Below are 526020 nucleotides of genomic sequence, written 5' to 3'. Positions count from 1 at the left end.
AATGAAAACTGCTGACAAATCATGCCAATATATGCTACATTCTGACGATATAGACAGACAGACAGACAGACAGACAGATAGATAGATAGATAGATAGATAGATAGATAGATAGATAGATAGATGCAGATATATTTGTACTGTATCCTTTGAATCTCTAAATCAAACCACTGCAAATGCCTACAAGAAAGACACACTTCATCGACATTTGGCCCTCTTTCTCTGTGTAGAGAGCGACATCGTGTGGGGAGTTTTAGAAGTTCAGAATATCCCAAACCATTGTCCAGACTGTAGCCAGGACAGCGGTGTGGAATCCCACACCCTGGGGAGTCTTTGTTACACTTTCACTCTGTGATTGTGGAAACCGTGTCTGTGGGCTCTGAATATGGACTGAAGATGAAGTGGGACAGCCTTTTCAGCTCCATTTGCATTGAAATTTGACATGCTGCTGCAAAGAAATTTGAATTAAGGGATAAAGAAGATTTTTACTCAGCCCATGATGTTGCACACTGCAGGCACAAAAGATAGACAGATCATCTGTGACAATCTTGTTTGTAGGCTAGGAATCATGTACGGGAGATATGAGCTGTGGCCAACAAACACCCATATTTGACCACAATATAACTTTTTTTATATATATTTTGGATTGACGATGACCCACATTATGAGTTTTTTGTAGATAACAAACTCATAAAAAAAACAACAAAAAAACAACAACAACTGTGATTTGTAACTGAAATGGTTGCACAAAAATACCTCAAGCTGTTTTCATGCTTTACAGTTTTTGCATTAGAAAAGCTGAATATCCTACATGCTATTTATGAAAACGGTTAATTCAAAGTTATACTGAAGTGTGACTCTCTCATTACGTTCCTGGTGACAGCAGAGCAGCAGGAGGAGCAGATGATCGAGACTTCCTCAGGGACAGTTCCAGTCTCTTTGCTAACACATGTGTGGTTTGCCCCAGCAACACCTCCACTGCATATTGCCTGCCATGGTGACCCATATTTCCTCTGATACTAATCTCACTACTTACATAACACACACACACACACACACACACACACACACACACACACACACACACACACACACACACACACACACACACACACACACACACACACACACACACACACACACACACACACACACACACACACACACACACACACACACACACACACACACACACACACACACACACACACACAGACTCCCCCTGCACTGGGCTTTTATGCATGAGTGTGTTCATTGAAATCGGATCACACTAGCTATTGTTTGTTTGACATTGATCAGACGCAAACAGATCACAGGGTGCCACCTCTGGGTACTGAACTGCTAAACATGCATCATTGCTAAGTTCATTATTATCATGTATAGGTGAGTAAATAGCCCAGGAGTTTATGTAAAGCAGATTATTGATATTTAAAAGAATGATATGTTAGTTTCCATTCAATTTGGCCAAAATAATAGTAAAATTTTTTTTTTTTTTACTTTTTCCAGTTTTGCAGTTAGCCTACATTGTTATGAATGTGTATTGTATTTAATTTTCCAGAAAAAAAATATATAATCAGTTATCACCCCCAAACAATATGCTACCACATTTCATGCCCTGATTTAGGAATCAACGTGTCTTAGGTATTTGGTTATATAGAAATAGTCCAGTTCCCCCTAGTTGCATTGAGGCAGATCCAGGTTGCTATGGTCATGCAGGTTTGTTTACATGGCCATTGCCTCAACATAGGACCTCTACAAAATGATCTTGTGGCCACGCTAACCTGAGACCCAGGAATAGACTTTTGTCAACTGTAGTGGACATTATATTTCAGTGAATTTCTCTGACACCATACATGTCACAGTTTTAAGTTTGAATGTCCTGTAAAGGGCACATTCAGGGCTTTTCAGAGAAACCAAATGTTTGGAGGTTTCACCATGACAACAACTTCTCATTGGTCTTTAAAAATGACTGACATTAATTTAGTGATCAAATGTAGCACTCTTATGGAAATATGATAATATATTGCACTATTTTTCATTAACCAACGTTATGGGGTTTCCAATCAAAATATGACTTTCTTGTTACATTGATTTCATACATGTCCACTGTAGTGAACAGACTTAAATCATGTTTATCAGCCATTTTGGGAGACACAACAAGTGAATAGGGAAAGAAATTATACATCAATATTCTTATAAAATATTAGATATTAGTATTAAAATGTTGCCAATTATTACTCCCATTATTACACTTCTTTTTTCATTACATGTTGCCTCAAGAACACATTAATATGCGAATTAGATACAGTGTATTTGTATTGAATGTGAATGTTCATTTATGGCCATTTTACCCACGTGTATTGCATAAAGTAAAATGGTGTATCAATTCATTCCGTTATATCTTTCATAACATAGCAGTTGAGAATCATCTTTATACAAATTTTGCTTGAAACTCAAAAATTGATTGGTAAATAAAAAAAATCTATAAAAAAAAATCTAATTGTTTTTGCCTATACATGTAATTTAATGTATTTTAATTTTTTAAACAACTGAGTCCTGGTGTCCACTACAGAGTATATAGTATAACATGAATAAAATATAATTTTTCAAAAAGTTTTTATTAGCTTTAAACAATGTGATGACATGAAAAAATACTAAATTCAAAAAACTCCTCTCAGGAGGATATCACTGCATCACTGCATTGGTTACCTATAAAGCTCCGTATTAATTATAAGATATTGCTACTGACTTACAAAGCCCTAAACGGCTTAGCTCCAGTCTATTTAACGGATCTTCTATCACCCTATAAACCATCGCGCTCTTTAAGATCACTAAATTCAAGGCTTTTGGTCATACCTAGGATATCCAGAACCACCAAAGGAGGGAGAGCATTTTCACATTTGGCTCCAAAACTCTGGAATAGTCTTCCTGATACTGTTCGTTGCTCAGACTCGCTCTCCCAGTTTAAAACTAGATTAAAGTCGCATCTCTTCAGCCAGGCATTCTTATAATCCTACAGTTCAAACTACAATCCGGCCTCTAGCTCATAAATGCCAGAGGAGAACTGGCCCCCGACTGAGCCTGGGTTCTCCCAAGGTTTTTTTTCTCCATTAGGTCACCTGATGGAGTTTTAGGACACCATTAGGTCACTTGATGGAGTTTTCCGGTTCCTTGCCACTGTTGCCTTTGGCTTGCTCAGTTGGGGATATTTTGGGGATATTTAATTTAATTTTATCAATCAATAAATTCCTCTTGAAAAAACTTTGTTGTATTATTTTAATTTAATACTGTGAAGCTGCTTTGATACAATCTGTATTGTGAAAAGCGCTATACAAATAAACTTGACTTGACATTCCCATGGCTTGGCTGTGTCTGAACACTTAAAAATGCTGCCTTCGGAGGACACATTCCAAGGTTGGAAGGCATCAAGACACAATCCAAAGTTAGCTTCACTTCCTATCTCATTATATAGTCCTACCTTTATCTGATCAATTTGTGAAGGCAGCATAGATGTATCTTTCGCTGCCTTTGATATCCCACAATCCTGTGGGTTCCATTCTGTGACAGTTGAGCTAAAAATAAATAAGAATGGCGTCTGACTGAAAATTGCGGTTTGTGGTCAGTTTGTACGTCTTTGACCAACGTTTCTTTGTTTTTTTGTTGCTTTTGATGTCATTTCTAGCGAGAAATTACTACTGTAGTAATTAAATATTTGCTTAGTTATCACCAATGCTCTCAAGTCTTGGAGGATTGTTTTTTTTTATAGATTTTTTTATATAATACTTATAGCTGGACCATTTTTTGGGAGGGTAGGCCTATAGCTGAAAGGATGCAGTATTTTTTTCTGTTACCATAGTGAAATTAGGAAGAGTTCTGCTTATGTCATATCCTACATATTAACTGTTTAAATACCTTTTTCATTGTAATTAAAATACTTTGTTGTATTATCGACTACTCTCCAGTAGATCCAGTAGAGGGCGCAGGGAGCCAGTACGAGTAGGCTACAGTCTTCCTGTGTTCAGTTGCATAAAAATTTAGCCATCCAAATTTTTTCTTTTCAAGACTGGTCAGTTACATAAAAAGGTAGAATGATCTTATTTGGATCTGAAAAGTAAGACTGATTATCCCTTGGTTAACTGCTAGTTGGTCTGACTAATTCTCAAAACACACAGTCTTAACATATGGATACGTTTATGCAGCTGGCCCCCAGATCTATAAACTAATGCCTTGAATTAGTCCTCATTGTATTAATAATTTAATATCACTAGCTAACATACTCTATTTGCCCTGTGAGCACAAAGAACACAGTAGCTTGTGAAGAATGAAGCCCAGTTTTCCAATTTCAACGAACTTTATGCATTTCTAACTTGTGCTTTTTACAAATATTTTTACTATGTAAGATGTATTGTATGTGCACCACATGCTTATTTTTTGGGGGGAATTGAATATTTATCATACATGATTTAGGGATTAAAAACTGAATTTAGAACTAAAACTTTGTTCGATGTATGAACTAATGAATAATTTAGATGTATGCAACAGTCACTCCCAATCGTTCAAATAATATGCTACTGAATTCAACATTTGTATCATAATCTTTAGCTAGCTACTCTTTAAATAAAGCCTACTATTTAACTTTAGTTAGGTTTGCAAAGTTTCCCCCTTTCCACAAAGAATTTCAGTGTTTAAAAGTGAAAGTGAGTGCATGGATCCAGTTAGCAGTTTAGATATTCAAGCCCCCCACTACGGAAGCCTCCGCATACCTTACGATACAATGGCCCTGTTGTGTCCTACAGGACCTACCACCTTCACCACCAACCACCTTTAGCATTTCACTTCACATTGCAGCAAAAGATTGGTTCTCCTCAGTTTGAGCTCCACAAAAAGCTCCACTTTAAATACTTAAATATTTAAAAACATTAAATATGTTTAGAGCAACATCTCTCTCAGCTTTCAAGTCACAGGAATTCTCTGCGGATTATATTATCCTCAACAGCTCAGATGACCGATGATTTCAACAGATGTGCAGTTTGGAGCATCAACCAACAACCAGTCTTGATCTGAATTTTCACCAATGGATCATTCGGATTATCGGTGGAATATTATCCAGATCATCTTGGAGTGCAATGATTTCACGAGGCATTTTTGTCAACATAAGCGACTCAAGGCAGCACAAGGTTAGTACACGCAAGCATCAGAACATGCAGTATTTCTTTCTGCTGACTTTAAGTTATTTTGCTTAAGTTTATGTCCTGTTGGTTATGGATTGCTCAGTAGTATAATAAACTACTTTAGCAAAAACAACAACATGAAAAAAGCACCAAAGAAAAGTAGCAGACATTTCTGATATTTTCTTTAATCTTTCCTTTTAGTAAAAACAACTGTAACAGGTGCAAGCTGTGCTTCATTCAAGTCCATTGGGCAGTCAGGGACGAGTCAAGATCACTTCTGACAAACATAAGGTCGACCACTTAACATGCTTTATTTCAGCATTCAAAATAATTAAAAACATCTCAAATTATTATACATATACAAAATAGGTACAGATCTTCTTTTTTTTTAACCCCCTATGGTGTGCTTCTCTCATAATTTTAGGACTTTTCTATTTGATTGCCTGTTTTATGCTTTAAAAAACCCTGGTTGAAAACAAAACAAATCCTGATTACAGAAGGGTGGGAAGGAAGTGGGGATATAGCTGGAAGCAACTGGACAACATTTGGGGGGATATTTTGTAAAGAAACCAAAAGACAACAACCAAAAAGTGTCAAAAGGTGTTTGGAACATAAAAACAGACTCCACCTGCTTATTCTGCACTTGAAAAGACTGCATCACAGCTACAGTACTGCTTCTTAACAAAAGCTCTGCTGTCTGGCTCTTAGCTTGCACTTGAGAAAGAGAGGCGTCTGTTACAACTGGGCAGCAAGACACTGGGGTTTCTTTAGCACCAAAGGCCCTGTGAGCAAAAGCGACTAACAATACATCACTTTTAAAGCTTTCAGGACCTCATGAGGAAATAGCACCTTTACAGCTGTCAATTGATCTTTTAACCATACTTCTGCCAAGTAAAATCCTGACCTGGTGTTGGTCAACTGGGAATTGCAGGTTTCTTTTTTGAGGTAGCCATAAGACATCAAAACAAAGTTAAACCCCTGTCTCTACTAGAAGTACTTTGTGTGACTCTTGAGAGGAACGTTGGCATTGGGCACCCGGTGGTCCTAATGGGTACAACACAAAGACACTTAAATGTCATTTTACAGATTTATTTAACACCTGAACATGGTACAAAGCATTTGGTTTCGCTCTTTCATTGTCCTTCCTCAGTGGTGGAAAAAAAGTCACTGCGATGTGTCTTCAAAACTCCAGGGGGATTTTACTCTTTATAAGTATATATTATTTTCTTGTTGCGAGTGAAACAAATGAATCTTCTAAAGTATCCTCAGTGTGGCTGGTGACAAAATAGTGGTCCAAAAAAAGCCTGGTAACACACAACCACTGTCTTCTGAAGCACAGGTCTAAGCAAGTGGACCATTTGGACAGCCAAATTGAATTCTAGGGTTTGGTTTTAATGCATAGAAAAGATTTTAGAGAGATGATTGCTAGAAAAAAAAAAACACACACGCGTTCAAACAATCTCAAGTCCAGATATCTTTTTTACAAGAAGCAGACTGGGCCAACTTCAATGCCAAATTCCTGATTAGGTGCACCAACGTCCATAGGGGCGATGTCAATAATAGGCAGACGGGATGTTTTCGTTGTTTTGTAGTCAATGACTGTCTTGCCCCATGCACCGGTGTGCGACTGGAGAGATGGAAAAAGCAAAAAAGGGATAGAATTAGAACCTTTGCCAAACCATTCTTTATGTTGCTATAATAATAAACATTTATGTCGCTAAATTAATGTAAAGTTCATTCAGATAAAAGCTACTGCTAAATTAATATATGTTAATGTAATCACATTGAAACAATGCTTTTATATTAATTGTCATTTTAATAAACTATCTTGTATTAGCTCTCATATTCAAGTAAACAGAACTGTTGTGATATTGATATGACTGCGATAGTCACATAAGGAAATGATCTAGAAATTAGAACTCACCGTGCAACCATCCTCAGTGACACTGTATGTGAAGCGGCTGTTGCCCTCTGCTCTGATCTCAATCTCGTTGGAGCCCTGCAGAAGAAGAGCCTTCTTCAGGTTGCCAGAAGCCTGGTCCATGTATGCAATGCTGTTCTTGCAGTGGTATGTAATATTCTGGGAGGCCTCAGTAGACATGAGGCGCAGGAAGGTGAGCTGAATGTTGACATCCTCAATCTTGGAGCCCTGGCTGCCGTACTCAAACTGTAGGTTTGCACAAGAAAGTACAAGAAAATGAGCAAATATAATAAACAGACACATGAAAAAAAAAAAATCAGTCATACTTTTTGGCCTAGTTGACATTCTCACCTGGAATCCATCGGTCATGGCCTCTCCGAACCAGACGTGTTTCTTCTCCTTGATGTTCTTGCTTGTGTACCAGTTCTTCTTGGGAATGGAGTACTCAGTTGGGTAGACACAGGTCTCGCCAGTTTCCATGTTGCAGTAAACCTTGATGGCATCCTGGTTGCAGCCCTGGTCAGGGTCAATCCAGTACTCACCTGTGTTTTGTTTTTGAGGAATGAGAGGATTCAAGTAAGCATGACAATGTAGTATGATGTCTGTAGAATTCAGGAATTTAGAATTGAGCAATTGAGAAACGTACCGCTCTTCCAGTCTGGGTGGCACATCTTCAGGTCACGGCAAGTGCGTGCAGGGTTCTTCTTGGTGCCATCTGGGCTCATGATGCTTTCAATCTGCTGGCTCAGGGACTTGAGGGTGGTGTCAACCTCCAGATCACGGTCGCGCATCACATTGGCATCGTCGGCACGGAAGTGGCGGAAGGGATCAGGGGCCTTCTCCTGTGGCTGGGCTATGAAGCCGATGTCAAATCCACCACCAGAGGGTCCAGGAGGTCCAGGGGGTCCGGGAGATCCAGGAGATCCCTATATCAGAGAGTAAACCAAATATGGCGAGGTTAAAGTATATGTTTGATTTACTGGGTGCATAGTCATGTAGAAAAAGAAAGAATCACCCACAGCTGGTCCAATTTCTCCATTGCGACCACGGGGTCCAGGAGGTCCAATGGGTCCAGGAAGTCCGCTCATACCATCCTTACCAGCAGCTCCAGAAGATCCAGCAGGGCCCTATTAATACAAAAACAGAAAACATCCAAATCCACTCAGAATGAACTCCAAAACACTGTGTATATAATGTAACTACTTGATCAAATCAGAGAAAGAATGGTATATTATATTATAGATTATATATTTTATAATAATACTTACTCTAGGTCCAGCGGGTCCAGAAGCTCCAGCAGGTCCAGGCTCTCCAGAAGGTCCCTAGTGACAAGAAAAAAATAAATGAAAATTATTATTTTTTCAAGCTGTGGATATTACATTTGAGATTTAAACTGTATGTTCCATAAGCTAAACAGAGTCACTTACAGGTGGTCCTGGGGGTCCCTGCATTCCAGTAAATCCTCTGTGTCCCTTCATGCCTCTCTCACCAGCCTCACCAGCCTCACCCTTGTCTCCACGAGCTCCAGCGGGTCCCTGAATAAAGACATTACACCTCAGACAGCAGTATTGTGTATACCACAGACAGAGCTACACGCAGAGTCTGGTTTGGAAATTCTTTTGTGGTTTGAGTCTTTGACTCAGGACTTACAGCGGGTCCACGGGGACCAGCAGGGCCAGCAGCACCGGCAGGACCAGCAGGGCCCTAAGAAGGAAAACAATTATTTGTCAGTTTTACAACTAACAACTATAAAACTAATCTACTCCCAAACTTTTTAAGCCATCACCAGTTCAATTCCTTTTTGGAGATGGGACACTTACAGACTCTCCGCGATCACCAGTCTTTCCAGCAGGGCCAATGGGTCCAGGAGCACCAGGAGGTCCAGGAGCACCGGGAGTGCCAGCAGGACCAGTCTCACCACGGTCACCCTATGTCATGAGCAGAAGAACAGAATTTTTTAAGGGACATCTCCACAGTCACACAAACTAATGTGGGATAACGAGGTTTGACTACTGAATGTGTTGCAATTTGGGAAACCATTAAGTCTGAAGCTCACCTTAGGGCCAGCAGCACCATCACGTCCAGCAGAACCCTCATTACCTGGAGTACCCTAATGTAAAGCAAAGCACATAGGTGTCAACAAGGCAGGACTCTATAGTTTCAGGTTATGTCAATGAAATACAACAGGTATTGGTGTATATGTGTGCATCCTTACCTCACGACCAGGCTCGCCAGAAGGTCCAGCCAATCCAGGGGGTCCCATGGGTCCTGGAGGTCCACGTTCACCAGAAGGACCAGAAGGTCCCTGTTTGCCAGGCTCTCCCTAGATGGAATGATGAAGAGAAGTATGATGAATGCTTTACCATGATTGATGCTTAAGAAACCAACTTTCCAACCAGACAAACTCTTGAAAGTAGATACTGGCTGAATAAAACAAGTTAATGACTGTATGGCAGTAGATGAGCCATCAAAGAGTGTAAAACAAGGAAACCAGAATACTCACAGATGGGCCGCCGAGACCAGGGAAACCACGCTCGCCTCTTTGTCCAGGGAGACCAACAATACCACGCTGACCAGCAATACCAGCAGGTCCAGGTGTACCAGCAGGGCCCTGCAAGAAAAGAAGAAGGGATATAAAAATAGGAAGTTCATCAAAGGCAGATTCATGTCTTTATTTAACTGTGTTCTGTGTTCTTACAGCTAGAAATCATGTATACATATATACTAATTTATACTTGCATGGAGATCAAGAAGGAAGACAGAGGAGGAATCTTATTACCCTCTAGCAAAGATTGTACTAGGCCAAACAATTGTGATTGTTGTTTAATTGTTTAATTCTTTCAAACCATAAGTAACTCAGACCATCCTGTCTTTCATTCTGGGAATGACTTGTGAGAGAAGAAACTGAGAGGCCAGTAAGAAGTAATCTCCTTGATACAGAGTTTACAGGCCTTTACTCAAAAAGATTTGATGTGGGGAAACATTTTGTGGTCAGATGAGACCAGGATAGCATTTTAAGTGCTCAAATAAATATACCGGTATGTTGTGCACATACAACACGGCCAAAAAAATTGAGGATTTGAGAGAAGAGAACTGGTTAAGTCATCTGAATAATTTTGCAAGGCACTGTAACTGATTTTATATTCATAGTTTGCTTACAGTCATGTATTTAGCAAGGCCACAAGGTAAGGCAATAATGATATCGATCGCCATGAAAGACTTACAGTGGGACCCTCAGCTCCGGGATTTCCTTTCTCACCAGGGGCACCAGGTGGTCCAGCAGAACCAACCTCACCAGTGCGCCCAGCAGGTCCAGTCTCACCACGGTTACCTTTCTGGCCCTCCTTACCACCGGGTCCAGGAGCTCCTGGGGGTCCAGAGTTTCCCTAAGAAAAACAAGAAGCAATTAGAGAACCGTTGTTAATCATGGAAGAGAATCACAATTACCACTTTGATGTACAAATTACTACTATCAAAATCTTGTCGTGAAGGTTCTTACAGCAGGGCCGGGAGGTCCAACTCTACCAGCAGCACCAGGGAAGCCAGTAGCACCCTTAACAAAAAAGTAAAAATGAATTAGTCTAATTGTGATATGTAATTTCCAAGTGTCTTTAAAAGCATAACATACTGTAATTTTTAGTTGTGCCAAGTACTGACACATCACCCAAGAATATGAAATTATGGAAGTCATACTCACAGGGGGACCAGCAGCACCACGGGCACCCTTGGGTCCAGTAGAACCAACAGGACCCTGTATGGCACAAATCAATTTGATTAAAAATTTGGATGACATAACATTTGTAAAGACAACCATGACTATTACATGGATCAAACTTTATAGACCCAAAGGACCATATGTCTGTTTTGGATGAGGAGATGATCTAAGAAGGTCACACCTGAGGTCCGGGGGCGCCAGTTGCTCCAGAAGGTCCTGGAGGACCATGATCACCCTTAGCACCATTGTCTCCAGCCTCTCCCTTAGCACCAGGCAGACCATCGGCACCCTGTTGGAGAGAAATTAGACGTTTGAACTAAGAACTGGCCTGTAATTGTTAAAACACTTTATAAGTGTATATAGATACTAGAGTTTGTTACTCACAGGAGGTCCAGCAAATCCAGCGGGTCCTGAGGCACCAGTCTCTCCACGCTCACCCTATTTGTAATTGTAAAACAGGTGATGTCATCAGATCATTTTAGTAAAAGAACGTCAATGTTTCTGCAAATGATCAATGTTGTGTAGTATATCTGTGCATCAAGGATTGTGCTTACAGGTGGTCCACGGGCACCACTGGGTCCAACAAGTCCAGCTGCACCAGTCTCTCCCTATGTTAAAATACAAATGATAGAACCATAGTTGAATATGCCCTTCAACTTTGTAAGATTTATCATCAGTGATTATGGATATATGGAATCTAGCGCAAAAGACACTCACTTTGTCACCAGGAGCTCCAGCAGGTCCAGGAGGTCCAATTGGTCCGGTCATACCACGAATGCCATCTTTACCACCGGCACCATCAGTACCCTTGGCACCTTGGTCACCCTGGGATAAGAGTTTGTTATCAATTTTGAGAATTTGTGCCATTCGATTCATTTTCTCACTTGAATTGCTATGAATTAGTATTGAGTTTCTTGTCAGGAACAGCTCTGACAGAAGTTGAAAGATGTGCATCATTAGTACTCACTCTGTCACCCTTAAGACCTGGCAGACCAGCAGAGCCACGTTCGCCAGGCATTCCTTGAAGTCCGGGAGGACCCTGAGCGCCAGGTGCTCCTGAGGAACCAGCATCACCCTAAGAAAGCAAGAAAAAATTCATCTTAACGTTGATACATTTGGCAATTTGATATCCTACTCTGCAGGGATTTGACTAGTATTTTGGGACATCCTCTGGATTTCGCCTAGCCATTCACAGTAAATGTGTGGTATCACCTCAACAAAGTGTGTCAGGACAGGTGAGACTCACCTTGGCACCATCGTTGCCAGCTGAACCAGGAGAACCACGAGCACCAGCAGGACCAGCAGGGCCAGGGGCACCACGCTCACCAGGGAATCCTCTGTCACCCTGGGTAAAAAGTAAATAGAGGAACCATCAGTTCTTGTCCATCTCACAAATCTAGAACTAGAATTAGAATTATGGGCAATGTGCCATTTGTTGATCATGCTGTAGATACTCACTCTGGATCCAGAAGGTCCAGGGGCTCCAGCCTCTCCAGGAGCACCCTGTAATAGGCCAAAGAAGGCAAATCAATATTGTGTCGCATGGCCTTTCATTTCTAATGAGGGTTTCCAAGAGACTTAATTGCTGTTGCTCAAAGAAAGTGCATGTTTATGCATAGGACCCTGGCAAGCAATTCTGAACTTTCATTAATCCCCTCTAATCATTTTAGATCTTTGGTTCACATCACACAGCTCCATAACTTACCTGCTCACCAGACTTGCCAGGCTCACCAGTAGCACCCATAGGTCCAGGCAGACCCTGTCATTTAGATGCACAAAAAAAAGATCAGCATATTGATGCCAATGTCTATAACAAAATATTGTGTATGGAGTGGATGGGATGGGTTAGATGAGTTGGCACACTCACCTGGAATCCGGGAGAACCAGCAGGTCCCTGTTCACCTCTCTCACCAGAAGGCCCCTATTCATGAAAACAATATCAAGAGACACAGTGGTTCATTAAAGTAGTTATACCTCACAACTGCAGAAGGAAATATAATATCTTGTTAGATTTTGTATGCATAAAGAAAAGACGGAGGATCTTCAGACTTAAATTTTGTTAAGCCTATCTGTACACTCTATTTTTCCAATAATAATAAAAAAAGTAATAATAAAAAAAGTAGTTATACCTCATTGTTATTGTAAGTATTATTGTAAAGTAGTAGGTGTAAGAACAATATAAGTTGAAGCTATATATTTTAATGTTATATTTATAGCCATTATATGAATATTTGAGACAGTTTGTATAATGTATTAGCAGGACCACTGTTTTAAAAGAGGCTGAAATAATGTTAAATGACAGGTTGTATTATGGGATACTGAAGTGCTACTCACAGAAGGTCCAGGAGCACCAGGGGCACCAACATCACCGTCCTTACCGGGAGCGCCCTATAGTTAAAGATAAAACACAATAGAATAAGGCCCAGACTAAGACGCTATGTACCAAAAATGGTAAAAGATAACTGTGGTGTGTAAAACAAAAGCACAGATACTTACAGTGGCACCAACAGCACCCATCACACCTCTCTCACCAGGTTTACCACCCTCACCCTGCACAGGGGCAAAAATAAACATCACTCTTAAAAAGTTTTTTGTAACAAACGCACTCTGAACCAGAACTCAAAAGTTTCTTAGACATAAAATATAAGCTATCAAGGTGTGACTGTCTGCATTTTGGCTATGCAGTGAGAATACTCACATTTTATAGTGTTGTTTGTTTCAAACTGAAAGAGTCAAGAGAGTTTAGTGCACTCACAGCAGCACCCTTAGGTCCAGGGAATCCCATGACACCAGGCTGTCCTCTGGCTCCAATGGGGCCAGGTGGTCCAGGGCGGCCATCTTGTCCAGCATTACCCTATTAAATATAAAACAAAAAGACGTGAGCTTTGATCCTTTTCTACAGATATCTGGGTATGACATGGCATGTATGAATGAATGGCAACACCTTTCAATAAGGTTTCATTAGTTAACATTAGTTAATTACTTACAAGGCTTACGTCTAGTCTCAGACTAAAATGCATGTTTGAGTTGAGTTTTAAAGCAACTTGCACTGACGTGTCTTAAAATATCATGATGTCTAAAAAAATTCACAAAATTCATTCAAATTAAATGTCTCTAGATTCACACCAGAAATGTTTTTTCTAAAGCACGTTTATAAAAGCTACTTTAATATCCTAATTGAACTACAGTCTAATACTGGCTTAATCTAAGCCCTGTCTGTGAAACCAGGCCAATGGTATGACTGATTTAAGTCAATTTTTTTAAACCTATTTTTCTTGAAATGTTCTGGAATAAACAATCTAAGGTGTCAAAAGCAGTTTTAGGCTTGATATTGTTGGATTTCAAACACTGGATCCAACCAGTAGTATACTAGACCACTTTAGCATGCATTTGGGTTATCTGTTATAGTGTAGTGGGTTTGTTGTGATATTATGGAGAATTGTGTGGGCACTCACAGATGGTCCGGTCTTTCCATCAGGTCCAGGGCTGCCAGGGCTACCAGTCATACCCTGTAATTGGCACGAAGAGAGAGGGGGTCAAACACTGACATACTAATACACAATCAATCCCACCAATAACATATATATCATTCCTGTGGATGCCAATTTTCTCACCTTGGATCCTGGCATACCAGGTTCACCATTGCGGCCAGGCTCACCAGTGGCACCCTTAGGTCCAACAACTCCAGGGCCTCCACGCTCACCGGGGGCACCCTGTAACAGAGATCAGAAAGAGTTGCACCATTTACCACTGATGAAATTTGATATATAAATATGATAATATCCTAAACAGATTTTCTGCCTATTTTCTGTTTAGTTGCTAACTAAAAGGGATGTTAAATATTATGAAACATTTTGTATCTTTTGTAGACCCACCTTAGGACCTGCAGATCCATCAGCACCAGGGAAACCACGAGCACCAGGAGCACCCTGCACAAAGAGGTGTGTAATTGTTAAGGTCTAGGCCGCTTTTAAGGTTCTTACTGATCATTTCGATTATCTGGAGAGGTTTAAGTGTGGGTACATACACGTTCACCAGTGGGTCCACGACCACCAATAGCACCGGGCTCACCACGGGCTCCTCTCTTGCCTTCCTCACCAGGTGGGCCAGGGGGACCCTGAACTCCTTGGGCACCCTGGGTAAGCACACAAGAAAAAGGAAGATGGTTAGAAATGAAACAGACAGTCAGATTAGAAATCAATTATTGTAAAATACTTGTTTTTTAGTCCTAAGGCACGGTTTTTACAAAGCTGTGGAATGTTTCAACTAAATTAGCATGATATGGAGTTTTAGAAACAATGAAGTGTGTGACAATAAATGAATAAATGAAGTTTATACTTACAGCCTCTCCCTTAGCACCAGCCTCTCCTTTGGAACCAGGGGCACCGGCCTCACCCTGTAAAATGTAAAAAGTAATTGTGTGAAATAATTCACATTTTGTTTGAAAAAATGTGGCTGATGATCTGAGAAGAAATGGACACTTACGGTGTTACCCTTAGGGCCAGGGGAACCAGAAGCTCCAGCAGGTCCGGGAGGACCGCGAGGTCCAGGGAAACCAGGAGCACCAGCAATACCAGGAGTGCCCTGCAGGTGGCAGCAGAGAGTAACAAAGATATGCCGTTAATTTACTAACACCAAAGTTCTAATCCAGGAAGAGGAAATATGTTGGCCTAAAGAAGAACTTTTATCAAAAAGAGCATTTGATTAAACTGATACTTACAGTAGCACCCTTGGGACCAGCGGCACCATCAGCTCCATTGTTACCCTACAGTAGAAGGAAAGCAAAATGGACAAGGTGGTCAGGACTGAACTGCACAAATAATTGAAATTTAAAAATGAAAAAAAAAATATATATATATATATTTGGTGTTTGAAATGATTTACTCACAGCGGGTCCTGCAGGACCAGCAGGTCCAGGGTTACCAGCCTCACCCCGGGCTCCCTGGGGTCCCTCTGCACCACGAGATCCCTGAGCACCAACCTCTCCCTGGAGAAAGCAAAGAGCAAGAGTGAGATTGGTCAACATTACACTTATGCAGAGTTACACGGGGCATCTCAATTCTCACTGTAAATGAAGAATTGTGTTTATAGTCCATAAAAAAAACCTTAAGATGATCAATATCTCTATGACGCTAGAAAATAAGTTTGTATGTCATCTCAAGTTTCAGATAGATGACTTTCTATTAATTTATCTATTGTGGATGATTCAAGCTCCAAACAAATAATAAGCTCAAATAAATAAGCTTTGACCTACTAACACATTTCCAAAGATCAACTCTTCATTCATTGTTGGCCTACATAATCGAGATGATCGACAGAGTTATCGAGAACACCGACATCTGGCTCTATTGGCCCACCTTGTGGCGCTCTAGCTATTTGTTTGGTTTGATATGGAGTTTGAATTTGTGTAATCATGTGAACAAATGAGAGTTTTTTTTACCTTAGCTCCAGGGCCACCAGGGAATCCTGGGGGACCAGCAGGGCCAGTTGGGCCCTAAAAATAGAAAAAGAAAAGACATTATATTAAATGTTTTTTTGACTCATCATAATTTTTCTGATTAATTCAGATCTGGTGTCTTTACAAAAAATAATCTGAATCTAAATTTTTAATCTAAAAATAAGATAAAAAAGGCTACTTACAGGAGGACCAGCAGCTCCAGCAGCACCATCATTACCACGAGCACCCTGAAAAATGTAGAAAATTGAGAATTCATTCATTATTTATATATTCAAAGTGTAATCTGTGCACTGGAGAGGACAGGATTTAGATAAAGGATTTATAAAAACTCTGTTTTATGTTTGAAGGATTATCTCAACACATATAAAATTATCCTTTGAAAATGTGGTTAAGCTGTGAAATGCTTGTTGGTTACATCACAATAACAAAGTACAGATCACTTCAGGGTTATAAGGTTATAAGGGTTACTTACAGCAGAGCCAGGAGGACCAGCACGGCCTCTCTCGCCAGGCAGACCACGAGGACCCTGGAAAACAGAGCTACATTAGAAAGGACTGCAAATGTGGATGTTGAATCTGAGAGAAATAAATTAGCAAAATAGCATGAAAGTCATGCTTAAATATGCAAATCGATTGTGAATAGATGATCCTTACCATAGCACCAGGAGTCCCGTTCTCACCAGAGGAACCGGCCTCACCCTAATGAGCAAAGCAGGCTGTTAAGTGGTCTGCTTACTGTGAAATTTAGGTTTAAAGTGTAATACTGATTTTAAATTCTGATTTCACCTTAGGTCCAGCAGGGCCAGAATCTCCCTTAGCTCCATCTAGACCGCTGAATCCCTGAGGTACAGAGGATGCACGTAAAGATTTAATTCATGTAAACATAGGTTGATAGTCATCAAACGAGAGGAACCACTTCCTAGAGCTAGAGCACTCACTCTGTGTCCCTTGATGCCTGGAAGTCCAGGGGTTCCGGGGAATCCACGAGCACCCTAGGGAGAAAGAGAAAGGCAGAAGGATTTTACACCCTTTTCTCCTTTTGTGGGTCAAACACCATAATGCTAATAACTAAAAGAATGCAATTATAATTAAAGTGTTTTCATTCGGAAATCCTGTGAATAGCAACACTGACCTGTGCGCCAGGGGCTCCGCGCTCACCAGGGCGACCGGGTTTGCCAGACTCACCCTACATAGTCAGAGAAAAACAGATGAGAAAAGGAGAAAGAAGCTGAATCACTGGTTAAACCCTAGAATGAATTATGAGAAATGTTTGCTATTTCACTGTCACTGTTTCCTAATGTTTCTTTATCCGTTTCTCTATGATGTTGATAAATGTAATGCTCGGCTCCCCTAAGTCTTAGATGAACAATATGCTGTACTATAACAGAACTGCACTGCATTTTTGAAGTAAAAAAAAAAAGAAAAGGTTCTTCTTACATCATCTTAAACCAAAATCTAAAAATGATGTGGATTACTTACATCCTCTCCGTTCTTTCCAGGGGGACCAGCAGCACCACGGGGACCCATTGAACCCTAAAGCAGGAAAGCAGCAGAAAAAAAATCTAAGTTAGGAAAAACATTTGTGTCCATGTGAGTGTATTTTTATGTTTCACATTGTGGCGGCATGAGTGAGTCACACTTTGGCAGAGTGAATTATCCAGATGAAAAAAGTGAAATATTGACTAAAATGACTTTTTGCTGGCCAGTTAGAGACCTCTGTCATACAAATAAACAGGCTGGATGTCATGCATCCACTCAGTAGAAAAGCAATCTAGGTGCCCGAGGTCAAGATTCATGAACACTGTACCATTTTGACCAACTGGAGTCACATATCGAGGTAGGTGAGAGTACTATTAATGTGGGTGAATGTAAATGGGTAAAGTGATTGACCTCAGATATTTGCTTAGTGTTTGATTGGATAGATGTACAAATTATTTGTTTAAATACTCACAGGAGAACCAGCCTCGCCAGGCTCACCAGGGGGACCAGTAAATCCTTGGGGTCCCTGTAGAGGAGGACAAAGGGCACAAATTACAAAAAGCACAAGCCTGAGGAACACTGTTACATGATAGGAGCGAGATTACATCCTAAAATAAGCATTGGGGAAAAAGGTTGTAGCTCATTTAGACTTCCTGGGTGGATCTAATTAAAATTAAATGTATTCTGATTTTCCCTGGTACGAAATTGCTGTAATCAAACTAATTTCACAAAGATTAAATTGAAAATGACAACAAATAAAAATGCACGGTGCATATTTATATTTATCTATTCATTTAAATATGACTTCCAATATGGAACAGTTTAAAACATATTATATGTCAGGATGACAAGACTTTTAACAATTGTACTCACAGAAGCTCCAGGAGGCCCAGGGGGTCCACGAGGGCCCATAGGTCCCTGCAAAAAAAGAGAAAAAGGAGATACAGTCAGTAAACCTGAAAAAGTAACAATTGGTGAACATATTGTTCAAGGGATATTTTGTTTGAAGCTACATGCTACACATGCCTTTTCTTGGCCTACAGTGAGTTATGTTTAGATCAAGAATATACTAAGCATGTGTTTGTAATGCAGCAGCTGATTTGATGCTGTCTGTTAATAAAAAGATGAATGGTGATTATATAGAGAGATAAATAAGTGGACATGCATATTGTACATTTATTGAAGAGGTATTTGCATCACTGAGGGGTTTGTAGGATGCATGCATGTTTAGGAATATGTGTCGGTTAACATGTGTGCATTTTTACCATGGGGCCTGGGACGGCCATTCCTCCTCCGGATTTCTCATCAAAGCCACCAGACATCTGAGGAGAAAAGTTCTGTGGAGGGACAAGGAGAAAAAGCAAAGACCTTGTCAGTAATTTAGACCGGGTCCATTTAGTTCTTACAAAGGATGAGATCAGAGACCCTTAAAAGGGATCTGTGCTCATCTCAGCACAGGACAGGATGAAACGTAGCTGAATGTATCTAGCAAGCTCATGTTCAGGGGTTTATCTTAAACTTAATCCAAAGCTTTGAATGCCTGTGTGCAACTGTAGCTACTGCCCCGAGGGTGCTGTCCACTTTAATGGTGCTGAAACCTGTCAGCCCTGTGACCTAAAGGTATTTTAAATATGATCTGATTTCAGATTCTGGCCTAGGCAAACTCTGGAAGTTTTGTACCTGGCCTGGAGGTACATTTAAGTCACACCTTTTACAGGTTGGAGAAATTTAGTATTTTCCCACTTTAGGATAAGATACTTACTCCACCAAGGCCAGGAGGTCCAGGGGGGCCTGGGGGCCCAGGAAGGCCAGGCTGTCCAGGGATTCCATCATTGCCAGCAGGCCCGGCAGGACCCTGTTAAAGATCAAGAGAAGGGAAAATTAGGATTTAAGGGGATGAGGCAGGTGCTACACTATGGTACAGAAAGGTTTGTAGACTGAGTCCAGCTCACATTAAAGCCCTTACAATTCAAAATGATGCACCACATCAATAGATCAGTCCTTTTTACTTGGTAGAGGTATAATTAGTGGAAAGTGGTGGGCTGATATATAATTCGGTTGTCTTTTTACATTAAATATATATATAGACCAAATCATCTTTCTGTGCCTCATCACAAGAGCAGCTAAAACACCACAAATACCATATAATAAGACAAACTAAACCATCTGCATGGGCTTATAGCGTAATTCTGTAAAGCATATCATTAGTGCTGCTGGTACTTTCTGTGTATGAGTACTTATAATATATATATAGTTACAAAACTTATATATATATATATCATGCATAACAAACCATGCATAACCTTGCTAACAAACACTTGAACAACTCAAATCAAAATCTCAAATAAATTAGATTTAAACTTGTTTTAGATAAAATCCAATGTCAGTCTGATAAGCTATAAAATAGAATTTATAACTATGAGAAATGTAACATTTAGCATATAGTTATATAACACATACATACAGTATATATATATATATATATATATATATATATATATATATATATAATTTTTAAGCATAATATATATTTTAAGCATAATATAAAATATTATTTATATAGATGTTAGGGATAAAATCTTTTTTGTGCAGTGACAGCTGATTTAGAATAACATGTTTTTTGGTCTTCAAGAACTTAAAAGATGTTCATCAAGTAAACAAAACCCTTGATGAGGCAATAAATGGATGCATAAAAAGAGAGAAATATAAACCTACCCTGTCACCCTTCTCACCGGGAGAACCTCTAGGTCCCTAAGAGAGAGTGATGAACACAAAGGATTTTGTAAGGATTTGTTTTCCCAGATAAATAAACATAACAACTTTTAATTAACTAGTTTTAAATGAGTTCAAAAGATGCCTTGAGCATGCTGTCCTTATTGCAATATACTGGACATTTCCCAAGATTCCTCTATGAAGCAATGAACTGACAACTTATTTGAGGCAATATAAGCTGATAAAAGTAAAGCAACATTTACCTCAACACTGGGTTCCTGGAAATCTATACAATTGAGGGAAAAAAGAAAAGAAAAATTAAAATCATATAAAAACAGAAATGAATTAGATGCCTCTTATCAATTATAATCAACAATCAGCCTAACAAATGAGTCTCTGGTTTCCCCCAATTAGATTTTAGGCTTTGAGCCTCGATTTAGGCCTACTAGACCAAAAACCAAGCAACAAATTAATCCAGTGAATAACCATAAGGCTTGAAGCTTGAAGGTCATATTTAAAAATCCAAGGGAGTGAATGTTGTGGATCCATAAGAATTTTCCCAGACATTTTTAATGGGGGATGTGGTGGGGTTGTTCTGTTTGCCCAAGGTAAGGGGGAAACCCCCCCGATGCGTGAGAATCAAGGCGTCGTACCGTCGTCTGGGCAGACGGGGCAGCACTCGTCGTGGGGAATCACTGGGTTGGGGCAGTCGGTTGTGTCCTCGCAGATCACCTCGTCGCACATAACGGTGCCGCTGTCGCACACGCAGATTTGGCATGGCTCTGGTTTCCAGACGTCCCTGTCATTGTAGACCTGGCCGTCCAATGTGCAGCTGCCACTTGTGCCTATAACGAGTAAAAGAGTTGCATGAGTGTAAAAGTGTAAAATGTAAACGTTTGCAAGTTGACTATGTCGTAGGATTTATATTAAATATTCAGGTCGGTGTCATCCACGTGAGCCTAAATCAGTGACGGAAGGTGGGAAATGCTGATAATGTACTTTAAGTCATAACCTCCAGATCTCTAAACTTAGATATAAGGGAAATGTGAAGGATTTGGTATTATATCAACTGAAAGTAGGCCATCTCTTTAGCATTTTGCTTTGGAAACCTTTCCCGTAGACGTGCATTGGAAAAGAATAGCGGATGTTAACGCACACCTTTACTTTTGCTTGAAAATGTTTGGTTTGAAGATGACCCCTAGGTGGCGTAGTGCCGTTAGGCCCAGGTTCCATTATTCAGTGGGAAAAGCTTGAGGAAAAATTTCCACGTCTGCTGAAGCTCACCGTCCATCATGAAGTAATTGAAAACTGTCGGCTTGGCAAAGGCTAACGTTTTCCTTCAGTGGAAAGTATGCTGGGTCCGCATGTGTTTTCAATCACCATAACAGAGGGGGGAAAGTAAAAGGGATGGGGTGGGGGATTGTCAAAATATGATGTCATTGCACATTTAACCACCAAGTGGCGCTGGGATACTGCCTGAAAAACGTAAGCCCTTCAGATGTAAAATTATGGGTCTGGAATATTAATTAAAAGAAAAAAAAAAGAAAGAAAAAAAACATTTAAACTATTCTTCTTTCTTTATTATTGTACAGAAAATCAAGTAGTTTTGATTTAATGTACGTAGCAGACTTCACTTTCCAGTTTGGAGAGATGCTTTTCCAAGAGTGAGATCATCTCTTTTTGTTTGGGGAAAAACTTTTTGGAAAAACAAATGGATGTCGCCCATATCCAGATTATTTAGCTGGAATTGAACATTTATATTGTTACCAAGTTGCTTGGTTTTTCCCCCAACTGGCCAATTTTATCGCAATGAATTTTAATCTGAACTTTTATTTCTCTCAAAGTTTTAGGTTCCACATTTTTATCAGTTCATTTTCAAGTATTGAGCACATTATGGAATATGTGATCTTCTCTTCCCTGTCTACTTTTCTCATATAGCAGCTGTTGAGGACAACACATTGCGCGTGGAGGAGAATCTCCAAAACCTGTGCCAACTTGTCTGCAAAGGCTCACGCATGCAGAACGTGAAAAGGCCCATGGGTCTAATGCATATCCAGACTAAGCATATGTTCTTCTCCCATTCCAGAAGAAAGCATAATATATGCTAAAGGTTATAGGAAAACGCCTGCATGACTTTTCTTTTTTTTTTAGTCCTGAGAGAATAATTTATCTTGCTGTTTCCTTCTACAGCATCACAAAATAGACTCACTGCTTCACTTTTGCACCCACTAACCTCCAGCAAAGCTTGAAAAGCTGTAGAAAAGTTATACTTACGATCATCCTCGCCTTGTCCTCTTGCCAAAAGCACCGTTGCGCTTAGCAACAGCGCCAACCGAATATCCACAAAGCTGAACATGTCTAAATATTAGACATGTAGACTCTTTGAGGTGAGGGAAGTTCTTTTTTTCCTTTAGACTCCAATCATACAAGGTAGGGTCCGGTCTTCTGTGACTCCAATCCAGACCCCAGCAGAAACTCCCTACTGCCTAAACCAACTCTAGGTCCTGGCTTTTATACCCCAAACTTTCTGGGAGGTGCCGGGCGCAGCAGATAACTCAAGCATGTTCACGTTTAATAGAATAGCGTCCCTCCTTCACCGGACAGGGGGGCTGTCTTCACAACGTTTTCAGAACTAACATCTGAAGAAACCTGATCTCTTAATAAAAAGGTGAGGGTTTGCTCTCAAAACTTCTTTTTGGTGAAGCTAAGTTGTGTGCCAAGGTGACCACCTGCATTGTGGGCATATCTTGTGTTTCAATATTGAATTCTGGAAAGACCTATTGACCAAAGACTTTCTTCAGATGAGGACTTGGAGACGAGGACCACGCAATGCTTTCTGAACTAAATTTGTTATCGTTTCTTTACTAATTTGTATTCCGACGGAACAATTCTGTTTTATAGACATTAGTTCAGTTTTTTTTTCATTAGTAGATTTCTGCTGCCAAGTAGGCTATCTATCTATCTATCTATCTATCTATCTATCTATCTATCTATCTATCTATCTATCTATCTATCTATCTATCTATCTATCTATCTATCTATCTATCTATCTATCTATCTATCTATCTCAGCCTATTATTATTAAAATAGCGATTCAAAAGTTATTTATAGGCCAATTGTTTATAATTATTATTTGCCCCTGAAATGATTTGCCAAATACAGTATTTCGTTTTATTTGTTCTATGAATGTAGTTGTGTTTGGTCCATCTTTGAAATGTGCAGGCATTATATTCAGATGCTGATTCAGGATGGACACATTTTCTTATTACAGTAATAAAAGCAGAACAACAACGTTGCTTTTTTCTTTTAACTTGTCACCATGATATCTGTCATTTAGGCTTAGCCTACTCGATTTTATGATTGATAAATTCCAGGAGTTTCAACTCAATTTTCGTCATCGACAATTATATTCTACGTGGTCGAAAAGTTGTCAACTTGGCATCATTTTCGGATTCACTTACAACTTAAGGCAACGACTGAACTTTTTTTTTTTCAATTTTAGTGGGCATTTTTTTATATCTTTGTTACAGTGAAGGAAACCACATTTATAATAAGAAAGAAAGAAAGAAATATGGCCCAGACTATAATAACCGAATGTGCTCTTAAAGGTGCACATCCTTAATACGCGGCCACGCACGAGCCATAAAAAGTGATTTGGCTTGCGAGCGGCTGCATCTCTCTTCCGCAGACACGTCGCACCTCTGGAACTGACCAATCAGAGCTGACGCTCTCCCCCCCTCTCTCTCTGCATCTTCATAACAGTGTCTCATCCAAGAGTTGCGTCTGCCTCCCTATTTCGTTCAGAATAATGCAGATGAAAGGAGTCGCGAGCCTTGAGAGAAAGGGAGGGAGAGAAAGAGAGAGAGAGAGAGAGAGAGAGAGAGAGAGAGAGAGAGAGAGAGAGAGAGAAAACGCCACCTCATCGCTTTCAGGTGCACGTAGGGTCAGTCGCGAGGAAAGCACTTGTGCTACATTCACACACATGGCAAGTCAAAGCAATACGAATCATCTAGGCATTAATTGGAAGGATTGCATGTACATTTAAACTAATAAAATATCTAATAAGTGCAGACTGTCAGGGGATCTTTTTTTACTTGTATGCAGTTCAGTGTGTGAATGCATGTTCTCAATATATATGCTTAAGTGTTTAAAAGTTTATGTGCATATATTACTGAATTTGTTTATCCCTATCAACTTTTCTAAAAAAAAAATTATTCTAAACTGTAGCCTAATACAGTTACTTTATATCATTTATTTACATTATTTAGAGACTTTTATCCAAAGCAACCTTTACAATTTATAATTAAAAGCCAACAGAAGATACAATTATTAGCCTTAGCATTAGTACCACAATACTAAATTTGAGTACAAAAGCTAAATAATTGAAGAGTTCAGATGCAAAAGCCTCTAAGTGCCATCTGAAATTTTCTTCTAGAATGATCATTTGTATCAAGCTTGTATATTTAAGTTCAGTAATGTCACTTAAATGCCAATGAAAATTACCTATTAATTGTCATTTAAGTGAAATTACTGAACTTAAATATACAAGCTTGATAAAAATGATCATTCTAGAAGAAAATTCCAGATGGCACTTAGAGGCTTTTGCATCTGAACTCTTCAATTATAACTGTAAAAATAAAAATAAAAAAAAGACAAAAGAGAAAGATATATTTTTATTTTTATTTTCTTTGGTAAAATGCACAAAATCACTGGCAACACTCACTGTGACGTCTCTACAAATCCACAAAAATGAATTGTTCTTGCTTATAATTTGTTCCCCCATCCAATAATTTTCACAAAAATAGTAACTGAACATATTTCAAATGAAAGGCATAGAAATGAAACAAGAATGCTGCCAAAGGCTTGCTCTTTGTACTGAACAAAACAGCAAAAACACATTCATCTACCTATAAATAACTAAAGTCACAGAAATAGACGTATAATTAGTAGTCATATAGCAGATCTTAAGTTATAGACGATTTCTGAAGATTGAAAATGTATGTATTTATTTTAATGTTAAACATTCTTTGATGCTCAAAGGCAAGCATATGAACTTTGCACTGCCAACCACAAAGACATTTCAGTAATAGTGTCAGTCAGTGGCTAACTTATGAGTGACAAAATGTGCACAATGTTATGCTAAAGATATAAAAGGCTCATATTCATGCCTTCATTCCCAGCATATATAGCAAATTTTGCCATTTGTTGTCAAGAAATGTGCAGAAAAGTATTTTTGCATGGCCCTGTCATTTGTCTAAATACTATAAATAAAGAAATAAGCAGCAGTGGCCAAAGTAGACTTGAAAATGTATGAAAATGGATGCAACCACAAGAAGCCAAGTATTAGTGTTTAGCCTGGGAGAGCAAAGCCTTCTGGGAGCTCTCACATTGTCCAAAGCCAGCATGAGCTGCAACAGAGAAAGAGCCAAGCACAACAGAGCACAGACAGCTTCTAAAGATGTGACCTGGAAAAGGCAGCAGGATAGAGGGAAGAAGAAGAAGAACTTTTTTATTGGGCCGAAAAATTGATCTGGTTGGTTTTGTAACACAGCAAGTGGTTCGTATGGAACAAGGAGCTAACTGTGTCAAATCAATTTACTTCAGTAAACTTAGGCCCGGTTTCACAGATAGGGCTTAGATTAAGCCAGGATTAGGCCGTATAGTTTAATTAGGATATTTATGTAAACGCGCCTTTGAAAAAAAAAAAAAAAAAATTACTGATGTGCATCTTGAGACAAAACAATGACAGTAACATATTTTAAGATATGTATATATATATATATACACACACACATACATATATTAAGAATGCATTAAGTAAGGTAAGACAATTAAAAAGTCATTTTTCTTCATGTAAGCTGATAGGCCAACCTGATCTCACAGCAATTCCAGCCTGATCTCACGGCAATTCCAGCCTGATCTCACGGCAATTCGTACGAATTCTACGAGGTGGCTAATTCGTACGAATTCATACGACCTAGTAATTCATACGAATTAGTACGATTTTTGCTAAATCGTACATATTTTACGAATTGCCCAATTCGTATGAATTTATACGAATGACCTACCTCTGGCCCCTAAACCTACCCATCACGTGGGTTTAGACAAATCGTACAAATTCGTACGAGTGAGGTCGTAGGAATTCGTACGAATTAGCCACCTTTTTATCACTCGTACGAATTCGTACGAATTGGTCGTGAGATAGCGAATTTTACGAGGTGGCTAATTCGTATGAATTCATACGACCTCACTCGTACGACTTTAGTTTTTGCTAAATCATACATATTTTACGAGTTGCCATATTCGTAGGAATTCGTACACCTGACCCCGCCCCTAAACCACCCATCACGTGGGTTTAGACAAATCGTACGAATTCGTACAAGTGAGGTGGTACGAATTAGCCACCTTTTACTCATTCGTACGAATTGGTCGTGAGATACTTCCGTGTCTGGACATTTAAATGGATAGTTCACCCAAAAACGATATATTTTTTAAAATATATATATACAATTAAATTCAATGGTGTCCAATGTTGTTTTGGATTACCTTTCTTAAAAAATATATTCCTCTCCGTTTTTCCATTCCACTGCGCTACTTTTCCATTGTTTTTTTATTTTTATGTACACACATGCTAGACGGACATCTTTAACCATTGTGCTCTTGTCTTATGCATGACAAAGTGTTCTAAAAACGTGGCACTAAAGTTAAATTAAGTTCAACAACAACCAAAAAAGCATCTGCCCTGCATCTTGTGTTTTTAACCCTCAAAAAAGTGTTCTGTGCGAATGGCCTCTTACACATACAGGTTTGGAAACGAGTGAATGGGTAAGTGAATTACAGAATGTGAATTTTTAGGTGAGCTATCCCTTTAACAAAGACCAAATCTGTTGCATCATGATATCTAGGCATTACTTTAAACCTTTTGAGCATCAACAAACACATATTACGCTTTCATTATCAACCAGAATCAAGCTAAACACTAGCATTCATACTCGAGGAATAGGGACACGCTGGCGCTGCAGCATTGAGGAGCTTTCTGACCGTCTTGTCATTACACGGCAACCGGCTCGGTCTTGCACGGTCGGAGACTCTGTGCTTTGATAGGCGGGTGTCTGTCCTGAGCAAACAGGTGTTGTGACCCACCCCATGCTTTCATGGTGCAGAAGGCCTGCTCTCCAAAAATACCAGCCTCACTCTACTCCTGCTTCCACAGCTGTTCCTCTTTAGGAAAGTGCTTATCCTCTTTATGGTTCGCAGTCTTGCACACACACTCAATATGATGAAGGATCTGTAAACCTGGAAATACTGGAAGCACGTGTTAAAGGAATGGGAGGGTGATTGTAAAACACTGATAAATCACGTTGAATGCAGGCCCGCTCATCAGGAGATTGGGTTTGTTTTATTTTACATTAAAATCTAGTCAAGGTTCTCCAAAGTTACTCTGTGTAGTTTGGATGATTTTCATCTCAGCCCAATTCTTCAAAGCTCTGCTTTTTTTGTTGGAAATTTTGTTTGGTTACTCCAGGTTCCTCTAGTTTGAACAAAGTTTGATTTAATGGCATGAGGAAACCACATACTACAACACATTTTCTAGCAAAAAAACGACACGCTCGATTCTAAATCTATCCGTTTTTGCTGAATGTTATGGAAGTAGCTCCAAAAAGCCCAATTAAAGGATGCATGCTTGCTTTCTCAAACATGTGCATTGGCTGCCATGAGGACAACAATGTAATAGTTTTAAATAGAGTGGCAAAAGTACATTTAACCACAATGTTTTTGCCAACAAGTCGATTTATATGTTATGATACCCTTCTCAATATAGTTCCACACCATCAGGGTCAAACATATACTTGGATCTCTGCATTTTATTGACTACATTTTATAACAAATAAAGAGCTGTAATTGTATCCATTATAGCACCAAGTACTGAAATATAAAGTACACAAATATGTGTCTTTATGCAATAACTTTAGGTTACAAAATAAGTTTTTAATTATGAAGGGGAATGTGTAAAGTTCTTAAATTCTGGTGATACTCGAAGAGCTTGCAGATTTCAACACATTAACAACTGTATCTTTGCAGGAACAGTGGCCTGCATTTACTGGATTTTCGGAGGCATTGATTGAAATGTAGGCTCAATCCAGACACAATGGGGGGAAAACTCCTGGCCCAGGAACGCCGGCTCACCTGTGACTGGAGTAAGAACTCCATTGAATTGGAAATGCAGATGAGACATTTTTATTTGATTCTGAAATTGGTGACACATTGCAATAAGGTTTGATCATTAACATTAGCTGATACATTTAGGAGTCATTAAATAACAATATACAATTTTACAGCATTTATTAATCTAGGTTAATGGCAATATTAATACATATTTGTTAATTATTCACCGATTTGTATTTATACAACTATAAATATTAAAAAGGTTAAAAATGATACATAATGCATAATGATTTGTTATTGTAGGCTACACTACACTTTAGGGTCAGTAAGATTTTTTTATTTATTTAGCAAGGATACATTAAATTGATCAAGTGACAGTAAATACATTTATAGACGTCCATTTCAAATAAATGCTGTTCGTCTGAACTTTCTATTACAGTAATCAAAGAATCCTGAAAAAAATGCAACATAGTATCCACAAAAATATTAAGCCGCACAACTGTTTTCAACATTGATAATAATAAGCAACGCTTCTACTGTATTTTCGATATAATACATGCAACCTTGGACTTGAGAAGAGACTTCTGGCAAAATATACAAAAATCTCATCAATCCCAAATGTTTGAGTGTTTTACTGTAGAAAACCTTTTCATATCTAGTACAGCTAAAAGTTCATAATTCCTTTATATAATTGCATGGATATTATTTTTAAACTTAAGAAATTATTGCTTGCTCAAACTAACTTGGGTCTCTGTGTTTTACTGCTGTCTATATACAGTACAGAGTACACTGAAAAATAGATTTAGGAAGCATCTCTAATGACAAAGAAATGAGGAGACATGAAGCAGTCATGTCATTTCCATGTCCCGCCTCCCTTGTCCTTCTCATGGTGATTTCTTTAGTGTTTGTGGTGGATGCCTTCAGCGTTCACAGAGTTTACAGAGCTACAGTGGCAGAAAGGCACAGCATTGAAATAGAAACTGGCATTTTCAGAACCTCCTCGTCTGACCCTGGTCTTTGTAATCTATAGTTCTGTGGTCAGAGTCTCGTCGAGGTCAGCTAGTGATTATGGGTGGAGTCCCACTGGATTGAGAAAAGAGGTTAGATCGGAGTAACTTCTTTCTTTACTTACTTTTTCTTTCTTTCTTTCTTTCTTTCTTTCTTTCTTTCTTTCTTTCTTTCTTTCTTTCTTTCTTTCTTTCTTTCTTTCTTTCTTTCTTTTTCAAATGAATTCAAAAACAACCAGACTTTTATTGGAAATCACTAGATAACTGATTAAGATGCATGCATGTTGCTTTTGAAAGGATTTTTACCACCAATCATATGTAAAACCTTCATGTGTTAGTAGTGAACATGATTACAGAACTGTTTAGCTAAACGTTCTATTAAAGTGTGTAAAAACACTACGAGTACTACAAAGTGTTGCGGAAGGCTTATGAATCCCCTGTGAACATCTGCTTTTTCATCACCCTTCATAACAGGGTCCTAATGAGTACAATGTAGATGTCCACGCTGACTGCCTGAACCAAAAGGTGCCTCTCTTTGAAGGCCTCGCTTTTATGAACGGAAGCAACCTGTTTGTAGAGCTGTTAAAGGACACATTTGATGGGAGCATGGATGCACACACACACACACACATTCACAACACATAGTTTACACACATCTCCAGGGCAGGAACCAGCACACCAGGTAATGATGCATTAGAGCACAGCTTTAATGAAACACTCGACACCAGAGGCAAAGCTGCTCTTTTTTAACCTTTCTCCACTTGCATCTATCTGAAAACAAGCCTGAGTTTCTATCATCTAGAAAATTTGTGGTAGTACAGCAGGAGAAAGTTAAATTTAATGGCTTTCCCAGCTGAAAAATCCAGAAAAACAGGATTCTTTGGATGATCCTTCAGAAATCATTCTAAAATGATGATTTGCTGCTCAAATATTTATTATTATCAATGTTGTTCAATGTTTGGTGGAATTTTTTGTAACATTAAAAATGTCTTTACTGTCACTTTTGATCAATTTAATTGCTCGATAATAATAATTCTAAAGCTAATGGATGGACGGATGGACAGATAGATAGATAGATGTTGCAGACTGCAGAGATGCAGCAGACACAATAGGTAAGACAATAAGATATGTCACACAACTGACATCACTGACATATAAATCTGAATGATTAGATGCCCAGATGGGTTCATTGCATAATTCCTCATTGGAAAGATGGACACATTTCAGAGGTTAGATGCACTACTATCCCTCTTTCTCTGCTTGTAGCAGCTTGTAGACAGATGTTTCATTTGGCTGTGCTTGCCCAAGGCACTGCACAAGAAAAAAAGCTGCCTATACCATATAGCTGCCTTGTTACGCAGGGGCCTTGCAGTGTGAGGGGGTCATTTAAGCATCAGGAAAAGTTCAATACAGTTATGTCCTACAACAGTGTGTAAAAATGGACCTTTCCTTCCATTAAAATAAACTGAAGCCAATCTAAAATGAATGCCCCCATATTAAACCAAAGACACTGCAATTTATCTGCCCCGTAATAAGGGAGTAAACGCAATCTTAAGTCTAAGTATTCTTGTCCTGTCAGTTCGTCTGTCCGTCTATGTGTCTGCCTAATTCTACTTCCTTACATTAAAATTTTAATTGCAAATACACACTGATTTTGCTACCTCCATTTAAAATCAATTGAACTGCAATTTAAAAGGCAATTAAAACTGCACATGTGTGCATATGCACTGTGTTCACGCTGTGTGTTTCAGTTAGTGTGTGTTTATTAGCCCTGTGAAGTGCACGTCAGCTTGTTTGCGTGTGCGTTTTGCATATGTGTGCCAACCAGTAGCTTCTGGGTGTGAGGCACACTTCACAAGCTCCTGTTAGAAGTTAAAGAGCAACGAGAATGTGTTGGTTGGCGCCTGTGCTTACTAAGACACTTCTGTTGCTCAGCAGGTGAGCAGTCACACTTGCACATGCTTTTACAGCATCGGATATCACTCCACAACTTCAAAAAAATCCACAACGCTTGATCAAAGAGGCCATCCATCCATCGGTTTGTATAATTTGCATTAAATAAATAGCAATTATTTATGCATTTAGCTTTAGAATTATAATTATTGAGCAATTAAATGGATCAAAAGTGACAGTAAAGACATTTATGTTACAAAAATTCCACAAAACATTGATAATAATAATAAATGTTTCTTGAGCAGCAAATCATCATATTAGAATGATTTCTGAAGGATTGTGACACTGAAGACTGGAGTAAAGTTCAGCTTTACCATCACAGGAATAAATTACATTTTATACATATATTAAAATAAAGAAAACAGTTATTTTTAAATTGTAATAATATTTCACAATATTACTTTTTTCTGTTTTTTCGATTGAATAAATGCAGCCTTCGTGAGCATGACAGACTTATTTTAAAAGCATGAAGGAATCTTACTGACAACAAACTTTTGAATGGTAGAGTGAAAAAACATTGATAAACCACACACTTGATTTTTATTTATTTAATTTTATTGTATTAGATGCTAAAAAAACAATTATCATCGTCATAACAAATTACAACAATAGTCCAGAGTCCTTAGTCTTCCTAGTCTTTTAGTAACCATACATTTGAATATTGTGTGTGTGTAAATAGCACAGCATGTATCAAAGCCCCAGAGTATTGCCATCTGTATTCCATGGCACTGCCACAGCACTTTTTTTTGTAAGGAGGGTGATGTGGATACACACCTGCAGAAAGGAAATGATGGGGATTCAGAGCCCTCTTCCTCCACACAGACAGCGTGTTTTACTTCACTCGCTGTCTGGCCACCAGGCACTACCATGGCATCACTTCTGCTTTGATAATCTCTTCACGTTCCAGACTAATGACAGGGTGAAGGTGGGTGGTGGTGAAAGGGGGGATCTCGCTCCTGAGTGCCGCCCCAGAGACGACTGTAAACGTCTGTCATTAGAGCAGAGGTAAAAATCATCCCACACAATTACAGGTGCCCTCTGTACACAGAAACTGGAGAGAAATACTGGGCTCTGGGGAACAGGTGGTTGACTTGAAGCTTAACACATTTGCGAAACTTCAGACAATCACATTTTTTTGGTTTTAGAATTTGAATTTAATTGAATAACGGTCATATATACTCAGCAAAAAAGAAACATCCCTTTTTCAGGATACTGTATTTTAAACTTAATTTTTTAAACTCCAAAATAAGCTTTACAGAACTTTATTGGAAAGTGTCATGCTCGTTTAATGAACCATAAACATTTTTTGCACATGCACCTATGGAATATCTGGTTCCACAGACAGGGCTTAGTTTAAACCAGGATTAGGCCTTAGTTCAAGCCAGGATTAGGCCTTAGTTCAAGCCAGGATTAGGCCTTCAGGTTCAAGGTTCAATTAGGACTTTTAAGTTTTATAAACGTGCCTTAGAAAAAAACATCACTAGTGTGAATCTTTGGACAAAATAGTTGAACTGATATATTTTAAGATATGTCAGTGCAAGTTGCTTTCAGTTAAAACAGTTAAAACATGCATTTTAGTCTTGGACTAGACTTAAGCTCACAGCACGAACTGGCAAATATGTTGCAAGTCCATGAAGATGAGATGCACTTCAGGACTTAAAGCAGCTGTTGGACACCAGATTCTGACTGCTACTTTTGAAATTAACCCTCCCTTCATTCACGGACTCATTATTCCATTTCTGTTCGTCAAATGTCTGTAAAAAAAAAAAAATCAGTTTATGTTTCAGTTGTTGAATCTTGTTCATAAAAAATGTACACAATAAAAATCAGTTGAAAGTGGGAGGAAGTTTATTTTTTAGCTGAGTAAATTTAAAAGAAATCAGTCGACAATTAATAAACGATGGGGCAACCAATACCAATGGGTAATTCCTGTTAGAGCCCAGGCATTTAAACTTAACTATGAAATCATTATTTTCACAATTTTGAGAAAATTATCAGAATGAAACCTGAGAAGATGAAAATAAAATAAAAAATACCTGGAATAGCTGTAAATAAATTGCAGACTAAATTTTAGATCTTACTTCATAGGACCTGGGGCAAAAATAGCAACATCCGATCAGAAAATTCACGTTATTGTGGTATTGTTAAAAATATAGCTAATATGATTTCCATCTTAAAAAATGGAAAGTTTAATATTTTTAGACATATAGCCTATATGATGGGGGAAGGAAAGCATACTACATACTGTATTAGGAATGATCCAAATACTATTACTTGCTTGCACCAAATATTTTTATTTCCAAATGGACTCAGATCAATAATAGTTCAGGTACTTTTGAATTTTTATTGACCTTTTTATTAGGTCTATGTTTTATAGCTCAGGCTAGGACTCAAGAGTAGTTGAGGAAACCGGAAGTCTGTCCACCCTTTTGCAGTAAAACACAGCAGGTGTCCAATATTTGGGATAAATTTGACTTCTCCTCCGTGATTATTTGTGTTGGTTAGAAAAGAACAGCTCTGAGGTTGGAGGAGGAGACAAGGCCGTGGACAGCCACGTCTCCATGGGACTCTGCTGACAGAGGACTTATAGGGATTGAAACTGAACGAATGGAGGATTTCATGAAGTTGCTTAGGTGAGCTTCGCCTCCAGGTTCGATTCCTGCTGTTTCCATTAAGTTGAGACCAGCCGTTCTTGATGCAGTCCACCTGATATCACTTAGTGTAGTCCTACCTGCCCTCCCTGACAAAGGCTCCGGATGCTTGTTATGCCAGCTCTCAACACAAACACAGACAGCTCTAATGATTGGGCACGCTGGAGGCTGCAAAGCATTATGGAGCCGTGTGTGTGTGTGGATGTAAGAGCCGCCCAAGCCGGCAAAGCTAAAAGAAGCAAGGTGGGGGCGTCTTCTGTATTCGCCGTTCACTGGAAGGGCAGCTGCAATTTTGACAATTCCAGAAAAATTCAAACCCTTTTAGTGAGTACAATCTGTGCAGTCCTTGTAAAAAAGGTTCCGAATATCAAAATTAATGTGGCATGAGCTTTTGATTGACGTACATTATTGCTCAACCATGGCTGATCACAGCTCACACCAGAAGCGAACGAGGTTAAGGGACGACCTACAGAGAGAGAGACGAGAGAAAGAGACATGTAATTTACCAAAAGAGCTTGAAAGAGTGGAAGCAGGATTCTGTTTTACTTTGGTATAATTTAATCTCCTTTGCCTTGGACTGATTATGTGTTTTAGGTTTAGGCGAGGCTTCTTGTCTTTGGCTCTTGGATTTTTTCTCTCTCTCTTTTTCTTTCTGTCTCTCTCTATCCTGTTAAGTATTATAAGATTGATAAATTCATTCCACCAGTTTAGGTTCAGTGGCCAAACTATTACAATTGAACAACAAATGATCATCTGTATACTTTAGAAGCAAGTCTCACTGTTAGCCTAACTTGCTTTTTGTCATTTAATACGCTTTAATATTCTCTAACAATCACAAAATCCTACTTGGGCTTAATGCAATGGCTTCAACAAGGTCTGTTCTATTAAAGACCACCACTAGAAGTGCCTTGCAGTGCACTATATATAGTATAAAATGCACAGTGCTGTCTAGTCGCCACAATGCATTTATTTTATGACACTTTTGCTACATTATTTGAGGGCCACAAGGCTAACGACTGAGAAAGAGAGATAGAAAAGGAAATAGACAGAGAGTGAGTGAGTTTATGGAAAGTATGGCAGCTCTATGCGTTTAAGCTGCCAGAAATGAAAGCACAGAAGGAGGACACGAGGCAATAAACCCAGTATCACCTAAAAGTAAATGGTAGGGAATGAGGAGAAAAGATGAGGATTTCAGGAATGTAGGCGAGAGAGAGAGAGAGAGAGAGAGAGAGAGAGAGAGAGAGAGAGAGAGAGAGAGAGAGAGAGAGAGAGAGAGAGAGAGAAAGAGTGTGATTTAGAGAGAAACAGAAGGAACCCTCCGACCACATGAATGCATTTACCCTGCTACTGTATTTGTATCCCTCACATATAACACTCATACTGCTGGGCAGCTTGTGATACATTAGATTACGAACAAAACTACATTCCCACAAATGTGCACAATGGCCAACATGACATATTGATAATTATGCAGTGTTAAATGATGTCTTTTCATTATTTATTAGGCCTGTATGCAAAATCTGAAGATTTTAGGAGAATTCAAGTCACTCACAAACTTCCGTGAACCTTGCATATTAATTATTAGCTAAATATTTTAGTTATTGTTTTTAAATGCTTTTAGTTACCAATAAGAGTGTACAACTCTCAGCTAAATTTAACCTATTTTAAACCCATTTTTCTTACAATAAGTGCAGAAAATGTGGGGTAAAACTCCCCTATGTGGGCCTACAATATTTATCACCCAGAAAGAACCTAATTATTAAAAGTGGAGCTGAAAATAGTGATTTGGTGCTCAAGAAACATTTCAATTTTGAAAACAGTTGTACTGCTTTATATTTTTGTGGAAACTGCAATTCTTTTCTTCTGGGGTCTTTGATGGACAGAAAGTTCCAAATTAAAGTTGTATTGTAAAAGTCTTTATTGTCACTTTTTATTAATTTGACGTGTCTTTGCTGAATAGAAAAAAAAAAGAAGTGGATATTGAGTGGATATTTTTTATAAAGCAAACCTGAGCACCCTATATAGGGCACTGGACACAACCATTTCCTCTCCACTATAGGGGAGGACAGAGGAAACCAGAAGGTCATGGAATATTCCAACAAAGTGGATGGAGAGCAGATAATGGGGAGCAATACACGGAGTTGTTTCTTCTAACTGAGTGCATGTGTTCTCAGGAAGTCAAGTAGACATCTAGGGCCCTATTTTAACAATCTGAAACGCAAGTATCAAACGCGAAACGCAAGTAACTTTGTGGGCGCAACTCTGCGCTGTTGCTATTATACCGGTGGGATAAATGACTCTTGCGCCCGACACAAATCCAAAATGGGTTGGTCTGAAGTAGCTACATTACTCATATACGTGTGGTTTGGGCGTAACGTGCAATAAACCAATCAGAGCATCTTCTCACATTACTTTTAAGAGCAGGCGCGTTTGTTCCATGGCGGATTGCTATTATAACGGCGGATTTGCCAGGCGCATGCCAGGAGCGGTTCACAGCCGAGGAGACCGACGTTCTCATCAGGGCCGTAAAAGACAGAGAAGTGACATTGTATGGGGATGCTTCTGGGAGAAACCCATCCAAATTAGCTTCGGTTAAACAGCCATATAATAATTTGGGTAAATGTGTAAGCTAGATTTATGCCTATTTTTTCACATCTTCATGGACACCAACATGATTTCCCTCATGTGGAATATTTTTCCTTGTAATTATGTATGGTTTGCAAAAATGGCAACTGCTGCATCTGTGTGTAGATGAGAGAAGCAAAGTGTATGCACGTTGTGCACATGCTACATTATGGCCAAGCATGCGCCCTTAAAATAGCATCTGAACGCGCCACTGAAAACGCGCCACTGACTTTAGACTATAGGTTTTTCCTGGTCTGTGGCGGAATTGTTTTCTGGAACTGCAAAATAGCACCAGGGAACGTTTGCGCCGGAACACGCCTCCTCTTTTTGCTGAACCGCCCCCGGAAGCGCAAGTTCATTCCCTAATTTACTGACGTGCGTCTGTGGAGGGAAAAGTCCGCTGTGCGTCGGGTGCAAAATAAGAATGATACATGCGTCGGTGTACAAAGTCAATTGTGCTGGGTGCAAGATAGGGCCCCTAGTCTCATACTGTTTCCAGCATAACTAACCATAACTGCATAACATAAAAACACAATTATTTGTGCAATGACAAAGTAAATATTTACAACATTTGGCGATCAAACACAAGTTGCGTTTAAATGAGCCTGTTTTGAAAGAATCTATCAAACTTTCATGACTTTGTTGCCTCAGGATTTGGGAATTTTATTCACTCTGCCACAACTTGAAGCTCCATTATAAACACACAAAACTGTTAATTAATGATGCACAGAGGATGTATTCACCTGGATGTCAGCTTCAAGAGCACATTTAACATGTGCAGAGAAAAGCCATGGTGAATAAACACCCTGAGTGTGCACACAAACGTTTGCCCACCAAATAAAATCTGTCATTATCTACTCACTCTTATGTCCTTCCAAACCTGTCTGACTTTCTTTCTTCTGCTTTGATAAATATTCAGGTCAAACACTTCCAAATAATTAAAAGTCAATGGGGTCGGAGGCTGCAAAACGACAAAAATAATAATAAAGCACCATAAAAAAAAGCTTAATAAATGTTGTGCACAATATTCTAAATCTTCTGATGCCATACGATAGCAGCCCTGCTGGGAAAACCCCCCCACATTAAACCAGCCTAAGCTGGTTTTCTGGTCTCATTTGGTCTCCCAGCCCGGTCTGTTGGCCAAGGAATGAGGCTTGTTCTTCAACATGCCATTTACAAGTCAGTCAGAATCACCACTCTCAATTCTTCAAACTCTTTCTAATGGAAGCAATTTACCCAGCCTGGTCTGTTGGCTGGTTTTAGAGGGGTTTTGGACACTTTTCTGGAGGCCAGGCTATACCAGGTGCTTAACCCAAGCCCAGCAAATTGTTTTAAACAGATTTAGGCAGAGTTGTTTACCAGATAAGTCTCAGAATAATTAATTACACAGTGGAGCAAAAAAATTCATTCATAAGCTAACTTGTGGGAATTTATAAATGGATCGCAAGAACTCACAAAGTTGACTCTCTTTGTTTACTGACAAAACTGTCTTTAAAATATGGTATTTGATCTCTACACATTGAATACATTAGATATATAGTCTTCATTTTAAGTGTCATGATAACCTCATGTCCTCAGAAGCCTCTCTAATTTAGATTTAAAAGGCCAAGGAATGAGGCTTGTTCTTCAACATGCCATTTATCAGTCATTCTGAGAATCACCACTCTCAATTTTTCGAACTCTTTCTACTGGGAGCACTTTGCCCAGACCTGCGTTCTGCTGGAAAAATGTCTTGCTGAAAAGCTATTAGTCGCTCCCTTCCCCCTTTCTGCAGTGTTCCAGTCGTGAAAATTTGTCAGGGAGTGAGCTGAAATCTCCGTCTGCAGAGAACATTACCTCCCCCTTTCTTTCTCTCTTTCTCAGGCTCTTGACTTCTGAAATGCGCAGAAGAGAAAAGACTAAACTATGTTGTGAGAATAATGGTCATGGATAGGAAATTTCCAACAACTTCCAGGTGCATTTAGTTATATATTACTGGTAAACAACCATATGCAACTGGTTGCATACAGTTGCATCTGTCCCAGAAGATAAAGGTGATGAGGAGCTGAAAGTTCAAGGGTAAATGCAGACCATATAGAACCAGGCCGTCACTATCCCTTTAGGGAAAAGCATAAACGTTGCTAGATAGTGTTTCACTCTCCAGCTAAAGGAATTCCTTCCCATAGGCTAGTTTATCTGACTTGAGAGGCTGTCTGGCACTGAAGTCCTCCTCATACCCTGGAGGGGGAGACTGGGTGATTCATTTCACGAATATGTACACACATTTTCTCTCGCCTGCTGATCCATTGTAGAGTGCTGGGTTAAAAAAAATAAGTGAACGCAAATTTAGGTGGAGCCAAGAACAATTGACTTTGTTAAGAACAATTAATTTTTTTTTTATTTAAGACAATGAGACTCTGCAACAGCCATCAACACAAGGTTATAATTAAGTGTACATTGTGTATATAAAATAAAATAAAAAAGTATTGCGAATGAATGAATATGTAGCATTTTAAGCAGTGTTTGTGAGTTTTAATTGGTGTACGCAATGTGCAAAATGTCCTAAGGTGAAGAGGCTTCAATAACGATGCCACATAAAAGCTGAAGACCTGCTATTTCCTGTGTATTTAACAGCTTGTCCGACTGTTTTGAGTTTCATTGGAGGATCTGTTTAGATCTGTGTGGCGCCTCAGACTCAGTAAAGCAAAACTTTGAGAGCCGTCTTAAAATTCAGAAGTAGAAAGTGAAGTTAACAACAGGAAAGAAGAATGACTGAATAGCCTCTAGTAGCTGTTTGCAGGAATATACTGGAAATACAACACATGCATTGTTGAAAAGGCATTCAGCTTATTAAACCAATGATAAATCAATAGTTAATAGGTTCACTACACTTTGTGATAAGTGTGGCTGTTGTCTCTGGCCGTTTTGATCTGTTTGGCACATTATTAGGGTCTATTTTTTAACCTGTTGTTTCCTAAACAGCTCTTTGATCCTGGTTGACATTTGACCTTAGGCCAACTGGGACACTGGCAACAATATTCAGAGAGAGAGAGAGAGAGAGAGAGAGAGAGAGAGAGAGAGAGAGAGAGAGAGAGAGAGAGAGAAAACTTCAATCTGAATCACAACTGTGTAAATGTGTAAATCTGAAAGCTCAGGTTAAATGGGAGGGAGGGGAGCTCACGATCTATATAACTGTGAAATCATCATAAGCCATCCAATTTAGGACAGGATTATCTGGATTATTTCCTTTTAAAGGTATAACCTATGTAATCTTTAGTGCAGTAAAGCTTCCTGCAGTGCAATAGGCAACCACAACATATCACGTATGGAGAAAGTTAGGCTTACTTCCTCTGTCAAGCCCACTCTTTCCTCTGTGTCTCATTCGGTCCATCACCCCTTCAGCGCAAACAACATTCTCCATTCTGCAGTGGCCATTACATCAGCTGTCAGGAGGCTGTTGAGTCAGCTTTAAGTCAAGCCCAAGTCTCTGTGTGTTAGAGAGAAAGTACGAGTGAGAGGGTTTGTTTTGGTGCTAGCTGGACAAAAGGTAAAGAAAGTGAATAGGTGTATTAAGAGAGGGTAAAGAAGGAAGAACATGTAGAAACAAACTCCAATATCTTTTTTTTAAGTGTAGGAACTGAAAGAATTGTTTTGGAATTTCAGAGATGATTTCTGTATTTCTTAATGTTTATTTTCAGCCTTTTTTTGATGGTAAGAGAGGAAATGTTTGCTCCCTTCGGACTGGAATCTCACCTAAGATAAAGGAATTTCCTGTGAAGTCCACTTCGCAGTCTACTTCCAGTCGAATGGAACGCACCTTGATACTCTATTTCTTCTTCTACTGTACTTTATTTATGCTGTCTTCATGTCACAATTACGAGAATTATTGTTTTATTTTATATAGTTTATAAAAAAAAACGTTTAAAATGCATGTAGGCTACTGACTGGATATAAAAAAAAATAAAAAAAAATCTATATAACTACCAAACTACACTTAACTTTTGCGGCTGTTATCTCTTTTTTGTATACATATTAATATGATTTTACAATTTTTTTAAATTTAACTTCGAATTGTATCATTTATTTTTATTTAATGTTTATTTTCACATTAGTTGAAAGCTCCAATAGTTTCCTTCAGTTTCTATTCTATTCTATTCTATTCTATTCTATTCTATTCTATTCTATTCTATTCTATTCTATTCTATTCTATTCTATGCATACTCACTCACTTTTTATATCTAGACTTAAAATGCATCTTTATTCTCTGGCGTCTTCAAAGTCATAATCGATATCGTTTTTCGTATTATGTATGTCATGTATTTTATTGTGTTGTAATTTACTTTCAGCTCTTTGGTCAGCTTTGCTGTTATCTGTGCTATAAAAATATTGTTTACTTACTATTCTATAATCTGATACTCATTTCCTTGCTGGGGCAGTTTCTGATCACTGTAAAACCCTTTAACCCAAAGGTCTTTCAATCTTTATCTCAGTTCCACTTGGTCTGCAAAAATATTCAAAAAACTTTGATAAAAAGGCCTATGCAAAACACCTGCCAGAAATGAAGGAAAAAGAACAGGGAAGGAAAGAGAAAAATGGAGAGTGAAAGCTGGCTAAAATGTGTCACATTACTTGCTCCAAGATTTAGCTTCTCTCAGGGCATTTAGGAATATGTCCCACCCACTGCTCCGCCCAGCCCTCTGCGGCAGAAGCCTTACAGGAAGCAGCATTCTGGGCTAAGATCCTTCTGTAGCCACGTCTCGATTGGCTGAAGCCCAGGCTCACAGGCGGCGGACAATAGCAGGTTTCAACCACAAAAAGTTACCATTTACAGTCCCTTTTCCTTCTCCCTAACTGGATCTGGACCTCAGAGATAGTCTAAATCTCAGCATGTGTTTTGAAAAGGGACCTATCAAGTCCTGTAGCCTCCATACACATATCTATGAGTACATCACGCTAGCTTGAATACAGTTTTTCCTCACTCTATTTTTCTACGCACATCTGTTTGTGCTTAGAGCGACGTTTCCAAGGTGATCCTCCAGTGCTAAAGAATAGAATAAATCTCATCCCTCTCTATAGCCACATGTGAGATCCAGGCAAAATGCATGATGGGAAGAGGGCCATCAGATGTCTGGTAGGGAGAAGAATTAAGAGGAAGAAATGGGTGGGATTTGCTAGAAGCCGGGGTCAAAGTTCATCCCCTTGAAGGTCAACGTTGGCAGCTGCTGCAGTGGCCTGGGTGGCTTTCTTACCCTTAAAAATGTGCAGTGACACCATCCCATAATATACCAGTTAATTTGACCATAACTGTAAAAAAAAAATGGTGCAAAGATTATTAGAGTATATTTCACAAGAAAGTGAAAAATGTTTCTACACAAGGGGTGTCCAATCCTGCCCCTGGAGGGCCACTGTACAACCCCAATTAACCACACCTGAACCAGCTAATCTATACTAGAAACTTCCAGACTGATGTGTTGAGGCAAGTTGTGGCTAAACTCTGCAGGACAGCAGCCCTCCAGGACCGAGTTTGGACACCCATGTTCTACAAAATTTGTATTTCAGTGTTGGAGGAAAAGTTTGAAATGTATTCAGCCACTTCTTCATAAACAAATGCAATTACCTCTCTCAAACCAGGTCCAGGATCAGTCTTTCCTCTATTTTGTTGAAGGTTTGTGTGAGAAACCTGATCACAGTCTTTGTGGATCTCCCCAGAGAGCTGTAAATTTCAGACTGAGATGCAGATGTTTCCTCCATTAGACCGTAGCTCCTCCTTTCCATGGGTGATGACCCTGCACATGGCAGAAAACATACAATCAAGGGTTGAGTGCTAACATACCAGCCCAAGCATTGGCAACATGGCATAAAGTGGTCACTCTTGGCTGCAACAGCATGCCACTTGTTTTAATTCTTTATAGGCCACGATCAAAGACAGCTAAAAGCTTTTTGGTCAACGCCCTTAAAATTAGTTTTAGCTGAAACCGGCATGCAAATTATATAGTGAAAGTCAAGCAAAATACATTCAATTTATGTTTGCTAAATGTGCTAGCATTTCAATAAAGCATATGTAATTAGCAAGATGCAACAAAAACGGGCTCAAATGGAATAATCCAATAAATTATTTGTCACTTTAATGATAACTACAAAGTCACTTGTTAAATTGCTGTAATATTTCATGCAAATATATTCATACATACATGTACTGTATATATCTTTGTGTAATATTACACTAATATATATTTTTAATTATTGTTGTAGTTATTTATTTTTATTTTTATATAATATAAAACTTTTCAATACGGTCTCATTTGTAAACATTAATGCATTAGCTAACAACAACGAACAATATATTTATAAAGCATTCTTTTTCTTTTTTTTTATGCTATAGCTAATAATAATATAATTGTTAATTGTTTCTTCAGTGCATTAACAAAATTTTAACAAATACAACTTTTTAAAAACAAAAGTATGAGATGGAGAACTATTTAGCTTAATGGAGTCGTATAAATAATTCCGGTCCTTTGTCAATGTCCCAGTGTTGCGTGGCCAAAATGTAGTGGCACGGGTAAAGGAAGAAATTACTACATGGCATGTGTCACGTGTTAGCAGCATTACGGGACTCTATAGTTCAAGTTTAGTTTCTGCTTTTTGTTGTCCTGACCTGCAATCATGAATAAACAGTCTCGGGCCATTACAGACTGAGAGCAGGAGACCGTGAGAGAGAGGGATTTGCTCAACAAAAAAAAAACGTTCCACTTTTTTAACATTACGTCTAAAATGGGGAGACCTTCTCCTGACCACACCACAAAAATTTAAGGCACGCCTTGTTCCTTTAGAATAGACATTCTCTCTGCCACTTTCCTCTCTTTTTCTCTCATTTCTCTTCTCAGGATGTGACAGTGTATACAAAAAGAACACAACCATATGCACTTGGTTCAAATCCTAGTGCACTGCCTCAGAAGGCACCATTTTAAGGCTACATAGACACACGCCTGAAGTGAAGATTATTCCAAAAGTTAGTTACCTAAAATACCTCAATTTATTAAGGCTGCATGTACATTTCAAAGAGGCAATCCCAGAATGCTCAGTGGGAAAAAAATCTATCCAAAATGGCAGATAAAATGAAGTATTTACTTGTATTATAACTATTCCAAATTATATATACACATATTCTACATTCATATATTCTATATTTTTCTTTAAATATTTCTGAATCAAAAGATTCTGAATAAAAACATCCAATTCATTAATACTGAAATGTATTAAAACGATTAAAAACTGACAATTCACCCCAATTTTTTTGGCAATACGTAGATTTAAGCTTATTATAATGTGTCATTCATCTCATGCCACCTGAATTGAAATCAAATGAGAATAGAGAGCACTTAGGCTATGTACATGTCAGATCTATGGTCGGAGGATAAAAAATGTATGGATTTTAAGTGAAAAGAGGCTCTACAAATCACCAGTCTACAAGTTTTGTAGAAAATGTGGGTGAAATCTGATTTACACAGACTAGGATTCCTCCAAATGGTACAAATTTAACCAATCATGACCATATTCAGATTGTTTTTCCAATAGGTTCTGGCCAGCAGAAGCAATCCAGAAACCAAGAGACAAAGTGAGAAAATATGGCTTTCCGATAACGTGGCAGTGACACGTACTGAGTCTTGAGGAAAATCCACACTGCTGAAGCTAAGACTAGGCACAGATAGAGAGAGAGAGAGAGAGAGAGAGAGAGATGAAGACAAAAGCATAACTGTGATACAATGCAAAACCCAGTGAAATTACTTTTAAACTCATATTCTCCAGAAGGAGAGAGAAAGCGAGAGAGGAAGGAAAAGTTCAGTGTCACTTTAGACACATATTGCTTGAATTAAACTGCAGAGAAAGGGAGGGGGAAGAGGCTTTGAATTCTTTTCCATTGAGATCAGCTCTTTACTGCCTCTCTGACCAGTCTGAGACAGAAACCTCTTCAGTCAGGCAGCTCCCATCCACCAGCAACGGTGCTGCAGAAGAATTCAGAGAAAAAGGACAGTTAGAAATGGTCAATATGACATTTCACATCTCCCTTTTTTTTTGAGTACCTGATTTAATTTAAAATCTTTGTAACTTGCATTGTAACTTGCTAAAGCTTCTAAACAGGTTATAATAGTTACTTCTACAGCATTTCAGACTGTGCTTAAATAACTCAAACATCTTATTCTGTGGTCATGAGTCATTACACTCTGACTAATTCTTAGGAAAGAGATCCCAGCTAACAAAAATATGTTATAATCATGTTTTGAAAATGTTATTTCTGAATGTTCTCTGAACGGTCAAAATGTCCAGATTTTAAAATGTTTTAAAAATGTATTTTCTTGGTTATATGAACTTTAAAGGTCCCATATTGTATGCCTTTCTGAAGTTTTATTTTAGGATTTGAGGTCCATAAGAATAAATATTTGCCGTATAAGTACCAAAAACCTAGCCTGGGAAAACCCAGACAACTTCCGGCAAATTTAGATTTGCTCTGCAAGTAGTCTGGCAAAGAGCTCATTCAAGCCCATTTCTAATCCCTCGAAATCGCGGCACCAATCAGAAACGTTGAGGTGGGCTTTACACGATGATGATCGCTCTGATTGGTTTTAGGTCTATCCAATTGCGCCCAGGGGCATTTGAGCGACGTCCGTTGGTGAAGCGCACCAACTTTTAAATGCATATTAAAATTGCAAACACATGAGGACAGTCTCCATGAAAGACCCACTGGCAGATGAACGTGCTGCTACATTTCTCTCCGAAATGGTAGGAAATGAAATTAGTGGATTTTAACTGGGACAAGATGATTGACAGGGCAGTTTACATGACAGGATGCACGCGACAGATCCGTCCGATAAAGATGACGAAGTAGTATGTCCCAAAGCTTGCCTACTTTTTTGCTACACATTCAAAAGTAAATACCTTTTCTTCACAAAAAGAGTACATACTTTTATGGCGTAGTGTAACTTAGGCGAATTGGGACGCAGCATGGCTTTACACGATGACGATCGCTCTGATTGGTTTTAGGTCTATCCAATTGTGCCCAGAGGCATTTGAGCGACATCCGTTGGTGACGCCCCTTTGGAAATGAGTTATTAATGAAGCTTTGCCAGACCATAACTCAGTTACTACTGAGAATGGTCTGGTTTTAACCAGGCTACCAAAAACCATCTCAATATATTTTTACAGCTCCTTTCTCAGGAGCTCTGCCAAGAACAGGTCGATTTTGGCCTCTCTACTTAATATTCATGAGCCTTTCTTCTGATTGGCCTGTTGTTTTCTGAGTGACCCACAATTGGTGGGTGTGGTGACTGAAGGCGGTGACTGAGTAGTTCTGACATCACATTTACACGGAAGCCACAACGGCTCGTGAAAAGGCACAGCTACTTTATGCAGGCTGTGTGCATTTGTCTGTGGATCGACTGTTTTGAAACTTATATGGTAGTTTCATAGCCCCTAGACCTCTCTTATCCCCTGAACTCTGCACAGTTTCAAAGATCCAAGTGCAAAACAAATAAAGTTATTGTCTCCTAAAAGAAAGAATCAAATCTGATCTGCAAACGAGTCCTCAGCAATCCTATAGTCTCACTTCTTGTTACATACCTATGTAACAAATTTGCATAATGCCACCCTATGGCCCGCAACAAAGCTGAGGCCTGGAAGAGTTTGGTTTGTGTTGTCGACATGTCGAGAAGACACGGTTTTCAGCGCTGGAATTGATACAGAAAAATCTACGCCATCGTTTCTATCAAAGCCTCTGGATCTGAAATTCAGATATGGTAATAGGTGTTTTGTTTCTGACACACGCTGTAAGTAGAGCAATCACAACAGACTTAACATTACTGGAAGAATGTTTGTTCATTACTTTGAGGGAACCTTGCCAGAACGTCAGCCAAAATTCTGGGAACGTTCCCTGTCAGCTGGGATCTAAGCAGGTTTGTCAAAACCTAAATATTTAAGAATAGTTTTGTTGCTTTGTTTGCAGTTTGTGTATTATTCAAATCAGTAATGATCTTTCTAAAGTTGTCGTCTATCATCCATATTCCCAGTAGCTTCTTCTAGTAATTCAAATCAGTTTGATGATTAAACTACTTTAAAATACTTGATGAGAGAAGTATAAAGCACAGAATTGTGATGCCCCATGTTGTACAGCTGAAGTCCATTAGGGCGAATTTCTGAACAGTTTTATATGATCTCTGGGGGCAATACATTTAATGTGTGATATGACATACGTATAATTGGTCTTTCATCGTATATGTTTACTAGTTTTACTGTTGATCCAAGGCCAATGGTTTATTTGGCTTTCGTTGGCTTGCCAAACCCTTTTACTCCTCCTTAAATGCTGTGGACATCACCAGTGAAGACATGGAAGACGAAAACATGAGAACAAAGAAACAAAACATTTGGCTCACTTAAAACCTTGCAAACTGACTTTATTCACAGACAGCATCCCATCCGACATGGAATAAGTGACTCATGTGAAGATCACTTTATGGGAAGCAACTCAAGTGAGGCCAGAAACACAATTCTGATGTTAGCATAGCAGCTAGTTGATACTCTACATACACAGCAAACATATAAATAACTAACATTTTTCACCCAATATCAGCGTAATTCTTCCCTCAGCTCAATCAACCATTGTGGAAGAGAATGTTTTTGATAGCTTTTCCTTTTTTTTAGGAAGGAAAAAAAAAAATGCTAAGATTGCAGATAGTAAGTCTGCAGTGAAATTTCAATAAATTCAAACAAACTATCACAAAACTAAATGACTTGTGGTATGCAATCTACTTTAGTTGTATAGCTCTATAAGCCTACAGTAGGCCTACATCTATAATTGTCTAATTTGTGTAAATTCTATAGAATGCTATAAAATCTGAGACAAAGTTGATACTTAAAATGAAACATACTTGAGAAGTCCAATAGATCTCCTGGAGCTAAGAAAGAGAAATCTTAAGGTAAAAACTTTCCCGTGTACCTAGGAATCTACTTAATGAAGAGCAAAATCTCAACCATATTGTGGAGGAACCTTAAATCTATTTTATATATGCCTACAATTTACTGAGTGCATCAGGAGCGAGTCTATGATTCTGATTAACCGCCTAAATGTGAAGGCAATTGGGCTGTGCATTGAGCTATAAAGACATTTAAAAAGAGAAAAACAAAAAATGACAAAAACAGCAACATTACTAAAATAGAATATAATAATAATAATAAAAAACATAAAAAACTGTTCAAAATATTAATAAAAACAACAATAGTGTCACAATGATAATAAACCGACAGGTTGAAGTGTTTGGACTTGCTATTAGGGGGATCAGGAACATGAGCTGAAATCCCAGCACTCTGCTCTTCTGTGTCTCAGGCCAGCACCCCAATCCTTATGTAAACACATGCCGACGTCTGGGGATATTCACACACACATCTCTCATGTCCCACCCACATGCTCTCCCCTCTTTCACTTTCCTTTAAACACTCTCAATCTATTAAAAAATGTTTGCTAGCTATCCTAATGGTCACTGTTGGAGGCTTTAAGTGTAAAATGAGTAAACAAAAAGAGTTAGTATTGTTTTGGGACAGCTTTCTCCCACCGTACGGCCTCACACTCAGTATAAAAAGCACTGATCTACGCAGTCTGCATTCAAGCTAGTACTGTTTACCATGACTAAACGGGTAGCATACTTTCAGCTCCAAATGGCCTGTGTGAATCCAAACAGTACAATGTAAGAGGCAGCTCCTAAAAAAACTGTTATTTTTCAGTAAAATGCTAGTCGCTTGTATGTGTCTGACTGGTGAGGGGAGCAGTCTCAACACTGTTTTGGTTATTGAACTGAATTATAACTCTGGAAAATTCCGCAGACAAACTGAATGACTGTTAATGTGGGCTTCTTTTTCTTTCTTTCTTTTTTTGAGTATTGAAGAAGTTCACTCTTTGGTATTTGATTTATAGCAGTACAGCGTTTCTGTTCCATGAATCATCGGCCAAACTTTAACTCAGTGAGAACGACGATAACTTGAGAACTACCAACCAGGAATCGGAAAATAGGGAGCCTGCGTGGACATTTAATCTATTTTCTGTCTACAGTTCCTTCCGTTTTCGTCTGTCCCGTTGCACTGCGCTATAGAATTCATCAGCCATTCTATCTCCCTTTAAATTTGCATTTATATTTCCCAAAATGACTATCACTCTTTTGCACTTCACTTTCTCCCGCACAACATACTCATGCCTTATCTCTGTTTATTTGTCAGAGCGTGCAGGGGAAAGGGGATTGAGTGTGGATTTTGTTTACATGAGGAAGTGACGGAGTGCTGCCGTCTGGCCTTCCAGAGCAGGAAGAGGTAGTCGCACAACTTTACATTATCTCTGGCCATTAAACTCTTTCACACTATCCACACAAACAGATTAGTACTAAAAAGGCGGTTTCTAAACCTTTTTATGTGTATGGATACTTGTACATACTGTTCAAAAGCTGCTACTAAAAGTATTAAGAGATATTTTTTCACCAAAGAAAGAAAATTTTGCCATTTACTCACCCTTGTGTTGTTACAAACTACTGCAGAAAACAAAAATAGATTTTGATTTAGGTTACAGCTGTTTTTGTCCATATAATGAAAATTAATGGGACCCAAAACTTTCAAGCTCCAAACAGGACATAAAGGTGAGTAATGAATACAAATTATTAGGGCTGGGAATCAAAAAAATAAATAAATTACTAATTAATTGCACAATTTGCTGTAGTTAATTGCAATTAATTGCATTTCCCGCAAGCTTGTAATCATCAATATTTAAACTTAGAATCACCAAATTAAATTAAACAACACAGGAAAAAAAAAGGAACCGAAAATAGCCCTATATTAAAATAATATTAAACATCAATATATCAATATATTATTATTTTTCAATAATCAATTGAAAATTTTATTTAATTTTTTTTACTAATTATCAAAATAAAATATAGTCCTACAAAGCTATTATTACCAGAGCATGTGATCAGAGCGGGTCATTTTACCATTGTTGCCCAGCATGACTATACCAGCTCAGTAGGGCTATTGCAAACAGAAGTCTACTACTGAGAAATTTCACGTTATTTGAGCGTACTTTGCTTTTCCAGTGCGTGATCGGTAGCCTACATGATTGGAGTAGCCTGGTTAAAACCAGACCATTCTCAGTAGTAACTGAGTTATGGTCTGGCAAAGCTTCATTAATAACTCATTTCCAAAGGGGCGTCACCAACGGACGTCGCTCAAATGCCTCTGGGCGCTATTGGATAGACCTAAAACCAATCAGAGCGATCGTCATCGTGTAAAGCCCGCCTCAACGTTTCTGATTGGTGCCTCGATTTGGACGGATTAGAAATCGGCTTGAATGGGCTCTTTGTAGGGCTGTACTCAACCAAAGAAAATCTTGGTCGACTGAAGTCCTGAAATTTTCGACTAAAAATCGACTAAAATCGACTAAAAATGACGTTAGAAAAAAAAAACGTTAAATTAATTAGATGTGCACTGTGCGCAGTACTTGGTAGCCTTGTTGTCCGCCTAAATGAATTATAAATAAACAAACAACTAGTAGGCTATTTGCAGTATATTAAATCGTTTTTGACCTAATTATTTTGCACTGAAATGAGTCTGACACTCGAGTCTGTCGGCTCTGACAGCGCTGCATCACCTGCGCAATATCATAGCTTATGATTTCCGAAAATAGTACTATGTTGTCAACTAGTGATATCATCACAAGAACTGTTGAGGAATATACAACATAATTTAGACAATTATTTTTGTCATATGTTAAAATAATAAGTTATTATTAGTCAGACACTATCATTTCACCGTGCATGTCCTCGCACCGAGCGAGGCTGATGAGCTTAACGTTAGCTTCGCAGCTGAGACACGAATAGACTATTAATAAAGCTTTTACTCTTAATAAACACAAAAGGCACGTCCACTTTAATAAAAAAATTATATTTATTAAACAAACCAGATCAAGAGCAGAAACGAAATAAAGTGCATAACTGAAAAATAAAGCATCCTAGGCTCAAAACTAACAACCAACAGCACAGCGCAATTGCGCATTAGGCTCCAAATAAAAAATAAAAAAGTTAGGTTATCACACTAAAACATTGAAATATGCAAATTCTGATATGTTCATAGCTTACTCAAAACAGACAGGGCAAGCTAACGCAGACAAGTGAGCTTACCACTTTTACAGTAGATGATATGTCATGTTTGTCGTCAAGCTGTGGAAAACTGTTGCTTGCAAACTTTGCATTCAACCTTTTTCCTGTTATCAATTTTAACAAAATGCTGCCACACTGTCGATTTCTTTGTTGTTGCATGTTAGAAGAGGACTGACTATTAAACGCTCTCACAATTAAATAAATAATATTCAGCATCAAACCTACTACGCTCGACGCTCTCTCTTGGGTTGGGCTAATCCAAAAAAGGTGAAAACAACGGGGGGTGTTTTGAAGACAGACTGTTACAGTGAAACAAGGGTATTCTGAAAACACCCCCATTAGCAGTTAGTGCTTTCCACCTGATGAAATGAGCGCGCCTCAGCGCGGCAAAACTGATGAAATAAACGCGGCAGAAAATCGACCAATCACAATTTTGGTCGAACCAGAACGTATCGACCAACTAATCGACTAGTCGACTAGGACAGTACAGCCCTAGCTCTTTGCCAGACTACTTGCAGAGCAAATCTAAATTTGCCGGAAGTTTGTCTGGGTTTTCCCAGGCTATGATTGGAGCGTTTGGGCCGTTAAGGACAGAGCAGAACGCGAAGCGCAAACACGGAGCGGAACATTGAGCAGAGACACACACACACACACGGAACGGAGAGCGCAGCGCACACACGGAGCGGAAAAGACCCGCTCATGAAAGCTGCGCGAGAATGAAGCCTGATCGCCGAACACGGAGGGGCGGGACGGCATATTTTCGGCCTTTTCAATAGCAGCCGTAACAGGAAATCATTAAAACGAGGCAAAAAAAAAAGTTATGCGTTAATTGCGTTATTTTTATTTTTTGATGCGTTAACCATCTCAAATTAATCGCAAAGATTAACGCGTTAATTCCCCCAGCCCTACAAATTATATATGCAGAATATTTACAGAAAAAACATTTGTCAGCAGAAGGTTGCAACAGACTACTCAGAATCAAGTATTAAAGTCGACATGAAATCAAAAGGGACCCTATTTACTTTGTTACTAATCTTGTGGTGAAAAATGTATCCGTGCAAGTTAATACACAGAAAATTGTTTGCCGTGGTAATCTTTAATCAAAATCTGAAAAATTACTTCCGGTCTGGAATGGCGTCCTTTTCTGATGACGTCAGTTTGACGTCTTGGGTTGAAAACCCATAACCACTGGCCTCAAACCGTTAGTCTGCTATGAGCAGAGATGGAGAGGAGGAGCGCTAAAGTAAAACCCTGCCCTCTGTTCAATATTCCGTTTCACTTGGAAATGTGTCACAACACTGGAGAAAAGTCGTTTGCAACTTCCGGTTCCCGGGGACTTTAAAGAAAATCAAGCAATAATACATGTCACGTGTGGAATTTAAAAGTATACTTATGTGACATAAAAGTGATGAAAACACATCTGTGTGCACATACTCTATATTTCTTGTAATTTACATAAATCTAAACCTCCTTTTCATTTAAGGTTTGTTCACACCAAGAACGATACTGTCAGTTACAATAAAAAAATGTTTTAAAAAAGAGATAAATGAATGGATCTAAATGGATCTAAATTCAGTTATAGATTTATTAAACAATTAGGAAACTGAACAACCGATTAAAACACAGAAAGAACAAACAACGAACAGAAAGAAACCCAGAGCTTAAATACACAGACAAACCAATCAACGAAATGAATAACAGGTGCGCAAATTAATCAAACCAAGAAATAAACGTAAAAACGAACAAAAAACAAGGACACAGATCTAAAACACGTGACAAACCCACCCAAAACATAAACAAACTCCGAAGTTTTAAAATCGCTCTTACTCTAACAAAGTTAGAGCTGGAGTTCACACCACAACTGTAATGAGAAGGGAAAGATTTCATTGAAATAATTTTTCCATCTTATGAACGTCTGACTGCAGTGCTCACTGCATTTACGTTGGCAGAAGAGCTGCATGTGCTTAAAAAGAGCGTTATCGTCCATGGGTGTCCATGCCAATATTGTCCTACAAAGTCCTATTTGCCAGATATTTTAGAGTGGCACATTTTGGGAGGCAGCTTTTCATCTGTCAAGAACTGTAAAGCGTTAATCTTTTTTGTTAAACAACTTGTAAAAATGACTTCTGGTTTTTTAGACAAAATGTGACATTTAGGGCGTTCAAAAATGTGCATTTTTACTAGCAAACACCTATAGCGAAACCCTGTCATTTCGCAGAAGAGCAGACTATCTCAGATAATTAAAGCTTTAGGAGAGAGGAAAGGGATGCTAGTACAGACTGTTCAGTGCAAATTCAGATGTTATGTGACTATATATCACTCTTACAGGTCACAGAAATGCATAGTGTCTTGTACTACATGCAGTAAAAGTTTCACTCAATCAGGCCAAAAAAAGAGTGATAATAGAGAATGAAATGGAAGGGTTTGCTAGAGGACATTACTTACTAGTTCAGCATCACTTAACACTAAGTTCCAAACAAGAAAGACTGTAAACCCTGGAGAAAGCTATCTGAATACCTGACTGCAACAGAGAAATATGCTTTTATGAACCAGCTTTGACCCCATGCTTCTAAACAGCATAAATAACAATACCTAATAAAGTGGCATACATGTTGTTAAGGTCACTCCAAACCTGAATGGTAATAAAATAATAGCAAATCAAAGGACCCTTTGACACATGTTTTCATTGGGCTCAACTGACAGACAACTTGCTAACAAGATTTTTTTGTACTGCATCAGAACCTCCTAGTTTTAAGTGTCGCCAAGTTTTGCCCAACGTGAACTAAATTAAACCAGCTGCATCTGGTTGTGTAAACAAACCTTTGATCTCTTATTTATCAAAGTCTTTAATTACTATTATAAATCTTTTTAAAATCCTGTCATTTTGTTGTTTTGTTACTGGTTACTGATGTTATTAAATTACAGTGAATGTATGAAGATAATATGATGCCATAAAGAATCGCATGCGCAGGGTAAGATTTGTGAAATTGTACATATATTGCAAGCGTAAATTAAATTTGCATGCGCAAGAGAAGATTTGTAAAGGTGTAAATCGCCTTTCAAGTGTAAGAAAAAAATATTTGCAGCATTTTGCTGTTATTCGTAAGTGTAATTCATGTATTGTGAAGCTGCAGCTACATGCTAACGCAAAATAAATATGATCTGTATTCTTCTGACTTAAATTTTTTCACGCTTACACTTTAGGCACGTCTTTTTCGCATAAATACGGCTAAAAGCATTGCAAGCCTGAGAACAGAAATTTGCAAGTGAAAACAACAGAGTCAGGAACTGCAAAACAGATTGATTGCGTAAAACCAACCTTTGTGTATAAAAATAAACTGTTGCAAATGTCTAAATGACTTGTTGTGTGTCATTTCACCATGACTTGTTCACCATGGGGCAAAAAAGTTCCCGAAATAACCCTATTTGTACAGTTGCGTCTTTCTTTTAGCTGCGCTTCCAGTTTTGGCACGATTCTCTCACTCAATGAGTTTTGCAAGGGCGAAGAGGAGGGCGGGTCCACCTTCTTCATGTAGCCAATCAAATGAACTGCTCACTGACTCTCGATTTACTCTTATCTGATTGGTTCAATAAACACGCCAGTCGCCAGAACACATCTTTATCTTCTTTTGGCTCAGCATCGTTCTCGTTGTCGCAATGGTACTTTTAATCTAGATGGTGCAGACTGATACTGTAGGTCCTTCACTCAATCTTCTTGCAATCACATCATTCTCTATAGGGCACAGATGATTGGTTCATGCTGTACCAGTAGCCAATCAGCTCGCTGCTCAAACTTTAAATACTTGATTATCATTTGCATTAGCAGTGCACTTTCAGAAACCCTCCACCTTCCCCAGCTCCACCTGTATCTGCTACTGGTAACTGCCATATTGTACAGTAGCAGTATGTCTTTCTTGCTCACAGCAGCGTGTCATGTTTTTTATTGACAGCAGCAAGTCAATAACCAACAGCAGCAGTGTAACAGATCTATTCCGCCAAAACCAAATATATCAACACTGCTTGGACTGAAAGTATCTATTATGGCACTTTTGTCACGGCTTCATGAACCGATTTATCACTTTCAGATTACCACATCTTGACTTGACCTTGATCCCAAAAAAGACATTAATATGGACAAATAATTATACAATAAATAGGTAAATTGAATATCAAATAGCCTACTATATAATAACTGAACTGGGAGAAATAGCAACAACAAAAAACAGAAGGAACTTATAAGAAAATGTCAACTGATCTGCTTAAACTACAAAGAAAAGCCATCCCAAAAATGCTCTACCTCAAAGGATTGGAGGATTGGAATTCGGTGGAAATTCCAGTACCCTTTCTTTCTGACAAAAAGAAGAAGTGGAAAGCTGGCAGATCTTCTCAGTAGCACTTGGAAACTCATAGACTGAACTTTGATCACAACTGCTCTCTGGATATGTCCTTTAAAGCAGAGCCTCTTTCTTTTTTGATGAAAAATCTCTCAAAAAGTGAGAATGCGAATTAGGGAGACCTTCATTTCTGTGCTAAAGCCCAAAGCAATGCTGATAAAGGAACTTGAGCTAATTTAAATTAGTACAGCCAAACCAAGTAAATGTGATCTGCATATGTGATCTCACATTACAAAACAAAAGAGGTTTTGAACACCTTGGGTATGTGCAGTGTCTGGTATTCTACGTTCTACAGTGACATACAATAGGGAGAAACCTCAAATGTCGAAACTCTGAAAGGTCATCTGGTGTTTAAGATGAAATGCATTCGGAACATTCCTGTCTTAAATGAGGGTTGAGATGTGGATCCCTCCAATTCTAAACAACTGCACACCTGGACCAAAAAGGTGGTGATTACAGCCCTCCACAAATTTATACCTGCATGGGTATCAGGTGTACATTAGTGGTCTTATTTCATTGGCTCTATATCTTTTACTGTCATTCTGTTCTTTTAAAGTCACACCAGAAACTCCTGTATTCCGATGAAGTCAAAATATCTATCTATCTATCTATCTATCTATCTATCTATCTATCTATCTATCTATCTATCTATCTATCTATCTATCTATCTATCTATCTATCTATCTATCTATCTATCTATCTATCTATCTATCTATCTATCTGTCTGTCTGTCTGTCTGTCTGTCTGTCTTTCCATCCATACACACACAGACACACACACATATGATTGCAAATTACACATTACTTCTTTACCACAATGCTGTTGAGTTACAATGCTGCTGCAATTTATCTTTCAAATCAAGAATTTAAAACTCATTAAAATTATACTGATGTAGCCTTTGAAGTCAACTCGACTTAAGTAGCCAATAGTCCTGGGATAGAAAAGAGCACATAGTAATTGTTGAGGGCTTGTCTTTGCCTTGGCAGAGGAAAAAAACTCTGTCCAATAAAGGGATGAAAATAAACCGTAAATGAAAGGCTTCACAGACGTGGCTGGACCTCATAGCCTGAAACAGATTAGAGCCTACAGACATCCTGACCACCAGAGCCCTCAATGCTCTCTCCCTCACTTTAGCTGCTTTTCTCAAGAAGGTCTATTATACATGGGTATACATGGGTATGCATGTGACGTCACCATCAGCCTGAGTGACTGCAGTTACGCCCACTGAGTGGCAGCATTGGTTTTCAGTGTGAAATCTGTGGATGCCACGAAAAAACACACATCTAAAGAGGGAAAGAGCTTTGAGATTGACTTTACGTATTTATTTTATTTGCTTTATGTATTTTCCCCAGCATCAAAATCAGGCACATATAAATGTCAGGAAATTCCTGGCAGCATGCCAATATCCATGGATCACTGGATCTTTGGTAAGTTGTAAGGAACACTTCCTGTATATCGAGTGAACTGATAATCGTTTGTTTTACTTGTATTTTTGCAGTTTCCCCTATTAAATCCAGTCATGCAGCAGCTCTTTTGCCACTCAGTACAGCTGAGGGGGCGTGTTCCAGAGGGAAAGTGATGTCAATGCATACCCTTCATTGACATTCATCTCAATGGCGGTTGCTCAGCTGGCACAGGACCCCTAGAGATTTGTTCATGGGTCCACAAGACACTTTTTTTAAATTTAAAGAAAATGACAATATGATAGCCCAAGAACCAGTTTCAAGTCCAAAAGTATGAGGCCACTATTTATAAATACACAAACACACACAAGTTTGGGGTCTGTAAGATTTTTTTAAATAGCCTACTTACTAACAAGGATGTATTAAAATGATCAAGCAAAGAAATTTATAATTTTACAGAATATTTCTATATTTAAATAAATGCTGTTCTTTTGAACTTTTTATTTATCAAAGAATCCCCCTCACCTCAATTTTTTTTTATTGTATTACGGTTTCCACAACATTTTTATATTTTGATCAAACAGTTTAGATTGTAATAATATTAGACATTTGAATATTTTACTGAATTTCCAAAACTATAATTTAGAATTTAAATTTTATATAAAATTTTCTGACTATTTTTATTGAATTTCTGCACAGCATAATATCCAACTGACGCCATTATCTGTGAAAGTTTGCCAAGACTCTCTCTCTCTGTTAACTTCTCTTCTGTTTTAGTTAGGCCTCCTTATATCTTAAATCTAAACAATGCTTAAATTCCCAACATCCTGAGGAACACTCAACCCAGAGGACAATGGTTGGTAATCCCGCAAAGTGAAAAGCCAGATCTCATCTGTGTGGTTTGCCAGGTGGATCTGCAGCATGTCACCTTACATTTGTCCTTCGCCACCAGTCCTGGCCAAGCAGGCTGGATTAGCAGCTAATGAAAATAACAGGGTAAAACAGAAATATCTCAAAGTCCAAAGAGCATGAGCATTCAGCTTCAATTTAGGAAGATTCCAGAAACGTTGGAAGCTGGAGGCAGAGAAATATGCTTCAATCTTCCAATATCATTTTGCACCTGGAAGGAAAAGTCTTCAAAGAGTAATTGCTGTTGGATCATGAAACTCTTTTTTTTCTTTTATAGTCTAATGCAACTATATATATTCATAATGTGTTTCTAAAAGTACAGACAGCACATAAACAAGACCAAGAACAGACCACCTTAAAGTCAAGCCTGGAACTCTTAAATTACCATAAGGAAAAATACAATTCTGTTTTAATACTCCTAAATCTAGATTTTGTATCTCATATGGATGTCTAGTTAAGTCCATTAAGTGAGTAAGGTATAGTTAAGTATCTTAGTGCAGGTTGGTATGCATGGTTTGGCTTACCCCAGCTCTTCCATAGCGTTCCAATGCGACTCCAACAGGGAAGAACCTGAAGGGAGACCAATATGTCAATGTAAATGATGCAGCCTCCTATTTGACAAGATCAGTTAAAGAGATTTTAACCAAAACTGATAACAAGCACTACTACTGCCCACCCAAATTTGCACTACAGTATGTGGAACAACACTGTCAAAGCAGGTCCATCATGAATTGGTTCACTAAAAAGTGATTGTTTCAATAGGGTGTGAGTCCAGTTGATCAAAATAAGCCAATTACGTGAAAACATCAGCAGCACATTTTACCATTATGGCTTGTGTGATAATTGGACATGGTGGATGATAAAGATCAAAAGATTACTAGCAAAAGGGAACAAGTTTCTTGTCTTATGCTGTGTACTCCACGTGATTAGGTACATGCATTAGAGCCACAGGTAGGGTCTCCATGGATGCTTATTCAGGAAGCTGTAGGATATTTGGTCCAAACCTGCATTTTATGACAAACAGCCCCTTTTTACAAACCTGAGGATCAAGGCCAAGTGGGACGAGACGTGCTGGGTCACCTGGTGCGTTAATGGTGGATCGGAGTCTTGGCTCTGGTTTGATGAGGTTCCAGGAAGCAGCAGGAGGCTTGACTGTAAAAATGGGTAAGGGGACTTTGAGAACCCTAGGGGAGAGGTGATATGGGCCAATCATGGGGAACAAAATCCCTTGATGATACGGAAAATATAAATTGGTAAAGGGACTCAGCAGTGCTGTTTATGGCAAAATTTGCAGTGTGTGCTAATAAAAAATGAAGATTTGTGTTGGTCTTCAATGCATATGAATAAGGGAACCTTTGTAAAGACTTTAAAATCGAGTTCTCTTATATCCCTTTTCCACAGACACTGTTCCTGTGCGGATTCCCTGCCTGTGTCCATTCTCGAACCGTTCTGCGCATCTCCACTGCGGAAAGAATCATACGCTAGAATCAATCCCGATATTGTGAACAGTAAAACAGAAGTGCCGCACTGCCTGCACAAACACGCAATGTTTTTTTTTTTAGACTGGTTAAAGGCAGGTAAATAACACGTAGAAGCGTTACATCACAGTTCGTTCCATAAGTCTGTGGAAACATGCGGCCGGTTCGCAACAGGCTCCAGTTTGCCTGGCCGAGAACAGACTCTGGCTCCAGAACCAAACTATTCTGGTGGAAAATAGATATTAAAGGGATAGTTCACCCAAAAATGAAAATTGTCATAATTTATTCACTTAAACACCGGACCTCACATAGACTGCTACAGGGATGACATAATTTTGTTCAAAATAATGTTTACAAATGAACACAACTTTAAAGAATTTTGAAGCCTGAGTACAATCAGCAGTAAAAAGCTAAGTTTGGGATTTAAAGTAACTATACACCACAATCACAGAACTTCAACATCACTTCCGACAACTCTTTTAAACTAAACCCAATTCAAAAACACTCATTGACTTTAGGACAATGGAACCTGTGGCCCAAAAATACTAAGTTGTTTCTGAATTTTAGAACTCATTCCTGCAGAACTCTATAGACTTTCATTCAGACGTAGAATGACATGAGGGTGAGAAGGCTAAATAATGACAGAATAAGTCAACTATCACTTAAAGATGTTCCATAAGTGTTGCCTACTCTGCTAGTTGTCCAGGATGCACTACTCTTTAAACAAGCTTCATCATTCCTAACATCACCTATAAATGAGTTCCGGCTACCTCATCTCTTCCACTGATCCAGTATGACCACATTAACCAGTAACTACCATCCTCTTCTCATGTTAAGTGGCACTGGGCACATCAGAGGCTTCCAGTGGCCTCTGGGCTGGCAGGAAACAGTTTGACCTCCAGCAGCGGTGCCCTCTTTCCATTCTCAAACAGAAGCTTTCATTAGCTCGCCTGAGAGAAGGCCCTCATTAGGACCAATGATCATGGTGATGTTCTCTGCTCAAGGCCCTTTTGCAAGCGACCAGAGACTTCAAAGATGCCTACGGACCCCTCTGTGTCTCCAGAGCCCAGCTCCCTGTAAACCCCCTTCACTGAAGCCTGGTGCGATAATAGGCAGCAGAAGGCAGGTAAAATGAGAAAGATGGTGCAGTAGGCTTTTTGTTTTATGACTTTCAAAGCTGGTGGAAACAAGTTGTTTTAAAGGCTCAGGACTTGCACCACCAACAACCTGGAAACACAAAGGGGATCCCTGTTAAAAAGGCCCGTAAAGAACCAGCGACTCCACTACTACCTGATGGCCCAGCTGACGTGGCACACTAAAGGTAATCACACACAATGGAGGATTAGACTTCCACATAAATTACCGGTGTCAATAACATAAGAACATTTAAGCATTTTTAAGATGCCAGATCACCAATATTTATTCTTTAAAAAGTTAAGGTGTCTCTTACCATTAACTCTTTCCCCACCATTGACATATTTTTTCAGATTTTCTCAGCTTTATGTTCAAAATGTTGCTTTTAAAAAACAAAAGAAAAAACAAATTTACCCAAATTCAAGTTTTGACAAAAAGAATGCATGCTTTTTTTTTAAGGAGAGGGTCTGTTCTTTCTTGTGACATATTGTATGTTCAGGTATGCAGACAACAAAATATTCTGCAGGTAATGAAAGTTTTGTGAAAATTATAAAAAATGCTGGGACTGGTTGGCAACCTTTTTTTTTTATGCTGGCAGGGAAAGAGTTAAGCAAAGCCCTGCTGAGACTGATACCTATTATCATTCTATACACTGTAATATTTTCATGATTTGTAATCACAACATTGTTATGTGGTTATGATAATAATTATGTGGTTAATATTATGTGGTTGAGATAACATCATACTTTGAGTTTCTGTTGACAATCTTCTTTATTGTATTAACTAATTTTTTTTTATTTCAATGAAATAAAATGCAACCAGGTTACTTACTTTTTTAAGTTAAACCAACAATACTTTTTTACAGTGTATTAGTAAAATAAGAAAAAAGGTGTAAATCACATTGCTTATGTGTGGCTCTAAAACTATATATATATTTATTTAGCTGTCTCTTTTATTCAAAATGACTTACAAATAAGGAAAATCACAAGCATTTTCTCAAAGTCACAAGCACTTTTTTCAGTTGCACTTTATTTAACAGTACGTGCACTTACAGTGTACTTACCTAAGAAAGTACTGGTTAATATAAGGCAACATGGGTTAAGGTTAGGTTTATAGGGGTAGGTTCAGGGTTAGTACCTAGTTATTACCCAGTTATTGTAATTACTATAATGAGTACATAGTATGTTCATGGGGAACAGGACTGTAAAATAAAGTGTTACTCTTTTTTCATAGTTAAATGTATAAAATTAGGCTATTTTTCCACTCAAATTCAAAGGTCTTTTTTATTTAATTTTTTTTTACAGAAATTAATACTTTTATTCATCAAAGATGCATGAAATGTAACATTTTAGTATATCATTTGTTTTTGAACGTGCTTGTTAAATAAATTCAAGTACATATCTCAACCAGGCTGCATGCACTTGGGTCTTACAGGAAATAGTTCTTTGCAAAGAACGTTCCTGGCGCTAAGGTTACCTAAGGTTGGTAAGAAATAATAAATCCGTATAAGTGAGCGCAAGTGTAACTTTGTGTGTGGAAGAATGTGCTTGCCTGTGTTTCTCTGGAGAAAAGTTAAAAAGAATTTATTCAAATTTACCTTAACTCTTGATGCAATGATTACTTTTAACCCATTTACTTGTGAACTATGAAATATTATATTGCAGTTGCAATGATTGTAGTTACCTATTTATTTATTTATACTCATTTAGACATATTTAATAAGGGTTACAAGAAGCAATATCACTATATTAAAAAAGTTCAGGATTATTTGTGATAAAACATAAGGATAGCCCTTACAAAACATAAGTATACTTCAAGTTCATTTTATTAATAGAGTTCAAGTAAAGTTTTTATGTATATTTTATGTATATTTTATGGAATAAGTATACTAATATCATTGTACTAGTAGCATACTTGCAAGTGAATTATTTCAATAATACTTGGGAATACTAAATAGAAGTATACTTATAATTTACTTTAAGTGTAACGGCAGCAAACTTTGAGTACACATAGTTAAGTTTGTACTGCAAGTAGCCTATACTAAAAGTGAACATACTGATAGTTTACTAGTTAAATACTTGTAGCACATTTATTAGTTTATGAAAGTTCACTTTGAAGCATAGTCTCAGTAAACTGCTTGTTTAGTAATTTTATACAGCAAGTATAGGCCTACTTGTAAGTTTTCTTCAGAACTTAGCATCATATAGTCCTGGTTTCACAGACAGGGCTTAGATTTAGCAAGGATTGGGCCTTAGTTCAAATAGGACATTTAAGTAGCTTTTATAAACAAGCCTTTGAAAAAAATATTAGCCTACTTGTGCAGCATGAGACAAAACAATGGCACTGATATATTTTAAGATACGTCAGAGCAAGTTGCTTTCATTTAAAACCGCTCAAACATGCATTTTAGTCTGGGACTAAACTTAAGCCTTGTCTGTGAAAGCGGTGGTTAGTTGACTATTTACATATTATTTTCGCAATTTACGTACACTAGGCTACTATTTTTCAATGTATGCATTGTTTTTTTTATACTTGCAATATGCCTTTATCTGTTTCTTAATCTGCTTAAAAAACATTTTATTCTTCATGCATTCTTTTTTATCAACATTTGAATGTGGGTAAATTTAATAAAAAAAAAGCAATATTTTGAACAAAAAGCTGAGAAAATTGTGTTTTGGTCAAAGACTATCGGTTGGATTCAGAACGATGATAAAAACACAGATGGAGTAGATCGAGTCCATCAACACCCCCAAAGCTTCACAGTCCTACCTCTTCCTGGGTCTAGATTTCATTCAATAACGTTTGGCAGTTATGATTTATGCTGTTTGATGGTCGCGTTGGATCACATGCATGTTTGTATTTATGCTTCCATTGCTTGTTTCTGCTTCTTCTTCTTCGGCAGTGTTTTGATCTAGAGATTCTGTACTCTTTCAGAAGACGTGTAATAACGCCCCCTATCGTATAACAGTAAACATTTCTATTAGGTACATCCGTGCAGCAAAATGTTTCAAAAAGTGGTGGGGACAATATTATCAACCCTTGCAAAAAGTGGTGGGTATACATACATGTCAAAACCGTCCCACCCGTAAATTATGCCTATATGACGTTTTGTAGAATAAATAGTGCGAGTAGTGTCTTAACACTGAAAATCCCAAAGAGAAAAAGTGCACTATAAATGTCGCAGCTTTAATTATGTAGCGGAGAAGGGGCAATCAGACTCCAATTTTGAATGACCAAATAACCTTATAAACTTCATACACTACACGGTTAAGTGCATTGTGCATAAGTACATAGTGTATAAGTGTATAGTGCGTCATTTGGGACACAACTTTAGACTTTTCTGTCAGTGTTAGGCAAGTAGCAAAGTGTAGCTATCTTTAAGAAAGCTACATAAAAAGTAGACTGGCATTATACTTATTTTTTGTTTAAAAGAAGTATAATAGCACACTTGAACAAACTCCTTTTTTTGTAAGGGAAAGCTTAAATAGCATTTGTCAGCTGCATGAAAATTAAATGAATGAACATTAACCTATAACATTATTTTTACACATAGGCCAACAGCATTGGGTCACTGTCACTGGGACCCAAACAAACATAAAGTGATTCATAAAAACTCTCAATTGTTGTCTACGCCCACCTGTCTGCCTCCTTCTCCTATTTATGCTTATTATTTGCATTTATAAATCTATATCCTGACTGATTTCTGCACAGAATGGATTTTCCTATACTGAAAGCTAACCTTTTTGTTTTTCGCTCTGCCCCCAAGCCTCTCTCTCTCTCTCTCCCTCTGTCTGTTTTTCCATGACTCATGAAAGTACTCTGACGAATTACAGAGGTCTCAACAGATGGAAAAACTCTGCTGTTACGACTGACCACAACCACTGACCTGAAATCAGCTGCATGCTCATCTCACGTGGGATTTAGCCACCCCAAGCTGATCTAACATCAGAGATAGATAGCGCTCAGTTTCTACCCCCCTTATAGTTTTGTCTGGAGTGAGTAAGACAGTGGATGGGGAAAGGAGGAGGGGAAGTAACAAGGAAAGAGGTATTCCAGATGTGTCCCCCTGCTGGTGTTGATGCAACAAGGTTAAATGATACTGTGTGACTCAAATCAACACGCAAATGAATAAAGAGAAAAACAAAGCGACAAGGGGAGAAATGAAAAGAAAGATGTTAAAAAAATATATACAGTAGGCTATATGCAAGAGTCAAGACTACATTTAAGTGAATGTGTTTGTAGGTTTTGAGGGAATAGAGGAATACAGGGTCGGCTTATTTCACAGATGGAATGGCCGATATGCAGCATGAAGCCTTCTCACTGGTCATTGTTTGACACCCACATGATGAGCGGTCTCTACTGCTTCGTCTGTTATTAGGGCCCAAGCTCTGAAAGGCTTCGCTACCAGCAAAGTTATCATCTCATTGCTGAGAGATATAATGTTTCAGTAGTGAAGCTTTATTATTTATAAAAGTCACTGGCAGAGGTTGAAAACCAGATCCTGAATGTTTCTGTGTTTGTGCAATTTCTTTTCTTTACAAAGATAAATATAAAGTTCCCACCTCAATAAAAAGCTGTGAGCGAGTGCACACAGGCACGTCTGCCTCATAATACAACATTAAAAAGCTATTTTTGTGAATAAACGTGTCATCCTCTCCTTGTATAGTGGCTTGGAATTCAAAGGGGTTTGCGTGTTTAGACGTAGGTCGGATGTCCAGATATCGGATATGTATCTGATTTAAAACCACATTTGGAAGTGGCTCAGATCAGGTGCGAAGAAATTGGATCTTGTGCCAGTGTAAATGCAGCCTTAGCTTGATTAATAAAAGAAATGCATAGAAACATTTGTAAGGGAAGCTACAATATAGTTTTATACAATTAGTTTAATAGTTAGGTTAATACAAATATAAAAAGACCTTAAGATGAATGCTGGACTTAAAACATTTTGAGCTGCAAAAGATAACTTTGCACTCATTTCAAAGTGACCTATGACATGAAATTCATCTAAATTGAAATGATCTTATGGATGTGGCTGTTGTGGTTCACGGTCACAGTGGCACCAACTGCTTCAGTAAATGTGGAGTATTCAGGCGACTTTGATGTGTTTCTTTGACATTTGCCGGTTTTAAATTCATACTACCTGTCGTGCACCGTTACCCTAAAGCCACCGGGGTGGCGGTGCCACCGACTTGGGCCCGCCATCGCTGCTTGCAGCTATATTTTCTCCTTTGCTTTTCTATTTTTTCAACCTTTTCTCTCTCACACTTATTTTTTGTTCCCATCTGTAAGCCAAAACAAAACTAAAACTCCCCCTGTCATTCATAGGACGAATCACCATGATTTTACCTACTAATATGCAACACTTTACTATAAGGTTAGACAGTATTAACATTAAAGAATAAATTATGCATCACAACAATGTATTACAGTTGTATAACAAGGTAATACAATTTGTTAATGTTGATTTTGAAATATTATATTGTTCATTGTTAGTTCATTGTGCATTAATGTTAACATACACTGTATATTTTTAACATTAAAAGTGGTATCTATAGAAATAAATATTAAACAAGAAATACACTTCTGTTCAAAAGTTTGGGATCAGTATATTTTTTAAAGAAATAATGCTGTTATACAGTAAGGACACATTAATTTGTTCAAAAGTGACAGTAAAGATATTTATAAAGTTACAAAATATTTCTATTTCAAATCAATGCTGTTCTTTTGAACTTTCTATTCAAAGAATCCTGACAAAAACGCATCATAAAATCATATTAGGATGATTTCTGAAGGATCATCTGACACAGAAAACTGAAGCAATGATGCTGAAAATTCAGGTTTGCATCAGGAATAAATTACATTTGCAAATAGAAAAAAGTGTAATAATATATTACTGTTTGTACTGTATTTTTAATCAAATAAATGCAGCTTGGTGAGCATAAGAGACTTCTATGAAAAACATTTTTTTAAATCTTACCAAGCAAACATTTTTAATAGTAGTTTAAACCAAATTAACCAAGTTAAGTGCATTAACTGTTAAACAACATTACTGTTAAGTGCTACAAGATCATATAAGACATTGTTAAAATAAAGACTCATTTGATATTATAAAAAAAAATGATGGAACCAAGTGTCAATTTTACAGGGAGCTACAGCCGATGATTACAACTTCCATATGTTTACAGTCGCCATTGCTTTGTTTGAAGAAGACATATATTTCTCTTTCTATCTCCCTCCTCCCTCTCTGTTCTACAGCTAAACTACTGCCACATCAACACTAGGAGTACGCTGGAGTATCAGAGAAGACAGTAATGAAGGGAAAAACTGTAGGGGGGAGCAGATGTCCTGAAGTCGAACTCATAGAGGAGGAGGAGTGAAGAGAAGACAGACACGTGCCTTCAAGAAGATTTCTCTCCAGAAATAAGTTCAGGAGGAGGAGAGAGAAAGATTTAAGGAAAGTGGAATTAAAGGTAGTAAATAAACAGTTTATCATTTACAGTTACTACACTCCACGAAATGCTATTTCTTATGTCATGTGTTGCTCAGGAGAGGCTATTTGTGCACAGAGCCTGGATCTGCATTATTTCAGTAAAAGAAAGTGAATTGGCCATTAGTTTACTGACTGAATATTTTTTATTATAAAAACAAAACAAAAAACATAACAGACCATGTATTTTCTTCTAAATAATCTGCACATTTCCAAAAATGTGATGACAAGAAAAAGACTGAATCCAATATTTCACATTTATTAAAATTGCATAAAGCTTAATTTTTTTTTTATATGATAAATAGCTTTAAATATTTTAGATATTTTTACCTCAGGTACATTTATGGTACTTTTTTGGTCAACAAGTCTCTCTGAAATTACCAAATTGTTTTTTTTTCTTGGCTTGATGAATTGGTGAAATATTTGTTTAATCATAAAGTTTATTGGGGAAACTAATCAAACTAATAAAGTAGAGATTTACCAAGTTCTTAAAATATTTTATCCTGTCTTGAATAAAATGATTACTCTGGTAAATATTACCTGCATTTGTATATACATTTCATTCAAAAGTTTGGGGGTCAGTAAGACTTTATTTTCAAAGAAATGAATACTTTCATTCAGCAAGGATGCGTTAAATTGATCAAAGCTCACAGTAAAGACATTTATAATGTTACAAAAGATTTTATGTCAAATAAACACTGTTCTTCTGAACTTTCGATTCATCAAAACATCCTGAAAAAGAGTATCATGGTTTCCACAACAATATAAGCTGTGCAACTATTCACAACATTGATAATAAAATGTCTCTTGCAGCAAATCATCATATTAGACTGATTTGTGAAGGTGTGACACTGAAGACTGGAGTAGATATATTTCAAAACATAAAACAGCTATTTTAAATTGTTTCACAATTACTCTTTGACTATTTTTTCTCAGAAAAAAATAAGCTTAAGTGTTCATATAAGAAACTTAAATGAAAATCCTACTGACTCCAAACTTTTGAACAGTATTGTATATTGAAACACAAGCAGAACAAACTTGTGTTTATAATTCATGCATCATTCTTACATTGCTGCATTCTGTTCAATTTATCATTTATTTCCACGGAAATTTGATAATAATAGCCTTCCCAATGCTTCTAGTTCTAACTCGAGAATGTCTGGCACTTGACTGGCGCCCTTACATGTCATTTTGTGAGCCTCTAAAAGACGGCAAGTCTCACACACAAACAGGAGAGGGGGACAGAGATTAGCTCCACATACGGACATCATGCAAACGAACCCTCAAAAGCCAAGGAGAACGGGGAGGCTGGAAGAGGGGAAAATGAGGTAGGTGGAGAATGAAAAAGAAGTGGGTGTGGTTGGAGACTCAAAATAATGTGACTTAGATTAAAAAAGAAGAAACTGAGTTTAAAGTAGCCGATAGCTAAACATGAATGACAAATCAGAAAGTGGGATGCCAACGCTGTGATTGTGTGTTTGAGCGGGAAAGAGAGTAAGAGGGGGAAATGAAACAAAATAGGCTAATAACATTAAATGCGCTCGACGTGCCTTAATGTTTTTGTTTGCTAAGCGAGTTTTAACTTTTGTCCTTCCAAAAGTCTGGATATTACTTCTGGGAATATGGGAATTATTTAAATTCGGCACTTCTTCCCTATTGTGATGTATATCTGAGTGAAATGACATCTTGAACAAGAAAATATAATTTTGCCTACATCCGAATTGGTTGGATGGTTGTGGTTTGCTATTGCAGTGATGTCATTGAGTGACAGTTTTTTTCGCACAGTAGGCTACAGCATTTACATTTACAGTAAGGTACACTATACTAGCAGTCTGTGACAACTCCCAAACTGACACATTTGGATTCGATTTCCCTTTAGTTGTCAAATTAAAACCATTGATTGATTCCCTCAAGATTCCAGCATGTAAATCCTACAAAAACAAACTTCTACATGGAGGTCTACAGCTATAAAGGACTAGCGATGGTTGAAGGTTTAGTGATATAGGATTGCACCTTTAAATCTCCCGTTCACTCTGTGCTTCTCTCTGAAGTTGCCTACTTGCCTCTACCTGCCTGCAACATAACTTAAGTGCCTATATTTTCTCTCTTCTCTCTCTGCTGAACACAGGGTCCCAAATGACTTACAACCTGCTGTAAAAATTAGTTCACGAACAACACATTCAAACAAAAGTCCACCGACTCATATTTACTACAGTAGCCTACATCCATCCGATAATATTTCAATGCCATTGATGGCAGAAGACAAAACTGCTTTGATTATTACTCTATTACTAGATTGGAATGACTCAATAAGGGAAGAGAAAACAACCAATCATCATCAGTCATCAATCAGCCAAATACTTTTTAAATAGGCCATGTGTTGTTTACTACTTGCTTTACTTTTGTTGTTTTAATTGTATTTATTTATTCTGCCATTGTGGCCTAAAAAAACATAAGGGATTTATATTAAACATTTAAAAAATTTGATATAGGGAATACTTGGGGATGGCGTGAATAAAAGAAGCTTTGATAGAGAAAAGAATTAGCATTTAGCATTTAGAAACTGGAATCTCTTTTTCTCCTCCAGACATACTGACATTCCTCAGGCTTTGGAGAGAAGGATGATGATCTTCCCACCTTCCTCTCTCCTTAGCTTTCTTCATTTGCCTGCAATCTGATCAGGAGTCTTGGAAGGATATTTTGTCAGACTGACAAGCTGTGCTGTCAATTGGAAGCGAGAGATTTCCTCTTTTCTTTTGACCTTCATTTAGTATTCTTCCACAGACTTAATTCTATAGTCTAAAGTCCTAGCAGGTCAGTATAATACTGATACAGGAAAATGTTCTTATGCAACACATATCTATTCCAGCATCAACATATTATCTGTTTAAAACAGAATGCTTCATATATTACTGCCAGGCTGGCGAGGTAGAGAGAGTTAAAGTTAAATTTTTTGGCAGAAAATAGAAACTCAGCATCTCTAAAGTAGCCTAGCCTAAAGAGGCTTCAAATCATCATGTAGAGATTTAAACACCAGTATAATCTAATAAAAATGTTGTCAAAACTGTGCTTTTAAAAGCTAAAATGTCACATCACCAGATCTTATTAGCGTAACTGATCAGCAGATCTGAAACTGAAAGAAAAGAGGAAAAGAAAATATTCACAACATACAGCATAACTGACGCCCTCTACTGGCCCTCCAGGCGAAAAAATATTTGAGATGTCATAAAGAGCCTGGAATGAAGAGAACTAACCTGAGATAAGATTGTAACATCTGAACAAATATAAGTGATTAAAAGGGTCCAGGACAGAGTTTCTGTTCAAAATGTTGAGGAAAGTGAAAATAAAATAACATAACATAACATAACAAAAATATGCAAAAATTAAGTAGTAAGAAAGAAAAAGAAAAACAAAGAAATGAAATAAAAAAGAGAACAAATGAAACTGAGGATTTGCAAAGTCTGAAGGAATGAAAGGAAATATGGAAAAGGGGACCATCAAAGAGGAAGAAAACAACAACACATGAGTCAAGCAATAGCGTCATCCAACCAGATTCCCACATTATACTAGGCCTATCAAACAAACAAGAACACAATTAGAAGAGAGAGAAACTGAATTAAACAGGTTGCTAATATAACAATAGTTGCTACTGTCAATCATTGTGCATGGATCATCCACACATTCATCTCTCGCACACATACAGTTTATAAACACATTTTTATGCCCTGCAGGCATCACCTGTGTGGGTTTATTGGAGTGGATAAGAATGTGTGGTAATGTGGGTGAGCCTAATTGTAGTGTTTTGGGGCATAACTGTCTTTCTGATAACTGACTTAGTATCCGCTTTTGACATTTATGTTGCTTATCTAGTATTTGAGGTCTGTTTTAATGTTTCAGAAATCTGGATAATAGATTAAATTACATGCAAAACATACATTAATTAGAAAGAATCTGTCTGTATGCTGTGAATATTTTGTCTAGTCCACCCGGCCACCCACAGGGTGACTGCTGGTGTCATGCTGGCCTGACATGTCCGGTGCAGACGGCAGGATGAAGATCAGTGTTTCTCAGGATTTTCTAGAAATAACAAACCAGTTCTTCTCCCCTCACAGATTTTCTGTTTTCTATTCTAAGTGTGAGACAGAAAATAAAAAATAAATAGGTAACACTTTACAATTAGGTCCTATTAGTTAACATTAGCTAAGGCATCAACTAACATTAACTATAAGCAATACATTTGTTGCAGTATTTATTCTTTATTATCTTTATTTGGTAGTTCATGTTAGCTTAGGTCATTCAATAATATTAACAGACATAACTTTCGATTTTAATAATATATTAGTAAATGTTAAAAATACCTCAGATTAATAAATGCTGAAGAAGTACTAATTAATTGTTAGACCATGTCAACTAACTTAGTTAACTAATGTCAATGTATTTTTGGTAAAGTGTTAATAAGCACAGATTAAATAGAAAAAAAGTTTAAAATGTTACTTTGTAGGACAGCAAAATAATGGTTGCTGTTATATTATTAAAGTACCAGTGATTTAGGAGATGTTTTGGGGAGGAATGTCCAAAGAGTGAATTATTCTATAGATCATCTAAAATTTGGTATGGTATATTTGAAAATATTTTATTTTAGGCCTTTCTGTTTAGTATGAATTTACTGCACTCACACCATAGTGATCTGTAGCCTTCAGTTCCCCATCTGTCAGTTACTACAACGTTATGTCGACTAACAAAAGGGGTCTTACTTGGGGTCTTAATCACCTCTGAATTGTAGAAAAAACGGCCAGTGGAATTGGCTAGTGGAATTTGCATGTCGAGCCACTCCCCGTACAAACGGGTATTATTCACTTATTCAGATTTTTGCTTTGGAGCCGAGTGGTTGCACAGCGATCACTCTTCCAATCACTAAAGCAACGAAAGACAAGTGCTATGGAGATCGTTCTCGCTGGTGGAGGGCATGACTATGTTGACACTGCGGTTGCGACTCTCCTTCCTCATGAAGGCTGGAGTCCCCTCTGCTGTTATCTAGCACGCTCTCTCTGCACAATGCAGAGCCACGGGTATGGTTAACACTCTGGGAGACCTGAGGGTTACAGTGGGAGCGTTTCCGCCGGGCCAGTCCCCATGGACCTCCCGCTCCTCGGCGCGTGACCTCAAGCTCCCGAGTGATGGCACCAGGGTGGGAATTATGTAATTTTAGGGGCAAGGCCATTTGGCCTCCACCTTTTCTTTTTTTGGGGGGGGCACCAAGGCCATATGACAGGGCACAAAGGCCATTGAGTACAATTCGATGGTTTTCCCATTCAGATTGATACCATAACATCCTAATTTGGAATAAGACATGGATTATGACTTTTTTTAATAAAAAAATTTTTTTTTTAATGAGAGAGAGAGAGAGAGAGAGAGAGAGAGAGAGAGAGAGAGAGCGCCATTACATCCAGAAGGTATACACCCTCACACAACAATAGAAACAACACAAATGCCAATAAAAGCATTCAGAAACAACACAAATGCCAATAAAAGCATTCAAAATATTCATTCAGTCCTCTATATCATGTGAGAATGTGAGTTATTAATTATGATTATCAAAGTTTACATTCAATATAGGCTATAAACAAATTTTGTGTAAACATGTTATAATTTGCCTATATATATATACATACATACATATACATATATATATATAACATAAATTGTAAGAATATGACAATAGTAAAGACTAGTACTAATAAATAAACATTAGGCCTATGCTAAAGTTATTAAATAGCAGTCCCAAACTAGTTTTTGTTAATACAATGTTGGTATGAGCCACTACAGTCATTTAAAAATATAAAAAATAACACAAAGAAAAAATAGTGGCATTTTGGGGTTAATATGGAAAGGACAGTTACCATGGTGAATACACAATATTAACAATAACTGTTAATGAAACATGGAAACTGCTCCTGGTGAATAGAATAGAATGAAAATCATACCTGCATTACTTTTATTTCGTGTAATTTACAACGTAACGGCGTTGCATGCTCGTAGTTTCTTTTGCACTTGATCAGTGAGGAGATACAGCGCGCGCGCCGTCGCATTTGCGCGTGCAATTGAAGAGTGTGCGCTACGAGAACAGGATAACGGCTGACAGGACAAGAAAGTCAGTTTTTCTGTGGTGAAAAACTTTATCTCAGCGTACACTTATGTCACTGCCTGGTAGTTCCTATTGTGCTGGGTTTTCTGAAGTAGTCATGATTCGCCTCTCATAACATATATGCTCTAAACACGCACGCAGAGTGGAAAAGGAGGCGCGGGGAGCAAGGATCACAGCGCAAATTTTTTTATATCGATATCGCCCAGCCCTACACTGCACCTGCGCGAATCCACGAACTAATTGAAGTTCAGAGACTACTTGGGTGGCTCGCTGTAATTCAAAGCAAGCCCACTATGCCGCACTGGCGCTTTATACATGGAACTTGGACAGGGCCAGGGCACACAGGCCACTGTGGCCGTACGATGATTTTTTTTTCACGGGGCATGAAGGCCAAAGTGTAGGGCAACGGCGGCCATGGCCGCGTGGCCGCGGTATAATTCCCACCCTGGATGGCACGGGTCCTTCTTACAAGGGACCCAGCGTGTCATGAGTACTTGTCATGAGGGTGAGAATCAGATGTCAATAGCTGCATCAGAGAGCGGGCTATTGTCCTCTGCAGAGGAAGATGAAGCCAAGCTTCCCCCTTTGGGCGTGGTGGAACCCTTCACTTTGCCATGAGTGCTTGCAGTTGGATAATTGGTTCCTGGGTGCGGCGTGCGGTTCACCGCCCCAGTGCCTTTCTTCCCGGAAGTGCATGAGGAGGTTCAGAAGTAGTGGAAGGCACCTTTCACTGCCCGTAGCCACTTCGTAGCCTCCTCTACACTTACTACCCCTGATGGTGGGGCCTCCAAGGGTTGCGTGGAGATTCCCTAGGTGGAGTGTGCGATTGTGGTGCACTTGTGCCCTCAAAGTGCCGCCACCGGGCGGAACCGTCTGCGTCTCCTGTCCAAGGCCTGAAAGATGACGGCAGCCCTGACTGCTAAATCTTACAGTGCCACTGACAGGCCACCTTTGCCTTGCATGCGATGGCCATCCTGCAAGTACACCAGGTCAAAGCACTCAAAGAAATGCACAAGGGTAGTTCTGAGCAGGGGTTGATGCAGGAACTGCACACGGAGACTGACCTCCGGGTGACGAAAGTCATGGTGTGGGACCTTGGCCAGACGATGTCCACTCTGGTGGTCCACGAATGTAATTTCTGGCTGAACCTTGCTGAGATGCTGCATGGCGGAAAAGTGCACTTTCTTAACGGCCCCATATCGCAAGGTGGCCTCTTCGGTGACACTCTTGTGGACCGCAGACCGAAGCGATCGGGCACATCCTGCCCCGGTGTGACATTTCTGGCACCAGGCCACCGCTGACTGCCCCCCGATCTGCTCGTTGCCGAGGGCATTCCACTGAGGCATCTACATCTGATCCTGCGCGACCAGAGACAACACCCCAGTCGCCCCGTCGAGCTTCCCGCAGGAAGGGGATGCAGCCCGTCCCTCAGACCGCTAAACCCTCAAAACGTTCATTGAAGCGGCCCTGATACGGGCAGCCCAGAGATGTGGGGAGTTGGACTCGGTCATTATGTCAATGTCTTGTATGTCTCACCAATGAGTGTGCACAGTCAGTGCTGAACTGCCTAAATACATTCAGGGGCAAAACAGCAGTTCCAATGAAACATTTTCAGAGGCTCCTGGGGCATATGGCATCTACACCCGTGGTCACGCCACTCGGATTGAAACAGATGACTACACTGGCTACACAGCCAAGTGTCCATGCATGTTGTTGTGACAACAGATGCCTCCAGAACGGGTTAAGGCACTGAATGGTAGGAGCACGCAGGAGCACGGGACCTCGACTGCAGTTTCGACCATTGCTTCAGGGCAAGCACATGTTGGTCCGGGTGGGCAACATTGCGACGCTCAAGGAGGATGAGGAGCAGGTTTTGATGGTTGCACAGAACTTTGATGGTTGGCCCACACGGACCTGGTTCTCGGACCTGCTGCTCCTTGCGACAGCCCCTCCCTAGAAGATTCCCCTGAGGAAGGACCTTCTTTCTCAGACGTGGCAGCATATGGCACCTGTTACCAGGTGAGCTTACGCTTTAAAGTGGAGTCTGTTCGCTGAGTGGTGCTCTTCCCATCAGAAAGACCCCCGGAAATTCCCAATCGGTTCTGTGCTTTCCTTCCTGCAAGAATGGGTGGAGCGGAGGCTGTCCCCCTCCACCTTGAAGGTGTATGTTGTCGACATTGCAGCGCATCACGTTGCAGTTGACGGTAAGTCACTAGGAAAGCACGACCTGGTTGTTAGGTTCCTGAGAGGTGCCAGGAGGTTAAATACTCCTAGATCGCGCCTCATCCTCTCTTGGGATCTCTCTGTGGTCCTTTCTGGTCTGCAGAGAGCTCCCTTTGAGCCTATTGAGTCAATTCAGCTTAAGATCCTGTCTCTAAAGACAGCGCTCCTGACCGTGCCGACTTCCATCAAGAGGGTGGGGGTCCTGCAGGCATTTTCGGTCAACGAATCGTGCCTTGTGTTCGGCCTCTTCTCACGTCATCCTGAGATCTCTGCCTGGATACGTGCCTGAAGTTCCAACCACTCCTTTTCGAAACCAGGTGGTGAACTTGCAAGCGCTTTCCCCGGAGGAGGTAGATGCAGGCCTTGCATTGCTGTGTCCCGTTCACAGTAAACCTGTCGGTAAACCTGTGTCTTTTCCTGGGCAGTTTTTGTTCTGTCATCTGTAGTAGTTCCATCCCTGTCTAGGCAGGACCTACTGCAAAAGCCTTTTCATATGAAACACTGCCCTACGGGTCAGTCCATAAGTGTATTCCCACATGTTCCTCCCTACGGGTAGGATGTGGCCATCGTAGTGTCCCTTTCCTTTGGACTAGGTACTCTTCCCCAGCGTTAATACACTGGACATAGCTGAAAAAAAGGGAACTCTTGTAAGCACTCTTCCCGTGAAATAAAATTAAAAGGAACAGCAGCTACGACAGTCTCCATGTCCCTTCCATCTCATTGGCATGGAGGACTATCATTCTGGGCTTACGTGGAGTGCTGGGTATGTTACGACTCAGCAGGAGCAGTTGCCAAAAGGGCACGCTACAGCTTGCCAGCATCTGCATCTCCATCACTCGTAACACAGTCCAGTGGTTGTGCCGTTTTCTATAAGGACCCCATTTGTCACTCAACATAACTCTGTAGTGACTGAAAGATGGGGAACGTCTTGGTTACTGATGTAACCCTGATTCCCTGATGGAGGGAACGGAGACGTTCTTTCCCCCGCCACAACCCTGAACCACCACTGACAGAATGAATTAAATCGTTCAAAAGTGACAGTAAAAACATTTATAATGTTACAAAATATTTATATTTCAAATAAATGTTGTTCTTTTGAACTTTCTATTCATTAAAGGTTCTTGAAATAAAATATGCTTCACTGTTCCACAAAAATATTGAGCAGAACAACTGTTTTAATAATAAGAACTGTTTCTTGAGCAGAAATTAGCTAATATGTTTCTTAAGCTTATATGTTGATCAAATACACATATTAGAATGATTTCTGAATTATCATGTGGCACTGAAGACTGGAGTAACAATGCTGAAAATTCAGCTTTACCATCACAGGAATAAATTACAGTTTAAAGTATATTAAAATAGAAAACAGTTATCAGTTAAAAAATAGATATAGTAATAATATCTCACAATTCACTGTTTTACTGTATTTTTTGATTGAATAAACACAGCCCTGGTGTGCAAAATAAACTTCTTACAGATGCCAAACTTTTAAATGTTAGTACTTGTATTCGCTTGTATTTACTGTCCGTATAGAGGTAAGTGTTGTTGAATTCTTATCTAGTTGAAAGTGGTTTATTTAAATAACTTAAAATTAAATAAATAAAAATACCACCAAAATCAATTACAGTCTCCAAATATTGCTGTCAATAATGATAATAATAATTATATTAATAATTCAATAATTAATAATTAACTGGTCCAGTCTGCAGATCTGAGATGTGGCAGACTGAGATATGGCAGACAAAGATATGGCATTGTGTATTATCTTTTACACAATGTGTGCTTTTATAACAGTTTTTTTTCCAGCCACGGTCAGACTGATGGCAGAGGGAACAAATGTCTATCTCCTTTTATATATTTTAGGAAGGGTAGTTTATGCCTGTGATGTGTTTATGTGTCTGTATCTGTTAAACAGAGAATGTTTTATTACAGTATAAATAAATAAAAAGTATATTATGTATTATCTCAGGACAGTGCAATACTCCTATATGGAGGTAATCATCTTTATTGTGTTTGTTTGTTGTAGGTTTATACTGTTCTTCGTTTACTGCACCTTCTCAAAGTCTATTTATTGTGTGTAGTTTTGTTAGTTCTTCTTTTATGTTGACTTTTTAATGTTGACTCAATGAGCTTTGCTACAAAAATCCCTGCTTGAGCTGTACTGGTAAAAATGGCAAATAAACTTCAACTCACCATTTACAGCCATTTCTTATGCTAGAAAAAAAGGCAGAAGGACTTTTTTTTCTGCCTTGCATTCATTCTCACCACTCATTTCATATTTTGTGGATCAGACAATGTGGATATAAATGGGGCAGTTTGAGAAGGTCTCAAACTCCCCAGGGCGCACGCTCCAGGCCTCTGTCTTTTCTCTCCCTTTGTGTCCTATAAACATGTGTCATACATTATTGGTCTAGAACAGATCTCTTCTGGAAAAATGCTCTCAGCAACATTTGTTATTCTTGTTCTGACACACTCTCACATTCAAAGATTGCTGGACACACATCAAAGAAGTATCTTATGCTCACAAAGGATATTTTTTGTTGTTGTTATACAGCAAAAACAGTAATATTGTGAAAAATTACTATTTAAATTAGCTTTTCTATTTTCAAATATAATTTATTCCTGTTATTCCATTACTCCAGACTTCAGTGCCACGTGATCCTTCAGAAATCATTCTAATATGCTAATTTGATGCTCAAGAAACATATTTCTTATTATTATCAATGTTGAAAACAGTTGTGCTGCTTGACATTTCTGTGGAAACTTTTGTAAAGTTATAATGGTCTTTACTGTCACTTTTGATCAATATAATGGTCCTTTGCTGAACAAAAGTATAGATTTCATTAAAATAATCTAACTGACCTTAAACTTGTGTATGGTATGAAGTGCCTGTGATTGAAAAAAGGCAGGATATTATTAAAAGGTGTTTTAAACTCAGTCATGACTTATGCATCTAACTTGAGAAATGCACTTAGTTCTGGTTTTGACCAATAAATGAGTGTCTAAGATGGTCTTATAAATTGTTTAGTAACAAGAGTTAAGTCCTATATTATTCTTGAGTTTCCTCTCCCCATTGGAAAAGCACACAGATTGGAAACAGCTGTGGCCTATTCTGGATGGCGTACAGCTGGAAGTCTCGTCAGAGCGCTGGATGAGCCAACACGAGAAGGGCCACGGGAGATTCACATCTGGAGAAGAGAGAGAGCGCGAGCGGAAAAGGATCCCTGACGCATGCCAGTTTCACCATCCCTCCTTCACACACACAGACGCGCCAGTCCTTGTGCGAAAGGGAGGAACATTCCCTTCTGCTGATGTGAGGGAGGAGATTCAGAAATCTGAGCATTCACACATTCCCTCCTCTACATCTCACGTTATATTTGAATACTTTATGTTTTCATTAAAGGGACAGTTCACTCAAAAAGGAACAATCTGTCATAATTTACTCACCCTCATGTCATTTCAAACTTGAATGACTTTCTTACTTCTGTGACAAACAAAAAGTATATTTGGGAAGAATATCCTGGCATTTTAATAAAATGTAAGTAAATTATGTAAGGCACATTATTATTATGTAAGGCACAAAAACGATCACAAAGGCTACAGTTATTTGATTAAAAAAACAGTAAAACAGTGATATTGTGAAATATTATTAAAAAAATATTTTTTAAATAACTTATTTTATTACATTTATTGAGCCCAGACTTTTGAACAGTTGTGCACGTGTCCCAAGGTCATATCATATCTTTGCATTTGAAATATATGAAAATCTCCAGCTCTACATCTACCAGCTCTACACTCTATGAATTTGGTGAGGAACCAACTAAAGCTTGATAAAATAATTAAAAATAAGTTAATGATAATTGGGTGCATCAACTAAATAAAATAATCGGAATCCATATGTAGTCAAACAATTCAATTTCTAATACATTATCTATTTTACTGAAAATTAATGCAAAATACATGTGGTTAAATGTGACAAAGTGTACAAAAAATAGCAATTGCATTCATTTAGCAATTAGGGTTTAATTCTCAGGGGTTAATTCTGTTTGCCTTGATTTAAGGAAGAAACATTGCCCCAAACTCTCTTCATACAACTTTATAAAAATAGTAAATATGTAGTTGTTGTCTTGATACTGTATAATAAATCCTTTTTTTAATTATTTGATTGAAATCACTTAGATGTTCCTCCATTTGAGGTTACCTGACAAAACATGTATAGTGTGTGGTGCAGTGCTGTATAAACGGTGCCTTCAAATTTAGTTCTCAACCAAAAAAATAAACAGATTATTTGAAGACAAGCCATTAGCCCAGACCTCCTTGATCAGAGTGAGTCACACACACATGGCTGTTGTTACAAAAACCAACCAACAACAGAACATTACGTTTAAAGGTTTGACTGTTTTATTTAATATTTGATATTTGTTGTCCATGAAGCTTTAAAGTCAGGAAGATAAAACTTGTCTTCTTGAGACCTTGTAACTAAACAGTATTGTCAACTGCAATGGATGGCAATGCAAAGAACTTAACATAAATAGATAGTTCACCCAAAAATGAAAATTCTGTCATCATTTACCCATTTCACATTGTTCTGGAGAACATAAAAGAGGATTTTTTTTGCTCCAAAAATTGTTGTCCAATGTCATTGACTTTCATTGTATAGTATGAAAAAATAAGGTTTGGAACAACATGAGGGTGAGAAATGACAACTTGTTCGTATCTCAAAGTGCTTCACTGCCTCGACTGAAAGCCTCATATTTCTCTCAGAAAGATTTCCTCCCTCTGAATCAGTATTTAGACTAGAGAGCATGAATTACAGCAAGCCACCAGTGGCTATAGATATCCTGGCACTGCCCAGCAAAGACAGGCTAATTATGCATTGCGGTGAGTTTGACATGCGTGGCGCACTGACAATCCGGTAAAACCTCCTACTCTCCTAAGTTCTCCCCCGCAGCCGCTCTCTGTTTCTGACCATACTCAGTAAATCTGGCCCAAAACAGGACGTCTGGAAACACACATACATACACAAAAAAAATTATTCTACTGATGAAATTCAACTATTTTTTGAAAACTTTGAAAAAGTTTACTGCTCATTTTTCAACACATTTTCTTTAACTTTCATATTCCCCAGAAAAAGTATGTAGTATTTACACTCAATTACCACTGTTAAATTATAAGTATAATTAATTTTCATAAGCTAAGATCTAAAGGGGCAGAAAAAAATTTAAACTGCTCATGGGGTTTTCTTAAATTCTATTTCCACTTTAAACATGTATTTGGCAAACGATGTCACAGCATTTTGGAGACTTGTCAAAGCGTTTTAAATTAATTAGTAATTACCTTTCTCAATAACACACAAAAATACACTAATAACTACAAAGTTATTCATGGCTACAAAATGTAAACAGGAGAAATGAAGAGGGAGAGGTCTGAGAAAGTAAAGATCCATCTGAAATGCACAGATACACTTTGAAAATTATAGTAGGCCTATATTTAAAGAGTGAGTGAGTCAGAGAGAAGGAAAAGGAAGAGGACTGGAGTTGTGTCTCTGACAATGGCTTCATTCATCACAGGCTTGTTATATTATACATGTTTCAAAAGGAAATGTCCACTTAGTCCTCCAGAGCTCATGGCTCACCACCACACCTTTGATTCCAGGCCTTGTCAAAATATTCGCCGGAAGATTTACAAGGATAACACCATCAGTGGTGAAAGTACGTGTCGGGCCCCTTGAGGCCCAGGTAAATAAACTCAGAAGTCAAAGACAAATTCATCAGGTTTCAGACGACTCGACTGCCGCATATTTCAAAGCAAAATTTTCTAAAGGATTGACTAGTTAACTGAGATTGTTTCTAATACATGATGAGAATGGAAAGATATTTTACTTACAGGTTTGAACACACTTTTGAATGTTAGATGTACATTAGTGGTGTAAATGAGATGTTGAGTCTATAGATGGCGCTATAGATTGAGCTTCAACCTGGTCACTACTGTTGGAATCTGTTCAGCAAATAAGCTGTTCTTCTTTATTTGGAATGATTTATTTGACACAAAAGAGTTAGGAGTATGCCTTATAAATTATTAATTCCTGCAATTTGTAAAAAGAGTTGCTTGTTAATTTATGAGTTTTACAAAGTAAGCTATTCATAAATTAAGCCAAAAATATAATGTGTTAAAGTAACTTTAAGTAATCAAGACAATGCTTCATTCAAAACAATTAATAAATAAACACTGCTTTACAAAAAAAAAATAAAAAAAATATTAAGGGCTGTTTTTCAAGGAAAAGACTGTTACTGAAATAACACCTTCCCAGAAACATAAAATAAAATAAAGATTACTTTGCACACCATCAAAGAACAGAACTCATAGTTTCTAAATGTTTTAACTTCTCATATGTTGTGCATAGTAGCCTACGACTAGGCTACTCATTGCTGATAAATTAGACGCAAGTAAATCAAAACAGTAGAAGGGGAAAAAATCTGTACTTAGAGCTGCTTTTACTGCAGGGTGTCTTGTGTCTTCACACACTCTTCATTTATGCTGCAATGCTGCCCCCTAGAGTTGCGATGGACTCAGACAGACACCCGTGACGCCCAGGGACCGCTGGATCTTCACACTGCTGGCTGACTTCAGGTCTGGCTACCCGAGACTAGATCTGTGGCCGGTTGCACTAGACTAGTCTTACAAAATAAGTAATCTAATTGTTTTCTTCAAGACTGTTATTAACTTTTGTGGTAGATTTCCCCTACGCACCTGCCTTAAAAAATATGTATTCTTGCAATAGTAAGATATTTTTTTATTAGGCTAATTTAATAAGATTTTTTTTATATATAATTATTTTCGTTTGGTGGCATGGGGGTCAGGCTTGCTTCCTTTTTTGTCTTTAGCTGATTACATGCCTGGTACTGTTTTTCGCCTACTATATAGTAGGGGTTGCACAGACTAGTCGTCTTTAATGTGCCATGATGCTTTAAGCTTAATGTCAACTAGTCACTGAGCATGGCATATAGATCAAAATTGATTGGGTGAACGCACATTTTCAACAGCTTATTGTATACGCAATGCCGGAGACACACTTAACAACTGTAAGGCTGATTATGAATGTAATTTGATCATGCCCAAACGTGAGTCAGATACAGTTGCGTTCAGTCTGTTTAAAATCTGCTCCAGTCGTTGGAAACTGTAAGTGTGTTCAGTTCAGTCTTAGAATGTTTCAGCTAGTCTTTAAGTGTGTCCCCGGCATTAATCGTTGTTCTTAACTAATGCACTGCTGCATTGTAATACACACACATACAGACAGCTTGTGCATCACACGGAGATAGCAGATGCAGCCTATAGGGTAAACTAGGAAGGCGATGAGGTGGCTGAGTGTCTATATTTTTTTTAAAACACACTTTTTAAATGTATAGATCAAATAACCTACTGTACCCCATCCAAAACAGAAATCCTTTATTTATGTGCATGGTAGAAGGAAAAAGTAATTACATTACATGTAATGAACAGAATTTTTTGCTTTCTGAATGTGACTTTATTTTTTGGATAATGGAATGACAGATGGAACAAGAATGGAATCACAGCCAGTTTTATTTACAAAGAGTTTGCTTCAAGAGGGCTGCCATCTTTAATGATAACAAGACACAGTCCTTTTTGACTCTGTAAGTCTTGCAGTCTGTATGGTGTCTAGTAGAAATGCTAAAGCTAAGCACAACATTCTTACTCCTCATTTAAGTTCAGATAACAGGTAAACAGCTCTCATTAGCACAAATTAACACATCCTCGTATACTTTTGCTACAAGAATTCACATAGGCTAAGTTATTATGCATCCACCCTTTTCCTTGAAGGGGTTTTTGTCCTCAGGAACTCCTTTTATAAGAGGATCTTCTGCGGCTTGGGCCTCAACCCATTCACAAATCTCCTTTGCAGTTTTAGAGACCTGAGGAAAGGGGGAAAGTATGTCAGACGCGTGCCTTTTACTGGTACCTGAAAGCATTATCAAAATATTTCATAAACAAAAAATGCAAGGGGGCTATGTAAAGAATGGATGACATATTTATTTGGGCTGCCAAATAAATCAGAAGGCAGAGGAACTTACAGGCTCTCTAGTGGTCTTAACCTCCTTCTGAAGTTGTTCTAGCTCCATTTTCAGGATGTCCTTATCGGACATATCCCGCGCCATCTTGCCCTGAGCAAATAAAGTTACAGGGTCTAATGTTACATCTGTGACATTGGCACACTTTGTGTGTTTTATTTGCATTTCCAAATACCTCAAAAAAGGATTAAAAATAATGTTCATAATGTAAAGAGAGGAATGGGATTTAAATCCGAGCATGCACTAGCATACATATATGGTGATCAATATCCCAATATTTGTCCTTTAAGTTCAATTTACTGTATGACACATTCTGGAAATGGAAATGCTTATATTAAGTGTCACTGCATTTACAGATTTTAGTATTTAGAAGGCAAGTGAGCAGAACAGGTTCAACGCATGATTGTGTAATATTAAACTATTATATTTGAAAAAGATCAGTTGAGTCGCCATTGTAAAGTGACTGCTCTGTTGCTATTTTAAACAGACTGAATATTTTTACACAAGATAACTGAATAACAACACCAAACAACTTAAACCTGTCTGTCACCCAACAAGTTACAAAATATTCATTGTGTTTAGCTTTGTCATTGTTTGTTTCTAGAGATGTTTGCAATTTAACAAAAAACTTCTTGTCTTCTCTCGTTATATTCTGATTAAGGTGTGAACAAAACTGCTAATATTAATCTAATATCAAATTGTAGTACATTAAACAAGTGTATATCATAAAAGCTTGGAATTCCATTTCTACATTAAAAGGCCTAGGCTAAATATTTATGTAAATGATTTTACAAAATGTAATGTCACATAAAATTGACCATATACAATTTTCAAGAACTTTTGACACAAGAAGCGTTACCCAGATGAGCATGATAAAGTATGTCATAACTTATTTATATGGTTGTTCCATTTGGGCAAGATTTTCCACTACTGCAATTTACATTGATGCCATTCAGATAGCCTAGCATTACATCATTCAAAATTCCTCGTAACTTTTACTGTAGTCACATAGTTACCTTTATCTGGCTGTTTTGTTAATATATGCATATTGTCATTCATATAATTCATCGTTAGAACATAATTATGCATACATAAAGATTTATCACCTTTAGAGCATTGTTATGTTTTACTTACCTATCGGTCAGGGGGGCAGCCAATGGAGGGGACAGTTCACTCTCTGCACTTTAAGGGACCATGTACAGGGTTTGTGGTCTGGAGATGAACTGAGCACTTCTGTCTGGTGCTGTCGCCTCTTCAGGATCACCTCCAGATGGTAAGAGGTGAGGGGGGGTGGAGACTGATCCCCAACAAGCACACTTCCTTCATCCAGATTTCTGATCAGCTTAAGCCATCTCGGTAATTAAGGAGGTCAAATCACCCGGAATAAGGGTAGAGCGGTTTATTTGTTCGTGTGTGTGGGCTGTTCTTCTTACAAGGTTTCATTTTATGTAATGTCATGTGCCATGGAAAAATTTTGATTTTGTGCCGAGGATGTATCTGTGCATTTGATGATTTTAAGTGCTTTTGCTTTGTAAAAAAAAATTTAGAGGTCAACATAATTATAATAATTTGTTATATTTATATGGCGCTTTTCTGGGTACTCAAAGCGCTTTACATATGGAAGGGGGAATCTCCTCAACCACCACTAACATGCCACTGCTCTCCTGACAAGTGAATTAGTTTTGGATAAGAAGCAGGTGGACTTGACATGACCGACTGAATGTGTGAGCCAACTTATTAAAAGTCAATCATCCCAAAACACATCAAGAAGAACCAATAAGTGGTTGATCGATATAGGGGTTTGCTGATGGACAATAAAATGCTTATGTACATCTCTTATACATAATGCTTATATACAAATAATTCAATTTACACCTTCTTTTAGGAATATTGAGTAAATATATTAGAAACAAATGTATTACTAAAATATCTGAATTTTCTGAAAATTTTCATTGTAAACTATATTTACTTAAATCATTTATTGATTAAATCATTCATTATCAATTGACAAAGCTGTTCTTAAAATAGGCATTTAATCAGCCTGGCTGATATATACTCTCATCATCTATAATTAGCAATAATAATAGAGCTAACTGACATGGAGATCACTAATTTTTAAATGCATGTTTTTCAAGGCAAGAAACACAAATACTGTGACCTCTGATCTCTCTTCACAGAGGCACAGACCAGTAATATGTGACTGTTGACATGGAGTTATCTTTGATCCTTTTCCTTGTCCCACTGCACAAGACACCTGTAAGTTTAAGCAGACAAGTCACACCATGTCCAAGCATTTCAAATAAAATCAGGATGTTGTAAAATCCATAATGGCGGAGAAATGCAAATGTTGACCTATAATCTGAAGGATCTTGTATTTGGTCTTTTACCTTTGTTATGTCTGTGCCAATTAAAGGCCTCATCTGAGTGATCTGTTATCTTGGAGACAAGCCTCTTGCCTTAAATGCGTCACCTTAGCTAATCCCATTACAAGGTCTTGACTGTCTTAATCCAAGAGATTAGACTCAAAGATGTCACTCTCACTTTTGCTTTTCACTATGAAATATAGAGCAAGGTTATTTATTTCCTGTAGAATGGATTTCCTTGCTAATAACATAATTTTCCTTCCTTTAAAGGGAAAGTTCACCCAAAAATGAAAAAAAAAAATTTGTCATGAATTACTCCCCCTCAAGTCGTTCCAAACCTGTAAATTGTTAGTTCATCTTTGAGATGATTCATTTATTCATTTATTTATTTTAAATAAATTAAAAAAGGAAGAAAAAAAGAAAATGGGGGATGGGGACGTTAGGCTAATATATACCTCAAGCATTAATTTATTCCTCTTCTTATAGCTTAAATGTTTGCATGTATTAAGGGATCAATTTAATTATCACCAGAAGAATTAAATTTCATTAAAGTAATCTATGAAAGATTGCCAGATTTGATTATTTTTTTCTTCTTTCTTTTTCAAGGAGAATCTGATTTTTCTCCATCCCTCATTAGATTTATATGTGTAGGGGCAGCTTTCTGTTTCCAGTTTAATAAAATTAATCTTCGTGCTAGTAGACTGATAAATTAAACTATACTGTGTTCAGCACTGTTTTTATCTTAGATTCTGTGATGCCTAGATCCGCCATCAAGGGATCTAGATCAATAGGCCTTTGCAATATTCTTGACAATGTCTGAAAAACAGTTTTCCAGTAGGTTGACCATTTTGAGAAGCTCCAAAACATATGGGCCAATGATGCCGGTGCAAGCCCACAACGATCGCATAAAGGGTCTGTAACTGGAAATATCTTTCTGAGTTTTTGTTTAGACCAGTGTAAATAATGCATTATTTTAAAGTGTATAAGGCCATGTCTTGCACATACCGATGAGCTATGAAGCTGTTTAAGGTCTGCCTCCCATTGCTCCTCTGTAATTTCAATACCCAAATCTTCCTCCCAGGAAGATGTGAAGTGTTCTAGAGTTGATGTGCTTGTGAATTGGAATAGCGTTTCATATATATGTGACCCTGGACCACAAAACCAGTCTTATGGGTAATTTTTTTTAAATTGAGATTTATACATCATCGGAAAGCTGAATACATAATCTTTCCATTGATGTATGGTTTGTTAGGATAGGACAATATTTGGCCTAAATACAACTATTGAAAATCTGGAATCTGAGGGTACAGAAAAATCGAAATATTGAGAAAATCGTCTTTAAAGTTGTCCATTTCTATTGGCGATAGTGCTGCATCCATTCACAAAAATAAATGTTTTATATATTTAAGGTGGGAAATTTACAAAATATCTTCATGGAACATGATCTTTACTTAATATCCTAATGATTTTTGGCATAAAAGAAAAATCTATAATTTTGACCTATACAATGTTTTGTTGGCTATTGCCACAAATATACCCGTGCAACATAAGACTGGTTTTGTGATCCAGGGTCACATATATGAAATACCTCCTTTATTGTGGGGGTCATGCATAAGCATCAATTCCATTATGGATTCATTTGGAGAGTTGGGATACAATGGATTATTTTGTTTAATAAAGTTTCGCACCTGCAAATGTTTAAAAAATGTGACCGAGGTATGTTGTATTCATTTTGTAGTTGTTCAAATGATGCAAATACTTAATCAATAAATAGGTCTGTAACACTATACATTTCTTTTCCAACCCAATCGTCAAATATTGTATTTTTAAACGAGGGAGCGAAAGAGTGATTTTTTTTTTTTATGATAGGGCTTGCCAATCAAAAAACCTTCGGACAACCAACCTTGAGTGTGTGCGAAACTACAGGATTGTCTATTGGTCCAGGGCATTTAGTTGGTAGAGGTGAAAAAAGTAGAGCTGAAAGCAAAGAAGGATAGCAGAATGCCTTTTCTATGCTTACCCATAACTGGGGTTGTTTTTGTAACCAATAGGCCATCATACTTATATTACTTACCTAGTAATAAATCAGAAAATTTAGCCATTCCATTCCTCCTTTTGATATGGGCCTCTGCAAAAGTGCCTTCTATCTTTTATTCCAAATAAACTCTGAAATAATTTTATCAAGGCTGTGTTAAGGACATTTCTTTATATATATTGGTATACATTAATATAAATAATTTTTTTATTCTACTACACATTTTTCCTGCTAATGAGATTGGGATATGAGACCATCTCTGTAGATCCTACATTGTTTGATTCAGTCATTTTGAAAGATTGTCTTTATATAGATCTGCAAATATCTTAGTGACATTGATCCCTAAGTATTTAAACTGGGTTGAAGTTTTAAAGGGCAAGTATTCCAAAGATTGTTGATCAGCTATTGTTAATTGGAAATAGTATCCTTTCAACCCAACCTTTTCCCCATACCCTGATATTTGTCCAAATGTTTTTAACACAGAAACTATCACAGGAACATATTTAGACGGACTGGAAATATATAGGCTAATAATAAATCATCCACATTCAACATTACTTTATGCTCCTCCCCACCTCGAAAGACCCTATAGACAGTTGAGCTTTGCAGAGAGATTGCCAGAGGTTCTATTGCTAACGCAGAAAGCAACAGAGATAATGGGCAGTCTTGTCTAGTAGAGCGAGTTATCAAAGTAATCCGACTTTAGTTCATTTGTCTGTACTGATGACATTGGGGATGCATAAAGGAGCTTTATCCATGAGATAAATGTGGAGTCAGTGGAGATGAAATCAAACTTCGCCAGGGCTATGAAGAGATAATCCCACTCAACCCTGTCAAAGGCCTTCTCAGTGTCTAATGAAATAACTATTTCAGAATGAGATCTTGAATGAGAGGAGTATGTTATATCAACAAATCAAAAACCATTTGTCTATTTTTTATGAAACCATGCATGGTCTTCATGAATTATTGTTGGGAGCACATTTTCTAACCTTATGGCCATTATTTTAGCTAATATTTTGTCATCTGCATTTAGCAAACTCACTGGTCTATATGACGCTGGATCAAGTGGGTCCTTCCCTTTTTTATGTAAAGAATTTTGGCAGAAGTTGCCAGGCGCATTTGAAGGTTGTAAACTATGTAGTGCAAAATTAACCTCTTCCAGAGTAATAGGTTCCTCTAATAGTTTTTATCTCCTTCATTAATGGAAGGGATGTCTAAACTATCAAAGAAATCGTCCAAGTGTTTGACTTCTTTTGTTGATTCCAGAATATAGTTTACCATAAAATAGTTTAAATTATTGATTGATTTCTAATTGATCTCTTATTATACAACCAGAACCTGTGTGAATTTCGTTATTAATTTTGATGTTTCAAAAACTCTTATCTGATGAGCCAAATATTTTCATATTTTATCCTCATTTTCATAATAATTATATCTGGAGCGATTTATCAATTTTGCAGTCTCAGCTGACGATAAAAGATTAAATTCTGTTTGAAGTGTTATCCTATTTGCCAGAAGTTCAGTAGCAGGAGATTACACATTGTTGCACATTGTTGACCTATTTCTGAAATTTGTTCAATAGTTTCTGTTTATTCTCTTTTTGTGTTTTAGTCCGATATGCATAAAGAGAGATAGTTTTCTGAGCTTCCCATAATGTTCTTTTAGAGACTTCTGGTGTTTTGTTGACTTGCATATAAAAATCTATTTGGGATCTTATAAACTCAACATGTGTCTCATCCAACGCATTCTTATCCTAGGGCGTCATATACTGACGCTTTGGACATTTCGTCTACATCAAACGCATTACGCTGATTTCACGCAGCCGCCATTTTGAAATTGAAAGTGAGGCTCCGGTGGTAAGAACCCCGGAAGTAAAGATAAACAACAATGCCTTGGATTACCAACCTGAAGCTGCTGCCGCGATTTACACTATTGGATGTTAATATTCAATATAGGATATGTATATAGTTCATTCCTGCTTCTTTTTTTACATTCTGAATTATATATAAAAAAAATATTTTATTTATAAATGAATTTCACTGTATATAGTCTAAAGTATGAAAGAAATGTATGTACATTTTTAGAATTGACACAACATCATTAAACACAACAATACGCCATCGCATTCACGACTCTCCTGTGATTAAAGGCGACACTTCCGGATTTCTTCCCACCAGAGCCTCGCTTTCGATTTCAAAATAATGGCTGCGTGAAATCAGCGTATATGAGACGCACAGAGCTTTGTTCGATTATGGGTAGGTTTAGGTCTGGGGTAGGGTTAGGGTTAGACCGCTAGGAGGCGCCTTCTGGCCCATATCTATCTGCGTCTCATATTGACGCGAAAGGGTGCCATGTGCGTTTGATGTAGACGAAATGTCCAAAGCGTCAGTATATGACGACTTTGCCAGGTTCTGGAAGTATATCTATTAGGAAAGCTTAGTTGTAATTTAATGGGGCATGATCCGATAGAACAATGGCTACATAATCAATATGCTTTACTGCCGAAAGTAATTTAGATTCTAAGAAGCTGCTTCCAAATCTTCAGTCCTCATTCTCCTGGATCTGTCTGCTGCCTTCGACACGGTGAATCATCAGATCCTTCTGTCCATCCTCTCATCACTGGGCATCGCAGGAACTTCACTCCACTGGTTTGAGTCCTATCTCACAGGTAGGTCCTTCAAGGTCGCATGGAGAGGTGAGGTATCCAGAGCACATCAGCTGACCACAGGGGTTCCCCAGGGTTCAGTTCTTGGTCCCCTCCTCTTCTCCATCTACACCACATCACTGGGACACATCATACAGGCACACGGTTTTTCCTACCACTGCTATGCTGATGACACGCAGCTCTTCCTCTCCTTTCAACCAGATGATCCCACAGTAGCTGCACGGGTCTCAAGCTGTCTGGCGGACATCTCCACATGGATGAAGGAACATCACCTGCAGCTCAACCTGGCAAAGACTGAGCTTCTCGTCCTCCCTGCCAATCCGTCTCTACAGCACGACTTCACCATCCAGCTAGAGTCATCATTAATCACCCCATCAAGATCGGTCAGAAATCTTGGAGTAACGTTTGATGACCAGCTGACCTTCACAGATCACATTTCAAAGACAGCTCGATCATGCAGGTTTGCACTGCACAACATCAGGAAGATCAGGCCTTTCCTAACAGAGCATGCAACACAACTTATCGTCCAGGCCCTGGTCATCTCTAGGCTTGACTACTGCAATGCTCTTCTGGCTGGACTTCCAGCATGTGCAACCAAACCCCTACAGATGATCCAGAATGCTGCAGCTCGTCTTGTCTTCAACGAGCCCAAGAGGGCCCACGTCACTCCTCTGTTCACCTCTCTGCACTGGCTACCTCTAGCTGCTCGCATCAAGTTCAAGGCACTGACGCTTGCTTACAGAACTATCACAGGCTCAGCTCCCTCCTACTTTCACTCACTCCTACGAGTCTACATCCCTACCAGACACCTACGCTCGGTCAACGAGCGACGTCTCGTGGTTCCATCACAGAAAGCCACAAAATCACTTTCCAGAACATTCTCATTCACAGTTCCATGCTGGTGGAACGCTCTCCCCACCCTCATCCGGAATGCAGAATCCCTGACAACATTCAAAAAACAGCTGAAAACCAATCTCTTCCGTGAGCACTTAACCTTATAGAAAAAAAAAAAAAAAAAAAAAAAAACCTTTCCCTTTGAAACATCACTTATCAGGCTTATGCTCCTCTGAATAATACCTGAACTTCGTATTTTGAGCACTTCCTGCGTTGTTGTTGCTTCTGCCTCTTTATGATGACTCGCTGAATATTGTCCTAATTTGTAAGTCGCTTTGGTTAAAGGCGTCTGCTAAATGACTAAATGTAAATGTAAATGTAAATGTAAGAAAAAAATAATCAATCCTGGAATAGATTTATGTGGCTGCGAAAAGAAATTAAAATCTTTTTTTGGGGGGGTGTAAATGTCTCCAAATGTCTATTATATTTGCAATTTTAAAAAGTTTTGGATCAGTTTTGCTGATTTAGATACAGGTTGTTGCCTACAGGTCCATCGCCAAATTAAAATCTCCTGCTAAAATTAGGTTGTGGCTATGAAGGTTGGGTAAGATTGCTATAGAGTTTATACATTTCTCATCATCGTAGTTGGGGAGCATAGATGTTTGCCAGTGTTACAGGGGTATTATAGAGTTCCCTTTCAAGGGAACTCCCGTTGCGTCGAAAGCTGACGCTATGGGAACGCTTTGCGTGATGATGTCTTGAAGCACATGTAAAATCAGTCCAATGGTGTGGCGGAACGTCAGAGGCGGGTGACGTCACGTACCAGGAAGCTATAAAAGCCGGCCCGAAACAGAAAACGAAAGCTTTCTGAGTCTTCAGTTGCGCTCTGTGTTGAATCTGTCCTTGTTATTTGGTGTTGTCTGTCTATATTATATATATATATATATATTCAGTATGGCGAGCAAGCAGCAGTTTAGAGTGTGTGTCCATCCCTGCCCGCGTTATTTAACGGGAGGTGATACTCACACTCTTTGTGTTGTTTGTTTGGGTGAGGAGCATGCCCAGTCAGCACTCGAGGGTGGTGACTGTGTGCATTGCGACGCGCTTCCATTGCGCACGCTCCGATCCCGCTTGGCTCGGTTCAATCCCGATCGCGTTCCCCAGGGCTCGGGTCCCGCCGCGGCTGAGGCTCGGCGGCGATCTCAGACCTGGGGTTCGCAAATGGATCTGTCAGTGGATGTTGAGACGGGCTCTGCCTTATCTCAGCATCAATCTGACAGATCCAGTGCCTCTCATCAGGGTGTGGAAGCACGCATTGCGGTTTCTTCCCCCCCGATAGAGGCACCAATACTGCAACTGTCCAGCTCTGAGGAGTTGGATGTTGTGAGTATTGAAGCTGAGTCTGAGGATTCGCCACCTCAGTCTCATGCGTTTGAGGAACTGCTCGATGTTATTACTAGAGCAGTTGACAGACTATCTATTGAGTGGCCAGAGGATAGGCAGGACGTTCGTTCGAAAAGTAAGCTCGACGAACGCTTCCTGCCATCTCGTACACAGCCTCAGCGAAGAAGCCTTCCGTTTTTCCCCGATCTCCACACCGAGGTGTCGAAATCGTGGGGAAAACCGGTTTCATACAGAGTGTATGCACCACAAACATCCCACTATTCTTCCATTCACAAATATAAAGAATATGGTTATGGGGAGATGCCGAAGGTGGAGGAGACGCTTGCGAGCTATCTCTCTCCAGCAACGGCATCTTCCCTGAAAGCTCCTTCACTTCCCTCTAAGCCAGTAAAATTCACATCATCTCTGGTTCATAAATCGTATGCAGCCGCTGGTCAAGCTGCAGCGTGTCTGCATACGATGTCTATTATGCAAGCCTATCAGGCAGAATTATTGGGGGATTTAGAGGAGGGCGGGGGAATTGGTCCTGACACAGTGGCTGAACTACGCAGAGCCACAGATCTGTATCTCAGGGCCACCAAGGAGACCGCTAAATCAATCGGGCGGTCTATGGCAGCCCTGGTGGCCACTGAGAGGCATCTGTGGCTCAATTTGAGCGATATAAAAGAGAAAGAAAAGCACGTTCTCTTAGATGCTCCGGTTTCCACTGTTGGTTTATTTGGTGATGCAGTAAACAGTGCGGTAGCTAAATCTCAGGAAGCTGCTAAACAGGCAGCTGCATTACAAAAACTTCTCCCCCGCCGTTCTTTCATTGAGGCTGCTGAGCGGGAGCAGCCTCACTCCTCTAAAAAGAGCGCTGAACATCGTGCCACTCAAAAACAGAGTGTGTCCTCTCGTGCTCCCCCACAAAAACCTCGGGGACACGGAGGGCGCTCTCAAACCCAGCAGTCTTCGAGGGGTAAAACGGATCTGCGGACCGTTATTACCGCCAAGAAGGCTGCTGGGGAAAAAGTCCTGATGTCTGAGGGCTCAGGACAAATGAGGGTAGTCCCCCCGAAGCAGAGCGGTTAACACCTCTTTTCACGGTGCCCGTCTCTCTTCGGTGCCCTCAGGGGACCGTTCTGCCAACCCTGCCACCTCTGGTGTTACAGGGCGCAGCGGTCTCCGGCGAGCACATATCTCAAGGTCCACCCGGAAACGTAGTGGCCTCGGGATGCCCGCCCCCTCTGAGGAGGGTGCTAGAGCAGTCTGTTTGGTCGTTCCCTGCCGGTGCGCCGTTACAGGGCGACGAACCGACTACTCAACAGCAGGAGAAAAATACGGTGCCGTCTCTCTTCGGTGCCCTCAGGGGACCGTTCTGCCAACCCTGCCGCCTCCGGTGTTACAGGGCGCAGCGGTCTCCGGCGAGCACATATCTCAAGGTCCACCCGGAAACGTAGTGGCCTCGGGATGCCCGCCCCCTCTGAGGAGGGTGCTGGAGCAGTCTGTTTGGTCGTTCCCTGCCGGTGCGCCGTTACAGGGCGACGAACCGACTACTCAACAGCAACAAAATCCAGAAACCAGTCTCGAGAGACTGGTACCTCTAGTAGAATCTTTGACAGCGTGGAAGCTACTGTCAAATGTTTCTCGTTGGGTCCTGCAGACCGTGGAAAAAGGGTATTAGATACAATTCTATTAACGCCCACCGCGGTTTATGGGGGTCCTGCCCACAGTGGTGGGCCCCGAGCAGGTTCTGGTTATGGAACAGGAAGTAAACACTCTGTTAGAGAAAGGGGCCATAGAATATGTACCCCCCTCCAACAGGGAAACTGGGTTTTACAACCGGTACTTCATAGTTCCAAAAAAGGACGGGGGATTGCGTCCCATTTTAGATCTTCGAGTTCTGTACGAGTACATGCAGCTCAAGTTCAAAATGTTAACCTTGAGACAAATCGTGCCACAGATCAGGTCCGAGGACTGGTTTGTCACGATAGACCTCAAGGACGCATATTTCCATCCGTCCGTGTCATTGGAAGTTCCTGAGGTTTGCTTTTGGGGGCAAAGCATACCAATATCGAGTTCTTCCATTCGGCCTGGCTTTATCACCCCGCACTTTCACCAAATGCGTGGATGCAGCTCTGGCGCCTCTGCGCCTCCGGGGTATTCGCATCACGAACTACATCGACGATTGGTTGATTTTAGCTCAGTCGCATTAGATGGCGGTTCAACATCGAGATGTTGTTCTCGCCCATATGCAAGAGTTGGGGTTACGGCTGAACGCCAAGAAGAGTGTGCTTTCTCCATTTTAGAGGACCACTTTTTTAGGCGTGGTTTGGGATTCAGTGTCGATGCAGGCGCGCCTGTCATCGCCACGCTTCGATTCCATCCTGGCAGCTGTGAGAAGTGTAAAGCTAGGCCAGCTACTCACTGTCAAACAGTTCCAGAGACTGTTGGGTCTCATGGCAGCAGCTTCCAACGGGATACCTTTTGGACTGCTGCACATGAGGCCCCTGCAGTGGTGGCTCAGGACCAGAGGGTTTTTCCCCGAGGGGCAACCCATTTCGCACAATCAAGGTCACGCGGTGATGCCTACGTGCCTTGGTTATGTGGAAGAAACCTTGGTTCCTGTCCCAGGGCCCAGTGCTGGGAGCTCCTTGTCGTCGCAAACTGCTAACGACGGATGCTTCCCTCACGGGTTGGGGAGCGATCCTGAGGGTCGCTCATCTCAAGGTCTGTGGGAAGACCATCATCGTTCCTGGCATTCTATAGCCTAGAGATGTTAGCTGTCTTCCGGGCTCTGAGGAGCTTTATCACAGGTCTCAGGGGACACCATGTGTACTACATACGGTCAACACGTCGGTAGTCGCCTATATCAAGGGGGTTTGCGCTGGCATGCCATATCCTCTTGTGGTCCCAGGGGAAGTTGCTGTCACTCAAGGCAGCCTACATCCCCGGGGTCCAGAATATAGGAGCAGACACTCTGTCGAGACAGGGGCCGAGGCCCGGGGAATGGTGGCTCCACCCCCGAGGTGGTGGAGCTGATATGGAAATTATAAGTGGATCTGTTTGCGTCTCGAGAGACGTCTCACTGTCCACTTTGGTTCTCCTTCACGCATCCAGCTCCTCTGGGACTGGATGCTATGGTACAGACGTGGCCGAGGCTACGTCTGTACGCCTTTCCCCCAGTTGCTCTGCTCCCGGGAGTTCTGGAAAGAGTTCGCAGGGACCGGGTTTGCCTGCTTTTTATAGCCCCGCGCTGGCCGGGCAGAGTATGGTTTCCCGATATTGTGTCCCTCCTCGACGGGCATCCTCTGGAGTTACCCGTCAGGAGGGACCTTCTGTCCCAGGCAGAGGGCTCGATATTTCACCCTCGGCCAGAACTGTGGAACCTGTGGGCTTGGCCTCTGAGGGGGCCCAGCTCATAGAGTCAGGTCTCTCAACCGAGGTTGTTGAGACCATTCTACAGTCCAGAGCTCCCTCCACGAGGAAACTTTATGCCCTGAAGTGGAGAGTATTCACTTCTTGGTGTAGTGACCGTCGGTTGGACCCAGTCCACTGCCCAATTGGTACAGTGCTGGAGTTCCTGCAGGAACGGTTCACTGCAGGTCTGACCCCGTCCACTTTAAAGGTCTATGTGGCGGCCATAGGTGCTTACCACAGTCCTTTGGGTGGAATGTCTGTGGGGAAAGACCCCTTGGTATCTCGTTTCCTTCGTGGCACTTGGAGGTCCTCCTCCCTTTCGAAATCGGACCAGGAGGCGAATAATTTGCTTTGCCCTGTTCGGGCGTTAGACGCGTATGTCCACAGAGCTGCCCTGTGGCGTAAAAGTGACTTTTGCTCCCCTAACAAGGGAGGTCCAGTGTCTAAGCAAAGGATGAGCAAGTGGGTGGTTGAGACTATCTCACTGGCTTATGAGGCGGCTGGACAGCCTTCTCCTTTGGCTGTCCGGTCGCTCTCTACTAGGAGTATGGCGGCCTCTAAGGCCCTTATATCAGGAGTATCGTTACAGGACGTCTGTGATGCGGCAGGCTGGTCCTCACCGCACACCTTCGTCAGGTTCTACTCTCTGGATTTAGACTCTACTCTAGGGTCTCATGTTTTGTCTTCTTAGTGCTGCTCACATGATTACACACAGGACAGACATTTGTAGCTATGGAGGCGTTGGTATAGACGTTCCCATAGCGTCAGCTTTCGACGCAACGGGAGTTCCCTTGAAAGGGAACGCCTCGGTTACGACTGTAACCTCGGTTCCCTGAAGAGGGAACGAGCGTTGCGTCGCCTTGCCATATCTCCTTCATGCCTGTCAGCGCGACTTCAGACTTTATGAAGCTTTCGTTTTCTGTTTCGGGCCGGCTTTTATAGCTTCCTGGTACGTGACGTCACCCGCCTCTGACGTTCCGCCACACCATTGGACTGATTTTACATGTGCTTCAAGACGTCATCACGCAAAGCGTTCCCATAGCGTCAGCTTTCGACGCAACGCTCGTTCCCTCTTCAGGGAACCGAGGTTACAGTCGTAACCGAGGCGTTTTCCAGTTACAATAATATATCTACCATTTGGGTACGAAATTATATCAGATGTGATAAAAGGAATATTTTTATTCATTATGATAGCCGCTCCACGTGACTTGCAATTAAATTTTGAATGGAACATGTGGCCAACCCAATTTTTATATAGTTGTTTGTGCACTTGATTTTTAAGATGCATCTCTTGTAGAAAGGCAACTTCTGTCCCCAGCTTCCTATGAGCAAGTATATTAACTCTTTTCACAGCACCTTTCAGGCCTTTACAGTTCCAGGTGACAAACTGCACATTAATCTCTTCAAGTGTCTTTAAGGATCCCATACCACTTCTAACAATAATCTATATTGGTATAGGGTACAATAAATGAGTAAATCCCACATCCACACAAAAGGGGGAGAAAAAAAAGAAAAGGAAAAAAAAGCTGGAAGACACAGGTAGGCCTACGTACTGTACAACAACATTCATCCATATAAGAACTCCGAACTCCTCAACATTAAGATTTACACACCCTTTTACAAGTCCCCTTTTATAGGCCTATATCTTCTACGTTTATCATAAATCCCATTAGGTAACCGGGGACGTTCCCTTTCAAGTCGGTCTCTTGACACTGCGTCACCATTAGGTGGCGCTATGGGGGTTGTCTCTCCTTCTTCATAGTGCCACCTAACGGTGACGCAGTGTCTCGTTCCCTCCTCTCAGGAAACCGAGGTTAGGTAACCGGAGACGTTTTCTTTTCACCAGGTTGAAAGCCGCACGCAACCTGGTGACTTCCGTACTCATGTCTGGGAAAATAGCCTATGTACCTGGGCTCCCTTGTACATGAGTCTGCCTCTCGCCTTGCCGAGATCCAGTATCTTGAGTTTGTCCGCGTAGTAATGTAGCCTATGGACAAGTAGCCTATGGCTCAGTCTCTCCTCCCCTGTCGGCCTTGGAGCTAGAGTGCGTTGCGCTCTGTTTATTATCACCGTAGAGTTGAAGTTCTCAGCACCAAGCACACTGGGAAAGAATCCTGTCAGGAATCTGATCATGTTCCCACCCTCGGCTCCTTTTTGTCTCCTGCTTCTGTTTTCTAGATCCAGGCATTTGTTCTGTAATTTCTTACATTCTTTGGCGATCTCTGTTACTCTATCCATCGTTACACTGATTGTATTTCCCATTTCCTCGACATTACTGATTGTCCCTGCGTGTCCCGAGTGGAGACGTACAAGCTCTCCGGCTAGCTCATCATGAATAGCACGAATATGTCCGCTTTTGTTTCTTCGCGCAGTGAGGAAATGTTTGCCTTGATATCATTAAACGGTACTGCGATCTCAGCTTTTAACTGCACCAGCACCGCTTCTCTAGATGCCTGCAATTCCTCTCTTGAAGGGACAGTTCACCCAAAAATGAAAATTAGCCCATGATTTACTCACGCTCTTCCAAGTTTTATAATGGCAGTGAATGGATGTATTTATCATGGATGGATGCACTTTGTAGCAAATTAGCTCTATATGAAATATTAATAATCAATAATAACTGGTTATAATTGATTATGAATATTTGGATTAGTTAATATAATTAATTTACTGTCGTAAATTAATATTACAATCAATTAACCTATTTGTCCCATGAACACTCAGGATCAATTGTTTACTAACTCTAAGAAATGTACATTTCTGGGGCATGGAAAATGTCTTTCTTAATTTACAATACTATTAAGAGCAGTAACTAAGATCTAAATGATTAGTGACTCCAGTTATGAGCTTGAGACACGGACAACTTTACGTGTGACATGAACAAGATTTTATTAACTAGTCTAAACACTTAAACTACTCTAACATACACACACATACATGCATACAGTTTACCAAGGGAAAAAGAGCTGAAGCAGAATACAGGAAAGCAAGAAGTTATAGCATTGTTTGAAATTCAGCAGATCAACAGCCTTGAGCAAACCATCAGTTTAGTTCTAACACGCCCTTCTTTAAAGGGGTAAGGATACTTAATGTATCCAATAATGAGACTAAGTTTGATACTTCCATGTCTCGCCCATTTGAATTAAAGTGTCCTGATGCAATTTGTTGAGGCTCCAGTTGATCTTTGCTGATGTGGTCTTGATGAGAGAGAACCAGTGGTAGTCAGAGTATCTTTGGTGAATGGAAAGACAAGGCCGCAGCCTGGCACAAGCTTGGTGGGTCCTTAGAGGCTTCTAGTTCAGCATCATCTTCACGTCAGCATTTCAGAAAAGGACTAAGAGAGAGCTAAGAGCTGATCAGTGACTTTAAAGCGTGAAGATGGCACAACCTCTGGAGCTGTGTGAGCCAATGAGAAGATTTCCCTTTGGAGGGAAATTTTTACGACCCATTGTCCCTTTGAACATGCAATTTGATTGGATGTTTAACACAAGAATCTTTAAGATGCTTATAATACTAATGCGTCACAAAGTTAGCAGAATGTAATGTAAATTAACAAAACGGGGATGAAGATTGGAGTTTATAGAGACCAAAAATGCCGCACATATAATGTTGGTTAACCATAATATGCAAAGTCTGAAACATTAACCCAATTGAGTTTACAAGAATACAAACACCACATAAAAGGGAAAATCATGAGATGGGAAAAATTAGATACATGTTTACACATTTATCAAGTGGTTATATATAGAATACATATAGGATTAACAGGGTTTTTATTTCTCTTCCTCTGCAATTTAAGTGAGAGTCGCAGCTCTCAGGACATTCCTTTCGCTCGTAAAATCAGTTTCAGTGTGTGTCCTGTAACAAGACACCGCGTCCTGCCAGTGTGTTAGCTTCATTTGGGGAACGTTTCACAGGCCTTATTTGGGAGAGTGAGTTTACACAGATTATTCATTAAATAAATGAATAATTTGTGTGTCTGATTGGTCCAGACGCTACATATTTTTCCCGCAGCGTAAGCTACTTACGCAATACGAGAGAACCTCTCGTAAGAGAACATGACATATAGCCTATAACACGCTCTCGCATGTTTATTTTTTAATAAACCATATTCAACAACATATAAAAATTAAATAATCTTTAGAGTAAAGCCGCAGCCATCATTACCAAGCGCGAACCATTGACAGTGAATGAAACGAAGCGAACTTAGCTTGCAGGCTGTAGTGTGATGCGTTAACCAATGGTGTAAACATAATCATAGATGACGCGCCACGGGTTTTTATTTAAAAGAAAGAACGTAGCTTATGTTTGTATGTAGGTCTAGGCAATTTATATTCACAATACTTAATAACTAATATTATTTTATTGCATTTGTATTAGTTGTTTTAAGAGTTAAAAAAAAATCGGTCGGTCTTAACGCAAGTTTACAACCGGCAAGTCGGTCGGACTAAAAGGGGAAAAAAGAATAATAATTGGGTCGGTACTAAATTGACAGGGTCGGTCGGGTTACGGCAAACAAGAATATTTTTAAGGATGGCCTTAACTTCCCATGGAAATTTACTGGAAACTTTCCGGAAATTTACCGGAAATTGTCCGCCCCTTTGCAACCCTAACGATATTGAAGGTTGCAGCACACATAGGTTGCTGTCTGTCAATCTCATTTAGATATAGAATGGAACTTTTAGAATTATAAATTTTTTATCCAGAAATTTCTCCAAATGTATTAATAAGATCTAATAAAGCAGGTATTGATGTATCAAGGTGTTTTAGAAAAAGAATTACATCATCAGCAAATAATGCTATTTTATGTTCTATCCGTCTAATCCTAATGCCTGTTAATTCCCCATGTCTTTTTACTGCTAAAAGGCTTGATGGAGATGGCAAAAAGAAGAGGAGAAAGGGGTGAACCTTGTCTGCACCCTCTTGATATGCTAAATGGTAGCCATATTATTTGTCAACACTTCTGCTGTAGGGCTATTATAAAGTAACCTAACCCACTAGTTTTTTTCTTCAATTGAAATCTGTGGTATATTCAGACTATCTAAAAATGGCGTCTGTGTATCCAAATTTAATGAGCACTCTGAACTATTGAGTTTTTTATAATGATTTCTAAATGCTTCATTGATCTCTATAGGGTCAAATATAGTTCCTGTTGAACTCTTAATTACTGTGATGGTACGTTCAGTTTGTTGTTGTCGGACCATGCAAGTAACCGACCAGTTTTATCTCCATATTCATAAAAATTACTCCGGGACCGGAGTAATAATCATTTCTTGTTTGCTTCTACTGTGTCTGTAGCTTTCTGGAAAATATTTTCTAATTTTTTGATCTGATCTTCTAATTTTTTCATTTCCTGTCTAGACCTCCTGGCTTTTGAACTGCAAAAACAAATAATATGTCCTTAAATAAAAGCTTTGAATGCTTCCCATCTAATACCAGGAGATGTTTCAGAATGATTAATTTCAAAATACAGATCAATTTGTTTATTCATATATTCTATAAACTCTGGATCCCGAAGCCATCCTATCTGAAAGCGCCATCTAGGGGGTTCATTATGAATTTTGTAGTTTTGTATGATAAGGATACTGCTGCATGATCAGAGATGACTATGCTGTGATACAATCTGTTATTTTGTTAAGCAGTTTGCCGATACAAGAAAATAATCAATACGTGAGTATGTCTGATGCATACCAGAGTAACATAAATATGATACTGCTGCTGGGTTAAGATCCCTCCAAACATCTGATAAATTAAGGTCTTTCATAAATTCCTGTATCAACTTCCTAGCTTTAGTATGCGTTTTATCAATCCCTGTGGAACGATCTTTGGTAGGATCTAGTACACAATTCATATCCCCCGCTATAAGATAGTATCCAGGCAAACTAGCAGTTAGCAAACACAAATCATTAAAAAAAATTGGGGTTGTCATCATTTGGACCATTTACATTAATTAAATTGATCTTTTCTGAAAAAAAAAATGGTACACTGTAGCATAATATATCTTCCTAATGGATCTTTAGTTACCTTCTGAACCTGTATTGGGACTGATTTATGATTTAAAGTCATTACTCCCCTTGCATTAGAAGTGTGACAGGCAGCAAAAACTTGCCCTTGCCATCTCCGATGAATCCTTATTGTCTCACTTTTTACCATGTGAGTTTCCTGAAGGAAAAACTACTTGCGCCTGTAATTGTTTGATCCTGTCCATTACCTGTTTTTTTTTTTTTTTTTTTTTTACCTCTACAATTCCAGGTAAAAAATTTCACATTCTTTGTCTCCACCATAATCTTTTACATTTCCTATTAGGAGGCACATTCCCTTTTATAGACACACATACCTTAAAGGACAAGTTCAGTATTTTACACTTAAAGCCCTGTTTACAGATCGTTTCTGATGAAATAGAACGGTCAAGATTTAAATTTGGACACATGCTGCTGTCCCGAGAATTTTAGGTTTCTTTCGCTTTTTAACTTGATTCAAGCGAGCTCGTGTGAGCTCGTAGTTGAACGATTTCATCCTCCGCTCCAGAGATGTGTTCCTTGGCCTCTTTCACTCGCTCCTTCACCTCTTTGATTGCTGACATAACACCGTCGATTTTACTTGTAACTCGCTTGTCCATTTCTTTAAAGACTTGTAAAACATCTGCATTGCTGGGGTTCAACTCTGTTACTTTCGTAGATTCACTGTCGTCATCCTCCTCTATCTCTCTTAGTTTGTCCACGTGATCAGAATCTTGCGACTTAATCTTTGTGTATTAATTAACTAAAGATGTGATAAAGTTTTAAGTGAGTTTGAAGGATTTTTTTACTCAAACAATATAGGAGGGTCGTTAATACGCGTCTTCTCAATAGCACTCCATAACCAGAAATACATTTTTCACTACTGTAAAGTGTTGTGACTGGCAGATCGGTGCGATTTGTAGTTGATTATTTAAAAAAAAAAAGATCAGTAATTAATACTAATCAGTACTTGATGTAGTTAAGATAATTCTTAAAGAAATGATGGGCCAGTTTTCTCTTCTCTTCAAGTTTCCCTTGAGTCCGGTATGAGTCATATTCGTTTTGTGCCCGATGTGTCTGGTGACCAATAGAAAGTCCCTTGCATGAAGCAACTAACAGTTTTCCAAGTGCATCGATGAAGAACTCTGTGGGAAAAATGAAAGAAAAGGAGAATTTAAGAATTAAAAAGTCGAAGAATTAAATGTGCTAGGAATCAATCAATGAAGATGTTTTACTGATGTAAAATTTTGTATGTTTACCTGTGTGTCCAACTCTTTTAAGGAATGGGTCAAAGCCAATTCTTCGCACCGCTTCAGTCCTCGCCAAGAAATAATTAACAACGCCATCTACTAAAAAGCATTCATTATATCCAGAAAGTGGCTGATGAAACCCTCCATTAATACGCTTTAAACATCCACCTTCTTCTTCATCTCCCTCATCATACTCGAGAATGAAATGGAACTGCTCCCCTGAGACCTCACCACCAAGCTAACAAGAGAAAAAGAGCTTGTTTAACAGTGCTGTAGTGCTCCAAGATCTTTCACCCCTCTAAAGAATATAATTCCATACTTACAACATCTAGTTCTGGATTCGCTTCCATAATCTCCACAAAACTCTCGACCCTTGTCTCTTTCAAGAACAAGTAGTCATCATCAACCCACAGGAAGTATTTAGTTCTGACTTGGGACAGAGCCAGATTTCTGCCTGCAAACCAGCCCTGCGGTACCAAATAATCATCAACAGTCATTAGTTCCCAGGTAATCTACGCTTAAAATCCAAGATGTGTGAAATATAGCATTAGATCAATTGAAGTGTTGGGGCAGAAGTGTGTACCTGTGCAGGAGGCATGATGTAGTGCTCAATGTTGTTTCCAGACACATTTTCAGGCTTCAGGCTGTCATCTGCAACAATGATCTTGATATTTGGGTAAAACTTCCGGATACTCTGGATGAGGACGTTCAGCTCCTTATACCTCAGAAATGTCTTGGTAATTATGGTGACTTGTGAGTTAATATCTGAATTGCAAAAGAGAGAGAAGTAGGTGCATTTCATTAGCAGGTTTTACAAACTTTATAGATGTGTAGGTATATTTGATATAACAAGCATATCTGATGCCATGGTAGCATGCTGTTTTGTAGTGTTTTAATTAGTGGGTTGTGGTCTTACCTTTTCCTGGGTCATAAAGAACAGGAACTGATGGTCTCCTAATCAAGATTGGAAATATGGCCACATGGTCCTCAAAAGAGAAACGAACTAAGGAAAGAAGATGTAACACAGGTTTAATAAAGTTGATTATTTAATTTACACTATTTAGTTAAATGATTTTCCCTTAATAAAAGTCGATAAGAGATAATTAAGATTAAGAATATTAAGAAAAAAAAGAATTTATTCTAGAATAAATTCTCAGCGATCAACCAATGAGAGCTCTCTGTCATTAACGTCATGGGTGTTAACGAGCATGCGCGCGATGACAGAAGAGACGAGCTTGATTGAGGAGCAGACGCAATCCGATCGTCGTGATCCAATTTATATATATCTGAGGTTCAAAATCTTTGCAAAAAGTATTGAGAAATTGAGATTCAGTTGATTTGATGCATTTTGAACAAGAAGCCGACTGAATAGAGGAAAAAATTATACTAGGTGAGTCAGTATCATATAATTAGTGATATAAAAAAGACTAATACTTCATAATAGGATAGAATTACTGCTACTAAACATTAAATTAGTTGCTGTGGACTGGTTATTTTCTTTGAAATTGTATTTTGATCCGAGTAGTAATAAATGTCTAAAGTAAACCGCATGGTCATTGTACATTGCAGTTCACGGGCGCCATTTAACGATCACGCACGAGGTGCGCGAGTGAGAGCGCGCATGGCCATTGTACATTGCAGTTCATCTACGCCATTTTACGATCACACGCGAGGTGCGCCCGAGTGAGAGCAAAAGAAAAATCGATCATAAAGGTAAATTAGTTAATCAGTTATGTGAAGAAAAATATATTTTTATGTTACTGTTTATGTGATTACTTCAGATTGAGCGGTCATAGTGAACCGCATGGTTATTATTTGTTCATTTCAGAGTTCAGCGTCACCATTGTTGGTCACGTGTTTGAATGAAAGAGAGCTAGTGATTCAGAGGTAAACGAATGTAATCATATTAGTTCATGAAGGAATTGTAATTGTGTATTAGATGTTATTCTGGATCTTAGACGTGGAACTTATTTTGAAATGTACTAAATGAATGTTTAGTACATTTCAGTACTATGTTCAGTACTATGCCAGCAGTTTAGTACTATGCCAGCAGCCATATCTCCCTGTAGCCCAAGACTGGTTGCCCACTGAAGCTAAGCAGGGCTGAGCCTGGTTAGTACCTGGATGGGAGACCTCCTGGGAAAAACCAGGTTGCTGCTGGAAGAGGTCTTAGTGAGGCCAGCAGGGGGCGCTCACCCTGTGGTCTGTGTGGGTCCTAATGCCCCAGTATAGTGACGGGGACACTATACTGCCAAAAGAGCACCGTCCTTCGGATGAGACGTTAAACCGAGGTCCTGACTCTCTGTGGTCATTAAAAATCCCAGGATGTCTTTCGAAAGAGTAGGGGTGTAACCCTGGCATCCTGGCCAAATTTGCCCCTTGGCCTCTGTCTATCATGGCCTCCTAATCATCCCCATATACTGATTGGCTTCATCACTGTCTCCTCTCCACCAGTAGCTGGTGTGTGGTGGGCGTTCTGGCGCAATATGGCTGCCGTCGCATCATCCAAGTGGATGCTGCACATTGGTGGTGGTTGAGGAGATTCCCCCTTCTATGTAAAGCGCTTTGAGGTCTCAGAAAAAGCGCTATATAAAATGTAACAAATTATTATTAAATTATGTTCTGGTCTGTGATCAGGCCAGGTTTTTTTTCTCTCCTTTGTTTTTCTTCTTCTTTTATCTTTTCTTTTCCTTCTTGATTCGTGAAGACCTACTACACAACCTTCTGTACATCCTGTTGACTGCGAGTTTGATGGCGAGCCAATCCAGTTTGTAGAAAAGAAGACATCACGTGGTGGAGAGGAGGCTCGATATCCTTTCCTTGAGTTTCCACTGAAACTCGTTGAAGCACGACAAAATTCGATTTAAAGAACTTTCTTTTTCTTTCTTTTTTGAGGGTGTATGGTCAACTACCACCCAGATTTGAGAGACCATTTAACTTTTCATGAGAGACACTTGATGACCGTTTGAGAGAGAGATTATACTCTTTTAGTGATACCTTATTTGTTTATTTTATTTTTGTCTTATGTGTTAAACTGACTATGTGGGTACATATTTGAACACACCGACAAGAGTGCACTCGAGGTGGAAATTTACTGTCAGTTGTATTGTCTATTGTTGTGATCCTGTCATTTATTTTATTTTATTTACTTTCTATTTTCTTTCCAAATCAAATTTAAACTAATTATATTTCTAAATTACTCGTGTCTGTCTGTTGCTTCTTATGCTAACCCGCCGTCTCCATAGCGATACCTAGTTCTTCTGACGGGATTCTAATTCTTATCTGTATTATAATAATAAAGTAAAAAGTTAATTAATTACTGCTGTAATCCAAACGAGTGCTACATAAACTTTGGCGAGCCAGCCAGGAGACGGCGCTGTTGCAGAGAACTAACAGCTACACATTTGATTTTCCTTTCCTTTCATCTTTTGCTTTTAAGCAAGCGACGATAATGGAGATTATTGAAGCTGAAGGGATTATTATCCCAAACTCCGTAATAGTCAGTGGTTTAACAGACACTGAGAGCGATGACGAATTGTTTGATGTTCTGAAACGACACGGGTCATTTGCTAAAACCGTGCGTATCGACGACAAAGAATCCGAGTTTTACCACAACATGATTGTCGAGTACAACAGTAATCAAGCGTTGCAATCACTTGAACCAAACACCTCAGAGTGTTTTCAGGAAAATGCCCCAGGCCTGGAAACGAGGTAGATTACGACATTTGGCTTTCTAGTGTCGAATTCATTTTGAAAGATCCCTCTTTGTCCGATTTGCATGCGTCTAGGCGAATACTAGACAGTCTTTTACCACCTGCGGCGGATGTTATAAAGCATCTGAATCCTGAATCTCCTCCTTCCGCTTACCTCCAGCTGTTGGACTCCGCTTTCGGGGCTGTGGAGGACGGGAACGAACTGTTAGCGAAATTCATGAACACGTTGCAGGATGCGGGTGAAAGGCCATCTACTTATCTGTACAGGTTACAGTCAGCTTTAAGTGCAACTGTCAAAAGAGATGGTATTGTCCGAGCAGAGGCAGATAAGCATCTCCTAAAGCAGTTTTGCAGGGGCTGCTGGGATAATGACTTAATCGCCGAACTACGACTAGAGCAAAAGCGAAACAATCCTCCTTCCTTTGCACAGCTTCTCCTTATGCTTCGTACAGAGGAGGATAGACATACTGCGAAAGCAACTTGAATGAAGCAACACCTTGGGTCTTCTAAGCAGAGAGCGTTTATGCACTCTCAGAAAGCGTGGGTTTCTGCTGAGTTAGAACAAGACGAAGCTCCTAGAGTGAGCCCTCTTGAAACTGAAACGCGAGAGTTAAAGAAGCAGATTGTCAAGCTTCAGAGTCAGCTAGCTAATCTTGCAGTCCGACCTAAACATCCAAAGAGAACTCCGTCGCGAGAGGTAGCCAAAAAGCCTGCACCACCTGATCAAAGGAAGTCAGGGGCTGCTGCGAGTGTATCTCCGGTCAACAAGAAGTCAACTGATAGGCCTAGGCCGTGGTACTGTTTCACATGTGGTGAGGATGGCCACATTGCATCGTCCTGTAGTTCTGAGCCAAATCCCGAGCTTGTTGCTACTAAACGTAGGCTGTTAAGGGAGAAACAGTTACAGTGGGAGTCACAGAATCCCTCCCCTAGCTCTGATTTAAACTAGAAGCAGTCGTGGGACATACAGGAACTGAATCTAAGTCGAGTGGTCCCATTATAAATCGTGTCTTCAAGAAATGCCAAACTCCTAGGAAGCGAAGTGCAAACCTACCTAAGGGCTTAGTTGGTGCTAGATGTGTTGCCGAAGTCAGCATAGCTGGTAAAAAATGTCATTGTCTACTCGACACTGGATCGCAGGTCACAACTGTGCCTAAGTCTTTTTATGAACAACACCTATCAGAGCACCCGATTAACCCTCTTGACGATATATTAGAGGTAGAAGGCGCAAATGGGTTGTCCGTTCCGTACGAGGGTTACGTAAAGGTAGACATCACGTTCCCTGAAGAGTTTTTGGGTATGACTATTGAAGTGGACACGGTAGCTTTAGTTGTTCCAGATGTGAAGTCTCACGCTCAGCCGTTGATCTTAATAGGTACCAACACTCTTGACATCCTTTATGAGCAGCAGTTACAGGCAGAATCCCCGAAGCACCAGCCATCTCTATTTGGGTATAGAGTGGTTTTGAAAACCCTTGAAACAAGGCGAAAGCAGAACACGAGTGGCATTCTGGGTCATGTGAGATTAAGAGGAAACGTACCGGAGGTCATGTCCCCTGGTCAAACTGTCGTAGTGAAGGGCTCGGTTGCAGTATCAGGTGGGATAGATAAGCGTGTAGTGGTAGAACACCCGTCCGATTCCTCCTTGCCTGGTGGTGTGTTTGTGAAGCGCTGCTTACTTACCCCTTCTAGTAGTCAGTCTGTCTTGTTGCCTGTGGTACTAAAAAACGAAACCGAGCATGATATAGCCATTCCCCCACGATGCATAATAGCAGAGCTGCATGCAGTTGAGTCCGTGCTTCCTCAGTCGAGTGTTTCCCCGGCTAGTGAGCACTTACCTACTCAGGAATCCAATTTCGCCGTGAATTTTGGTGAGTCCCCATTGTCTCAAGAATGGCGGGATCGCATCTCAGAAAAACTCAGAGAAATGTCTGATGTTTTCAGTCAGCACGATCTAGATTTTGGGCATACACAAAAAGTGAAACATCGTATACAACTTAATGATGAAACTCCCTTTAAACATAGGGCGCGACCGATCCATCCGCACGATCTGGAAGCCGTCCGCAAACATCTGCGCGATCTTCTTGCGAGTAACGTTATCCGAGAGTCTGAGTCATCCTTTTCTTCACCTATCGTAGTAGTGCGGAAGAAAAACGGGGATGTACGGTTGTGCATAGACTATAGGAAGTTAAACCTACAAACCGTTAAAGACGCATATGCATTACCCAATCTCGAGGAGACGTTCTCCGCTTTAACCGGATCGAAATGGTTTTCGGTACTTGACTTGAAATCTGGGTATTACCAGATAGAGGTGGAAGAAGCAGACAAACCTAAAACCGCCTTTGTCTGTCCCCTGGGGTTTTGGGAGTTTAATCGCATGCCTCAGGGGGTCACTAATGCCCCAAGTACTTTTCAGAGATTGATGGAGAAGTGTATGGAGGATATCAATCTCAGAGAAGTACTTGTCTTCCTGGATGATCTGATTATATTTTCTGAAACCTTGGAAGAGCATGAGAGACGGCTGTTAAAAGTTATTTCTCGGCTCAAAGAGTATGGGCTAAAACTAGCCCCTGAGAAATGTAAATTCTTTCAGACTTCCGTTCGTTATTTAGGGTACATTGTGTCTGAGCGCGGCGTTGAGACTGATCCGGAGAAAATACAAGCCTTAAAAACCTGGCCGAGTCCCAAAAACCTTAAGGAATTGAGGTCGTTTTTGGGCTTTTCGGGCTATTACCGCCGATTTATTAAGGATTACTCTAGGGTCGTGAAACCACTCACCGACTTGACTGTAGGGTATCCGCCGACTAGGAAAAGTGTTAAACGGAGTGAGAGTAAGGGTCCATACCATAACCCTAAAGAGTCGTTCGGAGACCGTTGGACGCCACTTTGTGAAGAAGCGTTTCGGTCTGTTATCGACAACCTAACTACTGCGCCTGTGTTGGGCTTTGCTAACCCTAGACTTACCTACTTCCTGCATACAGATGCCAGCACCAAGGGATTAGGAGCAGCCCTGTATCAGGAACAGGAAGGGAGGATGCGAGTCATTGCATATGCAAGTAGAGGGTTGTCCCGCAGTGAGTCCCATTACCCGGCGCATAAGCTTGAGTTTCTTGCCCTTAAATGGGCAGTAACTGAAAAGTTTAGGGATTATCTGTATGGTAGCCAATTCACCGTCGTTACAGACAGCAACCCTCTAACGTATGTTCTAACCACGGCGAGACTAGATGCGACTAGCTACCGGTGGCTCGCTGCCCTTTCCACTTTTTCATTTAAGTTACAGTACAGAGCAGGCAAGCTAAATGCTGATGCTGATGGTCTATCAAGGCGACCGCAGGAACAGTTGCCCGAAAATCCTTTATCTCAAAAAGAGTACGAACGAATTCAACAGTTTATGCAGAATCATCTCACGGAAGCTGCAGATTCTTGTAACACCGCAATTGACGTAGTTCAAGCTATATGTGAGAAACATCTGGTCAGACAGTCAACGGACGTTGGGTCTGGTGCTGCTTTTGTTGAATCTCTTGCACTTTACCCTGATGCTGTACCTGATAGTTACGAACAAGAAGGTGATTTAGAGGGGTTACCTGTTGTATCTTACCTGTCAGGGAACCTCTGTGACGAGCAAAGGGCAGATCCAGTCATTCGGGAAGTAGTGTCTTTCTTAGAGTCGGGAGAAAAGCCTCCACCAACAGTCAGGAGGGAACTCCCAGATCTTCCTTTCTTTTTAAGAGAGTGGAACCGTCTTGAGTTAAAAGATGGGGTGCTTTATCGGAAGCGGCAGGTAGAGGAATTAGTTACTTACCAACTCGTGCTACCTGAGAAACTGAGGCCCTCCGTATTGAGCAGTTTGCATGACAGTATGGGTCATATGGGGGTAGAGAGAACTCTAGATTTGGTAAGGTCTCGTTTTTATTGGCCTAAGATGGCTGCGAAAGTAGAACAAAAGATCAGGACATGCTGTCATTGTGTGAGGAGGAAATCATTGCCTCAAAAAGCTGCACCGTTGGTTAATATCCAGGCCACAAGACCTTTAGAGTTGGTCTGTATGGATTTTCTCTCATTAGAGCCAGACAAAAGTAATACGAGAGACATCTTGGTAATCACTGATTTCTTTACCAAATATGCTGTGGCAGTCCCCACACCCAACCAAAAGGCAAGAACGGTAGCGAAATGTCTTTGGGAAAATTTTGTTGTGCACTATGGGTTCCCCGAGCGTCTTCATAGCGATCAGGGCCGAGATTTTGAATCACGCACCATCAAAGAGCTCTGTGAAATGGCAGGTGTTAAGAAATCCCGGACAACCCCTTATCATCCCAGGGGAAATCCTGTCGAACGTTTCAATTGGACCTTGCTCAGTATGTTAGGTACCTTAGAAGAAAAGGACAAGGTTCGTTGGAGAGATTTTGTAAAACCCTTAGCTCATGCGTACAATTGCACGAAACATGAGGTCACTGGGTTCACTCCCTACGAATTGATGTTTGGACGTCAACCCAGGTTACCTGTCGACCTTGCGTTTGGGTTGCCGTATCAAGATGGTCCGTGGCAGTCTCATTCCGAGTACGTTAAGCATCTGAAAACCAATCTGAAGGAGAGTTATCTACTTGCGTCACGTGGTATGTCAAAAAGTGCAGAAAGAAACAAAGCTAGGTTTGACAAATCCGTAACTCATTGCTCTTTGGAGATTGGTGATCGAGTGTTGGTGAGGAACGTTAGGCTACGCGGGAAACATAAGTTAGCAGACAAGTGGGAGTCTGAGGTGTATGTTGTGGTGAGTCAGGCAGCTGAATTGCCAGTTTATACTGTTCGTCCCGAGAGAAAGGACGGTCCTCTGCGTACTCTTCACAGAGATCTGTTGCTGCCGTGTGGGTTTTTTACCGTCTCCCGAAGTTGAACCAACCGCTCTAAACAAATCCATTTCGAGACCTCGAACACGACAGAATCCTAAGGTTCTGTTAATTGATGACACTTCTCTCTCTGATTCCGACGAAGGAAATTCGTATTGTGAGTACAGCCATACTCCAAGTATAGAGACAGCACATTTCTCCACAGTTCATGATATCTGTATGGAAAGAGAGACAGTAAACACTGATTCTGCTGATAACTCGGCAGAACAAACTTTCCCTATCGGCGAAACCTTGCAGGGCGACCAGAGTAATAATTTATTTATGGAAGCCTTACCAGTTGATAAACCTGGTGAATACTTACCTGTAGACACACTCGATGAGCACTTACCTCTTAATGTTTCCGGCACCCTTGGACAAAGTAATTTACCTGGTAAGGGCCAAGTCGAAGCCGTAATGGGTAGTTCAGTTGATGAAGTTGAAGTAACCAGTGTTGTTGAAAGTTCAGATGTTCCTGAAAGAGAAGAACAACAATCAGAAGATGAGATGGACACCTTACCGAGGCGTTCCGTTAGACAGAGAGGAGAACCAGAGCGACTTACTTATTTTCAACCGGGAAACCCATTAATATATGTGGTCCAATCTTTGTTCCAAGGTCTGAATTCGGCTTTTGTTAAATCTCTTGGTGGAGATGAAAATCTGAATATCCTTCCCTTGCTGCCCAATGGTTTACACGGTGTGGTCACCAGTCAGCCGAGCATAACATGCAAAGGGACTTGCATGAATTTAGGAGGGGAGAATGTAACACAGGTTTAATAAAGTTGATTATTTAATTTACACAATTTAGTTAAATGATTTTCCCTTAATAAAAGTCGATAAGAGATAATTAAGATTAAGAATATTAAGAAAAAAATGAATTTATTCTAGAATAAATTCTCAGCGATCAACCAATGAGAGCTCTCTGTCATTAACGTCATGGGTGTTAACGAGCATGCGCGCGATGACAGAAGAGACGAGCTTGATTGAGGAGCAGACGCAATCCGATCGTCGTGATCCAATTTATATCTGAGGTTCAAAATCTTTGCAAAAAGTATTGAGAAATTGAGATTCAGTTGATTTGATGCATTTTGAACAAGAAGCCGACTGAATAGAGGAAAAAATTATACTAGGTGAGTCAGTATCATATAATTAGTGATATAAAAAAGACTAATACTTCATAATAGGATAGAATTACTGCTACTAAACATTAAATTAGTTGCTGTGGACTGGTTATTTTCTTTGAAATTGTATTTTGATCCGAGTAGTAATAAATGTCTAAAGTGAACCGCATGGTCATTGTACATTGCAGTTCACGGGCGCCATTTAACGATCACGCACGAGGTGCGCGAGTGAGAGCGCGCATGGCCATTGTACATTGCAGTTCATCGACGCCATTTTACGATCACACGCGAGGTGCGCCTGAGTGAGAGCAAAAGAAAAATCGATCATAAAGGTAAATTAGTTAATTAGTTATGTGAAGAAAAAGATATTTGTATGTTACTGTTTATGTGATTACTTCAGATTGAGCGGTCATAGTGAACCGCATGGTTATTATTTGTTCATTTCAGAGTTCAGCGTCACCATTGTTGGTCACGTGTTTGAATGAAAGAGAGCTAGTGATTCAGAGGTAAACGAATGTAATCATATTAGTTCATGAAGAAATTGTAATTGTGTATTAGATGTTATTCTGGATCTTAGACGTGGAACTTATTTTGAAATGTACTAAATGAATGTTCTGGTCTGTGATCAGGCCAGGTTTTTTTTCTCTCCTTTGTTTTTCTTCTTTTTTCTTTTCTTTTCCTTCTTGATTCGTGAAGACCTACTACACGACCTTCTGTACATCCTGTTGACTGCGAGTTTGATGGCGAGCCAATCCAGTTTGTAGAAAAGAAGACATCACGTGGTGGAGAGGAGGCTCGATATCCTTTCCTTGAGTTTCCACTGAAACTCGTTGAAGCACGACAAAATTCGATTTAAAGAACTTTCTCTTTCTTTCTTTTTTGAGGGTGTATGGTCAACTACCACCCAGATTTGAGAGACCATTTAACTTTTCATGAGAGACACTTGAAGACCGTTTGAGAGAGAGATTATACTCTTTTAGTGATACCTTATTTGTTTATTTTATTTTTGTCTTATGTGTTAAACTGACTATGTGGGTACATATTTGAACACACCGACAAGAGTGCCCTCGAGGTGGAAATTTACTGTCAGTTGTATTGTCTATTGTTGTGATCCTGTCATTTATTTTATTTACTTTCTATTTTCTTTCCAAATCAAATTTAAACTAATTATATTTCTAAATTACTCGTGTCTGTCTGTTGCTTCTTATGCTAACCCGCCGTCTCCATAGCGATACCTAGTTCTTCTGACGGGATTCTAATTCTTATCTGTATTATAATAATAAAGTAAAAAGTTAATTAATTACTGCTGTAATCCAAACGAGTGCTACAAAGACATTTACTATAATTCCATTTGGCCACATTCACAGAACAGAACAGAAAAGAGAAAAACAAGAACTACAACTGACTTCCAGCCACAGCCATAGATGAAATCAACTGAAGATAAAACAAGACATTGAATATGAGTAAATCACTCGCACGTGTGACTAAATCTTCACTCTGGGCGACTAAACATTGTCTATCATTAGACATTGGCATAAATAAATTCCTTGATTTTACTTGCCAGTGTGTATGTTAGAGGCTAAGTACAAGTTTAGCATAGATATATTTTCACTCGTTGAACACTGACTGAGTGCTTGAGAGTTTCGCTCTGTCAAGCGATCTGTACTATTTCAATGCAACTCAATGGATGGATGCGCAGAGTACCGTAAACTCTAGTGCGAAGGCGCATGACTTGCCGTTGATCATTTGGAATTATTCTGCTTTTAGGAACAAGCAGAAGATATGCCGGTTTCTCCGGTAGTGGGTCGGAACTAATGCGCAAAGGGCAATCTCATTGGCTTGTGCTCAACCCTGTTTTGATTTTAGCAAATCAGTTCGAGTGAACACAGAAAACTGAAAATGATTTAATATTCATGAACCCAGCGGCTCATCAATCCTTTGCACCCAATCCACAAAAAAAAAAAAGTGCTTTGTATATTGTTGTTAGTAGTAGAATTAGTAGTAATATTATTATTATTATCTTTTAATACTAGTATTATCTATTACTATTATTTAAAAACAAAACAAAAAAACACTGAATGACTAATATCTTAACCCTCTGATGGTCTTAATTTATGTCTACACTGGTGTTTTTTGGGGTCTCCAGAGACCCCAGACAATAACATTTAATTTTGTAACAAGATAATAGTTTTTTTTTTTACAAATGTAATTTTATTCTGTTTGTTAATGTTTTTACTCAACATTTGTGCAGTTTTTGGAGAATTTATGATATCTTTTAAATTTCTATAAATAAATAAATAAATATTTATTTAAATAAGCTTTTTACAAAAAAACAGCATTTGATGTAAAATTCACTTTATAAAAGACCCAGATTTCTAACTTTCATTCATGGGGATAACATGGATCATTTTAAATGGTTTAATGTAACATTTATGCCCATTTTTTGGAAAATGCAGTAAAAAAAAAAAAAAAAAAAATCACTTTAACCACTAGATGGCCATAGAGCTCCACTATATGCTATTTACTATTTGACTAACTGAAAGATATCTTTTCACAAGTTGGATTCAGTTAGATTCATATCTAAATATTATAAAATCACAATTATAACAAAAATAAAATATTTTTGTCAAAGTTTAGCATTTTTCTGTACTGAACCCCCCCTCCCCCCCCATAATTTTGACAAATAATAGCCCTACAAATGTTCCTGTGTGTGTGTGTGCATGTGTGTGTGCGTGTGTGTGTGTGTGTGTGTGTGTGTGTGTGTGTGTGAGTGAGTGTGCACATTTTCAATGTGTCAGTGTCACCAATTTATTTTTGTGGTGGTACTGCATTTTGGATGATTTTATTTGACAAATGATAAGAGAACAGTTTTTATAGTCTCAAAAATGTATTCCTCTATATGTGTGTGTGTGTGTGTGTGTGTGTGTGTGTGTGTGTGTGTGTGTGTGTGTGTGTGTGTGTGTGCGCGCGTGTTGTGAGCAAAATAATTTAGCATTGTGGATGTTTTTTGCATTGGTGGGAGTGTGCCACTTTATTTGTGCCATTTCTGTCGATGTGTTCTGCGTTGTTTCTGATTTTGATGATGAATTTTGTCTATTTTGATTGCGGGGTCTCTGAAGACCACGAGTGTCACAATTTTTGTCACGCTAACATAAAAACAGATATCATTCCAATTTAATTTTTTTTTTTGTAGATCTAGAAAGTGTGGAGAGCCGTAGAAGTTTTCATACCATTTGGACAAAGGGAAATTTTTTTTTAATTTGAGCAAAAGTCATTCGGGGTTAAAAAGACCCCGTAAACCATCAGAGGGTTAAGCACCACCACCAGTCCTAAATTCAGTTAAAATGACAAATATTGCACTTATGGTGTTCCTGGTCAAAAATGACCGGCCTATAAAAAACTAGCTTATAAATCACTTGTTATGCTATATTATCACCCAATATTGGGTTCAATCTTTTTGTCAACTTGTTCTTTCACTTAGGACTGGTTTTATATTTCTATTTGCATCTGATTAATCATAGGCCTCATTTATCTGAGAGAAAGCATCTAATTTTTTGAGTAAAAAAAACACATTTATGAATAATTTTCACAATATTAAATAAAATATGAAAAGAATTTGCACTGTTGATCACACTAGTCTACTTTAATGTTTCACCAGGAAGTTTGTTTTGAAAAACTTTTATTTTGTACAAAATGGCACATAGTCACCACTTGTGGTGTTCCCGGTCAAAAATGGCCTTCCATTGAAAGTAAATGGGAGAGACTGAAAATAAGAAAGAAATTTAGTTTTCAGGAGCATGTTATGTTCATGTATACATAATGTGCATGTGTGCTTGCAAACATTGAGCCCTTGGACCTGTGCATGTGTGGATACATGCATAAACATGCTACACACACACACGTTGAAACACACTATTTTGAGTGTTACACAATTTTTCACCGAGAGAAACTTGATCCTACCCTGAACTGCATCTGACATTACCACACACACACATTTTTTATAGGCTTATAGTTTTTATAAGCTGGTCATTTTTTTTTTTTTTTTTTTTTGCCATAAAATGGAATAAATATAAAATATACAATATAGGCTGGTCATTTTTGACCGGCCCATCACCACAAGTGTGACTCTGTGCCATGAATAATACGCAGTGTGTATTATTAAGCTGGTTCCCTTACCCAGGTCTGATGTTCTGAGTCGGTAGATAGTGCTGGTGTAAGTCACTCTGGACAGCAGATCATTGAGTTGTGTGAGGCTGCTAGATGAGATGCTCAGTTCACTCTGACCCTGTCCATCCACCTGCTCTCCATCCAGAACATCCTCTACTGAGAGCACTCCACTCTTCACACTCAAAGACACCTGCAGACATCATTGTGTTTAATGCAAACGGAAGTTTAGATTAAAGGGATACTCCACTTTTTTCGGAAATAAGCTCATTTTACAACTCCCCCAGAGTTAAACAGTTGAGTTTTACCGTTTTAGAATCCATTCAGCCGAACTCCGGGTCTGACGGTACCACTTTTAGCATAGCTTAGCACAGATCATTGATTCTGATGAGTCCAGTAGCATTTCTTTCAAAATGACCAAAGAGTTTAAATATTTTTCCTATTTAAAACTTGACTCTTCTGTAGTTAAACCGTGTACTAAGATCGACGGAAAATGAAAAGTTGCGATTTTCTAAGCCTATATGGCTAGGAACTACTCTCATTCCAGCGTAATAATCAAGGAACTGTGTGGCTGTACCATGGGTGCAGCAGGCGTAATGATATGACGCAGCGCCTGAAAATAGTCCCCAGCTCGGTAACTTCTTCCAACGTGACCGGGACTAAGTTTGTCTAACCTATTAGACCTATTTTCAGGCGCTGCGTCATATCATTACGCCTGCTGCACTCATGGTACGGCCGCACAGTTCCTTGATTATTACGCCGGAATGAGAGTAGTTCCTAGTCATATAGGTTTAGAAAATCGCAACTTTTCATTTTCCGTCGATCTTAGTACACGGTTTAACTACAGAAGAGTCAAGTTTTAAATAGGAAAAATATTGAAACTCTTTGGTCATTTTGAAAGAAATGCTACTGGACTCATCAGAATCAATGATCTGTGCTAAGCTATGCTAAAAGTGGTACCCTCAGACCCGGAGTTCGGCTGAATGGATTCTAAAACGGTAAAACTCAACTGTTTAACTCTGGGGGAGATGTAAAATGAGCATATTTCCGAAAAAAGTGGAGTATCCCTTTAAGAATGGAATCTGAATTCACCCGTCTCAAGATTTTGCATCAACATGCATTTAACGCTTAACAAATAGTATTTAATGGTGAAACAGGATTCTAATGTGCATGCATAATGAATGAATACCTTGTACAAGGCAATTACCTACAAATTAACCTATAAAAAAATTAATAAAAAAAATTAAAATACAAAAGGGAATTGGAAGATTAAACCAACCTTGTATGCCTCACTCTTGATTGTTGTTACACTTCTTGCTTGTGTTTGAAGAGCGAGAGCTGAAATTATAATATAAAACAATTCACTTAAATGCAGTGTATGGTGATTTGCTTAAAAAAAAAAAAAAAAAAAATGTTATGCTGTTAGGGATGCACCGATATGAAAATTTTGGCCGATACCGATAACCTTTAATTCTTTACATTTGAAAGCAGATATATCTAAATTCAAATTTTGATAGAGCCTGATAACAAAAACAAAAAGCTTACCATTTAAAACCATTTCCCAAACACTTCAACATAAATCATACACATTCAATAGAGTAGCCCAGTTTGAACCAGTGTAAGATTCCTTAACTTTTTTAAATAAATTTTACATTCCTATGGCCAACATTCTTTATTAAAAAATGGTAAAACTTTATAATAAGGTTTAATTTAGTTAGCATTAGTTAACGTGAACCAAAAAATTTATGAACAGTACTTCTACAGCATTTATTAATTTTAGTTAATGTTAATCTCAACTATACTCAAAGAATTTACAACTATATTTACAACTATATATATATATATATATATATATTATAGTTTTTATGTTTTGCATTGCAATTGAGTGCGCGCGCTGAAGCTGAAGAGAATGAGCACTGGGAAACTGAACACCAGGGCAGAACCCTGACAGCTTTACAGACAGATGTCAGTGCAAGCACTGCAACTGAAACATTTACGGTTCCTCCTGAACCAAAACAACGAGTTTATGCTGCCTCCATGCATTACTACAGTAATTTGGAAGAGATGTAAACCCGTGATGTTATATTCTAAGCGGTTTTGAGAATTTATGCTTTTAAATGGCAACACCATCAACGCTGAAATGAAACTGCAGCCGTCAGGTGCAGGTCAGTTCTCTTTCATTTGTTTTATGTTCATTGTTATTGTAATTTTATGCGTTTTGAGACATGAGGAGGTAATTAAACACCGTCTCTCCTGACGCTTTTGTTTGATCCCTGCTGTGCTAGTTCATGTGTTTTGAAGGAGGCGTGGCTTTGTAGAGCACTCTGAAGGGAGGGTGGGATCTTATGCTTTCAAAGCTAACTCACTATTAGCTGTAACATTTTTAAAGGTATATTATGTTACTGCTAAACAGCATACAGGGTGAGGTTGTGAACAACAGGGTGAACAACAATCCTTGGGACAGATTTACTTAAAGACACACTTAAGTAAATAGTAAGCTATTTACTTAGCGCCACCCTCTGGTAGGCGCTACAGATGCCTTTAGTCAAGGACAAATAGACTCAAGGACAGCTTTTTCCCCAGAGCTATAGTTACACTGAACACACATATGCACTGAACACACGGATCCATTGACATTTTACCTAGCACAATATGTTTATTTATGCATCATATTTTTGTGTAATCTCCATTTCTTTATACCTTCAGTTTAGTACAGTCTTGTATTTGTCCAAATATCATTTTGACAAACTGTGGCAACTCATTCTATGTTCTTTTCTTTATTCTTTGTCTTAGCTTAAACATTTTAAATTGTACATTACTTGGTATTATGTATATTTTTATTTAATTATGTTTTATATGTACCATGCACCTTATGCAGAAGCTCTTCAATTTCATTGTATCTTGTGTACAATGACAATAAAGAAATTCTATTCTATTCTATTAACAGGGCAAAAATACCTGTCAGTCACAAAAATCCATGCTTTTTTAGCGCTAATTTTTCACCGCGTGTCTTTAGTAAATCTTGACAGTAGTTTTTTAATGCCAAAAGAGGGTTTGAACTGGCACAAGCCGTTAATAAATCTGGCTCCTATAGACACAACTTAACAGGAAAGCTATACTGACCTGGTATTAAACTTTTCTGCAGAGGTGCTACATTGAAACTGGTAGGATATTGGAGAGGAGAGTTTGCCTTGGCGATAAGAATTTCTTCGTTTGTCTTCATCCTGAGAAAAACCCAAGAAGAAAATAGTACTATGTTATAAAAGTTTATAAGTGGCTCCCAAAAATAATGTACCTCAAAACAACAAAGATACGCAGTGTGTATTTCACGAGTTCACACTTAGGATACACCATATTAAACGGAGTAAAGATTATGCGTATTTGGCGTGCTGTCCGGAGGAGGCTTTTTTTTTTCTCTGTATTTTTGATCAAATAAATGCAGGCTTGATGAGCAGAAGAAACTTCTTTGAAAAACATTAAAAATAGTAATGTTTACAAACTTTTGGCCTGTACTTTACATATATAGGCCTTGCCTACACCTCTTAACTCGTTGATTGGGTTGATTAACTGAGTGTGCTCCACTCGTGTTTAATTAGGTTTGATTATCTGAACGTGCTCCTCCCGAACTTTGTTAATAAAACATAATTTAACATGACACTGTGGTGCTGTTTTACAGGATTTTGGGTGAGGTGTAGAAAAAACCCCAGTTCAACCTGAGTTTAGGGATGGGGAAATGAAGCCTCATGAATCACTGAGGCTTTCCCCTGACTGTTCATGGAAAAGATTCAAAGCTTCGAGAGTGTCGAGAACAGCGCCGAGAGCAGCGCCATCTGGTGCTTATTTAAAATAAAGCAGCCAGAAGCCTGTGTTAGAAGCTCTGGCAGATGAAGCAACCACAACACACTCCATAGTTTCAATGTTATGTGTACAAATAAAAACCTTACATGTTTGTGTTTGATTTGTTCATTAAATAAATTATTTTACCCATTAAAGTGTGACAATTAAAATATAAAATGAGCTTATATGATTCAATAAGATCTAATGTAGTCTCTCTCTCTCTCTCTCTCTCTCTCTCTCTCTCTCTCTCTCTCTCTCTCTCTCTCTCTCTCTCCACACACACAATGAATAAGGACATTGTCTGATAGGATCATCTGTTATTAAATGTGCTTATGACACTTGTTACTGATAGTGCTTAATCAACTGTAGGAATGACAGAAAGTTGATAAAGTTTTTAATTATTTTTATATTTTTGGATGTTGCCATTGCTCTAAATACAAACCCTTCACCAAACACCAACACCCCTCTCCCCTAATCCCACCCTAAACCCCAATACCAACACCAAATTATCTAAAATCACCAAAAAGTGCAAAGATTTTACAAAAACAAAAAGACACAACAACAAAAAATAATAGCCTAAGTAGCGAAAAATACATTTTGCTTATTTAAATGTAATATATTGTTTAACTTTCAAAGTAGGCTACAGCACTCTCCTCACAAACACATCAACCAGACTGAGGCAACGACTCGTTAAATACGATCTGGAGTTCGAGCCTTCTGACACCCAAAGTGAAACGCGCACGTGACTGGAGTAAAAAGGCTTGTTCGGCTTCATACAGCTCTGCGCAGACCGAACGTGACTGTGACATATGCCATCAAAGTACCGCGAGAGCATTTCGAGAGTAGCCGGAGAACTCAGCCAGCGCAGCTTCTCAAGAGCGGCTGCACCAGAGCCCGTCTACGGAGAGCCTTGGCACTTCCTATTAGCCCCATTGTATCAATCTTGGTTGCAGTTCCATTAGAATTCCACTGGAGGTGATCACGGGCGAGTGCAGACTGAATGGGAGTCTATGGGGCTAGACGGCTAAATGTGTCTCTTTCACCCGATTGCCGTTGAGAAATCTCAAATTTTATTGTAGGTTTTGCAAGTTCAACATGGGTTATAGGTCGAAAATGGAATGAACGAGTACTTATGTCCTTTCGATTTCTTACAGGTTGAGTTGTTGTTGCCCATAACACGCTAGCATTCTGCTAATGAACGCTGATTGGTCAGTGAAGGACTGATTACGACCAGAGATACCGCTTGATGGCATCGTGGCATCCGAAGCGGGACCAGAAACAAACAAAACAAAAACTCTTCTAGCACGTGTATTTACCTGTGTCAGCTGTGTTGTCGATGCCTCGAGAGAAAAGAAAGTGCAGAGCACGAAAGCACCAAAGTGACTGAAGGATTGCCGTAAAGCAGTATCTCTGGTCGTACGATGTGTATGACGTCATTGACATTTTAAAAGACTTTTTAAAGCAAATAAGTGACTCTAAAAAATCTAACACCCAGCAATGTGTAATTTCTTTGCATCTCCTTTCGAATACAACATTCAAATTACTAGACAAAAAATGATATCCTGAGAAAAGTGGATTTTGATGGGTATAGCGCCATAGACCTCCATTCATTCTGCACTCGCCTGCGTATAGACTGTATAGACTCCACTTCATTAATAGTAGCATTTATGTTGAACTTTATTCTTGTTCAAACAGACGCTGTATGAAGCAGTGTATAAAGTAGGCCTATTGAATGAAAATGTTTCTGAAACATCTGTGTATTATTTGGCCAATATTACATTTATTTCACTTCAGCTGTGGTAAAGTACGCGAACACCACGTGAGCGGTCACTACGGGAACCAGAAAGTGTCCGACTTCACGTCTCCGTTTGCAGCTCCTCCCCGCCTGCACGCGGCTACTCTCGCCGATCGGTTACATCCAGCCGCAGCCGATGTCGAACACACCTAATGTTTCGCTTGTGTGATACGCGCATCGAAGCTTCAGTGTCATATGTAACATCACTACCTGAGTTTATGTTGATTGAACGCCTGTGCTCTGCGCTCAATGATGTCATCCAGTTGATCTTCTGGCGCAAATTGCTTGGTGAGTTCATCTCCTTCACAAGTAACATTTGGCCTGGGCGAAGATCCAAAGATATGGTACCCGGTTATACTATAAACATAACAAAAATACCCCAGGTTAGGTAGACCATCTTAACCAGATCTACTTAATATAACTAGCAACATTTTATTGACCGTTTACCTTGAGACCGTGTCTTGCCCAGGACTGGCACTGTTGAACAGAATAAAGTCAACAGATGTAGTTACTTTGATAAATAAGTCCTTTGACTTTAACCACATTTACACTGCTGTTCAAAAGTTTGGGATCGGTAAGACTTTTAAGTTTTTAAAAGAAGTCTCGTATGCTTACCATGGCTGCATTTATTTTATAAAAAATACAACAAACAAACAAAAAAGTAATTTTGTGAAATATCATTACAATTTAAAATAACTTTTCTATGTGAATATATTTTAAAATGTAATTAATTCCTGTGATGCAAAGCTGAATTTTCAGCATCATTACTCCAGTCACACTGTGGTTATCTCATAGCCTGACTACGTCAGACTTCGTACTTCCGCTCAATTTCAGTTCGCTTCTGTACTCAGTCTGAGATGGCGACCTATCTCTCAAGGTGTGTTCGACATCGGCTGCGGCTGGATGTAACCGATCGGCGAGAGTAGCCGCGTGCAGGCGGGGAGGAGCTGCAAACGGAGACGTGAAGTCGGACACTTTCTGGTTCTCGTAGTGACCGCTCACGTGGTGTTTGCATACTTTACCACAGCTGAAGTGAAATAAATGCAATATTTGCCAAATAATACACAGATGTTTCAGAGACATTTTCATTCAATACTTTAAATGTACTGCTTCATACAGCGTCTGTTTGAACAAGAATAAAGTTCAACATAAGCTATACTATCAATGAAGTGGAGTCTACGTTTTTTAATCAGTTTTAATTTGATAAACATGACACAATATAACATCGCAACTACATGAAAATAGTGTTTACTGTTATCAAAAACTGATTTGTGAGCTTTAGAGGAACTAAAGGTGTTCGAATAAACACGAAACACACGTGATCGTTGTCATGCGGTGAATCCGGCCAATCGTGGAACAGCTGTGTCGTCATCAGCCCTCCTGCAGCCCAGTGCAGCCGCTCTTGAGAAGCTGCGCTGGCTGAGTTCTCCGGCTACTCCCGAATCGCTCTCGCGGTACTTTGATGGCATACGTCACAGTCACGTGGCGTCGGCGCTGTATCAAGTCGGACAAAATTTCTAACCGGCATGCACTGCTTCAAGTCAGCCGCCGATCGGTCTGCGCAGAGCTGCATGAAGTCGAACAAGCCTTCAGTTTTCCTCCGGCCTGAAAACAGCCGGCCAATCAACGAACAGAGGGCGGGCTGAGAGCCGTGACGTATAGACGCTGATTGTACCGTGGATGCGTAGATTTACTTCACATAATCTGCAAAAGTCGTTCACAGCCATGTTCACTCCGGTATTTCGCTCGATGGTTTTGTTTTCGTATCATACATGTGTTTACAGTGGAAGTTCGATGCGGCTAAGCAGGCGCATAACACACGTCATAACCAAACGTTATGTGATTGGCTTACGGGTAACCAATGATTTTAAACTTCAGACAAGGATTAGGGTTAGAGTAGACAAACTAAACTGAAACATACCTGGCTATCCACATAAACTGGCTTCATGGTATAGGCCCCAGAACAAAATAAAATAAATTAATATTCAGCAAGGATGCATTAAATTGATCAAAAGTTACAGTAAAGACATTTATAATGTTACAAAATATTCTATTTCAAATAAATGAAATAGAACTTTCTATTCATCAAAGAGTCCTGAAATGTTTTTTTTTACACAACTGTTTTCAAGATTGATAATAATAATGAATGTTTTTTTAAAGTATCAAATCACCCACTTCACATGGTACTGAAAACTTGAGTAATGATGCTGAAAATTCAGCTTTGCATTACAGGAATAAATTACATTTTAAAATATATTCAAATAGAAAACAGTTATTTAAAATTGTCATAATATTTCAGAATATTACGGGATATATTTTTTTTATACCAAATAAATGCAGCCTTGGTGAGCATAAGTCTTCTTTTAAAATTTAAAAATCTTACCAATCCCAAACTTTTGAACGGCTGTGTATGTCAAAGGTTTTTTTTTTTTTTTTGTGCATCATTTCCATTCAAACTGCAATTTCATCAAAATATGCAAAAAGTGAGTATATTATTTAATTGTATTCAGTATACATAAAATGATATGATGCTATGAATTTAATGATGTTAAATAATGCTTATAATAATGCTATGATATTAATGAAGTTTAACCATTTTATTTTGAGAACAAATCATTTGAGATGTGGTGGAAGTTATGTTGAACTTGAAATATTCATGACTTTAAGAATAAGAATGACAAAATTAGACAATAATACCCTAGTGAAAAAACGAATACCAAAATGTATACATTTATTTGTATACATTTATACATTTATTTCATACTTGTACTACAAATCTATTAACATATTTACTGACATATCGCTTGAGACTTTGATATAGGCTAAATATTATAATTAAACTTTATTTGGAGTACTTTTTTATTGCACAATGCACATTTCTTAATATTAAGCCTAAAAAGTGTTTTAATATGACTTATTATTATTATACCTTTATTGTCATTGCATGGTATACAACGAAACTTGACATCTCTCATAGAAAACAAACTGTATTCATCCATATTACCCACATATACCAACATACATAAAAACAATAAAAATAGCTTAAAGTGACTTGTGCATGTTATTTGAACAATATTGCATACATGTCCGTTCAAAATGATTGAAGCAGCTGTGGGACTATTAGTAAGGATAGTATGATCTCTGTATAATATCAGTCGTTAAATGCAAAATATTTAAAGTGTATCCAAAATATGCCATGGTTCCACTTTAGCACAGTAAAATAAACTTAAGTATATCTTTAGTTGGACCTCCCAGCACTATTTCTGGATAACTAAAGGGCATTAAGTACAAAATTAGTTGTTCCAATTTAGCAGACTTTATGTATTTCAATTACCTGTATATACCAACAGTACAAAAGCAAGGTATTTATATTATTTACATAAATATGTAAATGTATTTGTAGTATACTTAGCATAAAATATTATTTCAAATACATTTTGGTATATTTATTGTTCACTAGGGTAGTTGTGCATGTGCACTGCAGTACATCCACTGTTTGACATTATAGGCAAATCAAATAAGAGTTTGAGTGTGTGAAAACTTTGTTTTAAGGAAATTTGTTCTCAGGGCTGAAAGTGTCCATAGTTAAAGAAACACCCTGTTACTATAAACACCATTTTTGCTCTGAAATCAGTGTAAATCATATTGAGAATTTTCTAAATAAAAAGAAATCAATCTCATTAAGTCTGACATCACGGTTTCCAGGTCCAAACGTGCTATCGGATGTCAAAAGCAAACAACAAACGGTGCTAATAGACACTCAAGGTATGCTGTACTATGTATACTACTGAAAAATCATGACCCTATAACTGTTATCTCCATACTGAAATATCAGATGGCTAGACAGTGATTCATCTTTTATAAATCGTTAAAATATTGGTGTCTGGGATGCCATCATCCCGGAGATTGGAATGTACACTGAGTTTTTAAAACAATATCTTGAATGTGTGAAATTAATAAATAGTGGTTATAAATGACTGTTAAGATCGTATTCTCATTTGAAATGAGTTGAGGCTTGAACTCGAAAACAGTGTTCATTATGTCACGACTTAAAGTGGAAGTGGATTCAGACTCAGAGAAAAAAGGACTGTATATTTACCGGGGTGCTGATATGCTTTTCATGACTTTCAACATGAAGAAAATGATCAGAATCGAACCAAGCAGGAAACATTTAAATAGGATGTTGAGCGTACACGGCATAATGAGAAATGATCTGAAAAAAAGAACAGACACATCAGTTACACGCATCTGACACAGGAACATCACAACATTTCAATGACAACTAAAAACACAAACTGAATGTGAGGCTGGAATGACATGAAAGTGAGTAAATGATTTACATTTTTGGGTGACCTAACTTAAGTTAGTGTTATAGCTGACTAGCTTTCAGATACTACTGCGTCATGTAAACAGGACAGACACACTTTTCTAAGCTGTGATGAAAGCCATTAGACAAATCATTCTACGTAAGTACACACACATCTTTGCCATTAGTAAACAGTCATGAGAATCATACATGGAAACCCGGCAAAAGTGAGATCTACTTACCATAGATCGCCTGGTTCTGAAGCGCAATATGGCGGTCTTCTCGTTCTCACGCATGCGCTGTTTAGTGAACTAAAAAAATAAAAAAAATAAAAACTTTATATATATAATATATATATCTATATATATCTATATATCTATATATATAGATATATATAGATATATCCCCTGCAAATATATATATATATATATATATATATTAAAACCATAAAATAATCGCTGCTTCTTCTTACGAGCATATCCGGGAAATCTTCCTCCTTGTCCAGTTGGAATAGAGCCGATCACTTTAAACTGCACCACCAAGCTAGGAATTATTGATCATTGTATCAAATTTCTTTGAACCACTAAGATTCACATTGAACATTAATGCATTTACAAAATGGAGTGGAAAATCTGCAGGGAGTAATAAGGACAAATGGCAAACCATTATGAGCAGAAGAACCCTAAGAGAAAGACTTCTTTATCTCTCTTCAAGTGGCCACATCATATTCTGATTCTGAATGATTCTCAGTTCCTTTACCAAGCTTTCAAGTCTCATGTTCTTGATTCAGTGGCAGAAAAAGTAAAGAAAAATATTATTAATTGTCTTACAAAAAGTTGTAAAACGAAAAAATTTCACCTGATTACATTTTTTAGGTTGTGCTCATAAATGTCAAATAAATCAAAGAAGTTATTAAAGAAGTTCCTGTCGTACTGAGTTTGTGAAAAGATGTAAGTATTAGACAACTGTTTTACGATAGAATCTAGTGATGCAAACTACTCAACTATTTATGAAATTTCGCTGTTTTGAATAGAAAATATGCTATCATTATTCTCGTAATTCGTAAATGAATGTGATAAGACAAGAAACGTTTGTTTTTTGACATATTAGGCATACAAATAAGAGTGAATGTGTGCACATTTAAAAAAATATACTGTATATTATTTTCAACTATAATTAGGCCTAAAACATCTATTACCACTCTTATTTATTTATTCCCTTAAATCCCTTTTAATCCTTTAATTATATAATTATGTTGTTGTTGTTATTATTATTATTATTATTATTATAATTATGTATTAGATAATAACCCCCCTCACTAATCTGACGCATATTTGTGGGAATATACGCATTTGCTTAATCTACTTGGGAAAATAATTTCAGAGTAAGTCAGAATAAATCCAAATGTGACAATTTATTATTAGTCAGGTTAATGTATCATGCCAATTGCATAATCAGTTCAAAGATAATAAATAGAAAACAAAAAAATGCTCCGGAATAAAGACAAAAGATGCAAACCTGACATTAGAAAAATACATAATGCTGAATGTCTGAAGACATCCAGCATTACGGGCTGATCGTAATTACAAATCGCCCCGAGCCTCTCCTGGCATTTCTTTAATACTCAGACCGAGACAGAAACTTCTTTCACATGGAAACATGAGCTAGCAATGGGAATTTGCATTCAGAGTTTACACCTTTTGAGGGCAGGATTCCATTTGCCTGGAAGACACACCCTCCTCTGTAAGCAAGATATCTCTAAACTCTTAACTTTATTACCTTTTAGTTTACTTTTTTGGGAATGAGTTTGGGAACTCCTTTGTACCAGTCGCACTGAGCCATTTCAAATGATACCAAACATGTATAGCGTTGTATAATAATTGTTCCCATTAAACCATATAGATTTTTGGGTGAATTTCAGGTGATCTAAGCATGTGAGAGACGCGATGGGGGAGGTGATTGACTCTTGGATGGGGATGCTAGTTTCTCAAGAGAGAGTTCAAATGTTAATTTCCAGAAACGTCCTTTGTCTTCTCTGGGAGTGGTCATTCCTCAACCAGACTACTCTGCATTTTCTAATTTCTCCAATCTTATAGTATAGTAAAATTACAAATAGTAATACTAACGATCTTCATAACTTCCACTTTTTTTTACCGTGAATGTGCAGCTAAGGAAAAGAACGGAAGAGGTGGAGATAATTGGCCCCAGGACCTTTGCAAGTAATAATCCATCCCCTGCATAATATAGTATTATATTTGTGAGGAGTGCTGATAGTCCTCAGTCGCTGACATCTTATACAGATACATTAGCAGAATCTCATCTATTATTTATTCAATTTATCTATTTATTTAAAAATACAGACACAATGTGTAATGTCTATTCTGGGTTTGAGTTATCTTGTTAGTTTTGCACTGTTCCCAGTTCAACTTTCTTAGTCTTTGTTCAACGATTACCACATGCTGCGTCTCATTTCGCCTACTTATACTACGCCCTAAAAGTATGTACTCTTTTTGTGACGAAAAAGTAGATACTTTTGAGTGTGTAGCAAAAAGTAGACAAGCTTTGGGACATACTATCACGTCATATACAATTGCGTCTTTAACAGTTTTGCTCTCTGTCACAGTAAACTGGCCTGTCAATCATCTTGTCACAGTTAAAATCCTCCACATTTCATTTCATTTCCTTCTGTATCAGAGAGAAATGCAGAAGCACTTTGGTGGTCAGTCACGGGTCTTTCACGCTGAGACTCTCCTCATATTAATGCATAATGATGCATTTAAAAGTTAATGGCCAAACGGATCTTTATAAAAGTCCACATTGTTCTTGCTGATGAAATATAACAAGAATAACATTATGTATATCTTTTTTTTATCAGGTTAGACTTTGATTGGTCACTCAAACCTTTATATAAACCTCTCACTGTCGGTCGCACATATCCGCCATGTTTTGTAGTTTAACACTTTTTACTCGTGTTTGTAGTTCCTCCTCCAAAGTGCAGTGGGTTGTGGACAATATTAGCTGTTATAGTGAGCACGGATCCACACTTCGAAAATTCACCGAAAATAGGAGAGCATCCGGGGACTTCTGGCATACTCTTTTCAACATACTATGCTTTGGGACACACTTATTTTAATCTCACATACTGTTTAGGATGTATAGTATAGACATTGAGATGCAGGGTATAGTGTTTGATTTGCCCCCATGTGTTACACCTGTGTCTAGTTAATTACCTCAAACAGAAACAAAACAAAACCAAACTAAAAACTCAAACAAACTGAACAATCCTGACAATTTCAACCCCTTGCTGCCAGAGAGACGCTGTAGACCTCAGGATGCAACTTATGGTCAAACAATCGTCTCAATCATTTTTCTGTGGTTTTCATAAAGCAGCATTATCTTAATCATTATGAGATGGATAAAATCTCTCCTTATTTTATTATTATTATGCACCTGTGTGTAGCACAAATGGGCAAAAAAATATTGAACAAAACAAATTAGCAAAAAAGGTACATGAAAAAATTGCTGTAAAAATTAAACATTAAGTCAAAGCAGAGAATGGCTATGGCTTTATCAAGCATATGCGCTATTTGGCAAGCAAAACTAAATCTAAAACTCAAACTCACAAATACAAAGTCTATTAATTGTTAAATAACCTAACCCCAAAAGAAGAGACAAAAGCCTTATAAAGGGAGAGAAGGACAAAATCCTTTCAGAACTTTATGTAATTCAGATAGTTCTTAAAGAAATGATGAGTCACTTTTCTCCTCGCGTCAGCTTTCTTCTGAGCCCTGAAGTAAGAATATTTCCCCCGAGACCGATGTTTCTGGTGGCCAATGGAGAAGCCTTTACAGGAGGCAACCAACAGCTGGCCAAGTCCATCCATGAAGAACTCTGAGGAAAGGCAAGAATGCAGAGGAGGAACATGTCAAAAAAAACAATGGCGCAAAATGATGGTCAGGAAAGAAAATACCATGTTACATGAAGTTCATGAATTTTTCAGGTGTTTTATGTGAAAATATTGATCTAGGAACTAATTGTATATAATTTGTATGGTTTATGATAATTATTTTGAGGAATATTTCTGATATAGAACTAGTTCATATGAAACATTACAGTATACTAGAAGGTAATATTATCGATTTATCAGCACTGACACGGTCGGATGAGAACAACATTCAAACTGAATTAAGCTGAATAAAGGCACAAACTGCAACATTGACCATGTTATCTAACTAAATTTAATAAACTTGAGCTGAATAACAACACTACTGCCTTCTGTAGAGCTTCTTTACAGCTGAAATTTAAGACATTTCATAATTTATGCATTTTACATTTAATACTATTATTTTTCTTTTTATTAACATGAAGCTGCTTTGAAAGCTTTTGTATTGTATAAAGCGCCTGGCTATATAAACAAATGTGATTTGACTATACATTAATAGACTATACACTAGACTATACAGTAATAGACCAGCATGAAATAAAATAATTTCAATAATGCTATAGTTTCCAAAAAACAATGCTCAGCCTTAAAAGACAGATACACACTGGATGTAACCAGAAGAAAGAAACCCGCTCTCAAATGTGTTTACAATAACTGACAAAATTTGGGGAATACTTACCAGAGTGACCTATTCTTTTCAGGAACGGGTCAAAGCCAACCTTTCTCACGGCATCCGTCCGACCCAAAAAATAATTTACAACTCCATCTACTAGAATGCAACCATCAAAGTGTGGAAGTGGCTGATGAAATCCTCCTTTTAAACGGCTTAGGCAGCCGCCCTCCACTTCATCTCCCTCATCATACTCAAAACTGAAATAATACTGATTACCTGATACCTCACCACCAAGCTAGACAGAAAAAAGGTCAAAATCAGAATGGATTCTTAATCACTTAAATAAGTAAAAGTTTAATTAACAAACTGCATTGCTGCAGTGCCATGTCCTGTGAATGCCTTTCCTCACAACAGAAAAAAACAAAAATGCTTACAATGTCCAGTTCTGGAACCGCCTCCATAATCTCTACAAAACTCTCAATCCGCGTCTCACTCAAAAATACAAAGTCATCATCAACCCACAGGAAGTATTTGGTGGTGACTTGTGATACAGCCAGATTCCTGCCTGCAAACCAGCCCTGAAAAAAATCAAATCATCAGCAGCAGAAACAGTGATGCTGTGAATAGTAATCAATAGTCACATATCAGCTAACAGCAGGGCAGAAAATGCCAATAAACCACTGTAAATGTAGAAGATTGGTTTAATCGAGCTTTTTGTAAATGCAAATCCAGAATATTTTGATTTGTGTGTTTGGTCCGAATACTCGATTCTGATTTGGCTGGAAGGTGCTCTCTCAAATCGTGTAATGCACAAGTATAGTTCCAGTCAGTTAAATCGCCGTTCTATATGAATGTGCTTGCCTTCATTGAAGCACACACACAGAGATTAGAGATTGCGCTCTGTACACACATTCAGGAGCACAGAAACTTCTTGTCCTTGCTGCCCTGCGACTTTTTACAAATAAAATAGATTCACTTCTTGGCAACAAGGTAACCTCTCTGTTTTTGAAGAATTTAAACTCACAGCTTCACACCAGGACCGTTCACCCCAAGAATGATGATAAATATTAATATAAATAGAGCTTGAGTGATCGAATGGAATTCAAGCGTAGTTCAGGCAGACCACTGATCGCTAAATAATATCAGCTGATGCTCAGCTGATTTGTTACTCCACCTACTCTAATCAACTATAGTATTTAAGCTCATTCAACGAATGCTCCGCAGTCTGTCGCACAGACATTTACACCCACCTCCACCCCTTCACCTTCTAGCATGTTCATAATAGAGCAGTGGATTCTGTATAGAAACTCTATTTCAGTCAGGACCACTTCGCCAAGTATGGATAAATAGATTTATTGCGATAATATAGCATACAGTTAGTGTTGGCGGTATGGATCTGTTCTGGGCAAAACTCCCACGCCTGTCCATGCAGCTATGCCTGGACAGAGCGGGAGAGCAGCAAGGCAAACCCCCCATGGGGTACAGAACAGAACCAGTATATGCATGATTACAATTCTCAATTACATGAGTTGAAATGAGCAATTACATGTGAAATACAATACATAATAGAATATTTGCCAAGATTACCCTGTAAAGAAAACAAGTGATCAGAAAGATGAAGGTTTGGTTAGGAGGAGTTGGGGTTGGAGGAGGGAGTTTAGATGCGAGCAGCAAGCTATGTGGGAAATGCTGAAGGAGTGAGATTTATGTGTGCCGCTGAGATAGATGTCGACACTGATTGGACCACGTCATGAACAGCTGGCTATCAGCTGATGCGGGCTTGGCTGACGTGGCCTGCCTGAACTAACGCGATGCTTGATGTATGTAATCATTGTATCTCCTTCATGTAAACATTTGGTTATTAAAAGGCTTGGGGGATTTGTGTCTCAAGTTTGTATCTCAAGCTGTCTAGTATGGCAGCTCAAGCACCTTAGAGCATAAGCCTCTCGTCAAATCCAAAGATTATCAATAAATTTCATTCTCAAAGTGGTCCTGACTGAACTATAACTATATTGGTGTCCACACCAGCGGATGATATTGTTCTGTTTATAAGAGCGCGCTGTAAAGATTTGTCGTCAGCCGCTTTAAATGCTCAAGCTCTTTAAAGCAGGATGGATTATGAATGGCTATAAATGTTGTTTATCGGCTGGAAAAATGGTTCCAAAAAAGTGATTCCAAGTATATTGTTCCTCTGTGCCGCTATTGTTAGAGTTGTGGTGTGAACTCTGCTATTCTGTAGAACGATTTTTGGAACAATTTCTTTATCGTTATCATAATAGTTATCGTCCTTAGTGTAAACAGGCCTTAAAGGTGCAGTATGTAAGAATGAAACGGTTTATACCGAAATAGGTACTGCATTCGAATTCAAAATATCGTCGTTTCTCCCGCCACCTGCTCCTCAGACTGGACGGCGCTCACACGGGTTGCCAGTTTGAGTGAGCGTAACTGGAAACACACATTTCAAAGTAAAATAACTGGCTGTAGAAGTGTTTTTCAGTGAAACGAGTATGTTTCCTCAATATATGCAAACAGATAATGGTATCTTTTATGCTAGTATTAGTGTTAGCTATTATTAGTAGAGTGAAAAAGTTACATACAGCACCTTTAAGTAGTTAGATGCTTCACAGACACTCTCTCTCTCTCTCTCTCTCTCTCTCTCTCTCATTCAAATGTGCTTTATTGGCATGACAATTATTTGTTGCCAGCTATTTTGACAATAATGGCTGTATGTTGAGTTATTTCAGGGAACAGTAAATATATACTGCTGTACAAGCAGCACATTGACTACTCTTAAATCTATCCAAGTTTAATTTCTATAGTATTGTCCCTTGAGAAGATATACTAAAAGTTTGCTGAAATGTGTGGGGTGTACTCTCTTTTGTGAGATACTGTAAGCAATTAATACAATAGATATTTTGTGACACCATATCTACATATCAGAAGTTATGCATCAAGTGAACGCAGAGACCTTAATACTTGGTAGACAATACACAATGACGGTAACATTTGATGGATCGTTTTTGTGTTTGAATGTGTCATTTTGAGTAGAAAATGAACTCAAAATGGCAAAAAATGGCAAGTTACTAATCTTAACAATAAAAGCAATGATAAAACGGTGTAAATACAGCTGGAAAACATTGAAAAATCAACTGCAATAATTATTCAAGGCCCAGTGCATGATGGGAACACCAGTATCAGAAAAGTTGAGTAATTTTACTTAATTTTAAAATGTTGATATTTACGCTTTCATTTCTACACGCTTGAATTGAGTCCTAATATAGAATTTATTTTATTCTTGCCTGAACAAATTTTTTCATGTAAATTACATTGGTTTTTTTCTGTAGTATTTACTTCACAAAATAATTGTTATCAGTGATGAGTGAGTGTGTGTGAAGCTGAGCACATTACTGATTAGTCGACTCCTCCCTCTTTTTGTGACAGACATCAATGTATCTTGCTGCTAGTAGGATGTAGTCTCTTTTTTCACCTAAAAAATGTTGAAGTTGTGTTTTGTTGTTTAATTTTGTGAAGTTAGGGCAAAGTATTTCAAATTTTGTATAAAATGTCCCTAATGTCCTCATAGTTGGGACAGCTGGTGAGGAAGTGTTGCTCTGTCTCCACTTCTCCCTGGTTACAGTACGGGCAGACGCGTCTCTCTCTGGGCAGCCAGTTCTGTCTGTGTCTGCCCATCTCTACAGTCAGAGTGTGATTGCTCAGGATGTACCTCGTCATTATTCTTCTTAATTTACGGTCTTTCACTGCACTCAGGTATTCTGCGGTTGTGTAGTCTCTATTTAGGGCCAAATAACATTCAAGTTTACTTTGTTTTTCTGTTGTTTCAGTCCAATAAGTCAGGTAATTTTCTTGTTGTGCTTTTATAATTTGGTTGGGCCGGATTGTGTGGATGAGGGTGTCAGTGTCCTGAGGCTCATTACTGTTAGTCGTGTTAGTCTGTTTGTGGAGCCTCAGGACCATATGAATGAGGGGACTTTTCTCAGTGTTCATTTCATGGTTTTTAAGGGCTTTAAAATGTTACATGTTTCCAAAATTTGATGGCTCGTTTGTCAGTGTGGATTAGTAGGGTATTGGCCTAATTATGCCCTGCATGCGTTGTTCGGTGTGTTCCTCTGTACTCTCAGGATACTCTTACAGAACTCGGCATGCAGGGCTTCAATCGGATTTTTGTCCCATTTTTTTAAATTCGTGATTTAGGAGAGGACCCCAAACTTTGCTGCCATATAGTGCAATAGGTTCTATGACTGATTGGAATATTTTGAGCCTGATTTTAATTGGTATTTCAAATTAGATAGATTTTTTAATGGCATAGAAGGCCCTTCTTACTTTCTCTTTCAGTTCATTCACAGCCAAGTTGAGGTTTCCATTTGCACTGAATTTCAAACCAAGGTATGTGTAGTTTGTGGCATGATCAATTTTGGTCATACCAAGGGTAAAATGCATGTGCCCTAATAATCTTTAGTCAAAATAACTTCCTCTCCCTCTTGCAGCATTCCAATCATTTCCAGATGGACAAAATCAAGTCCCGCCTTTCTTTTTTTTTTTTTTTTTTTTTTTTTTCTCAAGAAGCCATTTTACTTGGACATCACGTCACAGTAGGTAAGAAAAGACCATCACAACTTCCATTTCATGCCAACTCTAAAGTGTTCAGAATGCTAGATCTAACAAGCCGTAAGTGATGAAGATAACCGTCACTTTTACCATTCCAGTCAAATTTTGCACTGGTAACATCAGGGGTGCCCAATCCTGCTCCTGCCGATCGACTGTCCTGCACAGTTCATCTCCAACCCTAATCAAACACACCTGCCTTTAATTTTCAAGTGATCCTGAAACCCTTAATTGGTTGCTTCAGGTGTGTTTGATTAGGGTTGGAGATGAACTGTGCAGGACAGTCGATCGGCAGGAACAGGATTGGGCACCCCTGGGTAACATCAATGACAGCTTTAACTTGCTGGCAAGTGATCATGGTACAAGTGGGATATCACTTATGTGGTACACACAGAAAACTGGTAGAGAAGAAGTGTGTACCTGCGCAGGAGGCATGATGTAGTGCTCAATGTTGTTTCCAGACACAGGTTCAGGCTTCAGGCTGTCATCCGCAACAATGATCTTGATATTTGGGTAAAACTTCCGGATACTCTGGATAAGGACGTTCAGCTCCTTATACCTCAGAAAGGTTTTTGTTATTATGGTTACCTGTGAGTTAATATCTGAATTGTGAGAGAGAGTGAGAAGTAGGTTTGACATTTCATTGGTTTATTGGCAACTTTATAGACATTTATGTATACATTTGTTACAACCAGCACATCTGATGCCATGGTAGCATGCTGTTTTGTAGTGTGTTTCACTTTGTATGTTGTGGACTTACCGTTTCCTGGGTCATAAAGAACAGGAACTGATGGTCTCCTAATCATGATGGGAAACATGGCCTTATGGTCCTCAAAAGAGAAATGAACTAAAGAGAAAATGTGGTTTGACAAATAAATGACTAATCTTGAAAATAGTGAAGACTCTTTGAACAAATAGTAAAGATATAACCATGGCGAAAAATTGCTTAGAATGGGCTGTCACCATATATTAAACTTAAGAAATAAAGTCACCGTAAAACAACATTCACAATTCATTTTATTCTGTAAAATTATGCATTTCTAAACGCTTTATGCATTTCTTAAATTGAACACTTTGCATGAGTGTCTCTCCTGTACTTACCCAGGTCTGATGTTCTGACATGGTAGATAGTGCTGGTGTAAGTCACTCTGGACAGCAGATCATTGAGTTGTGTGAGGCTGCTAGATGAGATGCTCAGTTCACTCTGACCCTGTCCATCCACCTGCTCTCCATCCAGAACATCCTCTACTGAGAGCACTCCACTCTTCACACTCAAAGACACCTGCAGACATCATTGTGTTTAATGCAAATGGAGTGTGTTCCCGCATGATAAATCAATTTTCATAAAGGATTACTTAGTCAACTGCAATCAACGCCTTGCTCACACACCAAGCCAGTAAAAGTTGAATCCACACTCTTAGGAAAAAAAGGTTCAAACTTCTATTTAGAACCTTAAAGGGTTCTGGTCAGGCCCTTTATATATAGAAAGTTTTAAGGGTTCACCTTATAGGATAATTTTATGGATTTAGTTTTAATAAAAAATAGTTTTAATAACTTTTTTATTTTGATTAAATTTCATGAATTAGTTGGAGCCGATAGTGTTGTGGGCAGTACTTCAACATGTAGCGCGATTGAGCTTCGGGCGACCCGAGTTTGAGACCTTTCCCGATCCCGACCCCATCTCTCTCTCACCTCACTTCCTGTCTACTCCATATTATCCTATCCTATTGCAATAAAGGCTAAAATGCAACAAAAAAAACGTAATTAAACAACTTGTAAACTGCCACAAGACAAAATTTAAATAACCGGTTAAACATGAAAGTATTATGCAACCATTTAACCATTATTCAATTTAAATATGAATGTTAGTGATGAATGTTAGTGTTGATAGTTCCCGATCCCGACCCCATCTCTCTCTCGCCTCACTTCCTGTCTACTCCATATTATCCTATCCTATTGTAATAAAGAAATGTTAAACGAGGCAAAATAAACAGTTAAAAAGATTCAGTTAGGAAAATTCAGTTGAAAGATTCAATTCAAATATTCGACGGATATTCAATCGGATCTTTCCTACCCAATTCCTCAGGTGTTGGTTTGAAATTTTCGTGGTCTTCCCAAAATTATATAAATACTATTGTATTTGATGGATGGAACTGGAAATGGTAAGTTGTGCATGTTTTAGGCTATTTTTAATATGTTTTGTCAGAGTCTCAGACAATTTTTACACTGCAAAAATAAGGCCTATCTGGTTCCATTAAAAACATATAAACATCCTAAAACATATGTTTATACCTTGTAGGCAAAATTGCATAAATTTGATTAGCTTAAAGCTATTTAAAATACTAGTTGGCCCGTGAAAAAGATTGAGAATAACCTAACCCTTCTCTGAAATGTATTTTATACAATTTTGATTTATTTATTCTAAAACAAGGCCATAGGCTACTGAATGATTTTTAGCAATGTACTGTTTCGGCACAACCTTATCTCATATTTTCCTAATGTCTTTTACCGTTTAACATGGTATCGCGTGGATGGGAATATGCATGGGAATGATATGCAGATGCCGTTATGCATATAAAATAGCAAAATTTAGCTTATGTGCATAATGCACACTTTTAGGATGAAATATATGGAAAGTTTTATACATGAGGATACAGAACCAGAAGTGATCCAACCTGTTTTACGGGATACGGAAGTTTGCACTCAAAAGGCAATGCCAAATACGTGCACGCAGCCAACCCACCCCATTCGCCACCCCAAAATTATAGAACTCCATCAAACCTTTTTTTTTTTTTTTTTTTTAAGTGCAGACCAAACCCTTATAACTATTTGAAAGACAATCAGGATTTCAGGTTTCATACTTCAGGTTGTAAGTCAGGTTATAAAGCATGCATTGAAATTCAAAGTATTTGAAAGTAAATGAAGTATGAAAATTGTCTCATTTTTTACCCAACACCTAGATTAAAAAAGATTAGAAGGACAAAGGTTTTTTGTTATTGTTGAAACCAACCTTGTAGACTTGCCTCTTTTGTGCTTGAAGAGCAAGACCTTAAAAATGTTTGGTATTTAAAAATATTATAAATTACTTATAATAAATGAATATATTTGTATTAAATACATTTATATAATATAAATTATTATTAACAAAAAAACACAAAATAATAAATCAGGTTTTATAATGCTATGAAAAAAAATTATTCAGTAATACACACAGGAGCAAGTAATTGTGAAAAGCAACAAATAGGGCAGAGGTTACTGTTTTGAGCAACATTCCTAAACAGATTTCAGCTGCCACATACTTACCTGGTATTACAGATTTTGTAATTGGAGGTATTGTGAAACCTGTGATTGGAAATTGGAGAGGAGAGTTGGCTGGTGCAAGAATAAGGCTGTTCAAGTTTGTCCCCATTCTGAAAAAGACAAATGAAGAAAAAAGGTAAAAAATTCATGTAGTTATCACAAACAAAAAGTCTCTCTGGTTGAGGACAGACTTAAAGTGATAGTTCAGCCAAATAAAGAAAATTCTGTCATCATAAAATATCCTCTTTTGTGTTCAGCAGAAGAAAGAAATTCATACAGGTTTAGAACAACTTGAGTAAATTACAGAATTTTCATTTTTGGGTGAACTATCCCTTGTGTTTCTGGCACTCTTATATATATTATACTCTTACAGATAATGCAGGTTAAGTCAGTCCTAAACCAGTGATGAATATGTATTGCATGTAGGACAGACAAAAGAAGGTATGACACAAGAATGCAGTGAACAGACTGTTCTTGCACAACAGAATGCACATCTTTATTTGACAAGATACATCACTCCTGCTTAAATAAATAAATTAGAAAGCCTTATGAACCTGAGTTGGTGTTGCCTGTACTCCTCCGCTCTGCGTTTCAGAGTGTCTTTCAGCATTTTTTTTGGTACATGTTGTCTTGTGAGTGCAGCTCCTTTACTGGAACACGATGAGCGATTTGTTCTGAGAAACGGTCCAATATTGGGGTAACTAATTGGGATATATTAAAAGATCATTGAAAACATATGAGCCCCTTTTAAAACCATACATTTGTTCTGCTGTACAAATGTATCACTTACTTTGGTTTGATGAAATCAGGGTGAGGGCTGAAACTGTTGAGCAAACAACAAAGACACCTATTAAAACTGTTTTTATGTAGTGTATATAACAAATAAAGGGAAAAATGCAGCCTAATGCTTATGGTTGTAATACAATGAGTGTACTGCAAATCCAGCCTGGTCTCTTTATTAATAAAGATGGTGCAGGTATGACGTTAGAACCTGGACGTCTAATTCACCGCTGGTTCCTACAAGATTTTCCTATGGGTTTTTATAATGGGGTGTTTCACGTTATGAGAAAAATAAAGCCTGTGGTAAGCATTACTTGATGATACTTTGTTGTTGTTTTGCTACAATATACACCACACACACCCACACCCCAAGCTGTCTTATTTAGTTACTTATTAAAAATTTACATTTTCAAAAATGAACATAAGTGCTTCAAAATTTGCGTTTTATTGTTTCTTCCACGATAAAAAATAAAAAAGGTAATTACGACTTTTCATAAGGGAGGGTGAAAGGTTATACTTGTACCCATTTGCTATTACACTTTTCATGATATTCAAGGCCCCCATTTGGATAAAACCAATGCCCAGTGCACTGCCAAGCAGAAGCAAGAAATATTTAAGCATGGGGTGGCGGCAGCAGTTCATTATAGAAGAAGATCTGTAAGGACAAATACAGTAGTTAAATACATCAACTATTAGTTACACAGTAGCAGCAACAATAACAAAACTTTTTTTAAACATTACATTATGGTTGCAGTTTAATAGGCCTAATGTTGCAGTTCAAATTTTTTCTTTCATCAATAATGATGTTATTGGCAAACACATTTTACCATGAAGCCTATAGGCGCTGATCTGAGCACCCACGGAAGTGGCTAAGCGAGCGCCCATGGGAAAACACGAGATATTCTCTATTCATTTTATCCAAAAACCCATTCGGGATCCTCTCTTATTGATAGATCTCTTACATCGGGTCCTGGCGGTTCGTAACACAACTCAACCATTATAACATAACAATGACAAAAAAAGCTGGTGAACCTAATTTCACCAAGTACAACATGTTCCTGGATCAACATCTTTGTTAATCCTGGAACAACATTTCAATCAGATTTGAAGGACAATTTTACAGTTAATGTCAAGTTTAAGCTTACAACCAGGGTTAGGTGCTTCCACATCAGTGTTATTCACCCATCATTTCCCTCTGATTTTAGGGATAACTTATGGGTAGGTTTAGGGGTAGGGATAGAGTTAGGAATGTTGTTCCTGGGTGTCATTTAGCAAAATCACGGTGACCCACAAAAGATTTGTGCTACGTTCTATGTTCACAAACCACTGTTAAAAAAAGAAAAGCAAGCAAACTGTACGTGGGCATGGCATGGCAAAAGAGCACTTCCTTTTTAATCACTAAAGCTGTCACTGATTTTAGATTATCGCAATCTCACAGGGTTATGTTATAATAAATTAAGCTTTTGAGAGTTTGAGTTTTTGTTCAGTGCTAACTTGAACACCTCTGACTGGCCATTGCGTTCAAGAAATCAACAGATATGTTTATAACTGGCTTTTGCCATTGCTCAATGTTGCAAAACATAAATCAGCGTCATGAAGGTAAATCAAAGATGTTATGTTTGTATGTTCACATTATTCAACAGCTTAATTTGGCTTAGGTTTCTGTAATTTTATTTAAAAGTACAAATACAGTGCAATCAAATCTGTTTAGCTGGAATGTAGAATATTTTACACCATTATTATATTTATTGTGTTCTTCAGACAGGTATAAAATAATAATTATAAAGAGAAATAATAAGAGAAACATACCGTTCTGTCATTTGACGTTTAGTTGCTCTTTTTCTTTTTTTCTTTTAATTTATTCACTTGGCAGTTACATTATCTTCCATTTCTTACAAAAGAAACTGTTTCTACAAACTTGCACATGTTCTTCCAGTTGGCTTAGTTTATAAGGTCAGTGTTAGGAGGAGGAGTTGTGTCACGTTTTGGGTTTTGTTTCTTGTTCTTGTCATTGGCTGCGTTCCAGTCCACTTTTAGACACGCACTTGCGAACTTCCCTAAGCACTTCCCCTCTGGGGAATCCCTGCCGCCATTTTGAAGTGCGTTCCACTTCGTGAAGTGGACGAGGGAAGTTTATATGGACAGACCCTCGTTCCCTCGATTTTGACAGATGTTTACATTTAAAAAGAGGTTTCTGCCTTGGTCTGAGTATTTAGGGAGATGCTGAAGAAGGCTCGTGGCGATTTGTAGCTCAAATTAGCACGTGATGCTGAGAGTGACTCTAATGTCAGGTTTGCATCTTTTTTCTTTATTCCAGAGCATTTGATGTTTTGTATTTATTATCTTTGAACTGATTATGAAATCGGTAAGATACATTTACCTGACATAATAAATTGTAACATTTGATTTTATTCTGACTTGCTCTGAAATTGTTTTCCCAAGTAGATTAAACGGATTCGTATGTTACCTCAAACCTGAAATTGTTTTCCTAAGTAGATTAAACAGATTCTTATGTTACCTCAAACCTGCATCAGATTAGTGATGACTAATATTTGGCGCTAATTCAAGTGTAGGCCTACTTGGTTTTGCAAAGACAAGTGAATTTCTGTTTTGGGCAGCAAATGTGGTTTGACCAACCTAAATTTGGGTGTCTTAGCTCAGTTTTAATTTAATGTTACTTTAGATAAGTGTACGTGAGAAATCCCGGCATGGCCAATCCAAAGCTGTTTAAGAGAAGTAAAGTTGGTCGACTTAAATCTGTATTAGTGGCCATACCTCTACTGAAGTAAACGTTACTTTAAATTCAAGTGTATGCAAAAACCATGGGGGCTATACAAAAGTTTCTTTGATTGTGTAAGCGTGAATGCGACCATCTCAGGTATATAGCCAATTACCTCTGTTTAGTGACCGAAGCTGGCGAGTTTGTGATCGTGAGACCCGAGTAAAACAGAAGACGCGAGGACCTCAAAATCTACATAGTTTCCTAATCTGAGCGGGTAAAACATAATTAAAGAGTTAAAAAAAATAATCAAACATTCGCTCACTTTTAATGATGCCCAGATATCATTAAAACCTTTTTAATTTATGGAGTGAGATGAAATAACGAGGTAATGTAAAGAAAATGTATTTCATTTAATCTTGTTGTGTTGCATAAAAGGAAAGACAGTAACGTGCAAAGACCTTCACCCGTATTATTGGAAAATAAAATAAAACGGGCTTACAACACCACATCTGTCATTGCCAGAAAGTCAGTCAATCAGTCTTTAAATCCTTGCAGTGATTGATGCTTCTGCCTTTTGTCTGAAACAATTGACCACCTCTTCATTCCACAGCGTGTTGAAATAGAACTCTTTGTTTTCCACTTCACCACCCAGTTGTAGATACAATAGCGAGTAAGCAGGTAAGACCCTGATTCAACAGGTGAAATTATTAATTGTGTGTGGCGAGGCCGAGGGCCGTGAGAGAAAGGCGCGAGGCCGGTGGTGTGATTACTTATGAGCGACACCTGTGCGACGCACCGGTCTCGTATCTCTCACGGAGGAGCGGAGGCATAAAAGAAGGAGCGATGACAGTGAAGGATGAGAGAGGACCAGGGGCTTCATTTATAACCGTTGCGTACGCACAAAACAGGCCCTAAAAGAAGCGTATGCCACTTAGGTATATATAGCCAATATACAATATGTGTGTGAACGCACATATAGCTGCGTTCACACAACAAGCGAAGCGACTTTGTCACTGCATGTCGCCAGTGGCTGGCGGTGAGGTCACTAGTGGGCGTTCCCATTACTGGTTGCCTAGTAGCCTATGTTTGTGAGTGACATTCACGGATGTTACTCCATGTTGTAGACAACAAATCCGTTTTCTTGCCGCTACAAACAAATGTAACCTCCTCTAAAGGGTAAGTACACACTAGGTTCGGATACTCAACTTAAGGCCAATATATTCTAGTGTGGCACAATCAAAAGTTATTGATAACCACAGAGATCACTATTTCACATGAACTGTATAGAAATGTAACAAAATAACACAATTGTAATCACCAGAACATCAATAAAGTGTGGTGCACAATCAGTGTATACAGTACAGGTCAAAAGTTTGGAAACATTACTATTTTTAATGTTTTTGAAAGAAGTTTCTTCTGCTTATCAAGCCTGCATTTATTTGATCAAAAATACAGAAAAATGTAATATTATGATATGATATATTATTACAATTTAAAATAATTGGTTTTCAATTTATTATACTTTAAATGATCATTTATTTCTGATGCAAAGCTGAATTTTCAGGATCATTACTCCAGTCTATCACATGATCCTTTAGAAATCATTCTAATATGGTGATTCATTATCAAAGTTGGAAACATTTCTGCTGCTTAAAGGTGCATTAAGCAACTTTTCATGTTAAAAATACCCGTTTTTCTAACCCATACATGCTTAAACAATTGCCTGATGGGCTGAATGAGCCCTTCTATGATCTCTGCGATTGCCTCTATAATCCTGTACAGTAAAATAAATAAGAGGGATTCGGGACGGAATCGACTGGGCGTGACGTCATGCGCGTTCACGCTCACCTGGCTATGTCTGGCAGGTTTGTGTATTCGCCGCCATTATCCGCATCAGCGAAGACAACTCAAGCGACTTTGGCAAAAGTAGAAGATGGATTCAAAGAGACCGGCTTCTAGTTCATCCCAAACCCCAACGCAAACTCCACGTAACCGCGTGCACAACTCTGGTTGCAGTTTCGCGTGTCGCCAGAAGGGGGAATAGTTCTGCAAAAACTCAGAGACTTGCGCAATGCACCTTTAATATTTTTTCATAACCTGTAATACTTTTTTAGGATACTTTGATGAATAAAAAGTAAAAAAAAAAAAAAAAAGAAGAAGAAAAAAAAGAAGCAAATGTTTTAAAAATAGAAATCTTTTGTAACAACAATATACACTACTGGTCAGTAATTTGGGGTCAGTAATTTTTTTTCTTTCTTTTTTGAAATAAATCAATACTTTTATTCAGCAAGGATGTGTTAAATTGATCAAAAGTGATTTTTTTATTTTGAATAAATGCAGTTCTTTTTAACCTTTTATTCATCAAATGTATTAGGCAGCAGAACTGTTATTAACACTCATAATAAATCAGAATATTAGAATGATTTCTAAAGGATCATGTGATAGACTGGATGTCACATGTGACACTGAAGACTGGAGTAATGATCCTGAAAATTCAGCTTTGCATCACAGAAATAAATGATCATTTAAAGTATAATAAATTGAAAACCAAATATTTTAAATTGTAATAATATATCACAATATATTTTTTTTTCTGTATTTTTGATCAAATAAATGCAGGCTTGATGAGCAGCTTCTTTCAAAAACATTAAAAATAGTAATGTTTCCAAACTTTTGGCCTGTACTGTATGTGTATCAGTTTTTTTCAAGTTCCTCAATCCAGTCTTTCAGATAAAAAAAAAAAAAAAAGTTTCCTTTAGTGGAACTCAGTTCTGTCTTTTGATTCCAAAGAACTGGTGAAGCAACATCAAAAATCAGCCAAAAAAAATTACACCTTTGTTATGAGTCAGCAGTGAGCGGCTGCTTAGGGTAAAATAGTTGCACTGCACCCTCTGACTATTTCAGAACTGGCTAGATGTGATTGTGAGCGCACATTCACGACGTGACGTCTCAAAGCGACACCGGTTCCTTAATGAACGAATATTTGAAATGATGAGATGCTGAGAATAATCAGAGATTTAAATTAATTCATAATGAATATTTATGATTATTTTGTAATCAGAAACACGATCTAAATTTGATTATCATTTGAAATTGGAGTCAGATTAAGCGCAGAGCTAAAGTTAATATTGAAACTGAATTCCAATAAATTAAGTGAACTTCACTGGAGCGTTGAAAAGACATACACGCATTATCCCTTCGCCCAGGCCATTGGATTTCCGTTGTTGTCACACTTCTTTCCGGCAGCCAAAGCTGCATAACATGACGAAAGTGCAGACCCGCCGTCTGGGAAAGGGCCTGAATCTTTCAGACCTTTGACCGGTGAGTGGATTCTAACTAAATTAAACACCCCTGAGTGGTCATTGCATTCAAGAGGTCAACAAACATGTCTGTGATTGGTTACATTGCTCACTGCTGCAGAAACATGAAGTGAAACGAAACATTTGACATTCTACTGATGGCAAACACAAATGCGCACTGGAGCTTTTTTTTTGTTGTTGTTGCTTTTTTACCAAATCTGTTTCATCAATAAGATATTACAGTATCAACTGAGGGTTCTCTTACTTTTGTTTGAGAGTGCTTCTAGCACTGGATAAAGTGTATTTATGAGTTATGTATTTACCAGTCACTGTCCGGACTAAAAGTATAGTTGACAAACATTCCAATTATCCCAATTAGTGTTAAGAGTCATCTGTATTAGCTTAATTTTTCACAACGGAATGTATTCAATATACCATTTAAAATAATCTGTCAGAATGAATGAAATAAATAAGATTAAAAAAAATAAAAATGCAATGATAAGGTGACTAAATAACAGAAAATACATGATTGTCCTTAAATAGTTTAATCTCTCAATTATTCCTTCAAAATGTAAGATATGTCCAAGTTCATACATGTAAAATATGAAATAAATCAGTTCAGCATTTCATGGTATATATAATAATAATAATAATAATAAAGAAAAACAGGAAATCCAAAACATGTATACAATTTCACTTCCATACCTCAGACAAAATGAATTAGACATGCTAAGTTTTTCAGTTTGCTATACAACAACACCATTAACCATACACATAATTAAAAATTAATACATTTATGCACAGGAACAACCTTCATGCAAAGTTTAACTTAAGATAAAGAAATACAGTTCCAGCTGCTTCAGTGCTTGGAGGCCTATAAAAGACTTGCTCCAAATTAAAACATACAAATTTCAGTTCAATCTATAGTGAATTTTTGCCCACTCTGTAAACATTTTGCGCATTTCTTAGATGAAGTAAAAACCATTATTGCACATAACAATCATATTCATACCACTGCACTCTCAGAAAAAAATTGCAAAAAATTTACTCTAAAACATTCACAGTATACCTTAAGGTATGTATTGCTACTCTAATATGCAGCTTTTAGGGATAAAAACAAAAGGTACAAATATGTCATTTCAAGGGTACTGCCCCTGTGACATGAACCCCTAAAGGTACAATAAAAAAAATCTGAGTGTATATATTTAATGAGGGGCATTTATTTTATTGCACAACAGAAACCCACAGTGATAAATTATAAAAGATGATATATATTGAAAATAATGTTTCCCTTAAATCAGTTCTCCTCCTGAAGACAAAAACTTGGTTACAAATATTTGTTGATGGTTGATTCCACTGATTGAATGGCTGATTGTATTAAAATGCAAGTAAAATGTCACACAATTTCACTTCTCTTTTCTGTACCCAAACACTTCTTATGTGAACATTCTTCATATCCATTCTTTCAATCACTTCGACGAAAAGTCCCTCAGTACTTGATGCATTTCAAATAATTCTTGAAGTAATGATGGGCCAATTTATTTTTTCCATCATTTCGTCCTGGAAACCTAAATTTTCTGTAATTGCTTTGTTTGCGTTTCTTCTGGTGGCCGACTGCAAGTCCTTTGCAAGAGGCAATCAACAAATCTCCGAGACCATCAAGAAAAAACTCTGTGGGGTTTATGTCAGAGAGACAGCAGAAGATGAGCAATCATAAAAAGATACTCAAGAAGTTTAAAGGGATAGTTCTCCCAAAAATCAAAATTATCCCATAATTTACTCACCCTCAAGCCATCCTAGGTGTATTTTTTTCAGCCAAACAAAATCTGAGTTATATATAAAAAAATTGTTTTGCTCTTCTAAGCTTTAGTGAATAGAGCCTGAGTTTTTGATGCTCCAAAAAGTGCATCCATTCATCATAAATCTAATCCATACGACACCAGGGGGTTAATAAAGACCTTCACCGAGTGGAGATCGACTATTTTTGAAAGTCAAAATGCCGGCGGACACAGTTTACAGTGTTCAAAATCTTTCTTTTTAGTAAACTCTGTGTACACAAACAATGTTCTCAATGCTCGAGTTCACGTGTAGAGCCCCTGGTGATACTTCGAGCAAAGTTTCATGTTGTGTCGAGCCTTCTTAGTGTTTTAAAAATAGCGATTTTTGATGCTGTCATAGAAGTGCCCCATGCACTCCCATTCAAAAGGCAATTTGACCGAAAACGAAATTACAGTAAAACTTAAAAGTGGCATTTCCATTCTAATTATGCTTTTAAACGAAAGTTTGCCTCGGGTAGATTAACAAAAAGACCCTAGGTTGCATTTTGGCGAGAGTTACCCTTTAAGATCAGACAACCTCCGCAATTATTACTAATGACTAGAGGTCACCAGGTAATACTTATCCCTTGCGAATAGGGCTTAAGACAGCGCTACAGGGAGACAAGAAGGACAGCTGATCATCCTTGCAGTGTCAAAACACGTGTAACCATGTGTCCCCGCCAGGTATGTTTGAGAACTAGCAAGTGTCTTGGTGGAACATCTCACAGCAAGAACTGGCAAATCTGATGCAGTCCATGAAGATGAGATGCACTATAGGACTTAAAGCAGCTGGTGAACACACCAGATTTGTTCTGGACGGTCTTTTGCCATCATTTGGCACCGTAAACTACTGGTAGTTTACAGGGGTGGGTTGCTTCAGTCCTGAGGGGTACACTGATTTTACACACATTTAGCGCTCCCTATTGTTGCGGGTGTATTATTGACATGTAAAAGTCTAGAACCTGAATATAAGACGACCCCATTTTTTCAGATGTATTTCCAAGAAATACATATTCTGAATTATATTTGGAACAATGCCGTATATATCAGAAACCTCCAGTTTCACAGGCAATCAAGTGTGCAAAGCATAAAGTAAGGTAATAATCTGAAATGAGAATCATGTATTTTAATCTGAAACCCCGAGATGTTTGGGATTATTTTTGTGCCTTTAATATTGAATGTAACTTTTCTAGAAACAAATGAAAATATAAATGGACACTGAATAAAATGTCTTTGAAATGAAAACTCTGGAAGCGCATTTGTAAGTACTGATCAGCGAAAGAAAGAGGAGAAAACAGTTAGAAAAGCATGCAGTGTATTATAAACAGAGTCAAAAATTTCACCTGCGATTAATTTTTTTCCGGTTTCAAAGACATTTTATTCAGTGTCCATTTACATTTTGTCCAAAAGTTACGTTCAATATTAAAGGCACAAAAATAATCTGAAAGTGATGTACCTACCAGTGTGAGCCACCCTCTTCAGAAACGGATCAAAGCCAACCCGTCGCACCGCATCTGTCCGTGCCAGGAAGTAGTTGACGACCCCGTCTACAAAGAAGCAGTCTTTAAAGCCTGGGACTGATTGATGCTTCTTCCTATGAAAACGTCTGAGACAACCACCCTCCTCTTCATCCCCTTCCTCGTACTGAAGGTGGAAATAGAACTGATTTTTTCCCACTGCACCACCAACCTGGAAAGAAAGTGAGTGAAGACATGTTCCTATGCCTGAAATGATCCAGTATCATTACTGCATTCTATTGAACAGTTTAATAGCTAGAAAACACATAATCTTTCCTGCATCCAGTCAGAATAAACACTAATACAAAGCTGAAGTGATGGAGCAGAGACCATTTCCATATCTGGGAATGAACAATTGGTCTCATTCACTATTGATTTTGTGAATTATTCATGTTTACGCACAGGATAACTTCTCTTGAAACATTTCCACATAATTCACAACATGTGCATACACACAAAATTCTTCTTAACCTCGTGGTAGTGTTAATAAATTGAGTATCCTACAGTAATTGAGTGACAACATGCCGCAGTTAGTAAACTGCATAAAACACTGCATATAGAAATGGTTTGCAAACATACAATGATCAATGGTTTGCAAACATACATGTAGAAAGATCCTCAAGCAATACTATGTGTGCAGTCCTGAAATCAAGTTCAAACAATATACAAATACAGCTCTCGCTCTCTCTCTCTCTCTCTCTCTCTCTCTCTCTCTCTTTTTATATATATATACACACACACACAATGAAATACATTTAAGAATATCTATGTATGAAATGTAATCCTAACACGTTTATAAGGCCACCAACAGATTACGTTTTTTTTATATATATGTGGTTTCAGTTGTTCCTACATTTTTCGTAAATTTAAAATATGTTTTCATATTAAAGTTATTGAATAATCAAAATTTGTTAGTGAAAACGTTTGTACATAGATATAACACACAAAGTTCCTTATTAAAAAAAAGCATCTCTTTACTGACCACATCCAGTTCTGGAACTTTCTCCATTATCTCCACAAAGCTTTCAATCCGTGAATTGTTATTGAATATGTAGTCATCATCAACCCACAGGAAGTATTTAGTGGTGACTTGAGAAACAGCCAGATTCCTCCCTGCAAACCAGCCCTAAGTAAACAGATAAAGAGAAATTCTGGGTTTAGCTCAGTAGGCACCCACAAAAAGCCATTTTAAACTCCTGCCTCATTTTCTTTGAAAAAGCCAAATTCAAGATTTTAGTGAGGCACCTATACACTGGAAGCGAATGAAGCCAATTTTTGGTGTATTTAAAAGCCAAAATGTGATGCTTACAAAATAATTGTATAAAAGTCTCTACTGTTAAAAATTGTGTTTTATATCATCTTTAGTCATTTTACAGTAAAAGTGTAATACGGGTATTTTCACACTTGAAAAGGGTCGAATGGTTCTGAGAATGGTAAAGAACGGTTCCAGTTATATTTCCAATTGAGCTTGGTTCGGCACAGTACAATTAAACGGTTCGCTGACCGTGCTGGTATAATAAATGTAGTTACTTCGCCACTCATGATTGGTCACTTGTCTGTTGCCTGGCTATCAGTTTCTCTGTAGCTGGCTAAGCACACTATTTGAGTGTCATAAAAACACGAATTAATAATACAATTAATAGAAAATTGGCTACTCCAGTTGGCGCGTTTTCCATCTCCGTTTGCCATTTTTTCCCCTCAAACACTGAAACAACCGTTTATATAACATACACTATTACATGTTTCCATAGCTAACCAACGTTAGATGTTTCTATAGCTAACCAAAGCATATGAATATGAGGCACACGACTGGCTGTTGTTTGCGAAGCATCTAGCCCATATCATTCCCTGCAATGTTAACGTGGAGATAACGGCGCAAAAATAGTGCTTGATAACCCTGCTCCAGAGCAGAAAGATTCTCTATCCGGGGTTAAAAGTGGGGTTTAGAATTACGATAACACAGGGTTGAGCGCTGTGTGAAAAGCCCTTATATGTCACTGTGGCCTTAAAAAAGTATTTACCTGTGCAGGAGGCATGATGTAATGCTCTACGTTGTTGCCAGTCACCTTTTCTGGTGTCAGACTGTCATCTGCAACAATGATCTTGATTTTGGGGTAAACCTGTCGGATACTGTTGATGAGGATGTTCAGCTCTTCATATCTCAGAAAGGTCTTGGTTGTTATGGTAACCTGCGAGTTAATATCTAAGTTGAGAAAGAAGGGGAGGGTTATTGACTAGACCAAATCTAGATTTGTGTGTGTATTTATTTTTTGTTATTTAAAAAAAAAAATTGTGGTCTTACCTGTCCCTGGGTCGTACAAAACAGGAACTGAGGGTCTCTTGATCACAATGGGAAATATCGCCTCATAGGCCTCAAAAGAAAAATGAACTAAGGAAACAAGGAAACGTGGATTTGGATTTTTTATTTAAAAAAAAGGTAAGTTGGTAAGTAATTCAAAATTTTAAAAAAAGTAAGCTGACTTGACAGCTCAATAGTTACATATTATAGCTCACACCCAGTCTCTGAACTTAATGGACACATAGGGCGCTGCAGACATTACCCAGATCTTTAGTCTTGACATGGTAGATAGTGCTGGTGTAAGTCACTCTGGACAGCAGATCATTGAGTTGTGTGAGGCTGCTAGATGAGATGCTCAGTTCACTCTGACCCTGTCCATCCACCTGCTCTCCATCCAGAACATCCTCTACTGAGAGCACTCCACTCTTCACACTCAAAGACACCTGTTGCACAAAAGTGGTTGATTAATGGACCTTTGGTGTGATATTGATTAATTGCCTCATTGCTGGACACATCTCCTGCAAAGAAAGTAACCAGCTGTCTTGAGTTTGCATTTCAAAAACTTGAGTTTGCATTTCATTAATTTTGACACCGTTTGCCCTTGCAAAGCAAAATGCAAATGAAAAGACCCTCCACCTTTACTGAGAACATAAAACCAGAGAACCCCAAAGGACCTCACAAATTTCAAAACAAACCTTATTTAGTCTTCTTTTTTGTGCATGCAGAGCCAAACCTGTGAAAACGGGCAGTTTGACAATTCAGGTCACATTAAAGGATTAGTTCACTTTCAGACACATTTTTGCTGATAATTTACTCACCCCCATATCATCCAAGATATCCATGTCTTTCTTTCTTCAGTCGAAAAGAAATTAAGGTTTTTGAGGAAAACATTCCAGGATTTTTCTACTGAGAATGGACTTCAATTGCAACCAACTATACCAATGTTCAAAGAAGGTTCAAATGTCCATCTCAATGTAGCTTCGAAGTCTCTAGAATGGGCCGACTGATTCAAGCTGATAGAAGAGCAACTTTGACTGAAATAACCACTCGTTACAACCGAGGTATGCAGCAAAGCATTTGTGAAGCCACAACACGCACAACCTTGAGGCGGATGGGCTACAACAGCAGAAGACCCCACCGGGTACCACTCATCTCCACTACAAATAGGAAAAAGAGGCTACAATTTGCACGAGCTCACCAAAATTGGACAGTTGAAGACTGGAAAAATGGTCTGGTCTGATGAGTCTCGATTTCTGTTGAGACATTCAGATGGTAGAGTCAGAATTTGGCGTAAACAGAATGAGAACATGGATCCATCATGCCTTGTTACCACTGTGCAGGCTGGTGGTGGTGGTGTAATGGTGTGGGGGATGTTTTCTTGGCACACTTTAGGCCCCTTAGTGCCAATTGGGCATCGTTTAAATGCCACGGCCTACCTGAGCATTGTTTCTGACCATGTCCATCCCTTTATGACCACCATGTACCCATCCTCTGATGGCTACTTCCAGCAGGATAATGCACCATGTCACAAAGCTCGAATCATTTCAAATTGGTTTCTTGAACATGACAATGAGTTCACTGTACTAAAATGGCCCCAACAGTCACCAGATCTCAACCCAATAGAGCATCTTTGGGATGTGGTGGAACGGGAGCTTCGTGCCCTGGATGTGCATCCCACAAATCTCCATCAGCTGCAAGATGCTATCCTATCAATATGGGCCAACATTTCTAAAGAATGCTTTCAGCACCTTGTTGAATCAATGCCACGTAGAATTAAGGCAGTTCTGAAGGCGAAAGGGGGTCAAACACAGTATTAGTATGGTGTTCCTAATAATCCTTTAGGTGAGTGTGTATATGAAGAGTTCAGATGCAAAAGCCTCTAAATGCCATCTGAAATTTTCTTATAGAATGATCATTTTTATCAAGCTCGTATATTTAAATTCAATAATTTAACTTAAATGGCAATGAAGATTACCTATTAATTATCATTTAAGTGAAATTACTGAACTTAAATATACATGCTTGATAAAAATGATCATTCTATAAGAAAATTTCAAATGGCATTTAGAGGCTTTTGCATCTGAACTCTTCATATATACTTTCTTTTTAACCACAAATGCTCGTCGTGTACAATCTCTGAGATGTACCACGCATTGCGTCATCACGTTGGAAAGGTCACGCGTCACCTATCTAAGTTATTTGTCTGTGTACTCCGGTTTAAAAAGGGAGGGAAGGGCGAAAAATGTCATCTCATTTTCTCCTCCAACTTCAAAATCGTCCGACATCTTTGTTTTAATTTATTATTATTATTAATTTTTATTTTTGTCGTGACCTTTCCAACGTGATGACGCAATGTGTGGTACATCTCAGAGATGGTACAAGACGGGCATTTGTGGTTAATAAGTATATATATACAGTATATATATATATATATATATATAATCTTTTTTTTTATTTTATTTTTTTATGACCGATCGTTTCGCTAGATAAGACTCTTATTTCTCGATTCTGTGTAGAAAAATCCTGGAATGTATTCCTCAAAAACCTTAATTTCTTTTCGACTGAAGAAAGAAAGACATGGCTATCTTGGATGACATCGGGGTGAGTAAATTATCAGCAAAACATTTTTTGAAAGTGAACTAATCCTTTAAGAGTAAATAATTACGAATACAGTTCTAAAATTATTTGAAAGTGCATTCTTTACTGGTCACTACATCTCATCTTCTAATTCAGTTTGAAGATACAGTAAATGACTAATTTTAAAAGAATATCCGCATGTTGTTGCACACATGACGTTTAACATCTAACATCCCAAAACAGATCGAGTGTCTTACAGTAAACACATCTGAGATCTGAAACATGTATTACATGAAGGAAAGAGTTTTACCTGGGATCACTCTTTTTGTAAGAGGTGGCACTTCGAAACCCTGGGTGGGATATTGGAGGGGCGAGTTGGCTTGGGAAAGTAAAAGTGAGTCCATCTTTGTCCCCATTCTAAGAAATACAGAATTATAACTTTTAGAATTAAGCCAAACCAAAATTGATTAAGGGGCAGGAACTGGAATGCACTTTTGACCTGAGCTGGTATTTCTGGTATTCCTCCGACCGACGTCTCTGAAGATTTTCCAGTTCATCCACTTGCACATTCTGCGCAAGTATAGCAAATCCATTACAGGAACAAGACGAACGATTTTTACTGGCAAATGGCCCAATGCTGAGGTCATATGTGAAAAAATTAGGGCCATAATAAGGAAACATTGCACAGATAAGACATTATTTAAAATGATACAGAAGTAATATGTTACAGAGACTAAGTATAGTATTCTGAATAAATAACCAACCACTGACCTTTGTTTAGGAAAGACTCTATATTGGAGGTACCTTTTGCTAAAATGACAAAAAGGTCACACGTGAAACAGTTTTTCCAATTCCACAAAAGGAAGAACAACCAAATTGAAAACTGACAAACAAATATGACAGAGACGCGTAGTAGGGTCATACCCTAATGGAAACAATCTGTTTGTGACATCTGTAAAATCCAGAAATCCATATTGTATACTGCATATACCCAATACCGTAATACTGAGCCCAATCAGGAATAACTTGAGGAGAAAGTTCATTTCTGGAGATTATCTGAAAGGAAGATGTGTAACCAGACAACAGCAAACAGTCAAAAGCAGTGTAATGTAATACTTTAAAAATGTAATATAAATTTAAACTGAAAACAAAACAAAATGATGAAGAACATATTTTCAACTTGTTTTGTATTGACAGATACCTTGCACATTCAAGTTTAAAATGGCCGCACCCTCTCTTACATTAACGTGGAAAAATGAACCCTTTCATGCATGACTTATGACAACCTCAGACATTTTTTATTTTTTCCTTATATGTTTTTATTGCTCGTAGGGCATGAACGATTTTTCAAAGAGATTTTCAGATGTCCATTTGAGTGCGTGCTGATCGCGATTACGAACAGGTGGACAGGGTGCAGGAATGAAGCAGGGGAGAGAGAGAAAAACCCTTATTAGATGATAATTCTGATTAAGTTCTAAATTGACAAATTTCTACCGTAGCTCTTCTCTGAGAAATGATGGACATCAAATCAAGTCCCACCCAACATCCCTCTGCTAAATGTTAATGAGTGTCTGTGTGTAATATAGAATTATACACAGACATATTAATATTTACATATTTAATTACCCATATTCTAATTGAAGATATGTCATAATAGCAACACTATGAATTAAATGTTCAAAGTTCAATGACTCTCAGTGAAGTAAGCGGTCACATATTTTTCTCTCTGGATTTAATTTGGCCAGTAAAAACGTTGCCTGTAAGTACGAAGTCATACAGTTATCTTAACATCTAGCACTAAGAATACTAGTAATGAAATCCTTTGTTAATGAAGTTAACAAAGGTCGTATGAACTGTCGTATGCAAATTGAATGTTGAAGCAACTGTCCTGTTGTCTTTGTATTGTATTGCGTCATGTTTTTTTTTCCTCTGTACAGCACTTTGGTCAACGGAAGTTGTGTTTATTTGTGCTTTATAAATAAACTGATTGATTGATTGATTGATTGAAGTTGAGTTCGTTCTAAATGTGTATTTTGATCACATGTGCTAAACATTAGCTTCGTAATGTAATTTCTCATAGAAGTTAGCATTAAGCTAGTGCATTTGTTTTTATATGTTTTAACAGACTATATTTCAATATTGTTCTTGAACAACGTCTGTATTTGAATGAAATACTGAAATGTATTGTTCTTTGCAGTTTTACAGTGCTCCCTGAGTAAAGTTTGGAAAGGATACACAAGCTTCATTCTTTGTCTTGGGGAAACTGTTAGCTAGCTGCCGAGCTGATGTAACAGGCCATACACACACAGAAGTGGGGCAGAACACCCTCATTAACAAATAGACAGAAAAAAATGTATTTTAAACATATAGGCGTACAATGTCATAATCACTATTTTCCAGAGACATGAAATTAGATCAATTAATCTCAAAACTGTTTTGGATGACTAAATGTCGAGAGCGCATCCAAGTAGGCTAATGCGCGAACACAAATCTCTGAACTCGCAGGCTGATTTTCTACAATGTCGCACTCGAACTGGATATACATTTTATGGACTTTTTTATGGACTTAATGTCCAATTTTAGCCTTTACACATCAGCTTGGATACTTGTATGGTTAAAAAACTGCTAATTTCAAGACGCTGACGTCACATCAGATCGTAACGTGGGTCATCCGTTCAGTAAGACCCTCAAAAGTACAAGACGTTCGGGTAGACATTCGGTTTGACGTTCGATCGGTCGGTTGGATGTTTAATTTAGGCATGGGGTGCGCGCCATAAATGCGGACAACGACGCAGAAGTATAAATGAAAACCAACACGTTACCCATGCATCATTATACACGTAAAAACTCATTTTCAGCTGCAAATATGGCTTGACCCAGAAATTCTAACAAAAAAATTCTGACAAAAGGTTTCTCTGGTTTACAGTAGTATCAGATGTACTTAAAAACATACTAAAAGTTTACCAAAGTTTGACTCTAAGAAAGGCCCCATTTTCAAAATGGTGGCCATCAGGTCCTCAAAATTACCTTTACTCCTTTGTATTCCTCCTAGACCAGGAATACTGGTACCTGATACATGTTTGGACCATGTAATATTCTAATTAGTATATCTGCATGATAGATAAGTGATTACAAGTACAATTATATATTAAAGCAATTGGTTATAAGCATATTTATGCGAAAAATAAGTACAATTTCCCTTAATTAATTGCATATTTCTCCTTTCTCATATCGTTTTGCCTAGTGTTGGTGGTTTCTGTGGTTCATAACCATTCTTTTGATTCCAATAAAGAATAAATTAATTAGAATTGTGTGTACTGTAAAATTAGACAAAACAGGGCTGCCATGTGCATGTGCTGATTGTCTGAACCCGTATAGAATCACGCCAATTCATTGGCTGATGGTGCGGGCGCATCCTCAGCGGCGCTACGTCACTCTTATACAGTGAACACGCCATCTGCTCCTCAGATTTTCCACTGATGAAGAAGAAGCTCCTTCGGCAGCAAGAGGAACTTGGCAGTGAACGCGTCTCGTTCCCTATTCAGAGAACATGGGTTACGCAAGTAACCCGAAACGTTCACTCGACGCTGCGTAGCGATGACGCAATGGGAACGATAGACCACACACGCCAAGCTAAGCGCTGCCAGATCTGGCCCAACAAGGAACTATCCGACCAGACCAGACTCAACCCTAGGCAACCAGTTCATACAGAAAGAAGCTGGGAACCAGGGGAAAGAAGCTGGGAACTTGGATCTGGGAACAGGGGAAAGAAGCTGGGAACTTGGATCTTAATCCAAGATATAAAACCTAATAAAAGGAAGGAAGCTTCCGCACCTCATAAGCCAGGGAAATTGCGTCTCACCCAATGAGAGATCCTGTGCTTACAGGTGGCGAGCCCGCGCGGCCAGCCCCAAACCATAAGAACAACTGAGACCACTTGAGTCACTTGCCAGAGCGGTCCACGTATGCCTTTTAAGCCTGAACAGGGCAAAGCAAATTATGTTTCTCCTCCTCAGCAGAGGAAAAAGGAGGGGGACAGAAAGAGTGAAGCACGACCACTTGAGAGCGGAATGATGTGGACAAAACTTAGGTCACAACTTAGGACACATAACCAGGTCTAGGCCGTAGAAACACCTTCACAAGACCTGGGGCAAATTCCATACAAGGCTCACTCACAGAAAGAACCTGCCCTACAACAAGACTCAAAAAGCTTCCACTTATGGCACTTTTCCACTACACAGTACCAGCTCGACTCGGCTCGACTTGGCTCGACTCGGCTCGACTCGACTCGCCTTTGTTTGGTTTTCCACTGTGTAAAAGTTGTACCTGTACCTGCTTCCAGGTACTTTTTTTCGTGCCACCACCGGCGAGGTTCTGAGCGAGCTGAGGTGATACTAAAATGTGACGTGAAAACACGGCAGACTGCTGATTGGTCAGAGAGAATCGTCACTATTCACTGCGTCATCATTGCACGTGTCAGACGGAGTATCCTGAATAAAAAACAGCAAAAACAAAACCATCCAAAAACAGCATACACTCGATTTCCTCCATTGTCCTGTGTGTGTGGGTAGCGGGTGTGTTTCGCGTAGAAGATTAAGTCACGGCAGTTTCCTGCGGCTTCGCTATGACGACCAGGTACTATTGTGGAGGTACTATCTTATTGGAAAACGGAGCGAAAAGCGAGCCGAGCCGAGTCGAGTCGAGTCGAGTTGAGCTGGTACAGGTAATGGAAAAGCGCCATTAGAGAAATTCAGCCATCTAGTAGAAGGCGCACGAGCATTATCAATGGTCTCCCAAACATCAGTGGGAAGACCAGATGCTACTGTTGCTAGCGATTGCCTCATATTGGCCACACCCACAGCCTCCATATCTCGGATCGAAGATGCCAAATCCTGCCCTGGAGCTGAGATAGCAGATCTCCCCCGATAGGAATCTGCCCGATAGGAGCTCCCCTCCACCAGGGAGCTCAGTCCCGGGAACCACGTCCGGGAACCACGTTAAGAATCTTCTATTTTATTATTTTTCAATAAAAAAGCCGTTCTTTAATGTCATTCACCATCGTTTTGAGGCTTTTAATTTAAAAAAATTATAATAATTATTTAAGTATCGGTTCAGGCACCGTTTAGGCACTGGTACCGTTTTAAAAGTATCGATTTGGCACCGGTATCGAAAAAACCCAAACGATACCCAACCCTAGCGCAAAGGCAACTGCGCGACACTCTCAGCAGGTGGAAGGCAGAGGCTGCTGCCATGAGCCCCAGAAGCCTGTGACATATGCCCACCACTACCTGATGGCTGAGCCTGAAACCGGAACTGTTTCTGGACTGGAAACTCGAGCAGGGGCCAGACTGGCCTGCATCGAGAGAGAATTGAGTTAGACACCCAGGAAAGTGGTCTGCTGAGAAGGAGTTAAGACACTCTTCTGAGCATTCAACCTGAGAGCAAGAGACCGGAGGTGGTGGAGAAGGACGTCCCTGTGAGGACACGCCAACTCTCTGGAATGAGCCAGAATGAGCCACTCGTCTAGATAATTTAGCACACGGATGCCCTGGAACCTCAAGGGGGCCAGAGCTGCATCATGCACTTGGAGAACGTCAACAAAATGCTTTCTCTGTATTCAGGTTTGACTGTAGTAATAATGCAAAAACGTGTACACTTCACATCAAATTTATTTAAAAAAAATTTGTATAAACCTTGGCAAAAAGTTTTATTTGAGAATTTCTAAAAAAAATACATTCAAATCCATATCTTAAAAGTAAGTAATTTGGTCCAAAAACAACTTCACAAGTCTCTCCATAGAGATACACGCATCTAGTGGTAAACCCATGCAATAACATGTTTTATTTAATTTTCTATCAACAGGTGGCGCTAATCTGACTTAAAAAAAAATTATTTAAAAAGCCTAGTCTCTATATTAATCTGAAATACTGCAATAATTGAAGAAATATTTTTAAAAATTAGAATTTTTTTTTTTATTATTTTCAATCGCAAAAATTCACCATAAATATTGCATAAATATTAATAAGTACCATCAAATCCACTCAAAATACAAAAGAAAAAATATTATTGAACAAAAATAAATTGCATTGGTTTTACTGGGGTAGAGAAAGTTAAATTTGTAGGTGTCCGGTCACTTCTGACTGGGAAGATAACACATGTTGCACCCAACACAATCTCATGAAAGTGCGTATCTATAGCAATGATATTTCTCGTATCATTTATATGAGACCGGAGGTGGTGGAGAAGGACGTCCCTGTGAGGACACGCCAACTCTCTGGAATGAGCCAGAATGAGCCAATGCAAAAGAGTTTTTGCGTTCAAATTTGCGGGTGGGACATGTCCCCACCACTTTTTGCTAAGGTCGATATTGTCCCCACCACTTTTGAAACATCTCGCGGCACGAATGTACCAATACAAATAAACAAAACATCTCCAGTTAACTAGCAGAGCATTCATTTAGTTCGTTTGTTAAATAAGAGGCGACCTAGCGCTGAAATGTGTTGTTTCTGAAATCAAGTGATCAAAGCGCTCGTTGCCGCTGCGATCAGTGGCGCAGATACTGTGTTTGTTTGTGGCTCGCGCAGTCTTCACTCGGACGCGCGCTTCAATCCGTTGTTGAGACTCTCTATTCGTTCCGGTGAAATTACAAAACAAATTGCACACAAACGTGTCTCTGCCTGATATAAAACCACTGATAAACATAATCGGTTTTGATAAAAAAAAATATATGCGGATTAGAACCCAGAACCTCTGACACGCTTGGCAAAAGTTCTACCCCTGGACCATATAAATATACGTATAAAATTGTCGGATCTATGTATTTATTCACTTGAAAATTCTCGCCACTAACAACATATAATTGGCCTTATTAAATGACAAATTAAACCCAATCAATGTACTATTTAAATCGATTGCTGGACATCTTAATCTTATTTTACATACATCTGTTTTATGATTTAGCATTGTGTTACCCCCCCACCCACTTACCCACTTTTTAAAACAAAGTTAGGCCACTGCCCCTTGGGTAGGATTAGGGGTGAGGAGGGCGTGCGTATTACACGCCATAAAGTGCGTATCATATATGGGTGATTCTTTAACTATGGTACTTTTCTTGTCCCTGGACGAAATAATAAAATCTAAAAAACATCTCTTCTTTTTTGTTTTTGCCACACTTACTTCACCCCAAGGGGAACTTACAAAAAATGTATCATGGCTCAATCATTCTTTTTATTATATAATATGAGGCCTTTTATGCATGGTTTTTACTGTTTTCCCTCTGTCCCTAAGTCAGACTTTGTACCTTCAACCTCGCTTAATTCTAAATTAAATATTTAAATAATGTAGATTTCAAGTAGGCTACAAATGATAAAATAATGTCTAATTCAATTATACATATTATATATTGCAATATTTATTTACATTTTCCTATATTTTTCATAAGTAGAACCCTTGTCCCTTGGGTTCACTGTCATTTCCACCACACTGTACAAAATAGAATCCTGGGATCATTGTTTTAGGGTTGTATACTTAGTAACCATATCAACAGAAACTCCACAGTGGAACACAAGGCTGGGTGAAAGGGTGACCTCTTTGGGGCTAATGAAAAGAAGAAAAATCAAGGTAAATATTACTAAAACTGAGAGTATGTTTATTAGTCGTCATTTCCAAACGGCTCATATTTCACATGGACGTACAAATAACTGGATACAATTAATTTAATAATGTGTAATTTGTGTATATTTAATGCTAACTCTAAAACTAATATTAGCAGGCTAACTTATATTTTAGAGAGAAAAGGGGGAAATGTCATTTCCACCACAGTCATTTCCACCACGGTGTTCATTGTGGTGGTAAAGACAGGTTGTGGTGGAAATGACATTGTTCGTGCTAAACAGCAAATTATTTGGGCTATAATACTATTTATAATACTATTTGCATGTGTTTTGATGGCTTAGTTGCACATCAGCCTCTTCATTGGACCCTGGTGCATCATCCTATACATTGCAACCAAGTGGCAAGCCGTTGTGTTTTGATTTTTCCCCCTCCAAGCCAAGATGACCAATGGTCAGTCAGAAATGCCAAGATGCTCTGGAATATCCACCCATTCCTTCTATCCTAGGAGACTCTTGTAGGTAAAAAAAATATATTGCAGCATCAAGCAATATCTAATGAGTCCTATCACAGTTACATTTTCCAAGTTTTGATTTTAGATTTTAGAAAAATCTGATTAATCATCTGTCCACTGTAGTGGACCTCATGCATCAATGGCTATATTTCAGCTACAGTTCATACTTATACTGTGAATATTGTTTTTGAAAATACTTAATTTGCAGTGACTTTTTTGACTGTAAATAAATGTTTTTGTATTATTAGAATGTAATTTTCATTGACATCAAAAAAGTAATGTGATTACATAATGCACGTTACTTGTTATGCGTTTCTTTAGTCGTAACATCAAAAAGTAATCTGATTAGGTGAGGCACATTACTTGTAGTTAATTACTTGTTAGATCAAAAAATAATTTGATTAGGTAATGCATGTTACTTGTAACACATTACTTTACTTGTAACATCAAAAGTACTCTGAATGCGTTATGCATGTTACTTGTAATGCGTTACCCCCAACACTGATCATTTCAGATGAGATTGAAAAAAACGTATCGCTAGGTTTTCTCAGAGGAGGGCTATGATAGAAATGTGTCCGTCTTGAACATAATCAGAATTCTCAGCTAATAAGGGTAAATCTCCATACTCTGGTGCACTGGAGGGAGCATCTGAGTGGTTTCCACAGTTGTACTTTGACAGGCTGTAGAAAATTCTGATGGAATCACGTCTTCCTGTTCTGATATAAAAGACACGCGAAGTGCAACTTGTATGAAGTTCAATTGCCTTTGCAATATTTCACATTTATATATTTTTTTATAGCCTATATTTTATAGTTTTCACATGATTTGATATAATTTTATTGATTAGTTTGTTAAATACATATACTGTATCTGTTTGATTATTGTATTACGGTATGTTTAATACAGTATCTCTTCAGTTTAAACTATAAACGCATGCTGTCAGCTCAAGTGGACATCTGAAAATCTCTTTGAAAAATGTGTAAAAAAAACAGTCCTAGTTCAGCATGTAGAAAGCAGTGAAGAAATGATTTGCTGATTTTTAACACATATTCATGTTTTTTTCATTTTTTGGATTGTTTTTCATTTAAAAATATTGATATGTTTTTGTTCACTAATGCTGTTGCTTATTGATTTGCTCTGGGTCACCACATAGAGCAGTAGAAAAATAGTTTTTAATTGGAAGTTGCCTATCTATGTCATTTCCGCCACACACTGTCTTTTCCGCCACGCCATGTCATTTCCACCACAACACATATTTTAAAGTAAAACATATAAAAAACATACAATCAAAACAACTATATTCAGTGGTGTTGATAATTGTGCAGTTATGGGTAAGATATGTGTATACACTTTGAGAAATACATGATTTTGAGCTATGATAAGTAAATGAAATGTTCCAGTGATCTAGTTTTAGGTGTTTTTTAGTGTAAACATTGTAAAATCTTTACAGTTACATTTCTGAAAAATAAATAAATTACAATTTTGATCAGAGACGTGTGTGCTATTTAATCAAATATATTTATAACAGAAGATATTTAATTATTTTCTCTTCAAAACACATGTTTTGCTATGTGATGGAAATGACGGTTTTCTTGGACTGTCAGATAAAAAGGGCAATATATATATATTATTCAATACAAATCATCACAGCCAACTTAAGGGAAGGTTTCTAGACAGATTGAGAAACCAACTGATACTAAAAAACTGTTTGTAGAAATGTTTTTATTTTCTGAAACTGTCTAGCTCAAAGAGTACCATAGTTGAAGAATGACCCATATACGCAAAAACTCTTTTTAGCGTATAAATCATGCGAGAAATATAATTCGTGCTATAGATACGCGGGCTCGTTGCACCCAAATGAAGAGCACCTGAGGATTTTAAGGACACCTGATACTACAAAAAACAGCTGAGAAACCTTTTGTTAGAATTTTTTTAGGGTTAGGTTTTTTTTTCTTTTTTTTTAGCCGCCTATATAAATTGCACGATAAACAATGCGTGCTACAGAGACTAATGGCAAACCACAACTGACAAGTAAACTAATTTGACTTAATGAGATACTTTTTACTTAGGCTAAATATTTACAAAAAAAATTATTAGTAATTATTTAAAATAATAGGCATATAGATCATGCTGCACTGGCAAATAATGAAAAAAAGAAACTCACCTTAAATCTTGAGAATTATTACCGCCGAGTCCGGACGCTGTGATAAAGGCTACCCAATACAGGAGAAATGACAGTGATTCTCTGAACTCACCTAACAAGTATAGCTAGTGGGTACAGTTTTCTTTATTGTTTTGGCTCAGTGGGGTTGGTCAGGCAGGAGCCAGAAAGCAGTCTGGAGTGGCATGTTGGAGTGGTGAAATGTTCATTGTTTCAATATGAACATGAGTTTGGCTATAAAGTACTAGACTGTTTTAGTGCCTATACAACACAAGCCTACTGGATGAATCTCACAATTTTTGTCTTATTCTTCACCTTCAGGAATGTTAATAGAAAAAGCTCAGTCAGTTCTTAAACAATTCTCGGTGTCTTTTAAAAACGTGCAAATGAAAATTGTATGTTTAACATTCTACTACTTGTCAAAATATATTAATTGCTACAGTTCTATCATAACGAAACTGAACCAGTACAAAGGGGGAAAAAAGTGTTTTCTTTTGTCCAAGAGTGTGAATGATAAAGGCAGCATTTGGCAGCACATATCATAATGTAAAATACATTATTTTTTACACATTTAAATGTGATTCATAAACACCAGAAAATATTCCTCATCCTAACTTCCTGTCAACCCATTTGCACGTTGCAAATGTCTTTTCCATTGTCTCTCAGGTGAGTCAAACTTACCCAAAATGTTATTTGAGACGACTAAAGAATCATAATCTCTGTTTATTCAAATGACTGAGCCGTCACAGCAGAAATGCAGGTTTGACTGCAAAATGCAAATGCCATTGCTTCACACTTTGTACATCAGTTGTCATTGATTTGCATCAAAAGAATTTCATTATGCTGCTGTTCCATTGAAGTGAAAGAAATCTTTATGTTGTAGCACTGAAATCCCAATTAATTAAGTGTTTGAAATAGGAGAACTCATCTTACTGTTAAAAAATATTTTCATTATTTGTTATCACAACCTTTTACCTTTTGTCAAATTAACTTAGATAATTAATGTGGTTCAGATTTTGAGTTTCTATTGATTAAACCAATTTTTATTGCATTTACTCAAATTTCAATGAACTCAAAATTAGGTAACCAGGTAACTTTTTTAAGTAAAACCAACAATTTATATATATATATATATATATAATATAATTATTTTTATTTTATTTTTACAGTGAAGGCTAAATAAATTCATTTAGTCTACTCATCTTCATGTTGACACTTTTCTGGAGAAGAACACAAAAGATTTGGTAAAATGCTCAAGCTGCTTTTATCCCCATACACTCTTAAAAAGAAATGCTCTTTATTGGCATCCATGATTCCATAAAAATGTATTCAGGAGGCTGATTCACAAAACATTTGATCTTACCACAAATAGTTCTCCTAAATAGCAGTAAAGGTTATTGGGTAAGAGTTTCTTCTTAAAACCTTTTCACAAAGCTGCTGCGAGTGAGACCAACTTTTACTAAAGAACAGAGAAGCCTGAAGCTAAGAGAAGCAGGGTTCACCTCTGCTATGTATGATGTCAACACATTTACTAACTATGACAACAGTGATTGGCTGATGGGGGAGGGGGTCTCTGTCAGTGATTTAATCAGTAATATTGTAGAATGAGGAATCATGTTGCCATTTTCAAATAAAGATTTTCAAATAAAAATGTTGCCATATTTAATTTAAGTTTTGAAAATGTAGGCCAAGTGTCACTTATTAAACAAGTATGTTTAGCTAATTATCTTGAAGAATTCAAGCGACAAAGTTCAGGAGGAGCACGTTCAAATGGTCTATCTAATCAAGCTTGAGAGAAGGCATACATACAGCCGACTTACCTATATAGGTACCTCGACAGCATCCCTCCACAACCCTGACTCCTCACTCTCGGCTGGTTCCTATTCCCAGCCGGGGATACAGGGGAGTACAATGGGTTTGGAGCCCTCGATCCCCTCAGACAGTACACCAAATACTCTTTACTCTTTTACTCTATTTGATCATTTGTAAGTGTGAACTTGTGAAAATAACTGCCATCGAACATTATTTTCTTATTTATTCATTTATTTTCAAAGATACATTTTTGCTTTTTTAATATGATTGGACAGACAGGAAGCGAAGTGGGAGAGAGAGAGAGAGAGAGGGGGAAGGGATAAGGATAGGTCCACGAGCCGTAACTTGAACTCGTGTCACCCGAGCTGCCCACAAGGCTATCGGCACCAACAATAGGACATTGCTCTCAACTTAACCGCAATGTTTTATTCTCCATAATTCAATGCATTTTGCCTGTACATATATTAACCATTATGTTATGTCATCACAGATTAAAATCTATGAAATTCAAAATATTTCTTGCATTTATGAAGAAAAGCCTCAGCCCCCAAGGCTCTATCGCCAATTGCCTCAAAAGTGTACAGTATCTTTGAGCGTATTGCAGAGGCGTATTGCGGCAACACCGCATTTTTAGGATTTGGGAGTCCTCTTGACTAACCCCAACTGTTGACAGATTTAGGAACTGGTTTTTGAGCTAAAATGCTTTGTGAAATAAGAGCAAAAATTGAAGAGTCATAAAATTAGGCACACCCTATAACATTTGTTATAGTTTCTCCTAAATTGGCAAATTAGGAGCTACTTTTAGCCTTAAGATGTTTTGTGAATACGGCCCCAGGGCCCGTACTGTATGTATGTATGTATGTATAAAACTTCAAAGACATTTTTTAAGAATAGTCTAAAGCTTTGACTTAAGTGTCAAAAAATTCTTAGTAAAATGTAGGACTTCTCTAAGAGTAGGAGACTTTTATAAAGAAGCTAAAAGCAACTTTCAGTAAAGTCAAATACTTATTTTTAAGTGCTGACTGAAGTGGCACTTAAGTGTTGCAAACTAAGGATTACAATGATGTCAACCCAAAATGGCCGCCCTCAACCACTGAATCAGACAATAGTGAGCCTGCAGCCTGCAACTAAGGGTGAAGTCACAGCAGCATGACACCAATCATTTCATGTAATTATAATGAAAAATCATCTAAGAGACTATAACTTTAATATAAAAAATATATAAAAATGTAATTGCTTTGCATTGTGCAAAATTATCACAAATTAGTATTGATGTTGTGGAATCCTTTTCCATTGATATGTCTCCTCATTTACAGTTGATGGATGAGATCCATCAATTGCTCCAACAACTCCAGGGAAGCCCAAAATCCTCATAAAAGTGGCTTGATTTTGTCGCAAGATTTGAAGATCAGTTGGAAAGTCAATGAACTGCCATACAGTAGTGGCCAAAAGTGATGGAAAATTTAAATATTCACCCTTTATTCAACTAGTATTAAAAATGTGTAATAGATTTTGTAAGCATATTGTGTAGTTGTGCTTGGAGTTAGTTGTTTATTTGTAATAACACAATGAAACATGCCAAATTGTGCAGACATAATTTTTAGCCAGGCTGTCATACAAAGAAATTCTAAACACATGAAAAAACAAGAGACGACAGTAAAATATTAATAATTGAAATTAAATTGATATTAAATATTGCAGTATGATTTTTTTTTTTTTGAGAGAGCTTTTTAGTTTTTCTAAAACCTCTAGCTGTAGTTTGCCTTATTTGTCACTTAATATTCAACAATATAATTGATCTGCCTGTATTGACACCATTGTCTGAGAACTGAACTGAGCTGGACGATGACATCACTGTTTTCTCCAGAGCGGCTGTATAGATAAATTAACTAAATAGATAACTAATGATTTTTACAATGGAAATGAATCAACACTGAACTTACTTAAGCTGGACAATGAAACTATTTTCTTCTTGATCTGCTGTACAACCAAAACCAACTTTGTTGCTTTTTTTTCCTGTAATCAGTAAGCTTCTGTGAAACAATCTGTGTTGTAAAAAGTGCTATATAAATAAAGGTGACTTGACTTGAAATAATTTAGTCAGATAAATATCTTCACTAAGTTTAGTGTTTTGTTCTTCCCTCATATTTTAAAATATGAAAAAATATATAAATGTACAAATATTTTCCTCATAATTTGGTTTAAACAAACTTGAAGGGTCATTTAAAAAATAAATAAGTCTGCACATCACTTTTGGCCACTACTGTATGTTTGGTGTGGTCAGTGCCACAATAGTGCTATTTAAGACCCTGCTTACTGTGGACTGATTATTCAAATTAAAATGATATATATTATATACACAATTATGTCATTCTTAGAATTTTGACAGACTTAATAAAAAGAATTTACTCTGAGTGGCTTTATACATATGGCCCCAGATTTTTATACAGTTTTTCACAGTAAGTTTTTCTTTTAAGATCTGTTTCACAGAAAGATTCTTCTATGGCAGTGGTTCTTAACCAGGAGGACATGGTTATCAAGATTGAGATCCAATGTTTTATCTGGCATTGCTACAAAAAAACCTTTTTAGAACCTTTTTTTTTTAAAGAAAGTGATGGGGGCCAGGAGCAGATGACTCAAAACTCCTTTTGTGCTCAAGAAATAATGTGTTATGCATTTGGGACGACATTCAATTTGTTCCTTTAAGCTACTCAACCAATACTCCAAAGAAATGTGAAGATATTAAGCTCTGCTTGATAATAATAATAATAATAATAACAAGGTCATGGGATGAGTATGGTTTTATGACTCTTGGGGTTGCTGAAGGGGTTTCACTTCTGTTGCGGTGTGAGAGCAGAAAGAGTCAGGAAGGCACTTGGCGTACTCCACCAGCACGTAAGACTCACGGATGTCTGTAAGGCCAAGCCAGAATACAATCCAGTGACCATTTACAAAACTGCCATCACAGTGCTTGAAATACCTGAGGATTTGAAAGCAGAATGAGAGATGAATGATCGATGGGCAAAAAATGGGAATCACAACAATGCAATGCGGAGGACGGGACACACCAGGGATTGATGCGGTTAGTGGCGCGGGATCTCCAGAAGAGCTTGCCCAAGTCCTGACGAATACACTCCCACAAGATCTGCCCAGTTCCTTGACCTTGTTTACTGCTGCTGACCACAAATTTGTCCAGGTACGGAGTGCCGCTGTTCACAGGCTCTGTGGTGATTATAGCAGCCGCACTGTACCTGCAATTACATGCATACAGGCACAGATTCAGTAAGCTTATATTCTAGAAACATAAAACTATGAGCATGATTTACCACAAGGGTGAAACGTCATTTAAAAATACCAAAACTGTGTCATGTAAAGCAGTGAGAGGGGTAAAGACGGTGTGTCAGTGAGTGAGCTGTGTTAAACCCTTAACTCTTTCCCTGCCATTGACGGAATTTTCAGGCAATCCGTGTTTTTACTGTTATACGGTAGGGGGCGCTATTAGACATCTTCTGAAAGAGTACAGAATCTCCAGATCAAAACACAGACGAAGAAGAAGCAGAAACAAGCAATATAAGCATTGCTTATGCACATATAAAATAACGTGATCATCAAAAATTACACAACATATAAATCAAAACTGCTTAATGTCTAAGGACTACGCATGTTTTGTGGGTGTTGATGGACGTGTTCTACTCCATCCATGTTTTGATCATCTTTCTGAATCCGATCTGGTGTTGTGCCGATTTCTGACCCCCGCCAGATTATTACCTCCCTAAATCCCCAGTATGGGTAGGTTTAGGATTAGGCAGTCAGGTAGCAGCCTCAACAAAGAGGGTAATAATTTGGCAGGGAGTCACAATTCACACAACACCGGACATAGTCTTTGACAAAAATACTATTACTAATGCTATTACTACTACGAATAGTGTTAAAAAAAATATATATATATGAAATATTAAACCTGGTCCTGGCTTAATTATGAAAATATGAAGTTTTCTATCGACTTTTTTCTCATTTCCCAATGAATCAACTTTCCCTTTTACATGGAGCACATTGTGACACTGGATCATTTTCCGATCATACTTCTTTGGCCATACAGTGTGTTGTAAAACATTTTCATTGAGGCTTGATGTGTAGAAACAACTTGTTCTTACCCTTCAGACAGGTAAATAGAATGCAGTCTGTCCTTGAGAGATGTTATGTAATCCTCTTTCAGGTTCCTCTCGAAAGACTTGTTTATCAGTGCTAAGAGACGGCCAATGTCAATGTCATCTAGGCTGTTGTATCTGTGACCGAAAATAAAGCTGTCATTCACTGCTAATCTTTGTCAGGTTTGACATCATTCATATCAGATGACACACAGTGAACACAATATTTGTCTCTAATAAACGCCTAAGGTCTAATTTTACAGTATTTGAGATATCCAGCCTGACACCTGTGGTAAAAACTGCTTGTTTATTCTTGATGATTTAATGACAGCCTAAAACTCTGACCAGGCTGATTGTGAAATAGGGAAACCGTGATTGTACACAGACATTTTAACAGCATTGTGAAATGTTCCATATGGTGAATAGGTAGAAAATTTGTTTCCCTTAAAAGGGAAAGACTAAAAGAAATAAACTGCAAAAGTCACATACCTGTGGATGGGATCTCCATTTTTAAACAGGGTGCCTGAGCCTGAAAGACAGATAAAACAATACAGACATGTTTCCTTAATGTTACATTGAGGGTTTAAGAAATACAAACGGTAGAAACTTTGATCTTTTTTTACTGGTCCAAGATATTCTGTTATCATTAATTAAACTCTTAGTCTTACTCTAGTCTTAACCAATATTAGTAAACCTTGTCAAATCCACCGCATTCAGCAGCAAGGGGCCGTAGTAGTAGGCTACTCTATCCAATGCTATGACAAAGTCACAAGCTTTGCTCAGGCATTCAGAACAACTAAAATAGCATTTCAGATCGGTTCCCAGGTTTAGTTCAGATCGGTTCTGGTTAGTCCAGTTATGCCATCCCATCAAATTATTATTATTTTTTTGCTGTGCATCGAGGAATTTATTCGGTAGCCTACATGTGTGTCCATCGTCGTTTAAGCGCATGCTTATCGGATAAAAAAAATGTAGCCTATCAGACTCAAAAGAGCGCATTTTTAGAATGTATGCGCATAAAAAAATCCAGCAGTTTTTTTTTATGTGATATCCCAACATACGCATACAAATAGGTGGATGTTAACAAAACAAAAGCTCGTCGCTAGTTTCTGCTTGTGAACTGTCTCGGAGTCATATGTCCTTTGACTTCAATGAGAGAAAAAGAGTAGGCCTATATAAGTAAGTGTCATTTGTCTCGGTAAGTGTGTGTTTTCTCTCTTATCTCACCTTTATGGCTGAAGAGCTCAGTGAGGAGCGTGCCAGCTGAGGTGAGTACGGCCGAGCTGTCAGCTGGCAGCAGGTTGAGCAGCTGTGCAATGGTACTGATGCGCCTTTTCTCCTCTTCACTCAGCCACTTCGCACAACTCAGGCCTGGCAAATCTCCCGGCAGTGACACTAAACCCAACACCTGAAAAATAAAACAGACCATGATTTAAATTAGGAACACTTTAGCCCATGATTTAAAATGTGTATTCATTATGTGCGCATTTATATTTGAGAAAAAGAATAATTAAATAGAATCAAAAATAGAGGAGGCATTAACTGCTGCATGCCACCCAGAAATGTAGAAATTGTAACACTGCCGCCTTGTGTTCACTTTACGCTATTGAAGCAACAATCATTTCTTGAACACATTTCTGCCGTTAAACCACTCTTTATTGAAATTTATGGCAAGACATTTAGTTTATGATAGTTTTATAAACTATATTGGCTGCAAAGCAAACCTGTTTAAAATGCTATGACAATTTTAAAATATAGGCTATGTGTAATGAGATACAAAATTGGTTAGAGAATAGGCTTCAAATATTATTTTACATTTTATAGTATTAGAACGATAAATAGCATATTATATATAAGAGCAATAGTAATACAAATATATAAATAGTGCTGGTCAGAATTATTTGCCCCCGTGGTAAATATGATCAAAGATGGCTGTAAAAAATAAATCTGCATTGTTAATACTTTTGATATTTTATAATAAAAAATTAGCAAAAATCTAACCTTTCATTGAAGTAGAAGAATTGAAAGTGGGGGGGGAAATCACATTATGAAATAAAAGTTTTTCTCCAAAACACGCTGGGAACAATTATTTGCCCCCTTTTATTAAATACTTTTTGCAACATCCTTTTTCCAAGATAACAGCTCTGAGTTTTCTCCTATAATGCCATGAGTTTGGAAAACACCTGACAGGAGATCAGAGACCACTCCTCCATACAGAATCTCTCCAGATCCTTCAGATTCCCAGATCCACATTGGTGCACCGTGCTTCTTCTCTTCAGTTCAGCCCACTCATCTTCTATAGGGTTCAGGTCAGGGACTGGGATGGCCATTGCAGATGCTGTTGTATATTATGTACTACCCAGCCAAAAAGAAAATGTCACTGTTTGGATTTAAACAGGCAAATGTCTATGACCTGATCATTATTGCAGTGATTATAGTGGTCTAGCATTTTATATGTTTGGCAACAGTTCTTCTAACTCTAATTGATGAAGTGTGTAGCTTTTCATTTCTTAAACAACCATGTAGGAAGACACATCATGTCCATATTCCAGGATGACATGTCAATATTCATCAGGCTCAAACTGTGAAATAATGGTTGGAAGGGAGAATAAAGAATCATTTTCACTCATGAATTGGCACCTCTGAGTCCAGACCTTTATTTCAGTGAAAGTGAAAGGATGTGCTGGAGGAGACTTTACAGAGTGCTGGACTCTTGCATTGACAAGAAAAGACTTGACCAAAAATTGATGCACTTCTTGATGGAAATAAATGTTGTGATGTTATGGCCATGATCTGTCTTCCTATATGGTTATATAAGAAATGAAAAGCTACACACTCCATCAATTAGAGTTTGAAGAACTGTTGCCAGACATATAACACGCTAGAAACACAATGATCCAATCATGGACTCTTAAGTATTTGCCTATATAAAATCTAAACAGTGATAATGTTGATAACATGATAACGTTTTCATATTTACAGTGGAAAAATGTTTGTTGTGAATTTTTTTATATATATATATTTTTTATGTACAGCATATAAAAATGTTATATATATATATATATATATATATATATATATATATATTCTTTTATTTTTTTTCACAACAAACATTTTTCCTCTGTACATATGAAAACGTTATCATATATATATACACACACACTGCCCCGGCCCCCAAAAAAAGTCGCTATATATATATATATACATATGCAAAAAAAGTAAGAAAACAAAACATCCTCCCACTTTGAACTGCTTTATTCCCCAGCATATTTCTTATATAAAAAAATTTCTCTTACAAAAAAAGATTCAGCAACTGAATCATAATTTACTGACATCTGACGAACAGAAATGGAATAATGAGTCCGTGAACAAAGGGAGGTTCAATATCAAACGTTTTTCAAAGCAAAAATGCGAGACGGGGGCAGTAAAATGAGGGAAAAACACAAGGTCTCAATATATGTTTTTTAAAAGTTAAAATGATTTTAACAGCATTTTTAGAACATCTAAGACAGTGCTACAGGGAGACAGGGAGACTTGGTGGAAGAATGAAGTAACATCTCACAGCATTAATCTGCTGCAGTCCATGAAGATGAGATGCACTTCAGGACTTAAAGCAGCTGTTGGACACCAGATTCTGACTGCTACTTTTGATATTGACCCTCCCATTATTCCATTTCTGTTCGTCGAGTGTCAGTAAAATTTGTTCAGTTTATGTTTGTTCTGTGTGAACGAACCCCAAAGCATGTTCATGTAGGTGATCAGGGACCCTGGGCCTCTTTCTCCTGGTGTTTTTCAGAGTCAGAGAGGTATCTTTACTGTCCTGAGTTAATGGAACTGTGATACCTCCTGTCTTTAGGACTGTCCCACAGGTGCATGTGTAAAAAATGTTTATGGTTCATTGAATAAGCATGACAAACATTGCTTAAAAACTTTAAAATAAAGATCTGTAAAGCTTTTTTGTAGTGTACAAAGCTATCTTTAAAATACAGTATCCTGAAAAAGGGACATTTAAGGTTTAGCTGTGCAGGTAAACCTTACTCCCCTGGCCTCAATACACAAACACACATACACAAATGCCTCCATTAATAAAATTAAGTAATACAATGATTTTTTTGTTAGTCAGATTCACATATAACTCCTACTGTACCTTGTGGTTTTGGTTACGGAGGCCCCCTGAGCTGTTCAGGAATATGACTTTCTGAGGCTGCAGTGACTGCGAGACGGCTGCCGTCACCTGGATGGAGCTGAGAACAGAAGAACGACCACCCGCATCGCGGCCCACTGGACAGACCAGCGGAATGGCTCTACAGTCCAGAGTCCACTGCAGAAGAGCTGAGTCCACAACAACTGAGGGACCACTGCTGATAGAGGACACAGAGACAAAGTGTTTGTGTGTGTGAGAGAGAGAGGAGACTCTGATGTGTACATTAGGACACCACGGCCCATTTACACAAAGGACGACAACAATATAGGCCTAGTTTTAAAAATCATTCTAAATGTGAAAGAATAACATGAATAGAGTCCACACCACAACTATAACAATGTTGTTGGAATCACTTTTAGAAATTATTTTTATTTTTTTTATTTTTTTTAGCTGATGAACAAATAAAACATTGCCATCCATTCAGAATCCGCCCGACTATAAAGCCACCAGCGCAAGCATTTAAAGAGGCAGTGACAAAACTGCAGTGCACGTTTATAATAAACAATGTTATTGTGCATTGGTGTGGACGTTAATTAAGTTATCATTTATGGTTATCGCTCTTGGTGTGAACGGGCCTTAAAGTGGTTTTCAAACCTGCTCTCATCCTGAGGGTCCCGCAGTTGTAAAAGGGCCTCTGAACTAAAGAAGGGCATCACATTGGCTGAGTTGTGCTGAAGTGCTTCTGTTAAAGCCTGGCAATGTTTCACCATCACCGTCCTGGCGAGGGTGGAATTAGTCCCAGTTTTCTTGCTGTCCTCTTCTTCCATCTCAGGAGGCAATCCCATCACCACCACGAGCTTCATATCCATTCGCTGCAGGAAGGAGAGTCCAAAGGCCAGGCTCTGAACCATCTCACGACTATCAAACACTGACGTGTCAACCTGAGGAGGACAACACAGAAATCAGCTTCAGATGTCTATTTGAAATGTCATGACCTCAAGGAACAACTGCGTGCATCAGCTGCCATTACGGTTTTTACAAAATAACTACAATCACAACAAACATAACTGTTATTTATCATTTAGACTCCTAAGTCGGAAAGAGTCTGCTTCTATGAAGAGCTCAGATATCTGCAGCGTATAGCAGCCAACCTAAGGTTAATTTAGTTTGACCAGTGATCCTGAAACAGAAAAAGACTTCAATTGTCTGCAGAGTCAACAAACCAACAGAAAGGATATGTACACTCGTGCACAATTTGAGCAGCAGCATAGATGACAAGTCGGCAGAGTCTTCACATAAAATGTTCAAGTTTGGCTTCTGAGACCATATTTATATGATTTTCTTTTTAAATAATTGATTAAAAATAATACAGGCCTATGTAGCTGTATATATTTAATATATACTTAAAATGTATACCATTATAATAAAATGACCTGCATTGAGATTTTAGTATTAGGCTACATACATATAGTATAGAGTTATGGCCATCTGAATTAACTTAAATATTTAAGCACAGATAACTTAATATATGCAATTAAAGTAGACTCAAATTTTCCAACTTATATATTGTTGCATTTACTTATGATTATGAACAAGCAATAAAATATTAAAACAAGTAATTGCCTCACAAACAGCTTTATTAAGGTTTTTAACCCTTTACATTGCATAGCTTAACTTTATAGGCTATAACACATTTCAAAATACAATTACAGCTGACGAATTTGAGCCGAAGAGTTAAAGTATTAATTAGACTATAGAAGTATAGCCTATAGTCTTAACTTGTTATTTTGAATAGGATTAATTTATATGAAAAATGAATTGATACATTTATATAAAATCCAAAATGTTTCAAATATATAAGCTAATTTATTTTCAATATAAAACAAACATTATTATCATATAATATGAATTGTATAAAAAGAACATTAAAACATATAGTAGGCTAATTCATCAAAAATAGCCTTCATATATGTACAGTCATTCACACTCTGTGGTCGCAAGACACGCACCTGCAGTACCGCAAACACTAGAGATAAACCGGCCCGCTGAAAGTGTGTTAACCAGTACCGAGCCTCACGTGGATCACCTCCAATTTGATTGAGAAAAGCCTTGACATCTCTGTAGATCAGCGTGCGGTTGGACCAGAGGTTGAGCTCGCTCGGGGAGGCGTAGTTGGGGAGCTCCTGTAGGGTCCACGCCGGGGTTTTGCTGCCGTGTCCCGCAGCACTGGCTGACCTCAGGCGCAGGTTCACTGGGACTAGTCTCCGCTGATGATGACCGCTCCTCTGATGACTCAGGGCTGACGGTTTTGTCCAAAACTGGTCAGCCATGATGACCATGGCCCTGCAACCGGACGAACCGCTGTTGACTTTGGCCATGAGTTGTGCAGAGGAATCTAATGGCCCCCGAAATCTTTACCTTCAGCTGACCACATCAGGATTATGAGGGGGTGAACGTGGTCCAGGCGAGGACACGTGACTGAATCAGCTGTCAGGAGCTCCCGTGGTGTGCAATAGAAAATACATTATTTTGCAATCTATTTTGCATTTACAGTATAAGGAAAATTGCGGGGTAAAGTTAGCTTTAATGTCAGGAAATTAAAATAAAGCATAGCCTATAGGTTATTATAACGACAGCAAGCTATCAAACAAACCAATAAATTGTAATAGGCTAATAATAATAAGTCTGATATATGTAAATCTTGTAAGATCATAGTTTTTGATCTTTGATCATGGAAATTTCCTAGAGCTGTTGAAGTCCTGAAAACCCTGATTTACATTAAACCCCTATTAAATGCAGGCACTATGTAGGCCTAAATGCAAAATATAAACATTTACACACAATCTAAATATATTTATCCAACGTTATTCTCATATCTGTTTTAAAGAGGACAACTTATAGAAAATAAAATAGCATGGAACCTAAAAATTGACTGGTATAATGAATATAATTTTTTTTTCTCTTTTTTTTGTTTTGTTTTTTGTTATAGTCTTATTTTCATTTTCTTATTAACTGAGTTCGGGTGTCCTCTACATAGGACATATAAAATGTAAAAAAATAAATTCCACCATTTGTTTCTTAAACTCCAAACAATGTAATGATGTAAAAAAATGAAAATCTTTTTTTTATTTTTTATATGGGTCTCAGGAGGATATATCAGACAAAAAGGAGCATAAAGAGTCTTATACTGGCCATATGAATTCAAAAGCTGGTATTTCCCTCAGATCTGGACTGCAGGCAGGCAGTCAGGCACATCCCTTCTATGGTGCAGAGTGTGTAGAAACCACTCAGTTTTAGCACGTGCAGAATGAGGCCTGGCAATGTCTTGCTTCCCAGGAAAGATGTCATCTTGATACCAAACATTCGTAAGTCAACACCATTGCTGTATTTTCTCCTTAAAACTGCAGTGAATCAAAAGACAGTCTCAAAATCGAGGTTTGAAATCGCTGATGTTTCTGACGTCACAAACTACCTTGTAAGTGATCGTCAATGAGTGGATCTCTGAGCTAGTGAGTGGAGGCGGAGCGAATTTCCAAATTCATAGAACCAGGTATACTACATGAGGCAAGGGTGTAGAGTTGCGTTCAAGCTATTTTAAGGCATGAAGAATTTCCCATTTCCAGAAAAGTTAAATAAAATAAAATCAAGAATCTGTTATTTGTTAATTCTCTTGAACCTTTTTTTTAATTGACAAAAGTACAAAGAAAAGTTTCCAATGTTTTCTCTGAACAACATAATTGTATTTTGTAAATGGGGGAATCGTGTTTGGGTGTAAAAGAGCTTCTCAGTCTTTGCAAGCAAAAATGGGTCATGGCTCACCACTTTGTACCAAATATCATGAGAGAATTGTCAAACAATTCAAATATCAAATTTCTCAATGCAAGATTGCAAAGAATTTATGTCTCTCACCATCTACCATATAAAATTGTGAAAAGATTCAGGGAATCCAGAGAAATCTCAGTAGCAGTTAGGCAAAGCAGGAGACCTCTGATGAATGTGTGTGACCATCGAGCCCTCAGATGGCATTGCATGAGAAACCATCATACTCTGTTAAATACAGCCACATGTGCTCAAGAATACTTTGGAAAACCATTTTCACTTAACACAGTCTGACGCTGCATGAAGAAATTTTATCTCTGTTACGCAAGGAGAAAGCTATTCATCTGTACATGCATGATGCCGAGTTCTCTGGGCCATCTCAGATGGTCTTGACTTATGAATTTGCACATAGTTTGTCTTAAAGCATATTAAAACACCACATAGATATTTTCACCACATGGGGACTTTAACAGTCTGTTTTTGGCACACAAGGACACATGATGTGTCCAAAAACTTACAAATGCTGCCTTTGGAGGATGCACTGGAAGGTTGGAAGGCATCAAAGCAAAGTTAGCCTCACTTCTTGTCTCCTGATATACCTTCATCTGATCGATTTTTGAAGGCAGCATAGATGTATCTTTTGATCCCACAATCCTGAGCTTTCCGTTCTGAGACAATAACGGCAATGTTGTTGGAATCACTTTTAGAAATGTTAATTGTTAATTAAGTTATCGCTCTTGGTGTGAACGGGCCTTAAAGGAGTAGTTCACTTTAAAATGAAAATTACCCCATGATTTACTCACCCTTAAGCCGTCCTAGGTATATGACTTACTTCTTTCAGATGAATACAACCGGAGTTATATTAATAAACACCCTGACGCTTCCGAGCTTTATAATGGCAGTGAATTGCAACCATCAGTTTGAAGCTCAAAAAAAGAGCATCCATCCGTCATAATTATAAATTAACTCCACGTGACTCCGGGGGGTTAATAAAGGCCCTTTGAAGCAAATTGATGAGTTTGTGTAAGAAAAATATTTAAAACTTTATAAAGTAAAATAACTTACAAACGAACATACGGATTCGACTTGAGTGTAAAGCTAACTTTTTGTGCTTGATTTTGTACTTTTTAAAACAGATCGATATAATAACCAAAAGGGCTTCCCCATGTGCATTGATACTAAATCTGTATCATGAAATTATGATTTGAAAGTTCAATAAGGGTGCTTGAGGAACCATGCGCATTAATTGATGTGTAATCCTTTGACAGCAGTTGCAGAGAATTAAGCTTTTAGGCTTTACAGCCAACCAGAAGGAAATTAATTTAACAGTCTGTTTTGGGCATACAAGGACACATGATGGCTTTTGGCAGAATGTGTCCTTGAGTCTTTTTGACATGATGGCAGAAATTCCTACTGTAGTAATTAAATATTTTCTTGGTGATCACCTCTGTTTAGCTGTAGATCTTTTAGCCATTATACGCTGACACAGTCTAAAATCAGTTTCATGAGGTACCTGTACCTTCGTACACAAATGCTGCCTCTCAAGTCATTGCCTGATAAGGCAGCGAGGCAAGTCACTGCCTATAGATGCAGACGATGAGTTTTGTCAGAAGGGACTAGTAAATACAATTTAAATGTATTAATATATTTTGTTTTTATTGTACTAAGGAACATAATTATTAACATATCCTATTGAAACAAAATAAAACATCAAGATTACCACTATGGGAAAGACTTTTGTCATTAAGACTGAGAGAGAGAGAGAGAGAAAGAGAGAGAGAGAGAGAGAGAGAGAGAGAAGGAACAAATCAAAAGTAAAAAAAATAAAATAAAAAACGTTGCCGTTTTATGTAAATGTAATGATAGAGTTGAAGGTAGCTTTTGACAAGAGTTTGTAAGAGGCAAAGAGGATGTCTGAAAGAGGCTACTATACTGCAATATAATTCACAACACATACACAACTAATTGGTTAGCTAGCACAGATTGTAATCTGAAAACATCCCATATTAGAAAGATTTACATCAGATTCAAGTTACCAATACTTTTATTCAAGATTTACATTATAAAAGTCTCAATTTCAATCACCACATCAACTCAGAACAAATGGTATCAAGTCCAGTTTCTCGCTTTAATCAGTGTATTTGCTCTTTGTTGGGAAAAGAGGCCAAAAGCAAGACCATCGTATCTGTATTTTCAATCTGTATTGTCCTCCTGTATAAGTCACCTCACTGCTCTTGCGGTTCCTCCTCATTCTGTTCCCAGTATTTTCTCTTGCGTTTTCTCTCCGCCATGACCAAGGCACCAAAGACGGTCACAATCACGGTAGCAGTGATGACTAACACAGTAACGGTCTCAGCCATACACAACTGGCTGTCCACCCAAGCCAAAGAGGCTCCGGCAAGCTGCCAGGGCTCCCGACATGTTACGTTGTGATAGTCGTCTACAAGGAGGTGCCGCACACTAAGCAGCTTGCTGAAGACACGGTGCAGGTCGCAGTCACAGTTCCACGGGTTCCCAGCCAACTGCAGGTGCGTAGCAGCCGTGTGCAAGCTCAGCAATGTCTTGAAGTTCAAGTGTTCCAGATGATTCGCCTCCAAGCCCAACAGAGAAAGACTGTGTAATGGTGCTAGTGCATTTACCTCGATCCGAGAGATGTTGTTGTTCCCCAGGAGCAGAACTTCAAGTCCGGGCAGCATGGTGAGGCATCCGTCTCGCAGAACACCCAGGTGGTTCCCTTGGAGGAAAAGGTGGCGCAGACGGGACAGGCCACGGAACGCGCCAGGTTCAACAGATTGGATACGATTGTGGCTGAGGTCCAGCTTCTCAAGGTTCTCCAGATGTTCTAGGCCTGGAGGTTTCAACAGCACCAGTGCATTGTGGTCCAGCCGCAATTCACGTAGGGAAGACAGGCTCTCAGAGAAATTAGGAGGGATCTTAGTGAGGTTGTTACGACTCATGTCCAGCTTCTCCAGAAAGGACAGAGAGAAAAAAGCCTGTGAGGAAACAGACATTTGGTTAAATGTATACGGTAGAGGTTGAACGACTGTAGATTTGTTTAAAGTTGACATTTATGTGATTAAAATCGAATCGACTAGTCGCTGATGACGTCATTGATGCACAAATAAGCCTGAACCTCGAGCTGAGACTCGAACGCTGGTTGCTTTGTGCACAGCAATGGCATAGGCTATGACACAGCGCTGCCCACAAGGCTATTGCTCCTACATAACAGCTTATTTTTATCAGTTCTTTTGTCATTGGGTCGTTATATTTCTCACAGATTTCTGCTCGTTCTGAATCAGATACAGATAGCAATTGAGTAGTAATTTTGGGCTGGGTTTAAGTTTAAATTTTGATTTTGGCTTCCAACGCTTTCCGTTCCTTCCTTTAAAGTGGTGTGCTGTCGCCCATACGTAACATACAAATCAGCCGAATCATCTAATGCCACCTGTAAAAGTGTACTGAGCTGCGAAAGAGGCGGCTTTCTGCCCGTGCAATCCAAGATGGAGAGAAACATGGACAAGTACAGGCTACTCTGGGCTTCGTGTGTGCGCTTAAATGGACAAATACATGCAAAAATGTAAAAATGTCCATCTTGAGTCCTTTAAAAAACACATTCAGTTGTCTTCAGTGACATAACAGCTGGGTAAGTAATCAAATGCTTGTTAGTATATTAGGTCTGTGTATTTGGTCTTAAAGTGACAGCAGCCTAATAAACCTCCTGCTCTATCTGTCATTTAATGTTAATCAAACAACAAAAGAAAATGAGAATAATTCACTGCTCTTCTCTGAATAACTTTAATAAGTTAGTAACTTTAATAAGAATCCATTTATATTTAATTCATATGAGCCAGGCATTACTGACACTGCCGCAATCAAGCCGGAATCGGGGCGTTAACACACCCCAATGCCGAGTCTGAGCCGCAGGCACAGCCGAACAGCCGAACTCAGGCCGAGTAAGGGAGAGTGGGGCACAAAGTAACGCTTTTTTACTATCACAGTTTGTTTAAATCTACTTAGGGTTCAGAGTATTTCTTTTTTCCCACATTAATTCCACACATGTCTAGTAAAATGATGTGGTTTTGTTTTATTAATACAGTAGGCTAGCCTATACACTTTTTTCTTGATATAGGCTGCCCCAAAAGAATGGAAGTGAAATGTGACAACATGCCCCATACATTGTAACATAACCATATGACAGATTAAAATGCTGTCTGATCCAATCAAACAAAAATACAAGACAAACTAAAATATTTTCTCAATCAACTTTTTCATATAAAATAATGGCATTTTTTAATAATTGAAAATAAACAAATTTTTGAGTTTGACTACGAACACAGGAAAACACAGCTATACAACATAGTTCAAATCATATTAATAATTATTAATTTCTCAACATTGACTCTCAGTTTTTATTTTATTTTATTTTATTTCAGTTTAAGAATTTTGGTGCACTTTTTTCTCTATATAGTGTTGATATGGCAACTAGTAGGCTAAATACACTAAGTTTCATCATGCTAGCATGTGTGGAAGAAGTATTTAAAACAAGTGTTGTACTAAAATGATGGCCAGTCATTAATATGTTTACATTCATTAATATATTCATACAAAGAATGTAAACATATTAATGACTGGCCATCATTATTACACATATATAAAGAACTGTATGAATATATTAATGAATGTAAACATATTAATGACTGGCCATCATTATTACACATATATAAAGAACTGTATGAATATATTAATGAATGTAAACATATTAATGACTGGCCATCATTATTACACATATATAAAGAACTGTATGAATATATTAATGAATGTAAACATATTAATGACTGGCCATCATTATTACACATATATAAAGAACTGTATGAATATATTAATGAATGTAAACATATTAATGACTGGCCATTATTTTTGTACAAGTGTGTTACAACTAGCCCCGCTGTCCCCATGCTATCTGGGCTGTCTGTGAAACCAGGTCATTGTTTTCTTATTGTAAAGAACACAATTTAATAATCTGTTGTCCACTACATAATGGTTCATTTTGAAGAACCTTTAACATCCATGGAACTTTCCACTTTTTAAAAGATTTTTTTAAATGTTCCTCACACAACGAAACAATTGTTCTTTTAAGTTAGGTTAGGTCCCCCTTTAGGAATCTTTATTTTTAAGAGTGTAAAGAACCTTTAGTGTAATGTATGGAAAGGTTCCCTGAATGTTAATGTTCTTCATGGAATATCAATGGCAAAAAAAAAAAACTTTTCTTTTTGAGTAGGCTATGCATACGGATTGAATAGCCTAAATGGTCCTACCTGCGTATGAAGAACCTGGATGCTGCTGTCCGAGAGCACTAGAATACGTAAAGACCAAAGGCCAGCGAAAGCTCGACTCCGGATCTCCGTAAGCTTGTTTCCTCCCAGGTCTAGGAGCCAGGTGCCGTGGGGAAGTCCATGTGGAATATCCTCAAAACCCCTGGCATGGCAATCCACCAGGTCTGAGTGTTCATAGCACTGGCAGAGGTGACTACACAGTCTTGAGCTCCTCGACGGAGAAAGAAAGAGTAAAAGCATCGCGACAGAAGGCAACATGATGTGATGACAGATTCCAGAGATCTACCTGGAGCTCTAACGTTACAAAACGTGAAATGTTTGACCAGGACGTCGATTAACGGATCCTCAGCTTTCTACGGAAGAGGAGCGAGATCTCTGTGATAAACGCAGTTCCCATTTGTTTAGGACAGACTTTTACAGATCAGCAGAATATTCGCAGTCTGCAGTGCAGCTGGAATGTCTGTCAGAAGCACTTAATCGCCTTAAAACCATATGCGACTCAATTTCTAAGCCCCCCTCCCCACACGGTCACACACACGATAAACAGTAGGCCTACTACTAGTAGTAGCAGCAGCATACAAATAATGCGTAAAAACAGTTATTGTTATAAGGCTACTGTTTTATTCCTTTCCTCCTCTAAATAAACGGAAGCTTTGTCAGCGTTTTTTCCCCAAATTACTCCTGCTCCAAACAAAGACAAGTAGCACAAAAGTGATGGGAAGACAGACTCGTTTCCGCGAATCGGTTCTTCAAACGGGTTGTTTCAGTGAACCGGGGGGGATTCTTTTACGTTTTAATTGACATTGCTGTTCACTGTAAATGGATTTGCAATGATATTATTGTTTTTGTTTTTTTTGAGCCAGTTCAGTTGTGCTGCAGCCATGATTCAGCTAAAAAACAACAACAGTAGGTTAATTTAGAAATGCATTAAACCGTGCTAAAATTCATTAACATCAGTGTGCTTAAACTTTTATTTTTATTTTAATAAATTATTTTAATGTATTAAAATCGTATGTATTTATGACTACATGTATATTAATTTACACAAATGTGCTTTTCCAGAGCGATATTTGTTACAATCACTCTATTTCAAACTATTTAAGATGAGTCGAAAAGATTGGACTCAAAAGAACAGTTTGTGCACTCTGAAGGGCAGGGGCAGATGTCACATTTGGTCATAATCCAATACGTTTTAAACCACGGATATCCTTGTAGCCTATAATGTAGCCAATTTTGCATTTTATTTTAATTTTAAATAGGCTAACTTTATTTTAAGTTCTTATAGTGTCCAATGTGATTTAATTACGCACAATAATCTCAGCCAAATTCTAGATGTTTAAATTTAGAAATATGTCAATGCCAGCCGAGAGATTTATTATATAACACAGAATTACTTCTGTATATCCCCTGAATTTAGTCTCAAATGGATTTTTAAAGACGCAAGCGGATTACGCAAAGGTTTCACCGTTTTTAACCCATTTTGAACGGATCCGCCTTATATGCCGACATAAAGAGACAGTATACCCGAAATAAAGTCATTATTTTCTCACCATTTGATATCCTACCGACTATAGGCCTACGTCTCTTTTTTCCGTGGTACACAAAGTTATGCATGAATGAAAGCCTCCTTCAGTCACCATTCATTTTGGTTACATGACAAAAAAAATTACGTCAATGAATGTTGACTGAGACTAGAAGTCCCTACTATTATGTCTGGCGTTTCTTTTTGTGTTTTAAGTACAAAACCCACTCTGTTACATTTGGGTGAACGTGCCAAACTCACGGCTCAGCGGTCCAAACCAACACCATGTGCAATGGGGGGTCAGGGGCAGAAATATGAGATCATGTGGGATTAAATAATGCATATGTTTGTACATGAATAATGGAAAACCCCTCAACATCAATGATTCATTCCAGTCAAAGGCATATTTTGGCTGTAAATATCCATTCAAACTCATTAAACAATGGCAAGGGATCCCCTTTGATTCACTGAAAATGAGTCACCAACTTTTACTGTCCCCATTATGTGACCACAGCATATGGGGTTACTATTGAAGATGCAGTGGAAGACAACCAGTTGACTCAGACCATTATTATAGGCTAACAGCATAATTTAACAAGTTAAACAAATTAACATGAACCAATTATGAATAAAATAAAAAAGGGATAAAACAAGACAAGTGAGATTTTTCTCTTTTTTTATTTCTTCATAACTATTTAAAATAAAAAATAAAATACTGCGAAAGAAACCTATAGGCGAACAGCATCCTTGTCAACACACAGCGATATAAACTGGTATGCAACCCGGATACACGTCACAGCTTGGCGCCACTGCTTGAGCCTCAATCGGGCTACGAGGTTCACAAGGCTGGGATGGGGAGGATTTTGGCTTTGAGCCAGTGCCACCCATACCCCCCCCTTCCCAGTCTCTTAACATGGCAAGATATCACTTTAACATTTCTTTTTCCCAAACAGTTGATTACAAATATTCCCGTTCAGAAAGAGATCAGTTCTGTCGCGAGAGATGAGCAAGATATGAGCCGTCTTACGCTGACACATATCTGAAGAAAATTGACCGTCGCTGGAATAACGAAGGAATGCAAGAAGTCAAAGAGAGGTGTGAGTCTCTCATTGGTCACTGCATGTACCCTTCCAGTTTGGATGTGTTTGGAAATAATAATAATAATACAAACAAACATTGCATCATAGAAAATGGTCCCACTATGGAAGAGGTATTCAAAATGGCAAGTACAGGACCAATATGGAAGAAAATGACAATAATATACCGCCAAGTAGTCTTGGCTCTCCATTTCTCTCTTGGTCGACTGCACCTGGAGCTGAAGAGAGACAACAAGACCACGTTCTACAAGTAAACTGAAAGGATGCTTACAGCACTCAAGAGTGTTACTCCTTCGTCTATCACTTAAAAAGTGACAAAAGTAAAAAGAAGGGAGTAATATAAAAATAAGATGTTGGGTAGATGCTAAGTGCAATTCAATTTCCCATACTGTGCCTTCAGCCCTCAATAATCCTCAACCTACAAAATAAACCCTGTTTTTGCAGCTAAAGAAATCATACAATAGTTATCCAGTCTAACTTGGGGAAAAAAAAAAAAGTTCCACCCTCACACCCTTTCTAACACTAAAAAAAAAATGTGGCACAAAGTAAGATCATGGATTTGAACAGAAAATGTAGTTTTTGGTGGCTAACCAAATGAGATGAAATAAACACATGGTTTATTTAATGACAGGAGGAAAAAAACTGGAGATCCAGCATGGTAGGTTTAGTGAGTTAATGATGTTGGAAAGGATGTTTTCTATATGAAATCATATTCTAAGACAGCACTCTATTTTTGCCCTCTCTTTTGTCAGTGGAAGCATTTTTTCTCTTCAGATGTGTAGGACCGTCATCCCTGCTCAAAACGCTGAGTATCAGCTATCTCAACCTTTGTCTGGCAATTGGTTTAAAAAAAAAAAAAAATACATCAGAAATTATTAATTTAAAACAAACAACACTTCCTTTGTCAGCATATTGTTTCCTCTCTCTGAGCCTGGGCTCATGATGATAAAGCAGAGTCCTTCTGTGTTTGTTGAGCTTGTGAATGCGGCACTGATTTTTGGCTCTCCACATCCCGAAAATGTTTCTCAACCTGTGGACAGAGTACATAGGTTAGAACAGTAAAACACCTCACAATAATATATGACATATATTATATTATATTATATTATATATGATATAATATAATAATGTTATTTATAATCAACAGGATATTAATGGTAATATTTTTAAATAAATTTCCATTTAATATAAGTTAATGCTTGAACCTTAGGTCTGTAAATTCCAGAGGAAAATTATTCTATGAAATCTAAAAGCTGATTTGTTCAACATTAAAGGGATAGTTCACCAAAAAATGGAAATTCTGTCATTCACTACTTACCCTCATGTTGCTCCAAACCCGCAAGTCTTTCGTTCATCTTCGAAACACAAATGATGATTTATTTTTATTTTTGTATGAATTCTTAGAGCTTTCTGTTCCTCCAAAGAGATCGTAAAACTAATCCATATAAATTGAGTGGATTTAAGGGTGTGCACGAATATTCGATCTGTAATTATTATTCGAAAAATAAAATACAATTCTAATTTTACTACGTTCCTTTGCTGGCCGTTAATGCAGTGAATCCATGATAAACAAACCCCCAAGCACTAACTCGCAGTTATAATTAAATGCACTGGGTGGCGCTGTGGAACGTGTTAACAAGTTGATTGTGTAAGGGTTAATGCACGACGAGGTGTCCATTATCAGATATTAATGGACGACGGCGAGGCGTGAACCGTCCGACGCGCAGCGGCCTCCGCCGAAGGCCATTAATATCTGTTATACCATGGTCTGGGTGAATACTCGATTCTGATTGGCTGCAGGGTGTCCATTAAAAAGTGATAATGTACACCTAGGAACTGCATGACAGTTCTAAATGATTGCGCTGGCTCAAACTCACTGATCAACTGCTGCGGTCGGGTCGCTGTGGCCACGTTGCTTGGCAACGCCTGTATACGGGAGATATTAAATAGTGCGCTCGACTTAAATAAAAAAAAAACCCTCACGATTTTTACTCTAAAACACATTAAAGTATTATTAATTGATTAAATATTTCTTTCTTTCGTAAGTGACCATGGTATAAGCGGGTTAATGCACTTCGAGGTGTCCATTGTCAGGTATTAATGGACTTCGGCGGAGGCAACCGTCCTCCGCTGCGCGTCGGACGGTTCACGCCTCGCCGTCGTCCATTAATACCTGATAATGGACACCTCGTCGGGCATTAACCCTTACATAATGGACACCTCGAAGGGCACCCGCTTATACCATGGTCACTTGCCAAATAACACATTTTTCAAACATTAGTTTATATTTTAATTAGTTTTACAATCGAAATCTAAAGTTTTTACAAACAATAACTTGGTTTCCCTGGTGATTACGCCTGACGGTTTATTTAGCAACCGGAGATATTTATAGTCCGCTCAGCTCGTAGAACCCTTCAGTTTACTGTCTGTTGCTATGGTTACTCACAGCTGATGTAGCCAGCGCATTCATTTATTAATTTCGAACGGTAAACAGTCAGTTTCACCAGAACTCCTTTACTAGGTGTCCTCTATAATTTTTTTATTTTTTTTATTTGATCACATAATATCGTCGTCTGACTCGGGAAGTTTGGAATTACTTGGGTGAAAATTATCTTACTACAATGAGAAAGATAATACCACCACAATGAGAAATTTCAATAAATCCAAACAGCAGTCGAATGAGGAAAGACAGCGGGCCTTCACTGCATTCACGACTGCAGGTAAGCGCAGCTCAGCACGAGTGAATCGTGATCCGAGATGATAACTTATCTGATAGCAAAATTATTTTGAGACATATGCTTCCTTTAAGTTTAAGACAGGTTTAAGAACAGAAAACGCAAAGTGCTGTTAGAAACTTCCTCTGTTGGTATTATTCTTTTTCTCAACATTAACGTGAAACAATATAACCACGATAACCATATGCTGACTGGAGTGCATACGTACGTTCTGTACGATAACTGGCAGTCTGCTTTATTAGCGTTTTTTCTGTTCGTTCGTGCTGCTTGATCGTCAAAAAAAAAAAAAAAAAAAAAAAAACTTCTTTCTCGTTAAACGTCATTTAAAATAAACGAATTTTCGATTTTTATGAGCCCGAATATTCAAATACAATATTTTTTAAACATGCCCATCCCACTGTGGTTTAGTACACATTTTCTAAAGAGACACAATCGTTTTATATGATGAACAGATTTAATTGAGGTATTTAGCCATTATTCACATTTAAACACTAATTAAAAAATATAAACAAACTCTACTGAACCTGCTTGATGTGCGAGAACAAACCTCAATGCTTCTTGCAGAAGCTCTAACATGCGGTGTAACACGAGAATGAACCTCATTGGTTCTTGCTGAAGAATCTCAAACATGCTGCGTAACCCATGAGAATGAACCTCATTGGTTCTGGCAGAAGCTCAAATGTGTTGCGTAACACGAGAATGAACATCATTGGTTCTTGCAGAAGCTCAAACATGTTGCGTAACATGAGAACGGACCTCATTGGTCATTGGTTTTTGCACATCGAGCGAACATGTTTGAGCGTTTACCGTTTACCACCACAACTGATGTGCGAGTTGATAAATGTTTATATGTGAATATAAGCCTAAATTCAATCTGTTCATATAAAGAGAGTCTTTTTAGAATTTTTTTGACTAAATCACTCAATTCATATGGATTAGTTTTACAATCTCTTTATGCACTTTTTGAAGCGTCAAAGTGTAATTTGCGTAGCGGTCAATTGAGGGACAGAAAGCTCTCAGATTGATGATAAATGAAAGTCTTACGGGTTTGGAACGACATGAGGGAGAGTAAATAAATGACAGCATTTTGGGTGAACTATCCCTTTAAAGACTCATTAAACAACCTGATCAATGCAGTTTTCTGTCCTGTGTAGCGTCTGGACCAATCAGACACACACAAATTATTCATTTATTTAATGAATAATCCAGCAAACTCACTCTCCCAACAAAGACCATTCACCAAAGATACTCTGACTACCACTGGTTCTCTCTCATCAAGACCACATCAACAAAGATTAACTGGAGCCTCAACAAATTGCATCAGGACAGTCTAATTCAAATGGGAGAGACATGCAAGTATCAAACTTAGTCTCATTATTTGATACATTAAGTATCCTTACCCCTTTAAAGAAGGACGTGTTAGAACTAAACTGATGGTTTGCTCAAGGCTGTTGATCTGCTGAATTTCAAACAATGCTATAACTTCTTGCTTTCCTGTATTCTGCTTCAGCTCTCTTTCCCTTGGTAAACTGTATGCATGTATGTGTGTGTATGTTAGAGTAGTTTAAGTGTTTAGTCTAGTTAATAAAATCTTGTTCATGTCACATGTAAAGTTGTCCGTGTCTCAAGCTCATAACTGGAGTCACTAATCATTTAGATCTTGGTTACTGCTCTTAGTAGTACTGTAAATTAAGAAAGACATTTCCCATGCTAATAAACAATTAATCCTGAGTGTTCACAGGACAAACAGGTTAATTGATTGTAATATTAATTTACGACATTAAGTTAATTATATGAACTGATCCAAATATCCGTAATCAATTATAACCAGTTATTATTGATTATTAATATTTCATAAAGCTAATTTGCTACACCTGTGCCGACTTATTTCTAAAAGCAAATGAGCAAAAACCTATTGAAGTGCTCCTCTGCCCCCAACAAATACATTAAAATACATGTATTTGAATATATTTTAAAATTTAATTTATTCCTGTGATTTTAAAGCTGAATTTTCAGCATCATTACTCCAGTCTTCAGTGTCACATGATCATTCTAATGATGATTTGATGCTCAAGAAACATTTCTGATGATCATCATCTATATGGAAACCAAAATACATCTTTTTCAGGATTCTTTGACAAGAAATCAATTTAACATGTCCTTGCTAAACAAATGTATTAATTTCATAAAATTGTATATATGTATATATATATATATTATATCTCTTACTGACCCTAAACATTTTAATAGTAGTGTACAATACAGTGCAGAGTTGAGACAACTTACTATTTTCCGCACGTGGCTTAAAGCGCTGCCCTCTTTGCCTTTACAGTTGTCCACTTGGTATGGCGGACTGATGACCACATCATCCATCACTAGGATGTTTTTCTCCTGCCATTTGCAGTCTTTGATGCTGCGGATGAAGACGAGTAAGAAGAAAGTGAACGATTCATTCTGTTCAAGATAAAGTTGCTTGATATAATCATATCTCTTAATTCATACACAAGTCTGAGGATCGTTCACCATAATAAACAAAGCTCTAAAGCAGAACATATAGATCCATATATACATTTTAAATGAGTATAGACTGTGATCAGTGTTGGGTAAGTTACTCTAAAAAAAGTCATTAATTACTAGCTACTTATTACATTTTCAACAGTGTAATAAGATTATTGTATTAATTACTCTCTCGGCCAGTTGAACTATACAAGGATAGATATTTATTTGAAAGAATTAAAAGAACAGTTTTATAATAAATAAATTATTCTTGAACTGACCAAAGTATTTAAAGGGAGAAAGTTACATTAAAAACATGTTATCATTAGACGTTACATTTTGATGTTAAATCCACTGTTGTTTTATAGAATTGCTCTATAATCAATACAGTATTTAATGCAATTACATTAAAAGTAACTAATTAAACTACAGACAAATTAAGAGTAATCCCTTTCGTTATTTTTCCAGGTAATTAAAGTACATTAATTCATTACTTGGAAAAAGACGAATTGCGGAAAAGCCCAAAGGTTAGCCAATTGAAAGTGAACGCATCAATTCGAGTCTCACTTACGTTTTATGAATGGTCTGGAACAGCAGTTGACCCTCTACAGAAACACCAGCACTAATTGCATAAGCTTGAGACAACTTATCTTCCTTTTCCGCCCGTGCTCTATTCACAAGCTGAAAACAGCAATGGAGAAATAAGACGACATTAACTATAACACCTTTCTTAATCATAGATTGAGAGCAGAAGAAAATGGGACGTCATTTGGGCTCACCTTGCTAAAATTGAGAGTTGCTAAAGGGGGAGGAGTTTCAGCACGGTCACTGATGATGTCCACTTCGGACACATAGGCCAAGTTAACAAGCACCACATCGCTGAGGTTGGGTTTACCACTGGACGGGGCACATTCTGATACGGTCAAGAGTCAAGGTAGTTGTTTGGCAAATGTGTATTTATTAAAGCAATGTATGAGATAGAAGCCTCCTAGATGGGTATTATCATGGGATGAATGCTGTATATCAGCTGTAAGCCCTACTTTGTGTATTTCTCCACTCCAGTTTCATGTTTAGAATCTCATGTTAACAAATAGGATTAAATGACATGAATGTCTGTCATTTAGGAGATGAGTGTCTTGGCGGAGGCTGCTTACTAGCATGACAGAGTGCAATCAGATATGAGCCGCATTCAACTTGGAGCGCTCTTGGACAAGACAACCTGTCACTCAAATGACATCACAGCAATAGCAAACCACAACCATTTAACGATACGCCTGTATTTTTTCTTATTCGAGAAGCCGTTTCAGTTGGATACAATAGGGAAGACAAGACTATTTGACAAGACTACCATTTTTATGCCGTCTTTAAAGGTATTCAGATATTTTTGAGAAGATGTGCAATGGTTTAAACATTAAAATCAAAACCGTCTTCAAGCCTTCATAAACCACTCGGTTCTATAAAACAAGCATACCGGATGGCTTTTCAGATGTTTTATGTAAACAGTTCTTTTTAATACTTAAAACAGGAAGAAAACCAAAGCAAGCAAGCTAGTGATGTCAGCAAATTCGACATTACATTAGCTGTCAAGCTTTATGAGTGGCAAAAGAGCTGCTGCATGACTGGATTTGTAGCATTTGTGGGGCAACGGTGAAAACATGAGTAAAACAAACAATTATGGGTTTAAACTAAAGGTTGGACTCGATATAAGTGTTCCTTACAACTTACCAAAGATCAAGTGATCCATGGATATTGACATACAGCCAGGAATCATGTTTCACATTTAAATGTGCCTGATTTTGGACACCAGGGAAATACAATAGTAGAGCAAATTTGCCTATGAACGCGTTATTTAAATACAATATAGGTAGGTCTAAATACGGGTGTTCACTTATATCTATATCTACACATCTATATCAATATCGTCTAGCCCTAAAACTAGTATAGTTTTTGTCCAATTATGCAGAAAATATGATGGTAAATATTTAATTGATGATGAGTTGTCAATACAATACAGAACATAATACTATATATATATATATATATATATATATATATATATATATATATATATATATAAATAAATAAATAAATAAATAAGTGTATGATTTTACCCCAAAAAATTGACAAAATAACTGCAAATCCACGTTTTGCTGCCTGGAGTCCAGTTGTTTCTGTGATTTGCAGCGATCCATTTGCCTCTGTGTTCTTTAGCTTTCGGCAATTAGTAAAAATATACCTCAGATTTCAAATCTCATAGTCAAATCTCACAGCTCTATTCCATTTTAGATGTGTTTAGTGTGTTTTTCGCAGCTTTCACGCTGAAAACCAAGTCTTTTTGCCACGCAGTGGGCGTAATCACAGTAACTCCGGCCGATGGTGACATCACACACATACTACCATCTATTTTGATTTCATGGTGTCTTTAAATATCCACATTTTTGTACTTCATTTAAATAACCTTTCATGCAATTTGGTTTTCAATGCATTTTCAGACCAAGGACCAAACTGAGCTTCTTTTGGTGATTGTTATCCACAATCTGTCATTGGAAAACTAATGCAATAGCTGGCTGAGCTCTTTGATACTTTGTGTATAAATGCAGTGAAATGCTTCATTTAGATGCACACACCACAGTGATGATTGTATGTTAGGGTGCGCATTATGTGTCAGGCTGAGAAACTCGGATGTTAGCGTTCAGGCTAGCTGACGCCCCCTAAGCACGCATGCGCAGATCTGTGTATGGGAGAACACCAATGCTGTAGTTGACAGCCTGTCCACCCCTCATTCACTTCCATTATGGCTTAGGCTGGGACTGCAGTTTCAAACGATACTACAAATAAACCCCTTCATTTCAAGTCAGAAGCATCAACGTTTTCGAAGTTGAATTTACCAGACTTTCCTATTACCTTTCCAGTATCTTGAGATTACTGTATAATGAGGCCAATTCACGAATGAATCATTCAGACCGATTAATGAACCCGTTCGACTGAGTGAAAAGAATGCGCGAATCATATCTTTTAGTTCACCTATATGCACCGACTCGCTGTTCGCTCTCACACAAATCTGAGGGTTGCAAATAAAATAAGAAAAATAAGGGATTCTCCGTCTATTTATAATACACACGACATTTTATATATACGGTGGTGAAATAATTAAGATTGCGTAAACATGACAAATTATCATACATTAAAATGACATAAGGACAATAACGAAAATGGTTCACCAGTATCATTTTGGGCTGTTTTGTCACACTTTCTTCATGGTTTGATATCCAGAAGTTTACAGAATTAAAACATTAAATTAATATTATTTGTATTATTCATAACAAAACACATTGCATTGCAGCTATTAGCTGGCGTAATGATGTAACCTACAGAAAGGGCCAACGAACCGATTCAGAAGACTCGACTCACGACTCGAATGTCAATCAGACATTACCACGGCTTTGCGAGCGTTTCATGGTCCACAGAAATGAACATAATAAACCACTAAATACACAATATATACAGCATAACTAGACAATTAAATATTCAATACAGCATTTACAACATTACAGCGCACTTTTTAAAATCTCTGATATTTCAAGCTGTTCTATGAACAGGACCCAGTACAATTAGGCCTATTATTCGTCGTTTGAAACACCATATTGCTTTATACAGTACACCATAACACAATAGAGCTAAATTTCATGTTGTGCGAGTCCAAATTTGTGTTTGGTTGACATATTACACTCAAATGCTACGAACGTAAGAGCACGAGAGAAGAATCTAATAACCAATCGGAGATTCAAATGCACACCACCTGACTCGGCGTGCGCGAAACACGGAAGTGAACGCGGAGTTGCCTGACTTCACCGTGGTGAAAATATCTTTGGCATACCCGCAGACCAGGCCTCTTGCAGTTGTGGATCCCGACGATTCAATGACAAGCTGAGACGATAAAAGGATACTCAAAGTCAGCATCTTGGACGGGTAGTCAAAAGCGACGACCTCTCCTTGCAAGCGCTGCCCCAGGCATGTGAGGCAGGAGACATGGCTCCCGACGCTGAAATACTCCCCTGGTCCAGGAGCCGCCATCTTCTCCGGCAGGAAACGGGAGCAGTCGACTCGCCTCACGTAAACACGCGCAGCCGCGTCAGCATGGGTGGGCGCGCGAGTGGGCGTTCCGCGGGATGAATGAAGTGACGCGAAAACGGGCGCTGCAATTGAAGCCACGCCCGCTTTACTATGGAGTAGTAGATCATGAATATCTTACTACAGTGCACTATACGCCCTCATTTAACCACTTCTCACTTACTGACAAGTGATTTATGCACAAGAGTCTTTTGAAATTATAGGGGAGCCAGTTGTTACCTTCTGTGACCTAAATCAGAGGTTGTCAAACTTTTTGATGCCCCAGACCCCCAAATAATGATGGCCTGCTTTTGAAGGACCCCCTTTAAGGCAGTTACATATTTTCAAGAATAAAGACCCCTTTATACAGTGAAAAAATAGATATATTATAAATGTCTAAAATATCAGTTTACATTGCATTGGGTCTGTTTTCTATCCACAATTAAAGTGCTTTTAGACGTATAAACCTGAAGAGAAACATACAATTTTGACTATAGAATAGCATAATTTGTATGATTTCTGATCATTTTTTTTGAAAGAAACTGTAATGTCAAATACTTTATATATTATAAAATTGTTTAAAAAATTTTTTTTGTATATAAATGTATATTTATATAGTTGTCGTAAGACAAGAACGGGTATTGTTCAAAATTCATGTATAACTTTGATAAAAGATTTTGATCCACTTCAAATGTTGACTACTGTGTATGTGTGTATATATATATATACACATATTTTTTTTCCACTGAACTTTCCCATGTTTGTAAACACCTAAACTATATGACAAAAAAAAAAAAAGCCTCATTACATGATTTCTTGGCTAAACTTGCATCTCACACTCACAATATTTATATTTTCTATTATGCTATAGAAAAATATGGTTTAAATACCTATGAAAATATTTCTACATGCATTACATTACAAATTAGATGTACAAATTATACATTAGAATATGAAAAGTTTTATAAATTTTTTTTTTATAAATATAATAAAAAATACAAATAATAATAGTAATAATACATTATTGATAATTATCAGTGATTCAATTATTTTAAAGAACCTTTTAATATTACAAAATCTATTATATGAATAGAGACAAGCTGAATGAAAACAAATGCATCAGGGTATGTTTAGCTCTAAAATGAAATATTTGTCACAAATATCGATGCATCGATTTGAACCCATTTAAGACGATAAGCAGAGCATACAAATCTAGACAACACTGCTGGAAGTTAAGACGAAGGGCAACAGACTTATTTCACAAACTAAATGTGTTGAACAGTATGTGTATCACCACTGCCCAAAGGTTTCCTTGTATATGCTGAAAAGTTCATTGTTGCTTAAAGAAATGACAAAAAAAACAAAAAAAACCCAGCAAGATTCAAAGGGACAGCAATTTTTAATGATTAATAGTCACAGTAATAGATTGCTCAAATAGCGTGTATTGCACATGTGTACACATATATGCACCCTATATACACGTGTGTTGCAGTTAGTATACACACCTTTGTATTGTCGCAACATGAAAGCATTGAAAGAACACAATAAATCAGGGAATGTGCTTTGATAATTTCAGATAACTTCTGCATATCAATATGACCAGAAGATAGACAAAAAAGAGGAGATTAGAGAGAGAGAGAGAGAGAGAGAAAGGATCTTAAAAATGTAAGGTTAAAAGTTCTCACAAATTGAAACGACCAATCACAACAAGTGATGTAGAACAGCAAAGAAACAAAGGGACAGTGAAGGAGTCACAACCTCTCTTTCAAAAAAGTCAAAAAAATATACAAGCACTCTTTGAACCTTGACGATCATAGGTCACAACATATACACAACATATGAATTATCAATAAATATACATATTTACCCAATAGCAAAATATGTGGCAGAGACAGTAAAGCTATCTTCCATGGCGAATGTCGATGTCTTTTACACATACAGAGGTTTCCCGGTGTCCGTCGTCGTAAGGCCGTTCACGCCGTTGACGTTGTTTTCTTTGTGTAAAGATCATTGCGTAAAATGAACAGCCTCCCTCAGTGCCTTATTTAAGAAAGCCAAGCGCCATACTGTATTACATCTGATCGATTATTTCCCCTCTCTATGTATTGCTTAACCCAACACACCGAAGGAGAAGGTTTAGGTCTCAAAAAGGGACCAACACGCCAGCCGGATTCATCCTTTAAACTAAAAAAAGAGGAACGAGAAAGAAGAGAGAAAAAGGTTTCACCACCAACTGCACGGTCAATAAACTCTTTGACACCATATAGGGTGAAGATACAAAACTATGCACAAATGGGTGGTGATCTACATCCAAACGTTACAAAACCTGATCACAGTAGTTCCTGATTCAGACAGCCACATAGAAGAGGGAAATTGTCTTAGTGTATATTACAGTATCTAAGTACAGAGGCTTAGTGTCAGCCTGATTTTCACAAAGTGTTTGTTTCCTGTTTCTCTTTGACCGCAAAACAGTTGACTTTAGTGTTTCAACATACAGTTCAGACGTATAAATACTTTATCCAATGGTGGCATGGCTCTTCTTAGAGGACTGTTGTTGTGAAAAAAACTGGCCTTTTGTTTAAAAATCACTTTGTAATGTTATTGCCCAGAGGCTATGAGGCTGTCGAAGAGAAGAGACAAAATGCAGGTACTTAATTTTTCATCGATTTACAACGAGACACTGATCCAGAAGCAATGCAACTTGCTTTCAGCAGCCATTTCTGACTCCAAATAAATAAATCAAATGAGAGCAGAGTCAAGAAATGCGCATCGAAATGTCTGTCGCTTCAACATCAACAGTTCATCAGTGAACCAATGAACATACACAAAGAAAAAACGCTGACGAGAGAGTTCGCGTGTCATTTGAACGCGTTTGCTGAGATAAGTCACTTTGCTTTTAATGCCTCATAATTTGCGTCTGAAACCGAAAAAAACAACAAAAAAAACCACACACACAATTAGGTTCGGACCTACAGTGTAGTATTAGTGCAAGATGCTTGAGACCCGGTTCAGTCTCACTGAAAGTACTTGCCATTAGACACGTTGTCACCTCTCAGACCAAGTAATGTTGCTTCTGTGACATTGCTGAAGGAAGAGGGTGACGTTAAATAAAGACGCAGCAGATTAAATCGAATTTGGCCCCCCAAAACTGTTGTCACACAGTGAAAATGTAATAAAGGATCATTATTTCAGGGTCATAAACAAGCCATTGCATTTCATCCACAAGTGCACAAGTGATTAATCAGCATACGACAAACTGTTATGAGCAGTTATGAACAATACTAATTAGTCTGGTGAAAAAGAACCATATCGATAGCACAAAAGCTATATCAAAAGATGATGAAAATGTAACCAAAAGTTTGTAGTATTTTAGTATTAAACAAAAAAAGTGGTAGTCACTCTTATTGCCAGAAAAAAATATCCTTAAATCCTGAAAAAGGACAATGCCAAATGCACTGCACAGTGACATAAATCAACATCATCATCGATAATATCTGTACCACGCTGTACATTCCTTATCAGAGAATACTTCAAATCAAATGATGAAATTAACACTGATATAGACTCTTTTTTTGTTTTCGTTTACATTTTTGTACAAAATAAGGAAATGTTTTAATAAAAAAAGTCACCGCTAACACTCTCTCGCCAATGGAAATAAAGTCAAATAAACGAGTGTAAGGGAGCCAAACAAATACATGTACAAAGGAAGGTGGCGTTAATATAAAGAAAACAAACAGGAAGTTGGTCACGACATTGTCAGTGTTTCCAAACAAATCACGTCATGTGCTAGTCTATTGCACAGGACTGATAAATAAAACAATCGTTGAATTTCTTTCGTTAACAGTAAAATAAAAAAGGAGGAGTATCAAAACCTTTTTCCAAGAACACAACATTTACATCAAAAAAAAAAAAAAAAAGAAAACAATGAGAAAGAAAGAAAAGAAATCGGGGCAGAAGGAAGATAATAATAGTTTTGTGCTGCTCTGTCGTTCATGGCTGAAATTTGTTTTCTTTGAAAAAATTAAGGCAATTTGAAAATCAAACAAATCAATGAAAGTTAAGTCTGAGGATTTGCGTTAAGTATTGGTGTTGTTAAATGTTTTCCTTAGTATAAAAGGCACCAAGTTCTTTAAAAAAAAAAAAAAGAAGTCTTTCTTCAGACATTACCACAACGCGTCTTTCCTCGTTCTCCACGAAGGTCGAGATGGACGCTTTGAAAATCCTTTCTTCGTATTTTACACCTTTGTCGTAAAACGGATAAGGTTGCCGTTATTTATGTTTATGCGCGAGCATGTTATAGCAAAGCCGTATATTCCAAAAAAAGTACTGTTTTCTCTGAAAGAAAAGAAATGCTTCTGGGAAAAAAAGGCTAACCATCATTCTTCCACTTCCAGATAAAAGTCTGCAGGCTCTTTTACTGTATGTACAACCACAGCTGATAAGAAAATGTTTCATAAAGGGGATATAAAGTATTTATATATTTTTCTATGTGTTCAATTGTGTATACGGTACACACAAAACATATTTGCTTATATGTATGTATGTATATATATATATTTCTCATATGTTTGTGTGCTTTTCACAACAGGTTGTTATTATACAGATGCAAAAGTATACCAAATAATCGACACGGTACAGTGTAAACGAGTATACTTGTCTGCAAAAGGTGTTTTGTCACGACCCGAACATCTGGTTCCTCTTTTGGGAACCATGTTCGTTTTGTGAATGAGTGTATATGTGTGTTTTGTGCTGAAGTATTTTTGCTGCTTGTTGGCTTTTTTTGGAACTTTGTACATTTCTTATACTTTGTACAGAAAACAAAGCTTATTTCGCGGCCCTCCGAGCAACAACATCCACATGCTGTCGTGTCGTTTTTCCCTTCCTCCTCTTCTTTTTTTGTTTTGTTGCATTTTCTTCTATACGTCCCCAGTTCAATACAATGATAAATTGAAATCAAAGGCCTTTCTCTGAAGAGTAAGTCACGTACGTCCATTGTTCGGCCTATCCAGCTGAGCAAACCCTCACTGAGTGGTCCTGCAATTACCCATCATGCCTTTGTCGTCCCCTTTCGGCAACAGTTTGCAATGCTTTACCTCAGAAAAGCGAAAGTGGGTGGGCTGTGAACATGTCAGTCAAGCACCTGGAAATGAGTGAAGGACCGAGGGAACCAATCAAAGACCTGGGAGGAGGAACATGAGGCGTGACGTCAGGGTGACCAGTGCCAAGCACACGTGGACAAGAAGGTTGGAGCAGTGATGTACTTTACTCGCTCTTCTACAACACGGGCTCCTCCTCCATTGGCTCCTCTGCAGATCTGAGGAAGGAATAATTGGTTGCCGGTTATAGTTAGGCCAAAAGTTATATGTTAAATGTTCGGAATACGGTGTATAACAACAGACTCGACTCCAGATGCGATACCTGCTGGTTTCTGTGGAAGTCGTTTGCTGATCGTTGTCCACTGTGAGAGAGGCCATGGCGGTCAAAGTGTCTGCCTCGTCCTTCTCTCGTCTCTGAGCGTCCAGGAGAGATTGACCCACTGTAGGAGCCAGCCTCTGCAGAGACGTCCAGTGTTTACCTACAGATCACGAGAAGATAAATAAATAATGATCAGGAATTACATATCAAGACCTCAAAACTGATTTTTTAAATATTTCATTAACATTTTCTATGCTATGTCAGAACAATGGACACAATCCGGTAAAACGGATTTCTGGATATTTTAATCTTTTAAAGAAATTTCTAAATATAAAACCCTTCTCGTACTATAAAATAAAGAGGGACTGAATGTAGAAATTAATGTAATTCTTAACCAAGTTTCCTTCGGTTTCTCACTTACTCTGAATCTCAATGACCCTCTCTAGAGAGGCTGTTGCTTTTGGACACGGTTTCTGTTGAAGCACTGTCATTGGCAGAGGATCCAACTGCAACACACACACACACACACACACACAAAACATTAATAGATCAAGAAATTAAATAATTTATGTTTTTTTCACCCACAGGAATACTATAGCTGCATCCAAAATTTGTACATTTCCCTACTATATAATAAGTAAAAAACATTGTGTTGTAGACTGTCTGAATTCCCAGTATTCGGATGATCTACTATTTGCGGTGAGAATTGCGCGTCCAATGGGCACTATCCCATGAGGCCAAGGGAGAGGATATGTAAAGGGAATTGAAGTGACGCAACTCATGCTTGTAGATCACATGACAATGACAACATGTCGTATGTAGTACATCCGTATTATATTCATACTACACCCATTCATACTATATAGAATGTACTTTTTAAGGTTCGCTGGTAATTACTTATTCAAAAGTAGTACCTCCTGTACTCAAGAGAGTATGTGATTTATTTTAAGTTTTAAAAGCTCATGTTCTGCTGATATTGACCTTACCGTTTTTATGTTTAGGGTCCCAGAGACACCAATGATGTGTTTAAAAATAATAATAGCAATAGCAATTTTCAATTGAACTTATTCAAGATCTTTTAATATGTACCCCTGGCATGATTAAATGCTAGCAGACAGATATTATTTAAGATTTAACCCATGAGAATTAAAATAGAATGGAGTTATGCGCCTGTATAATCCTATCGTGTGCTAGTTGGACGTTTGTGAATGAATGATGGGCACCTCGTCTCCAAGCAATGCAGCCACGCAGGATTCAGATGCATCACAGATGGCGGTAAGGTCGTGACCTCCTTCCAGTGCCAAAACCACACGGCCGCCAGCCAACTTCATCAACTGCTTAGTGAGATGGCCGAAACCTACACAGAGAGCCAGGAGCATGCTGGGTAATTCATGAACTATAAACAAATTCAAAAGCCTTCAGTAAATCTTAAACACCCCCAATTTTAACAGAAATGCAGGTTAAAAGTGAAAAAGACTATAATTCTATCGAGTTAATACTGTCTAGTGGTACGACAGCAATATTTATTGACCCAGAAGAACTTCTGGAACGTAGTCCATGTATGACTGCATTTTAAATGGTCTTCTATGTGTATAATTCAACTCTTCTATGTAATTAGGGGGTACAAAATGAGCATTTGTGCCATCTGACCTCTGGTACTGGAAACAGAAAAACAGCAAACTCACATTTGGCGGTGACGTTGTATCCACCGAGGGGGGACTGATGGCCCTCCACTGCATCAAAGCCAGCTGACACTAGCACCACATCCGGGGAGAACTCATTGGCTATGGGCATCACCACCGTTCTACAAGCACACAGACAGGAAGTGTTTGAATTACAAATGATCTGCACAGCTCCTCAAACCATTTAATGGGGTCAGAGAAAATGTTTTTAATGTTGAGAGTAATATTTAGCATTTTCCCCCCTAACAGACAGACATATCTCACCTGAAGGCAGTCAGATACTCCACATCACCCATAGGTGGCTCCACTCCGCCAGTCCAGGCAATGTTGACGTTAAAGCCCTCTCCTGGACCCACACCTACCTATAAAGATCCCACGAGAAAACCAGTTAGAAAAAAATAAAATTTTGGTCATATGACTACAGGAAGCCACCATTAACAAATTAAAGGGATGGATATTTTGAAGAATATCATTAACCAAACAGTTGATGGATCCCATTGACTTCCACAGTATTTCTTTTTTTCCATACTATGGAAGTCAATGAGGCCATGGGCCTGTTTTGTCACCCATATTCTTCAAAATATCTTCTTTTGTGTTCAGAAGAAAAAAGAAACTCATACAGGTTTGGAACAACTTGAGGGCGAGTAAATGATGACAGAAATGTAATTTATTGGATGAACTATCCCTTTAAGCATCTTCACAGAGTGACTGAAATGTTGTTACCTCCTCAGGAGCGCCACTGCCTGGGAAAAAGTTGCCATCGTCATAACGGTGCAAGGAAATGTACAGCACATTGGGGTCATTATAAAAAGCCTGCTGGGTCCCGTTTCCATGGTGAATATCCTATGAAAAGAATTGAAATCTTTTAGAGAAGATTTTAATCTTCTTATTCATCAAAATTAAACTGAATCAGTACAATAATATTGCTTGTCACATGCAGACTGTAACATCACAGGAGGCTGTGTATCGCATGGAGCTCACCCTAAAAACTCACCCAATCTATGATTAGGATCTTGCCCACCCCGAGTTTCTGCTGCAGGAGTTTGGCAGTGATGGCCACTGAGTTGAAGAAACAAAAACCCCTGCCAAGACACACACAGAGCAGTGGACTCATTTATGTGAACGCACATAAATGATTTATACAGTACATCTAGATATCAAACATCTGGCCACACAAAGCTCACAGCAAGACATAAAGCAATCCAATGTTCAACATGTGGGGATGTTTATATAGAATAAACATGATAAAGTAATCGGCTTTAAATGACATATTAAAATATTTGAAATTAAAAATGTTACACAGACACTCAATTAAAGTTTCAAACTACTTACATGGCAGTGGATTCTTCAGCATGATGACCAGGAGGACGCACCACCGCAAAACCGTTCTATCCATCAAACAAAAATAGAAGAGAAGGAAGATGAGGACAACAGAAGAAAATGTGATGTAATATAAGCAAGTAATATTTGTACCAGAACATCAAATATACATGAATACGTGGTAAGAGAAGCGAATATGAACCTTCAGCTCCCCAGCAGCAACTTTAAAGGCCAGCTCAATGACGCAGCCCACTGCCATGCGGACGGCACCTGACGAGTGCATCTCATTCCACACTGTGTCGCTGTCCACCTACAGGACATCAAATCATGTTACATTATCATTGTTATATTGACCTACTGTCACAAACTGATGAAATCAGAATCGATCCTATTCACTTCCTTAAAAAATGTCCATGGTTTTATTGGGGACAATTCATTAGTGCAAAATTATGTATCAACATCAATAATAATAATAATTATTACTATTTAAATGTTTTTTTATATATATTTTTTATATTATACTTAAATAATACTGATACTAATTAGTGAGTTTTCTATTTATTTTAAATAATTTAATATAAAATAATACATACAAATATTATTATAAAAATATATTATTATTATTATTATATCAAATTATAACATTCAAGTAAAAAAAATTTTTTTTTAAAGGTGCACTATGTAACTTTTTTTTGTTCAAAATGAACTAAATTTAAATAATGAGTAAATGCATCAGCAAACCTTCCAAAATGTGTTTTGTCTTACCCTGATTCACTATGGTAAGCTTTTTATAATTATTTATACTTTAGACCGAGCGGGATGGTTTTCGCAGGAACTTGCGTACTTGCATGATTCATTTGAGCGTGTCTCATCATATCCATAAATTGAGTGGGAGTGGCATAGGTTAGTTGTCACAACGAGCGAGAAAGATTAACGTTTTTATTATTTAGGTGAGAAAGGTATTTTATTGGACAGATAAACACAGTCACGCAGAGCAGAAGCACAAACAAAACAATGTTCTTCTGAAAAATGCATTTAGTTTTGTTTTTTACTGCAAGAGGGCCAAAAGTTACATAGTGTACCTTTAATAATAATTATATTAACAATAACCAAAAGTAAAAAAAAAAGTGTCCAATAATATCTACATTTCACAATCCAAACAAATCAAGATGTATTCTGTTTTGTTCATATATACTTTCTATTACATAGAGTTAAATGCAATGTAAATGCCATTTCATCCTTTATTATATAAGTGGGAAGAATGGACAGAAAAATGGAAAAAACGTACCCCAATGCCTCCACACGGTAGGACAGCGTACATTTTCTGACTTATTGGGCCTAGAAAATTAAAAAAGGAAATTAGAAGCTGATCTGAAGGAGTGTTGTTTTTAGGCACACGTCTATTGTTCACATATTATCTATTCAGGTAATGACATAATTGGCTGTACTTATTCAGTCTCAAGGATGCTCATTGGATGACACTGACGCAACTATCATCTGTCTCACTGTTCTACAAAGAGCACTGAAAGTCAAAACAGTCTGCAATTAAATGGGGTCTCACATAAAAGTGGAGGTGGTGATGGCAACTCCGTCCATAGCTGAACCTTCTTACTCTCTCACACACACACACACACACACACACACACACACACACACACACACACACACACACACACACACACACACACACACACACACACACACACACACACACACACACACACACACACACACACACACACACACACACACACACACACACACTTTGCTGGTGACTCAGAAGCGGGGGTGGGCAAATGTCTAGGACCTAAAAAAAGCCTAGGCGTCTGTCAAAGGAGGTTTGCTTAAGCAACCCATCAAATAGGAAGCAAGCAAGGGAAGCTTTTTGTGGATGGAATATTTGGAGGAGAATCCTGTTTTGGTGTCCTAAAATCAAGACGGCAGAAACTCCATACACACATCACAACAGAGAGCTTCTAAAGCACACCTAAAAGTTTCTTGCTGTCCAGTTTCTGTCGGTTCAGTGGACTGGTGCCGTAGAGCAGCGTGTGGTACTCAGAATGAACGGTTTGGATTTCATCTAGTGTGGCCTTCCTTCCCCTGATCCTCTGCACACAAACAAACATAGAAAGTACATTGAGACAGCATCCATGATTTACCAAACCCCACTACAAGGGGCCCATTATCTGTACAGTTATTTGTAAAAATCCTTTTGATTGGTATAATGACTGAGCCATTATAAATTCTTCAACAATTTTGTTTAAAATTTCATAATATTTTCTGATTTTCCGTGACTGAATTTCAGGAACCCTGAATTACATTGTAAAAAATAACTGTGAAATTTCACCACTAAATGATTGCTTAAAATATGCTGCTCAAAAGTATTTAACAATTGAGTGCACTAAGATTTTTTCATGCTCTTGAAAGAAGTCTTGTATTCTCACCAAGGCTGCTCAAGAAACCTTTTTTTAATGTTATTATCAGTTGAAAACAGTTGTGTTGCTTAATATTTTGTGGAAACCGTGATATTTTTTTTCAGGATTCTTTGATGAACAGCTTTTATTTAAAATAGAAATATTTTCTAAAATAAATTACTTTACTGTCACTTTTAATACATTTTAATCAATTTATGGTGTCAATTTAATTTTTTATTTTTTTTTTTTAAGTTACCCCAAACTTTTTGAACAGAAAGGGCAAAATTTTCAGGTAAATGGAGTGGTGTTGTTTTTTTTAACAGAAAGAGATGAGCTTGTTGATTGTTTCTAGCTAATTCTTCCACCCTTCCAGAAGGTGGCGCACTCACCTCACAGCGACCGAGCAGGCCTGTTTCCTGCAACCTAGACCAAACACTCTGAATGCGACCGGCGTGTTCGGGATGGATGTGTGTGTTCCCACACATGCACTGGTGCTTTAGCATGAAGGTGTCGTACACCAGCCCTGCAGAGAGAGTGAGGAAATTATTAAAAACACAATCTACTAAGGATATTGTCTTGTTCGACTGATGGACAGCGGGGCAGCGTACCTGTTGTGAAGAGATGCTTAATGGGCACCTCGTTCAGGGGCGCTGCTTTAAGACTAGAAGTGACGGGCGACGACTGTGCCCTTCCCAGGGGTCTGTGGGGCATTCCCGTGATGGACAGGGAGGCCTGGAACACATTCAGTTGCTGCACATGCTGCTGATCCAAATACTGCGGAAAAAGCACACAATCATCATTAATTCATTTCAGTTCAGCAGTTCAGTTCATCTCAGTTTGATTTAGTTCAGCACGCTTTGAAACGGTTCTCAGTTCTCTGTGGTACAGTACTGTTTTATTCATTACACTCTAAATAAGTTCAGCTCAATTTACTTCAGTACAGTTTCATTAGGTTCAGTACACTATCAACAATATTTCATGTAATTCAGTTTAAAAAAAAACTTTGAGTCACTTCAATAGAGTTTGAAAAAGTCTCCCGCCAAGATCAACCAATCAGAAACATGGACAGTCACATCAATGTAACCCGTGTCAAATGACGGGCGAAATGTCTGATTTTGACAGCCTAGAGACTTTGTTTTTAAACTAAAACCTTAACTATAAAAAATTGTTTCTGTAAAACTGAAATAAAAGAAAAGTAAAATTACTAAAAGTAAATATTTAATCAAATTGAAAGCTACAGAAATACAAAAAAAACCAAGAGCTACTAAAACTAGTAAAACATAAAATTGACAAAAGCACATAACAAAATGACACAAACTTTAACTAAAATTAAAATGAACACTTAAAAAACTCTAAATATTACTAAGCACTATAATTCTATATAAATACTATTAAAATAACACAGGAGTGAGTGAGTGTAAAGAGCAAGTTAAGATCATAACAGACTAAACATCAGTACATGGTCTGGAGCATGTCACCAAAGAAACCCAGCGAACATTTGCCAAAAACCTACTCAAAAGTCTTTTGCAGTAAACAGCCCTAGAGTCTGCTCTATATCAGACGAGCGGAATGAACGTGTGTGTGCGTGAGCAGCGAGACAGCCGCTGATGCAGTACCACGCGCAATGGAGGCCCATGCGAGATGATGGGATTCTTACTAGTTGTTTTTTCTTCTTGCATGAGACCTTGAGGTTGAAGTTATGTCAACACACACAGACACACACACACATTTCCACAATTCCCTTCTTCATACCAACACTCTCTTTACCCGAGACACTAAAGCTATGCAGCATCTGTCTCTCTCACTATGGCAGGTGACGGGGGCTCAATTTGTATTCAAGACACTCGGCAGCAAGCAGAGGCACCCACACACACACAAGGATGTAGGTGGGGGTGTTTTAATGAGAAGGAAAGGCCAGCTAGGGGCCGTGACTGACCAAAGTGACATGGAGTGTTTCGTATATCGCTGCCTCAATGGTGACTGCATGTCACCGCATAACAGACACACACAAACACACACTGCGGCGTGTCACGTCACCCTGGTGGGCTGTGATTGGGTGTGAAGTGCAGGGCAGCAAAGGCGGGCGGGGTCCGGAGGAGGCGATGAATCACCAAGGAGAGATGAGTCAGAGAGGGTCCATTCACGGAGCAGTATATGTGTAGATGTGTGTGAGTGTGTGAGCGTGTGAGTCTGCCGCTGCGCGAGGAGGATGCAGTCTGAATTCTAATGCTGTGCTCTTTTGAAATTTTTTCTCAATGATTGCAGGCAGAGTGAGCATGAGGAGGAGGGTGTGTTGCTCTTCTTTCAATAATTCCCTCTCCCTCTCATTCACTCTCACTCATTCATTTGTTTTTCCTTCCTCCCTCCCTCCCTCACAACCAGGGGTCTGTTTTAAGATCAAAATGAGCTCTTTTGGAGGATTAAATCTGCAAATGCAAACGAATAGGCTTTAATACATAATGCAATCTCAGAGCGTAGCAGTGGTGTTCTGAAATGGGGAGGCAAAGACCTCACAGTTTTTTTTCTTTTCTTTTTTATGAGCCAAATGTAAATTCATGTCCCAGTTACACTTAATGCTGTCACATTTTCCAGGTTAAAAACAACATTAATTTCACCAAGCTTATTGCTCACTCAAAAAAACCCACAGCCATCATGTTTTTAGGCAATTTCAAGTTTGATTATGACATGACAAAGCGGTGATATATAAGTGGGTGTTGTTTATATACTTTTTAATTAGTCTTCCCATTAATGCCTTAATTTTGTTCATTCAGACCGATTCGCGAACACGCATCAAAACAAGAGGCGGGATTTATCGCACGAACCAATCATATACAATCAAATGACTTTACCCCATTTGTTCTCAATTACGCCCTACCAAACCCACCGCATGCTTTAGGGGGTCTGTTAAAACTCACACATTTTTTAAGCATATTTTGTAATATTTGTGTTGTTTTATTTTTGTAATATGTATTATTTTCTCATTACATTTTTTGAGGAGGCACTGTATATATTCAGATTCACTGATTCAAGATTTGTGAGATATAAAATGATGCACATTTATCAATAGATTAATAACACATTACAAAACTTCACACATCCAAAAAGTCTTTATGAAAAGTGCAATGACGTTGCAGTATACTGTAGTTTATATATATATATATATATATATATATATATATCAGACTAAGTTAGCACTAAGGTTGAAGCACTAATGCCTGGTTTCACAGACAAGGTTTAAGCCTAGTCCCAGACTAAAATGCATGTTTGAGCTGTTATAACTGAAAGCAACTTGCACTGACATATCTTAAAATATATCAGTGCCATTGTTTTGTCTCAAGATTCACACCAGTAATTTTTTTTCTAAGGCACATTTGTAAAAGCTACTTAAAATTTAACTAAGGCCAAATCCTGGCTTAATCTAAGCCATGTCTGTGAAATCGGGCCTAAAATTGCAAACTGGAAATAAATGAAAACTTAAAAATAAAACTGAAATAAAAATAAATTAAACCAAAACATTTATAGATTTAACTAATTTATATAAAATTTAAAAAGGCACATAACAAAACTACTTTTAATATTAAACAACATTTAAAATGAAAACTGAAAATAAAAAAAATTAAAGCCAATTCAAAATATTTATAAAAACTACAATAGAATATAAATAATACTGGTAAGATACGAATAAACCTGCTCAACTATGGTTTTATTTCAAATTTCATAAAAAATTATAGTACCTTGCTAAAATGACCATATCAGATTATAATTTCATGGTATTCTAAAACCATGGTACTTTTTTTTGCAAGATAAGAATAAATCCAAGAATAAAGTGCAGCTCTATGAAAATTAGCTCTTTGGCAAATACTGATTTTTACACATTTTCTGAACAAAATGTGAGTGTTGCTTGCCACTACTGGCACCACAATGCTAAGTATTGTTTTTAGCTCAGGTGGCAAAAGCTTGCCTTAAGCCTTTTCTGGTTCCTAGATGCCTTAGTTTCATGTCAAAGTTTAATCATTTGGGATAGGGGTTTGTTTAAATCTCTAACTCAGAAGTATGAGCAATAGTAATACCTTAAAGCTAAACACCTAAGCAAGCACCGCAAACTAGATAAACCTTTGCTCTCAGAGGAACCTCCACCAAGTCGAGTTCACTGCGTCTTCCCATCTAGCAATTATTTATACGTTTCTTTTTCCCTCTTCTCGTCCGCTACCCTCCAGCCTCCAGTGGTGAGTCACTGGTGGGAGGAAGAGAAGAGAGCAATCTTCCTCTTTAATCCCTCCTTTTCAGGGGGCGAAAAAGCTGCAATCGCTCTGGTTGAGAGGGATACCCTCGATCTCCAGTCACCAAGCCCCCGCATGTGTGTCGCAACACTCATCAGGAACTTGCCTACGCACTTAAGCTCTCGAAATGTGCAGTGACAGAAACATCGGAAAGACGTTCAGATGGATCTTAAAAGCTGAACAACAACACGAAATCCACACAAATTTGAGGCACAGCTGCTTCTAGTCTAATAAATATAAAATAATAAATGTAAAAAACATGTTTCATATCAAAGAAAACAATAAGCTAAGTTGCACAGGTGCATAGGTTTTGAATAGTGACTCACGCATAGTCACTGCTCTGCCTTGCTCACTCAGCACTAAAGTCAAAGTTTTTGAATAAGTTTTGATTGCTTTGCATGTTATGCAAAATAGACGGGATGGGGAATGGCAATAAAGGAGAAAGGGATAAAAATAGAAAGCTGGCCATATCAGTTGTTATTGGAATGGTGGACAAAGGTTAACAGTAGTATTAGAAGGTTAGAGAAGTTCAAGAAGCTAGCTAAACCATGCAAAGTACATGTTGGTGGCTCAGTATATCACATTAAAGGTTACGTGTCATTTTTTCCCCATGTTAAAATACCAATGGTGTTAGACCTATGTTAGACACTAATTCCATTTAGTGACACTAGTGCTGCAGAAATTAAACTCTTCACCTTTAACTTACAAACAAATACCTCAGTATAAAAAAGGCAACAAGCTGTAATTTCTCACCTGGCCATAGGGGGCGCCCTCTTCGTCACATTCCCTCAGTTCAATGGCTTCATCATCATCATCATCTTCCTCCAAGTCACTTTCTGTGCTTTCTCCCTTAAACTGGACCAGTCGTTCCGAAGGGGGTGTGGTCTCACCAGAGCTCTCTTTCTGTAGCCCCTCCCTTACATGATCATCCCCCTCCCCTCGCTCGTCTTGCATTTCTGTGGTTTCCGTAAGCTCCTCCTCCGTCTCTTCTGGGTGAGTGGGAGGCTGTCTTGGAAGCTCCACCCCTTTGGAGAGGATCTAAACGAAGGTGGGGCTCGTTAGCAATTTTTACTAAATCATTCAAACCACTTAAACCAAAGAAGTTTTTTGCTTGAATAAATGCTGGCCAGAGCATCAAACATACCATCAGAGCTCCCTCTACCTTATGTAGCTGGTAGTGTTTCTGTTTCTCAAGGAAGTGCTGATGCTGCTGTTGCATTACGAGGTGCTGCAGGGCCTGCGGTGTTTGCGGCAGGGGCGCTGACTGAGTACGGCTCAGCGGTCGGTGCCTAGGCAACTTATTTACTGTACGCATGCTGTTGGACACTCGCTCACCCGTTACCAGCGGAGACTGTCCATACATGGGAACTGTGGGATAAAGATAAAGAGATAAAGTGTGAGCTAATAAAAGCAAAATACAGTGCATTTGAGGTAAGATGGCTGTATTTTCAACGTTTTTTTGTACCTGCGAGAAGTGCGCTCTGTTGACGAGCCTGCTCCAAGAGTAGGACGTGCTGGAGCAGCGAGGAATGGCTACTGTGGCTATTAGAGGCGGAAGGGGGCTCAGGGTCATGGGGTGCCCCGGTGGGAAGGCACGTCGGCAGGGACGATGTGCTGATGAACTTCCCTGTCAGTGCCCCACCTTGACGCATACTCTGGATTGTCTGCCGTTCTGCCTCCTGCTGAGGACTGAGTTTCTGGGGGGCCTAAAAGTAGAGGAGAAGAGAACGAAAATGTATTCTGCAGACTTGGGAATATTGTTGGTTGGTTGGTAAACCTATATATAAACCTCTAAAAAAAACTCTAAAACGGATTCAGGGTTGACTGTTTAAATTTCTTCTAAAAGTGTTTCCTGAGTAATATAATTTCCAATAACCAGAAATATTTAGTAAAATATGTTTAAGAGACACTGAATGTCCTAATTGGCATTATCTGTATATTTGATCTCGGTGAAAATAAAGATGCAACTTTTACAACAAACAGAGTAGGGTTAATTTTATACAGTTGGCTGTTTGTACTCTGATCCTATTCATTTAGCCATTTCTTGGGAATGTTGAGCTGTTTTTTGTCATAAAGCTACAACTATAGTCTATAAGGCTGTTTCCATTGCTTGGACCAAACCAGAACAGTTTCGATTCCATTCAGACTGCCCCCCGCTCTCCATCTTTTTACATATTTTTGGGTCATGAACCGTATCCAAGACCACATTTTCAAGCAGACTAGGGTGCGGTTTGATGGTGTGCATCTGACTTCTGAAAATCAGTTCAACCAAACTCTTGAGTCTAAACCAAAAGCCCTAGAGTGAAAGCATCCTACTAATCTAGCAAGCCCACTAGGGTTCAGCCTACACCACTTGCAAACTCTGAATCATCTCAACTATCACAAAGCCACCAGGCTTTAGCAGAGGACACTCACCGTGATGTGTGCGTTGGCAGGCAGTCCCAGAGAGATGTTGGGCAGAGATGGAGAGGTGTAGAGGCTCAGGGGACTTGGTGTCCCATCCCCAGTCAAAGACTGATGCAGAGAACGCAACTGCTGCCGAATGAGAAAAGGAGAGAAAGACATAAGTCCCATAGGACAAACAATGAGACCTACAGTTGTATAAAAAAAAATAAAAAAAACAGTACAACATCAGTAACCTCATGCACCACTGTTATTTAATAGTAGTGATATTTCTGCACTGCAGATAATTTACTTGTAGATGTAGTAGTGTAATAGAAAAAGAACAGACCCAACTGTCATGGCATGCACGCTGCTTGTTCTGAGTAATTGACTCATTCATTGAAAGAGACGTGTTAAAAAAAATAGCAGTGTGGAGTTTAATTAGATAATTCACTCATTCTGTAAAAAAACAGGTGTCATTGTCCTTTATTAAGGAAGAAGGGAAGCAAATGTTTCATACATTGTTATAAAATATTTTTTTCCTTCTGAATTGCTAAGTAAAATGGGCTTTTCCAAACATTGTTCAGAGGAAAAACATAATTTGATTAAAAAGTTGATTGGAGAGAAAAAAACGTATAAAGCTCAGCTAAAATTATCTCAAATGCTTTAAAATGGCAACAAAAACCTGAAAACACACTGAAGAAACCGAGCAACTAATGTTAAAACTGATCGAAGAATAGTCAGAATGGCAAAGATTCAGTCAATCGTCACCAGCAGAAAGATCAACGTTGATCTAAAATTACCTGTAAGTACTGTTACAGTCAGAAGCCATTTGATCAAAGCTAATCTAATAGCAAGAAGCCCCCATAAAGCACCACTGTTGAAAAAACGGCATATACAGAACCAGTTAAAATCTGCAAATCGATTTCCCCAGAGAGAAATGCCATAACAATCTGTGGACGTAAAATTGTTCTCTTCGGGTCTAGTGGTCATCGGCAGTACGTCAGGCGACCCCCGGGAACTGAATTCAAGCCACAGTGTACTGTGAAGACAGTGGAGCATGGTGGAGCAGAAAATATGGTATGGGAATGCTTTTCATACTATATGGTGTTGGGCCTTTTTATCACATACCAGGGATCATAGATCAGTTTACTTTGAATACATCAAAATACTTTAAGAGATTATATTGCAATATTCCGAAGAGGAAATGACCCTGTTCTTTTAACAAGACAACAACCACAAACACACAAGTAAGCGAGCAACATCTTGGTTCCAGACGAAAAGGATCGAGGTAGTGGAGTGGCCTGGCCTGCTCAATCCCCTGACCTCAACCCCTTTGAAAACTTGTGGGGTGACCACAGACTGTAAAAAAAGGAGCTGGTCATCGCCATCTTTGCAGCGCATCACCGCGCGTCACTGCCGGATAAAGTTCGTAGAGAGCTTTATTCAATCCATTTTAAATTCTGATTTTGGCCGCCTCTCAAATGGGTCAAAACATAGATATTACCTCAGAAGTTCAAGTAAATGCGCTAGAAATCTGCGCTCATTCAAGAATGTGCATTTATTGCATGAACGGAGAGAAAGTAACTGTTACTGACACCTGCTGGATTTCATCTGACAGTACCGCAGAACGATTGTAGCCTCAGGGATAGGCAACTCCGGTCCTGGAGGGCCACTGTCCTGCAGAGTTTAGCTCCAACCCTAATTAAACACACCTGAACAAGGCAATTAATGTTTTCAGGATTACTAGATAGATACAGGCAGGTGAGTTTTTATCAGGGCTGAAGCTAAACTCTGCAGGACTGTGGCCCTCCAGGACCGGAGTTGCCTATCCCCTGCTCTATATCTATAGATGTTTTTAAATGTGAAAACTCCAAAAAGCAACGGAATTGTCAGACATCCATTAGTGCATGTTCACAGAGCAATCCAACTGAAAAACAGCGCTGGTTGTTCTCTCGATACTCCGCAATGACGGAATCCAAAGGTGTGGGCGAAGGTATAATGGGTGTATTAAATTGTATGAAATAATCCAGAAAAAAAAGTACAAACACAGCAGAGATGGCAAGTTCGGCAGCTAGAATTAGCTGAGTTGACACGACGGCTAACAGACAAACGGCTAGTAGTGACAATAGGCAATTCACCTGTCACTTAAATGGCCACGCCCTTAATTATGCAGAACTTTAAGGCTTAATATAATTTAAACGGATGAGTTATAAAATAATTCACACCCCTCACAGTTTTCATGAAGGGCAAAATTAGCTATATAGACCAAAACAAATTTTTGTACCAGGCTGTAAACATATTTTTTTCTGCTGTAAATTTGAGATGGTCCTCACTGCAGAACATGAAATCCACGGGGAGGAGTCGGATCTAGATCCAACTCCTCCCACCTTACATATACCTAAACCTACCCATCTCCACCCCCTGATCCCTAAACCTACCCCTAAACCTACCCATCTCCACCCCTTAATCCCTAAACCCACCCCTAAACCTACCAATCTCCACCCCTTATATCTGGATCCAACTCCGCCCCCCGAATCTCGTGTACTGCATTGAGGTGCTACTGGTAAATTTGGCCATTTTAACATGGGGGATATAGCATGTCTCTAGTGGCCTGTCGATGAATTGCAGTTTAAGTCACTTCCATATTGGCTTCAACAGAGAGACTGGAAGGTTGCCGCTTGGGGGTGACATTAAAAATGCAGTTTCTGAAGCAAAAGCCCAAAATTCACAGAACATTTAAGAATCTGAAAATAAAAGCTATTAGAAAAATATTTGCACTCTATTCACTTTTATTAACGCACTGCTATTTATTTGAACACAACTGTATATTTTCAGGTTGTACACTTCAAACACCACAACTTTGAGGAAAGAAGCCGTTTTATCTGAGGAAGGAATCCCAGACAAGAAGTCTCAGCATGACTTGATCACTTAAAAGCATTCTTCTTTGGAAATCCGTACTAAGTTTTTTGACAGGGAAAGCAGCATGTGGGAATGGATTGTCTGTATTTGGGAATGGACGAGCACCACCTGAAGAAGACAACAGTTTCTGTGCCATGTTCAAGAAATGGGCAAAGCAGTTATATGGATAGTTAAAAAGGATTTTGCATCGTCTCATTTTTTTTTTTTATTCCTAATGAATAAAAAATTACACAAAAAAGAGCCAAGTGTGAAATACAGAGGTGTTTCTGAGTGCTGGTAATCCAATCATCTGACCCTAGACTTGGAGTGCAGCCATTTTTTAAAGCCAAAGAACAACAACTAATGGATCTGCTTTACAAGGCAACGTTTATTCATCCCCGGACCCCAAAGACACAATTTAAGTCTTTCATTAAAAGTTGTTTATTGAGCTATGTCATTCTCACTCTGACTAAAAGGTTACACTCAGAAAAGACGAGGACATTCCGTGGCAAAGTGCCCTACTTGCAGCTGCGATGATGTCAGCATTCTATTCTCCTTCACATTTATCCATCACATCTCTAGAGGTTGTACTGCTAGGCTACAGAGGCTCTGGAATAACGATCTAACACAATTTTTGGGGAGTGGTATGCAGCCTTTACATGCTGGACAGAGCTAATGAGGTGATTCTTAAAGGTGCTCTTAGCGATGTTGGGTGACGGACGTCACTTCTTGTTGACGTTCAAAGTATTGTCAAACAAAACGAAGGCTAGCTCGACACTCCCTCCTCCTCATCCCGTCCCCTCCCATTCCGTGTGTTCCTTCTCCTTTTACGTCGTCTCTTTGGTCGTGTGTCGGCCATATCAAAATTCAAGAGAATATAATTCTAACGTTAGTCGTTGTCGTTGTCTAGGACATCTCACCTCTAGCTAACTTCCCTCTTCATGCTTCTCTCTCCTCCACTCCCCCCTACTTGTGCACGCGCACTAGTTTTTCTTGCCGTTTGTGGAGCCTGGGCTGTCAACAGAGACCGCGTTTTTTTTACAGTGTGTTCAGGGGACCGTCAGCTAGCGGATAGTGAGAAGATGTTTGCTATATGTGACAAAAAATGTTTCAGCCAAAAAAACGTGTGACATCGCTTAGAGCACCTTTAAGTCATCTCCACTGGTGCCTATTTGTATAGGGATTTTCTTTTTTGCTGGTTGATGAGACTGAAAAAAGTTCTCTTTTCTCTTAGAAAAATTTCAACACACCCCATCCTCCATCACATCGCATCACATCACAGCAATAATGTAACACATTAAAAGATACTATGCAATGGTACATATGTTAAAGGTACATAATTGCAGGAACAAAAATGCATATTATTAAAGTTAAAATTAAAAACATTATCATAAAATACTATTTAAGTATATTATATAAGTAAATATTATTATTATTATTCTATGTATATTTTATAATGATAATATTATATATAAATATTAATATCATAAATGATCTCATTTATAATACCCATTTTTATATAATGTTTTTTAATTGGATTATTTTCGATTTCTCAAAAGATACAATTATTCGTACAAATAAAAGATAAGTCTGACCTTTGTGAATCTATTTTGTCCATAATACAATTACATGGAATTATTTAGCATAACTAAAGAAATTATAAAAGCATAAACGACATGTCAACGTTATAAATTGTAATATTTGTCTGAAAAAGTGTTTTGTTTTGCATTTAATAGAGTGGTCATCCAAAATCAAACACAAACTAGCTCATTCAAATTCTGCGTTCCTCCCCTACAGCTTCAAGTCCTCTGTGGCATGTGCACACACAAATTCTCCGGCTCTCAAGGTTAAGGTGATGCTCAAGGCTAGCTGCTTAGCATGCATGATCGACCCCAGGCTGCTTCCTGCTGTCCATCCAGAGCAGCTGCGGCCATTCTAGAGCCTACAGACACAACTTACTGCAAGGATGACTTTCATGTGTTTTTTTTTTAGGATTAGCATATCAATGTAAGCCCAAGCCATCACAAGGCTCTGTACGGTAGACTGTTTCCATAGAAACGCTGTCATTACCTAGGTGAAGCCAATTTATTGTCTTTTTTCATCCCTAACCTTTTGTGAACCAAGGGGAGTGCAAGAGCAAAAGAGAAGCAAACGTGTCGGGGCTAAGTCTCTCACCTCAGCGTGGATGTTTGGGACGGATCCGCTGGAGCCATTCTCTGCAATGGCACAGTTAGAGCTGTTCGGAGAACTGGGACCCGAGCCAGGGGCACTGCTGCACATAGAGGACACTGAAACACACACAGATTTCAACAATCACATTTTAGCTGCATCGGTAGGAAATATAGCTGATGATTTCACAATATTTTGTGACTGACTGAACCCGTTTTAATGTATCAGCAGGATGTTAAACTGTTCCCTTCCTCCAAGCTCTTTTATCTTAACAGTACAGAAATCACACGATACCCAAGTGTTCATTTATGTTTGAAAAATCTTCACACTTATCATCTGACGGCAGAGGTCTGTTATTCAGGTGCTGATACAATCTCAGATCTTCCATATAAACTCAAGCTGAACGCACATCTATGCCAAACCTTTTCATTTTTAACATTAACTTTAATAATAAAGTTTGATCTAAATCGGAATTGCAAGCTAATAAACTAAATAGTGTTAAAATACGTATAAATACAATACAAAATAATGAATAAACAATAACTAAATAAAAAAATTAATTGTAAAAAAAAAACTGAATTTGACATTATTTCGTTTCATTGCTGGGTTGAAAAAGAATAGAATAATAGGAAGTAAGTATTTTTCTATATAATATTTTACACATATTTGGTGACCCCTATCCTAAAATTTAAAGATATTTATATTCATTTCATGAAAAATATATGGTAAAACAAAAAATATCATAAATGTGGATATTATGTTTATTTGCATTTTTAAGATTTACTTAACTTTTTTTTTATGGAAATGTATATAGCTGCCTTTATATTTTAAGATAGGGGATCTGTCAGATAGAGATCATCATCATATTTGGAGAGTCCTTAGCTTAAAAAAGTTTGAAAACCTCTGGCCAGAAAGTGTAGTTACTGCATTCTTGGTCCAAACCTATTTTAATGCCTTCCTGTCCCATTATTACCCATGAGGTTGTGCAAACAGTTCTGTATTCTCACATATTGTTTACCTGAGATCTCAATTGCCCTTTTCTTGAAGGTGCTGATCACAGTACCGTCTTTCCGTCTAAGCAGTGGGCTACTTCTCCTCTCAGCCACCTTCTGTTTTAACCGTGAACGTACCTTCAGATTGGGCTCAGAGGCTGAACGAGAGAGAGAAAGAAAAAAGTTCAAATCACTTGATTTCACACCCGTATGATTTGAGGTATCGCGTATGTCCGTGGCACAAACGGTACAAGATTAGTTGCGCAGCAAAGTTTACTAATTACACTTAGGGGCTTGTTCAAAGTCACCAACCCTATGTATGTTGCCTTAATGAACACTACTAATGAGGCTTTGGATCTGTCGCTCTTGTGCATCAGGACCATGGACAGCAACATGCACATCCCTCCCTGATTCTCTCTCTCTCTCACACATACACACTCACACACACAGAGCTGCAGATAAAAGTTATATTTACAGTGTGCCGATTTTATCTCTTGTTGATTCCGGAGATGATGGGCCAAATTAAACTAATTGAAGTAAAAAGGGATTTGAAACAGAAAAAAGACAGGAAGTGGGGCAATTACCCGAACACGCAGTGTGTAATGCGGCTTGACCGAGCCCTGTGTTTTTTCTGGACCCGTTTGTGCGTCACAGCCACACTAAGCATATTGAGCAGAAAGGACTTTAGTGCCTAATGCTATCAGTGACTTTAGTATGAATTTAATTAGATTTAAAATAAAAGTGTGAGACGAGGGGGAGGGGACGCGATGGAAAGACACACTTTCCATCAGATTGCTGTGGTGTTGCCATAACAGTGGTAATATGGAGTAAGCTCTTCGCCCACGGTAACAGACCCGTCTGCGATTACTTTATCAGTGTGCTGAAGTCCAAGCTAGAGGGCGTGTGTGTGTGCGCGAGTGTCCTCCTATCCTCTGTATGGTATATGTGTGTCAGTTCTATTATAGAAGCGTGTATAGCAGCGTGGGTGTGACAGTTTAAAAGATAGCTGTGTGTAAAAAGCAGATAGCAGATGTGTGTGTGTGTGTGTGTGTGTGTGTGTGTGGGAACAAACTCACTGAATCTGTGTGGGTGTTTTGGAGTATGGCTGGCAGCTATGAGAGTGAACAGCAGATGACCGGTATGAGTGTGTGTACTCAGGTTATACTTTGAAAACATCCTCACAAATATAGTCAAACAACATCCAAGACATTTAAGGTGGTCCTTGGTATTTCAAACTCTCAAAATCAGACCAAATTGTGTTTCGCTTGAAATGTATTAATGCCAATAGGTTGTGTCAGGGCTAGACTGTGAGGAAGGGTATAATATATATCATTATTTTAGTATGAAATCAATTTCGTCCCTAATATAGCCTCTAAGGTGTGCGTTTATGTGTTGGTCCACTGTTCTGATGACTCATTATGACTCACACCTGCAGACTCCTCACTGAAGAATCTTCAACCCTGCGCGCGCACACACACACACACACACACACACACACACACACACACACACACACACACACACACACACACACACACACACACACACACACACACACACACACACACACACACACACACACACACACACACACACACACACACACACACACACACCCTTGCATCTCCTGTGATACCTCTAGACTGTTAAAGAGCTCAAACTTCTCCGAACAAAAACACTGTTGACTCCATAACAGCGTCATTCATGCACAGAAAGAAAATCATCATCTGACATTTACATGCAAACACAGTAATGCTTTATAATGCAGTGTCAATGTCGCAACTATTACTCATTGAAACAATTAATTAAAATAACAAAAACAACTAAATTTGCATTTCCTGGAGGAAATGTGAGGGCTAGTGAAGGATAGTGTTTATTGGTATAATAATCCAGAAAAGGAGAAGAGAGCCAGAGAAATGGGAGACAAAGAAAAGGTGACCCAGCTGACATCAACAGCTGAAGCGAGTGGGCCAGTATGACATCATCATTAAACGTTACATTCTTACAGTGCAAGTCAATGGGAGATTTCAAACATTAAATGTACAGTACCGTTCAAATGTTTGAGGTCGGTAAGATTTATTTTGCATTTTTAAATGAAGTCTCTTATATTCACCATGGCTGCATTTATTTGATCAAAAATATTGTACAAACAGTAATAGTGTGAAATATTATTATAATTTAAAATAACTGTTTTCTATGTTAATACGGTACATTTTAAAATGTAATTTATTCTTGTGATCAAAGCTAAGTTTTCAGCATCATTACTCCAATCTTCAGTGTCACATAATCCTTCAGAAATCATTCTAATATGATGATTTTCTGCTCAAGAAACATTTCTATTTAGTATCAATGTTGCCTAATGTCTATGTGGAAACCATGATACATCTTTTTCAGGATATAAAGTTCAAATATCATTTTTGGTAAAACTTTACAATAGTGTTTCATTAGCTAACATTAAATAACTGCATCAGTTAAAGGGATAGTTCACTTTGAAATTAATTTTTGGTATGTTTTAGCTTACCTCAAGGGCATCCAAGATGTCTGTTTTTCCGCAGTAGTTTCAATTTTGATATTTTTAGGTCAAACCATTCTTGTCTGTCAGTCATATAATGCAGGTTTATGGTCACTGTCTCAAAGAGCACGCACAGAGTCCAAATTAAAACAATTCCCCGTCGTCCAAATTAATCAATTCCCCATCGTAAGTACACATTGATGGCCTAAGACACGAAACGAGCGGTTTGTGTGAGAAAACGAACAGTATTTATGTAGTTTTTACCACTTATACACAGCCATGTCCAAGTGATCTGATCTGACGTGTACGCAGACTGGTGCATAGATATATACACTAGATGTCGCCTTAAAGACATCCGTTCCAATGAACTGCCGTAGACAAGGCGACATCTAGTGTGTATATATCTATGCACCAGTCTGCGTACACATCAGATCAGATCACTTGGACATGGCTGTGTATAAGCGGTAAAAACGACATAAATACTGTTCGTTTTCTCACACAAACCGCTCGTTTCGTGTCTTAGGCCATCAATGTGTACTTACGATGGGGAATTGATTAATTTGGACGACGGGGAATTGTTTTAATTTGGACTCTGTGCTTGTGTTTTGAGATAATGACCATAGACCTGCATTATATGACTGACAGACAAGAACGGTTTGACCTAAAAATATCAAAATTGAAACTACTGCGGAAAAAAAGACACTTACATCTTGGATGCCCTTGAGGTAAGCTAAAACATACCAAAAATTTATTTCAAAGTGAACTATCCCTTTAACATGAACTAATAACGAACTGAACTTCTACAGGATTTATTCATCTTTGTTAATTTCAACATTTATGCAATATTTCCGAAACACACAAATGCAAGACGTCTGTCTACTCACCGGTTTTACGGAGAGGGAAGTCATCCTTGCCCTCATAGGACCCTAACAGCGGGGGGAGTTTGTAGGAGGGCGGTGTGCCCGGTGTGTTGCTCTGTGGAGGGGAACTCTGCTCCAGGGACGCGTGGTGAGCCCCCCTGAAAAATAAACACAGGCCATTACAATGACTCATCCATCACAATGCAAATGAGTATGAATAAACCATAAACTTCCAGCATAATTTGGCTCATGCTCAAAAGCATTCATTTTGTTTAATGCTGATAATTTGGGTTTACCAGCCCAGAATAAGGCTGAGTGATATGGACTAGCAAGGTTCCTCTTACCAGCACTTCTGGGGGAAGGAATGGTTAAGTCCACCGGGGCCAGGTTCCTTTTTGCTCAACAGGAACTCCTGCAGCTTCAGTTTGACCTCAGTACTGGCGATGGCACCTAAGAACAAGAGTCAATGGACATTTATAAAAAAAAAAAAAAAAGTGAGTTTCATTCACCTCTGCAAAAGTCATTATCATGGGTTTGCGGATAGCTGCCAGTGTGTTGCTATGCGGTTGCTAGTGTGTTCTATGTAGTTGCTAGGGCATTGCTATGCATTTGCTAGGGTGTTCTGAGGTTGCTAACTAACGGTAACACTTTATAATAACTGCACACTATTAATCATTAGTTAAGCATTAGTGAACAGTTAATTCATCATTTATAAAGCATTAATAGACAGTTTATAAATCCAGCTATAAATGCTTTTTTCTTGATTTATAAGCATATCTATAATGTGTTTAAAAATTGTATTTTCATTCTTTATTAACAATCAATTTATCATTTCTAAATGAAGTTAAGTTGGAGATTTGTTAAAAAAAAATTATTTACCTCTTGATGGAAATAACATCATAATATTTCTTTCCATCAAGAGGTGCATCAATTTTTGGTCAAGATCTTGCAATGACAACGCATGGACATGATGTGTCTTCCTACATGGTTGTTCAAGGAATGTAAAGCTACACACTTCATCAATTAGAGTTGCCAAACATATAACATGCTAGAAACATAATAATCACTGCAAAAATGATCCACTGACTCTTAAGTATTAGCCTATTTAATGATTTATTAAATGTTTGGACGGGCAGTGTATATACGTTACTGGTCAAAAATTTGAAGTCAGTAACATTTTTTTAATCTCTTATGCTCATCAAGGCTGCATTTATTTTAACAAAAATACAGTAAAAACAGTAATATTGTGAAATTTTAAATAACTGTTTTCTATTTTAATGTATATTAAAATGTAATTTATTCCTGTGATGTCAAAGCTGAATTTTCAGCATCATTACTCCAGTCTTCAGTGTCTTAGCAACATGCTAATCAAACTAAATTGAAATCATTCAACTTTGAGAAGAGTCCCACAGGTGCAGCAAATAACTGGTGCCTATGTGTGCACTTATGAGGTTCCATCTCTGTTAGAATACTATGTAGGCAACTCACTCAGAAGGTTTTGGAACAGATCCAATATGTTAATTTTGTGGCTCAATAAATCCTAGTACTGCATTGTGTTATTTTTAATAGTAAACAACCAAAGAGAAATAATAGAGCAATTTGTGCCTGCTGTGCCTAAAGTACTTTAAAGAATATCCATGACAATGCCTAATTATAACAGCAAACAGCGATAAACATCACCTACGTACTGCTCAGCAAGGTGTTTACTCATTGAACTAAAAGGTGAACAGTGCATTTAAACTATTCCCATTTTGGAAATTAGCAGCAGAATAAATAACAGGAAATGATGAGCGGTGAACATGCCATGAAATGAGTTCGCGCGCTGTTGATCTATTGTCCATAATATATGGATTAATGGAGAGATGCATACTCTCTTTGCCCTTCTCTTTGTTCCGTAACATGAGCAGTTGTTGTTCCAGTCTCTGCTTCTCCATCTCTTCGTGACGCTGCTGTTCCAACTTCCTCTTCTGCTCCAGCTCCTGTTGACGCTTTGCTGCAAGGATCTCCTGCTGTTGCTGTTCAGGAAGAAAATCAGAGTCAAGAATCAGAGCTCAAGGAGATGATGTGTACCGAGAGTACAGCAAGGGTCATACCTTAAGATGCTCCTGTAGCTGCACTTCATGTTGGCGTGTCAAAACCTCGTGCTGCTTCTGGAACTCGGCGAACAGCAGCTGCTTCTGGAGCTCTTGCTGTTGTTTGAGTAAGAGCAGCTCGTGCTGAAGCTGTTTTTCTCTCATCGCCGGGTCCACTGTGCTTAGTGCGCTCAGACGCGGGTCTGTACGCAGGTCCACCGGCCCTCCGCTACCTCCGCCCTGATCTCCTCCACCTCCCACCGGGCTCTGCATCCCAGATGGTAACAAAGTCTTCACATCCACGGCTGGAAAGAGAGCGACACAGTAAATTAAAGAGTCATCTAACTTCCATTAGAATTATGATAACCTGTTAAACATAACAACTGAAGCTTACATTTTACACGCACGCACACACACACACCTGTTGCATTTGTATTTTATAATGGGTCACCTCTGCCTGGGTTCAAACATGTTCCCTTAACCGCTATGCTAGTAGCACTTAAAATAGCAAGTTGACACATAAACATAAAATATGTTTAGAGCACACAGTTACATAAGCAAAGGCCAGGGGTGCATTTGAAATTGAGAGGGTACTCTGTGGTTCATGTATGCTGTTGTCTGTAAATGCAGGGCTGACACTTGTCTGTGTCTGCCCATGTTACCGTAATCAGGTGTAATCAAGCTCAAATGTTGACGGGCTAGTTGACGTTGCCGTATTTTGTATCACAAGCTTGTTGGGAATTTATCCAACTAAGCTCAGACCAGTTTTATCAGGGAAGGGCAGCACAGAAAATTTTATGTAAAAGGGCGACAGCTTCTTTTTAGATCATTAGAACAAAAGTAACAGCAAAGACCTTCCTTATGGTAGGGCACTGTACTGCTAAAGAGAGCATGTGGTTATATAACCTAGAGGGGAAACCAAGGTGATGCCCTGAGGCTCGTCCTAAAAATCAGCCCAACCAGTCACTTTCTCTCTCCATTTCTGCTATTTCCAATAGTACCACTACAGAGAATACTGAGCTTCCCAAAGCCTCTGAGCAAGTTTTTTGCACAACTGATGTACTAAAAAAAGGCCTTAGAAAACCCAACATTCCTGATTTTGTTTGTGTTGTACTTTTTTTCCTCCATCAAATACTCTTTTTTTATTTTCATTGCAGTAAGGTGGCATTAATGAGTTGCCATGGGGATAGCGATGTGTTTCCAGGCTCTTGTGCACATTAGCCTGAGATCTCTACAAAGGCATTCAGTCAGGGAAACAAATCTCACCAATTAAAGGTGGCCAGGTCATAGCAGCTTCCAAACATTAGTCCGAATCAAAGTACTCAACTTCAACGGCATTGGGGAACAAAAGGAATTGAACTTGCCCCTTACTTCAAGTAAGGAAAGCTCTTAGGCTGCAATTTAATTCTTAAATTATATTACACATAAAAGTATTACTAAAAAAATGTATTTCCAAATATTGAGTACATTTTCTCATAATTCTCTGATGAATAAAAATGATGAATATTCATCCTTGCTGAATAAAAGTATTAATTTCTTTTAAGAAAACTACAGTATTAATTTCTATTCCCAATGATAAATAAAATAAAAATAATAATAATCAAATTGGTCCCAGCACTGAAATGTTGGTATTGCATTCTTGTAGAAGCTCATACAGTAGAGCATGGCACAAGCAACAAAGCCATGGGTTAGAATATATATACCTTCAATGTAATTTAGCCGCATGTGCATAAAAGCATCTGACAAATCAATGCATAAATGTAAATACAATGGGACAGACAAGTTAGCATCTAGGATAATTCATTATCTTCAAGGGCGGCATCGTCATCACATTTATTACCTCTTTTTTTTTAAATAACTGAAAAATAACCAATTTTGGAAAAAGCATGCAGACTTCACAGAATACTACACCACCTGGACATGCCTGGCATACTTTTTTCATCAAACTATGAAAAGCACTTTAAATCCTTGCATTGCTGTATACTAATAAACCAAGTTTTTAATGCTGAAAATTGGCACATCTTTTAATCGAAACAGGCAGTATGAAGTAGTATGAAGTTATAGAGTCTTTGTGGTGTCCTTGAATCTGCAGAGACCTCGAGTGTGAGGTAGGATACCACTACACGGGGGCCACTCACAGCTGAGAACACATTAACTCGCATGTCACTCAGCCTCTACCGTGGGCCGGGTTGCCCTCCCAGCATCGGCTAAAGTTTACCAACATGATAATGATCCGGTTTCTTTTGCTGGATGCCTGGCGGAAGCGTTCGGCTTACATGAAAATCGGATTACTCCCCCTTCATCAGTCAGGGGCTAAAAATATCTTTCCTCGTGCCCTCAGGCCGACTGACTGTGTCAAGCCACTGATGTCAGAGCATGACCAGCCGAGGTCGCCAGGGCTGCCGCTACTGTCCTGAACGAGCTTAGCATGGATTTCCCCAGATACCCTTGGTCTTCCAGGAGATGAACAGGTATGATTCCCATGTGTGAAGTTCAGTGTGGTCTGCAACAAATGGCCCAAAACCTTAGTTAATAAAGCAGCCTGTGCAAAAATTGTATGATTATGGGTGAATTCCATGTTAAAAGACTGTGAATTATGAAATAATAATAAGGCTATAAATTATAGATAGACTAATGTGTTGTCTTCATGGGCTGCAAAAACAAGCATACTGTGAGAACACTGTAGTCTGATTCACAAAAGAGTGACTCTGAGTAGGGATGTGCGAGACTAGTCAACCAGTCCACTATGCTGCTGCTAGTCAACATAAAACTAGCATATAACAATTAAAGGTGCATTGCGCAACTTTTCATGTTAAAAATACCCGTTTTCTAACCCATACATGCTTAAACAATTGCCTGATGGGCTGAATGAGCCCTTCTCTGATCACTGAGATTGTCTCTATAATCCTGTAAAGTAAAATAAATAAGAGGGATTCGGGCCGGAATTTTAGACTGGGCGTGACGTCATGCGCGTTCACGGCACGCTCACATAGCTATGTCTGGCAGGTTTGTGTATTCGCCGGCATTCTCCGTAGAAGATGGATTGTAAGAGACCTTGTCTCTAGTGCAACCAAAAGGGCAAAATTGGACTCAGACAGGCGTCGGAATAAGACGAGAGTAAACATAGGGAAGTGTATAGATGTTGTGTATAGTTACCCTTTTTTTGTCTTATAAATGTATGAACTACTGTGACCTTGCCCAGGGACAGCAGTTGAAAAGTATTGACACATTTCACATAAATGTTCATCAGTGTGTATTGTCCCTGGCAAAATATCTACTAAATAAATCTGCACTACATGTAGTTTAATGATTTGCTATTCGATTAAAACAGTTCAAATATCTTGAGTGTGATATAAAATGCTGATATATAAGTTAGATAATTAGACACAAATTTTGAGCAAATTACTGCTTAATTAGGATGTATTGCTATTGGAATATGCTACTTAGCAGATCAATAAAACAGGCTTAACCCCCGCAAATCTTCGGCGGATTAGCCTGTTTGGGGGATTAGACAATTGAGTGTACTTTTTTGACCGACTGTGCTTTGAGCTTTTACAAAGTAACAACTTATATTGTTCATGAACGTGTTTCCATAATAACACAATCATAAGTGGATACAGTAAACACATAACACAGTTCAACATGGAGATAGATGGAAATAAAAAACGAAGTTTTCTACTACCCCCGTTTTTCCCTCACACATAAGTGTGTCATTTACTCAATTGCCTTTCCTTTCACATATTTAAAATGACTTGCAGATTTATAACTTTATTACCTCTGAAGACATTTTGATTGTAAACAAAAGATTTGCGGCTGATGCTCCTTTGGTTATGAACAGCTCGTGCTCGTGCAAGCGTGCGTGTGCGTGTGGTCCATGAGCGTGCACATCTCTGGCTGCAGTTTCACTTGCCGCCAGAGGTGGCATAGTTCTGCAAAAACTCAGAATCTTGCTTAATGCACCTTTAAGCTTGCTAATAGGCTTGTTATACTACATGTTATGAGGGACAACAATACCCGACAACAATACCTTGACGTGATGACTTTTGTTGGCTAACATTTATTTGAGGAATTCTGTTCATAACAGGCTTTTGAGTTTGTACTTGGTCCTGCACTACCTATTGATTCAGTTTATTCTAATAAATGTTTACATTGGTTAACGTTGATTGAATGCTTAGGTTTAATGTTCATTGTAATCAATGATCATAATGCAAGGCAGGCACATCGCATGTATACAACTTATTTTTCAGCGGCATTCAGTATGGGTTTTCACTATTTGATCCATAGATGTTAGGCTATTTTTAAAAGGATAATTATTTTGACTTCAATTTAAATGTTAGTGAAATTAGTCATGGCGCACATCCCTACTTATAAGCCAGCAAATAGACTCAAGTTAGCGTGTGTGAATTAGTCTAACAAATTTAATGGTCTCCTCACTGCAAATACTGCTTTTTGTACCTTTAATTTAAATTTATTTCACGTCATTTTTGCTGATAGTTCCAGAGTGTACAAAAGCAATCGTAAAATACCAGCTAAATAAATTATCCTGAAGAATGAACATATGACTGTACCTACCTATGATTGTGAAACTTCCCTTAAGACTTTCTAAATATGTAAAGGAATTAAAATGAAACTCTATTAATATTGAAACTTGGTTACAGCCATTAAATATTTTGTTAACATGTTTGTTCACAGTCTACCAGCAGCACCACAGATAAGTAATCTGTCCAAACACAACATCTATGTGAAGGACTCCCCATCCCTAAGGAAAACTCCTTTGAGGTGATAATTAGCAAGTACAGAGACTATTAAAGACAGCCTTCCTATCCACACTTTCCTGTCCAACAAAAGACAATGGCAATTCCGTCACAGCTAATGTCTATCCTTTTTCAAACTTCTCGTCCATTTGAAATATCACCCGCCTCCAAATTGGTAGTTACTCATTAAGGACCTGTTTTTAAGTTGAAAGGAAGAAATGAAAAACGCATGAAGGACCAAAATAGAAAAGGGGGAGGTACTCTGGGACTGGAGTCTTCGAGGAAGTCCTCAGTGAGGAGGTTGGGCAGACTAAGGGGGTTTCCAGGAGATTTCCCTCAGAGAGCTCTGACCAAAGTGGAGTCTCGACTGATTACTGCAGCGCCCACATATATAGCGCACATATACACAAACTAGCAGACTGATAAAAACAGAATCAAGCATGAATGTTGTGTACTGTACAAGACAATATAATTAGGCCTTAAAAAGATAAAGTTACTGAGACTTCTTGTCCCTTGTTGAAAAATATAACTATTTTCAAATGGGAAAGGAAAAATAAACTTAATTTAAGATATGGAAATCTGCTTATCGAGTAAATGTAACATGTTTAAGGATGTTTAGTACTTTTATACTAAAGCCACACACAAAAATTAAAGGTACACTGTGTTTAAGTATTTTATTAACTTAAATCAATGTCTTTATTCATAAATATGTCCTCATTGGTGTAAAATTACCTCTGCCAATGATCTGACTTATCCTCGTAAGCGAATAATTTCTTATCTTTATTTACATTGGACGGGTAGGTCCAAGGAGGCTTTCATGTCGTTCCGCCATTTTGAAAAACTTTAATAGCAAAGAGGGACAAAAAGCACTAGCCTACCACAACGCGTTTTTGTTCAGAGCCAGCGTCACATGACTGAAACAAGCTGAAACGTGCAAGGAGATCAGTGAGAGGTGCTTGTCACTGCCCCGGCAAATTTGAAAGGCTGCACTGCACGGTACTTCATAATGCAGGATCATACTTATGCCGAGCCCCGGGAGAATGAATCCTCGTCGCCAAATCGCAAAAAATGTAATTTAAAAGGAAACATGACCAGCGAATTAAAAAAACAACGGTAAATATCGGGATAGCTTTTCCCAGGTGGAAAGCGCTAATGAAGGAGAAAAACTTTGAAAGGGACGCTGAAGTTGCCTGCTTTCTTCTCAACAGGTAAGTTGATGTTACGGTCTAAATTACAAGATTTATTTCATTGCTTGGTTGTGTAATTCATTATATAGCCAGCATAACATTAGAACATGTATAGTTAACTCGATGAAGTGCTATTGGAAGACATGTTGTCATAGATTCTTGGTACATAACACCTACCGTAGTTGCAACACGCATTTGAAAAAGCGAGGCGCTAGAGAGCACAATTCGTTTGAATGCAAAATACAATTTCACCGCTAGATGGGAGAAATTCATACACAGTATACCTTTAATATCCATGATTATATAAAAATTCTGGACAATATAAGCCAAGAATTATATACTTGAAATGCAATACAAGTGAATTAAGGCATCACAACAATGTACAGTATGAAAAATTCATATTCATTTCGAGATCTTTTATAATTCCCATAAATCAAAAGCAGTCTCTTGAAACAAGCTGAATCAGATTCCTTCTACAATGACATTATTGTAGGGAAAAACCACACCCACAATCTGCCCTATTAGCATAGACACAGCCCTGAGTGAAAAGCATTTCTTTGTCCTGGCTGTAGCATGCTGGAGATGTACAATGTCTGTGCCAAAGAGGTATTGCAAGTGTCGTGTTTTGGGATGTATCAATGCACATAAGATTCTCCATAGACTCCCGCCATCTGAGTCATTGAGGACAACGTGGTTAAATTTCATTTTCAAAGGAAATGTCCCAAAGAAAATCACTAAAGTCTTACACGTTTGCACCAATCATTTTGCGCCGGACCGCTTCACAAACGTGAGTCTTTTCAAAGCTGGACCATAGTCGGCTCAATAAACGTTACATGCGCTCTGAAGAGAAAATACGTTTAAACAAACAGGCTCCAGTCCAGGATGGTCAATCATTCATTTGCGAGTCTGCTCAAGCTGGCGCATCCGTCTTTTCACCTTTATTACAATACAGTACGTAACACAAATGCAATAGCATATCATAAAAGCAAGATGACAACATAAATTATAACCATAATAAAACTAAACTATACCCGTTCTATCTCCATGCAGCATATATTCACTGGCTCTATAGGCATTTTACAACAGTTCCCAAAACGAGCACCTGTACAGCGATTTATAGATTATTATGATGGAACATGCTAATCGATGACTTGAAGATAGTTAACTCCACATCAACTTTTTCATCAATTAACCATTCAGAAACGTCCTGTTACATTCTACATGCATTCTTCTTGAGTCTCTCCATCATTGTCAGACTTCGGTTCGAACATATAAGGCTAAACTCCGCTACTGACAGTTTCTGACATTTTCAGTACTTGAGATTGTTCTGTTTTTGTTTTAGCCGGTATGCTGGATCATGAGCTCTTGTCGCTCCGCCCTCTTCTTGAAAGGAGTCTGGAAGCACCAGCTCATTTGCATTTAAAGGGACACACACAAAAAGTGGCAATTTTAACATTATACGAAAAATTATAAAAAATGATCTGTGGGCTATTTTCAGCTAAAACTTCACATACACACTCTGAGGACATCAGAGACTTATTTTACATCTTGTAAAAATGCCCATCTCGTTTGATGAAAGGAAAGGTAATCTACATGTAAAAAGAACATAAAAATAAACATAATCAAAAGATAGTTAATTTTGGCTGAAATGGTACTAATATACCAATACGTTTTGCACACATACATGTACATCTATATATGCACATCTTTCCATGTTGTTCAGAGTTTTTCCAGGTGATGAATAAATGAGGACAGTGGTGAGCTTGTCCCAAGGGGAAGGCCTTAAAAAGCAAAAAAAAAAAAAAAAAACATTTCTGCTGAGGCACTTACGATGTATTAAAAACGAGGTAAGAGCATTGTAACCTGACAGGATGGAAATAGAAGAGTGAGAGAGAGAGAGGTACCTCCTCATTAAAAATAAAAGAAGGTGTTGCATAAGCTATGGGTGAGGTTGGGTGAGTGAGAGAGAAGGGGAAAGGAACGAGATACGACAGACAGAGTAAAACTGGGTGATGTTATTTGGATAAAAAGCCAAGAAGGACTAATCAATGGAGTGTCTGGAAGAGGGCCAGAGATTGCTTGAGTAGCCAGATTTACCTTTCATCAGATTAAATCGTACTCCATGGATTATGCTAATCGCCTGGTGAAAGGACTATAAATAGCTTCCTCTCACTCCGTGTCACGGCGTTAATGCATGGTGTCAGTGTGTGTTTGTATATGTGTGTGTTTATTTACACTTGATCCCCTTATGCAGCAGTTAGCTTAGTTTGTTTAAAAGCAGCCAGGCAATTGTTAATCACAATTCCCAACACAGTTAGGTTTGAATTGAGCACACAGGATTGTTTTTTTAATTGTAACACCCTAGACCAGGGGTATTCAATTAAAGTTCCAAGAGGTCCGGTCTCTATATTTCCTTGGTCCGGACAATGCTTTTTTGGATCAGTACATTTCAATCGGGGCAGCCGTAGTACTTTGTAAAAGAAAAAATACCTAAACATTTAAAATAGTCATCCAAGATGAAAATCTTGGGCCCCGAGAGCCAAAGCAGTCATGTCTAAGAATTGTTTTCAAAAATGTACCCAAAAAAGTAAATATTTCTGTAAACGCGATATGAATATAAAAAGGTAAGATAATATAAAAATGTTTTATCAGGCTATTATTCTTATTATTATTATTTACATTTAGAATTTATTTATTTATTTAATAATAATAATAATAATTATTATTATTATTTTCTTTAATACTGGAATGACCCTGGACCTCTTTTAGTCACAATAAATAAATAAATAAATACATATACATGTTCTGTCGCTGCTTGTGTTTAATCTCTTCTGGGAGTGAAGGGGAGGCCGGGGAAGATGAGGAGGAGATGGAGGATCTGTGCAGGTGAAAAGTTCTGCAGACAAAAGCTTTGATTGCCCATTTCCTCTAATCACTTTCCTGCACCTTCATACACAGCTCTGTACTTCCACAACAACAGAAGACAATCATCTGGAGAGACCCAAGCTTGCAATAGTTGGGCCATGGGAAGATGTTTATCACAATATTGAATTCTCTTTGGTCCAAAAAAAAGAAAGAAAAGAACTGTTAAAAAGAAACCATGATGCTTTTCCCCCTCGTCTACTGTAAGTATTGAAAAAAACTTCCCCATTTCCACCATAGCAGGGGGTCTTTCCTGGCTTCAAACTCCTTCCCCTTTGTCTTTCCCGCTTTCCTCTACACCTTCACGTCCTCCTCATCCTCCCCGGCCCCCGTTCTCCCCTTCACTCCCAGAAGAGATTAAACACAAGCAGCGACAGAACACAGTCTGCCTGCGAAAAGCGCAGTTATAAATAGCCCTGGATTAATAATGCTCTGGGGGGAGTGGAGGGGAGCGAGGGGGGGATGGGGGGCATGCTGCGCTTTTAAAAGTGCGCAAATCTATTTTAGGACACTACATTGCCAGGCGGCTGTGCTTCTCTCTTTCTCTCTCTCGCTGTTCCCTCCCTCCCATCTCGGATCGGCATTACAGACGTCTGAGATGACTGCAGCATGTAGTTTCTTTGCAGAAACCTGAGGACCCTTGTGAAAAGCATGTTGTTAGTCTCTCAATAATGTCATAAAAGCTCTGCCTAAGGACCCAAAGCAAGGACAATCCATAGATGTGACCCGATGTGCTGTGACCTAAACCAGCACCTAACCAGAAAATAATCTGACAATGAGTTACACAATCTAGCTGAAGCACTGAAACATTTTTAAGTATAACTTTCCATCGAAAAACAGTGTTTAAGTTGACATCTAACCGCTATATCCTCAGGGATGATATCCCTCATGGCAGCAACAACCTAACGCTCTCCTCTCCTCTCTCCCGAAGGGCTTTCCTTTTGTTTTCAGAGCTCAGTTGAAAGAGAAACTTACAGCTGACACAATTTGCTGACACCATTTCCTGCTTTCATTCCAGCCAGGGGAGCTTTATTTTAGTAGTTAGTCCAAAGCCCTGTTGTGCAGAGACAAAGAGAGACGTTGACAAAGAGGAATAGACATAGAGAAAGAAAAAGAGTACGGATGCTCTGATACTAAAATACTAATTCAATTTGCATGTGATTATTGTGTGACAAGAAAAAAAAAACTCAGAAATTTGAAACAAAAAAGTATTATAATATATATATATTGTGTGTGTGTGTGTGTGTGTACAAAAGTAGTGGGACACCTGACCATTACACCAACAGGGAGATTGCATTCTCAGTACAGACATTAATATGGAACTGGTCCTCCCTTTGCTGCTATAACAGCTTCCATTCTTCTGGGAAGGCTTTCCACAAGATTTTGCCGTGTTTCTGTGGGAATTTTCGCCCGTTCAACCAGTGTGAGGTCAGGCACTAATGATGGACTAGAGGGCCTGGCTCGCAATCTACGTTCCAGTTCATCGCAAAGGTGTTTGATGGGGGCTCTGTGCGGGCTAGTCAAGTTCTCCCAAACCAAACTCATCCAACCATGTCTTTATGAACCTTGCTTTGTGCACTGGGGCACTGCATGCTGGAACGGAAAAGGGCCTTCCCCAAACTGTTCCCACAAAGTTGGAAGCATAGCTTTGTTCAAAATGCTTTTGTATGCTAAAGCATTAAGATTTCCCTTGAATGGAAGAGGCCAAGTTCGAAAACAGCCCCATACCATAGTTATTTTAATAGTAAAGACTTTATTTTTCAATGTCACATGATCCTTTAGAAATCTAATTGCTGCTCAAGAAACATTTCTTATTAATATCAATGTTGAAAACAGTTGTGTTTCTTAATATTTATGTGGAAACTGCTTCAGGATATATTCAGGATTCAGGGGCCGGATTCACGAAAATCTTCTTAAGAAATAAGTTAAAGCAACACCATGGAGTTTTTCAACCTTCATAATATATGTCCAAGACCCTTGTGATGGTACATCGACTTACAATAGGTTGAATGACACGTCTGCCATAACCTGACGGGGTCTGTATCGCTTTTACTGGCACTACGGAACTTCGGGGTTCCGGTAGTAACCCGAGCACAAAAAGAACTACAAAATTCGACTGCTTTACGGCGTACCTCACTTCCCCCTCCACCCCCAACCCCCCCATTTCCTCAAATTCGGACGTGAGAGCCCAACTAGCGTTTGTTTGCCGGCTGGTATAGCGCGTGTATGTTGTCATGGCCGAAGCAGCAACGAAACCGAAGAAGGCAAAGGTTTTGTCGGACTAGGAAGAGAAAAGGGGAGAGTGACAAAATCAAAGGCCGGACGAGGATCAATATTGGTACAGCGTTGCTCGCTGGCGTGAGCTAAAGGAGGAGGAGGGGTGCCCGACCGATGCTGACTTGGCCGTCATGCTGTTGGACTAGTAAGTATATTGCTTGCATACTATCTCTAGTTTTTCGAATTTGTTGTCTGCCTGGCTATGTTACGGAAGCTATCTGGTCCTCCATTTATCTTCATGAATCAAGAAAGGGGCTACATTCTTGCAAGTAAATAATACATGATTAGACGGACAAAATCATCTTTTAGGCTAACTAGCCTAATGACTGCAGGCTGATAGTCATGTTTGTTTATTTATTTTTCTGGTGAAAGTGTCTTGCCTCAGGCTATAATGCAAATAGATTTTTCAACTTTGCAGATTCATCTATGGTAGCTTGATATTATAATATTGATGATATATGGCTATTACCACCCACACAAACATTGAATTGAATTAGATTGGATTCAATGGATTGAATCCATTCTGTAAAACAGTAGCCAATAGGATATTATAATGACGTTGGCTTGTAAACGTGAGCTACGCGATCTTTTGGCGTTTGAAAAAAATAAAACCCATGAAATTATATTCATATGACATGCTTCAGCATGTGTATAAGACATTTCACACGCAACGCAGGCAGTCTGCCCAAGACGTGAGAACTCCTTCTGCAGAGTTCGGCTTGTCAACAAATGCACATGTATCCCCTGGTATAACCATGACAGATTTTACGACAGTAGTAGAAGACAATACTGTTTCCCAACTGTAGGGGGACCCCGAGAGCAAAACTTACATGGTGTTGCTTTAAGAAAATTCTCAAGATAAATTCTAAGATGTTTGTAAGAATGTTACAAAGAATCTTCTTCAAAAAAAGAACTTACATTACCAGCAAAGAATTTATGTTATAATATACTATGCGTTTTTATATTTTTCAATTATAATATTGTTTTTTTGTTTATATATACACATATAAATACAAACATACACATACATACACACACACACATATACACACACACATACATATACATATATATTTATATTTATATATATATATATATATATATATATATATGTGTGTGTGTGTGTGTATATATATATATATACACACACACACACACTCACAAAAGAGAGATAGAAAAAGGACACTAAGTGAGCAAGAGAAGCTAAGGACGCTGAGGTAGGACCTCAAGGACAGTCATTAATAAATGTGCCTGCACTTCCCTCTGTTCTGCAGAAGCATCTCTGTTGGTAAGCTTTGGGACACAGCGGTGAATCATGGGATGTGTTTCCCCAGCACAGAAACAAACTAGGGGCTTCGTCTATTTTTCGTCTTATTTTCTAACCCAATACGTAAACTTAACAACTACCATACTAACTATTAACGGTACAATATGTAGTTTTTCGCCGCTAGGGGTCGTTAACCTCTTCAAAACAATAACAAAGGTTGATTATGCAGTGAATGAGCGTGGAATCATGGAACTTGTCGTCATGCTGATGGATCTAATAATGTTTATGGATGAGTGAATACATTCATGTTTTTTAACATGACTGTGGTATGAAGCAGGGCGCGATTGCTAATGAGAGACAGATATCAGCGCATCACGCGAGTCCCGCGGATATAAAGGAATGAGGTTTCACTTGGTCCACACTATCATACTGCATTTGAGTGTGTTGAAAGTTATAATGTTATTCTATGTGTTAGACTAGCAGTAAGCTAGATCAACATTAGAATAACATACTGATCATATTCTAACATTTCATCATGTTGAGCTATATAACATTAATTCGTTTTATGTACATTTGCTCACCTGTCTAATAAAGCACAAGCAAGAACGGCGTCTCTGTCAAATCGAAGTTTGTCGCGAAGCTCTCGGCATCTCGAAAACGCCACGCCGATATTGATCCTCGTTTTATTTCTCCTTTCATCCCAAAGTCTGCTTGCTATGGTCCATAATGTTTGAACGCAACAACAACAGCGTGAGCGTGCCGCTAGACATCACGCAGTTGTCCACGTCTGTTGCCATGGTTACCGTGGCATTACAAGCGGAAAACCAGGGATAACGCAGATATTACGTCATTGACAGGCGACAAGTGACGGGCACTGTTTAAAATTGTGAATTTCTCTGAATTTACAAATTCTTGGAAACATTTAGGATAATGTAAGTACACAATTGAATGATATATAACACTGTGCAAGTGTTCTTGGGATATTTTAATACAAAAATCTTACATATTGTACCTTTAATAAGCAGTAATAAGGAGTTTATTAAGGCAAAAGTTGCAGTTAATAGTTAGTTAGTAAGAATTGGACCCTAATCTAAAGTATGACCAAATGTTCTTATCTTTTTTATTAAGATTGTTCTTAAAACATTTAAGAAGTATTCATATTCCTGAAAAGAATGTTCTTAAAAACAATCGTATATAACTTCTTAAAGTTAGGATAACCCAAAACCTGTCTTAAATCCCCAAAGGTAAGGTGTTTAATGAATTGACTTGAACATATTACATGTACCATGTGGACAAGTGAAACAGATCGATCATTAACAGTGCACTAGAGTGGACGCGCAGGCTATACGTGATGCATTCACTCTTGAAAGAACGCAAGAAAGATGGAGCGCAAATGAATGGGAAAGGCCACGGCATCTTAAGACAGGCTCTTTTAAAATAACTATTTTAACTTGACACCGTGCATTAAAATCCCAGCGCTGAGTGATTAACTCCCGTCAAGCCAAGCGCTTAACTACGGTAATCTGCAGGCAGCGCAAAAAGATGGCCTTTGAGGAGTTTTTAATTCAGCTAGTCTTCAGGAACACCTGCCTTTCAATAAAATAACACCAAAGCTTTCTAGTTAAGAAAAAAAAGATGTTTAAGATTTGCACTTTTTTTTTTTTTTTGCACAAACATTCTTACGAACTTCTTCAAGAATTTTCTTAACCTCTTTCTTAAGAAGCTTTTCGTGAATCCGGCCCCAAGACCGAAAAATGAAAGAGAGAAAATTTTGGTGGTTTGCCTTCAAATAAAAGCTGTCAGTGGAAACCACACGGCAATGAGCAAATAATCGCTGTAAGAAAAAGTTGCAATCAATCAATTAGGACTTTAGTGCAAGGGGTGACGTTTTCAGAACCAACAGGGCTGATTACTTTTCCCTTAAATGTACTTCATTTTTATAAATAGTTTGTGGTTTCATATTGATTTTACTGCTTTTTTGACTGAAACGAGTTCTTGCCTCCCTGGAGGAACCATTTATTATTTGAGCTCTTTGGGCGCTTTCTACCATCCCCCTGTTTTAAAGTCTATTTTGCAGAGAGCCCGGTTTACGTCATGGTTATTTTCTTTAGCAACGGTACACCAGCTACGCTTCAGAGAAACGAGCGGGAGAGATGGAAAGGCAGAGAGAGAGAGAGAAAACCATGAATATTGCTTTCCAGAAATAGCACACAGCGACGTGCGGTAGGCTGCCCTGTCAAATCGGTTCTGCATCCTCTCCTTGTTAACGGCACATAGATGAACGAGCGCGAGAGAACTAAGAGAGAGAGAGAATCAAATGGAGTTGGTCAGATCCAGCCAATGGTTTGCGACACTGAGACCAAAACTGGAGGAAAAGAAGAGGTGCAGGAAAGCTGGGTGATATTTACATCCTTTGGAAGGACTTCTTGGCAGCTTAAACTTGGGGTTTGAAGCTGGTAAGGGAGAGTTACAAATAGCCAGTGTGATTTATGGGCCCCAGGAACCTCCGATGTCTTGGCAGGCCTAAAGGAGGGGTAGGCTCCCCTCGCCCTGGGAAAACAAGAAACCAGCAGTTCCTTGGTGGAAGCCCAAAAAAAGACAGCTGTAAAAAAAAGGGAAAGAGAGGGCTTGTGCACCACATGATGTTAGTTCATAATGACTCTTGATCCATAAGACATGCGGACGATGACGTCAATTAAAGTGGATAATGACACTGCTGGAAGTCAACAGCATTTATCAGCTAATGCATGTCGATTTGTTCACGTCATGCTTGCTGAATGGTGCCATTTTTTATTTTAGCGAGAGAACAGTGCTTTTTATTTTTATTGTTGGCCTTTTAATTATTTATAGGACAGCTGAGAGAAGACAGCATATTATGGGAAAAGTGGGGCTAATGTTATCGGGATATGGCGCCAGTTTGAGCACATGTACCAACCGCTAGGCTAAATTTGTATTCCTGTTGCTTTGTGCATGGAAGATTACTTATAAGGTTTTCACAACTACTTGCATGATGATCATTAAAATTCTATACTAAAAACATTTTAAAAAGAGTAATAACAAAAGTAAAAAAGAAAAAAATCAAATAAAATGTTTTAAATGAATTTATGTTTACAATATCGCAGACCTTGTCCACACTAATACGTTTTCGTTTGAAAACTCATCTTTTTCCTCTCTGTTTTGGCCTTCAGTCCACACTGGTTTTTGTCAACAAAGACGGAGCTTCAAAAAAAGCACTCTCAAGTGGATAAATCTGAAATGCTGTTTTTGCGTTGTACTGTGGACTGTGAAAACTGAGGTATTCGAAAACTTTATATGCTCTTCACTTTCACACTGTTGCTAAAGATATGTTTCTTTGTACACTTTTCAGATCACAGTCCTGCAAAGATGACAGAAAAATTACTCGCATTTGCTGTCCCGGCAAAACATGAGGGCAGTTGCGTTTTAGACCAAACATATAATGGTGAGTGAGTGCAGCCAGGATGCATCAGTTAATGGTGAGATATTTTGCTAAACAAAATGATCCTGCTAGAAGAATAGCATGAGAACTTCATTATGTCTGTATCATCTCAGTGAGTGTTTATGAAGTTTTTCGCATGCGCAATAAGATTAATTTGGCATTTTCCGACGCTTCAGTGTGGATGTGAAATTTTTGAAAAACGCTTGAAAATGTGGATTAATGTAGATGTAGCAGCAATGTACAGTATGCACATGTATATTTTGAGATCTGCTAAAGATTGCATGTAACATTGTTATTCAATAATTAAAGTAATATTGTTATAAAAATAAAATGAAAATGAAAATGTACAAATATATGCAGAAATGAGCATGCACAATTAAATATAGCAGGCTAGACATAGGCTAGGTATTGAATATTTAATTGTGCATGCTCATTTTTCTCTATTTTCTACAAATAGATAACTTTTGTCATCTAACACTTAAAGTTGATACTTAAAGTCTAATATTTTAATAACACTGTTAAACTTTAGCAAATCTCAAAACTAATATCATTTTTTAATACAGCACATTATAATGTTGTGATGCATAAGTTCACTTTTAGCATCTATAATGACTGATTTTAGCCTATAGTATTCTATTTTCTATTTATTTTTGACAAAATATTGAATTTTAATACCTGCCTTGTAACTGCATTGGTAACGGTAGTAGAAAACCAGTCCCTACCGATGACAGCTGAATCCATTGTCATTTGTAGGCATCATATGGCACTAAACTTGAGCCACCAACTGTATTTCCCATCACCCCCCTCCTTCCCCATCAGACCCAAAACAGTGTCCCATTCAACAGCAAAACCTCCACCAATCATAGCGTGAGCTGTGTATGCCCAACCACCATTCCTTAGGGCTCTGGTTCAAATGGTACAACCTTTCATGAGCAGGAAAAAAAGTCGAGAAGAAGATGAAGCCAGATGCAAAGCATAAACATTCAGACGATGAAATGTCATCGCTAAGTAGCAGGCTGAGTGCTGGCCACTGTTTACAGGTTCTATAAATGCACCAGCATTGACGTCAAACGCTTGCATGAGAGGAATGTTGTTTTCTGGGTAAACTTCAATGTGTGGTGCGGAATTCATCTCACACCGCTTTTTAGAAAGAAGCAGAGAGGGGGTCGCAGGGTGTAAAAAAAAAAAAAAAGATCCCCCCTCAAAAAAGACATGAAATATATATCAAGGTGGTGTTATGGTTTCTCAAGTTAGTATTGATTCATTTTCAAATACTAATAGCAGTACTTTCACTGCACCATTACTATTCTGCAAAGCATTCGGGTGGGATGGGGAACAGCTCCTCCAGAACTAGAACCTTAGAAATGATCATTTAATTATGACCATTTTTATTAAGATTATTAATGATTAAGATGATTAATATTCAGTCTAAACAGCAGAGAAACAGGTGGCCCACAAAAGGGACCATTCCCTGACAAAATGCCACCAACAGTGGTTTCAATTCTCCGGCCTGAACTGCCTCTGGTGGGTACAAAAATTCACTCCCAACATCCCAAATCCTCATAACACGTTTGATTCTTCTTACAAATAAATTTCATTTGGGTGACCGGCAATTGGGAAAGTCAGAGAGGGAACTAGATCTTTGCTTTGAATATCAGTCTCTACTCTACAGATCTCCTGAGGGGTTTGGATAGCATGTGTTGAAGAAAGGTTATTCTTTTTCTTATGAAACTATTTCCAGTAAAGGATATTAAAAGATATCAGGAATTTACAGTCATGGGTCATTTGGCAAAAGGCAAGAGAAACAAAATGGATCTGTATCTATGTTTGAGCAGTTTTTTCTCCTAGTATCCATGTTTGAGCAACCATGCTTGCTGCTATTTCTTATTAAGACGAGAAGGGAAATGAAGATGCACAGAACATACAGCAGCCAAAATTTCTAAACCATTATTTTCTATGAATGTGCACACATCACCACCACTATTAAGCGTCCATCGTCTTCGCCCTGGTAGAGTTTCAGAGGTTGCACAAATATCTTCCACGTCATCCATATAATTTTCCAATAAATTCAAGCAAAACCTTCAAAAAACAAAGGAACATACATCATATTTTTTTCATTATAAATGTGCCTTTTAGTGGTTTGACAGCTTAAATAAAGCCTATGCTACATAAAAACAAAATGTATCAATATAAAAAAATGCAATCAATTTTTATCTTTATTGAATTATTTGAAATCTCATCATCTGTTGACTTTTATTCTTGTTCAATGTGCTCCCCCTTAAAGGGATTGTTCACCCAAAAATGAAAATTCTGTCTTCATTTACTCACCCCAACTGGTCATAGGATTATGTGCAAATTATAAAATGATGACAAAATGACCAAATCAAAATGAAATTGGATATAAACCGATGTGGCTCTTTTGACTTGAAGTTAATATGCAATCACCCAGGAAACCCTAGCAACAACAATAAATGAAGTGCAGACTTGTGGTAAAGAATCTGACACAACAACCAGGACACAACCTCAAAGAAGAGGCCTCACCCCTCACCAATTTATGCATATTGTTGTCTTGCATCCAGAAATATCCCTGAGTGCCATAATAAGACTACACTATAGTAAAATGAGACCAGAGAGATATTATTAGCTCATCATGTGTAGGGTACAAACAGAACATCTTGGAGTATATAAATAGTGTAGGTTATACTATGTCCACTCTGCTGCACAATGTCCTCAATCCGAACTGAATGTTCAGTGTCCGCTCTGATCTCCTGATACTGAACTACTGGTGAAGAACATTTTAACATGAATTATTTTCCATGTTGAGTATCTTTTTGTTAAACCTAAAATAAGCTTCACCTGTAAACACCATGGAAAAAGCATCCAACTTTCCCTTAATGATTATGTTATGCATTTTGTAGTCCACCACAGACTGTAATTTTTTTGCATCATCCTCCCATTGTTGTAGACGGGGGTACTTTTGTAACCTGTGAAAAGAACACCTACACGGAAACAACATCGATAACTGCAACACGAAGACAGAGCAACAGATAAACAACTGATCATTTGAATCATCCACTGAATCAACGTCTGAATCACTGATTGACTGACTCATGTTTGTTTCATTTAGATCGTCTGTCAACCACGACACCAAGTGCACAGCAGTTCGAGAATAGACCTCAAAGTAGGTGTTGAAAGGTTATAGTGGGTGGAGCTAATGCATTCCCATAGTGCCCTGAAAGCTCCAGTTGTCATTCAAGACATGGGGGTGAGAGAGACCACAGGGCTGTAAACAGGCGTGCTGCTTATTATAGCACAGGGCATCACTAAGGAGACAGTTGACTGGCCATGGTTGGAACGATACACCTAAATTTAGAGGAGCTCTTAATTTTGGCAACTATAAGAAAGCACACTTGGAATGCAAATGAAAGTTCAAGACTAAGAAGCCCTGAAGTTCACCTTTCTCTTGGGCTTACAAAATCAAAAGTTTCCCTGTTTATTTTTTAATGCTAATTGCTTGACTTACTTGTGCATTATTCATCCCAAATAACAAAAAACTTTTCTGAAACGACTTTTCTTGTTGTCTAACATCACCAGTCTCTCTTACTTTTTAGCCACTCCCTCAAACCAGAGTTACATTCTTTTGCATTAAAGGGATAGTTCACTTTGAAATAAAATGTTGGTATGTTTTAGCTTACCTCAAGGGCATCCAAGATGTAGGTGTCTTTTTTTCCGCAGTAGTTTCAATTTTGATATTTTTAGGTCAAACCGTTCTTGTCTGTCAGTCATATAATGCAGGTCGATGGTCACTGTCTCAAAGAGCATGCACAGAGTCCAAATTAAAACAATTCCCCATCGTCCAAAATAAACACTTCCCCATCGTAAGTACACATTTATGGCCTAAGACACAAAAATAAATTTGACCTAAAAATATCAAAATTGAAACTACTGCGGAAAAAAAGACACCTACATCTTGGATGCCCTTGAGGTAAGCTAAAACATACCAACATTTTATTTCAAAGTGAACTATCCCTTTAATGCAAGAATCAGTAAGAATGTGTTACAAAACTACATAATAGTACATACATACATAATATAAAATGAGTTTTCCAGCAAAAACAATGTTTTATTTGTGGCTACATTATAACAATTCCAAGCTTGTTGCAAAAAGACATAACACATTAAAAACATTACTAAAAATACAAATTGATCATTCTTTTATGGTGTAGGCAGTGAAAATTTTATCAGTGAAAGTAAAAAAGTAAAAATCTGATTTACTGGCCCAACTGATAAGCCAACAGAAAACAAAAATCTATGGATAAAAATAAATGTTTAATAGCCAAGAAATACAATAGATTACCAAAGTCCTAAGGGTTGCTACTTTGTGTTTCACATTGACTTTATTACTCAGGGCCTTTTTTCGCATAACCATTTTTTGGCAACGTTTTCCGGTGCCAAATGACAGCATGGCCTTGCATGACAATTCCAGTCTGTTTGGCTAAATCCATTAGCTATTTCTGGCATATAACTCAGATGGCACTTGTATACCCAATACGCCATCCATATACGCTCTCGTTAATGTAGCATTGTTTGCATGTCCCATTACTTACAAAAAATATTGATATTGCTTCAATGATATTTAGGAAATTTGCCAGAGATTTTATATGTGGTTTATCCCAGGGAAATCAATGATATAATATCTAAAACATATAAAGAGTGTAGGTGGTGAACCGAGAGGACGGGGGTATGTCAAAGTCATGCCATTGATTTCTATATCAGCACCCCATTCAATGCATTTATGTAATGTTTCGGGTGCAGTGTTGACAGTTTAGATACCTCTGATTTCAAAGATACTGTTCTTTGCCTTTGTTTGAAGTGATTGACACTACACAAACTACTATTATGGTCTACATTTCTGCAACGCAGATTAAACACACCACAGAACAAAGCCATTTCAATTGCCTGAATTTCTTTCCAATGAAACCCGTTTCATCTTAGCAGGGGGTTTCTTTATCACAAAGTCAACTGTTTAAAGTTGCATTTAAAAAAAATGTCTCTTTATTCTCTAGGACTGTTTTACGGTCACATGTTTTCAGTCAGATAAAAGCTCGGACAGGCAGCCACCAGTCGGTCATCAAATCTGCAATCCATCTAATCCATAATGATTCAGCAGGATGTTGCACAGCTTTTTCCATTACATAACACAGGTATAATTAATTAAAAACCTCCTCAGGGAGTATCGACTTATAATGATTCGATCCCAGTTCAGCAAGTTTAGAAGATCAGCTCAGCTTATCCAGTAAATTCGTCGTGGCTTGCAAAATCTGCAAAGAAATGTTCCAACACTGGTGAGGAAACTCATTTGGCCTCAATCATTAAGTACTTAAAGGTGCACCAACAATTTTTTGACCGATGTCAGAACATTTCTTTGTAAAGTCAGCAAATTTGAAAGTGTCTGCTGGAACAAAACACATCCACACATGTCAGACACCTCCCGGTTGAATATTTGACAATGTCTTGCAGCTATTCCACTTATAAACAAACTAAGTAGCCAGTGCAGAATGCACACAAGTGCACAGACAGATGTCTAGACGCGTACAATAATTGTCCAAACCCTGACGCTATACGTTGTGTTGCATAATCAGAACACATGCTGTACATGCTGTGTTACAGCATATGCAGATGAGTGTCAGGTTCCCTTTAGGACAATTAGACATGTCAGCACTCTATTCTACACTAATGTTGAAGAGTAAACAACTATGACACATGCTAAAACACCTAGCATGTTTTATTAAAGGAAAAGGTTCTGCTCTTTTGACATTTTTTGTCTAGTCCTAGTCAAAAAAATCCTAAAGGAATTGGATTGGATTTTACTCATTCTTTGGAACAAAGGCACCCTGGGAATTTTCTTATAGGATTCCAACAAAACACAAAACGAAAACAAAGTATGAATATAAAGGCTCCACTTCCTAACTCTGTACAATAATGAAAAATATTAAAATGTTATTTAAATGGGCAAATATTAATGGGTAGAATTGTCAAAACTAGACTGAACCCTTACAGTAGTACATCTAGTTCAATTGTAGCCCTAAATCAACAGAGAAATGCCTTAATAAATTTCAAACACATACAAAGGGATCCCTTCTAGAAATAAAGAGGTGAAATGATCTAAAATAATGGCAGATCTATCTATTTGAACAGGTGACAGATAAACAGGGCCAGTGTGAGGCAAGAGAAGCGCTTGCACACCCACACACTGTTATATAGTCATTCCTCTGTGTTGATTCAAGCGCAGGTGAGAGATGGCCAAACCTCACAAAGCTCTGACGGGAATGTTGACGTCACTTCTGACAAGGACGAGAGACAAGTTTGCTCTGCCAATATAAGGCTAAGAGCCTCTCGAACTCTGGGGAGCAAAATTATATTATTTTAAAATCTGACAACCTAAAAAAAAAACCTGATTCAAGTTCAAATTCACAATGGTCATTTGCAACTGTCACAACACATTTGCGTCTAATACCGGGTTAAATACTTTCAGGAGCATTCGAAACCACATGTTGACCATATTAATTTAACTTAACCTAATATCCTCAACAGATTAACCAGCCGAAGAGAATGCAATGAAAAAAATAGCAAAAGAGTGACATTGGTCATGATACTGTGTAAAGGAAAAGAAGCCACCTTTGTTTCAGGTTTACACCATGACCCTCGTGGTTTTACCCAAACATAGCTTGACCCAGACAAAACAAAGTCAAGGTGTAGCCACAGCATGACTGTTGTGCTATCAAAGAAACATCAACACCTTTGACTTCAATGCATCTTCAAATGAGAGCAAAGCAAGCACATTTCTATCTGCCACCCCAAACCAATACACTTCTCTTCAAGCATGCTTGCATTTGTGTATCTGCTTTTCTCTAGCCCGTTATCTCTCTCTCTAACTCACCAGTGCTAGGCATGCTGGTGCTTCTGGATTGAGGAAGCAGCTCCACAGGTCGCTCTCTGCTGGACGTGCTGTCTGAAGAAAAGCAGGATTCGGTCTCATAGATCGTCTGCAACATCGCGCACAGTCCCGGTACGGTTGGCTTCAAAAGCATGCCAGTCTCAAAATACCACCACACAATAAATGCAAAAATAAAGCAAAATCAACATGAAAAAGGAGGTGGCAACCCACTCTCCATCGAAAAAAGTGAAAAATGCAAACACATTTGAAGGAAGAGGGGAAAAAGGCAGTGCGTCCTTTTTTTTATCAAAATGTACATGCATGCAAAGAATCATCAATCGCTTTGCCCGTTAGCTCCATGGTTTAATAAAAAATCAATAAAATAAAAAATGCAAGCAGAACCAGTCTCTGTGGAAGGAAATGCCGTAGACAAATCCTTAAATTGTCCACTCAGAACCATCAGCTGTACGACACACAAACGAGTCTATTCATAAACCACATCACCTTCTTGTCTAAACTGCTAATTCACGCCGACAAGTCCGAGTGTGGCTTGTATCCAAGTCCCCCCTGTCTGAGCGTGCCTGTATCCTGCAATCATCTGAAGTTAAGCATGTGGTATCGGCAGACTCCAAAAGAGAGACTTCCCCATGACGAAATGCGACGGAGCTTGGAAAGACGAGATGAAAGCGACCGAAACAGGAGAGACGATCACAAAATAGATCACTGGGGGATTTTTTTGCCTGCCGGTCTCTCTGTTCCTTCCTTCCCCTCGCCTCTCTGTACAGCCAGCCAGTCCTCGCTACAGCACAGTACAACTCGCTCTCCTGATGAATGGGCTTAAAGTGAACCGTCCGACGTTGTTCTGTTTAGTGTGACTGTGTTGCTTTTATGTATTTGTTTAAAGCCGAATCTCTGCAGCTTCACCCGCTGTGCGTGGCGAACGGGAGAGCAGAGGTGTAGAGACGTGGAGTTTACAAACAGACTGGAGCTGCTTCAGGCTGCTGGAAATAGCTGCCGAGCGACAGGGGAGGGGCGGGACCGTGCTATAAATAGAGTCGGGAGCTGAGAGCTTGCTTGGGAGAAAGAGAGAGAAAGAGAGAGGAGGGGCGAAAGAGAGAGACGGAAGATGGAAGAGAGGGGATGGTTGATTGTTTATCACATAAATAAAGGAGCCAAAAACAATAATAGGAACCAAAAAAGGAGCCAATCTGAAACAAGACCGTGACAGGACTGGAGGAGTGAGACCAAACAGAGTTTAACTTGATAATACAAGCCAACACGAGGGCAAACGAGATACAAAGCAACACGGGCGCTGCTAAATTTGTGCCAATGCACGCTATAATGATTGGAACTAATTCACGCATTTGAAACACAAGCGTTTAAATCTAAGCTTTTCGTTCTGAGAACTGCTTGCTGTTTACATAGGAATTTGCGTCAGCACTATTGACACAGAGAACACAAGGGTCACCGTTTCACAAGCGCATGTGGGTCAAAAGACTAGGGTGGCCAATACAGCATTACCAAACCTGCGAGGGCACTATATTTATCATTCAAATCAACAGCAGCAACTTACAAAGGCGCACATAAATGGTAAATTAGCCATTTATTAAAACAAGAGAATAATTAGAAAAATTTGTGTTTAAACTGTATTGAAAAAAAAACTGTAATATGTGACCCCTGTGCCGTTGAAATGCACATTTTCCAATAGATAATGGTCTACATGTGCATTACAATGTTTAAACAGACCAGAATGATGTCTGGAGGTGAATTTAAATCAGTAATGAACTAAATCTTTTTGACGTTAGGTTTGAGGACAGCAAAATGCATCTATTGTGAAATGCGCCACTGATTTCATGTCCTCCTGAATGATATATGACAAGGTTATTGGGCATCTGCCTTCTGCATCAGTTTAGAGACCCACTGCGTAATGTTCATTGCATTTATTATACAAGACAGACAGACCTGTTGCACAAGCACAAAGCTCCAGAAAAGATGTGTCAAGACTAAAAAAGAAAGATAAAACGAATCTGAGACCACACTGTTTCACAGCTTTCTTACAATGATGGCTAAAATTGTTTCATGCAAGGAAAGTTGGTCGCAGACCAATATTAAAGGGTAAGATTTATCCAGAGCGCCTAAATTAGACCTCTGACGTGCTTTTCATAGAGCAGTCTGTCACCATGACCACTAGTGTGTTGGAGAGTTAAAATGGATTTGGCTCAAGAGCAGGCTACAATCAAAGAGAAGCTTTGTCAAGCACTTGTTTGAAAAAAGGACATGTTTAAAAACAAGATGGAACAGAAGTGCACATACCCAGCGTCGACTATCATTGCCTGGCCATAGGGCGGGATCTAAGAGGGCAAATACAGGCTGCGCACATGTGTGTGTGTTTACGCTGGCGAAATCAAAGAAGTCAACTTTCAATGTTTTGGCACCAATTGCAGGGCCAACACATAATTTGATCTGAGGCTGTAAATAGAAGCAAGTTTTCAACAGCATGCAGCATGATCAGTGTGCGTATGCAATGCATGCTTGCATCTTGCAAATCGCTTAGACTTTGCACTTGATGCTTGTTGTTTAGGCATGCCTAACTGCTATCTGTCCCACAGCTGCACGCATGTTGAAGATTTTACGTGGTCCTTTTAACTTCAGTCTCGTCTGTTTGCTTTAGTTTCCAGCCACCCCTGTTATTTATAGGTGGATGTACCTTTTAGGCTTACTGACGTTAGTTGGGTTTATATTTAGCCATGGGAAGGTGGGGGTGGGGGGGGGGGGGGGGGGGGGGGAGCACACCACTTGTTTTTAAGCCTCTTTTTTTTTACGAGTGATGAACTCATGTTGGTAATGTCAAGGACTTTGGCAGCAGACTTTGTTTGACAGCTAGTCTCTTGCCTTTAGCCAGACCTGACCCAATTAAGGCCAACCCAAAGCGAGCCGTAACCTTTTGCCACCGGGTTCTGAAGGAATCTTGGACGCTGGAGAAGAATGGTAAATAAATGTGGCCGTTCCTCACTGTGGCTGCGGACAGATGGGCTAAATATGCGTTGAAGCTTTGGGAGCATGTGAACTCTCTCTCCCACCCTAAATAACATGGACTATATTAACTCACACTTACGAGCCCACAAAAATAGTCTCGGTTTGGATGGGATTAATTAAAACAAAGCCAAGAAAAACACAGCGGTTTCTCACACAGATAACCAACTCTCTTGCTGGGGACTCTCCTGTGACCGCTGCCATGTTAGGAACATTTATTTTAAGTATGGTTAAATGTTTAAATCTTTTTTTTTTTTTTTTGCTTTCAAATGTTAACCATTGAACCATTTTTTGACAAAAAAAAAAACTGCAGGGAGCTCTTTAAAGCTTCTCTTGCTGATAACAAATGTATAAATGACTCCCTTTACAAATTTGGGAAGATGGTTGGCACATGTTGCGTTTTCAAATGCACGACCCGAACTCACAGCGTCAGCCAACTGGCGAGTATTTTTTACAGTATACTCGCCAACATCGATTTCTACTCACATACGGCACTTGGCGGGTGTTCATTTTGGACCCTGGCTGAGATGTTAAGGGAGTCCCACACAGTCACTAGATGGCACTGCTAGCTTGTGCTGTGGAATCGGAAGCTACAGTCTCCATGCATGAAATGAAAATATTTTAAATGTGTTACAAAATGCAGCTATTTTTTCCCATTCGATTCACATTCTTGAATTCACGTGGGACACACTTTTCTTAGGTCGGAAAATACGGATATCTGTATAAATACAGACAAAAATCACATCCCTGATGTAGAGACCAAAATATCATATAGGCTTGGTTTTGGGCAAGTGAGCAACCATCTAACAATAGCATAGGCTATAGCTATGTGCTCATCACTCAGATCACCTTTATAGCAACAACCCATAACACCCTAAAAAAAAATGTTTGTGCTCTCGTGCACAAAAATGCTCCCGTGGCATCTGTCGTTGCTATGCAACCATGAACATAGGCACGCCTGGAAAAACGAGCGCGAGCCTACATTGGAAATAATGGATTTTTTGCACGTGCAAAAAACACGATAATGTGAACATGACAACGGCAACCTGACATTAGCCTAACCTCTTGTCAGTTGAGCAGGTAGTCGGGGCACGAGTAATGTCAGCCGTTTTTTACTTTTTTACAGGCCTATTTACTTTGTTACAGTTAGAGAGTGAAAAACATCTGATGAAAATAAAACATTGTTAGAAGAACTAATGGTATTATTAAGTACTCATATCGGTACTTGGTATCGGCAAGTACCCAAATGTAAGTACTTGTACTCGGTCTGAAAAAAAGTGGTATCGGTGCATCCCTAGAAAGTAACGTAACATGTCGCTGCACCTGAATCCGACCCAGTCGCTCAAAGAACTCGGCTTGTGCTGTGATCCGTTTCACTGCAAGTCAATCCAACACAGAACAGAAGAGTCCATGGCCTTTTTATACCGCCTGAACAACAACAACCAACCATGAGCAATTTGTTACCTGTCTTTATTATGAGCAAAGAGAATTTCTCAGGTGTGCAAAATCTATTTTGAAAGTGCTGTCACGTCCAAAAACAAACCCAATAAAAGAAATTAAACGGAATCACCTGGAAGGAATGAGAAATTAGCTCCAGTTGGCAAAACTGTTTCTTAAATGTCCTCGTTTGAGCGACTGCCAGACATTCCTGTGAGGGAAAGGCAAAGAGAATTAGCTTTCAGTTCTGGTCTGCAATGGGGTCTAAAGGACACACACACACACACACACACACACACACACACACACACACCTGTAAGGCTGGAAACTTACGCTGCTATTTTGAACCAATAATCGCAAAAAATAAGTTAGGCAATAAAAATAAAAGGCAGTTGAAGGATGACGTGTATAATTCAAATATTTATCTGACTCCAATATAATGAATCTGACTCCATTAAAGTTGTTGTTATTCTTTAACCTCTTATTCTTTAAAGTTAAAAGTCTTTCTTAGAACTGATAGGAAAACGTAGGATTTAACCTGAACGTTTAGGTAACGAAAGTTATAATCACTTTAGCTTTCAATGTGATCAGTGATAAAAGGAAAGATTCCCAAAGCCTTTAAAGCAGGCACAGTTATTTATTAAGTTACATTTAAATATACAGACAGTAGAATGGAACAACATACTGTATATAAACTTAGTTGTAACAAATAATGCACTGTCGTGCAGAAGAGGCCGTAAAAGCCTTTCTTGTAGTATGAGGTTACGCACCGATGTGCGGGAGTGGCGAGGTTAAAGCCTTTCTCCTAGATCAACAGTTACCTTCCCTTCTTTTACCCTGAGCAAAGCATTGTTAAACATGAGTGGAATACCAACACCAAACCGACCGACAGGAAACCAAAAGATGAGGCAAATGTGCGGTGATCAAGGGGGGGAGAAGAACACTAACATATTCTCCTCAATGCATGTTTAACCAATAGTACCTAGATTGTACATTAGGATACTTTAATATCTCTATTAAGTTCACCACCATTCATTTCAGTTTATAAGCTGTCAGATGAGACCAAACATGGCATAGTTACATATTAGAACACACTAGTAAATAAAAAGTAAGTAGTTGAAAGCATGTCATGTGAAGCAAATGGTACAGACGTGTCATTGAGGTGCAAACGACTCGGTCTCTCCCGACAGAACCATCCTGTGCCTGGAGTGTCCCAACGGTCCTCAATCAGCATATTGATGAAATCCCTGCACTAGATAAGCATTAGCATACTGTGATGATGAAGGCCATTGTGCCACGTTTAATTCACATACATGTATACCTTTAAAAGGCTTTTTGAAGTACTAGGGCAGTAAAGAGTTCTGCCCATATTTGCTCAGCCCTACACACCTTCTAAAAAATCCTTCTGAGCAAATGCGGTCAAACATATCAATAAACTGCCCATGAAAGCTTGATATGAAGCCCGTATACATTTACAGCGAGAAAAACAACCTTTTTTAGAATCATCATTTGATGACTCATATTCAAGGCATAGACTGATGCACTTACACCCAAAGTGAGGATTCACACACATACACACACACACACACACACACACAGCACAGGGGACGCATACAGATTCTTTCTCCTCAAATAGAACGCTGCGATGACTCATTCTCTGCACAGCCCCAACTGCAATGCTCCTCCCTGCCAGAGAACACGCACACGTTCACATATACATACACACTTGTGTGTATTTATTCCACCGATTCAAATATTAACACATGCAGAAAATGACAAGATCCTCTGTGTTGGAGGAAGGCCTCCTGCGGTATTCCAGAGAAATCAATGTTCCAAACAGGCTGACTCATTTAAAGCGGAGCTTACTGACCCGTGTCTCGCTCACTTTTCAGATAACAAACCGGTCCAATTATAATGGGAGTTGAGCTGCAACTGCAAACAGAGGTTAAAAATTATGCATGAAGAACAGCGCATGCACATATAACGCAATGTTTATAAAGTGTGCAATTTCTTCTGGAAAATGCCATCTTTAGAGCTTTTGGTTAAATGTGATGTGTTGCTAAAACAGATGTAAGAGCATTATTATGCAAATGCTTTCACCACTCTTTAATATCAGATATATTATATTTTTCACAAAACAAAGCAGATTATAACAATTCGACTCTGTCCAGATCTGCATATTACACACTTAAAGGGGTGCTTCATCGCTTGCAAAATGGGCTTTCAATAAAAAACCAATCATTTTAACATGTTTAAAAAAAATTGTCATTGACAGTAACTGTGTACATGATTATATTTCAAAAATCAATTGGAGAAGTTAATGCAAAACCTGCCTAATGAGCAATTTACCTTTTTATTTTTTTAGAGTTGATTATTATATCTATATCTAAAAAATAAATAGCAACTGAATTTAATAGTTTGGGCTCTGTTGTTAATTGTAACCTTTAATATTATAGTAATGTGCAAGAAATGGCTCCCTATATATAGTTTATATATAGTTTACAGCATTAACTGAAATAGATATTTTTATCCTTGAGATCATTTATTTAAAGAGAGAGACACAATTTGTTCAATAAACCACTGTTTAATAAAAAAAAAAGAAGAAAAAAAAGAAGCAATTTTGTATTTAGTTTACTCCCTTCTGCTGTACAGAACCCATACCGAACCGTGACTTCAATACCGAGGTTCATACCGAACCATTACACCCCTAGATTTGACCAAATCGCCCTACTCATTATTAAAACTAAAAGTGAGGAAGGAAAGTAGACACTAAGAGCATTTTATTATTAAACAAACACTAGTACATTCTTGAATAAAGAAGCCTTTAGAAGTCACATATTAGATAATATCTAACCCGAGTTCAAGAAACTATCGATTAAAAACTCAAGGGGGATATAAATAAATGTTCTCGTCCCTCCATAGCTTCTCTGAATGTGTTTACGCATCCCTTTGTGTTATTGGTGATAACTTCATTAAAAACACCATTAAAGTCACCATTAGATATCACAAATAACTGATTTAATTCAGCAAGACATAATCTAGACATGGACATGCTGTACCAAATGACCACCAAAAGAATATGAGCACAGAGTGGCAGTGTGCAACATTTGACACTTGTGTCCCTGAACTTGACTGGTGCGAAGCATGGAGCCAATTATGGTGAAGGGCTTCAGCAGATGAAATGGCCTTTTATTGGGGGAACAGAACTGTACGACATGTCCCCAAGAGAACAAAAGGCCTAACTGCATGGTTGAATGAATTGACACTTGTTTCTCCTTGATGGGCTTTGGATGTGCTGGATCACATGGAGCTCCAGGCTCACTGGACATAATCACAGACAAGCAAAGCAAGGTCCTTTGATACTCAACAAACATCAAACGTATCTAGAGATGATTAACATGAAGCTAGCTGATTATTTCAGCTTGGAGAGCTTGGCTAATCTATGACAGACAGCTCTACAATAAAGCAATATGCCAAAAGATGTGGAACAACATTACAGTGTAATGTTTCTTGGCCCAAAGTTGCAACAAGGGTGGTTTTTCGGCTCACAGGCGCTTGGGGGGGTGCGAGACGACCACCATTCAACCCGAAAAAAGTCATATAACTATTCCAATGACTCCGAAGCTGTTCGGTTAAGGTAAAAAAGTTACTTAGTTCACCTTTAACTGTAATTTAAGGGGTGTTTTAGGTACGTAATTTATTACAACAATAATATGATAAAGGTAGGGATGCGATGCGGATGCAATGCTATAACATTTCTGGTACTGATAATCCGATAATTATTTTAATGTTATGGCTGATAGTAAAATTCTATGCTTGCATAAAAAAACTAAAATCAATTGTAAAATCACTTAAATGTAAAACCTGTAAGAAATTTTGACATCACAACATTATAATGCACAGTATGAGAAATGGATATTCCTTTAGAGATTTGCTAAAAAATTACATTTAACAGTGTTAAGTGCGTATTAAATTACGATGATGAAGATGATGAACTAATTAATATCGGACGATAAGAAACATGGTACAGATATATTGCTCATCCCTACATACAAGACAGAGATGTCCAAAAAATACCTGTATTTATTCAAAAATAATCACAGATATTTCACAACTTTTTAATTGTTTAATCACAAATATTTTTCTTGTTCATTAGCCGAACTACCTTGGCCTCATTATTATTTTTTTCACACTCTACACTTCGGATTACAACTTTGTCATATTCACCATACCAAGGCAACAATATAATTGTAATGTGTTCAGTTTTGGTTTGGTTGTGTTCCTGTTTGCCTGTGTCTCTATGGTTTTTGATTTCTGGTTACATTAATTATCCCTGTGTATTTAAACCCTCTATTCACTCAGTTTCTTTGTCCGGTCTAGTCTATGTAATTGTGGTTATATTTGAATGATTATTGTTCCTGTTATCTCCTCCGTGTTCCTGGTTTGATTTATAATTAAAGACTTTATTAGTGATATTCCTTCGTCGTGCGCTCATTATAGCCACTCAACCCATGACAACATACTTTTCATGGCAATACTTCTAACTGTTGTTCTATTAAGCTGTGAATCTGTTTGTAGAGTCAATCAATAACAGGAGCACAAAAGGTTGTACTGTAACTGATGATAGTAGCGCCAGTGTGAGCTCTCAAAATCCAAACTCAAACATTCGGTCCTTTATCCCACTGGTGTTGTTTTCAAATTTAATGGGACCTCAAAGAGAGAAGATGGTAAAACTCCTCAATGTGATGAAAAAGAAAGGACTTGAAACCTGCTAGCTGAATAGCTATCATGACAAATCAGCTAATCACATCAATACAGAAACACAAAACCTTGCACACACACACAAAAAACACTCCATTTGCAGTTAAATATTAAGAGCACCTTCCTCAGCTGGTTTCATTGGAGCCGAACGCTCAATAAAATGTCAATCACATTGGCATACACACAGAAACCATACACAAAAGAACCAATGAGTTTGCATCACAGTGAGCAAACAAACCAATCAGCAAAGAGCCCTCTGGGCAGTGTTGATGTGGAGTGGGGCGAAGCGTAGAAGGTTGCCACGGCATCCAGTGACATTCAAAGACGTCATGAGGGAGACAGAGGGTTAATAGAGGTTGTTACCGGTTCTAATTATAAACGGCAGAGAGTCAGAGAGAGCCAGGCGAGGAGAGGCTGGGGAGGAGAGAGAGGGGGCGGGCACAGGGCCGAAGGTATGAATTAAAGGCGCATTAAGAGGGAAAAGAAAGGGGCGAGAAGGAGAAGAAAGCTGCAGGGTACGGCAACAGATAAAGAACGATGGACAAAATCCACAGGTTTTTTGTTTGCCTGAGCAACAAATCTGGCTATGCTTCACCCGAGACGAGACAATTACACGCAATTACGCACACAATCATAACAACGGGTTACTCGCCCACTGACAGACAAAAAATCTTCTTCGAAACGTGATCTGTAATTGCTACAGCTGTGAGTCAGGTTGCATTACCACTACTACTATAACTACTACTACAACAAATACCTTTAAATAAAACTAAGTTAATCATTAGTTTCCAAATAGATAAATAGATTCAATTTCCGCTTTGTCACCAATTACAGTGCAGATTTTAAAACATCACCACATTTTATGAACCAAGGAAATTCACAGTTTTAGTTTAAAGGGGTCATCGGATGCCCATTTTCCACAAGTTGGTATGATTCTTTACGGTCTTCATGTAAAGTTTGTAACATACTTTGGTTAAAATTTCTCAATGGTTGTGTAAAACAACACCCTTTTTACCTCCTCAAAAACAGCTCTGTTCACAGCGACCCGTTTCGGTGCATGTCTCTTTAAATGATAATGAACAACTGCCCACCCCTCTTGTGGATGTCGACACAAGACACGTAAAGTGCTGCCTTGGCTGACAGTATACAAATGGCTGAGGGCAGAAATATGCTAATACGGGACAGTCCGTCAGCGGTCGTGGGCGGAGCCTGAGCAATATGACGTCATATTGCTCAGAAAATCCAAACGGCTTGATTATTGAGAGTGTTTAGGCTTTTTGAGAATAAAAAATAATGGAGAGAATGGATTTTTTTCATTGTATGGTGGTTGTGTCCACACACTGGAAAGACACATTTATATGCAAACACCATAAAAAAAGTTAATTTTGCATAATGCTTAAAAGAGCTTCACACAACTGACACAGTAGTGATTATAACTAATATCTATCTGATGTAAAATGTCTACTGACAGACAATTTGCTAATAAAGTGGCAGTTCTATAAGGTGTTCAGAAGAACGAAATCATCACGTCCGGGGAAATTGGTGCAAAATGGAAACGGAAATGGAAGTCATAGCCACTATACATAAAAATGATCAAAGATGGCTGTAAAAAAATTAATCTGCATTGTTTATCCTTTTGATATTTTATTAAAACAAAAATACAAAAATGGTCAGATGAAACAAAACAAAAAAAGAGCTTTTTGGTTCATACAGGGATAAAAAAAAAGTACCCCATGTGTAAAATGAAATACTCTGCTGTATCTTTAATGCTGTGGGCCTAAGTTTCTGCCAGAGGTCCTGGACATCTAGTTCAGATACATGGCATCATGAATTCGATCAAATCAAAAATCTAAACCTGACAACCTCTGCTAGAAATCTTATAATGGGCCATGTTTGGATCTTCCAACAGGACAGCGATCCAAAAACAAACATCAAAATCAAAACAAAAATGGGTCACTGAGCACAAAACCAAGCATCTGCAATGGCCATCCCAGTCCCTGACCTGAACCCTATAGAAAATGAGTGGGCTGAACTGAAGAGAAGAAGCGCCAACATGGATCTGGGAACCTGAAGGCTCTGGAACGATTCATTACGGAGGAGTGGTCTCTGATCTCTTGTCAGGTGTTTTCCAAACTCATCAGGCATTATAGGAGAAACCTCTTATCTAGCTGTTATCTTGGCAAAAGTTGCAAAAATATTTAATAAAAGGGTGCCAATAATTGTTCCCAACGTGTTTTGGAGAAAAACATTTATTTCATAATGTGATTTTCCCCTACTTTCAATTATTTTACTTCAATGAAAGGTGAGATTTTCGCAATTTAAAAAAAAAATATATATATCAAAAGGATAAACAACGCAGATTTATTTTTTACAGCCATCTTTGATCATATTCACCAAGGGGGCAAATAATTCTGACCAGCACTGTATAAGCCAGTTTGCCTCTTAAATTTAATAAGTTACTTGATGTTTAGTGCAAGTCCAACCATGGTGAGCAGTGTCACCAATATCAGACAGAGCAAACGTTCATGTACTGCAGCTCTTCTTTGGAGGCCCAGATGGAATCTGAAGACTTCTGAGCTGATTCTGAAGGGATAAACCTGGAGAATTTTTGCGGAATGGAATTTAAGGCTGGAATGCAATATATTACTTTTCAAATCTAAACTTTAAAACACCAGACATCATACACTTACCAACTTTGTAATACATCACAGACAAAAATACAATAAATTATTGAGAATCACACACTACAAGTTGTTCCAAACACAACAAACTTGCACAGACACTTGTGCCTCGCTGCTAGGAGACACATGACAAATGAATACAATATGCGTTTTAAAATCACTACAAAATATCAGACATGTTTGATATTTGGATGGAATCAAAGTCTTAAAAAAAAAAAAAAAGTCTGTGCCTATCGTACACTATGCATTTTTCTGTGAAATGAAGAACTCCAACTACTGAAAATGCGCAAACTGGCTCTGACTTTCAGCAACTAGTGTCAACTCCTACAGACTGCAAACGGGGGCAAATATCTAGGAAAAAGTCTTGTAGTCAAAGGGTTTTCAAACTGGGGTATGAGCTAGAATGTATGAGTAGAAAAATTAAACAATGTAACTTAATAGAAACCAAATATCTTTCAAATAATATTTTAGACTAATATTTTATATGAATAATATCAATTATTCACACTAAAAATTGGATCTTTAAAACATGGATGATGTTTAAAACATCTGATACTTAGAAGATTTTATCTCAGTTGATAATTCTTCTATTAGCAAACATCAATGTTTCGGAGTGCAACATGAATGAATGAGTAAAAACTCTTACCGGGTGTGTTTGGTGAATTCATGGATGACGCCACTGATCTTCTCTGCCTCTAAAGTTCTCCAAATAGCAGGCAAAGATGCTTTTTGGATAAACCTCAGTTTGCAACCTCTGGTTCAGAGGCAAGATGCCGCAAGACGGCGAGTTCTAAAGGGGGTCTTCGGTGTCAGCCATGACCGTAACCCTCACGGGGAGGGCTGTGATGGCCGCTGGTGCCAGCTGAACACCCTCACTGCAACAGATACAAACACACTGACGTTAATGAAACCGAGACCACTGACATCCTTCAAGCCAAAAAATACTATGCAAAATACCCTCCTCAAAATTACAGTAGATTGTGGTTGTGACCTGTCTGAAAAGCAAAAACATTAATAAATAATAATATAAAGCAAAACAGCTCATTTGTTTTTCAAAGAGTGAATAAAGTCCCCTAGCTGCATATTAACAGGGTTTGTAAGAGTCATTAACGCCTGTGTCAGAATGTTGTGCTCGTAACAGAGTTGTATGTTTGCTGCTTACAAAACAGAACCAGAGGATGTTAATGGATGACTCACCCTGCCTCTAAGTCAGTGGAGACGCACTACAATACCCACGCTGCCTTGCAGCGACTGGATACGCAGCAGGATAGCACATTACCCACGCTGCCTTTCATTCTACCATGAGCCCTGCCCCAAGCAAAGAATAGAGAGGTTCTCGACCGTCTAGTTTTAGTGATTATTAAAACACTGGCCCACACTTCCTGAGCCTTAGGTCTGTTCAGTATTCAAGTAGATAATGTTATCCATCACAAAGCATTCGAGTTTCTGAAACACACATTCTTATGCAAATCAACACACCAACATGAAATATTAATATAAAAAAACCTGAAAATAGGTCCAAAACTTTTCTGTGCACACCAGGTGCCTTTTTAGACAAATCTGCCAGATACTTTTGAACAATATGCACAGACTAATTGCATTAAATCATTGGTAAAACTGCAGCACTGCATTGAAAAGATGACACGCTTCGAGTTGCCTTGCATGCACTGGGACGGTAGCCTCACCTGCTGGTTGAATCATGCAAGTAAAGTCTGGCTGTCCTCCGACTTGTCTAATGACCCAGTGTGACCATAGCACACTTCCTTTGGTATGGAATAGTTCAATCAATCAATCAATCAATCAATCAATCAATCAATCAGTTTTCTTGAATTACTGACTGAACAACAGTGTTCCAGGTCCCTACTTGCATATCTAAATGAATCAATATATGTACGAACACCTGTGTGTTTTCAGCTCAGAGCCAATAAACCGTAATGAGTGACTGATAAATGTCGGAAATAGTCTTGTTGTTTTGCTTTGACGCACTTATAAAGTAATTTGAACTTGGGCCAGGACTTTATGGTAGCTGGATTTCTTGAGTGTAATGTTTCGACTGCTAATCTCAAACCGTTAATCTCAAACTGCAAATCCCCCAATTTATGAGCATTTAAGAATGTGGCTCAACATAATGAAGGTCTACAGGACTGTTCTTTAGATCTGTGTGTTTCTCAAGTTTAACAACCTGTAATCGTGTTGATGCTCACCAATGAAATAAGAGACAAATCAAGTCATCAACGACTGAGAATCAAGTAGTTGGAATGGACACAATGCAAATAAATATTAGCAAAGCACTGCTTTATAAAAACATTATTATAAACAATGAATTATGTATAGAGAATAGAACACAATCAAGAATGGTTGCAGTTTTGCATAGAGTTGTATATTGGTTAAGTTAACCGAATAGCTTCAATCTACAAATTCTTTCTTATATTTATGTATTTAAATCAATGTTTTTTTCTACTAAAATCTAAGGATGTATCAACAATATTAAATGAATGAATTAAATGAAAAAATAAATGCTATATTAAATATCAATTTAATTGTGTCTAATGAACTTAAAAATAAAATTACTGAAAACTAAATTCAATTGTTTAAATGTGCGCCCTATCCGAGTCATTGAATATTGAGTATCTGCTAACACCGAGTCCCTATCCGATACCTGTATTTTCCTAGTGGTTTGAGCACACTTCAAGTACATTAAAGTTTTAAAATCAATCCAATGTCTCAGGGGCTGAAATGTAAAATCATCTATCATGCACTTCCAATATAACAATTACTACAGTAATTATATTTATAGGCCTATAAGCAGAATAATTGCAACAAAAAGAAAAAAAGTGTATATAGATCTGTGTGTGATCTATAGAATGCATGAAGCTTGTGGCATCAGAATGTCAGTCTGTCAGTCAAGTCCAAAGCAAGACGCAACCCATAGCAACGCGTTATGACAACGACGTCTCATATAGTCTGATGGCAGATAAAAGTAAATAGTAAATAAATTACTTTCGAGTGATTTGTTACAAAGGTGCACATCAAATATGTTAAACATGGAAGCTTGAACGTGCAAGTGATGTGCTAGAACAGACCTCAATGGTTCTCGGGCACCACACATTTGAGCTTCTGCTTTCCTTTCAATGGCGGTTGGCAAACCCACCTACTGCACGACACCTGCACGACGGCTGACGTAAAATAAAGGATCGGGCCGAGACTGATCAGTTAAAAAAATCTGCTAAAAAAGTGCTAAATTGGGATATCCCTAGTACTTGCATTTTTTACCATTAAAAAAAAGGCATGTCTTGGCCGATTTTGCGCCATGACAGACATGCAGATCTTTCCAGTCCCATCGGCGCTTTCATTAAATTGTGGCATAAGCACTCATGAAACCATAGAAATCAAGTTTCATTACAGAAAGCCTGAGTATTTTCTGCCATGGTCTGCTAATAAAACTATGGACCAATATGGATTGTTTCTTCTGTAATTCTGAAAGGCTTGTTCTTTTCTTTGGCCACAGCCAGCTCTGACATGTCCCAGAGCCTTGTGGGGCACTAACATGCTGGTACAGTTCCTGGAAAGCCCTGTATTGACTAAAGAGGCTGAAGCTGGTCTCTAAAGCTCTGTCAGGGATTTAATGGAAGAGCTGAAAGCTCCTCCTGTCCAAATCTTTGTCACTCCTCTATGTGTGTCTCTCTCTCTCTCTCTCTCTCCACTCTCGTACAAGTGGTCAGGCTTCGTGCCAGAGTGCTGATCAGCGTTTAATACTCTTTAAAAGGATGGGACATTTGATGAGAGTTTTAACACTGGCTCGCTTAAGAGAATCATCCTTCCTGAGGTGCTTAGCTCTCTTTCTGTGAGGCTGAGAATATGAGAAGACATCAGTCACTCAACAAGGGTGTGAATAGCGTGGGGGTGGAGATGTGTTGATTAGTGTCCGTGCTTGATGTTAAAGCTTCCCGCATCTCTCTGAATGAAGGTTTCCAGACCATTAAGGTCCACTAATTTTACAATCAGTGTCACAAAATGGTGAAGCAAACCCAAGACTAATCGGTAAAGCATCAAGGCACACTTCATAAAGGCTAACCTTATTTAACCAATATAAGCATAAAAACCCTTCATATTATGCATCAAGAACAAAAGTGCAGATTTTCTAAAATCAAACTACTGAAAGCACAGCTCCAGTTCATTTCACACACTAAACTGCACTACAATTATTACACTCATATTGTGTTTGTTGACTCATTTTGTTGTTCTTGCTTTTTTAGGCCTAAACACTGTATCTCATGGGGCTGGGTTGACACAAATTTCGCAATTCGATTTTCGAATCAATGCTTGCCATTCTGAAATATATAATATAGTGCATATATTTAGCAAAATGCTCCTACCTAGAGTCTGTTTTTCTAGATTAGCTATGGTAATTTAATTATTTTCCTTATTGAACTATTAATTAAAGGCATGCAATTTTCTGCAACACTAGAGGCACTTAGCGGAACTACAAAAATAAAGCATGTTCTGAAAACGCGTCTTTCGTGCATTGCGCCTCCCTTAACTCAAACCTCACAGATCTTACAGGTGCTTGTGAACCCATGACTCAACAGGTTAAAGTAGGCTACTTTCAATAAAAGGTCCAACATATTAGGAATACTTAGCTGTGTTGTTTCATGAGTTAGCAACTGAGCAGCTAATACTCTGTATAGAGCGAACGCAAGTGTGTCGCTTATAATAAAACCAATCTAAAGTATCTGCACCGGGCGCATTTTTGACATGAAGCGCCACAGCTGTTTGAGGTGCCTACACTGGACAAAATAAAGTAAATAAAGTAAATCATATAAACCATATATAAGAAACATTTGTCTTTCTGAAAGGGTACATGATGGTGTTATATTGAAGCGTCCATTGTAGCATGTAGCATAGCAATGCCCTGTTCTCTTTGAATTGTTCATGACCTGTTTAATCTTTGAAGGTCGAAATGCAGCGAATTTTTGTTTGCACTTCTGTAATCAAAGCTGAATGTCTTTTCCCATGTAATGCGTCAGTCTTCATCTAACCGGCTAAACACCCTCTGCCTCCGTCTGCTACAGTAGCCACGCCCCCAACTAACACATAGGAAGGAAAGAGATTGACGGATCTGCGCAGACCACTCATGTTTTGATGGTGCCCGGGGGCTCGATGTTTACAATTTTGGGGGAGATAAACCCATGAATGGCATACCAGTAGTCAATGAACAATAAACTGAGTGAAGGGTGTACACATACTAGGCATGGTTGCGTGATTGTCCAGCAATTGAAGATGTTTGCTGTCGTAATGATGGCAGTAGAGCACTGTTCCGTGCTCCGGTGCAGATAGCGCTCACACTACATGCGTACCGAGCCCGAGCCCAACTGAACTGCGCTCTGGCTCACCTCTCCCAAGCGGGCCAGGGACGGTTAAACGAACCACGCCCGGGAACGGTATGGAACGATCACACTAGTCAAACGAATCTAAGAGAACACCTAAGAGAATGTCTCATGACTCATTAAGTATTAATTTCAGGATTCAGGCTACACTGTTTTTAATTCAAAAAGTTTCCATGCCTCAAATGTCCAAAAAGATTATCCTTTTCTTTCATTTTCTCATAATATACATTTCACATCACCTAATTTCTCAAAGACACTAAAACAACTTGTTCGAAGATTGTGTCTCTTTAAACCCCTCCTTTCCGAGAGCCTACTCTGCTCTGATTGGTCAGACGGCCCAGTCTGTTATGATTGGTCTACTGCTTACAGGGCATGTCGGAAACTAAACTACCATTACCATAACTGGACTTCAGCTCCGGAGGCTTCCTGAGTCCTTAGCAATTGTACACACTGTAAAGACGGTAACGATGAAGTTGATTTTACCATATCAATCAAAGCGCGAGTCCGATGATGAAACATTGGAAGAACTAGGCTAGTTATTCAACCCAAATCCATAGCAAGGATGATTTGAGCAAGATGTTTCTCAGTGATGCGCTACTCAGTTTTATGTACATTATGAGATGTTGCAACTGTAATTCTTCACCATTAGCATTAACAAGTGCATGTCTATCAACAAACTGATGTGTAAATGTCTAATTTATAGTGGTGCATATGTTAGCCGAGCACTAACGTGAATGACTGATGTAACATTACAGTTTGTAAAACAAATCTTGCTCCAGCCTTTTATCGTTACTCAAAGTAGCAAGAATAATAGACAATCTGCATTAACAAAGACAATCTTTAGGTAATAGTAGGCCTACAGTGGATTAGTAGTAGGGCTGCACGATTAATCGCAATTTCCATGTAATCGCACTTAAACCAATTTGGCTTATTGCGATTTTGAAATTGCAACGGCTGCAATTATTTTTTATGCGCGCGCAGCTTGTCATTGATGTACGGCTCTGTAAACTCTGCTCCATCTGAAAGCACTGTGAGTTTGAGTCACTTATAACGTGCATTTGAAAAAAACAAACCCACGTCAAACATATTTCCAAACATGAGAAGCATTTATGAACCTCTTGTCCAACAAAAGACAACATTTAATAAAATGCTTTTACTCCAAACTCACTTCATAACGTTGACCTCGCAGAGATTTGAGAAACAATCGTCAAAAGGTTATACTGCTGTTGTATCGCCGTGGTAATTTTAACCACTGACACTTCACATCCTAATCCTTTGGAAGTGTATACAAAGAGAATATGCTTTTGCAGCGCAGAAAAAAAGTGTCTTCTCGACAAGTACACCACACAGCTAAAGCATTTGAGGGCGGGTCAAAGTAGATGTTGTTCGTGGCCAGCCAATAAAAACCAGGGCATTATGCAAATTTGTTACATTGTTACATATGAATGTTACAGATGTAAGACTGGAATGACTGACGACGACTCATTTCAGCGGTTCTTTTGGGAGATAATAACTATTTATAGTGCACTTTGATCTTTAAATCTTTGTAGACCTTTTACACACAGCTATTACAAACTTTCACGAGTTCACACATACATCAATTAAACAGAGTAACAATTATGCGTATTTGGCGCGCTGTCCGGGGGAGGGCTCCGAGCTTGACATTTTTGCCCGAACCCAGAGTACTCCCTCCGTTGTTGTAAGAGTATTTAGGACTAGAAGTGAGAAGAAGGGGTGGTGGAGGGATGCTGTTAGACTGTCAACGAACGGAGGTAAGTTTGCTGTATATACACCTCTTGACTCGTTGATTGGGTTGACTGACTGAGTGTGCTCCACTCGTGTCTAATTAGGTTTAATTATCTGAATGTGCTCCACAGGTGTTTAATCAGGTTTAATTATCTGAACGTGCTCCTCCCGAACTTTGTTAATAAAACATCATGTAAAATACAAGTAAAAAAGTAAAATTAAAAAGTAAAACTTTATAAAATAGTAAATATAAAAAATAAATATATAAAATAAATATGCCGGTCCTGTTAAATGTCTCCTCAGACTAAAGGCTACTAAAAGATTTTTTAAATCTTATCAGATTTTCAAAATGTGAGAGACCACAAAAATGATGATTAAAAACAAAAACAAATCATAGAGCCACGATTGTGAACAAATCTCGCAAAAATCTCTCGCGGTCAAACGTGACTTTGGTTGCTGGAGTAAACAAACATGGCGGATGACAGGCAAGAAGAAATGGCGATAATAGTGTTTGAACTGTTTTTTTACAGAAAATTCATGGGGGGGAAAAAGAAAAAGGTTTGGATGAAGTCATGTTATGCTTCCATCAGCTCGCTTTCTGATTTGGTGTCATTTCGTTCCACATGACAATCTACAAAGTGTGTGCGCGTTTGTCCTCAGGGTCCCCCCACACAACAGGATTTCTGATCGTAAATATTCAACATGTTGGATATTTACAATTTAAGATCGGTGCGACCCCAATGTTCTTCCAAGCAGATTCAATCACTCTTCTTAACACACTTCACACCACAGGAAAATCTGATAAAATAATCTGTAGAACCATCAAGATAATCAGGACTTTGCCTAGGAATGTTACGGAATGAGACTTGAGCGACAGAGATGAATGCAAACAGGAAGTTTATTGATAAAAACAGGGCTGGTGAACGGGAAGCAGGTGAGTGGGAAGTGCAATGCTGGATTGGAGAGTGGTGTGCTGGCAGTGAAAGGAATGTGTCTTCTTACAGGGATGGTAGTGGATCGATGAAGGCGTGGCAGGAGGATATGCAGAATCGCTGGAGAGTTAGAGACACGGAGAATCACACGGAGGAGAATGGAGAGAATGACGCTGGAGTGAAGACTGGAGATAGATCGCTGAGAAGTCGTAAGGCAAGGCAAGTAGTCCTTTATCCAACAATGAGACCGGACAGTGAACTGTGGTGAAGTGAGTGCTTTTGTAGTGGTAGTGTTGATGAGGTGCAGGTGTGTGTGATCATAAATGACGTCCAGGTGGGAACAGAGGAGAGTGATGGGAAATGTAGTGCTGCAGATTTAGCGTGCTGCCACACTCCCTGCCGCTTCACCTTCCCCTGGGACGAACATACAGACGCAATGGGCCGGCGGGAATAAGCGGCCTGTTCAACTGCAGGGCGACGGGTGAGCTGTTCCACAAGAAATCAGGTGAACACTGCCTGGTGACCCAGGAACTGCTCACCTTGGAGACGGCGGAGGCAAAAGCCCTTGTGTGATTCTACCGAGATGAGATCAAGAGGCTTGTTTGACTTGATTTTAAAGGAGGCCCTTCAAATTCAAAGATGAACACCAGAGTTAACACTAATTTAAACAAATACGGACAATCAGTCATGTGTCGTCATGCAATGAACACCTTAATAACATTCTACAACATATAAGTTCTATAATATTTACACTTTTAGTAGCAGGTGTATGCAGTTAGGTAAGGAGTCCTTGCTGCTTCAGAGCGGTCAAACGAAAAGCTGAAATTGGTCATTAGCATGCAGCATGGAGCATGTCAGGTATGGCAGCCGCCCAAGAGTGGTGGTGTCCTCCGTCAGACCTCGAGTCTCTGCCCGCTGTGTTCCAGGATCCTGCGTGGCTCACATCCACAAAGACAAATGAATCCCCCTATCCCTTTAGCAATGGTTGCATGACACACTTCAAGCACTGATCTAGTCGTTTCAGTCATTTGGATGCCACAATACGATCACTATTGTAAAAATAGTGCACTTTCTGCAAAATATTAACTATGAAGTCAACAATGTATCTTTTTCTGTCTACCATGTACTGAGTACTGATAAATGATCAATTAACATAAAACTCAAGAGAATCATACAACTGATGACTGTCTATAAAATTGTAATAAAAAAAAGTGATAAATCTTATGATTTCAACCATTCGTTAGAGAATGAAACAGTGATAAAATGCCAAATTTAGTCAATTTTAACATAATAGAAATAAATAAATACAATTAATAATGCTGTCCTTTTTAATATATAATAAATAATAATAAAATAAAGAACTATTAATTAATTACATAATCAGAAAAAATTGAGAAATACATTTTATCTTTCTCTAAACGTTTCTACTGTCCCCAGACCACGGGCTGAACACGGAAGAAGATATTTTGAAGAATGATGGTAACCAGACAGTTGACAGTAGCCATTGACTTCCATAGTATTTTTTTCCATGCTATAGAAGTCAATGGCTATTGTAAGCTGTTCGGTTACCATCATTCTTCTGAAACAAACCTTTGATGTAGTCACTAGATTACTCACTGATTACATGCCACTTTACTCAGCTCTTTTTGAACCTGTAATGCCCAGAGCAACAACAACAAAAAAAAGTACAAAATAAAAAACCAATGAACCAATGCATCTTGTGGAGGTAGAAAAAATAAATAACCTGGCTTTATGTCCCTCAAAATTGGCAAAATTGTGCAGTTAAGGGTCAGTGGGATAGCCTACTCACCGCAAATCACCCCGAATAAGAGACCCATTCAAAATATAAACCCAGAAAACTGTCAGAAGTCTATTGGGAAATTTGGTCCATTCCTTTCAATATTCTGCTGAAATATAGACCAGTATAAATTAAAACAGTAATGTCTAAAATAAGCTGTCTGACACAGTTCGCAAAAAGACTGCTATTCACTCACCCAGTAGTTCACTACATTTTGACAAAGAATGATATTCAGATTCACACAGAGCTCTGTTGAGCAACACCACACAATCCAGAGCATTACTAAGAAATCAGACGTCAGAGAAACCGACAAGAACGCTTCCAGACAAACACACAAAAGGTTTGACTGCATACACAGAAGTTCAGAGGGAGGCTGAACAGTGTGTGTGTGTGTGTGTGGGGGGGAGGTGTTAAGGTGATGTCTGACATCACCTTAACAATTCAACCATCTTAAAACCCTAACCACAATGAAAGAAACTAACCAATTAAAATAAACAACTGACTACTTGACTATAATGTGGTGCTTTGTATTCAATCATCCTCTAAATTTAGATTCATCTCCACCGCTACATTCTGGATAAATTAAGATTCTGAACAGACAACTAAACAAAATAATATGATTTACAAGAGGTTCTGACAAAATGTTAATTGCTGCAGTCTATTTAAAATGATTCAATGGGCCCTATTTTAACGATCTGAAACGCAAGTGTCAAGCGCAAAGCGCAGGTAACTTTGTGGGCGGATCTCCGGCGCTGTTGCTAATTTCCCGGCGGGATAAATGCCTCTTGCGCCCGACGCAAATCTAAAATGGGTTGGTCTGAAGTAGCTTCATTATTCATAGGTGTGGTTTGGGCGTAACGTGAAATAAACCAATCAGAGCGACATCTCACATTCCCTTTAAGAGCAGGCGCGCTTGTTCTAAAGCGGATTCCTATTATAACGGCGGATTTGCCAGGCGCGCGCCAGGAGCGGTTCACAGCCGAGGAGACCAACGTTCTCGTCAGGGACATTGGGGATGGAGAAACCCACCGAAATTAACTTCGGTTAAACAGGCGTATGATAATTTGGGTAAATGTGTAAGCTAGATGTATGCTTTTATAATAAATTGTCTGTCTATCTATCTATCTATCTATCTATCTATCTATCTTAATAATGTATGATTTGCAAAAATGAAAACTGCTGCTTCTGTGTAGATGAGAGAATCAAAGTGCGCGTTGTGCACACGCTACATTGATTATGGCCAAGCATGCGCCCTTAAAATAGCATATGAATAACATGCGCAACGCGCCTCTGACTTTAAACAATTTTTTCCTGGTTAGTGGCGCAATTGTTTTCTAAACCTGCAAAAAAGCATTAAGGAACGTTTGCGCCGGAACACGCCTCCTCTTTGCACTGAACCGCCCCCTGGAGCGCAAGTGTATTTCCTAACTTACCGACGTGCGTCTGAGGAGGGAAAAGTCCGCTTTGCGCGGGTGCAAAATAGGAATGATACATGCGTCGGTGTACAAAGTCAATTGCGCTGGGTGCAAGATAGGGCCCAATGACTCACTCATCAATACTTTACTTGTTTCATTACTGGATGAATCAACGTTTCTAAACAAATATCTTGAATGAATGATTCAATGATAAATACTAGGGGTGTGCAGTGCACGAGATCTCGCGAGACTGAAATGATGTTGAAATTGTGAAAATGTTCTCGTCGAGTGAAAAGCTGTCTCGCGATATTGCCATGACGGAGCCAGAGGGTGAAATTAGCATAGAATATGCCACCGCTACATTTACATTACATTACTACACTGTCGTTTTGCTGTTTTTATACAAATAAAATAAAACATTGTAAAGTACTGTAAATGTCTGCTCTGCTCATCCAGCAGGAGGTGCAGTCACACACAGTGCAGCACGAATCACAGTTCACTGATCGCGTGACGATGGTGGATGATTCGTTGCGTAACAGAGCCTAGCGTCTGATGAATGCACCGATACACCGAGTACGTGTGATCGGGAATTTGAAAGTGAAAGCAAAACACGAGCTCCCTGATGGGCGCAAATCAGCAACATACAATAGCTTGCCTTCCAATATCAAACCTATCTCTGGATTGTGTAGTGTGGCTCTGGTCTCTGTTTTGGTATCTGTTTGCACTTGAATACTGAGAGAGTACTTTGATTATGGTTGCACTTATTGTTTGCACTTAATAAGACTAAGAAAAAACTGTTATTTATACTGTTTTAATTTCTATGTTCAATTTGTGGAAATGAGTTCAATTAGGAGGTCACACACAGCCTCAATCAGAAGTTCTGGAAGCTCATACATCATGTAGTCATTTGTGACGGCTTTTGAGCCTGTAATGTCCAGAGCGATTTTTAGACAAAATCACCAATCATCTGCACAAATTATGGAAGAGAAAGTGGATTTCCCAACACTGAAGCCCCCAAAAATGTACCTCAAACATAAATGTTTATAAACTCAACAGTCTGCTGGAATCCTGAAAGGGAGTTGTTGGACACCTCTGAGCGGACAGGATCATGAAAGAGGGTACAGGTCATCCGTGTAGCGTAACCACGGCAACATCTGTTTTCAACGCATCAAAATATTTTCGGATTTTCACACTCCCACATTCCACACTCACCTTCTGGCCCAGAGGGGTTATGCTCATATTGTTAAGCGGCTAAAGGAGCCTGGTGTGGCTGTGGGTGGTGCAGAGGTTCAGATCTATTAATTCCTAGGACTCATCGTGCCCTTCATTTAGAACGCGAAACAGACCAGAATTCTGCATTCCATTCTGACAAACCACGTCGTAAAGATGAGGGTGTGAACGTGAGCGTGGACGTGTAGGTGAGGCACAAGGCAACCAAAGAAGTGGAACCAGTTTTACGCACAGACACAATTGGAAAAACTACAGATGTCCAGTGCAAAAATTAAACTAAACGTTTTAGGCACCTTTTATTGCCCTACTTTGAAAACAGAAAGTACTAAGTATCTGTCCACCTCTGAAGTACAATTACTTTACATTTACTACAAGCAATGTGAAACTCAGCTTCTCTGAAAGAGCGGATCAAAGTCCAATAGCCTGTCAGATTGAGCCAATCAAAACAAACCACGAGCAAACAGCCAAAAATAGACAAAACTAGGCATACTGTAAGATAAGACCAAATGCAATTGAATAAAACTACCAAAATATAACCGTTATGCAATTTTTAATAACCTTTTAATGCATCTGTGGTCACCTATAGTGCAAGTATATTGGCCAAATAAACAGGAAAGTAATCCTAATCTAATCCTATGGACATTATCTTCAATCTGTATTGTATAATCAAGTCAAAGGTGATGTATAAGAGAATACAAGGACATCCTTTACTTCAGAAACCACTGTCTTGTTCTCCATTTCTTCTCTGCTCATAGACTACTGCTGTACTGACACCTAAATTATGCTTCTAGTTTGTAAAAATTGCACCTTATTCATCCAATTATTTGGCTGGAACGATCAAACCTGTGCTATTCAAGCCCACATAAACACTCATAACAGGTTTGGAAGAAATATTCAGCAGATAGGCTATTTTGTGAGTGAATTTGGGTCAGTTTGTGATCTGCATAAATCTAAAACAGTGCAAACAGTGTGAGAAAACAGCAATGTTATCAGGGGGCACAACTCATTTTGAGCAAATTCCCCCCCCACTATGTTTTCTTAATATCCGCAACTTAGGTTTACATCCAAAACACATGAGCACAGACCAAGAGTCATGGCTAAATATGAAATTCATCTGATTTGCATGAAAATCACTCCTGAGTATAACCAGTTCAGAATCTACATGGACACATCAGTGTATCAATCCCTGGACCTATAGCTTCGCCAATTCTAAAAGCACATTTTTAAGGACACTTTTTTTTTCTCCCTTCAAAAACAGATGGTGGCCCTTACCAGACCCATAAGCAGGGAAGACGGCATCATTTCCTGGAAATAACTAACGGCACTAGTAAACGTGACTAAGGCAGATTGTGCTTGTATCCTTGAGCACGGTCATAATAATATCCACTATCAGCTGTATCTTCTTGAGCATTCATACAAACCCTTATCTATTACAACTGTTTGGGCCAAGGATCTTAATGAAGATGTGCATGTTTTATTTCGGATCAGGTATGGAGGATGTTTAAGCTGTCTTCAAAGAACCCCAATCATCAAATGATACACTGGAAATTACTACATAGGGTTTACTTGACTCCTATGAAACGTTTCTACATGAATCTATCCTCCTCTCCCAAGTGTAATCTTTGTTCTCAAGGATCTCTAGGCACATACTTGCACTTCTTTTGGGACTGTCCCTCTCTCTCACCTTTTTGGACACAGCTCTCAGGACTTCTAATCATATCTGTTGGACACTGATAATTGTTTGACCCCATGCCATTTTTTTTTTTGGAACGATTTTAGGGAACTTACCTTATCCATTCAACAAAGATATTTACTGTTAGCCGCTCTCACAGCAAAAAAAAAGAAAAAAAAAGTGAGTTAACCGCTGGAATCCTCCTCACACAATGGAGAGACGAACATGTTCGGACAGTGTCTTTGTTGGACATTATATCGATGGAACTCTCAACTTCTCGTATGCATGGATCCAATGTTAAGACTGTGAATTTATGGCATGCTGCTTTTGATATTGTGTAAAAAAAATATATATTTTTTTTTTGTCTACATTTCTTTTTATTTTCTTGAAGTCTACCAGGGGTGGGATGGGTTGTAGATTTGTATAGTTTGCTTTTTGCTTTGTATTTTTGTGTTTCTTGACTTTAAAAAAGAAAACTCAATAAAAAAACAAAAAAACATTAAATCAATAATCTTCTAAATGTGCAACCAAAACTATTTTTGTTGCGGTTCACCTAGCCTCATTAATGTTACAAAATTGAACCTGACTTAGCAATACTAACCTACAATGATGTGTTCATTGTTACACCCATTTTGAAGTCATAACATAATAATAATGCTATAATGGCATCTTCCATTCACACAAACCAAAACAAATGAGCCACATCCTGCAGTAGCCAAGAGAAAAATGTTTATCTTGGTGCATGAGTGATGCCAGCCTATTTCCTGGGACAGTTGACGTCGTGACTTAATTTGATGAGTTAACCAGGAGAGAAAAAAAACAACAACTGAGAAATGATTTGATTACTTCGAGTCCTCGGTCAACCCACTCCGAAAACGGTGAACAGCGGACAGCCTTGACTTGACCTCTGAGAAATACACTTAATGTCACATAACCAAATTGTAACTATTGGAAATGTCACTAGGCCAAATATTACGGTATTACAGACAGACAGACAGACAGACAGACAGACAGACAGATAGATAGATAGATAGATAGATAGATAGATAGATAGATAGATAGATAGATAGATAGATAGATAGATAGATAGATAGACAGACAGACAGATAGATAGATAGATAGAATTGAATTACCTCTTCTACCATAGTACAGAATGTTCTCTCTGATAAAAATACTTCATTTGACGTTTTGTCTGAAAATAAATTTAGCATATTTTGCTTATAACCATTATCTAGAACTTATGTTGAAACCAAAACACACAGAATACATTAATAGCTAACCGTTAAATACAATACTTCAGACATAGATCATTTATTCCGATCACTGTAAAATGGCATCATAACCTTGCGGTATGGCTGTAAATACCGATTCTATTTTTATTTTTTTCATACATCGTTGCGCAATAAAAGAAGATCATGATGAATATGATATAATCGCTTCTCCTCCAGCCCAGGAGAACATCATCTTCTGCGCTATACTGGAGTTCAACCTTCAACTGACTGTATTAAAACGCTCAGATATTATACTGGGAGACTGATGGTCATGAAAATATCTAACTCATCCCGTCAGGCGATTCCCACGGGCAAAGAAATGGCGATAGTTTGAAGGAACTCGGACTAAATCAGACAAACTCTTGATGTTTGTTTAAGGCTGTCCAGTGTACGAATTCGCCAATGTGCAAAAGGTCTAAAGCTGTCTAAATGCAATAAAGAATACATCCGCTGTCAACATAATGTGTTTCCCTTCGGGCAAGACCGTTGCCTTTCGGTGGGTGTCAAATCCAGGAGGGAAAAGACAGAACATAAACCATCACTATCAGATAATGTAGCCTATGTTTCTATCTACTTTACCTGATACTTGTTGTCGTTCCGGGCGCCGTCACAGCCCGTCTTATTTCAGCGTCTGTCTTCCACTTTATCACTTTTGCAAAGCTATTTTCCTCCCCTGTTCATGAAAAGTAAAATTTTTCCTGTCTCAACTCTCTTTCCTCCATATTTGCAGCTTCTCCACCAACAACAACATTAATGACGTGCTCTCGACGGTCACGTGACCACGGCTGTGGGTTCTAAAAATAGCGCGCGACACGACAGATTACAACCCGCAGAGCGGGTCTCGCGGGTCTCAAAGATGCCGATGTGAAGACTGCTGTTAATTATGTCTATGTGTCTGAGTTTGCTACAAAGCATGGTCTAATTTTACCAGGAGTTTTCTATGTTTTAAATATGCATAGCCTATATTTGAACAGGAACTAAACTGGTTTTAGAGAGGAGGGCGCCCCCTTTGGGTAGGTTAAGGAGTACTGTATGTGATGCGTGGGGAGAATGTGGTGGGCGAGCAAGGACGTTACAACACTTACAACATTTCTTAGGTGTTCAAGGTGCTATATGCCAGGGCTTTTCAATCTTTTAGATGCCATGGACCCACAAATATGATTAATTTATTTATCTTATTTAAATAAATAAATATATATAAATATATATACATACATATATATAGCCTACATTTTTTACACTATTTGTCTTTATACTTTTCCACAGACCCCCTAACAGTCCCCAGTTTGAAAGCCCCTGCTTTATGTGATTTAACCCATTTTGACTAAGTTGTGCCAGGCTTAGTCTTAATTAAAGGTTCAATCTATAGTCAAATTTTTTGCTAATTAAAGGTTTACACAATTTTGAGAAATTAAACTAAGGCATCCTCCCATCACAAGCTGAAGACTCCATGTAAAGGCCCATTTACACCAAGAACAATAACTATATAGATAACTGTATTTATAGCGTCCACACCACCGGAAAACATCTGTTTATTGATTCTAAGCTTGTGTGTGTCTGCCACTTTAAAGTCCGCGTGAACCGGAAGTTACAAATGACTTTTCTCCAGTGTTGAGTGAAACTGAATATTGAACAGAGGGCAGGGTTTTACTTTAGCGCTCCTCCTCTCCATCTCTGCTGATAGCAGGCGGGTAATCCATCGACCGGAAGTTGAAGCCGGCCGCGTGCCGCCATCTTGTAGCAGAACTTCACTTGCGTTAGCATTCCATTGACTCCCATTCAATTTGGCGTCACTTTGACAGCGAATAACTTTACATCTGAGGCGTTTAAAGACTCCATTTGTCCATTATTTATTTCTAAAGAAACATGACAATGTATAATGGGCTCCATTACCTTCTATGGCCCTGTAGAAACAGTTTTTGTAAAAATAGGCTAACGAGAAGCCCATAGATATATTATACTGTCAAAATAATTAATCAGAATACTTACTCCTGTTCACTCACGCCAAAGAACTCTTTGCTCAAGCTCGCCGTCTCTGTAAGGTTAACGTTGGCAGTTTGCACGCACAGCTACTTGAAGATTTACATCTGTCAGACAGGTTGCTCACGTCATCAAGCTTAGTTTGAGTCTGCGCGTCAGGAACGGAAGTGCTAAAAAAAAAATCGCTAAAAACGGGCTTCACTTGTCTCAATTGAGTTCCAATGAGATGGCTCTGTCCACTTCTTATACTGTCTATGGCTCATAGCAGACTAACGGTTTGAGGGGAGTGGTTAAGCGTTTTTCAACCCAAGCCGTCAAGCCTACGTCATCAGAAAAGGAACGCCATTTCAGACCGGAAGTAACTTTTCAGACTTTGATTAAAGATTACCACGGCAAACAATTTTTTTCTGTGTATTAACTTGCACGGATTAATTGTTCACCACAAGACTAGTAATATGCGCTAACAAAGTAAATAGGGTCAATTTTGATTTCATGCCGACTTTAAATGCTCGAGCCCGTTACAGCAGGATTGATTCTGATTGGCTGTAAAAAAAAATCGTTCATCAGCTGGATGAAATCATTTTGAAAGTGATCCCAACGATGTCGTTTCTTTGTGCCATCATCGTTAAAGCTGTGGTGTGAACTCTGCTATTCTTTAATATTGAGAACGATTTTTAGAACTGTATCGTTATCTTTATAGTTATCGTCCTTGGTGTGAATGGGCCTAGAAAATCTGATAAAGGGCTAAGGGCGGGCCACTCTCTTGACTTCCACAACGATACTTATTAGCAAAGCTTTCCGAACATAGGAGATTCATTTTAAAGCGAGTCACCATCTTGTCTATACTCAACCAATGCATTCTTGGATTGGGAATTTTCTCTTTTTGCATCCTGCCAGGGTTTGACATCTTGACCCCTCACCCACCTGTTTTGCGCTTAAATTCTATTCATTCAAATCCTGCAACACTCTCAAATGAGTTTTTGCATTGGTAATGCTTTTGACATTTCAAATTAGCGTCTCAGGAGGTGGAACGACGGCTTTTTGCTTGTGGGTGGTTCATCTTGACAGTTCATTTCAAGTGGTTCTGTTCTCCAGTGCACAATTACCCTACATATCACTTAGATCAAGTCTTATCGTGGTGGTCTCATAAATGCAGTCTCTCTCTCTCACATGCACACGCAGCCCATAGTGGTTGTTTACTCTGCTCTGCACACTCACCAGGTTGCCATGGATGCATCTGACTGCCTGTTTGCATGCCTCATTCTAGTCCACAGGTCACTACAGAGCCATGCCTTAAACATAAATACATACGCTGGTGCACGTCTACATATATTCACTATTTGCTTATACACATAAACACAGTCATTGCCCTTAGACTTCAGACTGGTCAAGAGTGAAGCAATGCATCAGAACAGACTGGAATTCCAAGCAAAAGGGGAAACAGATCTCTCTCTCTCTCTCTCTCTCTCTCTCTAGCGAGCGGCAGATAGTTTGCTCTTTTACGTCAAAGGCTCATTCATGTGAAGGTGGTGTGGAGCGATCGATGTGCACATGTTGACAGATAAGAAAAGCAGCTAAAAATAAACCATCCACGGCAAAAACCATCCACTACCTCACAGCCGCAAGGACAAACACATGAATTTTTGCTCTCTTCCTGGTACAACAGAGAGAAAACAGGATAAGAGGAGGATGAACGCAGAACAAAGATTGAGGAAATGTCACTGAAACCAGCCCTCTCTGTTTAGCAGTAACACATACAACACACTGCATGAGTGTAGATGTGTGTGTGTGTGTGTTCAAAAGTTGCAGGTTATTGCATACTTTTTAAAAGCATCTTTGCTCCTATGATTTGATAGTTGAACGTGGAAAATGTTCACCCAAAAATATATATGGAATATAGAAAGTTTCTCTCTCTCTCTGCTTTCTGGCTATGCATCTTAGTTGATTTTTTAATTGATTCGGTATTTAAAAATATTCGGGATTCGGTATTTCGGTTATCAAAAAATGCACTCTTCCTTATAGAAGGCGAAAAACAGTATGTGACAAAAGAAGTACATAAGAATTCACAGTACTCATAAAAGAGAAGGCAAAAAGTACTCAGATCATCAGATGACTTACTTCTTCCGGCGGGATACTGAAGTGTGCATACGATGGACACTTTACCATCCCATGAGGCCACGGGAGAGGATTTATGAATGGCACTGAATGGACGTAACTGACTCTATAGGTCACATGATAATGAAAGCATGGCAATGTAGTACGTCCAGATTGCATTCATACTACATAGAACATAGGCTACTTTTTTAGCGGTTGCAAAGTATTTATTCAAAATAAGTTCCTACTCAAGAGAGTATGCGATAATCGGACGCAGTGTTTTTGCAAAATGAACATGAATGATTCGACTAAATTGACCAATTTTTTATTTTTTTTATCCAACTGACAACCATCACCATTAACATTACAAAAAATACTGGGTTACACTTAATTTAACTAAAGTTTAACTTAATTAACTATGGCCTGGTTTCACAGACAGGGCTTTAATTAAGCCAGGATTAGGCTTTAGTTCGATTAGGATATTTAGGTAGCTTTTATAAACAAGCCTTCGAAAAAAACATTACTGATGTGTGTGTTGAGACAAAACAATGGCACTGACATATTTTAAGATCTGTCAGTGCAAGTTGCTTTCAGTTAAAACAGCTCAAACATGGATTTTAGTCTGGGACTAGGCTTAAGCCAAACCACAGGGATATGTATTTACTAGGGTTAGGGATTGGTTTAGGATTAATAGCGTGGAATTATGCATAATTTATAGTCATCAGTAACTACATGTAATATGTGTAACAAGAACACTGTAAAAAATAAAGTATTAACAAATACTAAAATAAAGCATTGAATATAGCTTTAGACTGCTTAAAAATGTAGATGTGCCAAAGCGAATCTTTAGGAGAGCGCTGAGATCCGGGCAGCATCACGTCTCCATGGAGAAGCATCTCCAGTCCTAACAGTTATGACTCACCATTATAAAAGCATGAAAAAAAAAAACCCCATGAAAACCTCCGCGGTCATAGTCCTCCCAGACGCATCCGTGACGTTATTCCTCACAAAGATTAGGATCATCCGTTGTTTCTCACTATAATGAAAACACACTGAGGTTATTGCACTCTTTCACACAAACAAATTCCATTTCCTTTTTCCTCATAATTTGTAATACTTCACTTACATAACCCACATACAAATATTTACATGTACTCACCCATACACAAACTATAGAACCTATTAAATTTGCATGTTATTTTTACTTTCTTGGACTCAAAAGCATCCAGAGAAAGATATAGTTAAAACAGGCACAATTGTTATAAGCCCTCTAATATACAGTAGGATAAATCATATCACATCATCATGAACTATACTCATATTGTCATATTATTATAGTACTAAAGGGATTAAAATAAGGAAGTCATTATTTGGACTCCAGGTGTGTCTGTTTTCAAATGTGCTCTTTTGCATTTTATTTTTAGCTGTTTTCCTGTCTTCCTTCTCTCTGTTAGTTCTTGGCCGGTGTTGGAGGCCATCAGGCAGCAGCAGTGCAGAGAGCCGGCTGTTGTCATGGCGACAAGACACTTCGCCGTACTGCAAGTTAGCAGGTTAGCAGGTTAGCGTGCTCTGGAAGCAAATCAAAGCACTGCATCGCCGTTCTGCACAATTTAAGGTCCCAAACACTAACCTAGCTCTCAAACACGCACACATATTCCAGCGTAACCTTACAGCTTTGAGATTTAAGGTAGGCCAAGTGACATTCCTGGTGGGTTGGGGTTTTACGTTTTTTTTCTTTTTTTCGTAACGGATTTTCGTAACTATATTTTGTAACAAAAGGGGCGGGTCGGGGTCATAAAAGGGACTATATAAACACACAGGGCCCACCGCTAAGGAGTTTACTGGATATTTGCCCTGCCAAAAGGTCTGTCTGAGACGCAGCTCTCTGTGTGCACGCGGGTAACGAATTGAGTTTCTTTCGCATCTTTTTGCTCATGAACGGTTTAAATCATTTGAATGTTTATGAAGAACACGGTCACGTTCTAATACCGCTTTCTAGTTTGTAAATAACAAGCAGATTTTTTATTCCAAGCAGCCGAAAAGCACGATCTCCCTCTGGAGCTGAATTGAACATCGCGCCAATTTTGCAAATTTGCAATGATTGGTTGTTATTTGGCGTGGGCCAAGCTCAGGACTAGAGCCGAGGGCCTGGCGCGAACCTGCTGTGCTGAACGGACCCGCGGGACCATGCAATTCCCATTCATATTCATGGCTGCGCCTGTCAAACAAGGTCAAAACAGGACAGACGTCAATATGGATGCATGTCTGTGAGAAATCCCTGCATCCTTGTGCATAATGTGCAAGTTTCACAGGGGACATTTTTATAATGCTGCAGTGAGACAAACTCAAACTGAAGTTGGATCTCCTCACCTGACAGGAAGTTGGCCCTTAGCTCAAAAAGGACGAGAAACAAAGGGGGGGAGAGAAAGTTTCTAAATGCGTAATCGTAAAACAGTGAATCAATTATGAGTCATTACTTTGTGATCTCATACTCGAAATGTCATCTCTCATCACTCACTCCCACCCCCAGCAGAAAGGCAGGAAATGAAAGGACAGGGAAAGTGAGGGGAAGAATGGTGTTATTGACGGAGAGCGGGATTATAGCGCTGAAGATAATGTCAGTGCTGTGACACATCATGCATACACATTATGTCAGCATAAGCTCTAATATCGTGGCCAATGACGAGACAGGAGATATTGCAGATGAATTGCAGCTATATCCACAGCTCACTGCATCCCTCTTGTGGTCAGTGTGTGATATAATATAAAGGATGATATTCAGCTGGTATAATGCTGTGGGCTATGCAAATGAACTCTACAGATAATTCTGTCCTGACAAGGCAAATCTATATACAGTTCTGCTCATAAGTGTGTACATACCACCAGCAGAAAATGCTAGATAATTTCAACAAATTAAGAGGAATCATAAAGAGTGCATGCTATTTTATTTTATTTAGTAATGTCCCGAATAAGCCGTTTCACGTAACAGATGTTTACACAGAGTCCACAATCAATGACTGAGGCCAGTACTAAATAAAACAAAAATGATCTTTACACAAAATATGAAAGAATTACACATCGTGATCCTGTTCAAAAGTTATGAAAAGTTACTTATGGCACATAACAGCCATTGATCATCCATCTTGCATATTCTGCATAGGGAAGGTAAACTTATGAGCAGAACTGTAGCTTTGTGGAAAATTACATTTGAATATATATACAGTGGTGGCCAAAATTATTAGAATAGTAAGATTTTTAAATGTTTTAAAATAAGTCTCTTCTGCTCACCAAGGCTTTTTTTTTATTTGATCCAAAATACAGCAAAAACAGTAATATTGTGAAATATTTTACAATTTAAAATAGCCTAAATGTTTTCTATTTGAATATATTTTGAAATGCAATTTATTTCTGTGTTGGTAAAGCTAAGTTTTCAGCATCATTTCTCCAGTCTTCAGTGTCACATGATCCTTCAGAAATCATTCTAATATGATGATTTGATGCTCAAGAAACATTTCTTATTATTGAAAACAGTTGTGTAAATTTTTTTTTTCAGGATTATTTAATAAACAGAACGCATTTATCTGAATAGAAAGCTTTTGTAACATTATCACTACCGTTCAAAAGTTTGCGGTCAGTAAGAGGTATTTTTTTTTTTGGAAAGAATTAATAATTTTATTTAGCAAGGATGCATTAAATTGATAAAAAGTGACAGTATATACATTTACTATGTTGCAAAAGCTTTCTATTTCAGATAAATGCTGTTCTTATGAACTTTCTGTTCATCAAAGAATCCTGAAAAGAAATTGGGAAAAGAACTGCTTTCAACATTGATAATAATAAATGTTTCTTGAGCATCAAATCATTAAAATGGTTTCTGAAGGATCATGTGACACTGAAGACTGGAGTAATGATGCTGACAATTCACAGCAATAAATTACATTTTAACATACTGTATTAAAAAATAAAACAGTTATTTTCCCATTTCAAATTGTACAAATATTTTTTATTATACTTTTTATTGTATATTTGATCTGCAGCCTTGGTGGTGAGCAAAAGGTACTTTTTAAAAAACAAAAAAATATTTTGAACTTTTGAACGGTAGTATAAAACTATAAAGAATCAAAACAGACATCAATAATAACAAATAAACAATAAATTATTATTAATCGATTGCTCGCTAGGTTACTGTTTAGATGTGAGCATGCATTCTCTCTGCACGATAAATGATTGGAAGTGCTGAAATATAATATGGTTTAAGGATGGTTAGACAACATGATCAAATCATCAGCAATCACACAAAGATGCAGGTTACCAAGGCAACGGAAGCATCATCCTCTGCATAATAACCCCTCCCATCTCCCGAGCAGCAGCCAATGGTGATAGCGTAGGGGCGTGGCCAATATCTGCCCGTCAACTTACAAGTGCGTCAAGCAAGCCGTGAGCTACAATAGAAGTTAATGTGGTGAATGCCAGGCAGGCGCGTGAGTTGCGCGGCTAAATCAGCAGAGAATTCGAATTAATTGTATAGAGAGAATATCAGATACATTTTTGAAAGTAGGTTACTTACCCCTCCGAGCAGCAAGGATCTCGTGATTCTTGTCTGAAATACTATTAATAAAAACACGCCCTTTCCTCCGGCTTTCTGGAGACGTGGCGCAGGTGAGTGACACTTTTTCACTCTATTGACAGCGCGTGTGATGCTGCATCATCATTTAGTGGCAAATACTATTGAAAATTGCATCAGCTCTGGATTATGGTTTGCACGACGTCTGGAGGAGTTTTCCCTCTGTTATCCAAGGGTTCATCTTAAAACTTGTTATTATCACGACGAGGTTATGGTTCTAGACCTCTAAACATGATGTGCTTGCACCAGATAAGTGGGAGTTTAAGCTTGTTAATCATCATGTAGTCATTGTTTTTACACGAGGGTGATGTTGTGCTTTCGTAAGTCAGGCAAAGACCACATGATGAACACACGAGACAAAGTCTTTTATCTGCATAATGTGTTTACTTAAGGTTTCATAATGCAAACGACAGAAATCACGTGATTATCCATTGGATAATATCCAGACAACAATATGAAGAGTTGTTGCTATTCCATACTGCAAATATTAATATCACTATGGATGTTTAATAATATTGCAATTACAGAACTACATGACTGTATTCGTTATGTCATGCCTGTATGTCCACTTATTAGTTTTATTAATAAAACAAAATTTCACTTACTTGACTGTTTCTTATAACTATTTCTGGTGCTTTCTATATTTTGAATATGTCCGGGTCGCAATTATAGCCTATTTTACATGAAAAAAAGCAAATCTACTACCCATATAATTCATTAAATATGTAATTTGCAAAGAGGTGGAGTCTTGTACATCCCTTTAAAGTTCTCTTTCTTTCTATCATCCCTGTGTCCCAGCAGGTAATGGAGGGTATGGCGTTGAACGCGGGCGGCTTGCGGACTCTGCCGTGGTACGTGGTGTGTTCTCAGGTGCTGGGGGTTACATGTGTGGTGATCACAGGCGTGTGGATGGGACATTACCGGGGAGGCTACGCCTGGGACGGCTCAGCTCAAGAGTTTAACGTCCACCCTCTCTGTATGGTCCTCGGCCTGGTCTTCCTCTATGGAGATGGTAAGAATAAATAGAGTAAAGAATAGAGTAGAGTAAATAAGTACAAAATAAAATATAATATGTATTTTTTTAAAACTTCATTTAACTTATGTTTGCAAAATAAATAAATAGAAGAGTTGCAGTTCAGGAAATAGCCTAGTATAAATGCTAGTTTTGACACCCAAGGGTACTGATATAGTTTTTCTGGGCTGAATATATTTCTTTTTTCTGTAGCCCAGCAGGTGAACATGCAGTGCTAGAACTGCCTAGAAAAATAATCTTTTCTTTTTCTTTTCATTTAATCAGTTTTAATACCTTGAAATGACTGATTAACCTAGTATTCTTCTGCTGTGTTGGTGGCGTGAACAAATGTTGGCATTACTTGAGGCATTTATCAACCCATTTATTCTCTCACTCAAACAGTGCATTTTAAACTACACTATTGGGTATAAATTGTGGTTAAAAATTGGAATGTATAAAATGCATATTAAATCCAATATATTAAAATAATAATGTAAACAGTTAAAATGTTTATGTAAATACTGTTCAAAAGTTATTGTATTAAAAATACAAAACCGTAATTGTGAAATATTATTTTAAAATGTCATTTATTCCTGTGATGGTAAATCTGAATTTTCAGCCTTCATCCAGTTGAATCCAGTCTTCAGTGTCACATAATCCTTCAGAAATCATTTTAATATGCTGATCTGATGCTCAAGATTTTTTATTTTTTATTATTATTTTTATAAGTTGAAAACAGTTGTGCTGCTATATATATATATATATATATATAGCCTATATATATATATAAATATAAGTACTGTGCAAAAGTCTTTGGCATGTTAATATCCCCTGACACAAGTGCCAGTACTTTTCACAGTATTGTAGCTTTGCAGGAAGGTTTCTTTAAGCATCTCGGAGACGTTCTGCAGTTCTTCTGGATTTAGTCTGTCTCAGTTTTTTCTGTTTCTTCATGTAATCACAGACGGACTCGATGATGGTGAGATCAGATCATACCGGCTGTTGTCTGGCTCCTTGTGCATACACAAATCTCACTGGATTATTACAATTAATGGCAAAAACAATGTTTGGAAATGTAAACTGATATTTCCTACTGACACACTACAGCAAAAGAGGGGGAGGGGGAGGGGGGGGGGGGGGGTTGTTATGTTAAAGGACAAGTTCGGTATTTTACACTTAAAGCCCTGTTTACAGCTCGTATCTGATGAAATAGAACGGTTAAGATAAAAATTTGGACACATGCTGGCTGCTGTCCCGAGAATTTTAGGTTTATTTCGCTTCCCCCCCCACCCCCACAATGGTTGTCTATGTGCACTGGAAGATTCCGTCCTAAAAACACATTAAACTTTCGTTTACAAAGACGTGAAACTCACCGAGTGGTCAGGGGTGTTCACTGATATGTTCCATCAAAAATCGCTGAAAAAGATGCATTCCAACAGGTTTTATCGTAGTTTTTGTCCAACTCCATTGACTTAATAGAACGTGCTGTGAGACCGCAGCACCTTTACGGTATTACTCCGCCGCTTCTTCTTCTGCTTCTTCTGTGCATTCAATGAAATGCCCGTGGTTTGCTTGCAATTGGCAAAGGTGCATTATCGCCACCAACTGGGCTGGAGTGTCTATTATTCAAGCTCTCAACGGAAGAATCACGGGTGTGACGCGTTTGGCAAAATAGGTCCACAAAAGCGAAATAAACCTAAAATTCTCGGGACAGCAGCATGTGTCCAAATTTTTATCTTAACCGTTCTATTTCATCAGATACGATCTGTAAACAGGGCTTTAAGTGTAAAATACCGAACTTGTCCTTTAATGATATTAACATGCATAATATTAACAAGACTTTTGCACAATACTGTATAAATAATATTAAGATATATGTTCCTCATAATGTATGTTACATAATGTAAAAGTAAAAATAGTGTGTCTTAATGAACAAAATCTACTATATTTAAATTAGTAATACTTCTTACTGTGGTCTTATGGTGTATGATTTATCAATCCAGGTAATTCTTTAAAAAAAACTTTGACTTTAATCAAAAAGTGTTCTCTCGTTTTTCTATAATACAATTGGCCAAATGTCAGTGATATAGCATAGTTGGTTGCAAAGACCAGATTGGGTGTAATTGTGTAATAAGACATCTTTGGGTCTTCTGTCTCTCTGCCCGTAGGGTGTGTGTGTGTGTGTGTGTGTGTGTGTGTGTGTGTGTGTGTGACTCTGTGCTTGTAATAAAACACTGAACAGGAAGGGCCAGCTAATGCTGTTAGAGCTAAGATCTGATTTGTTTCCTGATTTTTGTGTATATATGAATCAATATGGGCTAGAATACTTCATGGTTGGTTTTCAAACAGAGATCAAGCCCTGCTGAGAGATAGTATTGTGTAGTTTTCTCTATTAATCTGTAACTGCTGTTGTCTAGGTTACAGTAAAGAAAATAGTCAGAGAAGAGCAATTATTTTGAACCATTTGAAATGGATGTATCTGATCTCTATAATTGTGTATATATATATATATATATATATATATATACACACACACACACACACACACACACACACACACTTCTGTGCTGTTAAAGTATAATCACAGTCAATTCATGGTTCGTCCATCTGGACACTTAATAAAGCACTCGACAGAGAGAGACAGATGTTAATTGAGCTAACATCTTTAGCAGTGATCCTCCGATTCAAAGCCCTCGTCATGGCAATTTAATTAGGAAATTATATCTGAAAGGTCACTGGCCTATTAGAGGTTTAGCTGTCCCAAAAAACACCAGTAAAAACAGCCCAGAGGGGATCTGTCTGCTTGTACAAAGGCCAAAAAGACACACAGGAATACATCTTCAGCTGTTATTTGACAAGTTACTGCATCTGTAGAATATCAGTCCTGACGCAGGCTGTTTATGGTGCCTTTAAGACTTCTATCTTGTAATTCTTTTATAATTGGCTAACCTTTTCACATATGATAAAATGGCTTAATAAGAGCTTGTTCTTTCTCTACCACAGCTGTTCTGGTTTACCGTGTCTTCAGAAATGAGACTAAACGTTCTGTGAAAATTCTCCACGCTCTGCTGCATATGATGGCCCTCATCATCAGTATTGTGGGTAAGTCCAACATGCGTGTGCTAACAGGCTAGAAGAAAACGTAGATTACATGTACGTTTGGCAGCACTGTTGTTTAGCTGGGTATTTGTTTATTGACACAGATTTTAGCTTAAATTCTCAACTGCTGCGGTCACAGCCATTTCCCGTGACTAATGTGCTGTTTGAACCGGTAAATAAGGGGAAAACTAAAATTTTCTTCAGATAAACAGATGTATTTTATTAATCGCAGGGCACAGGATAACTAGACTTGCATTTCCAACAAGTCAACATCAATGCGTGCAACTTAACTGCTCTGTTACAGTCTATATATGTACTCTACCGTTTACAAGTTTGGGGTCAGTAAGATTTTCTTTTTTTTTTAAAAAAGGTACACGATGTAACTTGTGGCCCTCGAGAGGTTAAAAAACAAAATGGCATGCATTTTGCAGAAGAACATTGTTTTTGGTTGTGCTTCGGCATCTGTGTGACGGCGGATGAATATGGTTATCCTCCTGCTCAGAAAACATTCACTACTGCTCTTAAGAGATATAACCAGTTTATATGGAAAGGATCTCAAGCTGACTAGCTGAAGACGTTACTGTAGCTTTACCTATTAATAGACATGGTGCTTACTTGAAAATAAACTCCAGCACAGCTACACAACCATGAAACGACTCTCACAATAGATAATGTTTTACAATGAACTATGTTAAGAGAGCTACATGGCAATTTATCTGTTCAATAAAATACCCTAATCACCTTTAAGTAATAAATGCTTTTACATTTCAAATCCCTCAGTTCTCGCCATCTCCGAAAAGCCAATGTTGATTCTTGGTTTATTACAAGCTTTGTCGCGTTCATTTTGCCAGCAGACTTCTCTTTTCTGCGTGTTTTTAAAAAAAATGGGTGATTCCCCAGAGGTTCAAGTTTTAGCTGCTCCATGTCGACCTTTCTCGCTCGTTGTGACAACTAACCTATGCCAAGCCCACATGCGTCAAAGTAGCCGGAGCAACTTTTCTCTATTTACGGATATGATGAGACACGCACGGATGAGTGACGCAAGTATGCAATTTTGCACGAAAAGCATCCCTTCAGGTCTAAAATATAAACAATTTGAATAGGCTTACCATAGTGAATCAGGGTAAAACAAAAAACACGTTTTCTCAATTCTCAAATTAATATGATTTTTTTTTGATGATAGAGGAAAGGAAATGTTCAATTTTCCTTCAGGTTTTGAATAGTGATGGGAGATTTTCAGACATACAAGTATCTTAAAAGTTTACTAAAACAAAATAGATAACATGCCTAAAACATCAGCAGTTTGATTTAAATTAAATGCAGAAAATTGTGAAGACAAATACAAAGTATATGTTTTTAATCTCTCTCTCTCTCTCTCTCCACAGGTCTTGTGGCCGCATTTGATTTCCATTCATCGGCTAAGATCCCTCACATGTATTCTCTGCACAGCTGGTGTGGCATGCTCACTTTTGTGCTGTTTTTCCTGCAGGTAATTTGCAGTTATTTCCTTTTGACCAGGGCGAAGGTCTGTTTGCATTTAAACAGCTTCCTTTGTCCTTATTTGAACAGCTGAGCTGCATCATGACTGTTCTGCAAAAGTGTTTGTGGTTTGGAGGCACTTTGCTCTGCATTAGCAAACCCCCGTGTGGAGGGTCACATCCATTACATCACTATTATTGACATCAGAACATTGCTATTAGTGTTTTTATTGGCACTGGTAATCCAGCCTTGAAACCTGACCTTATAGTCCACTCCATATACTCTACATGCATCTGAAAAAATTTATTAAATTCCACTTCATATTGTATGTACATCTGAAAAATAGGATTTAATTATTTTATTATACTTGTGTATATATATATATCATAGACTGTAAAAAAATATGGATGTAGTGTCTGTGACGTCAGCGTTAGGTTTCGGAAGACCGTTTTTGAAGCCTAAAGTGGGCGTAGCCGACCGTCGCCATCTTGGCAGCGCGTCACTCCCGAATTCATTTATTTTTACAGACAGACAATTAGCTGGAGGTAACATGACAGCTAACAGACAGCAGACAAACGGCTATTGATGACTAATGACCACAGCAGCGGGAATCCACCTGTCACTCAAAAGTGGACACACCCTTAATTATGCAGAAATTTAAGGCTTAATATAATTTAAACGGATGAGTTATAGAAATAAATTTACTCCCCTCACAGTCGTCATGAAGGGCAAAATTAGCTGTATAGACCAAAGCCACTTTTTGCTCCAGGCTGTAAACATGTTTTTTTCTGCTTTAAAGTTGGGCATTTCAAAATGGGGGAGATGCAGATTTGACTCACTTTTGAGGCCAGCCTCAAGCGGCCAGTTGATGAATTGCCGTTTAATTCACTTCCGTGTTGGTTTCAAGAGAGAGACAGGGAGGTTGCCGCTTGATATATATATATATATATATATATATAAATAAATAAAGTTATTATTTTTATTTTTTTTACACATTTACAAGTAATTACATTATATATCTTTTTCATTATTATTTATTTTTTTGGGGGCGATTATCAATTTCTTATAACCTTTTCATAATTTGAGGACACCTGATCCTACAACATTTTTAAGAGACCAATGGAATAGATCGCCTCAAGTTGTCTTAGGACTGACTTCTCCTCCTCTCCTTTGCTCCAGTGGTTACTGGGACTGGGATTTTTCCTTTTCCCATGGGCATCTGCTCAGTTGAGGAGTTGGTATCTCCCTCTGCACGTCTTCTTCGGCCTGTTGCTGCTGGCCATGTCTGTGGGATCATGCCTGCTGGGAATCACAGAGAAACTGCTCTTCAGTATCATGTGAGTGGTCAATGAATGCATCTAACGGATATCATTTTTTAAAATAACAACTGATGTCACTAAGCCGAGGTAAACATTTTGAATGAGAGGAAAGGAATGAGTCACCGTGTGAATGAGTCACAGCGGAAAGAGACTTTCAATGAATATTAATGATATTAGGCTTCTTTTCTTCATCTCTCACTATGAGCATCAAATGCTGGATTTATTCAAGATATTCCTTGTGTGCCTATTTACTGTGTAACTCATGAATAGTTTATTTAAAAAAATTATAAAATATGCTGCACATATAATTATTAACTTCATTAACGCATAAATAAACACTCTTAACACATTTGGGTGGTTGCAAGCGGAATTCATATCCAAATAGTACAATAGAAATAATTAGGAAAAGTCCCACACACTGACATAACAGGTAAAGGCACGTTCACACGAAGAACGATAACTATAACGATAAAGATAGTTCTAAAAATCATTAGTCCGCACCACAACTATAATGATAACAGCACAGTGAAATAATATTGTTGGAATCACTTTCAGTATATTTTTTTCAGCCAATGAACAATAAAAACAGTGACAGCCAATCAGAATCCGTCCTGCTTGAAAGAGCTCGAGCATTTAAAGCGGCAGAAAAAACTGCAGCGTACACTTAGAATAAGCAGAATGAAATCGTCCACTTGTGTGGACATTAATATAGTTATCGTTACAGACATCGTTCTTTGTGTGAACTATCTCTTTAAATCTTTCTTAAATAACTGCTCCAGTTCAGACGTGGGCCTGAAGCTTGTGTTATTTAAGTTTTGCAAGTTACAACAGTGTTTTTCCATTCATTTAACAATAAAGATTTTATGGCACATTTCCTGTTCTCAGGCCTACTTACTCCAAGTTTGCTGCTGAGGGGGTCCTGGCAAATATTTTGGGCTTGTTGCTGGTGTGCTTTGGGGTCGTGGTGGGTTACGTGGTGACTAGAGATGATTTCAGGCGACCACCGAATCCTGAGGAGGAGGCTCTATCTGTGCATTTTAAGACCCTGTCGGAAGGAGAAATCCCCAGTTCTCCTTAATGTCTTAATATACTACAAACAACTGCCTTTCTGCCCGTGTCCTAGCAAACCTGTCAGCCAGTTCCTTCATTTGCAGTCTTCATATTATTTGTATTTGACACCCCCTTGTCATATGAACGTTAAAGTTAACGTTTAAATTACCACTATGTATTAAAGGATTAAATTACCACCATGTATGGAACAGAAAACATGTTTCTGTTTTTATTATTGGAGTAATTATGTTTTTTTTTTTTTTCAGGGTTAGGCTTTTTTTTTTGGAGTGATTTTTAATTGTTTATATATTTTGTATATATATATATATATACATACACACACAATTATATAGTGTTTAAATGCATTACATTATTTGAAATATCAGGATGTACTTTCTTGTGCCTTAGAATTTAGATTACTATACACACACACACAGAGTTTGGCAAGTTACTTAATTAATTTCTTGCAACTAATTGTGCATCTTTAACAGTTTAAATAGATTACTGTACTAATTACTCTCTAAAAAGTATTGCATTACTTATTACTTTCTAAATCCCATATCAACCTCGACCAGTTGAACAATACAAGAAATGACATGAAACTACTCTTTTAATGCTCTCAAATAAATAATATAAAATTGTAAAAATTATTCTTGAACTGACAAAAATATTTAAAGTGAGAAAGTTATATTAGAAACATATATTTTAACATTAGTAAATGTAAAATTAATTAAATTATAGTAATTAATGACTTAGTAATGCATCACTCACTCTCTCTCACACACACACACAGTCTGAAAGTGTACAGATGATCTGCTGGTGCCCTTGTACTGTATTTTCATTGCTGTGTTTGTATTGTGTACTTGTCTGTTGCAAGTGTAGTGCCAATATTTATATCACTGTTTTCTATTTGATATAAAATATCAGTATGTGTTCATAATGCTTGATTTGTAAGTCCACTTGTGATTAAGGATGTACAGTATATACCAAGTTTTTAACTGAAATAAATTCATGAGAAATAAGTTTGACTCAGTGGTTAGTTATTTCACCTTGATTTTCTTTGAAGTAGTATTCTTTTTTTTAAATAAGCTCATTATTTCCCTCATACATACATACAGATGATTGTACAGTTTACAATCGTGTAACCGGATAAAAAGTCCTCATTCACGTTTCTGATTTTCCTTCCCAGCAAAACAACACAGCTCACACATACAGACAATTTACAATGAATCCTCCTTCGCAAGCCCACTTATAAACAAAATCAAAATATTAAAACAAATTACATACAAAACCAAAACTTCAGATCTTTTTTTCCTCTAATAAGGGAAACAAGGAAATATATTGTGCCACAGTCTTTTCCCTCATACATAAAACCACACTCGGGTTTGTGTATTAGCAGAGAGCATGCGTTCTAGTTCAGCACATTATTTACAGCCATGTACATTTTGGTCATACAAAAGGAAAACAAATAGATAAATACAAACACTGTTGTACAGTAAGCAGTATTCCAGGTCAACTCTGAGTGCACCGCATATTTTTCTAAAAAGAGAGAGAAAAAAATTAAACCGCTGCAGAAAGACCTGCTCTTTTTCAACAGCAGTTGACATTGATTAGTTAAGCCAGATCCAGTGAGCGAATCTGACTTGCTGCCATCCTCCCAAAATATACCGTCAAGACATCCATTAAAAATGTGCCTGACCTTCCAATAGTATGTTAGTTCAATGGTGAGGCAAACATGAAGGCAAACAGTTTCACAACTTATGTGAATGTTTCAGTGCACAAATAAACTCTCAAAACATAATGGATGAGAGCATGTGGATTCTGAGGCTGCAAAAAAAAGAAGTTTCCCCCACGCCTATTTCCCATGACAAAAGTTTCTTTGGAAAAGATAAATTCTGCTTTAATGCTGTAACTAAGTAAATTAACGGCTGACTACCTGGATGCTACTTCCCATGAGCAGATCGTTAGCCAAACACTACATATATTTGCAGCAATCCTGTTGACCTTTGTAACCTGTTGACAAAAAAATAAAAATGCCCATAAAAAGTCTAAAAATATTTCACATTGCTGAATGCGTCTCAACTTAGGAAGTAAAGGCAAACTGAAAAATACAACTGCATTGAAATTTAGATATACATATATATTTTTTACAAACATAACTTAAAATATTAAATATTACTTTTTTGCTTAAGCAATATTGATCTGGAATATTTCAGGTACATTTTTAACTCAAGACACAGCAGGATTCTCAGGGATTATTACTGGTCTGAGTGGGGATATCAGTGGGGACATCTGGTCCAAGGGCAATGCTCAGCAAATTGTCCATGGCTGGCATTGAGAAGGTACAGAAAAGTAGAAGGTTGGTGTACAGCAGTTACACAGGCCTACTTTTACTCCAATGGGTCTTGATACTTCCATTTATGTGTCCAGAGCAAATACAGATGCACTTGATATGTACAGTACATGCTAGATTCACTTCAAGTGGAATTAACCTCAACAGGTCTGTAGTTTCACCATCAAGATATGGGAGAAAAAAAAGAAAGAAAAGATAAGATGTTCAACATGTTAGATATTCCTCTGGAATGTTCTAATAAATCTTGCACACTGACTCATTCTTCTTATACATTAGACTCCACAAAAGGTCTCTTTGGTTTAATGGGTGAGGTTGGGCCTTGCCTTTCATTGCGAGATAACTGCCTATACTCATTGTCCTGATAGGCCTGGGAAACTGGTAGAGTCCGTGCCACTTTCACATCTGGGTATGTGGGAACCTGACTAACTCTGCCCATAGCATCCGCCCGGTCCCGCGTCACACCAGGAGGGTTGGCGTAGAAATCATCATCCATTAGGTGGCCATTGTGAGCGTTGTTGGTGCGGTTGTAGTAAGCGATATGACTGAGGGGTGCCGTTTGCTGCCCATATCCCATGTTGCTTGGAGAAGTTGCTGGACTGTTTACCACTGTATCCAGAGATGAAACAGCCCAGGGTCGAGAACCCGAGGAGGACGATGCAAGCGAAGGCTGCTGCTGGAGGTACTGCTGAGTCCGTGCAGTCTTGTCTATGATGCCCATGAAAGGTGTGTTGCGGGAGCGAAGGGCCTCTCCTGGATATGTTCCACCCACCACCCGGAAGTCTGTGCCTTGCGGGGGTGACATCGGTGAAAGGTCATCATGGTAGCTTCCTTCATAGGAAATATTTAAGGGTATCTCCATTTGCTGTGCAGAAGCTGACGCCCTGAAGCCTGGGCCTAGGTTAGCAGCAGAACCTGCCACCAAACTGTTGTTGGATGGCGAGAAGCGTAGACCTGTACTGTGGGAATGAATAAGGGGGCGTGGAGCCGGTGGGTGCTGTTTGGGTTCTACGTTATTGGCACTGACTGGACGTCGGTGTGCATGAAGGTTCTCAGGTGAACCTAGCGTCACCTGACGCTCCATTTCGTGGGGTGAGACCGGATAGTAGGCGGTCGACTGACTGCGGCTGATCTGTGGTGTCTGACCGTAGCGGACACCTCCAGGACTGGGTCTGTAGGCAGAGGAGGGCCTGTGGGGAAGCTCATCCTCCACAAGGCCAGGATCCATGCTGATGGCACGCTGGTACAAGGCCCCTGCACTCAGATTGCCCTGAGGCTGAAGTGAGGAAGAGTATCCTCCATCCCCAAGTTCATCCATGTCACCTGGGCAGCGGGCACTCATCGAGTGAGCGATCTGACTGTATGCACTACTACCCAGTACGGCACTGGAGTGTACCGCGGAGCTGGGCTGGTTGGTGCGGATGATCTGTGCCTTAGCTGGCTGCAACCACTGGCTTTGTTGTGATGGCTGGGAAGTCTGTTGGGAAAATTGGAATGAACGTTGGCTGCTCATCTTGGACAGAGGGGACTTGGGTCGTCCTGCAAGCTGGTCCTGTTGGTAGCGTCCTGCAGAGGCAGACTGGGGACGGTACATGGCAACTCCCTCAGAGGTGGGGCTGGCACGATACTGTGTTCCACGGCGTAATGGTGATGGTGGTGGGCTGAAGTGGTAAGAGGCCTGATGAGGGGGACTGGGCCGGAAGTGGGAGCTCTGGTGCGTTGGGGAGAGCGACGGGGAGGGGGATTGGTAGCCTTGCCGTGTAGGAGAGGACATTGAAGGGGGGCTGGGGCGAAGGTCATATGCTTGGCCCAAGTAGGGTGAATCATGATGGCTTGGAGATGGAGGCATGTTCTGAATCACTGGAAGTCCCGATGGAATAGTGTGGGGCTCGGTGGGAACACCAAGCGGTAGGCCATCCAAATCCCGCTCAAGGTAATCGTCATCCTCCTCAAACAAGTCCTGGACAGGCTCCATGTCTGAAATATGGGGCTCCATTGGTGGAGGCGGTATCATGGATGGGGCTTGATCGCGGGGAGGGGAAGGAGGAGGATCCAGCTCCTGTTGCTGTTCAACCTGATGACACTCTTCTTCCACGCGTTGCAGCAGGCGCTGGATCTCGCGGTTATTGGGACACAGACACATGGCTTCACTCAGGTCCTCCAGGGCTGCGTGGAATTGCCTACAGCAAGGGAGACGGAGAATGAGAGAGAGTAGGAAGGTGGAATATGGCAGTAGGTAGAGAGAAAGAAGGAAATATGCTTGTTAAAGACTGAGAAATGACTATTGCTAAAGGAATATATTCGGGGTTCAATGTAAATAAATCTTTATCAACAGCATCTGAAGTGGCTCGTTGTCAATTACCACACAGAATAATTATGACCCCCTCAGTTTGTAAAAAAATCATTCTTGCAGTAATGCACTTACAGTGGAAGTCAATGGGTCAACAACCTTCAACGGATTAAAAGCAGGGCTCTGAACCGGTTCAAAGAACGAAAACAAAAATGAAAACGAAATCAAGTTTAATCGTTCTGAACAGAAACACTTATTTGAAATGACCATTAACTGGTTAATAACGTTATTTTATCGTACTGTTTAATATTTGAATTTGGCAGTCAACCAATCACAAATTCAAATAGTATGGCCTATGCAAATGTAACGCTGACGCATCCAACGTGAGTGAAATGCCCACGCTGTCAATTCATCATAGGTAAGTCGCAAGGCAATGTGCATTAGCTGTTGGATCGCAGGAGTTTATCCGAGGATTTGTTACCAACTGTTAAAGTATTATGATGAATATGCAGCATATTGTGTGTTTTTAAATAATTAAAAACCATGTTGTCAAAGTCGGCATTGTGGCTTTATGTATAGTCAGACACTTATGCGTCATGATATTATTAGCATTCAAGCTCAAAAATCAGGCTCAAAAAGATTTACAAATGTTGGAGATTTGTGTTTTGTCAGTCATTAACAGCTGCATCTTAAATTCAGCATCAGGTTTTCATCAACTTACAGGTTACAAAGTTTATTGTAGTATGTCGTTTAATATATTTGGCCAAAATCTTGTGATATAAAAGATGAAGTGCTATGCACAGGCTGTACTGGCTATGATTAGAGGGCAAATACCAGACTGACACTCTTCTCAGCTCCTCAAATACATAAAACATTAGCCATTATAACAAGTATCGTGTTTTTTGAATAATGAAAACACTGTACTTATTCAAAGAACTTCATTCACGATTCGGGCAGGTGGAACTACTGTATGAGGTTTTGCCAACAGCTTGAGGATCCACTCGATTTAGGCACAAGCTCATAGTATAAAGCTATTTAGTATAAAGTTTTATTCAAGCTCTGGTATAAAGAAGAATAGGCAAAAATAAATTAAAATAAAATAATAAAAAAAGAACGTTAATAAACTGTTATTTTTTCTAATCAAATGGTTTTCGGAACTGTAATGTTACAGAAGGAAGGCAGCAACAGAAACGTTAAAATACTGATTCTGTTCGGAGTGAACTGATTGATTTATTTTGCATTTTTAAACCCTGGTTAAATGTAACCTTTTTTTTTTTTTTTTTTTTTTTTTTTTTTTTTTTTGAAGTTTAGCCAACAAGACAACAAAACCTGACAAAAAATTAACTCGGAAGTGTGTTTGTTGTGGTGCATAACCAGAAGTGAATCTACCTAAAACAGTAGTCCCCATCCCAAAAATTATGATTTATTAGACAGCTCAAAATGTTTTTTTTATAAATAAAATTGTACCAAAACAAATTAAAGTGCTTTGACAAAAACACAAGCTTTTTTTTTCTTCTGGGATGCCCATAGACTTTCATTGTAAATGTCAAGCTTAACTTGTATTGAACCTGGAACATTCCTTTAGTCATTTTACCAATCAAAATCATCGACGACCCCCCACCCCCACAAAAATAATAGTTGATCAAAAGAGAAAAAGGAATAAAATATGAATGATGGGCATTCTGAGGAAAAATAATCTGATTGTTCAACGCAACATGAAGTATGAAGAACAGGTCTAATCCTGATGTTGTCCACTAATGAGGCAGAAGTCAAGGGGCTTAAATTGATTTCTATCTTGAAAGTCTAGCATAGCACTACGTCAACCAATCGAAACACATTTGGCCAGTTTGGGTCATGATCTGTCAGCACTCGATCTGTGCGAGACAGAATGTGTTTTATAGGCTGTCCTGCCTGTTGGTTTCTACGATTACCTGCTGCTGCGCTTGGCACGGGCTCGTGCGTAATAGGCTTCATAGGATTTGGGTTTCAACTCTAGTGCCTTGGAGGCAAACTCCTCCGCCATCCCAAAGTCCTGCAAGCAACAACAGGACCAACAGTCATACACTGAGCCGTACATGAGGTCAGAGGGAGGACACACACACACACACACACACACGTGCATGCGGACATGCACACAAACACACACACATACACTCTTACATCATTAACGCACACAAACTCATGTTGGACATGAACGTCACATTTATATGAGGATGTCAACACTGATTATTACAAAAATCAACATATTTTGAGCACCATTAGTGCAAATATGATACACATACATACAATTATGGAAATGCACGTACACACTTATAAAATGTGTTGACACACACAAATATATGCTCAACAGGGACAGTGGGAAGATGCAATGTGACAGCTCAAACCTCTACCTGTACTAAACCTAACTTTTAAACAAATCCAATAAATGTCAGAAAAAGCCAATGAACCAACAAATCAAACCAAAACAGGGATGAGATCATGATGGGAAGAAAAACTACAGCATGGGCTGAGTGTATAGAGAGCTTTCCAGAGAATTTCTTCTTTCAGGGGAAAATGAGAAATAATCATCCAAAATGAGAAATAATGTAGCCATAAAGGTGAAAAAAATGGGAAGATCAAAATATCTCCTAATACATCAACACTGTCTTTAAAAACCTTGTTCCGTAACTGCTTTGGTCTTAGTGTTTTCAAAAGCAATTAAGAACACAGACCAAGCACACAACTAATACATGCAGTTTGTTGGTAAGGTAAGTTGTCATTGCATGGACGCTTGTAAACAAGAAGATTTACAGTATACTAGCTGCTAGTAGTCGACAGATATGTTTTTTTTTTATTTTTATGTCAATATCTACAGTGTAGTACAATATATAATGGACCTTAGTTAGGGTAGACACCATATTTAATTTAATGCAAATAAACTTGTCTGGAACACTGGAATTTTATTAATGTCCAATTTTTTTTCTTTTGTTGAATTTTCATTCGTTAAATATGCCATCTACCTTGAATAAGGTATACCACAAATTGTGTCTGACACAATATATGCAGTTGTAAATAATTTGAATTAAAGATAACAAATGAAAAATAAATAAAATAGCTAAAAAATAATAAATTATTACACAATATTTGAATAATACGCTGAATGAAAATATTGACGGCTGTGTTTAGCACAAGGGCAACCAGACAAAGTGGATGCTGGGATCATGTGTCTTAACTCTACAGGGTCACTCTAACTCCATTTTGGATTTGCCCTGCAATCCCTTTTCTCTAATACCATATCCTTAACAAACAGACTATCAATACACCTAAGAAATAAATATCTATTGGTTGGACTGACCGAAAAATTCAAGGTCAAAGAGGCATTTTACATGAAGTGACCAAACTAGATTAATGTAATCAGGGCAATCTCAATTCTTCCTCATAACGTCGCTATGAGTGAAGAGAGACAGAAGGAAGAGAGTTTTATGAAACTGAGAGCTTTGGACTCACATTCATTTTCCTCCGGCAGCGGGAGAGGTTGAGCAGCAGAGAGACTTTGAGCTCGCGGAAGGTCTTCAGGTCCTCTGTGAACCCCTCTCGTGGGAACTTCTTCAGGGCGTACTGGTAGCGTTGGGCGGCTTCTTTCACCTTTCCTTTCTGGGTTGGCAAGATACTTTTACTTCTCAATTTCGAAATAATATACGACTATGATATATTTTCATAAAAACAAATGCAATACGACACAAAACTCTGAAATTTTTTGTACATAATAATGTATGAATTACATCAGAAGTAACTGTAATTAAATTACTTTTTCAAGGGAAAAGTAATTAAATGACAGTAATTAATGACTTAAGTAATGCATTACACCCAACAATGTACATTATTATTGGCAGCATATTCCTATACACACTTTTGTAAATGTACAGACTTCATTTCTTCAGCTGAATATTCCAGGATTGCAATTCAAACAAAAGCCACTCACCTTGTAGAATCCATCGCCTTCCTCTATCAGTTTGCTCAGCAGAACAATCATAATATCAGGTTTGGATGTGGCCATTGCCCATGTTGCAGGACCTAAGTGCAATAGAGCATAAAAAAGACGCAAAGCAAAGAGTCACCACAGACTGATAGTCCATATGGGCACAAAATAGCTTGCTAATCTCTGAGGGACACAAAGGAACGAGCAGGCTGCCAGGATATCTTGCTTGAAAGGAGGCAAAGTCTACAAACAACTTGTGGATATCACAAAAAGCCATGGCAACACGCCAGACAAAAAAAGAAAGAACAAATCACGAGCAGCTTGGCTGTTTATACCTTGCCGAAATTGAAATCGGTTTAAACTGGCAATAAAAACATTTGAATCCAACAGCTACTGAACTTGCAGTCAGCATGTTTGAGCTCTCTGTGGACAACCTGAACAGAGGTCAAGTGTTTCCACTGGTTTAGACTGAATGTACAGTGGAGGGAGGGTGGGAATAAGAGATTGATAGGGGTCTATTAGAGCTATAGATTTCGCCATGGGCAGCCAGTCGCAGTATGCAGGCGGGCAAGCAGTGATTTAGTGCAATTCATGCAAGGCGCAGTTGAGGACAAACTAATGAGCACGGGATCAGTAACTGGCCAATAGCCCGAAAAAGCCAAACTGAGAGCAACTGTGAGGGGAAAAAATGAAGGTGTTATTCACACAGAATGCATTCTTGCTTTCAGAAATAGCTAGACGCAATATAGAATTGCAAAGCAACAGCAAAGGACAGAATTCAGAGAATTCTCGAGACACGTTTTTAACTACTACAGCATCTTAAAAGTCTAAAGCTAAAGGCAAGAGATACTAAAAAAAAATATTTGCAATAATCAAAGACGTCCATTATAATACAACAGCGCTGCAGAATAGAACATCGCAACAGGCTTTTTAAAACTACAGTTCCTTGAAAATGTGACATTCATGACACGAGATGCTGAAAATCATCACATAGGTCAAAAACATCCATCGCAATTTTAAAATGCGACGCTAATGAAAAGCAGCAGCGCGCAACGTTGAAAGTCATCCATCACAATACAACAGCACAAAGGATTAGAACAAAATGCAGGTGTTTCGAGACAAGATTTTAACTTGACACATCATCAGCAAGATGCTGCAAAAAAAGCGAAAAGCATCAGAACATTGACAGACGTCCATCGCAAAATGACATCTCGAGATGTCTTAACTTGTCACAACATCTTTAATAGCGATCCTGCAAGTAAAAGAAAAACGCTTGCAAAAAGCATCACTATAAAGCATCTCAAGATGAGTTTTAACTTCTTTTAACTTGACATAGCATCTTAAAATGCGATGCTAATGGTGCAAGATGCTGGCAAAAAGCATTGCAACAGTGAAAGACGTCGATCACAATACGACAGCGCAACGGAATAGAACTAAATGCAGGGATCTGAAGATTAATTTGTAACTTCTTTTAACTTGATACAGCATCATAAAAATGCAACGCTCATAGACTATCATAAAAGAGAGTTACAAAACAGTGCAAGAATGCATTCTGTGTTCATGTCCTCCCAAAATCACAAAACATTTTGCAGCATCATGCCAAAATGCTACACCTCTTCCTACATGCAGCCATGCAAGCAGACGGAATGAACAAAAAGAATCCACTTCTTCCATCAGATTTTTGCAGCAAGATTACACAAAATCAACTCGTGTTTATGGCTGACAGCAGCTCTTTCCACTTTTTGTAGACAAAAATAGTGATATGAAGATTAAATAACGTTCACATTCGGACATCCAAAACACTATCAGACCCGACCAATGGAGAAGGGACCACACGGGTAACAAGATGGAGGGACACAGTCAAAAATGGCAGATGGGGACAACGGTGTGCGTTTTACCTCGAGCACGGGTGGGGAGTGTCTGACATCCTGGTTACGAGGAGAGAAGAGGTGGGAAGGGTCACGAGTGAAAGGGTGACAGGTTATTAGGGCAGAGTGAAGCATCATGGGAGGGGCGTCCGTATCAGACAGGGAGCAAAGGTTTATGAAAACAGGAAGCAAAGAAGAGAAAAAAAGAGAGAGATTGATAGTCGGTGGTTAAGGGTGAAAGAGTGACGTGAAAGGAAGAACAGGGAAGATCAGCCGTGAGAAGCCGTGGCAAGCAGCAACATTAGCAAAAGCAACAAGCCCATCGTGATCAGCTGCGGATCAGTGGAGTTCTGCAGTTCGGTGAAGAGCACACGAGAAGGAGGGTTAGACTAGGATGACTGAGGTCACAGGGAGGGGTATGAAGGAGAAAGACATCTAAATGTGAAGCTAATTTCATGTGATATTCAATGCATGTGCTGCTTGCATTTATTCAAGGTATAACCTTTGGAATTCATGCTGCGTTTCATCTAATATTCCTACTGAATATATGGCCAGTTCCCGACTGAGCCTGACACTCAGAAGATGGCGTGCACTACCATTCACTACTCTTCAAAATCAGTAGTAATTACTTATAATTAATATGTTTATTTAGCAAGGAAGCATTAAACTGAACAAAAGTAAATGTAAAGACATTCATAATGTTGCAAAGTTCTATCATGCTTTCCACAAAAATAATTAAGCAGCTTGACTGTTTTCACCATTAAATATAAGAAATGTTTCTTGTGCACCAGATCAGCATATTAGAATGATTTCTAAAGGTTTGTGTAACACTGAAGACTGGAGTAATGGCAGATAAAAATAGCATTTTACGAAAAAGTAGTATTTCCATCCCCTGTGTTAAAGAGACCAATACCAAAAATAGGAATGGAAATGAAAGTTGTAGCCACTGAGAAATCCGCGGTGGCTCTTTTTTGACATTTTAAATGTAAAAAATTTTTGGGCAGTTTAAAGCATGCAGACAAAATGCTCCGGTTGCTAACAATCGACGACAGATGCCTTATGTTTAAATGCAACAGTGTGTCAGGCAATGCTTTGGCTCAGGCATTTTAGAATGACCAGAAAACCATGTTTTCTTTTCTCACTGAGCAATTTTTTATTGGATTTTTCCAAGTAGGAGGCTGGTGATTCTGACTTTACAAGCTGAGAAGAGCGCAGCACTACAACTCCGAATTAATTAAAACAAACTGTGTGATCTGGTGTGCCTCTACCTGCAATTCAACATATGGCTATCTACTTTTAGCGCAGCAAAAAAGTTATAGTACTTTAAAAAAAAAAAAATTCTGTAAGAAACTGTTCCCCTTCTAGCCTACCTATCTTGGCGCCCTTCTTGAGCAGTGCCACCACCACTGACGTGTTCCTGCAGCCAACTGCACGATCCAGTGGACGCATGCCGCTGTAGTCCACATGCTCGATCATCGCACCATGATCCACCAGATACTGCACCTGAAACCAGATCAAGACCAGAGCTATGGATTATTGTCTATATATCTCCTGTCAGCTCCTATGTGATATCTGTCTAGAAACATTAGCTTACGCTAGCAGCCCATTTTGGAGACGTAAGGATTACATTTTTAAATACAGTAGATCTACTGAAAGTTAGTTGACTATGACAAAACCAACCACTTCTGAGTCTCCGTAAAAAGCTGCAAGATCCAGCGGAGTGCGGCCGCTCTTGTCTGCATGGGCCGTCGCCGCACCCCTCTCAACCAGAGCACGGACCAATGGGAGATGGCCTTTAAGACACGCCCAGCTAAGTGCTGTTAGCCCCTCCTTGTCCATCAGAGACAATGAGGCACCTGTGAAATAAGTTAAAGAATAGAGGGGATTGACTGACAGCCTCCTTTAACATACATCACAATTGGAAAGAAAAAGACTAATCGCAGCTTCTATTTTTGGGGCGACTTTAAAATAGATTTTGCAATTAAATTGTATAACTGCAAAAACAAATCTAGTGTATGAGCAGGACAGCTGTACCTTGAGCCAGCAGGAACTCCGCCGTAGCCAGATGTCCCTCAGACGCAGCCATCATTAGAGGAGTTCGGCCCTGTTTATCAGCCATGTTCACATCAGCACCGTGATTTAGCAACAGGTCCACTATCTGCACAACCAACACAGACATTTCAGACTAAAAAATCTGTAAAATAAACATGCAGGAAATAAAAATGTGGCCTTTGCGGCGTAGGAGGTGCCCACCTGCCAGTGTCCCTGCCGCACGGCGCTGAAGAGTGGCACGATGCCCCTGCGGTTGGGCTGAGCCACAGCGGCACCCTGCTCCAATAAAAGACGGCACACATCCAGCTTCCCCCGACCCGCTGCTGCTGTCAGTGCTGAGGTATAGAGAGAGTCTCCTAAGTGAGCAGTTTGTGCCTTCATCTTTAAATCAAAATACAAAACGGGCTGTCTGATGGTGTTGTACCTGTTTCACCCCATAGTGTGTCAAAGTTGTTTATTTGAGCTCTTTCCTCCTCTTCCTCATCTTTCTCAGGCAGGTCAAGCAGGTATGATACAATCTGTGTATAAATACCAAAATATGTGTAAGGTTATTGTTGTTTCTTTAGTGTGTATATATATATACACACACTATATATGCTACAACATGTTAAACATGCTATATATATTATATATAATAATATATAACAATATAATATAATAATAATATATTAACTGAGATGCTTAAATATGGTTAATGCTGTAACACTGCTAAATCTATTAAGTATAATTAATACATTCACCTATTTGTATTTTTATATAAAAAAAATAAGAAAATGTGAATATGTTTTAATAATAGCTAAACACAATTTAAAATAACTGTTTCCTAAGGTAATATAATTTCAAATGTTATTTATTCCTGTGATGTCGAAGCTGAATTTTCAGCATCATTACTCAAGTCTTCAGTGTCACATGATCCTTCAGATTAATATGATGATTTGCTGATGAAAACAGTTGTAATGCTTAACATTTTTGTGGAAACCATGATGCACACAAAAAAAAACCACACAAAAAACCCCTCTTACCTCTGTATAGCCCATACTGGCGGCTGCTATGAGGGCCTGTTGCACTGCATGGCTCTTGCTGAAAGATCCGGCCGGCTCTTCGTCTGTGTTCCACTCGCACTGCACCAGATACTTCACCACCTCTAGATGACCCCGCAGTGCGGCGTGGACCAGTGGACACTGACCGTTCTTATCCAGGTGATCCACCTAAACACAGAGAGAGAGAGAGGAGAAACGAAGATGAAACTTTGATAATTGAAAAACAGCCTTGCGTTCCTATTGGTTATCGTCCTCTATCTAGACATGTTATGGCTGACCTTTGCTTTCTTGCTGCAGAGGGCAGTGATGATGGGTAGGTGACCCGCAGCGGCTGCATAGCCAAGGGGAGTGAGCCCGCTCTCTGAAACACCCTCCACATCCGCCCCAAACTCCAGCAGCAAAGCCACAGTCTCCAGGTATCCCAGGTGAGCGTGCACACACAGGATGGGGGCGTTATTCAACACCTCTGTACGATAGTTCACATTAGCTCCACCCATAATCAGCAGCCGAGATACCTAGAGAAAGAGATGAAGATCAAAAAATAAACAGAGTTATAACAACAAGCATATTTTACTGTACTCACATTGAACAATTTCTTGCTGATAAAATATTACAAAATGTAATTAAGTGGCCAACAAAATGGCCAATAAGATAAAAAAAAAAGAAAGAAATTAATACTTTTATTTAGCAAGGATGCTTTAAATTGATTAGAAGACAGTTAATACTTTTACATTGTTACAAAGCATTCCTGTTTGAAATAAATGCTGGCAAATTCATTTTAAATAAATAATTTTTTAACATATAAAAATAGTTTTTTAAAATTGCAATAATGCTTCACAATATTACTTTTTTTACTGTATTTTTTATCACATAAATGCAGCCTTGGTGAGAATAATCTTACCAACCCAAACTTTTGAACAGTAGTGTATGAAAAACAAAAATTTAAACCACGTGTTTGCTAATATTTTCTGTGACTGTCTGTTTTTTATACCTTGATGTTGGGTGTGTAGAGGTTTCTAAGTGAAGCCAAAGCTGCAGAGAGCCCTTCCGTACTGTAGGACACCCACAACCCCTGCAGCACTGAGGAGGAAACCCCAACCTTCTTACTCAGGCCCTGAGTCCAAGAGACATTGGTGTTAATAAAAAACAACAACATCATAACTGGCAATACATTTCTGGTAATGATATAAATCTTTACCAATATCATTTAATATATACTGCTCTAATCAGATTGACGGTATCAATTAGCAAACATCAGAAGTGTTGCAGTTGTTATAGTTAGCCTAACCTTAAAGATGTGAGCTTTGAGAATATGGTGGCCAAGTTCGAGGGTCTGTTGTCGATTAAGTTTGCTGTCTTGCCGTGAAAACCAGAAAGCAAGCAGTGTGTGGCCACTCCTAAAGAATCATGGGAAAAGAGACAAGAGAATGGTATAAGATAATTTACTTCAGTATTGTAATGTAGTAGTGAGTGCAACAGGATTTCCATAGACAAAATTTGGGACAGGAATCAAGTCATTACATTTTGATGAAAGACACACATTCTGACTCCTTGAGCTCCTCACCTGGGGTCGCAGAGGAACTTGGTCTTCTCTCCATCCTCTCTCCAGATGAGCCACTCTCTGAACGAGGGGTGGACGAACATGCGCGTTCCATCGCGTCTTTTCACCAGGAAAGGCGACAGGAGCTCAGACCTCTGCTGGAAATCATCCCAGTCCAGGGCGGCTCCACGCACCATGCTGGCGTTCACAGCGCAGTAGGCCTGCTCGTCAGTTAACGGGTGTAGAGAAGCCACGGCCACGTTCAGCAGTGGAAGAACGCGCTCGAATGACGACTGAGTTGGGAAACGCATGTTCAGCTGCAACAGGTAGACCTCAGCCAGATTCACTGGAACCACCTGAACACAAACCGATAAAAAAATTTAAATAAATATAGTACACAAAAAAGCTGAAACATATTCATGCTTTTAGTCGTTGCCATTTACAAACATTTTAAATATATGCTTTTAAATGGCAAAATTCTAAAAGGATTTGAATTCCCCTATTACTTTATGAAAAAAACAAATGAAGCAAAAGTCATACCACATACAGAACAAAAAAATCTGAAAATCTGAAATAAAATAAAATCATACACACATATAAATCTAAAAAAGATCAAATACAATAAACATGAAAAATATATAAAAATGAATAAACTAACACTACATATATCTCTGAAAAGCTCAAATAAAAGTACATAAATACAAATAAATTAAATAAAAATAACATAAAAACACATATCTTTGAAAAGCTAAAATAAAAATATATACATAAAAATAACAACACTAATGATTGTGTTGATATATCTCTGAAATGCTTAAATACAAATATATAAAATAAAAACATCACTGAAAAGCTCAAATAAAAATATATAAAATAAAAATAACAACACTGAAAGCTATTATTTTTGTGAATTGTATTGTTTAATGTCTTTCCTAACTGTCTTTTTTCTTTTCCTTTTTTAATAAAATAATAAATCACCACATAACTCTAAAAAGCTACAATAAAATAGTACATACATAACACTGAAAAGCTATACTTTTTGGGGGTCATTTGTTTACTGTCTTTCTATTATTTCATTTAATTTGTATTTTTTAATTGTATGCATGAATTGTCACTCCTATGATGTATTTAGTAATAAAGGAGGCATCTGTGTGACCCCTGACCTTGTAGCTGGAGCTTTTGAGCACGAGGTAGCCCTTCTCAATGAGGTCCAGTGTGAGCTTCAGGTAGAGGTAGGAGCCCCGGCTCAGACTCTTCAGATGAGCGCTGAGTTTGGTGAAGGCCGCGTTGTCCAGTTTGCCGTTGAGCGCCACATTGTTCTGGATCTCCTGGCTGGAGTGCAGCCGGTGCAGGATGTAGCCCTGCAGGTCCGAGTCTATCGCGTCGCTCTCCTCCAGACGATCCAGAGAGATACGGTGGAACGGCAACGGACGAGTCACGTCCTTAGATACAGAGAAAAAAATAGCACAGAGCAAATAAGTAAAAACGTAAATGGAAAGAAAGAATGATTGCTATGGATGGATGGCATGCAGACCTGTAGTGTCGTTCTGACGGTGACCACCAGTTTGAGCCAAGGAGGGAAACGCTCAACGGTTTTGCAGAGGAAGGAAACAATAGTTTCTCCATAATCCGGTTTATGGAACTCTGCCTCATTCAACCCGTCAATCAAGATGATGAGATTCTCCTCACAGGCAATTTTCCTCTCTGTAAATATTGCACGTTTTAAATATTACATGCATGCATGCGTACGAACAGTATGCGAGAATGCATGAACACATTTACGTACCTCGTTGCAGGATCTCCAGAGGTTCCAGCAGACCCCTGCGGAAAGCGGTGAAGGGGTCCTGGACGCAGGAGCGCAGGCTGAGTGTGCTCTGCAGGTGCGGCTGGCGGAGCAGAAGATCTCGGTAGGCCTGCATCTGAGGAGCCCTGCACAACAACGCTGCCACGTTATGCACAAACTCAGGGACCAGGCAGGTGTACGCGTTGTCGGCCTGACAGTAATGGTACGCCACCACCTACAGTAGAGGGAAGGAGCACACGAGAGAACAAATATAAGCACACATTTAAATTGGGTTGAGAACTTGTTTTTACCTTTGCTTTGCAACATTAAGTTCTCAAATCCATCATTGAATTTGATTGATCAAACATTGTTCCAAAAGTGCTGATAATTCCCTGAATAATTAAGACAACAGATTAATTCAGGAATAAAATTCCAATGGTTCATACAGCTTCGTTTGGAATGTTGTTTTCATTGGTGAAGCAAAAAAAAAGTCAATATTGTAATATTGCGTGTGAAACATACACTACCATTAAAGGTTTGGGGTCAGCAAGATTTTTTTTTTTAAGACTTTTATTCAGAAATGATGCATTTAAGTGATCAAAGGTGACATTTAAAGACTCAAATTGTTACAAAAGATTTCTATTTCAAATAAATGCTGTTCTTTTGAACTTTCTATTCATAAAATAATGGTTAAAATAATCATGGTTTCTACAAAAATATTAAGCAGCACAACTAATAATAATAATAAATGTTTCTTGAGCAGCAAATCATCATCATAGAATGATTTCTGAAGGATCATGTGACACTGAAGACTGGAGTAATGATGCTGAAAATTCAGCTTTAAAATCACAGGAATAAATGACATTTTAAATTATAACATTAAAAATAGAAAAATAAACAGAAATAGAAAAATAATAATATTTCAGAATATTACTGATTTTTCCTGTATTTTTCATCAAATACATGCAGCCTTGGTGAACAAGAAACTGCTTTGAAAAACATTTTTTTTTAATATTGATGACCCCAAACTTTTGAACGGTAGTGTAAGTTACTTCTTTTTTGAACTATTGTTTAAAAGCTATTATCAGCACTACTGTATTCATTATAGAGTATCAGGCACTACTACTGTATATATGGCAAACACAACTCAGTGATGCATATAACAGAGTAAAGGTGCTCAGACTCCTGCTAAATGTAGATTTAGACAAAAAGAAACGCACACAAAAGCACAAAACATTTCCAGTCTCTGGGATTTAGTGCAGGAACTGCTTTAAGCTAAAAAACACAATGAATTTAAAACTAGAGAAAGATTCAAAGTTTTATTAATGCATAAAACATGACGTAGTTTGAGTGCATCGATATGGCCTTATTCCAATATTATAAAACTGCTTCTCCCCTGGATTCACTTCATCACGCAGTGTGTGTGTGTGTGTGTGTGTATATGTTTCAAAAGCTTGTCATCATTAGCAATGCAAAGCTCTGAGTATATCTAATGGCTGTGCTGGGAGACTCTGTGCATATAAATATTTGATAAGGCAACAGAACCGCAATAAACCTTTGTGCTTAAAAGAATAGAGAAAGAGAAAGAGAAAGTGAGAGAGAGAGAGGAGCAATTTAATAAAGGCAAAGCAAGACAGGAACACAGAGAGATAATAAATCAATAGAAGAGAAGAGAGGGAGATTGAGAGGCAGGCTGGTCATATGCCTGGCTCTGTTGATTATGTTGATATTAGTTGGCACCTGAGAAGCCAGTCTTCTGAGCGCCTCCTCCTGGCGTCTCCGCATCTCTGGCGTCCCAGGACAGCTGCTCCCACCGGCCAGAGTGCCGTGAGCGGACTGAGGCTGGCTCAAAGGAAGTGTGTCGCCATCTGAGAGAAATACGTGGCATGCATGGGATGTGAACACTTTGCCGGATTTTAATATTCAATATTGATGAATTTGAAAGCACTTAGTAATAAAATAAAATGGTCTACTATAAAAACGGTGCGATATGACAATAAAATAATAATAATAATAATAATAACAACAATAAAGGGAAATATTATAAATATACAATATAGATTTTTATATAAATATGATATATATAATTTTCATATAATTTAAATATATTATCAAATATTAACTAGAATCAGTAACTAGTCCTGTTAACTAATTAATGTTTTTTTTTTGGTCCTGTTTTGAAGCTTGACAGTTGTGTTGTGATTGAAAAGCTGTGGAGTAATTCCTTTTGATTTCTGTTTCACAGACAAACTAACAGCATACAGGCCTGATGTCACAACACAATGGTCAGTAAATAAAGACCACTTTTTTGTTGTTGTTGCTTGAACTAGTTTGTCTGTTAGATGTTTATTAAAGGGATAGTTCACACACAAAAAAAATTCTATCATCATTTACTCACTCTCATGTTGTTCCAAATCTGTATGAGTTTCATTCTTCTGTTGAACAGAAAAATAGATATTTTGAAGAATGTTGGGAAGCAGACAGTTGACGGCACCCATTGACTTCCATAGTATTATTTTTTCCTACTATGGAAGTCAATGGTACCAGAAACTGGTTACTGACATTCTTCTAAATATCTTCCTTTCTGTTCAGCAGAAGAAAGAAATTCATACAGGTTTGAAACAACATGAGGGTGAGTATATGATGACAGAATTTTCATTTTAAAGTGGAGTATCCCTTTAAGAGCTTTAGCATCTAACAGACAATGATGTGATTTTCTTTTAAACGAATCCACTCACGTTTTGGTGAGGCGTGTGGACTGTCAGAGGTGATCTGTCTCATGTGGATGCCGTGGCAGCTGAGAGCCACCAAGCGAGAGATGATGGCCGTTTTGCCAAAGCCCACGTTGCCGGCAATAACGACACCTTGATTGGCGGTGGGCTCGCTGCTGCGAAGACACACGTCAACTTCCTGGAACAGCCAATCTCGACCGGTGAAAACCGTATCAGGCATCAGACTGGGCACCTCGAAGAGAAGTGGCTTTAGGGCGATGTCCGGTGGCCGGTATGGAGCAAAGCGCACTGCATCATGGGAAACATTAGGAAATGTACTAAATTAAACAGGTTTATACATAAAAACTTTCCAATATGCCACCCAAAGCCTATTTTTTTTAACAGTGATTTTATTTTATCCATCAAAGCTGAAGTTTCACAATATTCCCCCAGTTTCATGACAAGGTTTAAGCCTAGTCCCAGACTAAAATGCATGTTTGGGCTGTTATAACTGAAAGCAACTTGCACTGACATCTCTCAAAATATGTTACTGTCATTGTTTTGTCTCAAGATTCACACCAGTAATGTTTTTTTCTAAGGCACAATTATAAAAGTTACTTAAATATCCTAATTGAACTAAGGCCTAATCCTGGCTTAATCAAAGCCCTGTCTGTGAAACCAGGCCGTAATTTCCAAATTCAAAGCTCTGCACATTGCAGTAATCATTTTTAACCAGCAGGGGGAGATGCTTTGTCTGAAAAAGGCCAGATCTGGCAGCTTACGCAAGTCGAAGCTGCAGTGTGAAACACCATAAATCAGTGGTTGTCGAAAGGGTGCTTTGACCCATTAATGTACGCCAGAAAATACATCTGAAATAAGCCTCCACGCATCAAGAACAGGAGAGCAGCCGTCACTGAGCAGTTGCCATGCTTACCGGAACCCACCATTGAGGATGGCTGTTGCTTTTGTTCATAGATTATTTGTCAAATGTATTGCCACCATGCACATAGCAAAATCTATATTCATCATCATGTTAATGCACCACATATGCTTGCAATAAATTATTAACATTCATTTTAAAAATCCTCATCTATATAATACTCACGTTCAGTTATAATCTTCATTATTCTTATACATATCATAAGCCTAACTACACAAACATTTAATCCCAATTACTGATAACACTTAAAAGCAAGTGTCGTTTTAAAGCAGGACGGGGATCGTCAACACAATTAGCATAAATTATTCAATGCGGCTATATAATTTCCTGATTGTATAGGCTTATACTGCAACAAGTGTGATGGAGCATATTATGAGGTTATTTATCCCCCCATTTGCATGTGCACTATTAATTAGCCAGATAACATGTGAATTCATTATCTGTGCATTAGCATAAGGAGGTGGGCGGGGTTACGCAGGGCGAGGTGACCTTTATGAGCACGTGTGCTGAGCTAAGATGCTAGAAGACACTATTGGAACATAGAAAGAGAGACAAAGAAAAAGATAGATAGAAACCAGGGCAGCCGAGCAGTAAAATGACTATAAAGAACTAAAGCTGGGAAGGTTGTAAATAAAGAAAAGATGAAAGGAAAAATGTAACCCATTAAGTGGCACACATTAAAATCTCCTTTCATGGCACAGCTAGGGTGCCTTCACTTCCCTGGATGTTTTCCACAATTAAGCATCATTATTACTGGTGGAAATGGCTCTTAATGTCTTCTGAAAGAGTACTATACTTACACATGAAAGAACCTGCTTGTAACTGCGGTAAAATTATGTCATTAGCTACAGTGTGCTAGAATTACTATCTACAGTAGTTAAGTTCAGATACCTTATGTCTGACGTACAGTTTGAGCATCATGTCACTATAACTAACCACACGGATAGAGTCCACCTCCACTTCCTGGTCACCTGTGCAGTCATCCTGAAATAAACAGGTTGTTTGGTGAATTGTGACTCAAGCTGTTGGAGTCAGAGAGGAAACCCAGAACTCCAGTGCTGATTTAGGAGGTGTGGAGCCTTGACTGTGAGCTTTAGACAGCAGGCTGAGCTCTGACAGATGAGCCAGCGCTAGTGCTAATAGGAAGTCAATACTTCGATCTGGACAGGAGACAGATTATGGCAAGGCAGTCCAAAGGGGAAACAAAGAACAGCAGGACGAGGGGGGCGGCGGAGTGATCCACGGAAGAGCTGTGGAGTGTGTTGAGGATTTGATGGCACATGCTGTGTGTTGCGGAGGGCAGATGTGAGAGACGCAAGGTGCACATGCACATCAATATAATTAACATTACATTATAGAGGTTACTTTTAAAAGGGACATTCTGCCATTTCGTAGAATTCTATTTTAGTTTTTCCTGAAGTTACTTAAGCACATGATTTATAATAGACTTTTACAACTGTTGCCTGTCAGGCTGTATGAACATGATCGCCGCTGTAAGCCATGACACACTGGAGAATCTCAGTTGTCATTAATGTCAGACTTCACGACAATCAAAACGCGTTAAAAAAAACGGACGCATGCAAGAAGACTCGTCCGGAGTTTTACATCATCTATCCGTGATGCGTTCAGTGACTGTGAGCAGAATTTACACTGAAATGGAGGCTAGCAAACAAAAATCTCTAGTGTTAATTATGATCATGGATTGTCTTGAAAAGAAAAATGGAAAAAATGAAGACGATGTGTGTGGAGCAAGTAGTGGTTTGTGGTTGTCTTATTAATTGTCATCAGGTTCGGCGCTCCTATTAGTTTTTGATTTGACGGTTGTCGTAGCAGAAGCAACACTGCAAGACTGTGTGTCAAAACGTCTGACACTGGCACAATTTTGTCTGAGGTCAAATTTGATCGCAATGGTCATTAATCGGCTGTCAGCGAACATGTCAAACTAGCGATGTCAGATTTTGGCCTAGGATCACAGGAATCTTTTAGGACTCTCAAAATTTGTCTCAGACAGCCAAATCGTGGCCAAAATTGTACAGTGTGAACCCGGCTGTACTGCATAATGTTAATCAAGGTTGTGTGTAGCAACACCCCTAGAAAGTTGCTGAATTCTAAAGAAATTGTGATATGTACAGCAACATTTGGACACAATTGACTGGATTTATGTTTCTCATAATCTTTATAGACTGTTGATCTAAAAGCTTCTGTAAAATCATTTAAATATAATTTGAGCTAGAAAATATATTCTCTCTATATATACACACACACACACATACACATACTGTATATATACATACATACACATATGTACGTACACACACACACACACACACACACACACACACACACACACACACACACACACACACACACACACACACACACACACACACACACACACACACACACACACACACACACACACACACAACGGGCAAAAAGAATGGGCCAAGCCAAAAATGTCAACATTTTTGTTGGTCTTTTATTAGCCTTTAATGACCACTTTAATCACAAATCTCTGGTCGGAAAATTAGCAAGAATTGCACAAATACTGTAGATAAAGTAACTTAGCGCAGAATAGCCTTCCCCGACTTGCAGAATGTTTTTTAGAGGAAGAAGACTCAGTGTTGTTCCACTTTGTCTTGGTGAAAATAACATCTGATCCTTCCTCTTTAGATAACAATTTTTCAATTGTGGGAAGCAAGCCATTCTACAAAGTTCTCCTGCACTCCAAAGCATTAAATGACTTTTCACAGTGAAGTATCTCACACATACCAGCAAGATAAAAAGGCACAGTCTCTTCCTCCATGCTTCACTGTGGTAGAGATGCATTTATAATTATATTTCTTAGCAGATTTTCAAAGACATCACTCTGGAGCATCACCATGCAACTCATGTTCATTCATCACTCCACACGCAACTTCCCATAATCTCCCAAAAACTTTATTCTGTCTTTGATGTTTTTTCTGTGACAGCAATGGCTTTTTAATTAGTGCATTTGCTTAAAGTTTGCCAATTTCCTCACCAATAATTTGTGGATAACACAAAGAGAAAAAGTTACATGTGATCACGTATATGCACAAAATCTAGAAATAACGTACACACCTCTTATGTCCGCTTGTCCAGAGCGGCTGGAACCGGAGTTCTGACGTGGCATCCGCAAAGACGTGCGCAGTGGAGCCTGTCTCTGCTCATCCAGATAGGCAAGATCCTCCAGGTGAGCTGAACTAGTGGCTGAGAGAGAGGGAGAAAAACAATACTTTTATTTAAAATGTTTTTATATTATATATTAAATATTAGCTTTATGTAAAATATTCAATGTTATTTAAAATGATTAAATTTTTAAAGTAATATGTGTATAACCACTTTACATTTGTGTGTGAATTGATGCTTGGGCAATATTATATTTAAAATATTTATGCCAATTAAGTACTTTGAAATTTAACACTTAACTAAAATATTGCATTAGAATTGAACAGCATAATGAATCTGTATTGTCGGTTATCATCAGTTCCCGCTGGCTTTAAAATACCTGCCTTCTCATTATTTTACCTGATTTAATAAAATGTTATCTGGTATGTATCAACATTAACTATGAAGTAAATGTAACAATGTTTTGTTTAATAAACCATTTACAGTGGTAAAAGAATTACCTCAGTACTTGGATATATATAATATGGTGGTTAATGGATATGGAATTAATTATCCATAATATATGTATTACATTTATTCAATACATGCTTTTTAATACATGCTTTTATTCAAAAAATGAAGGTGACTTACAAATTAAGGCATAGGTATTTTCCAAGAATGCAGTGGTATTTCATAGTAATATCAAAAAACATGGTAATACCATGGTCCAATCTGTAGTTAGAGATGGGTCAAACCCTTTGACAAACTGTGTGAGAGCTTGTGTTTGCTTAGCTTGTGGATATTAGCTTTCATGAGGATGCGTGCATGCATTTTGAGCCTTTTTTCCATTGCTAATGAGAAGGAAAGTTCATGGCGGTTTGATGCACGAGAATATTAAGAACACTGTGGGTGGCCACAGAATTTATCTCAAAGCATCTGGAGAGAGCTTTTTAATTATTTAACAACAGCTAACATTATTGTGGCAGGGTTAGCACAGATGCTAAGGACGACTGGCCACCAGCCATGTAAGGTGCCAGGTGCAACACACTAAGGAGAGTCTTTCGTTCTCCTATAATAGGTTTAATTGAAGACAGATTTCAGAAAAACAACCATGGCCCCATGGTACATACATTTACAATTGACAACTTCCTGTTGGTGTCCATATGTAGATCAACAGTTCAGTAATATAACTCTCCTCAGAACCCATGTTTGAGCGGGAACATGATTGAGAGCTGATTGAAACAGACTTTAAGAAAGCTGCTCTTACAAAGTTTCTAAAGCTATAATTTCCGTGTTTATAGATTATACAATTAATGTTACAAAATGTAAAACCATGGAGGATCTCCATCAGCATAAAGGCCTGTTCATACCAAGGATGATGATAATTCTTCTAATTCTAAAAGCTGATTAACAATAAAAACCTTGACAGCCAATCAGAATCCAACAGACTTTAAAGGGGCATTTAAAGTGGCAGTCAAAATAACTGCAGTGTATGCTTACAAATAAACAATGTTATCTTCCTTTAGTGTGGACACTCGTTTAGTTTTGTTATATTTATAGGTACCATTCTTGGTTTGAACAGGCCTCAAGGTCAGCATGAAATCAAAATTGACAATTTAGCAATAACAAACCACAACAATCCAATGATCCTAACAATTTTCAATGGACAAAATCAAGTCCCGTCCTACATTTTTTCCAGTTTGAGAAGCTTTGAATACTGTATGTCACAATAGGGAAAAAAAGACTTTAAGACACTTAGAGCCAGCACCGCTAACTGTATATTGGCTAAAACTATGGTTATCATAGTAAAATAAAATAAAAAAATGCTATTTCGACAGCAGCTTTTGTCTTGCCCAACCCCACCCTCTCCATCTGCACTGCAGACTGTCTGGCTGGCATGACTGTGTTGCTGGATTTACAGCCGCTTGAACTGCATCACAATGACTTCGACTCTCATCACTAAACTGGGGTTTTACAGCCCCACGTGGCGCTGGTCCAGAAAGCACGTCTGCGTTTTACACCAAATGTCTGAGCATGTTCATATCTACATATCTCTAAACTTTGATTGAACATGGAGATCTGTTCATGTCCTCACATAATATTTTAAAATGGAAGATTAACATAAAATAATGTATGCTAAATAATTCTAAGTGATCAGACTTGCAATTTTTTTTTTATACCTTAAAAACACTTTAGGTGCATTCACATTTACCATTGTTCTGCAAATGTTTGCAGGCGAAATCCAGTCACTTCAATAGGAATGCACATGATCAGGAATTCTGCAGGTGAAAGATTTCCCATCACAGATTTGCAATATTGCCCAACAGAACGCTGTATCTGTTGATTTCTCTGTGAGTTGTGCTTCAAACATCGACACGCCATTGATGATAAACAAAGGACTTTTTGCCGGCAAAATTTATAGTGTCCGCACCTAGTCTTTAAAGGGATAGTTCACCCCAAAATGAAAATTCTGTCATCATTTACTCACCCTCAAGTTGTTCCAAACCTGTATGACTTTCTTTCTTCTGCTGAACACAAAAGAAGATATTTTGAAGAAAGTCGGTAACCAAACAGTTGATGGACCCCATTGACTTCCATAGTAGGAAAAAAAAATACTATGGAAGACAATGGGGTCCATCAACTGTTTGGTTACAGACATTTTTCAAAATATCTTCTTTTGTGTTCAGCAGAAAAAAGAAATTCATACAGGTTTGGAACAACTTGAGGGTGAGTAAATGATGACAGAATTTTCATTTTTGGGTGAATTATCCCTTTAAGTCTTTAAAAGGGAAGAATCCTGAGCCATTTCTTGAGACCAGAATATTCAGAAGACTTGGCAATGGATTATTTTAACTTGTGCCAGTAATAAACCACCAAGAACACCCTAGCAAAACCCTGGCAATCACCCACATGTGAATATGCCAGAACATTAATCGCTTAAACTCCTCGTATTGTGTGCTTTATGTACATATATGAGGGATGAACATGTCAAGTCTTTTTGTCTGAAAGAATAATCAAATGCATCTTGAACTCAGAGATCAGACAGGTTTTGAAAGGGGAAGATGTGATGAAAGATGGACTGAGACTCACACCGAGAGCAGGAGAGAGAATGAGTGGGTGGGTTGAGGAGAGAAAGAAATCAAAAGTGTGACAGAATAGAATGAGAAAGATGAAAAGTTTGAGAGGTGAGCATGCATGAGTAAGAAAGACAATCAGGGGTAGGAGAGAGAAAGAGAGAGAGAGAGAGAGAGAGAGAGAGAGAGAGAGAGAGGGGGGGGGGGGGGGTGAGGAGAGTACAAGAACAGACAGATGCGAAGATGGATGAACAAACAGATCACGTCATTCAACTCACTGCTGCAGCTGTCTTCACTCAGGTGCATGCTGGGAGCAGGTTTGTGTCTTCTCAAATCTTATACACGTCACACTTAATTGAGTTTTATCATTATTTACTCCCAGTTTTATGGTGCTCTTATGATGCTTTTTGTATGCCACTTTGATGTTCTATCAATATAAAACTTTATAACAGCTCAGAAAGAGTGTGGTAAATGTATTGAAATGTAAACCTGGAACTACCTCATAGCCATTTATTCAAAGATAAATGAATGAATTAATTGATGATGATGATAATAATAACAACAACAACAACATCAACATCATCATCAACAACAACAACAATAATAATAGAATACAATTTTAAAGATTATAAAGAATGATAAGTAATTTAATTTGTTAACCTTTATTCGTCACATTAATTAAATTATTAAGCATGTGTTATTTAATCAGATTTTAGACATGTTCCTTTTCTACCCATTTAATTTACTGTATCTGGGAAATTCCTTTTAGCAAACCTTCAAAAATCCAAAGTCGACAGTAAACAAAACAAATCTACATTGCATGGAACTGAGCTTTGGCTCAAACTACTGAGTTTGACACTATACGGATCCAAAACCAGCAGCACAAACGACAAATCCTTCATAAAACCTGGAGGAGATTCACACAGATGTCCTTGCTTTGTAATAACGGGCCGGCATCAGGAGCTAGGAGCCGCTCCAGAGCTCAAATGGCCCATAAAGCTGAAAAGAGGGGCACGTCTATAGCTCTCACAGTAATCACTATGTGCTTTTACTGACCTTGACATTTTGAGGGAATTGGAAACACGTGTCTGTTGACTTTTAGGGTCTGCATTATGTGGGATATTTCCTGTCTCTGCAGTTCACCATTCATGAACAGAAGTGTTCAAAGACCCTCAGCTGAATGAGCTGCACACAGAGCTGACTCTAAATATTCACACGTCGTGAAAGATGAATATGAGCGTTTGTATCTAACAGGATTTGAACGCTGGACTGAGTCTTGACTAACTCAGCATAATATGGAGGTTTCAACCATTTTACAGTTAAATAATATAAATACACTTGTATTGCTATTTTTGTTAGAGTTTGGTTAGGGTGGTTGTCCCCCTCGGTCAGTTCGCAAGTGCGGGGCCCGGTGGGACCCAAAGGATGGCCCTGCATACTGCAAAGTAAGCAGTAAGCAATGCACTAGTGTGTACACTATTCTGAACATACATTTGCCAACATTTGACAGGTGCAGAAACTTACCAGCCACAGAATTGGGGCGGGGCATGAGGTAGAGGGGGATGGAGTGGGCGGAGTGAGAGATGGAATGTTCCAGGCTCCTCTCTGGGATTTTGTTGAGGCTGTATGTGGAGGCGGCCATGTTTTCATCCACCCGATAAAGAAAGGAGTCTGTACCCATTGACTTCTGTGCCTGCCAGAGTTTCAGGCTGCCCCGTGAGCTTTCGCTGTGTTTACCTCCATGCTCAGCATTCTCAGAGTAACTTGTGAGCGTTGCTGCAAGAAAGCAATGAGATTCTTGAAACAGACATTGAGCGGTCATTATGTTCATGTACATAAATTCGGTTGTTAAGTCGTGACGTAACCACTCTCCGATAATACTCTTTCCGGGTCCAAAGTCCAGGTCCTCTCTACCGCTTTCGCTAGTGTTTTGGTTATTATTGAGTGTTTTTACAATGCCGCAGTGCTGTGTCCCGTGTCCCGAGCTAACTCTCTTCAACCTCGTAAATCATCTTTTTCATTGATGCCTGGACTCTACCCTTAATTATGCCACCTGAGTGATGAGCTTCACTAACCACTCTGTTGGTGTTAAAGGAATTTAAACCCTTTTTGACCGCCAAGGGTGCCTCACTAAGAAGGACGTGATCGTAAATAAATGTACAGGTTCCAACATTGTTATTTCTGGACGAGAGGAGCGCTTGGACCCGGAAAAGGCTAAACGTCACGCGTGACGTCAGACTTAACAATCGGATAGGGCTTTTCACACTTGAAATAGTTAACCCTACGTCATACTAAACCCCAGATAAACAGAATTCTGGGTTATCTTTATTCACGTTTCACACTGCTAATACTATACCCGGGGTTAACAGTTAATCCTAGGTATTCAAAAGCTGCCATTTCACACTGCACATTCCTTAACCCCGGGTTAAAGTCCTTACTTGCATATTTGCGGTGTCAGTGCTACTGACTGGACAAACGTAGCACGTGACATGTTACATAAAGGCTCTAGCATTGCACGGCCTCATATTACACATTGCTGAATGTAATATCAAGTACTTTTCAAACTATAAAGGTAATAATGAAATGGTCTCTTCTTCACTCCAATTGTTGCGTTTTCCATCGCCGTTTGACATCTTTCCTATCATACGCAGAAACGACTGTTTATATAGGCTACATCGCGCAGTGTTTCCGCGACTGCCCAAAGAACGTGAATATAAGGCACGCGATTGGTGGTCGGTTGCTAAGCATCTAGCTGTAACATTCTAACAGTGCATCGTTTCAAACTGTACAAGTTTGGCACCGCAATGCGGAGTTAACCGCATTTATCTCCAGAGCAGGGTTTCATAACCCCAGGTAAAAAGCGGTGCTAATCCCGCAACTAAATTACAAGTATGAAACGTTCCTTTACTCGGGGTTGAAGGCGGTGTTTAGAATGACGATAACCCGGGGTTAAGCGCAGTGTGAAAAGCCCTAATGATTCAAAAAGACCTAATGATGACTAATGCAATTTAATTTCTATTCCTAAAATAAGCTACAGAACTTCTCTCACCTATAATACCACTGTCTCGGCTCTCCAGTGTTGAGGTGGGGCTTGTGATGGATCCGTAAGCACAGTCTCGGGTGCCCATATTACCCGGGGCTCCAGCGGGCAACGTAGAACAGGGGCTGCCTGGAGGGGGCGACGCTGTGCTGCTAGCTAAGCTCGAGCATGGACTGATCCTCTGGGTCATGGAGATGCCCTGAACATCACAAAAAAGAGAGTTAGAGAACTCCAAACTTGCCACAAGTATATAAGCAACGAATGTTAATGACAAAATGAGTTGCTTGCTTTCTATTTTGCATCCCTGACTATCCCTTCTCACAGTGAAATCTCATTGGTTAAAAATCCTACAACACCTTGTACTACTAAGTTTGTGTCGGAGGCTTGAGCTTATGTTTTTCTAATAAACAAAACTTATAAACATGCATGAGCTCAAGGTGGCCATTCACTGGACCTCATTCATGAAATACTAATTTGTGTAAATCACTTGTAAAACCACTCTTACTGAAATTGTTCCATTCAATTCAATCAAACAAATTCACATAAGAATAATTGTACATACAATTTACATGTGTTTTGCTTGTGCTTCATAAACGAGGTGTAGAGTTTTCACTCATTGTTATACTGCATATATTTACTGTAGCATATTAAAGGCTTCTGCTAGATCAGTGAACCACTGTGTATATATGAGGTTCCTCTTCCAGAAAAGTAGCACTGCTGAATGACTTTCACACACAAAAATGCCCCCAGAAGTGGAAATCTGCTGACTGGTATTTAATGATACAGTACTGTCCCATATTTCTGCTGAGGACTGCATACTCATGTGGAATTATCTCTTTTTTTATGGCCTGGGCTGACTTAAACAATTTTTCCACAGTGACTCAATATTATGTAATTTAATACAACGTTATTGGCTTTTTATGGTATATGACTGAGAGACTGTTGATTTTTCAACTCTTAACCAAATGGAAAAAGTAAGAAATGAGTGTATGTGTTTTGGCATGCTGCAGTCGGCTACAAGACATGATCTACAAAAACCAACCAGGATGGTGGATCATTTTATCCAGTGGGGTGAGAGAGAGCAAGAAGGACAAAGTGAGAAACACAAACAGATAACAACAATTTATAATAAAAGGGTTGCATGAAAAAAGTAAAGAGGGAGTAGAAAAGAGAGGGGAAGAGACATGGAAAGAATAAGTGGTTAAGCGAGTTCATGTCTGACTCTGGGTCTGCGGTGGAGGCCACATTAATGACATCATTCAGATGGATATGAACTTTAGTTAGTCAGTAGTACTTCTGTCCAGAAGCTGTTTTAGATAATACGTTTCTTGCGACCAAAAGAGATTCTGCAACCAAACCAAGAGGATGCTCTTTCATAAAAACAACAATTTAAAGATAAATTTGCAAAACACAAAATCATGGCTCTGATGCAACATGAGACTCTTATAGTGGATTTCACAAACTAGGGTTTGAATACAACACTAAGTAGTTAACCTTGTTTTGTTTTCTTCATTTATTTATGTGTACAACTGATTTAAGAGCATTTTTAAACTGGCAACATTGGAATGTCTACTATGTCTACAACCCCTGAAAAATAATAATACTTTTCACTATGAACCAGCAGTGTGCTCCGAGCCAGATCTTGGACTCAATAACTTCCCAAATATGTCTAAATAGCTCAGTCTACACCTTTTTGTCCAATTCAGGCTTCGGTGTGCGTGGGAGATATTGGCTCTGAATTGGTGTTTTGAGAAATTGTGGCCTTTCGGTGACCACGCTCGCTTGGCAGGGACCAGCCTCTGAAATAGCTCTACCCAGCTGTGGACGGCAGGAGCCGTGTGTTGTGCGATACATTCCTGGACTCAACTAGGAGTCGGATCAATGAGGTCAAACTGAACTGAGAACAATTAACAGCGGGATCTAACAAGTGCTACGTTCAAGAGTTCAAAATGTCCTTTTAAAAATGGCTAAGCTGTTTCCATTATTAGTTATTGTTAAGATGCAGTTTGTTTTTTAAATAATTGTTTTAATAATGGTTGTCAAATACACAGTTAAAATACATAATGTATTAAAAAAAATGAAAAAATATATACTTGTTCCTTGACCTGTATGTTAAAGGGGTGGTATAATTCCCTTTTCACAAGATGTAAAATAAATATGTGATGTCCCCAGTGATGTATGTGAAGTTTTAGCTCAAAATACCCCACAGATATTTATATATAGCATGTTAAAATTTTTGAGGGTGAGCAAAAACAGTTATTGTGTCTGTCCCTTTAAATGCAAATGAGCTGCTGCTCCCAGCACAGGGGGTTGAGCTACAACAGTTTATGTCCTGAAAATTTCTAAAACTTTTAGCCTCTTATGTTCAAACCGGAGTCAGACAAGGATGGAGAGACTCAAGAAGAAGTGACAACATGTAGACAACATTTCTGAATGGTTAGTTGCAAAATTTTTTTAGCTTGTGTAGTTATCGTCTAGTCATTGATTAGCATATTCTGTCTTGATAATCTATTAATCGTGTTCAGGGGGCGGGGTTTATGAAAATTTTAGGGTTGGTGATGTCACTAACCCGGGAGGAATGTCGTGTAGTCCCTACCAGCCGTTTGTTGTAGTCCTTAAAAAGCAATTTCTTTAAAAGCAAATATATCCCTTTGTTTTGATCTTTAAGTGTCGTGACTTTGCAGATGTTCTTTATGCTCAAACAGCAACATTACACACTAACTAATGTTAAAAAAGTGAAATCATAATCAACCACCCCTTTAAAGTCACCATGAAATCAAAATTGACCATTTTTTAATATTGCAGTATTTATTATAAATGATTTATCCATGCACTGTATTTTTTTCAATACTGTAATCTTTAAACAAAATAACTTCTCTCTCTTGCAGCGATTTCTCTTCTCTGATGACGTTTTTCGACGCGAGAGCAGGACAACCTCTCACTCACATGACATCACAGCAATGGCAAACCACATCCATCCAATCAATTCTTGATGGACAAAATCAAGTCCAGCCCTACATTTCTTGTTCGAGAAGCCGATTCACTCGGATATACATCACAATATGGAAGAACAGACTATCGCAACTTCTGTTTTATGCCGACTTTAATTCCGTAATATGGAATTTTTGTAGCATTGGACAAATTTAATTTAGAAATTCTACAATGTTTGAAATACAACAGATAATATATTGACTTTTAAACCATTTTTATAATCAGTATTTAATCTGTGTATTAAGCAATTCATTTATTTAAAAAAATATATATAAAATAACAGCCCGAGATTTAATGTCATATGACATCGTTAATATGTTATTGTACTGAATAGAACACATGTTGGATTCAATTTTTCTGACTTGAAAGGTTTCTAAGCACTCAAAACCCAAAAGCAGATGTTCACTGGAGAATCATGGGTAAGATCAGTGTGGACTGTAAATAGAGTAGCGGCAGGGGTTTCAGCATCTGCTGTCTGAGACATGCCTAGTTAGACTTGAACTGTACGAATACTCCAGCGCAAACTACTGGTGTTCATGCAAAACACAGGAACATCTGCCATGATTTAGAGAGCAAGAATATCTGTGTTTTTGAGGTGGGGAGCCGCCCACTGACAAAACCCTGAGCTGCAGAGACGCACCTCCCTCCCATCATCACTAGGCCAAAAAGTCACTTAGATTATTTTTAGAGAATAATGAGAGAGACTGGATAGAGCATCAAATGCATGTATCAAACCTGGGGGTCATCTTGTTCCTCCATGTTGTACTGTGCTCCACCAGGCCCTTCGTTCACTTTGTCCCCAAGCAGGAACCCCAGTCGCGTCATCAGTGTGTTGGCGGCCTCGTCTACAGACGGAGGAGGACCCAGTTCTTGGCTTTCGTCCCCTGTAAGAGAATAAAAGAAAAAGAGAGAGGTAAAACCATGTTTATAAAGTAAGAAACCATTTAAAGGCTGTTGTTGGCATAACGTAAAGCTAATGTCAAACAGCAGCAAGAGGAATATGATAAAACAATAACAATCATTCCAAACTATTTTTATGTCAATAAAGCTCCTCAGCTAAGGATGCACAATGCCTGAACCATATCAGTAATCGGCTGATATCAGTGATTCGTTTTTATTTTTGCCATTTTCTTTTTCTTTTCTAGATTAAAATATATACAATTATTTTATTTTGAAATAAGTCATAATACAGGCTATATAAATAATATTAATAAATACAATTATTATCATCTGTTTCATCCAGAATTTCAATACAAGTAATAATGCAAACCAGACAATAAGTCATCAATCAAGGTTGCATTTATTTGATCAAAAATATAGTAAAAACAGCAATATTTTTTACATATTATTTCAAATTAAAATAACACTTTCTATTTTAATATATATTTTAAAATGTAATTTATTCCTTTGATTTTTCAGCATCATTACTACAGTCTTCAGTGTCACATGATCCTTCAGAAATCATTCTGATATGCCGATTTGCTGGTCAAGAATCATTTATTATCAGTGTTGAAAACAGTTGTGTCCCTTATATTTTGTTGAAACGTGAAACACAGTGGCTGCAAGGGAAAAATTAGGTGTAATTATGTATTTGGTACTGCCGAAACTGCAGTAATGTGGCAGGAAATGTAAAGACTGTGTACGTCGAAGTAATTCTGGCATCCAGAGAAATTGCTTTCCATGACTTCAACATCAATAATGTAATTCTTGCAATTCCACATTGTCCAATGTCTACTGTCCAGTGTCCACTACAACTAGTCACAAATCCAGACTCTACGCTGCATACCTGTGGTCTCATCTGAATTTCAGTCTCAAACAGCCTCATGCCAATGCACTTTGACCTTCTACTTACAAATCATATATATTTTGAAACCACAGCAGAAAAGGACATGTAAACCAGCCCACACTTCCAAACTCACTGTAGTGAATTAGCAGTGAGCTACGCCAAAACCCCAAAAAGACTGTAAAACACCCCGCACACTAAACTACCTAACAATCCTTATCAGAAGGATGTCTGGTGTCATAACTTTTCTTGAACCGCGAGCGCAGATGAAGCTTCTGAGCCTGTGCGTTGAAAATCACAGTCAAAGGCTGATCGCGAGGCTTCAAAAGAAGAGGTGTCCCACGGTGGCTAAATCCACAGCGAGGAGAGCTTTTTCAGGATTAGTTTTTTTTCATGCCTTGCCTTTCACCTCTCACCATCAGCCGAAGAAAACCGACTGCAAAACAAACAGTATTTCCCAGAAATACCGGGCGAGTCGCCTCACCTCTAAGGCACATGCTCGTCTTACTATCAAATCCGTCTTCAGAGACTCGAAATTTCTCTCAGATAAACCAAAGCCTCAGGTAGCAGTGGCTCTGCGCAGCAGCTATGGTTAGCTTTTATAAGTTGTCCTAATAAGTACAAACAATCTGAAAGAAAAATAATCTCTGTATAACAGTTATCGAATAAGTCCTGAACAAGAACAATCAACACACTAGATGCTACAGCTAAATATGCTAATTCTTTCAAAGCATACGAATGGCCATCTATGCCGCAAAACCAGTAATGACCTGAACACACAGGCATTTTGGAGTAATATGCATTTATTCAATATGCACATTTGGGCATATATACATTGGCTACTTTACAATGGCTTCAAAAGTCACTCGGACAAATAGATATAAAAGAATAAAATGCTACAGCTAATTACGCTAATCAGGCACAGCATCTACAGGACAAAGCCTAAGATTGAGTTGACTACTTAAGACAGTATGACTAAAGACATTTTAGGGCATCATAGGAACATTTTGATCTTTGATTTGAAAGTTCAATTGCATTAAGGTGCTGTTTTTCAACAGAGTGTATAGTCAACAAAGTAAAACTAATGACTATAACTCCAATTTTTTTGCCAACTTGCACATTTTGTTTATGAACGTCACAGTCTATTGTAGCCACTTTTTTAAGGCTGTGAAAAGAACAATACTTGTGCCAGACAATATAACCAAGCCTACAAATTGGTTTCCTGTTTTGAATTTTATGTCTCTATAATACAGGAGTCGACCCGTGGGAATTCGGTGGTGCAGTTGCAACACAAATGTTGTCATGGAAACTATGCAAAAGATTGTCCTGAAGCATTTGTCTCTTTCATTCTTTCTTCAACCGAACATTCCTCTTAAATTTTTCCTCTATCGCTCTATCGTTGCTCTGTACCTCCGGCGGGATGTATGTCACTTGTGACAGCATATAATAAAGTTCAAAAACCCACTAATGACACCAGCAGGAGCTGGAATAGCACAATGCTGGAAACTTCTGTTCATCACAAGAATAAAGTCTGTGAGGTTTGTTTAGTTGAGAATAGAAGGAAAAAAAAGACCATTCTGAACAGATGATTCACAAACATGTCAGAATATGTGGATTAAAGGTAGGCCCGAGGATGCAAGCACAAGAAAACATTCAAAAACATTTACATGTTTATGGAACACAGACCACACACATATCTGAAGGCATAACCATTAACAATCATACACATGTACTCACGTATGACTATCTCACAGCTAAAAAGGGCAGCTATCACGCATCAGTGCACTTCTGTATGAGTGATGAGCTATCTGATACTCAGACAGGCCGCAGGGGGTTGGAGACGTGTGGGTGAGGGGGGGTGTTATCAGCGGGGAGCAATACTACGGTAAAAAAAGGGATAAATACAAGGTGATTTACGACCAACAGGTTTGTTATAGCTGGGATAAGATAGGGATCTTAAACTAAAAACCTGACGACTGCCTTTCACTCCAGCACAGGTAAATAATCATGAAAACAACATGAATACTGTTCGGTGTGTTGCAAATAGTAAAAAATCTAGTTAAAAATAATGTACAATTATTCTGTTCTATTATTATTATTAGGGATGTCCCGATACCACTTTTTCACTTCCGATACGATACAGATGCCACAGCTTTGGCTATTTGCCGATACCGATATCAATCCGATATTTTTATTTTATTCTTGAACTAATACTACTAATAATAAAATATATGGAAGCACTTTGCTCAATTAGCCACATAAAAACATCTCACTCAAATGGAGAACAAATACTTCTCCAGTATATAGTCCACAACAACAGTTGATAATGAAAGACTGCCACCCTTTATTCAAAAGACCTTGAGATATGTTTGGTAACCTGAATGAATTTAAAATTAATTTGCTATATTTCAGATCAATATGTATTTGTTTCCTTCAAATTGTAATTAACTTTATTCTCATCTGAATTATAAATAATTTATTTCTGTATAAAATAATACTACTTTTAAAAACACATTTGATTTTCTTTTTTATTCAATGTAGAATGTGTAACTTCAAAATAAACAGATTAGTGCTCTGTTTTAGGACAAGAAATGAAAACCAATGCAATATGCTGAATGTCCAAAAGATTAGATCATTTGCTTTTAAACAGCGTGTGTGTGTGTGTGTGTGATTTTGGTTGGGTGGCATTTACAGTTTGACAAAAGCACAATGTTGTAAGCTTAAAACACTTTTTGCAGTTTTAATGATGTCCTGTATGAAAATGACGGAGTATGTTTTTATATTTCCACTGTTCGATCGCGCCCGTGCCTCTCTCTCTCTGACACACACACACATTCCAGCATTGCAATCTTGACATCGCAGCCTGTTCATTTTGCTGCGTTCACACCAAACGCGAATAGAGCGTCAAATTCGCGTCTATCGCGTCTAGTTCGATGCTTGAACAGTTTGAATCCATTCGCGCGTCCAAAGCGAATAGGACGCGCCGCGCGCGTATAATGATAAAGTGAGCGTTTGAAGCGATATAGATGCGCGTTCAGAGCTAAGGCGGGGCTAAAGAACCCGCATATGCGCGTATCTAACAGTAACGTTATTTCCGTTTTACATTAATTAATGTGCACGCGAGTTTTATTTATTTTTATACCATGTATTCTCTGTGTAAATCCATGCACCGAACGTACGTTCAGTACGAATACGTACCGTTCCATCCCTAATGGGTATCGGATCGGATAATTTTTTTTCTCCTCTCCGATATCCGATCTAGCGTTTTCGGCCAGTATCGGCACGATACCGATGCCGTGGATCGGATCGGGACATCCCTAATTATTATTATTATTATTGTTGAATTTTTTCAAATTTAACTTCCCCAAATCAGCAACAGACTTAAAGGTCACGTAAATTAGTTAAAAAATAAATAAACAAATGTTTAATATAAATTTGATAAGTTAACAATTAAAATAATAATGTAAATATTATAATATTCTATAAATAATATTTTAAACAATTACATTTATTAAAAATAAAACTATATTTCATAAACATTTAATTTAATTTGCTTAATTTGATTGAATTAATCAGCATATCTAGCAATTACTTTCATTAAATTATTGATTCAATTGACAGCTAGTAAATTACAATCCACAAAACAAACCTGAGGGTTCTGTCTGCTATTCAAAATAACAAAACCAATGATGACACCACAAACCTCAGATGTTTAAGTCGTTTGTCTCATCTTCATGGGAGTCGCTTAAAGTTCCACTCTTTAACTCCACCACAGAGCAACAAATTCAGCTCCGCTTCCTATTTCGGCCCCCCCTGGGGGAGGACGGTCCCACGGGAAGCGTGCTGTTTGTGCTTTCACAAGAGCAAAACACATCAGCATTGCAGGGGTTTAAACCTCATCATTCACAGGTGGTTGCTTCCTGTAAAACCTAAAGACCTGCAGCAGAGGTTATAGGAATGAACATGCTGATTGGTCCAATGACAAAGGTATGACTTACAGCCCTTGATATGCACTGCTGGGCTTTTAAAATCAGAGCAGATATCAGTGCTGTATAAAGGCAATCAATGACACATGGCTTCTAACTAAACCACACATGTAAAAAGCTGCTTGTGTAGCAGAGAATGAAAGACTCAGCAAAAAGGGGGAAAAAAATAGAATCGTTGAACTTCTAATAGCAGGGTTGCAGTTCGTGAGGCAGGGCACATTTAAACTAACAATTCAAATATCATTCCATTGCCTCTGACACAGGGTTTCCTACACTTGCAAAAGGCTGCATACCACCACACTGCAGTGAAGCCAACACTTGGCCTACCATAACAGTACTGCAGTTGGACACACTGGAGCTCTTTCTCAAACATGCATTACAGATAATTCTGGACAACAGAACTCTGTAACTAAATTTTATTTATTTTTAAGTAAATGTGGTACGAGCTCAGGCAAAATGCTAGGCTGCGATGCTAGGGTGTTCTGGGTAGCTGGTAAGCTGTTCAAAGTAGTAGTTAGCATGTTGCTAGGGTGATTAGACAGACAGACAGACAGATAGATAGATGAGACAGACAGACAGACAGACAAAGATATATAGACAGTCAGATATATAGACAGATAGACAGACAGACAGATAGATAGACAGATTTATACATACAGTAGACAGACAGCAGACAGACAAAAAGACAGATAGACAGATATATAGGCATACAGACAGACAAATAGACAGACTGACGGCAGACAGATAGACTGGCAGACAGACAGATATATATATAGACAGACTACAGTATATAGACAGGTAGAATGATAGATAGACAGATAGATAGAAGATAGACAGAGACAGACAGACAGATAGATAGATAGATAGATAGATAGATAGATAGATAGGCAGACAGACAGAAAGATATATATATAGACAGACATATATACAGTATATAGACAGGTAGAATGATAGATAGACAGATAGATAGAAGATAGACAGAGACAGACAGACAGACAGATAGATAGATAGATAGGCAGACAGACAGACAGATATATAGATAGACAGACAGACAGACACAGACAGACAGACACACACACACACACACACACACATATATATATAGACAGACAGATAAGATAGACAGATACTGTAGATAGCTAGACAGAGAGATAAGATAGACAGATACTGTAGATACTGTAGCTAGACAGATATTGTAGATAGACATATATAGACATACTGTAGATAGCTAGACAGACAGACAGACAGACAGACAGACAGACAGACAGATAGATAGATAGATAGATAGATAGATAGATAGATAGATAGATAGATAGATAGATAGATAGATAGATAGATAGATAGATAGATAGATAGATAGATAGATAGATAGATAGATAGATAGATAGATAGATAGATAGATAGATTTGAGGTATCATTTATTTATATAGCACAAATGGTGCATAAGTATAATGCATAGAGTTAGGGGGTTAAAAAAGGGACAGAGACAGAGAAAAACAGAAAGAGAGAGATAGGAGACACCAAGCACAATCGGATGGGCTGAATTACATTTGCCCGCAAGCAATGCTGCTTCAAGAAAGTCTGTGTCCGAAAATAAAATCCCAAAGCTGGTTTGCGTTAACCAAGCAAAGCTCCAAGGCTCACAGGGAGGAGAAGACGGCTACACGATGACAGGGTGCTGTCTGAACAGGGCGGCACAACTAACAAGCCAAGCACCAAGCTGCGGACCGGCTGTGCTGGCGGTTTAGAAATACAAGGCACAAGGAAAAAAAGAACAACAAAGGGCCTTGCAAACAAACTCTTGGCTAAATAAATAGGCAAGAGAAAAATCTGGTCTGTCATTGTGAGACATTTTAAGCATGAAAAATGCAGTGTCAAATCAGTGGAAACACTTGGGTCTGCTCTCCAGAATTTAAGTGGTTGTTTGAGACTGCTAAACCACACTGGTTTCCAGAAATTGTAAAATTATAAGATTTAACACTGACCTTGTTCAAACAGGCATAAATAATGTATTGTCTTTGCCTATATGACTCAAATCATCTTTGTTTTTCCCGTTTCTGAACTGGAGAAACATACAGTACATGAAATCTGAAGTCTGATACAAATAACCTCTGTTAGTGAAATCTGATTAAAATAATTTTTAATAATGTATCAGTTTGAACAATATCATGTTTTTTTTTATTTATTAAAAATGTTATTCGTTGCCATTAAATGTACCATAAACATTTATTATGCACAGCATAAATGACTTTTTCGACTTGTGTTTCATTAAAATATTGAGAAGCAACACTGCATAAGATATTAAGACTTTTTTTAGAGAATGTATTTATTTTACTTGTTTTTAACTTAAAAATGTAAAAGCAAAGTCATAATTTACACACCCTCATATTGTTCCAAAACAGTATGAGTTAATTTCTTCTGTGAAACTTTTTTTTTTTTTTTTTTTACTCTGAAAACAAGTCTTACCAAGTTGCTGCCCATGTGAATTTATCTTATGGATTGTTTAAAGCTGCAGTCCGTAGTTTTTCCTCTTTGTCGCCATCTCTGTTCGAAATCTGCAATTGCAGTTATTTGCGGAATTATCAACTTTATGTGGGTTGTGCCGCAGCACTAGCCTAGAAATCTAGACGCACCCTAGCGGCAGCAACATTTATTTTGCAGCCAGTGTAGTCTAGCAACTCTCCGTTGACTTTCGAGCTGGAAAAACCAAACTCTAGTCAGGCCAATCACATCGCGTATAGAGTAGGCGGGGCGGGCTTAACATAATGACGACAGAGTTGCAACGGTTCTTTGCTACTTGAAAACACAGAATGGCGGCTCCTGCTGGCGAACAGCGGTCTTTTGAATCGGCTTTGGCCACGACTCTGGAGGACTTGGAGTTAAGTTTTTCTTTGAGAAAAGAACAAAGAACAGCACTTAAGTCTTTCTTAAAAAGGAAGATGTGTTCGTAGTTTTGCCGACCAGATACGGCAAAAGTTTAATCTATCAACTAGCTCCGCTGGTGGGAAAACGCTCTGGTTGGTTGTAGCGCTATCCTACTGCGTGCAGAGGGAATTTGAAAGACAACCGTTTATCCCGCCCCACGGATTGAGCCCTGGCAATTGTGAGTTGCCAGACCTAACATCTTGATGTATGTCTGGCTTGCCAGGCTACCTCAGCACGGCACAGCGCGGATGAATCCAATGTTTTGAGGAGAATGTGCGGCTGTCAGTCACCATGCCGGTGTGGATACTGTCATTTGGAATCACAGATTCTACTTTTTGGAAGTATGACCAACATAAGAATTTTCACCGGAAAATGTAATCTGAACAAGTACAGGGTTCGTACACCTTTTTCTCAAATTCAAGCACTTTTCAAGGTCCATTTTAAAGCTTTTTCCAGCACCTTACACCACTGTAAATTACATACCAATACAGTCAAAATTATTATTTAGCGTTTTTATCACATTAAAATAGATAATGCTATAAACATAATAGCAGAAGGATCAGATATTTAAGCAAATCAAAAGTTTTATTTTTCAAAATGTATCACTGTCTAAGTAGATAATGCCTATGAATAATACTTTTCATTATATTAATGTCCAAATATTGCTTCCCAGATAATATGATTTTCAGGCTGTAAAACTGAAGTAATTTCAAGGGCTGAAAATATGAAGACATAGGATTTGAACAGAAATATTTTACAGGCCTTGGTTTTGGGACACATTCTTGATATAGACAAGGTTTGAACGAAATCTGAGAAATTGCAACAACAACCTGTTGTTGCAGAGTCTTCATTTTAACCCAGAAGACTCTGACAGTGCACAGGCACCTGCCTGATAAATAGCCTATATTAATTGAAAGAAAAAATATGCATTTTCATTGCCAAGACACATACATTTATCTACAGGAATAGAGCAGTGTAAATATTGCATAAGGCCATCCTCAAACTTACAGTAGGTTACTTGTATCACACTCCATCTGACACGATTTCTGTTCAGCAATCAACGATTGTTGTTATGCACTGGGCTAACGTTTGCAGGTTTTAATTAGCGGGTAGTTAACGTTACAGTAACTGTGCTGTAACTTTGGCTATGTTCACTGCATGTTTTGTTGTTGCGTCGACCAAAGCGGAGCGCAGCATTGGCGAGCTCGCGCGCGCACGCCGCGGTCAAAGTTAAAAATAGTTAAACTTTTGCCGCTGCGCTCTGTGACGATTACCCGCGCGGCCAATAAAAACGGGTTATCCAAACAAGCGTGGAAATCAAAATGAAAACTTCGCCTACTTTTGCTCTGGCCAGCGTAGCACAAATCGCTCTGTATCTGAAGGGCTACATTTTATTTCTCCATTTAATAAACAAACTATTCAGTCAGATAGGTATTTGTTGTGAAAGAAATACAGTTACAATTTCAAGCATTTTCAAGCATGTTATCCAAAATTTAAGCACTTTTCAAACCTTGAAAACACAACTTAAAAATTCAAGCATTTTTCAAGGATTTCAAGCACCCGTACAAACCCTGTTCTGACCAACTAAGGGAAAAAAAGCATTGCAGTAAATCGCGCTGATTAAATCGAATGATCGCTTATCATATCACGTCAAACCGCACAAATTATACTTTGTTCTTAAATTGTTAATGTTAACAACATCAGCATTGCGTGACTACATTTAATGCCCTTCCGATATTTATCCTTGTTTTCGTATGTTTGCAGTCTCTTTTTTTCTGTAGCCACTCCGAAGTTCAAAGTCTTTTGCATTTTACAACGGGTGAATCTCCAGTTGTCACTGGTGATTGTCGTTTGAACCTTTCTGGATCCGCCATCAAATTGATACGTTTATATCAAGTGCTGTGAGAAAAGGCTATAAATCTCCACCTCCAACATCCTCACACGCAATATAGCCTGTGAGGACTAGCCGAGACACCTTCTTCTGTACAGGTGTGACGTAATACATGCTCCAATTTCCCGCGGAAATCCACCAGTACCACTGGAATTAAAAACATTATTACAAGCTTACCGTTTTGAATCTGTAAGCGAATGCGAGCTAAGGCAAGCAGATAGTTTTGAACACTGGCTGGTTATGTACTTGCTCAAACATTTTTTATGGATAATTTTTAACGTGTGTTGTTACAATGTCAATCAATGTGGATGTGCTAGCAGAAGCGACTGTAGTCTAAACCGAAAAAAAGGCTTAAGTAAAAAAAAAAAAAAATATATATATATTTCCCCTGCAGTGTAAACAAAACCCATGTGACCACAACAAGGTAAGCGGTACTGATGATGACTACCATCTGAAGGCCACGGTGGGGCCCATCAATCTTCACTCTCGCTCTCCACCAACTCAACCCATTCACAACCCGGTCATGCATACATCTCATCTACTCTGAAATCTCCTCTAATCGAGACACATTACACCCCAGGCGGGTCTCCAGTTCATCTCCATCATTCTAATTGACACTCAGCCTGCATGAGAGCGCGGCGTTTCCATGCATCAAAGATAAAGAGTCAACACGTGCGTTATTGCCGGATGGAATGAGAACAACAGAGTTTGGTATTCCTGTCGCCCTCTTGCGACATCAGAACCACCTTAGTCAGCTACCTTTTCTTCATCTCCACCTCACCTTTTTCTTCTTTACTGTCCTCCTCCTCTTCATCATCATCATCATCATCATCATCATTATCTTCTTGTCCTTCTTCCTCGTTCTCATCCTCATCTTCGTCATCGCCTTCAACTTCTCCCACCCAAACTTCCTCTCCGTACACCTCTCTCTGTCCATCACTTTCATCTCCAACGATACCTTGTGCACCTCTGGGACTGGTGCAACATCCTGACTGGAGCAGAGACTGATCAGAGAGGCTCAGACTGGATGTACAGGCCCGAGATGTACAGCAGAAGTGAGACATCCATTGCCTGAGGAGTGAAGAGGTCCGACTCGGTCGCTTCGCCCCTAGGCTGGTTCGTCCTGTGCGGTCATACGGACGAGACCGCTTCCTCCTCTGCCACGTGCATCTGGCCCTCGTTCCGGCACACGCCTTCCTGACCGTCAAAGCAAAATCCATAATCCAAACAAGCGGTTTTCCCTGCTTACAGCTGGTGTCCAGCTCCACAGGAGAACGGTGAGAAGGGAGAGTTCGATCTGTTCGTTTTAGGGTCCATGCAGTCGCAAGGACTGAGCAGAAAATGAGCACCCTGCTTCTTTTCTACTTCAGAACAGTTTGTGGCTGTCAGTGAATGGGGAGGAGAGGACTTCGACGGCGGTTTGGTTGCTCTACTGAGCTTCAGAGAAACCGCTGGCTCAAGCTTTAACAGGAACCATGAGGAGTCTGAAAAGTCGGAGTCCAAACACCACAAAAGGAGGGAGGGAGAGAGCGAGCGAGAGCAGCAAGAAACCACTAAACCCATCGCTCTGTGTTCCCTGCTCAACACAGTTAAAAATGTTGGAAGGGCATGTGTCGCATGCACACACACAAGGCCTGCACAAAAAGAGAATGAAAAGCTGTTGAACGAGAGTGCAACGGGTTAGACTTACCAGTCCAGAGCATATCTAGGTCAAGAATCCCAGCCAAGCCAGGAGTGACTTTGAGGAAACCCAGATTCTGGTTTACAAAGGAAAGGTCCCCCTTTTGAGTACATGTACAGACTGTAACGTCATTAACATCTTCAGAGCCAGAGACAAGAGACGGTCAGGACGACCCCAAAACAAACAGAGAGGAGAAAAAGTGACGGGCAGGAGCGAAGCCGAAAAACAGATGGTAGAGCTTAACCAAGTGTGCAAGGCTGGGGGTCGGATTACGCTGTTGTTGGTCACAGGCACGGGGATGCTTAAACTAAAGGGGCCGTGGGTCGTTCCTCTCTGACCCTTACGGCCCCAAGAGATGTATTCTATTGGAGGGGAGAGAGTTTGGTCCAAGCAGGTCACGTTTCACTATAATCCCAAGACGCTCAATCCATCATTTCTGTCTTAGAGTAACTGGTTGGGGTGGAGGCCACCTATCTATAACCACAACTGACTCTAAAACAAAATTTTATTTATTGATTTATTCTCCAGACAAATTCTGTGTCTAATCTTGATAAATTATAAATATATATTTATATATTAAATAATTAAATATGTAAGATATTTATAATATAAAAATGTATCATTTTTACGCTTTCCTGTAGCTCAGTGGTAAGAGCATTGCGTTAACAACGCAAGGTTGTGGGTTCGATCCCAGGGGATTGCACATACCTATGTATAAATGTATAGGATAACGCAATGTAAGTCGCTTTGGATAAAAGCGTCTGCCAAATGCATAAATGTAAATGTAAGTGTATCAAGAATTTATTAAGATTAGACACATTGGAATTTTCCTGGGAAATAATATAATAATGATAAAAAAGTCATTATAATCGTATATAGTCAGCAAAATCTATGATAATATATATATATAATATTTTGAAGACAATACATAATAAATATGAGTCTCTATAGAAGCCTCATCCATACATTTTCTTCAAGAACAACAGTTTCTTTTTTTATTGTTGTTTAGTGAACACAAAGCTTTTATCGTACTGCTACCAATTGTGTAAAAAGGGAAAGGGGGTCTGGGTCAGTCAGTCTATTGAGAAATAGAGCTTGTACAAAAATACCAAATTTACATTCAGGAGATGATGCTGTGGGAAAAACTACAGCTGCTATGCAGACGCATCAAAAAACACAATGCAGTGTGTTTTAAATGCAGATGTGTTGATGTGGTTACAATGAGGTTTCATACTCTGCCACGTCTCATAGCCTTGATTTTGAATCACTTCAAAGAATTGCAAAAACATTAAGGAAAAAACGAGACAAACAAATGTAAAGACAATTGACAAATGCAACTGCTCTTTTTTCAAGAATGAAAGGGTTTAGTAGATAAAAGAGTGCTTAAAATAAAGTGTGATGAGTTCAACTATTCAAACAGTACTGACTCCTTAAACTACATGACACAGCTAAAACACTTCCTACTGACTTCCTGTGACAGAAACCCTGAGAGAACACTGAAAAGACGACATGTGGTACATAGAGGAAAGCCAGATTCTCACATCTTCAACACACACACACACACACACACACACACACACACACACACACACACACACACACACACACACACACACACACACACACACACACACACACACACACACACACACACACACACACACACACACACACACACAATAGGAACGGTGATGCTCCAGATTCTGGCATTTTACTTCTATGAAAGTCTCTTGCCAAATCAAGTGCGAGTCTGGACAGTGGGGAGCTACTTGGGTAACACTTGAGTATAAATTAAACTGACTTAAAAAATGTGTTGAATCTTATATAACTCATAAAAAAAGATGAACACTGCTTAACTTATTTTGATTAGTTAAAGCAATGTAAAAACATATACTGTCATAACTTATTGATCATTTCATTTTTAGTGTAGGCCTGCCACAATTACTACGTAATCACCAGAGCACAATTAGATCAAATAATCAAAACATATTTGAGATATCCAGTATTACTGTGCACTTTATCTTCCAGTCAGATTTTCTTTCATTCAAGGAATTTTAAGCAAAGATAAAAAAGCCACACATTTTCAAGTGTCCCTCACTCTTCTTTCAGAAATACTTCTTTCTGACCTTTTTTTAGGCAGGAAAAGTACTAGTCAGAATGCTTCAGACAGACAGCAGTAGGTACATTTAGAAAGTATTGATGTGTAAGGAAGGGTTTCCTCAATGGTCCAGAGCCATCTGTTGGATTTGCACAGGATAATAATAAGAGCACAATACGCCTATTGTTTAAATGATCACATGTGCTAAAATTAACCCTCATATGTGAATACACTAACATTTATGCTTTTTTTTTATTTAGTCTCTGAGACCGAGTAGGTTGAGGAAGTCTTGGCACATAAAAAGCGATAACCCACGTCAGCGAAGGTGTGAAAGATTTCGTGGCAGCACCGGAAAGTGACAAGTGTTGCATTTTAAAGATATCCATACGATTAACAGGCAGCCTCCCACATGGACAGGTCTCGAGATGACAGATCTTCAGCGATCTGTTACTAATATAAATGACAGTACTCCTTCATTCCTGCTCATGCTGTCATACGGTTTCTCATTCTCCAGCACCAGAACTGCCAGGACACCTGCTAATACAGGAAACCCAACACTCAATTACAGGGTGATCCCAGTGTAGACAGAGGATTCTATGCTGGGAATTGGCTGTGATGATGGAATATTATTTAAAAAAATAAATTGTGAAATATTATTAATATTAATATATATACTGTGTATATATATATATATATATATATATATTGTGTATATATATATGTGTATATATATATATATATATATATATATATATTTATATATTTCTTATTATTAGATCATAAATTAATTTATATATTAATTTATGATCTAAAGGATAGGCAATTAATTCAATAAAAAAAAAAATCTAATAAAAAAAGTGAAAGAATACAATTATTTTCTAAAGGGAGGTAGAAACAAGTGGTTCCATGTCTCAAAAATATAGTGGAAAAATTAGCTGAAGAAACTAACAGAAGCATCATGGGTAGATAGGATAGCAGGGACAGGTTTAAAAAAAAAAAAAATTTGAGCTGCGAGAAGTAAACTCTGAATGACAGTTTCCCTTGGGCTGCATTTTGAGGCGGTTTATGCACTTCTGCGGAAAACCTGTCAAAACCACACATTCACAACATTTTCTTGTGATATTAGGATATGTATATCCAAGAAAACATCACCTGAGAAAGTTAACACAAGCTAATACAATCACCAAGAGCAGAAATATAATCAGGCAATTTTTTTTCCCCTTAAAATAAAAAAAAAACAAGCCATGCCACAGCAGTGATAATTATATAGGAAGAGCAAAAGGTGGATACACCTGGATGCCATGCATTTTAACAGCACATTCAAACATCTCTCTCACACTTGCTTACAGTAAGTAAGTGTATAAGCTTTCGGGTTTTGTTCTGATACAAAACACAACAGCTGGTCAGTCCACGCTCCTAACACCTGCCAGAACTCATCCGTCACGACTTGTATGCTGTGATTCCATTTTAATGAGGAGTGACGGCTCATTTACATCCCCGGTGACAAGGTGGCACAAGGGAGCGAAAGCCAGCCGACAACAGGCATCCTCAAATAATGCGGCTAATTTAATGTAAAGTGCTGCCCTGGACACCGAAGCATCTTAGACTGTGCCCACAGTTGCCATGATAAGTTCCTATGTGGATGTTTTAAGTCCAATGTGTTTCTGCAGGACAATCACATATATCTGACACTTCCACTGAATGACATGTTCCACATTAATTTGTCAAGCGCGAAGAAAAATGACCAAGATGTATTTCTTGATCCAGTAAAATGAAATCACTATTCATGAATTAAATTCATGCATCACATAAATACAAACCCCTATATGGACCCCTGATGCTCTAAAATCAAGGACGTGACACACCAAACCGACGTCAAAAAACTAGCTGCGACGAAAGACTACAGCTGACTGCTAACTGGCAAGGGTGTTCTGCGCATGCATGCAAGGACAAAACTGTCTATATCAGCAGGTAAGGTATCTATAGTCTATATTCGTCATTCAGATTTTCAAGCATTGGAATGATGACGTAAAATTAGTCTGTGCCGTCTTGATTTCTTTGCTCGCTTTCATCACTTTCGCTTTTATTCTCTTGCACCGACTCGTTCGCTAAGCTGAACAGCCAGTCAGAGTGATCTCACTGACGGCCCGACACCAATTCAACATGCTGAATCGGGCAAACTGCCTGAGACGTGAGCCCCACTACAGCCGACATGCGGCCCATTTCAATGAGGAAAATGCAGTCAATAAATCATCAGCATCTATTGGCTGTAAATTATTTGAAGAAAGAATATATTCCGTTTTTAAATCTCAGGGGGAATTTCAAGTAACTATTTTAGGTCAAAAGGTTCAACTGGCAAAAATGTTTGGGAATCCCTGCTCAGTGGTATTGACTCAGGTTAGTCCATTGAATATCAATGGGTTACTTCTGCACGTTTTAACATCTTCCAGGTAGAAATCAATCACAAGGAAAATCACAAAGAAAAGTAATAGCACACAACTGGCCGCAAAATTTGAGATATCATTCATGTCTGTAGCACATAAGTTTAATAATTACAGTAGATTAAGAGTCTGTTCAAACATTAAGAATGAGCAATAGAAACAGTGATGCTTGGCAAAACAAGTGTAACCGAACAGAGACAAGAAAATTGGCAAAGTGCTCACCGTTTTCATCCAAAAACAGATCTGTCCTCTTCCTTCTTTGCAAACAGATAAATCCAAGTCGTCATATTTTCTGAATTTTAATCAAACTCCTGTTGATCTGAAGCATCTACACTAGTGATCTTGAGAATCTGATACTCAAGATGAGGGAAGAGGAGACAGGAGAGATTTCGGAGGAGGAGCAAAAGAGAAGGAATTGGGATGGAGAGATACAGTGTGAAAGAGAGAGATAAAAATGCAGATCATTGCGCATGTGGTAGTCACGGTGTCACCTGGGACAGGAAACGAGGAGGTGTCACTCTTCCAATTATATCCAAGGCCGTTAAACACAAGGCTATTTTCAGCCTGCAGAGGAGAGGTGCCCACAAGAAGAGGGAGAGAGTTGGAAAGAACGAGTGAGAGTGACGAGGACAACAGTGCTCAAGTGCCCAGGGAGACGCGTCACTCATTCAGAGATGCTGTTGTCATGACGAGAGGGTGCTTAACAACGCAAAGGAGGTGGAGTCAACACCATTTCAGATACTAAAACCTATATAGATGCTAGCTTCTCCATACTGTATGTTCATTTTGCATTATATGGTCATATTTGGGAATTCCTTGAGATCCTCATGAGATCAGTTTGTGGACATATACAGTGCTGAATTGATAAGAGTGGCTCAATAACCACAATATTCACATGACAGCCAATCAGAACAGCCCAAAAGATGTACAGACAGACTTGAATGTGAGAGCGTCAGATGCGCGCACACAAACACAGTTAGACAGAGCAGCTTATTAACACACTGAGTGTCAAAGACAGCGCATACACACTGCATATTCAATCTTTCACACTCTTATCCCTTCTGACTGCCATATGTCCCAGTCACAGGTACAATTTTCATGCAGCACGAATCCATCCATCATCTATCGCATCCATTCAAACATCCATCCATCCACTAATGTATCCATTCATCTATACACTATCGTTCAAAAGTTTTGGGGTCAGTAAGATTTTTGAAAGAAGTCTCTTATGCTCACCAAGGCTACAGCTATTAGATCAAAATACAGTAAAAACAATAATATTGTAAAATATTTGTACAATTTTAAATAACTTTTTATTTTAATATGTGTTCAAATGTTATTTATTCCAGTGAATTTTCAGCATCATTACTGTATTACAGTATTATAGTATCCAGTTCAGCGTCACATGATCCTTCAGAAATCATTATAATATGATAAGGTGATCAATGATCATTTCTTATTATTAACAGTGTTGAAAACCATTGCTTAATAAAAAAAAAGTGAAACTTTTATGAATAGAAAATTCAAAAGAACATAATTTATTTGCTATTGCTTTGCAATATTTTAAGTCTTTACTGGCAATTTTGATCATTTTAATGTGCAATTGTTGAACAGAAGTAAAAAAAATAAAATAAAATCCAACTACTAACAAACTTTATTCACTCACTCATCCATCAATCCATTTGCTCACTTTCATCTATCCATCCAACAATCTATCGACTGACTCTATCCGTTCATCCCATAAGTCCACCCATTCACTCACTTACACATCAGTTCATCTGTTCACTCACTTACACACCAATTCATCCATCCATGCACCAAAATCCATGATTTTGTGAGGGGCGTTAAAGTTTTGTGAGAGAATGCAATGTGTGAGTGCAAAGTTTCTTGAGGGAGCGCAAAACTTTTGCAAAAGAACGCAAAAGCATTGAAATATATATATTTTTTTTACCCATCTCATATTTTTTTCCATCACCATGTCCCGTTAGGGGGTTGCGTACGGTTATGTTAGAACTAACTAGAAAAATGCATTTACAGATTGGACCAACACATATCAAAGACAGGGCAAAGGTCACATCCCTTATGCATTATGTGAGGCTTTTTAAAAAAAACTGTGTGTGCATGTTTACTTGTATACAATTAAAAACTCTCAAAATGCTTGTGATTACTGTAATTGCACTGGTTAATATGGCTGGAGAGGTCAAAGGTCATTGTTCAGTCACTGGAACGGAAGCAGTTGCTCGGCAGTGATTGCCATCATCAGGGTGGAAATGTAGCCTCCAGTTCCAGGAACTCATTCTGACCGAAAAGGGAGGGGGGTGAAAAAACCCTGAAATGTTTCAACTGGAGAATAACTCCAATGTGGGTTACCAAGACTATCCATCTGGACTGCCATGAGATCACGTGAGCCGAGTCTCCCTCCAGCTCCATGACCATCAGTAATTGCAGCTTAAGTCATTCAAGACAAAGACACTAGATTTTATCTTAAGCCCATTAAACTGTACAGCACAAGTGTGGGGTACTTTGTAGGGAAAAAAGACGACTTGAGAGCGTGAATAATGAAAGCATATGTAAGATCAGAACGGCTGTGCAAACACACAGACTCATCAGTATTCGCAATGAAATAAAAGCAAACCTCTAATAGCCAGCACAAATCTAATGGTTAAGAATTCTGTTTTATCCCTCCGCCTTAAAGGGACATTTACTCAACCTCATGTTGTTCCAAACCTGTATGCTACAATATATGGATTATAGAAGAATATCCTGGTCACTTTTTTCAATATAATGAACATGAACTGGGACTGTCATCCTCCAAAATAAAATAAAAACATGTACACTAGTATATTCTAAAATAGCTTCGTGTGAAGAACAACAGAGTAAATTGGTCAATTGTACACATTTTCAGTGGTCAAAAACTAAATGTGGGTCACTTTGCATACAGCGGATACTTTTTTTTTTCTTTTAAAGAGGAATATCTAAAGAACAAATAATGTTAAAACTAGAAATGTATCTCATTAGCTCATTTGCATAGAATATACCTGAGTGCCATAAATATTATTTTCCCAAAGTTGTCATGCCTGTAACTCTAAAAGTGTTCAAGATATCTTGGTATCCTTCTAGATTCTCATTCTTAATAAACTTTTCTTTTGGAATCTACACTTTTAAGGTACTATATGGTTCAGTCCCATGGATATGGGGATCTCAAAGCAGCTCCATATTCAAACTGTTGAATGTTACCCAGGCAGGCAGGTGAAACGCATCCAGTGTTTTATGGCTAAAGTCAAATATTACATGAAGATTATTGTGGGAGGAAAATAAACAGTGAGTGTAGCAGAGGGCTGGACGAACAATACAGCACACGGCAAGAGAAGGAAATCACACTTTCCGTGCTGTCCTGCTTCCAGGAGAGTGTGGCTGAAAACAAGTCATTGTGTTTGGACGGAGCTTCCGCATGCAAGCTGGACTGGACACCCTCGGTGGAACAACTCGGAAATGATAAAAGCAGGAAAAACAATGTGTGGATGGAAAATCCAGTGGCGGTGGACCAAGCTCATGGAGGGAGCTGGAACAGCCGGGGAGGTTAAAGATAGGATACAAACAAGAATTTGAACTCAGTTCACAGAGTGATTCCTATTTCTGATCTTTCACCACGTTTCAATAGAGCAGGAAACAGGAGGACAGGAAACGAGAGAGAGAGAGAGAGAGAGAGAGAGAGAGAGAGAGAGAGAGAGAGATAAAAGTGTTATGGTATGTGTGCTAACTACTTTGCCAGCCCGCAAGGGGGATATAATATACAGATCCTGTATAAAATACATATAAAAAAACAGCTATATATTTATATTTAAAAATTAAATACGATAACTACAAATTAAATATATTTGTAAATAAATACATATATAGCTGCCTTCATTTATGATTAAAAAAAATAAATGTACATTTATATTTAACCTCTCGTTTAATATTTCTACCAGCCTTTATTCATTATAAAAGAGAACAGAAAATTGCAACTGCTTACAGCTTATTGTTTGAATATAGTGTTGCTGAGCTACCACTGACAGCATCCGCTGAAAACAACATGACGCTCTCAGAGGATGCGATTAGCATTTCTGAAACATTAACGGGGCACTAACAGTCCTTCAGCTGAACTACTTCTCCACAGAGAAAGAAAAAGGCAACTCAAGGAGGAAAAGAATATAATTAGTGCACCCTTGTGGTAGTTAACAGAAGTGCGGTGTCTATGATTAGGAATAAAGAGCACCAAAACATTACAACTGCTGAAATATGGTCCCTAAACAAATATATATAAAAAATATATATATATATATATATATATATATATATATATATATATATATATATATATATATATATATATATATAAAATAAATACACTACCATTCTGAAATTGGGACAACTAAAATTACATACAGAAAAAAGATAGCAAGGATGCATTAAATTAATCAAAATTGACTGTAAAGACTTTTTATTTCAAATAAACGCTGTTCTATTTAACTTCAATGTTCATCAAAGTATCCTGAAAAAAATTATCATTTTTTCCACAACAGTGATAATAACAAGAAATGTTTCTTGAGCATCAATTCATCATATTAGAATGATTTCTGAAGGATCATGTGACACTGAAGACTGGAGTAATGATGCTGAAAATACAGCTTTAAAATCACAGGAATAATTACATAAAAATAAAAAGATAAAAAGATAACAGTTATTTTAAATGGTAATAATGTCACAATATTTTACTGTATTTTTGATCAAATAAATGAAGCCTTGGTGAGCATAAGAGATTTCTTAAAAAAATTAAATAATAATAATAATAATAATTCTTAATGACACCAAACTTTTAAATGGTAACTGTGTGCAGACCACTTTTGATGTAATTTTCAAGAATTAAATCACACTAAATGAACATGTAAATTCATAACCCTAAATTAACACATTGCAATTTCGTTACATCGTCAAACACACACACACACACAAACTCGTTCACACTCTCCCCGGTGTGTAAGGTGAAGGCATTTGTGCTCTCAGCGGGAGTTCTGGCATTAAGATGGAGTGTTTGAGATGGGAAACAGGAGGTGGTTCTCGCTGACACACATACAGTATACAAACCACAAAAATACAACTGCAACACATATAAGAGTGCACACACTTACAAACACAAGAAATGTTACCTGGCAGTCTCTTGAGCGGCTGTAGACGCATGTTGATGGCCTGGTGGGACAGCAGAGGAGAGGAGGGGAGAGAGCGCGACACACCCTCCATGATCCGAATGTGCTGCATGCCCTCGGTCACTGGGAGAGGAGGAACAGCGTAATCCCCCTCGAACACACACTCGCCCTCCACAGAGTCACTGCCTGGAGAGTGCGACAGAGATCACAAATCAATTCCACAATGAATTACACATTCTTTACGTTAGCAAGATACGCTCAAGCGACCAATCAAATGAGCCTATACCACGTAAAGACTCATTTGCATGTCAGAGGCACAAACACATGCAGTTAGTCAGTTCCGCTTATTAACACTCGGCTATCAGTGTTCATGAAGAGACGACACCTCCAGATTTAGAAGCCGAAAGAAGGAGAGAGGGAGAGATTGAACATGTTGTCAAACGCCTGCAGACATATTGTGCCATACACACAAACACTGATACACCTTTACAATTTATTAGACCAAACTGAACTCCGCCATGACAGTAGCTGAGCTGAAAGAGAAAATCAACCAAAAATGTATGATTTTTGCTAATACTTGTATAGTATGCAGGTTTGCCTGTTGTTCAGAACAGCAAAGCACAATGTGAAATCAGAACTCATGTTCAGACTCAAACATGGCAAGAGTCAAACGGACAAAAAAATGATGACTATAACTATAGAAATTCAGATGCTTGGGGATGTTAATTTGTGTTTTACTAATTTTTACTCTTGTTGCTGTGTTCAGACTGTAAACTCAATCAAAAGATCAAACTGAAAACTGATGATGCAGATGAGCGACAAGATTTATGACTCATGAAGGTTCCAGAATGACAGATTGATGACTGAACAAGCTGACTGAAGTCAGCAAAATTATTCAAAGGACTTGCAATTTGATTTGATTGGGCAGAATAACATATAAATATTAAATATAATAAATATAATGAATAATAAATATTTAATTCTGTGATGCAAAGCTGAATTTTCAGCATCGTTACTCCAGTCTTCAATGTCATGTGATACTTCAGAAATCATTCTAATATAATTATTTGCTGATCAAGAAACATTTCTGATTATTATCAATGTTGAAAACAGTTGTGTTGCTTAATTGTTTTGTGGAAACCGTGAAGAATGAAACCAATATTTTATAACTTTGTACAATAAATGTCTTGACTCTCCTTGCTGAATGAAAGTATTCATTTGTTTTATATATATATATATATATATATATATATATATATATATATATATATATATATATATATATATATATATATATATATATATATAAATATTCTCTAAATAAAGAGCATTTAATCACTTGCACGCGACACTTATCAGACCAGCAAGATGAGAGCTTTGTGAAAAAAACTAGGACTCTCAATTTAGTATACTTCCCATATTTACTATTCAGTAAAACTACCGGTGTGTGTGTGTGTGTGTGTGTGTGTGTGTGTGTGTGTGTGTGTGTGTGTTTGTACTGCTGTGGTTGGGTGGGGTCTGGACTCTGCTGATGTCAAGCATTCTCTTTTCCTCCTTTCTCTCTTTCCCTCTCTCCATTCCACTACAGTTTTTTCATCCCATTTTCTTCTCCATCCATCAGCCCCACCCAACATCCTCATCATGCACTCTCATGCATTTCATATCTGACCGCGGCTCACCTCTTTCTCTCATTTCCCCTCTCATAGCGGTTCAGCTTCTTTAGCGTAACGCTTGAATCTCTTGAATAAATAAAACACAAAGGTATGGATTTTGAGCCCCCTGGACATAAAAAAAATCACACCCAAATTCAAACGTCCAAATGCAACTGTGATGTCCAATAATGCTGCCTGGGAAGGTAGTTTACTAGATTTCCATCTAAAACATCAGAGCCACACCCTAAGATTTCATCTCTTCATTCTCTCTCATCAAATGAGGCAGTGTTTGTGGTTCAAGACTCCTTTGAGACTCTCTAAACACACTCACTTTCGCTCTTGCCTCAGTAGAAGAGGATAAAACCTCCTTTAGGGACATGATGAGCTGTCAGATGTGGAATTGTTCATTGTGTCTTCCTGAATTCGACACTACTGCAGTGCAGGACGTGGACTGAAGAGGAATGCTCTCACAGAAGCAGACGGCGAGAGAGCCGAGCCGAACCCTCGGGCGTTAATCATCAGACACTCCGCTTCAATGCCGCAGAATCAGCTATAGCATGTGCGAATACAAGCTAGTGTCTACAATGAACAAATCAGACTCAAAATTAGGACCAAAAATGCAATGTCCTTTGATTCTGTATGAGATTCTTTGAAGGATTTTATGTTCTGCCTGAATTCGCAGTGTGTGTCCACTGCAGCTAAGCTGCGTCATAGGATGGCGTCAGACAGGAAGAGGCCATGTTGCGCCCAGTCTGGCCACAGCGACAGATGGCACAGACAGGAAGAGAGGAAAGGAAAGGAACGACTGATGAATGAAGCACCCACCTGCTAATTCCCACAAATACAGACAACAGACACACTCTTCATGTGTCACTTTAATTGTGCTTTCTTCCAATTCACTAATACACTATTCCAACAGGTTGCCAATACTGGTGCCACATAAGGTGCCTGATGTCAGAAATGGTTAGAATGGCACAAAAAACTAGATTGCTACCATTAAAGTGCCCCTATTTTCGAGTAGTAGCTTTCATGCAGTGTGTAATATAGCTGTTTGTGAACGTAAACGTTCTGCAAAGTTGTAAAGCCAAAAGTGCACGAAAAATAAAATGATTGTCTCCCAAAAGAATGAATGGATACTGATCCGCCTATACGAGTGGTTTTTCATTCGAATCCCACTGCTTTACGGTTCTACGTAGAAAATACATTTGCATAATGGCCGCCTATGTTGTACGTTGTCTGCTTGCGAACAACTTGACCAGCCCACAACACGTAATTTTACTGACGACTGCTTCTCAAATCTCAAGTGTTACAACGCGAGATTCACAAAACGCTTGCTCTTGAAATATGTGCCAGTACCCAGTTTATTTGGACCAGTTTGCTCCTCAGAATCACAACCAGTGAGTATGAATAATTATTGATGTATTTATTTTCTACCGGGTGTTCAAAATACTTTTGTTTTGTGTTTAATATTGTGTACGTTTCCGGCTAACCAGCTAACTCACGTTTTATTGTCTAACTGAAATACTACTGCTTCTTACTAATTAGTTCTTTCAATGTATCATCATCATCATCATCATCGGACTCGCGCTCGGATTGATATGGTAAAATCGACGTCAGTGTTACTGTTTTTACAGTGTGTACAATCGCTGAGGACAGAAGAAGCCTCCGGTGCTGCTGACATTTAGTTATGGTAATGGGAGTGTAGCTTCCGACAGGCGCTGTATGCGGTAGACCAATCACAACAGGCCAGTCAGAGCAGGCTCTCGGAAAGGAGAGATTTAGAGAAACTGATTCACCCATCGAGTCGTTTGAGAATCATTGAAAAATATGGTGATGTGCAATGTATATTATGAGAAAATGAAACTTTTTTGACTTTTGATGTATGTAAACCTGTTATAGGAGACCTCCAAAACTAAATGATGAGCCTTTAAAATAGCATAATAGGGGCACTTTAAAATCTACAACATCAGTCTACATTAAAAGTGCATGTTGCAATACAATGTACCACCATACAGCTGACATTTCATTTAAATTTCTGCTGCACTGCAAAACAAAATGATTTTTATCATAATTTTAAATAAAAATAACTTTTTAATTGTAAACTACTTTCTAAATTTTTATTTATAATTTATTTGTAAAATTATTTTATTTAAATAATTTAAAAAACAATATATATTAAAATTTGTATTCATTTATTTGGTTAATTCATAATATAACATTGTAAATGTAATTTTTATGTTTACACACACACACTCTCTCTCTCTCTCTCTCTCTCTCTCTCTCTCTCTCTCTATATATATATATATATATATATGAAAATATTTTATTTTATATAAATAAAAATGATTTGAAAAAAGATTTTAGTTACTTTATTGTTCAGTTCTCAATTCAGTGGAAGTGTGGGCACACACAGCACAAGTAGCATTTAGATTTTTTGATATTTCACATAAACTTACTCTTTATGAATAACAAATATAGCAATTTTTAAAATGGCTGATTAAACTGTTGTAAAATTAAATTAGGCCATGTAACTGTAAAGTGTTGCTAGTTTATGATTCATTAGAAGTGTAATCACATCAGCAGGCACCCGCTCTTATGAGTACCTCAGGGGTTCGTCTCACATCTCTCATGTTATTTCACTCACATAACGTACGATGCAAATACAGCGGTGGGATTGAGGGCTGCCAGAGGGGTGGATGCAGTGTCACCGTGACAAAACTCTGAGGAATACTGTGCCTTCGATAAGGAAAAGCGGCACAAGCGGAGGACACATCAGAAAAGCCGATTTACGGTGCCGCCCGCTCCCTTGAGGAGATGAAAGAATGCTTAGTGGGAGCGAGGTGAAGAGGAGGAACAGGCTTAAAGGTGTGTGAGTGTGAGAGAGAGAGAGAGAGAGAGAGAGAGAGAGAGAGAGAGAGGGGGGGGGAGAGAGAGAGAGGTGGCACAAACCAGATCGGTCAACCCAAGTGCAGGAGCTTAAATTCATCCCTCACTGAAGGTTTGAGAGGGTTCGATGGCAGGGGGTGGAGAAGGACCGGCTTACTGTTAAGAAGAGTGGAAGGAGAGCAGGTGTATTATAAATTCAGTCTCACATATCCTTTGCGTCCAACCAGTATGCAGCAAATTAAACCGCTTTAAAAGAATGATAATGTTTTATGAAGGCTCTTAACATCTTGTTTTGGTGAAAATCTAAGGTCGCATCACAAGTTTATAAAAACTGGGACGTGAAACTGAGCCTTGCCTTGTCGTAGGTGTAACAGTGATTATTATTTGTAGGTCATACACCCTATTGAGAGACACTTAAAATAAAATAATCTGTTATAATTGACTTGTGAATTTTAAAAAGAATGGAAGTTTTACCAACACAAATTGCATTATTAATAAAATAAATAATAAATCAAATAAATAGCCACATCTAAAACAGTTAATTTTTAAAATGCAATGAAATGTAACAAATCCCTAAAAACGAATGACTCACTTTTTAAAATGCCATTTAAGTGTAACAATAAAACGTTTACATTTTAAATGCAAAAAAAAAAAAAAGCCATATTCGTAAAATTCAAAACTTTATTGGCTGCTGCCATGTGCAATGGCATTTTGTAACTTGAAAGGAAAAATGAAAAAGAAAAGCACCGAAATGGATGCCAAAAAACTAATTGTAACTGCTAATTAAAGCTGCAAGCAGCGATGAAAGGGCCCTTGCACAGGTGTCACCGCTATCCTGTGGCTTTAGGAAGTCAGAGCACGGCGGGCAATATGCATGCAAGTAGGAAAATATAGGAGGACTACCTCAAAGTAATTTGTCAGACTTCCTGATGCCAGCTGGTGGCACTATGACAAACTACAATTTTGCATGTAGCAAAATAGACAATTTCTTCAGGCCAGGACTCTTATCAAACATGTGAAGTTTGGGGCAGATTATACATTGCATGTCTGAGTTACAGCAACTTCCTGTTTCATTGCATTAATAGCATGCATTAGCACTTAGCTAAGTGTTGCTAACATGTTTTAGAATGTTTCTAGCATGTTCAGCACTCAATTCAATTGCATATTTTAGTATGTTGCTAGTAATGCATCAGTGTTAAACAAGTCACTTCCTGTTGCCAGCAGGTGGCGCTATAACTATAACTGAATATGGACATGAACGTGTTCAGGACAAGACTCTTATCAAACGTGAAGTTTGGGACAGATTGGACATTGTTTGCCTGAGTTCCAGCAACGTCCTATTAAATTGCAGTAATAGCATGCTTTAGCACTTAGCTAAGTGTTGCTAACGTGTCTTAGCATGTTTCTAGCATGTTGCATACTAAGTTTGGGGCAGATTGGACATTGCATGCCTCACACCATCAGTGCTCGGGCCCTAATAAAACACTTACATTTAACCACATTTTAAAAATGGATATAAATAAACGGTAAATATTGCCATTTCTGTATCAATTTGAAAATGTATCAACTTTTCGTTTTCTTTATTAACTTATGACTGATTGATTATTATAACAAATTTTTAAGTGGCACTTTTAGTCTTTCCCTTGCACTTATGCTGACACCTCAAGCAAAGACAGGCTTTAGAAGACAGCTGCCTATGAGGAAAGCAAGGCTGTCTTATGTAGCTTCTTGTCTGTCGGATTAAGCACTTTTACACTCGAAAAGGCTTTCGAGACATCTAGTTTAACCTTCTAGTTAAATTTGCAAACTGCAAATGGAAAGGTGACTCTGATGTACAGAAGTAAATCTGTCCTGCGTAAGTTTAACACCCTGAATCGTATACAGCTATAAAAATCCCTTATCAGAGAACACACGTTGAGAGGTAAATGAACAACACAGATTGGGAGCTAATCAACGCATACTTCAGATACTCTTGTACTTTATTACACGAGAATTTTTACAGCCTCTCGGCACACACACACATCCGTTACGAGCTGATATGAGCCCAGTGGGAGCCGTGAGTGTGATTCAGAGAGCTGCTCTCTAATTTATGTAGGCTGATAGCAGAACCTGCTCACCTAATCAAAACAGCCCACTAAATCTGAGCCCGGATCGGCCCAACGCCCTTGAGCCTGGAACAGAACCATCACTCGTCATCCAACCACACACTGACAGAGCCTGGAAATAATACCTGAGATGTATAGCGAGAGAACAGGATAATTTCCCACAAATCCCCACTGAGACCTTTGTTGTGCTGCGTGAAATGAATATCATCAGGAGATCCATTTCATGTCTTTAAGATCACACGTCATGTGGTTTGACAAGAGCGTGTGCCAAATGCGTCAAATCACAGACCCTGTTGTGTCGTACACTATGACCTTTCCTGGCATTTTAATCCGCTTGTTCAGAACAGTGGTGCTCATGTGGGTGACGCAGGTTTGAATCTGACTCGTGACATGTCCTGAATTACCCACAATCAATTCCTGTCATTTCACTAATCTACTTTCAGAAATAGGAGGAATCACTATTAGGATATAATTAGATTTCCAAACCAACATCAGAGTTAAGATTTTGAACACAGGACATCTGTGGTTTCATGTACTGATTTGGATGGGATTGGGATGGGCAGGATTATATATAAACTATTATTTTTATGTATATAATTAAGGGAAGGAATCGATTTGGGTGGGGTTAAAAATTACATCCAAAGTAAGTTCGGTGAAAAATGTATATACCTTCCTCATCATGTACATTAACGTTCATGAGTTTGGGGTCTGTAAGATTTTTTTAGAAGGATTCTTAGAAGGATTTCTGAAGGATCATGTGACAATGAAGACTGGAGTAATGATGCTGAAAATGTAACATTGCCATCACACAAATAAATTACATTTTAAAATGTATTAACATCGAAAACAGTTTTAAATGGTAATAATATTTCACAATATTAATGTTTTTACTGTATTTTTGATCGAATAAATGCAGTCTTGGTGAACAAAAAAAGACTACATTCATAAACATTATATAATTGCATCGACCCTAAACTTTTGAACGGTAATGTAGTCCCAAAAATAGTATAGCTATAGATAAAATATCACACACAAACTAACCCACAATCCCACAAAAGCATCTAATGTGAAATAGACACAACAAACAACTCCCATTATAACAGCACATAGTTTTGCCCCAAAACAGCATGCATCCCACCCCCAGGTCCTTCTCATTGGCATTGGACCAACAAGGTCATGGAATAATATGGCATTTCTCTCAACTAGCTAAAGAATTAGCCACCAATAGCTCTAAAAGGTTCTGTGACCTGAGAGCAAAGGTTTCAAGTGATCCAAACTGACACGCTCTATAGAAAGCAAGTTCCCGTGGCCACCTAGCAGCTGCTGCCGTACGCCCACACATAACCGTGGCTGACCGCTGTGTGTTGTGGTTTGATGGCAGTAAGCCATCGCTCCATATGGTGGCCCAGTTACACACCAACACTGGGGACGTACCGCATACTCCGAAACCTTCAGCACGTCCTCCAGATACTACCTTCATCCATTAGCTCAATTGTACACTTTTCTTCATTTGCTGTTCACCTCGTCACTTAGAGCTGAAGACACCACATACTGTACGACTTGGGAGAAATCTGTGAAGATCTGATTGAGACGTGTTTTGAAAGTTACAGCATATAAGAAATGAGCAATAAGTGTAAAAGATCGATGTGCATTAGCGTAGAGTGAGAGCCGAGCGACTATAAAACGCCAAGATTCAATATTATCTATTTCAAACACTCCTCACATGAGCGTTTCAGACATCTCACATCCTCTATGAATCAGACTTCTTACCCACTTTGATTCTCCTAATGAGTCTGCCATTTAGAGCAGACCTCACAAAAGCTTTTACCTGCGTTTTAGTGCTGTGTGCTAAGGCAAGCATCACTATTGCTCATACTTGGGGAGAGTAAACTACAGTGTGCAACTTGTTGTGCACCATTTGTGCAACAGACATGAATGATACCTTTTACTTGAGGAAATGTTTGGTATTACTTTTCTAAGCGACCAGACTTAAGCTACTGTTCAACCGTTCATTCAGCAAAGATGCATTAAAATGATAAAAAGTGACAGAAAAGACATCCATAAAAAAAAAAAAAAAAAAAAAATGCAGTTCTTTTGAAAGACCCATTCATGTTGAAAAAAGTATCACAGTTTCCACAAAAATATTAAAGCAGCACAACTGTTTTCAACATTGATAATAATCAGAAACGTTTCTTGAGCAGCAATTAGAATGATTTCTGAAGGATCCTGTGACACTGAAGACTGGAGTAATGATGCTGAAAATACAGCTTTAAAAATCACAGGAATAATTACATTTAAAATTCACTGATGAGCCAAAACATTATGGCCAGTCACAGGTGACAGGTCATTGATCATCTCCTAACAACCATTTGTTAAGGTCTGGGTAAATTAGATGGTAAGCAAACAATACGTTTTCGTAATCAACATGTTGGATGCAGGAGAAATGGGCAGGAATAAAGATCTTAAGCCACTTTGACAAAGGGCCAAAATTGTAACGGCAAGGTGACTGGGTCACAGAAGCTCTGAAACGGCAAGGCTTGTTGGTTGCTCCCGGTCAGCAGTGGTATGAAATTTCCAACAGTGGTCCGAGGAGGGACAAACCAAACTGGCAATAGTGTGTTGGGCACTCAAGACTCCTCAATGTGCAAGGGCAACGTTTACATGGGGAAGGGATGGCACCAGGATGCACTGTGGGACGACGGCAAGCCGGTGGAGGGAGTGTGATGCTGTAGGAAAACTAGATGTTCTGCTGGAAAACTCTGGGTCTGGCCATTCGAGTGGATGCCAATTCGACCTACCTGCACATACCCTGCATGACACTGGTGTTCCATGGTGGAAGTGTCCTCTTTCAGCAGGATAATGCACCCTGCAACACTGCACACATTGTTCAGGAATGTTTTGAGAAACAAGCGTTGCTCTGACCTCTAAATTCCTCAGATCTTAATCTAATTGAGCATCTGTGGAGTGTGCTGGACCAACAAGTTCAATTCACAGTGGCTCCACCTCGCAACCTACAGGACAGAAAGATCTGCTGCTTAAGTCTTTTGGTGCCAGATACCACGACACCACCAGGGTTTTCATAGAGTCTGGTCGGTGCCATTTTGGCAGCGTGCAGAGGACCAACAGCATATTAGGCGGGTGATCATAATGTTTTAGCTCATCTGTGTATATTAAAATAGAAACCAGTTATTTTCAATGGTAATAATAGTTCACAATATTACTATTTCTACTGTATTTTATCAAACAAATGCAGCCTTGGTGAGCATAGAAAGTAGCCACATAGCAACATCCTAGCAATCCAGTACTGCATACAGTAGCAACACAGTTGCATCACGGTGGTAACTTTTGCACAGGTCAAATACTATGATTTTCTTCAGAAAACATCTAGTTTTCACAAAACCCCTCAATAAATTTAGCAGGACGTCAGTTCATTGGCCAGCAAAAAGCTTTAAAACAAAATGTGGTTGTTAATAATGGTAACACTTTACAGTAAGGTTCCATTTATCAACTTTAGTTAATTACATTAGTTAACATGAACTTCAATAACACTTATACATCATTTATTCATCTTAAATGTTAATTTCAACATTTACGAATACATTTTTCAAATCCAAAGTTCTATATGATAACATTTGTTAAAGGAGAACTCTGTAACTCTAGCGAACTCTAGTCACTTCTTCGCTGATTTTCCCTTTTGTTGTCGCATGTTTTCCCCACGAGCTCCCCCTACAGCTGTGGGGGGGCGTATATTTCACAACACAGTCGTAAAAAACTCACTTGCGGCGGCCTCCTCCCCCTCTCTACCGCTGCTCATGTGCGTTTGTTTTGATCGGAGCAAGCCAACTGTATCGTGTGGAGCTATGTCTACCGAGGTGAGTAATCTGGTAATACATCATACATGCGTGTGTGTTTATGTCGAATTGCCGTAAAGCAATTTGTGTTTCGCGCTTGTTCTCGTTCTAGTTCTCGCTTCTCACGAGACTTCCAATTTCACTTTGCCGGGACGGCAGTGCGCAAGTTGCAAGGTTGGTTTTCCGCCTGGGAACGCTGGGGGGAGCGGGGAAAGTCACCAATATCACCAGAACAGGTTGTTTAACCATCCAAATGATTTCTAGACAGTTTTATTAAGTTAAAAAAGTTACCAAGTTCTCCTTTAATGTAAACTAACATGAATGAACTATTTCTTTTAAGTAACATTAATAAAGATTAATGCTAAATGATGTAAGAAATATATAGCTCAATTTAAGCTCATGCTAGCTAATGCATTAACTAATGTCAACAAAAGAGAAAGAATTACCATTATCATTTTATCCATTTTCGAAATGCTCCCTCCTTTCCTTGGACTTGTAACACGTTTTTTTTTTTTTTTTTTTTTTTGATAAAACATCAAATGGTTTTTACTGGAAAAAAAAATCTCCCCAGATTTGTACTATGCTTGACCAGACACACTTGCCTAGATTGGTTGATGTTCACTCAGCATTAAAAGGGAGCCTATTAGTGAGCATCAGTTCAGGCTTCCACAAAGGACTTGCAAATGTACTGCTAAAGTAAGTGTATGCACGTCTAGAAATGTGATCCTCGGGTGTAGTCGGCCACTGATGAATAATTTAGTCTTTTTTTTCTGGCCACACAGACTTTTGCAGAAAAGATATTGGAGCAGTCGGATATATCCCCTTCTTTTTCTGTTTTCACTCTCTCTTATTTCACTCGAGGCGGTCTACATCCAAACTGAGCCCTTATCTAGTGGTTAGTAGTCAGGCTCAGCTGCCCGTGGCACATCAAAGTCAACTCCACAAATCTGTAAAAACACCACCATCCAAGAAACAAACCTACCCTGTCCTGTTAGCAGAGCTAGACGATATAGCTAAAGAAAATTCATATTCTTCAGACAACATTCAATCACCCTCAGAGTGATTTTACTCAGTTAAAGGAACTCAAATAGCAATTTTAGCCAGTGAGATTCAAAATGTTTAAATGCAATAGTACAATACAATACTATAAAAAAAATACAATAAAAAACATTTTTTTTACATTTATTTAGGAATTACACACTAAGATAACAAATAATCATCAATATTTAACTACAGTAAAAATAAAAGGAGTATTCTTTGAAAATGTCACAAGGACACTTGAGCTAAACAACCTGTTGAATCAATTTTAAATCTATTCACTGAAATAGGCTGATTTATAAAAATGAATTGAAATGAAATGAAAATTATTAGTCTATTGACTAATAATAGACTATATTATAATAGTTGGGAATAATAGTTGGGAAGCTAAGAGTCAAATAAAAAATGTGCATTAAAATCATTGCAGTACTCACAGTGCTGCACACAAATGTGTTGTTAATATTAAATATACATCGCCTAACCCTTCCTGCCATGCATTTAAAAACAGTTTCTAAGATTTAAGTACAGTTGTGATCAGAATGAATGGCACCCCTGGTAAATAAATCTGCACTGTTTATCCTTTTGATCTTTCATTAAAAAAATGTGCAAAAATCTAACCTTTCATTGAAGTAAAAGAATTGAAAGTGGAGGGGAAAATCACATTATGAAATAAATGTTTTTCTCCAAAACACGTTGGCCACAATTATTGGCACCCCTATAATTTTTTACGAGTAACCTATCTCTGAAGTATATTCCCATTAATATTTACCTTTTTTTAGCAAACTAGGGTGACTAGGAACATGAAATTGTCTAGCTATGACTTCTTGTTTCACAGGAGTTTAAATATGAGGAAACACAAAGGCCAAATTCCCTTAATCATCCATCACAATGAGTAAAACCAAAGAATATAGTTCTGATGTGCATCAAAAGATTGTTGAGCATCACAAAATAGCAAGTGGCTGTAAGAAAATAGCTAAAGAAATGAAAATCCCCATTTTGACCATCAGGGCAATAATTAAGAAGTTATAATCAACTACAGATGTTACGAATCTGCCAGGAAGAGGACGTGTGTCTATTAGGGCTGGTCCGAATACCATTTTTTGAGCTTCGAAGCTTCGGTAGTAATGAACATCGGATATTCGAAGCTTCGGAGAGAGGGTGCTGAACATATTCTTCTCTCTAATAAAGGCAGTATTCTCTATGTGTCGGTATGTCCGTTTGCATTTTGATTATTTCGAGAACCGTTTATCCAATCGACTTCACTGGGAGTGCAGTGTCTCATTTGGTGCAATATAGATGGACATGCGAGACGCGACACATTCAGAATGAATAAACTTTTAATAAACTACAGAACAGCGCGAGCGGGAAGCGGCGCGCCGCACGCTCCGATAACGGACACTGCACTAGTGATATAGCACGCACACAGGTCTGTTAAATTAAGCAATACTTTTAAGGTAGTCTAATATTTTTCTGACTAACAAATTACTGACACAGTAGATTTAAATAAAGAAAAACGAAATTTAAATAAAGAAAAACGAAATTTAAATAAAGAATTTAATTTTGTATTTAAAATAAAGAAAAAAACGAAATTTAAATAAAGAAAAACGAAATTTAAATAAAGGAAAAAACGAAATTTAAATAAAGAAAAACGAAATTTAAATAAAGAAAAAACGAAATTAATTTAAATTAAAAACGAGATTAATTTAGATTGATAATAACGGGTAAAAAGGCTAATACATTTTGTTTCTATTATTCTATTTTCCACAATGTCAAAGCAACGCAGCTTAACTCAAAACACAAGCTCAGGCATGCACTTTGGTCCATACAAACTCCACTGTTCTGCGCTCTATCGAGAGAACACTCCCGTTGCTGGAACACTGGGGTCGGTTCTATTTCTAGCATGCACGCGTTTTCCGCGTGGCTCGAGCCGCGCCTGAGACGCGTGTCTCACGCAGGCAGTGTGCAAACTCCAACCTGTTAACATGGGAGCCGAAATAAAAACGGACACGCCACGCAGCCAGTGTGTCGCCGGCCTTATTCAAGCGCGAATGAGAACCGTTTCGCGGGGGATCCCAGGTGTGCCCCCCAAAAAAAAAAAAAAAAACGAATATTCGAATGTCAAATTTTCAAATCGAATACCCACCCACCGAACGAATATTCGAATATTCGGGTCCAGCCCTAGTGTCTATATTGTATTAATGCACGGTGAGGGAAAGTTTTAATGGCCAAAGACCAAAGATCCAACGATCACAGATGGAGAATTGCAGAGATTAGAGAGAAGTCTTAGGGTCAGAAGCCTACCAAAACAAATTTAAATAATAATAATAATTTAAACAACCCCAACATCCCCACATGTTGTTTGGGAGGCTTTCTAGAAAAATCCTCCTCGCTCGTCCCAAAACAAACTCCAGCAAATTCAGTTGTCAGACACGACTGGATCTTCAAACGGCACAGGGTTCTGTGGTCAGACGAAATAAAATAAAAAAGAGCCTTTTGGCAGCAAACATGCTAGATGGGTTTGGTGCACACAAGGATAAAAAGTACCCCATGTGTACAATTTAATATACCGCTGGATCTTTAATGTTGTGGGCCTATATTTCTGCTGGAGGTCCTGGACATCTTGTTCAGATACATGGCATTGTGGATTCTATCAAATATCAACAGATAAAAAAAAAAAATCTAAACCTGACGGCTTCTGCTAGAAATCTTATAATGGGCCGTGGTTGGATTTTCCATCAGGACAACGATCCAAAACAAGCATCAAAATCAACACAAAAATGTGTTACGGAGCACAAAATGAAGCTTCTGCCATGACTGTCCCAGTTCCCTGACCTGATGACTGGGGTGAACTGAAGAGAAGCGCCAACATGGATCTGGGAATCTGAAGGATCTGGAGCGATTCATTACGGAGGAATGGTCTCTGATATCTTGTCAGGTGTTCTCCAAACTCATCAGGCATTATAGGAGAAGACTCAGAGCTGTTATCTTGGCAAAAGGAGATTGCAAAAGGTATTTAATAAAAGGGTACCAATAATTGTGGCCAACGTATTTTGGAGAATTATTTCACAATGTGATTTCCCCCCCACTTTCAATTATTTTACTTCAATGAAAGGTTTGATTTTTGCAAATATTTTGAATGAAAGATCAAAAGGATAAACAATGCAGATTTATTTTTTACAGCTATTTTTGTTAATATTTACCAGGGGTGCCATTCATTCTGACCACAACTGTATATTCAAAGTAAGATGCCACACCTATAAAGGCAACTAAAGGCAGCATGAAAGCAAGGAAGCATGTACAGTAATATCATACTAAAGCACTGCATATGGCACTGCATATACAGGATCTAACTATATAATGTCACTCTAATATGACAAATAGCTCTAAAGATGCCAAACAATGAACTACTTAAATACAGTATAGAAGCTAGTGGCGGTTTCATAACACTGTTATATTACAATGCAAAGAGCCCTTTAGAGCTCTCATAGAATTTTATGGATGATCTAACTGTAAGACTCAAGTCTGTCTGATCTGACTAGCAACAGCCGTGGCGTGATAAATCCTGTATATACGCTTTGTCAGCACAACCTAGCTTAACCTAGCCCTGTGAGACACTGTGGAAAGAGAGGCAGAGAGAAAGAAAAAGAGAGTGAAAGCATGTAGGCACCACATAATCCTACGCACTTAACCCATCTTCAACTTATCTCAGTGGGAAAACTGATTTGTGGTGAGGCAGAAAATTTGTACCAGTGTATCTTTAGGCCCGAACTGCTAAAATTTGCTTTAATACAGGAGAATTCTAATTCTCCGGTCTCATTTTCATTTAGCTCTCAAAAACATTTAATTGACAAGCCGAATCCTCCAAACAGTTACGCCACTTTAAAACCTGCTTCTTACTCTCTAACCATCTGTGATCCAGTTTAACCAGGCACTAAACAGTAAGTATTTAAATAACTACTCGTCTTGCACACTGTCGTTCGCTTACTATATGGTAGGAAGTATGTAGTGACTAAAGGCTCCGATATACTCACGGGAAAGTTCTTTTTTGTTCTTCACTTTGGGGTAAAACAAAGTTAGAAATACGTGAGCAACGATATACTGTTAGCGGACATCTGACGCCTCCAACACTGCTGAGAGTGACGTGTGGATGAAAATGTAAATATGTGCTGCACGCTTTCCTCTCAATAACAAAAATACACAACAAAATTGAGAAAACCTATTAAATCTTTACCACGTTTTCACTCGCAGACGTCTGACCTCAATGAACTGAACAGGAGAAATGAACCGGAAAAGATTTCCACGCGAAAGAAGGTGGAGCCTCCGCGCACACCTGCCTATTATGTAATTGCCACAGACCAATGGTAGTACAAAGGTGTTTACCAGCCGAAGCAAACTTTTCCAGAAAGTTTGCTTTGGCAAGCTGTTTCGAACAAAAAAACCCTCTGATTTTGTTTGAAATTACATCACGAGTTCGTTCTTCGATTTCGCTTGAAGTATATCGGACCTTAACATCTTTCTACTGAAAAGTGGGTAACATTTTAGTTTAGGGTCCAATTCTCACTAGTAACTAGTTGCTTATTAGCATGCATATTACTAGGATATTGCCTATATATTAGTACTTATAAAGAAAATATTAATGCCTTATTCTGTATGACCATATTCTACATCCCTTAATCCTACCCAATTCCTATACCAATACCTAAACTTAGCTACCTTACAAACGATTTATAAGCAATAATAAGGAGTTAACTGAAGCAAAAATCATAGTTAATAATGAAAATTTAACCCTAATCTAAAGTGTGACCATCAGATCATGCGCTGTTACCCGCAGCAATGCAGAACAGTCTCCAAAGTATTCTGGATCAATGTGGTCTGCTGTATCCTCCACAGCACTCAGAAAAGACTATGAAAGATTGGGAATTGTGCTGTGAAATTACGTTTTAATACAGATTCAAAGGGCCAGATGTACGTACATTTGCGAACGCAGCCTTAATAGCGCCATGGCCAAGACGCAGAAAGCGCTTGATGTGAAACCGCAGTGTGTGTGTTATGTACCAAACCTGCAGTTCCTCAGCGCCTGTCTCCACCCACTATCCGATTGTTAAGTCTGACGTCACGCGTGACGTTTAGCCTTTTCCGGGTCCAAGCGCTCCTCTCGTCCAGAAATAACAATGGTGGAACCTGTAAATTTATTTACGATCACGTCCTTCTTAGTGAGGCACCCTTGGCGGTCAAAAAGGGTTTAAATTCCTTTAACACCAACAGAGTGGTTAGTGTAGCTCATCACTCAGGTGGCATAATTAAGGGTAGAGTCCAGGCATCAATGAAAAAGAAGATTTACGAGGTTGAAGTGAGTTAGCTCGGGACACGGGACACAGCACTGCGGCATTGTAAAAACACTAAATAACAACCAAAACACTAGCGAAAGCGGTCGGTAGGTAGAGAGGACCTGGACTTTGGACCCGGAAAGAGTATTATCGGAGAGTGGTTACGTCACGACTTAACAACCGAATACCGTAAATTGCGGGTATTTAAACGCGCAATTGAATGGGCCTCCTCTTCTCTTTCCATCATGGATCAGCCACCAAGTCAGGCAAAACAGCGAAAACAAAAATTTAGCGATAACGAGGTTGATCTGCTTGTTCATGAGGTAACAGCAAATTTAAACATCATACAAGGCCGGAATTCCACACCCACACAAAATAATGCCATCTGGACCGAAATCACACACACACACACACACAAAAAAAACAATGCAATATCCTCGACACGCAGACAGGTGGAAGAGGTCAAAAAGAGGTGGCAGGACCTCAAACGCCGTACCAAAGAAAAAGTTGCATTTAACAGGGCACAGGCCAGGAAACCCACTTCCTAAGTTACACCGGCTTTTAAGAGGCAGAGAATTTTCAGAGCAAAATAGAGGCGCGCTTTCACCGGCTTTTTCTGTACATAACGCGGAATACATAATTAGGCGCAGTTTACGCTTCCCCTCCCATCTCTTTATGTGACACTCCCACTTTCCCCTTGACCATCCCATGAATGCATATGCATGACACGAAAAGCGCATTTTGCCATTTTCAGTTCCCGCGACAGGCAGTCTGCGCTTTCATCTCGGTGCGTCCCGTTCGTACATACCTTGCCATGGTTTTCTGTGCACTTTGCGAAACAAATACACCTGAAGTGGGCGCAAAAGCGTTAGTACATCTGGCCCAAAGTGTTCTGTGCTATCCCAATCACAAAGTCCTAGCTTACGTCCCACGCTTTGAAACATCCACCACACCACCAAACTGTACTTCCCAAAATGCCCTGGAGGACACAGAAGAGTGCTTCAACCCAGTACAGAATGGATTTGCACATCCCTCACCCACAAAGGAACAGACGAGGCACTAGAGACGTCTTTCAAACGCACAGAGAAATGCAGATTACTGATCCAGGCACATACACGCGCGCACACACACACACACACTGAGTTCCTCTCGCATCGCTGAGTGGGCGAGGAATACTGATAGGGAGGGGTCATGTAGGTGACTATGTGATTGTTGGTGTGTCTGTTTGCCCACAGTAGTGTAGGTGTTAAAATTTCAGTGATCAAGTGACTGAATGTGTGAGTGTATGCGTGTCAGATTTGGCTTTGATTTCCCAGCAGTATTCTCATTTCTACAGTTATAAAATTCATTAAGCTAATCTGGTGATCAATTAACAAAGATTGCCACAGAAATCATACTCACACGTCACGGAAGCCACAAAGGTGAAAAAGTCGAATACATCAGTGAGACCCGAATCATCACTCTCGTGACATGACAGATGGGGCACGTTGTCACCAGCGTTTCTGCTACCCTTCGCTTTAATGAAAGACCCGAGACGGAATGAAGTCAAGTCCTACAGGCTCCTCAAAGTTGTCAAAATCTTGTCTTGAATTTGAATCCGTTGGGGTACTTCCTTTGAGCTTATCAGAGGTCTGTTGCTAAAGATCTATCCCGGACGAGACCCCAAAATCTGTCAGCATGACCCAAAAACCTCAGGACCTTGTAGCTCACCTCTGTCGGTTCAAAGAATCCACATCCCAACACAGTCAAATCAAGATGCATGGTAAATAACTGAAGATATTGGAGTCCAGGTTAATGAAAAAGAAAAAAGAAAATGAAACAAATGAGAAAAATGCTTAGACGAGTGATGTGGAGAAGAGAGAGAGTTATCTGCAGTCTTGAGGGCGACTGCCAGGTACCGGCGCATGCGCCAAGATCATACATCCCCCCCGACACACACACACACACACAAATGTTCACTCATCAGCGAGGCGGACAGACGCACCCTCCTCCTCCTCTTCTCTCTTTTTCTCCCACTCGATAGCAGCTATTCAGCTGTATCTCTCAAACTTTTTTTCTCTGTTCAGATTCTCTTAACCTCTCTCTTGTGTGTTCTGCCTGTTGTGTTGAAAAGAGTATCTACACTTTTTTACACATTCTTGTCCAGAACACAATGGCTTTGTTTATATAGACAGCAAAATTCGGATTTTTTGGAACATCTGAATCAAATCTGTTAATCGGTCTTGTTCAGAGTTATATACATACAGTATATACATATAATATAATATAATGATTGTTATTACATTACACACTTCTAACAGCTGTGAAAAGTCCATTGTGTGTTTAAACTTGAGGTGGATTATAAAACATCTTTACCAGAATTCAAAAGGCCAGAGAATAGATTCAGCTGAAACTGCTGAGGTATTTATTCCTTCTAACGTTCAAGTTCCTCTGAGTGGACAGAAGTGTTGCAGTCACTGCACCACTGATAAGGACAAAGTGCTTAACTACAGTGTGTGTACAGCATGTCTGTGTATGAGTGCATACTTAGCTATACTTTGAGCTGGAGCTTATACATTTGTCCGCAGAAGTGAGCTGAATCTGACAAAACCATAAACACTTCCTAATCAAACACACCTGATTCAATTTATAAGCTGGTAAAGACACCAGTGCGGATTTCCTACATTAGTTCACAAAAAATAGTTCACTTGAGGGAGCGAATGTAGCCACGTTGAGTGATTGTAGCCAGTGGTTAAGATAATGGATTGATGGATGATTCAGGTGCGAGCACCACCATCTGGTCAGACGCGGGAATTCATTCGACACGTGACTTTCACAGTGGATTATGGGAATTTTCTAGCCGTTGAGCATACATCGTTGTACACTCGTTACTGCGGTGCATTGTGGGATTGAATGAGTGCACTCGATAGCGCTCGATAACGTCCAAACAAAAAGTGCCCTATATAATGGTATTTTTTCAGACACAGCTCAAGAACTGAAATGGATGGGTCAAGATAAGGGAGACATCCAAACGGTCAATTGTTGGTATGCCTTCAGGAACAAGGTTTGGAAGCACTGGGTAAGTCTATAGTATTCATAATTACCTGCATAAAAACAATACAAGTTAATGGCATGTCCCCATTTAGATATCTACATAAGTTAATGCATGCGTGCGTGAGTGAGTGAGTGGGAGGGAAAACATTATACCTCCTAATCAGACTGTCAACAAACTACATGACCAAGAGTATACACACCCCTTCTAATTATCAGGTTTAGGTATGGTATGGTATGGTATAGTATAGTAATTTTAGTAAAACATTCATACCCACACACACACACACACACGAATGTATAGCTAGCAAACATGTACATACACGTGCATTGACAAGACACTACAATCATTCAAATATGCACAATGGTTTTAATGTGAAAGCTGTCTGTCCTGTAATTTAAAGATTTAAGTATATATAGATCCAACAAAGAGTCAATGGACTTGAAAATACATACTGAAATGATTTTATAATGAAAGTTGATGCAACTGAAACAAATGCCGCCATTGCATATTTAGCTTGATTTGTGGCTCTGGCTCTATGATCTCTGGCTCTATGTAGCAATCTCCCGCCCAAACATGTGCGCCTAATTCAAGGGTGTAAAATAGAGCATGAGATAAGAATGTCAAAGAGGCCCATCACCCCCAAAGAACTGGATACATTTCTTTTTGTTTTTTCAATACCTCCCTTCCTTGAAATCAAGAACAATCTTATCTGTGGGAGACTCCCTAAAATAAAGATGTACACTACCATGAGAACAGGTTCTTCTGGAAGGACTGGAGTCATTGAAGGATGAGGAGCCCTCCATGACCCTCCAGCAAAGTCCAGATGATATTGATGGACCTCTTTATGAGAGGACCAGCAAACGGGTAGCCAAAGTATAGCCAAATCTGGCAGTGCAGGGACATTCCTGAAGGTCCATTCTGGACTATTCCAGTAGGGCCATGTGCTTCATGTATCTGCCAGAATATAACAATGAAATGGGATTATTAGGAGACCATTAAAAGTGAATTAAGTGCTGTTAGTCTGTTGCCTACCGAACTGGAAGTATACTGAAGAGATCACGATCACATCTACCCACGAACCGCTTTGTTCCTTTCAAATCCCAACAATCCAAAACACAATACATGAAGACACGCCAGATTCATAATGTGGGATTTTCTCTAAAATCCTCTTTGAAGCACCAGTCCAGGGATATGAAGGTAATAGGCTGGTCTTGAGGGTAATAGAGTTTAAAGGGCTGTTCACAATGAATACAATAACAATATCCAGAACTATAACTATAAAGTTGAATATGAGAAAAGAGAAAGTCCACACCAACATGGTCCACATAACAATATCGACACAGATGAAATACATTGTTTGTATTTCTTTCAGAATAATTTTTTTCAAGCTAAATGGACAATAAAAACATTGACCAATTAGAAGCATGTAAAAGCGAGAAGAGACATAACTGCAGCGTGTGCTTATAAAAAACTAAACATATGTTGATGTAGGTGCTAATATAGTTGTCGTTCTTGGTATGAATAGGGCTTAACACTTGAGAACCACAAATTTCAATGTTCTAATTAGGGATGCACCGATCCGATACTCAGTATCGGCTCCGATACAGCCATTTTTGCCGGATCGGGTATCGGTTAGACGAGGCCGATCCAAATCCGATATTGTGCGTAACGTTATATTCTGTGTTATTTTTAAGCCCCACAAAAGGCACACAAACATTATAAAGCACCATAAGTTTTCGTGCACAATATTAAAAGTGTTCTGAAGCCATTATATAGTATAATGTGAGATAGAAATTAATATTTAAGTAATTAAATTCAAGATCACTTAAACGTTTCCCTCAGCTGCGGCTGTCAATCATTCTTCATTCAGCATTCAAACAGCGCGTCGCGTTCGACAGTTAACACGTTGAAACTCTCTCCAAGATGATTCAATGTTACTATTATTATACTTGATCTGCAGATAAAGGTCAATGGTTTCGCATAAAACAACTTTATCTTACTGGACTTTATTGCTGTACCTTAATCATGTTACTTTCTACCGGGTGTCTGTTAGATCACAACACTGGAGTAAAGTCAGAGCACTATTTGTTCTTCACGCAACATTTAGTGAAGTTACTATTCATATTTATAACATTTATAACTATTCATATTTATTTTTTAACATAACTAAAAAGTTACTATTTTTGTAACTGAAATTTAAAACTGTTAAAAGGAGACTATTGCATAGATACTGTATAATACACTGCACATCAATATGTCTTTTCTTTGTGCTTTAAACTTTTCAATGCGGACTCGACGTGCTGCGCGCTGTGACTCATGTTGCTTCAAGCGCATCATTCTGCACTTGGGATGCGCATAAGCGCTTTGTGCCACACTGTATTGGAGCCTTTCATATCATAATACAGTGACACAATGAAAGATTATTAATAGCCGTTCTTGTTCTGTCCTATCTATCATACTGTATGTTGCTACCTCATTAAACAGCTTTGCTATACATTTAAAAAATGTCTCAATTTTATAGTAGGCTATATACTGTATCAAATTATTGATATTTTTTATTTTTATTATCTTGTTTTTCATTAATGTATTTTACAATAATACAAAGAGCAATGTGTAAAGTTTTACCAGATTTAGTGTTACACTTATTGTCTCTTATTTGTTCCCCACTAAACATTTTTTTCACAAAATGTTCAGATTTGATACAATTATTGTGCACTCTTGATTTTAGACAAAATTTTACTGCTGAATTATCCACTAATCTAGTTTATAACAGCATTTATGTCAGATTATGATCATATATTTTTTGTTGTTGTTTTTCTTTATAATGAAGTTGTCTGTATGAAGTAGATTGTTTTTAACACACAAAATAGTGATTATCAATTCAACACAGAGTTATTGAAATTCTACAAAAAAAAAAAAAAAAACCCTGCGCTGGTATCGGGTCGGTATCGGTCGATACTCAGATTTTTGGTATCGGATCGGATCGATTCTGAAAAAATGGTATCGGTGCATCCCTTGTTCTAATTTCAAACAAACTGCTTTATTCAATACTGTTCTTTCGGGAAGATGATTGGTCCTACAAGTCCTCCACATTAATAGACCCCATCTGGCACGCAGTTCACCGTGGGTTGGGCAGAAGGCCAGTTTCTGTCAGCAAGAAAGGACCGTGACATTGGTGTAGAGGTGCAGAGCTGAAGCAAGGTGGTAGAAATAAATTATGAGAGGGAATTTGACCAAAACAAAGGGGCTATGGGATATTTTTACATTATTAGCCCATAGAGAAGACTCTGAAGTCTTCTGAAGAACTTTAAAATCCAACAGCTGCAAAAAGTCAACAGCTTTGGGGGCTCCATTCTCCAAAGTATGTAAACTGGTTTGCTAAACCTGACTGGATTTTTTAAACCAGCCTGGTGAAAAGCCTGCAAATACAAGACAGAGTTGGGCTTCATCCACCAGGCTTTGAGACAATCTAAGATAATGTGTTTCCATCAATAAAGTAATAGGGGCTTTCGCAGCAGAGGAACCTTTTCATAGGTTCCTAGAACTATTGGCGAAAGTACCCATTTGTCGGCGTGTTCGCACCGCAGGAACTAGGAACGATTTTAATTCTAAGAACTCCTTTGGAGGAACTAATTTAACTAATTTAAACCAACTCTATAGGAACTATCCGTGACGTTAGTGTTCGCGGATTGGCCGAACGCATGCGAAACACCAACAACTGCCATTTTTAAAAAAGCTATGCAAACACAAGAGATTATAGCCTATTCGGTTGTTAAGTCGTGACGTAACCACTCTCCGATAATACTCTTTCCGGGTCCAAAGTCCAGGTCCTCTCTACCTACCTACCGCTTTCGCTAGTGTTTTGGTTATTATTGAGTGTTTTTACAATGCCGCAGTGCTGTGTCCCGTAGCCCGAGCTAACTCACTTCAACCTCGTAAATCTTCTTTTTCATTGATGCCTGGACTCTACCCTTAATTATGCCACCTTAGTGATGAGCTACACTAACCACTCTGTTGGTGTTAAAGGAATTTAAACCCTTTTTGACCGCCAAAGGTGCCGCACTAAGAAGGACGTGATCGTAAATAAATTTACAGGTTCCACCATTGTTATTTCTGGACGAGAGGAGCGCTTGGACCCGGAAAAGGCTAAACGTCACGCGTGACGTCAGACTTAACAATCGGATATATTTACTCCAGAAACTAACTATACGAACATGGAAAACTGTGATAGATGGGCCTATACCCTCTACGCTAAGGAGAAAATCCAACGCAACTTTGAGGGTCAAAGAAAATGTATTTCTGCTCAGCTAGCAACACTGGACATCAACCACACGGCATACGCTTATAACTTTTCATATACTGTCTACTTTCTATGTATAACAGTTCTATCTAATAACGTATTAGACAGGACTGTTAGATAGACCGTAAACTAATGAACACGAAGAATGTGAGCGCTGTTTGCTGCTCAGGCTCTGGCGTTCTCAACGCTCTCAGGTCAGCCGGGGCATCAAAATAAAAGTCAAAACAACGAGCGCGGCTTACGTCACTTCAGAGTTCCTACTGGTGGTGCGAATGCAACCAGAAAACGTTCCTAGGGGAACCATTAGTTCTCGGGGAACCACCCTGGTGGCTAGTTCCTAGAACTAAGTTCCTAGAACTATCCGGTGCGAAAGCCCCTAATGTCCCAACCAGGGTTGTGCAAAATGCTGCATTGAAAAAATGTATTTTAAATTTAAGTGGCCACACCCCACATCAGGAATTTGAATTATAATTTGAATTACAAGAGGAATTTAATTAATTGCAATTCAATCTATCTATATCCATCCAAACGCCCATCCATAATTTTTAAAAAATTGACTTTTTCAAACCAACAATTAACGTTTGTCTCGCCAAACATTGCTGTTCTAGTTAAAAAAAAAAGAGAACAGTTATGTAAATTTCTTTACATTTCAATTAATTTATATTCCAACTATATTACCTTAAATTCAATTTCTACATTCTGTCTGCTACTTAAGTTAATTGTAATTTAAAATGCATTCTCAATTCAGTTTTGAATTCCACACAATCCTAGTCTAAAGTTGGCTCAAACCAACTTATATATTATAATATATTTTAAATAGCAGGCAGGCTAAGGAAACAATGTGCTGCGTTACCCTAAATAATGTCTTCCATAGCTTACATTGGTTTTTGGCATCAATCCTGAACCAAATTTGTCCAATTAAAATGAATAGATATCACTTTCACCATACATTATCCAAATATTCCAATATCAGCATTCATCAAGCATGTATAGAGTTCTCTCTATATAAATAATTACACTAATCAAATCAACCACAACCATGTCTGGCAAAATCTGCCAGCAAAATGACATGCCAGAGGCAAAATATTGCCTGCGGTTCTTTTACAGGATTGCATCATATTCAAACCACACAGGGCTCATGGGTCAGAGCTGCTGGCAGCTGTTTGAGACTGTTAGGATTCTGCTCACGATGTTCGAGGGGTCTAGAGGCTAACCATCAATCGCCCTGCGACATGTGTTTTTTCTCCAATGTGGAGCTCAGTTCCTCTGCTGTGCTCTGTAAGTTGCTGGCTGTGCAGATCTAATTTATGGCAAATATATTCAGCCGAGAGAGCTGCATTTGCATCTAGCTGAATACTAACAGAAAAAAAGAAGGCAGAAAGGAATGAAAAAAATGACACCAGTGACTTCATAGGCACTTCACATATGTAGCACTGCAGGATACGAAGAGACATGCCGAGTGAAGAGAGTTATTACTGTATGACAAAACCTTGTGGAAATCCTCCAGTCTAAAGACGAGATCAAAGACGAATACAAAAATACAGTTGTCATACAAAACAGACACATCTTCTGCATTAATTGAGAATTGGTGTTTAGGCACGTAATGAATTTAAAGGGAACAACTGGGCTTGGATCCAAATCCCAAGTCTACGGCACCCGGTTCATTTCTTTGCGGTATTCGCATACGAGAATTGCACTTTTCAGCTGCCACTCAGGTGTGAGGTACTGTACGTATTACTATGATAAGCACAAGAGCCTCAACAGGTGTTTTTTAATGGTTCGACTTAACTGTAAAACATTTGAGGATTTAATATAAAGGGAAAATAATATAATAACTTCAAGAACAAAATCAAACAACCAAAAGCTTATTTTCAAAATGCAAAGGCAAATTCCCCAAAAAGAAAAAAAATTATATTGCATGATTATTGTACATACAGTAAATCCATCAACTCAAATCACTTGCTTAAAATTACACATTTATTTAACTTCTCAAACTTGAATAACTTTTTTTTTCCTGTGGAACACAATGGCTCTTTTCTGTACAACAAAAATGCATGGAGATCCAGCTCATTTTAACAGAGCAAAAAAACAACAACTAGGTTGTGATCCACTTGCACCCCTAACAGCAAAAATATAATATATATAATATATAAAAATATAATGTATAAAATAAGTGAATAACTCCTTTGATTACAACAAAGTAGTAAAATATACCTGGGTCCTGGTTCAAATGGTTCTATGAATTGTTTTAGTGAATCAGTTCACTGAAAACCATTTGAATGAACAGTTCAACTAAATGAATCGCAGTAATTGTATTCAAACACAAAGTTCAGTGTAGTGTTACCAATAATATTTATAACAAAGTGAGTTTTTCTTTTGTCCGAATGTCTTGATTCTTGATGACCATCAAATTGATTCTATATCTTCCATAATGCTGCTTACTCTCATTTAACTAGTATATATTAACAAATATAATTTGCTTAATGAGGCCCTCAATGCAGCCTCTATATAGTTTCTAATTCTACATATTACGGTCAGTTTTTTTTCTTCTCAATGGGGCCATTCAAATGACTTTACATTTATCTAAACCTGTGACAGTAATGACACCCTAAACTACACTGGAGTAAAACTAAATAGGCCCCTTCAAGAGCTGGAATCCCTGAAGAGAAAATGACTCGAGACGTCAGCAAAGTAGCATGAATTTCAACCACAGTCTGAGGACACGGACTAAAGACAGGAGGTCTTTCTGGGAAGTGTGAGGTCCCTTTGATTCACATCTCACTGAGATGAATGGCTGATCTGTTGGGTGAGTCAGACTTGCCACTTGTTTGACTAAACCTTTATGGGAGATTCAGACAGACCTGGGGTATGAGGGGAAGTCAAGCATGTGTATGTTTGAGTGGATGTACATGTTGTGTGTGTGTGGTAAACAAAAGTTTGCAGCCGTGGACGTCCTTGCAGTCGCAGAGCCACACTTCAGTGAAAACCGAATGGCAAACACAGCACACAGGAAAGCATACACCCTCCTCATCCATCACACACAGCACAACTGTTTTGCTCACCTCTGACACAACCCTGAAACTTCTCTACAACTGCAGTCTCCCTCTGGCATATCAGAGCTCTTAGGCCCATTTCACACAACACGCACAAGTAGCATGCAAGTGAAGCGGCAGTGTTTCTGCAACAGCAGGTTCTCATGATTTCACACTGACAGGGTTTCTTCTGTGTAACAGACGTGATTTCTGGGTTACTACGTTGAGTGTGGATTTTGTCCTTACATTATAACAAGGGGCTGGCCATTGACAACTATTAAGAACTTGATCGTTGTGAAATTGAATTTACATAAGGAGAAAGAATCACATTTATATCCACATGGTAATAAATCTACATAGAATGACTCCCAAACCCAGAGTAAAGATAAACGGCTGAAAAAAGTATTTTAAGTTTTATTTCCCAGTTAAAATATCTTTCAAACAAGATATATTTGCTTGAGCAGCAACACTGCATAAGATATTAAGACCTGCTTTAAGAGAATGTACACTACTGTTCAAAAAAGTCGCTTATGCTCAGCAAGGCTGCATTTATTTCATAAAAAATCAAATATATTGTGAAATATTATTACAAATTAAAATAACTATTGTAATATTGTTTAATGCAATTTATTCCTGTGATGTCAAAGCTTAATTTTCAGCATCATTACTCCAGTCTTCAGTGTCACAAGATCCTTCAGAAATCCTTCTAATATGATGATTTGCTGCACAAGAAACATTTGTCGTCATTATCACAGATAAAAACTGTTGTTCTGCTTAATATATTTGTGGCAACCAGGATGATTCAGGATTATTTGAGGAATCGAAAGTTCAAAAGAATAGCATTTATTTGATATTTTCTAAAAGTCTTCACAGTCATTTTCAAATCAATTCAATGCATCCTTTCTGGAAAAATTCCAATGCAGTATATAACAAAATAGTTATATTCAAAATACAGCACCGCAGTGCTTACTTCACAAGTGTGAATGCTGTAACCTGTTAATATGAGCGTTCTCAGGTGCGAAACATGCCTTAAGCAGAGGAGAAAAAGATGTAGATAGTAAACAGACAGCAAAAGGGGGGTTGTATGATACACACATTCTTTTCAAACTCTGCTAAACCATTCACCATTTCAATTTCATCTGGCTCGGTTCAACTGTGGAATCCTCATTTCACTCCAACAGTAGCTTCTGACTATTGTAATCTCCTCAACACAAGGCTGAAATCTCTCTGAGAGCTAAACACACACATATTCCCATACTCAAAAATGCTAGATAGAGCGTGAACAGAATGGGATCCCGAGGCATGTTGTTAGCGCACAGCCTTGACATTGTTAGTTAGCCTGTAGCTTGCTAGATTCTCCCCAAGCTATTCTATAAAAAAAAAGTTTTGTTTGTAGTAGATTCTAAATTATATGTTTTCAATTCATGAGAACCAGACAGTGTAGATGAGAGTGGGGTAAGCTGTGCCACTTTTTCTAGGGTTGTCTACAGTGTAAAACAAACTTTACAGGGAAAAAGTGGTGCATTGACGCATTTTGATCAACGTTATTGGTTAACTTGGTCATGCTGAGGAGAATTAATCGGGGAATATGTGAATAATTGGGAAATAGGTTTCAAATAAAAATATACTATGAATATAAACAAATGAAACATTTATGTTTAGATTTTATTTTGCTGCACACTATTCACTTTTTTATATATCAGCCAAAAAGGGTTTCATACTGAATACTTGAACATACTTTACCCCCAAGCTACCATTTTGGCAAAAATGGTTTATTTAATAATTTATCTTTAGCTAAATCATTTGCATGACTTAATAAATTAGCAACTGTCTAATGGGTATTATTTATGTCTACACTTAAAAAAGGCATAAATTTGCCTTTTTAATAAGATTAAACTGATATAAGATAGAAAAACTGCTTTCTTTTTATTTCTGGATGTAATAATAAACTGTGACTTGACTTTTTTATTTTTTATTCAACAATGCAATTTTGACCAAGTGTGACTTATAGTCACGTGCAACTTATTTTCTGTAAAATACGGTAGCCATCTGACAGATACGATGGACAGACAATTAAAGAAGAAATCCAGAGAACAAACTCTTACATGGTTACACTCCTGCTTCACATGACACTAAAGGCACATCCGGTGGTCTGGTTGTACTTGGGAAGCTTTCGATATTAAAAAGACGACTAACTCAACCTACCACTGTTTCGATTCTTGCGGTTGGATTTGCCGCCAAGCAGCATCTTCAGACTGTTCCTGAACATGACTGCACAGCTCTGGACCAGGCTATAGAGAAATCTGCAGAGAGAGGGGAAAAATACAGAACTTTGAGAAACACAAGCAAAAAAAAACCTGAATAAACTAATGAAAACATGTACCTGTCCTGTATAAATAGAATGAAAAAGAAAAAAGAAAAAAGAAATATGCCTTTTTAGAAGACCATTTCTTCTACTAATAAAAAAAAGATGCTGCACAAACATTGAGCAACAAAACAGTTGCCACTATGTTTTAACCTATAAAAAAAAGATCTGTAACAACACCCACAAATCACTTTCTGCTTATCAAAACTGATTCCCACAACGTGTGATCTCTTTAAAAACGCAGCTCGACTGATGATGTACGCCGCACATTGGCTCTGAAGTCTAGACAAAGAGTTATTGAGGGGATTTTTGGAAGCCTGTGATTATATGTTTCAGGTACACAGAGCCTTCAGCCTGCTGGAACACTACAGCTGATAATGAGTTTCATTCGTGGGATTCGTCATTCTTCACTGGATTATTTTAGGTCTCACTCAACACCCACATTATGGTTGGATCACACCCTGATGCTGCTAATTACCACTTCATGTATGAGCTAAGTGTGTGTGTGTTTATATGTGTGAAAGAGCACAAGATAGAGACACACTTTGTTCTGCTGCTGAAGGTGACGTTGGAAGTGGATTTTGATTAAATTGCTTCTTTGGTGGGTCTTTCTGCAGCTGAATTCACATATATAAAGAGAGCACGTATATGTTTGAGAATAGAACAGAATGTTGGGAATTGACATCTAGGGGTTAGTTCAACCTCTCAAAATGAGCTATGGCACCCATGCAAGTGACATAAGTTCGAATACAGTTTGCAACATGTCCTGAACCTTTTTTGGCAAAAAAGGCCAAACTCATAATAAAGAACACAACAGATTTTGTAAGGTAGTCTAGCAAAGCAGTAGTCCACAAAACAAGTACTAATGGAACACTTAACGTATGAATGTTTAATGGTCACGTTTCACAAAAATACGTTTGTTTGATTTTCTAAAACAATACACAACCGGTACTCAAAACAACAACAACAACAACAACAACAACAACAAAGAGGTTGTCAAACACTGGTAGATGTAGAAGAAGAAAAGAAAAAAAAAGAAAATCCCCTTAAGACTAGCTGGTTAATTGGTCAAATAATTGCACAAAATGGCTCTGAAGCATTTCTCTAACTTTTCTGTCATTTGTTGACAGATGCCACATGGTTTCTTAGCTAGATGGACAGAAAGACAGAATGATACATAGAGAGACAGGTAGAACTATAAATACAGAGATAGACAGAACGACAGACATATGTACATACAAACATAGAGAGATAGATATAATGATACATAGAGAAACAGACAGAACGAAATAGAGATAGACAGAACGATAGATAGAACAACAGACAAAACGACAAATAGACAGACAGACAGACAGACAGAGAGAGAGAGAGAGAGAGAGAGAGAGAGAGAGAGAGAGAGAGAGAGAGAGAGAGAGAATCACAAATATTTGTACAGTATTGAAGATAATGTCAAAAATTCGATTTGCTTTAACCATTTTGGTAACTTTGTCTGAACTTAATCTGCATGCTTAACGTCCTGCCGCCCCCTCTCACTTCTGCTGCATCTGTCTGGTCATGGAAAAAAAGTCTCTTCACCTACTAGAAACCAAATGTGAAGGGGGAACGAAATGTTAAAACGTTAACACTGCCGTACAACTGAGGTCAAGCTATTCAAGTCAGAGAAAATGCAAAATAAAATGCAACCAAATGCACCCCCCGGAAACCCCCCGGGATTGAATCTGAGATTCAAATATAGGCCTCTTACACTTTATGCAACAGTACTACCTCTAGAACAACTAAGCACTCTCAAATGAGTGAGCTCACAGTTAAATGTAGATTTATTTATTACATAATGTGCTTGATTGGTGTACAAAGAGCACCAGATGAGAACCCTTCAAGTTTGGAGACCAAATGAACAGTTTGAGCACCGCTATCCACACAAGATATTAATTAATATTCCCAAACCATAGTACTCTAAAAATAAGAATGTGCTATTATGATACAATTCTATAACATGGTAGACTATTCCAATTGGAGCTGCTTTATTCCTGAGTTTCAGTTTTTCCCATTCCAGTCATTTTTTCATTTAATTTAACACAAACGTTAAACTTGTCATCAATGGTGCTGGAGACATACAAGGTAGAAAAAAAGTCAAGAGAAGATGGATAGAGAGCGAAAAGGGGAGTGCAACAGTTTCTGAGTAAAGATGCGAGAGGAAGAACAGGATGACCTTATCCTGAGGCTGTGCTTCTGTCAGCTGATGAAGAACAGAGACGACGTAACTCAGCGTAGCGAGGTCTGCTGCTGTTTGCCGAGTGAACCGTGCCTAAGCATGAGAGTGACGAGCCTAACGCTATTTCCCCAAAGCAGTCTCTCATACTTGGACATGCGCTTTAATGAGGTTCTGATGTCTGTAGAAAAGCTGACACACAATCTAATGAGAGACTTTGATTGAAAGTCGGGAAAGTGACAAATGGCATCTGCAATGGAGCAGTGGAAGGATTTATCAATCTTTTTTTAATAATGCTGAAGTCTGAGGACAGCTACCAATGCTGGAAATCTTCCCTTCTGCAACAGCTCTCAAACCTCGATCAGTTACGAAACATGCCAGAACCGATAGCGTTTCAAGTTACCATTAAATTCGAACTTTTGTGATTCTCTTCAAGTGCGATAACTGAATATGGATGAATACAAATGAGAATTAAACTAACTAAAACACAGCATTAAAATCAAACAAGCAATAAAATAAACAAAAACAATAATAACATTGTTTGACATTGTGGAAACATTTTTAAACAAATAACAAAACAAATAAACAAAGAAATTAGGGTTGCATTGATATGAAAATACAGGCCGATACCGATATAGCTCTATATTTGAAAGCCGAAAACCAATATATTGGCCAATAAATCTAAATCCAAATTTTATTGCCGATAACAATAACATTAAAAATGAACATATATAGCCGATACCGATATGGTGGCCGATATATCGTGCATCCCTAAAACAAATAAACATCATTTGACATTGACAGTGGAAATGTTTTTGAAACATAAACAAACAAACAAAAATTGTTTGACATTGTGTTGCCAAAATAGGAAAAATCTTGGGAAAACAATGGCAAATCTTTTAGGGTTTCATACTACATTAATTTAAACATTGTCAGTATTAATGAACTGTGTATTTGCTAATCAAAAACTGTTTGGAACTAGTTTGAGGCGTTAGGATTGGCTTGAAGGCCCGTTCACACCAAGAACGATAACTATAATGATTACTATAAGTGTCCACAGACACACAGAACATCATTCTGTTTACATTAAGCGTGCGCTGTAGTTTTGTCGTCATCTGCTTTAGATGGATTCTGATTGGCTGTCAATGTTTTTTATCATTCATCAGCTGACCAACTTTTTTTTTTAAATGACAGTGATTCCAACGATATTTTGTTCCCCTGCACCATTATCGTTATAGTTGTGGTGTGAACTCTGCTATTCTTTTAAACTTGGAATGATTTTTAGAACTATATCTTTATTGTTATAGTTATCACCCTTGGTGTGAACGGCCTTAAGGCATCATTTTCATCAAGACAGCTGTGTGTCTGGTTCTGAAGTCTGTGTTGACAGAGGCTGTAAGTGCTTGTAGGAGAGAAGGGATGAATATGATTTAACTTGTGCTTTGCTTTATCTCTTTGACATTTGTCTGAGAGCTAAACAATAGCAGTGAGATGAATCACACACTCCAAAAGAGTGCCAGTAATCGGACAGTCCCGGCGTGCCAAAGCCAAATGTTCAGCTTTGTCGTGTGTGTGTGTGTCCACCGTTAATCCCGCCTAGCTGAGGGGGGCCTGAGTGAGATTGTCCAACTGAATTACTAGGACAGGGAGGGCTGACAACACAGAGTGGGACAGACGAACTAAGAAAGATTACAAAAAAAAATTGGTGGAAAAAAGCCCCTCAGGGGAAAGAGTTCATACCAGGGTTACAGTCACACACATTAACTCTTAATAATTCATCTGTCCACACAATGAAAAGCACTATGGTACAACCATACTAGTTTGGACATGGTATCACTCACGGTAACTGATTTCTATCTAAATATCATGGTATTTGAATATGGTAATTATTCAGTATGAAAAATGGGAAGCACATGAAAAGCAGTAACAGCAGTGTGACATGGTGTTAGAATTCATTCAAAACTATAAAAAGCTAATATTTTTGTTTATTATTATAAATGATCATTTAGAGTTTGTGACAAATTGATTCATGAAAAATGACGATTTACAATAATAATAATAATAATAATAATAATAATACAGTTTGCATGACTGCATTAGGGCTGGACCCGAATATTCGAATATTCGTTTGGTGGGTTGGTATTCGATTAGAAAATTTGGCATTCGAATATTCGTTGTTTTTGTTTTTTTGCACACCCGGCACCCCCTCGAAACGGCTCTCATTCGCGCTTGAATATGTTCAACACTATAAAATCTTACGAAATACAATACTCTTTTTTACAATTATCTTATATAGCCTAGCCATTTTTAATAGGATGGACAGTTGAAGGAACCCAACCTCGTTATACTTAATAAATATATTTGCTTCTTCTTGGCCTACTAAAGTGTTCCTGCAATGGGAGTGTTCTCTGGCTAGAGCGCAGAACAGCGGAGTTTGTATGGACAGAAGTGCGTGCCTGAGCTTGTATTTTGGGTTAAGCTGCGTTGCTTTGACATTGTAGAAAATAGAATAATAGAAATAAAATGTATTAAGCTTTTTACCCGTTATGATCAATCTAAATTAATCTCATTTTTAATTTCACTTAATTTAGTTTTTCTTTATTTAAATTTAGTTTTTTTCTTTATTTAAATTTAGTTTTTCATTTAAATTTAGTTTTTTCTTTATTTAAATTTGTTTTTCTTTATTTAAATTTCGTTTTTCTTTATTTAAGTCTACCCTTTACTGTGTCAGTAATTTGTTAGTCAGAAAAATATTAGACTACCTTATTAAAAGTATTGCTTAAGTTAACAGACCTGTGTGCGTGTGTGTGTTACCTGCGAGTGTATTTACTTTGTGTTGTTCATGGGGAAGATGTGTTTAATATCCGTATGCTCCGTTCTCAGAGCATATAAGCCCTGCCCGCGTGAGGTGCGCCGCTTCCCGCTCGCGTTGTTCTGTAGTTTTTTAAAAGTCTATTAATTCTGAACGTGTCGCGTCTCGCGTCTCTATCTATATTGCACCAAATGCGACACTGCACTCCCTTGTGAAGTCGATTGGATGAACGGTTCTCGAAATAATCAAAATGCAAACGGGCGGGCAGACACATAGAGAATACTGCCTTTATTAGAGAGAAGAATATGTTCAGCCCCCTCTCTCCGAAGCTTCGAATATTCAATGTTCATTACTACCGAAGCTTTGAAGCAAAAAAAAAAAAAAAGGTATTCGGACCAGCCACAGACTGCATATTAATTGAGTGAACACACTGCAGCACATTCAAGTAAACAGCACAAAACTGGTGAAAAATCTACAGTAAATTACAGTATACAGTTTATCTTATCTGAATTTTGTAACCTAACATGTAATAATAGACATACATTATTTGTACACCAAAGGACCAAAGTATTACCATTTGAATAAATCAGTGCACTGGTTCTGCCTCAGGTGCTTGTTTTGTAAATGACATATGCACACATAATTTAACTGTTCATGAGTAGATTCCTCAGGCCATCTTCCTCATGAACAGTTAAATGCCCCCACTGGGCAATAAACATGTGCAATACAAAACACTATTTATACTTATATTTATTTGGCACACCATACCTCTCATATAGATTCCCTTACATTTGTATAGGCCATCAACTTACCTGTACACACACATTGTCTATTTTGAATATTGTGTATTTTTATATAAAAAATTTCTGTCACCAAGACAAATTCCTCATATGTGTAAATATACTTTGCAATAAAGCTCATTCTGATTCTGTTTCTGATACTGACCTAGCATTGAACATCAGGTAATGACTCTCTCAGCCTGCTGAAATCTCAATGGCTTATGGCATCAAAACAGAGAGATTTACATGCTCAATCAGCTATAAAATCTTCCTCATCAAACTGAAGACTGTCTTAACTTCTTAACTGTGTGTTATCAGAGTCAAAGCAGGAATACTGGCTTCCTTAATTCACTTTTAAACACAGACTGTCTAAAGGTATCCTGCCACAAGTCATCAGCCTGCATCACGATGATGGAATCTTCCGGACTGATGGGCCACAGCAGGAGGGATGTCATGTTAGTTGCAGACATTGAAGTCTGGCTGGGAGCAGCAGCTCGTAAATGACAGCCATTTTCTTACTGCACTCGGTAGGTTGTTGAAAATACTGCTGCTACATTTCATGGAGAGGGAGGTGGGTGTGCTGACTGAGCTCCTTTTAGTAGCAAGCAACAAATTGTTTGTAATAATCTAAAATGCTCACGGAAACTGTGCTTGCTCTTTTCAATTTAACTTTATGATATTCCAGATAGCAGTAGCGGTCAGAAATTGATCCATTAGTGGCACCAAATGTTTACATATAGATTACATATAGGTTTCATAAACACCGCCATTAGGGATGGGTGGATTAATTTATCCCTCACATGAAAAAACGGATCTGTATTTAGAATGAAAATGAATGCAAATATGCACATTTATGCTATGCCGTGAAATAATGGGTTTGTGTTTGTTAAAAAGTGTTTAAATTAAAGTCAATTATTATGTGCAATTGTTTTTATTAAATGATTATAACAGAAATCTGATCATTTGCAATTTTCACTGTATATTAAAATGTACAAAATTCTGGCTTTAAACATTAAATAACATTAAATATCCATAATAACTTTATTACAAATATATAATTAAATAAGAATCCATTTAGAATAAATCATATTTTAAAATAAATACAAAAGTATTTAAAAATAAATAAAAACTATATATATAACAAATACACTTAAATACAAATATTTTATAAATAAATAAAACAATATTTTTCTACATATATAAATAACAAACAAAAACTTTTTAAAAACAAATAAAAACATTTACAACCAATTAATAAAAACCATAATAGATTAGGATAGATAGATAGATAGATAGATAGATAGATAGATAGATAGATAGATAGATAGATAGATAGATAGATAGATAGATAGATAGATAGATAGATAGATAGATAGATAGATAGATAGATAGATAGATAGATAGATAGATGGAACGGTACATGTATTCGTATTGAACCGAAACGGTACGGCGTCACGGAGAATACACGGTATACAAATAAATAAAACTCGCGTGCAAATTAATTAATGTAATGCGGAACTACTGTTAGATACGCGGGTTATGTAGGGACACATAATCTGTAGCTCCGCCTTAGCTCTGAGGCTATAATGAACAGGCTGCGATGTCAAGATTGCAATGCTGGAATATGTGTGTGTGTGTGTGTGTGTGTGTGTGTGTGTGTGTGTGTGTGTGTGTGTGTGTGTGTGTGTGTGTGTGTGTGTGTGTGTGTGTGTGTGAGAGAGAGAGAGAGAGAGAGAGAGAGAGAGGCGCGGGTGCGATCGAACAGTGGAAACATAAAAACATACTCCGTCATTTTGTTCATACAGGACATCATTCAAACTGCAAAGTGTTTACTTATATTTGTGTACATTCGCAATAAAACACAACATTGTGCTTTTGTCAAACTGTAACCTACAACTGTCACCCAACCAAAATCACACACACACACTGTTTAAAAGCAAAAAATATGTATCCAACCCCATTTAAAAACAGTTTGTCGGTGCCATCTTTTGGACATTCGTCATATTGCATTGGTTTTCATTTCTTGTCCTCAAACAGAGCCCTAATCTGTTTATTTTTAAGTTACACATTCTACATTAATTAAAAAAGAAAATCAAATGTGTTTTTAATGATTAGTATTATTTTATACAGAAATAAATTATTTATAATTCAGATGAGAATAAAGTTAGTGTTAATTAAAATTAAGGAAAACAAATATATTGATCTGAAATGCAAATTAATTTTCAATTCATCCAGGTACAATTACCAAACATCTGCTACAGACAGACAGACAGACAGACAGACAGATAGACAGATAAATAATGATCTAGACCGCAAGGAAAATCTAAAGAACTAAAACCGATCAGTGTGTTTAAGTCAAGTATCTCTTCTCAAGCTCTGAACATGACTTTTCCAAATGTCACACTGTTACTGGAGAGCTACTGAAGGCATATAAAACTCGTTGGCCTGAGCCACCGTTTTGAGGTTGATGGATTCAACAGGAGCGTGAATGACTAAGAGCCAAGATCCGCAGATCTTTATATTTTATACAGTCTCTCCCTTTGACTAATGCCTCCCACAGCGCAGTGTTACAGGAATCGCACACTGTTTGTTTTCTGCTGCTCTACAAAGCCAATGAACAGTGAGCGTGCCGAGAAGGGGGGTGACAGGGGTGCCGTCTCGTGACTACGAGGTTTGAGTCGTGTGCAAGGAAACAAAACACTCTCTCACACATACAGAAAAAGAACAAAGAATGGAAGATAGGTAAGATTACAGTACGAATGAATACATCACATATGACAGCATACAAAAACACACTGGGGTCAGAGGACATTTCAGTAGTGCCATTTGTGTGTTATTTGCACAAATTTGTCTGTTCCTTAACAAAAACAGCTAAAGAGGGACTTGCAGAGGGAGACAAACGTGTAAGTTTGACCTGAGATTTTTCTCAGACAGAGCGAGGGAGGAAATGCAGTTAAACCCCCTGCACACACGTGGCCACACAAAGAGCTATGCAAACACACAGCGCCTTCCCTTTGTCCGTATCACTTCCTTTCCAAATACAACACAGCCGCTCTAAAGTGTTTTGCAGAAACTTGGGCTCAAAAAGAGAAAAAGGCCCTCAAACAAACTCCTCTGTGCAGTTTATAAACACATACACGCTCCATCTACTGATGCTTCCTGATCCTAATCTACTGGCATAAGGGACTTTTACAGGGCATTAGACCCACATAGATTCTGGAAAATCAGCATAAAGACATTAAAACTGATTCAAACAAAGACCTGTCTATTAAAGGAACACTCCACCGTTTTTTGAAATAGGGCTTATTCACCTTCTTTCCTACATTTAGATAGGTGGCCAAATGCATTTTTGTCTCAGTGCATGCATTGTTTTAGTTTGACAGGGTTGGCGCTAGCTTAGCTTAGCATAATGAATGGAATCCTTTGTTGCCAGCTAGCATGTCCTGAGTAAAAGTGATATAAAAAAAAAAAAAAACCCACCTAATTACTTCTTGTGGCCTGCGTATTCACAACGAGTACAAATAGTGATGCAGATTAACACTAGGCGATTTCCTATGCAGATTTTGACTTGGGACTATATTAGGGGGAAGCACAGGCGAAGCACTGCTACTTGGGCGCAGAGATATCACGCCCAAGTAGCAGTGCTTCGCCTGTGCTTCCCCCTAATATAGTCCTTAATATATAAGTCAATATCTGCCTAGGAAATCACCTAGTGTTAATCTGCATCGCTATTTGTACTTGTTGTGAATACGCAGGCCACAAGAAGTAATTAGGTAAGTTTTTATTTATTTTTTATATCACTTTTATTCAGGACATGCTAGCTGGCAACAAAGGATTCCATTCATTATGCTAAGCTAAGCTCACGCCGACCCTGTCAAACTAAAACAATGCATGCACTGAGACAAAAATGCATTTGCCCACCTATCTAAATGTGGGAAAGAAGGTGAATAAGCCCTATTTAAAAAAACGGTGGAGTGTTCCTTTAATATAGGAAGGGGTTACTTGATTGTCACATACAAAACGCGAAAGACTAATTCACCCCTGGTTCCCTCAAGATTTTCCTAAGGGGTTTTATAATGGGCTTTTTCAATTTAAGAGTAAAATAAGGGTTGTGGTAAACATAACGAAAACATGTTTTGTTCTACAATGCAAAATTCACACCCTAAAAATGTTTAGGCTATTCTAGTTACTTATCAGAAACTACCTAAAAACAAAATAGCTTAAACTTTTGCGTTTTTGATATTGGTGCATGATATTTACATTGTAGAGCAAAACATTCAAGTATAATCAAGTGATGTTTATCATTTTACTCATAAATAAACCCTCTTGAGGTTAGAAAATCTTGAGGGAACCTGTGGCGAATTAGTCTTCTGGGTTTTGACGTCATCCCTGCACACACAAGCGATTCTTTGCATTCACAGAACTTGTAGACCCTTCCAGTTCCTTCTGTACGACCGGAATTAGTAAAACAAGCTTTTTGGTACCCAGTGATTTAAATGCTTTACAAAATGATTTGAAGATGTAGACTTGTGTCACTGAGCACTTATAAATCTTTGATCTGTGAGCTGTTAAAGCTGTCTATGTTTTGTAACTGTAATATTGTGAGACCTTCTGTAGCAGCTCATCTTGGCCAGTTCACTTCTGAAAAAGAGATGTTTAATCTCAGAAAGTTTTATACCTGGTTAAATAAAAGGACAAATAAATACATTTATAAATATATTTAAAAGAAAATGGCAAACAAAGTCCTTTAGAAGCATTCAGGGTTGATTTTTTTTGTGTGGCAAATCTGGCAACTAGCTCTTTCTCAGAAGTGCTCATTGTAGCAGCTTGAGAACTTGTAAACTCGGTTTCCAAACAAACCTGTGTTCTCTGATTCTCAGAAATTGTGAAGAAGCCAATGAAATTGTTGTCTGAGGATGGGACGGCTCCCAGGGTAAACAAGCATTCGAGAGTCATGCAGGTGTGTCATGTTGCAAGCAGAGTACAATGGTCTGCATTATTCACCGTTCATCTATGGACTTGTGAACAGAGTTTACATGGAGACAACACAGGAATAAATCAAGCGACCGACAGTGACACAACTCATCTGAACAGACAGAAATACAGCGTGGAATACCATGATAGTCGACCAGGTTTCACCAGCTAACAGCATAGTAACCCTCATCCACCACTACCAATACTAAACAAACAATACTAAACAACCCAAGGCCACCATGGGAATCTGTCGAAAGTCTGTAAATTCTACATAATGTGCCATAGGCAACTTTGTAGCGCGATAATTACCAGAAAATGAAGCTTTATCTAAACAAATTGCAAACCAGTTTCGCTCAAGCAGAAATCCACAAAGAAAGTGAACCAGCAGGGGTGCTGGAGAGGGGAGATGCGAGGTGATGTGGGGGGCATCAGGCATCGCAGCTGTATCTGCAGTCTCCGCAGCCGAGGCCTTGAACAGATTTAATGGAGAGCCTGAAATCAAAGAGTCCACACATCTTCAAAAAGAGCCCTGCCCGTTTGTTCTCGCTGCTTTTCAAAGAATTCCCTGCTTCACTTCTTACTTTGATTCACACAGTCAAAATAATTGGCCAGAGTCTGCTCGCCTTTCACCGTTGATGTGAAGGGCTTTAAGTTGACAGTTCAGAGCAAGTACTATAAGGCTTGTTGGTCTGTCTGGAAGCAAACAGCTAAGGGAGGCCATGTGACTTCATACGTATATATTACCATTCAAAGGTTTTTTGTTTTGGTAACTTTTCAAAAACATTTTCAAATAATCTTACCGACCCCAAACTTTTTAATAGTAGTGTCTAGTGTGTGTAATAAAAATAAAATTGATAAAGACAAAATACAGACATTCTATAAATAATAGCTATTATATTAATTATATTAAACATTTATCTCCCTATATATCGGTCTCACTGCTGGTAAAGATATTTACGGCCATTATATTTTTACATATATATTTTAATTCACCCACTATTGCCAAGAACTTATTTTAGGATCCTGTATGAGAGTCATTTTAAGAGCAAATCTGACTCATTAATAAAAGAAAAAAGCTGTTTAATTTAGTTATTATGCAAAGAATGTACTACCTCCACTACTGCAGATCTGCTTATTACTACTAGAGACTATATTTACAAAATGGCTAATGACTTAATGTTGCACAGAACTTTCTCTTTGTTTTTAGGCATGAGAATGGAAGTGGTTATAAATTGTGCCACTGTTGCCGCTGAAAGGAAGGGGAATTTTTGGCATTGCGGTGACACAGCTTCCTGTGTTCAGATTGGAAAATGTTGAGCGGAAGGTCGCTCAGATGAGAATAGCACAAATAATTGAAATGGATCAACCCTTAGCCACAATTACCCAGCCAGCAGCGTTATAGTGATAACAGGAAAATGATACATCTCGGCTGTTGTTCAGCCGAAGTCAGTTCAGTGTTGATTCAGTTCCATTGTAAAGATCATCAATTATTCAATTAGTTCATTTAATCTATAAAGCAGTTCTGCATTAAATTAGGTAATTGTCCAGCTCATACAGCAGTGTCAGTAAAGTCCAGGGCTCGAAATTAACTTTTTTACTTGGTAGCACTGGTGCTCCCATCTTCAAAAAGTTAGGAGCACCCACCAAGAATTAAGGACCCAGAGAGTATTTTCAACTACACAGTATTGTTATTTCTGTGTAACAAATATTCTTATTATCACAGAAGACCTTGAATTGGAACTTAAGATTATTAAAGATTATAGTTTGGATATAAACACTGACATCTACAGAAGCGATCAAAATAGAGAAAAGCACCTTTTGAAAGTAACATGGAGCTTCACTAGGTGGCAACAAGTGACTTAAATGTATTTGTTATTGAATCATTCCTTCAAGAGATTCGTTCAAAAAACGCTGATCCATCCATTAATGAAACAAGCAAAGTATTTATTATGATATGATATTAATCATATATTGCTATATAAAACTAAATAAGCTATGCATTAATATTAATAATTAAAAAAATTAAAAAAACATCCTCACCATCAGCATTGGCGTGTTCCACCTCTTTAGGTGACAGCTTACAAAAGAAATCTGTCAGCGTTCGTTTCATCTTCTCTCTTAGGAGCCGATCACACCAAACGCGTTTTTCAGGTTCGATCACACAGAACGAGCAGAGCGCTGCGTTTTTTTAATGTTGCTAGGCAACCACCGAAACAGCTGTCCTGTCAGTCAAGTAAACGTCAAATCAGCCTTTTAAATTTTGCGCGGTATTCAGCTCCCTGTCACGTGACAACTGAACGCAGTGAAAGGGAGTGGGAGTGATTAACAGCTAATATTAACCAATCTAAAATCTGCTTTAAAGTCAAGAACGTAAGGATGAAGTTGTTATGTAACGTTGGTTATGTAACGTTGGATAGAATGATGGTCCGGCCACCACGTATCAGCGTACATATGGTACACACTGTGCAGTAATTTGTGAACGTTTTGTAATGAAATGAAAACAGGTCGCACCACAACCATTATTTGCACTCGCACAAATGCTCCCAAAATGGTCACAATTTCGAGCCTTGAAAGTCAGATCAATAAATTTGTTAATAGATCAATAATATTGTTGAATCAATAAAATTGTTGAGTCCCCAACTAAGCAAGCCAGAGGTGACAGTGACAAGGAACCCAAGAATGGACAGAATGGAGAAGAAAAACCTTGGGAGAAACCAGGCTCAGCCGGAGAGCAGTTCTCCTCTGGCCAACAAACGAAGATATGGTCTAATATGGTTTCCTATTCATTGAAGGTTAAAAACATTTTCTGATCAGACTGCCAACCCTACGGAGTCGGCGACCGCAGCGCTCACATTAGGTGACAGGAAGTAGAGGAGATGGGAGGCTGTAATGTAATTGGGCAGGATGGGCTCATTCTGTTCCAGCTATCCCAGTCGGGTTAGTGGTCCTGAAACCCATCCTGCATGTGGCAACGCTCCAGTCTACTCTCTCTCAGCTGCCGTGAGGGAACGCAGCCCACTTCCCACTCTAACTGTCAGGGAAATTATGGATCCTGGCAGCACCTTTAGAATACAAATCAGGAGGAAACCAAAGAGTTGGCCGATTGCTGCTTTTCAGAGGTGATGCCATGCAGGGTCGATCTGAAGAACACTGTACCACCTGCTGTTTTACATACCAACACGAACACACAGGTAATTTATCTATAAAAGCACATAGTTGACCAATGTGCTGTACAATTCGTAAACATCTGCAAAGATATTATGATATTAAAGTATATGTAGATAACACATACATCTAACTACTAACTAACTATAGTTAGTCATCTAACTATGACTAACTATAGTCATACTACATCTAACTATACATCTAACACTATGGCAGACTGTTCCAGAGCTTCGGAGCCAACACTGAAAAAGCACCATCACCCGAAAGTTTATATCTAGACCTCGGGACAGTCAGGAGTTTCTGGTCAGAGAGGTCTTGATGTCGAGTATAACTGTAAAAAATCTGAGAGACTGACTAATCCCTACATACAGGGAGATACAGTAGTCCAAATGTGAAGACACAAAGGCGTGTCTAAATCTCTCTAAATCATAAAATGACAAAAAAAAAATGACTTGACTTTTGCCAAAGTTCTTAATTGAAAGAAGCCTGATCGGACAACAGCATTAATTCGTTTGTAAAAATTTAGGGAGCAGAATTTAGTTTTATTTTGTTTTACCATGGATTTACCATAAATAGATAAAATACCTAAATCAATATATATATATATGTATGTGTATATGTATGTGTATGTATATGTGTATGTGTATGTGTATGTGTATGTATATGTATATGTATATGTATATGTATATGTATATGTACAGTATATGTCAAGTCAAGTCATCTTCATTTATATAGCGCTTTTAACAATGTAGATTGTTCCATAGCAGCTTTACATTGATGATAGGAAATTAAAGTAAAGTGTTTTGGCTTTATAGCAGCTCTAGAATAAAGTTATTGTCCAGCTAAAGTTAGTTTGATTGATTCACTTCCGTCGCAACGAGCATTAATTATTAACTTAGGGGCCTCTAACACGACACTGTTTTAACAGAAAACTCTTGAGTTCTTTCTGCGCAAACTTCAAAAACGCGAAACAGTGAGAACGCCGATGGCGTGCACATGCGTATTATGAGTTCAGTCTATAGGTATGCGCGTTTTAATATATGTGCGCAGGCGTGTAGTCCTTCCCTACAAATCAACCCTCAACATACTACTTGTCTGGCCTTAAAATGAATAATACAGAATTTTTTTCGCTTCCACGTAGCCTCGCGAACCGGAATTATCCAGACAACGCTTTATCTGTAGAGAGGTAAAGGGAGGGGAGGGAGGCCTTCGCAGGGAAGAGCCTAGATGACATTTCAGGACTGCGCTGTCGTCGCGTCCAGGCGCAGGTCCTTCATCAGATCTGGATACAGATAGATCCGGCGGACTGCAGTAAATCTCGGGATAAACAGAGAGACTAATATTAGCGTAGGCACCATTCTCTTATGATGTAACGAGTACATCAGGATTTATGGGAAGTGTTCCTGGTTCCGGCTGACCTAATCTATGCAGCCTAACATTGAATTATAAAAGTCTATGATGTGTTATGTGTATGCTAGGTCAAAGAGATGTGTTTTTAGTCTAGCTTTGAACTGACAGAGTGTGTCTGCTTCCCGGACATTGTTAGGAAGACTGTTCCAAAGTTTTGGTGCTAAATAGGAAAAGGATCTACCGGCAGCAGTTGATTTTGATATTCTAGGTATTATCAACTGGCCGGAATTTTGAGATCGCAATAGACGTGAAGGACTATAATGCGTTAAGAGCTCGCTCAAGAACTGCGGAGCTAAACCATTTAGTGCTTTGTAAGTAATCAGCAATATTTAAAAATGTATACGATGTTTAATAGGGAGCCAATGCAGTGTTGACAGAACTGGGCTAATATGGTCATACTTCCTGGTTCTGGTAAGAACTCGAGCTGCTGCGTTTTGGACCAGCTGTAATTTGTTTATTAAGTGTGCAGGGCAACCACCCATAATAGCATTACAATAATCTAGCCTTGATGTCATGAACGCATGGACTAATTGTTCTGCATTTGTCAATGAGAGCATATGACGTAATTTAGATATTTTTTTAAGATGGAAAAATGCGGTTTTAGAGATACTAGACACGTGACTTTCAAATGAAAGATTGGTATCAAAGAGCACACCCAGGTTCCTAACCGACGACGAAGACTTGACAGAGCAGCCATCAAGTGTTAGACAGTATTCTAGATTATTACGTGAGGACGTTTTTTTGTCCAATAATTAGAATCTCTGTTTTTTCAGAATTAAGTAGTAGGAAATTCCTAGTCATCCAATTTTTTATAATCACCTATACATTCCATTCATTTTGTGAATTTGTAAGTTTCGTCAGGGCATGAAGAAATATAGAGCTGAGTATCATCAGCATAACAGTGAAAACTAATTCCATGCTTCCTAATGATATCTCCCAAGGGTAGCATGTACAGAGTGAAAAGCAACGGTCCTAGTACTGAGCCTTGTGGTACGCCATACTGAACTTGTGATCGATGACACATCTCTTCATTTACTGCTACAAACTGATAACGGTCAGATAAGTATAATTTAAACCATGTTAATGCAATTCCACTAATGCCAGCATAATTTAAATGCAAATTAATTATTTAAAAATCATACAATGTGATTTTCTGGATTTTTGTTTTAGATTCCATCTCTCATAGTTGAAGTGTACCTATGCTAAAAATTACAGACCTCTACATGCTTTGTAAGTATGAAAACCTGCAAAATCGGCAGTGTATCAAATACTTGTTCTCCCCACCGTATGTATGTATGTATATATGTATATATATATATATACACACACACACACAGGATTCTTGATATTAGTATTTATGTATTATTTAAATAATACCCATAGTAATGGTGGACAGACTCAAAAAAGAAGGGGAGGAAGGACTGAATATGCCGTTTTATCCACTGTGGTGAAATCTTAAGGTTGAGTGCAAATATGCCAGCCATGGCAATTCTGAGAGGCGATAACGACGGTATTCAAATGTAACACTCTAATTAATGCTTCACTAAGCGACAGTAGAACGTTGCATAGCAACAGCAGAATCATCAGGCTCGTGGAAAATGGTGGGGGTAAGAGTGAGAGCATTTGAGGGGCTCGGTCAGGATGAATAGACCGATTAGAAACCAGAATGAGATGGACCATTAGCTCCTCCACACTATGTACTATTATTGCCTTCACATGCGTTCATTTGTGAGATTGGGAAGCTCTTTTTTTGCTAAAGTCTCTTAAAAAGCATGTTTACACCTGTCCTCGGAGACCAATTGACTGCTGAGGAGTCTTAGTGTTGTTATATGATAGCTTGTGTCTCACCGCTTCCCTTTCTGTTCCTCCACTGTCTTGCTATTTGACATTATACAATTCATACTCTCATCATTATGAAGCACCCAGGAGTGATTTTATAGATGGATTCTTGTTCTACACTTGAATCTCACAAAATTCATATTACAGTCCCAAAAAAAAAAAAAAAAAAAAAAACTGCATCAATGTTTTATATATTTATAAAGAACATTACGCCTATTAGTTTTGCATTTTCATGTCAACTAAGTCACTTTTCCACCCAATAAGTTCTCATTACCTTGATGTGTCTGGACTTTTTTTTGTAATTCTCATAATTCTCAATGATGATTCTCTTTAGTAAAATATATGTAATATAATGATTTATATAATAAAAAAAACAGCATATGGCAGTAAAACAAATACAAATACACACACACACAAATTAGGCAAATGTGCTAAATTCTCACATTGCAAGGACACTTTGAATCCTGGGATTAGGTGAAGGAAAGCAAAGAGAAGGTGTTCTGTTTGGTAAGCAGTTTTAGAGGTTAAAACATTTATCTGGCTTACTTGTGAACACAAACTCACACACACATTTAAAAAAAATATTTTTTCCTTGGGGTCTGATTTCAGGGTGATGGGCAAAAATAACCTGGTCAGGTACTGCACTCGATTTCTCATGAATAATCCAGAGACAGGCAGAAATCAACAGACTCAAAGGGACACTGATGCACTGCTGAGATGAAAATAGCTATTTTAAGAAACAGAGATGATTAAATTATCTTTGGAAACGTAAATGACCATCCAGTATCTGCTGAGAATAGATGCAAAACCGAAAGTCTCCTCGTTTGTTTTAGAAAAAGATTATGGACAGTAGAATACACAATGAAGGTAACACTATTATTGTACATTGTAAAGTTAAAGTGCCGAACTCACAAAAACAAATTCCTTATAAGAGCAATCTTCGCCATCAAACTTCAGCTCAATACACTTAAAAGGGCATTTTTTTGTGCTATTGTATATATGTGTATATACAACTAAGTGCCAAACAATGGATGTTGATCCAAAGATAATTGAGAATTAACATGTAATCAAATGTTACATGTTAAAATTTAGGGTTAGTTCACCCAAAAATGAAAATCCTGTCATCATTTACTCACCCTCATTTTGTTCTAAACCCGTAAAGGCCCCGATATACTTCAAGTGAAATCAAGGAACGAACTGATGTGACGTAATTTCGAACAAAATCAGGCCAAAACGAACTTCGTTTGGAGTTCGTTTTGGGAGTTCGAACAGCTTGCCGGAGAAGTTTGCTATGGCTGGTAAACTACCATTAATTCAGTTAAATTTTTATTAATTTGTACTATCATTGGTCCATGGCGATTATATAATAGGCAGGTGTGCCGCCGCCTTTCATATGAATTTTTTTTCTCAGTTCATTTCTCCTGTTCAGTCTGTCGAGGTCAGATGTCCGCGAGGGAAAACATGAACACACTGGAGAGCGGTGTGGGCTGCGTCATCGCTGCTTATACATTTCTAACCTCATTTTACCCTAAACCGAAGAACGAAAAAGAACTTTGCCGTGAGTATATCGGGGCCTTAAGTCTTTCGTTCATCTTCAGAACATGAAGATATTTTAATATAACCTGAGAGATTTCTGTCCCTCCACTGACAGCTACGCAACTATCACTTTGATGCTTCAAAAAGTTAATAAAGAGATTGTAAAACTAATCCATATGAATCGAGCGGTTTAGTCCACATTTTCTGAAGAGAATTGATTGCTTTATATGATGAACTGAACTTACTGAATTTAGGTTTTTATTCATAGTGTATGAGAGTGATAAACCTACCCTTACAATAACTATACTGTAAATAAGCCTCTCTTGATCCGACAGTCCGTGGGCCGGGATCCTAAAATGTGGAAGTATAATCTGTAGTTTTCACGAAAGCCCTAAAGCTGTCAAAAGTCAAAACAGACTTTTGGTGACAAATAAATGGGAATTTCTCTGTCCGGTGAGTAAACATTGAGAAGGAATAAACATTGTTAATTTACATATAGTACTGACCAAGTAAAAATACAAAGCAGGTTGAAAATAAGCAGTTACCCTTTAAGGAGGTACAAAATAAGGTTGTTCACTCTCTCACACTCTCAAGGTTTTGAGTGCTTTTTGATCAGGCATTCTTCTTCTCCCTGAAATGTAAGAAAGCGAAGGCATCGTCTTATCTTTACGATGGAGTACAGCGCAGGGATTCTCCAACACTGACGCAAGACCAACTCAAACCTATTCCTTCATGATTATCAGAGCATTAATAAAATGGACCAGAAAGACATCAGCGTATAAAGGTAAACACCTCCAACACTGTCCAAAGGGGCAGTAGTGAAAGTGCGCAACTGGCAGGACATAAAAAAAAAGCTCACACGGACTTCCTTTACGTCTTCTGTGAGATCTCAGAGCGTAGCTGCCGCTGGATCGGACACACAACGGCAGGATTTCCTCCTTTGGTCAGGAGTCTGTGCGCTCATTCATTTCCCTAATAAAGCCTCAGATTTAGACACATAGAAAAAGGCGGACAAGACTCAGATCTGAACCAAATGCCCAAATAACTGATTAAGCTTCTTTTGTGGGTGAAAGATAATGCACGCGTGTCCCGTTTCCATCAGCTATTTTACTTTGTTAGCGTGCACAATCATCAGAGAAGGGCAAACAGTGAAATTATCAGGCCGGTTAAAAGTTTGTAATAATTTATTTATTTAAGTTTTTTGAAAGAAGTCTCTTATGCTCACCAAGGCTGCATTTATTTGATCAAAAATACAATAAAAACAGAATTATAGCGGAAAACTATTACAATCTAAAAGAACGTTTTTCTATTTTAATATATTTTAAAATGTAATTTATTCCTGTGATGACAAAGCTGAATTTTCCGCATCATAATCATAATTGTTCCCAACTCTTGGCCAGTAGTGTATATTGAAACCAAACAGTGGCCTGGTTCTAGTTCAGTAACATTCTTGTGGGTTCATTGTTCACCCACTTTCAGTCTATTGTGCTTTTTCCCTCCAGTCATCCTTCCCACAATGCACTGGTAAAAGGCTGAGGCCTCGACTCGCTTAAAAGCACGCCCGAGGGCAGGTGTTCCTCGCAAAAACCCGCTCGGCAGACGGCCTCGGAGATGCAGGAAAGATTTAGGGCGATCAGTCACCCAGCAATTAACAATACAGAGATACAGAGGGAGAAACCAGCAAATGGACACACATCAGAATCAATGAATCACGCTGGCCAGACTGACCTAGATTCTCTTTCCAAGCAGTCCTCCTCCTCCTCCTTGTGCTACTTAGAACGGCCATCAATAACATCGGTGCGCCTCTTTAGTACTAAACAATGGATGTTTGGCTCTGAGGAGCACCAGTGGGGGTTTGAAAGAAGACAGGCAGAAGATGTGTGGAGAAACCACGCAAACTCAAGACTGTTCATTTCGGTCTGGTAAAACAGTCGAGATAATGCACGACGGGGAACGGACCCGCAGGAGATGCGTGCCGATGCAACGGGTCAAGAATGTTACGCTACTCGACGCTATGTAAACACAACAGAGGATAGAGTTACATCAAGATGAATGTTATTGTTAAGTGCTGGCAGAAAAAGTACAGTCAGGGCCAAATACATCACCTACATAATCAAAGCTGAATGCATGATTTATGATTGTTCATGCCATCTTGATTATATTCTGTAAATTAGTAAGATGAGTGAAACTTTGGGGGTGGAATACAGTCACACTATGTTGAGGCAATGCAACCCGTTATATACTTTTAAGCCATTTGTCTTCCAAAAAGGCCACGTATAGTGCAGAAAAGTAATAGTATCATATTATTATTGGCTCATTGTATACAACCAAAGAAAAATAACACTTGATTTGCTGTGATTTGGCATTTTAAATAAGCCTGTTTTTCATGTATCACATAAAAGAACAGGATAAAAAGATGCTTTTTTTTTTTTTTAACATTCCTTATTTTGAAACAAGTTATTGGATTACTGGACTACAGAGAGTGCAGCAGTCAGGTCCTCAAGTAAAAAACACTTTCCTTTCCTTCATAGAGAAACAGACTTCTAACATATAAACTTGCAAAACAGACCTACAACGAGCTTTGAGGTTGTTCCATGAAGATATACCTATCTGTAAACGCCACAAGACATTGTGATATGAACTTTTGTTTAAATTATTTAAAAGCCCAATTTTCTTGTGTGTATGCTAAAATAGTTATCATTATTGGTAAGAACATGCCTTAAGAGTCGCTGTTAACATGGGAACGAAAAGAGCTCAGCAATGAATGCCCAATTGGCAAAATCATTGCAACTGACATAAAATGAGCAAGTCGCTCTAATTTCTCAAAGAACTTGCTTAAATTCAACAATTGAATTCACATGCAGAATATAAAAATGTACCCTTTTTTTTCAATTTAATTACTTTATTTGGAAAGATTCATAAGCTGCATAGTTTATTGTCTCACAAAAGACGTTAAGTGCAAATCCCTATAAAGAAAATTAATGGGGAAATCCCAAATAAAAAGTCTGCTGAAAAAGTGCATGACTACAAAAGTAATAAACTAGTGATGCACCGATCATGATTTTTCATGTCCAATTCAGATTTTTTAGGCAAATTTTTTAGCAAATTGTCTGATTCCAATACCGGCTTCTGATTTTTTCTTTGCTTAAGCAAATTTATTTGTTGTTTATTTGCTCTATAATGCCAAACTTATATTGGATCAAGATTAAAATACAGTGGTTGCCTTACATTTTAAATGGCTACACACATACGTACGTGTGTGTGTGTGTGTGTGTGTGTGTGTGTGTGTGTGTGTGTGTGTGTGTGTGTGTGTGTGTGTGTGTGTGTGTGTGTGTGTGGCCATTTAAAATTGAAGGCAACCACTGCATTTTAATCTTGATCCAATATGTATATATGCTTGAGCAGTTGTTTTTTATTTGAATTAGATTGAATAAAGTTATTTTTAGGTAAGAGGAAAAGAAAATGCCATTGAAACTTTTCTGAAGACAGTCAGATCCTTCAGAGATACATTCATATAAACCCCCACTCCCAATTCAATAATTATATTTGCCTCTCCTCTTTGCGTCCCGTTTCTGACCTGTGTTAATGTCCTGATTACAGACTCTATAATATTTCCACACAAATGACTTTTGGGAAATGATTGCACTGCAGTTTGTGTGCAAGTCCGGAATAGAGAGATCAGCCCCAAAAAAAACAAAAAACAGCTGTGAGCCAATCATGTGCTTGGAGCAAAAAACATCCAGTTCCGATTTATTGCCAGTCTCTATAATGAACTATAAATCTATGTATTTGCAGCAGTCAAATATGGAAATACTGCTGTACTGAATCAGAAAAAAAGAAAGAAAAAAAACACATATTAGACCGTACACCAGACCACCAGACCATAAGTAATTCTCCAATCAGAATGCCAGATTGATAGTCCCTGTCTACAGTCCGAGACACAAGTCACAATCAAGCTGGAAGACATGATTAGTGTTTCCAGGGCGACAGGGCGAGCAACCACTTGTCCTCTTCCTTTAACACAGCAGGTTTTCAGAAAGGGGTGGTGGGGTTCTGTGCTGATTTTTAAGTGGCATCTGGCTCCAAGTTACTACCTGACCCCCGGTCAGGTATCAGGTGGCCACAATAAGACATCTCGAGTGTCTGAAACTGAGCCCAAAACCCCAAAAAGCTGAATCACAACAAAAGCAGGCAGAAAAAAAACAGATGGAAACCATGACGATCCATTAATCACTGACATTAATCAAAAAAGCTAATATTAAATATACAACAAAAAATAAATAAATCTAAATATACAGATACTAAGGAAGAAATGTTCTGTATTCTGATATACACTATATTTTTATTTTTATTTTACAATATACAAATGTCATAAAAGTAAACTAATTAAATAAATATATTGAAATAAAATAGTAATACTGAAATCAGGCCCCCAATTAAGTGTATTAAATAGGATTTGTCCTGTATAACGAAATCTGTATAATCCATATTTCTCTGAGGATTACATTATTGTTTTCTTTTTAATATCTGTCTCATGCTGGAAAAAACAATATTGAATTACTCTAAGATTGTAAAATTGCTCGGAGATGGTAGAAATTTCCATGAGGAAATGCAATACAGAAAAACAGTGCTGGTGTTAACTAAAAACATTTCATTTCTTACATAAAATCTAAACAGCATGACATGAAGGATTTAACCAACGGTGACACGTGAAATTGCATATTAAAAAAATGCCACACTATATTACGATTCACACAGTGCAGCTAAAGCATCCTGCACCATCAGAGACACTTTATCAGAGCTAATAACTTGGAAGGCAGAAAGATCTGACCTTCTGACACCCTTCAGAAAAGCTAACTGTTCTTCCTTGCCTGAGTGAAAACTGGCCATTTAAAATGTACAACTGAACCACAGCTAATTATGCAATATATACTGTCATTACACATATTTTAGACTTAAAATTAATAATTATGTTCATTATATTCATGAGTGAACAGAGAAAACATGCCCCAGACAGTGTATATAAATAAATTGTATATGTATATATATATAGATATATAGATATATATATATATATAGAGAGAGAGAGAGAGAGAGAGAGAGAGAGAGAGAGAGAGAGAGAGAGAGAGAGAGAGAGAGAGCGAGAGAGAGAAAGAGAGAGACATATAGACATATAGACATATAGACATGCCATCAACCACCATTTGTATTCATCAAATTCTCATCCTTATAGTGTAGAAATTATCTTTTTGTGTTGTGCATCTATTTACTGCACAGAGAGAGCAGCCCATTATGATTGAAACATTTCTCAGAGACACATGCAATAACACAAATCCTTGTCAGTGTGACAGGGGTGTCGGCTTAATGAATATATATGAGGTCCTTTATGGCCTGAACGTGTGTAATCCCAGGGTTAAACAAATTCCCCCTGTGGCCGTCCACTCCCATGAGGCCTCTTGGTGGCATGAACTGTCAATCAATCAGACTAGTCAACAAATCCCCTGTGGTGCTGGCTGACTTTTACACACACACACACACACACACACACACACACACACACACACACACACACACACACACACACACACACACACACACACACACACACACACACACACACACACACACACACACACACACACACACACACACACACACACACACACACACACACACACACACACACACACACACACACACACACACACACACACACACACACACACACAGAAAGTGGCATGTTCACACTTGATTAAAACGAATCCTGGTGTGATTGCTCAGTTAGTACGGTTAATTTGAATTAAGTGTGAACGCTGCCATCCGAACCCTGGTGTGCACAAAACAAGTGAACGGAGTCCCACCTTTTCAGGGGTCGCAGTCCGCATCCAAACGAACTCTGGTGTGGTTCCACTGAAATATGAACGCAACAGGGACCTAAACATCTAAACAAACCAAAAGGATGCAAGATGTCACAAGATGCAACCCTAAAAAAGACAGAATGTTCAAGCATAATGGGTTATTCTCGTCATAGGGTCTACGTTGCCCATTAAGGTCCTTGCACACTCAAAAAAAAAAAAAAAATCCGAAATTGCTATATGCGTTTTGTCGTATTCGTCATTCGTTGGCTCTGAATTGTCAAAACACCTCTCAAAATGTAAGCTACAGATGCGGAAAAAGCAGAAAATATAACCCAATCCGAATATTTTTATGACAGACGAAAAATTCGGACGCAGTGTGTAAACGTGATTGACACAATGTGAGGTCGTATTTATTTTTTAACGTGCGAAAATTTCGGACGAGAAAGGACAAGGACCTTTATAGTTCGGAACAGGTTTCGTAAACCGCCATTTTCTTGCAACAGATCTTCATTTGTGTATGTAAAGGAGGAATTCCTGCCTCAGTTTTGAGTCCTTTATACATTTCACAAGCTCTTCACGAGTTCTCAGCTGGTAAAAATACCACCATGTACACGCATTCAACAAGCGTGATTTTCGGCAAGTTGTCGCAAAAGACGTTTTTTGTTTTGCATCTTTACGGTTGTGTTAAAAACGACAGTGTGAACGCCAAGCAAACCAGGACTAAAATGTATCATTTTCTCTTTTTTTTTTTTTGGTCCGGACTAAAAGAAACGAAAGAACCAAGAGAACTGAACTACAAGTGTGAACACACCCTTAAATGACCAGCCAATGACTGTGAAACAGGGGTGAAAGTGAGACTGTGCTGTAAACCTGTACACAAGTGTGTGCTGTATCTGCCACAATGGACCTCCACTGTTTCATATACAGCACAATTACACACACACACACACACACACACACACACACACACACACACACACACACACGTACATAAACGATAGATGGTTTATTTATTGGCAGAGCGGCATGATAGATGACAAAGATGCGATTGAGTTTTAGAAAAACAAGCAAAAAAGAAAATGAGACTAAACTAAAGTCTGAAGAAGCTATTCAGCTAAATAAACAATTACAGCGTAAACTCAGTTTTCACTCCCATCACTTATGAACTGCTACAACATTATGGGAAACTAAATGTCCACATCACTGTTGCTACAGATATGAACATTGGAACGATTCCTTTGAAAATTGAAATAAATATATAAAATCAATATCAATATTTAAAAACTATACTACTTCATTGTTTTTTTTGTTTTTCTTTTTGTTGAAGAGTTACACCACCTAGGCTAGATATTTCTGACATTAAGCCAAACAAAAAAAATGCTGAATATTTAATTCAGAAATTTTAACTAAATGTATTCAAGTCAAGGCCTGTATTAATTAAATTAATGTATTTTCAAAAGATACGGACAGAAAAAAAAAAAATGAGCGTCACATCATTATTGATTTAAGGAGTTCAGTACCATACTGCATTTGAAGATAAAAATAACAAAATAACATGCATAATAAATGCAGAATTAGTTCCAGGCATCAAGAGACATGTTAGTGGGGAATGGATCAAAGCCGGAATAACCATACTCAAGTTATTTAGATTTACTATGAAATAAAGTGTGAATTCTGTGAAAGAGCTTAAAATGACAAAAGCCACTAGTCAATCATACAGCACTGCACTAATGTATCAGAGCTCCAGAAAATGCCTTCTGACTTACTGGATAAAATGTCCTACCCTTTTTAAAAAGGTCTTATCCAACTTGCTTAAGGGAAACATAAATAAGCTTTAAGTCAACTTAAAATCCAAAATTATTTTAACCAACACATTTTTTTTAATCAAAATGTAATAACTTGCTCTGCCCTTAAACAACTCTTCTTTTTGGCTCACATCACCAAGCTATTATTTAAGACCTACAACCACCTCTTATATAGACCATCTATCAACATTTAATTACTTTCCAATAAATAAAACCATGTTCCACCCAACATTTTCTGATTGAATATCCATTTCACTCACACTAACTTCTTAGTGTTTTTTTAAGAAAAAAACTTTTTTTTAAAAGTTCTTCTTGACTCGGTTTAAAAATAAAATAAAAACCTTCCCACAGTCCAAACTCTGCCCTGCAACTCTAAAGTCTTAATTGGCCATGTCAATCACAGTGCTGATTGCCTACATAATGCTACATAAAAAAAAAACCCTAACCCAACACTACACCCTAATCTTAACCAATGAAATTGGCTGCAGGGCAGGATTTGCGCCTCAACTGGTTGGGGGGGGATTCCAGCAAACACCGACCAAGCTTGTGTATTCTTGCGCTAATTAAGTTAGCATTCAAGGTACTAGTATTCTAATAGTGTTCCCTCTTTTACTGAAAAGAACATTACACTGAGGCAGCTCGGGCAGGCCCGCAGAGCTTATACTAAACGTTTTACTCTCAATACGAAAAACAGGCTCATTAGCCCGGTTAAAGGTCAACCTAAGCAGCGAGACACACCATACGCATGTTATGAGGTGTCAAACCATTCCCTCATTAAGGAAAAATGCATGTTTCAAAGAAAGGGAATAACAAGCGGTAGTAGAGTCAGCTGCGACAGAACTCATACCTTATGGCTCGTTTCCACTGAGCGGTACGGTACTGTACAGTACGGTACGGTACGCAATTATTTCCGTTTCCACTGTCAAAAGTTGTGAATGGTACCAAAATGCTGAACCGTACCGTACCACTTTTTAGGTACCCTTCCGTTGGGGTACCTAGCACAGTGGTACGGTACTAAAGGGTGGAGCTAGACTCACTGCAGAACATTGATTGGTTGACAGAGTATCGTCATTTGCACGTGCTACAAGGGGAATGACAACATAAGAAGCGCCTTTTTTAATATACAGTTGAAATATAATATTACTGTTTTTGTATCACGAAATGTAGTTTTAAGAGTTTTTCAGGCGAGAATGTAGTCGTTTAAAGCTTAAATCTGGGGTTTATTTATAAAGATTTATGAAAATTTTATCCAGGTTGTGAGATCCAGGGGATCACCAGGCGCTCGCACCGCTCATGTACCCCGCCTGGAACAGCCTTTCCTCAGCTAGACGTTCTGACGTTTGCCGCTGACTCTGACGTCTCTGTAGTGGTTAAACATATACAGATATAATTCGTCTTGATCTAACGGGCGATTTTTGGTCTCGTGAATCTATCATTTGTTCCCTGGCCAACCGTTTTGGCTGAGGGCTAAGTGAAGTTTCATAACTTTATATAAGCTATTTAACTTTACCGTTGTATGGTTAGACTAGAGCGCTGACTTTGTAAGTTTGACTGAATTGTTTGCTTTATTTGTATAGCTTCTTGTACCTTTTACTTTTATAATGGCTAATATTGATAAAACTGAAATTTAACAAAAAGAGACTGGGTTGAGTTTTGTCATTTTAAATTTTAATTCAACGAAGATGATCTGTAATGTTGTTTACTGCAACATCTGTTGTTTAATACAAATGCACATATTGCCTGGACCATATTAAAATGTTTAATATTTTGATATTATATTTAAACGAAAAGAGGCAGGGTTGTGTTTTATATTGCAGTGAATATAATCAACACGCGTTGCCTGAACCACATTTGTGTGGCTATAATGTTTAAGATTTCTTTAAATGAAAACGAAAAGAGGCAGTGTGGTGTTTTATAACATATTTTGTTTTATTGTTGCCTAAAATATACATACAGAGATAACCGGAGGTGCAGAGCGAGCTGAGTGATGCGCGCTGTTCCATTTGCAGAATTACCGGACTCGCGTCCTCGGGAGTCATTCTCCTGAGTCGGACTTGACAAGTCCGAACTTTGCGTACTTGCTATTGAGAAACGCCTAATGTCGGCGCTTGGCTTCTTGTGACAAACACGCCAAGAAGCAAGAACAAGATCTGCTGTTATGTCATCCATGTATGTCGCCTATCAAGTAAGGGTACTGTTGGCAGTGGAATAGTTTACCGACCCCAACCGTACCATACTGTACTGTACTGTACCGTACCACTCAGTGGAAATGAGCCATTAGAGTCAAATCAATCAAAAACTTTAAAAAATCCCCTTAGGAGAAGCTCAAACTATCTGAAGGCCCTTTTCCATCTAAAAACACTACAGACCCTTTTTACCCCAACTAGTAACTATTAGCAGGCAATTAAAGACATATTAAAAGCAATTAAAAATCCCACTTTGCACCCTGAAAAGAAATACTAGACCACTAAAGGAAAAAAATAATAAAAAATAATTGACTTTCAACAATATTATGACCCCTATTTATGATTTCCTGCCCAATCTGGTCCCCGAAGTGTGTGTCCAACCTGTGTGTGCTTGGTTTAAGGTTTACTTATATTTCGGGGAGGAAACCCCAGAATTAAGATAAATATAGGGCTGGGTTCAGAGTTCGATACATTATGGTATCGAGGCAATTCGGTCGGTGCCTGCAGAGTATCAAAAAATGTCTTGTCATTCGGTACCAAATTTCGAAGCATCCCAACACCCATTGATGGAAAAGATGTGGAAAAGATCAAAAGTGTGGCTAAATTTCACCAGGCTCAATGCCAGCAGCGCGCGATACAATATTTGCAACAAGATAATTACTGCCAAGACCAGCAACACGACAAATCCGATGAAGCACTTGACAGAGCACGGAATAAACTTAAGAGCAGAAAGTTGCTCCGTCTTCGACTGCAAGAAGAACTGGAGCTCGTCACAAATGAAACGTATAGGCTACTTGCCTCACAGACATGAGGCATATAGAAAGCAAATCAGAAAAACAAATACTCTGATTATGTGATTTAAATGATAGTTGCGTTTATCTCTATAGGTGCGCGCATTCACTAGATTGCGGATATGACAAGTCAGCAACATCATCTTCATCTTTGCAGCCAACACTGACTCAGAAAACACTAGTTTATTAATAAACAAAAATGTCTCCTTGCTATTCTTTCCTGACACATTCATAATCATTAGGCAACTTTTGCCAGTACAGGAAGCTACACACGTGCGCTTGAGAGTGAGGCATATATTCCACCCCCCAGTGGCCTATATGAGTCATTGAGTCTGTAAAAAAAAAAAAAAAAAAAAAAAACTACAATTTTTTTTTTTAACGTTTTTGTTTTAGGTAATATGTAATATAATCTTGTTAAAACAGATTTCATAAAATTGGTCTTGAACAAAGTATCGTTCAGGAACCGGTATTAAAGTCAAGGTACCCAGCCCTAGCTAAATATGACAAAACCTTACTCTGGGATAAGCAGGATATGTCCTGAATTGGAATACTCAAAACACGTTTTCCCCCCTAAAAATGCATATAAAAAGATATTTTTATAGTCACAGGGTTAGTTTTAGTTTATAGTAAATATAAATAGCTGTATAATAAACAATAGTCTAGATAGCAAAGTAAATGTGTCTGTGTGAGACAGAGAGAGAAAAAAAAGAAAGAGAAGGGACAGGCTGTTACATAAATCTGACTAAAGTATCCCTGTAATGATAATTGCAGGTGCGTAAAGACACTGAAAGTACCATTAGTAAGGGTTAAGGTTCAGGTCAAGGTCAAAAGGTCAAATCTTATTAAAAAAGGGACATGTAGTGTGGTGGTTAGCCATCCACATTTTAGTGTCCAGAGATACTAGTGATTTACACAGCAGTGGTTCATTTCATGAAACCGATTTACGAATTGTCAGCCATTAAGGATCAAGATTTACAATGACATCTAATGCAATGTGCCATGCTAACTCAACAGTGATCATTCTTTAGCTTGAGAAAACATCCGCGAGAAACACCTAGATTTAGAAGTGTATGATAATTAAACAATCTTTCTTATAAAAGGCAAAAGTTGTATTAAAAATCAAATAAAACCAATACGATACATACAACGAATTTAAAAAAAAAAAAATAAAAAAAAAAAAAATACAATAAAAATTAGGGTCTTTTAAAATATTATTCTAACCAGCCACATGGCTGTGTGATACTTAAACACTCATTATTATTACAATTCTGTTTGGTGGTGCAGAAACGACACCATAGAGATTTAAAATCTAACTTACTTTAACAAAATAGCAAGACCAAGGTCAAAGGTTTGGATTCCTCCTGAGAAACAACTATGATAAATCACCTATCATGCTGATTATCATATGGTGCTTCACATTAACCCATCAGCATGAACATCATCTACATTTTTACCCGAGTTTGACACTGTCGCTAAAATGTCCTCCACGTGCCCTGTGCATGCCTGGCACTTGTGGTATTTTAGGAAAGGTAATATAACCCATGCAGCGGGTGTGCGCGGTCCCTGTGGAGCAACACACTCCCCTCCGCTCCGTCAGGCAGACACAGCCAGACAGCAGTTTCTGAAAGAGGACCGAGCGTGTGCAGAGTTTAACATTACAGGCGTAGTCACCTGACCAAGGGCAGAGGACGGACAAGAGGAGACTAACTGAATGTCAGGATTACAGCTGCAATCATTCATTCACACAGCCGTTTTAAATGAACCCGTAACGGTCCAGTACACCAATTATCAAGAACAAGACTTGAAGACTTCAGAGTTTGTCGAATTCAAATTATTACGTTCTACAAACACTAAGAACATAAACATTATAAAGAGCTCCAAAAACCCAATTTCATCAAAAAGCTTTGATTGTGTCTGTGTTGAAATGCAAGCCTTTGTGAGTTTTAATCATGGGCTTTTCCAAGACTAACATGACGACGCAGTTGAGACATTACCGAGAAGATGGCAACGAGGGAATCAGAAAAGCCACGGATTGTGACTAAGACCCCTACGGTGACGACACCCACTCAGAACTCCTCCGTGGTTATGATGAGGGGCCAAACAAATCTGACTCAATGTAAACAACATGGCTGAATGTTTGCTGTTTACAGACAATAATCATGAGAACATACTTCCTTCCCTTCTGTGCTTATGTGAAGAAAGCATCAGTGTTTTCAAGGCAATGACAAAATATGCTCCCTGCAGTTCAAAAGTTTGGAGAATTGATTAATTGATAAAAAAAATACAGCAAATGCAAGATAATTTTCTGTCATCTTTGCAGGACTGTGATATGAAGAGTGTGCAAAGTAACACATTTTAGCAACCGTGTGAAAGTGAATAGCACATAACAGGCACAATACCGGTATAAACATGAATATTTATGGGTTCAATATGTGTCACATGACTAAATACGTCATCGTTTTCAAACACCTCCGTTTTCACAGTCCACAACGCGAAAACGGCATATTCAAATGTATCCACTTTGGAGAGCGTTTGAGCTTTTTTTTGATAAAACAGCGTCTCAGTGTGGATGGAAGGCCAAAATGGAGAGAAAAAGAGGAGTTTTCAAACAAAAACGTATTAGTGTGGACAAGGCCTGATGCATTAACTAACATTAACTAATGGGACCTTGTTGCAAAACGTTGGCTCAAATAAATGCTGTTTTTTGGACTTTCTATTCATCATCCTGAAAAAAAATATACATTTCATGGTTTCCACAAAAATGCAGCACAAAAGTTTTCAACATTGATAATAATAAGAATTATTTCTAGAGCAGCAAATCAGCATATTAGAATGATTTCTGAAGGATCATGTGACACTGAAGACTGAAGTAATGATGCTGAAAATTCAGCTTTGACATCACAGAAATAAATTCAATTTTAAAATATATTAAAATAGACAACAGCTATTTTAAATAATATTTCAGAATAATTACTCTTTTTGTATTTTGATCAAATAAATGCAGCCTTGGTAAACAGCCTTCTTTTAAAAAATGTACCAACCCCAAACTTGTGGACGGTACTAGTGTATTAATATATGAATATTAATATAAATTAGTGTATTTTATATATTGCCTTTTGTTGGACAAAAAAAATTACAATTTCTCATGGGTGGGTGAGCAATCTGAGGCTGAGACTACAGTACAGCTGGAAATAAAGACACCCAGTAAGAGGCAGCTCTTATTACACTAGAAGGGCCCTACTGGTCTATCAAACAAATGATACCATGTTAGAGAGCAGAATAAAACATCAGACCATAGAGGAATGGAGGGTTTCTGTCGATCAAAGTTATTCCTTGTCCAGCAGCTGTCGCAACCATGTCAAATAACCCAGCTAATCAACACTCCAACGCCTGAGTGCTTCTGGGTAAACAGATGGAGGCTTCAACGCTCTGTATCTAATCGACCATCACTGATAAAGCAGAGGCTGAATCCCCGGAATGACAAATACAAGAAACCCTCTAAATTCTCCACAGATATCAACTTCAATGTTATACCGAATTTGTAAAGCAACTTTGGGTAAACAGAACTGATGCGATAACATTCCCTTCCTTAAAAAGCAATAGTTAGGGTCTTGATCCTAAAAACAGAAGCAGCATTATGCAACGTCCGGTGATTAATCAAATCAATCCCCGCTCATTTTGTCAGTACACTGAAAAAAAATTTGTGTCGATTTTTTTTTCTCACTAAGACATTGCTAGTAAATTTCACTAACAATTACAAAGAAACAGCAAGTAACTTTAAAAGTTTTTAAGGTAAAAACCTGATTGGATAAAGCCTCCCTCTTTAAAGTTATCACCATCTGTTGTGAAATAGAGGCTATGTTGATAATACTGTAGGAGCACACAGTAATACCTGCTACTTCTGCAGTGTACAGTATGCAAACTCAAAATTGTATGCAACTTTTCTGTATACATAGAACACATGGATTACCTGCTATCAATGGCAATATGTGAAGTAATATATGTGCTCAACATTGCATTTCTAGTGTAATGAGTGAAGAATATCTTTCTTCACACATGATTTGACCAGACTGCCAAACGTGCAGACATTTTCTGAAATGATAACTTGAATATACTCAACAAAATTAAATGTAACATGTAAAGATCATGCAATTTTTTCCCTAAATCGAATACATATAGCCTAGCCTATATTGTGCAGTATACAGTACACTAATAAGTCTTTTTGAAAATAGCCAAACATAACAACCCATCCAAAAATACAGGCCTAAATCATCTCTGCAGCATCAAAACAAAAATATAGTTCATTTTTATTAATGCAATAAACACTGATCCATCTTTAAAATTAAAATAAATTAGTAGCAACAGACAGCTGAAACAGATGTCCTGCCTTAAAAAAGTCTTTGAGATCAGATCGCAGGTGGTGCTTGTCTTGCATGAGCAGGAGCACCATGGGGTTTTCTAAAATGAGACATCTCAAAGGGTCCATGCTGTTTGTTTCAACACTGAACACATGGCACAGATATCTGCATCTACAAATCATCAGGAGTGGATAGAACTCCAGCCATTCAATATTTACATGTTGGCCGGTGTTAAAAACAAGAAAAATGTTCCAACTGATGTCCCTTTTTGGATGGCCCTAATGCACCATTTGTTTGCTCCAAACTTAATCAGTGATTTTTAACAACAGCATCTGTTTCTAGCTGTACTGTTTTGTACCTAAATTTGTCAGATACATGTTTAATGATACTAACTCAGTAATCTAAGCAATATAAAATGAATCCTGCATTAAAATGAATATATTGGTAGGTTACTTGGTTGCTCAGACAGACAGACAGACAGACAGACAGACAGATATATAGACAGACAGACAGAAGGTGAGTAACGTTCTCTGGAAAAATCGAACTGTACCGCTCTCCACCCACTTGTACCGCGGTTCATCTTAAATCTGACAACGCATCTATAATATGGTTTATTGAAAATAACAATGCGTAAAACAGAGACAAAGTTCTGCTAATGCATGTTTCTGTTGATGGATACACATTCTGGGTTCCCAATACATTACAACAGTGATTATCAAAAAAAAGGATCACTCTTGGACAAAACTGTCACTCTTTGTAAACTTTGTTCAATGCGAGTGCCGTATGCTCGAATATGACCGGTCATTTCTGCCGTCATCACCCGAGTGTTGATAGTGGTGAGACCTGACCTGCTATCTGTGTTTAAACTAAACTCATTTAATCCTTGCCAAATTTAAACATTTAAGAGCCAGAAGACTCAAGTGAGAACTCTTGTGCACTGTGAGAACATTTTCAATTTCAATTTTATTCAATTTCTGTACCTGAAAACTAATGTTAGACCTACCTGAAAAACATGAAAAATCACCATTTATTTTATTTGTATCTTTGATCTACTGTTTTTATTTGTGCGGTTTCTTGTAGTTAGATTATTTGTTCTTATTTTATTTATTTTAAAATTTTCTTATTTTGACAGTAGTCTTTTTTCCCCCTAAACATAGCACATACCGAATCGTACCAAAAAAGTGACCCTAAAAACCATGATAAAAAAATACAAAATTGAACCGTGAGCAATTTGAACCGTTGCACCCTTAACAGACAGACTGGGACTGTGTGATCCAAATTGCTCATTTGGGATTCTATGACATTAAACAGCCCTTGAACTGTCTCTTTGACACCCTGCAGCTCTAACCAAGAACAATGAATCACCCCTAAACATGTATTAGGCAAGTGTGGATTATTTGATGTCCTAGAGAAATGCTGTTCGTTAAGATTGCAGGCCAAGTCCGTTTCTTACCGTCCCTAAAACAGCCCACACTAGTTCATGCTTTGAACTCGACTCTGCTGCGACTGCAGCTGCCTGCAAATAGCAAATAAGATTTAATAAAACATGACTCGGTGGACATTGAACACAGAGTCCATTGCATCCTTCTCCCGACTCCTTGCTTTTCATCCCTACGTTTCATTCTTTCTGCCACCTTTGCTTTAAGAAACAAGCAACAATCTTCTCTTACAGCTACATCTAAAAGAAGAAAAAGGGAGAAAGAATAAACTTGCCTCTTTCCTAATAACTCCCCCAACTCTCTGCCCATCCTGTTTTGGAGCAGATCAAAGGTAATAATCCCCCATAATCCTCTGGTGTGCCCTTGCTGTTGTTATGGTCATTATAGGCTGCCGCATTGTTGCTAAGCTATCACGATTGTTCAGAGGAAAGCTACACTGGCTCAGTTTCACAGTGTAATGCCTATTTCACGGATGGACAGCCACTAGGATAATTAGATGGGGCCAGAGCGGACACAGCAACGATGTGCTTTACGGACAGAAAGTAAGGCCTCGTTTTTGCAAACTAAGGGGTCAGGGAGGGTACAAAAAACTTGTCAAGTAAGTATCACAACTTAGTGTGTTACTTCGAAAGTTAGAGTGGCTGCAAAAAACAACTAAAATGAAAAGCGTCATGAAAAGAATGGTTGGAATTGACATGCACACTTTAGTTAATAGCACAACAGTCATGTAATAGTCACGGAACCATAGAAGGATTGTAAAACTGTGACACATGGAATAAGGATAGTTGCTTTTGTCTTTGCCAGATTTGCTGTCAGAGGATCAGTTACTATTCATTGGCTGCATACAGAACAAAATCTTTGGATGGAGGAGAATGTGAATTTAAATGGCTTCTGCAGATTATCACTTGAGTTGAGACTGCATCCATGCATAGCCAAGGTAAAGATTTCACATTTTTAAATGTGCACCTTTTCCAAGTCCAAGCTTTGATCTGTAACAGTTTCTCTAAGGCTACTGGGTTTGACTTGCACATATAGATACTTTCAATGTGCTTTCAATCGCTTGGAGTCATACTGGATTGCGATGAAATCTCATAGTAATCAACTGTGTTAAACATGAAGTCCTTTTTGCTTTTAGCATGGACAGACAAATTATATGTTGCTGAAAACTACGCAAGTGTTTAGGATGTGATGGCAGAACATTAAGCTTGACAACTTTCCAGAAATATCCATGACAAGCAAATGCTTTATGCATTAAAACCTTAGAAGTGATAAGTTATATTTAACCAACCAATCTACAAGACTGCCACTAAACAAAAACCATTGGGATCCATTCTTGATTCCTTGCTGTACAACCTGTTTTTCCCATAAAGACAGAGAAAGTCAACTCACCATTAGAAGGAGGTACAGGGCCTCACAGCAAACCGGTCACAGCTATAGGGGTCGAGTTGGAATCGTTCTCCTGTGGGCAGGAGCCCAAGTCCCATCTCCTTAAGATTTAAACCTCAGCAGCTCTGTATAAGACGCAGAAAACAAAAGCAGCACATCAGAAGCATGATAACAAAAACAGCGGCCGTCATTTTCCAGACCCTACCGTGAGCCAAACAAACTAATATCTTGCCTGAGAGCCTATGTATAGCCCCACAAATCCCACCGGCACCTTCAGCTGCATGTTGCTGGAGGGGGGTGTCTATGTGTAACCTTCATAGCGCTAAAAACATGGAACACTACACATGCAATTTAATTAACACACAACATGCGCATTTCCACGTCTGTACACATGGGAGCCTACTTTCTCTCTAGAGACAGGAATAAAGAGAGGGGGGGGGGGGATATGAGAGTAGAACAGCTGCCAACTTTTTGACATAAAAACACCACAAAGCAAACAGAGCATCAATTATCTGTTGGCATAGATAGCAGTGTTCGCCAAGGCAAGAAACACTATTAGTATTAAGGACATGGACTCAGTGAACAAACGTGCCTCAACCTTCAATTTTTCAAAACTCCAAAAATTGTTACCTTTATCTACAATTCACTACAGTTTCCAGCTGAAATTAACACTAAGGGCTGTAAAACACCAATTTTTTATCCTTTTCACACAAATTATGATTACAGGGGCAGATTATTTCCATGGTTTTACTGTTATACGGTAGGGGGGGCGCTATTACACATCTTCTGAAAGAGTACAGAGTCTCCTGATCAAAAGACGAAGCAGAAACAAGCGATAGCAAATGTAAGTAGATGCCTATGTAAAATAATGCGATCATCAACATTAAACAGTATATTAAAACTGCCTAACGTTACTGAAATGTCGACACAAGAGGAGGTATAATTAGGACTGTGCAAGCATTAGGGGTGTTAGGGACGCGATCTACTCCATCTAGGTTCTGAATACGATACAGATGTAGTCTTTGACACACGATGCATTTAGCTAGAATAATCCTTTTTTTTTCTTCTTTTTTTTTTAAAGCAGAGGCTCGGTTCTTACTTTTGATATTTTGTATGTTTAGATATTCATACAATAAAATATTCTGGGTGGCCATGACATTTTTGTGAAAATTATCAAAAATGTAGATGGTGGCTGGCAACTTTCTTTCTTTTTTACGCTGGCGGGGATAGAGTTAATGAAGACGTTCACAGTTACTCGCACAATACAATGTTATGGCCACAAAACACTTTTACCATTGTGCATGATTTGCAAATTAATACATTCTGAGGTTTGCATTCTGATGTAGTAAACTTGCTTTTTCACCTGGTACAGCATTGCATTTGCAATGTAGAGCACTCGGGTTCAAGACCCGTGCAACACAAGTCAAGATGAAAGCGCTCAAAGTCTTGTAGAAAAAAAACCCAACTAAAATGGCATGGTTGCATCAGCAAATCTGTTTTGTTTTATGTTTGCTTTTGTTAATAATAATTGTTATAATAGTATAAGACTACATCAACCTTTTAACACCTCACCATTTAAATTTCCAAAATGCCATGATATGTACAACCAACCACATGATAAAACACTGCCAGGATCACATTCATCGGTTTTCGATAAAATTGAACGGACATTGGACATTTCACTATGAAGGTATGCAACAAACAAGAAGTAACATATTATCATTTTTCCAGAAATGTCACCACAGGCATGTTTTTCCAGAGACCCTGCGTTTTGCACTCATATACTTAAGGTCTGAATCCCCCTTTTCACTTGGGCCAGTAAGTAATAGCAACCACCCAAAAACCCTAGCAAGCCCCCAACCCCTCAGAACACTTGCCCTGACAACCACCCACAACACCCTAGCATTGTGTAAGCAACTTTGCACTAGCAAACACCACTTACATATTCTTCAGAAAATGTATCTAGTTTTTAAATGTCAAGACTTTTTGATGTTTGAATGCTTATTATGCATAAATATAATATAAATAAGCCTTTGTTATTTTATTCCCCCCATAAAGTGTAAATACTCTGTCTCTGAGGCGCTATCAAAACATTGCTGTTTGTTTGAGCTTCACATCCAGCTCGACAACAGCAACATTTGGCGGAACCAATGGAATGATGAGGCTAGGGTGGGGCTAACTGGTTTGACTGACCAATGGCAGGTGGGGGAGTGTTCATGAATCATGTGTGCAAACTATCCTGTTTGTAACTGCTGTGGTGGTGGTAGTAGTGGTGCAGAAATTACATAGTTCTTCAACTTTAATTTTGCTGCTTTTCTCAATTTCAAATATTTTGTTTTTATTTACTTTTTTACAAATGCCTCTTCCAGGCGGCTGTCGGAGGTTCTGGTGCGCGGTGGGCAAACAAACTTCTCGTCTTTCCGTGCTGATATACGGCTCCGTTGTGTGTATTGTGTTGGTGATACCTGAACCCCTTACAGCATGGAGAAGGGACACGGATACTGCAAACCATAGCCAAAACATGAGGCCCGACAGATGAGACGCACCTTTCATTACCTGCAGACCATGTGTGTGGGTGACATCTGCCAATGTCATCAGCACCTTTGCTGAGGAGATAAAGAGCAGTAGCTTTTCAAAATAAAGGGCTCTGCAGTTTATATGAAAGATACGATCATCAAGATGTACACATTTTAAAGAGGGTGTGAAATTTGAGTGGGTAAACTGAATGTATAGTATAGCCAGATGCTGTCTGAACATCTAGAAAGCGAGACAAAAATAAACTATCATGTTTTTTCAGTAATGATAATGTGTTTGTTTTTTTGAGTCCACATTTTTATTATGTAGCAACTTATTAGCAACTTGCCTTTTTAAAAAAGGCTTCAAAATTCATTTTTGAGAAATGACTATGTACTTTATGTTGTAGAACAAAATGTAAAGTCTTTTCAAGCAACGAGCCCTTAATTTACACAGAACCATCATTCTAAAAACCCATAGGGAATGCATTGTGAATTAGCCTTCTGGGTTAGCCTACAAATTAACATCATGACTGAACTCAGCTCTATTTGGTTACATTGGTGGTTCAGAAATTACACACTTTTTATTATCTCTTATTCTTTAAATGTTTAATGTTTTTATCTATAGGTTTAAATTGCTCTTTCACATTTCATATAATTTTAGAACACTTTTTTGTTGAACGGTGCATGCCCACTTTTTCAGCTGCCTTGGTTGCACAAGTATTTTTGTTTATTGCAAAATATGCACATATGATTTAAGTAGTTTGAGAGCAAAGGGAGACTGACTTGCTTACATCATTCATAGTTCTTCACAACAGTGAGCAGACTAAGGGCTTGTTCACACAGAACGCATTTTTGCTTTGAAAAACAGTCTAGTGGCGATCTTAACTTGAGCGCTGCGTTTTTAGAATGCTGTGTCATGCCCGAGACGCTGCAAAAGACAGAAGACGCAAGAGTAATGGTTATACATGTCCGTCTAGCGCGTTTACATAGAAAAACTAATGGAAAAGTAGGCAATTGGAATGGAAAAACACGTTCTGTGTCAACTGCCCCTTAAGAGTTCTTTTGGAGCAATTTGTTTGTTTCGATTCTCTGATTGCTGGACATTTCTTTCCAGAATAATGGGTAATATAGTTTTTCATCAAGAATTATGTAACAAGAAAAGATAAAAAAAAAAAAAAAAAAAACTTAATAGCCACTGTATTATAAAAATGTTGTAAGTTTCAGAACTCGAAACTTCCTTGTTAGTACAAAAAAAAAGCTTTTATTGAAACCAAGATGCCAAAAGGACTTTTCAGATTTTGTCTCAGTATGAGCTCAAGAGAGACCGCCTTCACAGAAGATCAACGTCTACATCTGCATCATTGCCTCTTTAGCCCCACCCACCGACTTGCATATAAAAGTAGAGTGAGTAGAGCAATGCAAACACAGGATAACTTGATCCAAGAAATGAATAGAGATGCCTCTGAGGATCACAAGATGTTTTGCAGTGCCAAGTTGTTTTTAGTCTTTGGGTTGCCACAGTCTTTGCATTGGCTTCCTTATGATCCTAACATTAAGAAAGCGTAGATTAACTTATTTTTAACAAAGTTCCAGATTTCGACAGTAAAACACTGCTCGTTTATTCGATGCAGGCTTTTCAGAGAGACTGATAAACAAAAGATGATGCAGTGACGACTAAATTGGATCCGACAGTAATTTCGCAACACATAAGTGTGAGAAACTATGTTTGTACCATGTCCATGAGTCCAAACCATGTTTAATATGCAAAACTGTTACCCCATCATAGCAGTGAGTGTTTACTGTGTGTTTCAAAGAGAGGGTCTGGATAGAAAATAGCCTATTACTTCAAAATGATGTCGTCTTTTGATGTAAAAACCTTGTTAGCAGCATTATAAGTATAAATAATGCAGGCTGATGGCTTTAATAAAAGCATACCATAAATTAACAATCTCAGAGCTTACTATAGGTCTGTCTTTAAAGGCTTACAAGTTATCTTTAAAAATATGTTCCTCTGTGGAGAAAATGAATGGTATTTTAACTTCCGCAACCCTGTTGTGCTCTATATGCGGCTCAACAGCAACGAATACAATATGAATGTACAATTATGTGCGATTCCAATAAGGCACATTAAAACTGCAACTGAGGGAGGAATAGAGCGACCCACATGCTCTCACCCACAGTCATTTTCCATATAAGCATATGCATGTACTTGTAAACATGAAAACAAATGGCCTGTTTAAAGCGTAGAACATGTATTCACAACCACACAAATAGACACACATCAACCGCTTCAATGAGGCTTGAAGCATTCTTAGCAACATGTAACAGAATGTAATTGGCAAGATGGGAAAGCGTAGCCAAGCCTCAGCATCATGCAGATTCCCCTCTTTCAGCTCCTGTGTGAACGTGTGGAGAAAGGAGAAAACAGCTAATGTGGGTAATTGTACAACACCAATAGATTCATAAAATGTTAAGGTGTGAACTAGCGGCTAATGCACATGCCCTGACACACCAATCTGTGGTGCTCAAGTGGATAAAATAAGATAATATTAAATAAGTTAATTAAATAAGATAATGAAAACAATAAAAGTTAAAGTAAAAATAACAATTATAAAAAAAGGAAGAATGAAATAGACTTTAGTCTTTATTTTCATAGCTGTGCCAGAGCTAAAGAAAAACCACAAGCCCCTATATAAAGGCAGCAGGTTAGTGGATGATCCACAAGCTCTACACAGACAAAACATAACAAAACATAAAACAACCACCTGGGGTGTTGTCACATTTCCCTGTTGATCAGGGCATCTACATCTCTCCTCTGCATTTCATTAAGCAAGATAGATAGAGAGATAACTATATGCAAGGTGTTCAACAAAACCATCCTCCATGAGCCTCAGCACTGATCTGATTATAAAAATCCTTTGATGTTTATATTTTTCTGTTACGGAGCATATGTAGAATATGTATATATCATGAGGATATGAGGATCTCCATGGTAACAAGGCAGACACACGGCAAATGAGAACATATGCACTATTAATCAAAGGATGCCACGGTGCCTGTTATGCTTTATCAGTAATGCTTTTTTCACTCACTCACAAAAAAAAACACACTTCTTTTCCTCCTCTTACAGTGCCTGACCAACTTGCAGATTGTATGCCAGCTTGATCTAACCTTCTTCTACTGACACTCAAATAATCGAATCCAAGTCCGATTGCTATAGCCGTAATCAGCATCAGGGCTTGAGTGACAGTTAAGTTAGCCTGATACCAGATACCATCAAAGGCAGTGCTGTAGTTATCCATGTAGGGGATACAATCAGACAGCAGGTATCTAACATCTCTCATTTCAGCAGCATTACTAAAACAACATCTGGTATGCTGCCGCCCCGTATCCGACTGTCCCTCCAGTGAAACGGCGAGGAGTGGGTGGACGAAGGGATAGGGAGATTGTTCACTTTGTCTAAGGGCAGCCCTTGACTCCTACACAGGCGACGTAATGGACCTCAGTACGTAGGCAGAAAGAATGAGAAATCGGTCACATGCAAATTCACTCAGAGAGATGTTAGAAACAAAACCGCCATTATGTGAAGAGGCAACACATAGTCTGAGTTAACTAGATTTGGGCGGTGAGAAGAACAGATATTTCGGTGACGCATGAAGTGAAAACAGCGGGAGAGAGAAAGAGAATTGAAAGTTTAGTTAAATGTAGTCTTGTTGGGTGTTAATTTTTTACTAATAATATAATTACGTAATTAATATAATACAGTCAATTAGTGGCACTTGTATTAGAACAAATTAATAAAATAAGGAAAAATACATTTGAAATGTAATAGAAAAACTGATAACACTATGGATGATGGCTGAAGGCATCTGCAACAGGCTCTTCATGAGTTTGACCCTACCCACAATCCAAATACACCAAGACAAGCCATAAACACAAGTTTCCAAACACGATAGCCAGGCACACACACTGCGAGTCTAAACACTATGACTCACAATAGCTGACTTCTCTAGCAAAGTTCTTCCATCTACGGCATATCAAATAGAGAGGAATATAGTCTGGATTATATTACTTGGCTGCCTAATATAATACTCTATTATCAGATTCTGCAATGCATTTAATGTGACAGCAGATACATAATGAGATCCTCTGACAGATGGAGGTGTTAACAATTCCTTCACCTTCGAAGTTCTGCCGTTTTTTGGTTTGACTGCTACCCTTCACACTGCAGGCTTTGTCCAAAGTCCCTGTTGAAGTGGGACAAAAAAATGAGGTGTAATGGAATGCAACAATAAGGATAATGAGGGCCAGCAAGCCACCGCTCTCAAAGGCGGCCTTATGTCCAGCCATGAATAGGTCCCATCCAAGGCGCCAATTCAGCCTCCGACTAAACAAAGAGAGGGACACGTGTCCCGCCACTTGCTACGGCCAATTCACGAGCCAGCTGATAATGAGAGCGTGTCATGCCTGCCCTTTTTTTCCCTTTTCAAGTCTTGTGGTTTAAATTAAAATACGGCCTCATCTCATTACTCCAGGCATTCATTGTATAAAATAGTTTTTTTCCAAAAGCTCTTAGAAACCCTTGAGGACTCTGACATTGTGCTGGCTTTATAATGTGCCGCCATTATCAGAAGTATATATATAAAAAATGGATTTCTTGTCATTTTGAGGAACCCACAAGACAGGATGCAGTTCTACGAAAAGCTCTGCCATGTGTTGAGATACTTTTAGCAACATAGGGATAGGGGTACTCAAGGATGGATGACCCTAATTCCTCTGGGACATGCAGGGTTGGAGGAGAATGAGGAGGGGGGGCTGTCATTCCTAGATGAGGCGGATAACTCAAGTCTAGACAAACACTTGGGCCCAGGGCTCAGGATCCAGCAAGAAGGTCGGGAGGGGGGTGGCGGCTGGCATTCTGGAAAACCATCTGCCTCAAATCTGATAAATCTTGATTACTGCATGTTGGGAAGTAGGGGAGGAAAGGATGGAAAAATGCATCACCACAATCTATCTTTTGTCGGATGTGCAAGGCCGAGAGAGCCTTTGCCATGCACAAACAGCTGCCTTGAATTTCAGACAAGGTGATGGACACCAAATCACTAAAAAGGGAAACAAACGATCATGTCAAAAATCATACTTAAAGAGGCCAAATTATGCCATTATACACAGTCTTGATTTTGTGATCTACTACTACAATTTTACATTGTTGCAGCACCTCTCTTCCCAATCTGTCAGTAACACTCTCTTTAATTCCAGCCTCTATGAAGCTCCTCCGTCTGAAAAGCGCAATGTGCTCTGATTGGTCAGCTGGACCAGTGTGTTGTGATTGGTCAAGCAGGTCTCGCCCCTTTTTTTGTGTATGCCTTGAGGGGGAATTATTTAAATGAGGAATATTGTGAAGTGAATGTTCCCAGGAGAAAACTTAAGACTACAAATCGAGGCGATTTAGGGAGCTCAGAAACCGTGTTGACTGATACAGAGAATAACTCCCTTTGGAGGGACTTGGTGCTTTTTAACTTTGCAGGCCTTTTTCATGCTCAAACAGCAACATTAAAAAAAAGAAACTTGAAAAAGAAAAACAACATAATAGGTCCTCTAAGTTATAAAGGGTGTCAAACGATGTTCATATTTATGACAAAAATTGCAGTTTTTGTAAAACTAGACCTATAGTCCAGTTATGTGAAATTGTATTTGAAATCAGAAAAAGTTGTGTTCCATCAACCTGTGTGACCTTACATTTTGTCCGATTCCTCACTATAAGACTCCAATAGAAATCTTACGAGTGAGTTAATAATCACAGAAGTCTAAATTGACCTATAATACTCAAGCAAACTGCAAGAATACAAGAAACAGTACTCACAAATACATGACAAAATACATAAAAAATACTATCAATCCAGGTTTTGACACAAAGGTCATAAAAAGAGACCCTGTTAGCCAGATATTACAATGAAAAACATATTGAGTCCACATATCTATCAGGTTCAAATCTCTAAACTAAGCATTCTGTATTTTGTCATGTAGGATACTCAATTACAGAACCTGTAATTTCCTCACAAGTTCAACATGTAATCTTATTCCCAACAACAAAACGGCAGTGACAAATTCCCTGGCCACTGTCCCTAGAGCTAAACACATTTATCACAACAAAAACAACATTACATTGGCTGCCCAGTAGGCCGCTATGAGCATCCACAATCACACACACACACTTCGCCAGCTACATCATGACTTCATATCCCACTTTTAAAAACATCCTGATCTGCTTTGTCCTTTAGGGCCCAGACTGTGGCTTGAGGCTTGTGGGTTTATGGACTCAAGAAGGGTAAGAGGGGGCCACTCCACTCCTATGAACTGCTATAGGCCCTTTGCTCTCAAAAACAGAAAAAAACGAGACTGAACGAAAAGAGCTAAAATAGCTGGAAAAACGAAAATAAAAAAAAATACACCCATTACAGATTAAATAAATGGGGTTTTTTTAGTGTTTTTTTTTTTTAGAAGACTGGTACTTCGGATACAACTGGAAATGTACAATTAGCATTTTAATTCAATTTATTTAATCCATGATGAACAGCCTGTACACTGCAAGTTCATCCTAAAAAGTGCAAAAAAAAAAAGTAACAGGTGAATCATGATGAGAATTTACATCTGAAATATTACTACCACAAATAAAACATAAAAGACAGTTAATAGTTGAAATTGCAGTCTTCTCTTAAATGCTTCTTGTTTCATTTGCAAACATGACGTACAGTTCCCGTGCAGAGAGTGCGTGTTGAATCAAATCAAATCCACCCTAACAAACCAGTCATCCTTTCAAGGTTAAGGGGGACTCAAAAGTACACCCGCCAGGCCACAACGCCCTGAGTCAATTAATCCAGATCTTTCAGATCATCAGTTCGGTAGGACAAACAAAATTGTGCTTTACATCCATCTGTGCCATCACAAGCTTTAACTTGGGATCTTATGAACCATTAATTGAACCATTCATTGAACCACACTGAAACTCCAGCATACAAAACATTGCATTCGTCCCATTAACACATTTGAGAAGAGCTATCATTATACTGTCAAAGAGTCAAAATATTACACACACAAAACATGCTGCCTAATTTGGCATCAGAACATTTGAACACAGGTGACATAGAACAAAGGTAATTACTTTAAACAACAAATTACCAATGACCCAACTGGTGTCCAGGTGATGGCACTAAGGTTACTGCTGTATTACAGAAGAAAAAGCCATTAATTTTAAATAGGCATTGCTTCAGAAATAGCTTTTATCAGATTCTTCATAAAAGGCGAAGTGTACTCAAAGAAAAAGAGGACAACAAGGAAGGCTATGCTCAGACTGCAGGCAAAAGTGGCCCAAAAAGTTGCCCAAATCCGATTTTTTTTATAATACTCGACTCGGATCTGTTTATTTCGTAACAGTGATTCATGCAACACTTATGTCACTCTAGAGCGACATTCGTCACAATTCTGCGCTGATGGGAGTCACTCCAAAGATTTTACATACCGGTAGTTCTTTGGTCACTCTGTGAATATGCAAAGCGCAGCGAAGTTTGTCAGTGCTGGGACGGTGAGCTGTTATACTCATAAACATCACGGTGAAAGCTCTATACAAGCAAAACTTAAGGAAAAACTGTATGAGAAAGACTTTGCTCTCTTTCTCCTCATCTTCGTCCTTCTTTTCACCTGCACACAAATTCACTGGCTTCCGCAGCACAACCCTATAAACGCGTAAATGCAGACTTCAGTAACCTCCGTGTTTACTTCTGAATAATTCCTTTGTTGTTCTTTTGCACATGTGGGTCAGTTGAGGATCACGATCTGTTCACACTCGAATCTGATAATGGCCACATTTAAAAAAATGTGAACAGCCGAACAAACATGTATAAAAAAATTTGGATCTGGCCAATAAATCAGAATTGAGCCCTAAGGCTTGCAGTGTGAACGTAGCCATGGAGGCCTTCAAGAAACAAAAGACACTAAAAGTGTGGCATTTGGAAAAGAGCTCTCCTCCTCCTAAATGCTGTCTCATTACATCAATTTCTCATTACTGCATCAACCAGGCGGAAAATTGCAATTTCACACCCAGCTCTGAATGACAATGTAGGTCACCCTTGGAGCTCTTGTATGTGCAAAGGGAAGGTCAAAGGTCACTGAGATGGAAGTCAGGAGGACAGCGTGATCTTGATCCAATTGTAGGGTAATCTTACGAAGCTAGACTTAACTAAACAGCATCAACTAAGTCTGGTCCACCTTACAGCTCATTCTGGCCAAGAATCACCTACTTGGAATGAAAGAAACCACTTGAACAACACTACAAGTAGAAGATCTATTAAATAACCTAACCATAATTCATTTCAAAATTCATTTGACCACAATATTCAGGATATGGTTCCACTCTAGAAAAGGCCAGTCAATAAATATCATGTCATGACGCGTCGAGGAGGCAGGAACTTCACCTTAACCGCAAGGATCATAAACAGCGATGACACATTTAGGTAATAAGAAACCGCTAATCCATCACTAATTTCATAACAGCTCAGTCACCTAGTGCTCTTGGCAAGAAACATGGCGAGATTCTGTCTCTCTTCCCTTTACCGAGCCTGAACAGTCTCTATTGTCACGGGTTGGTTTACAAATCTTCTCTGAAACTAGATACTTCATCCTCCTCCAAGTATGTGTAGATGTGAAAAGCTTATTTTCTCTCACATACACACAGTTTGACCCATCGGAACAGCAAAATACCCATTAATTAATCATATAATCTATTTAAAAAGGAAACCAAGGAAAGTTAAGACTTCAGGCTACTAGTTATTAAGGTATGCATAACTACTCATCTGTTGATATTTGAGCTTATGTTAGTGAGTCATACAAATCCACTCGTCTCATAATAGTAAGAGACATGGGAACGTATAACGCAACTACATGGAACAACCAGACAAACTGCAACACATCTTCTGATTAAGGAAGTGACTCCATACTAAATATACTGTAATGGTATTCATAGGAAAAACAGGAATTTTGCAACCAATCTAGAGGGGAAATGAGTCCCGTGACAAAAAAAAATACAGACAAGACATGATTTGTAAAGACCTGAATAACCTGAAGATGACACACCCAAAAGCTCTGTGAGGAGTTCACTGCTCCAAGCTCATGCTCATTTTTACACTCGGTTTTTACCAACTCATTTTGTATGTGAAGAAAATGCCCGTTAACTAATTTTGCATGGCATATAACTTGCAACATTTGCTTTCTGACAAATTAAATATTAATTAATTTAAATGTGGTCTATTAGAAATATCATTATGGGTCTTTTTCATTTAGTCTTTAATCTTTTATGAAGTCTGTTTTTAGTTTTTTATTCGTTTTCTTAACATTGCCTACATGTTGTTTTCATTTAATTAAACTAACGCCTGAATTCATTTAGTTAACTTGCAACCAGATTTGTCCCACAGATGATCTCTGGGAGGAATCCCTCAGGAATCCCAGGAATCAGGCTGCATGAATGCTCTCCCGAGATGTCTCCATTTGTGGTGAGAGGTGCAACAGAGACGTCTCTCCACAACTCAATTAAGGACTCATTAGCATGTCCATTAAAAGGAGTCACTCCTCCAGGCCAATGATTCTCTGAATCATCTGCTCTGACCTTGAAGGACATTTAGCCCTAAAATACTCTTGCATAAAACAGTAAAAGCTAAAAGGTTTCCGATTAGTATGGCAGCTCCGGTAAAGTCTGCTTTTTGTTAATATAGGACAAGCTAATGGGGGCATAATCAGAAAGTGAGTCAGAATATTTATTTCATTAGCTTATTCAGTGCAAGATTCAGTAGACTGATTCCATTCGATGACTTTTTGTGAGTTTGCGAGTCTTTTTGTCCAATTCATTAACAGAACCTACTCATAACCAAAGTTGATCGCTTGTGAATTAAACTACACTGTTCATGAAAGAAATGTTGTCTTATTGTCGATTCGGACTGCCACAAGAACCACGACAACAAGAACTAACAACTATAATATAATTCCAAATTCATTTTGACATGGTGCTGTAGATTCAGCAAATATACAGCATTATTTGAAAGAAAGAACAGGCTTCAAAACTGATACAGATTATATTGATACTGATTTACTGATTGGTCTTATTGTCTATAAATTAAATTATAATAAAAAATATATTTTTCTGAACAGCGCCAATCACAGCAAGCAACAAGGCATTTTGTCAGTAATTCAGTATCAAATTCTGTTGCGTCACACTCCGTGAAATCAGTCCAAAATCCCCTTACTGAGGGGCTTTCTCACCGGAGGAACCTTTTCATAGTTCCTACAACTAATGGCGGAAGTACTCGCCTTTTGGCGTGTTCGCACCGCAGGAACTGGGAACGATTTTAGTTCTAGAAACTCATTTTGGGGGAACTAAATTAGCTCCTACTTCAGAATAGGATCTAACCCAGCACAATAGGAACTACCAGTTATGTAAGTGTACGCTGTTGAGCCGAAAACACGCAAAACACCAGCAGCCACCATTTTTTAAAAAGCTGTGTAAACACACAGATTATAGCTTATTTACTCGAACTAACTGGAAAACGGTGACAGATGGACCTCATAACCTTTGCGCCAAGGAGAAAATCCAACGCAACTTTGAGGAGACCAAGTGAAACACGATTATGTATTTCTGTACAGCTAGCAACACTAATACTTTTTCATATACGGTCTACTTTCTTTGTATCACAGTTCTATCTAATAACGTATTAGACATGACTGTTAAACAGATCGTAAACTAATGAAGACGGAGAATGGGAGCACAGGGTAACGAGGATGTAGTGTAACGACACCCAGTTCCAGGAATGCACTAATATTTTGTTGGTAGTACCAGTTTGCAACAATTATTAGTTAACACTAAGTTGTTAACACTTCGGAAAAAAAATAATACTTCGTCATTACACTACATCCTTATGCATCGCTTTCTGTCAGGACTTTTACGTGTTTTTCCCAGACCACTGAAGTGACGTCGACGTCCGGGTTAGCAGTAGCATGACCCATCAGGCAAGTGTTATTTAAATAAACTCCTGATGTACTTACAAACTTTCCGATGCCTCGTTTTATGAGTACAGAACCTATTTGTACTACTGTATAAGTTTGGTACCATTCTGGGCATCATTAGTGGGGTAATTTACGAGATACATCACAGGATCCATTAGCGCCTGCACTAAGCCATCCGGCTGATTTCTCTAAATAAGCTTTAACTTTAATAATGTTCGACCAAGGGAAAAAATGCTTGGCTCGTGGTCATGGTGCAGAGGACCCTAGGTTGATTTTACTCCGAACCATCCCTTTAAGAGGTCCTACTGCCGGAGCGAATGCAACCAGGAAAATGGCCCTAGGGGTACATTTAGTTATCGGGGAACCACCCTGGTGGCTAGTTCCCATAACTAAGCTTCTAGAACTACCCGGTGCGAAAGGGGCTATAGCAGCATACTAAACATCAAATTTGAATGGCTCTGTCCCTTCACACATGATTTTCATATTTAGTGTGGGTAGAAAAGTTACTTGGGGCTTGAAAGTTGTATCACACCTGGCTAATACACAATGTTAGCCTGGAGTTACTGTACACCTACATCATGTATTGGTAGTGTTCCAAGGTTCTCAAGCATGACAAATCTCCATCAAAAATAGCCCTGTATTCACCGTCATACCTGGGGGTGGAAGAATCTCTGCAGGAACTCAAAAGAAAGAGCTTGAGTTCACTCAAACCCCTTTTCTTATCTCTCACCCACCCTCAGTGCCTTTTGGTCTCCCTTCCTCGTTCCTTCTCTAGCCCACACTGGGCAGTAGATGCTGAGCCAAGGGGGTGGAGGGTATTTTTAGCCAGCACAGTGTGCTGAAACAGTGGAGAGCGCTGTGCCCTCACAAGGACAAATCTCACTAACCAGGAGAGTAAGTGAGAGAGAATAAGACATAGAAAGACTTTTTTTCGTCCCTTCCCTACAAAAAAAAAAGGTTTTAAGAAAAAAGGAAAGGCTGTGACATCTCAGGAACATCAGCCATCAGATCAAACACCTCTATCTCTCTTTTCACTTGATTCATGACACTATTTTTCTGAGTTTCTGCAGAGGATGTCAGCCCATATTTATTTAACATTCAGTTGAAAGTGGTCTTCAATAAAGGGCATATATTATATATACAAATGTATATATATGTATTTTTTTATACGCATTAAATTTATATATATATATATATATATATATATATATATATATATATATATATATATATATATATATATATATATATATATAGTATATACATACATACATAAATTGAATGCCCATAAAAATAAAAATAAAATGATATATATATATATATATATATATATATAAAAATTTTAAAAAATGTATGCGCATTAAATTGATTCAACGTACTTACATTTCTAATGTTACAAAAGACTCCCATTCCAGAAAAAAAATTTAATAAATCATGGTTTTAAAAATTAGGCATATTATATTGATGATAAATGTTTCTTGAGCAGCAAAACAGCATAGAATAATTTCTGTCTGAAGGATCATGTGACACTGAACACTGGAGTAATGATGCTGAAAATTCAGCTTTGCCATCAAAGGAGTAAATTACTTTTAAAATATCTTAAAATAGAAAACTTTAACTTTTTAATTGTAATAATGTTTTACAATACATTTACTGTTTTTAGTGTATTTTTAATTTAAAGAAATGCAGCCTCGGTGACCAAAAGAGACATCTTTATTAAAAAATAAAAATAAAAAAATATTGCCGGCCCCAAACTTTTGTACGGAAGTTATAATATAATATAATATACTATACATGATGGACAAATAACAGACTAACAACTTTAAAAGTGGCTCATACGAATCATGCGTTCATGATTCAGATATTATGGCTTAAGCAAATGAAAAATGCTGACAAACAGTAAATTTGATCAAATTCTCAAAAACATTACATTTTAAATGCCACCATTTTAGTCTCAGTAAGGTGCCCTATAAAAGCGTTGCGCAAAGATGTCGTCTTTCATGTCCTCATGCCGTTATTTGTAGAACGAAAAGCATTAGTCACTTCAAAAGGACCCAGAAATGACAGTACAATGGAGGATGAGAAATTGGTCATTGACTTCTTTTGACCACTCCATGGTGGCGTATGACTCCTAGGGACACAATTTCCACTTCAAAAGGGGCTCTCTAGAGCTGAAATAGGGTTTGCTATCATGCTCCACTTTGCTGTGATTCCCTAGTGGTATTAGATGTTAAACGTTCCCCCCATGGCAGAGGGAGGAATTCCACTGCTGGAGTCTGAAGTGGGGGGAGGACGGTGGTGATTTGAGCCACTCCAGATGTTATCAGCCTCCAGGGCTAATGCTAGCAAGCCTGCATTAAGGATCTCCAGGTTTGGCACGTAGTTTAAAAATGGTCACACACACACACACAAACATATACAACTCTATGCGTCACAGTTGAGCTTTATCAGAACAATGTGTCTGAGCGCCTGAAGGTGGTTGTTTACAACAGTGCCTCTCTCTGTTTGGCTTCTGCCCTTCTTTGCCTTTGTATTTCACTTTTTAGCTTCCCTTCCTTTCTATTTGTTCTTCTCCTCTCACTCTAATGCTACTGTACAGATTGGGATTTTGTGCATTCATAATTTGTAATAAAGATAGTTGTTAGGGCTGCATGATTAATTGAAATAAAAATCGAAATTGTGATATGGCTTAAATCGCAAAGGCTGTGATTTCATATAAATTTGTATTTTTTTTTACAATATATATGCACTGCATGTTTCAGAATGAAGCATGGCATTGTGTTCTTTTACATGTGAGTAGGTCATGTTCCCTTGTTCCTCAGACAGCCTCAGTTCACAGTAAATGCTGCTCATCTCTGCATTAGCTCTCAGTTTGGGTCACTTATAAACTACATTTGGAAAAACATCATAATTTACATTTAAAGGCACAGTATGGAAGTTTCGCCACTAGAGGTCACGTATGCAAAACAATAACAAAGACGTAGCTTGATGACGCCGTGAATAAGCTTGGAATCATGGGAGTTGTCGTCTTCACGTCCACAGCCGATGGAAAGCAATCCGACAGGACTCGGGCTGAAATCCTGTTCATGGATGAGCTAATGTATTAAAAGTTTAATTAATGTTACTGTGTTATGAAGCAGGGTGGGGAAGAGAGCCTGGGACATTTTATGTTGCCGTTTTTATTATGCTTATATGCTGCAGCCGCTCCTTTCGTTTTGTTGTTTGTGTTTATTTTATGAATAAAGTTACGTTTAATGTCCGCCTCCTTCCCTGAACTTGAATTTTGTTACAGTTACGTTTACATTCACATTGTTTTGTTTTGTCCCAATGAAATAGCCGCAAGTGCTGAATTACTACTCATACAGATCACTTTATTTGACAAGTTAAAACTGTGAGTTAATTTTTGGATTAAAATATCCCAAAACCACTAGAACGTGTCATATTTTGTGGTAGAAATGTAGAGCCCATGGAAATAAAGATGCTTTAAAATATTATGTTTATTAGACAGGCGAGCAACTGTTTGGATACCTTTATCGACAGAAGCTAATCATTGTTATATAGCTCAACACGGCTAGTCTTATTGTTTGAGTAACATATTTGTACCTCAGAGATAACAATATTTTGTCAAGTTGCTAACATAGCATAATTAGCTTTATTTATATAAAGAGCTTTATTTGTAGTATCAGTATTTTCTCCACCATACAACATATTTTAAAATGAACTGTATATTAATATTTCCTATTTGGTTTAACATTTTTTTTTATTATTATTATCAAAACAAAAACATTATAAAAATGTAGCAGTAGTAGTATTTTATAGTAATGTGTAATAAATTGTTGGGCCAAATTGTGCAACCCTCCAAATAAGCACATCTGCAGCTATAAAAAAATGAACAAAAGAAAAATTTGAAATAGACTTTTTTTTTCTTTTCTTTTTTTTTTATCAGTCTTAAAAGAGTGAAAAGCAAAGGATACAATATACCACTATCTGACAATATAGGTGTCGCCATTTCCTCAGTAATTTGGCACAGGGCCTGAAAAAAGACGCAAATTTACTGACTTAATTGCAGGCTGTGCATCTCACAAACGAACAGTAAAATTGATGCTCTGTAATGAGACTGAAAGTAGAGAAAATTGTAATGTTTTACACAAAACACAGACTAAGAAGCTCATAGGAACCCGTCCCCGCTGTTAAACTGGTGTGACTACCTTACAGAAGCACTGTCACCATCAGGAACATTGAAAATGATAGAAGGGATGGGATAGAAGTTTATAGTTAGCTTGAATCTTTTCCTCTGATTTTCCAGACACCCTATAACCCTCTTGCAGACCCCAGTTTGAAAACCCCTGGCCTAGAGGATTAACATGCACCTTCATTCATCTTCATACAGTCTTCCCACACATTCCTGGTCCGTTTAATGTCACATGATATTAAATTATTTAATGAGACACATAACGGAAGGAAAATGGGCTCCAAATGTCATTTCATGTTGACGTTAAAGAAGTGTGCAAAGTGTATAAAATAATGTATCTTCATGAAACAACAGCTTGATTCAAGCTCAAGTTCTTAGCAACAACTGAAACTGTGCCCAAACATTACAGAGAAGCAAGATCATATGAAACTAGCCAACCAGAGAACACCAAGACGATAACGCAAGCAATATAGGAATTCAGAGAAAAAGGCATTTATGATGTGCCAGCAAGTGAGCTATAGCTCTGGAACAAATATTCAGTAAAACTTTCTTCAAAACAATGAGGGGGAATGTATTGAGCAAGACCCCTTGCCTGATAAAGACTTTTAAGACAAAACATTTTATTATTTGTTTCTAGCTAACACAAATGTGACAATGGCGAACGTCTAACTGATTACTATCAATGAGGATCTTTAAGGCAATGTTGACAAATAGCTCTCAGCTGTTACTCTCTGAAAGCACCCAAACATCAAGCTGACCCATCAGAGTGGTTTGTAGACGTCTGGTTTATATGGTTCAGTCCTTTGTTCGTTCTTTTCTACAGGTCAGACTATTTTGGCTCAAGTGCTTTGAGTGCCATTTTCTCCACAATGCTTCATCAGGGAAGAACACTGCAGTGATAGGCCAACCTACCTACACACAACTTCATCCAAAACTAACTCCAACTAGTCAATTAGTACAGTATTAATATGGAAGAGAGAGAAGTTCCGACCCACTTTATATTGTGACACACAAAGTTTGAAAGAGTTTTTGGATTCTCAGTGATAGTGATGGTGAAGTTATGTGATCATGGTGTAGTTCATTTTATAGCCTAACATTAGCTTTTATTTCTTCTGCAGATTTTATTTAGCCTTTAAAATTCATTCAAAGTTGTGTTCATTAGTGAAATTTATCTTAATAAACAAACCATGTAAGAATCACACAGCTTATTTTCTGCAATAATCCAAAAGCCAATGGAAAAATCCTTTTTTGTTTTTGTTTGTTTGTTAAGGGAAACCAGATGATGCTACAACATCCACGTTGGCCAACACAATTACATCATCCCCGCAGCACATAAAGTTAATTTGATTTTATTCCAACTTTAAACCAAAATCCTTAAACAAGACTAATTTCATTGAGAATTACTGCAAATGATACTACAACAAATGACCACATCCTGTGCTGCTTTTTGACCATCTCACAAATAGCATTGCATTTTTTAGACTGTCATATTTAAAATAGTTCTCAGCTGTTAAAAAAAAAAAGCTGATCAAGAAGCATTTTTGCCTGAAGTATTAAGGTTTACGTCTCACAGACCCTGTAGGTTGCGTTCTGCAGATGGATTGTGCCTGACAGAGATCAACAGTAGGTTTCTAAAGGATTGAATTTGAAAGTGTTAATCCGTGACGAGAATCTAAAGAACACGACATGAGTGAAGATGATGGGAAACTGAGCAAACTCATAAATGTTTCAGCTGAATCCATGAGGTATCTGTACTTCCTTTGTGCATGCTAACAAAGGCAGTCAGAAAGGTTTACTGAAGCTAGTGTAAACAACGTTCAACTGCGCTGCCACATTTTACTCTCCTCCACCCCCCACAGAACGACACACCCTAAAACACACACAAACACTGAATGTTTTATCACCAGCTGATTTACATACTCGCTGTCATCTCACCTGCATGCTGGGTGTTGTGGACCAGTCAGCGCATGCTAAACGTTTGTACGTGTTCACAATGCGTTTCTACTTTACTTTCATTCCTCGACTTTGTAGCGCATTCAATCACTCATTCCCATTGCGATTCACTCTTTCATTACAATTCCTTCTCTTTATCTTGTTTCCTGTGCTTGTTTCTCTCAGCCACTCCCTTCTTTTTGTCAGTATGTGTGCGCTCTTGGGGTTGAGTTTTCTCTCTCAGCTAGACAGTCATTAATAATCCAACGTAGTGCTGGAATCCACCAGCTCCTCAGAGGGAGTCCTAGACTCCATTGAAGCACAGGGTGTTATCTATCCATCCATCCATCCTTCCTTCCACTATCACTCTCTCTCTCTCTCTCTCTCTCTCTCTGCTTCTCCACCTGCATGGAGAATTTGCACAAACTGTGAGGAGAGAAGTATGCTAGCCATCTAAGCAATGTCATATCAAAGAGTGCTCGTGCAAATCTGCGGATTTGAAGCCGAGGAGGCTGATTGGTCGCTCCCCCTATGAAGGAGACAGAATGAGGACACGCTGGGGCTGGTTCTTCATTCAGCAGCATAATAAACAGCACATGCTGCTCCAGCACTGCAGGAAGGGGCGGGGTCACAGACAAACTGATGAATTAAACATAAGCAGAGTGGAGGTCATGCCCACTTATATACTATGTCTTTTATGGCTGGCTTTGAGAAGGTAAATTGTGCATGGTCACAAATAAAATATATAGCAACAACAGTTAGAGCTGATGAATGGCTAGAGCACTGTTTAAGGGGCTGTTTTCAACTAAAAACGTAAAACTTTTTATGCGCTTTGGCAGTTCGTTTACACGACAACAGCGTTTTGGGTGCTGGAAAACGCAAAGTTTTGAAAACGGGTTTCAAAGTGCACGTTTTTTAAAACAGTCTCTGTGTAAACAACAAAAACGCAAATCTCTGAAGACGATGATGTCATGCGCATGCATATTACATGTGCAGACTATCGTGTTTCATCGCCATCTAATGGCCTGGCAGTAGAATATAGGGTTTTTATTCGTTTTCACGGAAAACCCTGTGAATGGCGATCGTTTTGACAAAGGTGTCGTCTGCATGTGGAAAACTCAAAGGAAAAACTTCAGTTTTAAGCATATCGTTGTTGTGTAAACGTACCCTTAAATAGGAACCAGAAATACTAACGTCAACAAATCTGAGCGCAGTTACATTAAGAGAGTTGTACACTTGAGAAATAAGAGGTCCATTGTTGTGCTCTGTTAGGGTACCATCAGACAAACAGTGGGCAGAAGGAAGAGAAATATGCTATTAAAGTGCTTCCTCTATCCGCATGAGTCAGATTCACCTAATATGTCCCAGGCTTCACAGAGCTTGTGATTGGCTAATAATACTGTATGGTCAGTGCTCACCCTAGACCAAGCTTATTGTGCTTTGCACAAGTTGGACATATTCATGGATCAACATCTTTTTTTTTTTTTCTTTTTTTTTTGCATAATATTCTTATCAGGGTTATTATCGTTAACTAAAACTATTAAAAACATTTGTTAATTGAAACAATTCTGAAAGACATAGATGAAAAACTTAAAACTAAACTAAAATTCTAAAATGTAACCTAACAACAGTAATTGAAATAAGTTTAAACTGAGGCACAAAAATTACAAAGTGGAAATAAACTTAAAACATTAAACCTAAATAGTAATATAAAAAAAAAAATCAAAAGCATTCAAAATGCAAAACAAAATTACTAATAAAAAATTTAATAAAAATAAAAACTCAAATGAAAATTGAAGATAAAAAAAGGCAATTCAAAATATTAAAAAAATAATAATAATATTAGTATATAAATATTACTAAAATAACACTGTTTCGTGTTTAGGTTAGGCTTTGAGTTATGGTTAAGGCCTGGTACAACATTCTTATCAACCTAGGTTAGGCCAATGGTTCTTGTCATTCACCAATAAATGCATGCAAGTCAAGTCAAGTTTATTTGTATAGCGCTTTTCACAATACAGATTGTATCAAAGCAGCTTCACAGTATTCAATTTAAATAATACAACAAAGTTTGTTTCAAGAGGAATTTATTGATTGATAAAATTCAATTCAAGTGTTACTTATAATATGTAGTGTCATGTTTTAGGATTTTAGGTCTTTAAAAAATGTAATCCAGACCTTTATTTTAGTCTTTGGGATGTGCTGGAGGAGACTTTACAGAGTGCTGTACTCTGCATTGTCAAGACAAGATCTTGAACAAAAAATAATGCACCTCTTGATGGAAATAAATGTTGTGATGTTATTTCCATCAAGAGGTGCATCAATTTTTGGTCAAGATCTTGTACTGACAATTATTTGAGACTGGTGCATCTTTACATTGTTATCCTGGAATATGTCCATGATGTGTCTTCCTATTAGGGATGCACCGATGCATCGGCTGAACATCGGTAACGGCCGATATTTGCCTCGTTAACTGCCATCGGCCATCGGGAAATAAAAATGACATTCGCCGATGTCACATGGGCGTCAGTTTGGTTTGATATGCTGGGGACAGAGACGCATTCGGAAGTGCATTTACAGAAGTGCTGGGTACAATGACGCATTTATTTATTTATTTTCTATGAGAAAACTCCTTTTCTCGAGAAAAGAACGACCATATGGTGTGTAGCAGAAGAAGCGGCGGAGTATGCACGATCCGCGAGTGTTGAAGACGTTCTGCACGGCTTTGATGGGTGCGCAGGAGGACACAAATGGGCGGCGACTGCTTCTTCCAGTGGGGGGAGCTTTTCCCTCAGCGCCGTCAACAGATAGAGCGTTAACTGTACACACCGCCGCCGACTTGAGCTGCAAAGAAACTCTGGCCTCCCTGTCAAGGACTCTTGTCAAAAAGTACGGGGAAGCTTGACCGCTCTGAATAGTGAGTGAGAGCGCGCGCGCGGTCGGGGCTCTCTCTCTCTCTCTCTCTCTCTCTCTCTCTCTCTCTCTCTCTCTCTCTCTCTCGCAGAAGAGCGCGTGCGCGCTTAAAATTTAAGATTTTGGTATGAACATTCACCCGTGTTTTTTCCCTCATAAATGCGAACACGAAAAATAAAATGAATATTATAATGTTTTTTTTGTTGGGTCAGACAATGATTACCAAATTTCTCTCTCATATTGCTCTTCATAACAACTGAAAAAGAACTTATAAATAAGGTTATAACTGTCAACCAGAAAGTGACATTAAAGGTTTTTTTTGTTTCATAAATTGGTCTGATTGAATTTGTGCTCATTCTAGGATAGTGTGATCAAGAGCCGAAAGACTTGTATGTTTCCGTGGCACAAAAGAAGGAATAAATAACACAAAGAAAAAACATCGGCATCGGCATCGGCCATCGGCCAAGTTGTTATGTTAAACATCGGTATCGGTATCGGCCCAGAATTTCCCAATCGGTGCATCCCTACTTCCTATATGGTTGTTCAAGAAATGAAAAGCTATTAGGAGTTAGAAGAACTGTTGCCCAACATATAACATGCTAGAAACATAATAATCACTGCAATAACTACCCAGTCAGACTCTTAAGCATTTGCTTATTTAAACTTTAGACTTTTTTTGTCCGGGCAGTGTATTTGTATGCATTTAATGTATGGCTAGTGAATGAAACTGAAAGACAGGAATGTTGTTTGATGTTCAACAAAGGATGTTGATCCAGGAATGTGTCCTACTTGTGAAAATCACTTGCTTAACTCAAGGCATCACATTTGAGTCCCATATTATCCGTGACACTACTTGATTCAAAATCTAAAATCCAGGCCTCAGGTGTTACAGTAAACATGGTCTTACATCCGAGTCATACAAGCTGACATCTCTAGCATAGCTTCATAGTGATGATAATCCATACCACTGAGGCTAAAAGGCTCACAAAAGCCAAAGTTATCCAACGCAGCTGTGTTAGCACAAGAGTGGCGGCTCTGTTAGCATACGTACCTAGCATTGTTTTACACAAAGATGACAGAGCACCTCGCCTGGACACTTCAATGTGGAGACGTCTTCTACAAGAAAGCAGTCTTTTCTGTACTTGCACAGTGAAACAGCTGTCCGTTTGAGGATCATGTAAGCCTGAGATTATCTTCAGAGAAAACAGATGTCGTACAGTAGAGAGATATTCTCACACTCTTGGCTCTTTAATAAAGAAAAGAACCCACTTCTGCTGTTGCGCGGAACAGAAGTCACTGCAGCCTTCCTGTTTGTTCCTTCCACCCAAAGGGTCTTGTTACTGCACGGCATTTTCTGAGAAGGAACAGACAGTCACAGCAGAGGTCAAAGGTGTCTTATTTCGAAAAAGCATTGAATACAGGAGAACAACAACAGTCACGACACTGCCTTCTGAGAGTGTGTGAAGGTCACGTCTGAAGGTCATGATCACTGCACAAAACATCACATCAAGTCAGCGCTTATTTCTCGGTTTCATTACACAATGACTGGAAATAGAACACATGTTTAAGTCTTTTCTTTTGTGAAGGTTTGGTATTTGGTCAATTTTAATGGGCAAAATCCAGTTATGCCAATAGTAATCCACACAATCTATTTTGCGTGAAGGCAAAAGATTTACTCACACAGATTTCCGCAAAGGTTGACTAACAGAAAGCTTCTTGGTTTGAAAGTGACTTCTATGTGAGCCGTGCTTCATACATCGCTACACTATTTACAATAGACAACTGACCTTTTTTGCTCTCAAAATTGTCCTCACAATCTTTCATCAAAAAAATTGCTTCGCCTCTAACAACGTCCCTTTTATGCTGAGGTCACTTAGCCCTTGTATTTTTTGGCAGGTTGTTGCCACCTTTTCATGTTGGTTTTAAGAGTTATTTTTAAACTAGATAAATATGCCAACTTCCCTACTATATAGGCTACATGAAAAGCAGTACTGTCAAAATAGGCAGGATTCATAAACAGTAAGCAAAAACAAAACCTGGATAATTTACTTTATTCCACAGAGATTCAAAACTGCATATTAAGTGGACACTTCAGTAAAACTTTTAGGAGTCATATTCAGAGAACAGCGACAAGGCTGATATTGTAGGTCACATAATGGGAATATGGTGGGTTTAAGGGTTAGTTCACCAAAAAATGAAAATTCTGTCATTAATTACTCACCCTCATGTCGATCCAAACCCGTAAGACCTTCGTAAGACCTTCATTGATCTTCGGAATACAAATGAAGATATTTTATGAAATCCGAGAGCTTTCTAGCTTTCAAGGCCCAGAAAGGTAGTAAAAACTTTTAAAATAGCCAGAAAGCTATTGGATTGCATCAAAAATATCTTCATTTGTGTTCTGAAGATGGACGAAGGTCTTAAGGGTTTGGAACTACATGAGGGTGAGTAACTAATAACAGAATTTTCATTTTTGGGTGAACTAACCCTTTAACCCACCATGTTCCCACTATGTGACCTACAATGTCAGCCTTCTCGCTGTAATCATACTACATACACTACCTTTCAACATTTTAGGGTCAGTAAGATTTTTTTCAAAGAAATTTATACTTTTATTCAGCAAGGATGCATTAAATCAGATTTCACAAAAATTAAGCAATAACTTCAAAATTAATAAGAAGAAATGTTTTGAAGCAGCAAATCATCATATTAGAATGACTTGTGAAGGATCATGTGACACTGAAGACTGGAGAAATGGCTGCTGAAAACTCAACTTTAATTATCTATATTAATATATTGAAATAAAAAAAAATACTGTATTTTTGATCAAATAAGTGAGCAAAAGGGATATTTGAAGAAAGACTGTAGGAGGAGAGATGGCTGAGAGACATTACAAAAGAGCAAAGGTCAGAGGAATATCACTGGAAAAAGACCGGGTTTGGACCAAGCGTGAAAACAGTCAAACGTTCTCCAAGTGTTTGCACACACACACAGACTCTCCCACACATCTTCACTCACTGCTGTCACCAGCTGGACCAGGTAGTGATGTTATATTATCATTAATGAATATGGATTAATTGAATTAATGAGCTGCATATTAAAAGAAGAACACCCGCAATTTCCACTAGTTACAGAGATGGACACACACACTACGGTTTCTCACATTTTTACAGTTTGAGAGAGGTGAGCGGTTAAATTCAGTAGCCAGAGAAGCAAAGACAAAAAGAGTGACAACGTCTGCATCTTAATTGAAACATGTCCCCACTTTCAAATGCAAAACAGAGCCTGTCGTTTAACAGCCTCCCTCCAGCCCTCCAAGACAGGGCAGTTACTGTGGCCTCAAGCAAAGGGGTCAAAGGTGACAGGACAGACATCTGCCACAACAATGACTTAGACTGTCTGACACAACAGGCCAGCGCAGATTTACAGCACACATGTTTAAAAAGCCTCTGCTTCTCCTTTCTGCTCTGCTTGCTTGACTTCTGGTTTCAATGGATGATTGTGGAGCTGTGTTCAAAACAAAGAACAAAAGAACACTAAACAAGCGGCAATGATTTTTTCATCATCACTTAAACGTCAGCCTTTGTTTGACCAACAGCCTGAATCATGAGAGTCAGCAATTATAAAGACACAACATCAGCAGAATGAGCAAATGTGAGATAATGTGCATGTGTGACTAACAGATATTTGAAATCACAGGCCATCTGCTAGAAGTTATGAAAGAATAAAAAAAAAAAAAGCCAGTGAATTTATAATCTCTCTTTCTCTCTCTATAAATTATTTCAAAATGATTCACCAATCCCTATAGTATGAGACAAGCTCTACTCTCACTCCAGCTGCTGGAGTGTAAGATATAACAGACTTCACACTGTACAAAGTTTCTTTGGGTGGTTGATTTCAGCCAGTGAAAGCCTGTCAGATCTGAGATGGATCCTGCAGTTAACCTGCAGCCGCTGCAACACACGCCACTGGCATAACGCGCTAGAAGCTTGCGGGGGAGCATTCAACTTAACACCACAGCGAGAAGTAGACTGTGTATGCAAGACAAAGAGAAGAATTGGAGTCAAAGAGCCATCATATCGAATCAGAGGGCTCCGGTCGCCCTCTCCATTGGAGGTGACAGTACAGAAGGCCTGGTCTTTACAAAAGCACAGCCATGTCTCCAACATTACCGCAGGAAGCTTGTTTCCAGCCAAAGATGATAAATTACATATATGCTAAAATGTATATAATGTCAAAGCAACTGCTCCGGAAACATTTGAGCTGTGGTGATTGTGTGGGAAACATCTGCTGCCCAGTCTCTCCTCTTTTACCAAGAATTTTTATCTGAAAGTCGACATGAAATCAAAATTGACCCTATTTACTTTGTTAGCACATATTACTAATCTTGTGGGGAACAATTAATCCGTGCAATTTAATACACAGAAAAAAAATGTGTTTGCCGTGGTAATCTTTAATCAAAATCTGAAAAGTTACTTCCGGTCTGGAATGGCGTTCCCTTTCTGATGACGTCAGTTTGACGTCTTGGGTTGAAAACGCTTAACCACTGCCCTCAAACCGTTAGTCTGCTATGAGCAGAGATGGAGAGGAGGAGCACTAAAGTAAAACCCTGCCCTCTGTTCAATATTCCGGTTCATTTGGATATGCATCACATTCACAACACAGGAGAAAAGTCGTTTGCAACTTCCGGTTCAAGGGGACTTTAATCTACTATCTATGACAATAACTAGTAATAAAAAGCTTGTTCAACAGGTTTAGTAGTTAGGGTATTTCAGGTCACATGGTTGTGTTTGCATCAGCAGTTTATCCACTCAAGAGGTGCTTCTCAAAGCAAACAGTTCACGTTAACTGAGTAAACAAATACTTGTAGGTAACTGACTAGTGGCTGTGGGAGGACATCATCCGGATTAACTGGATTTAAAGGGACAAACTGGTTGTGTCGGACACTAAATAAGAGGTAATAAGAGAACTTAAAGAGATAGGTCACCCAAAAATGAAAATTCTGCCATCATTTACTCACCCTTAAGTTGTTCCAAACCTGTATGAATTTCTATCTTCTGCTGAACACAAAAGAAGATATATTGAAGAATGTTTGTAACCAAACACTTGATGGACCCCATTGACTTCCATAGTATTTTTTATATTATTTTTCATTTTATGGAAGTCAATGGGGTCCATTCAACTGTTTGGTTTCACACATTCTTCAAAATATCTTATTTTGTGTTTAGTAGAAAAAAAAAAAGTTTTTAACAACATGAGGGTAAGTAAATGATGACCATTTTCATTTTTGGGTGAACTATCCCTTTAACGCATGTTTATGGTGAAGTGCACTCAAGAAGGAAACGTGACTTTTCATTCAATAGGGAGGAAGTGTGACTGGGGGAACTGGTGAATGCTGTATATAGGCAAACAGGGAAAGTCATGCAGGTTGTTGAATTCATAAGGTGTAGAAACCTGACTCGTTAAGCAAATATACTAGGCAAATGATGTGGCTTCAGTTAAAGGTGCTCATTTTCACACACGTTTCCTTGTAAACAAGTGTTCTGGTCTCCCTTCGATCAACAATGTTTTAGAAATAATTCACTTGTTATTCATCATTTACACAGCCTCATGTTGTTCCAAACTGTAACTTTTAAGTGTGAAAAACTGACCAAAATTTAAAAGTATAGCTTATTCAAAAAGGAAAATTCTGCAATTTACTTCGATCCACATCTGTATGACTTTTTCTTCAGTGAAAGACAAAAGAAGATATTTGAGAATGTTGAGGTCAAAACATCATAGAAACCAATGGAGAATTTTTTTTTTTTTTTTTAAACAAATTGCTTGTGTTCTACAGGAGAGAGTAACTCATACAGGTTTGGAATGACATAAGGGTGAGTAAATGACAGAATGTTCTGCTTTTTTATAGCTCACACTATACATGCAACATTAGAGCCTCAACATTAATGTAAAAATCAAAAATGTTCATGATTTTGCCACAAAAAGGCATGTTCTTCATGACAATTATCCAACAACAAATGAGATGGAAACATAAAAAAAAAAATCATCATGTAGATATGTTATTCTAAGATCATTTTCCTTGAATCATAAGAGTAATAATGAACGCATTTAGGTCAGTTCAGCCAGCTTTGTTTTCCTGCAACAAATTTACAGTCAGATCCTGCTTATGGCTATAAACCAATTGTCAAGCTTTACATGGAAAATGCCCTAAAAAAAACCCACAACAACAACAACTGCCATTTAACAGGGTTAATTATCTAACACCAAGACAACAAAACAACAGCCAAACCAAAAAGCAAAGCCTTGGGGATGTCAACGAGTTGAGCAGGACAGCTTTATCAAGCTCTACTGTACACCAACGTCATCATAAGAGTTTTTATGCATCTCTGACTAATACAAACACTGGCTCAGGAAGCGTCCTGGGTATGAACTAGGAACAAATAATCTAGATGTTTTCTTAATGAAAACTCCCTTGTGCCTGATCTCCGTGGACTAAACTAACCAACGCTGGCCTGAATGCTGGGTTAAACTGACAGTAGACAATGGCACAACAGTGAGCCAAAACAAATACAGATTCTGCAGGCTGGCCCTGACATTTGATGTGTTTGATGACCCAGACTTCCTCTGTAACTCTGCAGCTCCATCACAGATATAAGAGAGAGCAGAGTGCCACTGACAAATAGGTTAATTAAATCATACCCACAGGAATGTATGAGAGAAATGAGAAAAAAACGAGAAAAACTTGCTTTCTCGCAGAGAAAAGGAGTTTTCTCTGATCAGCCTGTGGGGGCTGGTGAAGTAGATCCTTCAGGATCAGGGTGGGATTGAACAGAACCCACCTGGACTGCAGAATCTGATCCCAACAACCCACTGCGATGTTGATGAAAGGCTACAAAACTCAACCCAGAGAAGTACCACCATTCAAATCACAAGGAACCAAACTGGATTATACAACAGACCATATGAAACACAGTCTTTCTGTAAGAGACGTGTCTGGTATCAAGCCGTTCTATTTTCAGCATTTTTCTGTCTGGCTAAGATAGACATCATTGAGGATCCCGATAAGGGTGATGACTGAAGCTTTCAGGCATCAAAAAAAATATTTTGATGATTAAATCCCCAAAACCCAAGAAGGGAAGATTAAAAATAGTCTAATGCCTGGCTATGTGAGTGGAGGAAGACATATAAGGCAAAAAAAAAAAAAAAATGGGTATGTGAAAGCAAGAATTAACATACAATCAATCAACAACGAATGCGGTGGTAGATGTTGCAAGACATTTCAATGCGTTTAAATCACCGTGGGTTTCCACAGCTGCACACCACTCTAAGCTGCCCTACATCTGTTGCTTCTCGCATAATTAAAGTGACCCCCGTCTGGAGTGCAAAAATTGGGGGACCAAAACCCACCAATTCACAACACAGGACTCTGCTTTTGTATATTATGTAACAATCCACACACACACACAAATGTAGGGTTCCTATGATTTACGTGATTCGCGGAATCCAGTCGTGTAATTTACTATATAACAGAAACGTAAATTTGGCCAAATTTGGTAGAATAAATTAAAAGGCTGTACACTTAATCAAACCGTGATATGGACTAAAGTCTGTGAATATCAAACAACAAAAAGACTATTTAAGTCTGCGTGTACGTATCTTCAGATACACACTCAACAGTCTTCACTACAACCCGGCAAAATAAACGTTTGTTTAACTTGAAGAAATTATGACAGAAATATATTAATATTGTACAGTGGATGTAATCAAAAATAGGGCACAATTGTTGTTAAAATTTTAATAAAATATTTAAGTTATCAATTCAACTAATTAGACATCTTTTTGGTTATTAAAATTTAATTAAACCATTTCAAATGAATTTAAATGAAAAAACATGAAAAAATATGGATTTCATAGGGCCCTACAAATATAAAATAAAGCTCATAGGGGGTATTTTCAAACCCGCACCCAACTAGCATCCTGGTTACACTCATATGGCAAGCAGAGAGACAATGTGTGCCTGGCCATGTGCAGCAAAAAAGACGAAAACAGACCCCATAAAAGGTCCCCATAGGGGTGCAGAAGCTTCAAAGGCACAAATGTTACAGAGCAACACCTGGCATGCTCGCCTTTGTGGTGACTTGTTGCCTTGGCTACGGACCCTCCTGTCTGATCCTAGAATAACCGCCTCATGACACGGGATGCTCGTTTTAAATTATGAGAATGAGATTATGGAGAAAGTTCTCTATAGATCACTGCGAGGAACATTCAATGCAAGAGACCGCAGAACTAATTCTAGCATGTTTGAATGGCCGCAAGGTTTCAAGGGCTTCAGAGAATTCTTCTTTAGTTGAGTAAAGGAAGTTATGAAAGACAAATCCTCAAGATTTGATCTGAAAAGTGGCAACGCTATTCGTTGTTCAGGGTCAAAACAACACGTTCTGAAATTAACTTTGGGAAAACCAATTTAAACAGTGTCAGATCTATCAGTTTCTCCTGGCCCTTCGTGCTTCCTTCAATTTTGGCTGAAATGTGGCGTATAAGAAAATATACCAGTAAAATGCCTCTTCTCTCCGAAACAAGAGCAAAAAGTTCTCCTACTTCACTTGTGTTTAGTTAAGAACCCCTGGGCCTATTCATCCTGCTCACACACACACACACACACACACACACACACACACACTACACCGGCCAGCCGGTGAATCAATTTGCAGCGTTTAATTACGATTGGATGATTTTCTCAGCTGATGCCCCCCAGACCAGAGAAGACATTTCTCATGTGGTTGCCAGTGCTGAGACACAGCTGAGATGATTTTCTGTGGAAAAGTCTCAAGCCCCCAAAACCCAGACGGCACACTGAAATCCTTAATCACTTCACCACAGCTGCTATTACAGACAGCCAATCATGAAGAAATTAATATTAAGCATGCTAATCACTTCTAAGAATGAGTGCCACACCTATTTTTCCAAAATGTTGGGATCGTTTTGGATTATGCGTCAATGCAAATTCCCTCTGAAGAAGGGATAACCGTCTATGAAGACATAAACGACACTCACATGAAGTATGCAATTAAAAGCCTTTGTTGGAATAAAGATATTACGCTAAAAACCACAATCAAACCGTTACGGCTAGAAGAGCCATCATCCGGATGTGCTTATGGGCCAATCATAAGTTAAGGAAAATTCTTTGGCACACAAGTGTGGTGCCACACCTGCCAAAGACTCCTTAACATCAGGGTGGTAGTAAAGCAGATGAAGACAAGGCCAAAGGATGTCAACACACAGTTGTGGTCTGAATTCCCCAGTCCGTGCTGATGCAGAAGGAATTGCTGTTCTATGCATGAATTCTGCATGCACACAATAAATACATGCAATAATGATGGGTTACACATAAGGAGGGTTTCCCACCCCAATACTCCAAGTCCCATGAGATACAAACACATTATCTGATTAATAACAATTCAAGGATGATCAGGACACTATGTAATATCAGTATATTTGAACAAATTTCAGGAGACCTGGAAACCCCATTGAGATGTTCACATGCAGTTGATAATAGTGGACCCATTATTCTGAACCTCTACTTCTTATGTAAATTTGTACAAAAAAGCCAAAACTGAATGCATGCATGTATTACATATACATATATATAAGCTATCTATCTATCTATCTATATATATATATATATTATGCACACACTTTATTAAAATAGATGATTTATAATAAATAAATAATTAACATAAAAATAATGAATACAACCAATTGATGAACGCCCCAAACCTGCCATGCGACTGTGCCATACACTGCACGCGCAGCAATGTTGCCAAATAAGATTCACCGCTTTGAAATGAGGAAAATTAGAGCTGAAGGTGTAATAACTGTCTAACCAGCACTCAGATATTATTCCTAACGTTGTAAATAAACAGAATGGTTCATTGATTTTGATTCATCAAACACGATGAACGCCGCTAGGAAACGACGAGTAACCGTCGCCCATTTCATGTCAACACGCTGTATTTATGTTATATCATATTGTCATTTGGAGATTGCACCTACCCGTTCTGTTCATATGCAGTCGTGTGGATTTGGATCTGCTGCTCTTCTGGGCTGGTGTCCGTGTATTAGGAACCGCTGGAGATGAAGAACACCTTCACCAAGTGTAAACGCTTCGTCCTTCTGTTTTCCTTTCCCGAGTCTTAAACGGTAAGTCCTGTTTTCGCGCTTACCAGCCAGCACGTAGCAAATGTAAAAGATCTGTGATCAGAAGATCAGCATGAAAGAAGAGTGTAGCCCCGTCGCGTCCGCTGACGGAAGGACCTCTGCATGTATCAACTGTAGCGACGCGGTTCTGGTCTCATTTGTAAACGCCGTGCGCATACGGGCGCTCTCTGACTGCAACAGCTTCTGCGCTTGGTGGGCGGAGCTATCATACATTATTCATGAGGAGGCGGGAAGTACGTCTGCCGCTGCACTTCAACCTGAAATTATGATGCAGAATAGTCTAATTATTATTAATAATAGATTAATGCTGACTTTGACACCATGACAGCTTTTTTTTTAAACTGAGTTAGTTTTCTTTATTGAGTCTCTAAAATTTATAAATAATAACAAATCTAGATTTACAAGCTTAATTTAAATCTAGATGTAGGCCCGGTTTCACAGAAAATGCTTAGATTAAGCAAGGATTAGGCCTTAGTTCAATTTAGGACATTTAAGTAGCTTTTATAAACATGCCTTAGAAAACAAAAACAAAACATTACTGGTGCGAATCTTGAGACAAAACAATGGCACTGAAATATTTAAAGATATGTCAGTGCAAGTTGCTTTCAGTTAAAACAGCTCAAACATGGATTTTAGTCTGGGACAAGCAGATTACAGATGTAAAGATTAGGTATTTATTCATTCGTTGCATTTTAAACGCATCTATCTAAAATCAACAGACTTATTCTGCAGCTCTGTTATTTATCACTAAATATATTTAAGATGGGGGGGGGGGGGGTCTACATCAAATATGCTGAAGTGTTTTTTGTGTGTTTTTTGTAGGACAAGTTGAGTCATTGATCTTATCTGATCTTCTGCTCAAACTTGCCTATGGGCATCAAAGCCCTTCTGATGCTAATGCCATCATTACTTATGTTTTCCACTTTACATCTGACACTTAACACTTAAGGATGAAAAGGGTATTAATGGATTATAGGCTAGCCTATAATGTAGCTACAACACTCTCTGATTATCTAAGGTCTAAGACTTGTAAATGGAAGTCCTTGGCATTTCTGAGGAATTTGTAGATTGCTCGTTTTAATGGACTCTTTCCCCATAAGTGCTGTGGTTGAATCAAAAACATTTCTGTGAAAAATATTTTAAGGTGTAAAAAACTGTTCAGACTGACTGAGAACAGGCCAATGCATAAAATGTGCTTTATTTGGGATCTGTTTTCTGGTAGGCTAATTGTCTTGATCAAAGGGGGGCGGGACGCTACAGAAAGAATTCAGTAAAAGTTTATTTCCTCATAAAAGGCTGCCTCTGAGACCATATATGGATTTTGTGAATATGCATCTTGCAACACCTTTTTAAGAAACTCTGTATCTCACATGAACAAGCCAAGCTTCTGCAGTTCTTGGAACACTGTTTTGCTTCAAACATCACTCTCTGATTCACAAAAGTGCATATTTTTATGTATTTTCTCAATTTATATGTAGATGATATTTAATGATCTACATAAAAAAAGAACATGGCACAAAGAACATAACACATGGTTTAAGAACAGTAAGAACTTCTTGTGTTTCTAAGAACTGTAATTCTAGCTGATGTAAATCAAGTGAATAATTCAAGATGGAAAGTTCAGTGGAAAATGTACCATTAGACCTACTGTACACATCTAGCCCGCTTTGAAGAATACACATCTTAGACAGCTTTGACACGGTGAGACGAGGCCTGTCGGATGCACTGGACAAAGCATTAACAAAGAAAGCGCCTAATGCGAAATAGATTCGATTTCTAGTTGCTTAGTGCCAACACTTAATTGAGTAAAAGTCTAACTGCTCTGATTGATATGTCAACTGGATGGGTTTGCTGGCAGAATCTCTGAGACGTTACACACGGTGGAATGGCTACTAAATGGAAGCAAATTTAATGCAGAAAACAAAATGTTTCCGATCAGATTTCCTCATTTTGATCAACTCCGACGTGACTATGGATTCAATGAATGCAGTTAGATCTTAGACAGTTATCAGTGGGGGTTGTGAGTGGTTTTAATGGGTGTTGCAGGGGTGTTCTAGGTGTTTTTTACTGGCTCAAGCCAAAATGACCCATCCCCAAATCCTTAATCTGTACAGTGTACGGTTTATTTTTGAATTTTTTCTCAGATTGTAACCCCAACTTGTTTTTTGTATGTTTTGAGCTTTTTCAGAAACTCAAACCATTATATTTACTTATTTATTCTAAATGAAAAAATTGATTTATTCTGTATCGGCACCTTCAATGTAAGTATATGGGATCAAGTCAAGCAAAAACCACAAGTCCTTTCCTCGACAAGCCGCATGATTTGAGGTATCATTCATGTCCGTAGCATAAATGGTGCAAATTATTAACCAAAGTTTAAGACTTATGATTACAGGTTTGTTCAAATCCTTAACCGTACGTATGAGCAACAATAATAGTGATGATTGTCTTCTCTAGCAGCAATGAATTACCATTGAATTTAAAATAGTAGCTTAAAAGCCAGGCCATCTGGACATATAAACAGCATTACGCTCCTTGATAAAGACAGATGTCTGTTTAGAGGCTTGTTCACGTATAGTTTATGTGCCACAGTTTCAAATGTTTTATAGGGTATAATAAGGAAATGTTACCATCTTTCCTTAAGTGTTTGTGCTTGTTATAGCTGTAAAAACAAACTATAATTGTGAGTAAGTTTTAAATATAATGCAAAATGTACTGGAGATACAAAGCACCAAAATGACAGAAAGTACAAGATTTAAAAATGATCTTTACTTGTTCGGTTTTAAGTCTCATTGTGAGTCTCTCCCTGGAGTAGGACACAGTTTTTGGCCATAGATTATGAGTCAAAGGGCAAGAGAGTATATATAGAGAAAACGGGGAATCTGATAGGTAGCAAATGTGTAACTAAACTGCTGAAAAATCCTTTTGTTGCCATAAATGCGTCTCCAGGCATTAGAGGACAAATTGTGCTATCATGAGATGCAGTTCCTCCGCACCGATATATTCTAAAATGCCGCTAAATTGCTTTTATGGCACATTCAGAGAAAGTGAAACCAGTCTCTGCTTCACACTGTATTACCGCAATGATTAGACTGTCCAGATTTTGCAAATGAAACTCAAAACTCCCATGAGGCCCCATCCGCTCAGCCAAAAACTATCTGCCAACATCTCGAAGACAACTGTTCCATCAATGTCTGCAGAGGTACTGTAGATATTAGGTAACCAACGAACCATTTCCCATTTATAGAAATCTGGCTTTGTGAAATCGCCAAGCTCCAATCAAATGGCTCGCTCTGCTGGAAGCACGTTTGACGAATGAGACAGCTTTTCATAAGCCTCCTCAAGCAATTGCTTATCAATAAATCCTCAAGGCTACATCAAAATGAGATCTACCATGTCCAGGCTCCACAACAGAGCTGCCCGGGCCTGTGGTGAGCTGCTTCGTACAATTAAACGTACAAATAAACACAGGGCGTGGCGCCACATTTGTGCTTTTCATCAACATAGAGATTATACGTTGCAGTCGACCAAGACTCCTTATTAAACTCGCAAAGTCTGTGATTTTCGAGCTCCTCAGTCCCACGGGTGGGAAAAGCAGACCGGTGCAATAATCTAAATTGAATTTCCTTTATGCAAGGCTGCATGTTGCATGCTACCTCATCATCCCCCCTCAAGTATATTCCTGCTGGGTGTCTATCTATTAATCTGACCCCAAGTTGATTGTTTACTTTCATGACAAATCATTTTAAGTCAAGACAATGCAGGGATAATCACTGTTTTTTAGGTCAATTTAGAGATTTTGTGCTATTTTGCTTCCATAACATATTTTCTTTTAAATGTAAGTGTTTATTATATTACACTTTATATATTGGCGTCTGTAGATTTAAATTATAATTCATCTTTGTAAAGGACATTTTTCTTAAAATCAGTTTTTTTCTCATGCACTGAGCGAGAAATCTTCAATCAATAACACTTACATACACCACACTTTACAGTTTTATTCCTATCAGTATTCCTATCAATATATTAAGGTTTTTGATTTTAACAGAAGAATTTGTTCATATCAGGGTTAATTATCCTTGACTAAAACTAAAAAACTTTAATTACATGAAATAATCTAAACATTAACTGAAATTTCTCATTTTTGTTTAGTTTAAGTATAAAATTATTACAAATAATTAAAACTAAAACTAAAAACTTAAGTGTAATATAAACTTCTTTTAAACTGTATAGACATAAAAAAAACGAATAAAAATGACAAACACACACAACAAAATTACTAAAACAAACTAAAATCAAAACAAAATATGAAAATAAAATCTAATTAAAAATATTATCAGAAACCATAATAGTATATCAATTATGTTAAAATAACACTGGTTTATAACATTTGCCTGATTTACATAACATTTTATACCTAAAAACATATGGTCTAATTTATAAAGTGATAAAAAGAGATATCCAAAAGATATCCAAACCTTTAATTCTGAATTTTAATTGGACAATGCATCATTTTACATATTTAAACATGACATTTAATAAAACTTGTTATACAAAATGTGATAAATTAACTGGGGAAGTATGGGGATATCTAATAGTTCAAATTTGACCTGTGGTGTCTTGTTTTAAAAGGAAGAAAGGGGGAACTGAATCTACTCTGTGGTGCCAAAACAGTAGTTAACTCAGTCTCATGGGATTACGCAAGTCAAGAGCTTTTGGATTACAAAAGCTATTAGGCTACTTTAAATTTAGATTTGAGTAAATGTGATTTGGGACTTTCCTTCCATGCCAAAACATTGACTACCTATCCATAATGCAAGACAGCACTGCATTCTTTACATCTGTCTTGGTCTCCAGGATTCCTCTGGCTCTCCCGGTAATTAGTGAAGGTGAAGTGATGAGGGGGGCATGAGATACGAAAGGCAGGGGGGAGAAGAAGTGGAGGATGGGGAAGCTGAGAAATGTCACTTGCCGTTCTTTGTGGGTGCCAGAGATAGGAGGCTTACTGGTCGCTCCAGGCAGCGCTGCTCCCGATGGCCTTGCAGCAATGTGCTGCGATTGCACTGTGCCATTGACTCCTCCTTAATCGCTTTTTCTGGATCTGCCATGTCTGCTTACAGCAGCCTGCGTGACTCCCGTCAGTGAAACCCAGAGATCAATACAATGTGGGAGATGGCTATTACTGAGCATTATTGGATCCTAGCAGCTAGCAATTCTTTGTTTCCTGGATGTATGTTAAGAGAGATGAACACTGTGTCTTTTTCTTTTTAAAGTCCCCCTGCATGTAGTCAATAATTGTATCCCTTAAAACTCATCTTTGATCACCAGAATTATATATTTAAATGTTTTTTCCTGTGAAAAAAAATTCTTCATGCCTTAAAATAGCTTCAGTGTAACACTACACCCTAGCTTCATGAATATGCTAATTAGCCCCACCTCCACTCGCTCACACCAGCTCAGAGATCCACTCGCTCGGTCAACTTACTGTAGTAAATGCTGCACAATGGTATCGCTCTTTACAACGCCTGATACATAACGGCAATTTATATGATTAACCTTTTGCTTGACTACATTTTCAAACAGCTAATAATGTGTTGCTAATGTTACACAAACCATGTTCCCGTTGCTGTTCCCCATCTCAGTCTGCCTTCTAACAATCAGCATCCTTAGACACTTTGAACCACTCAGGGGTGCGTTTCCCGAAAGCATCGTTAGCCAATATGGTCGCAAGTTCCCTCGTTGCCAATGGAGTTCAATGGACATTGCGATGAACTTGCGACCATAGTTGGCCAACGATGCTTTCGGGAAACGCACCCCAGAACGTCAGTGGAGAAAGGCATATAGTTCATCATAACATCATTATATATTATACATCATTCACGCGCAGAGGTGGAAGTAACGAATTACAACTACTCACGTTACTGTAATTAAGTAGTTTTTTTGGGTACTTGTACTTTTTTGAGTATATTTTTAAATCTGTAATTTTACTTGTACTCAAGTACATATTAAGATAAGTAATCTACTTCGCTACTTGTAAAATCACATTTCGTTACTGAGTACAATTTGAATTGATATTCAAATCTTTGAATGGCATTTCGGTAGCCAATAAAAATATTCGATCGTAAACGGACCAATAAAACCCCTGATATTTGGACTGAATGAAAGCCGCCGCAGTCGCAGCAGGTTTTGAAGAGCTGATCATGAAGGAGGCGAGGAGCTCAGAGTGATTAATGGCTGGACTGAAAGTTTGGAACAACAAACTACATAGTAGTATTGTCAAAATATCTATATTTTACCAGCTGCGCGTTCTCATTCTCTCATCTCAACGACAGCGAGTTTGACACACCCGCCTCCTCTCAGCGCGGGATTGCAGGTAACGTTAGGCCTATAATTACGCATAATTTTATTAATACCTGCAAGTTTCTATGGCATATTTTAATGGCAAATGTCACGAACAATATTATAACGCGAGGGCACATTCATGTAATCGCAGAAAACTGGACGCGAGCTCTCAAATATACGAACGAACTGGACTCGGATATTGAGTGTGCGCTCTCGGACTGTGTGTCATATCATGTGTAATCGCGAATCTCTCCAAGTGGTTCTCACTGCAGACTCAAATGACGTCCAGCTCCAATCTCTCCATGCTCTTGAATTAAACGCTGTCAAAAGTTATGAAAAATCTAGTCTTTTTGCAAATTAAATTCAGTTTGAATTGAAATCAAGCTTCCTCGTGCTGTGTGTGAGCTATTGCAACAGTTCACGTTACCCTATTGTAAAGACAAATACACTGAGTGAGTAAATATTAGATTATTGTAATGGTTATTGATCAATGTTTAAATATGTAAACAAAAGCCTAAATTAAAATCTCACCTTATAAAGTGGACGTGTCTCTTTAGAAGACTTGAATTAAACTTTTCCATTCAAATAGATTACTGTTACAATGAGTGTTGTGCTTTTCAATGCTTGAAAATAATGATTGCCTTGACAAAATGGATGGACAAAAATTTAGATATTAAAATATTTAGTATGTAGTAGTTTTCCCGATGGTATTAAAAATTATAGGCTAGCTAGGCCTACTGAATATTGACATATTTCAAGGTGTCATATTGAAGTTAGAAATTCCAGTATCCACTAATTAATGTCCTTTGACAATAAGGTAAAAACGTGTTAAAAGTAGCTATTTTCTACATAAATCTATGATTTTGTTGAATATTTTTATTGGTAATGCATTAACTATCGCCAGCTAAAAAGTAATTAGTAACTAGTACTCTGAGTAGTTTTTGAGAAGAGTAATTTGTACTTTTACTTAATTACTTTTTTGACACCAGTACTTTTACTTGTAATTGAGTATTATTTCAGCAATGTAACGGTACTTGTACTTGAGTACAAATTTTCAGTACTCTTTCCATCACGCGCTATATTGCTAAATGTACCTGATTTTTCATATCAACAGAAAAATATACCGGGATATCCTGGTTTCTCTTGAGACTCCCCAGCTTCAGAGAATAGTTAATGATATGCTAAAGCCTGCCCGTATGTTGATGTGATTGGTTACAAGGTAGTTTGTGATGTAAGAAACACCAGCAATTTCCTGTCTTTGGTTCACTGCAGTTTTAAAGGGATACTCCACCGTTTTTTCACATTAAACTATGTTATTCCCTTACTAAGACGAGTTGATACATACCTCTCTCATCTCAGTGCGTGCACTTAATCACTCTGGCACGCGGTGACACTTTGATAGCACTTAGCTTAGCCCAGTATATTCAATGGTATCTAACAGCAATGAATTTAGAAGTGACCAAACACATCAACGTTTTCCCTATTTAAAAACAGTTACACGAGTAGTTATACGACCAAGTATGGTGACACAAAATAAAATGTGGCGCTTTTCTAAGCGGGTTAAAAAGGATAACTATAATGTATGGCGGAATAGCACTTTTGGGAGTACTTCGACTCGGCGCAGTAAAAAGTCACGCCTGATCCTCTTCCCACTATTGACAGAAGTGAGAGGAAGAGGATCAGGCGTGACTTTTTACTGCACCGAGTCGAAGTACTCCCAAACGTGCTATTCCGCCATACATTATAGTTATCCTTTTTAACCCGCTTAGAAAAGCGATCAGTTTTTAAGGGTCGGCTCCTTTAAGGCTTGTCAGTAAACAATCACTGTTATGATTGGCAAATGCCATTGCATAGGAAACAATATCAGGACCCACTGGCTATTGCACGTGAGTAAGTGTTTTGAAAATATTTTCCATATAAAACTGTCATTTATAGCAGTGGTTCCCAACCTTTTTTTGTCTGAGACCCCCTTTTTCCCAAGAAAATATTTTAGGGCCCCCCTTTACATTTAATGATATTATCGCTCTTGTAAGCTTGCAGCAAGGATGACAAAATATGTTGTTTTCAAACAAACGGTATGTTTACTATAAACAGATATGTTTATGCACAAATAATAGCCTATAATATTGAAAATACAATAACAAAAACATTAGTAGGCCCTTTGTAGGCCCTAGGAGTAGCCTATAAATTTGCCCTATTTTAAATGCAATAACAAAAATATCAGTATTCACACTTGTGTGTAGGTAAAAAAAGAATGAATACAGGCTATTACTAAATGACTGCTGTCTGGGGCCTCAATACTTGCATGTTATTTGTGAGGCTTTATCAATGTGAGGCTTTATTTTTTACGCTTTTGGCGCTATAGCGAGCGATAATAAACTTGCGTTTATTAACAGAATAATGCGTCTTTCGGAAGAACATTGTAGCCGGAACAACTTCTCTCTCTGTGTGCGTCTATGACGAGTCACGCAGGTACTGGGCTACTCCGCAGCGGCAGCGATCCGAACCAGGGTAAAATAGTCCCAATGTAATCACTTATTATAGGTGTACCATAGTGATTCAGGATAAGACAAAAACACGGTTTGGAAAATGGATTCATGATGAACTCGCTCATTATATAAATTTTGAACAGAAAAAAGTTAAGGACTTTTATTTAATGCAAATTGCTCAAAACTTTTCAAAATATGACGCGACCCCCCCACAGAGCTCGCTGAGGCCCCCTTGTGGGCCGCGACCCCCCTGTTGGGAACCGATGATTTACAGCATTATGAAATCATTTACAATACAGCTGGCTACTTCATCTTTAAACCAAAGTTTCTTTGCCAACTCTCCATTACACTGTGCCTCGTTTACAAAACAAAATGCTCCGAACAAACATATAGCCTAATCCTTCAACGTGATCCGGGACGCCACTAAAATAAACCATTCACTTGTTTCTGACGTATTCTTCTCAAGTCTGTACAGAGACACAAATGAGCTGTTTAAACTGGACAAGTCAAAGCGAACGTTCTTTCACTCTTTCATTTGCACTGTTGTCGATAAACTCAAGTATTGAATGTGGAAAAAAGTATAGTATGTCAGAAACTAAACACACATCTGTCTACAGTATCTAGTGCAGACAGCATCAGTGATTATAATGGGTAAAAAAATTACATTTCAGTCTTTCTGATGTTGTGACCCATCACCTGCTGCCACCAACCATCAGTGGTTCATGGCCTTTAACACAACACACTGTGCATATCTGAGAGTGTCTGCGGAGGCGATCAGGAAAGGTTCTTGCATGGAGCTCCTCGCATGGCAACAAGGCGGCTTAGCTACCGGTTGCTAAGGACCAAATCAGAGGCGAGCCCCCCTGAAGAGATCCTGTGCCAAAAAGAAGGAATTCCCCCCATGGCAGCGCTATAAAATGCCACTGCTGGGTTACCATGGTGACCACATGGAGTCAATGAAGGAGAGAATGGGCCACATGTGTGTGTTAAGGGTGGCAGATTGTCAGATCCGAGATGTAATATGTAAAGAAAGAAAAAAGAAAAGAAAAGACAGCACAGTAGCTGGCAGTCTCAGTGTGACAAATGGTGCAGTTTTGCCCCTAACCGACTTGATTAATTTTGAATTATAGCGACAAATGTGGAATAGAGCGATGGAAGAAACCCCTGTTTTTAATGTATAATCAATATGCTTTAAGATAATATAAAAGAGTGGTATAGAGCTGGACAATTCTGGATATATTCAATCACATTTTTTGTTGTTCAAACAGAGATGACGATTCTCCCATGATTCTGAACAGACAACTAAACAAAATAGCATGTCATTTACTAGAGGTTCTGACAAGATGTTAAACTGCTGCAGCCTACTAAAAAAGTTTAAATAATTATTTTTAAAAAGTCGGTTTGAATGAATTATTCAATGACTCACTCATAAATGGTTTACTTATTTCATTACTGGATGAATCACCATTTTTTAATGAATCTCTTGAATGAACGATTCAATGACAACTAAATTTTTTAACAGTCACTAGTAGCAACGACGCAATCAATATTAAATCAATATTTGAAGCGCCAAGTAACTTTTAAAAGGTGATTTGCTCTAATTTGATCGCTTTCGTAGATATCAGTGCTTATATCCCAACTAAAAACTTTTATCCCAGTATTTTTGTGATAATATTAATATTTGTAACACAGAAATAACGATAATGTGTGGTTGCAAAGACTGTTTGTGATCTGTATATTTCTATGGCATCGCTGTCGAAGAGAAATTAGCTGGTGAAGTGGATTTACTTATTGTAGAGTTAATGAAAGTTATCATGAGCATAGTAATGTTTTAAGTGGATGTCATAACATATGTCAGCAGACCTGGAAGATTTTAAAAGAGTGGTTCATTTAAAAATCCGTAAGATCTTGCCTTCATGCTGTGGAAATACAAACCGTAAGACAGAACACAAGGAGTGCAGCGCTGAAAAGGGGCGGGGCTAAATATTTACATGACAACTGCTTTATCTGAGTCAGTGTCAGTGCGAACACAGATTTTAATATTACGGTGTGATTCTGTCAAAGGTTTAAAAGACACAGACGAATCATTGTCATTTAGGAATGAAATCATGTGGGTGTTTGAATCGAGATAGCAAATCTTTTAACGATTAATCGTGCAGGTCCACTACATAGCTATTCAATATATTGCTAGAAAAAATGTACTATCATCTTAGGTTACCACCTCACACCACACTGCCCATTCAGAATGCAGACAAACCCTGTGTAACTGCATCAGGGTTATTATTTTAAACTGTATAACTATTAACATGTCAGCAATGTCATTGGCTGCATCTCAATATACTATGTACGCACTTAAAGTATGTACTTTACTGGTGAAAGTATATACTTATAAGTGAGTAGTAAGTTTAGAGCGAGTATTATAAGGACATTCTGCAACATCAGAAAATTGCGTCTTATGCAGCCTTCATGTGCTATCAGGAATTTCCTACTTCCCTTCTGAAGTCCTGAATACGAGCTCGACACATTCTGAATGTGTCGAGCTCGTATTCAGGACTTCAGAAGGGAAGTAGGAAATTCCTGATAGCACATGAAGGCTGCATAAGACGCAATTTTCTGATGTTGATTCCAATGATTCAAGTGCTTTGTTGTCGGAAAGAACAGGAACCGTGGAGGACACCATTTTTATTCTTGCCTATTAATTGGGAAAATCTTATTAAAGCCAAAATGAGATCTAGCATCCCATTCACTGACAACCATAATAAACATTCACCACGTTATCTAAAGGTTAGTCAGCTTACTGATGATTCTGGAATTTCGGTCAAATACAGGCTATTTTCACTGTGTAGAATACATACAATACGCTTCAAATGATTATTCATATACTGTCAAACCAAACATTATTCAGACACCAGATATAATGTTTTATATTTTTTTTACTAGTGGGTGCAGTACACTATAGTTCATTTATGTAAGTGAGGGTAGCAAAATAAAGTAAACTGTGATATATTATACACACAAATTCTTATACATATACACAGTGGACTACCAGTAACATTTCTAAACATTTAGGACCAAAAATTATTCAGACACTTTGACCTGACCATGTTTTGCTTAAGTGTTTTTTCCTTAATTGCTAATGTGACCTTTTTACACCACAGACTGAACAAAATTAAGCATTGCTTGGTAATTGGTTGACCTAAATTGGAATTATCTAATTGTGTACTATAATTTAACAGCTGACAGCTGACAGCTATTCAACCTAATTCATTTGTGAGCCAGTCTAACAGAAGGATGGCCAAAACCAGTGAAAAACTGATTTGATAACTCTGAGTTCTTGTCATATTTTATTACCATTTTCGAAACTATAGCGAATAAACTGTGATAATGTGAGTAATGTTTAAGGTGTCTGAATAAATTTTGGTTTGACTGTGTGTAAATATGCCGTACTTTAATGAAAAGATAAGGCGTAGATGTAGCTGTTGTGAAAAACACTTATAAAGAATAGGCTATCAGTCACAACAGTGTTTTATTAATATTTAAATTAACATTTCAGTTTAATTTTAGTATATTTGTTGTCATTTTTAATATTTAAAATAATATATTTTTTTATATATTTTTATTTTTATTTCAGTTTTAGGTTTTTTTCAGTATTTCAATTTAAACTTATTTCAGTTAGCTAATTTATCTAATATTTATGCTTTAGTTTAAGTTTTTCATCTAATATATATATATATATATATATATATATATCTTTTTTTTTTTTTACTTTTCTTCAGCATTAGTTCAACTACCAAATTACTAAACAACTTACTAACAAGTGACTTTTAGTTATCGTGTCTAATTTCAGTACGTAAAAAAAAAAAAAAAAAAAACTCACCACCTCATTTTCATGCATGAAAAAATTTAATATGACATCTACCCTGACTAAAGAGCATTGAAAACTGGCACATGCTCACATCTTAGTGCAAGGGGTTGTGGGTAATATTTGACACACAAAAGAAGTATTGTTCCAAAAATCCATCTGGGCACCTTTGTCATCCAATTGTCTACGTACCGTTTTTTGTTACTAATTCTTATCTCGCATACTATTTATTTATTATGCAAATTGGAATGCAGTGACTGGCAGCCTACATTTGCCATGTGATCTCATTTAAGACGGAAAAGATTCTCTACTGACCTCTAGTGGCCGTGAGGTGAAAGCAAACCCAAGTTCAACTGCAGTTTTGTTCTTTACAAATGTTTTTTCCCTACACATATTTCTATATTGATGCAACAATACACTAAAGCATGACTTCATTACCCCCAGTCATTCCCTTCTGCTGGATAAACAGAAATAGTATTCATTTTTCTTCTTTATGGTTGTGCTTTGGCCAATACGACTGTTTGAAACAATAAACAGAGCAGCCAGAAGGCTCATTTCCAAACAATGACATATTCACACCATTACATGATGATATGTCCATCATCCGACCATACTGTAAAACTGGTTCACTAAACAAAGAAGGAACAATCTACAGGCAACGAGTCCCGATGTTGTCCTTGGATGGAGCTGGTTTTTGGTTTAATGCTCTTTGGCCGTCTTGCAGTATAAGTATAAGCTAGGCTACACAATGTGTTGATGACCTGAATCAACCTAGATTAGGAACAATAGGGTACTAAAAATATCTTCCAGCAGGAGAAGGGTCAGTACAGATGATGTTTTTGGACGTTGAGACTGAGCCTGAGATCTATCTGGGGAATGCGTGCAGTTATAAATAACAGCTGCTCAACGTCGTCCATGCAAGAAGAACATTTCTGTTCGGATTTTTTTAAGAATAAAAAAAGAAAAATGGATGCAAATATATTGGTTTCATCTCAAAGGAATAGTTCACCCAAAAATGGAAATGTGCTGTTAGTTTTTTGTTGTTGAACAGAAAAGAAGATTTTTAGGTGGTGATTCAAATAATGTACGTCAACGGCGTCGGCTACCGTCAACGGTCACTTTAAGAGTAATAAATAAATAAATAAATACATATACAGGCTAAATTAAATTATATGAATTGCTCCTGACGATACATTGAGGGCTTATGAAACGAAACGATCGTTCTGTGCAAGAAACTTTTACAACATTATTACCTGTAACCCACAGCCTCGGCAAACTGTCCTGACTCGTTCTGGAGCGCGAGCTTCCTGTCGCATTATGACGTCAGGAGCCACTGGTGTTAATTTTGTATTTATTTTGTATTTTTTACTGTAGCCCGTTGAATTGCGTTGAATGAATCACCAAAGGAGGAACACGGTATGACACCAACATCTTGGATGACCTGAGTGGGAGTTCATTAACAGCAAATTTTCGTTTTTGGAAGAGCTAACGTTATCTCTTTAAACCTGGAAATAAAGTTTTTAGCATTTTTTTTATTATTAAAAAAAGCTACAGTATGATCTAAAATTAAATTCCAAAATTGTCTGCACTATTTCTGGATCACTAATCCATTAAGCATAATTGTGATAAAGTGAGATATTCCTGCAAATACCTGGATGCCAGCCGAACTTTGCCCCGCCACAAAAATTTTAGTTCGGGAAGTTCGGTCTGGACTTGATCCGTTGTGGAAAAAGCAAAAGCTGGTCGGACCAATCAAATTGTCAGGGCGGGCTTTATATGATGATGGACAGATGATCAACAGTAACGTAATCATCCACGTCACCAAAGAGCGCTTGGGTTGAATTCGTTTACAACAAAGATGACTGCCGCTGGAGAATTGAGATTTCACGAGTTCACACTTACAAATAAGTCAGATAGAATAAATGCATATTTGGCGTACTGTCCGAGGAGAGGCTCCGGGCTCGGTATTCAATTTCGGCCCGAACCCAAGTAGCCTACTCCCCCCGTATTCCTGGCTGTGGAAGAACAGGCCAAAAGTGAGTGGAGGTGATGCTGAAAACTGTCAAGGAATGTTAGGTGAGTTGACAGAGTGTATACATATATGCTTCCTCTCATGCTGATAGGGTAGACATGGTAATTGTTTGATGACAAGTTGATTGGATTGATTATTTGAACATGCTCCTCCCGAACGTTATGAAACATCATGTGTAGATTCCGCCATCGCGTCTGTTATAGAAGATAATATCGACTGACTGCGCATTAATTTTAAAAGAGGAACAAAGAACCGCGATCAAAGCATTTGTCGATCGGAAACATGAATGAAAAACATAGGTCACTTACTCCGTTGCTCTGATTGGTTGAGTGCAGAGGCATTTTCTTTCCTGATTCGGTTGAAACACGCCCCATAATCACAGCCCAATGGAGTAGAGACAGAGCGTATTTAGGCCACGCCCACACCTAGGGGGAAAACAATCCAACCGTCTCCATTGACTTTGCATTGCGAGAGGCTGCCTCCTTGTCATTTCTTGCTTCTAACAAAAGACAGACAAATGCCTAAAAGCTGCTGTGTGACAAGGTGTACAGCAAACAAGCTAAAAAAAACAGAAATACGTTTTTATTAGCTCTCGACCCCAAAAAACGAGTGTTTAGTACATAAAAGTGGATACAGGCAGTTGAGACAGAGCGTCACGTGTAGGGTTGGGTACCGAAACCCGGTTCCAATAGGGAACCGGTTCCGACGTAAACGGTAGTAACCAGACCGAATAAGAACGAAACTTTCGGTGCCTGATTTCGGTGCCTGACTTTTTTCACCGCCCCCTATAAAACATCTCGCGGCACGAATGATCCAGTAACAAAACATCTCCAGTTAACCAGCAGAGCATTCATTTCGTTCGTTTGTTAAATAAGAGACGATCTAGCCTGAAAATTCTTTTCTCTTGTGGCTCACGCACACCGCACTCGTCTCGGACGCGCGCTTCAATACGTTGCAGAGATCGATCTATTTATGAGGCGCCGTCTATATGAGTAACGTTATGTGCTTGGAGAGTTTGTGTGTGCGTGCTCGCGTCTCAGATGAGTATGTGCGCGAGTTTGTTTGTGTGTGTGTGTGTGTGTGTGTGTGTGTTGCGTCTCAGATGAGCATGTGCGCGAGTTTGTGTGTGTGTGTTCAGATGAGTATGTGCGCGAGTTTATGTGTGTGTGTGTGTGTGTGTGTGTGTGTGTGTGTGTGCTCGCGTCTCAGATGAGTATGTGCGCGGTTTGTGTGTGTGTGTGTGTGCGTGAGCGACTTTAGATGTGACGTTGTGCATTTCATATAGTTGGAGCATTCAGCAGTATACAATGTGTGACTACTTAGTATATATACGTGTATGCAAGCGTTTTATGTGTGCGTGAATGAAGTTCGATTTAAGCCCTAGACGGCGCCTCATATCTATTCGTTCTGGTGAAATCACAACATATAATGCACACAAAGTGTCCCTGCTTGATATACAACCACTGATGAGCATTATCGGTTTAAAAAAACTACGCATGCGGATTAGAACCCAAGACCTCTGACATTCTTGACTAAAGTTCAAGTTCAGCTGCAGTGTTCCTCTTCGGGTAAGTCTAGTATTTTAATACCAACTGCAAATCTTGCATATCAAGTATGAAGTAGCCTATATCAAGTATATTTATATGAGGCTATACTTTGTGTGTTAAATATTTCTGCTCAGTGTCAGATATTTCTCTGTTTTGTAAAAGTCTATAATATATAATATGTAATATAATTGATATATAATATATATATATAATATATATAAATAATATTAGAAGACAAAATTTTTATCTTAACTTAAGTGTTTTCGGCTACATCAGCACAATTTTTAATTTAAACAGAAATCAGAAAATCTTTTTCAGAAAACACACAGATATAATTTTTTTTGATAAAGTGTGTGCAGTTTCGTTTTCTTAAGTACCGGTTTAAGAACCGTTTAAGCACCGGAACCGTTTGAAAAATACCGAGTAGGTACTGGTATCAGATAAAACCCAACCAATACCCAACCCTAGTCACGTGTCTCATTACTCTGAGAACTAACGTACGCCCGCCGGAGGAGACCGTAATCGGTAACACAGGATAGTTTATCTTACAGAAATATAATATATAAAACTGACATTTGACTCACCAGTGACCAAATGTTTAACTTACTGCACACGTAGTGTATTTTAGTGCATACTGAGTGTCAGATCCCACAATTTACCCATTCGTTCCAGCCTGTATCCACTTTTATGTCCTCAAACGCTCGTTTTTTGGGGTCGACAGCTTATGAAAAATTATTTCTGGGTTTCTTAGCTTGTTTGCTGTACACCTTGTCACATAGCAGCTTTTAGGCATTATTCTGTATTTTGTTAGAAGCAAGAAATGACAAGGAGGCAGCCTCTCGCAATGCAAAGTCAATGGAGACAGTTGGTTTGTTTTCCCCCTTGGTGGGCGTGGTCTTCAGATTATGACGCGTTGCGCTCTGTCTTTATCTGAGTATGACGACGTCAGGCTAGCAAATACCCTTTAAACTGTACTTTTTAACTATATTGTTATGCTGATAAGATCATTTATTTTTTTACTTTGAAACATGTTTTAAGAAACTGGAAAAGTATGCATTGGAATAGGAAAAGTATGCAAAAATATGCATTTCTACTAGTGATCTGACCTTTGGACCCCAGTTTATATGACACGTTCATAAAGTTTTAATCTCAGGAAACATTTGGTTGTTTGTGAATCATTATTTGTTTGTACATTTACAACAATCATGTTTCATACAGGAATCAGAGTAATAAAAAAAGAGGCACAATCTGCATGGCAGTACAACATTTTTTTCCACATAATATAATACAGCTTTTCTCTTTATCTAAATATATCTATATAAATCTTCTCTTGCTATGCACTAGAACACACCTGCTGTCCCATCAAACGCAGACACTTTAAGGCAACAATTGTTCAAATTCACAGTTTCTCAGTTATCAATAGTTTCTGTTTCTCTTCACACTAATATATTAGCATAAAATCAATGCATGGGCAGTGAAATATAATCCTAGACATGCTGCAATTCATACATGTCCTATACAGATTATATACTGGCAAATGCCTTGCAGAAAAGTGTGATGTGTCAGTTGTTTGCTTGTATTTCTTCTATCAATTATGAAAACATGAGTTAACATCTTCATTTCACACTCTATTAATTATTAAGATATGAATAACAAAAGGAAAAGCATTAAGACAGAAGAGTTTCAAAGCAAATTCACTATATGATGGGTTTTAATATTGGGAGGAATTAAATTATTAATCAGAGCCAACTAAAATTTAAACTAAATGTATAATTCAAGTTATAATTTAGAAAACAAATGGCAGTATGGGTATTCAATGAACTGCAACGGTGATTGTCCACTATGTTCTCTAAAATTTGGATTTAGCTACTTTGGTTAGATTGATACCATCCAGAAATCCATTTCTTGCACTTTTGTGCAAGATCTAAATGAGATTTGATTGACAAGCACATTAAAAATGCTTTTATATCCTCATTTAAATATTATAATGATTTCAGAACTAAGTGGTTCCAGCTCTAAATATAGATAAAACGCTTGCATTATGCATTGTTGTTTTATAATGTGGATCCACTAATCTTAGAGAAATTTGAGGCATCAGAGTTCTCTATCAAAAAAGAGAAATCATTTCATTGTCAATACTGCGAGTTATGGGAATTAAAAAAACTATTTTGTGCAATTGGTGTGTGTGCAAAATATTTCAGCAACAAAGTCACATTTGAACTGTAATCCATGATGAAAGTTTTTACAATTTGTCAAATATATACATGATACTGTTTTATGTAAAAGCAAACCTACAGTGAGGCCTAAAAGCTCTTATAAGGACTGCATGCATTCAATTGCATCGCATTTTTACAAAAGAAAAAAAGTTAAATTGTTTACAGAACCGATTCGTTCAGGTATTTATGACTGACTGGGAGTTTGAAAATAAATATGAACTGACTAGCTGAGCTATAATTAATGCAATATGGACAAAATTATAGAGAAAAGAGCAACCACATGGACTGCCTAATAAATGGAAAAACATTTGCAATTCATACATTCAACCACCGGGGATGCTATAGCTGAAAGTGAGTGGGCATTTCTCAATAAATCTGTGCTGAGATCAGCAACTTTGAATCTTTAAACACGTTTCATATATAAAGTCTGTGCTTACAAATGCCCTGTCTCTTCAGAAAGGTAAGCAAACACCAAGTAGAGGCATAAATATTAACATCACAGCCTTTGAAGAACACACACTTGATACTACAAACATGTGCTCACGCACATTGGCAGTTGCATGAGGAAGCAATGTTGTCACTTCAGTCCATAAGGAAAGCAGGATAGAGGCCAAAGAGCTCCTTTGCAAAGGAAATCACTGTTGGAAAGATAAAAAAGGAAGGTCAGTGCATCTAAAGTGAGAATTCCATTAGAGGGGGTAAAGAACAAACAAACAAAAAAAGATACAGAAGGTGCAGAAAAGTAATAATCAATGAAAGCAAATAGAAGGTCTGTGGATACACTCACAATTCTGGCGTAATCAGTGGCAAAGGTCACTCCTTTACTGGTCCTCTCCTGTGAACCACTGCTGCTGCCGCTCACTGAGTTCTTCCGTATGATACCTGAAGTGTGTTTGAGGAAATTACAATAGCACATGTATGAGTTACTGCCATATATGCCTTCATCTATAACCAATGAATGGCTATTATAATAAATATATATTACTTTGCATTCGTGTGAGTCTGAAACAGACATGCACATTTCAAAGTAACCATAATAAAGGTCATTGTATTTTTCCAAGTATCATTAAGTGCACACAGCAACTCACTCTGACATGCTCTTAAAGGGAAAACGTTCTTTAAGAGATGCACTTAACGGGTTAAATCTTCGGGCCATAATCTATCGTTACCCATTTAAGTCACAGCTAGATGATGAACTTAATTTTGAAATTATTAAGATATATATTGGACATTTATTGGACATTCACAATTTTGAATGTCCAGTATATGTCAAGTATCAGCCAATAAACATCCAATGTCTGCTGATGCCAAATAATAAAAAGTATATTGATAATATCGCAGCTGTCGGCTGATTATTAATATGGTGCGGATATTTTGTACACCCCAAATACCAAATAAATATTTATTCAAAATGTAATTTCTGAAACAACTATTCTTTTCAGTTGACATCATCGAGCCCTCTTATTTTTCAACCTCATCAACAACTTGACTTCATTTTGGCATGTAGCGGCCACTTTTCATGATCCAATCAATTCCCCATGGAAACAATTAAGTCCAGTTTCACATTATTAAAGGATAAATAAATAGGTTATGAATGCAGTTCCATGTTTAAATGTGGTTTAAAGCAATAAAAAAAACTTTGTAACTTCACCTATGGTACCTGTAGGTGGCAGTATGTCCAGTCTTTGCAGGCTATTTCGGCGAGAGCTGGGGTACCCTCCGCTCTTAGACAGGCGGCGCTGGCGACTGGACAACATGGCCGCTGGGGACACGATTCCCGGTGGGGGCACTTTACCCATCCGTTTGTAGAGCTCCTCAATCTCTAGCTTTTGAGAGGTTTGGAGAGCCTGCACCTCTGCCACATGTCTGAGAAAGAGGGGGAAGGAAAGAGAAATGATGAGGAAAAGGATAAGAAGACAACATTCTCAAGGCAGTGCTTTTTAAACTTTATCACGCAATCAGTTAATTCACAGATGATTAATCAGTCCATGAATTCAATTATTTGAATAATTATTTAAAATAAACATTTGACTAATTTAGGTTTAGATTACTGATAACCTAGTACATCTCATTCACCAATATATCATAGGCTATAGAAATAGTTTTTCTGAATTCCTGTATTTTTGCATATTTTTACACTGTATGTATGTCATCAGATATTTAACCAAAATAATATAACTGATGTAAAAACAATTAACTTGTGCATTTATAGGATTTACACACAAAAAAAAATTATTTAGTTCTAAATGTATTCTTAGTTCTTCAATGATGGCAAGGCGTTCAGGTCCTGATGCAGCAAAACATCTCCATACCATCAAACTACCACCAAAATACTTGTTGGTATGAGGTTCTTCATATGAAATGCAGGGTTTGGTTTTTGCCAAACATAGCAAGGCCCATGTGTAATTGACGGCATAACTGAAAACTTTTCACAGCAGTGAACACGTTTGGACACGTTCAAAAATTGATTGAAATGATTTGGGATTAAACCTATAAAGGACAATGATTATTAGATTATTAGAAATTCTAAATTATTAAGAGTTTACTGTTTAACCGGTTTTACATCATGCTGAGGCACACTGTTGGGAGTTTGATTAAACTCTTCATAATGTATAATGACCTGAGGGATTGTTAAATAGCCACAAGCAACCCACGAAACACTATAGGCTCACCTCTCTCTGAGTTCCTGAAGCTCATCATACATTCCCTCGTCTTCACTCTCTGTCTCGTCGCTGCTGGCGTATGATGTGCTGCGCGTGTAGCTCATCCAAGGCTGATTTAGATTGAACTGAGGGCTCCCTGCTGAACTGTCCAGCAAACTCACACTTATCCTCCTCCGCCTCCTTTCTGTCTCCTCCTCCATCTCCTCCTCTTCTTCACCTCCACGCCCCTCACCTGGTTCTACAACTTTTCTGTCCGGGATTTTAGTTTCTCCAGTCCACAAGGGGGCACTCTCTGAGCTGCACAAAGTCTCACTAGGCCGTTTGGTAAGTGGAGGTGATTCATTCAGAGACCTGGGACTGCTTTCTGATTCCGCCTGTACGTCTGTGCTGCTGTCTGATTGGCTGTTGTGTGCGGGGGGCGTGGTTTGGGGAACTTTTATAGGACATGTTTGAGTCGGCATGGATGTTGGCGAAGCTGTAGGGGTGGGAGTTTGCGTCGGGCTGAGAGTTGGAATGGGAATCTCCTTGCTTGGACTGACTTGGAACCGTCCCACTGTGACAATAGACTTTTTCTCTGAAAACAAGGAGACAAGGATATTTTTTAATTACAGTATGGACAGTGAACATGTTATAACAGCAAGACAATCAAAAACTAGATTTTTACATTTTCTCATTGCAATGTGAGTGGTAATAAGGGGTATAAAACTTCTCAAAACTAACTGAACAATGTGCTAAGTATGCAGTGAGCTCTTACAGTCAATAGATGGCAGCTGTGTGTTTTCATTTTAGCCACTGGCAACACAATTTGACATTTTAGGAATTGGAGTTGACATGACATGGAAATAAACCTGAGCAGAATATTGCAACAAAACCAACATTTTTGTATGGCTTTCACAATCATCATTCTATCACAACCATATGATGATTCCTGTCAGATATTTTGCTAGAGGTGTTACAGGGCATGTTTATTTTCAGAAAGTCAGCAAAAACCTTACCTTTAGAGAAAACTTCTGCTCAACGTTTTGGGTCTAAGATTTTTTTTTTAATGATTTTTAAATAAGTCTATTATGCTCACCAAGGATGCATTTGTTTAATAGAAAATACAGTAAAAAAACATACAACTTCTGTCTTTGTGTACATGGAACCTAGGGTGTGAACTTATTTAAGGGTGTGTGTGTGTGTTTCACAAATGGAAGATTGCCACTCACCTTCAGATATAGGCGAGAGTCTGGATTTGGCTGCAATGGTATTTGTTTCAGACACTGCCAGAGATATGGATAAAGTGGGGGGGGACCTTGGGACAGGCGAGGACACCTTTTAAAACAAGTTGAAAAACATTAATGAAATTGTCAACCCCAGAAGTCCTTCTACAGGTGCTTTAAGACATACAGTATAATAACAGACAACACCCATGTCAAATAATTTTCATGCTCAGAACAGGTTTGTCTGAGTATGCCAACAAAGATGACAGAGAGCAATGTTTCACTTAAGAGTACACCATCATATTTATATTGACAGAAACACAAAAAAAAACTTATTGTGTCTTGTGTCTTTGTTTAAATGTTACACATCAGTAGAAGAACAGGTTTGGCTTTAGATGACTTTAAAGTGATAGTTCACCCGAAAAAAAATAACTTTTTCCATTGTTTCTCACCCTCATGTTGTTTCAAACTTGAAAGACTTGAGTGGAACACAAATGGAAAATGAATTTCTCTATTACAGAATGTTCAAAATAATTTACCTAAATATATTCCAAATGGCTACATTCCAATTGTTCTTAAGACATACGATAGTTTTGTTTAAGAAACAGATAGATATTTAAGTTGTTATATATTGATTAGAACTTGGCTCATTAAAAACATCAATAACATCTCGTAATGAGTCTGTTAACTGAACGTGATGATCTAAGCTTGAATATTTGTGAGCAGACAGAAGATTCTGCAATATTTTTCCTTTTGTGTTCCATAGAAGAAGAAAAAAATCATACAGGTTTGGTATGTTCGATAATGCCTCAAGTTTCATTTTTGTCTGAACTATCCGTTTATGAAAAAGTTGTTTGTGCATGTTATTTCAAACACTCACAGTGTTTTGTGGGCTGGTAGATGTGGAGGATGCTGGTGAGCTTGTGCTTGATGGGGTGCGGGTGCTTGATGCTGAACTGTCTGTCCGCTCTCTGAGCTGTCCTATGAGATTAGACTGGCTTTCCACAAGTGGGCTACTTCTGGACACTGGAGAAGAGCTTGAGTTTGTGGGAATTGTCTGTTTAATCTCAGGAGTCGTGCATGTTCTTGGCTCCCCAAGTGGGACTACTGGTGTTTGGCTCCCTTCTTGAGGTTCAGGAACTGGTGCCGGAATCTGCGTATAAGCATCAGGGTATTGGTACATATCCATATACTGTCCGCTCATTACCCCCTGGTGGTATGGAGCATCAGCATTGCTCATGCTTGCATGCTGAGCGGGATACATGGGGCCATACCCTGGTTGAGGGTTCATTTGTGGATGAAAACCTTGAGGGATGGATCCAGCAGGTATAATGGACTGTGCAAAGTTCATAGCTAGAGAAAGAACATTGGCTAGGGAAATAAAGGGCTGCTGGGATGGCGATGGCCACATGCCTGCAGGTTGCGAACCAGGTGGAGGGGCAACTGGAAGCGGCAGATTGTTGGTTTCTGCTTGAGGAGCCATCTCGTACTGCTGAACTGGTGAAACAACAGAAGAGGACGAAGAGGAGGAGGAGAAGTTTGGGTTGCTGGGGACACGGGTGAGTGGACTTGGGTTAAGAGAGGCGTGATCCATTTGGTAGGGGTAGGCGAAGTGGGTGTTCTGAACGTAAGGTGGTTTGGTGAACTGAGGGGGCATGGCAGACATCTGATTTGGCAGATAGGACAGAACATCAGGGTGTGAGTACTGTGAGTAGTTGGGCACAGAAGACTGATAGGTCTGTGAAGAACCTGAAGGAAACAAAAATAGACAGAGAAAAACTGGGTTAAGCTCTATATACATAGTAGCAATCAAACCGCTCTTTGTTGCCAAGTCATTGTAGTGTTCATTGCTAGGAGGGTTTCCTTCCTCTTCACAACAAGCCATGACCTTTCACCCATTATGCCTTTAACTCCAGGTTGCTCTACAAGGATTGTCCCTGAAGTAAATGTACTGTAAAGCCCAATTTATCCTTCTGCGGCGAACTTACGCCGTAGCTACATCGTAGGTTGTGTTTAGTGCGCGTACCCTGACGTGCACCTCTCCAAAAATGTAACAACGCGTCAATTCTACGCGGACACAAGCGATGTGATTGGTCTGCTAGAACCCCTCCCTCGGGTTTCACATGGTCCTTCTGCATGAGTAATTGCGCGTCAACGCGGACAACGACGCAGAATTAAAACCAACGCGCTGCCTACAGCGTAGAGGCTCCAGCGTAGGTCCGACGCAGAAGTATAAATTGGGCTTAAGGGACCATTCACACAGAACGCTTTTTTGCTTTGAAAAAGACACTGGCAGTGGAATGGGGGGAAAAAGTCTCAAAGTCTTGAGATGCGTTTTTTAAAAGTTGAAAAATTTTCAGCCGCGTTTTTAGAATGCCATATCATGCACGAGATGGTGAAAAAGACACGAGACCCAAGCGCAACGGTCAAACATATCCGTCTATTACATTTACATAAAAAAAACAATGGAAAAGTGGTGCAGTGGAATGGAAAAACGTGTTCTGTTAGAACCAGCCCTAAGGGCGTTTACAGACCTGTAGACTTTGTTCCAAACCAGAGACTTAAAATGTTACAATGTTGCATTTTCTTCATGGTTCAGATTGCTTTCACAAGGCAACATTTTAAAGTGTAGCAAAATGTGTTTAGGCAAGTCACATGTGAGTAAAACTGTCCTCTCATTAATCAAAGTGCACCTGCTTATATTCTGGGATTCCACTCATAGCGTCATTCATAAAGATCGATTGGCCAGTTTGCTCAATGGGCTTATTGTGGCTTTATCTGAAGCTATCTTTACACACTTTTATAATAAATTATGATACCACTTGGTTCACTGGTCCAATGGGACGCACTGCTTTCTCACCACAACTGAACGTCTCCAGAGTTCATTTTCAATCAGCCAATACCACCTCGTTCAGGCGATCTCGGACAGGTTGTTTTGGTGCTGATCCGAGAACGACTATCATGTTTAAATATACTTGCCTGTTTCCTCAAATCTCCAACTATTGTTAAAAATGTATCACTTTGTCAATGTCCATGTGAACGTACCTAATCACTTTCAAATTTTCAACTGAGAAATAATATGTTAAAAAAGGACGTTCTTTGACCTGTTGATGCCGTGCATTACTTTTGAAAAGACTCCACAAACGTCATTGTGGCATAAAAACAAAGCCACAAACTGGGATGTGACCTCTCTCCTGAGGAGCAAACCACTTTGGAGCATTTATCAAACTCCCTGTGCAAGTCCTCTACTTCCTGTACAGATAGTGGATACAATGACACAAATAGTCATCTTGAAATAGATCTTTTATACTGTCCACAGGCTGTTTAATACATGTTGTTTGTTCTCTCAGGTAATGAAATCTACTTGTTCATTTTGGAGCAACAGGACGTCAAAAGCAAATCCTGAGATACATCAACAATGACACTGGCGTTAACGCTTGGTCTCCATGGGGATGGGTGTTTAGAAAGCCAATTGCAAAGTGGGATACACAAGATATCAAGTTTGTTCCAGCACAGCTAATGGCGTGCAGAAAAAGAAATGACATAAGCGAAAGAAACAAGATGAAAGAGCAAGACAGAGCGAATGTTCATTATGATGCACTGAACGTCCTCAAGGGGTTCGGACTGTACTGACGGCCTGTGTGTCTGAACATAGCACCCACTACCTGAAGAGACCAAAGATGATTGGTTCTGATATTAAAAGCTCGTGGTGATCTGAAAAATTGTAAGAATCTTCATGGTAAAATTAGCCTAGAAATCTAGACGCACCCTAGCGGCAGCCCGTTGACTTTCGAGCTGGAAAAACCAAACTCTAGTCAGGCCAATCAAATCGTGTATAGAATCGGTGGGCGGACTTAACATAATGACGGCAGAGTTGTGACGGTTCTGCGTGAATTCCCTACTACTACTTGAAAACAAAGAATGGCGGCTGCTGCTGGCGAACAGTGGTCTTTCGAATCGGCTTTGGCCGCGACTCTGGAGGACTTGGAGTTAAGCTGTTCTTTGAGAAAAGAACAAAGAACAGCACTTAAGTCGTTTAAAAAAAAGGAAGATGTGTTCGTAGTTTTGCTGACCAGATACGGCAAAAGTTAAATCTATCAACTAGCTCCGCTGGTGGGAAAACGCTCTGGTTGGTTGTAGCGCTATCCTATTGCGTGCAGAGGGAATTTGAAAGACAACCGTTTATCCCGCCCCTCGGATTGAGCCGTGCCAATGGTGAATTGCCAGACCTAACATCTTGATGTAGGTCTGGCTTGCCAGGCTAGGTAAAATTTTTACCATTTTAGGTTAATCTAATTCATTAATACTCTGCAAAAAAAGAGTACCCGAACAACATACTCGAGTAAAGTTACAGATAAAATGACTCCATTACAAATTACACGCCACCAATTCCAAAACGACTTGAGTAAAAGACTTAGGACCCTATTTTAACGATCTGAAACGCAAGTATCAAATGTGAAACGCAAGTAACTTTGTGGGCGGATCTCGGGCGCTGTAGCTATTATACCGGCGGGATAAATGACTCTTGCGCCCGACGCAAATCTAAAATGGGTTGGTCTGAAGTAGCTACATTACTCATAGGTGTGGTTTGGGCGTAACGTGAAATAAACCAATCAGAGCGTCATCTCACATTCCCTTTAAAAGCAGGTGGGCTTGTTCCATGGCGGCTTGCTATTATAACAGCGGATTTGCCAGGCGCATGCCAGGAGCGGTTCACAGCCGAGGAGACCAACGTTCTCGTCAGGGCCGTAAAAGACAGAGAAGTGACATTGTATGGGGATGGGAGAAACCCACCCAAATTAGCTTCGGTTAAACAGGCGTATAATAATTTGGGTAAATGTGTAAGCTGGATTTATGCCAATTTTTTCACATCTTCATGGACACTACAATGATTTCCCTTGTGTGGTAATATTTTTCCTTGTAATTATGTATGGTTTGCAAAAATGGGAACTGCTGCCTGCATCTGTGTAGATGAGAGAAGCAAAGTGTATGCGCGTTGTGCACACGCTCCATTATGGCCAAGCATGCGCCCTTAAAATAGCATCTGAATAAGGTTTGGTGCGCACCAGGGTTCGGATGGCAGCGTTCACACTTATCCAAATCAACCGCACTAATAGAGCAATCACACCAGGGTTCGTTTTAATCGAACCAAACATGCCAAGTGTGAAAACACCCTAAAAAAGTTGCTAATTTATTGGATACTCTACAAAGTAGCCAAAAAGATAACTAATTAAATTTACTCAAATACTTTACATCACTGATACTCCGACTGACAGACCCGAGGTTGAGAAAACACATTTTATGGAATAACATAAAATACAAGCAAACTACAGACCCATTGTTTGAAGAAAAAAAAAAAACCATTTGTTGGACTTGATTCAAGTTGCATGCAAAAACAGGTACAAAACACTTTCTATTCAGTAAATTTGACTGCCTCTATTTAACAATTTTATAGCTACACTTTTGGGTTTGCATTCAGTTCTATGTACTATAATCACTATTTGGATATAAATTTGACCTTCGTCCTCATGTAAAGTACATTTCAGCATGATCAAGTTTGTAGTAATTATTAATGGACCACTCTGATAACCATTTTATAATTTATGGATGTTATTAACACAAATTCTCAATATAGTATCACATTAGGCAGAGCTGCTTAGGAACTTTTTTTACTGTAAAAACTATGCACAATACAAAAATGAAGGAAAGAAGTGAATGATGCATAAAGAAGATAAGTGGTTTATTGTGCAGACAGATTAATGTACCTGTGGTGTGGAAGGATTGTGAACGCAGGGGCCGGACGGGTGGAACAGCATCAGGATCAACGTAAAAGTCGGCGCTCAGAGTAGGCGAGGAATCACGGGTCACTGAACCTATACTGGCACCAGCATAATCTGAAGGACATACACACAAACAGGTTTATATCATGGTGGGTATTGTTTTTCTATTGAGCAAATTAAATGTTCTATACCCCTAACCCTTAGAGAAAGCTTTTTGCATTTTTTGATTTTAATGAATACATCCCTTAAGCCATTTTTTGTGAGAATCAAATACATTAATAAGAAGATTCAAGACTGTATACTGATATAGAGCACACTGAGCATTTTACACATGCTTTATATGTGCTTGTGTGTATCAGTGTTTGTGTGCAAGTGTGTATGTGGCCTGCATGTGTGCATGTTTGTTACCTGGCAACGAGGAGGAGGAGTGCGTGCGAGCGAGGCCCTGTGTGTAGAGATTGGGCTTTGAGGAAAAACAGAGCACATGTTAGCATTAATGTCACCATCTGGCAAAGTGACAAAGTTAGGAACACGTGTGTGAAAAGATAAGAAGACTGTCACTCAAGCACGATTAAAGTCTCCAATCACACTGTTCCAGAGGCCTTTCTCACTAATGACTGTTGCATATCGATGACTAAGTTCTCTTATTCCAATCAGTGTGAGGAACACACCGTGTTTTTGTGAATTGTTATCACTAACATGACACCAGAAGATTGGATTTCCGAACCACAACATCTAAAGCTCACAGTAAACAATTGAACTCTAAACCAGACACACAAATAAAAATAAAACCTCTTATATGAAAACCACGGAATATTTATTCAACATCAAGATTTAACCGTTTCCTGTAACTTATTTCCCCTTAAGTTCAATTTAAATGGTCCTGTAGTGTGACAAATTACTTTTTATAACAGTTTAGAGTTTCTCAATTAAAGAGTGAAAAAACTGTAAAATGTATAATACAAATAATTATAAAAAACTATCAATATATATATATATATATATATATATATATATATATATATATATATATATATATACAGTATATATATATATATATTATAGAATGATTAAAAACAGTGGATCCACATATGTTATTGTTCCTTTATTATATTATACATTTATTTTGTTTACCACTGTCAAATCCTTTTAAAATCCTTAATGCGTAAAATTTTACGTTCTATCTATCTATCTATCTATCTATCTATCTATCTATCTATCTATCTATCTATCTATCTATCTATCTATCTATCTATCTATCTATCTATCTATCTATCTATCTATCTATCTATCTATCTATCTATCTATCTATCTATCTATCTATCTATCTATCTATCTATCTATATATATATATATATATATATATATATATATATATATATATATAATATAGTAAAAAAAAAAAAATTGAATACATTTTTTTTATTAATTTTTATAAATTATAAAAACACACCTGTGAAGCAGACAGTGTGCCGACACCGCTCAGGTAAGGCAAGCGACCGGTTTCTCTCGGATCGAGTGGTTCCAATGGCTCTCTCCTCATCAGGGCTTCTGCTCGACGGATGATATCCCTCATGCGGTGGATGAATCCCTCTCTCTCCCCAGGTAGGATAAACTCATTATGTACCTAAAAGGAGTGCAAAGAGATGAATAAGTTAATTGGGTTGATGGAATTTGGAGTCTTCTTGAGCAGACTTTATTAATGAGTTCAAAGGTCTCGTTCAAAGGTACCGGAATTAAACACAGAGCAGTAAACAAAGACATGTACTCATAAAGCAGCAAAGAGAAACACTACCGTCTATTTTAGACTCCTATATCCAGTCTCAAGGCTATGGACAGGCTGATCAAAACAACTTTTAGTCACAGCGAGCTAACACAAAGAAGCCAAAGAAAGAAGCTAACAAAAGTGATGTTCAGAAAACACACTCACCCAGATTCTTTACATAAATATATTTAGCCTCATTTCAATACTGACAAAAGTGTAACTGTTTTTAACCTGATAAAACACGGCGATGGGTCACAGCGGTCCAACACAATACATATACATATATAGGTCCAAATACTATAGTAGCAACACGAAAAACAGAAATAGATTTTCCAGTGATTTTCAGAGCTAATTGAGAATGTGGTGATAAACATTTCAAACCGGTTCCTTCTCCTGTACGCTAAAAATATGTCAAATATTGCTGACAAGTCACAATGGACACATAATAACTGGTTTTCCACTGGTAATTGTAGATGCAACAAAATGTTTTAGATGAATAGGTGAGAAAAATCGTGCATCGATTTTCCACTGTGCGTTTGAGGTTGCAGAGTTTGTGCAAACACAGAAGCTGGAACATCAACACTTCTCATGGTGTAAATCAGTTCTCACGAGGAGCACCGCCTTATCTGTGTCCTTGACGTCCATAACTTTTAACTTACAGATATTCAGTGAAGTAGTGGAGACCAGGAGCAATTGTAACACGTTTTATATTTTCCTTCAATACAGACTATGTCAGAATTATTTTGTAAATTATATTGTAAATTATGAAATTATTATATATTATAATTATTTTATATTTAATTTATTGTATTTTTATTATATATATATATATATATAATTATATTATTTTATTATTATAATTTTTTCCGCTGTGATGCTAGCTCACCATCACTGTAGCGATGTCTTCTGGGTTGTCTCCATCCAGATCGAATTTAAATGTCACCATCTTGCTGTTATGAGTCTGTAGTTGACACTCTACAACCCGATCCACTTTATCTGACAGCTGCATGTAGAAAGACACAGTCAGGGAATGAGGTGACAAAAGCTATTTGATTTTGAAAGCAGTTATCAATTTTTTTTGAGTTAGACACATTTGCAGCCTCAGTATTAGCAGACTGTAAGGTTGGGAACCACGTAAGGACAGTTAATTAAAGCTAGGTAATTGACTGATGAGTCACCCCAGTGATGCGTAGCCTTGAGCGAGCTCTCTTCCTGAGCAGCTTGGTTCCGGTGCGTTTGTTCTGACCTTTCCCGCTCCTCTCCGAAAGACCCTCGTTTCCGTCACTCAAACCAGAGGTGACATCAGAAGCGTAGCTGTTCCGAGAGGAAGGATATAAAACACATGGTGTCATTCCGAGTTCCTGAATTTCACAGAACTCGACTTCACAGAGTGTTCCTTTAATCAATTTACCATAAGCACAAAAAAGGCCAAGTCATTTAAGATAGATCTTCTTAAATCAGGTTGAACTAATTCAGTATAATGCAGCTGTGTCCTTGTGTACACATTTTACCATATGCTACCTTTGCTTTGCCTTCGTCAGGCTTCCAACAGAAATGCTTTTTAGGGTATTATGCTCCCCTGAGCTAAATCATTCCCATTAATGCTCTTACCACTAGTGTATGTGTGTGTGTCTGTTTATGAGAAAGGAACTGCTCTCCACTGGAGCATTACAGCCACCGTGGGTATACGTGGCATGTTGGTCAGTTGGTGAGTAAGATTACAGATCTCACAGCTGGGATCAGATCTGCAAGTTATTGACGTCAAAACAAAAGCAACATCCACATTCACACACATACTGAGGGAGGTAAACAACAGTCTTTTTATCGGACTGATTCTGTGTTCACAGTTTAACAGGTTAAGAGCAGGATGAAGACGTTAAACTAATTTAGTCCAATTTTGACATACTGTATATCCCCTGATTAGTGCATAGGGAACTGTTAATCAGAACCCAGCTTACCTGTCGACAGGAGAGGAAAAACCACTGGCACTGCCTGACTGGGTCCTCTCTGTATTTTGGGACACAGCAATGCTCTGTGGGTGGGCCAGTGAAAAATTATTAGCAATGCGAATCATAACTCAGTTTAGGTAAACCTCATTCAAATGAGCATTTTATTTGATGGTTTAAACACATTAAGGGCATTTTTAAACCGCTTATTCATTATAATCTCTGTAGTGTCAGTCAGAAATGCTCTGAAATCTTCCATTTTCCCTTTAACTTTAAATTATTAGTTATGTATACAACCATTCAAAAGTTTGGGGTTACTAAGATTTTACTGCTTTTTAAGATTTGAATGCTTACAAAGGGTGAATTTATTTAATCTAATATACAGTAAAACAGTAATACTGTGAAACAATATTACAACAATAGTTTTCTATTTTAATATAATTTAAATTGTTATTTATTCCTGTGATGGCAAAGCTGAATTTTCAGCAGCCATTACTCCAGTCTTTGCACTGACCAATAATGTACTGACTCAAAATTTGTAATTAAAAGGGTAGGTTGGATAATATATCAAACAATCATAACTCTCCATCATTTTAAGCATCGCATGCTCACTTGTAACCTACCGTGGGGAAACGGAGAGCTGGGATTGCAGGAGTGGGAGTAGCTTCAGTGGGTGGAGCTTCAACGGGTGGGGTTTCCACACGAGGTGCTCCACTGATCGGTTGTGGAACTGTGAAGGGTTGGTTTGTTACAGGAGCTCGAGACTCTGAAGGGTCCTGAAGCCCAGAGGGGCTGAGGTAGCCGTCCGTCTCACAGTCAGCTGCCATGGTCATCGTCATTCAACCAAACAAAAGAAAAATTGTTTGTTAGTGTGCAGCTAACTCTTACTGCTAAGTGCATATAGATGTCATCATGTGTGACCCCAGCAAGGCACCAGATTATACAGTGACTTTTATGGAGGTTGCTTATTTTAAAGGAATTTTTCCATTTTTCAGTCTGTTGAATTATTGAATGTACACTACTTTTCAAAAGTTTGAGTTTGGTTAGATTTTTTAAATGTAAAAAAAAAAAAAAAGTCTCTTATGATCACGAGGGCTGCATTTTTTTTAATTAAAATATAGTAAACATATTGTAATGATGTGAAATATTATAACAATTAAAAAAATCTTTTCTATTGTAATATATTTTAAAATGTAATTTATTCTTGTGATGGCAAAGCTGAATTTTCAGCATCATTACAGTGTCTTCAGTGTCACATGATCCTTCAGAAATCATTCTAATTTGCTGATTTGGTGCTCAAGAAACATTTTATTTATTTTTTTATCTTTATCAAAGTTGAAAACATATGTACTGCTTAATATTTTTGTGGAAACTATAATGCATTTTTTCAGGATTATTTGATGAATAGAAAGATCAGAAGAACATTTGAAATATAAATATTTTGTAACAGTATGTCTTCACTGTCACTTTTGATCAATTTAATGTATCCTTACTGAAATTCCTTTAAAAAAAATCTTACTGACCCTGAAACCTTTGGACAGTAGTTTATTGGTGATATATAAATCTATAGTAAAATGATACATAACATGCTCACTAATTGGAGCCAAATTGGAACGAATTGGAATCGAGTGACAAACAAACAGTCAATTATTTATATTTATTTTTCTTTAGTGGTAAAAAGTTGTTTCAAATCAGTCCGGCCCAAATTAAAACCTTGGACTTTTCAAAATCGAATTTACCCTTTTAAATTGACATGTAAGTAAGTAAACATTCTGTACATGCAAATGGTCCAGTAATAAAGATCTGCCGCCATACAATGTAGCAACTGTTTATCCACTAACAAGTAAATCATGTTGTTTTTAAAGAACATTTGGTCATGAGAAACATGTTTAAAGGTTTGGCTGGTCATGGGAAACGTGTGATGGAGGGAACAACATTACAATCAACCAATCAGATTTGAGGTCTAAGTTTACAGTTATTGTCAAGTTTAGACTTACAACCATGATTAGGAGCTTCTACATTCTCACTATGATTTTAGAGGTAAATTATGGTTAGGATTATGTTAGGACTATGTTTTTGGACTGGAACAAGTCTTGGCAAAATCATGGCAGCCTGCACAATACTCTACTACACTGCTTCGGCGCGCACGTCACAGTGAGAGTTTTTGGGTTTCATTCAGAGGTGCTCTTATAGTAAGTTGTGTCTATGACAAAGTCATGGAAAAGTACATTCAGGAAGAAATGGAGATCAACAGCAGACAGGATTTTGGAAAATTTACAGCACAGACTGAAAGACTGGTTGTTCATTTTTTTGAAACGGTTACAACAAATGTGAATGCCTGGAGCATCCAAGTGTAATGGATTATTTAAAAAAAATGTAAGGCAAGATCGGTTCTATGCATTGGTTATTGATTGGATTTTGAGATATGGGCTCTGCACTTAAAAGTTGAGGCAAATGAACATGACCTTGCAGGGTCAGGTTTAAGTGGATCAAATTCCTGTGAACGTGGACGCATTGATGAATTGTTCATAATAAGATCTAAAACTTGCATTTAGAAAACAGATGCCATTACCATTTCATGCCGACTTTAATATAAACAAAAGCACACAAACTCACATGTTGCTGATGAGTAGCTGGCATGGCGTATGTTGAAATGCTGCCGCTGGTCGGCGTCCGGCTCTTCGGGTTCAGTGGCGAAGCTGGCGTTGAAGCCAGAGTCCAGTGATTCGTTTGCAGGCAGGGAAATGGGACCAGACACTGTGACAGTGGGCGGAGCTTGTGTAGGGTTGGATATGGGTGTCTCGACAGGAGGTTTAGAAGCTGGAGGGTTAGAAACTGAAGGTTCGGCTTCAAGACTAGGTTCCGGTTCCTCTTCAATCACCTCCTCTTGGCGACGCCTCTGCACCTCTTCAGCCTGACGGCGGAGCTTCTCTCGTTGCCGTTTGATGGCGGTGACGCGGTCACGGATGGCTTTGGCCACAAGCTTGTAGTCGGCCTCACAGACAAAGCCAAGAACAACCTGAAGGACATGGATTAGCTTTTATGTTTGCTGAACTGTTCAGTAATGGCATGGAAATTAATTCGAGATCTCAGATCTCACCATCTCCTGAGCCACCTCCTCCGGGACATCCTTGTAAAGTTCGAAAAGGAACTCGATGGCATTGTTGTCCTTGTATTTGCCATGGAGCTTCTTGGTGTCGTCCATCCGAAGCCAGAGTTTAAGGCCAGACTTCACCATGTCGTCTTCCTCAGCCAGCTCAACATGGACACCATTATTCTCCTGGAAGAAGGTGTGCTCTAAGAGGTCCTGGATAGTGTACCTAAACAAGAAAATACATATGATCATATACTTTTTACAAAAAGACATCAAGGTTTGGCTGGTTAGCATGGCCTAGTTAGCCGCTACTATCTTTTTTCCACTGGAAGCCATTAAAAATTAGCTCAGTATTTTTATAAGCAACATACAAATGGTAAAAGCTAGCTATTTTTAGCTATTGTTTTTGATGAATGCTGTTTACTTGAGCAATTGCTTTTAATAAGTGCTGTTCATTTTCCCAATCTTTTAAGCCAATTTATAACTATACTGTCTTGTCGCAGAGATAAGTCAAATGCTAGTATAATAAAGTCTCACATATTATAAGAGATGGCAAGCACTCTGAGGTCCTAATCTGACTGAGAGTAAGAAAATTCAAGAATTCAAGAAAATGGAGTTAATTAAATCAACACTATTATTCATAAGAATTACCTGCTGCTGGACAGAGTGAGTCATTACTAGTGGCTATTGACCAAATGCTTTACATAATGGTTGGATGACATTAAGTGGACCATTATCCAGGCATAAATGGGTTATGTTGAATTAGGACACAAGTGGTGTGATTGAGTGATTTCAATTTGGTTACTAATGGAAACCAAAATTTCAGTTACTTCTCTACGGAAATATTTGACTCATGTCAATTGTTTTTTAGCATAAAAGCACAAAGTCTGCTCAAAATGTATTGAGCTGCCTACAGAGGCAAGAAAAATAATAATGATAATTAATATGCTTACATTTATTTCCCTAAAAACAGTTCAGTTTAACAAAAAATATTATTTAACACAATATTTGTGAGCTACTGTGTGGATTTGTATGCATATTAGAGTACCACACTGTTAGCTTAGAAATACAGTTGTGTAGCTGCCTATAAGTACAGCATTCCAAACTGGTCATTTATGAGCAGTGTTGAGGGTAACGCACAAGTAACATGAGTTATGTAATCAGATTACTTTTTCAAGTAACTAGTAAAGTAACGCAATACTTTTAAATTTACAACAAAAGAGTTACAAAAGAGTTTTCAAACAAGTAGCACAAGTTACTTTGTTATCCCATTTATAGACTGACCTCTTCTGTACCCATGTTGAGAGAAATCGGCAGCAAGTTCAGAGGTGTATTGTGCGCTGTGTAAACATGACGGTTATTGTAGTTCTAGACTAAATGTGAGCATGCGTTTAATCATCTCACTTGCAACAAATAGTTTTAGTATTCCTTAAAAATAATAAAAACAGTGAAATGCAAACTCAGAATATTACTCAAACCTGCAATAATTAAATGTCAAATAACACTAATATACTTTATGTATTTAATCTCACTTTATTAACCAATGTCTTTGTTCCTGACTGTTGAAATTCCAGTTCAACCATACTAATAAGCAGAAATTACTTTTCATTTATTTATTTTTTATTGCTGAAGTAAAAGAACTTTCTTCTCATGTGTCCTATTCTACAGCGATCCAGAATGGCTGCACAGGTGAAAGGTTTGTTTGAGGTGCGCCCTCTACTGTTCAGGCGTGAATTTGCATTCCCTTCAGCCTGAAGCTTATTCATTTACTCATTCATTTACTGATTGCCATTAATTTACTCATATTTCAGTGTGAGAGGGAATAGAACAAAGCAAGCAAGCCCAACCCAGGTGAGAAAAAGTAATCCAAAAGTAATGAAAGGCATTACTTTCCATAAAAAGTAACTAAGTTACTTTTTTAAGGAGTAACTCAATAATGTAACATTACTTTTAAAAGTAACTTCCCCTAACACTACTTATGAGGTTCCATATTGGTTATAAAGTTGCTTTAGAACCATGTGAGCAAAAATATATTAATAATATGACTGAAATTAGCTAGAAGTTAAAAAGATGGTCAGGAATGTGTTAGTAACTCTGAGTGTAACTCTTATTTAAGTGACCCAAAGCCCTCTGATACCACAGGAGTCATGACAGACAACCCAGAGGAGAATGTTTTTGCCCTAGTAGCACTGTAAAATCTGAAAAAAGTCTGTCGGTGTCTTTGACACTGTTGATTCTGCAACATGTGTCACCTGACCAATGTAGGGTGGAACAGAAATATCAAACAGTGCAGCTGGGTAACAAAAATAGTGGCATGCAGGGATCTCTGAGGAGCCTGCGTGGTATTGTTTAAACGTCAAAAGGACAAGAATCAGGGTATTGTTGCTTTAATGTGCACACAGTAAAAACTCGTCTGGCAGGTGTTAAAACATTACAAAGGCTGCTGGCGCACATACACAACTTTGCAGTTCTTTGGTTACAGATTTTCCTCTTTGTTGAATGACCTTGTAGACACTATAGTTACCTTTCGTCTTTGTTCATTCGGATGCATCCCTCAATGATCTCTTTTAGTTCAGGGACTTTCACTTTGTAAAAACTGTCTGGCTTCATTCCCTGAGAAAAAGAAAAAGAGAGAGAGAAAAAAAAAGAGAGAGAGAGAGAGAGAAAGAGAATTTTGTATTTGAGTATTTTTTCAGGATTCACAGATTTGTCTTTAAATCACAAAAAATACAGTTACATACCATGTGGCTCATATTTTGCCAACATTTGGTTCTGACAAGCACAGTAAAGAAAACACCCACATTGTGTGGACCAGACCAGACTTATTAAATATTAATTTAGTGCTGATTTATATGCATAAATCTTAAAATATGACTTTTTAAATTGTGAATAATTTGTGTTGGCCAATAATCAATTAATTTAATTGTTAATCACAATGAATCAAATTATGCACAGAAACAAATTAAATCATTATGAATTTGCAAAAATGCTTCAGAATCTAACTGAAAATGTAATCGATTTGCTGACTACCCACGTCTGTACCATGAAAAAAACATGTGCAAACACAACTCAATAATGATACAAACAAGGCTTGCCAGGTTGACCTTCAGCGTTTCAATGTTGAAGCTTCAGACTCTGTTTGACTTAAGAATGGCTAGAGTTAAGCTACTCTTTAAAGCTAATATTTTTTACTCATTTCACATGCAAAGAGGTTAGCCAATAAAAGAGATCATTTTCATATAGATGTGGAAAAAGGTCATGAAAAACTAAATGATGTCCTTGACTAACATTATAAATGGACTTCAGGGGAAGAAGGGGAAAAATCAATAATGAATATAACATAGACCTGGACCTGGTTCAATACAATTTAAGCTCAATTGACAGCATTGATTCATCCTTCAGTTTGTAAAAAATGAACGAAAATTAATAGTACTTATAATGGAAACCTATGGGATGCTGTTGATGCTTCATTTGAATTCAATCCTTTAAAAGTCCTTTAAAAGGGACCTAATAGAAAGGAAGCAGGCAAAACCTAATGCAGACATCCCACCTCTAAAATTAGAGAGAGAAAGCCTGTTTCCATCTGGTATTCAGATGTGTTTTCAGTGAATCGATCACAAGTGGCCAGCCAATACGCATTACGCATTGCCATCTCCCGGAAATGAATTTTTGCAGGTTGGGATGTCTGCTAATGCAAACCTAATTAATGACAACTAATTTGCCTCCGTTTTACAATATGTTGGGATGTCTGCTAATGCAAACTTAATTAATGAACACTAATTTGCCTCCGTTTTACAACATGTACCTCCATATTGTAAAGAAGGAGAAACTAGCTTTTTAACAGATTGGCTATATAAAACTGTAAGCAGTTTTTTAACACAGCGTACATTTTACATATTGGCCGTATAAAACTCTAAGCAGTTTTTCTGCATATTTAGTCAACAGAACACACCATGCCAGAAGTGCGTTCAGTCCTTCTGGTAGTGATGGGGACGAGACCGCCTATGCCGAGTCCGAGTCAAGACCGAGTCTTTGAAGGGTCGAGTCCGAGTCAAGACCGAGTCCGTTGGTTTTCAAATTCAGTCGAGTCCGAGTCAAGACCGAGTCTTTGAGGAAGCAAGTCCGAGTCGAGACCGAGTCTTTAGGAGTCGAGACCAAGACCATAAAAACATGTCAGTTTCATATTCATGATTTAATATCACCCCAGTTAATAATCAACAGTTAGGTCTACAGACTAAGCTAGATTGTCAATTGTTTAGAGGAGCAGTCTTAACGTCTTAATATGGACTATGCTTTTACTATCATTAAAAAAATCCCTACCACATGCATCACCTTCTGCCTATTTTTCTAAACTGCTTCAACAGTGCTGCTCTGTCATCAACATGTTAAGCCCACCCTGACTTTTTTAATCATAGTTGGGGACGAAACCGCCTATGCCGAGTCCGAGTCAAGACCGAGTCTTTGAAGGGTCGAGTCCGATTCAAGACCGAGTCTTTGAAGGAACAAGTCCGAGTCGAGTCCGAGAAAGCAGAAACCGGTCTCAAGACCGGACTCGAGTCCGAGACCGGACTCGAGTACTACATCACTACCTTCTGGAGTAAACAGACCATGTTATCGGTGTTATCTGTCGCAGCTCATGACAGGGATCAAACGTCATATTGTGGAAAAACATTGATCACACAAGATATGCTGAAGAAGTCTGCTGTGGAGTCCGCCTCAGTGCGGGCTCTGCAAAAGTGCGCATCGAGGGCGCATATCGACCGTAAAGGGGGCGCTCGCGAGCACCCTTCTGAGGCCTAAAATGACAAATGGGACATCCTACGGTCTCACGGACTTAACGGACACGTGCACGCGACAGCCATTGTAAGTCCACAAGACCGAAAGTGCATATGAAGTGTACCATTTGGGACAGGGCCAAACACTCACAAACACACTTACAAAAATAAATACAAAGAACACTGTGATTAAGTCTATATTGGATTTTAAAGAAAAACAGTTCATAATGGGAATGCACTGCATCGTCATTCTATAAAATGATTGTTTTCCTAAAAAAAACCTTCACTTTTTCATTTAGATTATAGTCAATTTAATTCTGGAATCCAATGAAATGGTCTTTTCACAGTCCATCTCCTTTGCTAACTGGAAAAGCAAAATTAAGTCAAGCTCTCGTTCTGGAAATGTGAGACAGCTGAAATCACACTGTAAAGTAGATGAGGTGAAAACCACAAAATTGTAATGCTGAAGGCCATTTTCGCAGCATTACACCCATTTTAGAAACAGCTGTTTTAAAGTAAATGTCATGTAAAGTGAACACAACCTAGTGTGTGAATACATAATGTTTGCCATAAACAGCTTAAAATCCATCATATCATCACTTAAAATGGTGTTTTTGGATTGAAATCTTCATGGAGGAAAGCTGTGAATGCTGTGATGTAACTTCAGTATTCTTCCAACCAGGCCTGGTGCCACTTGATCATTGCAAAAGTCATTATGAACTAGATCCATGCATTTTTGTGGCAGCGGCAGGCACCCCAATGTTCTGAGCTGGCCAGAAAATACAGAGAGGAACTTCTTGACGTAACCAGGACGCTTTGGTATTGCTCATTTAGATAATAGGCCCATTGAAATGTTGAGATGGAAAAGAAAACAGAAAATACAAAACAGAGGTGCAATTCAGCGTAAAGGGGGTGGGGCGGGCATGAAGTTCTCACCCCTGAAAACCGCTTCTGTCTGAGGCACTGGGCAAAACTGATCTCATAGGCTTTCAACAGGGGTTTGGGAGGTATCCAGACCAGAGTGTTGAAAGGGATTAGCTGAGTTTAACAGAATGAGTTTTCTCTGGTCAGGCTCCTCGTGATGACATCAGTCTTTTGAGGAGACCCCTTGAGAGCATGAGGCAAAAAACCAAATGCCCATTTATGTTTGTTTCACACTCCATTAATCACTTCTAACTCTTTTTCTCTTCCTTCTGAGAAAAAAAAGATAACTTAGCCTGGTCAGGATGGTCTGGTTTACTGGTTTTACAGGGATTCGGGGTAATTATTAGCTGGCCAGGCAGGGAGACCAACTTAAGACCAACCTGACCAGACTAGGAGACCGGCTAGTTTGTTAGGACCAGCATGTTCAGGTTAGGAGACCAGCTGAACTGGCTTAAACTACCTAAAACCAGCAGACATTCTCATTCCTGCTACAAGAAATATTTCAAATAAATATAATTTCTACTCTGAAACTTTCTCTCTTTTTCCTCCTCCTCTACAATGCCTTAAGGAACGTTCATTACCTCATATTTACGCAAGAAGCACAACATTACATCCACGTAAATGAGCTACAGCCATTACATGCTGGTGGCTTCAAACCAGATTTCATCTCTATATACACAAGTGTATTGAAAACCCTGAAATACCCTTAACTAATCACACACAGTCTTCCCTAGTGATCTCAACTGATTATCTGAATCAAAAGTAAACATAAGATAAATTATATTGTTTTCACCAAATACGTAGGCTACAATATAAAATTATCATTACTTAAAATTATCATAATGTTAACATCAATGTTATATTAATGTTGGTATATTAATGGTATCAACGAACTATGATCAAAATTCATTTATTAACCTAAGTTAATGTTAATTCATAAAAATACGATTGTTCAAAGTTAATTCATGTTTGTTCAAAATACATTCATGTTCATTTATAACTTTAATTGATCGAATTTAGTAATGTAGAAATTAACATTAATTAAAGTTCATAATAAATGCTGTAACAGTTTTAAAATTGTTACTTCATGTTAATGACTGCATTAACTATAGTGTTAAACAACTAAATCTTTTTGTGAATTAATTTTACCCATTCATTTCATATCCTCATTTGAGTCTCATCCCTAAGGAATATTTTGGCTAAACATATGATACATAACAGGAAATACCATCAAGTCTCATGAGCTATCAAAGAGCAAACTCTTTACACTATGATTCCCTTCCCTGTCAGGCCCAGTTGCTCTTAGTAAGAAAACATCACAGTTGTAGATATGAAATGACCTTTTCCCCAAGGATTGCAGACAGATATGCCAACCTTCCTAGCTGACAACATTAACATGCCAACATTAAATTCTGAACCAAACTGAAAGCTTCACAAACAAACTGTGCTAAACTCCGAATAATGAATGTGCTCATGCACTGTAAATACACTACCCCACAAATGTGTCTACAGAAACCATGTGTTGAAGGCCAGAGTAGTTTACGTCTAAACATTCTCTCATGAGAACTGTGATTAGGTTGATTAGCTTGGCTAAATCTTTGTTCATTTTACAGGCAAGATTCATTAGGCTCATGCAAAGCCAATAAATAGACCTGAAAAGCTTTTGATTGCAGTGAAAAGGCTGGGTAAATTTTCTACTGCATCTCGGCTAACTGACCACAGTCATCTTACTGACACATGGACCTCGAGCCTGAAGGCTTTCATCTCGCTGTGCATTTAACAGGTAAGCAGCATGGAGTGAATTACAAAAAAACAGCAAGGTAACATGTTTCAGTAAATGCATAATGTGTGGCTCAGTGTTCACTGTATGTAAACATGACATCAGTGTTATGGAATCAGAACGGTTTAAGCTGCCATGATGGTGGCTGTATGACTTTAGTGGAACACAACAGTCAGAAGATATTATGAAAAAAATGCCTCAGTGGGGTTCTAAAAAACATTTGGACCACATTGACTTCCATTTTATGGGCAAAACATTCTTCAAAATATCTTCTTTTCTGTTCCATGGATGAAAGGAAGTCAGATAAATACAGGTTTGTTACCTCAAGATTCAAGCTACACATTTTATCAGTACATATATAGGAATTACGCCTAACTATGGTGTTGCTAGCGCCATACTTTATCATTTGAGCTAATGTGGTAAGACCACATGCTGCAGTGACATCACTGGCTCCGCAAAGACTAACAGACATAATTAACGTCTGATCCAGCTTTAATTCTCTCTGTCTGTTTTCCTCTCATTCTGCATGTCACTCAATTCTCTGCAGATACACTGGAGGTCATTCACAGCTGAGAGAAAAAGCTTACACACTTTCACAATCAAGGTGCACTGGTTCTTTGGAAAAACATTCTATTCTACGTGCGTTATCAATAAAATGAGGTTTCATCAAAGTTTTATCTATGTTGATGTGTAGGCAGATGAGGAGACGAAAGCAATGTGTACATGGTCTAATATAGCACTTCTGATATGCAGAGGAGTTACACAATCTTTTGCCCTCCCAATAACATGCACACTAGTAAGTTTGGTCCTAACGCCTCCACAACCTCACGAGAACAGCTCTGTCCCCATGGCAATACAGGACCCAGATTCACGTCTAAGAGAGACTAATTGTACTACACTTAATTAGCTGGAGCCGTGACAACAACAGCATTACATTACTGAAACAACTGAAAATTTGTTTAGATGAACAGACTAACCTGAAATTAAAAGTACAAAATCTCCTTATTTACATATATATATATATATTCAAATTAAATGCAGGACAATAAAAATTACAATTACATTTACATTACAATTCAATGACCATGCCTTTTGAAAAAAAGGAATAAATATAATATTATTAAATAAATAATTTACATAAAAAGTAAAATATATGTAACAATGTTTCTTATCAACATCTATCTATCTATCTATCTATCTATCTATCTATCTATCTATCTATCTCAATGAAAATAGTGAACATTGGTGATAAATTAAATTAAGGTAAAAAAAATACTTTATTCACACTTTAGATTAGGGTCCAATTCTTACTATTAACTATAACTATTAACCAAGACTTTTGTCTCAATAAACTCCTAATTATTACTGCTTATTAATAGTTAGTAATGGTTGTTAAGTTTATGTATTGGGTAGGATTGAGGGATGAATATGGTCATGCAGAATGAGGCATTAATATGTGCTTTATAAGAAACAGCCAATATCCTAGTAATAATGCTAATAAGAAAATAGTTAATAGTGAGAATTGGACCCTAAACTAAAGTGTTACCAACGTATAAAATGTAATAAAAGGGGACCAAATGACTTGCAAGGTGTGAGGCTCTTATATTTCAGGAATGAGCCACAGGTGGTTCAAGGCTTGAACTTCAAGCACTAATAGACTTTCAGAAGTTAGAAAGAATGACAGGTTAAGAACTAAATAAGAGACTGAGTTGTCATGGTAACCCTAAAACAGCAAGAGAACCCTGTGGCATAACAACACAAGAATTTTAAGTGCAGGGACGGCAGTTCATAAAGTTGCGCTCGAGGGCCCACCCGTCCTGCCCTATCCGAAAAACAAACACATGAGACTGAGGATTGTGTTTGTTGGAAAACGTGTTGGGCACTTAAGACTCTGAATATTGAAGCTCAGCCTCGAACCTCCACAAAATTCATGTGTTTTGTGGTATTTGCACATCGCCTAAAACAAACGTACACAAATAGATCTGCATGGCTGAGGGGAGCCGGTTGTTTACAATGCTCACCGTCTGCCTTGAATGATTTTCTGTGTTACACATGCCTTGTCTCTCTGGGATGCCTGGGACGTGTGGTTTCGAAAAACAGCTTTGAAAAGCTGCTGTTTGTCTTTCTAACTTCCTCTGCTCCAGGAACAATTGACCATTTTCCCCCCCATCTCTTTAAAGCTTGTCAAAGACTAATGCAGATCATAAAACTCATTCGCATTCTAAACAGAACTTAGAGCTATCTACAAACAACAGCATCATTCTTGTTCTAATAAACATGCCAGGGTCAAACGCCTCCTCCACAGATCATGATCGCCGTATCACAAACCCCACGCTCTCAGCCCCCGGTGACACAGAAGATGATTTTCATTAACCCAGGGAAGTGCAAGGGCTCATTGGGGTCAAATATGAATGTGGCTTTGAGACACATTCTCCGATCAGCTGATACTCAGACACATTGTTCGACCTCCTTTGGGCTCCACTTTGCCCCACTGAACTCCTCTGCGTCCCTCCCAGGCTTGTCAGGGGCCATTGCATATGTTTGTGTCCACACTCTTAGATTACGCATAGCTGATCCACCGTGTGCAGTGTGAAAATGAACAGTCATAATCAGTGAATTATGATTGGCTCGAGGCGGTGATGATGTGAATGGACATGCGAATACAGACATACAAGATACACATGCAAAATACAGATATACAAGATAAACATCCACAGAAAAATCTGTGCCTTAATCAGAATTTTTATTTTTGTCAGAGTTAACAATTTTAAACAACTATAAAAAAATATGTAAGATAATAAGTCTTGTTTGAATTACATTGGGAATTAAGAATTAAGTTTGATAATCCACTTTAGACATTCTATGAACTAGCATTGTAACTACATGTCAACCAGTCATTAGAATTAGTAAACAGATTAGTAGAGTTTCTGCTTAATATCTACTAACACTTTTAGGGATGAACATTTCAGAAATTTTGTTTTAGAAATTAATACTTTTTTTCCAGCAAGAATGCATTAAATTGACCAAAAGTGAAACAATTACTTTAACAGTTACAAAAAAAATTATATTTCAAATAAATGCTCTTGGAACTGTGATAATAATAAGACTTATAATAAGAGATAATAATTGTAATAATATATCACAATATTACTGTGTTTTACTATATTTATAATCAGGTTAATGCAGCTTTGGTGAAAATAGGAGACCAAAGCTGCTTTAAAAAAACATCATAAATATCGTACTTAGCACAAACTTCTGAACAGTAGTGTAGTGTAGTGTATACTTAGATAAATGTAAATATATAACATATACAAATATACCACTAAGTTTGCTTCAGTACTTTCTGGGATTGCAGAAAAACGCTACTGTCTCGCTCTGCCTATCCTTATCTCTTAGTGTTCTGGAAAACGGAAATGTCCTCTCCGACCAACCATGTAATTTCTGCATGCCAACTTCAAAACCACACATGCCACAAATTCACTGCTCTATTGTATCAGCAACAGAAGGATAAAAGGTGACGTCTGTTTGTCATGTCAGATACACAAATGACTGCAAGCATCTAATTCACGCTTTCCTTCCTCTTTCCTTATCAGCTGAATCTGATATGGCCTAACCTTGACAACGCTATAACACCAATCTGTGAGGGAAAACAGGAACAAAACACAACCAAAGGATGTGCTGACTGAAGACTGAATGGATGCAATGTCATAAAACACCGGACCATGATGCAGGACAGGACAATGTTATGAATAGGAAAAGAGTTTCTTCAACATGTGTTGGCTATTAAATACATAGGCAGTTTTCCTACCAAAATAATGAATCTCCTCTAGGGCTTCTGCATTCAACAATGCTGCTAGTGTTGTTCTAGAACTGTTTAACTGTGCGGTTTTTGCTTTGTATATTATTCATGCAGCATGCCGATTGGTTGGACTCTTAATGAGTTGTCCCAAGGGAAAAAGCCACCCCTTGTGGAAGCTATAACCATGCAACTCACTGCTCACCCAAGATTGAGGTTAGCATGCATTACACACAAGTACAACTAAATGACACATTTGCAGCACTGTAATCAGAAATCACCTTGGATTCTGTGGTTTACCAGGGGGTTGATTAGAGATCTAGACAAGATCAGCATATCCTAAGGAGAATTACAGCTCAAGAGAGATGCGCTAATTGTTCTCTTGTTGCAAAGAAATGTCACTGAGCACCTCATAAAGCCCTCACACAACCATTAGTGGACTCATAAAAGCCTTGGAGGAGCCTCTTTGAGGGGAGATGGCCAATGAAGTGGGTGGCCGAGAGCTGAAAGAGCAGAGAATCGGTGCATGGTTTCACCAAAAGGCCAACTACGCAAGCAAGTAGTACGTGTGAGAGTCAGACAGAGAAAGAGGTCATACTTTTTATGTAACCTGACAAGCCAATGTAGTCTGTCTTGATGGTAAATTACATATTAAGAGCAGCCCGGGGCAGTGACATCCATCTCAACCTTGCCATACAGATGCGAGGATTGACTTACACTGGTGACTTTGCGGTAGATCTGCGCAGCGTTTTGGCACTCTGAGTAAGGGTACTCTGATGTGGTCATCTCCAGGATGCACATGCCAAAGGCATAAACATCCACAGCTTCATCATATTTCTCCTCGTACATCTCTGGAGCCATAAACTCTGGGGTTCCTATGTGTGAGCAAAGATCAATGTAAAAAAAGAAGCATTAAGTAGCCATTTAGTTATCCAAAGCATACATATTATAAGGACAGTCCTAATGTGGTATACTGGGTTACAGTGTCTTGCTAAAGGGTGCAGCGGTGATCCCAGAGCTTTGTTTGGCCCACCAAGTGGCTGAATGTTAAATGTTCACTCATGAACATTCACAATACATTTGAGCAACCTTTGAAAACTCAATTCTGGGAACTTGAGCTATTGGTTGTGCTAGCCTGATGTACCAGGTTACACACTCTTTACTTATTCATGTCATTGAACTCCTAATCTCAGCGTGAGAAGATCAGATTTTAAACCGTGCTGAGCCAATGATGAGTTAATGTGATATATGCAGCACTGTATATAGGTGAGGTGAGAAATCTGTGTCAAGCACTTGTTGGGGCATAAATACAGTTGACAGAGAAAACAAACAAGATAAGCCCATAGTAGAGGCATCTCAGGGCACTGTTTACAGTAACTCTTATGAAGGTCAAAGAAAGTTCTTCTTGAGTGATTGAAGAGAAACTGCTGACATTGTAACTTTTACATTTAATAAGCACAACATTTTTCTTAACTTACCAATGACGCTCTTAGCAAACGAGGCACTCTTGAGAGTGGCTAGGCCTAAATCACCAATCTTAACAGATCCAGTGGGGCCAGTGATGAAGATGTTGTCACATTTAAGGTCACGATGGATAATGGGAGGTGTTCGTGTGTGCAGGAAGTGAAGGCCCTTGAGGATCTGATGACTCCAACGCTGGAGGAGCTTCAGCTTCATCTCTTTGAACCTTTTCAGATACCTACAGGGAAAGAGCAAACAAGAATACCCTTAAGTTTAAAACACAGAGACAAACAAAAAAAAACCTTGCAAACTGCCTACAAGAGGCAGCATTTTAAGGGACTTTCTAAAAATGAAGGCTATTCCAAAAGCTAGGCATTTTAGTTATAGTTGGCATATTTTTTTAGCTAAATTCTAAGGCAGTATAATTTAATGAAGAAGCAAAGTCAGTGTTAGCTTAGCAACATGCTAACGGCAAGCTCTACTGAAATAAGTCTCCCATGCAGAGCAATATTATGGTGGACTATGAAGGCAGTTGGCAGTAAAAAAAACTAGGTTCGGAAATGAGCTGTGGACTTATTTCATTCTCCTATTTGTCCTTTTAGTTCACACATATATATATAAATATAAATAAATATATATATATATATATATATATATATATATATATATATATATATATATATATATATATATATATAGGGTGAATACTGGTAAAGTGGGACACTTTCTGATAATTTACCTTCTGCATAATGTTTTATTATGATCCAAATATCTTAGCCCCTCATATGATACTATTCTAAATAGCTTAAGTGCTCTACTCTACTATACAGAATAAAAAAGAAAGCACATTTATCCAGGCGCTACTGTCAAACTGGGACACCTTTATTGGCAAACTGTGCCACTTCAAACACATTAAATTGTTATTCAAATGTAGGCCCAATGAATTAAATACACAATAACAATATAAACAACAACAACAAAAATAATAAAAATCACTTTTTTTAAGGAGGGGTGCAGGTACAGCAGATTCTTTCCACCCCTCCCTCCCTCGCCTGTCCACAATATTTTGTACTGGGTTTAGTTTGTTTCATATAAATTTAAAAAATAGAAATCTTCATAAACGTTTCTTCTTATAGGCTAATTTTATTCCACACAGGCTAAGTTTCATTTCATTTTTTTGAAAAGTTTTTTGCAAATATTGCAAATGTCCCAGCCATCCAAGCTTGTACCCTCCATCTTTCTTGTTTTTTTTGTTTTTTTTTGGAATTGGCATTGTTTTTTAAATTCAGTTTACAATCTTTGTTGAAATATCTAGCTAGCTAACTAAATTTGTGAGGGGCAAACAAAAAGGGAACTCAATTCCCCCATTAGAATGACTTAAATGGCTGTCCCAGTTTGCCAGTAATACCCTGTCCCAGTTTAACAATACGCTATTGGCAAACTGGGACAGTGTCAAAATCACATAAAAAACAAACAAAAAAAGATTCATATGAATGTGATTTTTACAAATTCTGATTCACCATTACATCCTATAACAAAATATATAACAATTATAAATGATCCATGAGTGTTTTAATTTGTATAATCTTAACATTATTCACCTCAGAATGCTATGTCATTTTACTTTACCATCACGGTTCACTGTAAGGTTGTTGAATATGGTGTGCCACACCCCCGGAAGTGATGTCATAGCCACAGAATCTATATTTTTTTATCACATACTTGCTTATGATGAGCTCAGTGTTGATTTTTAGTTATGGAAAAATTTACATGTAAAGATAGAAATTAAGAAGCTTAACTGTCCCACTTTGCCAGTATTCACCCTACATATATATATATATAGAGAGAGAGAGAGAGAGACAGAGAGAGAGAGAGAGAGAGAGAGAGAGAGAGAGAGAGAGAGAGAGTGTATCACTCTATGCAGTTTTGATGTGCCTGCAGGGCAACTTTCAACAACAATCTGTTAAATATTATGTCACAAATTGTGATGCCATTTGGGACAGGGCTACTGTTAATGAACAGTGCCAAAGGACTGGATACAATATTTGTTTCATAACATACAGGGATATAAATTTAATTGGCATAGTTGTGAAAGATTTGGGTTGTAACCCATAGGTTCAGAAGTTGTGAGTGAGAGTGAGCTCAATAAAAAGCTGAGATCTTTCATTTATTGAACAAAACACTTCTCCAAATGACTGCAATTATTCTACGGTTGGCAACTCATGATAAATGTGTCTGCAAAATGACAAAGTGCAGTTATTAATCTGGGAAAAAGAATGGAAAAGCAGCTGGGCTTTAGGGTCTCATGTGAGAATGCACAAGCATGAGCAGAAGCTCAATTACAAGAGAGACATCTTTTCTTGTCTTCGTACTGGCATCTCTAATAGCCACACCATCTGCAAGTACTTTCATAGCAATTTTGCGCATATATCTACAGACTGAACTTACGTCTTCAGCGTCCCTGACGTCATGAGTTCCGTCACAAGGATAATGCACTTTTGCCCTTTCATGGTGGACTTCCAGGAGTCGTAAAAACGGACAATGTTTGGATGCTGCAGGCACTTCAGCATGTCCACCTCTTCACTGAAACGCTGCCGTTCCACTTTCGTCAGCCTTCTTGTCTGTCGAAGAGACACATATTTCAAGTAAACTTATGGGTTAGAAGATTCATGTTGGTACATGATAGAACATACAGTATGGTGACTTGTGGGACAGGTCTTTGTCAACTAAAGTTGAACCACATTTAAGTTCAAAGTGAATTCAGTGGCGAATTCAAAACAACATTTCTTTACCAACCTTCAGGTCTCGACTTAAAGAATTACAACACAAAGTTTTTTTTTGTTGCCATTTAGTCCCTTTTCTTTAAAATTTTACTTTTTTAATGCAATTTCTCCAAGTAGGACATGTTCCTGGATCAATCTGGCTAGTCATGGAACAATTTAACCAATCAAATTTAATGGTTAGGTTAAGAGTTGGGGTTTGGGCAATGTTCTTATAAACCAATAATATCCTTCTCATTTCAGGGGAGGTTAGGGTTAGAGGTAGGCGTAAGAGGTAGTGTTCGAGCTATGATTGTTTGATAGAAATGTTTTTCCTGGTTCCTAAAAAAAGGATTTAGGAGGTCAAAAAGCAAGTGAAATTATCCATATACTTTTCCTCTAAACTTTACAGGTCACTTGAGAAAGAAGTCTCCAAACTGCACTGCAAAACTGAAGTTAAACACACCAGAATTTCCTGACATATCAAAACACAACTTAATAAATCAAGTTAGCAGCTATTCTGCATTTTTAAAGTATCAGAAATGCAGTAGACATCAAAATGTGCCAAATCCATAAGCTGGCACACGCTCTATGCAAAAGATTCTGTGCTATGCACATGGAAAAACTGACCGTGCTGTCTTCTTTCATAACTTTGATTTGTGGATTTGGGCTTTAAAGGCTGAACTGCATAATTTTCTGTAAAAAGAGGAGGTAGTTGACAGAAGTTGTTGGTAAAAACACATATAGCACACCTAAGTTGTTTGAATTTCCACATCTGGCTCTCCAGACAGCTCGACCTGTCCCACATATGACATTATGTCAAAGCCAAAGCCAGATGGTGCTAATAACATGGGGGCCACTCTCAGTCTCGGGCCCTCGAGACAGGTGACTGGTCAACTGGACCATTGACTGCCTCTGTCTCATGTTTGTCAGCCTGTAACCAGCAAAAACACATTCATATTGGGTGTTTTTTTTTTTTTTTTTTTTTTGAAAACAGGGAACTGATTGTCCAGAATGAGTTCATGTGTGAATTATGTGCTGGTTCAGAAAGAAAGTCCTTCAGTAAGCGCAAAACTTTGAAATGCTCAGTGAAAAGGCAAATTTCATGTGCTTAGACTAATGGAAAACATATTTCTGATAGATCTGAAACATCCTGAATGGGGGGCAAAGACAGCTGGTTATGTAACCAAGGCAGATGAGGACAATCTTGACAAGTTTGGATGAAGCTGGCGGGAGTGAAGGGTGAAGAGTGCATGAGCGTGTTGAGAGTGCATTAATAAGATTAATGTAGTAATAATATGATACTGCGAGGAAAGTAGGAAAGAAGATCCAGTCTTGTATGTTAGACAGAGCTGCTGAGGAATGCTGTTGCATCTCTGACAACGCTATTTCAGGAAGTAACCCGTTACAGTCCTGGAAAAACTGCTGTGTAAAACTTACTCTCTCCTTCCCTCAGTTTCTTTCCCTGCTCACCAACTATTTCCCCTCAGATAAGTGGTTCTTAACTGGTTTTGCTTCACGATAAGTGGTTCTCAACTGGCTTTGCTTCACGACAATAAAACAATCTGGACTCACTATTTTTGACATTAAAAACAATTAAAAGTGCATAGGCTTATTGCACCCCACCAGTTGAGAACCACTGTCTTAGATTCATCAGTGATCAAACACTATCCAGATTTATTACACACAAAAAAAATTAACAGCTCAGAAAATTAAAGAGCTTGTTGTTCTGATCTCCTTCTACATTTCAAGAGTTATTAAACTCTTCCTTTTGAATATCAACTCAGTCCAGTAGAGAATAGTTGGGTTGTAACCATTCAAAAATAAATCTTTTCAAAGTAAAAGGTTTGAGATAGCTTTACAAATGGTAAGAGAAAGTAGGTACTGTTCACATGGACATGCTCCTAAGCAAAACACATTCATGGTATAATTCTCTTTCTATAAAGATGTCACAAAATATGCAGTGTCTAACTTGATGAAGAACCTATCCAACATAATTTTTTAATCTGTGTTCTCTAGGATGTTCGTTCCCTCCCATAGTAACAGTCTCAGATTCGAGTGGTTAGTGGATCACTTCTTAGCTGTGGCTGCCAGCACAATTTAGCACTGAACTAACCGCTAATGGAGCCACAGTCAGAGTGACTGCCTTGAGTTTTACTAGAGCAGGGGTTCCCAAACTTTTTCGTTCTAGGACCCACCTAGACAAGTATAATCAATCTCAAGACCCACTTGCACTGGTGCTACCAACTTTCTCAGTTGGTCGCACCAGCATGATTTGGTCGCACATTTTTTTTTCTACATGCAATGGGATTAATCAATGCATGCTTGATGGTCTTAATCTGCATTCCCTAGTTTTGCACTGATGTAAAAAGACTGACAGTGACAAGCCTTCATGTTAGCAAAATATTTTAAACTTTTAACTCTTAAAAAAACATGTATGTTCTTTAATGTTTGATTATAATTTTACCGTCTTCACATAGGGATGGGAAATGATAAGATTTTATCAATAATAATAATGCCACTGACGATTCTGATTATCGATCCGATTCTTTAACGATTCTCTTATCGATTCTTGATAGCACTGTGTGGAAAAATGTAGTCATATGCTTTTCAAAAAAAAACAATGGGTTTTATTTATTTTAAAGCTTAAGCTTGAGTAAGCAAACTGTACTTTTTATGTAATTTATGTAATAAATAGAACTTTATTGTAAAGTGTTACTGATTCAAACGTCTCCTGAGTTCACTGTTGGAAAGATCAGTTGTCCATTCATTAAAATGAATCGTTCAAAGGAGTCATTAGTTCGCGAATTGGACATGTCGTGCGCGTTGTGTGATTATCCCAGCAGTTAGGACATAGATATCCAAGATTTGTGTCAACACAGAAAACATTTCATCACTGGATAGTTTTTTTTCGTTTAATTAAAGTGTTGTTTTATGTCAGCTGAATGTCTGGGACGTTTTTCAGAGAAGATAAGGCAACAACTTATTTAGCACAATTCACACCCAGCGGTAATTGAGGAAGAAAAAAAAAATCTCCGAATGCTCCACAGGAAACTTTGGTTTTCCGACCTTTTACCACCGTGTCGATTTATTTTGATTAATATGTGCGAGGGAGAGAGAGCAGGACAGCGCTTAGTTTGGAGACGGTGAAGTCTTTTTTACACTTTCGCTGGCTCCGAAGAGAGAGAGAGAGAGAGAGAGAGAGAGAGAGAGAGAGAGAGAGAGAGAGAGAGAGAGAGAGAGAGAGAGAGCGCGCGCGCGCGACCGAGTACTCTCCCTACTCGTTCTTTCAGTTAAACATGCACTGTGACTCTGTCACAAGCGCAGCAGTTCATCTACATTACTCAGCGATCAAATAACACTTTGGCAGGCGCTAAAACTCATAGTCGTTTGGTCATTAATCGGACTGGTTTTGTTTCACTCATCGTAACGTAAATTTAGCTGCAGCTAAGTGCCTTTGTGCGACCCACCTTTTCTCACTGTGTGACCCACAAGTGGGTCGCGACCCACAGTTTGAAAACCACTGTACTAGAGAGTACACAGACCACTCATAGAAATATGAATGGGAGAAACTGTAACTCTCAATATGGCCGCCGTAAGAATGCAAGTCTTGCCTTTCATAAAAAAAACTATAATCTTTTTGGTAGAGTTTATTTATGCTACAACGCACATATGCAGTTTAAAAAACATTACTGAAAAAAGACAGTTTTGGAGGTTTGGACATGATTTGTTCTCACAGGCTGCATACAAAAACAAAATTACCTGTGTATTCCGATTTACAAGGGACATTCTACCAGAAACGTACATTATCTGTCCTTGAATTGTTACAGTGAATAAAAAAGTATTTCATCCAAAAATTTCTAAAACTGGCTCATAGTTGATTTCTGTGAGTTGTTCTGTAAAGGAATATGTCATTCATTAGGTTCTCAGATATTTTTTTCTTTATTAAAAACACTTTTGAAAATTACAAATCCTGTCCATGCCCTTGTCCTCAGCCAAATTGGAGCTACAGCTTTCATAGTTTTGTTATGCTACAAACTGTTATTTAAAAAAAAAAAACTCACCAATAACAAGTTTAAGCTGTTATCATTCACATCAACTGATCAAAAACATAAAATTATATATAAATTCTACAAATAAATTCTATTTTACAACTGTCCCCATGTTTTGGTCAGTCCTGTCACGTTTACATAAAACTCTACATAAAATGTGTGAAATACACCTTTAAGGGTATCACTCAGAGGAAGTGACATCATTTGACCCAGGTGAAGCTGACATTGATCAAGGCTGAATTGTTTCATTGAATTGTATGATTTTAAGCTTGTTTTTGTATGTTTTTTTTAGGAAGACGAGCTAAAGGGTCAGGCCCTGTCACGGTTAAACATTCCAGAAAATAATGAAAATGTTTTAAATCCAAAACATGTCTAAAAAGGTTATTGAAATTCCTTGCTTGCATGTTAACAGTTTTTATGCTAGCATGCTAGCAGGCTGAGTAATGGCAGTTTACAATGGCCAACCGTCAGGCCCTGTCACATCAGGCCCTGTCACATTCCTGTGTGACACGGCCTTACAAATTAATGTTATTGTTCTTTTTTATTACATTTATTGCATATGTTATGTATTTAACGCATGCAATAGTAAAATGAAGGCCAAGGTGCTTGATTTTTATACAACTGTGGCCATGGAAGTGATTTAAACACCTAAATTCAATTATTTGGAGGGCTGTCCCAATACTTTTGGCAATATTATGTATGTCCTTGGCTGAATTTTACCATAGTCTAATATTACTTTAACATTAAAATTATAATAATAATTTAAAAAAAGAAATGCCAATCAAAACTTAAATAAAGAACACAAAACATAACTTTTTCTGCATCATCAAAATCCATAAAGTCAGTCCTGTCACAGTACCGTCAGTCCTGTCACGCCATGGTCAGTCCTGTCACACAGGAAATTATGATAAAAGTGTACTATTTGAGGAAATATTAATTAATTAATCTCTTTAACTGTGTAGATGAAGGTGGGGGTATATATCCACTACTATGTTTTTATAAAAATCTCCTATGTAAAGGTAGTTATTTTACAACTATATGAGTGCCTGCGGGTATTCTGTGATTTTGTGTACTACAGTTGACCGAAAAGTTACTTATATTTCTTAAAGGAATTATAAAACCATGTTAGATACAATCAGGGACATGTGATCAATAAGAAAATGCTATCTGTATCAAAGAAATTCATTAGGAAACCATTCTAACATATACAAATTTGTCTGTGACAGGGCCTGACATTTTAGGGGTGAAATGCGTATAAAAATGTATTTTATTTAATCATAAAAACATGCTGAGATGGGATGATATGTGTTTCTCATAGTTTAACATGTCCTCCATATGTCTCAACGTTCAGATTTAAGAAAAATATATTTTTTTCCCCAAGATTTTTTAAAGTGGAAATGTACGTTTCTGGTAGAATGTCCCACTTAAACAAATGACTTGGTGAGTGAGTGTAGTCTGATTTGCGAAATGTTTTAATCTCATGAGGCAGTGCTTTAAATAAATAGTTTAAAAAGACAAGCTACTGTTTGGATCCGTTTGAAACACTGCCATCAGAGAATTAGACTCAAATGGAATCAAATCAAGTGCTTGTAAATCTGAACTGAATTAAATTGGATAATTCTAACTGTCTGATCTACCCAATGAAGAAAACAACTGCTCATGACATCGATTCATTAGTTCTTTCTACTTTAACAGGGACTTTCCAACCAAGCTGTTTGTTGAGTTCTTAAGAGTGTGTCCCACCAGGGTTATTTTTTAATGAAAGGAAAGAAATGTCCTTGATAGTTAAATAATCTTATTCGTACATTTGTCAACCCCAAGTGTGGGAAACTCAGCACCACAAGTCAACACACCTGTTAAACAAATGCCTTATGCAACATAAAGGCCGTGCAAGCAAGAAAAGGTCTTGAAACATACAAAAATGGGGTTAATTTGCTTCAGCATGGCAAAAAAATGCATAAACAGAGAAAGAATATGTTAAACTGGACACTGGCTTGGTAAAGCGGAACCTGTAATTGTAGTTTATGATGGCGGTCAGTGGCGGGCTGTGATTGGGGTTTGTGAGAGCGGTCGTGACGTCAAAGCCGGCAAATAATGTATTCCAGACACGGGAAAAAGCACTAGCATGTAATGTGCATTTACAGCTCAAATCATAAACTGGGAATAAATGGACGATTTTATGTAATAGTGTTTGAGCATGTGGGTGAGTTACAAAGACCTGCTCTTTATCAGGAACAAGCTGTGTAAGCTCTAAGATAAAATCAATATCAATGGCTCAGTGCTCTTTTAGCGGATACACAGAAAACATCACTGACTTCCCACAAATGTGCCTTTGAAATAGCATGATAAATTAAAATAAAAGATAATAACTGCCACTAAGAAATATCTGGAATATACTGGACACTACAGATCAAAAGTTTGGAATAATTTAGATTTTTTAAAAGTCTGTTATGCTCACCAAACCTGCATTTATTTGTTAAAAAATACAGTAAAACAGTAATATTGTGAAATGTTATTACAATTTAAGTGTTTTCTATTTGAATATATTTTAAAATGTAATTTATTCCTGTGATGGATTTTCAGCAGCCATAACCGCATTCTTCAGTGTCACATGAAATCATTCCAATTTGTCAAAAAACAAGGGGAAAAAAACATTTCAAAATCTTAATGATTCTAAACTTTTGAACAGTAGTGTACTATTGATTAGAAACTTAAAATTTTAAAGTGTTGTGAATGTTCCAAATGTTTCAAATGGGATCATGCCAGGAATATCAGATAATAATATGTGCAAGAATTTGAATATGACTGAATTTATCTCAGTCACTGTTTGGATCAGCCGTGTTTACTCGCTAATATTCTAAGGCTTCAAGGGCAAAATAGAAACAAACATTTGCCAAGTTTAAGAAGAGATATCAACCCAAGTCTCATCCTATGCTTAGATTTACCAGGATATCCATTAAAGGAAAGTAGCAGTAATATTTGAAATAGCTGGGACCATTTCTGAAATCTAAGTAAATGTGCAAGTCCAGTGTTTTAGCACAATTTTACCACTTGTTTTATTGGCAAAACAAGCTATTTTTTTCTTAGCAGAAAATGTTCTAAATTGCATTGCATGTTTGCACAGCTAATGCACGTTTGTAAGTTGTTCTGTATAAGAACGTCTACTAAATCCCTTAAACATAAATTCAGAGCATTTCAGTCCATACTCTTATTAACATGGAGCAATTCTCTGCCCTTGAACATGTATACCAAGCAACAGTTACCATGTCCATGCAATTTCTCATATTACATGGGTCATCACACTCCACATCTGCTCTGGGCAGTGTATTCTTAGCCTACACTAGAGAGCAATGAATATTTGGCTTTGCATGTCACTCTTACCTAACCCGTGTTAGGGTGTTTATAGACCCTTCACTTGCCTCTCTGCCTTTTAGAATGACTGAAGGCCAGGATATGAAGATAACATCTATAATGATGAACTGAATAATGGTTGATGCCATGAGATGTACATTACATAGCAGAATTAAGATAAAATGCTATCTAGGAGACCATGTTTTTCCACATACAGGCCATAATTAATATTCTGTCATCATTTACTCACTCCAGCCCTATCTTTTTGACTTATGAAAAACATACGAAAATATATATTTCTCACTGACACATTTTTCAGAAAATCTGCTTTTGTAGTCCACACAAGAAAGAAGGACTATCCCTTCAGTGTGTGAACTGAAGCACGGTAGCAGCTAATGTTGGTGACAACATCACAAGTTCGTCTAAGGTCGCAACAGGCTACTGGAAACTTCTCAGGTTCCTCTCTGGTATCTGAGATGATGTGGCTGATCTCAATGTGCAAGTGGAAGCCAAGTACTTCCAAAGATACCCATGGTAATCCATATATTTCCAGGCTCTGATCCACATGGTTGGAGTCAGTAGATTCAAGCGAGGGCTGGTTATCTGCCAGATGGATAATCTCACTATTATCCAGACGTCCAAAAGGAGAATCCCACACATCACAACTGCCTAAGCAAGCAGAATGACATGTAAATGATGACAAAATGATAATTTGGGTGAACTTCTCCTTTAAACCTTCTGTCAAGCAGGAGGCATGCCAGAGGAACGATGCAGGATTTCTCCATTGCGTAAGAGACGAATCAATCTGGAACTAGCAGCCCCAATGCCTCACTGGAAGCTTCCTCTCTATCTCTCTCCGAATTATGAAAGGCTAAGATTGATGGGTCACCAAAACTCCACGAACAGCCTCTTGCGGTAATACAAAACAGACTGCACAATTAAAATTGACAAGGTGGAAATGAGGTGTGGAAATATCTGCTCATTTCCACAAGGCTGGTGTGTTTGTCTGAACAGAACCAGACCCATATCACTGATTTGACATTATTAAACTCAGGAAAAAGTCTGACGCATGTATCTGGTATCATTCATTGGTCAGTATATTACTAAAGCAGGGCTGCACAATGCATGAGAAGATACACATAGTCCCCATGAAATCAAAATGTACGTTTTTTTTGGCTTTTAGTGTGAATGTTAGCCTTAAGGTTATCTATAAGTTAGTGTGCTCCAAAACAATGACAAAATTCACATTTAGAAGATATATGCATTCAAAACTTACAGTCTCTCACTTCTATCAATATTGATCAATGATTTTGATGACATCACTCCACACTGTAGCTTCTCAACAGATTTTCTGTCCAATTAAATGCTCTCTAGAATCTGAAGCTTCCCACCCACTACACTAGTAGAAGCTGAAGCTGCGGCCGAAATTAGTCACTTGTTAACACAATTACTATTTTCTATATAGTGAATGGCACATAATGCACTATACAGGGGATAGGGAATGATTCAGACAGTGCTTTCCATTGGGGCAAATGAAGTCTGGTTTTGCGTGGCTATGCAAACCGCCACAGCGCGCACACATTCTGCTCTGGTCCAGACACACAACAGCACAGAGCGGATCATATGCGTGAGTCGACGTTCATGTGAAATTGTTAATGGGTCTTTATACCATCAATGAACAATACACACTGAGAACTCGCTTTGGAATGACAGATTATTAAATGCAGCGCTCCCTAAAACACTCCATATGCAACTGCACAGGTAACCGCGTAATAAAAAGATAAGCCAGCGTCATTTATTAAGCATAGGCCTATATTAATGAAATATTCAATGCCTATTCTATCCTAATTGAAAAATGTATTGAACTTTTTAGACCACTTAAACTCTAAAAATTGAGTAAAAATTAAATTTCAAATATGAACACATTATTTAGTGTATAAAATAAAAATATTAATCAAAATCAGAGAAGAATATGAGAAGAATTAGTACTAATATACTAATCAAATAAATAACTAACATAAAACAAACCCTTGAGAAAATAAATGTCATGTGCTGCTTTTATTCTCTTGACAGGAGCTGATAACAAGTTTCTCTATGATCTGCTCCATTTCCTTCCACAAGTTTGCGCTTCTAAATGATAGTAAGTTAGCTGTTCTTGAGGCGTTGGTGTAACTCATTCCTCTTTACTAGTTGAGTGTGTACGTCCTGCCTGAGGGGAGGGAGGCCGTCTGGTGGCTGTGTGGAATGTCTCATTAAAGCAGCATCTCGCTCATAAAGCTCTCAGATCTATAAAGGGAACTGGAAATCCAGCGCGTCTAGATGTTCCTTATTCTAAGATTTCCCAGGAGCCTCTGACAGCACTTGGACTAGATTACCACATACTCCCGGATAACAGCTAAAGTCAGAGCCGGCACCAACAACAACAAAATAATAATAATAATAATAAAAAGCATCAATAAATCAAGTGTTAGTTCTTTTTTTTTTTTTTTTTTTTTGTGGCCCTGAGAATAAGGAATAATATTCTAACTGACTCCCCAGAGTGAGTTTTTTCAAGGCGACCGTTATTTTAGAACGTTCCCCCTTAAAGGGTAACTAAACCCTAACAACTTTTTTTAGTTAATGATTTGTAAGACTAGGGCTTTTAAATGATCTAATTCAAAACGAAAACAAATATTCTCTGTTTATGTATTCTGTATGAAAAGATAGAGATGTCAGTCGTTCTCATGGCAACTCATCTGCTAACGTGAACCTGCCTACAGTGAGCGCGCGCTATTGAAACGGGTCTCAGGTGCAGTTTTGTTTTTTTGGCAACTGTAGGCTGTTAAAATACTGGCAGAACCATGAGGTTTTATTGGTTTCCAGCAGTAAAAGGGAACAATTTTGTTGCCATTTTCCTATTTCCTTAAGTTAATATATCCAACTGAGCTGTTGTGGTATGTTTAATCCCAAATAGTATTTGTAAATGTATGTTTTTAACCTAAAGTCTTTTTATTCTGGCCTGAGAACAGAAGCTGGGAGCCACCAAATGTGAATATAAGATGGAAATTATGTTTGACAGACATAAAATGACAGCAAACTACTGTTTGCATAAGGGGCTATGTATTGTAAGTAAATCTGAAATACAGTACTCTCCAAAAGAAAAAAGATAATAAAATCTTATTATTTTGTGATGGCTTTGTGATGGTTTTGAAAACTCAAAAGAGAAAGAACACATGGTTTGCTGGTATTAGCTGGCATGTGGGTGAAATTTAGTCCAGTATCACAGGATAAATCAGGCATAACAGTCTGACTGTAAAAGAAAATCATTAGTTACTTCAATCGATTTATGTCAAGAAATGGGGAGGGATTTCTGTCGATATTTTCCAAATGTCCACTTTGAAACGTTTCCACACTTTTGGAAGGCACTGCTGATAACACCACTGGTTAAAAAATAAATAAAAATTATGAATACATTCTTACAGACCCTGAGACTTTCTCTCATCCCTAAGTCTCACTTAATAGAGTTTGAACAAGCGTCACCACATGCACGGCCCACAGTGGCAAAATAAGTTAATTACTGTATATAAATCCACTATGATAAATTACTCTCGCTCATTCATAAATCATTCAATCACATTATCCAGCCATAGAGAATGAACCATGACTCACAGTTGTAATATGCACAGGGTGTGTGCAATCGCAAAAACACTGTGGGAACTCAGTGTGGAAGAGACAACTATCCTGAATGCTTCCATCTCTGTGCTACTGCTAGATAACATTTAAATACTTCTTTAAATAACTTTCCTGCACAGTTCTGCATACTGAAGAGCTCAAGTAAATTCAAGAACAAGGCCAAATATTCCAATTGCATCCTATTCTAGATATTATAAAGCTTAAAAAGTTTCTAGAAATTTAACACTGTGTCCATGAAGCATGAGCTTACACATCAGCTCAACTGGAATACAGAAATAAATGACAAAATGACATTGAATACAGACTTAAATGCAATGGCAACAATAAGAGATAATGATTTTTCCTTCACATGAAGGAACACAAACATCAGGCTTATCGGAGTTTGAACTGTCACTAATGCAATAAATCAAAGCACTTTTTACTAGAGAGTGCTGACGCACTCAGCGGTCAAATATTACGTCTTACAAATTATTGCTTTCAAGTCATGTTGAAGCTATCGTAATTATGAGAAATTTTCTGAGTTGGACTTTCCATGTCGACAAAAGAATTATGGCGGGAACAAAATGGCATTGATCATTAGTTATTAAGCAATTGTGAATGATGACCGTTGATGTGGAATAGCAATACAACTCGCCAAAGCATACTAAACATCTAGCTGGTTAATGAAGCAACATGCTTGTATGATCAAAATGTGCAGTAGTGTTTTAAAAAGAGAGGAAGAAATATCAAATTGGCCACTCCACTGCATTCTTTCTTCTCTTTCAAAATCACTTGAACGCACATCCCATGGTAATTATAAGCTCATAAATGAACGCAGCATGAGGTCATTTCAAAAAATCAATTAGTAGCACATTTAGCTATTAACATTTCACCTGGGATTAACAGAATAATATGAATGCTTAATTCAAGACTAATTGTATAACTCAAAACCCTCTGTTTGGGATTCATGTGTTTGTCATATCACATCTGATAATATCAATGCTGTGAAATTACGAAGTGATTATCCTCCGGAAAATATCTCCCAAAGGAACGTACATTAGCACACTCTTGACCTGAGTGAATAAGAACGAATGAACCTTGACTCGTCATATTGAAAAGGAAAAATCAAGTCAGTTGCAGTGTGGGGTATAATATTCTACAGAGTGGGCTATGGATGAATGATACACATTTGGAGAAATGTATATGGTGGGTCATGTATTGCATGTATATAGATATTTGCATATTATGTACAGTATATACTACATAAATAGTAGTATGCTAGTATTTTGTCCTTAAGGGAATAGTAATTTAATATTTTTAAAACTTGTTGTACAATCTAATCCAATCTGACTGAAACACAAAACCATGATTTTCATAAAATTGTGGCTTGTAGCCACTGACTAAACAATATATCAGCTAAACTAAGTACAGCTGAGATTTAATCTGTGTTTGAATCCAGTGTGGTCACATGTTCTAATTGGGTAATAGATTTAAATGTGAACTCTCACCCTCCATTAAAGACAGCTGCTGTTGTTTCATTATACAGAAACAAAACAGCGAGCAGCCAAGGCCCTACAAAAGACAGAATGAATGTGTGAACTGTATACAGAGGACTGCAGGGTGTGCGTACAAGAGAACAAACATTACTCCAGGGAGACTGCGTGTGTTTGAATGTGTGGGGGCGTGTGCAAATTGCATGCATGCATCTAAAGACAAGTTTGCACAGCTGAATTATTGCATGCTGTAATTGTAGTGCATACTGAATGACGTAAAACGTATAATTTTATATTTTTAAAACGTGTTCTTATACAATCTAATCCAATCTGACTGAAACACAAAACCATGATTTTCATTCAATTGTGGCTTGTAACAGATTTGATATACATAAATATATATATATATATATATACACACACAGTATATATATGAATGACAAAATTAAATGATACTTGGATTAAGAAATATCACCAGAGAGAGCAGATGTGAGGTACACTATGTTCATATTTCCGAAATAAACAAAAAACTAATTCTGTCATTATTTACTCACCCTCATGTCATTCTAAACCCGTAAGACTTTCGTTCATCTTCTGAACGCAAATGAAGATCTTTTTGATGAAATCTGAGAGCTTTCTAAATGAAAGAATTTTCATTTTTGGGTGAACTAACCCTTTAAAGGGGTGATATAATGCCATTTTCACAAGATGTAAAATAAGTCTTTGATGTCCCCAGAGTGCGTATGTGAAGTTTTAGCTCAAAATACCCCACATGAATTTTTTATAACATGTTAAAATTGTCACTTTTTGAGGGTGAGCAAAAACACACTGTTTTTGTGTTTGTCGCTTTAAATGCAAAAGTGATTTCTTTAAAAAAAAATATCTCCCTTTGCTTTGAACTTTGAGCGTCGTAACTTTGCAGATGTTGTTTATGCTCAAACAGAAACATTACACACTAACTAAAGTTAGAAAAGTGAAATCATAATCAACCACTCCTTTAAGAATCAATACAATTATAGCAGCGGATGACTATTGTTCTGTTGAGCGAAACTGAGGAACAAAGTTTGGTTGACCATTCAGTGGAAAGGGGCGTTTCATTCCCAGCCATGTAGTGATCGAATATTCAAGCTGTTTATCCATTTTGGGATTTTTTCCAACATGAGATTACTTTATTAAGTTCATGAGAAGGGTTGAATATGTGATAAATTTCTTTTCTTTTTTTTTTTTCGTTTTGAAGACAAAAGCGAGAAAAATAAATATCAAATTGTCTTGTTAGTTGCCTTGGTTACTTGATTTGAGTTGCACACCTGTTTGTAGTTGAGTTGTTCGTTCTTTTGTTTCCTTCCTTTGTTCAGTGTATACACTCCTGGGCAAAGAAAAAAAATTAACCATGGCAAAAATGGCAAAATATTTAGTATGGTATTTTAATGGTCTTTATCTACTGTAGATAAAGTAACTTAGCACAGAATAGCCTTCCCCAACTTGCAGACAGCTTTTTACAGGAAGAAGACATGGAACATTGTTTCACTCAATGTTAACGTTTGAGTTTAATGTGAGACCAAATATTGACTATAGGCTTCAAATCTGGACTCTGAGGAAATTGCCAAACATGAGCCTGATGAAGCCACTTCTTGGTTGTCTTTGCAATTTGGGCAGGAACATTGTCTTGGTGAAAATAACATCTGATTATTCCTTGTTAGATAACAACTTTTCAATTGTGGGAAGCAAACCATTCTGCAATATTCTCCTGCACTCCAAAGCATTAAATGACTTTTCACAGTGAAGTATCTCACACATACCAGCAGCTAAAAAGGCACAGTCTCTTCCTCCATGCTTCACTGTGGTAGAGATGCATATTATATTTCTAAGCAGATTTTCGAAGACATCACTCTGGAGCATCAACATGCAACTTGTGTTTCATTGTGATTCATCACTCTACACACAACTCCCCATATTCTGCCAAATACTTGGCTTTTTAAGTAGTGCATTTGTTTAAAGTTTGCTAAGACAATTAAAAGCTTTTTTGGCTTTCTTTTTTGCCCATGAGTGTACTCTGTATCTATTCTCGGATGTCCGTTCTCGGATGTCCGTTCTCGTCATTATATGGAGGTTGTTCTCTTTGTGTATCAAGTGTTTAAAGTTACCTGAGTATTTCTTACTGCTGCAATTAGATCCGTTATTTTTCATTATCTGCATCAACTAAGCTTGACACAAATAATGAAGAATTAATTTCCATATAATGTCATTTTTTCAATATTTTATTGACAGCCCGATTAAAAAAATAATACACAGTCAAGGCCATACTAAAGATCCAGATATAAGACAGTCTTCTGACTCATCTGAATTTGCAACAGTCTGTACTAAAATAGTCGAGTTACTGTAAACGAGCGACCAGAGGATGACAACACCAGATCTGATGTAATCTCAAAAGATACACAGTTCACATGCTTTTAAGTCACTACATGAAAATACACAGTGTTACAGACACTGTGTACAAAAGATGCACAACAAGTTTCAATGTCATGAGTGTATTTTTGTCAGTGTTGAGGAAGGGAGTGTTAAGCAACAACGATAATGGTATACATTGCCTATTTTGCTTGTGTTATCTCATTCATACAGACCAACATATCTGTAGTATGACGCATGGCCAGATAGACTTCACTTTGCATACATCGTGAGTATGGAAGCAACCCATCACAACGTCTTCAAGAAGACAATAAATTCTATAAGATGGACTCAAAGAGGCACAAGGAAATAGGAAGAAAAGAATATAATACCACAGATACTGCAGTAGTATAGACAGACACGATCCAGCCCTGGCCCACTTCCAACAGCAACAGATCTGCATGTGATGAGATAGCATCAATAGAGAGTCTATGAATATCCTGCATTCACCTGTTGCTAATCCCACTGGCTCCTCACTGACACGTGATATCTGGGAAATGTCCATGTCAGAGGAAACTGTAAATTATAACACATTTTCAGAGAGGAAGAAAAGACATTTATATAAATAAAAGAATAACACAGTCTAGAGGCCAAATGCAAAAAGCCAATAAAACTTCTTCCGTCTGGTTCAGCCAAGACTCTTCTCGTGATTTACAGTGGTGATGTCCTAACCTAATTTTGTGTACTTTTGACTTAAGACATAAAGCCATTGTTTATACAGCACCTTGTTTTTTTGTCAAAAACAGCCCAATTTAACAGAAAGACACAGGGCCCTATCTTAACGATCTAAGCACATGGTCTAAAGCGCATGGCGCAAGTTCACTTAGTCCGAATCCACTTTTGCTAGTTTAACGATGGGAAAAATGGTTGGCGCGCCCGGCGCATGGTCTAAAAGGGTTGTCTCTATTCTCGTTATGAGTAATGGGTGTGTTTTGGGCTTTACGTGCAATAAACCAATGTCATCTCCCATTCCCTTTAAATGCCAGTTGCGCTCAACACCATGGCGTATTCGCTATTTACATGATGGAATTTGATAGTGGAAAGACCGAACGCGTCTCCAGAGCGCAAACGGATCTGCTCGTGGTTAAAGATTCCACCATATCTTTATGTACACAATAATAATCTTTTACATTGTAATCGTTTTATTTTTAATATTTGCCATGTTTGTGTGCTGCTGTGCGTCCCTGTGTGTTTAACAAGCAGTGTGTACGTGCGTTGTAGACCCGCCTATAGGCGCACATTACTAACGCGCTATTTAAATAAAAAAATTTCAAAAAATTGCACCATTGACTTTAGACCAGGTTTCAGTTGGTCAATCGCACAGTCTATTTCAGTTGCCTCAAAATAGCAATGCGCCATAACACACCTCTTTTTCAGACCAGCACGCCCATGGGCGCACAGATGGGCGCAAATGCATTTGCTATTTAAACAACTTGGCACAAGACATGAAAATGATAACTGCGTCTGGCTGAGACAAGCAAAAAACACTTGCGTCGTGCCTGGCGCTGCATTGCGCCGGGTGTATGATAGGGCCCACAATCTGATTAAAAGTGACCAACCACAGCAAATTTTTTGTTTATTTGGAGAATTCTGATATCAATATAACAGTAATAGACCAGTTCTATAGCATATTTGGACATTTTGAAAATTAACCGATTTCACTTGGCTAATTAAAGTTTCAATCTCTCCATTTTCATCATCTCCAAATTCTACTGACAGCTTTGACAAGGAATAGATAGTTTGATAGTAAATTATTTATTAGGGAATATTGAGTGAAAAGTAAAAAAAGATTTTTTTATTTTTTTTTATAATTATATATATATTATATATTATATATTAGTGGCCCAAAGTGATGTTCGGATATTTGTTATGTTTTAATGACCCTACAGGTTCGATTATTCCATCAAAATATAAGGAAAATAATTTATATTTTTTAAGTTTTAAATATGAGGGAAGAACAAAACACTAAACCTAGTTAAGGTATTTATCTGACAAAATTATTTAGCGAAATTTATGCAAAAACAAAAAAAGCATAGAAAAGCAAAAAGCTCACAAAAAACATACACGAATAAAATCTTTAACATAATATTTGAATAAAGGGTAAAGACACACAATTTTTTATATAAATATGTTTACAAATAATAAAATTACAGCAAATGAGATGCAGAAATCTTACACTACTTTTATTTATAAAAAAAAAAGAAGAAGAAGTGTATTAGGCTACACCGCCAGCTCACAATCACTGTTACTGTGACTGTCTCAATAATACTTAAGGCTAGAGGTGCTGCCCATAACCTCGCATCTCTCTTTCATAAATGCTCTTAAAGGCAGTGTGTTCAATCATTAAATGGAACAAAGACAGAAAACATGTTAAGAACAGCATTTCTCTGTGCTTGGTGTCTGGTTTTCCCAGTCTGGCTGACATTAAGCTACAAGGGCAGGGCAGAGCTGTGGCTTGTTTAAAGTACAAACAGGTGGAAAGGTTTCATGTAACCATCAACTTTAAAATCCCTGTTTGCAAATACAAAAGATACAATTTGGAGATATTATGTGTACACATATTAGCTAAGGTCAAGACACAGAAAGCACCTTTAGATCTACACTATACTGGCCAAAAGTTTAAAATAATGAATGCATAGTTTTTATATTGTTACAATAAAAAAAAATTATAATAATATTGTGAAATATTGTAACAATTTAAAATAATAATCAGTTATTATCAATTATTATTGGTGGCCAATTATTAATGATGGTTCTTATTATTATAAAACTAATAATTTTTTCCACAGAATTAAGTTCAATGAACATCTATTTGAAACAAAAATCTTTTGTAAAATTTTATATGCTTTACTGTAACTGTTGATCAATTTAATGCGTCATTACTTAAGAAATGTTTAAAACAAATTATTTGACCTCGACTGAAGGTCATTTGCGATATTGGGCCCTCTTGCACCCAGCGCAATTGACATTGTACACCGACGCATGTATCATTCCTATTTTGCACCCGACGCACAGCGGACTTTTCCCTCCACAGACGCACGTCGGTAAATTAGGGAATGAACTTGCGCTCTTGGAGGCGGTTCAGCGAAAAGAGGAGGCGTGTTCCAGCGCAAACGTTCCCTGGTGCTATTTTGAAGTTCCAGAAAACAATTCCGCCACAGACCAGGAAAAAGGTGTGGTGGAGAGATGAGTCCCAGCTTAGATCTAAAGCTGTTCTCGCGATAACTTCTTGTAGCTAACATGAGCTGTTTTAGCTTTATGTGGTAGCTTTATGTAGAATGCTCAATCCTGCCGTTATGAAGGCCTACAGCTACAGTAAATCCTGCTGCTATGTACAAGATAAGATATTCCTACCAGAAGCCTGCGATTGGTAAATGAGCGACGGTTCGCGGTGATCACAAAATCGCTCTCCAGAACATTCTCATTCACGGTTCCTTGCTGGTGGAATGATCTCCACACCTTCATCCGGAATGCAGAACACTCTCAGAAAAAAGGTACAAAAGCTGTCACTGGGACAGTACCCTTCAAAAGGGTTCTGATATGTACCATTTAGGTACTAATATGTACACGTTTGTTACCAATATGTACCTTTGAGGGACTTATATGCACTCTTTAGGTACAAAGGTGTACCTTTTGAAAAGGTACCGCCACAGTGACAGCTTTTGTACCTTTTTTTCTGAGAGTGAATCCCTGACAACATTCAAAAGACAGCTGAAAACTCATCTCTTCTATGAGCACTTAACCTCATATATATATATATATATATATATAAATTATATCCTTTCCTTTTCCTTTAATCCCTCCCTTGTCTAGCTTATGCTCTAAGCAATGTCTGAAACTTTGTATTTTGAGCACTTCTTGCATTGTTTGCCTCTTAATGATGAATCGCTTGCTGTATTCCACATTTGTAAGTCGCTTTGGATAAAGGCGTCTGCTAAATGACTAAATGTAAATGTAGATAAGATAAAAGCAGTTTGTAAAAACATTTAAAGCAAAAAAATTTAAGATGAAGGGTGTGTATTTTGAAATAAACTGCTGCTTCAATGTATATGTAATGAGTGATTATAATTAAGGAATTAACCAATATTTTTCCTTCTAAATATCACATGAGTTGAATGACTTCTCTAGGCTTGTGAGATTTTACTTTGTTATAGAAATTACCAGTGTGATTACTGAAATGTTCTTTTCATGTATTCTCTAATGTCTGTATTTGATATGAATACAGTAATAGTGCTTGCTCATTTTAGCCCGGCTTCCAGAAATGAAACATGGAAAGATGTTTTGTTTTGTTAAGAAATGTCTTCAACATGTGTCAATACATTCATCTGTTTTTCTAGGGTAGGGTACTCTGACAGCAATGGTCACAGGGGTCATTGAAGTCTATAGTTTAAGGGACCATTTCTTTGTTAAAGCTTTACTATACTGCGTTAGACTAAAGTGTAGCTCTCCTTGAGAGAAAGAACGTATTATCTTGATGTTTTGAGGCGACTCTCCTGTTTATAGTTAGAGCCTGGCCAAATCCAACCTTGGAAAAGCTGTGTGTCGGTGTGTGTGTTAGTCTTCTTGGTTACAGGTTAAGGAACCACTGGCATTATTGGATATTGACTGATTTGTTGTTCGGGACAGGCTGGCACCCAGCAACCCAAATCTGCGACCTAGAAGGTCACAACGTGCCTAAATTCAGGGTCAGAGTGTCAGCTGCATAATCGATGGAGATATGCTTCAGTCTATCTGTCTATGTGTGGAAAATTACTATGTTTATCTATTTCTTAGCCAATGAGAATCATTTATCCTGAAGCAAGGACGTAGCTTAGACCTTGGTTTAGGGTATAACTGCGGTGGTCTTTCTAACTGTAAGAGGGCTGGCTTATGAACTCCTGTGTGAGTCTTGAAGCTGACTTCTGATGATGAAACTGCAAACTACCTTCAATAAAACTTTTCTTTAATTCATTATAATTCTGACTCCGGGTCTTCATTCATCATATCTGGTTCTGGGTCTTTGACTGTAAAACCCCTTACAAAGTTTTCTGCCATCAAGTGCATTTATTTGTATAGCGCTTTTCACAGTAGGTAAACGCAGCTTTACAGAAAGACAGAAAGCTATTGTATAGTAATTGAATTGAATTGTACTAATATTTCAAATCTCAAGTTGTTGAATGTTTTATTTTGATACAAACAAAATATAATTTAATTTGACATGTCAAGGCTTTTTTAATTTATGGTTGTAATTAATCTATTCTACCACAGAACAATATTGTGTTTGTCTTTTGCTTTTATCCATATATCCAATATCCAGGTCAAGATCTCTTTATCTCTCAAAGATTGGTTTAGTAAGGGTCTTGTGGAATAGGATTCGGCTTGCTAGATCATCGGATAGCTGTATGATATGCTACTGTATAAGCTAACTATAAAAACACTAAAAACATTTAATTTCACAATCTAGCTTCGGTTATATTATACTAGTATATGAAACATATAAGTTAAAAGAGATTCATGGTTTTTATAATGTAGTTCAAAAGACATACATAATAAAGTGATTTTGTAACCAGGCACTAAAGCGATTACCCATAAAACGTGCTTTGAACCAATCGGATTGCTTGGGTCCTAAGCTGGGACTCATCTCATCGCTGGGACTCAGCTCTTCACCACACCGTCACTCTCATTGCTGATAGCACTTCAATACCTGCTGATACGTTCATGTGAAATACAGCATCCTGGGTCTGAGCTCCAGTCACACAAGCTATTATGCCTCATACAACAGCGGGTGACCAACACAGGAACGTTGCACTGCTGAACCATCTATTCAGACAGATAGATTTTTAGATGTGTGATTCACACAACTAATTATCATCTACTATTGTTGGAAAAGGCAATATTTCCATAGCTGCAGAATTTTCCCTACCACTTTTGTTAGAAGGGAAGCTTTTAATCACTTGGCTTGAAAGGGCCACGCCATTGGTTGAAAGGTCAGTTTGCAATATAAGATCCAAAACAAGGTAAATCAGCGGAAAACATATGGTTTCTGTCTAAGTGGCCTGTCAAGCATGTATGGAAAGTGATGACATGCTATTACCATGCAGGATTCTCACGTGTTAACAGACATGGACTAAAAACCATAAAACTGGGGACCTCAACACCTTAGTTTCATTGTCAGACGTCACATGAACATCTAAAAAAAGCAGCAAGATAAAGTCTCACCGTTGGCTGGGGGGGGAAACTGATACGCTGCGCAATTGATGCCACAACAGAGCTTCAGGCCACAGGCTTTGTGCGAGAAGTTTTTGGAATGACGAAAAAGGAGGAGTGACATGTCATTCAAGAGCAGAACGTGTGGCGAAGCAAGGCATGGTCTCGGCACTCTAATGATGTGTTGGGCAACAAATCTTCTTTTCACCAGCTGTTGTTGCCCTTTATCCTTTTATGAATGCTTTTCAAGTCTGACTTCATTGGAATAAGTGAGATAAAGGGTGTGAAATGAGCAAGATCAGCTGGTGAAATCCACCTGCTGTGCTGAACTACAATGCTTGTATTCAAGCCATCAGAATTATAACTTTCATGCACTGCTATCTGTAATCACACAGTTATTACGGTCAAAACATTGACTCGACAAAGAGGAAAATTGGTTACATTGAAAACAGGGGCTGCGTGTGAAGCAGTTCATTTTAAAGAGAAACTCAAGAGACATTCAGGCTGGTTATTACATTATACAAAGCTGGGAAGTTGGCAAACTCTTATGCAGCCTGCAGCTCAGAAAGATGATGAATGCTTGTAAGGGAATGATTTCTTTCTGAGTTAATCCACCTTCAAAAGCCACAAGCCTGCAGCCCCTTTTTATAACACAAGTGCAAATAGTATGTACTTAGCCATAAATAAGATATGCTGTACTATTGAAAAATAAACAATGCCAAGACAAAAATCCCAAAAAAATATTTAGACATGAAAGGACACCGGGGAAAAAAATACAAGAATATTTTTCACAATATTTTACATTTCCATTAATCCTAAAGCACAAATCAATGCGATGCATAATTCAAAATAAACATAAGTGAAAAATCACTATGGACAATTCCTTCCTTAACATACACAGTACATGGTGGCCTATTTTTACAGACTTTTTGTGCAGTTAAAAATTATATTTCATCCATTTACATTTTACACCAAGCTCGGCTTTTAGTTCTGCACAGGTTTTTTGAATTCATTAAATTAACCTACCCACACAACTGGCTGACCCTAAGCTAGCTATGAACACCATAGACCATCTGTTACACACTTTGACATAGCCTACTTGTTTCCACCCTCCCCCGCAAGTTCTGTGGCCAATGGCCTCTTTTTCAGCCCGGCTTGTCAATTACATTCTAGCTCTATCCAGCCCAACCACCTGACAGACATGCGAGTCCCTAGCATCTCCGCTCCTGCGCCCCCCCCTCTACAGGAAATACAATATCAGACCCCCCAGCTGGGCCACGTGGACCGATGAATTACACAACAAGTGTGAGACACATCCACAGCATGCTCAGCCTCTAATCAGTGAGCAGCAGAAATTAGGCGGAGAGATAGGCATGAATGTAAAATTGAGTCTATATGTTCAAAAGACAAATGAATTATGCATATTTACATTAACATTTAATATGCACATAATTTTATGAATATCTAATGTTGACTGATATATATATTAAAAAATATATATATAATAATACTATATACAATAAATAGGGTGTAATGGTTTTCGGTAAAAAAAATCGAACTGTACCGTTCTCCACCCACGGTTCGGCACGCACTAGCACCGCAGTTCATCTATGCATTTATTATATGGTTTGTTGAAAATAACAAAAGTTTTCTGTGGATTTGCATTCTGGCTTCCCCTAAACTTTGTTCAATGCGAGTGCCGTACGCTCTAATATGACCAGTTATTTGTGCCATTTGTGCCATTGTCATCACTCGGGTGTTGAGACCTGAGCAGCGCACGTTGCTATCTGTGTTTAAACTAAACTCATTTAAGCCTTGCCGATTTAAACATTCAAGCGCAAGAAGGTGCGAAAGAGAACTTGCGCGCGTTGTGAGAAGATGTGTGTGTGCACAGTGCACACATCCGAAAGCTGCGTCTCAAACAGTGCGCAAATATTGAGTTCTCAATATTAATTATAGAATATAAAGGAAACTTTTGCAATCCAATTCTAATCTATTTGTAAAGAATTTCTCACAATAAATATCATACTGAAAAAACACACAAAAAAACACAACCAACATGTAAAAAGCGTAAAACGATTAAACACAAGTCACAGGGGCGGGGGCTTTAACACACAGATAAGGGCAATTCCCACACATGCACTGAATAAGCAGCAGTGCAGCCAAGCTCTGGGTTAAGTCATTCTTAACTTTGATCTCCCTTCAGTCGTCGTGAAAGAGAGATCGCTGAGTCTCAGTGAGAGACTTCAGTCAATCCCATTAGCTTTAAGTCTAAAAGCAAATCCTGTCTCATTTTCACAGAGTGTGGAGCCATCCTCAAGCGGTCACAAGCCACCGTCACCATGGCAGCTCTCCTCCACAGACGACCATTTACCAAGGTAATTAAGCGCTGCATTCTGGGTAAAATAAATGTTCTACTCTTTCAACAAGATTAGCTCAATGAGCACGCCACAGGCAGTGAGATGAGCAGGCAGAAAAATGAACTGCAGGATAAAGTGTTGCCAAAGAATGGCTTTCTCGGATAAAACCGTGTGGGGAAAGCAAGTTCTCTATGAGTGGCCAGGGACCGGTAGTCTGGAAAGTCACAAAACCACTTCTCTGGCTGTTCAAAGATTAACAAGCATCCTTTTTTCTAACAGTCAACGCCTCCTCTAAAGCTACGTTCACATTACAGGACTTCATTTTCAGATTTGTCTTTTTGTACATATCCAGTATTTTGCTATATTTGCAAGAATAAATCAAGGAAAAAAGAAATTAGCAAAAGAAGCACCCATCAGAAACTGTGGTGACAGATCATCATCTGCTTTGCCCAAGAAAAGTGCCACTGGCAATGAATGACGACAACAGTAATGTGCACCTGCACAGTGATGAAAGAAATACATGAATTGAAGTCTAATAGTCTATGCTGAGCTCTTTGTACAGTAGTGGTTTTGCTTCAGGACCCACAATTTACATAAAGTGACGACCCAACACAATACCAAAATTGTTTATTTTACAAAAGTAAACAAAAATTTCCATAAAATTTTAACATTAAGGGGTAAACGGAAATCATTTGACCTAGAATGAGTAGAAATATGTAAATGACATGACTACTTTTGTGTGTGTGTGTGTGTGTGTGTGTGTGTGTGTATATATGAAGAGTTCAGATGCAAAAGCCTCTGAGTGCCATTTGAAATTTTCTTCTAGAATGATCATTTTTATCAAGCTCGTATATTTAAGTTCAGTAATTTCACTTAAATGGCAATGAAGATTACCTATTAGTTGTCATTTAAGTGAAATTATTGAACTTAAAGGTATAGCGGAGGATCTTTCCAAATTTTAGATAAGACCCGCCCTCTCCACTTTTTTAAAAGTTTGATTGATTCACCAGAATGATTGACAATTAGGAGGACCAATAGTTTAGACTACCCACCAGGAAGTAAAACATCCTCCGCTATACCTTTAAATATATGAGCTTGATAAAAATGATCATTCTAGAAGAAAATTTCAGATGGCACTTAGAGGCTTTTGCATCTGAACTCTTCATATATTTATAATGTCTTTTGGGTCGTGTTTACTTTCAGAGGCATAGCTTTGTTCATATTTTTTGAGGATGAGATTATATTACCCAACCTGTTCACAATGGGATCTGGCTAATTTGGTTAACTTCTACCAAGTGATACCTGAAAAACAGAGTTCGGACATTCATTCATTCACCTTTGACGCATATTCTCCTCCCTTTAAAAGTTGATTTAGAGTAATTCGCTATCCTAAGTACAGTTTAATTGCATTATTATTATTTGCATTTAGCATTGTTTATTTTCTTGGCATCCCATCCAATCCTGCGATCCACCAAATGAGAACCACATATAGTGATTTATTGAATTAGCCAAAAACAGATTTGAAAAGCTTAGAATCAGATCAGTGGCAATTTCCATCTGTAGTGTGCACATGTTTTAGTATACAAGTTTTTGCAGAAAATGATTTTACTTGACAACTAATATGACCCCGTCTATCTGCCTAGTAACCACAGCATGTGATCACATATCACACATGTGATCATGACATCTTGCATATTACACCATAAGGAAGCCTGGGAGAAGAATTCTAGATTTTGGATTCAAGGTGAAAGCTTGCTAACAGAACACATACATATGATTAAGATTGAGGATAGGCCTATATCAGACCCTGTACAAACTTTATTCAATTTGTACAGTTAAAAATAACAGATCCAGCAGATTTGATCCACATGATTTACATTGTATCAAGCAATGAGCTGATTATAAACCAATAAGCTTATTTAGAGTCTGGACTTTAGTATTATAGTATTATAAACTGTTTGACAATCCACACACACACACAAAGGTATTAAACTAGAAAAAACTTACTTAAAAACCTTGAGGTGAAAATGAAAATAGATTAACCCATCTATATTTACCACTGAAAAATGCAACATGACATAACCTTGAGCTAGCCATTCCTGACTTCAGCCTTTCACATTAATCAACCTACTGACTCTCCATGTGAGTAGATGAGATCATGCATTTTCAATGTGTCATCTTTTGCAAAATGACATCTTATTTTTTAGAAAACCACTGCCTTGATTAGACTGAAATGTCACATGTTGATAAAACCAATCAACTGCCTTGCAAATAGGCTATGTGACATCAGTATCATTTCCAGTGAAGAACAGATGCAGAGGGAATCTGACAACTAGTGCAAAGATAACAAATGCATTCATCCATTCATCATAGGGTGAGTCTATCAGCTGGGTTAAGTCATTGTGTGACACAAAGACAATCTAAATGCTATCAATGCTTATCATGATTTTAAATTGGCCTACACCCTTCCTCATCAACATCACAAGATTCTGACCATACAGAACTTGCTCTGGTCCTTACTGCAAGATCCAATTATACTGACTGACCTGATGGCTCCAATAGGTTACACATCTATGCTGTAATTGCTAACAAAACAATTAAGACATCCCCTCAAAGGAGATCCAAGAAAAAGGTTGGGATTGAGAGTCTAATATTTTTACTTTGAATTTATGTTTCAAACTACGTTTTAAGAAACAATACAATTTACAAGTTAGTTAGAGTCTCCTAAATGCATCGGACAGTATATCAATAAAACCTAAGTACATAAGCCTAATGTCATTATTTATCTATATCACATTACAGAAAAAGTCCTTAGTGTTATGTTTAAAAGTTAACTTCGCTAGGGGCGCCATAAAACAATTAGCCTAGGGTTGCTTGAGGCGAACCTCAACCGACAGAAGATTTGACCCCCATCCATACCTGCAGTTCACACCAAGCAACCTCCACGGTGGTCTCCGTATCCAAGCCTTTGTAGACAGTCTTAAAAGACCCCCTTCCGATCTCAATGTTGAATTTCAGAAACCTTCCATCAGGTGAAGTCGCCACAGCTTTAGTCTCGACCTCATCCTTTTCCTCCTGCCGGCGTTTACTCTCAAACTGGGCTCTTGACAAAACGAGCTTCTTCTGGGTGCTTTCATCATCGGAGTCCGAGCTGGCATCAGCCTCCTGTGCGCTGGGCTCCTCGGTGGCCCAGGAACCAGCCGGTCTCGGGTCCGAGTCTTGCGTCTCAGGTGGGGAGCTGGAGACAGGTGACATTGGAGGAGAAGAGTCCGTCTTTTTCTCCTCGTTAGTACTTTCCGATATGTTGTCGGCTGACCACGAAAGAGTTTTTGTAAGAGGCACGAGTCTCTCCTGGGATTCTACGTCCATGGTGTGGAGTTTGTTAAACCTGTAGGCATTTCTCCTGGAGTTTGCCGAGTGTCTCCTCCGTCTCGGCGGCAGGCGAACTGGGAAGAACGAGTCCGCGTCCAAACCTGCAGGCAACTTCGGGAAGCCAAGACCAGCCATGTCAACCTCAGCCTGTGACATTGTAGTCGATATCTGTGCTGTTTACATTAGAATTACAGCGCACAGTTTAATGCATTATTTGTATTTGCATTCCAGAATTTCTCCATAACAACTATGCGTTTACATTAAGCTCAACAATATGCACTCCAAACCATAACAGCAGCTCGAGAACGAACTTCTCCAAGAGAGCAATGCAGATTATATGTAAAACGCGACTATAAAATAAATGAGAACGCAAGTTAACGTTCTGTTGAAATGTAACGAAAGCGTTCTCCACTGAGCGCGTGCTGTGCCTTCGCTTTCCAAGTGCAAGTGTGTGTCTAGTACGCTACTTTACTATGGTTGCTCCTCCCCGTGGAAAAACACCTTAGTAATTAGTCTGTGAGGGACCAGTCAAGCTACACTGCAATCCCTCACGTCTCAGATATTACAGTCATCTATCTATTATGGAAAGTCGTGCAACAAACATTTACTCTTTAAAATGTTATTAGCCTACTGTATTAATTTATTATTATATAAAAAAAAAAAAAATTATTCCAATAGTGACAAGTAGGCTACCTTTTCCTTTCATTAGTTCAGATATTATAGCCAAAGTAACTATCTGTTCAATTAGTATTTATTCAATAAATACTAATACTTATTCCTTTGATATAGCCTAAGTTAAGTAGGCTAACTAACAAATTGCTCATTTTAAAATGACCATTAAATTCCATGAGGATCTGAAGTTCAGAAATATTCACCCCAGATCATTCCAGTTCACTCTAGTTGTTAATATCTGAACCACATTTCAAATTTTACAATTTATTACCAGTGACAATCGAACTTTTGGGAAAGTGTCTGCAAGTAGTTAATAATTGAATAGAAATTAGTCACTAATGGAATTATTCATCTAAAATAAAAGCAGAAATAAAAATTCTATAAAAGATTCTAGTTCGTTAAAAGGAAGGCTGAAAGAACCTGCTTGCCACATCATGTCCATTGCTTAAGTTACTTTGGGTTTGTCTGTTGCAAGAGAGTTAAAGTCATTGAGTTAAACTCAGTGCAGGGAAACCCAGATCTTTGAAATCACAAAGCAGTGAATTCAAGAAACAGCTGCTTAATAAAAATGCAAATAGTAAGTATCAAAACGTCCCTTTTTAAAAGTGGGAAAAACTATTTCTGATTAGTTGGTCATAGCCCCTTAATGACAATCATATTAGACAAGCTTAAAACTGGCATTGTACAAATTCTTTCTGTACTGAAAATGAATAAATAATGCTGTATTTTATCTGTAGTGCATGCAAGAATCATGCCAAATAATTTAAGAATCAATATGTGAACCCATCAGTCAACCACTAATCTAAATATTGGGGAGTATGCATGTGCACCCCCTTAATGTAGTCATGACCCCATGATCATGTTACAATAAGAAGGCCGTATACATAACAGAAACTAATAATAGCTGATGAGCAGTATCAGAGCTGCATATCGGGTGTAATGAAAAACCTCTTCATGGCATGTTGATGTAAGCTCGGACACTTGGAAACACATGTTTGACAATATGACATAGCCTACATGACAAATGTTTTTAATGGCTTCACGTGACTATAAATATTATACCGTTCACATACAGCAGCAATCACTGAAACTTTTCCACACCAGTCATTTATCTCTCTCTGTCTCTTGTCTTTGTTATTATGCCTTAGTTTCCTAGCAATGAGCTGATGCCCAATAAAAGGATATGGACTGATTGTGATCGCACAGAAGCGTGAGGGTCAGTGAGGGTCGAGCCACTCAAACACAGGTCATGTTTCCGACTGAGTGTGTGTTTTTATTGGCTTAAATACTCGAAGGATTAACTTTGAATCGTCTTGTTCTACCAGCGGGCCACAAGGGAGGTTTTATATGTAGCGACAGGTGACTTGACAACAGTGTTTATGTTCATTTACACAACCGTGATCTCAGGAGCATTGAACAGTCAGGGGAAATAGAATAGGGATAGTTCACTCAAAATTGAAATTTATTCATCCTCCAGTCCAAAACTGTATCCAAACAACATTGGACCTCATTGACTTCATTATACAATCCTAAAAATAAAGGTTATTTATTGGAATCTATGGTTCCACTGGACAAAAGGGTTTTTATAGTGGAAAAAGTTCTTTAGATTAACAAAATGTTCTTCACACTAATAAAAAAAAAAAACATGGTTCATTGAAAGGTCCTTTTGGGGACCCTAAAAACCACAGTTGGAACCTTTATTTTAACCCTCTAGTAAAACATAAAAAAATAGATGTATTTTTATTTATTTATTTAGAATTTTTTACTTCATCTGAATGGTACGAAACTTGGTAAAGGTTTTGGCACTTGCTATGTGAAAAAATAAATAAAAAATAAAATCATGGACATGATTCGAAAAGGTTCAATGGTCCTGAAAAAATAGTCACACTTGTACTCCTTAAAAATGACCTCATTGTAAATAAATAGGAGACGAATTTCATCTAGTGGAATCTTTTGGTACTGCGGCCAAAAAAAATCTTACTGAAAGCTCATTTTTTAGATATCAAGCTCAACTTGTTTAGATTTATGGCTTTGATTTTCTTGCAGTTTTAGAGCAAAACGTGTTTTTGAACATATATTTCATATACATATGTGCATTTTTCATAACAATAAACATAAAATTCTGTAACTCTAAGTCTATTTTTTTTAAATGTTTCACTCGTGTAGTCTTTGAAAAGAGATCAAACTTAAGTCTGTGCTTTAAAGCATTCAAGATTTCTGACAGTTTAAGTTGGAAATTTAGTAATGTTTGACTTTTTAAAGTAAAAAATAAAGTGAATAAATGGATTATAACTACAGAGTAAATAGTTTAGTATCATAAAAACCCTGAAAATACAAAATATTAAACAAATTCATTATCAAACTAAAATATAGAATTAATTAATTTGAAATAAAAATCTGTCATTTTTGACCGGCACGCGGAGAGGGTTAAGAGTGTA

At 38.2% G+C, this 526020-nt stretch overlaps 12 protein-coding genes and 2 long non-coding RNA genes across 25 annotated transcripts; 3 read left to right on the top strand and 11 right to left on the bottom strand.

The window, feature by feature from the left end:
• Window positions 1–5456: 5456 nt before the first annotated feature.
• On the bottom strand, window positions 5457–22944 carry col1a1a (collagen, type I, alpha 1a). Its single transcript, XM_082145234.1, has 51 exons — window positions 22728–22944; window positions 21107–21298; window positions 20717–20739; window positions 20457–20492; window positions 19504–19596; window positions 19007–19078; window positions 18615–18659; window positions 18214–18267; window positions 17742–17795; window positions 17395–17448; window positions 17201–17254; window positions 17049–17102; window positions 16917–16961; window positions 16736–16789; window positions 16446–16490; window positions 16246–16299; window positions 15694–15792; window positions 15526–15570; window positions 15291–15389; window positions 15148–15201; window positions 14833–14940; window positions 14681–14734; window positions 14420–14518; window positions 14261–14314; window positions 13561–13659; window positions 13302–13355; window positions 13140–13193; window positions 12673–12726; window positions 12511–12564; window positions 12264–12308; window positions 12052–12150; window positions 11773–11880; window positions 11523–11630; window positions 11360–11413; window positions 11190–11243; window positions 10987–11094; window positions 10788–10841; window positions 10590–10643; window positions 10315–10476; window positions 9594–9701; window positions 9306–9413; window positions 9147–9200; window positions 8911–9018; window positions 8741–8794; window positions 8518–8625; window positions 8359–8412; window positions 8110–8217; window positions 7737–8016; window positions 7442–7632; window positions 7094–7336; window positions 5457–6796 (listed from the first exon to the last, which is right to left on the bottom strand). Exons 1-51 carry the CDS (start codon window positions 22807–22809, stop codon window positions 6650–6652), a joined length of 4347 nt encoding a protein of 1448 aa, XP_082001360.1. The 5' UTR covers window positions 22810–22944; the 3' UTR covers window positions 5457–6649.
• Window positions 22945–82995: 60051 nt separating this feature from the next.
• gngt2a (guanine nucleotide binding protein (G protein), gamma transducing activity polypeptide 2a) lies at window positions 82996–83364 on the bottom strand (the record flags this gene model as incomplete). The annotated part of the gene is made up of 2 exons (XM_082178822.1): window positions 82996–83121; window positions 83281–83364. The coding sequence occupies 2 exons, from the start codon at window positions 83362–83364 to the stop codon at window positions 82996–82998; spliced, it is 210 nt and encodes a 69-aa protein (XP_082034948.1).
• A 17861-nt stretch (window positions 83365–101225) lies between these two features.
• LOC309509384 (beta-1,4 N-acetylgalactosaminyltransferase 1-like) lies at window positions 101226–127326 on the bottom strand. The gene is made up of 12 exons (XM_082184034.1): window positions 127284–127326; window positions 126835–126948; window positions 123183–123212; window positions 122946–123092; window positions 120227–120327; window positions 118383–118441; window positions 117116–117296; window positions 104143–104229; window positions 103810–103991; window positions 103550–103693; window positions 103236–103464; window positions 101226–103121 (listed from the first exon to the last, which is right to left on the bottom strand). Exons 2-12 carry the CDS (start codon window positions 126933–126935, stop codon window positions 102940–102942), a joined length of 1443 nt encoding a protein of 480 aa, XP_082040160.1. The 5' UTR covers window positions 126936–126948; window positions 127284–127326; the 3' UTR covers window positions 101226–102939.
• Window positions 127327–130252: 2926 nt separating this feature from the next.
• On the bottom strand, window positions 130253–142225 carry LOC309509364 (beta-1,4 N-acetylgalactosaminyltransferase 1-like). Its single transcript, XM_082184022.1, has 12 exons — window positions 142110–142225; window positions 140824–140955; window positions 140311–140343; window positions 140075–140221; window positions 139524–139630; window positions 139231–139268; window positions 137322–137502; window positions 136981–137067; window positions 136641–136822; window positions 132032–132175; window positions 131664–131892; window positions 130253–130932 (listed from the first exon to the last, which is right to left on the bottom strand). Exons 1-12 carry the CDS (start codon window positions 142118–142120, stop codon window positions 130751–130753), a joined length of 1473 nt encoding a protein of 490 aa, XP_082040148.1. The 5' UTR covers window positions 142121–142225; the 3' UTR covers window positions 130253–130750.
• Window positions 142226–147511: 5286 nt separating this feature from the next.
• Window positions 147512–164922, bottom strand: LOC309509372 (beta-1,4 N-acetylgalactosaminyltransferase 1-like). Its single transcript, XM_082184032.1, has 12 exons — window positions 164821–164922; window positions 155456–155587; window positions 155303–155341; window positions 155031–155168; window positions 154842–154948; window positions 152650–152687; window positions 152217–152397; window positions 151958–152044; window positions 151677–151858; window positions 150638–150781; window positions 149599–149827; window positions 147512–147992 (listed from the first exon to the last, which is right to left on the bottom strand). Exons 2-12 carry the CDS (start codon window positions 155572–155574, stop codon window positions 147811–147813), a joined length of 1446 nt encoding a protein of 481 aa, XP_082040158.1. The 5' UTR covers window positions 155575–155587; window positions 164821–164922; the 3' UTR covers window positions 147512–147810.
• A 4493-nt stretch (window positions 164923–169415) lies between these two features.
• Window positions 169416–177853, bottom strand: nags (N-acetylglutamate synthase). Its single transcript, XM_082184414.1, has 8 exons — window positions 176931–177853; window positions 175576–175862; window positions 174925–175138; window positions 172005–172185; window positions 171267–171306; window positions 170784–170915; window positions 169698–169880; window positions 169416–169609 (listed from the first exon to the last, which is right to left on the bottom strand). The coding sequence occupies exons 1-8, from the start codon at window positions 177297–177299 to the stop codon at window positions 169432–169434; spliced, it is 1584 nt and encodes a 527-aa protein (XP_082040540.1). The 5' UTR covers window positions 177300–177853; the 3' UTR covers window positions 169416–169431.
• Window positions 177854–180550: 2697 nt separating this feature from the next.
• LOC309509433 (uncharacterized protein) lies at window positions 180551–186112 on the bottom strand. The gene is made up of 2 exons (XM_082184155.1): window positions 184056–186112; window positions 180551–181733 (listed from the first exon to the last, which is right to left on the bottom strand). Exons 1-2 carry the CDS (start codon window positions 184329–184331, stop codon window positions 180966–180968), a joined length of 1044 nt encoding a protein of 347 aa, XP_082040281.1. The 5' UTR covers window positions 184332–186112; the 3' UTR covers window positions 180551–180965.
• A 142-nt stretch (window positions 186113–186254) lies between these two features.
• lsm12a (LSM12 homolog a) lies at window positions 186255–196239 on the bottom strand. The gene is made up of 5 exons (XM_082184361.1): window positions 195871–196239; window positions 192703–192836; window positions 192495–192604; window positions 191714–191840; window positions 186255–187722 (listed from the first exon to the last, which is right to left on the bottom strand). Exons 1-5 carry the CDS (start codon window positions 195995–195997, stop codon window positions 187630–187632), a joined length of 591 nt encoding a protein of 196 aa, XP_082040487.1. The 5' UTR covers window positions 195998–196239; the 3' UTR covers window positions 186255–187629.
• Window positions 196240–197413: 1174 nt separating this feature from the next.
• Window positions 197414–276005, bottom strand: hdac5 (histone deacetylase 5). Of its 6 annotated transcripts, XM_082183827.1 has the most exons (27): window positions 275776–276005; window positions 260392–260620; window positions 252437–252514; window positions 225054–225337; window positions 224831–224975; window positions 223305–223410; window positions 222985–223118; window positions 219615–219746; window positions 218603–218715; window positions 213560–213679; window positions 212610–212850; window positions 212289–212512; window positions 211898–212182; window positions 207473–207638; window positions 207254–207387; window positions 206438–206558; window positions 205739–205788; window positions 204653–204760; window positions 204463–204518; window positions 204125–204212; window positions 203854–203973; window positions 203395–203492; window positions 203134–203252; window positions 202672–202805; window positions 201870–201954; window positions 201452–201608; window positions 197414–201347 (listed from the first exon to the last, which is right to left on the bottom strand). In XM_082183827.1, the coding sequence occupies exons 4-27, from the start codon at window positions 225303–225305 to the stop codon at window positions 201308–201310; spliced, it is 3228 nt and encodes a 1075-aa protein (XP_082039953.1). In that variant the 5' UTR covers window positions 225306–225337; window positions 252437–252514; window positions 260392–260620; window positions 275776–276005; the 3' UTR covers window positions 197414–201307. The 6 variants fall into 6 exon arrangements, with proteins under 6 accessions (XP_082039953.1, XP_082039952.1, XP_082039951.1 ...); XM_082183826.1 differs by lacking the exon at window positions 252437–252514 and having other exon boundaries at window positions 275776–276003; XM_082183825.1 differs by lacking the exons at window positions 252437–252514; window positions 260392–260620; window positions 275776–276005 and adding an exon at window positions 247837–252419 and having other exon boundaries at window positions 212307–212512; window positions 213560–213676.
• Window positions 252527–269553, top strand: LOC309509674. Its single transcript, XR_014209990.1, has 2 exons — window positions 252527–255940; window positions 267883–269553. It is a non-coding gene; the product is annotated as an uncharacterized lncRNA (long non-coding RNA).
• A 7713-nt stretch (window positions 276006–283718) lies between the features above and the next one.
• cyb561 (cytochrome b561) lies at window positions 283719–292742 on the top strand. Of its 2 annotated transcripts, none has more exons than XM_082184295.1 (6): window positions 283719–283929; window positions 284693–284906; window positions 287910–288008; window positions 289391–289494; window positions 290664–290821; window positions 291689–292742. In XM_082184295.1, the coding sequence occupies exons 2-6, from the start codon at window positions 284699–284701 to the stop codon at window positions 291879–291881; spliced, it is 762 nt and encodes a 253-aa protein (XP_082040421.1). In that variant the 5' UTR covers window positions 283719–283929; window positions 284693–284698; the 3' UTR covers window positions 291882–292742. The 2 variants fall into 2 exon arrangements, with proteins under 2 accessions (XP_082040421.1, XP_082040420.1); XM_082184294.1 differs by having other exon boundaries at window positions 283720–283929; window positions 284696–284906.
• Window positions 292743–292889: 147 nt separating this feature from the next.
• Window positions 292890–445756, bottom strand: tanc2a (tetratricopeptide repeat, ankyrin repeat and coiled-coil containing 2a). 4 transcript variants are annotated; one of them, XM_082183713.1, is made up of 28 exons: window positions 445403–445756; window positions 436401–436703; window positions 412751–412872; window positions 376041–376138; window positions 346614–346796; window positions 325355–325503; window positions 321638–321827; window positions 320113–320364; window positions 315488–315616; window positions 311473–311754; window positions 310475–310602; window positions 308738–308969; window positions 308486–308655; window positions 308115–308393; window positions 306976–307307; window positions 306700–306808; window positions 306403–306525; window positions 305690–305926; window positions 305394–305579; window positions 304796–304889; window positions 304573–304706; window positions 304354–304477; window positions 304000–304175; window positions 303690–303822; window positions 300455–300546; window positions 299980–300126; window positions 298425–298525; window positions 292890–296383 (listed from the first exon to the last, which is right to left on the bottom strand). In XM_082183713.1, exons 4-28 carry the CDS (start codon window positions 376102–376104, stop codon window positions 294472–294474), a joined length of 5958 nt encoding a protein of 1985 aa, XP_082039839.1. In that variant the 5' UTR covers window positions 376105–376138; window positions 412751–412872; window positions 436401–436703; window positions 445403–445756; the 3' UTR covers window positions 292890–294471. The 4 variants fall into 4 exon arrangements, with proteins under 4 accessions (XP_082039839.1, XP_082039840.1, XP_082039838.1 ...); XM_082183714.1 differs by having other exon boundaries at window positions 436619–436703; XM_082183712.1 differs by lacking the exon at window positions 436401–436703.
• Window positions 296398–298114, top strand: LOC309509699. The gene is made up of 2 exons (XR_014210005.1): window positions 296398–297538; window positions 297682–298114. It is a non-coding gene; the product is annotated as an uncharacterized lncRNA (long non-coding RNA).
• Window positions 445757–462955: 17199 nt separating the features above from the next.
• Window positions 462956–523379, bottom strand: wnk4b (WNK lysine deficient protein kinase 4b). 3 transcript variants are annotated; one of them, XM_082183775.1, is made up of 20 exons: window positions 522458–523379; window positions 495690–495862; window positions 493259–493479; window positions 492498–492655; window positions 483030–483118; window positions 480512–480731; window positions 480028–480430; window positions 478035–478231; window positions 477424–477497; window positions 476644–476779; window positions 476352–476468; window positions 475154–475327; window positions 474109–474163; window positions 473686–473814; window positions 468801–469669; window positions 467927–468032; window positions 466728–467292; window positions 465716–465921; window positions 464843–464937; window positions 462956–464693 (listed from the first exon to the last, which is right to left on the bottom strand). In XM_082183775.1, exons 1-20 carry the CDS (start codon window positions 523064–523066, stop codon window positions 464691–464693), a joined length of 4599 nt encoding a protein of 1532 aa, XP_082039901.1. In that variant the 5' UTR covers window positions 523067–523379; the 3' UTR covers window positions 462956–464690. The 3 variants fall into 3 exon arrangements, with proteins under 3 accessions (XP_082039901.1, XP_082039900.1, XP_082039902.1); XM_082183774.1 differs by having other exon boundaries at window positions 465707–465921; window positions 522458–523378; XM_082183776.1 differs by lacking the exon at window positions 522458–523379 and adding an exon at window positions 509855–509976 and having other exon boundaries at window positions 465707–465921.
• Between the last annotated feature and the right edge of the window lie 2641 nt (window positions 523380–526020).

The sequence above is a fragment of the Leuciscus leuciscus genome, assembly GCF_965113295.1.
Source record: "Leuciscus leuciscus genome assembly, chromosome: 1".
Classification (NCBI taxonomy): domain Eukaryota; kingdom Metazoa; phylum Chordata; class Actinopteri; order Cypriniformes; family Leuciscidae; genus Leuciscus; species Leuciscus leuciscus.
This window is presented reverse-complemented; position numbering and strand designations above follow the sequence as displayed.

Excerpts from the sequence above, each read along its gene's own strand:
- col1a1a (XM_082145234.1), bottom strand. The coding sequence starts at position 22,809 with ATGTTCAGCTTTGTGGATATTCGGTTGGCGCTGTTGCTAAGCGCAACG. Across the intron at positions 17,255-17,394 it reads GCGGAGCCCCTGGCGCACAG|GGTGCTCGTGGATTCCCCGG; the intron begins GTCAGTGTTGCT and ends CTTTCTCCCTAG. Across the intron at positions 16,962-17,048 it reads CTGGCCCTGCTGGACCTAAG|GGTGAGGCCGGTTCCTCTGG; the intron begins GTGAAATCAGAA and ends TTTGCTCATTAG.
- LOC309509384 (XM_082184034.1), bottom strand. The coding sequence starts at position 126,935 with ATGCCGTGTACGCTCAACATCCTATTTAAATGTTTCCTGCTTGGTTCG. Across the intron at positions 123,213-126,834 it reads AAAAGCATATCAGCACCCCG|TGCCAGTCCTGGGCAAGACA; the intron begins GTAAATATACAG and ends TCTGTTCAACAG. Across the intron at positions 117,297-118,382 it reads TCAAGAGTGAGGCATACAAG|GTGTCTTTGAGTGTGAAGAG; the intron begins GTTGGTTTAATC and ends TGATGTCTGCAG.
- LOC309509364 (XM_082184022.1), bottom strand. Across the intron at positions 140,222-140,310 it reads CCTGATTTCATCAAACCAAA|TTACCCCAATATTGGACCGT; the intron begins GTAAGTGATACA and ends TATCCCAATTAG. Across the intron at positions 136,823-136,980 it reads TCTTTATGACCCAGGAAACG|ATATTAACTCACAGGTAACC; the intron begins GTAAGTCCACAA and ends CTCACAATTCAG.
- LOC309509372 (XM_082184032.1), bottom strand. The coding sequence starts at position 155,574 with ATGAACTTTCTCCTCAAGTTATTCCTGATTGGGCTCAGTATTACGGTA. Across the intron at positions 155,169-155,302 it reads AGAGTCTTTCCTAAACAAAG|CATTGGGCCATTTGCCAGTA; the intron begins GTCAGTGGTTGG and ends ATATGACCTCAG. Across the intron at positions 151,859-151,957 it reads TTTGTACGACCCAGGGACAG|ATATTAACTCGCAGGTTACC; the intron begins GTAAGACCACAA and ends TTCTCAACTTAG.
- nags (XM_082184414.1), bottom strand. The coding sequence starts at position 177,299 with ATGGCCAAAGTCAACAGCGGTTCGTCCGGTTGCAGGGCCATGGTCATC. Across the intron at positions 175,139-175,575 it reads GACCCTCAGGATGAGAGCAG|CAGTGGTCCCTCAGTTGTTG; the intron begins GTTTGAAAACCA and ends GTCCTCTATCAG. Across the intron at positions 172,186-174,924 it reads TCCGTAACCAAAACCACAAG|GTGTTGGGTTTAGTGTCACT; the intron begins GTACAGTAGGAG and ends TTTATTTTTCAG.
- LOC309509433 (XM_082184155.1), bottom strand. The coding sequence starts at position 184,331 with ATGTTGCCTTCTGTCGCGATGCTTTTACTCTTTCTTTCTCCGTCGAGG. Across the intron at positions 181,734-184,055 it reads TCCAGGTTCTTCATACGCAG|GCTTTTTTCTCTCTGTCCTT; the intron begins GTAGGACCATTT and ends GTTTCCTCACAG.
- lsm12a (XM_082184361.1), bottom strand. The coding sequence starts at position 195,997 with ATGGCGGCTCCTGGACCAGGGGAGTATTTCAGCGTCGGGAGCCATGTC. Across the intron at positions 192,605-192,702 it reads CAACTCTCAATTTTAGCAAG|CTTGTGAATAGAGCACGGGC; the intron begins GTGAGCCCAAAT and ends TGCTGTTTTCAG. Across the intron at positions 187,723-191,713 it reads TAAGCCACGTGCGGAAAATA|GTTGAGAAACATTTTCGGGA; the intron begins GTAAGTTGTCTC and ends CTCTGTCCACAG.
- hdac5 (XM_082183822.1), bottom strand. The coding sequence starts at position 247,987 with ATGCTTTTGAAGCCAACCGTACCGGGACTGTGCGCGATGTTGCAGACG. Across the intron at positions 204,519-204,652 it reads TTGCTGCTGGGGAGCTGAAG|AACGGTTTTGCGGTGGTGCG; the intron begins GTTCATATTCGC and ends TTTGATGGATAG. Across the intron at positions 203,253-203,394 it reads GAGTATCTGACTGCCTTCAG|AACGGTGGTGATGCCCATAG; the intron begins GTGAGATATGTC and ends GTGTGCTTGTAG.
- cyb561 (XM_082184295.1), top strand. The coding sequence starts at position 284,699 with ATGGAGGGTATGGCGTTGAACGCGGGCGGCTTGCGGACTCTGCCGTGG. Across the intron at positions 284,907-287,909 it reads GGTCTTCCTCTATGGAGATG|CTGTTCTGGTTTACCGTGTC; the intron begins GTAAGAATAAAT and ends TCTCTACCACAG. Across the intron at positions 289,495-290,663 it reads TTGTGCTGTTTTTCCTGCAG|TGGTTACTGGGACTGGGATT; the intron begins GTAATTTGCAGT and ends CCTTTGCTCCAG.
- tanc2a (XM_082183713.1), bottom strand. The coding sequence starts at position 376,104 with ATGTTCAGGAACAGTCTGAAGATGCTGCTTGGCGGCAAATCCAACCGC. Across the intron at positions 304,176-304,353 it reads GGAGTTCCTGCTGGCTCAAG|GTGCCTCATTGTCTCTGATG; the intron begins GTACAGCTGTCC and ends CTTATTTCACAG. Across the intron at positions 300,127-300,454 it reads AAGGCGATGGATTCTACAAG|AAAGGAAAGGTGAAAGAAGC; the intron begins GTGAGTGGCTTT and ends TTGCCAACCCAG.
- wnk4b (XM_082183774.1), bottom strand. The coding sequence starts at position 523,066 with ATGTCACAGGCTGAGGTTGACATGGCTGGTCTTGGCTTCCCGAAGTTG. Across the intron at positions 477,498-478,034 it reads CAGCTCTCCGTTTCCCCACG|AGCATTGCTGTGTCCCAAAA; the intron begins GTAGGTTACAAG and ends GCCCACCCACAG. Across the intron at positions 469,670-473,685 it reads ACAATCCTTCCACACCACAG|GTTCTTCACAGACCTATCAG; the intron begins GTACATTAATCT and ends TGTTTCCTTCAG.